Source organism: Mesoplodon bidens, assembly GCF_964165515.1.
Source record: "Mesoplodon bidens genome assembly, chromosome: 4".
Taxonomy (NCBI): Eukaryota; Metazoa; Chordata; class Mammalia; order Artiodactyla; family Ziphiidae; genus Mesoplodon; species Mesoplodon bidens.
Window position 1 is genome coordinate 159,674,262 of NC_138160.1, and position 576,716 is coordinate 160,250,977.

At 43.6% G+C, this 576,716-nt stretch overlaps 5 protein-coding genes, 1 long non-coding RNA gene and 1 pseudogene across 14 annotated transcripts; 3 read left to right on the forward strand and 4 right to left on the reverse strand.

The window, feature by feature from the left end:
• The first annotated feature begins 2,175 nt into the window (after positions 1-2,175).
• Positions 2,176-63,379, forward strand: UBTD2 (ubiquitin domain containing 2). Its single transcript, XM_081232837.1, has 3 exons — positions 2,176-2,359; positions 44,646-44,882; positions 60,813-63,379. Exons 1-3 carry the CDS (start codon positions 2,290-2,292, stop codon positions 61,208-61,210), a joined length of 705 nt encoding a protein of 234 aa, XP_081088963.1. The 5' UTR covers positions 2,176-2,289; the 3' UTR covers positions 61,211-63,379.
• EFCAB9 (EF-hand calcium binding domain 9) lies at positions 53,493-71,940 on the reverse strand (the record flags this gene model as incomplete). The annotated part of the gene is made up of 5 exons (XM_081232838.1): positions 53,493-53,577; positions 66,775-66,943; positions 67,702-67,878; positions 68,660-68,808; positions 71,805-71,940. The coding sequence occupies 4 exons, from the start codon at positions 71,938-71,940 to the stop codon at positions 66,821-66,823; spliced, it is 585 nt and encodes a 194-aa protein (XP_081088964.1). The 3' UTR covers positions 53,493-53,577; positions 66,775-66,820.
• Positions 71,941-80,308: 8,368 nt separating this feature from the next.
• On the forward strand, positions 80,309-206,064 carry STK10 (serine/threonine kinase 10). Its single transcript, XM_081231499.1, has 19 exons — positions 80,309-80,746; positions 105,035-105,199; positions 132,361-132,409; positions 137,675-137,824; positions 150,408-150,480; positions 151,505-151,699; positions 152,272-152,353; positions 160,600-160,734; positions 163,254-163,799; positions 166,465-166,595; positions 170,913-171,036; positions 171,486-171,665; positions 189,182-189,274; positions 192,515-192,644; positions 194,585-194,709; positions 196,262-196,450; positions 197,061-197,186; positions 199,849-199,962; positions 203,573-206,064. Exons 1-19 carry the CDS (start codon positions 80,591-80,593, stop codon positions 203,711-203,713), a joined length of 2,904 nt encoding a protein of 967 aa, XP_081087625.1. The 5' UTR covers positions 80,309-80,590; the 3' UTR covers positions 203,714-206,064.
• Positions 204,657-252,705, reverse strand: LOC308615763. Its single transcript, XR_014015631.1, has 4 exons — positions 252,641-252,705; positions 225,276-225,400; positions 224,184-224,307; positions 204,657-204,732 (listed from the first exon to the last, which is right to left on the reverse strand). It is a non-coding gene; the product is annotated as an uncharacterized lncRNA (long non-coding RNA).
• Positions 252,706-253,050: 345 nt separating this feature from the next.
• On the forward strand, positions 253,051-386,032 carry FBXW11 (F-box and WD repeat domain containing 11). 8 transcript variants are annotated; one of them, XM_081234050.1, is made up of 14 exons: positions 253,051-253,296; positions 290,787-290,888; positions 339,400-339,462; positions 343,383-343,608; positions 353,131-353,317; positions 354,183-354,273; positions 361,842-361,979; positions 366,605-366,723; positions 368,587-368,836; positions 371,662-371,780; positions 373,537-373,647; positions 374,517-374,595; positions 375,665-375,850; positions 376,440-376,666. In XM_081234050.1, the coding sequence occupies exons 1-13, from the start codon at positions 253,252-253,254 to the stop codon at positions 375,824-375,826; spliced, it is 1,692 nt and encodes a 563-aa protein (XP_081090176.1). In that variant the 5' UTR covers positions 253,051-253,251; the 3' UTR covers positions 375,827-375,850; positions 376,440-376,666. The 8 variants fall into 8 exon arrangements, with proteins under 8 accessions (XP_081090176.1, XP_081090175.1, XP_081090174.1 ...); XM_081234049.1 differs by having other exon boundaries at positions 253,052-253,296; positions 376,344-376,667; XM_081234048.1 differs by lacking the exon at positions 376,440-376,666 and adding an exon at positions 383,515-386,032 and having other exon boundaries at positions 253,059-253,296.
• Positions 311,060-313,357, reverse strand: LOC308616637 (heterogeneous nuclear ribonucleoproteins A2/B1-like; annotated as a pseudogene). Its single transcript has one exon. The product of its transcript is annotated as a heterogeneous nuclear ribonucleoproteins A2/B1-like (transcript).
• Positions 386,033-459,691: 73,659 nt separating the features above from the next.
• SMIM23 (small integral membrane protein 23) lies at positions 459,692-464,299 on the reverse strand (the record flags this gene model as incomplete). The annotated part of the gene is made up of 4 exons (XM_081232678.1): positions 459,692-459,904; positions 460,131-460,198; positions 460,398-460,449; positions 464,222-464,299. 4 exons carry the CDS (start codon positions 464,297-464,299, stop codon positions 459,692-459,694), a joined length of 411 nt encoding a protein of 136 aa, XP_081088804.1.
• Positions 464,300-576,716: the final 112,417 nt, after the last annotated feature.

Genomic DNA, 576,716 nt, shown 5'->3' on the forward strand with positions numbered 1-576,716 from the left:
ATAGAAGCCAGATTCTGTGGGGCCCTTAACTACCACATTACTCTGTCCTGGGAATTTCTGTCTCTGGTCTAAGATAAAGGCAAGGTGGAGAACATCCATGGCTAAGAATTTCTCAATGACATTGCTCTCTCTTCCTAGTGCCAGCTCCTCAATGCTCCTCAGAAAGCACTCATCGCTTGGGTGCCTACCATCTGTTTAATAGACATTGTGGAAGTCTTGGTTTCTACAGTTTCTAGAGCAAAATTTAGAACAAAGCAATCACTTTGAAGATATCAGTATGCAGCTTCTCTCCTTTGGGGAAGTGACGAAGTGATGTGTCCGTCTGCCAATGTGAATACTTAGCAGAGAGTGATCGGATAGAAGCCTTTATAACACAGTAACTGAATATCAGAGAACCCTCTGAAAACTCTTAAAGATGTCACTTGTATATAAGCTCTTTGAATGTTCATGAGTACCCAGGACAACACTAATTTGTCAGTATAAATTTAATATAGCAGATTTCTATTTCTCACAAGGCGTTTCTGTGTTTTCATATAAGTATAGGGTTTTGTTTGTTCGTTGGACATTCATTTTAATCTGATTATCAAATGAATCTTTGTCTCTCTTTTGGACTATTTCTGTGAGCTAGATTCCCACATGTGAGATAATCCTGAGTCAAAGGGTATGAACATTTCTAAGGCTCTTGATCTGTGTTTCCAAATTGCTTTGCAAAAAGATTGAACCAATTTACACGTCCACCAGCAGTGTATGAAAATATATTTAAACGCAAATTCCAAGCTGCATAGTGTCTCTTTCCTAGGTATTTTACTTAAAACTGTTTCTTTAATGCTAAGCAAAAGCTGACCCAGGATGTTAAAAAAAGAAATCTGATTATAAAAATGGAGCAGATAGTTAAAACAGCTCTTAGGCAGAAATAAGCTTTAGAAAGACCCAAGCGAGGTGATAAAAATTTTAAGGCATCATGGCAAGAAGCACGATTCTGAATGGACCATTAACAATTTGGCTTAGACTGGGATAGCAACCGCCAAGAACGTCGGGCGTGGTCAGTGTACCAAATTCTAGTTTAGAAAAAGCAGGGTATTTTATTTATTTATATTTCACTTTGTTCTAAAGACGATTTAGGATACTTAAAGGGAGGGTCTTGAGAAGTAGCACTGTGTCTGAATAATCAGTCCTGTGAGAATGAAACTAGCCCACGTCCCCTGAACTAAGGTCCACGCTTATCTCTCCCTGCACCGGATGGCTTGCCTCTGTAATCTGAGTTGTTTGCAACCACAATGACCGCCTCTACGTCTAATAATGGGGCACAGAGATTTTTAGGGGGCAAGGGGGTGAGGCAGGCAAGGGTAAGCCTAGACTCGGGATACCAACCCATTGAACTCTACACAAATCCAAAAGGTGCTGGGACTTCATCCTTCGGCCAGCCTAATGCATTCCCTCCGCCAGTTATTTGGGACCCCGCCTGCGAGTCTCCCATCACTACTGCTCTGTGCACCACCACCTTCCGCTCCCGACCCGCTTCTACAAGAAAGCTGACGCCGCCCGAGAAGTCAGAAACTCGATTTCGCCCCTTTCCACTTCTCCTTTCTCACTTTTGCTCCTCCTTTCCTGCTCTCTCCCTTCATCGACTTCCTTTCTTCTTCCCGTCTTCGCCTCTCCCTCCTCCACGCCTGCCTTCCACGCCTAGTCCCCGGGAGCAACCTCCGAATCACCTCCCTTCCTCCAGCTCGGAGGCGCCCTCCTCTTGCCTCGTCGCCTCCCGGCTACCCCTCCGCCCGCGGCCCCGCCCGCAGCCAATCAGTGCGCGGCCTCCCGCGGCCCCGCCCTCCCCGGCTGTTCCGGGGTGGCCCGGCGGAGCCCAGGACTCGGGAGCGGAGGGCGGCGCCGCGGCGTGGGGGCCGATGGGGCCTGGCGGTCGGGCGGCGCCGGCGCTGGGCTCGCCTGGACGCGGGTGTGCGGGGCTGTGAAGGGGTGAGGCGGGCGCTGCGGCTCGCCCGGGATGGGCCAGCCCCGGCCTGCCGGGGCCGAGCCGGAGGCGAGGGCGGCGCGCGGGACAGGCCTGCCGGGCGGGCGGCCCGGGGACTGAGGTAGAAGTGGGCGCGGAGGAAGGGGCCGAGCCAAGGCGGTGGGTGGAGCGGCGAGGGGGGCGGAGGCTGGGCCGCGGCGGGCGAGAGGAGCGGCGCGCCTCTCCGGAGCTCGGTGGCGGCGGCGGCGGCGCCGGAGGCGGCAGAGGCGGCGGCGGGCCCGGACGAGCGCCCGGCGGTGGCGGACGAGGCGCCGGGGGCCCCCATGGGCGGGTGTGTGGGCGCCCAGCACGACTCCTCGGGAAGCCTCAACGAGAACTCGGAGGGCACCGGAGGTAGGTGAGCGCCAGGGGGCAGCCTCGGCCCCCCATTGTTCCCTTCCAGGCCCGGCCACCTGTCCCGGCCCCCGCGGGCCGCGCGGCCGGGGTCCCCGTGCCCCTTTGTCATCCCCGCCTCCACGTCACTCCCCGCGCTCCGCTTCCGGCCGCCCCGCCGGCCGCGAGGTCGCCCCCTTTTCTCCCTGGCCCCCGATAAAGCCCTCAGCGCTCCGGGGCTGTAGCCCTCGGCCTCTCGACCCCACCGCCTCGGCTCGGGAAACTCGGACCAGAAACTGCCTCTGGCCACCTCACTCCCTCTCCAGTTGGTTTAATTATTCAGGAACAGGATGGCGGCGCTGGGGTTGCAGAAAAGCCAATTGATGGGGGGTGGGGGGGAGCCTGATGCTTCCCTCCGACGCGCCCCATCACATCTCTCCGCACCCGTCCTTGTTCAGCAGAGTTGGCTGGTCTCAGCTTTCCTGAGTTTCAGATGACAGCTGCCCTGGTTGGTTCCAGTTTGGCCATTTAAACCTGCAAGTTTCTGGAGCTCGGCTGGGGAAGTCTCAAGCGGCCACAGGCATTACTTTAACGAGGGGTGGGGAACGGTCTTCCCGAGTAAAACGTGGCTTCTTGTTGCAGCCCGGGGGTGTTGGACCAGTGTCGGGGTGGGCTAGTCAAATTCCTGTCCGTCTTACGTAAAGGAAAATATGTAGGATAAAAGTACAAATGCCTGAGAGTCCGTTTGCCCTAGCAGGATCGGTACTGTAAAAGTTTTTGTAACACGAAACGCACTTCTTATTTATTGTAAAAAGCAGTTTGCTGAGGAGAGTATTTTAATGCAATCGGTGTTGTAGTATAGCAGAAGAATAATACAGTTAATTCTACTTTTAGTTAAATGATCTCTTGCTGAGTCCATTCTGTAACTTGTGTAGAGGACAGAATGTTTTAAATAAGAAATCGCTTTTAGGAACAGCAAAGATAACAGTGTTGGTTTTGTTCTAGCCTTGTGTTAGACGTCTCAGAATGTGGGGCATAAGTTCCTAGACTAAGTCGTTTGGGGATGGGTGGGTTTACAACTTTTTCTTAACATGCTAGCTAGCATTTAGACCAGCTGCTTGCCTGTCACTAAGCTCCATCTATAAACCATGTACATGAATGGTTTGGCTGATGAATGTCCTGAATTGCCTGATGTTTAGCCATGCCACTTCATTTAAAATGTATGGGCATCCTGTATGTCTGAGTCCTGAGTAAATAGTTTGAGAGCTCAGCGAAGCGTGCCTTGAAAAAATCGTCCATGAAAACGGCACTTTATAGTGCATTTCAAATCAGAGCAGAATTACTCAGTGGCACATTAACAGTGAGATTTGCCCTGAAAACAGGGCAGGAAGATAAAAAGGGCATGATTGAAAACACTCTTAGGTTAAGATCAACTTGGGGGTCAGATGATTCTTCCTGCGGGTGAGGTGATAATGGTACTGAACTATAGGTGGTGTTACTTTTTAGTAAGTATAGGTAGTGTGCTTGTTATAGGTAGTGTTTAGTTTTAATTAAAATTTTTCACACTTATTTTAATATTCTAATTCAACGTTTTTCTGTTGTTGGTAATGCACTTGAACCAATTTATGGTTTTATGGCCTTTTGGTAGTGTGACTTATGACCAGCCAGGCATTATTAGCATGGGCCTTTTAAAGCAAGAAGTATTAGCTTTTGGTAATTTATTACCAATGGTATCTAGTTAGATAACTATAGTATCAGTTTCTTTGAGAACTGAGTTCTCTGGATCTTAAGCTGTGCTTTACCTTTTTGAAATAAAGTTTAGAAAAAAGGAGCCTCAATCACCAAACCTCTTTATTTTTTTTTCTGGAGAGAAGGCATGGCCCTGATGTAACTGGGGTGAAGGAATGAGCTGTGTGGCATAAAAGGATTACTTCTGGAATTTAATTAGGGAGGCCTTTATTCTTCATTATTGTCATGATAGTTAAAGAGTTAATTGTGGTTTAAAGGAATTAGCTCAGGTGAGTGTTTCAGGTTAACATGTTAAATAGTTTCTTGCTTATTATGATAGATTTTTGTTGGGAAGGGAAAGACTTTTTCCTAAGGGTGTTGGCACAGATCCTTCACTTTTCAGACGTACAACAGTCGTTAGTAGTTTTAATCCGGACATATTGGCCTATGAAATTTTTTTTATCAGCATGGAGTTAAGTACAGTTTCCGATGCTTTTCATGACAGATTTAATTACATCCATGGTGTGGTGCAAACATCACCGTTTTAGAATGGCTTCACTTCCTGAATATCAGCAGACTTAGTAAGATGACTTTAAAAAAAAAAACAACTTTTTTGGCTATTTGAGATACTGTACTTTCCCTTTCCCTCTGAATCTAAGTCTCTTAAGTATGCAAATAATTGTGTGTATATTGAGAAAAACTTCCTTTCTAGGTGCATTAGTTCTTTGAAGAAATTTGAGAAATTTTTGTAAGAGCTTATGGAATATGGAAATGGCTTAATTCATGTTACAGGATTTGTGTTGTCTATTGTTTTGGAATCAATTGCTGTATCTTCTGGCATACCTTGCCTAGAATTCAGTTTTTGAGTTTCAGCTACTTTGACCATTTTTTAAATGCCTAATTTTAATCAAGAAAGGTATATTACAGGAGTTATGCAAGATTATTTAACAGGTCTCTCTAAGCTTCCACACTCCTAGAATTCCCAGTTGTTTTGACGTTTGTAGACAACATATTTTGTATGGTTCTCCACCTTATTATGACATTGTGATGCTGAGGTTGGCACTTAGGTCCTCTAGACAAGGCTCTAGCCCAAGGCATTTGCCAAGTAATTAAATCTCTGAGGATTTTTTAAAATAAGAAATATGTGAAGAAAAAACAATAAAATGAAATTCATTGAAGACAGCCAACCAGTTACCTTCTTTTCATATTTTGATCATTTCTTTAATGAAAATAGTGATGTACAAAGTAGGTTCTCACTTTCTGGGTGTGTCATTTATTCTGTACATTCAGTGGTATCCCAAGATTACTGACCCAGGCGGTCACCAGTTTCCAGGTTTACTGCTTTATTTCAGGGTGTCTTGAGAATATCATGGAATTCTTTCAGATATCCATTTATAGCAGCCTTAACACCTACTTGATGGGAACAATGGTTTTTGAGTAACAACAGCTACCATTTATCCAGTATTTATTATGTAACAGGTACTGTGATTATGTTCTCATTTAGTCTTAAGCAACTCTGGGAGGTGGATAGTATCTCTGTTTTATAGATGGATTGAAGCTGGGAGAAATTAAATAACTTGCTTAACATGGCATAGCTTACAAATGGCAGAGTCAGAGCTTAAACTCAGGGCTATAATAAAGAATGTTAGTTTTTTTCCTTTTTTCTAGTTTTATGTTTTAAAAATTTTAGTAAAATACATATAAAACTCTCCACCTTAACCACTTTTTTTTTCCTTTGCGGTACGTGGGCCTCTCACTGTTGTGGCCTCTCCCGTTGCGGAGCACAGGCTCCAGACGGGCAGGCTCAGTGGCCATGGCTCACGGGCCCAGCTGCTCTGCGGCATGTGGGATCTTCCCGGACCGGGGCACGAACCCATGTCCCCTGCATTGGCAGGCGGACTCTCAACCACTGCACCACCAGGAAAGCCCCTACCACTTTTAAGTGTACAGTCAGTGGCATTAATTATATTCACAACGTGCAACCATCATCACTGTGAATTTCCAGAGTTTTTTATCACTACAAACAGACTCTGGATCCATTAAGCAGTATCTTTGCTCCCCTCTCCTCCCAACCTATGGTAACCGCTGATGTATGTTTTGTCTCTGAATTTGCCTATTGTAGATATTTCATATAAATAGAATCATACAATGTTTATTGTTTTGTTGGTGGTATATTTCACTTACATGTCTTCCAGGTTTATCCTGTTGTAGCAAGTATCAATACTAAATCCTTTTTATAGCTGAATAATATTTCATTGTATATATATACGCCACATTTTAATTATCTCTTCATCCATTGATGACATTTGTATTGTCTCCACTTTTTGGCTGTTGTGAATAATGCAGCTATGAACTTTGGTGTACACATAGCTGTGTCCCTGTTTTCAGTGCTTTTGGGTATATACCTAGGAGAACCTAGGAATTGATAGGTCATGTGGTAATTCTGTGTTTACCTTTTTGAGGAACTGCCAAACTTCCCTACAGTGGCTGTACCATTTTATATTCCTACTAGCAGCATACGGGGGTTCCAGTTTCTCCACATTTTCACCAACACTTGTTATTTCCCGTTTTAAAAATTATAGCCTTTCTAGTGGGTGTGAAGTGAGTGGTATCTCATTGTAGTTTTGGCTTGCACTTTGTAATGGCTAGTGATATTAATGTGCTCATTTGGCATTTGAATATCTTCTTTTAATAGAAATGTCTACTTAAGTCCTTTGCCTATTTTTTAATTGGGTTGTTTGGGGTTTTGTTGAGTTGTAAGAGTTCTTTATTTATTCTGTATATTAAACCCTTATCAAGACACATGATTTGCAGATATTTTCTCCCATTCTGTAGGTTGTCTTTTCACTCTCTTGATGCTGTCTTTTGATGCACAAAAGTTTAATGAAGTCCAGTATATCTGTTTTTCCCTTTGTTGCCTGTGCTTATAGTTTCAGTTTTAAATGTGTATTTAATCCTTCACTGATGGAGAAAGAATAAATCTATAACCAGTAATTCACAAATTAACATTTGCTTTCTTAACTATGAATAGAAAGCTGTTTTAAGCTTATTTCCTCTGTCAGATCTGGTGAAAAGGTTGATTTGCAGTGAAATGGTTTTTATTTTATTTTATTTTTTATAACTATTTATTTATTTTTATTTTTGGCTGCGTTGGGTCTTTGTTGCTGTGCGTGGGCTTCTCCTTGCAGTGGCTTCTCTTGTTGTGGAGCAAGGCCTCTAGGTGCGTGGGCTTCAGTAGTTGCGGCACGTGGGCTCTAGAGCGCAGGCTCAGTAGTTGTGGCTCACGGGCTTAGTTGCTCCGTGACATGTGGGATCTTCCCGGACCAGGGGTCGAACCCTGTCCCCTGCATTAGCAGGCGGATTCTTAATCACTGCACCACCAGGGAAGTACCTGCAGTTAAATGGCTTTTAAAAAGTTGACAAAGGTAATCCATAAATTGCTTCAACTTCGTAATCAAGAGGTGATTGTTGTATTTTCTGGGGAAGCATTTTAAAATCAACAATCACTGAGTACCCATAATATGCCTAACTTTGTATTGGTTGCTGTTGTTCCAAAAAAAGGAATCATTATCCTATTTCTTGAGTATGTCAGAATCCTTTTTTAGGAAAGCGTAATAAAATATGCACACATGAAGCAACTATAAAACACTATTTAAACAGATAAAAATACCATTGAATAAATTGTGCACATGCTGAGGGAATAAAGGAAAACAAAGTGGCCTCAGCTGCTCAAAGGTGTGGTCCCTCAACCAGCAGCATTGCCATCACATGGGAGCATGTTAGAAACGCAGAATCTCAGGCCCTAGCCCTGAACTATTGAATCAGAATCTGCATTTTCACAAGATTCTCAAATGATTCCCCTGCACGTTAAAGTTCGAGAAACATTGATAGAGGATTGCTTACAATGGGAAGAGACTGGAGTGAGGAACCCACTAGGGTAAAAAAAAAAAAACGGCAGGACTTGGTGATTTATTGGATGTAGGGATGGATACAGAAAAGAAAATACCCTGTTTGTGAACCTGGGTAACCAAGAATATTGAGGTGGCTTAAGGTTTAGATGACAGAAGAATTTTTAAGTTGAGATATCATTTAGGATGGTGCAGAAGTTTAGATATGGAACTCCTAAATGTTCAGGATTATGAATGTGGATTTTGGAATCATCTGGGGGTTGACTGAAGGTGTAAAAGTGAATGATTGCTATAAGTAAGTAAAAAGAGGAGGAAAGTACTAAGAATTGAGTCATGAAAATTTCACAAAAGGTAGAGAAATGAGAATCACCTCTCAGGACCTGACCATAGTAAGTACTTAGTATATTGAATTTTGTTAAATTATTGGGAAATGGGAAAACAGTTCTGCCTGTGAAACTGATAGATCTGATTGTATTTGAACTTTTCATTCTAGTACGGTGGTTGCAGAAATTCTAGTTGTAGTTTGACTCATATCCTAATACAAGATAGACTTTTTAGGCATCCAGCCCCAGAATATACCAACAGCCCTTTTGAGGTTGGTGTACTTCAAAACAAAAACATCCTCTACAAGACATCAGTTACTCTTTTTTTTTTAAAAATTAATTTATTTATTTGTTTTTATTTTTTTGGCTGTGTTGGGTTTTTGTTGCTGTGCACGGGGTTTCTCAAGTTGCGGCGAGCAGGGGCTACCCTTTGTTATGGTGCACAGACTTCTCATTGTGGTGGCTTCTCTTGTTGCGGAGCATGGGCTCTAGGCGCGTGGGCTTCAGTAGTTGTGACATGCGGGCTCTGTAGTTGTGGCTCGCGAGCTCTAGAATGCAGGCTCAGTATTTGTAGCACAGGGGCTTAGTTGTTCCGCTGCATGTGGGATCTTCCTGGGCCAGGGATCGAACCTGTGTCCCTCGCATTGGCAGGCGGATTTTTTTTTTTTTTTTTTTTTTTTGGTGGTACGCAGGCCTCTCACTGTTGTGGCCTCTCCCGTTGCGGAGCACAGGCTCCGAACGCGCAGGCTCAGTGGCCATGGCTCACGGGCCCAGCCGCTCCGCGGCATGTGGGATCTTCCTGGACCGGGTCACGAACCCGTGTCCCCTGCATCAACAGGTGGACTCTCAACCACTGCGCCACCAGGGAAGCCCGGCAGGCGGATTCTTAACCACTGTGCCACCAGGGAAGCCTATCAGTTACTTTCTTCACCAGAATATGCAAATCTATTCCTTATATATTTTCAGTGTCCCATATATTATTTATACACATCATCTAACTAGGTTGCTTATTGAATTTTCTTTTGCTTCTACTGTTAGGACTGTGCCTATAGTAAAAAATGAAGCACACTGAACATAACTAAGACTAAAGATTAAGTCTCCTCCTTTTTTATCCCTAGTGTGACAGTAGAAGTAAAAATCTTTCATTTTTTGGGGGGGGTTGGTGAGCTCTGGGGCTTTATCAGAGGGATGCATAAAATTTCATACCATTTGGAGAGAGACATACTGTGAAATAGGAGGCATTTACTTGATAAAGCAGAGGGTGGCTGATTTGACTAGGAGTGGAGTTGTGTGGAAAGAACCAAAAGGGACATATACAGCAAGAAAATGCAGGTTGGAAATGCAGTGAGTGGTACTGTGGGTGGGTAGGTAGGTCCAGTAGGTATGAGAACTGAAATTAGGCCAGGGAAGCTACAGTTGGAAAATACTGCCATATGGGGCAAGCTGAATCCTCTTTGAGAAAAGATTTTAAAACTCCGGTTTACATAAAAAACTGACATGGTATGTTGTAGCCCCCGCTTCATCAGCTACCTTCCACTGGGCTAGTCCCACTCGTTTTCAATTTTCTACTAAGTAGAGGGTTGAAATTTTTCTGAGTCAAGATTATTTTGGAATTTATGTTGGAAAGACATTTTGAAAGAACAGTCTCATTATGGATATTAAATGGGCTGTCTTTTTCATCTCTGATTTTATATTTAGGAATAAGTTGCTAGTGATACACAGTATGGACAGAAGATTTAAGCCACTAGAAATGATAGGAATTGTCATTCCTTTGATTGTTGATGGCCCTAGTCTATAATACCTGTCTTTCTTATGGAGAAATTGTAATCCGTGGATTTTATTTTTAAATCTGATTTTCTTACTGTAAATGCAAAGCTTTGGCAGCACCTTGCTAGTAGTACTTTACCCAGGTGAGTCTTCTAATGTGAATGATTATTGAGTGTTAATAACAGTAATAAGGAACTTTTGCCTTTATGTTAATGAATTATCTCTCTAGTGGTTTTTGACCGAAACACATTCTTCTCTTGTTGCAAGGGAGCATTAGGTTGATTTTGGTAAGCAACGTGATCATATTAATTGGGAGATCAATTTGCTGATTTAGTGATTCTCTCCTTTTTCCTTACTGCAGACCACCTGAATGGTTTATCTTCATTTGGTGGACCACTGCACCTGATTCTCCCCGCCACCCCTCACCATCCCTACCCAGCTTTCTGCTTCTGCTTGTCCGGCAGTACTAGGCTACCAGCAGTCTCCTCATGATTCACTGGTAGTTCAAGGGCCATAGGTTGAGACTTTACTAATGCGTATGTACTTAAAGATGCATGTGTGTTGGCCAAGAACAATCAAGCATGTATTCATCTTGCATCAGCTACTTTGACTTGCAGGCAGCAAGAATCAAGCTTGCTTTTGAATATACTCCATATATTGAGCTGAGTGGTTAAATATTGCTGAGTATACATTGGGTAGTGTAATGCCATATTTTTTCATGTTTGCAGTAAAACTTTTAGAAGTTTCCATTATAGCTCTGTTTTTAGAAATGAAATTTCTGTTGAAGGTAGCTGTCTAAGAAAAAGAGATATTTACATGTGGGGGTAATTTTATATGAATTTTACTTGAGTGTGAAGTCTTAATGATATACATTTGCTCAAGACTTCAATAGGTAATGAATTAGTGACTTTGGGACTTTTCTGTTTAAGTTCTTACCCTCACAAGAAACCCTTCAGATAATTTTATGCATTTATTATAATTGGCTTGTAGGTATCAGCAAGGTCAGATTGCTTCTTTGCATTTGTTCAGATAGTTTCCATGCTTGTGGGCTGTGTGACAAGAGTGTCAAAGGGGCAGAGTAACAAATAGTCCAAGTCATTCAAGGTATGAATCTGCTTCATAATAAACTATCACTTTCAACTCAGGGCAAACACTTTATTTTTTAGGTTCTTCCTGAAAGGAAAAGCTGTCTTTTAAAAATAGACAGCTTCTGTTATTTCTAATTGCCAGCACTTGAAGCTAACTATAAGTAGAGATGTAAGTAAGACTTGCTCTGTGAAATCAGGTTAGCTTATGGTCTAATGAAGGAATCATACATTTAAATAATTAGGAAACGTTTAAAAAGTCTCTATAGCAATGAAAAAAGTATTATGGAAGTTCAAGGAGCAGTGTGGAGCGCTGTCAGAAAACTTCATTGGAGAGGTGATACAAGAAGTTGGTCTTGAAAGAGGAGTAGATGAAGAGGCAAAAGGGCATTCTGTGTGCAGAGGAAATTACTTGTATAGAAATAGGAAAAAACATGGCATTTGGGGGACTGGCAAGAAGCCTGTGGAGGGAATGGTGAAACATGAAGTTATTAGGGTATGTTGTCAGATTTTGGAAGGCATAATTGGCATAGTCAATAGACAAAGTTGTGAGACAATATTATAGGTGATACTAGTTCAGTGGTTTAAAATTTTACTTTTTGTTTTTTTGTGCATCCATTTAATGTTGCATTCTGAAGTTATTTTGTACAAATTTCTGATGTACTAGGTTGTTATAGTCTTTAACAGATTTTTTATTCTTTTGTAGTTGTAATGGGATTATTACATATTAAACATAAAGACAAAACTGATATCATATATTAACGCATATATGTGGGATCTGAAAAAACTGGTATAAACGATCTTATTTACAAAGCAGAAATAGAGCCACAGACGTAGAGAACAAACGTATGGATACCAAGGGGGAAGGAGGATGTGGGATGAATTAGGAGATTGGGATTGACATATATACACTATTGATACTATGTATAAAATAGACAACTAATGGGAACCTACTGTAGAGCACAGGGAACTCTACTCAGTGCTCTGTGGTGACCTAAATGGGAAGGAAATCCAAAAAAGAGGGGATATATGTATACGTATACCGATTCACTTTGCTGTACAGTAGAAACTAACACAACATTGTAAAGCAACTATACTCCAATAAAAATTTTAAAAATAAAAAAAATAAAATAGAAAAAAAACCATAAAATTTTTAAATTTTTTTTCGGTACACGGGCCTCTCACTGTTGTGGCCTTTCACATGGCGGAGCACAGGCTCCGGACGCGCAGGCTCAGCAGCCATGGCTCACGGGCCTAGCCGCCTAGCCGCTCCGCGGCATGTGGGATCTTCCCGGACCAAGGCACGAACCCGTGTCCCCTGCATCGGCAGGCGGACTCTCAACCACTGCGCCATCAGGAAAGCCCCTATATGTTTGCTTTTACATACACTTGTAGATGTTTGTCCCAGATCAGTTGTTTTCTCTTGGGTTCCAGTTTTCTGGCATATGTGAAGAACTTGGGCTAAGATTCTGCAGATCTGCCTGAGTTTTAATCTCTATTGAGAAAAGGCCTGCACTAGCTGTGGTACTTTGGGCTCAGTTTCTTCTGAAGAAAAAAAAAATTGTTGAAAACAGAGAGGATTAGTGGATTAGATCTTCTCTATCAAGATATCTAATGCTTTTAAAAACATTTTTAATGATAATTTTCAAACATGTTGAAAAGTTGAAAGACTCTAGTACAAACAGTTGAATACCCATCAATTAGATTGAACAAATGTGTGTGTATGTATACATACATTTGCTTAACTGTTTGAAAGTGAGTACAGACATCATGACACTTCAACATGCATCTTTAAAAAATAAAACTCTTCTCCTACATAACAATACTATTATCACTCCTAAGAAGATTAACTGTTATTCCCTAAGATCTAGTCCATAATCAGAATCTCCCAGTTGTCCCTCAAGTGTCTTTTATGTTTTTTTCAAAATAGGATCTAATCTGCATTTAGACATTGCATTTGTTTGTCTCTTTAATCTTTTTTCTTTAGAAATTTATTCTTTTTTTAAAGGTTCATTTATTATTTATTTATTTATTTTAGGCTGCATCGATCTTAGTTGTGGCACGCAGGGTCAATGATGGTATCTTTCGTTGCGGCCCATGGGCTTCTCTAGTAGTGGGTTTCTCTCTAGTTGGGGCAGCGGGTTTTCTCTTCTCTGGTTGTGGCGTGCAGGCTCCAGGGAGCGTGGGCTCCAGAGCACATGGGCTCTGTAGTTTGCGCTCTGTAGTTTGCTGCATGCACGCTCTCTAGTTGAGGTGTGCTAGCTCAGTAGTTGTGGCACATGGGCTTATTTGCCCCACGGAATGTGGGATCTTAGTTCCCTGACCAGGGATCCAACCTGCATCCCCTGCATTGTCAGGCGGATTCTTTACCACTGGACCACCAGGAAAGTCCCTCTTTAATCTTTTTAAATCTAGAAAACCTCCCTCCCTTTTCTCCCCTATGACATTGACTTTTTGAAGAGTCTTATATTATGTACCACCATCTGGATTTGTCTGATTGTTTCCCTGTGGTGTACTTAGTGAATTCTTACAGCCTCTGTATTTTCTTTAGACTGGAAATTAGGTAGATCTAATTCTTTTTTTTTTAAGATTTAATTTTTACTTATTTTTGGCTGCGTTGGGTTTTCATTGCTGCGCACAGCTTTTCTCTGGTTGTGGTGAGCGGGGGCTACTCTTCGTTGCGGTGCATGGGCTTCTTGCGGTGGCTTCTCTTGTCGCAGAGCACAGGCTCTAGGCGTGCGGGCTTCAGTAGTGTGGCACGCGGGCTCTAGAGCGCAGGCTCAGTAGTTGTGGCGCATGGGCTTAGTTACTCTGCGGAATGTGTGGGATCCTCCCGGACCAGGGATCGAACCCTTGTCCCATGCATTGGCAGGCGGATTCTTATCCACTGCGCCACAGAGGAAGTCCCAGGCAGATCTAATTCTAACAAAATATGTATGATTCTTTATTTCCTAGACTATAGTAGATCCAAAATCCAAACTTTTCCTAGTTCTTTTCTGCTATCTAACTTCCAACACTAGGATAATCTTTCATTACGGAACAAGTATGAGCCTTTTTTTGTTTTTCATTTTTCCACGCAGAAATAATCCTGCCGTCCTGCATATCATAGTACTATTATTCTTTAGTGCCTAGTCTCCTTCTCTTGTTCTTTCCCCCAACTTTATTGAGGAATAATTGACAGATATTATTGTATATATTTAAAGTATACAATATCATGATTTCATATACATATACATTGTGAAACTATTACCCAAATCAAGATAATTAACACATTCTTGGTAATGAGAATCCTTAAGGTCTACTCTCAGCGACTTTCAAGTATAAAGTACTGTGTTATTAACAGTCAACCATACTGAACATTAGATCTTCATAACTCTTGCTTCTTAAAACTGAAAATTTGTACCCTTTGACCCACATCCCGTTCTCCCATTTTTACAAAAATCTTCTATCATCGTTATTTTTGTACATTACTTATATTCTCAGAATATAAGCTGCATTGGACCTGGGACAGAGACTTCAGTTTCCTCATAGTACTTTAGGCTTAGTTAACAATTGTGTGAAACACATCTTTGACTTTACAATGGCGTTAGGGAGAAAGTGATATTTTCTTTTCTTTTTTTTTTTTTTTTTGCGGTACGCGGGCCTCTCACTGCTGTGGACTCTCCCGCTGCAGAGCACAGGCTCCGGACGCACAGGCTCTGGATGCACAGGCTTAGCGGCCATGGTTCACGGGCCCAGCCGCCCCGCGGCATGCGGGATCCTCCCAGACCGGGGCACGAACCCGTGCCCCCTGCATCGGCAGGCAGACTCCCAACCACTGCGCCACCAGGGAAGCCCAGAAAGTGATATTTTCTTGATAGAACATTATTTAATTCTAGAACAAAAACCTTGTTAAATAAGACCATACAGTGTAATGAAAAGATCTGGGAGTCAGAATTCTTCAGTTCTGGTTCCACCTCTGTTCCCTGTATCAGTTACCTTAAATAAGTCACTTGACTTCCTGGTTTCTTAGTTTTTCTCTCATCTGTAAAATGAGCATGTTGGCTGAGATCAGTAGACTCCAACTTTTTAGACAGTTGAATCTTCTTTTTTAGGTATATGTTACATTGAACACTAATATATCAGTCTCAGCATTTGATTTATTTTTATTTTGATTGTATATAGTCACTAAAAAATAAAAATAAATGATTTAGAGTCTCATAAAGTTCTGTAGATTTTTTAAAAGTTTGAATCACTAACACTATCAGCTATACTCAGAACTTAAACGCTAACATGTCATACAGTATTATGGTTTATGTTTTACTTTCACTGAGCATTCTTCAGTTAATTTTTAAGATGAGGGCATATACTGAGCAGATGCATATGAGATTGCTCTGACATTTAATGAAGCCCAGACATCCATGTGCTGTATTAGTGTGTTCCCTGGTGCTATGTTACATGTATGTGCTTGTATTAATAAAAGGCATATGCAGAGCTGTGGTGACACAGTTACAAGACGTTCCTTAAGTTTCATATATGCATGGAGAAGGCAAGAGAAGCTTCATTTCAATGACTCTGTGATCATTTTGACGAAGCAGCATAAGCTAACATGTTTCATGATGGTCTTTATGTTTGAAATTTAACATTTGATGTGTGGTACTTCTTATTAGGGTTCTTAAAAAATAGCAAAAATATATTTTACAAAATAGTTTGTTTATGGAATGCTGAAACAGGTGTTTGGTCTCTTGAATTCTTTAGAACCAGTTTAAAAAGTTGTGTGACTAGATCCTAGGAAAAGTCTTAACCTAACACACATAATTTCAATCAGGTTTTCTCGACTCTCAGGATTGGTGTACTGTGTTGGGCATTGTATTAGATATTTGGAGTTTCATAGAATTAAAGAATAGTACTATATTAAGAAGTTTACACAATTTAAAGAAATAATATGTTATCCAAATTAATTTTGATGCTGACTTTGAGAGGAAACAAAGGAAAGATAAAACATTAAAAATAGTGAAGGGATCAAGGTGATGGTGACTGTTGTAACTATACCAGTAATTGCTATCTGGTTACAGATCTGGAAGTTGGTTCACTTACTCCATCTAATTGATTTGCTTTCACCAGGATTTAAAAGGATGGGGAACAAGCCCTCAGGGTGGTCTTTCTCTTCCAGAGCAACTTTTGCCTTAGAATGCACTCTGAAAGTGAAGGTATTTCATTATTTAAGATGTGAACTTCACCTCTCAGTTCATTTTAAGCTGGAAGTGCGCCTTGGCACGGTTAGGCCTTTGCTTTTCCCTACCTCTGACGCCATGTCACTTTTCACTTTTCTCTTTTCTCTCTTGAGCATAAAATATTCCAACTCTTTGCCTACAATTGGGCAAACTTGTATCATGTTTAACCTTTGGAAGTTCAGACAGTGAGTACTTCATGGAAAAGGGATTGTTGGATGAGATCTGTGTTTGTGATTTATGAAGGAGGAACTAGAATCAGAAGAGGTGCTGAGAAGGACCTGGAGGTGAGGTCTGGTGTCTGCCATGTTTGTGAGAGTCTGACTCTTGCTTATGAAGAATGGATTAGATTGAGATGAATCATAGAAGGGATGTCAGCGGAAGATCTTTGCATCTAGTGAATAAAGCTTAGCTTCTTTCCATTTCAGGGCCTTTGCCTTAATGTAAATAAATATTTGCTGTGTAGTGCTTTTTATTACAGTTCTTAAAAATAGCATGATCTTTCCCCATGTTTTATTTTTTTATATCGCTTTTGGAAATTATTTGTTTACTTGTTTGTTTCCTGTCTTCTCCCACAATATTATAAGGTCTGTGAGGTCAGGGGCCTTTTCTGATTTCTTCTTTACTGTATGCCTAGTATCTAGTATAGTTACTGGTACATGTGCATTCAGTAGTTGCTGATTGAATAAATAAGTGAAATAATGAATGAATAGTTGTGACTGTTTTATCATTTGGAGAATGAAAAGTTTACTACTTGGCTTTAGTTATTTCATTTGTTTTTTGGGTGAAATGTATAGTAATAAAAACTATTGTAATGTTGTAATGTACAACTGTGTCCTTGGTTGTACAGGGGCCTATTATCTTTAGTGATTTTCCTCATCATAATGAACTCTGGGATAGATTCTTATTTGCCTGTTTGATGAAAGGAGGGAGTGATCTGATTTGCTTGTTAAAGTCTCCCCACTTATTTTGTGTTTATTTGTGTATTATTCTGTCATCCTTAGCAAACTTAGTGGTGATTTGAATTGCTTTGCATATGAAAAGAGGGTTAATTATATTTAAAGCCCACCCAGCCCAGTGGCATTTATGTCAGGCTGTTTTTGAGCTGATTCTGTGCTTATGTTGAATGCAGCAGAAATCTAGGTCTCACATGCAGCCTGTAAAGTATTATATTGACAAGGAATAATGAAGACACCCTTTAAGAATTCTCTGAATTCAGGTGTTTGGGGTTTTTCTGAGGAGACATCTTAGGGGATGTTGGAGAAGGGCAGAGCCTGGGGACAACTTGTAGGGTGGAACTGCTCTCTGAAGTACTTTACTAAACATTGATTTCACTCTGGGGCTCAGAACTGTTCGTCCTTTATTTATTTTCTAAACCACATTCCTCCATATAAAAACTATTGAGTTGGCCAAAAAGTGCCTTCGGTTTTTAAGTAAAAATAAAAGACACATTTTTCATTTTCACCAAGAACTTTATTGAACAGCATATTCACCCTTTTGTTTCACTACCTTCTGCCATTTTTCAGGCAACTTAATAGTTCCATCTTCCAACTTTTTATCTTTTTGAGCAACGAATTGTTCCAGGTGCCTTTTACAGTCTTTCAGGGAATTGAAATCTTTTCCATTAAGAGGATTTTGTAAAGACCGAAATCAATCGAAATCCGAAGGTGCAATGTCTGGCGAATATGGCAGAAGAATCAGAAATTCCCAGCCAAACTGTAACAATTTTTGCCTGGTCATCAAAGAAACATGTGGTCTTGCATTATCCTGATGGAAGATTATGTGTTTTCTTTTGACTAATTCTGGACACTTTTCGTCAAGTGCTGCTTTCATGTGGTCTAATTGGGAGCAGTACTTGTTGGAATTAATCATTTGGTTTTCCGGATAGAGGAGTCCCTTCCAATCCCACCATGTACACAACATCACCTTCTTTGGTTGAAGACCGGCCTTTGGTGTGGTTGGTGGTGGTTCATTTCACTTGCCCCACGATCTCTTCAGTTCCACATTACTGTACAATATCCACTTTTCATCGCCTGTCACAATTTGTTTTAAAAATGGAACGTTTTTTTCATTATGTTTAACTAGAGAATCACATGTGGAAATATGGTCAAGAAGGTTTTTTTCACCTGACTTATGTGGAACCCAAACATCAGAGCGATTCACATAACCAAACTGGTGCAAATGATATTCAGTGCTTGATTTGGATATTTTGAGTATGTCGGCTATCTCCCGCGTGGTATAACGTTGATTGTTCTCACTTAATGTCTCGATTTGATCGCTATCAACTTCAGCTGGTCTGCCTGACTGTGGAGCATCATCCAACGAGAAATCTCCAGCACGAAACTTTGCAAACCACTTTTGACACGTTCGATCAGTCATAGCACCTTCCCTGTACACTGTACAAATCTTTTTTTGTGTTTCAGTTGCATTTTTACCTTTCTTGAAATAATAAAGCATGATATACTGAAAATGTTTTTTTTTCTTCCACCTTCAATATTAAAATGGCTACACAAAAATTCACCAACTTGGATAAGTCTTTTTTAAAATAAATTTATTTATTTTTGGCTGTGTTGGGTCTTCGTTGCTGCGTGCAGGCTTTCTCTAGTTGCGGCAAGCAGGGGCTACTCTTCGTTGCGGTGTGCAGGCTTATTGCAGTGGCTTCTCTTGTTGTGGAGCACGGGCTCTAGGCACCCGGGCTTCAGTAGTTGTGGCACGCGGGCTTCAGTAGTTGTGGCTCACGGGCTCTAGAGCACAGGCTCAGTAGTTGTGGCGCACGGGCTTAGTTGCTCCGCGGCATGTGCGACCTTCCCAGCCCAGGGCTCGAACCCGTGTCCCCTGCGTTGGCAGGCAGATTCTTAACCACTGTGCCACGAGGGAAGTCCCACATACATTTTCTTGATTCTTACAAGAAACCTTTGACTTTAAGGAAGGCTGATACTAATATCGCCATTTTAGAAGGGAGGAAACTGAGGCACAGAGATGGTTTTGATCTGATTAAGGAATAAAAACAGTAGCCCAAACTGTAAGCTCTGTCTTCTGTTTTCTAATTCAGTATTCTCTCCACAGATGGTAAGGCGGGGTTTGGGTTGACTTTTGTTTCCTTGGAGCAGAAGTGTGTGTGTGTTTTCGTTCATGGCAGTAAACACAGTTGAGTTGCAGTTGATGAAATGTGGTTCTTCAGGACTCTTGTGTTCATACTCCGAAACGGAGATGGCAGCAGTAAGAAATGAGGTGAGTAATCGTCTTTGATCTTAGTCCACAAAGTACATTGCATCTCACAAGACAGAAAGTTTGAACTAAGATCTTAATTATCTAACTGGCTCAAGTGGAAAAAAGTGACAATCTTGCTCATCTTCTTTTGTGCCCCTTTACTCAGTTATCTTCTTTTTCATCGTTACCTCTGCCTCCTATCCCAGACTGAATGTTTTCAGCTTAAAATTCAGTTTTATTCAAGCTTGACTTGAATTTAGCAGTTGAACTTTGTGGGGAAACAAGTTTCCTTCAGGTCCTTAAAGTACAAGAAAAGAAGGCTTTGTCTAATTTGGAGAAAGCTTATAAAGTCGTTTTAATGAAGGGTGCTCTTAAATCACCCTTAGTGGAGTATTAGAATATCTGTCTGCTTCAAATCATAGAGTGGTGATTGTCCTGAAGGGTGAGTTGAAGGAGGTTACATGAAAGTTCACTCTGATTAGTATATACAGAAATTTAAGGATGGGGATTGGAACCCAGAAGCGAATGAGTGTCTGTACTTATAATATCAGCATATGGACATTTGAAACCACCTCCTGGTTTTATACCTGATAAAAGGAACTGAAACCATCCGTCACCTGGAGTGTCTCATTCGGAAGTGGGGAGGGGGGAACCTATGGTGGGCCCATAATACAGTTTCATTATCAGAGCTTGTACTTTTTCTGGCAGTCACCAATAAATTTCTTCCTTGACTTGGAAATAATTTAACTTGATGGTGATTAAACAGCTTTTGGGCCTTTGATCATTGCTGTGTTGCACAAATTAGCACACAGGGCCTGTTGAACAAACCCGTCTGTGAATTTGGCTTTTGCGGCTCTTGGTTTGTGATGATTGCATCTTGTCATGGATACTTCTCTCTTCCTAAGTGACTCAGAGTAGTTTATATACCCTTTAAATTCTCATAACTATGAAGTGAAAAATTGAGATGTGTCACTACATATAACAAGTAGGAAATAATGAAAAGGAATTTGAGGAAACAATAAAATGATACCCAATATTTCTAGACTGAACATTGAATAAGACACTTAAGCTGTAACAAGAGCTTTGAGAACGGGGAAAATTGCTTATCTGTAATAAAATGTAATAAATACTACTGGAGGCAAGGAGACTGTCTGTTTGCATTGGATCTATCATGGGGTAGAAAACAGGTTCTTGTGTGTGTTTGTATTTTTGTTTTCTATATACCAGCGCTAAGTGTACTGACTAGAAATTACAGTGTAACTGCATAGGGCAAGCAAATGACTGGAAAAATAACCTTTTTCCTTTTCTGTCACAGATGATCTTTAACCATTTTAAGAAGGGAATAATAAATAGGGACAGAACTTACTTTTCAGTGGTAGAGGTAGGTTTTTCAGTTTGAGACAAGGATGTATACTAAAAGTCTTACGTGTATGAAAGTTTCACCATTTATCAGAGGAGGGAAAAGACGTTTTCAGGCGAAACATTGAGGGAGATTAAAGAAAGTTAAGATGTAGAATAAAATTCAGTTTCCGTTGAGAAATAATTCTGATAGTTCTGATTTAATAATAAATAGGAAGTATAAACAACATTGGTGAGTTATTTTTGTAGTAAAATCTTGGGGGGCGAAATGCTATACCATTTAAAAATAGTTAAAGTATTGATTAACAATATCTTTGCATTTATTCCTAGATACAAGCTACAAGCTACTTATAACATTGCTAAGCTAAATCAATACCTGTCCAGAAGTTCTGACTGGAGCACTTGTAAGATCACTTTTGCCTTCTAAGTAAGAAAAGAGAATCATTAAACCTTTTGATTCCTATACATAACATGCACACTCTTATACATATATGTTCAGTATATATACAATATATATACAACATAAACACTATACACATATGCAGCGTATACATAGATATATAGACATATACTATGCATATTATATACGTTATTATATATAATCTCTTTGTTTTATATGAGAATTTGTGTAGGATGAATCTTTTTTTTTTACTAATGGTCATTTTTAAATCTTTTTAAAAACTGAAAAATTTTTTAAATGTAAAAAGCATATTCAAGAAAAAATTTATCCTATGACCTAACGTAAACATTTTCGTGTACATCCTTTCAGACTCAGAGTATATGGCTATGTGTATAAAAGAGAGACTGAAGCAAAAATGTGTTCGTATGTTTAGAGAAATTGTGACGTGCTTTCTGAGGTCACAGCTACAGCTTCTAGAGTTTGACTTTACTGATGTTTTAGCTTCGGGATGTAATGAGTATGTCATTGTTAGCTTTTCATTTTGGGAGTGCTGTCAGTATTTTTTCTAAAATTGAGCTGGCTGTTTTAAAAGTTAAGAATTAGTAGAGTCATCATAATGATGTGAGAGATGCACGTTCCAGGACTTAATGTGAGGAGATGCAGTGTAAACTGGAGAAAGGAATACCACACTATAATTGGCAAGTTGCTTGATGCTTTTGTGTGGGCAGTTTGCAAGAATTTAGTATTTCTTTTTTTTTTTTGCGGTACGCAGGCCTCTCACCGTTGTGGCCTCTCCCACTGCCTTTACCTGTGATGTAACAGTCAGAGTAGTAGGGATGATTCCCTGCAGGGTTTTTGAAATGCTTCCAGGAACTTTTCTTCCTTTTCCTGAAGAATTTTGAGTTGGTCAAGGAAAGTCTCAAAGTGTCTAATTCTGTCTAGACACAATCAGCACCCTTAGGGTGTCGTGGGTTTTGGGGGCCAAGTGAGATCTAAGTTAATATCATGGTTGTTGTACCAAATCCAAATCTGTATCCAAGGGATTATCAAAGGGTCACAGGTCTTTTTTTTTTTCTTTTTTACTTTATTTAAAGATAACATTGGACTTCAGAAAAGTTGCAAAAACAGGACAAAGAAGTTCTGGTACCCTTCATCTGAATTTCCTCAAATGTTAACATTTTATCACAGCTGCTTTATCATACTCTTTATATATACATACATGTGTGTAAATACTTAAATTTTCTTGAGCTGTTTGATTAAGTTGCACACAATAAACCCTTTTACCCCTAAATACTTTAGTGTGTATTTCCTAAGACAAAGGACATTCATATAACCACAATATAATAATCAAAATCAAGAAATGAATATTGAAATAATATTTACTCTAGACTTTATTCAGAGTTCCCCCTTATCTTCATTAATATTCAGAGAAAATCACCTAGGATCATTCATTGTGTTTAACTGTCATATCTCTTTAGTCTTCTCTAATCTGGAACGGTTCTGGAGGTTTGTCTTTTCGCGACGTTGGCATTTTGAAAAGCATGTGCCAGTTATTTTTCATAGTGCTCATCAATTGGAATTTGTCTGGTGTTTCCTCATGCTTAGGTTCCTCCGTTATGCAGTCTGGGTAAGAATGCCACAGAAGTGACATTGTGTCCTTAGTGTATCATGTCAGGGGTCATATAATGTCTGCTTTTCCCATTATTGGTGATGTTAACTTTAATCACTTATGGTGCCAGCCAAGATTCTTCGCAACGTTATTGTTTTTCCCTCTGCAAATAATAAATATCTAGTAGGAAGACAGAGTCTATGTAAATATTTTGTTTCTTATCAAACAGGCACTAGTTTTAGCATCCATTGGTAATTCTTGCCTTAAATAATTATGGTGGGGCTTCCCTGGTGGCGCAGTGGTTGAGGGTCCGCCTGCCGATGCAGGGGACACGGGTTCGTGCCCCGGTTTGGGAGGATCCCACGTGCCGCGGAGCGGCTGTGTCTGTGCGCCATGGCCGCTGAGCCTGCGCGTCCAGAGCCTGTGCTCCGCGACGGGAGAGGCCGCAGCAGTGAGAAGCCCGCGTACCACACACACACACAAAAATAAGAATAATTATGGTGGTTGTCAAATTGTGATTTTTCTAGTTTCACTGTTTGTTTTAAATTTATTAATCAGCATTTTAATGTAAGAAAGAGCTCTCATCTTCCCTGTTTGCTTACTTATTTACATTGGTGTGGACTCATGGTTTTCTGTTTTATTCCATGGGGTATACTCTGTTACTATTGTTATTTATTTTGATGCTCAAATTGTACTAGATTGGCCAGTGGGAGCTCTGCCAAGCTGGCCTCTACATTCTTTTGACATGACTTCATTATTCTTTTTTTTTTTTTTTTTCTTTTTGCGGTATGCGGGCCTCTCACCGTTGTGGCCTCTCCCGTTGCGGAGCACAGGCTCCGGATGCGCAGGCCCAGCGGCCATGGCTCACGGGCCCAGATGCTCCGCGGCATATGGGATCCTCCCAGACCGGGGCACGAACCCGTATCCCCTGCATCGGCAGGCGGACTCTCAACCACTGCGCCACCAGGGAGGCCCATGACTTCATTATTCTTGATCACTTCTTTGTTTTCTGACATAACAAGATGTTCCAGTTTCATTTTGTATTTTACCTGTCAGAGCCCTGGAATCAGCCAGAGACCCCTGGTTCCTTTTAGTGGAGAATGGTATTTAGAAGCCAAAATCTAGAATCCAGGTGTGTTTGGTGCTATTGGAGTGTCTTTGCCTCTAGATCCTCACAGTGGAAAGAGCTAGGATACATATTTATATATAGCCTATATGTCCCTAAGCTATATAGGAGATACAGATATATATGATATATACATGTGTATAACACACATCTGTACCTTTTTATGTATTAAAAACAATGAGTTCATACAGATCTCTCATTTAGTCTAATGGTACAGGGTTCATTCTAGCCTTTCCCTGTCCATATTTATAATTCTCTTTCTAAGAACAAAGAAACCTGGCTCCCAATTTCCACAGTGTATTTACTTGTTTACTCAGTCTGAGAATACACATAGAATAGTTTGGAATTGCTAATACATTTCATTGTGAAAAACAAAACTGCTAACTAGAGTTCAGTATTTGTTTACAGTTCTTTATGTCTGTAGCCTAAGGGTAAAATTACTAACAAAATTACTGTGTTCAAATGTTGGGTTAGGTACACACCCTTTTAATGTAGTTTTTTAATCCTTTGAAATACAGTTAAATTCATTGATTTCTAGTTGTGTTCCACTTTTAGTTTTCCCCCTCTTGTTGATTTTATTTGTTTGCTTATTTGAGTATGTGTAATGTTAACATAGTTCTAAAAGTTAGAACTAGGCAAAAAGGTATACTCAGAAGTGTAACCTTTATTCATTTCTGCCTCTTACCCATCTTTCCATTATTTCTACTGCATTTCCACTCACCCTCCGTAAGTAACCAGTACCATTGGTTTCTGATTTATCCTTCTGTTTCCTTTTGTACAAATGAGCTGATACATGTCTGTCTGCTTTCCTTCCTTCCTTTTTTTTGTTGTAGGACTTCTTTTGAATAGTGAAAATTTGGTTCTCCAAATTATATTATACCTTTCAGTGTATTTTTTGGCCTTACAGTGCCTCATCAACAGTACCTACTCAGAATACATTTGTGTAAATACATAGTGATTATACATAACTTGTTTTAGGTGTGGCATTTGATAGACAGTCTCATTACCTTATAGTTATACCATCGTGCACAGTGATTACTATGCTCTTAAGTTTTTGAATGTCTCATAGGACTCCTTGTTTGAAATGGGCTAGTTTCTTTCCATTGTATGTAGTGCAGATATTTAATGATCATCATCATTGCAGATATTTAAATGATGTTTTTGTATATCCTCTTATGTAATTCAAACATGTCTAAATTAAAAAGCTTTGAATTTCCAAAGAATAGTAACTTTTTTTTGCTTGATTGTACAGTGAAGCACACCAGTACTTAGAGGGTCTCCCTCTCTCTCCCTCCTTCCCTCCCCCCCCCCCCAATAACAGCAATAAGAGTTTCTTAGCTTTTTTATCTTGGGGGGCAACTTTCAGTGTGTTTCTTTTTTTTTTTTTTTTTTACCTGCTTCTTTTACACTGGGAACTTGAATGGGGTGAGGGACTTTCCCAAGGTCGCATCGCTGGCTGGGGAAGAACCAGGGTTAGGACCCTGGCTCCTAATTCCTAGTCAAGTGTGCTCCATTCCACATTGATGCCATAGGAAAATAATCTCTTAAACTGGAGAGCAGAGATACTGGGAGAAACTGGGAAAGGTTGAGGAGAAGGCACGGCCCCTTCCCATGGGGAACTTGCGGTATCGGGGAGTACCCAAGACTGGTCAGGTGAGAAGACTTGTGTTTATTTTTTATTTTTATTTTTATTTTTTTATTTAACAAATTTAATCAGTTATACATATGTTCCCATATCCCCTCCCTTTTGCGTCTCCCTCCCGACCTCCTTATCCCACCCCTCCAGGTGGTCACAAAGCACCGAGCTGATCTCCCTGTGCTATGCATGCGGTTGCTTCCCACTAGCTATCTACCTTAGGTTTGGTAGTGTGTATATGTCCATGCCGCTCTTTTGCTTTGTCACAGCTTACCCTTCCCCCTCCCCATATCCTCAAGTCCATTCTCTAGTAGATCTGTGTCTTTATTCCTGTCTTACCCCTATGTTCTTCATGACATTTTTTTTCTTAAATTCCATATATATGTGTCAGCATACAGTATTTGTCTTTCTCTTTCTGACTTACTTCAGTCTGTATGACAGACTCTAGGTCCATCCACCTCATTACAAATAGCTCAATTTCGTTTCTTTTTATGGCTGAGTAATATTCCATTGTATATATGTGCCACATCTTCTTTATCCATTCATCCAATGATGGACACGTAGGTTGTTTCCATCTCCGGGCTATTGTAAATAGGGCTGCTATGAACATTTTGGTACATGACTCTTTTTGAATTATGGTTTTCTCAGGGTATATGCCCAGTAGTGGGATTGCTGGGTCATACGGTAGTTCTATTTGTAGTTTTTTAAGGAACCTCCATACCGTTCTCCATAGTGGCTGTACCAATTCACATTCCCACCAGCAGTGCAAGAGTGTTCCCTTTTTTCCACACCCTCTCCAGCATTTATTGTTTCTAGATTTTTTGATGATGGCCATTCTGACTGGTGTGAGATGATACCTCATTGTAGTTTTGATTTGCATTTCTCTAATGAGTAAAGATGTTGAGCATCCTTTCATGTGTTTGTTGGCAGTCTGTATATCTTCTGTGGAGAAATGTCTATTTAGGTCTTCTGCCCATTTTTGGATTGGGTTGTTTGTTTTTTTGTTATTGAGCTGCATGAGCTGCTTATAAATTTTGGAGATTAATCCTTTGTCTGTTGCTTCATTAGCAAATATTTTCTCCCATTCTGAGGGTTGTCTTTTGGTCTTGTTTATGGTTTCCTTTGCTGTGCAAAAGCTTTTAAGTTTCATTAGGTCCCATGTGTTTATTTTTGTCTTTATTTCTGTTACTCTAGGAGGTGGGTCAAAAAGGATCTTGCTGTGATTTATGTCATAGAGTGTTCTGCCTATGTTTTCCTCTAAGAGTTTGATAGTTTCTGGCCTTACATTTAGGTCTTTAATCCATTTTGAGCTTATTTTTGTGTATGGTGTTAGGGAGTGATCTAATCTCATACTTTTACATGTCCCTGTCCAGTTTTCCCAGCACCACTTATTGAAGAGACTGTCCTTTCTCCACTGTACATTCCTGCCTCCTTTATCAAAGATAAGGTGACCATATGTGCATGGGTTTATCTCTGGGCTTTCTATCCTGTTCCATTGATCTATCTTTCTGTTTTTGTGCCAGTACCACACTGTCTTGATTACTGTAGCTTTGTAGTATAGTCTGAAGTCAGGGAGCCTGATTCCTCCAGCTCCATTTTTCGTTCTCAAGATTGCTTTGGCTATTCGGGGTCTTTTTTGTTTCCATACAAATTGTGAAATTTTTTGTTCTAGTTCTGTGAAAAATGCCAGTGGTAGTTTGATAAGGATTGCATTGAATCTGTAGATTGCTTTGGGTAGTAGAGTCATTTTCACAATGTTGATTCTTCCAATCCAAGAACATGGTACATCTCTCTATTTGTATCATCTTTAATTTCTTTCATCAGTGTCTTATAATTTTCTGCATACAGGTCTTTTGTCTCCTTAGGTAGGTTTATTCCTAGATATTTTATTCTTTTTGTTGCAATGGTAAATGGGAGTGTTTCCTTGATTTCACTTTCAGATTTTTCATCATTAGTATATAGGAATGCCAGAGATTTCTGTGCATTAATTTTGTATCATGCTACTAGTGTGTTTCTTCATTGAGGATGATGTTAGCTGTGAGTTTTCATAAAGACCTTTTATCATGTCACAGAAGTTCCTGTCTATTCCTAGCTTTATGAGTGTTTTATCATGAAAGAGTGTTGGGTTTTGTCAGGTGCTTTGTCTGCAGTCATGGAGATGATCATGTGGGTCTTTTCCTTGTTTTTTAATTTTTAATTTTATTTATTTTTTGGCCGTGCCATGCAGCTTGCAGGATCTTAGTTCCCCTACCAGGGGTTGAACCTGGGCTCACGGCAGTGAAAGTGCTGAGTACTAACCACTGGACCACCAGGGAGTTCCCTCCTTTGTTTTATTAATATGGCATATTACAGTGATTTTCTATGCTGAATCAATCTTGCATTCATGAGATAAATCCCACTTGGTCATGGTGCATAATCTTTTTAATATGCTGTCGGATTCAGTTTGCAAGTATTATGTTGAGGATTTTGCATCTGTCTTCTTAAGGATATTGGTCTGTAGGTTTTTTGTATTGTATTTGTCTGGCTTTGGTTAGGGAATGCTGGCTTATAGAATGAGTCAGAAAGTGTTCCCCCCTCTTCTGTTTTTTTGGAAGCATTTGAGAAGAATTGGTGTTAATTCTTCTTTAAATGTTTGGTAAAATGCACCAGTGAAGCCATCTGGTCCTGGGCTTTTCTTTGTTGGGAGGATTTTGGTTATTGATTCAGTCTCTTTACTTGTTATATGTCTGTTGAGGTTTTCTATTTCTTCTTAAGTCAGTTTTGATAATTTTGTGTTTCTAGGAACTTGTCCATTTCATCTAGGTTATTTAATTTGTTGGTGTACAACAATTCAGAGTATTCTCTTATATTTTTTTATTTCTGTAAGGTCAGTAGTAATATTTGCACTTTCATTTCTGATTTTAGTTATTTGTGCCTTCTCTCTTTTATTCTTAGTTAGCTAAAGGTTTGTCAATTTTGTTCATTTTTTAGAAGGACTAGCATTTGGTTTTGTTGAATCTCTGTTGTTTTTCTGTCCTTTGTTTATCTCCACTCTAATGTTTAATTATACCTTCTTTCTGCTAGTTTTGGGTTTACTTTGCTCTTCCTTAAGGTGTAAAGTTGGATTATTAAGATCTGTCTTCTTTTTTAATGTAGATGTTTATAGTTGCAGATTTCCCTCTGAGCACTGTTTTTGCTGCATCCCATGAGGTGGGTTTTTTTTTTTTTAATATTTATTTATTTATTTATTTAGCCTGTGCTGGTTCTTAGTTGCAGCATGCAGGATCTTCATTGCAGCATGTTTAGTTGTGGCATGCAGGATCTTTAGTTGAGGCATGCGGGCCTAGTTGCGGCATGTGGACTCTTAGTTGCAGCATGCATGTGAGATCTAGTTTTCCGACCAGGGATCAAACCCGGGTCCCTTGCATTGGGAGCACGGATTCTTACCCACTGGACCACCAGGGAAGTCCCTGCATCCCATGAGTTTTTGTATTTGCGTTTTTGTATTTGCGTTTTTGTTTTCATTTGTCTTAATGTATTTTCTCATTTTCTTTTTGATATCTTATTTGGTCCATTGGTTGTATAAGAGTGTGTTGCTTAATTTCCATATATTTGTGAATTTTCCAGTTTTCTTTCTGTTATTAATTCCTAGCTTTATTCCATTATGGTCAGAGAGGATATGTCATATGATTTTATCTAAAGTTTATTGAGACTTGTTCTGTGACCTAACTTATTAGTCTGGGCAGAGTGTTCTATATATGTAGACCCTGAACAAGTGGAGGTTGATCTGTATACAATTTATAGTTGGTCCTCTGCATCTGTGGCTCCTTCACATCTGTGGATGCAACCAGTCATAGACCATGTAGTACAGAGGTATTTTCTATTGAAAAATATCTGCATAAAAGTATACCCGAGCATTGAAACCTGTGTTTGAATGCTCGGGTCTACTGTATATGTGTATATTAGGTTTAACTGGTTTATAGTATTAAATCCTCTGTTTCTGTATTGATATTCTGTCTAGATGTTCTGTCCATTATTGAAAATTAGAGTATTGAAGTTTCTAACTATTATTGTAGAACTATTTCTCCCTTTAGTTCTGTCAGTATTTCCTTCATATATTCTGGAGCTGTGTTGTTATGTGCATATATGTGTGTAATTGTTACGTCTTCCTGATGAATTGACGCATTTATTATAAATGTCCTTCTTTGTCTTTGTTAGTAAAAATTTTTGTCTTAAAGTCTATTTTGTCTGATATAAATATAGCCACTCCACTTCTGATAACTGCTTGCATGATGTATCTTTTTCCATCCTTTTGCTTTTGACTTAAATGTGTTTTTTAATCTAAAATGTCTCTTTGTAGACAGCATGTAGTTAGATTGTGTTTTTTGGTCCATTCTGCAAATTTCAACATTTTGATTGGAATGCTTAATATTTATATTTCATGTAATTACTACTAAGATAGGATTTATACCTGCCATTTTGCTGTTTTTTTGCTGTATGTCTTATTCCTTTTTACTTCCATCCCTGCGTTAGTGCCTTCTTTTGTGTTAAATAGATATTTTCTAGCGTATCATTTTAATTCCCTTTAAATTTTTTTTTACTATATATTTTGAGTCATTTTCCTGTTTCTTGCTCTGGGGATTATAATTAATATCTTAATTTATAACAATTCAGTTCTGATTGAAACCAGCCTGATTTCAGTAGCATATAAAAACTTATACAGCTCCATTCCCTCCCACCTTCTTTGGCCTGTTATTGATATACATATTACATCTTTAAACGTTGTATGCTCATCAACACAAATTTTAAATTATTTTTTATTCAATTGTCTTTAAAATCAATAGGAGGAAACAAAAAGTTACAAAGAAAAAAATACACATATTGTGTCTTTTATATTGACCTGTGTAATGTTACTGATTTTCTTTTCCTTCCTTCCTCCCTTCCTTCTTTCCTTCCGTCCTCCCTGCATCCCTCCCTCCCTCTCTCCCTCCCTCTGTGTGGCATGTGGAATTTTAGTTCCTCAACCAGAGATCAAACCTGTGCCCCCTGCAGTGGAAGTGCGAAGCCCTAACCACTGGACTGCCAGTGGATTCCTGGTCTTTATTTCTTAATGTGTATTCAAGTTACTGTCTAGTATCCTTTATTTCAGCTTGAAGACTCCCTGTTGTATTTTTTGCAGAGCTGGTCTGCTGCCAGCAAATCCTTTCAGTTTTTGTTTATCTGGGAATGTTTTATTTTCTCTTTAATTTTCAAAGGATACTTTTTTCTGGATGTAGAATTCTTGGTTGACACACTCTTCCTTTCATTACTTTCAGTATGTTGTCCCAATGCCTTCTGTCCTCCATGGCTTCTGATAAGAAATCAGTTGTTAAACTTCTTGAGGATGCTTGTATGTGATGAGTTGCTTCTTGTTCTTTCAAGATTCTTTTTTTTAAATGTTTTTTTAAAAATATTTATTTATTTATTTTGGCTGCAGTGGGTCTCAGTTGTAGCACGTGGGGTCTTAGTTGCAGCACGTGGGATCTTCATTGCAGCATGTGGGCTCTTGGTTGCAGCATGCGGACTTCTTAGTTGCAGCATGCATGTGGGATCTAGTTCCCCGACCAGCGATAGAACTGGGCCCCCTGCATTGGGAGCGCAGAGTCTTACCCAGTGGACCACCAGGGAAGTCCCTCAAGATTCTTTATCTTTGACTTTTGACAGCTTAATTATGATGCATCTAGATGGTGATCTCTGAGTTTGTTGAGTTTCTTGCATGTGTAGATTGATCTTTTTCATGAAATATGAGTTTTCAGCCATTATTTCTTCCAATATTCTTTCTACCCCTTTCTCTCCCTTTTTCTAGGACTCTCATTGTGTGTATATTGGTAATCTTGACAGTGCCCCACTTGAGGCTGTACATTTTCTTTTATGTTCCTCAGACAAGGTCATCTCAGTTGACCTATCTTCAAGTTCACTGATTCTTTATTCTTTCTTCTGCCTGCTCAAATATACTATTGAGCCTTTCTAGTGAATTTTTCATTTGTTATTATACTTTTCAACTCCATAAGTTAAAAACTAATTTTCATCTCTTTGTTGAGACTTAATTCTCATTGCTTTAGTTCTTTACACATGATTTCCTTCAGGTTTTTGAACATATTTAAAATAGCTGATTTAAAGTCTTTGGCTAGTAAGTCCAATGCTTGGGCTTCCTCAGTGACAGTTTCTGTTATCTGCCTTTTTTCCCATGTGTGAGCCATACTTTCTTGTTTGTTTGCATGCCTCATAATTTTTGGTTGAAAACTGGACGTTTAATATATGGCAACCCCGGAAATCAGATTGTCCCTTCTCCCTCAGGGTTTGTTATTTTTGTTTACTGACTTTCCTGAACTTATCCTGTAAAGCTTATATTCTTTGTTAGGTGTAGCCACTGAAATCTCTGCTTAATTAGCTTAGTGGTAAGCTAATGATTGGACAGATTTCCTTAACACCCCAGAACGAGTAAGTCTCCTATTCTTTGCTGAGTGGCTCTATGTTCATATTAGGGCCTACTTTCAAAACTCAGGCAGTTTCCTTAGCTCTTACTTCCTTTGTGCACAGAGCCTCAATATTCAGTCATAAGTGAGAGTGTAGGACCTTCTCATGTCTTTCCTGTACGCACGGCCCTGTGTGTACACAGTTATATGCATATGTGTAACCTTTTAGATCCCCAGAAATATGTCATTTTTTCTGGACATCTCATTCTCCAGCTTTGATTCGCTTCTTGGTCCAAATTTTTCATTGCCCCATGCAGGTACAGTGTTAAACAATTGCTGCTGATTGTTTTTGACAAATGCCCCCAGGAAAAGGCTGTTCATACTGGCTTATCTCTAAGTCAGGTCAAATAAGGACAAGCTTTATGAGTAGTATTTTCTAAAGAACTTTCAGATAGGCCAAAAAATGACAGTTCTCTGCAGATGGGGCTTTTAAAGAGTACCAACCCTGTTTTGACCCTTCCTGTGGCTGCTGAGTTGGTGGCTTTCATTGTATTGCTCTCTGTTGGTTTTCAAGGCTACCCTGGAGCAGAGGAGAGGGGGATGGGTCTAGGGTATGCTTAAATACGACATACAGTTGGGTTTTGTTTTGTTTTTTTACCAAAATTCAGCTATTTTTCTTGAATAAGAAAGACTAAATGTTCCCTGGATTGTTGCAGGTCTTTGGTTAATTTCCAAAATACTGAAGAAGTTTATTTTGAGTTTTTGCCAGTGTTCTTGCATTAATGGAGGAGAAGATTTTTGGAAGTCCTTACTCTTCCTTTTCCGATGATATCACTCAGTTATTGGGTCGGCCAAAAAGTTAGTTCAGGTTTTTCCGTAACATCTTATGGAAAAACCTGAACAAAGTTTTTGGCCAACCCAATATTTTTTTAGGGCGATATGAATAATAATGTTTTTATTCATGTAATTATCCATTTCTGGTGCTCCCCATTCCTTTATGTAGATTCATATTTCCATCTGTTATCATTTTATTTCTGCCCAAAGGATTTTTTTTTTTTTTAATTTTGGCTGTGTTGGATCTTTGTTGCTGTGCGCAGGCTTTCTCTAGTTGTGGTGAGCAGGGGCTGCTCTTTATTGTGGTGCGTGTGCTTCTCATTGTGGTGGCTTCTCTTGTTGCAGAGCACAAGCTCTAGGCACGCGGGCTTCAGTAGTTGTGGCATGCAGGCTCAGTAGTTGTGGCTCACAGGCTCTAGAGCGCAGGCTCAGTAATTGTGGCGCACCGGCTTAGTTGCTCTGTGGCATGTGGGATCTTCCCGGACCAGGGATTGAACCCGTGTCCCCTGCATTGGTAGGTGGATTCTTTAACCACTGTGCCACCAGGGAAGTCCCCAAAAGACTTTTAATATTTCCTGTGGTGCAGGTATGTAGGTGATGAATTCTTTCAGTTGTTATGATTGATAAGGTCTTTAAGTCATCTCTGCGTCTATGTTTATGAGGCATATTTGTTGATAGTTTTCTTATATTTGTCTGGTGTTGTTATCAGTGCAGTCATGGCCTCATAAATTGACTTAGTGTTCCCTTCTCTTTTGTTTTCTGAAAGTGATTGTGAGTAATTAGTATTATCTCTTTCTTTTATGTTGATAGAATTAAGTAGTGAAGCCATTTGGACTTGGACTTTTCTTTGCTGCAACAATGCAATGTCTTTAGTATATAGACAGCTAGTATATACAGAGCTAGTCAAGTTATTGTTTTCTTTGTGCATAGATAGATATTCCATTGTTAATCGCTTTAGTGTCTGTTGGGTCTATAGTGATATTACCTCTTTCATTCCTGATATTGGTAGTATTTGTCTTCTTTTTTTCTTGATCAGTCTAGGTAGAAATTTATCAGTTTGATATTTTTAAAGAATCAGCTTTTGCTTTTATGATTTTTCTATATTTTTCTGTTTTCAATTTCTTTGGTTTCTGCTCTTTATTATTTTCTTTCTTAAGGTTACTTTGAGTTTAATTTGTTCTTTTAGACTTAAGGTAGAAGCCTACTTTATTGATTTGAGACTTTTCTAATAGAAGCATTTTAATGCTATAAGTTTTTGTCTGAGCAGTGTTTTTTAGCAGCATCCTAGAGTTTTTTTAAAAAAATATTTATTTATTTATATATTTTTGGCTGCGTTGGGTCTTCATTGCTGTGCGCGGACTTTCTCTAGTTGCGGCGAGAGGGAGCTACTCTTCATTGCGGTGCAAGGGCTTCTCACTGCGGTGGCTTCTCTTGTTGCGGAGCACGGGCTCTAGGCGCGCGGGCTTCAGCAGTTGTGGCATGCGGGCTCAGTAGTTTGGCTTGCGGTCTCTACAGCGCAAGTTCAGTAGCTGTGGCGCATGGGCTCAGCTGCTCCGCGGCATGTGGGATCTTCCCGGACCAGGGCTCGAACCTGTGTCCCCTGCATTTTGGCAGGCAGATTCGTAACCACTGTGCCACCAGGGAAGTCCATCCTAGAGTTTTGATATATTGTATTTTCATTTTCGTTCCATTCAAGTTATTTTCTAATTTCCCTTTGACTCATGACTTATTTATATGTGTATTATTTAATTTATAGTTATTTGGGGATTTTCCATGTATCTTTATGTTATTAATTTCTAATTTAATTTAATTATGGTTGTAGAGCATACTTTATATGATTTCTTTTAAGGTTTGTATAATCTAACTCGGTGAATGGCCTGTATATGCACTTGGTAAGAATGTATGTTCTCTTTTTGTTGGGTGGGGTGTCCTATCAGTGTCATTTAAGTCAAGTTTGTTGATAATGTTCAGGTCTTCTGTATTCTTGCTGATTTTCTGGCTTCTTGTTCTATGAGTTACTCATAGAAGAATTTAACGTATTTAAGTATAATTGTAGGATGGTCTATTTCTCCTTTAATTCAATCAGTTTTTTCTCCATGCACTTTGAAACCCTATTGTTAGGTGCATACACATTTATGTTTGTTATATCTTCTTGGTAAATTGGCTTTTTTTTTTTTTAGTTCTTATTTATTTATTTATTTATTTCTTGCTTGCTGTGTTGGGTGTTCATTGCTGTGCATGGGCTTTCTCTAGTTGCTGCAAGCGGGGGCTACTCTTTGTTGTGGTACGCAGGCTTCTCATTGCGGTGGCTTCTCTTGTTGCGGAGCACGGGCTCTAGGCACATGGGCTTCAGTAGTTGTGGCACACAGGCTTATCTGCTCTGCGGCATGTGGGATCTTCCCGGCCTGGGGCTTGAACCCATGTCCCCTGCATTGGCAGGCAGATTCTTAACCACTGTGCCACCAGGGAAGCCCAAATTGGCTGTTTTATCATTATTTAATGTTCTTTTAAAATGTTATTGCTGATTTATTAATTCTTTGTTCCAAATAAGCACTATCCCACCGATGAGAGTTTAAGTAATAACTGTTCAATAGTTCTGTTGCTTTTGTTTTGAGTTTTCCAGATCTCCCTTCAGTTGTTGTGTTCTAAATTGTAGATGGTCCCAACAGGCTTCAGTGCTCAGGATTGGCGTTGGAATCTGGATATGGGAATATATGAGGATTAGGTATGTGCCTAAAAGCCATACCTAAAGAGGACTCTGAAACTGGGAGTTTGAGTAGCAAGGATTCAGCTTCTGATTTATATGCTCTGTATCTTAAATGTATAATTCCTTTATCTTTTATTAAAAACAAATATGGGGAGCTTCAACAATTGTGTAAACATAATGGTAAGTGAGTACACATGTACTTCCCATGTAAATTTGTAGCCAACGTTTTGCTGTATCACATTTTTTCTCTCTTTTGTATGTGTGTATATGTATGTTTTGTATATATACAGGCACACTCCCCATTTTAACAGCTGAACCAATGAAAGTTGTAGACATCGTAACACTTCTAAAAATTTCAGCATGCCTCTACTTTATGAATAAAACTGTTTTGCTGTGTCATTACAATACTTTATCATACCTAGGAAAATTTTATCTATATATTTTTAAATTGTGTGTTTTACTTATTTATTAAAAATATATTCTTTATTTATTTTGGCTGCGTTGGATCTTTGTTGCTGCACGCAGGCTTTCTCTACTTGGCGAATGGGGGCTACTCTTCGTTCTGGTGCACAGGCTTCTCATTGTGGTGGCTTCTCTTGTTCCGGAGTGTGGGCTCTAGGCACGTGGGCTCAGTAGTTGTGGCTCATGGGCTCTAGAGTGCAGGCTCAGTAGTTGTGGCGCATGGGCTTAGTTGGTCCGTGGCATGTGGGATCTTCCCGGACCAGGGCCCACGTCCCCTGCATTGGCAGGCGGATTCTTAACCACTGTGCCACCAGGGAAGCCCTGTTTTTCCCTTTTAGTATTAGTAGTGATTTACGAATTTTTATTTATTCAGTATTTTAAAGTCCGTTTCAGTCATTAATTTATTTTATTTTATTTTATTTTTTGGCGGTACGCAGGCCTCTCACTGTTGTGGCCTCTCCTGTTGCGGAGCACAGGCTCCGGACGCTCAGGCTCAGCAGCCATGGCTCACGGGCCCAGCCGCTCCGCGGCATGTGGGATCTTCCCGGACTGGGGCACGAACCCATGTCCCCTGCATCGGCAGGCGGACTCTCAACCACTGCGCCACCAAGGAAGCCCCAGTCATTATTTTGATGCTGCAAAATTGATGCAGACGTCTCCTTCAAACTGACTCCTTTGTGCCTTTGAAGTGATCTCATTAATATTAGTCTTTTGAGCACTTTCTTGGCACAACCAGATGTTCCAGCCTTGCTTTGAATTTTCCCAGCTCTGATTTTAGAAATAGCCGCTTCTCTGAATAGCCGTAGGACCTTTTCAGTGGGGAAAGGTGTTTAAAACTAAGATCTGGGAGCTAGGTATGCTCATTGCTACTGGGTTGTTGTTCTTTCTAAGCCCTTTTAGTCAACAGAGCTATAAAACACTTTTTATCATTAGATTACAAGTTCCTATTTCTATTTCCAATTCAAAATTAATCTGTTTTCCTGTCTTTTTATTTTATATTTTATGTTTAATTTTTTCTTCCCTGTCATAAAAAATCTTGGTTTCTATTGATGTTAATATAGTTCCTTACTTGCTTTATCCTACAGTAAACATCAAATGTTTTAGAATTATAGTAATTAGTATTCTACATGAATTCTTAGTATTTTAACATGCAGAGTAGAGTTTAAGCTGTCTTTGTAGTATGTTTTTTCTTCCTTAGAATTTATCCCACTAAAGATGTATAGTCAGAGTATCATGTTCAAAAGTAACTTGAAAAAAATGAAATCATTTTTTTGTATAGTAATTTTAACACTTGATATACAGTTAGGTTGATTTCTTTTAATTAATTAATTTATTTATTTATTTATTTATTTTTGGGTGTATTGGGTCTTTGTTGCTGCGCACGGGGTTTCTCTGGTTGCAGCGAGAAGGGGGGGCTGCTCTTCAATGCGGTGCACGGGCTTCTCATTGCTGTGACTTCTCTTTGTTGTGGAGCACGGGCTCTAGGCACACGGGCTTCAGTAGTTGTGGCACATAGGCTCAGTAGTTGTGGCTCGCAGGCTCTCGAGCGCAGGCTCAGTAGTTATGGTGCACAGGCTTAGTTGCTCCATGGCATGTGGGATCTTCCTGGACCAGGGATTGCACCCATGTCCCTTGTATTGGCAGGCGGATTCTTAACCATTGCGCCACCAGGGAAGTCCCCCATATGTATTTTAGTATCAACTCATCTAGCATGAGAAAAAGTTTTGAAAAAATTATTTTCACTGAAATCATGTTAAATGTAGGTGTTAACTTTAGAAGGATTGACGTTTTTGTAATGTTGAAGTCCAAGTACAAGAGGTGTCTTCATTTTGTTCAGGTCTACTTTTGCATCTTTCAGGGGTTTTAAAAAAGCTTTCCTGAGTTGTTGCATTCCGAGTATTATATCTTTTATGTTTCTATTGTAAACAGGACCTTTTCATCCATTGCATCTTCTAGCTGGGTATTTTATGTATATAAGAAGGCCTACATTTTATATCCTGTTACTGTGTTAATTTCTTTTATCATTTCATTTTAGCACTGATTTTCTTGTATTTTCCAGTCATACCATCATATCATTTGCAGTTAGAGATGGTTTTCTTCCTTTCTGGTTCTTACACTTCTGATTGTTTTGTTCTGTCTGCTTGTGCTGGCTAGTACTTTGAACACAGTGTTAGATAGTAGTGGAAATTGTGGGCACCCTTGACTTGTGTGTGCTTCCCTTGCCCATACTGCCCATAAATTGAGAGAAGAAAAGGTCCCTGCATTCCAAAGAATGTAATGCTGGATAAAGCCATTCCCCACCTCCCTACCCCCCAGTAGAATGAACCATCTGAAAGTTTAATGTATTACTTAAAAGGTACAGTGTGCTGGTGTTAGGTGACCATATTCTTAGTCCCAATTTTATGTAATGTTGCCCTTTTTAATAAAGTTGTTTTGTGTGTGTGATTTAATTGTATGTTTTTGTAGCATTTCTAATAAGACTCATCCATTAAAAAAGTCTTTGAAACATGTTGCAGTTAGGCTTTCCTGTTGCCTGTTTGAATGCTCAGACCATTGGTAAGTAGACTTATACTCTGAGAAACAGGGCCAGGAAGTCGATATAAGGTCATTATGTTGATTTTTTTTTCCCCCTCAATAAAGGTAGCTCAAACAACATTAGAAATTATTATATATGCCTTTAAAATTATGCTCTAGTTTAGGGTAGAAGTATAATCAAAGTTCTCATTTCTATTTATTATTAAATTATAGCATAAAAAATGATGTTTATCATTTTTAGATAAGTTACTTAAGTAAGTATGCATACATGTGATCTTTAGAGCCTAATGTGGTATAGATGCTGAGTACTTTGTAAGTTGAAGCTGACAGGCCAGAAAACTGCATTACCTCTTTCCTTATACGATTCTTCTTCGGTGAGCATATCTCCAAAGAAATGAATTAGGTGGTAAATTGGATGGAGTTGGGGAGCTGGTGCTGCTTGGTTAGTTTTTCCTTTGTCCTACCAGAGACATTTCATTGGTCATAATGAAGCCCATGAAAGATGGATGAGTGATACTAGAAAAACAGCTCAACACATGCTTTATTTTGAGTGAACCTTCATAATTGATTTTGGTTTGTAAAAGAAAACACACTTTTCAGCTCTGGTAAGACATGGGGTGCTATAATGCAAACAGAGCTCTGGCCTTTGAATCTAGTCATCTGGGTTCTAGTCTTGGCTCTCTTTGACCTTGAGCAAGTCATTTATCCTCGTTAAGTCTTCTGTCAAATAGTAAGGTTGCTCATACCATCTAAGGTCTCTTCCACCTCTAAATTCTCAGACAGTAGAGCAGATATGGGTTTGGTATTGACTGTTGGCATGTTGATGCTCATATTTTAGGCATTTTAAGCCCCATATCCCTATTTTTATTTTGGCAGTTAGTTGCCTTAGGGAATATATGTGTGCATATGTGTATATATAGTGTATTCTAAATTTACGTGAGAATAAAATATTTTACAACTATCCTTTTAGGCTAGCACAATCTGTTACAGAAGGGTTCTGTAGGATCTATTCTTAACTCTTGAAGTGACTGAAAAATTTCCCTTTCATTTTCACGATGTTAAGACTCTAATCAATCTAAAATAGGTGCATTATCCCAGTTCTATTCCATGTTGCTTTAAAGTCTTCAGAATTCTTCTGAACAACATATTTCCCTTTGATTGTGATCTTTTTAAATATTCAGTTTTTTTCCCCCTGAATGTTGTGTTAGGAAAACTCTGAGTTTTCAGTCTGTTAAAGCTATTATTTCTTGAGTCATATCTTGATATCTACAGTACCTGTGCATTAATGGCCTCTCCTTCCTTCATTTGAAGAGTCCCAATATTAAATGTTTTCAAAAGAGGAACCAAAAGCTGGAAAACAATTACAAACATACTTCACTTCAGAGATCATTGTTTTTTACCAATAAAATATCAAAATGAGTTGTAAAATGCATTCAGTTGTGGAGTAAAAATATTTAAGATTGTGTTTCTTATCGATATTTAGCTCTGAGAAGCAAATCTTTCTTGGGGTTTTTACATGTTAGATCTGTTTATTTGTCACATCTTTGGGAAGAAATGTTGAAAGGTTACAAGGAAAGAGAAGATAAGGGGTAGATGAATGTGATCAAGAGGCTTCTGAGAGGGTGAGTTTTTGGCAAAGTTTTGAAAGTAAATATTGATAGGGAAAAAGGGTGTTTTCTGAAATAACTTAGATTTTTTTTTAAATTAATTTCTTTATTAATCTTTTGTTTCTTGTATGTTAAACCATGGAATTAAACTTAGTATGGTTAGATGCCTATAATTTAAAAATTTAGAAACAGAAATTTGAGGAATAAGAACTGTTTCCTGTCTTTCTTTTTTTGGCCACACCACATGGCATGTGGGATCTTAGTTCCTAGACCAGGGTTCAAACCCACGCCCCCTGCATTGGAAGGGTGGCATCTTAACCACTGGACCACCAGGGAAGTCCCTGTTTCCTGTCTTTAAATTTATTGTTAGAGCATAGTAGTTAGTTCCAGATAGTATGATTGATACTGAACATCTCTCTCTTGGTATCAGGAGTCAGAAGATGTGTGAAACGGATAAATCCGAAAGTGTCAGAGCATAAAATGTAATCTAATTGAGTATATATATTTTATGACTTATTTCATAATAGTTGAAAATGATTGAGTTGGTGCAGACATAGCTACTTACTTGCTAGGCTGATTTCTGTGTTATAAATATTTTAGAAATACAGGTTTGTGATATCACCTAAAATCAAAGCACAGATTTGGTGAGCAAATTCCTAAAAAATGTACACTGATAAATGCATAGGAAGTACATGATAATCATAGAACAGTTCTTTTTTAAGTTAAGAAAGGGACTTTGTTTTATGGTCTCAGAATGTCAGGTTCTGTTCAGAAATCATGAAAAGAAAAAAGACTTAGTCTGTATATTTTTGCAAAAATGTTTGAAGATTTAAAAATTCATACATATATACTTCCAAAGTTATTTTTATTTAACAAGCACTTATTTGTAGTTTTATTATATATCTATCATTGTAAGTGCTATACAGTGTTAATTTATTAAATCCTCATAACAACCCTAAATGTTTTCATGAAGATAAATATTTCAAGATGATAGCTTAAATGCTTTTGCTAATTTTCATTTTTCCCCCACTTTGTTTTTTTAACAAAAGTAACTTAGACAATAAACCACATTTAGTTTAACATGAAACTTTTTTTTTTTTTTCTTTTTGTGGTATGCGGGCCTCTCACTGTTGTGGCCTCTCCCGTTGCGGAGCACAGGCTCCGGACACGCAGGCTCAGCGGCCATGGCTCACGGGCCCAGCCGCTCCGCGGTATATGGGATCCTCCCAGACCGGGGCACGAACCCGTGTCCCCTGCATCGGCAGGCGGACTCTCAACCACTGCGCCACCAGGGAGGCCCTAACATGAAACTTTTAACCTCAGTTTTGTAGTGAAAATTCTGTACTGCTCAGTGGTTTCACTAAAATAATATTTCATGTTGCAAAGATTTAAGTATTTTTTAAAAATATTCATTTATTTATTTATTTGGTTGCGCTGGGTTTTAGCTGCGGCACGTGGGCTCCTTAGTTGAGGCATGCATGTGGGATCTAGTTCCCTGACCAGGGCTCAAACCTGGGCTCCCTGCATTGGGAGCATGGAGTCCTAACCAGTGTGCCGCCAGGGAAGGCCCAAGACTTAAGTATTTTTATAGTGGACATTTGATAGGCAGATATTCTCCATTACGGATGTTTGTGATATAGGGAAAGCAGAGACCTAGGCGGAAGTAAAAGTAAGCTTTACTTACACAATGTCACAAGCATTCATTTTGTCTTATTTACTTTTACACAAAGTAATTACTTTGGAACTGTTGACAGCATACAGATTTGAAAATGCATTTAGAGTAATGATTATCCCTAAGCAGCATAATGTATCATCTATACTTTTTTAAAAAAATTAATTTATTTAGTTTTGGCTGCGTTGGGTCTTCGTTGCTGCGCGGGGGCTTTCTCTAGTTGCGGCGAGCGGGGGCTACTCTTCGTTGTGGTGCACGGGCTTCTCATTGCGGTGGCTTCTCTTGTTGCAGAGCATGGGCTCTAGGTGCACGGGCTTCCGTAGTTGTGGCACGCGGCCTTAGTAGTTGTAACTCGCGGGCTCTAGAGCGCAGGCTCAGCAGTTGTGGGCATGGGCTTAGTCCACAGCACGTGGGATCTTCCCGGACCAGGGCTCGAACCCGTGTCCCCTGCATTGGCAGGCGGATTCTTAAGCACTGTGACACCAGGGAAGTCCCATCTATACCTTTTATTTGACTTTATTCTTACGCCTTCTACAGATGGGGGGAGATAAAATAAAGCTGTCATATTTGTAAGGAAGGTGCTTTTACTTTTTCCAAAGTATCTTCTACCTTTACTGTGAGCTAGTTTTTCTGTTGGGTTCTTCTCTTTGAGGGCCTTTCAGTTTCCTTTGCTTAAGTACCGAGATCGTGGAGGTTTTGTTGTTGTCTTTGCCTTTGCGTTGCGATTCTCCCACAATGACAGAATTATATCAACTTTCTCTCTGGTACATTTAATACATATGACATTAGACAATTCTCTGGAACTATTCAAGTAGACATGAAATTTTATCAAATAGGTATTTGAGTATTGAATTAGCTACCTATTCAAATAGGTATCTAGTTGTGATGTCTTATCTTCCACTCCCTACTCAGTAAACTAATAGTGAATGTTGTCTCTAAACTGTTTCTAACTCATCTAAAGGTTAATGTAGCAGAAAATAAAATTTACCTTTAATTTTACCTTGTTGGTGGAATCAGTAGGGGGTGGAATGTGATTATCTGACATATTCTGAACACCTTTGGGTGTTCTGAAGGTGAGGGGATGAGACCTGATGTGCTGCCTTGTAATAAGGTGGCCAGATTGGGTGAAGAGAGAATGGTTTACTCCAGGTGTCAAACCAGATACACTTTGCAGCATGAATTGGTCCTGTCATTTTGAAATATAGCCTGGTATAGGATGTAGAGATTGCCTAGGGGTTAGAGTTATTTTGTTTTATTTCTGTTATGAGTAACCCAAATTTCATCTGGCCCTGGGCCAGTGAGGGAGTGGTTGATATCAGGGATTCTTTAGAACCATTTTGAGAGTAATTTCTTTTAAATTAGTATTCTTCCTGCAATTAAATATAGAACATTGAATTTTGATATACACCCTCTCCCTCCTACCCACTCTGTCATTTATTTCACACCCACTCTTACCCAATCCTCCATGGAGCTTCAGTTTTCTTTCTACCTGTTCTTCCATCTGTTTAACAGTTTCTTATCTATGGCTCTGTGTAAGATAAGAATGTCTCTGTATGTCAGTATGAGATCAGTGATCATATGCCAGGTAAGTATCTGGGTGCAAAGAAGCTGCATCAGACTTGTTATAGCACTACTACTACATTCTCTAAGGAGCCATGCTGCCACTCAGAGCAAAAAAGGAGTGGACTCTCAGCCTCTTTTTTCTTCTCCTCTTGGATTAAAACTAGAGTAGGGTGTTGTAGTTCTTCTCCTTGTGGTTGGGCACTTCTCCTTTGGCCTAGTATCAAGGATCGCCTGTTCCAATCCTGGTCCCTCCAAAGAGTAAAGCACTACCTCTTTCCCTCATCCCTTTCTAAATTAGCTCCTATATTTGAGTTTCAGAGAAAGATATTCACAGTTCTTAGACTCATGTCCAGAACAGGGTGCTAGAGGAAGCTTTTCTATGATCAGGTTTCCTTGTGGATCTGGTGGTTTGGCTGATCTTCCTTTGGATATCACAAAGTAGTCTTTTTCCTCTTTGAGATTTCTCAGTTCCTGCTTTCCGGCTTCATATGTTCAAGGGTTCTGAGATTCAAGGACCCTTGGACATATGCCATTTGGTTTCTCCTAGTATCTCACCTCTCTTTTATGCTATCCTTTGACTCTTTTTAAATTCTGCCACTGTTGTCTGATGGAACACTTACTACGATTTTTCTAGGTGATTTAAAAATTCTCCTTTGGGGCTTCCCTGGTGGTGCAGTGGTTGAGAGTCCGCCTGCTGATGCAGGGGACATGGGTTCGTGCCCCGGTCTGGGAAGATCCCACATGCCGCGGAGCGGCTGGGCCCGTGAGCCATGGCTGATGAGCCTGCGCGTCCGGAGCCTGTGCTTTGCAACGGGAGAGGCCACAACAATGAGAGTCCCACATACTGCAAAAAAAAAAAAAAAAAAAATTCTCCTTTGGAGAAGGCAGACTGAATGGAAAAGAGCTACTAACTTGTCACTGGAAGATTTGGGTAGAGCCACCTAATATCTCCATTTGCTCTTGTAGATCTAAAATAAAATAGGTTGGGGGAATTCAGAACGCAAGAGTTAGCTAGTGGGCCGACTTCCAGCTATAATTTTGATGAAAGAACCAAAGAAGAATGACCAGATAGCTATTAAAACATCTTTTATAAATTTTGGTTTTGATGTCAGCCTTTTATTTTTCTTCTCAGTTGCTTTAGGTCGTAACCAGCCTTTGAAAAAGGAGAAACCCAAATGGAAAAGCGATTATCCCATGACAGATGGACAACTGCGCAGCAAGAGAGATGAATTTTGGGATACTGCACCAGCTTTTGAAGGCCGTAAAGAGATTTGGGATGCCTTGAAGGCTGCAGCACATGCTTTTGAAAGCAATGATCATGAACTGGCACAGGCAATCATTGATGGTGCGAACATAACGTTACCACATGGTAGGTTTGGTTGTTGTCAAGGACAAAGTGGAACATCATCAGCTCCTTTCTAATGGCAAGAAACCAAATGGGAAGTGTTCATTTTCCTGCTATGCATTATTCTATTTTTTTTTTTAATGTAGCAAAGAGGAACATTCCTCTTTGCTTCTTGTATATCTTTTAGCTGGAGATAGGTTTACTCTGTGTGTGTGTGTGTGTGTGTGTGTATTTTTTAATATCAAGAAAGAGAACACTTGATAAACCTGTATTTTCTAACTTCCGTCTAATCTAGTTCTCCATCAAGGCCTCCCCCGCCACCCCCAATCTTCTAGAGCTTCTAGTTCACTGGTTTCCTGCTAGCACTAGAGAGGTAGTCTCAAATTTAGATCTCAGGAGCCATGGAGACTCAGTGGACACACCTTTAGCCATTATCCTTTTCTCATTAAGCCTGTTTTTAACATAATGAGCAAACCTAAACTTAGAAGTGAGTCTCACATATTCTAAAGGACAGTTTTCTATGACTGTATCCCTGAGCTTTATTAGAAACCTCTCTCCTTTGCTTAGGAATGTGACTCTAAGGACCACCATAAGCTTTGAATGTTTCCAGGGACACATGTATGCTGGATGCATGCATACCCTCATGTTTAGTCTCCTTGATTAGAAACAAAAAAGTTTCATGCTATACTAAGATTTAGATGTTAATTTTACAGTATATTATATTCTTGTTCTGTTGATTACTATATTTATAAATTGACTTTTCAGTTTTTCAAGTTAATATTTTTCTAAGTTGTCTGTTTAGGCCCCATATAATCCTATATTTCGTTGCATAGTTTTCTATTTATTATAATACTTTCATTGTTTTGTTTGCAGTATCTTCCTTTTTTTTTTTTCTTTTCTTCTTTCCTTTCTTTTTCCCCCCACGGGAATTTTTAGTAAAAGGTGAAAGATTCATACGATCTGAAGAGAAACATGAGTATCGATCAGTATCTTACTTTGTCTACATTTTCAGAGGAACAGTGCTTTTCACTGTTTAATCATCTGCTTTGACTCTTTGTCAAATAAAAGATATTTAACTTAGTATCCTTCCCAGTTTTCCAAATCTCCATTAATTTTCTGAACTAATTGTGCTTCCAAGAAACTTTAAAAAATATATATTCCATAGCTGTTGTTCTTTATTAATAAAACCTTATTAGGATGGGCTTGGGTTAATAACATTGAGCACCCACTATATATAGATCACTTTTTCTACGCAGGTGTAAAAATAATCCGTCCTACATTTGAAAAATTTATAATAGAATGCAGTTTCAGTATGACTCTTTAGTCCCTATTTTCATGGATAGTCTCTGAATTCTTTACCTCTTACATGACTGGAGTGGACATCACCTTGTTCCATTACGTTTCTTAGTTCTATAATTTGTCTTCAAGTACTACCTTTATATAATATAAAGCGAAGGGCCGGGCTTCCCTGGTGGTGCAGTGGTTGAGAGTCCGCCTGCCAATGCAGGGGACACGGGTTTGTACCCTGGTCCGGAGAGATCCCACATGCCGCGGAGTGGCTGGGCCCGTGAGCCATGGCCGCTGAGCCTGCGCGTCTGGAGCCTGTGCTCCGCAATGGGAGAGGCCACAACAGTGAGAGGCCCGCGTACCGCAAAAAAAAAAAAAAAAAAAAAAAGGGAAGGGCCTTCCTTTACAGTTAGTTTTATCATCCATCTCTTTTTACTGCTTACATCCTATATTTTAAAAGCAGAATAGATTGGTATCTGTACAGGCCCGCGAGTGGGGTGGGGGTGGCATTTATCTGCGATTGTCTTTATTTAGGAGCCCAAGGCCCAGAACCTTGACTTCCTTACTTTGTACCTGTCATAGTTACCTATGGGAAAATCTAATTTTGTTCTGTAAATTATGGCCTTGTTTACAAGTCCATGGAGGCATAACAGCTCTGTTACATTTAAGGTAGGGACCTACACATATCCTATTAGAAATGGGCTCAGATCTCTAAAAACTCAAGTCCCTCATTTCTGCTTATCTGTGTGAACCGCAAAGTAATGATCCTGGCAGCCCCACCAACCAACAGACTGGGGAGAATTATTCTTGGAAATTTGAGAATATTGGATGAGCCTCAGTTCATCCCCTCTATGTTTAAGGAATATTTTCTGCTTTAGCATGAAAGAATCAAATTGACTTTCCTCAAGCTTTCCTCTTTGAAAGCTCTGTAATAACTTTATGTGTATTAATATTATTGTCATTGGTACCCTTGATTGATTTCCCTTGTTCATATCTGAAACTTATCAATCATGTTTCTTGGGTGGACTTTTGAATTATATTTCGTCACGTACTCTAACTCACCATCAGTTTATAACTTAGCTATTTAGTTACATGTTTTTACCTAGACCTCAGTGGTATTGGTGAAATCCCTTCCATCTTTTAGGTGTAATTATGTAATTGAAATTTTACTTCGGACACATCTTGTGTTAAACCCTAAACATCCCAAAGTACTTCATATTTTGAGTTTAAAATATTGCATAGGCTTTAGCTCTTGTTTAGCTCAGGCTTTGGTATCAGACCTAGCCTTACTTCCTGCCTCTACTGTATTACTTATAGCTATGTGCCTTTGGGCAAATAGCTTCTTTTCTGTAAGCTTCAGTTCTCTCATCTGTAAAATATGGATTGTAAGTACCTACATTGTAGGGTGGTTGTATTGATTAAATGTGATTATAAAACATGTAAATTGCTTACCATAGTCCAAAAAACACTTAATAAATAGTAGAGCTGATGGTTGTATCTCTTTTTTTATGAATTTTATTTTTTTTATACAGCAGGTTCTCATTAGTTATCCATTTTATACATATTAGTGTATACATGTCAGTCCCAATCTCCCAGTTCATCCCACCAGCACCACCACCGCCCACCCGCCACTTCCCCCCCTTGGTGTCCATACGTTTCTTCTCTACATCTGTGTCTTAATTTCTGCCCTGCAAACCGGTTCATCTGTACCATTTTTCTAGGTTGCACATATATGCGTTAATATACAATATTTGTTTTTCTCTTTCTGACTTAACTGCACTCTGTAGGACAGTCTCTAGATCCATCCATGTCTCTACAAATGACCCAATTTCGTTCCTTTTTATGGCTGAGTAATATTCCATTGTATACATGTACCACATCTTCTTTATCCATTTGTCTGTCGATGGGCATTTAGGTTGCTTCCATGTCCTGGCTATTGTAAATAGTGCTGCAATGAACATTGGGGTGCATGTGTCTTTTTGAATTATGGTTTTCTCTGGGTATATGCCCAGCAGTGGGATTGCTGGGTCATATGGTAATTCTATTTTTGTTTTTTAAGGACCCTCCATACTGTTCACCATAGTGGCTGTATCAATTTACATTCCCACTAACAGTGCAAGAGGGTTCCCTTTTCTCCACACCCTCTCCAGCATTTGTTGTTTGTAGATTTTCTGATGATGCCCATTCTGACCGGTGTGAGGGTCCTTTCTCTCTCTCTTCTCCTTCTGGGACCTGTATAATGCAAATGTTGTTACGTTTAATGTTGTCCCAAAGGTCTCTTAGGCTGTCTTCATTTCTTTTTATTCTTTCTTTTTTTTTTTTTTTTTTTTTTTTTTTTTTTTTTTGCGGTACGCGGGCTTCTCACTGCTGTGGCCTCTCCCGTTGCGGAGCACAGGCTCCAGACCCGCAGGCTCAGCGGCCATGGCTCACGGACCCAGCCGCTCCGCGGCATGTGGGATCTTCCCAGACCGGAGAACGAACCCGTGTCCCCTGCATCGGCAGGCGGACTCTCAACCACTGCGCCACCAGGGAAGCCCTTTTTATTCTTTCTTTATTCTGTTCCATAGCAGTGAATTCCACCATTCTGTCTTCCAGGTCACTTTTCCGTTCTTCTGCCTCAGTTATTCTGCTATTGATTCCTTCTAGTGTATTTTTCATTCCAGTTATTGTATCTCTGTTTGTTTGTTCTTTAATTCTTCTAGGTCTTTGTTAAACATTTCTTGCATCTTCTCGATCTTTGCCTCCATTCTTTTTCAGAGGTCCTGGATCATCTTCACTATCATTATTCTGAATTCTTTTTCTGGAAGGTTGCCTGTCTCCACTTCATTTAGTTGTTTTTCTGAGGTTTTATCTTGTTCCTTCATCTGGTACATAGCCCTCTGTCTTTTCATCTTGTCTATCTTTCTGTGAATGTGGTTTTAGTTCCACAGGCTGCAGGATTGTAGTTCTTCTTGCCTCTGCTGTCTGCCCTCTTGAGGATTGTATTTCTTGAACTCTGACATTAACAAGTAAACTCCTTGCACCTAAATCTTAAATTATAGATTTCAATCATTTTCTGGATGTATTGTCTACTGGTAACATCTTTCTTTGGCTTTTAGGATACCCTTCTTTTGAGCATATGCCTAATGGAATTTTGAGATTTATGTTGATTCAATAGCAACAATAGTGGCAGATTTGTTTATTTATTTATTTATTTAGAATTTTATTTTATTTATTTATTTTTGGCTGCGTTCGGTCTTTGTTGCTGTGTGCAGGCTTTCTCTAGTTGCGGTGAGTGGGCCTCTCATTGCGGTGGCTTCTCTTGTTGCAGAGCATGGGTTCTAGGCGCCCAGGCTTTAGCAGTTGTGGCTCGCGGGCTCTACAGCGCAAGTTCAGTAGTTGTGGCACATGGGCTTAGCTGCTTCGCGGCATGTGGGATCTTCCCAGACCAAGGCTCGAACCTGTGTCCCCTGCATTGGCAGGCAGATTCTTAACCACTGCGCCACCAGGGAAGCCCAGTAGTAGGTTTATTAATTAGACACCTAGCAGTGAGACATTGTTAGTGTAGCATCATCTCACACCTGATCCATGCCCGTCCCCTTCATCTCCATCTGTCAGTATTGCCCATAAGATTACTGAACTAATCATAGATTGACAGCCTAAAGAGATCCTAGGATATACACTCCTTTCTAAGTTTTCTTCCAAAAATCTCCTTTTTTGTTTTCATCTCATCCTCTCTTCTCTTCCCATAATCTTTTTGTTATAATCTTCCCATAATCTCAACCTTATTCATATTATCTTCCCAGTATAAATATTATAAAAAGTTCTTTAAAGCTTGAAAACCATATGAAAATGTCTTTGTAAATGTTGTTTGTATCTGTGTTGTCTGTTATTTTAGATTGTATGCTCAATGTAAGCAAGGATTATGCCCTTTTTGATTTAAATTGTATTTAGTGTCTTGTTTTATATGCATAAAAATTATATATTTGTCAATGGCCTTTTTTCTTGTGATGATAGTTACCTTTTCTGTTGTTTCAAGGAAACAACAAAAAACCCTTTTCCCCATATTTTCTCTTTCTTTTCTTTCTCTTATAGTGGTTCCCTTGATAATTAATGTGTTTTATCTTAATTCCAGTCAGCAGGTCATATTTATTATATTCCTGCCTGTCCAAGCACAAAATAATTCTGTGTTCTTTAATTAATTTTCTCTATTAATATCTGTGAGAAGTCTTTAGTTTGTTATTCTCAGATGGCAGTAGGGATTTTTAAGAGGGAAGTTGGTGTCATAACTACCTGGGGATTTTACATATGAATGTATATTTTCACTTTGGAAGTTATGACTCAGGTAGAGGATGATATGGACATGTGTAATAGTGTACTATTGTGGAAAAAGCTCCCTCAGTGATTCTAATGTCTGCTACTTCTTTTCCACAGCCTCCCCATCCTAGAAGAGCTTTATTTTTCACTATTTACACAGCATTTTTTACTCATGGTCTTAAATTTCTTAAAGGGCTTATTTCCTTTTTCTAACTGAGTGTTATTTTGTCACTACCTAAAATTCCTAAAAACATTCCTAAATACAGTGTTTTGCCTGTGAAACCAGATTATAGATTAAGTGGCTTGCCCAAATTAGCATAAACAGGGTGAAAAGAAGGTGGCTTTCATTTTCATTTTTCACAGAGTCTGATTCATAGTGGCTATTCAGATATCTTCGGTGAGAGCTCGTTCAGAAACAGTATCTGTTAATCTGGTAAAGAGGATTTAATGCTTTTTTAAAATTATTATTCAGAAGATTTTAAAAGATTTTTTAAATTGCCTACTCCTTTCCCTACCTTCCAATTTTCTAGAAAGGTTGTTGTTTATTTCTTTAGCACCTACAGTTAATGTGTTTTCCATCTCCCTTTTTTTTTTCTTTTGCGGTACGCGGGCCTCTCACTGTTGTGGCCTCTCCCGTTACAGAGCACAGGCTCCGGACATGCAGGCTCAGCGGCCATGGCTTACAGGCCCAGCCACTCCGCGGCATGTGGGATCTTCCCGGACCAGGGCACGAACCCGTGTCCCCTGCATTGGCAGGCGGACTCTCAACCACTGCGCCACCAGGGAAGCCCAAATCTCCCTTCTTAATCTTCCCTTTATAGGAGGAGTAGCTGCTCACTATTACCCAAGCACTTACTTTTCTCATATTTAAAGTCTTAACTCCAAGTTTATTCTTATTTCTCATGGCTAAACATTGCCGGTCATTCTGTTAGACTTTTGAAGGCCATTTTCTTTTGTCCTTTCTCATTCTTCAGGGAATGGGAGGTAGAAAATAGTAATTCTTGAAAAAACTTTATTTTTTAGTCACCTTCAAAATACAGGTGGGAAGGGAGTTGCCCAGAATTTTTTTTTCTTTTTCCTGATCTTTCTTATCTCAGAATATATCAAATGTGAATAAATTAAATTATGTATAATACAGTGTAAGTTGTTCAAAACTAAGGCACTCATAAATAGCATAAATAGAGCATTTCTGTGTATAGGAAGCCAACATGATGAAAAGAACTCCGGGTCTGAGAATCAGAAATAATAAGATACTATCAATCCATGTTTTGAATTGACTTTTTTTTTTGCGGTACGCGGGCCTCTCACTGTTGTGGCCTCTCCTGTTGCGGAGCACAGGCTCCGGACATGCAGGCTCAGTGGCCATGGCTCACGGGCCCAGCTGCTCCACGGCATGTGGGATCCTCCCGGACTGGGGCACGAACCCGTGTCCCCTGCATTGGCAGGGGGACTCTCAACCACTGCGCCACCAGGGAAGCCCTGAATTGATGTTATTTAATTCTCATGCCTGTGATAGTCACCTACCACAGTCCCCATTTTAAACAGATGAGAAAACTGAAGCACAGGGAAGTTACATTATTTTTCCGAGGTAGAAGTCATGAAATTGGGTTTTGAACTCAAGTCCTAGATCTAACAGTAACTAAAGCAACTAAGTTACAGGGTCAAATCATTTCATCTGTGTTTTCTGTAAAGTTACTACACGGGTAATTTTCAATGTTAATTCCATGTGTACCATTTTAGGTCTCTCCCACACTATATAGAATACTTTGGTTTTTTTATAAATTTATTTATTTTATTTGTTTATCTTTGGCTACATTGGGTCTTCGCTGCTACTTGCAGGCTATCTCTAGTTGCGGTGAGCCAGTGCTACTCTTTGTTGCGGTGTGCGTGCTTCTCATTGTGGTGCCTTCTCTTGTTGCGGAGCACGGGCTCTCGGCACACGGGCTTCAGCAGCTGTGGCTTGCAGGCTCTAGAGCGCAGGATCAGTAGTTGTGGTGCATGTGCTTAGTTGCTCCATGGCATGTGGGATCTTCCCAGACCAGGGCTTGAACCCGTGTCCCCTGCATTGGCAGGCGGATTCTTAACCACTGTGTCACCAGGGAAGTTCCTATAATACTTTAAAATGATATACTTCTATTAATACTAAAGAGAAACAAGTGGATTCTCTCAGACATGGACAGATAGGAAATGCATATGTGTAGGCCTTGTTTCTCTTTCCTTTAAGTGTGTTTGACGCCCATTAAGAAGCAAGCCATGGGGCTTCCCTGGTGGCGCAGTGGTTAAAAATCTGCCTGCCAATGCAGGGGACACGGCTTCGAGCCCTGGTCTGGGAAGATCCCACATGCCACGGAGCAACTAAGCCCTTGCGCCACAACTACTGAGCCTGTGCTCTAGAGCCCGTGAGCCACAACTCCTGAAGCCTGGGCGCTTAGAGCCTGTGCAAGAGAAGCCACCGCAAGAAGCCCACGCACCGAGACGAAGAGTAGCCCCCGCTCACCACAACTAGAGAAAGCCCGCACACAGCAACGAAGACCCAACACAGCCAAAAATAAATAAATAAAATAAATAAAAGAAAAAAAGAAAACCTTTAAAAAAAAAAAGCAAGCCATGAATTCTGATTCCTTTAAAGGTCCCTATAAGAATTTTGTCATTTAATAAACTTAATTCATGAACATAAAACTTAAGAACGAAAGCATGAAAATTGTACCTACATGAGAGACAGAGGGTTTTTACCAGACTTGTGTTTAGAAATGAAATGGGGCCTTAATAAAGGATCTGATGACTGACTAATCATAAATTAAATGTTACATCCTTTTCCTTTCTCCATCCTCAAAGAAAGAAAAATGATTTGGAATTACGCAGTGTAGCTTTATCCACTCCTCGGCCGCTGTCACCCTTTTTCTTCAGGTAGAGCAACAAAGGGCCTCAAATAGCTGAGGTGGGAGTTCGTCCCTGAGTCAGTAGGCTTGTCTCTGAAGAAGACGTCCTTTCTTTGCCATTCTGGGTGGTGGGGGTGGGCGGAAAGCAGGGTTTCTGATGTGGTCCCAGGAAGTGTACTGCACCGACTTCCACTTCTGTAAAGCCAGGTCAGCTAAATAAACCAGTGCCCGAGTGCTGCTGGTCTGTTCCTCTGGTCCTTTTAAAGAGTTGGAATTAAAGATCAGTGTCCTGTTAGAAATGTGGCCAAATGTTACACAAGCTCTTAATCATGGTCTAACCATCGTAAGACTTTGGTAATACATCCAAACTAAGCCACTTTTCACCTGTGCTTGCTAGAAGAGATGATAGACTTGGTACTTCTGAATCCCAGTCTTAATAGCTAATTTGGTGGGATGAGACAACTGAACCTGCTCCTCCTAAAGCCTGACTATCAGACATAAGCTTAATATAATTCCCAGCAAAGTGTTTGCATGAGAGAGCCTGTAATTTGTTAGTCCTGAAAGACGGCTCATAATACCTGGATGAAGGGTCATTTCGGTGGCCCTTTTGACATTATTGTGAGGTTTGTAAAGGACCCCATGAAGTGTAAAGCAGTGGACTCAAACATTATGAAACTTTGATCCTTTGTGATACTGCTATTGGTGAGCTCTCCTCCATAAGTCTGGTTCAGAGATTTAAAACTTGTATGAGAAGGGAACTGACATTACTGAGTGTTTTCAATGGATTTATTATATGTGTTAGTCAATTTTGCATGTGTTTTATTATTTAATCCTTACAACTGCTTTGTGAGGTAGATAGTATAGTCCTTGAGGAAACAGACTGAATATGTCCAAGATTAGGATTCAAATTAAAATTTGGGTGTGATGGCTCCAAAGCCACTGTTCCTTCTATCAGATTTACTGCTTCTCCAGTCTTCTGTTCCTCTGTCAGGCTCAACAGTGGGCTGGCCTGAATCATAGGTCTAACCCACTGTTTCTTTCCTTCCCATTCTTTCTGTTATTTCAGTGTTCTTTTCCGTTTTAGCTGTGTCCAACTCACTTATGTGTTTAGGTCTTCTGTTGTCTTAGGAAGTCATGTTTTATGAAGAGTTCATGCCTTCTGGATCAGTTAGAAAAGTGAAGTCGAGAATAAAGACGTCCTTTCTCATCCTTGGAAGAAACCCCCAATGTGACAAAAGCCTTGCAGTTCTGGGATATTGCTTTCCTAGTTTCTTAATTAATTTTGGGAGGACCGTTTTCTATATCAGATTGCTAGTATGTTTTAAATATTAAATGTTTTCAACTCTGCTGAGGTATATTGAAGAACACTAAACAGCACATATTTAAAGTGTACAGTTTGATCAGCTTTGACATGTAAACGCCCATGAAACCATCACTACAATCAAGGTAACATTTTAATATCCTCAAAAGTTTCCTTAAATAAAAATTTATTTTTAACTTTTGCAGATTTGTTCATGTAGCTCTGCAAGTCTCACGTGGTAAAAATTTTAAGACTGAGCTGCAGTCTTGCAGGAGTGAACATAGAGGGAAAACCAGTGAGGCCTTTGAATTCTTAAAAAGACGTCTTTCTTTTTAACCTGAAAGACTACTTGAGAAAGAGTAAAGTGTTAGACGTTCTGGCATTTACTAAAGCTATTTTTATTATTTGGTATATAATTTAGTCTTATCTTTATAAGTTTCTTGTGAAATTTTTTTTTTTTTTTTTTTTTTTTTGCGGTACGCGGGCCTCTCACTGCTGTGGCCTCTCCCGTTGCAGAGCACAGGCTCCGGCCCAGCGGCCATGGCCCACGGGCCCAGCCGCTCCGCGGCATGTGGGATCTTCCCGGACCGGCACACGAACCCGTGTCCCCTGCATCGGCAGGCGGACTCCCAACCACTGTGCCACCAGGGAAGCCCCTCTTGTGAAATATTTTGAAGCCTAATTAAAAGAGAGTTGACCAAGGAAAATAGAACATCTGAGCCAGTCATGTAGATAGAAGATAAATAAAAACAACTTCAAAAAATTATGTATGAAATCAGAACAGAAGGTAGTCTTGGCAGCTTTCTTCCTACCCTGGGGAGCTTTCAGGGCTTCCTGACCTGCGGAAGCAGTGGCCTGGCAGTCATTTATCCCGGTGGCCATCTGTCTCTGCTAGGACTTGAGTGAGGCCTATAATGGGTTTTTGAGGAGAAGGGGAAAAAAAGACAAGTGTACTTAGGTGAGCAATCTAAGCAAGCCTGGCTAGAATGTCTTTAGAACTAGTGAAGAATTATTAGGTGAACTGCACCGTCAGTGGCCAGTGGGTGATGATTAAAAACCTTTTGTAAATTGCAAATGCAAACGTAGCTAGGAGTGATTTTTGGAAACGTAAAAAAATCCTTATGTTGTCAACTTTTGAGTGGTTCCTTCCCTTCTGTGTTTAAATATAGTGTTTCTTTAAGCAAAACTCTCTTCTAACCATGCCCTGTTTTATACACATTGCTCTCAAATATCATAGATGAGACAGTGATAGTGATAGGTCCATTTTGTCACTACATGTGGTGGCTTCGCAGCACTGAAACTTGTTAGTCACCACTTTCTTTTGCCTCATCTTCCAGATCCTTCTTTGACCTGTCACTAACATCACTGGCAAATGTATTGTTGGGCTGCGTTTGGAGTGTTGGTTTCTTGCTCCTTGTGATTCGCATTTGGTTCTTCATCCCTCTTGTATTTGTCCTCTGCCTTTTTCCAAGCACATTTCTTCCTCTCCTTAACCATATCATTAACCTGGGAGTCTTGTAGAGCTGTCACAAGCCCTATAGCCTTATCCCTATGTTACACATTTACTTCTTCAGGAATCAGATTATTTTACTGTGTTACTTAACTATCTCTGACCCTGGGCAAGCTACCTCTCTTTTCTTAAATTTTCCCATTTGTAAAATGAGTATGATAGACTTACCTTAGAGGGCTGTTGTGAGGATTAAGTGTTAATGTATGTAAAGTGCTTAGACAGAGCGAGTAAGCCCTCTTTAAATATTTGCTTTTATGTTCAAACTTATACATTTGAGATTATTACTCTACAAACTGCTTTTACCCTTTTCCCAATATGCTTCTTCAGTTACCTTCAGATAACTCAATTGAAGTATCTCCCTGAACCTGAAGCAGTTAAGAATCCAAGCAGAGGGCTTCCCTGGTGGCGCAGTGGTTGAGAATCTGCCTGCCAGTACTGGGGACATGGGTTCGATCCCTGGTCCAGGAAGATCCCACATGCCGCAGACAGCTAAGCCCGTGTGTCACAACTACTGAGCCAGCGCTCCAGAGCCTGCAAACCACAACTACTGAGCCCGTGTGCCACAACTACTGAAGTCCGCGCGCCTAGAGCCTGTGCTCCGCAACAAGAGAAGCCACCGCAACGAGAAGCCTGTGCACCGCAACGAAGAGTAGCCTCTGCTCGCCACAACTAGAGAAAGCCCGTGCACAGCAACGAAGACCCAACGCAGCCAAAAATAAATACATAAATAAATTAAAAAAAAAAAAAAAAAAGAAAGAATCCAAGCAGAGAATCTTGTAACCCTAAATTCTCTGTCACTCTCATTTCCTGGTTAGGTGATTCGCGTTTCCTACCGTATCATTAGGTCTCGCCCCTTACCACCAATTCTCTCAGATCCATTTCTTTCCATTGTTAGTCAGCCAGTCATTTTAGCAGAGCCCCCTGATTCCAGTCAGACACTCACCCTTCATGCAAATAACAAAATAATCTTTAGGCTTTGTCTTCTTCACTAGCATAACCCTAGCACCTGAAACACTGCTTGGCATATAGTAGGCACTCAGTATTTGTTGGATGAATGACTCATGGACCTGTATTAGCCACATGTACCTATACTAGCCTCCTCTAGAATTTCCAAGGGTATTAAGTCTAAACTCCTGAACCCTTCTATCAGGTTTTCACTATTGCTCCTGTTTAGTATAATTTCACACCATTGATTGTGTATTCCACCTCAGCAGAGCCACTTGTTATTCCCTACTTATCTTGTACTAATTCTTCTTTTAAAAAAATATTTATTTGGTTGCACTGGGTCTTAGTTGCAGCAAGCGGGCTCCTTAGTTGTGGCTCGAGGGCTCCTCAGTTGTGGCATGCATACTCTTAGTTGCAGCATGTGGGATCTAGTTCCCTGGCCAGAGATTGAACCCGGGCCCCCTGCATTGGGAGTGCGGAGTCTTAACCACTGCACCACCAGGGAAGTCCCTCTTGTACTAATTCTTGTTTCCATTATCATTCGTATTTCTTGGGATGCCCTACATTTGTATTCTGTGTCATGCCTAGAACACACTATTTCTACAGAATTTTTCCTTCTTGGCTCTACCAACTCTAGTCACATTTCTATTGTGTGATATCTCAGCTCCTATGTTTGATTTTCAGTGTATCAATTTGTATTTAAATCTTTGGTGGGTATGCTGTGTCTGCTCACCTTGATTATAAGCTCCTGGGGGTCAAGGACCATCTTGGCTCTCTTGTAACCTTCTCTACTTAGTGCCAGTGACATATCCTACACACTTCCAGGTGTTTAGTAAGTGTTCATGCAGCAACTCTGGAACGCGAGAATTGTTTTCTAGTGATCTTTATGAAGTCCTAAAGAGATTGTGTGATAGAGACCACTATTAGCAGAGCAGTTTTTTCTTTAATAAAGAGATATGGGGCCATAAAGTGGTGGAGGATTTAGGAGTATATTATTCAAAAGAGTTTGAGCCTGCAGAGGAATCATTTTGCCCTGAATAGGTAATTTTGGGGTAATATTCAGCTCTGGGCTATATTGATTATTTTTATTGATACTTTATGATCCAGATATTTAATTTGGGGAGAGGGTAACCCATAAAACTGCAGCCTAAAAATGTAATTAAATAATATTTGACTTCATGGCCTGAATTCTTCCCTTACTTAGTTTTTTGTTTAATCTAAAACTAGAGCATATTTATAACTCAGACTACAGTATAATTTGACTGGTAGGAGTGAGGAAAGGAATAAACCAGAAAACTTCATGTTAAATAAATTGCAAGTTACCTTTCCCCAAAATATTGGAATATGGGAGCTTCTAAGCAATAGAGTCTGGATAGCTGATTTCCAGCCTCATAGATGGGAGGCTGCCTGAGCTAGAATAAGAAGATAGTGCCATCTTCAGCTGTACCTCTTCAATGGAGTTTTTATTCTCACCCATTTGAGTCTGAAAACTGAACCCCTGACTTGCTGTGCCTTTTAAAAAAAGGCAGGCAAAGTGCCTGCCTTACATTTGTTTTAAGCTTGGCATGCACTACTGTTTCAGCACTGCTCTAGAGGCTGCCATGGTACCTCTCGTCCTGGTTTCTAGGGAGGCTAAAAATATAGGCTGTCTTTCGGTCAAGACATTGTTCTGCCTGTAGTTTGACAGCTTTGGTTTGCACTTTTATTTTCTATCTCTTGTGGTGCATGAAGATGAAGCAGCATGTGCAAACCTGGAAATCATGTTAGAGGTCATTTTTATCCTGCCTCATTTTGCTAATTGAGAGAAGTATTACAGGTTAAAGAATGTTGCTCAAGGTTGTACACCTAGTTAATAACAAGGCTGGGAATATCATCTTGGTTTCCTGATTCCAAGTAATGATTTAGAATGGTGCCTCTCTTAGACAATGTTTTTCTAGCAGAACAGTTATGTAAATATATATGTTCTTGTTCCTATCAGGCTGACATTACTGACGCCCCAGTATCAGTGGGATATATATCTGAAGGTATTTTCCTGAGAGAGATGATGAGTCTGTAGTGAACTCTCCACCTTCTCTTTGCTAGTTTTCCTAATGGTCAGCCCACCTGAAAGGCAGTGAGGTTTCTTTGCCTTAGGACAAGGCTATATCAAGTATATAAACAGTGAAGTTTGTACAACTGACTATTTATAAATAATATTTATACTGCAGTGTGATGGTTACTAGTGTAGGGAACTGCTGGTGATCACAACTGGGCTTGAAGCATATCTATTTCTACAGTCATAGCAGTGTTCAGATTAGTGAATAACACAGAGGCTGAACGTTATTATTATTATTATTATTATTTTGTTACACGGGCCTCTCACTGTTGTGGCCTCTCCCCTTGCGGAGCACAGGCTCCGGACGCACAGGCTCAGCGGCCATGGCTCACGGGCCCAGCCGCTCCGTGGCATGTGGGATCTTCCCAGACCGGGGCGTGAACTCGTGTCCCCTGCATCGGCAGGCGGACTCTCAACCACTGCGCCACCAGGGAAGCCCCTGAACATTATTTTTAAACACAGAGGAAAGAGGAGATTTGCACGTATTATTGCTTGGTGCCTGAGTTCTCACCCCAGCCCATCTTATGTAACTTAGAAAGCAGGCCCAGTTCAACCCTTGGTGGATTAGTGACTGTTCCAGTCTCATTTGGGATGCTTTGGATTTTCAGCCTGTTGATGGAGATCAGTTTATTAACTCATTTGTTCATTGGTAACCATTTCTCAGTGTCCACGCCCCATATTCATTAGCCTGTGTATGAGTGTTCTGAATATGGTAGATATTTTTGGTTTTTATCCAAATTGATAATCAGCTGACATTAATGTTCCAGTTTGAGCAAAAGACACATTATGAATAACCTTAAAATAAAACATTCATGAAGTATGCTTTCAAGTTCCCCAAGGGAAGCTCTGGTAATTACAATGGTTTATACTTTATAAAGAAATTAACCATGAATACCTTCTTTTAAACCATAAACACTTTTTCCCCCTCCCCTGAGCTAGCAAGTTATAAACTTCATGCCTCTTTTGTTCTTCCTTTTTAACTCAAAGCTTCTCTGTAACAGATTGACTAATTAGGGTTAAATAAAACACCTCGGTCATTTCTGTGGTAGTTGTGCTAATGAGATCCATACATAAGCTAAGAGACAGTGGCAGCTGGTAAGCTTGTCATCTCTAGTTTGTGATCTCTTTGGACTGAGGACTTCTGGCCAAGTACTTCAACTTAGGAAGTCTAGGCACCAAGAGAACCACTCTGGAACACTGTGTTGTGGAGAATTGAGCTTAGGGATCTGGGTTTTTTTGCCTTTTTTTTTTTTAAGGTTAGCTGATTCATTTCCTAAAAAGATATCCCAATGTAATTGGCATCTCCCATTACTTTGGTCTAAGCATTGATAATATTAGTAAATTGGAATTTTGTGTGCTTTCTTTTCCTTTTTTAATAAAAGTGCGAATTAGGTGTGAAATGACTTAGAAGAAGTGAGGGCAAGGAGCTAGGGTCCTGGTTAATGTAAAATTTGATATACACTCAAATATTTGGTCATGGGTCTTGATAATGATTATTGATGATCACTGACAGAGATTGGCCTTATTTTACATTTTTTTCTCTACAGTGGCAAGCCAATGAGATGTTTGAACATTTTGCAAGATGTAAAGAAAAATGCATTCATTTAGATTAAACTCTTTTTCATATCTTCTCTTTCTTAAGGTGCACTTACAGAGTGCTATGATGAACTGGGGAATAGGTATCAGCTTCCAGTCTACTGCTTGGCACCACCAATCAACATGATAGAGGAAAAGAGCGACATAGAGACTCTGGATATTCCTGAGCCCCCACCCAATTCGGGGTATGAATCTCAGCTCCGTTTGCGCCTTTCCACCGGCAAGGACCTCAAACTTGTGGTCCGCAGTACAGACACAGTGTACCACATGAAGAGGCGGCTACATGCAGCAGAAGGAGTGGAACCGGGCAGTCAGCGGTGGTTCTTTTCTGGCAGACCTCTCACCGACAAAATGAAGTTGGAAGAGCTGAAGATCCCAAAGGACTATGTTGTACAGGTTATAATGAGCCAACCTTTGCAAAACCCAACACCAGTTGAGAACTGAACTGGCCCCGCTGGCTGTCCCCAGATCCCTCCTGCTCCTTTTTACTGTTGTTGTTATCATTTCCTACTCTACGGCGTGAAATTTATTTTCACTGCTCTGAATTCCTTATGAATGGATTTAGTTCTGAGGAATTACCAGTGAAAACTTCCATCTGTGATGGAGACCAACGAAAATAATTAATAAAACACAAAGAGCCAGCCTTTGAGACTCATGTAATTACAGTTTCTAATTCAAGAGGCAGTTAAGAAATAGATAACCATTTATTTTAAAATACCCAACAACTATATAATGGCTGTATTTAAATGATTTGGACTGTAAATAGAACATTGCATCCATGCAGAACAGCACCAAGCACCTGTGAATACAGAATTCCTAAAAAATCAAATACAATTTCCAGAAATCATTAATAACAGTTATAAAACTTGAGCTTTTTAAAATGGAAACTGAAAAGAGCAGTACTTGAGGTTCTCTTCTTTTCTGGTCTTAATTCCTTGCTCAATTAATATTTAGCCATAAAGGAGTAGAGACTGGCAAATTGTGTTTCAGTATTGCTTTCCCTATCCCCATATGTTGAGCTCCTTGTTTACATTCACACTAAATTTTGGTGCCTTCCAGCACGTTGGTGGCAGGCACCTTTCTGGAACACTAGGCAATAATTTAGTCAGTACATTCAGATCTCTGACTTCCAACTGATAACTTAGTTGAAAAGTCTGTTGTCCTCTCGCGGCATAGGTATTTTGAAATGTCTATATAATGAAGCTGTTTCATATCCAGGCTTAGAAGGACACTACTATGTAAAACCTTCATTGATCTACCTACTCTGCTTAGAACTTTTCAGAGCTAACTGTGCCCCCAAATGCATGGATATGCATGGAATCAAGTACAGCTGGGAATGTACTTGAATCATTCCAGGGATTCAAGGGGATCCCAGGGAATGCACGGAATCAAGTACAGCTCTTCCTACTGTAGGATAATAAAGTAATTATCTCTTCTCCCCCAATCTGCAGGAAGGGTATAAGGAAAACCCATTCTGTCTGTGCCTGGGAGAATTGTGCCTGTCTTCAATCTTTTAGAAAAAATTTCAACTCACAATTTGCTAGAGTGAAAGATTTACTGACATTACTTAAACATCGACAGTGAGACCAAATGATGATACGTTGCTTTATACTTTAGTGCTTTCCATAGTTCACTGTTACCTGTAGTTGTGGTGGATGAGAATTTTCCTCTCTCATCTTTCCTAGCAAAGAGGCAAATTAAGAAGCATCTGCAGATTATATCAGAGGACTGAAAAATTTGGTGAGATAACCTGATTCTTCTGTACTAGGACTGGAACAAAGCTGCCAAGGATTATATTTAATTTGGAGCCTTTTCATGGTTGGTCCCATAAGTGAGAAGGGGACTACCACGTGATTTCTGAACCCCTGAGAATCCATGAGATGGAAAAGTAGAGGCAAGAAGACACTTAACGTTGTTCTCAAATGAGAAATAATCAAACCTTCACATGTATTTTGGGTGTGAAGCACCATTATTAATTTTAATGGCAAAATGAAACTAGTTTAAATGTAATGTTTAAAATACTATTAAATTTCCTATAGCCTGATTGCACATATCTATAATTGTAACATATCATGTTTCTGAGAGCTTTAACTGCTTCTCTTTTTCATGCAATCATTTTAAAGATTGTGGCTACATTTAATTTAGGTTTACTGATAATTGGATCTAAATTCAAGAGGCAACAGCAGCATTAATTCCAAAGGAGTATTTTTATATATGGAGGTGGAGATAGGTGAGGGTATTTCAATGTAATGCCCCTGTCATCAGAATGTTTCCTTATTAATTTGTGTGTCACATTGAACAGCAACATCTCTCAAAGTTTGTCAACTGGAGGACAAAAAAGTGTTCAAATCTATTTTCCTTAAGTAAATTTGGTGATATAATAATCTATAGTTGGTAGAAGTATTTTTGTTGAGGATTGGAGCTCTCTTAATAGTTTATTTTATTTTAAAGGAACGTGTACTTTAACAATTTTCTGGGCATTTAACCTAGGTAAGAAAACCATGGTGCTGTTTAATTGTAAATAGATTGATACAAGATTGGACCAATACTTGATGTGTACAATTTTAGTATGTAGGGTTTTTGTGCTTTTTAAAAAAAAAAAGTTCAATTTTTCTCTTTGTCTTTGCCTTTATTCTGGGTTTTTAATTATTATTACTCTCCACAATAAGGGTAATCTGCTTCATTCTAAAAAAAAAAAAAACCTCTAACAAGGTTTTTTCCCTTTTTAAAACTTCCCAGCTCAGTAACTAACAAGTTCATTACTACCAAACTTAGGCTCTGTTATGTCAAACCATACATGGTCATTTATAGATATACTTTATTTGCTGCATTGAAATCTTGGTCTCAAATAGGTGGTTGTTTTTTTCTTTTAAGAATCATGCTGTAAACCAAAACCCATAATTCAGTTTTTCAGAAGCACTGAGCTCATTTCTTTATCCATTTTGGATCAAAGTGGTAGGCTTTGATTGTTAATTTTTATTTAAAATAAGTGATACATACACATGGGAAAAAAAATCCAAACATACCGAAGTGAAAAGTCGCTCTGAAGATGCCTGTTCTTCATCTCCCATTTCTTCTCCCCAGAGGTAACAGCTGTTCCCAGTTTTCTGGATATCTTTAAAGATGCTCTACCACAGTGGTTCTCAAACTTCAGCATGCATCAGAATTACCTGGAAGGCTTATTAAAACACAGATTGCTGTGCTGTTCCCCCAGAGGTTCGGAGTTAGTAGGTCTGAGTGGGGTCCAATAACTTGCATTTCTAAAAGTTCTCAGGTGATGCTGCTGCTACTAGTCTGGGGATCCCAATGTGAGAACCACTATTTTAGTGTATGTGAGTACATTTACCCGCCCTACCCTGTTTTTTCCATAAATAATATATGCTATTCTGTACATTGGATTTTTCTCTAAAATGGTTAATCTTAGAGATCGTTCCATATATGTTGAGCTAGATCTGCTTCATTCCTCTTACAGGTGCAGTAGTATTCCATTGTCTGGAGTACCACAGGTCAGTCTGGCTGTTTCTAGTCTTTTGGTACTATAAACCATGCTACCGTGAAATGTCCTTTTCTATAGCTACATCTTTACGTCTATGTACATTGCTATATCAAACAGTATATACATTTAGGGAGTAGATGCTTAATTGCCCTCCAAATAGATTTTAACCAATTTAATACTATAGCAATATGACTGCTCTTATTTTCCTATACCCTGACCAACTTTTTTTTTTTTTTCATACATTTATTTATTTGTTTATTTTTGGCTGCGTTGGGTCTTCGTTGCTGCGCACGGGCTTTCTCTAGTTGTGGTGAGCAGGGGCTACTCTTAGTGGCGGTGTGCAGGCTTCTCACTGCGGTGGCTTCTCTTGTCGTGGAGCACCAGCTCTAGGCGTGCAGGCCCAGCTGTTGTGGCACTCAGGCTCAGTAGTTGTGGCTTGCGGGCTCCAGAGCACAGGCTCAGTAGTCGTGGCACATGGGCTCAGTTGCTCTGCAGCGTGTGGGATCCTCCTTGACCAGGGCTTGAACCCGTGCCCCCTGCATTGGCAGGCAGACTCTTAACCACTGCGTCACCCTGACCAACTTACTGATCTTTGACAGTCTAGGTGGAAACCTGTGTCAGGTGGTTTTACTTTGTGTTACGGGATCTTAGTTCCCCGACCAGGGATCGAACCCGTGGCCTCAGCAGCAAAAGCATGGAGTCCTAACCGCTGGACCGCCAGGGGATTCCCACTAGCTCCATTTAGTTTTTGTAGTACCGTTGTGGGGAAGACAAAAGTTTTGGCTGCTAAGCATTACTCATAAGTGTGTTATCGAACTCTCATGACTATTAAGAGTAAATATAGAGAATGTTCATAGTAATTAACATGATTTCAGTTATTACTTGTGACTTATGAATGACAGTCTTAGGCAGTATTCTTGTCTGTTGCACATTGACAAAGTGATTTTTGATTATTAAGTACTCTGGAACTCACTGAATGCCTTACGGTCAGTTATATTGCATATATTATTTCCTTAAGAAATTCTTGGTTTGTAGTAAATGAGCTGTATTTCTTTAATCACCAAACATGTCCCTCAGAAATCTATGGTAGAAGGAGATGTGGTAATTAGCATTAGGTAGAAGGGGTTTCTGAGTCAGTGAAACGCCAGCTTAAAACTTAAACAGAATCTGCTAAGACTGAAGTGAGTTACTGAAATCACTTGTTCTCAGTACAAGCGTCTAATTGACCTTGAATTTGAACTCTGGTCCTGCCACTAGTGAGTCATTAAGAACCTTGGGTAAGGTTCTTAATCTTTTTTTTTTTTTTTATTTGCGGTACGCGGGCCTCTCACTGTTGTGGCCTCTCCCGTTGTGGAGCACAGGCTCTGGACGCGCAGGCTCAGCGGCCATGGCTCACGGGCCTAGCCGCTCCGCGGCATGTGGGATCTTCCCAGACCAGGGCACGAACCCGTGTCCCCTGCATCGGCAGGCGGACTCTCAACCACTGCGCCACCAGGGGAGCCTGAGGTTCTTAATCTTGACACCTCAATTTCCTCATCTGTAAATTGAGGATAACACTTAATTCGCAGGGTTAGGGGATAAATAAAGTCATGCGTCTAAAGCCCCTGCCTGACCCATTGCAAGCACTTACTCGGTGGTAGTTATCATCATTAACATCACAGTAGTCTGGGAGGATTCACAAATCCCATGCTAAAGACGCTTAAACATTATTCAAGGCATTAATTATACAAAAAAATAGAATTATACAAGGGCATGTAATAATTATTTCACCCTAGTAGATTTGGTATAGTTGCTTAAGCACTTAACTTATCAAAGAGTAATTTAAATTCTAGGAAGAACACAGTCCCCATATCCTTAAAAGTCAGTTTCCCGGGCTTCCCTGGTGGCGCAGTGGTTGAGAGTCCGCCTGCCGATGCAGGGGACGCGGGTTCGTGCCCTGGTCCGGGAAGATCCCACATGCCGCGGAGCGGCTGGGCCTGTGAGCCATGGCCGCTGAGCCTGCGCGTCTGGAGCCTGTGCTCCACAACCGGAGAGGCCACAACAGTGAGAGGCCCACGTACCGCCAAAAAAAAAAAAAAAAAAAAAAAAGTCAGTTTCCCTTATGGTTGGAAGCACTTCGCCATTTGCCAATTTGAAGTTTGTTTTAGCCTAAGGAGTGGGAGAATTAGAATTCTGAAAGTATTGGACCACTAGTGACAAATGTTAGGAAAGCATCACCTTCCAACTGCTTGGCTCCAGTAAGAGTTGGTAATTATTTGGGTACACAGAGACCTAATGGACAGAGTTGATCTGAAAAGCAGCAGCAGAGTTGGGACATGTCCACAAAGAGAAAGTTTTTACTTCACATTACATAACTGTGAGTCATTTGTGAGGTCTAAAGGTTATTAAAGTTAAGAATATGCCGATTGAGGAGTGCTTATCTGAACCCCGCATGTGTAAAAATCAATTTAAAGATATCTACTTTGATGTTCTAAATTTATTTTTAGAGATGTTAACAATTGTAATTACTTACACTTTCAAAATCATTTATTCCAAGAAGACTCTCTCTTTGGCTCACATTAACTTGTGACACGTTCTTTTCGGGCAGAGCTTTCTTTCTCCTCTTTCACTGCTTTCTGACTCTCCTGGTATTTGTCCATGGATAAGATAGTAAACAGCTTAAATTCCTTGTAATTAAGACGCTTGTGTTGGGGGGCAAAAAGAAAAGTTATTTCAGGAAGGCTTTGATACTTTGTTTCAGATGACAGCAGGATTGTAATCATTTCTCATTTTAAACCTTGGAAACTCTATTAAGAGGCCCAGTAATTAGGACATAATTATAGTCTAACTGTAGTCTAGGATTCAGGAACAGAGAGTCTATTGTAGACTCAAGGCACCAAGGGTCACTTTCTTACTTCTGCTACATCAAGTCCAGACTCTGTCAGGCTGCCATCTGAGCTTCTTCAGAGTATGATCCATCTTTTTAAACCGTAAACCTTAGCTCTCACTTGCTAGTCAACATGGACTTCCTCTTTAAATAGGCAGGATCCACTGTCTTTGCCACAGTTGTTTTCTCTTGGGATTTAGCTCATGCGTTCCCACCTAAGAATTTCTTCCTTTCTGCTTATTAAAATCTATAAACCCTTCCCCTAAGACCAACTTCTACCATATTAATGTATTTCCTTCTTTCAACTGAACTTCTAAGCAAAATTTGGAGAAGAATCTCCAAACTTCTATAATTTTATATCCACATTCTGTGATGTAGCACTTAGTTTTTCAGTCCTCTCTCTTTCACAGGCCTATATATCTCTTTAGTTTTTTATGATCCCAGAGCCACGACACGCTCCAGTAGGTTTTTCCCACCCTCTTCCTCCCCCGTCTTCACTGTAGGTAGCAGGACATGGTCCTCTACCTTTGTACAGAGGGGCTGCTGGGCCACACTTTAGGGATCTGCACTTACATAGTCACCTGTGATGTCAGAGTCATGGTACAGGTCTCTGAGTTGCTGTTTTTTAATATTGAAGAGAAAGTTGTACATGTGGAAGTTGGATGGGCCAATTTTCATCTCCCCATCCAGGTCAAGCAGCTCAAAAACAGGCCGGGAATGGCGGAAAATAAATTGCTCTTCCAAATGGTTCTGCTTTGAGAGAAATATGTAAATATGTTGTTGGTGCTACTTTCTAAACTTGCGACATCAAGACTCATATATTCACTAATCCATTTCCTAGAGAGCTAAAAGCAAAAGGCAGAATTATAGCAGCTCAGGGCTGAAAGGGTTCTATGGTCGATGTACCAGGTCCTGCTTCAGCATCTGCATTCAGGGGGGACTTACGCCACCTGTAGTGATTGGTTCTGCTAGACAGAACTCTAGTCTCTAGAATGTATTTCCTTATGTTCAGTGAAAATCTACTTATGAAAATTGTGGCACTGGCAGTAAAATGCTGGCACAAGGTGCCTTTCCTCAAGGAGTGGGAAAGAGGTAAATACACACTAGGAGTGTGTACCAGGTAAGGTGGGAACCCAAAGAAGGGTGTGTCTTGTCTGTATCATTCATCCCCTTCAGAAAGTTCTCTGAGAAAAGGGATCACTGAGGAAGAGAGGCAATTAGGATTACTGGTGATTATTTTAAGACCCACCAGGTAGAAGGGGCAAGGAAGGGCATGCCAAGGAGGGATGGGACAGGATGAGATTGGTTCTTTATAAAGGCAATGTGGGCGGGGGGCTGGATAACCTTTGGAAACTCCTAGGTCATAGATGGGCCATTTAGGAACCAAAAGGAACCCACCATTTTTTTTCTTCCTGGTTCAAGTGAAAAGAAGAATTCGGATGCACTCTTAATTCGGTGCTACCTTTAGCAAAATGGTGACAACAGCCGAGCCCTGCCCCCTCTGCTCCACAGAGCCTGACCCGTTACTTGCCTCCTGTGCCAGCAGTATGCAAACCAGCATGTAGAACTGGTCAAAACCAATCTCGCCCACAGCATTCCAGTCCAGCATGTTAAACACAATTGTGATCTGCTTCCGTTTCAGGTCAGTCACGTGATGAAGGAAGTGGTAGAATAGCACATCTGTTGGTAAGGAGATGAGATGCATTATTCTGAAATGTTAAACATCTGGGAACCACATAAATGGTTGTCATGTTGGAAGCTTGTTGACCTGGCCATAGTAATATTTTGTTTCCGGCTTTGCCACTATACCTTCCACAATTTCTCAAACCTCAGTTGCCCTTGAGCTGTGTGGAAAAGCACTGTGCTTGGACTTGTGGAGAAGGAGATAGTGGATAGGGCTTGGTTCCTGAGCCCAGCTTACATGCTCGACGGAGCAGACAGGTGTGTATACGTAACAAATAAAAGTCTCAAAGTGCTCCTGGTACATAGAAGGAAGAGTTTAATTCTCACTGGGGGCCTATGACACATTCTTGGAAAAGCTGACATTTCACCTGGGCCTTTCACTTGAGAGAATTAAAACAAGAAATTTAAAAATCATTCCACTTCTGTAAAAGTATCACTTTTCCTCATGCTTACATAAAGCAAATGCATTCGGTGATGGGGGAAAAGGAGCTATCACTGAGCATCTTAGACGCTGGGCGCTTTAAGTGCCACATGTCACTGAACCCTGACAACCCTACACAGCCTTTTACAATAAGTCTCAGGTAGTAACTAATCTCAGGGCTTCTTGAGCTATAATAGGCATACCAATCACTTGAGGATCTTGTAAAAACACCAATTCTGATTAGGAACTCTGGCATGGGACTGAGTCTGCATTCTTAACAAGCTCCCAAGTGATGCGGCAGCTGCTGGTCAGTGGACCACACTTTGAGTGGCAGAGCTGGGATTCAGATGTGGTCCGTCTGACTCCACAGCCTTGCTCTTTCCACAGTGAAGCCATATCTTTTGCACATTAGTTAATGCATATACAGTCATATGCAATCAGAGAAAAAACATACTATAATTTAAAGGACAGGGAAGGTTTTTGGCTGAAATTCCACTCACTAATCATCGGTCTCAGGGAGTGTTCGATGGAAGAAACAAACATGGTGATACGTTTACACAGTGATATATGGCTGTACAGGTTGTATGTACAAATCACCCAGGGGATTTCAGGGATTTTCAAGTGTAGCTTTGTCTACATGTGATTTCTCCTTGCCCATTGATTACAGAGACTACCTCCTGCACAAGACATGGCTCCACTAAATCCGTAAAGCACATCTCTGTGGTTTGGAGTCCTGGCTGAAGCTGGCTAAGTGCACAGTGAAACCAGTCGTCACAATGTCATGATCTGGGGGTTTCTGATGGCCTCTTGATGTTCCTTCCCCACGTCCCACCAGGTATGAGTCCAACCAGGTACAAGCACTTGGGAACAACACACCATGTGTAAACACCATGACATTTGCTCCTTGAGAAATGTTTTATTGTGAGACTTAGTACTTACTTAACAAATACTGTTTTTCAATCAGCTGGCTCTGGCCCACTCAAGTCTCCAAGGCTTTAAGTCACTATCTCCCTGGAAGGCAAAACTCAAGGCTATGCCTTCACTCTTTCAGGTCACCATCCAGTCCCTTGGTGACCAGAAGACACAAGTATGACTTTATCTCTTGGGTATTGCATCACCAGGGAGTGATTTAGTTACCAGGGAGATCAGACTCTGCTCAGCAAATGCTGGTGAGACTAAGAGTGTGGGCTTTGGGTTTTGGCTCCAGATCTTCTGTTTACATCTATGTGTCCTACAGTTGCTTTATCTAGGACTGGGTTATTGTGAATATTTGGTGACATACTGTGTGTAAACTGGAGGCATGAAAGTATGAGAAAATTAAAGTATCTTTTTATTATTTTATAAAGATTGAATGAACTCTTTAAAATATCTTTTTTTTTTTTTTTTTTTTGTGGTACGCGGGCCTCTCACTGTTGTGGCCTCTCCCGTTGCGGAGCACAGGCTCCGGATGCGCAGGCTCAGCGGCCATGGCTCACGGGCCCAGCCGCTCCGCGGCATGTGGGATCTTCCCGGACCGGGGCACGAACCCGTGTCTCCTGCATCGGCAGGCAGGCTCTCAACCACTGCGCCACCAGGGAAGCCCTAAAATATCTTTATGGAAGAAACTCCTTATTGATAAATGACATCTCTCTCAGGTCACAATGAGTCGGACACCTTATTTATCCCCAGTCCTGAAAACAAAACAAAACAAACAAAACCCTAGGGGACTTCCCTGGTGGTCCAGTGGTTAAGAATCCGCCTTCCAATGCAGGGGACACAGGTTGGATCCCTGGTCTGGGAACTAAGATCCCACATGCTGTGGGGCAACTAAGCCTGTGCGCCACAACTACTGAGCCTGCGCACCACAACTAGAGAGAAGCCCACATGCGGCAATGAAGAGCCTGCGCACCGCAACGAAAGTGCCCGCATGCCACAACTAAGACCCGATGCAGCCAAAAATATATATAAATAAATAAATATTAAAAAAAAAACCTAAAGTGTTTTAATTGGTCTTCTATTAGTTTGTGCACTCAAAGGCAGGGTCGAGATCATCAGCATTCTCTGGTCACTCACAAGTACCAAGAATTAGAAGGGATCTTGCAGATCACCTGATTCAAACCTCCCATTCGATAGATGACAAGTCTTGCTAAGGGAGTCTTGAGGGTTAATGCCTGAGTGGGGCTCAGTCCCCAGGAATAATTGTAATAATAAGGAACACTTATTAAATCCTTACAGTGTGCCAGGCACCATGCTAAGCATTTTCCATGCATTATCTCATTTACCTTTTTTTTTCTAACTATGAGATGGACTCCATTATTAGAAGCCTCACTTACAGATGAGGAAAATGAGACTTAAAAGAGGATGATGATGTTCTCCAAATCAACAAGGAATAATGGGTGGAAGACCTAACCCCAGAGCCTGCAATTTGATCCTCCTCACAGAACTGCCTTCAAGTCTCAGTTGGCAATTTTTCTCTGTGCTTCATTTAGAAGATATATACATTAATGAAATAGTTTCTGGTTCTGTAAATTTTCCTGCACGTTCGTTAAAAACCAGGTAATGACCCAGAGGAAGCACTTCTGAAAGTACTAACCATTCAAGGTTTTCTTGCCGTGAACATCAAGAAGGTGAAAATACTCCACCAAAGCCTTCACATTTCTCACGGATAATAAGCAATATAGTTTATCCAGATAGAGGTACCACAGAAACGATCCTTGCTTCAGTTTCATTATGGTGCCCTTTAAGCAGAAGACTCTGGCAACCTGAAGTAGAAGACAGAATTCTGCCTCAGAATTAGAATGTTGGATAGAGAGAAGCTCTGGTAGTAAAGGTCTTCCTACGTCAAAGCATCACAGGAAACAGTCAATAAAAAATTAAAATTATGGGGATCCCCTGGCGGTCCAGTGGTTAGGACTCAGTGCTTTCACTGCCGTGGCCCGGGTTCAAGCCCTGGTTGGGTAAATAAGATCCCACAAGCCACTCAGAGCAGCCAAAAAAGAAATGGTTGAGAATTTTCCAAAACCAATGAAAGATACCCACCCACAGACTGTGCTCATCATCATTATCAAGGTGAACAGTTCCATAACTACATGTTACATAGTAACATGTTACACTGTTCTAAGTGTATTAATATATTAACTCATTTAGTCTGAAGATTAATCATACAATCCTATGAGGTAGAGATTATTATACCTATTTTACAGATTAAGAAACAGGCCCAAGTTACAGTCTATTATGTATAAAATAAATAAACAACAAGGATATATTGTACAGCAAATATAGCCTATATATATATATATATATATATATATATATATATGTTTTTTGGCCATGCCCCATTGCACGAGGGATCTTAGTTCCTGGACCAGGGATTGAGCCTGTACCCTTGGCAGTGAAAGCGCAAAGTCCTAACCACAGGACTGCCAGGGAATTCCCTAGCCAATATTTTATAATGACTATAAATAGATTACAACCTTTAAAAACTGTGAACCACTATGTTGTACACCTGTAACTTGTATAATATTGTACATGAATTGTATCAATAAAAATTTTTTTAAAAAGGCTCAGAAAAATTAATTTTCCTGAAGTCACTAAGCTAATTAATAGTGAAGTCAGCATGTGAACCTAGTCTGGCAATAATCACTGCTTTTTAATAGCTATACTATATTACCTCTCAAAAGACTGAAGTCCTAAGTAGTTGAGATAAGAAGAAATACATATATGTACACGTCAGAGTGAAACTGCATTATACCAAAGACAAAGGTTTTAAAGGCAATCAGAGAAGAAAGATTATCTTCAAAGGACTAATGATTAAACTTAACAATCAACTTCTTCACAACATGGAAACCAAAACATAATGTAATACTATTTCAATGTGTAAAAACAATCATAGCCAAGCTAAAATTATACACTCAGTAAAATCATCTTTCAAGACTGAAGGGAAGCTCCTTAAAGTTAAACATGAGATTACCGTATAACCTAGCATTTCCACTCCTAGGTATATATCCAAAAGAACTGAAAACAAGTATTCAGATACTTGTACAAAATGTTTATAGCAGCACTATTCACAATAGGCGAAAGGTGGAAACAGACCAAATGTCCATCAACTGATGAATGGACAGATGAAATGGTAGTACATCCATACAGTGAAATACTTAGCCATGAAAGGGAATGATACCTGTTACAATGTAGATGAACCTTACAGTAAGTGAAAGAAGCCAGGCACAGAAGGTCAAATGTATGATTCCATTTATATTACATATCCAGAAGAGGCAAAGCCATGGAGACAGAAAGCAGATCAGTCATTGCCAGGGGCTGGGGGCTGGGGGCTGGGGGAGTGGGTGATGGGAAGTGACTGCTTACTGGATACAAAGATTCCCACTGGGGTGATGAAAATGTTTCAAACTGGACAGAGGTGATGGTTGGACAACACTGTCAATGTACTAAATGCCACTGAATTGTACACTTTAAAATAGGTAATTTTATATTATGTGAGTTCCACCTTCTTTTAAAAGAATGAGGAGGAAAATCAAACCTGAATTTGATCAATTTATAGAAAATATAAATCAGGGAAATAGGACAGCAGAGGTCCATGTTAAATGACACTATGGGGACACAATCAACAAAACCCAGACTGTGGAAAGCTCTAAAAGAAAATGACCCCACTTCTTCAATAAACATTTACAAGAAAAGAAAAAGATGGAAGAGGGATCTATAGATTAATAGTTAAATTTCTTTCAAATCACATCAACCAATTACAGTGTATGGACTTACGAGGATCCTAATTCATATAGATTGTATACGTAAAGACCCACAAAAACAAACAGCTTAACAAAAAGCATGAGATGATGGAGAACTATGAGCACTGATTGGATGTAATATTAGGAATGACAGTGGATGTGGTGGTTGTTTAAAAAGTTAAAATGGTAAGATGCCTGGAATTTGCTTCAAAATAATCCAGGTCCGTGGGTGTTGGTATACATATAACAGGATTGTTCAAACATGAACTGACTGATGGGTGTACAGGAGTACTAGCTTATACTATTCTTTCTACTTTGAATATGTTTGAAATTTTCTATAGTGAAAAGAAAAAAAAATTAGGGTGAGATAAAGCTGTATTCAGGCAAAAACAAACAACCAAACAACTAAGAATGATCACCAACGGACCCTCCGAAAAGAAATTCTAAAGGATCAACTTACGGTAGTCAGAGAATGATCCCAGAGAGAAAATCCAAGATATCAGAAGGAATAGAGAGCAACAAAGTAGTAAAAATACGTGGGTCAGTGCAAGTAAACAACCATGGGGTAAAATAATAATGTCATAGGGAGTTTAAAATGATAAAATTTAAATGCAATACAATTATGACAGAAGGAGGGAGCTAACAAAATAAATCCATACACACAAAAACAGAATTAACAGCCATAAGTGAATTCTTCAGGCACAGAAAAATAATTCCATATGGAAACACCGAAATTCAGGAAGGAATGAAGAATACCAGAAATTGAAAGTATTTGAGTAAATCTAAATGAATCTTGACTGTATAAAACGCTAAAAATAATGTCACATGAAGAAGCCAGCTGTGGTGCCCTCAGAACTCACCGGGAGCTACGTAGGGAAAGATCTATTGCTGCTAGGGGAAGGGAGAAAAAATGGTGTAATATTTAACTGCATTTTCCCAGCGTATTAGGGTGAGTACTGCTAACTACTGTAACAAACAATTCCCAAAATGTCAGAACTCTCTTTTCCAATGCCACAGTAGCAGTAACATTCAAGATGATGGTGCTCTGAGGGTGCCACAGTGTACACAGAGTAGAAATATAATGTTGTACGTGTGAAACTTATTTAATGTTATAAACCAATGTCACACCAATAAAAAATAAATTTAAAAAATAGATGGGGCTTCCCTGGTGGCGCAGTGGTTGAGAGTCCACCTGCTGCTGCAGGGGACACGGGTTCGTGCCCTGGTCCGGGAAGATCCCACATGCTGCAGAGCGGCTGGGCCCGTGAGCCATGGCCGCTGAGCCTGCGCATCCGGAGCCTGTGCTCCGCAACGGGAGAGGCCACAACAGTGAGAGGCCCGCGTACCGCAAAAAAAAAAAAAAAAAAAAAAAAAAAAAAATCATAAAATAAAATAAAAAAAATAAAAAATAGATGATGGTTCCCTATCAGTCTTGAGTTCCTCAGTGACTACACGAAAAGACAGAGGATCTTTCCATGTACTGGGGGTGAGAACCGTGGATTTTATCTGGGCCTGGAGAGTGAGGGGCTCCCCTCTCCCAGCAGTAGAAAGCTATTGCTTTGAAGAATTTTGCTTTTGCTACTTCTAAGGAAGTAGATGAGACCTTATACTCATCCCCTGGCAGGCACCAACCACCTCCTTCACTCCTGCATCAGCAAGAACTGGCAGTCTCCAGTCTGCTGCCCTGCCCCCAGTTTTTCTCACAGGCTCCCATTGGCGACCCATGGGAAGGAGTTTGCCAGTGTGTGTGATCACCCCTTGTGTCTGGGAACTCCAGCTATTCCACACTGACGTGGTATCCCAAACTTTGCCTCTAATGATCTGCTCAAACTTTGGTTGCTTTCTTCACCACTTGTACGGTAGCTGCCGTTTTCAGCCATGTTCTGCCAAAGGTCCAATGGTTGGTGTGCCCTCTCTCTCCTTGCAGGGGCTTGTTCTTTATTAGAATTCACTTTCCCTGGTTGCCTTGTGACCTCAGTTCTTTGATATGCTCAAGAAAAGTTACAGTTTTGTAGATCATCCATCTTTTTTTCTCACTAAGATAGATGCTGCATTCTTTGTAGCTTTCTATACAGTAAGAAACCATCTTTGTTGTGTTAAGCTACCAAGATGTTGAGGCTTTTATTGCAGCATAACAGCCTGTTCAAATGGATACAGTGGTTTTTATCTGCATTTCCCCGATGACTAATGAAGTTGAGCATGTTTACATGTGCATATTTGCCATCTGTATTTTGTTTCAAGACAGAGGCACAGATGTTGATGTAAGGATAGACATTTCCTGTCTTAGATCTAGAAAGACTTCTCCAAGGAGCCATAGTATCATTTTATGGAAAATGATATTTGGAGACCACAATCTAAGCCCTGCTTAGTTTTTTGGTCTATGAGCCTATTGGCTTTCTGTTTGGTCTCGTGACCTCTTTCCCTAAGCTCTGCAGTTTAGGATTTGGCAAATGTCTTGAGGGCAAAAGCCTAGAGTAAGATACCACTAGTAGTCACTGGAATGGCTAGAGTTTTTAAAAACTGATGATATCAGTGTGATTGGAGCAACATCACTTGTGGGAATGTAAAGTGATAGAACCACTTTGTAAAATACTTGGACAGCCTCTTTAAAAGTTAACCATATACTTAGTGTATGATCTGGCAATTGCACTCCTAGGTGCATCTAGGAAAATGAAAATATATATCCATACAAAGCCTTGTAAACAAATGTTCGTAGTAGCTTTATTCATGATAACAAGACTGGCAACTCAAATGTCCATCAGCAGCTAAATGGATAAACAAATTGTGGTATATCCGTACACTACTCAGCAATTAGAAAGAACAAACCACAAATACATACAACAACATGATGAATCTCAAAAATATTATGCTGAGTGAAAAGAAGCCAGGCTTAAAAGAGCACTACTGTATGATTCCACTTATATGGTTAACTAGGAAAGATATTTCCAATATATGGTGACAGAAAACAGATTAGTGGTTGCCTGGGGTGAGGTGTGTGAATGGGGACTGACTTATGAAGAAGCATACCTTGGAAATGTTACTTAGCCTCCCTAGAGGGAGATAAAATATTTGCTTTCCAGGAATGTAAGAATGTTTCAATAAATGAAATTTACCATGTCTATAGGCTAGATGAGAAAACTCGTATGATTAATCTTATGATAAATGCAGAAAAAACATTTGATAAAGTTCTACAGCTATGAGAAAAACTTATTAGCAAATTAGGTATAGCAGGGAACAACTTTGTGTGAAGATCTTTTGCCACAATCTTTGGTAAACATCATACTTAAAGGAGAAACTTTAAACCCTTCTATCAAATATTGGACCAAGACAAGAATTCCTATTTTCACTGTTACTGTTTAACATAAAGCTAAAGATTCTAGCAAATGCTATAGGAAAGTAGAAGAAATAAGAAGTGTAAGGATTGTTACAGCAGAAGCTGTACAAAGACCCGTGACATCTCTCAACTTAGAGGTGTCCTCTTGGCCCTCTAGCAGGGCAGGCTAGAAGTGCTGCCCTAGGGAGCAGGACTTGGCCAAGGACAGATGAGGTTTAGAGGAAAACTCCCCAGTGTCCTTGACTGTCAAATAGGCTGAGTCTGAAGTGTGTTGCATCCTGATCCTCAGAATCCCCCAGTGGGATTAAGCCCCAGTTGGCCACAGCAGTAATTATCTACAAAGTACACCCTTTACTGGCTTCAAGTGTCTCCTGTCTTAACTTGCCACTCCCTACTGGTGCCTCCTGGCATCATCTCCCAAATAAACTATTTGCATTCAGATTCTTATCTTTGGGGAAATCTAGCCTAAGAATACAGTCAAATGCTTTTTCTGTGACTATCAAGAGTATGCGATTTTCTTCTTTACTTTGTCAATCCAGTGTCATACTTTAATGGCTTTTATTCCTAGATAGAACCATTCTTTTATTCCTGAATAAACCTTTCTTAGTCATGATGTTTTTATTAGCCTCTGGTTTCATCTTGCTCGTATTCCCCCCCACCCCCATCTATTTCCTAAGTGAAATTAGTCTACAATTTTCTTTTACTATTCCTACCTAATTGTAGTAAAGCTCATCTCATAAAAATGAGTATATTTCTTTTTTCTATCTTCTTAAAGTATTTATATAAAGGGAGAGATTATTTGTAAAACCACATAACCTGATGTCTTTCAGTGGGGGCAGACTTTAGATTTTTGATTCATTTCTTTATTGGTTATTAGCTTATTTAGGCTTTTTATTTCTTATTGAAATTATGTGTCTTTTATATATCATATCTCATATTTATATATCATTTGTTTATATCATTTATATTTTCTTCTACATGATTACCCATTTCACATAAATTAAAATGTATTCACATAAAATTGTTTAAAATATTATGATATCAAAATCTCTACTGTACCTAATATTCTGTCTCTTTTTTCATTTTCATTGTCTTGGGGAATATTTTTCTTTCTGCAACTCTTTTTTTATCTTTTTGACCAGCCTTGTCTATTAGTTATCTCAGAGATATAGCTTTGGTTTTGTTGAACCTCTCTGATTTCTTACAACTGTATTTAAGTATAATTTACATATCATAAGATTCAGCCATTTCAAGTATACAATTCAGTGATTTTTAGTAAACTTGCCAAGTTATTATATCATCACCATAATCCAGTTTTAGAACATTTTCATCACCCCAATAAGACTCCTCATGTCCATTTCAGCCTAGTCCTTGGCAATCATTAATCTGCTTTCTGTCCCTATGGATTTGCCTTTTCTAGACATTTCATACAAATGGAATAATATAACGTGTGCTCTTTTGTGTCTGGCTTCTTTCACTTACAACATTTTTGAGTGAAGCTCTCCATTTTCGTTTCTCATTTCATTTTTTCTGGAGCTATCGCAGAGCCAGTCTCACAGAGTCGTGTGTGGCTTGGCCCAGCTTGGGGATGAACTGGGACTGGGACTCCCAGTCCCAGCCCCACTAGACTGACCTGTGGTCAGAGCCCCCACCTCCCAGTGGGAAAGCCTCTCCCACTGTCCCCTCACCCCCTTCACAATGTTGGTCAAATGGACTGAAACTAATGAAAGACCGGCCTTCCAGCTTGTTCTGGGAGGTTTAAACTTGGGCTTACTTGGTGAGAGCCCAGTCTTGTGCTGCATTTCCTTCTTTTAGTGATAAAGACCCTCTACGATTGCAACCACTCATCAGTTTGTGGGGACATTTCAAAGTGCTTGGCAACCTTTACTCAGGGCATCCTTTGTGCAGACCACCACCAGTACCCTAGGCTTCTGCATTTGGCTTTCCAAATTTAGAACTACACTTGGTGTTTGCATGCTGCTCAGGAAGGGGTGAAAACACCTCAACATGGACCTTCTCCGCAGGGACGTGGTCTTTTGGAGTGTGACATTCCCTGAGACTCAATTTGCTTATGTGGGAGAGTTACCATAATAAGCTTTACAGGTTGCCCACCTGCCCACCCCTCAGCACTCGCTGTTTGGAACCTACTTAGATTTAGATACAAGTGTTAACTGTCCTAGAGACAGTTAACAGTGGCAGGTAGAAAACGGACAGGATCGAGGATGATGGTGGTTAAAGAAAACTTCAATTCTATGTATAATGAGCTTATTTTTAAAAATTGGAAAATTAAGAATAAGGAAGTTTTTAACCTAATATGCAGATATATCTGAAGATCCATCAGGAAGCATGTGATAAGTAAGTCCCCAAGGAGCGCTCTCTCTTAGCCCTGTAATCCTGGCCGGTTGGTGGATCTCGGTGGGGCAGAGCCCCTGCGAAGCAGGAAGCGAGCCGGGGAGCCTAGGTTTTCAGGGACTGATCGCCGCCGCAAGGGCGCAGCATTTCCCGCGCTAGGAGGCAGCACCGCGCCGAGCAATACGCACCGGATCCGCCAGCAGGATGGGCAGCCCGGGGCTAGTGCCCTAGCCCGCCGGGCAACCCCACCTGAAAAGTGGGCGCGAGCAGAGCAGCCGCGCGGGGCCGTTACGGGGCGGATTCAATGATTAATGCCGGTTCACCTTTTTGGTCTTTGGACAGCAATCAGTGGGCGCTCGCGAATAACCAGTCTGCTTCCCCTTTCGCTCCCGCAGAAATTTTGGGAGCCACGAGACACGGTGGGCCTCCCAGACCCGGCATGGTCCCGCCGAAGGGTCCCCTAAGCTCGCCAAAGCCTAGTCCGTGGCTCGCGGGCGTGCGGCGCGCGGGGGACTACAGTTTCCAGAGTGCCCTGCGGCGACGGGCGGAGCCGGGGAGCGCCCGCAGCCAATTAGGGGGTCTCCGGGCGCTGCCGGGGAGCGGCAGGTGGAGTCGGGCCGATGGGCGGGAGCGGGGCCGGGTCCCCGGAACGTGTCCCGGGGCTTGCGGGCTGGGCGGGGGCGCGGCGCGAACCGGGTCTACATCGGGAGGTGGCCCGGAGATTGGACCGAGCGGGGGCGGGGACCGCGGCCGCCTGCGCGGTTCCGGGTGCTCCCGCCGCGCGCAGCCCAGGGCGCACTTGACCGGGGTCTGGCTGCGGGGAAGGGCGGGTCTGGGGAGAACCCCAGAGCGCCGCGGCGTCCTCCAGCCCCTCCCTCGCGGCCGCCGGAGCCACAGCCCGAGCCGGAGCCGGAGCCGGCGCCACCTCGCCCCCAGGCTCGCGTGCCCCCAGCCATGGCTTTCGCCAATTTCCGCCGCATCCTGCGGCGGTCTACCTTCGAGAAGAGAAAGTCCCGCGAATATGAGCACGTCCGCCGGGACCTGGACCCCAACGAGGTGTGGGAGATCGTGGGCGAGCTGGGCGATGGTGCCTTCGGCAAGGTTTACAAGGTGAGGGCGCTGTGTTGGTGGTGGGTGGCTCGGGGCGCGTGGAGCGGCTCCGGAAGGAAGGGGCGCTGGCCCTGGTCAGTCTCGGCCACGGCTCGGGAGAACGCAGGAGGCTGCCCGGCCCTGAACTCGGAGTCCCGGGGTCCTGTCCTGGTGATCCTTGTTCTTCGTTGGGGTGGGGGGTGGGGTATCCTCACACAGCCCGGCTGAGTCCCTGCGTGCCGGACGCCCCCTCCGGGCATGGCTGCTGCCCCCGAGCTAAGTTTCTGAGCACTTCCTGTGCGTCCTGCACGGCTCTCGGCGCCGCAGGGGGAGACAAAGGGGGCGCTTATAGGACTTTAGCATCCGAGACGAGGCATCCGCGGTAAAACTGTTACTAGGCATACTTTTTAAGGGAGGCCACTCAGATGCTGTGAGAGTGCCGAGGCGATGGGGACAGAGAAGCTCGGCTGCGTCTGGAAGGCTTGAGTCCGGTGAAGTTGGGGACACACCTGAAGACGAGCCAGAGACGGGAGAGACAAGAGGTGGAGGAGGGGGTTGTCTAGAGTGAGAGGTTAGGCGTGGAAATGTGGGCTGGGGCTGGGCAGAGGGGAAAGTCAGGGCCTCGTGAATCCTGCGCTTCGGGGTCAGATTTGAGTATGTGGATGAGTCAAAGCTGGGGAGTCTCCCAATTGCAGTCACCTTTCCCTAGAAGAATAAAAGGCCAGAGAGCTTTTGTGGAGGGTGGGCGGAGCAGAGTTGATGAATTGTAGACACGTTTGCAGCAGGTCATTGTCTGGTTTCTGGTCCTGAGAACAAATTCTGAGTTGCTCAGGCGTATTGGGGACCCAAACACTTAGAGCTTGACTCCACGCTTTCCCTGATCTCCTTTCCGCCAGGAAACTCTTTACTGAGAGAAACCCACATGTTAAGCTGGTGGTTTCTACAGGAGGGCACCTCCTTCCTAAGCCACCATCACCTTCTTTGGGGCTCCTATAGCTTGTAGACCACTCTGACCCCAGGGTTTCCCTCTTAGGAGCCTGGACCACAGAGAGAGCTTCTCTAGGCCACCCCTGGTCAAGACTTGCTCTCTTTGCCTTGAGAGTGGTGGAGAGCCTAATCACCAAAGTGTAGTCCCTGGAGGAGTAGCACCAGCATCACCTGGGAGCTCGTTAGAAATGCAGACTCTCAGGCCCCACCCTAGACCTAATAAATAATAAAGTAGGGTCTGCATTTTAACAGATGCCCAGATCCCCCTGATTAGAATCCCCCATGTTACATGGGCTTTAAGTTTGAGAAACATTGCTCTAGGGGCAATTTTGAAGTGACCCAGGCCCATCAGGGTGCCTGTTTTGTTACCTTACCACCTCCCCAGGGAGCCAGCACTTCCTTTTACAGGGTGAAAGCCCCACTGGAGCAAAGGTTCTGTAGTTGGAAGGCTGGCCTCTGTGACACTCATACCTGTGGCTCTCAGCTGCCTTGATTTGCTGCCTTTCTCTGCCTGAGGGTTCTGCACGTATTCCAGGGCCGTCAGCACATACTTCACTCGCACATCTTTTCTTTCCCCTTCTCAGAGCTGCCTCTTCCTCCTGGCGGCCCCAGGAAACTGTCCTCCTCAGTCTTGCGGCCCCGCCGGACACCCCACCGGTGTACTTGCCTTCCCCTGAGGGAGCCTGCTCTGCCAGGTGTGCTCCGACCACCGTGAGAACAGCTGGACCCTTGGTCAGCTCACCACATCCCCCGCTTTCTCCAGAAGGTTCAGTTGGTGTTTTTAGTGCATGCTGTTGGCTCTCGCTGATGTTGTTCTGTTAGGGGCTGACTTTCCATTGCAGTCTTGTCCCTGTCCCCTAATGAATCCTGGCTTCATAAGGTTCGTTTTCTTTCAAACCTAAATGCAGAACTTTGCTTCTAGGCTGCTAAGATTTCCCCTTGTCAGTTTTGACTGCCATTTCCTCCTGCTTTAGCCCCATAAAACTCCCTTACAGCTCTGAAAGTTTCATACAAAGGAGCCCATCTGATTCACAAGTTATTTTGTCTCCTCCTGGTTCTCCAGAGCACGTGGACCCTTTTAAAAGTGAGTCTGGTGCTCAAAGCTGTGAGCCGGCTGCACCACAAGTCTCTCCCCACCACCTCCGAACCCATGCTTTTCTCATAATTAAGACAAGGGAAAGGTAGATCAGGAGAGCTGTGTGATGGCTGACACACCTGGACATTTATTAGGTTACCTGCCTGGCCTTCATGTGTGACCCTCTGATCTAACCCAACCCCATGTTACACACAGGAATACAGGGGCTCAGGGAAAGGAAGGGACTAGAACCCAAGGCTCTGGGCTTAGTTACCAGCTAAGGAAGACCCGTCTTGGATCAGAGATCCCTGTGACCTCGTCTCCTACCCTGGAGAAGTGCTGCTTAGTCGGCCCCTTAGAGTTGAAGTTGAAGCAGGTATTGCTTTACTAAAGATTCTAATCAGGGACCATAACTCCTTCCCACTTCATTGTTCCCTGGCATGGCCATTTCAGCAGCACAGGCCAGAGGTTCCATCTAGGTTTTATGTCTGGGGCCAGAACTTCCATTTTGACGTGGCGCCTTGGTAACCAGTTGGCTGTGAGCTGGTGAAGTGATGGCCAGCAGCACCTCCTCTCCCTGTCCTAGAACTAGCAGATTTTTCTCCTGGCAGCCTAGGTGGTGAAGGCCTTTCTGAGGATTTCGCTGGTGTAAGAAGCCATAGGAATCCCAATATGTCAAAGGCTTGTCAGAAGAGGACTCCAATTATAGATTTCCTGAGGAGTGTCTTGCAGAGGCTCAAAGCCTAATGTCTTGAGACATTAGTGTCTCACGATATGGAGCCTCTTTTTCCCTCTTCTCCCTGATAAATCATCAGTTGATCTCGGGAGAAAAAGAGGCTCGTAGGATTGATTTTCTGCACAGTCAAGTTCATGCTCACCTCCATACTCCTTAAGCGATTTCAAAAGAAAATCATTTCTAGTTCATTACTAGATACAAAGTAAAACTCACAAGCTATATAGTTTCAAAATTCTTGCCCTTAATAATAATCTTTATTCTAAAGACAAGGTGGAAAGGGAAGTGTTTGATATCGGGTTGAATGGAAGAAACTGCCTTCAGCAGGGTGTGCCCGCTGTCCTAGCTGTGGGTGAAACTGGTACTTATGTGCTGAACAGAGACAGGGAGCATGTGGGCATGAAGAGTTGGGTTAACAGGCTGAGATGATTTTTCTGCTTCTTGAAAATTGCTTTTGTCGTCTTGTGTTGTCTTTAAGCTTTTAAAAGGTTTATGAGTTTGCAAAATTAGGTGTATAGTACAAATTTTTTTAATTAAAAAGAAAAACATTGGGGCTTCCCAGGTGGCGCAGTGGTTGAGAGTCCGCCTGCCAATGCAGGGGACACGGGTTCGTGCCCTGGTCTGGGAGGATCCCACATGCCGCGGAGCGGCTGGGCCCGTGAGCCATGGCTGCTGGGCCTGCGCGTCCGAAGCCTGTGCTCCACAACGGGAGAGGCCACAGCAGTGAGAGGCCCGCATACCGCAAAAATAAAAAAATAAAAAAAAAATAAATAAAAAAAAAAGAAAAACATTACCCTAAGTCCCATCAGTTGCTGTTGACATTTTGATATATTTCCTTCCAGACTTAATTGATATTTATGGAGAAAAAAAATTTTTTTAATGCAGGGTTGTAATAATACACACCTACAGTGTTTTATGTTATCTTTCATTCCTAAAGCCTCTTCCTGTGTTATTCTGAATGCTTCACACATACTTTCTGGGATGGCTCAGTGCCCCCATGATTTTAATCTTATTGGATATTTAAGTAACTCCTACCCCCCCCCATTTTCTTTTTACTATTAACAAGTTAAAATTTTTTTTAAAATAAATTTATTATTTTTGGCTGCACTGCGTCTTCGTTGCTGCACGCGGTTTTTTCTCTAGTTGCGGCGAGTGGGGACTCCTCTTCGTTGTGGTGCGTGGGCTTATCACTGTGGCTTCTCTTGTTGCAAAGCACGGGCTCTAGGCACGCAGGCTTCAGTAGTTGTGGCATGCGGGCTCAGTAGTTGTGGCTCACGGGCTCTAGAGCGCAGGCACAGTAGTTGTGGCACACGGGCTTAGTTGCTCCGCAGCATGTGGGATCTTCCCAGGCCAGGGCTTGAACCCGTGTGCCCTGCATTGGCAGGCGGATTCTTAACCACTGCGCCACCAGGGAAGCCCAACGAGTTAAAATTGATTAAATGCTTATCATGTGCCAGGTGCTGTGCTAAGCCCTTTACACAATACAGTCAGGTCTGCTGTAATATAAATATGCCTTCCTAAAAATCCCTGAATTGTGCAAAACATGCAACAAAAATCAGAGGCCTTGTGAGAAAAATGGGGCTAAGGACACAACACTCAAAAACTTCATCAGCACATTAGAAAAAAATAAAGATAGGAACCTAAAACACAAGTAGCACCGTATTACACAAGGTTTGCAGATAAGAAATACAAAACTATCACAATAAATACAACACTGAACTGGGAAAGAGGTCTGCAAGGATGCTTGTGGCTCTGGGTGGGAAGCATTGCAGTACATGAAGCTGTGGAAGGAGGGTTATCTGAAAAGAGGGTTATCTGAAATCAGGGCATGTTGGACCCCAGATGGGGTGGGTGTGGCTTAAAGGTTGCTGAGAGATGTTTGAGGTGCCTGTGCCATTTGTGCATTCCTTTGCTGCTCGGCTCATCTGGGTGAAGTTTTCTGCGTTCACCTATTGTTTCTGGCAGACAGAACAGAACATAAGCAAATGTGAATTTAGCGTTTTGATAAAATTGTTCCTTAATACATCAGTGGCGTTGGAACAAAATTGGCAGTTTTTAAAGTAAACTTTATAGCAAAGCTGACTGTATATTTTTATTTATTTATTTTTGGCTGCATTGGGTCTTTGTTGCTGCGCGTGGGCTTTCTCTAGTTGCGGTGAGCGGGGCTACTCTTCGTTGCGGTGCGCGGGCTTCTCATTGCGGTGGCTTCTCTTGTTGTGGAGCACGGGCTCTAGGCACCCGGGCTGCAGTAGTTGTGGTACGCGGGCTTCAGTAGTTGTGGCTCACGGGCTCTAGAGCGCAGGCTCAGTAGTTGTGGCGCACGGGCTTAGTTGCTCCGAGGCATGTGGGGTCTTCCCGGACCAGGGCTTGAACCCATGTCCCCTGCATTGGCAGGCGAATTCTTAACTACTGCACCACCAGGGAAGCCCTAAGCTGACTCTATATTGATGAACAGCTTTGCTTGTAAAGTTTTTATATTTTAAATCATTTTTTTACGCTAGACTCCTAGAAGGGAGTTACTCGGTTGAGGGAGTGATGCATGGCTCTTTGAGGGTGGTTTTTAAAAGAAAATGAGATAAGTTAATAGAGGCCCCCTTTGCCCCTTGCCTTCGCTTAAGAGCCAATCCCCGAGTCCTCTGGGACCCTGCAGGAACCCGGGATCTTGGCAGTGGCTGCCCCACGGGTGGGGACCTCAGGTGCCCCCGGGCTCAGAGAGCCATTGTTAACCCCCATCCTTCGGGTGCCATATCCTGCCCTGCCACCCAGTTCAGACAAAGCTGAGGTTCTGAACCCTCCCCGGCCAGGCCGGCTCCTTTCCCCTCATCTCTGCCTAAGAGTTTTTTAAAGCCTGGGTTTCCGCTTCCTCCTTCCTCTGGGGTCTGCCGAGGTCTCCCGTGCGCCTCCCCTCCTCCTCCGGAAAGAGCTCTGCCCCCAGGCAGTAACCTTATTTCCGCTCAGTCTAGTGTTTTTAAACACAAGTCCATGCTATTGTGAGTGGGTTCCTGGCTGGGTCCTAAAACCAAGGTGGCTGGAGCTTCCCGGGGATGTTGCCTGCCCAGGGGGTCTGCCTGGGTCTGGAGGGGCTGATTTAGCACTGGCCGCCCTGAGACTTGTTCTGGCTGGGTCTAGAGCAGGCCAGAGTGAAGTGAGCTAAACAACTAACGGCGCCCCCAGCCTTCACCTCTATCCAGGGTCCCCTGGCCTCCTGAGGTTACCCGGACTAGGGGGAAATCCCCAGGGGCTGCCGCCCCACAGGCCCCCAGAAAACAGCCCGGGATGGTCACTCCCAGGCCCAGCTGCTGCTGAGGGCAGTGGAGCAGGGTGGTTAAGGGAAGCAACTGGAGCTCAGGAGGATCCGGGTTGTAACCCCAGACAAGCGATCCTCCGCCTTCTGAGCCTCAGACTCTTTTGTCTGTAAAACGGAGGTGATAATCTGGAGGACGATGGAGGACGAGATGAGCTAGGGATGTGTAATACATTCAGCACCTGATCTCCACCCCGGAAGTGGGCAGGAAAGGCTGATAGTTCGTTATGGTTGATGCTCTTGCTACCAAATGGAGAAGGTCCTGGCCAGTTACTGCAGCTAAACTGGGGACAAGCAGAAGGCCTTCAGTGTTTGTAGCTTGTCCATGATCCCAGGCTCCCCACCGTATTGACATTTGGGGCAGCTCATTCTTTGCTGTGGGGGCTGCCTGTGTATTATAGGATGTTAGCGGCATCTCTGGCTTCTACCCACAAAAGTACCACCACGGCCGGCACCTCCCCCTGCACCCGCAGTTGCCAAAAATGTCTCTGGACAAGGCCACATGTCCCCTGGGGGGCAAGATCACTCCCGTGGCGCATTGCTGCCTCACACAAATGAATGTGCCGCGATTCAGTTCAGCAAACAGGCCGCGTTCACCTGTGTGTATCACATCCCTGGATGTGTGATGAAAGACTCGGGCCTCACAGCCAGGCAGACCAGGCTTTCAATCCTGGCTGCCCCACTTTGCCGCTGTGTGAAGTCAGGCGAGTGGCTTGTCTCTGAGCCTCAGTTTCCCCATGTGTCCAGTGGGGCCGAGACCAGTACTCACCCCACAGAGCGGCTGTGAGAATCAGACCAGTAGCTCATAGGTGCTCAGGATGGGCCAGGCGCCTGCCACCCCTGCTGTTTTCAGGGCCACACGGGGGAGGGAAAGAAAGCTCTGCCAGGGTGAGCGAGCTGTAGCGGGACCAAGATGGGGCTAGAGTGAGAAGGGACGGCTTCCACCCGGCAGGGCGGGTGGGACGGGATAGAAAGCTGGAGGGAAGGAAGTCTGGGCCAGGAGAGAGGCCAGACAGTGAGGCCGGAGGTTGTCCCCTGGTGGCCCTTGAGCCAGGAAGGGCCTGCAGACGGGTTTGTGTGGCTCCCACGGTGGCTGAACCGAATTTGAAGTGATTGCCAGCATTTTGAGATCAGGAGAGTTCACATAAGAGCCCTGATCCCTGTCTTCTGTGGAAATATCAGAGATGCTGGTACCGCCCACGTGTACTCCTGCGGGGCCACATCTGCTGGAAGTGAGGAGCAGCCTCTGGGGCAGCGCTGTCCAAGGGCTATGTAACAGGAGGCGCGCGTGCAACTTACAATGTTCTAGTAGCCTCATTCAAACAAGGAAAAACACCAGGAGAAATGAATTTCAATAGTATTTTTTAATTATCCCAGTATTTCCAAAGTATGATCATTTCAGCATATAATCAATACAAAGAAAGAGTTATTTAAAGTTCTCATTCCATACTAAGTCTTTGAAATTGGTGTGCCTTTGGCATTTACGATGTGTCTCGGTGTGGACCAGCCACGGTTCAGGTGCTCGGTAGTGACCTTGGCTGCTATACTGGGCAGGGCAGATCTGGCCTCTCTGTCCGCCAGCACCTGGTGCCCTCCCCCTGGTCCACTGTACACATTTCAAATGCCTCCTCAACCCAGTGGTCAGTGGGTTTGGGAGCTGGGCTTGGCCTGGAGAGCTGGCCAGGGCGGGCCAGGTCTAGAACAGTGTGTGGGGGCCAAGTCAAGAGAGCCTTGAATCCAAGTTGAGGGATTTGAATATGACGGTTACCGTCCTGCTTGCCCCAAGCCTCCGGGGTCTGACCAGGTCATGAGGTCAGCCTTGTGTGGTGTTAGAGAAGAGTGATCTTTGGATGGTCACCAGATGGGGAGTGGCTTGCCCACACAATTGGGGGATGCCAGAGCCAGGTATCCTGGCTGCCCAAGGTCAGGGTAGCCACTGATGAGTGAAGGCTGGGACAGAGTGGCCACGTCTTGGTGGCTGCAGCTGGTGGGGGTGGGAGGGAGGACCAGAGCTGTGCTTGGAGCCCAAGTTAGAGTCCAGGGAGGGGAAGTGACTGATGGAAGGGGACTAGCCCGAGAGGGAGATGTTGTACGCGGGTGAGAGGCATGGAGGATTCTAGAGAACTAGGCCTGGTAGTCAGTAAGGGAAGAGAGCAGAGTTGGTGAGATGGGAAGGGAAGCTCACGTTTGCCAGGGACTAGAGATGGTCCGGGAACTTGGATGCGATCCTGGATCCTGGAGTTAAAGCCTGGCCCTCCCTCTTGCAGGTTATGTGATCCTGAGAAAAGCACTTACCTGTGCCTCGGTTTCTTTAGTTGCAGAAAGGTACTACTTCATAGGGTTGTTGGAGTATGAAATAGCCCATGTAAACCACTTAGTCCTGGAAAAGCTCACATGGGTGTTAGTCATTAGCATGATCAGCTGAACACCTCCTACGTGTCAGGCACCGTGAACAAGGTGAACAAGATAAATGAGTGGGGAGTTGACTTTTGCTCCATTCATTTGTTTTTGACCTCACCGTGCAGCATGCAGGACCCTAGTTCCCCAACCAGGGATTGAACCCATGCCTGCTGCAGTGGAAGCACAGAGTCTTAACCACTGGACTGCCAGGGAAGTCCCACTCCGTTCTTATCTGTCCATCATTCCATCATGTATTCTTCTACCAGCCCCATGAAAAGCAGGAGTTAGCATCCCCACCTGATGATGCAGAAGCCCAGAGAGGTACAGTGACTTGCTCAGCATCACACAGCTCTCCCGTGGCAAAGTTGGGACTTAAACCCAGATATCTCTGGCCAGGAGCCTCTGCCTTTTCTGCTGTACAATCCAGAGGGGAAGACATACGGGCTTATTGGGAGGAGAGGGTCCAGGGTCCCTTCAGTGTGGTATCTCCTGTGGCCTTGACATTTATGAGCCCAGGAATGTGACCCTTCTTCGGGCCTGCCTCAGCCTCCACTGAATCTGAGCCCTGGGCTGGCGATGGTGGCCTCTAACGCAGAGGAAGTGGTGACGGTCTTGGGCAGGGCTAGCAGAGGAAGTGGCAGGGGAAGGGGGCGGTGTCAGGGTGGGGAAGCTGGGTGCTCCTGAGGCCCTTGTGGGTCCTAAGGTGCTGAGCACTCCTGTAGGCTGCCGGCAGGGCGGGAGGGACAGGCAGGGAGGAAGGGACTTGCAAAAGGGCTTCCTCCTTCCACCCACTCCTCCCACTCTCCATGAGCTCGCTCTTCTTTCTCTTCCCCTTTCTCTCTGCTTTCCCCTGTGCTACAATTTTTTTTCTTCCTTCTCCTATAGCTTATTTTTTCCTCCTAAGAATAGGCTGTACCAGAACCAGAATTCAAGCCCTAAGGGTGGCAGGTGGAGGGTTAACCACTATGCAGGTGACTAAAGAGTTAACATTAGCCAGCCTCCAAGTCTAAGGAGGAGGGGGGCCACTGAGAGCAGTTGAAGGGAGCACAGCCTTTTCTGCCTCAGGACCTTTGCACTTGCTGGTCCTTCTGCCTGCCACTCTCTTCCGATGACTGCACAGCTGACTGCTTCTCATCCTCTGGGTCTCAACTCCCATGTTCCCTCCTGACCACAGTGACAGCTCCCTGCTGATTTCCTTCAAGCCTCCTGTCACAAGCTGGGATTCTCTTGTGTGTCTCCTTGTTTATTTTCGTTCCTCTCTGGAGAATGTAAGGTCCCGGAGAGCAGGGAATTATCCATCTTTTGTGGATAACAGGTATGTGATAGATACTGAGTTAATAACTGCTGAATGAATTAACGAATTGTAGTAAATGCCAGACCCAGGCTCCCCCCTCTCTTTAGGCAGGCCAGCACTGTGCTGATGAGTGCAGGCACTGAAATCAGTCCTGAGCTTTCTCCTGGCTTTGCTGCCTGCTTGCTGTGTGACCTTGGGAAAGTCACCTCACCTCTCTGAGGCTCAGTATCTTGAGCTGTAAAATGGGGATCAAAATAGTGCTTCCCTCAGGGAATTTGTGAAGATGGAGACATGTGGCCCACCCTAACACCGTGCCCAGCATGGAGGAAGGAGAAGTGAATGGGACTGTTGTCATTGTGATGATGATGTTCTCTGCGGGTTGACTAGATTGCCTGGCCTGGCTTTCTGACGATTGACAGGCAGATTCCCTTGAGGCTCCTGGTCCACCTCCCCTTGCTTGTTACACTGGAGGCTGCTCCTGGGTAGTCTCTGGTGTGTCGAGTCCCGGGGATCCGCCTAAAGCTTACAGCTGTGTTATGAGGATGAACATGATTCAGTGACAGTAAAGAAGGCTCCGTCCAGCCTTTGAGAAGTTCCCTGCCCGGGGAGGGCAGTCTCAGCTCCATGCCTGCCGTGTGACCAGTTGGTCCAGGATAGCCAAGGCCATCCTGGGTGGCCAGAAGAGCAGCATTCATGCCCTGGAGGGAGAAGCCAATGCCAGTGCCTCACTTCCCTTCGCCCTCCTTCCTGGAAAGCTCCAGCCTGTCTTGTCTGGCAGCCCAGACCCAATTCTTGGCCCTCTGAGGTGGTTGTCACAAAGCTGGCTTTGTTGCCCTGAGGAATGACCCCATCAGAGCTGGCATGCCTCTCTGTTGGGCCTTGAGATTCTTTCTACCTTTGATTTGCATCTTGGTGGGCTCTGGTGCCAGACTGGGTAGGCCTAGTTCTTTCTCAAGCCTCCTTTTCCTTCGAGTGCCTTCAACACCCCCGCACCCACTTCGAGGTGACAGCTGGGACTGAGGAGAGGTGACTGGTGTGCTTCCGTTCATGAGGAATCTGGAACCCCAAGCACCAGGGCCAGCCTCTGTCCCCCATCCCGAGCTTCTGATCTGTCTGCAGGACCACCTGCGGGGACCAGCAAGGTGCACCTCAGAAGACTCCTGAATCACCCCACACCTCCCACAAGAGTCCTCCTCAGAGGCTGAGTCCCAGCAAGACCATTGTCTTTGCTGAGTGACCTTGGGCAAGTGATGTCACCCCTCTGAGCCTCAGTTTCCTTTTCTGAAAAAGGGGGATAATACAGTCCCTTTCACAAGTGGGACCAAAGTGTCTTTACACCTGCAATCTTATAAGGCCAGTTCCTAATGGCACACAGCAGGACTGACCCAGGCTTGGCCTCACATCTCAGTGCTATCTAGGGTACCCACCTGTGTGACCCGTGAGGCCTGGAGTGACCCTGCCACTTGGAGACCTGTCTGGCAACCTGTAAATCAAGTCTCAGGCTTTTGGATGCAGCACCCTGTGACCAGGGTAGAGAGCCCAACGACAGGGGATTGGTTAGACCTACGGTGGACCCACCATTCAGTCTGCAGTAGTTGGAGGGGATGCTGTGGAAGGTGTTTTGTGATCGGAAGGGCTGTTCGTGGCATATTGCTAAGTAAAAAGGAGAATGACAAATCAATGTATACAGTTGAATCCCTTTTTTTTTTTTTTTTTTTTTGGTACGCGGGCCACTCACTGTTGTGGCCTCTCCCGTTGCGGAGCACAGGCTCCGGACGCACAGGCTCAGCGGCCATGGCCCACGGGCCCAGCCGCTCCGCGGCATTTGGGATCCTCCCGGACCGGGGCACGAACCCGTATCCCCTGCGTCGGCAGGCGGACTCTCAACCACTGCGCCACCAGGGAAGCCCTGAATCCCATTTTTATGAAGTATGCAAGGACACATTTGTGGAGAGAGAGAGACAAGCACGAGTGGACAGTTGTGGGGGCGTGCACTACGGCCCAGCCCTGCTCTAAGTGTCTTTGACATATTAACCCACTGAATGCTCACGACAGCCCATGAGGCGGGAACTGCATCTTTATTGTACCAAGCAGGAAAGTGAGGGACAGAGAGGTCACGTAAGTCCCCTGGGGTCACACAGCTGGGAAGTGTTAGGGTGGGGTTCCAGACAAGTCCAGGTACCTCTGTACTGTGGAATCCTGGGAGGAGGTGCTCCAAGATGCTTAAGGCGGTTATCTCTGGGACGATGCCTGGTTTGATTTTCTTCTTTGTACCAGTATATTTTGAAGATGCTCTTTAACGAGTGTTTAATGCTTTTGGAATAATAAAAAAAAACAGCACAAAAAGTACTGTTGATTGAAAACACAGGGCAACCTTCACTTCTCTGAGATTTGGGACTGACTAGAAAACAGGGTTGATAAAAGTACATGACCCCCAGGTTGTGGGGAAGCTTGAGTGAGGTGAGGCTTAAAGGTGCCTGCATGTGCAGGGAGTGGGTCCAGGGCGGCGGCCTGGATAAAGGTGCTTCCTTCCTCTGTACCGTCGACCCCAGGCCCCCCGCCCCCCGTGACTTAGCACCCAGTCCTTTCCCAGTCCTCTGGGTAGAGGGAGCCTGGGAGAGGTGGGAGCAGGAGCCTCAAGGAGGCAGAACCCACATCACCTGTCCCACCTGCTTTATCAGTGATAATGTGGGGTTGGATTCCCCAGAACTTTTGAAGAGCTGAGATCTGAAACCTCTCCTATCCCCAGCCAAGTTGGACAGGTTGCCCGGGTTTTTAGCCAAGGCCATGACATGGTATCTTTGGGGCCGATCCTGTTCGGGTTTTACTCTTTTATTTGCTGGCCCAGAAGAATTTGGCGCCTCAGCATTTCCCTGCTGTGCCAGGATTGCGCGCCAGGCTTCTCCTCCCCAAGGGAGAGAGTATTAAATGCCCGTCTTTGGAAGCCATGTTACTTCTCTGCTTTTGTGCTTCATAATCTTTGCCATCCTTAAGTGTTACTTGTTCTGAAACTCAGCCGTTTCATTTGTCACTGAACTGAAACTTGGCCCGGCCATGATTGATCAGGAAGTGGTTTCCTCTCATTAACTGTGTATGTTCTGGCCCAGTCAAAGGCTTTGGCTTTCGCAAGGTAAAGAGGGCCCATCTTCCCAAACCAGAGAACAGATTAGATTCAGGAATCTAAATGTGTTGAGGAGACAATGGACTTTGGGCCACTTTCCTTTCTTTTATGTGGAGGGCCTCATTTCTCTCTGTTTACAAGGAGATACACACACCGATTCATTCATCCATCCATCCATCCATCCATCCATCCATCCATCCATCCACCCACCCACCCACCCACCCATCCATCCATCCATCCATCCATCCATCTATCATTTTAAAATACTTATTGGCCAGATAGAATAATAGATACCTTGGTGAACGAGATAAACATGGTTTTAGGCTTTTGAAAACCAAAAATACACAGTCCCAATGAAGGCAGTAACAACCAATAGTCAACTGACTAACCCATGGTGGCTTATAAACTCTTTCATGTCACTGGAATTATCTACATCTCCATCAGGAAACTAAAGTCTAGTTTCCTGTCTTCACCAAGGGCACGTAGCTGGTAAGTAGTAAAGTTGGAATTTGAACCTAGGTCCTGTGCTGTTTCCATTCCAGAAATCACTTGATAGAAATTTAGCCCATTTCTGGGACTTCCCTGGCTGTCCAGTGGTTAAGACGTGCGCTTCCAGTGCAGGGGGTGCAGGTTCAATCCCTGGTCGGGGAACTAGGATCCTGTGTACCGTGTGTTGAAGCCAGAAAAAAAAAAGGAAAGAAATTTGCCCATTTTTCAGTTTACTAAGTTGGGGATATTGGATGGAGTAGCATTGGTACTTGTAAAAAGAACTTTGTTGGCTGTAGTAATAGAGGGAAGAAGAGAGGCTGGTTGTTCACAGAAGCCAGCAACAAGGTAGGCTCTGGTACCTTTTGGGAAGAAAGGAAGACTTGATGATTGTCTGCTCCCTAGATGTACCTTTCATTCCTTTATCCCTCTCTCCCATCCATCTGTTCATCCTCCTAGTCACTCACTCTCCTACCCATCTGTCAATCCATCCATCCATCCGTCAGCCCACTTACCCATCTTCCCATCCACCCACCCATCTATCTCTTCATCCTCCCACACACCCATCCTTCCATATGCCTTCCCTTCCACCATCCTCCCATTCATCTAGCCACTTACCCATCTGCCTATCTGGCTAGCCATCCTCCCATCTTCCCACATACCCACCCTCCCATGCTCCCATCCATCCACTGGCTGTTCTGTTCTAGGCTCTCCGGGGCAGAACAAGATGAATCCGACACGGGCTTAGCCTTTCAGAGCTCACAGCCAGGTCAAAGAGAATTTGTGAACACAAATGACTGTGGCACCAGGCGGTCTGTGATGAAAGCCCTAATAAGGTGTGAAGAAGTTCTATCAGGGGAGGGGGACTGGGGTGCCGGGAACATTTCACGGAGCAGGCTGTGGTTGAGTTAGGCTTTGTGGGATGGTGAAACACAGGTATGGCGAAGGCACTCCAGGTGGAGGAAGGAGCATAAAGAAAAGCATGGAAGTAGGAAGCAGTCAGGCACTGGCTGTACCAGGAGGTGAATGCAGGGGAGCAGTGGGATCCTGGAAAAGTGAAAGGGGCAGGTCACCGAGGCTTTGGGCCAGGGAACTTGGGCTTGATCGGGTCAGCAGCAGGGAGCCATTGAGGGTTTGCCCTAAGAGGGTCTCTGGTTAAAGGCAACAGAGGGAGATGTGGGAAAGGGGGATTGGCACGCACAGCAGTTGGGTGGGAGCCCCTGGAGATTTCCCTCTGGAGAGCTTCTGAGGGAAAGAGCACTGGGCAGAGAGCTGGACCCGAGTCGAACCCTGGCCGCCACTTCCCAGCTGTGTGACCTGGGCCAAGTCACCTTCTCTACCTGGGCCTTCACTTTCTATCGGAGGAGGCGGCAGTACTTTGCATCCCTCGTGGACCCGTGCTGGCTAAGGTGGGGCGCTCTTCTCCTGCCTCAAGAGGCCATAGGAGGCCTCAGCAGGCCTTTTTCTTCTTGGCATGTGGTGCCTATGGCTCCACTCTGCCCGCCCACTCATGCCCACCAGCCCGGGGGCGGTGGCAGCATCTGAGCCCAAGGCCATGTCTGCCACCCATCCTGCCCGCAGCCCTCAGACCACCCTGTCTGAGTTGACGTTGGGCCCTTCTCCTGCACGTAGCCGGTTCTGCTGTGACCCTGGTTTCCTCCGGGGCCCGATTTCCTCCTTCCTTAATAGAGTTGAAGCCTTTCCCGCGATGGGTAACCATCGTCACCACGCAAAGATTAAGTGTGTTCAGGCACGGATACCACAGCTGTATATTGTGGGGGCACAAACCAAGCCTCTTCTTGGTTCCAGTGGCCTGAACCTCATTTGACACATGCCTGGCCCAGCGTCCAGAGTCAATCAAGGGGATGGGGAAAACAGAAACTTTTCGCCTTGACTGCTCCATTCTTCAGCTCTGACCCACCCGCCTGGGCTGCTCCTCTGACAGGTCAGCTGAGAGCCTTTCCTCACGCCTGCTGCGCCCCCAGGTTGCTAGGCGACCTCAGGAGCATATGATCACCACCCAATGTTCTTCTACCCACTTTCTGCGCTCAAGCCCTTTGTTTCTTCCTAGAGAAAGAAATGCATGTTTCTGAGGCTGGATCTGGGAGTGTTTTAGATGCTCCCTCACCTCTGTGAGAATGCCTTTTCTGCCAGGTGCAGCCTTGAGTGCAAAGCTGCCCATTTACCAGAACTTTCTGCGGTGATGAGACTTCTGTATCTGCTCTATTCAGTATGGTAGCCACTAGCCACATGTGGTTATTAAGCACTTGAAGTGTGGTTAATGTAACCTGGGAACTACATTTTAAATTGCATTTAATTTCAGGTAATTGAAATAGCCACATGGGGCTGGTAGCTACCATATTGGACAGCACAGCTCAAGTGGGTTTCCGAGAGGAGAGGGTGCCCATCTCTGGAAACATTTAAGGCAAGATCTGGATGAACTGGTCAATTTCTGTGCCCCAACCCCAGTCTGTCCTCACCGGGCCCCCTGTGGGTAATTGCCAGATGTCACTGGGTGAAAATTACCTTTAGAAACCACTTGCATTCCTCATGCTGTGTCTCAACACCTCCCTGTCCAGAGGCACACACAGTTTTCCCGGAGTTATAGCTTAGCTACCATTTTAGTATCCAGCTTTGTTTGCTTATTATGGCTTAATTATTTTTTCTCATTACTATATTATTTTCCTAGTTATCATTTTAAAGGGTTGCTTAATATCCCACTAAGTTAAACATCATCCTATAGTTGAACATTTATGTTATTTCCACTTTTTTGCCATAATTGTGGGCTAATGTGAATGTGATCCTAGTACATGTCTTCTGTGGAATTATTTCCTGGCCTTACATTCTCAGGAATGAGGGCTAATAGGCTTAAAAGTTGTTTTCAAGGCTCTGGAAACCTACTGCCAGTTTTCATCTTTACAAGATTGAATCTATTTATATTCTTGTCAGTCATCAGTTTATGCGTTTTACCACCTGTTTGGTTACCAGCAGTAGAGGTGGTCATTTTTCCTTGCCTTTTTTTTTTTTCTTGGCCATACCTTGTGGCATGTGGGATTTTAGTTCCCCGACCAGGGATCAAACCCGTGCCCCCTGCATTGGAAGCACAGAGTCTTAACCACTGGACTGCGGAAGTCCCTTGCTTTGTTAATTTAATACGTGTAAAGTGATCTCCGCTTTTTGGGAGGAAGAGTCTTTTGGCAGAAGAATCCCATGGTTTCTGTCTACCTGTGGCCCGTTAGTAACCACGTTTCCCATCTGGGTCCCTGATCCTAGATTATCAGTCAGGTCCTCCGAGAGGCCTCAGTGAAGGTCACTTTGTAGGTCATGGTGCTCTTGGGAGTGAAGAGCATCTCACTACGCAGGTGTTGCCTGGTGAAGTATTTCCCTAGAGGTCTGCTCTCTGCTGGAATAACCTCAGCGTTGGGGAGCTCATTTCCTTTTTTGGTGCAAATGACAGTCATCCAAAAGGGAGTTTGTTGGCTCCCTGAGGAAAGTCTAAGGGCAGATCCCACCTTCAAGATCAGCTGGCTCCGGGTGTGCTCAGACCCTCGGCATCTGCCCTCCTCCATTTGTGGCTGGTCTCGTCTTCCCTGGTCTTGGCCTCACCCTCAAGCAGGCTCTTCAAAGGGGTGGCAAGGTGGGCTACGAGACCCTCCAGCCTTCTGTTCTGCCAGTTTAGCAACCCCAGAGAAAGAAAAAACTTATTGCTGATAATTACAAAAAAACCAAACAAACCCAAAAGCAAACCAAAGGACCACTCAGGTACGACCCTGCTGGCCTGCCACTGGCTGTGACTGAGAGGGTCAGGACTGAGTGGCTGGGCTGGGCTGGGCTGTGTGCCAGGACCAGGTGGGCTCAGCAGCGCCTCATGAATCCCTCGCACTGAGACTGAAAGAGAGACGGCTCCCAAAGGGAACTGGAGTTGTGAATCCTCAAAATGGATGCTGGCCAGTTCCCCTGCTGCCCCGTTTTAGGATTCATTTCCAGGCAGCTCCACCGCCTCCCACGCCTGAAGTGAGCCGTGCCACAGCAACACGCCCTCCCAGGCCCTTCTGCTTTTGTTCTCTCATTTACTCTGTTTTGGTTCTGCAGATAAGGCAGCTGTCCCAGATCAGACTCCGGGCACTGCGTGACCTTCACAGAGTCAGTTTCCCCATCTGCAGACTGGGAATTGGGAGTTGGGGTTTAGGAGGGGCGGCTAACGTTCCTTCTGGTCCCTGAGTTCTGTGATATCAGCCCTTTCCCTGGAGGAGGAGGGAGGGACAGAGTGATCAGCCTGCAGCCAGGAGGGAAGAGGAGGGCCTGGGGGCTGTGCCCAGCTGGCCGTCTCTGTGTGGTTGACTTTCAGGAAGCTCCCAGTCCCTGACTGGGCTGGCTGGGCCCTTTGGGTGGGGCAGGGCTTCTTCTGGGAGGGTTGTTCCCACCTCCTTCGGGCTGGGCCCCACACCGCACAAGGAGGAAGATTGTTCCCACAGAGGTGCCTGGGCAGAAAGCACAGTGGCCACTGTGTGTGTGCTCTCAAGAGTGTGGGCTGAGACGTTAGTCATTGCCGGCCAGCAGTGGAGGGCTGGGTGGGCGCTCCCCCCGTCTTTTGCTGGACCCCAGTGTTGCCTCAGCCGGTGGGAGAGACGGACGTCAGAGGCCACAGACGGCCACTTGTTCTTTATATGACTTCTTGCCTATCAACTCCCGTGGGTGCCCCGTCCACGTGGACACCCTTAGCTTTCCAGTAATCCACCCACTCCCCAAGATGCCCTCACATCAGACCCTGGAGAGAGCTTGGTTATCATTTCCCCTCTCTCCTACTGCACAGAGCGGGATGCAGAGGCCCAGAAAGGACCTTGGCAGAATTTACAGTCACCTCTGGCAAAGCGGTCATGGACTTTGAAGCCACACAGGCCCCAATTCAACTCCCAGCCCTGCTGTTTTACCTGCTGTGTGACCTTGAGCAAGTGACTTCACCGCTCTGAGCATCAGTTTTCTTACATATATAAAATGAGGCTCTTAATAACAACACCACCCTATTGTAAAAATTAATTGAGGGGATCTAGCAGTGTCCTCTCGGGCCCTCTCTAGGCTCTGCCACTTCGGGGCTAGTTTCATTTTCAGGCTCCCCTTGGGAGCACGATGACCTAGAAGCTCCAGGACTGTGGTAGGCAGTGCTGGAGGCTAGCAGTAAAGGACGGCTTGGGGCAGCAACTGTTCTGAGGTTGCATTTCATTAGCTGACTTGATTACGTGTCTATCCCTGAACCAATCACTGTGGTTAGAGGGAATGCAGTGTTCTGATTGGCCGGCATAAGTCACCCACCTGCTTCTAGATATGGTGGTGGAATCAGCCCCGTTACAGCTTAGGGACTGGGAATGAGAGTGGGTTGGCTCCTCTGGAGACAAATCAGGGAAGGGTGAATTATGCTATGGGAGGGCAATGACTCCAACCTGCTGATTCTCCCTCTAGGCAGAAACTCGTCACTAGAAAAGTGCCTTGCACATAATATGGACTCAGTAAATAATGGTTGAATGAATGAATGAATAGAATTAAGCTGATTCCTGCCAGCCTAGTGTAGTAAAGAGAACACTGGACTGGGAGTCAGGAGACCACCATAGCTCACAATCCTGGGTGGGTCTTGATAGCTCTCTGAGCCTCAGTCTGCTCATCTGGAAAATGGACATGATGGCTGGCGCCTGCCTTAATGACTCGTGGGCAGATTAAATCCTGGCAGTTTCAGTCCTCCACAGCTGCCAAGCGCTCTGACGCTGAGAGGTTGCTATTGGCTTTAGCAAAGGGAGATGGAGCAGGGAACACTGGGCACTTGCCAAGAAGTGCGTGCTGGGAAGTGATTTGGAGCCCAGGCTCTTTGAGCCAGGCAGGCTTGAGTTTGTATTCAGCCTTCACCTTCCCACTTGCTGTGTGACCTGAGTCACTCACCGTGCCTCTCTGAATCTCCGTTTCCTCATCTGTAAATTGGGAATGCTGATATTTGTCTCTAAGGGCTGCCTTGAGGATGCAATGAGAAACTCCACTCAGGGCCTGTTGCAGCACACAGTGAGTGCTTAGACAGTGTTAGCTGTTTTTATCATCAGCCGTCATTACGTTCTCTGTGGCCTCAAGGTGATAGATTGCTGCCGTCACCTACAAACTGGCACTTGCCATCTACCTCTACAAGGATTAAATCATGAGCTGCTGCGGCTGCTGACTTTCAACACTCCCTGAAAGGAATTCAGGGTGGAGAGCAGAGATGAGGCGCTCTGTGCACTGGGAAAAACTGGCAGAACAGGTCTTCAGATAGTTAGATATTTTCAGGAGCCGATTTTATGAGCCCAATTCTTGTATCTCCTCATATCTAGAGAAGCACTAAGATCCTTCATGGTGACGTCTGCTCCTCTTGACTAGCAGGAACCTTCACAAGACTAGCAGAAACCTGCAAAAACTATGTGCTGGATTGCATGTATTCCCCCTTCACCCAAATCGCATGTATACTGACCTCCCTCCCTACCTCTTTGGAGCAGTTTCTCAGAGCTATCTGAAATGCTGTCTCCTGGGCTGTAGTCCTCGTCTTGCCCCAAATAAAACTTAGCCCAGGGCTTCCCTGGTGGCGCAGTGGTTGAGAGTCCGCCTGCCGATGCAGGGGACACGGGTTCGTGCCCCGGTCTGGGAAGATCCCACATGCTGTGGAGCGGCTGGGCCCGTGAGCCATGGCCACTGAGCCTGTGCTCCGCAACAGTGAGAGGCAAAAAAAAAAAAGAACTTAGCCCACAACTCTCATGTTGTGCTTTTTTTTTTTTTTTTTCAGTTGACACTGCCTTAACCAGGCTTTTAGAGAATTTAATTTGGCCAAGTCACTTTATGTACCACGATTGCTACCAACCCCTTTCTGGCAGGCCCTGGGTCTCTGTGAACTCTGAGTGAGGCGCTGGGCAGCGGGTGAGCCTCTCTGTTGGTGCTGGCACCCTGCCAGAGGCTGAGCCCTGTGGTCAGTGCTGCCTTTCAGGATGGAGGGCAAACCAGGTTTTGTGCACTCCTGGAAAACGGTCCCCGCCTGGGCCTCGCCTACCTTCAGGAGAAAACAGTCCTTTTAAGGAAACCCAGGAAAAGGTGGCTGCAGCCTCCTTCACCAGCTCTCAGGAGTGGAAGGTGAACTCAGCTCTCCCTGTGCTGCTGTGGCTGGGGGCTGGGAGGGCATGTTCAGGGTGGGTGGGTGCCTTGGCCACCTGGCCCTAGCTCTGGCCACCCACTAAGCCCGCTCCTGTCTTCTCTGTAAAGGAGCAGAGTGGGCCTTAACGTCTCTGTGGATTTGGAGAGGAGGAGGAGCGTGAGTACTGTACAGTGTGGAAGGGAGCTTTGATGGTCCTCTAGTGGGAGAGAAGAAAATCAGCTTGACAGGAAAGGAAAAGGCAGGCACATCGTCAGTTACGTGTGTGTGTGTGCATGCGTGTGTGTGTGTGCGAGAGAGAGAGAGAGAGAGACAAGAAATGAAAAGGCAGGCACATCGTCAGTTACATGTGTGTGTGTGTGTGTGTGCGTGAGAGAGAGAGAGAGAGAGAGCGCCCAAATGCTGAATCTGAGTTTCTAAGGCATTCTGAACAAGCTTTCTAAACTGAGTTCAGTGGGGAGGACCCCACCCAGGTAGAGCCGAGTGAGCAGCGTGAATTCTAGGACAGGGACTGACCTCGGGGGAATGGCCTCGCATGAAATTCCCTTCCCCGAACGGAGCTCCTGGGCCAGATATGGAAGGTTCCATACACTGTGGCCGCCAAGAGTGCAGACCCGGGAGCAGGGCTGCCAGCGTTCCACATCAGCTCTGTCCCCCAAGTCGCCGGGACCCTGCCTCAGTCTCCTCATCTGTACAGGAGATAATAATCGCACCTACATGGTAGGGTGGTTGAGGAGATAAATGAGTTAGCGCAGGTTGAAGTGTGGACCAGGGTCCCTTGCAGAGTGGGTCCTTGACAAATGTGAAACCATGATTGTCACTGCTTGGGACCTGGGGACTTTGCAGCTCAGTCAGCAGAAACATTTACCTCAACTGGGAGTAAATTTACAAATGAGTGTATAAATTGCCTATTGGCATCACTCCCTTCCGGAAGCTTCCCTAGCGGAGCTTGGCGCCCCCTTCCAGTTTCCACCCCCCACCCCCCATAAGCTCACTGTCTCGCCACAGGCAGTAGAGGGGTGGGTCTCTCCAGCTGGCCCTTGAGCTCCTTGAGGCCAGGAGGAGGGTCACTGTGTCTCTGCATTGCGAGTGCCCTGTGCAGGGCTGGCCTGGGGGTGCTCTTGCGTGTTGGCATCTGGTCTCAGAGGCTTCTGAGTTCTGGAGTTGACAGGGGGACCTTGTGTGATAGTGGAAAGTGCTCAGAATCCTGGAAGTTAGAGGACCCAGATTCACATTTTGGGGCTGCCTCCCTAGTTCCAGTCCCGTCGTCCCCTCTCTAAGTCTGTAGAGTGGGGTGTCACATGAGCTGATGTGAATGCTGGTTGTCATCCCCAGGGGTACTTGGGCATGCAGGGGCGACTCAGCCATTGGCGTTTCCAGCGGATCAGGTGGCAGAGTTGTCCTGTTAGGCGAGTGGCGTGTGGCGCTGTCCACAGGAAGGCACCACGGTGGAGTCCAGGGTGGCTCATTTTTTCCGTGCTTTTCACACCAGACTGCTGTTCAAAGGCTGCAAATGAGCGGCTGGCTTTTAGGCCCGTGTTGTAGGAAAGCATGCTCTCTTTTAACACCGGGACATCTCCCACCACCCACAGCAGCATGGTGGGTGGGTGCTCCCAGCAGCGGCCCCCGAGGCTCACGGGACCACCTGGGAAACAGTGGGCCCTGCACCCTTTTCCTGGCACCAGCTCATCGTGGGTGAAATTGCTTGCACTATTACACGGTTACTTCTTGCTCGCTCTCAGTTTTTAAACTTGTGGTGAAATATGCATAACATAAAATTGACTGTTTCAGCAAATTCTAACTGTACAATTCAGTGGCATTATGTATGTTCCCAGTGTTTGTGCAGCCTTCCCCACTATCCATTTCCAGAACTTTCTCATCATCCCAAACAGAAACTCTGTACCCATTAAACACTAACTCCCCATTCCTGCTGGTAACCAGCCCCTGGTAGCCTCTATTCTACTTTCTGTCTCTATGAATTTGACTACTCTAGGGACCTCGTTTAAGTGGAATAATGCAATATTTGACCTTTTGTGACTGGCTTATTTCACTTAGCATAATGTCCTCCAGATTCATCCATGTTGTAGCTTGTGTCAGAATTTCCTTCCTTTGTAAGACTGAATGATATTCCATTGGATGTATATATAGTCCTCCCTCGGTATCCCACGAGGATTGATTCCAGGACCCCCTGCAGATACCAAAATTCATGGATACACAAGTCCCTTATATAAAATGGCATCGTATTTGCATATAAGCTATGCACATCCTCCTGTATACTTTAAGTCATCTGTAGATTACTTATGATACCTAAGTCTATGTCAGTGCTATATAAATAGTTGCCAGGTACGTGGCCAATTCAAGCTTTGCTTTTTGGAACTTCCTGATTTTTTTTTTTCTGAATATTTTTGATCTGCAGTTGGTTGAATCTGAGGATGTGGAACCCAAGGATGCGGGAGGGCTGACTGTACCCCATTTTGTTTACTCATTCATCTGCTGCTGGACACTTGGGTTGTTTCCACCTTTTGGCTCTTGTGAATAGCACTGCTATGAACATTAGTGTACAGATACTGCTCAAATCCCTGCTTTCAGTTCTTTTGCAAATATACCTGAGTGGAACTGCTGGGCCATACGGTAGTTCTATGTTTATCCTTTGGTGAAACTGCCAAATTCTTTTCCACAGTGGCTGCACCATTTTACATGCCCACTAGCAATGCACAAAGGTACCAATTTTTCCACATCCTCACCAACACTTATTTTCCGTTTTTAAAAATGTATAGCTATCCTCATACATGTGAAATTCTCTCTTTTGCATTAAATAAGAAACTGTTGTTATGACCAGGTGAAATGCATCTAGGAACTACTTCCACTGTAACTGGTGGGCACTAAAAACCCTTTTCATTTTACTTTATTTATTCATTTTTGGCTGCCTTGGGTCTTCGTTGCTGCAGCCATGAAGAGAAACAAGGCTTCCTCTAGTTGCGGCGAGCGGGGGCTACTCTTCGTTGCGGAGCACGGGCTCTAGGCGCGCGGGCTTCGATAGTTGTGGTGCTTGGACTTATTTGCTCCGCGGCATGTGGGATCTTCACTGGCCAGGGCTCAAACCCATCCCCCTACATTGGCCGGCAGATTCTTAACCACTGTGTCACCGGGGAAGTCCCTCATTTTACTTTTAATGTATGTGAAATGATGAATGATGCAAATAAATGCACGAAACATTCTACTAAAGTTTTAAAACAGTTCAGAGAGAGTGAAAGTGTCCTTTGAATCTGTCCCCATTTCAGGCTCCTCCCCAGCCTGCTGTCAGGCTATATCTCTCCAGAGTTTTCCATGCATTTATGTTCATGTGTGAGCATTTGTAAAAGAGTAGTTTTCCATTTTTTATATAAAAAGCGTCATACCACTTTTATTGTTCAGTGACTTGGATCTTTTACTGAACACTAAACAGTCTTTCCATGTTGTTGCTTCTAGATCTATGCTGCTCTTGTATTTTTATTTATCCTACAGTATGGGTGTACTGTACTTAAAATAATTTATTATTAACCACAGAACATTGTTTCTCATGCATGCCCTCCTGAGCTGACATAATGAGCGAGCCCTGGCCATTGTTGAGAACAGCGTACCTCCTACTTCAGCCTCTTATCCGCATCTGCACATCTGGCCTCTGTTTCCCACTCACGTGGGCCTCTCTGAGCTGGCCTCCAGGGGTCAGCTTCCTGCCGACCATGGCTGCTGACCTTCCGTGTCTTCACTTTGCAGGCCAAGAACAAGGAGACAGGTGCCTTGGCTGCCGCCAAAGTAATTGAGACCAAGAGTGAGGAGGAGCTGGAGGACTACATCGTGGAGATTGAGATCCTAGCCACTTGTGACCACCCCTACATCGTGAAGCTCCTGGGAGCCTACTACTATGACTGGAAGCTGTGGGTAAGGTGCCACCGCCTGTCCCCCTTGGCTCCCATGGCCTGGTGCCACCGGACCCTGCTTGGTTCTAAGGGCCTCAGCACTTTCTCAGCTTCTGCTTTGAGGGCAAGGGCTAGGGCGAGGACAAGGTGAAGTTGGGGGGCTCTGGGTCCCCTGCCCCCTCTCTCTGCAGAGCCTCCCCACTTTGGGGGCCAGGGATAGTGGTTTGGAGTGGGAAGGAACTCTGAAACTCTGCCGCCTGGCCTCGAATCCCAGCTCTGCTTGGATAACCCTAGGCAAGTTCTTGACCTCTCCTTGCCTCAGTTTCCCCATCTGTAAAATGGGGATGATAACAGTACCTAGCTCATTGAGTTGTTCCTGGGATTCAATGAGCTAATTTATGATGGGTGCTTGGAAGAGTAGCTGGCACATGTCAGAGTTCGCTGCGTGTGAGCTGTTTTATTATTTGTGTGGTGGCATCGTTATTACTACTGCTGCGGCTGCTCCAAGGGGATGCCTTTCAATGGCAGCACTAAAGGGAACCCTTTAATAGCCCCCACTCTCCATCAGCAGCCTCATATTTTGAGGTGCACAGTGCAGATACAGCTTCAATCCCCACCTTCCCAACTCAGCATCACCCTTGCAGGAATTCCAGGGCGCCCTGGTTTTCAGAGAGCCTGCCCTGCAGAATGGCTCCCGCATTGATGTTCTAGTACTAATGCCTCTCAGTTTATAAAACCCAAACTTCCTAGAAGGTACATGTTTCCAAACTCCCTTTTCAGCCAATGTTGCGCCCGTAAAACATCATATTTACGTTCCTAAAACTCAGCATAACATTTGTAATGAAATGATGTGCAGGAAGTCTCGTGAATTCTAGATGTAATTGGAAGACTGACTGAATCACATGTAGACGGTCTGCAAAGGGAGCGAGGGTCAGTGGGGGCTGGGCATCTCGGAATGTGCCAGATCCGAGAGAGCGGCCCAGGCTCGTGCTACCACAGTTACCGGTTGTTAATAATGATTTGGTGGTCAGGAGGGGATTTTTTTTTTTTTTTTGGCATGGCATGCAGGATCTTACTTCCCTGACCAGGGATCAAACCTGGGCCCATGGCAGTGAAAGTGCCCAGTCTTAACCACTGGACCACCAGGGGATTCCCAAGAGGGTATGTTTTAAGCATTGGACCTCCTATCACGATAGTTTATCATGTACAGGGAGAGTGTTACTATGTGTTAGTTACATTTTAGGAAATTAATGGGGAGTCTTGAGTTGACACGTCATGCTTTATAATTTTTCCCATTTGAAATAATGCGAAATGGCCTCCAAGTTGATTCTTTTTGCACAGAATGCCTGATTTTGAGGAACAGAGCTACTGATGCTTAATGGAGAAATCTGTGTTTCATTTGAGAAAAGGATCCTGTTATTTAAGAAAACCAAAGGAGTGGTTTAGAAACCACTGTCAAAGTTCATCCCTCTCATTTCACAGAAATGAAGGAAGCCAGTGTCCGAGGGGGGTGAGAACTTGGCGCCCCAGCTTCGCCCAGAGCTCTATCCACTAAAACTGGTTGCCCCGCAATGGAGGCCAGCTTTCTTTTGCTTCTCTGAGCATCTCCTTGGGGAGTCTTCTAGATGTCACTGGGGGGAATAAAACCACGATCACCTGACTGTCAGCTGTGGATATCAAAGCCTTTCCTCATCCACTGTCTCTGGGCACCTTGGAAGGTGAGCCGGGCAGGGGACTGGTCACCCTTTTCCAAAGGGGAGGGGACAGACGCACAGAGAGGGCAGGCTCCTTGCTCGTGGTCACATAGCTGAGGCCCAGGAAGCTGAGCCTATGCATTTCTTCTGTCTTGATTCATGGAGCTGCCTTTTAAAATTTTTTGCTTCTTTTAAGAAATTAAACAAATTTTAAAATATATGGCTATCAGAGGAAAATGAGAGTATACAGAAAAGCAAAAACAAAAACAAAGATGATTAATACCATCCAAATCTTTACACCAAAGATAACCACTGATAACATTTGGAATATATTTTTCTAGACTTTTTCTACATATACACACACTCATAGTTATTAAAAAAAGATGCACTTACACCAGACTAGTTACTTCACTTTTCACCCTTTGTATTTAAGATATATTAAGAACAACTTTTCACGTCTTAGGGAAACAGCTGCATCTTCATTTTTTCTTTTTCTGTAGAATTCCGTCTTCTGACTATTGAGCATTTAGGCCGTTGCTTTTTTTTTTTTTTTTTTTTTTTTTGCAGTACGCGGGCCTCTCACTGTTGTGGCCTCTCCCGTTGCGGAGCACAGGCTCCAGACGCGCAGGCCCAGCAGCCATGGCTCATGGGTCCAGCCGCTCCGCGGCATGTGGGATCCTCCCGGACCGGGGCACGAACCCGTGTCCCCTGCATCGGCAGGCGGACTCTCAACCACTGCGCCACCAGGGAAGCCCTAGGCCGTTGCTTTTTAAAAAAATTTTAATTGCTGTTATAAGCAACTCTGTGATGGACATCTTTGAATTTTTGTGTTCTTGCCTGAGAATCTCTTTAGGAGAATTTTTAAGATTTTAAGTGTGTATTGCCAAGCTGGTCTCACAGAGCCACTTTTTTAAAAAAAAATTTATTTATTTATTTTTGGCTGCATTGGGTCTTCGTTGCTGCGTGCGGGCTTTCTCTAGTTGCGGTGAGGGTGGCTACTACTCTTTGTGATGCGCGGGCTTCTCACTGCAGTGGCTTCTCTTGTTGCGGAGCATGGGCTTCAGTAGTTGTGGCATGTGGGTTCAGTAGTTGTGGCTCGCGGGCTCTAGAGTGCAGGTTGAGTTGTTGTGGCACAGGGGCTTAGTTGCTCCGCAGCATGTGGGATCTTCCCGGACCAGGGCTCAAACCCATGTCCTTTGCATTGGCAAGTGGATTCTTTTTTTTAAAAATAAATTTATTTATTTATTTATTTATGGCTGCATTGAGTCTTCATTGTTTGGTCTTAGTTGCTGCACGCGGGCTTTCTCTAGTTGCGGCGAGCGGGGGCTACTCTTCATTGCGGTGCACAGGCTTCTCATTGCGGTGGCTTCTCTTGTTGCAGGGCTTGGGCTCTAGGTGCATGGGCTTCAGAAGTTGTGGCATATGGGCTCCGTAGTTGTGGCTCGTGGGCTCTACAGCACAGGCTCCAATAGTTGTGGCGCACGGGCTTAGTTGCTCTGCAGCATGTTGGGTATTCCTGGACCAGGGATTGAACCCGTGTCCCGTGCATTGGCAGGCAGATTCTCAACCACTGCGCCACCAGGGAAGTCCTGGCAAGCGGATTCTTAACCATTACGCCACCAGGGAAATCCCCAGAGCCACTTTTGATATTATACAAATGAGTTTTTCCATCAAACCACCTACCTACAACACATACACACACCCACCCACCCATCCATCCATCCATCTATCCTGCTATCCATCAACACAATCTTCAATGAATTGCTGATTATGTACCCATTAAGAAAAACATGTTTTATGTATCTGTTCCCATTACTGTTTGTGACTGGATACCAAGTTCATCACGTTCCCAAGTCCAAAGATAATACCAACAATAGCTAACATTTATTGAAAGCTTACTGTGTGCTGGGGCTTTTGCTGTGCATTTTACTTGCATTATGTCATTTAATCTTCATTCTTTGAGGTTGTTGCTTTATCCTCATCTTATAGATGAAAGTGAGAAACAAAGATACTAAGTAAGTTCCCCCCCTGCCAGGCCACACAGCTAGGAAGTGGCAGAGCTGGAAAACCCGATGGAGAAAAAGGACAATTTGTAACTGGATAGTGACTGTGATGAGGTTGTTTAAATAGATACACCAGAATTTTCTGTCCCAAAGTTGTCACTTTAGGCTGGTACTTTCTTATCCAGGGCTGCTGCTTTGGCCAAAATCATTTCTCACCCTCCCCTTTTGTATTTGCCTCTATAGCCTGTATTTGTTACTTTGTAGACCCTTAAAGGTGCCATCTCCTCATTTTTGAAGATTTGGGGTTTAGACATTGTGAAATCAAGGACGGTGGCCCTGGAACTGGGTGGATCAAGACGGACAGAGGGTTTCAAGCAGGAGGATCAGCATGGGCAGTGGTCTGCAGGCGGGAAAGGTGTGGCCTGTTGGGATCACGGGTGGACTAGGTTTGGGGCAGCACGTGGTGAAAGATGAGGGCAGTCATAGGAGGCGATGTTGTGGAGAGCCTTGAATGCCCAGGTGAAGAGTTTGCACTTGATCTTTTAATAGATCAGTAGTTCTCAAAGTACAACCTCTCGGACCAGTAGTATCAGCAGTAGCACTTGGGACCTTGTTTGAAATGCAAAATATTAAGTCCCAGCCCAGACCTGCTGAATCAGAATCTCTAAAATAGGGCCCAGCCATCTGTGTTTTTTGGTTGTTGTTGTTTTGTTTTTTTTTTACGTTTTATTGGAGTATAGTTGATTTACAGTGTTGTGTAGCCATCTGTTTTAAGGAGCCTTCTAGGTGTCTCTGATGCTTGTTGAAGTTTGAGAACTATTGCTTTAGGTAATAGGGACCCAGTGGCAGTCTCACAGGGAGAGACACAAATTTTGCATTTTAGGAAGAAGTCAGGTTTGAGGGGGCAAGAGTGAAAGCACCGAGCCTGACCAGGAAGTGGTAAGAATAGACTAGGCCACAAGTCCAAGGCTGTGAGATGGGAACGTCATTTGGTCAGGAAAGCGTTCAGAGAAAGGAACATTTGAACGGGATCTCGAAGGATGCATAGTTTTCCAAGGGATGAGAGAAGGAGAGGCAGTCTGAGGGACAGCATGTAGAGAAGTGCGGAAGGGAGGAGTCTCATTCTGAGATATAAGGTTGAAGGTGCGCCAACTTTTTGGTTCTTTCCTTCTGTGTGATGATTCTTGGCCCCATCTTGTGGCCAGGCCAGGCCTTCTGTGCTGCTCCAGGAGCCAGTTTTTCTGCGTGGGTGTCTTTGACAAAATCAGCCCTGGCCTGGGGTCCACTCTCAGGGGCTGGGCTTTGGGATGAGAAATTAACTGTTGCCCAAGTGTCCTGGGCCTCTTCCCCAGCCATGGCAGCCAGGGATGGACTTTCCCCAGATGGGGTGGAGGTCACTCACTAAACCACCCTACCTGCAGTCTGACAAGATTAGCTCATTTTCTTCTAGAATTTGTAATCTTTGCAAAATCCTCTAGTGGTTTCTTATGACCACTTCTGCTTTTGAATATCAAATGGTGCAAGTGGGGGAAAAAACAACCCCAAATATTCTAAACCAGCACCATCCAATAGAAATATAATGAGAGCCATATATGTAATTTAAAAAAGAATTTTTTTTTTTTTTTTTTTTTTTTTTTGGCCACACTGCTCGGCTTGCGGAATCTTAGTTCCCCGACCAGGGATTGAACCCAGGCCCTTGGCAGTGAAAATGTGGAGTCCTAACCACTGGACTGCCAGGGAGCTCCCTAAAAATTTTCTAATTGCCACATTAAAGCAAAAAGAAACTGATGAAATTAATTTAAATAATATAATTTATATAACCTAGTATATAAAACATATTATCATTCTGACATGTCATCAGTGTAAAAATTATTAATAAGGTATTTTACCTTTTTTTCCTTCTAAGCCTTCAAATCCAGTATGTGTTGCACACTTATAGCACATCTCAATTCAGGAGCTAAATTTTCATTAGAAATGCTTGACCTGTATTTAGATGTCATAAAATTTACAGGTGAAAAAGTAGATTCACATCCCTAGGTTGTTCCAACGTTCTTAAATGTATCCCAATAATAGAATCGAGTACCAGTTTTTAAACGTAATTAAAAGTGAATAAAATGATACATGTTGTTCTACAGTAGCCATATTTCAGGTGCTCAATAGCCACATGTTTTTAGTGGCTCCTGCATTAGACAGTGTAGACAGTGCAGCTCTGGATGTACACCAGGCCCCCCAAGTAAGTAAATGTGGGAAACCCTGGGCTGAAGTCATGAATTTCCTTTGGTTTATAACTGCCCCTCCCCCTAACAGTCCCATCCCCCCACCCCCACCCCCACCCCTAGCCCTGAGCCAGATTTTGGCCTCTGGGAAAGTTTTTCAAGGGTTAGGTCTCTTTCCCTACACGTCTTATGGGAGTGAGACAGAGACAGAGTAACATGATGGTAAATGTTTAACCATAAACCCTCTGGGAACAACAGCCCTGGCTTATAGCATCTGCCAGTTTCTGTGGTGTATTCCCACCATGGTCAATTTCAAGCTAAAACAAAGGTCACTGACACAGAGTCGGGAAGAGATGCAGTAACACTCCATGATGAAGTTATTCCTGCCATACAGATACGATAGACGTAGATAACTTTAAGAGTAGAGATAGCGCTACAATGTGCTAAATAATTAGGGAAGCGATGAGTTTTGAGTGTTTATCATCTTTGTTGTTTTTAATTCAATTTTTAAAATAATAAGGTTACATAACAATTTTTTTTTTTTTTTTTGGCGGTACGCGGGCCTCTCCCATTGCGGAGCACAGGCTCCGGACGCGCAGGCTCAGCGGCCATGGCTCACGGGCCCAGCCGCTCCGCGGCACGTGGGATCCTCCTGGACCGGGGCACGAACCCGTGTCCCCTGCACAGGCAGGCGGACTCTCAACCACTGCACCATGCGGGAAGCCCAACATAACAATTTTAAACAATTGTTACCAGCTTGCAAAAATTCCTGAAAATTTAACAATCGGTCCTCACAAGCCAGTGAAAGCTGGCTCTGGCACACCTCTGGAGCCACACCAGAGGAGTGTTGACTAAACCGTAGAATGCTACAGCTGGATGTCATGCAGCCAACATCTCATTTGAAAGATGAGACAGCTGCAGACCAGAGAGGGTCTGGAATTTACCCAAAGTCACACAGTGAATTAGTCACAAGCCCAGACATACAGATGTCAGAGACTGTGGATGAGAGGCCCTACTCGTGTCACACTGCCCTATGAAAAGCCCTTCCACAGCTCTCCAGAATACATTCCAAACCCGTTACCTGGTACACAGGCTAATTATAGTCCATCTGTCAGTATCTTCCCAGGCCTCTCTTCTCCAGCTGTTCTAAGCTACTTGCGGGTGGTACCTCCAGGCCTTTGTTCATCTAGTGCCTTCTTGCAGGCAGGCCCTCCGCATCGTCATCTGCAGAGTCAGCAGGAGCATCGCTTCTTCCATGAGACCTTTTAAATTCTTCCCTGGTACCTCTAGGTGGAACTTACCTCCTCTTCCTCCTCTCTGCTCCTTAGTTTTCTCTTCTCTTACCAGTCACATTTTAGTGCCTCTATGTCTTGGTGTCTCCCTCCTCCGGTAGACAGGACCCTGCCTTTGCTCCCCCAGGGCTGGTCCAGAGCAGGGGAAGGTGTGGAGGTCCAGGCAGACCCCCTCCCCTTTTGAGGCCAGCCCTGCCCTGGGGAGACTGAAGGCAGTGGGGCACCTGCAGCCCACAGACCATACCCTGGGGCTGATGTTGCCCTTGCTTTTTTTTTTTTTTTTTAAAACATCTTTACTGGAGTATAATTGCTTTACACTGTTGTGTTAGTTTCTGCTGTATAAGAAAGTGAATCAACTATATGTATACATATATCCCCATATCCCCTCCCTCTTGTGCCTCCCTCCCACCCTCCCTATCCCACCCCTCTAGGTGGTCACAAAGCACAAAGCTGACCTCCCTGTGCTATGCAGCTAAAACATAGGCAGAACACTCTATGACATAAATCACAGCAAGATCCTTTTTGACCCATCTCCTAGAGAAATGGAAATAAAGACAAAAATAAACAGATGGGACCTAATGAAACTTAAAACCTTTTACACAGCAAAGGAAACCATAAACAAGACCAAAAGACAACCCTCAGAATGGGAGAAAATATTTGCAAATGAAGCAACTGACAAAGGATTAATCTCCAAAATATACAGGCAGCTCATGCAGCTCAATATCAAAAAAACAAACAACCCCATCCAAAAATGGGCGGAAGACCTAAACAGACATTTCTCCAAAGAAGACATACAGATGCCAACAAACACATGAAAGGATGTGCTTGCTTTTGACCGAAGCAATTCTCCAGCTATTGGTAGCTTGCAGGGAGGAGAGGAGGAATCTTCCTGCCTCTGAAGCTCTTCCTTTCTGCTGAATCTGGCTGAGAAGTGAAGGTGGCTGTGGAGTCCTGCTTTGAAGGCTGTGAGGATTTTGAAAGCTCCTTCTGATTGGTTCCTGACCCCTCATTGCCCTCAGCCTTTTTGACAGGAGAGCAAACCCTATGTCTTGATCTGTTACCTATTCACCCCGGGACTTCTGGCTCCTATCTCTAGAAGCTTGGGTCATCGTGGGGGAATTAAGCCTGCAACCCTGTCAGACCACAGGGTTCTCCATTTATTCATGTAAACAAGTGTCTGTTGAATTCCTTCTTTGTGCCCAGCCCAGTTCCAGCCCTGAGGATACAGATCGGCCAGGTCCCTGGCCTCACTAGGCTCAGAGTCTTGTGGTAGAAGCAGACGATATGGAAGCAAATGAAGAAGTAAATGAGAGGACTTCAGCAAGTGATAAGTGTGTGAAGGAAAAATAAACTGGGAAATGGGATAGAGGTTCCCAGGGTAGGGTCAGGAACAGGTGCTTTAAATAGGATGGATAGGGAAGGCCTTTCTCGTGAGGTGACCTTTTAGCTGAGGCCCCAAAGGAAGGATGCAGGGCAGACCTGCCGAAAATTCAGAGGTGGAAAGTTCTAGGTAAAGGGAATAGGAAGTGCAAAGGCCCTGAGGCATGAGCCAGTGAAGCCTCTAAAGGACCAGACAAAAGTTGTTGTGGCTGGAGAACCATAGGAAAGGAGACCAGGTTGTCATGGCCTGCTGTGTGCTAGGCCCTGTTCTAGGGACTGGGGATTCAGTAGTGAACAAGAGTTACAGTCCTCGTGCTCATGAGCTTACAGTCTGGTGGGGAAGATGGCCAGTAAGCACAGAAACACATAATTCAGTTAACGATAAGGACCACGATGGATATGAAATCAGAGGTGTGGCTAGGGACAGGGCAAGCCACCTTCTGTGCATGTCAGCAGGAGGCCTCTCTGAGGAGGTGACGTTTGAGAAGGACCCAGTCAAGGGAGGATCAAGGGGACAGCAAGTGCAAGGGCCCTGAGGTGAGAGCATGCTTACTGCATTCAAAGGCAGTGAGGGGCTGGTGTGCCTGGGATGGGGTGGTGGTGGTAGGAGAGGGGGTCAGGGAGGTAGGGGTTGTGGTCTTATTGTAGGTGTTGGGAAACCTCGAGGTTTCAAGCAGTCCAGCGTCTGCCCTCTTCCTTGGCCATTAATCTGATTAGTTTCTGAGTCCCTTTGATTCTTTTCCATGTCTGTCTCATGCACTGTCTTCCCTACCCTGCAGTGGAGGAACTGGGACAAGTCCTGGCTCGTAGCACCAGTTGAGATCTTAGCTAACCTCTGAGTCTCTAGCTCTTTATCCCTAAAATGGGGATGATGGTAGCAAAACCTATCCCATTGTAAGGATTAAGTGAGGTCGGGCATGGGCAGCAGTGTCTGGCACAAAGTGGGTGCTTAGTTAATGCCATTGCTTCTCTCTCCCCTCCTCTCACAGTCCTTTCATTCCCTTCCCACTGCACCCTCAACCCCTGGTTTGTGGCAGCCTCTTCTCTTCTGGCTTTTCTGCCTTTCACCTCATGAACCTACCCGAGACTTCGCTGTGATCCGTGTCACCCCCAGACAGTAAGAAAGGTGATGTCAGGGTGGATGAAGGAATCAGCACGGGGTGAGGAAAGCCCTTTCACGTGCACACAGCCAGGCCTGGCCACCACCCCTGGAGCCCTGGCACAGGAAAAGTTCAGAAGTCCCTCTGCCCCCAAGTTTTGTCTGGGCAGAAAGTTTTGCACAAGTTTATCTGCCCAGGAATCTCCTTGCTGACTACCAAACAAAGCATTGACTCCTTTGCTTGCATGGAAGGCCTCCACAGTTGGAGAGCCTCCCTGGATTTTCCCCCCAGGTATGAACTTGTCATTCTCGAAACTAAAGAGCTGTAATATTTATGTAACACTCTCCGTAGGGCTGCCTCTCCCAAACCTCATTCATTCTCCTACCTGTGGAATAGTTAATATTTTTTTAAGGTGACTCACTTTTTAGAAATTAACTACATTAATTGAAAAAGAAACTTCCGTCTCATTACCAGAAATGGAATATTAGGACCCACTTGCCATAAATAGAAATAAAAGGAAATAAACCACTTCTGTTCCATTCTGGCCCAATCCCTTTGCCTGCCAAAGCCCTCAGCCCAGGCCCTGTGCTGCCTGTTAGGAGGAAGGTTGTCACCGTGCGTCTCTTTAGCGCTCGGCAGGGACGGGGCTTTGCAGGAAGGACAAGCACGGTGGAGGAACTCCTCTCTCCCGGCGCCGTGCAGTGCCCGAATCTCAGGACCTCCGCCTGGGGATGCGCCCAGGCCAGGGGTGTTTGGGTCTGGCCAAGCCTGGAAGGCCAGAGGTTGGGGACGGTCCTCTTAGGACTGAGGCGGGCAGGCTCAGCAGCTTGTCCAGGGGCAGTCAGGGGCCAGAGGCTGGGTTTGGACGCACCTCTCCTGACCCGAAGGCCAGCTCCCGTCAGCTCCCCCAGCTCACGTCTCAACTCTCATTGTCTGCACCTGGGCTTTCCCAGCATCCTTAGCTGTGGAATCCTCCTCTGTTGAAATCTTCGTGGAAGTCCTGTGGCCATAGAGAAAATAGCAGCTGCCCTAAGCTGGGCAGGCCTCCTATCACCCTCAGCCCCCCACTCCCATGGTGGTCCCCAGAGTAGCTTCCAAGCCTTTTGGACTCTGTTTGGTCTGCATCAGGGTTTGGATCATTTTCTATGTGACGGGGAGCTGTCCTGTCCATTGTAGGATGTTTAGCAATGTCCCTGCCTCTACCCACTAGATGCCAGCAGAAGCCCCATCTCCCCACTCAGTGTGACAACCATAAACGTCTCCAGATGTTGCCAGTTGTCCCCTGGGGGACAAAACTGCCCTCGGTTCTAGTTTGCATCTGCTAATCCCAATCTTCCAATTCTTCCTTCCCCCTTGGCAGCCACAAGTCTGTTCTCTATATCTGCCACTGTTTTTCTTAAAGTAGAATTGAGAGGATATATTTCTCATTCCCATGTCTCTGTCGAAACAGGAAAGTGCAGATAACCAAGAGGACAGTGTTCTTAGAAAAGTGTGCAAGATGACATTTTTTCATACAGGCAGAGCTGCTTTGCCCCATAAGTTAGCTCCTCAGACCTGGTGGCATTTAAGCCAGGACTCCTGGCCTTAGGGAATGCAAAAATAGGTTTGTAAGGCAGCTGTGAATTTCCTGTATGTGTATACCAAGTTTGTTTGTGTGTGTGTGTGTGTGTGTGTGTGTGTGTGTGAGAGAGAGAGAGAGAGAGAGAGAGAGAGAGAGAGAGGAACTGAAGGAGTGACTGTAGGCTTTTCAGAGTGTGACTTCTTGTCAGAAAGTGAACATTCTACAAAGAGGAAGTGCAGGGCCCAGGGTCACAGAGCAGGGCGTGGGTGGGAGGGGCCCGCTGTCCTCACGTGTTCATATGACTACATGTCACCGGCCAGGGTTTCTGTGGCTTGTCGCCTTGGGCTCAGAGGCTAGTGGTTGGTCACTGACAGAGATTGCATATCTGGCCTTAAAAAATACCAGAACTGTAAAGAGAATGTGACATTAGAAAGTCACTAACCGCGCTGTGTGCATTTAGAAAGTCACTCAGCACGGCAGAAGGAGCGCTGGGCTGGATGGAGTCAGGGGACCTGAGATCTTCCCAGATCTGGGACCAACCCTCTGTGACCCTAGGAAGCACTGTCCCTTCCCTGCACCTCTGCTTCCTGGCCCTTAACGCCAGGGCCTTGGAAGGGATGATCTCAAGGAGGCCTTTTGGCCCGAGTCGGCTCCGTTTGTCCTGGCCCGGTATCTCTGAAATCCTGAACTCCCGGTTCATGGTCAGCTGTGTGGCCTGTGGTGGCCCTTCTCTGCAGTATTGTGGGCTAGGACCTCTTCCCATGGGCTCTGGGGTCCTGGTGCCCCTGGGCTTCCCTGGCATTCACTGACTCTCTGGATTAGGCCTATAGGGGCGTCCACTCTGGGGACACACACGCATATCCATAATAGCACTTTGTGAAGCACTTGAAATTCTGTGCAGCCCTCTCAGTCCTCTGGGGTAAGTGTATTGTTACTTCTTACCACTTCTGTTGTACAGATAGAGTGCCTTGAGGCTCAGGGAGGGGAAGCAGGTTCAGAAGCTTGTGACTTCTTGGCCCAGAGGGTAAATCAGGAGGCAGGGGGTGAAGGTGAGAGGGAAGAGTCAGCAAAAGAACACAGATAGCTGGCCTTTGCTGGGAACTTTCTCTGTGCTGGGCCCTTTCATGATTATCTTGCCGAATCCTCACAATTCTATGGGACTGAGATGTTGTCACCCCCATTTTATGGATGTGAAGACTGAGGGTCAGAGACAGAGAGTGACTGTCTCAGGGCTCACATCCAGGTTCCAACTCAGATCAGCCTGGCTCCTACCTCTTCAGTGCACCCCACGCCCCCCAAGTGCCAGCCCACACAGTCTGTGCCCCCCTCCTCCACTTGAGGAGCCCATTGTCCTGCAGACCATTTTTTTGGCAGTGTCTGGTGGGGAGGGGCCTGTGGCTCGAGGATCCATCCAGCTTCTACCTTGGGTGTGGTGGACTGTCAGCTACTAGCGGTTAGAATGGCAGTAGAATGGTGTAGCTGTGGATGGACAGGCCAGGGTAATGTGGGGTTTTGCCTGGAATCCTGCTGTTGGAATGTCCGGGCCGGGGTCTCTGTGTCACATTCACAGGAGCGAGGGTGACTCTGTGGTCCGGGGATTCGCCTGCCATGTTCCCAGGCATTTAGTTCGCCACCTGACCCCATCAGCCAGCTGTCATCCCCTCTGTGGCACTCCTGTGTGCTCCTCCCATCCCCACTCACCGCCCCCCACCCCCTGCCCCAGCTTCACTCACACCCTCATTCCTTCGGTCCATCAAGCAGTGGCTTTGGAGTCAGCTAGACCTGGGTTGGAATCTTGCTGCCTCGGTGCTGCTGTGTGACCCCAGACACATCTCTGAGCCTCAGTTTCCCCATCTGGACATGAAGGGTGATGACACTGATCTCGCAGCTGTTGGCCCAGGATTAGAAACCCAGCTCGTCCCAGCTGGCAAGACAGTAGGAGCCTCGTGCCAGGCACCCAGCTGACAAGGTCATGTGTGTTGTTCAAAGTCTAGATTGGCAGATAAACGTGTAAACCCGGTCCACAGGCTGTACCTAAGGCAGACTTTTCCAGTGCTTTGCAGTAGTGTGACCCTTTGTAAGTTGGTGTTTTTCATATAGGAATCCAAGTGTTTGGCTTGGCCTGAAGCAGCTCTCGCCACAGGGGCCCATGTTCCCTTGCGGCATCTATGAGCTGGGCTGAGGGCTGCTTCCCCATAGACGGCCACCTGCTCTCCCATCTGCCCTCACCCCTACCCTGGCTGCTTCCCTGCATTTATACACTCTCTGGCCCTGATGGGAACAGATAATCCCAGTCCTGGGCGGGGGAAGTGGGGAAACAGAGGGATGAGCCGGGGGCTGAGGGACTGTCTTCTGTCTTCCTTGGAGACTGGGGGCCCTTCTTCCTTCCTGGCTGTGTCCCTACTGGTCTCTGTCTCAGGAGCCCTCGGACTTGTGTCATCACTGATGGAACCTTCAGTACTTGCCACTGTGGCAGTCTCTGCATCCCCATCGTGATCACGCCTCCCCTGTGTCTGGTATTCCACATCCGCGATCTCACGTGACTGGACCCCCCCTCCCCGGAGCACGTGGGCAGCCATTATTCAGTCATTCATGCGTTCACTCACTGACTCACTCATGCATTCATTCGTTCACCAACAAATGTTTCCAGAGCACCAGCTGTGTGTCAGGCACTGTTTTAGTTGCTGAAGGCACAGACACAAAGCCCTGCCCTCTGGGAATTTACATTCTGTGGGGCAGCGGGGGTGGGGAGGCAGAAGATGGACATAATAAGACTGTAGAGTGTATGGGCAAATAGATGCTTAGACTTGCCCAAGGCGCCCAGTGTTTTTGTGCTTCTCTCTGCTGCTCTCAGATTATTCCTTCAACCTTTCATGGGCAGCCACTGGCACTGGGGGCTTGTCTCTGAGTGTGGGCTGGTCATTTCAGCTTCCCACGTGGATACAGCCTCTGGTGTTACTAACGGTTGGAGCACACTTGCCGAATGCCGGGTCCTGAGCCGTGGGCTTTCCCCAAGTCACCCCATTGCTCACTACCCAGGTGGCAGATCCTATAGTTCCCCACACCTTACACATGAGCAAACCGAGGCCCACATCTCTGCGCTTGTTCCGAGGTCTTTCCTTGTCCAAGATTAGTCAGTGTCAGGACTGGAATTGGAACCCAGGTGTATCTGACTCCAGAGTCAAAACCCGGGGCTCACCTTATTTACTCAGGTGTTTTGGTTCCTTGGAGACTTTGTCTCTCGGGTAATAAGTCAAGGAAGACTGGGGGTTGCCCTTGGGGATGTAATAGGAAACGAACACCCACCCTGCACCATCTGAGCTGCTCTGTGAGCAGCTCAGTGCTGGCTCTGCCTGCCATGCCCACCTCTCCCCATCGCCACCCCTCTCCCCTTGGTTTCAAATCCTACTTGTCCCTTGAGGACCATCTCACATGCCACAAACCTTTAACAATTTTAGTTGGGAATGCTGTTTCCTACCAGTCAGGCAGGCCTTCCAGCTGTGTGTCTGTATTTCCTGTGACCCTGATCACTCCTAGTCTTGTGGATTTGTGAGTCCATCTAATGAGGGGCATGGCCCTGGACCATTCCTCTCTATGGCAGCACGAGCCCTGCCACCCCTGACTTTAGGTAATGGTGGCCGGACAGACAGATGGTCAAATAGATGAAAAATGTCTGTGCAGACAGAGAACTGCTTGTGTCTCCCCTAGGGGCTGAAAATCCAGTTTGCATCTGCCTGGAGTCTGGTTCCAGCCCTGATTTCCTGGTGTGATGAGGAGAGTGGCGATGGTGATAATCATACAGTGATGACAGTGACTGTCGTCTGTCACCCTCTGGCCAGGCACTGTGCTTGTTGTTTTCACATGTGCTATCTCATTTAGTCCCCTCAGGACCCCATCACGGTTGGAATGTGTTGTCCCCATTTTACAGATGAGCAAATAGAGGCTCAGAGTGGTGAAGCCTGTTGCCTAAAGACACACAGTGGCAGCATTTGGACTCAAGCTCAGAGGACTTTGACCCTGAAGCCAGTGCTCCTGATCTCTGGGCCAGACAGTATCAGAAGGGCTTAGGCACCCCAAATTGTAGTCACCTCAGTTCTATCCCAGAGATGCCTCGGGACTTGGGCCTGCACACTTGGATGTGGAGCCATCTCGGTCTCCTCATCTAGTAATCCTCCCCGCAGGGTTTGTGTCAGAGGTGCCATAGAATGTGCCAGATAGGCTTAGAGCCTCCCTGTTGCCTGGGCAGGACCCCATCCCCTCCCCTTAGGAACCCCAAGGTTATCCCTTGTGCTCTTCCTTCCTGCCAGGGGGCACTCAGTTCCCACAGTCTCGAGGGGAGCCCAGATTCCTTCCTCGGACTCTCTGTGACGTGGTGGGTGGAGCTGGAGGCAGAGGAGAAGGCCCGGCGTTCCTGGGAGGCCATGTGGGTGAGGGCTGCCCCGCTCAATGGCCGCATTGTTTGGCCTGGAGCTCAGAGGTGTGGAGGTTCTGGGAGTCCACCTACAGGGACTGGCTGCTGAGAAGCTGGAGACATTTTTGTGTTCACTGTTATGTTTTTTTTGGGGGGGGGATCTTCTTTCTACAGGTCTCTGTTGAGTGACCAGAAGCCTCTGTCTTCTGCGCTGATGGGGTGTCCCCGTGCCCAGGAGACATTGCCTCTCAGGGTAGGGAGACCTGGGAAGGAAGGGGTGATTACAGCACCTACCCCTCCTACCCCAAGAAGAAGCAAGCCTGGAGAGGGAAAGGAGCTTGCCTGTGGCTGCACATTTCAGCAATCTTTGCATCTTAGAGTCAGGCAGACCTGGGTTTATACCCTCGTTCTCTCACCTAGGAACTGAATGGCTTTGGGGAAGCCCTTTCCCCATCAAACCTCAGTTTCCCCATCTGTAAAATAGACATAAGTATAACTGCTCACAGGAGTATGTAAAGGAATGCCTGTAGAATGCTTAGCACTCTAAGGTATGCATTAGGCACTCAGTAATGGCAGCCATCATCTCTTTTCTCTTGGGTGGCAGAAGAGGGAGGGACTGGCTTGCTTTTGTCCAGCTTTCTTTGCAGAAACAGCTGTGTTAGTCTGTGTTGGCTGTTTTGCCCTGATTTCTGGGCATCTCAAAGCCACTGAAATGTTTCATTCATATTTCTTCATTCTTCATAAATTCATTCAGTGAACACTTACTATTCACATACCAGGTCCAGGCTCTGATAATGGATGATATGAATGGACTTTTATAAATATTAACTGCTTATTCAGTGATAAAGTGATGTCCTTCACCTTGTACCCTCAAATGTCAATGTTGAAAATGACCTTACAGATGTTAAAAGCTTCATTTTCCGGGTAGGAAAACTGAGGCTCAAAGCAGGAAAGTGGTTCTGATGGCACTGTCACAGGAGGCCAGGGGCAGATCTGGGACTGCGTCCAGACCTATAGAAGAGGTTTAATTTTATTTAATTTTACTTCCAGGACTGTTGCCAACATTTATTTATTGAGCCCCTTCTGTGTACCCAGTACTCCTGCCGGCCTCAGGAAGGGCCAGGGAAAGGACGGGACCCAGGTCCCGAGCACCGTGTGGTCTCCAGGGTATGGCTTGAGCATGCCTCAGTTGTCCCCTGCGGACGGTCGGGCTGTGGCAGCGCTGACCCACCCTGCTACTTGGCCCCGCTGCCTGTGGGCTGTACACGTTAATGTCTCAAACCCTGTGGGTGGTCCAGGCCCTCTCTTATCTGGGCTGTGACATCCTGGCTCCCTTATCTCTGGGTGAGTGAGTGCACTTGGTGTGTGTGAGCTGACCAGTGGGGCCCAGTGAGGGCTGGAGCAGGGAGACAGAGGGACCTTTTCTTCCACCACCTGGGGGCTGTATCTTGAGCTTGTGGCTTCCTTCTTGAGGCACAGGAAGAGAGGATGGGGTCACTAGGTCTCTTCCATCGGGGAGACAAACAGAGCTGACTTGGCACCCAAATACGTCCCAGTTCAGGTCCTGGCTCTGATAGTTACTATTTCTGTGACCTTAATCTCTTTGAACCTCAGTTTCCTCGTATGTAAAATGGGAATAAAGTGTCACCAAATGCTGATAATAATTGGTAACATTTACCAAGCATTTACTTACTGTGTGCCAGGTAATGTTCTAAGTGCCAGGCGTCTATTATCCTGTTTAATCCTCCCAAAAACCCCATGACGTAGAGGCATTTTTTAGGATACCCACTTCAAATGGTGAGTGTAAGATAATCCATGCAAAGGGGCCTGGCACAGAATAAACTCTCGATTCCTGTTAAATGTCATGGGTGGGGAAACTGAGACTGACCTGGGTTAACTGACCGGGCAACTGCTTACGTCCTGAGGAGGTTGAGGGTGTGGAGTGAGACTATATGGGGGAAGCAGTGCACAGGTGGTGTTTTCCATGTGTTATTTAGAAGGGTGGAAATCAGCTTGGCATGGCACTGTGGGGTCAGGGTTTAGTCCTGAAGGGTCGATCAGGTAGAGGAGAGATTTTAAATTCTGGCTCTCTCAGTCCTAAGCAGTACTGAGCTGATTCTTCATTTGCAACAGCTCCAAAGAAGTTTTTTTTTTTTTTTTTTTTTTTCGGTATGTGGGCCTCTCACTGCTGTGGCCTCTCCCACTGCGGAGCTGAGGCTCCGGACGCGCAGGCTCAGCGGCCATGGCTCACGGGCCCAGCCGCGCCGCGGCATGTGGGATCTTCCCGGACGGGAGCACAAACCCATGTCCCTTGCATCGGCAGGCGGACTCTCAACCACTGTGCCACCAGGGAAGCCCCAAAGAAGTTTTTTATTGTAACCAGTCCCAGGGCAACTCTGAGAGGACACTGGCTTAAGAGGGAAGAGAGTACTTCTTGATCTGAGCTGTGCAGGTGCAGTGCTAAATTCCCATGGCTAAAATAGTGCAGGACCAGGTTAGGTGCCTAATAAATGCACGAATGAATGAATGGATGAATGATAGGAGGGGTGGTGTGGGCTGCCAGGATCATGTAGCAAGACTGTGACCCTTATGCTACACCATGACAGCTGCTTAATCTAAACTGATAGGGGATCGAGGTAAACACAGGTTTCCAGTTTCCTTTGGCCTCCAGCCAGAGTGGAAAGCCAGCAGGACTGCAGGCTGTACCCCGTCGGGCACCCTCTGAACATGTTTATGGGCTGAGGTCTCCAGGGAAACAGAGCTCATGAGTACAAAGGCAAAAGTATTTACTATCTGGTTCCTTACAGAAAAACTTTGGTGACCCTTGATCTGGAAAATGGAGATTATTATTGTCTTCATCTTATAGAACTGTGTGAGGATTAAATGAGAGACTGTGAATAAAGGGCCTGGGACAGGGCTTGGCGCATAGTGTCAGCAGTTTTCTGAGCTGAAAAGCACTTGGGTCATATTTTCAGAGCCCACGGTCTCTTGCCCTGGGAGCCCTCCCCCAGGTACTGGCAACCACTAATCTCCTTTCTGTCTCTATGGATTTGCCTATTCTGGGCATTTCATACAAATGGAATCACATAATATGTGGCCTTTTGTGTCTGACTTTTTTCACTTAGCATAATGTTTTCAAGGTTCATTCATATGTATCAGTGCTTCATTCCTTTTTCTCACTGAATAATATTCCATTGTATGGATATGCCATATTTTATTTTTCCATTCATCTCTTGATGTATACTTGGGTTGTTTCCATCTTTTAGCTATTGTGAGTAATGCTGCTCTGAACATTGGTATACAAACATCTGTTTGATGCTCTGCTTTTAGTTCTTTTGGGTATATACACAGAATTGGAATGCCAGTTCATAAGGCAATTCCATTTTAAATTTTTTAAATTCTGGTTTTAATTTTTGAGGAACTGCCGTACTCGCTTCCACAGTGGCCACACCATTTTACATACACAGGGTTCCCATTTCTGTACATCCTTGCCAACACTTGTTATTTTCTATATATATATTTTTAAATAGCCAGCCTAATGGGTGTAAAGTGATATCTAACTGTGGTTTTGACTTGCATTTCCCTAATTAGTAATGCTGAGCATCTTTTCATGCATTTATTGCCTATTTGTATATCTGTAAATGTCTGTTCAAGTATTTTGCCCAATATTTTTGTTTGTTATTGAGTTGTAAGAGTTCTTTATATATTCTTGAAATTAGTCCCTTATCAGATATATGATTTGCAAGTAGTTTCTCCCATTCTGTGGGTTGCTTTTTCACTCTGTTGACAGTGTCTTTTGATGTCCAAAAGTTATCAAATTTGACGAAATCCAGTTTATTTGTTTTTTGTTGTTGTTGCCTGTGCTTTTGGTGTCATAACCAGGAAATCATGGCTAAGTTCAGTGTCATGAAGCTTTTCACCCATTTTTTTCTTCTAAGAGTTTTGTAGTTTTACCTCTTACATTTATGTCTTTGATCCATTTTTAGTAAATTTTTGTATATGGTGTAAGGTAAGGGACCATCTTCATTCTCTTGCATATGGGTAATTCAGTTTTCTCAACAAAATTTGTTGAAAAGACTGTCTTTTTCCCATTGAATGGTCTTGACACCTTTGTGGAAAATCATTTGACTACATATGCAAAGGTTTATTTCTGGGATCTCCTTCCAGTGGTCTATATGTTTTTATGCCAGTACCTCACTGTTTTGATTATTGTAGCTTTGTAGTAAGTTTTTTTTTTTTTTGTGCGGTACGCCCGCCTCTCACTGTTGTGGCTTCTCCCATTGCGGAGCACAGGCTCTGGACGCACAGGCTCAGCGGCCATGGCTCACGGGCCCAGCCGCTCCGCGGCATGTGGGATCTTCCCGGACTGGGGCACGAACCAGTGTCCACTGCATCGGCAGGCGGACTCTCAACCACTGCGCCACCAGGGAAGCCCTGTAGTAAGTTTTGAAATCAAGAAATGTGAGACTTCCAACTTTCTTTGAACAGTTTCTTACAACTGTTCTTTTTAAGATTGCTTTGGTTATTTGGGGTCCCTTGATATTCCATATGCCACATCTTTTTTTATCCATTCATCCATTGATGGACACTTGGGTTGTTTCCATATCTTGGCAATTGTAAATGATGCTACAGTGAATGTAAGGCTGCATATATCTTTACGAATTAGGGTTTCATTTCCTTTGAATAAATACCCAGAAGTGGAATTGCTGGATCATATAGTAGTTCTATTTTTAATTTTTTGAGGAACCTCCATACTGTTTTCCACAGTGGCTGCACCAGTTTACATTCCCACCAACAGTGCATGAATGAGGGTTCCCTCTTCTTCACATCCTCACCAACTTTGTTATTTCTTGTCCTTTTGATAATAGCCATTCTGACAGGTGGGAAGTGATATCTCATTGTGGTTTTGAGTTGCATTTCCCTGATGATTAGTGATGTTGCACATCTTTTCATGTGCTTGTTGGCCATCCATATGTCTTCTTTGGAAAAATGTTTATTCAGATCCTCTGCCCGTTTTTTAATCAGGTTGTTTGTTTCTTCTGTCATTGAGTTGTATGAATTCTTTATGTATTTTGAATATTAACCCCTTATTGGATATATGGTTTGCAAATATCTTCTCCCATTCAGTAGATTGCCTTTTTATTTTGTTGATGGTTTCCTTTGCTGTGCAGATGCTTTTTAGTTTGATGTAGTCCCATTTGTTTATTTTTGCTTTTGTTGCCATTACCTTTGGAGTCAGATCAAAAAAATATATTGCTAAGACCAGTGTCAAGACCGATGTCCACCTGTGTTTTCTCCTATGAGGTTTCTGGTCTAACATTCAAGTGTTTAATCTATTTTGAGTTGATTTTTGTATACAGTGTAAGATAGTGGGTTCCGTTTCATTCTTTTGCACGTAGCTATCTAGTTCTCCCTACACCATTTATTGAAGAGACCATCCTTTCCCCATTGTATATTCTTGTCTCCTTTGTTGTAGATTAATTGGCCATAATATTCATGGGTTTGTTTCTGGGCTCTCTATTCTGTTCCACTGATTTGTATGTCTGTTTTTATGCTGATACCAAACTGTTTTGATTACTATAGCTTTTGTAATATACTTTGAAATCAGGAAGTATAATGCCTCCAGCTTTGTTCTTTCTCAAGATTGTTTTGGCTGTTTGGGATCTTTTGTGGAATGGATATGTTGTTAATTGTCTTGGATATGTATCTAGGAGGGGAATTGTATGGATCATATTGTAATGCCATGTTTAACATTTTAAACTGTTAACATTTAGACTGTTTTCCAAAGTGTCTGCATCATTTTACTTTCCTACTGTCGGTGTATGAGGGTTCCTATTTGTCCATATTCTTGTCAACACTTATCATTGTCCATCTTTTTGATTCTAGGCATCCTAGCAGTCATGAAGTGGTATCTCATTGTGGCTTTGATTAACCTTTCCCTAATGGCCAGTGATAGCATCTTTTCATGTGCTTATTGGCCATTTCTATGTCTTTTTTTGGAGAAACATCTATTCAAATCCTTTACCTATTTTTAAATAGGGTTATTTGTCCTTTTATTGTTTTATTTTAAGGATTCTTTATATATTCTGGATACTAGCCTGTTGTCAAATATATGACATGCAGACATTTTTCCCGTTCTGTGGGTTGTCTTTTCACTCTTTTGATAGTGTCCATTGATGCACAAAAGCTTTTAATGTTGATGAAGTCCAGTGTATCTGTTTTCTCTTTTATTGCTTGTGCTTTTGGTGTCACTTCTACCCACCTGATCTTCATCATGCCCCTTGATACACACACACTCAAAGGCCCTCAAATCTTTTTTTTAAAGATGGGAGGGTTTTTAAGTAATTATATTTATACTTATTATTATTTTTTTTTTCTTTTTTTTTTTTTTTCTTTTTGCGGTATGCGGGCCTCTCACTCTTGTGGCCTCTCCCGTTGCGGAGCACAGGCTCCAGATGCGCAGGCCCAGCGGCCATGGCTCACGGGCCCAGCCGCTCCGCGGCATATGGGATCCTCCCAGACCGGGGCACGAACCCGTATCCCCTGCATCGGCAGGCGGACTCTCAACCACTGCGCCACCAGGGAGGCCCTATACTTATTTTTTAAAAATACTCATTGAAATACTCCTCTGTTTCAATCTGACCATCTCTAATAAGGCAAATCCCTAAAGCCTCTTTGCCAATACCCAGGGCTTCTCAAACCATCATTTAGTAAAGGCTCACCAGGATGATCTTACATCCTCCCCAAGCCCCTAGCTCCTTGGTTAGAGGCAAGAAGTAAAGGAAACACTGATGAGGAAGTTCAGGTTAATTAAGGAACATAAAAGAAATGGTAATTCCACCAGTTTGTTCCTAAGATTTCTGTACCACCATCTTACATTATGTTTTTGGTAGGCAAAGGAGAGATGTGACTCCAGGGTCCAGACCTCTTGCTCTTTTGCGAATTCCCATAGAGCAGTGGTTCTTAAAGTATAGTCGGGGGGAGAAGCAGTAGCATCCCTGGGGCATTTGTTCAAAATACAGATTCTTGGACCCTCCCCCAGACCTACTGAATCAGAAACTCTGGGGTGGGGCCCGATTATCTGTGTTCTGTCAAGCTCTCCAGCTCCAGGCTGGGTTAACCACTGTGGCCACAGGTTCTGGGTAATTACAGTCACGATGTACCTGCACCACTCACCTCTGTCTGCGTCTGCCTCTGCCTGTGGTCTTAGGGCAGGGACCTGTCTGAATCGTCCTGGGTCCCCAGGCTTGTCATAGACTAGGAGCTCAGGTAGTGTTTGTTGATCAAATACTTCTTTCGTGGCCCCCACTTTGCCTAGCAATGTGAGCCGTTTGGTAGACTCTCAGTTGATAGTTGTTGATGAGTTAAGCTGATCACAAACCTCCCTTCACCAGATCCTGGGAAAAACCTCGGTCACAAGCTGCTTGCTGCCCTCTCGAGGAAGAGTGATGGATGAGCCTCTGATGGGTTCTAGGAGTTGGTCCTTGGTACTGGGAGCTGTTGGATTTGGGGCTTGGTGAGGGCTTAGAGGCTGTCAGCTTTGTACCCAGGAACCCTGGATCCTGAAGAGCCTCCTTTCATCACAGGATGCTCTGGGCATGGTCCTGCTGGGGCCTTCATCGTGGATGGGCACAGCCCCATCCCGCCTTCAGATGAACAGATGCGTCTGTAGCCATGGGTGATTTTAGGCCAGTACTTTCCATTAAAAAAAAAGAGTACTTCTAATATAAAATTTTATTTTACATATTAGTTGAATAAAATATGGAAAATACATGAAAGTACAGAACACCGGTAATCCTTTTGTGGGTATTGATGTATGTTTCCATTCTCTTTTCGAAGCAGGCATATTTAGTAATTTCCTTAGGCATCAAGATGATTATTTTCTTTTTATATATTGTTTTTATTGCCTTTATTGAGATTATTATTTTATTAATTAAACCCCATGCATTTCTGTAAAAGCCCTGAGAAGTTTATAATATAAGCCCCCTGTGACCCTACCACTGACAAGCTTAAAGGTAAAGTGTTAAGATCCATGTAATGGAACCCAGTGAGAGAACCATGTCATGAAAGGGACATTTTTTTTTTTTTGGCATCACATAAAAGGCACCAAGACGTGAAGCTTTTTAAACCAGAAGGACAAAAAAAAAAACAAAGTTTAAAAAAAAAAGAAGAAAAATCGAACTTTATTTTGCCACATGTGAGAGTACAGTTGGGCAGAATTACAAAAAGTTAATTAACGGAGCATCACTCTGATTAACTCCGAACAAGGACTGCTGTTTCAAAAAAAAGCTTCACAGTTTGAAGTGTGAGTTACAGCAGTGGTCCCCAACCTTTTTGACACCAGGGACCGGTTTCGTAGAAGACGATTTTTCCATGGACCGGGGTGGGGGTGTGGGAAGGTTTCGGGATGATTCAAGCGCATTACACTTTTTGTGCCTTTATTTCTATTATTATATCAGCTCTACCTCACATCATCAGGCATTAGATCCCAGGGGTTGGGGATGCCTGTGTCACAGGGCAGTCATCTCCTAAAGATATTTCCTCGGGGTCCATATGCAAATTGTGAAGCATTATAGGTTTAATCCTGACATAGAATGAAAAGTCGGTACATTTATTCATGGGAATAAAACCAAAGCTAAGCCTAGAGCTTCCCAGCAGCCAAGGCAAAATAATAATAAGTAAAAAAATACGGGAAGGGCAAGGGGTCATGGAGCTCTTGAATTGCAGAAGAGGAAGCAAACCAGAATGGCACAATGCTCAAGCTTTCCTAGTGCTGACCTGGGAGAGGAGGGGGTCATGGGGGACCTTGAGTAAGGATGTTGTGTAAGGGACAGTTTAACTGAAAGATGCAGGAACTGCCTGAGTTTGACCACTTCTCATACTGACTTCTGATACTGGCAACGGGTGTGTTGATGAACTGTAGTTCTGGGAAGGCATATTTTTGTAGGAGGCCTAAATAACATGGTGTAAGTGTGACACTTTCTAGTGATTTCCTTTGCTAGATTCGACAAGTGCATATTAGTTGGTGTGGCTTTTGTGTTGGGCATGTCATTGACTGTCTTGATGTTGGAGGGAGAGAAGATTAGTGCCATTTTACAGATGAAGAAATTGAGGCTCAGGGACACTAAGTGGCTTACCCATGGTCACATAGCTAATTAAGAGGCGCTACCACCTTTTCCTCTTCAGCTGCCCCCTGTTAGAGCAGGGAATGGCTGAGCCTGTCCTGTGTCTGCTGTGTGTGAGGCTCAGGCTTGTTGCTTTATAAATACCACCTCATCCAATCATTACAGTAGTTCTGGGGGCATCCATAGTATTATCCCATTTTGCAGAGAAGTAGGTCATTGCCAAGGCCGCAAAGAGAGTAGCAGGTGAAGAGCAGGGGTTCCCAACCTGGGCTTGGTGGTGGGACTTCAGGGCGTGCAAGAAGTCAGTGGAATTGCCCACAAACATTTGTTTATATTTGCATTTTTCTGTGTGAGAGGAGAGAGGGTGGCTTTCATGGGGTCTCAAAAGACAACACAAAAACCAAAAAAGCCTGAACCTCTGAGCTCAAGGAAGGAATCATAGGAATAGCTCATACTGACTGAGCCTCACCCGTCGCCCGGCAAGGCCCGGGTGACTTTGTCACTCCTGTGGGGTTTGGGCATGTATCCCACCATCTTACAGGCCACTTAACTAGTAAGTGGCCTTGCTTGGTGACTAAATTTGGCTTCTTTTCCGCCACTGCCTCTTGTAGCTGGGTTTTTTGTAGCAATTAACAGGATTTGGGGTTCTCTTTTGTGGAGCTGAGGATTATTAAAAGGCAGAATGATACACTGAGCTTCGAGAGGTCAATGCCTGTGTCCAGGTCACCCTGACCCCTGGGAACAAGCCTGGTTCATTGGTGGTTGGTTAAATGAACAAATGAATGAGTGAGTGAGTGGGAGAAAGTAGTACCACTTCCTCATGTTCTGGGTTGCAGGACATTAATCCATCTCTGATGACTTTTATTTAGGATGACAGTCACCAAAGTGGTAGAGAGGTAGTCTGGGGGAGCTGGGGTCAGGCCTGATGTTCTGATGGCCAGGCAGGACCAGAGTGACTGTAGGAGTGTCAGAGGCCAGGTCTTTCCTCTCCGGCTGGTGGTGGTGTGAGAGTGGGTGGGTGCCCCCTTGCATCGCTCCTTCCCATGGCGAGTAGCCCTGCACAGCGTGTGGCAGGCCTGTCTGCTGTCCTGGGCTGGGAGGGCGGTGCAGTCTTGCTATCCCTGGTCCCAGTGTCTCTGGTGTCCCTGGCCCAGCTTAAAGCCCCCTGCTTGGGCTCCTTTGGTTTCTTGCCCCCAGGGGTGTCCTTCCCCCTAAATATACTTAGAGCTGGGGCCCAGCTAAGAGTAATAGCATCAGCAGCCCCATCTTACAGCTGAGAAAACGGGCTCACACGATTGAAGTGACTTGCCCAAGGTCACAACTAGTGAGCCGTGGGCTTGGGACTTGGGTCCAGCCATGCATAACCACATCCTTGTATTTACATTGCCAGGAAGCCTCTGGAAGGTCGGCCACAAGCTTAGAGGCCTCATCGAAACCTTAAGGCTATTTCTCCGTCCTCTGGCTGGAGAGCTGGCTCTGGCCCAGCTGGGTCATGGCTGAGGTTTCCTTTTCTATTTAGAGCGATGAGCCTTCTTGACTGCCCTGCAGGCGCTGTGTCTGCCTCTGCTGAGCTTGGTTGGAGGGACTTTACAACAAGCAGGGGCCGGGAGCCCGGAGCTGGAGGAGATGCTGGGAGTGCCTTAAATTTTGTGTCACTTTCTGCCTTCCCCACCCACCTCTATCAGCACTTTAAAAAACAGAGAAAGCATCTTCTCATATATGATAGGAGCCTAGAGTGGGGCAGGAAGTGTGAAGATGGGAGTGGACCAGAGAAGGAGGTCCTGTGTCAATACCCACGACACTTTTTACTCTAATTGCCGTTTTCCTTTTTTTTTTTAATTTTTATTTTTTTACATCTTTATTGGAGTATAATTGCTTTACAATGGTGTGTTAGTTTCTGCTTTATAACAAAGTGAATCAGTTATACATATACATATGTTCCCATATCTCCTCCCTCTTGTGTCTCCCTCCCTCCCTCCCTCCCACCCTCCCTATCCCACCCCTCCAGGTGGTCACAAAGCACCGAGCTGATCTCCCTGCCATATGCGGCTGCATCCCACTATCTATCTACCTTACGTTTGGTAGTGTATATGTCCATGCCTCTCTCTTGCTTTGTCACAGCTTACCCTTCCCCCTCCCCATATCCTCAAGTCCATTCTCAAGTAGGTCTGTGTCTTTATTCCTGTTTTACCCCTAGGTTCTTCATGACATTTTTTTTTTCTTAAATTCCATATATATGTGTTAGCATACGGTATTTGTCTTTCTCTTTCTGACTTACTTCACTCTGTATGACAGACTCTAGGTCTATCCGCCGCGCTGGGCTGGGAGCCTCTTGAAGGCCTGGATCTGGTGGTTCTCCCAGGCGCCTGCTCATTGTTACTTTGCCCTGTATTTTCTGCAGATCATGATCGAGTTCTGTCCTGGGGGAGCTGTGGACGCCATCATGCTGGGTGAGTTTTTTGCTTTTTGTTTTTTTTCCTTGGTGCGGCATGCGGGATCTTAGCTCCCTGACCAGGGATCAAACCTGTGCCCCCTGCAGTGGAAGTGTGAAGTCCTAACCACTGGCCCGCCAGGGAAGCCCCCTGGGTGAGTCTTCCTTCATGCAGTGCAGCGGTGCTGGTGTTGGCGCTGCTTAGGACTGGTGTCCATCACTCCTCTGCCCCGGTAATGCCCGTGGCCTGTCCCCTTTTGGGAGCAGGGGCCGGGTTACTGGAGAGGATGCAGGACACTTGGAAGACCAACACTTCTCGTTCAAAAAGCCACATGACCTTGAGCGGGTCATTCTCTCCCTCAAGCCCTCAGCATACGACAGGTGTGGTGCCCCCTTGCCAGACCCCACAGTACTCTTAGGAGGTGAAAATGAGACACCTGAGGGAGGTTCTTTGTAAAGTGGGGATCCCCACCCATTCTGTAAGAGCTCAGTGGGGAAATTGTTGTTCCAGGCAAGTTTGAGCAGTAACAAAAAAATATATATTAGTAATCACCTCTATTTTTTGAATGGCCACTATATGCCAGAGATTGTGGTAGCTGCTTTCATGTATATTATCCTCATGTATAAAATCAGAAAGAGCATCTCTGTTTTATTGACCAGACTGATGCTTAGAGAGGTTAAGGAGCTCACCCAGAGTCACACAGCAGAGCTGAGATGTGAACCCAGGTCTGGGGGATGCTGTTCCTAATTGCTGCCCACCCTGCATTATCCTTTGCTTTTGCCAGCCTGGTGGGCGGTGAGTGAGGAGAGGTTGAGAGTCTTGGGCCCAGAAGGTTGAATAACATGTCTGGGATTCTGGGGCAGTTCGGGAGAGGAGAGGCCCTCAGTATAACATAGCACCATTCAGCCACGTTTTTATTGTGAAGAGGGTGTTTTCCCCCTCAGTTTATCTCAGGAATGTCTCAAATTTATGGCAGCCCTTTCCCATCTTGAGCTATAGAATGCTGGCCTTCCTTGCAGAGCCTCTTGCCATTCCCAGGTGGGTAAATGACAGTGGGGAACAGGATACGGGCACTTGTGATATGGCCCTTGGGTGTGCCTTCTCCCAGCAGAGATTGCCTTTGAAGATTTTCATTGTTCTGGGTAGAATCTGACAACATAAAAATGATGGCCTTGTATGAGTTGAGATGCTCTAGGTTATAAGGGCTATTCAAACTGGTTTAGGGAAAAAAAAAGGTAGGGGATGTGGGAGGGGGAATTTACTTGCACTAATAACTGAAAAGTTTAAGGGTGTCAGCCTTCAGGCACAGCTTGAGCTAGGGGTTTTAAAAACATTGTTTTAAGAACTTGGTTTCCTTCTCCAACTCTTGGCCCTACTTTTCTCTGTGTTGGCCCCATTCTCATGCTGATTTTCTGTTCTTGGTGACAAGATGGCTGTGGGAGCTCCAGCCATCACATCAGAATTCCAAATAGCAGGATAGAAGAAGGAAGGGTAGGACAGGTCCACAAAAACACATCCCACCGCCACTCTTTTATGGAGACACCACAGAAGCCCCACGTAACACCTCCATTTTCATCTCACTGGCTAGAAGATAGTAACACATAGCTGTAAGGGAGGCTGAGAAATGTGGTCTTCTGGCTGGTTGGCCATATGTTTGGATATTTAAAAAAGAGGGGAGAATGGGAACCAACTAGCAGCCTGCCTCTCCCGGTTTGCTGCCTAGCTGAATGAGACCTGGGGGAGGATATCAGAGAGGGAAGAGGCATTGGTGAGTCCCAGGTCCTTGAGCTTATTCACAGCTGGGGTGTCACCCCAGGCTATTGCTCAGCCAGCAGGCAGACTCACCCCGGGCTCTCTGTCTCTCGTCTCCTGGTGGAACTGACTGCTCCAGCCCCAAGTGGTTTGCTCCTTTTTGGTGGTAGCAGTTAAAGGAAAAGTGCCATCACCGTTTTAGAAATCGAGGTGGGAGAAGAGAAGCTGGGACAAGGAGAGTCACGTTCTGGCTGCAGCTCTGTGGTCAGGGGTTGACTCTCCCGCAGATGCCCGCCCTGCTCAGAGGGGCTTTCTGCCCTAGGTTGCCTCCCATCGCCTTGCAGAGTTGTGCAAAGTGATGAGCCTGGGCTTGGGGTCCAGGCTTCCTGAGGTCCATCCCAGGTTTCTTGGCTTGGTAGCTGTGGGGTACTGGGCTGGCTCCTTTACAGCATGGGAAGAACATGCACGTGGCACACCACCACAGGCCGCACACCACCACATGGCCATCTTAGTTTGTTCTGATCCTGTTGGCCACGCCTTGCCAGCTGCTAAACATTTTGGCTCTCAGCCCTCCTGAAGAACAGTAGGGTGAGGGGCGGGTCTGGATGTGGTTTCAAAGGGGACTTAGACTCATCTGCAATGTTGCAGCTTCTTTTATTAAGAAGAAAGTATTCATGTATTGCTGTGTAATCAAAAATTCATCTTAAAAATTTATCATACTGTGTGATTCCAATTATATGCCTTTCTAGAAAAAGATGAAACTATAGGGACAGGAATCAAATTAGTGATGGCTTTGGGGCTGGAATGGGGGTGAAAGGGGCACAGGGGAATTTTGGGGAGTGATGGAAATATGTATTCTATTAATAAATTGTGGTGCTGTTTTTGTGACTACATACATTTGCCAAAGTTCATAGAAGTCTATACCCAAAAAGAGGTGAATATTACTGTATGTAAATTACATCTCAATAAATTGAACTTAAAAAATGTGTCTTATCTATCTACCTCACTGGATTATTGTAAAGATTAAATGAAATAATGTACCCAAATCCTTATCCCTGTGCCTAGTGCATTGTAAAGGCTCCAAAGATGGTGGCGTTGAGATCATGATCATCACATCATCACTTTGATTTTTTTCTTTTTTGCGGTACACGGGCCTCTCACTGTTGTGGCCTCTCCCGTTGCGGAGCACAGGCTCCGGACGCACAGGCCCAGCGGCCATGGCTCACGGGCCCAGCCGCTCCGCAGCATGTGGGATCTTCCCGGACCGAGGCACGAACCCGCGTCCCCTGCATCGGCAGGCAGAGTCCCAACCACTGCGCCACCAGGGAAGCCCTGATCACCTTTTATTGACTGTACTCCATGCTGAGAAGTTAACATGCTTTATCACTGGAGCCCTGCCTACATCTATCATCATACTCCCATTTACAGACCAGGAAATGAAGATGCAGCGGGATACAGTGACTTGCCAGAAACCACACAGCCAGTAAGAGGCAGCGCTGGGTTCAGGCTCAGTCTGTGTGGCCCCGAAGTCCCCTCAGGCTCTAAGCCCAGACCCCTGCTGGGGGAAGTGCAGGAGTTAAGGATGAGTCGTTGGGACGGGGAGCAGTTGTGGATCCAGACAGAGGGACCTCTGGTCCAGGAGCCCTGCTTTGGGGCCGGGCTTCCCAGGACAGTGCAGTTGGTGCCTCCACCCTGGCCCTGGCCCTGGGAAGTGAGAAGGGAGAGTGCTGCTCCAGCCAGAGGGAGGCCTCAGTGCAGTGCTCTGGCGCACCAGCCTGGGAGCCTGCAGCCTGAAGGCCCAGCACGCAGGGCTGTGAGGCTCACCTCAGCACAGGGAGCTTGGGCGGCAGCAAAAACTCAATAATCACGGTGACCAGCGGGGCAGAGAGTGGGGCATGTCGTCCTTGACTCTTCTCGCACCTTTCCTCCCCACTGCACCCCCCTGGTCCCACACTCTGTCATTCCCCCCTCCCCGACCCAGGTCCGGAATCCTTCCTCTTCAAAGCCTTGGCCACCTTCTATCCCTCCTGGACCACGGTGTGGCCCCCAGCCAAGCCCCCTGCCCACTCTTTTTTTTTTTTTTGTGGTACGTGGGCCTCTCACTGTTGTGGCCTCTCCTGTTGCGGAGCACAGGCTCCAGACGCGCAGGCTCAGCGGCCATGGCTCACGGGCCCAGCCACTCCGCGGCATGTGGGATCTTCCCGGACCGGGGCACGAACCCGTGTCCCCTGCATTGGCAGGCGGACTCTCAACCACTGCACCACCAGGGAAGCCCCAGGAGGAATTTTTTAAACGCAAAACTCAGGTTGTATCTCTGTCCCTCTCAGAGCCTCTCCCAGACTGCCCATTGCATTTCAAAGAAAATGCAGCCTCCATAGCTCCCCGCCAACCTCTGACCTCCACTTAATTTTCCCCACCAGCCAAGCGGGGTCCTTTGCACATGCTGTGAAATACTCTTCTTTGCGTTCCTCACCTGCTCAGAAAAGAAGTCTGTGCCGTCTCTCAGTGGACGCTGGGTTGTGTATAGTGAGTGTGTGTGTGTCTGTGTGTGCGCGCACGCACGGCCCCAACCAGCACACAAGAGGCTTTTGGTGACGGCCCCTCACCTTCCCCATCTCTGGCACCACCACCACCGGCCAGTTAACATTTTTCCACACCAGCTCATGTCACCTCCAGGCCTTCGCTTCGGCTGGTTCTTTGACCTGGAATGCCCTGCCCCACTTTTCTCCTCTCAAACACCTGTTCTTCCTTCAAGACACAGCTCGAATGCCCTTTCCTCTGCGGAGCTTCCCGATTCCCCAGGCAGAAGGGGTTGCTGCCTGTCCTGCCCTCCCATGCCCTCCAATCCCCCTGTGTTCCAAAAGTTGCTTGTCATTTCCATGTACTTCTCTGTGTCCCCATACCCAGCACGGAGGCTGACACTCAGTGCCCGCTCACAGAATGGGTCTCTGCCCCTCAGAAAGGTTGTGTTTGCAAACCTGAGCTCTGAAGCCAGGCCAGCTGTTTTTTTGTTTTGTTTTTTTGTTTTGTTTTTTTTTTGCGGTACGCGGGCCTCTCACTGTTGTGGCCTCTCCCGTTGCGGAGCACAGGCTCCAGACGCGCAGGCTCAGCGGCCATGGCTCATGGGCCCAGCCGCTCTGCGGCATGTGGGATCTTCCTGGACCGGGGCACAAACCCGTGTTCCCTGCATCAGCAGGCGGACTCTCAACCACTGCGCCACCAGGGAAGCCCCAGGCTGGCTGTTTTTAATCTCAGATCTGTGACTCCCTACTGTGTGACCTTGAGCAAGTGACTTGACCTCTCTGAGCCTCAGTTTCCTAACCTGTGAAATGGTGGAACAATTGTGCCTGCTCCATAGTGTTACTGTGAGGACGAAGCAGGTACCATGTGAAGTGCTTAGAAGTGAACCTGGTATACAGTAAGTGCTCAACCACATTGGTGGCTTATGTATTTCTTGTACCTGGCAGGGGCCTGACATGGAGTTGCCTGCATTGAGCACTTGCTGAGTTGACAAGTTCTTTCTGTTTCCAGAGCTGGACAGAGGCCTCACTGAGCCCCAGATTCAGGTGGTTTGCCGCCAGATGCTGGAAGCCCTCACCTTCCTGCATGGCAAGAAGGTCATCCACCGGGATCTGAAAGCTGGCAACGTGCTGATGACACTTGAGGGAGACATCAGGCTGGGTAAGGGGTGTCTGTGGACGAGGCGAGAAGGCAGAGCCCTGCGCCACCTGCCTGGGGTGTCGGCCTGGCCTCTGTGGGCAGGAGGGAGCGAGTGTGGGTCTGCACTCCCACGGGGTGTCGAGGTCCTCCCCGGTCTTCCCCGGGCCACAGGGCCACAGTTCCCATCGTGGCTGCATCTAATCCAGGGTTCTCAACTGAGGGTGATTTTGTCCCCCGGGGACAGTGGCAATGTCTGGAGACATCTTTGGTGGTCACAACTAAAGGTTGGGGGAGAACACTGACATCTGGTGGGTAGAGAGAGGGATGCCCAGCACCCTACAGTGCACAGGACAGCCCCTTGCTACCAAGGGTGATCCTGCCCACAGGCCAGCAGCGCTGCAGGGAGGCACTGGCCCAACCCCTTTTGCTCTTGCTTCTGATAGGTAGAATCTGAGAGATAGTGATGGATGGAAAGACAACCCTCATCCATTCCCAGACAGAAAATAGAACATCAGGGGCATATAGTGTAAACTTATTAATTTTTTTAATGTCTCCTCTCTGTTTTTTTCTTTTCAACTGTGGTAAAATATACATAACAAAATTTATCATCTTAACTATTTGTAAGTGTACAGCTCAGTGACATCAAGCACATTCAAATTGCTATGCAACCATCACCACCATCCATCTCTGGAACTTCTTCATCGTCCCAAACTGAAACTCTGTACCCATTAAACAGCATCTCCCCATCCCCTCTGCCCCCAGCTCCTGGCAACCACCATTCTCTCTCTCTCTCTTTTTTTAAATTTATTTTTATTTTATTTTTGGCTGCATCAGGTCTCAGTTGCGGTGCGCGGGCTCTTTGTTGCAGCACGCCTCGGGCTCCTCTCTAGTTGTGGCGCGCGGGTTCCGGAGCACGTAGGCTCTGTAGTTTGTGGCACGCAGGCTCTCTAGTTGAGGTGCACGAGCTCAGCAGTTGTAGGGGCGCGGGCTTAGTTGCCCCTCGGCATGTGGGATCTAAGTCCCCTCCCCAGGGAACCCGCATCCCCTGCATTGTAAGGCGGATTCTTTACCACTGGACCACCAGGGAAGTCCCCAACCACTATTCTCTTTAATGTCTCTATGAATTTGACTACTCTAGGAATCTCATATAAATGCAATCATTTGTGTTTTTGTGCCTATTTCACTTAGCATAATGTCCTCAAGGTTCATCCATGTTGTAGCATGTGTCAGAATTTCTTTATATTTTTAATAAGTTTTTTTAACCAAAATAACACATACATGTGTCCTGTACTCCTACCATCTCCTTTCCCTGTCCCCCCCAAGACAATCACTTTTAACTCTTCTCATATTTACTCTTGCATAAATGCAGGAGTAAATATGAGAAGAGTTAAAAGTGATAATAAAAATAAAAATAAAATAATAAAATATAAAAAAAAGTGACAATAAAAATAATGCATATGTATCGGGTTTATGAAGCACCCTCTAGATGCCAGCCACCAGACAAGGCACTTTCTAGATGTCATCTCATTTAGTCAGCACTCCTGAGGGCCCTTGGGGGAGGGGAGGCGACTATACCCATCACAGGTGAGGACGCTGAGGCCCACAATGGAATGAGATGCCCAGGATCAGTCCATGAAGCGGGAGAAGCAGCAGGGTTTGGACTTGGGTCTCCCTGACTCTAGCTGCCAGTGGACTGCTTCTGTCACAGGTGGAGGGAGGTGGCCAGGGAAGAGCCAGGTCAGGGAGAATCTGGGGACAGAAGAGTCTTATGTGCTCTGGGGAATTCAAGGCAAACCTTTGCTCAGCCTTCAAGAACATATCCAATGTATATCTATATCCCCTCCCTCTTGGACCTCCCTCCCACCCACCCCCATCCCACCCATCTAGGTCGCCACAGAGCACCGAGCTGAGCTTCCTATGCTTTATGGCATGTTCCCGCTAGCTATCTGTCTTACGCTTGGTAATGTATATACGTCAGTCCTAATCTCCCAATTCGTCTCACCCTCCTCTTCCCCCGCCGTGTCCACATGCCCATTCTCTACGTCTATGTCTCTCTTCCTGCCCTGCAAATGGGTTCATCTGTACCATTTTTCTAGATTCCACAGACACGTGTTAATTGTACAGCAGAAACTAACACAACATTGTAAAGCATTTATACTCCAATCAAAATTTTTTTAATTGAAAAAAATATGCAAAATACTAAAAAACGTAAAATAAATAAAGTAAAGTAAATACATACGGTAATACCTAAAAAAAAAAAAGAACATATCAAATGGTGGAGACAGGACACAGACAGCCTGGGTCAGGAGCAGCCTGAGGGGCTGTCAGCACAGGGAAGCCCGGGAAGCCCTGGGTGGAAACAGGGATGGAGGGAGGGCCCCAGCAGCCTCGGGCTAAGATGTGCCCAGTGAGGGTCTCCTTTCCCTTGCTGACTTCCTCCACACACCCCTTCAATCGGGAGGGCGCTGACGTGCAGAACTGACTCCAGAACCCCACTCGGAACCCAGCAGAAGCAGATGGGGGCATCAGCTTTCCAAATGACTTGGCAGATGCAGTTGAGAAAATTGGTTGAGGAAACCAATTAAGGAGGAAGAAAAGTTCAGGGAGAGTTGAATGTGCGAGTATTTACACAATTACCGCTGGGCCCTGGGAACCCTGGTGTGGACGCCTGCTGAGGCCTGATATTCTGTTTTAGAAAATCCTCCTTCCCCCTGGGGCTTGGCATCTGCAGCCTGGTGAAGCAGTGGAGGAGGCCTGGGAGACGAGGTAGCAGTCTGTCTGCCTCTTCCTAGGTCCCTGGGACCATCTGGGGCCCCTGGAGGGGCATTATGCAACTCAGGGCTGCATAAGAGAATTGCTCAGCAGATCTTTCTCCCAAGCAGAGATGTCACCTCATCAGAGACAGTTTGTGTTTCTCGATGGAGTGGGAATAAATGGGAAGCAGCAGGGTGAGCTGAGCAAAGCGTCGGCCCTAGACACAGACAAGCCTGGTTCAGATCCTGGCTCCGACACTTCCGATCTGGACAAACACATTTAACCATTCAGGCCTCAGTCTTTTCATCTGTGCAGTGGGTGTAACAACAGAACCTCCTCACAGGGTTGTGACCAGTGGGCTGAAATACAAAGTACTGTCACAGGGAGGCTCAGGGTTCTGTCCCTCTCTGCTACTAGGCATTTTGCTTCTTCCTTGTGTTAAATGTTTACTTCTGTCTAGAATTTCAAACTTCCTCTGAGATTCATTTGATAGTTGCCAAGCAGAGCACACGTTCCAGCTCTGGGTGGCTGTGAAGCAGCTCTTCATGGCCAGTGGGAATCCATTTGTGCAGAGAGGGAAAGGAAGAGTGTCTGCCACCAGAGACAGTTCAGATATAAAGTGGGGTGAGGACTCTGAGGTCCAAAGATCTGTGCTCTTGTCCTGGACCTGCCTTTGGCCTTGGATGAGTCACCTAACCCTTTTGAACCTTACTTTCCTCAAACAGAGTGGGTTAGTAGTTCTTACCTCATGGAATTGGTATGATGATTTAATGAGACAATATATGCAAAGCATCTATAGGTGCCCAACCCATCAGAGAGGCCTGGCAAAGGTTGAGTTTCTTTCCTGGGCTGAAGAATGTCTCACAGTAGCTGTTGTGAGGAGGAATGTTCTTCATTCTCCAAAGAACCTGTGTTCCTCTCCCCAGAGGTGCTTCTCTGAAGATGGGAGGTGAATTTCACAACTTTTGGGGTCTTTCAAGTTCCGAGAAGAGGTCTGAACTGGCCTAAAAATCAAAGTGCCTAACACAGAGCCTGGCACATAGTAGGTGCTCAGTAAATAGTAGCATCCACCACTGCCATTACTTTATCAGTTCAAGTTACTACAGGATATCTACTTCCCAAAGGCCCCCTGATATTCAGGAGGCCTGGCAGGTAGGCCTGGCAGGAACCAGTCACCTGCCTCTCACCCCCACTTGGACCCTAACCCAGAATTCCTATTTGCTGCTGCCAGCAGGCTGGGGTCTTTGTTCTTTCATTGTGGCTACCAGGCACTGAGCCAGTGTTTGGTATGTAACTCATTGAATCCTCACAGACTACTGATAATATTTTACAGAGGAAGGATTTGGCACTTAGAGAGGTTAATTAACTTACCCAAAGTCACACAGCTAATAAGAGGAACAGCTGGGGTTTAGACCAGTGCATCTGGTTTCAGAGCCCATGTGCTTAACCACTACCCTCCTTAGATTCTTTTGGTGGCAGGTGATAAAAACTGGTCTCACGTGACTTAAGGCAGACAGGAGAATGTGTGTATATGGTGTTTGGAACCGTGCTGGGGAAGATATGCAGCTGGACATGGAGTTAGTTGGACCCTGGAAAACAATGCTGCCAGGACCGTCTCTGGTTTCTGCCTTTCTGTGCATGCTGGTTAGGCTCTCAGTCCAACCCCTCACACACAACTTCTGGCTGGGTTTAATTTTACTTTCCCCAGCATTGCCTCCTGCAGGATGAACTGAACCTCATCATTTCAAGTCTCAGAGTCAATAATCCCAGTGAAGAGCTATGATTGGCCCAGCGTGGCTCAGGTGCAGATCCCTGGACCAATCGAGGAGGCCCAGTAAAGAGGGCTTCTCTGATTGGCCCAGCTTGTAGTCAGTCTCTGAGAATGGAGGCGGGATCATGTAGCAGTATGGAAGTCCCCCTCGCCCTCCTGAAACAGTGGGGGTGGGGGTGGGGGTGGGCAAGATGGTTTTCTAGAAGGAGGAAAGATTTGGACTTGCCAGAAAAACAAATTGCTGTCCACCATAGACTGGCACAGCCTGTCGGAGTAATAGAGACCCAGAAGAGGGAGTGAGTGAGGCAGAAATGGATGGAAAGCAAGAACAAAGGACTGAATTTGCAATTGAGGTTGAGAGAGACAGAAAATACCAGAAAAATGCAGGGGTATGGGGGAGAAGAGAGAGTTGATGAAGGCAGTGGGGTAGGAGGCCGAAGATGGAGGGGAATGAATGGGAAAGCAAAGCCCTCATTAGTGGTCATGTGTACCTGGTTGCCTAAAAAACAAAAGAAAATAAAAATAGAAACAGAAAAATAGAGCAGTTCTTTCAGTCTCACAGTTGGTTGCATAATATGACCCCCATTTAATAGATGAGGAAACTGAGGCTCAGAAACAGGAAGTAGTTTGTCTCAGATCACAGTAGACTCTTCTCACTTCCCTGCCTGGTACTGTTCCCATGATGCTCCTGGGAAGGCAGATGTCCTGATAGTTAAGAGAGGTTACTTGGGTGACTGGTGGAAGCCGCCCTCTTTGAGCCCAGGCATGCCTCCGGCTGCTCTAAGGAAGGAAACCCCTGGGATTTTAGGGCTGAGGATGGGAGCCTTTGATTCTCCCGTCACCACCCCAGTTCCAGCAGGTCCCAAACCCTCTAGAGAGGGTTCACTTTTCTATCTGCACCATGAGGGCTGTGGCTAGTTTTTGCCCACAGGGCCACTGCTGGCTGGCTGGAACAGTTTTGCCGTGTAAGGAGATGCAGTGTCCCTGGCTCTTTCTCACTAAATGGTAGCAGCACTGTCTTCTGTTGTGGTGACCTGACTGCCCCCATTCACTTCCAAACACTCCCTGGGGCACATGGCACGACCCCTGATTGAGGCCCATCTGGAAGCTTCTCAGACACCTAGAATTCGAGTGTAAGCCCTGACCAAGGTAGATTGTGGACTCCCCTGGTGTGGGGTGGAGGGTCCAGGAGAGGAGGACAATTGGGCAGTGGTTTGCCTTTAATTGGCATTGTCTGGGAAAAGGCTCTTCTTATCTTGGATTCTTTTGGTCGCCTGCGGTTAAGGGGACAGATGAAAGATTCTCTTATATATCTTCATACATTCTAAGTTCACTGCGTGCATGTGTGTGTGTGTGTGTGTGTGTGTATAATATGTAATGCATTTTACACTGTTACGTAATTTTCTGATTATAAAAGTAATATGTGCTACTTATACATGTATAGAAAGATATGTACAATGATATTCATTGCAACAGTATTAGTAACAGCAAGAAATCAGAAATGATCCAATTTATTCCCGTAGATTACTTAAATAAGTTATGGTACTGTCATACAATGGAATCTTCTTCAGCTATTGAAAAATTAAGTTGTAGAAAATGTGTAATCTCTTGTAAAGATGTATATACATACTGTGAAAGGGGAAAAAACAAGTTGCAGAATAGTATGTTTAATCTGATTTCATTGTTAAAAGTAGCAAATACCTGAAAATGATCTATACATATAATTTTAATATATTTTTATTTACATATATGATTTTTATTTATATAAATAAATCTGGGACTATATGCAGCAAACTCATAACTGTTTATCTCTGCCAGGATTATGGAGACTTTTTATTTTGTAAATGTTTGAATTTTTGATAAGTAGTATTACCTTGGTAATAAAAAAATAAATATATGAATGAGTATATAGGTAGATATAGTCATATAGACAGTTAGGAATAAGACCCACAAAGAAGGAAATTAAAGTCTCTTCTAATCTTGCCAAGATGCACTGCTTCCTTCCAGTCTTTTTTCTGAGCTCAGAAAGACCAGAGAGTGGTAGAGCACAGACTTAGTGTCACATTTGTCCTTAGATCTGGGTGACCATCTGCAAGTTACTTAATCTCTCTAAACTTCCTTGTCCTCATCTGTAAGATGGGGATAATAATTTTCCCTGCCCCAAAGGGTCATAGATATAAATGACATACGTAGGAATATATATGCTGATGAGATGCAAAATGACATACAGAGGAAGGTAAATGATATGCATAAGCCTCTTTGTGTAGTGCTGCACACCTTATAAGTTCTCAGTAAATATTAGTTTTTATTAGATTAACATGTATTTAAAAAAAAATTTGGATCATAGTATATATATATATATTTCTTTCCAGTCAGCTTTTTAAAAAAATTGAATAATATCTGATAGTTCCCCATATCCTTAAATATTCCTCAGAAACATGGTTATTTAATGTTTTTCTTTCATTCCATCATGGGCACAAACCATAACTGACCTATGAAACCCCCAAAGTTGGATATTTAGGCATCTCGTGAGGTTTCTCACATTATTCTCTAACAAGTGCAGTGATGGGCATGCTTGTTCATGGGTCTGCAAGTCTCTGTCTGTAATCACACCTTTAAGGGGGAGTCTCGGAATTAGGATTGTCGGGTGTGTGCAGCGTGTCGGGTGGTGTTGATACCTGTGGCCAGTGTGCCGTTCACGCTGGGTGCGCCAGTTCACACCCCGCAGTGGAGTGTGAAGTTCTTTCACCACATCCTGGCCCCCACTGAGTTTTACTTTAAAAAGGAAAAAACAAAAACAAAACCCCACAACCCTCACCCCAAACTTTGCCATATGCATCTCAGCTTTTCAAACCTGCTTTTCATAAAAGCGATGCGTACTCTCTATCATAAACATTTTAAAGAATAAAAGGTGTATTCAGTAAAAAATGTAAGGCCCCCCTCAGCACACTGCCCCCAGCAGAATCCCACTTCCGGGGAGGTAGTCACAATTAAGTTTGATGTGCAGCCTTTCAGACTCTTTTCGATGCTTGTGGACGTCTTTGTGTGCATGCAGTATGCGTGGGTCATTCTTTTAAGATACAACTGGAATTCATACTGTTCATTCCACACAGTGCATCAGTCTGTCAGCACCATGGTGGGGACAGTGTGTCATGGACGAACTTCCAAGTTAGTATGTACAAAGGCAAATTCGTTCTTTTTAAGGGCTGCATGTTATCTCATGGTCCGGGTGAGCCCACATTTACTGAACTATCTGCCAACCAGGCTCCAGCAACAGCTTAGGTTTTTTCCAATTTTTCACTCTTTTGAGTAATGCTTTCAGAAGCTTCCATGAATATGTGAAATCTGTTTGGGGGGGATTTATTTCCAGAAATAGAATTGTTGTCAAACATATTTCTTAAAACCGAGTTTTGTCATTTTTTTCCATCCGTTCATTTATTCTGTTGTTCATTTGAGAGCCCTGTTGAGTGTTTCATGTGGCAGATGTGGTGCTGGGATACTGCTGTGGACAAAGCAGAAATGGCCTCTTTCCATATGGAAATGATAATTTATGGAGTCCCCACCTGCCTGCTGCTTTGTCTCTGATTCTTGTTTTAAAATAGGAAAAGGAAAGGGAGGAATGTTTTCAACAGAAGAGACTGCCTGGTGAAAATCCCAGACTGCCTTTGAATTGTCCGAGGGCAGCCATCTACCTATTGGAGGACATGGCTTATAAACTCCATTCAGGGAGCAAACGGCTGTGGCCACTGCTGCCCAGGGACAGTGTGAGGGTTCTGGGCTGCAGGGAGGGGCCGCCCCACCCTCCTGGCTGGTCCCCAGAAGGGGAAGTAGCAGCCACCCAAAAAGCTGGCAGGCGCTTGCTTAGGGGACCAACTGTGTGTCATTTTGAAAGTTGGTGGTTTCTGCTTTTCCTCTCCCTTCTCCGGAAGGGACCAGTGGGCGCTGTGGTATGGGAGTGGCCAGCTCTAGCCTCCCTCCTGGAAGTCTCACCCTGGGTCTGAGAGGCAGTCGCTCTCCTGCAAAGATGTCGTGGAATGGCGTGCCAGCCATTGTTGGTGTTTGCAGGATAGGCAGGCCCACGTGGGGCCCAGGCGGACCCAGCAGGAAGGAGGTGAGCCTGGCTCCCCATTCTTACCCAGGAGCCCAGTGATTGGGTGATGACTTGCCCAGGCCACAGGGTGTTCAGCAGCAGAGCTGGCTTCTCACCTGGGTTTCCTGGTTTTTGCAGCTCACCCTGCAGCAGTAGCTGCTCCCACCCCGGAAGGCGACAGCCCCCCAACCCCAATAGCCAGACTGTCCCGTGAGCACTGTCATCAGCTGATGGAGTAGCTGTTGTCCAGTTAGCCTTTCTGACTGAGGCTCAGAGACCAGCTTTCCTGACCATTCCCAGGAAGGGGTCTCAGTACAGCCTCGTCCTTTTCCCGACCTAAGGATCTCGAGGGTGCCAGCTCAAGTACCCGTGGAATATTCACCATCATGACAGAGCATTTACCAAGAGCCAGGCTTAGAGCTGCTTGCTTTATGTGTCATTTAATTCTCACTGCAACCCTACAAAGCAGTTCTACAGTCTCACCATCCCCATGTCACTGGCGGGGAAACTGAGGGTCAGAGATTTGGTAACTATCCTGGCCCCTGCCTGTTTCCCCACTTATCCAAGTCCACCCCCTTCCAGCCATGCTGCCCTGCCCCTCCTGGGCCCTCCAGCCAGCTTGCTTCCTCTGCCTGGAAATAGTTTCCCCTAGACCTTGACCTCCTGTCTAAAATAGCCGCCCATCCATCCAGCACTCTCTGTCCCTTTGCCCTGCCTTATCCCTGCATGGCCCTCCTCATTACCAGGAATCACGTGGTGTGGAGAACCTGTTTCCACCACCAGAATAACAAGCCAATGATGGTGAGGGTTTTGGTTCATCTCTGTGCCTAGAACAGTGCCTGGCCCACGAGGGATGTTTAGTTAGTGCTTGTTGAATGAATGAATAGCCTGGTGGCACTTCCTCCAGATCCTCCCTTCCCTGCTCTCTTGAGGTCACATCCCCCGACTGTAGACCCTGCAGCCCTATCTTTCCATCACTTTACATGGTTGTGAGCTCGTGTTTATCTGATTGCTGTCTGCCTCCGCCACTAAGCTTTGAGCTGCCCGAGGGCAAGGACTTCATTTGCTTTTTCCCCACTGTATTCTCTGCCCTGGGCCTGTGTGTGGTTCCAGATGGTACCTGAATGAATAGATGAATGAACCTGGTGCAGTAGAAGGGGCAAGACTGGAACCCACCTCTCTAGTGTTCAGGCCCGTCTCTCAGCATTATGCTCCCTCCTGGTTTGAAATTGTGAGTCTGATTAAAGCACCCGATCGTGGCTTCCAGACCCAGGCGGGGGCTCCCGGGGTGGCCGGCAGTTATATAACAACTTTGCAGTTTCTCGAAGCCAGGCTTCAAACGGAACATCGACAGTTCTCTCAAGGTGTTGCTTCCTCCTGAGTTTAGTTTTTAATGAAGATGAAACTTGGCCCCTGAAGGCCAAAGCACTGGAGAAAATTCCTCTTCGTGGCGCTGGGCTCTTCCCTTAGCAGCGGGTGTGTGAAGCAAGACTGGTGGTGGTGGATGTGTGTGTAAAGAGAAATTATATTTATTTATTTTCTGTTAGTCCTGAAAGTCATACACGTTTCTCACAGCAAACTTCGGGAATTCAGAAAATAGAAGAAACCTCGTCTAGTCTTACCACCCACAGACAACCATTTAAGCAGGCTGGTACATTTCCTCCAATAATTCAAAATATATTTTTGCCCTTTTGTGGGGGGGGGGAGTGGGGCATAATTCTGACCATACAATATACATCCTCCCCCTTTCCCATTTAACCCATATAAATATACCAATAAAATATTTTAATATTCTATTAAATATTGAAATATTTAAATATATGTTTTAAAATTTTAGTTTATTTTTACTTCCAGTTTTATTCAGATATAACTGACATTCAGCACTGTATCAGTTTAAGGTCACAACATAATGATTGGACTTACATATATCATGAAATAATTATCACAATAAGTTTAGTGAACATCCATTTGTATAGTTACAAAATGAAAGAAAAAGTGTTTTTCCTTGTGATGAGAACTCTTAGGATTTACTGTGTTACCAACTTTCATATATAACACCCAGCAGTGTTAATTCTATTTGTCACGTTGTACATTGCCTCCCTCGGACTTATTTATCTTATAACTGCAAGTTTGTACCTTTGACCACCTTCATCCGATTCCCCCTCCCCCGAAGCCCTACATATCTGATCTATTCTTCTATGAGTCTGTTTGTTTTGAAGTATAATTGACAGCACTATGCTGGTTTCTGGTGCACAGCATAGTGAGTCAATATTTCTACGCATTACAAAATGATCACCGTGATAAGTCTAGTTACCATCTATCACCACACAAAGATATTACTTGATTATTGGCTATATTCCCCACACTGTACATTTCATCCCCGTGACTCATTTGTTTTGTAATGGGAAGTTTCTACCTCTTAACCTTCCTCACCTATTATCATTATGAAATGTATGTTAACATTTAATATTAATGTGTATAATTTAATATTAAAATATTGAATAAAGTACTTCAAAACTTTAATGACTACAAAATATTCCACTGTGTGTGTATCACATTTTTCTTAATCTGTTCAGTTGTTTACCCTTTACCTTCTTTCTTACCTCTCCTAGTTTCCTAGTTCATCTTGCTCTGTGTGTGTGTGTGTGTGTGTGTGTGTGTATGTATTTGATACACCATCTTAAATTCTTTCTTTAAAAAATATTTATTTACTGATTTATTTATTTGGCTGTGCCAGGTCTTAGTTGCGGCGTGTGGGACCTTTAGTTGTGCCGTGCGAACTCTTAGTTGTGGCATGCATGCGGGTCTAGTTCCCCGACCAGGGATCGAACCTGGGTCCCCTGCATTGGGACTGTGGAGTCTTAACCACTGGACCACCAGGAGAGTCCCTTAAATTCTTTTTGGAAAAGATAGAATATATTATATATTGCATACAAGAAGTTTTAAAATCACTCCCTGAAAGCTAAGCAATTGTGATTGTTTTAAACTCGTCTCTATTATGATGGCACTTCGATGAATATCGTTATGCATAATTTTTTTTAATATTTAAGATTATTTCGGGCTTCTCTGGTGGCACAGTGGTTAAGAATCCGCCTGCCAATGCAGGGGACATAGGTCGAGCCCTGGGCCAGGTAGATCCCACATGCCACGGAGCAAGTATGCCCGTGTGCCACAACTACTGAGCCTGCACTCTGGAGCCTGTGAGCCACAACTACTGAACCTGTGAGGCACAACTACTGAAACCTGCACGCCTAGAGCCCATGCTTCGCAACAAGAGAAGCCACCGCAGTAAGAAGCCTGAGTGTACTGCAATGAAGAGTAGCCCCCACTGGCCACAACTGGAGAAAGCCCATGCGCAGCAACAAAGACCCAATGCAGCCAAAAATAATAAAAAATAAATAAAATAAATAATAAAAATTAAAAAAACCCGATTATTCCATTAAGGTAGATTTCTAGATTTGGAAGTATTGCACCAGAAGAGTATGGATATTTGAAAGGTTCTTGCTATTTATTGCCAAACTGCTTTCCTAAAAGCCTCTCCAATTTATATTCTTTTTTTAAAAAAATGTATTTATTTATGTATTTATTGGCCGTGTTGAGTCTTAGGTGCGGCACCTGGGATCCATCATTGCAGCGCACGGGCTTCTCTCTAGTTGCGTCGTGCAGGCTTGGTTGCCCCGTGGCATGTAGGATCTTAGTTCCTCGGCCAGGGATAGAACCCGCACCCCCTGGGTTGGAAGGTGGATTCTTAACCACTGGACCAACAGGGAAGTCCCCTTCAGTTTCTATTCTTATTAGCAAGTAGGAAGGTGCATGTCTCAATACATCTTACAGCAGTAGGTATTATTGTTTTTTAATGACCACTAGTTTGCTAGCTAGAAAATGGCATCTGTTAGTTGATTTGGAACATGTGTCTCTGAGTCCATGCCCCAGGACTGTGGGTGGAGGAATGTCCATCCAGTACTCTATCTGAGATTCTTGCCTTGCAGCTGACTTTGGTGTGTCTGCCAAGAATCTGAAGACTCTGCAGAAACGAGATTCCTTCATAGGAACGCCTTACTGGTAAGTCGTGTAGCTTCTGGAAATGGGATGGTGGACTGAACGCTACACCTCCAACTCTCCACGGTTCCTCTGGCTGGTCTAGAGGAGAGAGAACAGAGGCAGGGGCTCCTGCGTCAGCCTGCTGGGTCTGAGCCCAGATCCCCTCACTTACTAGCGCTGAGACCTTGGCCATGTTGCTCAGCTTCGTGTGCCTCAGTTTACTCACCTGTAAAATCAGGGGTATAATAGCACCTACATAATGGGCTGTTGTGAGGATTGAGTGGGATGGTGCATATAGGAAATGCTCCATTAATAAGAACTGACACCCCTGAAAAACGGTTCTTGATTGAGTGCCAGGCATAGGGCTAGGGCCATGAAGGTGAACAATACAAGTTCAGTTCCTATGCTTATATGAAATCTCCCCAGACTTATCCAGTCCATTGTGTTTCCTTCTTTTCCAAAACTATTACTTTAAAAAAAAAGCAAACAAACAAAAAAACCTCTCTCAGTTTCGCACCTAACTAGTTTCTGTTTTACTTCCCATCCTGGAGTGAGGTTCCTTTCTTGCTTGCTTATTACTCACTCTTTCTTTCTCTCTCTGCCCTTTTATTCCCCTTTCTCCTTTTCTCTCCCATCCCTTCTCTCTGTGCTGTTGTGTTCTCTTCACCCCCCTTCCCGCCCCCAGTTTTCCCTGAGTACCTTCTCCACTGCTCCCACCCACCCCTTCCCCACTGCTCCCACCCACCCCTTCCCCACTGCTCCCACCCACCCCTTCCCCAGGACCCTGTGTTCTGGATTGTTGCTGCCATCTTGTGGTAGGAATCAGAACTGCAGCAGGACTTGGGCATTGGAGCCGCTTGGAAGGCGTCTTTGTGTGAGAAACCGGTCCTAAGGAAGACAGTAGGATGGAAAGGAATGAGAATCATGACTCGGGAGTGCTGCCAACCCCCTGATGTTGGCTTGTGCTGGTCCTTGACCCTGAGTCTCTGAGAAGCGCCTGTGGAGGCCAGGGTCTGAGCCCTCTGTTGTCCCTTGGTTGGTTCAGGATGGCTCCCGAGGTGGTGATGTGTGAGACCATGAAGGACACCCCATATGACTACAAAGCCGACATCTGGTCCCTGGGCATCACTCTGATTGAGATGGCCCAGATCGAGCCCCCGCACCACGAGCTCAACCCCATGCGGGTCCTGCTCAAGATTGCCAAGTCGGACCCTCCCACGCTACTCACGCCTTCTAAGTGGTAAGTGGCCAGGAGGCCTGCCTGAGGGTGTTTGCTGGACGGCCAGTGGGCCTGGGATGCGGGGTGAGGGGATGCGGGGTGCCAGGGCTCTGCCGTCGCTGCTGGGCTCCGCGGTTGGGCCTGGGGGTCTGCAGGCCTCTCTGAGCTCCCTGGACCCTCCTGGCTCTTTTCTCCCTCTCTGCTGTGGACGTAGGCTCTCCATCAGAGAGAACGGGTAACCCAGATAAGCCGGATCCCACTGCAGGAGTAAGAGCCCACGTGAGCCCCAGCAGCCACGTGGCACAACCCTGGGCTGGGAATTGGGGCTCGAACCCCAGCACTGCTGTGTTTCACTGTGTGCCCTCGGGCAGGTCCCTGCTCCTCTGATTTCCACATCCTCTCTGTTGGTGATGTCTGTGACGAGAAGGGCATCTTGAAGGCCCCGTCGCCTCTGCCATGTAGCTTATAAAGGCGCCCTTTGTCCCTTGAAGGGCGTGTTTGGGAAGCACGCGCCTCCCAGGAGAGTGGAGTCAGTGATGTGGGGAGTTTTCTCGGCTCTCGCCCGCTCCCAGCTTACCTGTCTGTCCTCCCAGGTCTGCGGAGTTCCGAGACTTCCTGAAGACGGCCCTGGATAAGAACCCGGAGACCCGGCCCAGCGCTGCACAGCTCCTGGAGGTGAGTGGTCCCCTCTCCCGGGTGGCTGCCTGTCCCTCTGCCCAGCCCTTCCTGTGGACAGATCACCCGTGACCTGGAAGCTGGGTTCGTCCTCCCCCAGCCCAGGCGATGGTGTGCACACTGTTCACTCATCGGCCGACGTTCCCTGAGCACCTGCCATGTGCCAGCCCTCGTGCGGGGAGGGCTGGCTGTGGTAAGGGAGCCCCCAGACTCCTGTGCTCAAGGAGCTTACCTTCCAGTGGGGGAGACAGGCAGCTGATGAGCAGATAGTGCACGTGGCAGGTGGAGAGCAGGGCTGTGGAGGAAAAGAGAACAGCACAGGGGAGGGGGGCCTGGGCGGGGTTGCTCTCCTATAAAAGGAGGACACTAGGGGCTCTGTGCACAGACACCCAAAGGAGGCCGGGGGGCCAGGCACATGGTGCTCAGGAGCAGAGGTGAAGGCCTAGGATGGGGGCCCGATTGGTGCAGCCGGGCGAGCCGGGGGGCCAGGGTGCAGGAGCCGGGGTGAGGAGGGGGGCAGGGCTGGAGATGAGATCGGAGCGGTACGGGGGCGTGTCCACCCCCAGCTTCAGTGCTTCCCTAAGAGGACACTCGGGACGCAGCATCTAGTCGTACTCTCCACTATGACTTATTACAGCAAAAAGATACAGAGGAAAAGGCACCTGAGGGAAGCCAGGCAGGAGCTTCCAGAGTCCCCCTCCAGTGGAGTCACACGGTCTGTGCTTAGTTCCCCCAGCTGTGCGTCGTGGTGACATGTGTGAGGTGTTGTTTACCTGGGAAGCACGGCGGAGAGCTCGGGGCCCAGGGTTTCACTGGGGGCTGGCCACGTGGGCAGCCTCTGCCTGGCACGGGCAGGGTTCCAGACTGCAGAAGGCTGGCAGGCGTTCAGCATGGGCCACCTCGCTTGCAGTTCAGGCAGAGCTGGCCCCTCTTATCAGTTAATGGGGGGAACCCTCCCCAAATCCAAGTTCCTGGCGAAAGACCAACGGTGGAAGCAGGCCTTTCAAAGAGGAGGGGGACCAGGTCATGGCGGGTCATACAGGACCTCGGGAGGATGCAGGCTTCACCCTGTGTGTGATGGTGCACCCGTGAGGGTTTGGAGGAGGGAGACACCATCTGACTTACACTTACAAGGCTCCTCTGGTTATTGGGTGTGGAATCTCCAAGACCAGCCAGGATGACAGCTGACTCAGGGAGCATCCCCTGAGCTGGCTGAACGGACTCCAGGTGGGGAAGTGGATGACTGTTTCCTTGAACCTCTTTGGAATATTGGAGGTAGCTGCGAGCTGCCCTTGCCCGGGGCCGATGCCTCGTGTCCTGGCGGGGTGAGTGTTCAGAGTGTTTGCAGCTGTGTTTGGAAACACCCGGCTGTCTCTAGCGCGGCCGATCCCAGTCCCCGGGCCACCAGTGCTGCTGGGAGAGGGAGAGGAAGTGGGCCTGGGTGATGTGGCCTGTCCACTCTGGTCCTTCCACCTTCGTGTGGTGGGAGCTAAGGGGGCCGACGCTCCACCGTGCACTCGAGTCTTTCTTCACATTCAGCCGCTTCTCCCAAGCCCCGACTTACTGTGCGCCAGGTGCTGGGGCTGTGGTTGGCACTCTGGGCCACATCCCTCTGGGCCACATCCCTCTGGGATGTGTAGCACAGTGATTCAGTGTGTGGACTGGGGTTGGAAAGTCCTGGGTTCAAATCCCAGCTCTGCCACTTACTGGCTGTGAGACCCTGCTCAGGGGGCTTAACCTCTCTGTGACCCTGTTCTCACTCTGAAGTGAGGATGATAGCCAGGCCGCCCTTACAGGGTTAAGTGAGAAGACACTGTAAAGCGCTTAGCTTAGTTGTTAAGTGCTGTGCGCAGTGAAGAGTTGTTTCATTGAATTGAGTTATTAAAAACTGGAAAGGAGCGAGGATGCAGAGTGGGGTGTCTGCTGGGGCTCATGATTGTTCCTTGTAGATTTCTGCATTACATTTGAAAGCACACGGCTGGAGTTACCAGAGGCCTTCTTTTCGGGGTATTGTGGCGTTTGGTGGGTGGCGTCGGCAAGGGACTGGACCAGGCCAACCAGGGGTGGGGGTGCGTGGGCCTGCCGTCACTGTCAGATGCAAAAGCTCCAAGCTCCTGGGGCCAATTGTTTCCCATGAGCAGGCACCTCCTGGCCTGATACATCCGGCCTCCAGGATATGCTGTCAGGAAGAGACCAGCTGTCCCTCATCCCCTCGTGGCAGCCCAGGAGCCTCAGCCAGAGCCAGGAATTTCCGTTCCATAGTGGAGAAAAAAACGTCCTGCCAGAGGACTCTTCACTGAGACACAAGGGTGGCAGAAGAAAGTAGAGATCCCTCCAGACAAAGAAAGCTCCTTTCAGAGCTTAGGCTGCCCTCAGTTTTTTCCACGTGCCTGTTCGTCTCTGAGTTAGGGAGGGTGGGGCATCGTTACCCCCTTAGGTGAGAACCCTGAGGCTCATGGCAGGGAAGTGGCCTGCCGAGGTCACCTGACCTGGAGTGGCCACAGGTAAGCCCAGACCTTGACTTACCAGCATGCCCTCCAGAGCCTCACATCTGCCTGCGGCCCCCATGTTCCTCCCGGCCCCTCCTCTTGCCCTGCATCCCGCCTTCAGCTGACTGACTTACGCCCCCGCTGATTTATGATCCATTCATTCGCTTGCACGGATATTTTGTTGGGACCGTATCACTTGGTGGTAACCCGGGCTCTGAAATCAGGCTCGCCCTCCTGAAACCCGAGTGGTCCTCACTCTGAGCCTCCGTTTTCCTCCTCTGTAGGAGGAGGGTCGTGCTTGCATCACGGAAGTGTGTGAGTGGATGCGATTCTGTACCCACCTGCTGTCTTCAGCGTCGTGGCTGTCACACATGCGGTGCGCAGCGTGCACTTGTTGAATTTGCTCTTAAACCCACCCTGTTCTAACACAGCATTCTTGTCAAGGTCGTTAGTACCTTCTGGACTTCGTGGTCAGCTCAGGCCTTGGTGCTGGTCTTGCTGGACTCAGCAGCAGCCACAGGCGACCCCCTTCCCCTTGGCTGTCAACGCCTGATGTCAGGTCTCCACGCTTTCTTGGTTTCCTTCCTTCTCACTGGCCACTCGTCTGTCTCCTTCACCTGCTCCTGTTTCTCCAGCTCATTAACGTGAAGTGCGCCAGGGCCTTTTCCTCCGTCTCCATCACCTTGATGGGCTCTGTTCGCCATGACTCCCGCATTTCTGCCTGCAGTCCAGACTGCCCTCCTCGCCCACAGGCCCTTGTATCTGGCTGTTTACCCTCCACCCCTTTAGGTGTCCGTAGATATCTCAAACTTAACACGTCCGCAACTGAGCGCCCCCATCTTTCTCCAAATATGCTCTAGCGATGGCTTTCCTGTCTCATTCGATGGCAGCCCCACCTTGCCAGCAGTCAGGCCCCAAACCTCGCAAGCATCCTTAACCCCTCTCTTTCTCACACACTCTGTATCCATTCTACCAGGGAATCCTGTTGTCCCTGGCTTCAGAGCATGCCCAGGATCCAGCCACTTCTCACCACCTCCACTGCAGCCAGAGGGAAAAACATAAGTCATCTCCTATACCTCCTGAGTCCAAAGCCCCTTAATGGCTCTCATCTTACTCAGGGTAAAATCCAGAGTCTCAGTGACCTGCAAGGTCTGCCCACCCCACCTTGACTCCTCAGACTTCTCTTCCTCTTGCCCCCTCACTCTTCCCCAGCCAACCAGCCTCCTTGCTACTCTTCAGACACTCCAGGCACACTCCAGCCTCAGGGCCTTTGCACTGCCTGTCCACTATGCCGGGGATGCTCTTCCCCTAGACACCTCCATGGCTGACTCTTTCTCTTCAAGTCATTGCTCAAATGGCAGCTTCTCAGTGAGGCCTCCCCCAAGTACCCTGTTTAAAACCTCCTGCACCCTCACATTCCTAATTCTCCTTCCCCTGCCCTACTTTTGATTTTCCATGGCACATAGTGCTTATAGTATATAACTTACATGTTTATTAAGTTTATCGTTGATTTCCCTGACTAGCATGTCAGCAGTCTTTGTTTTTGTTTTCATTTTTGCTTTCACTGATGTACCCCATTCATCCAGAGTAGTACCTGGTATGGAGAGGGCCTTCGTTAAATACATTTACTTATTTTTACTTAACAAAGTGTTATGTCACCTCTTCTCCATGCCAGGTTCTATTCTAAATGCTTAGCAAATGTTAGCTACTTTAATCCTCATGACAACCCTATATAATAGGTACTCTTTGGATCTCTGTCAAACAGATGATAAAACTGAAGCACAGAGAGGTTAGGTAGCCTGCACAAAGTCACACAGTGTGTAAGTGACAGAGCTGATGTCTGATCCTGGTCATCTGGTTCCAAAGCCTGTTCTTTTGACCACTCTAGTAAGTTGCCCCTCTGAATGAATGAAGGAAAGAAAGAGAGATGGCATAAAGTTAGGAGGGAGGGAAGGAGGACTGAAGGAAAGATGCTGACACCTGAAAGCTTGGAAGTGTTATTAGGCGTTTTCTAAAGCCAGTCTTGGAGTGTGGGACACCCCGGCTGATGGTTTCTAAGCACACAGGAAAACTAGGCTCAAGTTCTTGGGAAGCATGACTGCGTAGATGGCAGGAGAGGTCCTGGCCAGAGGGTGGGTGCCAGCTGGCGAGCTCTGTGACACCTTGGGGCTCCCTGCAGAGACAGCACAGAACAGCTTTTCGTCTTCCTGAAGGAGCAGACGGCTGAGTTTCCCTCTGATCTGGGTCTTCCACGGGGGTGACCGAGCACCTTTCTAGGGACCCATGTGCCCAGACCAGCCTGTCCCTGTGCAGGTGCACAGTGCACTGGCCACCGGGGAAGGTCCCGCACCCTTCTGTGCTGGGCTTTGTTTCTAATGGGCCTTGGCAGCTTGGCAGTTGAAACGTCTTTTCTGTTGTTGTTGTTGTTGTTGTTTTTTTGCGGTACGCGGGCCTCTCACTGTTGTGGCCTCTCCCGTTGCGGAGCACAGGCTCCGGACGTGCCGGCTCAGCGGCCATGGCTCATGGGCCCAGCCGCTCCGCAGCATGTGGGATCCTTCCAGACCGGGGCACGAACCCGTGTCCCCTGCATCGGCAGGCAGATTCTCAACCACTGTGCCACCAGGGAAGCCCTGAAACGTCTTTTCTAAACACAACCCTGGAAGTAGCAGAGCTGATGCAGTGGAGGAGGTGGTCTGTGCTTTGTGTCCCAGACCAGTTTACAGAACAGTGTTCCGGGCCTAATCAGACACAGGAGGGCCCGCCCCATCTGCCAGCCCCTCTCGCCCGGGGATTCCAGGAGCTTGGCGTCCAGGGGAATGGCCCTGCTCACCTGCCCCTCTGTCAGAGGCTTTCTTCCCCATGCCTCCCCCTCCGCTTCCTGAAGACCCCGGGGTGCTCAAGGGAGGCCATGCAGAAGATATTCAACCTCAAGAAAGCAAGGCTCCTGGCCAAGCTTAAGAGTCACTAATTTGGTCAATATGTGATATGGCCTGATGAAAACCTGGTATTTCCAGGAGCCTGTGTTTGTTAAACTTCTCTAAATTCTCAACCCTATTTGTTTATTTGTTTCTGCCGCATCTGCTTCAGCAACTGCAGTGAAGTGTCCCGTGGCTTCTTGCTCAAGTTCACATGTGTGAGGTTGTGCAGTGTGAAGCTCGGGAAGCTTTTGGGATCTGATTCTGACCTTCAGTTTCAAAAAGCTGCACTCTGGGGATGCAGGAGGGAATGGTGCTTAAAGGCTTCCCTGATTGTGGTTCTGCTGCTGGTGATGGCAGTGATGATCATAGTGGCAGTGGTAGGAATGGTAGGCATGGTGATGGCAGGGGCAGTAGTGATGGTGGTGATGATGGTGGCTTTAGGAATGACGGTAGTGGTGATGATGGTGGTGGTGGTGGTGGTGCTGCTGCTGCTGCTGCTGATGGTGGTGATGATGATACAGATGATAGCTGCTGTATTTTGAGCTCTTGCTACAATGCTTAGAACAGCCATACTATTATTCCCAGTATACAGATGAGCAAACTGAGGCTCAGAGAGGTTGAGTGACTTCCCCAAGTTGGTGGAAGTGGGATTTTATTCCAGGCAGCCTGGCTCTCGAGTCTAGAGCCAGCAATCTTCACTGCTATACTCTCCTGCCTCTCACGATTAGTACATCCTTATTAATATTCCAATTCAAGACCTTTTGGAGCCACACAGCAGCCAGAGTGATGCCTTCAAAGGGTAACTCTTTATATCACTGCTCTGCTGCAGCCCTTGTACGTGCTGCTCCCCCTGCGTGGAATTCTCTGTGCCCAGATCTTTCCCTGGCCGACCCTTCACGTCCCTCAGGGCTCAGCTTGAATGTCACCTCCCAAGGAGGGCCCTCTGCCCAAAGACCTAGGCAGACTCTCCCGCCACCCACCCACCGCACCAATCCAGGCCCACGTTCCTCCAGCCTATCCTATTACCTGATCTGAAAAATGATCTTGTCAGTTTGGTTACGTGCCCATTGTCTTTCCCTCTCAGCTGCGAGCCCCCAAGGCCAGGGAGCTTGCCTGTCTGCTTGTTTGGCCTTATTTCAGCACCTGGCACATCACTGGCCTCAACATGGGGCTGAGGCATGAATCAACGAATGAACGGGGGGGGTGTGGGAGAGAAAGATAAGAAATAAAATTCTTCACGTCTTTACTAGTTTGGACTAACCAGAGAAAGTCAGGCTGGTTTAGGAAGATCTGAATGACAGGGCTCTTTAAAAGGAGTGAGGCGTATTGCTTTCCCACGTGCAGAGTGGGGTGCCCAGGTTGAATAGGGTGTTGCCTCTGGCCTTCCACAAATGTATTAAACAGATAAGAATGAACAAGCAGTTAGGAACGATTTGTAGTGGACCTGTCAGCTGTGAATGTGTTTTCAAGGTGTTAGAAAATTTATTCTCTTTAGTCATTTAAATACTTCCCTGCAATCTTGTTGACACTGTTCCTCCTCTGATAACTGACAGTAAAAACAGTGAATTTCATCAGAGCCTTCCTGTGCATTTCAAATGAGCAAATTCCAACCTAACAACTGCCCCACCCCGCCCCTGCCAATGCCTTTCTGAGTGTGGGGAATTGAGGAATCCCATGTCCCTGTCCACAACCTGGTGCTGGGGACAAGATGCTCAGAGACAGTCTTGCACCAGGGAGATCTTCGGGCTGATTTACCATCTGCTGAGGCCTTAAAAGCTTTGGTGTTTTCCAAGGTCCGTGAAAGAGCCTTCACTTTTTAAAGACGTGACATTTCTGTAAACACCTAGGAATAGAACTACACTACTTGGCCTCAAGATTTTGCAAACACACACATCCACCCTGAGACCTATACGAGCATGTTCATAGCAGCTTTATTAATAGTTGCCCCAAATGGGAAACAACACAAATGGCCAGCAACAGCAGGAAGAATACACAAACCGTGACAGAGTCACGTGGTAGAATACTGCACGGGAATCAAAAGGGAAGAGTTTACCGACATATGCAACAGGGTAGGCGGATCTCATAGTCTCAGCTCAACTTGTGTTGAGTGAAGAAAACCAACCACAGAAGAATACGTACTCTATGATTCTGTTCAGATGAAGTTAAAGAGAAGGCAAACCTAGTCTCTGGGGCTGGGTGGCTGTGGGGAGTGAGGTTGACTGCACGGGGAATGGGGACCTTCTCGAGGTGATGGAAATGGTCTGTGTCTTAAGCTGGGTGGTGGTTACACCAGGTGTGTATGTATGGAAAAAGTCCCTGAGCTTAATGATTTGTGAACTTTACTGTGTGTAAGTAATTCTTCAATAAAGTGTATGTGTGTATATGCATGTATATACTGTATATATTATATTTTTAAAACCATATATGAAAACCTTTTAAAAAAGTAAATTAACAAATAAACAAACCTCCTGAAACATGACTTCTGCTCCCGCTTTGGGCTAAGCTCTTCCCTTCGGGTGATCTCATTCCATCCTCACGCCTTCCCTGTGGGTCTGGCATTATTGTCTCCACTTCAGAGGTGAGAAGCCTGTAGCTCAGAGAGGGAAGGGGACTTGCTCGGTGTCACACAGCTGGTGAGTGGCAGAGCTGGCTCACTTTCCACCACACACAGGACTTTCTGAGCTGCCTCTGGGTCTGCCTGACCAAGTTCCTGTTCACGTTTCGCTCAGGGATGCCGCTGGCCTTCTCCGCCTGGGGGATCGCCTCCCCCAGCCTTGGCTGCCCCTCCTCAGCCCCCAGCCCACAGTGGTTCTAACCCAGCTGTCTTGCCCACCCTCAGCATCCCTTCGTCAGCAGCATCACCAGCAACAAGGCTCTGCGGGAACTGGTGGCCGAGGCCAAGGCTGAAGTGATGGAGGAGATTGAAGACGGCCGGGATGAGGGGGAAGAGGAGGACTCGGGGGATGCCACCTCTGTAAGGCCTGGCGGAACGGGGGTGGCGGGTGGGGCGTGCGGGAGTCACGGGATCCCCGCAGGCCTTGGCTGGTGTGGGAGTGGCCCGGGCGGTGCAGGAAGGGTTCCTTTCTGTTTATCCCCAGCTCAGAGGTCACAGGCCCCCACGCCACCAGTTACGTAAGACAGCATGTGGGCCGGGATTAGGCAGCAGGGCGTGTTGACCAAATCCTGTGCGTTTTCAGGGAAGACCAGGAATCAGAGTATTATATGAGATCTTCCAGGTTTTAAAAGTTGGTAGTTGACTCATTTTGCTTCCCAGCCTTTTATCTGTTGTGGCTCACATACAAAATGAGGATGCGTGTAGCACACTGTGGGATCAATGCACATAAAGGCTGCACGTAATCAGAGGCAACGGGCCGAACGAAGGACTCCGGCCACCCCAGACCCCGTCTGGCTGCCCTGAGTGCCCAGGGGACCCAGGTCTTGGCATATTCGTAACCCATCTGCAAACTTCAGTGCTTGGCTGGCTGTAAATTTAAATTAAAGCTAATTTACATTTTTTTTTCTTTTTTTTTTTTCTTTGCGGTACGCGGGCCTCTCACTGCTGTGCCTCTCCCGTTGCGGAGCACAGGCTCCGGACGCACAGGCTCAGCAGCCATGGCTCACGGGCCCAGCCGCTCCGCGGCATGTGGGATCCTCCCGGACCGGGGCACGAACCCGCGTCCCCTGCATCGGCAGGCGGACTCCCAACCACTGCGCCACCAGGGAGGCCCTGATTTACATTTTTATAAAACATTTGAGCCGAAGGGAACACGTCTGTGGGCTGCTGAGCTTCTACTTTTGGATCCCTGGTCTAGCCATTTGGGGAGAGCCTCCCCCAGGAGGGGAGATTTGCTATACGGATGGTGCCGTGGACCTAATGAGGGAGGGCCTGGACTGTTGGGGATGGACAGTGCAGCACTTGCTCAAGTTTAATTCATTCCTGGGAGGAGCCTGGGCTGGTGTGAATCCTCACCAGGACGAGGAAGGGACGCCCCAAGGAGGACGAGTGGAATCAGCACAGTAACCACAGCCCTTACTGAGCCCCCGCTGGGTGCCGGGCATCCTGCAACTCAGACAGAGGAGAACCCAGGCTCCATTGTACAGATGGGGAACCTGAGGTTCGAGTGGTGCAGTCGCTGAGCTCTTAGGTGGCAGGGCCAGGTGTGGGCTGGGAGTGGGAGGGGCAAGCAGCGTGTCTGGGGCCTGGTTCCAGGAGGGGGCGGGCAGCGAGGATGGGGAAGAGGCAGAAAGTGTCACGTCCCACCTGGTTTCTCCACAGGCAGAAGGCTGGTCTTGGTCATGAAGACAGTGGGGGGCCATGAGGGTTTCAGGCAGGGGCTGGGCGTTGCTGTGTGGATGTCAGGATCAGATCTGAATTTTTGAACCATCATTGCTCTGGGTGCTGAATAGAAGGTGGATTAGAGTTGCTTAAGATTCCATATCCAAGGTTAAAAAAGCACAAGAGATGGGCTTCCCTGGTGGCGCAGTGGTTGAGAGTCCGCCTGCCGATGCAGGGGACGCGGGTTCATGCCCCGGTCCGGGAAGATCCCACATGCCGCTGGGCGGCTGGGCCTGTGAGCCATGGCCGCTGAGCCTGTGCGTCTGGAGCCTGTGCTCCGCAACGGGAGATGATGCCGCGACAGTGAGAGGCCCGCGTACCGCAAAAAAAAAAAAGAAAAGAAAAGAAAAAAAGCACAAGAGGGTGCTTATGGTATGATTCTGTTGATATCAAGTTTAAAAGCAGACAAACTGACCTATAACACTTAGAGATCAAAGTCAGGACAATGATTGTGTCAGGGGGAGGGTGGACACAGGTCAGGGTCTCAGGACTGGCACAGTGTCCCATTCCTGACCTGGAAGGTGGCTGTGTGGGTACTCACCTTATTCATTAGGTTGGACATTGATGTTTCATCCACAGAAATCAGTGTTCTATTTCACAATAGCAACATTTTCAGTACTTTCTACCCCTGAAAAGCTCTAAAAAACAAAAACAAAACAAAAAAAGTGGCTAATAGGCTGAATCTAGCCCCTGGATAGGTTTGGTTTGGCCTTTCTGTGATTTTTTAAAAAATTTGAGTTAGTTGCCATCTAAAAATTGGGAGATGTCATGTACAAGTCCAGATTTGAGCTTGTCTTGAAAAATTGGAGGTCTGGGGACAGGGGACCCATTTTCCCACGTTGTCACAATTGGCTGGAGCGGAGTAGCCACTGCCCCCTTTCGACAGGGCATGAGCTATCTAGCTGGCCACAGTTGCCTCCACTCCTAGGAGGAATACCTATTCCTCAAAGCAAGTAGTACAATAATTTTGTTTGTTAGTTAGGCAATAAGGAGTGGGGAGGACTGTGGCTTACTAGAGAGGGATGCCTGGCCTACCTGCCTACCTCCCTGGCCCGCTTCACCTTGTGGGTGTCTGACTTTCTGACCTCACTGCATCTCTGACTCTTGCCTCGGACACACAGTAGCATGGCCTTGACTATGTTTTTTTTTTCTCCTAGCCTCTGGGGAACCACACTCGGGACTCCTCTGAGGTGAGTCAGCTGAGCCTCGATGCTGACAAGCTTCTCAAAGAATCATCTTTCACCCCACTGCCACCTAGCCAGCCTCAGGACATTGTGAATGGGCCCAACCAACCCTCTGGGGACACATCCCTCCAAGCCACCAGCCCCCCAGATGTGGCCCCTGGAAATGAGAACGGCCTAGCAGTGCCCGTGCCCCTCCGGAAGTCCCGACCGGTGTCCATGGATGCCAGGATTCAGGTATCCGAGGAGAAGCAAGCCACTGACCAGGGTGGGGACCTCAGTCCAGCAGCCAGCAGGTCCCAGAAAGCAAGCCAGAGCCGTCCCAACAGCAGCGCCCTGGAGACCTTGGGTGGCGAGAAGCTGGCCAACGGCAGCCTGGAGCTCCCTGCCCAGGCGGCTCTAGGCCCTTCCAAGAGGGACTCAGACTGTGGCAGCCTCTCCACCTCCGAGAGCATGGACTATGGCGCCTCCCTCTCAGCCGACCTGTCCCTGAACAGAGAGACGGGCTCTCTGTCTATCAAGGTAACGCTGCCCCTTGTGCCTCAGGCTTGGAGCAGGAAGCACTGCAGAATGTGTGGTGTTTTGGTGTTTGAAAGCATATGGTGGCTGCCTTCCATTATAAGTAGTTCATGAGACTGCTCTTTCTTTAAAGAGCTCTCCGTTTGATTCATAGTTAGACCCCCAAATATCTGAGTTCGGTCTGGGATTTAGTCATGTCAGGCAATTAATTGGTTTGGGTTTTCATTTCAGTTTGGGTTTTCATTTAAATTGGGTTTGGTTAAAGGCCCTGCTAAAATGGGGGAGAGACAATTCTAGAAGCGAAAGTTCTCTGACTTGGAGGTCAGCCGTATGGTCCAGCTGCCGACTGATTCAGTTAAAGGGAGTGGGCTCGAGGCTTCCTCCTGGCTCGTGGCTGTTCTGCAGGAGGTGGCATTGTGAATGACAGTAGCCACTGCACTTGAGAGCTCAGCACGAGGCCTGAACTGCAAAATGCTTAAAAGCAACCACACATGAGGCGCCTTCAGTCATCCCAGAGTGCAGCCCAGCAAACAGAGGCTCAGGTGGGAGGTGGGGAGCTCGTCAGACTCCAGACTCTGAGCTCTGAATCCCACATGCCATTCTGCCCTCGCGGTGGGAGCTTTGGCCTGCTTGTCCTCAGGAAGGGCAGACCGCATCCCCGGCCCATCTCACAAATCGTGAGCTATTCGTGAACTCACTGTTGGTCACCTGATTGGCCACACTGAGGACCTCATCCCCAACCAAGGCTGAATTTACGGAAGGTTCCGCATCATTTTTGTTTTTTCCTTCCATCACTTACTTGGTGAAAATGACACAGCAGAGACTCAAAAATATTGGCCAAATGAAAGGGAGCCAAAGGAGAGGCAGTCAGCCAGCACAGTTAGCTTTGGGAACAGAAAGAAAGCACAGTTTTAACAGGTCACCAGGACAAGCGGGGACGGCAGCCGCTTTGTTGTATAATCATCTTCCTTAGGATAGGGGGTCTGTCGTTCTCTTCTTTAAAAAGACACTAAGGGTTAAAAAAAAAACAGTAATTTTTTTTTTTCTTTTAAATAAAGGTTGACCCACCCAGAGCCGGGTCCCCACCTCTTCTCAAGGGTATTGAGAACATTCCTTTGCTGGTGGGCTGGCAGTGAGTCAGGGAATGCGGCTGTTCTGATAAGAGTCCACGGCTGCGTCAGCACTCTTGGCTTGACGGGGAGCCTGTTACCCCCAGGCGGAGGCCCTGTGACCAGCAGCAGCTCTAGTGTGAGGGCTGCACCCAGGCCTCCTTCCTCGCCCACCATCTCCAGCCAGCCTGCATTTCTGGTTGCTAGACTGACTCATCTTGAACTGAGTCCTGGGACACGTGAGCTGGATGCTGTAGGGCGAGGAGCTGCAGGGTGACCTTTCAGGGCCAATAGCATCCAGAGCTCCTGGGCGAGGTGCCATGGGAAGAGGTGGGAGCCTGCAGGGGAGGGGAACCCAGACCTCAGGGCCAAGGGCAGTCTGCTGGGCTCGACTGAGCGGGCACGGGGGTTAGCGCGGACTTTGAGGGCAGAGGCCTCCTGCTGGGCACCACCCTCGCTCTCCCTGCACTCTCAGGCTGGCAGGCCCTCGGAAAGGCCGGCCTGGACTGCACCAGGAAGGGCCTCGGAAACCAGTGGAGAGGTCGGAGGGGAGAGGCCGTGATGACTTCCGTGCAGGCCCACAGGCCTCATCCGAATCAGGATGGAGGACTTTCAAAGGGTATTTAAATACAGTTAACCCCTCCTGGAGGAGTTCTGGCAGCACTGTGTAAGCAACCACACGTGAAAGCCATGATTATTCACAGGGAAAAGTAAAGATAAAGATTATGAATAATCTCATGGTGGCTCTAGATGGGCGTGGCCTCCTGTGGAATTCAGGTCAGGTCGGATTTGGCTGCCAAAGCAGTTATGAACTCTGGTTTTCCAGGCTCCTTGGATTTTGGCATTGAGGATAAGAGAGCGTGGTCTGCAATAATAACCATCAAAAATAACTACCGGGCTTCCCTGGTGGCGCAGTGGTTGAGAGTCTGCCTGCCGATACAGGGGACACGGGTTCGTGCCCCGGTCCGGGAAGATCCCACATGCCGCAGAGCGGCTGGGACCGTGAGCCATGGCCGCTGAGCCTGTGCGTCTGGAGCCTGTGCTCCACAACAGGAGAGGCCACAGCAGTGAGAGGCCCGCGTACCACAAAAAACAAACAAACAAATACATACATACATACCTACATGCCGAGTGTTGAGCCCTTGCCGTGAGCTGGGTGTTGTTGTATGCCCCACCACCATCGCACCTTTGGAACCTCCTCTGACAGGTCGAGGAAGCTGAGACTTGGACAGGACAAGGGACTTGCCCAGGGTCACAGAGCCAGTAGGTGGTAGAGGGAAGATTGGAACCCAGCTCGCTCTTTCTGACGCCACGTCTTGTGTGTGAGAGAGTGCTGGCAGCTAGCGGGCAGGGGATGGGTTGTGTCTGAAGGGCGAGATCAGGGAGAGGAAAGGGCCCAGCGTCAGACACTCGGGCAAGAGGGGGACAATGGACAGTCACCTCCTACCTGGATGGGGCTGAGGCTCTGGGGCCAGGAGGGCTGTGGGCTGTACCCTCTGTGTCGCCCATGGATTCTTAGCTGTGATGCTGAGCTTTGCCTCATGATCTTCCCCGGCCAGAACTCGAGGCTGCATAATAAGACCCTCAAGAGGACACGCAAGTTTGTGGTGGATGGTGTGGAGGTGAGCATCACCACCTCCAAGATCATCAGTGATGATGAGAAAAAGGACGAGGAGATGAGATTTCTCAGGTAAGCCTGGGAAGGGCCACTGATGGTGGTGATAGGGTGGGGATGCGGTGAGAGGGATGGGCGTGGGTCCTTCTGGTGCAAGAGCTGTTTGTCTGTCTACAGCATCAAGTGTGGGATCAAGGACACAAAAGGAAGCTGGCTTTGCCTGAGATCCTGCATTCTCTGACCCACCCAACCCCCCATCCACCAATCCATCCACCCACCCATCCATCACCTACCCACCTACCCAGCCCTCCACCCTCCCCTCCAGCCAGCCAGCCATTCACCCATGTATCCATACCCCCCAGCAGGTTGGGGGACACGGTGGTGACCCAGGTAGTTGAGGCTGTTGCCTTTGTAGAACTTACACCTCATGGGCCAACAAACAGCACGATAATTCAGCAACAAACAGCAAGATAATTCCCAACTGTGGTACATGCTGTGAAGGGAATAATATGGGTGAAAGGATAGTGAGCCCCTGGGCTGGGGTCGGGGACACTGCTCTGTGGGAAATCCCCTGAGCAGAGCCAGGAGGTTGAGAGGAGCTGGCCACGAGCAGAGCCGGGGGATCACGGAGGGAACTGCAAGGCCAAGGCCTGAGAGTTGACCGCGTGGCTTGTTTAGGGACCTGAGAGGGCAGGGCTGGAGTGTGGAGTGAAGGTGGGAGGGAAAGGATGGGGAGCCGTCCCCGGGACCTGCAGGGCCAAGGTCATGTTGGAAGAGTGTGGATTTCATCCCCAGTGTAGCTGGAGTGAAGCAGCTGGAGAGTGACCTGCGGTAACATCTCTTTTGAAAGCCAGCTCCGCTGTCGTATGAGTCTGGGCGTAGAGGGGGCAGGACTGATGCAGGGATCCAGGGAGACCCCGGCCAGGATGGTGGCCAGACAGAGGGAAGAAGTGGTTGGATGCAGCATGCATTTTGGAGGCAAAACCCGTGAAACTGGAAGGGATTGGTGTGGAGAGGAGGGTGTGAGGCAAAGCTGTTTGCTAGGAACCATCTTTGCACTTTTAAGGTGCTCAGGCGCCCTGACAGCCCTCCTCAGGGAGACCCTATCTTGGCCGTTCTGTAAATTAGGAAACTGTTTCTTGGTGGGAACTTACCTGCCTCAGGTCATCCAGGTGAGAAGCTCTGTCTGTGAGAGGATTCTTCCCGGCTTCCACTGGACCAGGAAGCTTGCTTGGGGGCTGCCAGGGGCGGGGGTGAGGGGCTTCGCAGTTAGGGAGGGAGGCCTTGGACTCACGAATCTCCCTTGAGGCCAGGCCTTTGAAGGCTAAATGCATGATTGATTTGTAGGACATCTCTAACATATCAAACACATTCATATCTTTAAAAAGCACAGGGACTTCCCTGGTGGTCCAGTGGTTAAGACGCCACGCTCCCAATGCAGGGGGCCCAGGTTCAATCCCTGGTCGGGGAACTAGATCCCACATGCGTGCAGCAGCTAAGACCCAGTGCAGCCAAAAATAAATAAATAAATATTTTTTTTAAAAAAGAAACAAGGCCTGATTTTCCTAGAGGGGTGGGATAGGGAGGGTGGGAGGGAGACACAAGAGGGAAGGGATATGGGGTATATGTATACGTATAGCTGATTCACTTTGTTATACAGCAGAAACTAACACACCATTGTAAAGCAATTATTCTCCAATAAAGACGTAAAAATAAATAAGTAAGTAAGTAAGTAAGTAAGTAAAATAAAAAGGAGAAAAAAAAAAAAAGCAGACATTCCAAAGCCAAATAGAAGCAGTTTTGGATGCCTGGGGGGCATTTCTGCCCTCTAGGAGCCAGGGGGATGAGAGGCAGACTTTTCATTGGTGGAGTTTCTGCGTGCATGCATATGCGTGTACACACATGCACGCACACGCACGCACGCGCGCACGCACTGGTGTCCTCATCTGTGTGCGCTGGAGAGGCTTGAGGCTGGGGGAGAGGTGGGTGTGGTTGGTCTTCGAAGATGACACCACCTTCTGTTTTAATGGTCACCTGGGAGGTGGCCTGTACTCCTCACTCTTCAGACCCCAAGGGCTCAGTTTCCTTGCCGTCACCTCCCCTCTGGGCAGTTCAGGTTCCTGGGGTTGAAATTCCAGACCCAGCACACCCCGTCTAGAAGCGATGCCTCTGGCCCTGGCACCGGGCCTCCACCTTCCTCCCAAGCAGAGGAGTGGGTGCCACTTAGGTTTGAAAGGTAAGATTTAGCCGCCGTGGAGGAGAGGTGCTCACAGTGAGAGAACAAGGCTTTGCTTGTTTGCCTGCCGTGGTCTGAAGGTCCGCACGTCCTGTCAGTGTGGCCAGGCCGCCAGGCTGCGAGCTGTGGCGGGCTCTGGCCCACGTCCCTGGTCGTACCTGTATCCTAGCATTTCCGGAGGATTGGGTGACACGTAGGCTTTTGAATGGTGTCCCCGAATAGTTGCTCTCACAGATTGAGGCCGCCAGGTCAGAGTTCCTTCTGGTTTTGCCTAAACTTGCTGGTTCTTTCCTCCTTAAGCCTGTGTCTGCCTGCCCTTTCCTTGTGAGGACTCAGGTTGGTCAAGGAGGAAATGTCAGAACCTGGCTGCTTACCTTCTTCTCTGTTCATTTTTTGGTCAGTTGTTCTCTGAGCCTTAGTCTCTCTTGTGTCAGGGTCTCCCTCTCTTTGTCAGCTCTCAGCAATCACCTCCTGCCTCCTCTCTTCCCAAATGCAGAGGCTCCCAAGGAAGCTTTCTTCTGTGCCTCTAGAAAGCATTTCTGGCTTTTCCCAGAGACTGGGCAGCCTTTGCCTCTTCTTCCTCATTATCATACGAGAAGTTACCACTTGGGGAGTGATTGCCATGTGCCAGGCAGACACTACAGGTATCATCTCATGTAACCTTAAAGAACCTGAGAGGTAAAGATTCTCTCCCCATTTTACAGATGCAGGAACAGAGCCTGCAAAGACTGAGCGACTGCCTAAGGGGAAGTGAGCTGAGCTAAGATTCAAATAAGGCCCCCCGACCCCTGAGCGCGTGCAGGCCTCTCCTCCTGCAGCTGTTAGTGGGCAGTTCCTGAGTAGCTGTACCCACTCAGAGCTGTGAGGAAAGCCCCACAGCTGGGGTGGCCATGGTACAGGCTGCAGACGCTGGACTGGAATAGGACACAGGCTGCCAGGGAACCGCCCCCCGTTCACAGTCAGGAGGCCCAAGTTCTTTCTGCATCATTTTAATTTCTGATTCCATAAATGATACATATCAATTTTTAATGGACTTGCCCAGAAAGAAACACAGTGGGTGGGGTTTATCCCACCAGTATTTTTTCTGTGTACACACATATACACAGTGACAATAGGTATGTTACCAAATGAAGGTACACTGTGTGGTTGGGGTCAAATTTTTATTGTATTTACATTTTGAATAGGTAATATCATGGTTCAAAACTCGACAAGAAAAAGAGGGTAAACAGCGAAAAATTTCCCTCTCACTTTTCTGCCAGCCATCCAACTCACCTCCTTGTGTTAATATTTTACAGTGTAATCCTTCCAGAAACACTCAGTGTTTAAATAGGAAAGTAAACACACACATGCACATGTGCACACACATATAGGGTCCTTTTTGTTTTTCACCCAGATGGTAGGTAGCATAAGAGACCCATACTCTTCAACAGCTTGCTTTTTTCATTCAGGGATCAATCCCTATCCGTTCATAAAGAATTGCTGCATTTTTCATAGATTTTTTTTCCATGTAATTCAATATCTCTGAGAACTTGATTTTTTTAATGGTTGTATAAAATTACATCAGATGGACATATTTAATTAGACTATATTGATGGACATTTGCTTCTAATTTTGTACTATTATAAATAGCATTGTTATGAATATGCTTATTCAATTTTGTTGTGCGTCTATGATTATCTCTTTAGAATCAGTATCCAGAAGTGGAACCTACTATGTCAAAAGGCAGAGACTTATTGCATTGTCCTCCGGAAATGTGTCAATTTGTACATATCAGCAGTATATGAAAGTATCAATTTCCCCTATATTCTTGCCTATTTAATGAAAATGTTATCTCTTTTTAATTTGTATTTCATATCCACATAGCTAATTTAAAGACTTTGTCTTTTGTTTCATGTCTGTCCTGTTCTGTGCCACTTTTTAAAATTAGGATATTCCTGTTTTTCTTATTGATTTGGAAGCACTCTTTATATATTAAAATTATTAATGTTTTGTCTGTCAATAAATGTCAAAGTCTGAGTTCTAAGTTCGCGTCATGCCTCTACCCCAGTCTTGTGTGACGCCTCTCCACGCCCCAGCCTTCAGTGTCCCTAGCTATGAGTTATGTGATCACTGAGGGCACTTTCTGACTGAAATGTCCACATCCTTCCACCCTTCAGGCGCCAGGAACTCCGAGAACTTCGGCTGCTCCAGAAAGAAGAGCATCGGAACCAGACCCAGCTGAGCAGCAAGCATGAGCTGCAGCTGGAGCAGATGCACAAACGTTTTGAACAAGAAATCAATGTGAGCGTGAGAAAAGATGGGTCCCTATAGGGCTTCTTGCTTCCATATTTTCTTTAAGCGGAAGTTGCAGAGTGAGGATGATTGGGCATGGAGAATAATTCACAACAATTGCCCAATTCCTCTGTTTCCTGTTCTCATTAGGCATTGACTTATAAACACAGCATTGCTTGAAGGTCATGATGCTCCTCTGAGTCACACAGGAGGATCTCTAGAGGGGACATAACCTTTACTGAGCCCCATGCAACAACCCTGCGAGGTAGATGGTCTGGTCTTCCTTTTGCACATGAGCAAAAGACTCAGAGAGGTTCAGTGACTTGTCCCAGGTCACACAGCAAAGAGGTGGTAGACCTGGGATTCAAACCCAGGTCTGAGCACGGGCTCTGGGCTTTCCCCATCTCCCTCCCAGGTATAAGGTGACTTTCCTGAATTTCCCTTTCTGCTCCTTCCAGGCCAAGAAGAAGTTCTTTGACACAGAGCTGGAGAACCTGGAGCGTCAGCAAAAGCAGCAAGTGGAGAAGATGGAGCAAGACCATGCTGTGCGCCGCCGGGAGGAGGCCAAGCGGATCCGCCTGGAGCAGGAGCGGGACTACGCCAGGTTCCAGGAGCAGCTCAAGCTGATGAAGAAGGAGGTGAATACGTGTTGGGTAGAAGCAGGGGTGTCTAGGAGGATTAGGACCCTCTCAGTTGCAAGTAATCAAAACCCAACTCAACCTGGCCTCAGAAACAGGGAATTTTGGGGAGCTTGTATACATGAAAAGCTCACATCCAGCTATGTCTGGATCGACACCCTCCAGCTGTGCCATTAGGAGCCCCTTCCCCATCATTTGGGCTCTGCTTTCCTCTGTGTGGATTTGGTTTCGGGCAGGCCCTCGCCATGTGGCCTCAGGCAGCTTCCTGTACATCCCCCCAGCTTAGCAGCCCTCACTGAAAGAGAGCAGGGGGAAGGAAGGGATGGCAGTTCAGGGAAACTTGAGATGCTGTCTCCAGAGGGGCAGTGGGTGCTGGATGGGTGCACACACGTCCTCCATGCCTACTCTCCCTTCTCCCAGAACAGCAGCCCCCTGGTTTGGACCTATGTGCCTGTTCTCCCTCTTTCCCCATCCAGCTGGAAGGGGAAGTGGGAGGTGGCATAGAGGTAGGTGGTCCTGAGACAAGGGCAGGGTGGCGTATTTCTCAGCCTGCCCAGGGAAGGGCATCTGGGCCCCAGAGAGCAGCCCACACCTCCCCCTGTGGAGCCAGACACTGGGAAGCTGGGACAGACTTTCTTTCCTAAACTCTCAGGAGGAAGGAGGCGGACGAGGAGGGTAGAAGCCCTGGGGCAGGCATACCAATCAAGGCTGCTTCCCAATCTCCAGATGGGAGCAGTAGGTGAACAGCTTCTAAGGGTAGTCCATGGTGCTCGGGGACCTCAGAACCCAGCTCCTAGACTTTACTGTGACGGACATGACATTTGGTGTATCCAAGGGCCCTCCAGTGGCTGCCTGTGGGTACCGGGGCCACTGGCTGGCTGAGCAGGGCCAGGGCTGGGATGAGACAACTTGTCTAGGGCACAGAATTTAAGGAGGTGCCCCAAAACTCCATAATCAAGATAAATAATATTCTGATGCAGTGTTTTAAAATAAAAATTCATGTAAAATATTCATGATGAACAGAATATCAGCTATTTAAAACAGAGGCAGGGGACTTCCCTGGCGGTCCAGAGGTTAAGACTCTGCGCTTCCACTGCAGGGGGCGCAGGTTTGATCCCTGGTCGGGGAACTAAGATCTCACGTGCCGCATGGTGCAGCCAAAAATAAATGAAATGAAATAGAATAAAATAAAATAGGCAGGATCCGACAGGGCTGGGGTTAGTGTGAGGCGATGCGGCTGAGCCCTGCAAGTATAGGACTTGATCCTGTCTGTATTTGAATTTTGTTCATAATTTTTTTTTTTTTTTTTTTTTGTGGTACGCGGGCCTCTCACTGTTGTGTCCTCTCCCGTTGCGGAGCACAGGCTCCGGAGGCGCAGGCTCAGCGGCCATGGCTCACGGGCCCAGCCACTCCACGGCATGTGGGGTCCTCCTGGACCGGGGCACGAACCCGTGTCCCCTGCATCGGCAGATGGACTCTCAACCACTGCACCAGGGAAGCCCATGTTCATAAATTTTTTTTTTGGCATGAACTTTGAGTTTTAAAAATTGTATTTATCTTGATTACTGAGTTTTTTGGCATTCCCTTTTGTGTCTGAGGTGAGTGCCTTGACTTACCCTGGTCCTGAACCTCCTGCTGAGAGATGGGCCAGTGGGCCGAGATGTGTGGTGGGGAGGAGGGAGAAGCGGATACTAAGCACATCCCCCGCTCCAATGCTGGGAGCACAGACGTGGTTCCAAGTCTCGGCTGTGTGGCTCAAAACGAACTGCTGGGCTTTGGACAAGCTACAGGCAGACCTTGTTTTAATGCACTTGGCAGCTACTGTGTTTTCTTTTTTTTACAAATTGAAGGTTTGTGGCAACCCTGCGTTGAGCAAGTCTTTCTGCACCATTTTTCCAACAGCATTTGCTCCCTTCCTGTCTCTGTGTCACATTTTGGTAATGCTTGCATATTTCAAACTTTATCATTATGATTATATTTGTCATGGTGATCTGTGATCAGTGATCTTTGATGTTACTTTTGCAAAAATATTACAACTCGCTCAGATGATGATGAGCATTTTTTTTAGCAATAAAATATTTTTTAAGTTATATACAATTGTTTTTTTTAGACATAATGCTAATGCACACTTAACAGACTACAGTATAGTGTAAAGATAACTTTTTCTATGCACTGGGAAACCAAGATATTCACGTGACTTGCTTTATTGAGATGTTCGCCTTATTGTGGTGGTCTGGAACCGAGCCAGCAATATTTTTTGAGTTCTTGCCTGAGTTCTGGCTGCCTTCTGTCACAGTGAGAGTTATTCAGCTACTGTTCTATTGAATATCTACATGTGTGGCACTGTATGAGGTGCCAGGGATACTGTAATGAACAAAATAGATAGGGTCCCTACACTCGAGGAGTTGTTCATTGCCAGGGAAACTAGAAAAAAAAAAGCACAACATCAAATAAAAAAACACTTGCCCATTCCATACATGCTGTGAGAGCAAATAGGTTGGTTAACTAGAGAAGTTACGGAGAGATCAGTATGTGACATTTAGGCTGAGACCAGAAGGATGTTTCTAGGAGGGTGGAACGGCATGTGCAAAGAACATTCCAGTAATAAGAACATGCCAGGAGGGTGGAACAGCATATGCAAAGGCCCTGAGGTGTGGGAAAAAGCTTGGAAAGAACTGGGAAAATGATCAGTGTGGTAGGAGCTTAGGAAGCGATTGGGAGATTCAGACGAGATGAAATCAGACAGGTAGAGAGGGGCCAAATCACAGAGGGAGGTGAGTCAGAGGCAGGAGTTTGCTGTTTGATTCGGTGCTGTTTACCGTGCATTCCTCTCAGATATTTTGAGCATTAAATGAGAAGCACCCAGTGTCTGCCCCAGAGCAAGTACACCGCGGATTCCAGTTTCCTTTTGGTGCCTCACCCCGTCATGTATGCGCACCCTTTGTACGTGTGGGTGGGGGAAGGAGTTGTGGGGACTGTAAAAGTGGGAAAAAGAGGAGGTGCCTGGGACGGGGAGGTGTGAGGGGTCGCCACGGAGTTCCTCGCCCTTGGCCGGCACCAACCTTTAACAAAGGTGGACGTTCTTGTTGTTGGCAGCGTTCTGGGAGGGTTTTCAAGCCGGTCAGTGAATTCTGAGGCAGTGCGTGGGATCTGGTACTTGGGCTACTACTCAGATTCAGTTTTTAGGTTTTTCTTTTTCCCTGGGTGTTTTTCTTCAAAAAGTTTTCATGGAAAGAAAAAGCTTGACCTCTTTGCCCTTTTGGCTTCTGCCGTTTGGTAAGACTGTGACCCTGTCACTGTCCTCCCATGAGGCATTCTTGCTGCCAGGACTCCGGCTCGCTGACTGAACAGAGCTGCTGGCTTTTAACCTGCTTCACGGTGGAGCCAGGCAAAGTGTAGGCTTGCGCTTGCTTCTGGTTCCCAGAGCTAGCTGCGGGGGTTTTGTTACTTAATTAATCAGTGTATATTTTTAGAGGTCCTACTGTTTGTCACCCGTGTGTTAGGCAGTGATGAGCAAATCATACACAGCCCCCGTCCTCAGATTTGCCATTGTTGTAAGAGGCTGCATGTTACATGGTTATAAGAAGTTTGAGAACGTACTATATTTTTATCAGAGGGAGTAAAGGGGGGAGATGGTCTTTTCCACTTGTAAAGAGAGAAGCAAGTTCTTTTAGGATGGCATCATAGGGAAGTGGTTGTGTGGGCCTGGAGTCAGAGAGACCCGAGTTTGAATCCCGGCTCTGAACTCAGGCAAGCTGCTTCAACTCACGGAGCCTCTGTCTTCTCTGTGAAAGCAGGTAATGACAGGATCACTCATGAAGCTGTTCTGGATAGAGACTAAATGACAGAATGCAGGCCAGGCACCTGGCACCTGGTAAGCACTTACTGCATGGTGGCCCTTTCGGTTATTCTTACCATTATCATTATTATCAGTTTCCAAAGTAAGGTCTAGAGATTCTTGCTGGTGGGGGCCGGTGAAGGGCTTTGCTTCATGGTACCCCCCAAGGTGTCCCACGATTCCATGTCCCGCCATTGCCTACTCCACAGTCCGAAGACCTTTGATCACAAAGGTTACCTGTGTGAGGGCTGCTGGTGAAGCCCAGCAGGGAGGCTTGGGTACGCCCTTGGATGGGTGGTTAGGATGCAGCAGCAGGGGTGAAGGACAAAAGTGGGAATGAGTAGAACCCCCAGTTGAGCAGGCTTTGAACTACCCACAGATGCATTAGCCAGCCCAGTGCTGCATCGGAGAAATCCACACGTGGATGCTGGAGAAGAAGACCATACAGAGACCCATGTGGACTTCACTTTAATCAGTTCAGAGCAAGGAAGGGTTCACCCTGTCCATCTCCCTGTGATCCACTGAATGTGAGAAAGCCAATCATGATGTGATCTCAGGCATAGAAAACATACAAAAATAACAGAGGGTAAAACTTGAGATGCCTCATGGGACCTCTTTCATGGTTACAGCAATTGTTATGAAATATCATACTAATGACCTTCCAGCATTTAGGAGGTATGCATATAGCAAAAATCATTATTAGTAAGCTAGTTGAATGGGGACGTGTTTATTCTTCATTGTTGTTTCAAGTAATTAACTAAATCTAGTACTGTGTGTGTCTACATATAGAAATATAATAAATGTATAATAAGTGTGTTCTATGAGAATGGAATTGATGGTCTGGTCCTCAGTCCCCATACACACACAGTACACTTAACATCCACGAGAAACTCAGTGGACAATTGTAACTTATTTCTTAGATCATCTAAATTTGAAAACAGGGCTTCCCTGGTGGCGCAGTGGTTGAGAGTCCGCCTGCCGATTCAGGGGACGCGGGTTCGTGCCACGGTCCGGGAGGATCCCACGTGCCGCAGAGTGGCTGGGCCCGTGAGCCGTGGCCGTTGGGCCTGCGCGTCCGGAGCCTGTGCTCCGCAACGGGGAGAGGCCGCAGCAGTGAGAGGCCCGCGTACCGCAAAAAATAAATAAATAAATAAATAAATAAATAAATAAATAAATAAATTTGAAAACAAATTCAATCAGTCTTGAAGGAAAGCTTTCCAGAACTCTTTGTTTTTCTGCCTTCCTAGACAAAACTCATTAAACATAATTTAACTATTTCTTAAATAGTTTGGATCTCTATAACATCACAGAGTTATATTCCTGGAAGGACCCTAGAAGTTTTAGCTAAAAGCCAGATAATTTTTTCTGATGAGAAAATGGGAAACAAGTCCAGGGACTGTTCCAAAGGTGTGCAGTTGGACCAGAAAGCAGGATTTCTGACATGTAGTAGAAAGCCTCTCTTTATAGACCTCAGCCAGAGTGGCGCTGGTACATCCCTGTCCTCAGGGGTTACTTATGAGCAGGTCCAGGTGTCCCTTTGCTCAGTAGCTCCATGTGACTCTACTCTGGATGTTCTTTTGCTTTCTCCCTCCATTGTCAGTGGTATAAGACTTCTTACTGTTTTCAGTGCCTTTAGCAGAAACCTCCAGACCCTTTTCTAAACTGCTGTTTCTCATCTTCTGTCCTGGAAAACCACATCATCAAGCTTGAAAAGCACACTTCTAAGCTAATGCATCCTTTCAATTGTATGATGCCTTGAATGGGGCTGTCAGAGGCGTTTTGACAAACACCTGACTGGTGCTGAATTATGGTTAGGTACCATATATCCAAGGGAGCCCCTGGAAATGGAAGGTGAAGTGGCACAAATGAGATTTTTGAGATATTTTATGAGGACTTCTAACACAGTGATTCTCAACCAGGGACTCTTTTGCTCACCAGGGGACATTTGGCAGTGTCTAGAAACATTTTTGTTGTCACAGCTGGGGAGAGGGTGCTACGGTACCTAGTGGGTAGGGGCAGCGATGCTAATAACATCCTGCATAGTGCGTAGGACATCCCTCGCAACAAAGAATTATCTGCTTCCAAAGTCAATAGGGCCAAGGTTGAGAAACCCTAATCCAAGGCCATTAAAGCTAAAGAACAAAGGGGCAGATTTCAGATTACAAACCTAAAACCATGAAAGAAAACATCCAAGAACTGAAGAAGAGACAATAAAGAATAGCTGATAGGATTTGGGGGTCAGATGATAGTGTATGTTTAACTTTAGGAGAGGCCGCCAAACTTTCCCAAGAGAGTCTGTATTATTTTACATCTCCAAGACAATGTGTGAGAGTTCCAGTTGCTCCACATCGTCACCAGTACTTGGTATTATCAGTTTTATTTTTTCTGTTTTAGCCATTCTGATAGGAAGTGGTAGCTCATTGTGGCTTTTTATTTGCATTTCATTAATGACTAAAGTTGAGTATCTTTTCCTGTGCTTTTTTGCTATCTATATATCTTTTTTGGTGAGGTACCTGTTTAAACCTATTGCCCATTTATTTAACTGGGTGATTTGTTTTTTTATTACTGAATTGTGACAGTTATTTTTACATTCTGAATACAAGTACTTTGTCAGTTATATATTTTGCAAATGTTTGCTCCCAGTCTGTGGCTTCTCTTTTGATTCTCCTAACAGTGTCTTGCATAGAGCAGAAGCAGTTAATTTTGGTGAAGTCCAGCTTATCATTTTTTCTTAGGGATCGTGCTTTTAGCGGCTTATCTAAGAAATCTTTGCATAACACAAGGTCACATGTTTTAGATGTTTTATAATTTTAGGTTTTATATTAAATGCATAATGTATGGGTGAGTTTCACTACTGTTATCATTATTGTTTTGCCTGTGGATGTCCTAGCACCTAGTTTTCTAGCACCATTTGTTGAAAAGACTATGCTTTCTCCACTGACTTGCCTTTGCATCTTTGTGCAAAATCAATTGACCACACATTTATGTGTCTATACCTGGACTCTGTGCTCTTCTATTGATCTATCTTTTACCAGTTCTACAATGTCTTGATCAATACATTTTTACAGTAAGTCTTGAAATCAAGTAGTGTGAGTCCTCCAACTTTGTTCCTTTTTTCAAAATTGTTTTGGCTATTCTAGATCCTTTGCCTATCCATATACACCATAGAATCAGCTTTTTGATTTCTATAAAAATGTCTGCTGGGATTTTTGATTGAGATTGAGTTGAATCCATGGATCAAGTTAGGGAGAAGGGAATCTGAACAATATTGAGCCTTCCTTTCCATAAACACAGTGCATCTCTCCATTCATTTACGTCATCTTTGACGTCTTTCCTTAGTGTTCTTTTTTAGTTTTCAGCATAGAGATTCAGCATATATTTTGTTAGAATTATTCTTATTTCATATTTTTTTTGGTGCTGTTGTCCAAGGTGCTATTTTTTAATGTCAATTTCTTTTTTTTCTTCATTTCTGAGTATACAAGCATTTATTTTTATTTATTTAATTAATTTTTAAAACATCTTTATTGGAGTATAATTGCTTTACAATGTTGTTTTAGTTTCTGCTGTATAACAAAGTGAATCAGCTGTATGTATACATATATCCCCATATCCCCTCCCACTTGTGCCTGCCTCCCACCCTCTCTATCCCACCCCTCTAGGTGGTCACAAAGCACCAAGCTGATGTCCCTGTGCGATGCGGCTGCTTCCCACTAGCTATCTGTTTTACGTTTGGTAGTGTATATATGTCCATGCCACCCTCTCACTTCATCCGAGGTTAACCTTCCCCCTCCCTGTGTCCTCAAGTCTGTTCTCTACGTCTGTGTCTTCATTCCTGTCCTGCCCCTAGGTTCATCAGAACCATTTTTTTTTTTTTAGATTCCATATATATGTGTTAGCATATGGTATTTGTCTTTCTCTTTCTGACTTACCTCACTCTGTATGACAGACTCTAGGTCCATCCACCTCACTACAAATAACCCAGTTTCGTTTCTTTTTATGGCTGAGTAATATTCCATTGTATATATGTGCCACATCTTCTTTATCCATTCATCTATCAATGGACACTTAGGTTGCTTCCATATCCTGGCTATTGTAAATAGTGCTGCAATGAACATTGTGGTACATGACTCTTTTTGAATTATGGTTTTCTTGGTATATGCCCAGTAGTGGGATTGCTGGGTCATATGGTAGTTCTAGTTTTAGTTTTTTAAGGAACCTCCATACTGTTCTCCATAGTGGCTATATCAGTTTACATTCCCACCAAGAGTGCAAGAGGGTTCCCTTTTCTCCACACCCTCTCCAGCATTTATTGTTAGTAGATTTTTTGATGATGGCCTTTCTGACCAGTGTGAGGTGACACCTCATTGCAGTTTTGATTTACATTTCTCTAGTGATTAGTGATGTTGAGCATCCTTTCATGTGTTTGTTGGCAATCTGTATATCTTCTTTGGAGAAATGTCTATTTAGATCTTCTGCCCATTTTTGGATTGGGTTATTTGTTTTTTTGATATTGAGCTGCATGAACTGCTTGTATATTTTGGAGATTAATCCTTTGTCAGTTGCTTCATTTGCAAATATTTTCTCCCATTCTGAGGGTTGTCTTTTCATCTTGTTTATGGTTTCCTTTGCTGTGCAAAAGCTTTTTTTTTTAAAATTTATTTATTTCATTTTATTTTTTGGCTGCGTTGGGTCTTCGTTGCTGCATGCGGGTGAGTGGGGGCTACTCTTCATTGTGGTGCACGGGCTTCTCATTGTGGTGGCTTCTCTTGTTGCTGAGCACGGGCTCTAGGCTCACAGGCTTCAAGTTGTGGCACGTAGGCTCAGTAGTTGTGGCTTGTGAGCTCTAGAGCACAGGCTCCATAGTTGTGGCACACGTGCTTAGTTGCTCCATGACATGTGGGATCTTCCTGGACCAGGGCTTGAACCCGTGTCCCCTGCATTGGCAGGCGGAATCTTAACCACTGCGCCACCAGGGAAGCCTGCTGTGCAAAAGCTTTTAAGTTTCATTAGGTCCCATTTGTTTATTTTTGTTTTTATTTCCATTTCTCTAGGGGTGGGTCAAAAAGGATCTTGCTGTGATTTATGTCAGAGTGTTCTTCTTATGTTTTTCTCTAAGAGTTTTGTAGTGTCTGGCCTTACATTTAGGTCTTTAATCCATTTTGAGTTTATTTTTGTGTATGGTATTAGGAAGTGTTCTAATTTCATTCCTTTACATGTAGCTGCCCAGTTTTCCCAGCACCACTTATTGCAGAGGCTGTTTTTTCTCCATTTTATATTCTCCATTTTATATTCTTGCCTCCTTTATCAAATATAAGGTGACCGTATGTGTGGGTTTATCTCTGGGCTTTCTATCCTTTTCTGTTGATCTATATTTCTATTTTTGTGCAAGTAGCATACTGTCTTGATTACTGTAGCTTTGTAGTATAGTCTGAAGTCAGGGAGTCTGATTCCTCCAGCTCTGCTTTTCTTTCTCAGGATTGCTTTAGCTGTTCAGGGTCTTTTGTGTTTCCATACAAATAGTGAAATTTTTTGTTCTAGTTCTGTGAAAAATGCCAGTGGTAGTTTGATAGGAATTGCATTGAATCTGTAGATTGCTTTGGGTAGTATAGTCATTTTCACAGTGTTGATTCTTCCAATCCAAGAACATGGTATATCTCTCCATCTGTTTGTATCATCTTTAATTTCTCTCATCAGTGTCTTATAGTTTTCTGCATACAGGTCTTTTGTCTCCTTAGGTAGGTTTATCCCTAGGTATTTTATTCTTTTTGTTGCAGTGGTAAATGGGAGTGTTTCCTTAATTTTTCTTGCCGATTTTTCCTCATTAGTTGTATGAATGCAAGAGATTTCTGTGCATTAATTTTGTATCCTGCTACCTTACCAAATTCATTGATGAGCTCTAGTAGTTTTCTGGTAGCATCTTTAGGATTCTCTATTTATAATATCATGTCATCTGCAAACAGTGACAGCTTTACTTCTTTTCCGATTTGGATTCCTTTTATTTCTTTTTCTTCTCTGGTATCTGTGGCTAAAACCTCCAAAACTATGTTAAATAATAGTGGTGAGAGTGGGCATCCTTGTCTTCTTCCTGATTTTACAGGAAATGGTTTCAGTTTTTCACCATTGAGAAGGATGTTGGCTGTGGGTTTGCCATATATGGCCTTTATTATGTTGAGGTAAGTTCCCTCTATACATACTTTCTGGAGGGTTTTTATCATAAATGGGTGTTGGATTTTGTCAAAAGCTTTTTATGCATCTATTGAGATGATCATATGGTTTTTATCCTTCAGTTTGTTAATATGGTGTATTACATTGATTGATTTGCATATATTGATGAATCCTTGCATTCCTGGGATAAACCCCACTTGATCATGGTGTATGATCCTTTTAATGTGATGCTGGATTCTGTTTGCTAGTATTTTGTTGAGGATTTTTGCATCTATGTTCATCAGTGATATTGGTCTGTAGTTTTCTTTTTTTGTGACATCTTTGTCTGGTTTTGGTATCGGGGTGATGGTGGCCTCGTAGAATGAGTTTGGGAGTGTTCCTCCCTCTGCTGTCTTTTGGAAGAGTTTGAGAAGGATAGGTGTTAGCTTTTCTCTAAATGTTGGATATAATTCGGCTGTGAAGCCATCTGGTCCTGGGCTTTTGTTTGTTGGAAGACTTTTTAATCACAGTTTCAATTTCAGTGCTTGTAATTGGTCTGTTTATATTTTCTATTTCTTCCTGGTTCAGTCTGGGAAGGTTGTGCTTTTCTAAGAATGTGTCCATTTCTTCCAGGTTGTCCATTTTATTGGCATATAGTAATCCCTGATGATTCTTTGTATTTCTTTGGTGTCAGTTGTTACTTCTCCTTTTTCATTTCTAATTCTGTTGATTTGAATATTCTACTTTTTTTTCTTGATGAGTCTGGCTAGTGGTTTATCAATTTTGTTTATCTTCTCAAAGAACCAGGTTTTAGTTTTATTGACCTTTGCTACTGTTTCCTTCATTTCTTTCTTTTTCTCTTAATTTACTTACTTATGTATTTATTTTTGGCTGCATTGGGTCTTCATTGCTGAATGCGGGCTTTCTCTAGCTGTGGTGAGCAGGGGCTACTTTTCATTGTGGTGCGCAGGCTTCCATTGTGGTGGCTTCTCTTGTTGCGGAGCATGGGCTCTAGGCACACGGGCTTCAGTAGTTGTGGCATACGGGCTCAGTAGTTGTGGCTCGCAGGCTCAGTACTTGTGGTACACGGGCTCAGTTGCTCTGTGGCATGTGGGATCTTCCTGGAACAGGGCTCGAACCCGTGTCCCCTGCACTGGCAGGCGGATTCTTAACCACTGCACCATGAGGGAAGTCCTCAATTATTTCTGATCTGATCTTTATGATTTCTTTCCTTCTGCTAACTTTGCATTTTTTTTGTTCTTCTTTCTCTAATTGCTTTAGGTGTAAGATTAGGTTGTTTATTTGAGATTGTTCTTGTTTCTTGAGGTAGGATTGTATTGCTATAAACTTCCTTCTTAGAACTGCTTTTGCTAGATCCCATAGGTTTTGGGTCGTTGTGTTTTCATTGTCATTTGTTTTAGGTATTTTTTGATTTCTTCTTTGAATTCTTCAGTGATCTCTTGGTTGTTTAGTAGCATATTGTTTAGCCTCCATGTGTTTGTACTTTTTACAGTTTTTTTCCTGTAATTGATATCTAGTCTCATAGCATTGTGGTCGGAAAAGATACTTGATACAATTTCAATTTTCGTAAATTTACCAAGGCTTGATTTGTGACCCAAGATATGATCTGGCCTGGAGAATGTTCCATGAGCACTTGAGAAGAAAGTGTATTCTGTTGTTTTTGGATAGAATGTCCTATAAATATCAGTTAAGTCCATCTTGTTTAATGTGTTATTTAAAGCTTGTTTTTCCATATTTATTTTCATCTTGGATGATCTGTCCATTGGTTTAAATGGGGTGTTAAAGTCCCCCACTATTATTGTGTTACTGTCGATTTCCCCTTTTGTGGCTGTTAGCATTTGCCTTATGTATTGGGGTGCTTCTATGTTGGGTGCATAACTATTTAAAATAGTTATATCTTTTTCTTGGATTGATCCCTTGAACAGTATGTAGTGTCTTTCTTTGCCTCTTATAATAGTCTTTATTTTAAAGTCTATTTTGTCTGTTATGAGAATTGTTACTCCAGCTTTCTTTTGATTTCCATTTGCATGGAATATCTTTTTCCATCCCCTCACTTTCAGTCTGTTTGTGTCCCAAGGTCTGAAGTGGGTCTCTTGTAGACAGTGTATATATGGGTCTTGTTTTTGTATCCATTCAGCCAGTCTCTGTCTTTTGGTTGAAGCATTTAATCCATTTACATTTAAGGTAATTATAGATATATATGTTCCTATTACCATTTTCTTAATTGTTTTGGGTTTGTTTTTGTAGGTCTCTTCCTTCTCTTGTGTTTCCTGCCTAGAGAAGTTCCTTTAGCATTTGTTGTAAAGCTGGTTTGGTGGTGCTGAATTCTCTTAACTTTTGCTTGTCTGTAAAGGTTTTAATTTCTCCATTGAATCTGAATGAGATCCTTGCCAGGTAGAGTAATCTTGGTTGTAGGTTTTCCCCTTTCATCACTTTAAATATATCCTGCCACTCCCTTCTGGTTTGCAGAGTTTTTTCTGAAAGATCAGCTGTTAACCTTATGGGGATTCCCTTGTATGCTGTTTGTTGCTTTTCCCTTGCTGCTTTTAATATTTTTTCTTTGTATTTAATTTTTGATAGTTTGATTAATATGTGTCTTGGTGTGTTTCTTGTTGGATTTATCCTGTATGGGACTCTCTGTGCTTCCTCGACTTGATTGACTGTTTCCTTTCCCATGTTAGGGAAGTTTTCAATTATAATCTCTTCAAATATTTTCTCAGACACTTTCTTTTTCTCTTCTTCTTCTGGGACCCCTATAATTCGAATGTTGGTGCATTTAATGTTGTCCCAGAGGTCTCTGAGACTGTCCTCAATTCTTTTCACTCTTTTTTCTTTATTATGCTCTGCGGTAGTTATTTCCACTGTTTTATCTTCCAGGTCACTTATCCGTTCTTGTGCCTCAGTTATTCTGCTATTGATTCCTTCTAGAGAATTTTAAATTTCATTTATTGTGTTGTTCATCATTGTTTGTTTGCTCTTTAGTTCTTCTAGGTCCTTGTTAAATGTTTCTTGTATTTTCTCCATTCCATTTCCAAGATTCTGGATCATCTTTACTATCATTACTCTGAATTCTTTTTCAGGTAGACTGCCTGTATCCTCTTCATTTGTTGGGTCTGGTGGGTTTTTATCTTGCTCCTTCTTCTGCTGCATATTTCTCTGTCTTCTCATTTTGCCTAACTTGCTGTGTTTGGGGTCTCGTTTTCGCAGGCTGCAGGTTCATAGTTTCCATTGTTTTTGGTGTCTGCCCCCAGTGGGTAAGGTTGGTTCAGTGGCTTGTGTAGGCTTCCTGATGGAGGGGACTTGTGCCTGTGTTCTGGTGGGCAGGGCTGCATTTGGTGGTGTGTTTTGGGGTGTCTGTGAACCTAGTATGATTTTAGGCAGCCTCTCTGCTAATGGGTGGGCTTGTGTCCCTGTCTTGCTAGTTGTTTGGCATGGGCTGTCCAGCACTGGAGCTTGCTGGCCGTTGGGTGGAGCTGGGTCTTAGCATTGAGATGGAGATCTCTGGGAGAGCTCTAGTCGCTTGATATTACATGGGGCCAGGAGGTCTCTGATGGTCCAATGTCCTGAACTCGTCTCTCCCACCTCAGAGGCTCAGGCCTGACACCAGGCCAGTGCACCAAGACCCTGACAGCCACACAGCTCAGAAGACAGGGGTGAAAAAGGAAAGAAAAAATAATTTTTTAATTAAAAAATAAATTAGTAAAATAATTAAAATTAAAAAATAAAAAATAATGAAAATTAAAAAGTACTAAAAAAAAGAAAAGAGAGCAACCAAACCAATAAACAAATCCAGCAATGATAACAAGTGCTAAAAAGTATACTGAGATAAACATAAAAATCCGAAACAAGTCAGTTGCAGACAGGAAACCCCAAGTCTACTGTTGCTCCCAAAGTCCACTGCCTCAATTTTGGGATGATTTGTTGTCTATTCAGGTATTCCAGAGGTGCAGGGTACCTCAAGTTGATTGTGGGGATTTAATCCACTGCTGCTGAGGCTGCTGGGAGAGATTTCCCTTTCTCTTCTTTGTTTGCACAGCTCCTGGGGTTCAGCTTTGGGTTTGGCCCCACCTCTGTGTGTGGGTTGCCCTCAGGCTTCTGTTCCCGCTAAGACAGGATGGGGTTAAAGAAACGGCTGATTAGGGTACTCTGGCTCACTCATGCCGGTGGGGTGGGGGAGGAGGAAGGGGTACGGTAGTTATAATTGGAATGCGGGACGAGCCTTTGGTGGCAGAGGCTGGCGTGGCGTTGCAACAGCCTGAGGCGTGCCGTGTGTTCTCCCGGGGAAGTTGTCCCTGGATCACGGGACCCTGGCAGTGGCGGGCTGCACAGGCTTGCGGGGGCTGGGGGTTGGGCATGTGGATAGTGACCTGTGCTTGCACACAGGATTCTTGGTGGCTGCAGCAGCAGCCTTAGCGTTTCACACCTGTCTCTGATGTCCAAGCTGATAGCTACGGCTTGCACCTGTCTCTGGAGCTCGTTTAGGCACTGCTCTGCCTTCTGTGGGCAGACGGGGAAGGAATCCCCTCTCCTTGTGCACCCCGAAACAATGTCTTTTGCCTCTTAGGCAGGTCCAGAGTTTTTCCTGGACTCCCTCCCGGCTAGCTGTGGTGCACTAGCCCCCTTCAGGCTGTGTTCATGCAGCCAACCCCAGTCCTCTTCCTGGGACCAGACCACCGAAGCCTGAGCCTCAGCTCCCAGCCCCCACATGCCCCAGTGGGTGAGCAGACAAGCCTCTCAGGCTGGTGAGTGCTGGTCGGCACGGATCCTCTGTGCGGGAATCTCTCCACTTTGCTTTCTACACCACTGTTGCTGCACTCTCCTCCGTGGCTCCAAAGCTTACCCCCACCCCCACCCCACCACGTTTCCGCCCGTGAAGGGGCTTCCTAGTGTGTGGAAACTTTTCCTCCTTCACAGCTCCCTCCCAGAGGTGCAGGTCCTGTCCCTATTCTTTTGTCTCTATTTTTTCTTTTTTCTTTTGCCCTACCCAGGTATGTAGGGATTTTCTTGCCTTTTGGGAAGTCTGAGGTCTTCTGCCAGCCTTCAGTAGGTGTTCTGTAGGAGTTGTTCCACACGTAGATGTATTTCTGATGTGTTTGTGGGGAGGAAGGTGATCTCCATGTCTTACTCCTCTGCCATCTTGAAGGTCCCCCTTAATGTCAATTTCTAATGTCAGTGCTAGAGTATAGAAAATAGTGCTATATTGATCTTGTATACTGACCTCACTAAACTCACTTACCAGTTCTAGTACTTTTTAAAAAATAGATTTCTTGGGATTTTCCACATAGACAATAATGTCTGCAAACAGTTTTATTTCTTCCTTTTTAATCTGTATGCTTTTTGTTTCTTTTTCTTGCTTTATTATGCTGGCAAGGACCTCCAGTGGGATGCTGAATAGGAATAGTAGAGTGGACATCCTTGCCTTGTTTCCAGTCTTAAGGGGAAAACATTTAGTATTTCATAGTTAAGTACGATGTTAACATTAGGGCTTTTTTGTAGATGCCCTCTTTCAGATTAAGGAAGTTCCCTTCTATTCCTAGTTTGCTAATAGATTTTGTCATGAATGGATGTTGCATTTTGTCAGTGTTTTTCCTATATCAATTGATGTGATCATATAGTTTTTCTCTTTAGTCTATTGATATTATGAATTACATTGCTTTGTTTTCAAATATTGAATGAGCTTTACATCCCTGGGATAAAGTCCACTTGGTCATTATGTAGTTTACTTTTTATATATTACTAGATTGAATTTGCTAATATTTTGATGAGTACTTTTGAGTCTATATTTATGAAAAGGATTTGGTCGGTGGTTTTAATGTCACTCTGGTTTTAGTTATCTATTTCTTCTTGAATGAGCTTTGGTAGTTTCTTTCAAGGAATTTGTCTATTTCATCTAAGTGGCTGAATTTATTGACATAAAGCTGTTCATAGGATTCCTTTAGTATCCTTTTTAATGACTGTAGGATCTGTAGTGATTTCTCTTTCACCCTTCATACTGGTAATTTGTGTTGTAGTATCCTCTTCGTCTCCCTCCTCCTTTTTCTTCTCCACTTCCTCCATCTTCTCTGTCAATCTGACTAAAGGTTTATTAATTTTATTGACTTCTGCCTGATTCTTTGGCCAGAAACACAATGTTTCTTACAGTTTTAGCCACTGCATCACTGTCTAGGACAGGGGCAAAGCCAGGAGAGCAAAAGGAAAAAAAAAATCCCAGGAAACTCACCCCCGGTACCAGCCCCTTCTACAAGTTTTGACTCCCTTTCATAGCCACCTGATTTTGTTTACTTTTCAGAGTCCTCAGTCAGTTGCTTTCTGTACTTTATCCAGAGTTTTTCACTGTAATCAGCAGGAATGAGAGGCTGCGTTGGCGTACCTCACCACGCCAGAAGTAGAACTCTCCTGGAATGCTCTTTTTGATCATGGACAGTATGGAAAAATCCTTCACTACCTGCTCCTAAGAGCCCTGTCAGTGAGTGCATGTTTTGGGGTGTCAGGTAACTGTGAAGGTGTGGGTTACTCAGAGAAAACTGTTTGAGGAACTCTAGCTTCCTTATAGTGAAGTGTCATGAATCTCTTCTTTTTCTGTTATAAAAAACAGAAAGCCAGTTCCAGCTGGCTTGAGAATACTATTAGTTCACCATCTGCCCACATGGCATCTTTTGGAGTCTCAAGGGCATCAAACCAAGAACTCCTGTCTCTGACCAGGAGGGCAGAAGTGTCACCAGGAATCCTTCATCCCTTAACATTGCTTCCATGCATTGATTCTTTCTCAGGCAGACCCCTCCAGGGTGGTCCACCATGGCCTACATCCTCCCAGCTCAGCAACCCCAAAGGACAGAGAGCAGCTTCCCCCAATAATTCCAGCACCCATCCTGAAGCTCTCACTAGCCCAGCGAAGATCACACGCTCATCTCTGAACCAATCCCAGATGCCAAGGCATGGAATATGCTGATTGGCAGCTTGGATCATATGCCAGCCTAGAGTCAGATGGGGCTGGGGGCATCAGCCATACCTGAACCTCAGAGACTGAGCAGGGGCTACCTAATGCATGCATTCTCAACCGGAGTGATATCACCCCCAAGGAGTTAAAAACATCTTCGATATTATAATGGTCTAACAGATTGACAGTATATCTGTGGGATTAAAATTTCATGGTGTTGGTTAATTAGGGAAAAAATGTCTAAAAGGGCTTCTGAGGGGGCAACAATTTAAAAAGAGGTTGAGAAACACTGTCCTAAAAGAAACTGAGGTGCTGTCATCAGAAGGGGGATGGATACCAAACAGCAAAAACAGCATCTGTCTGCTCTGAAGGAGTCTGGAAACTGGAGCCAGCAGCAGACAGGTGGCCAGTAGGTGCCATCTGTCAGCGGAGTGGAGAGCAGAGTCGGGGCTGGTGCCTAGAAAGCTGAGCCTCATCTTCAGTCTCCCTGGCCCAGGAGTTCTGGGATTGAAGGCTTATTCAATATGAAGTGTGGAGGTACCCTGACCTAGCCATTCTCTGCTGTCTCTGGTGCAGGTGAAGAATGAGGTGGAGAAGCTCCCCAGGCAGCAGCGGAAGGAGAGCATGAAGCAGAAGATGGAGGAGCATGCGCAGAAGAAGCAGCTTCTCGTGAGTCCTTGCCCCTCAGTTGGGGAATAGGGGCGTTGGGGAGTCTCAGGTTTGAGTCCCTGAATGGTGACCAGAGCTCTTCTCTGTCTGTGCCCATGCCCTGCCCTTTGAATACTCACCTACCTCTCATTCTGAATAAATCAGACCATCCTGATTATCATCCCTGTTATCACCTCCCCCATGCAGCCTTCCTTGATTGCCCTTGCTCCAGCTGGAAGTGAGCTCTCCCATCTCTAGGAGATACCACAGACCTTTACATCCACCTCTCCCAAAGCCTTTAGCACTTCCTGCCTTGCTTTATAGCTGTCTGTATATCACATCTCCTTGACCAACCCAGTACATCCCTCTGCCCACTTGGCATCTTTTGGAGTCTCAAAGACACCAAACCCAGATCTCCCTGACCTGGTCCTGTTCTCGTGTTCTGAGGGGATACCGTCCTCCACCGTGATGTCAGGCCAGAAGCCCTGTCATTCCTGACACCTCTTTTTCCTGCAATCCTTCATCACCTCTTGAAGCTTGGGTTTTTTTTTTAACCTCCAAACTCTCTCTGGATCCATCAACTTGTCAACATCTCTGTGACTCCCTAGCCATTCTTGTCTTTTGCCTGGACTACTGCAGTAGCCTCCCAGCTAGTTTCCCTCCAGTTCTTGCAGTTCTTTCTCTCATACCAGTTGTTGTGATCAATACGAATTCCAAATCTGATCATGGCACCCTTCCCCAACAGCCCTGGGCCTTTAAAACCTTCAGTGGCTCCCACTTTCTCCATAAGATCAGATCAGCCTTCTCACATGCTTTCAAGGCCCTATAGGTCTTGTTCTTGTCGGCCTCTCCCAGCTACACTCAGTCCCCTCTACCCAGGCCTCAGTAGCCTTTTTTTGCGGTACGCGGGCCTCTCACGGTTGTGGCCTCTCCTGTTGTGGGGCACAGGCTCCGGACGCACAGGCTCAGTGGCCATGGCTCACGGGCCCAGCCACTCCGCGGCATGTGGGATCTTCCCGGACCGGGGCACGAACCCGTGTCCCCTGCATCGGCAGGTGGACTCTCAACCACCGCGCCACGAGGGAAGCCCCTCCGTAGCCTTCTTTTCACTTCATGCTCTCATTTTGTCCCACTTCCTCTGCCCCCAAATGCAAAGAAAATTAGAGTCTACAATTACAATTGTTTTGTATATTATCTGGTTTAGCATTCATGGCTTACCAGGATAGGTGCTGTTTGTTTTCCCCTTTACAGAGGAAGAAGCTAAGGCTCAGAGAGGTGACACTGCACAGTTAACAGTGGGGTCCAAGGCCTCAAGCTGAGTCTGACTCCAGGACACCATCATACTTTCCTCCAACCTGTCCCTTGACAGGTTGATCAGAAAAAAGAATGCAGGGCTAGGGAGGGTGGGGAGACAGGCCCTAGTCCCCACAGAGGGAGAGAAGACTGGCCCTTTTAGGAGGCCACTCTGGCAATTGCATCAAGAGCTTCAAAAATGTACACATCCTTTGGCCTAGATTTTCTGCTTCTAGGACTAATCCTGAAGATGAATCATCACAGAAGTTCAAGGACATTTAGCTACCAGAATGTGAAGAGCAGCAGTATCTAAAATAAAGACAACCTATAAACAACCTATTACATATTGGGTAGATAAGCTGGGTGTAGCTAGCTATACCACGAAATATTTTCAGCCATTAAAACTTATTTTTGGGGCTTCCCTGGTGGGGCAGTGGTTGAGAGTCCACCTGCCGATGCAGGGGACGCGGGTTCATGCCCCGGTCCGGGAGGATCCCACATGCCGCAGAGCGGCTGGGCCTGTGAGCCATGGCCGCTGAGCCTGCGCGTCCAGAGCCTGTGCTCCGCAACGGGAGAGGCCACAACAGTGAGAGGCCCGCGTACCGCAAAAAAACCAAACCAAAACGAAACAAAAAAACCCTTATTTTTGATAGAAGATTACATTATGACATGGAAAGGTCTTTTTAATAATTTTTTAAAGTTGTGGTAAAATAGACATAACATAAAATTTGGTATCTTACCCATTTTTAAGTGTGCATTTCAGTGATATTAAGTATATTCACATCATTGTGAGTACCTTCACCATGATCCATCTCCAGAACTCTTCATCTTGCAAAACAGAAACTCTGTTCCCATTAAGCAGTAATTCCCCATGACACCCTGCCTCCAGTCCCCGGCAACCACCATTCTACTTTGTCTCTACAAATTTGACCTCATATAAGTGGAATCATACCATATTTGTCCTTTTGTGTCTGGTTTATTTCACTTACCTTGTCCTCAAGATTCATTCGTGTTGTAGCATATATAAGAATTTCCTTCCTTTTAAAGGCTGAATAATATTTCATTGTATGTATATACCACATTGTGTTTATGCATTCGTCTGTTTATGGACACTTGAGTTGTTTCCAATCCCTTGGCTGTTGTGAATAATGCTGCCATGAATATGGGTGTACAAATATTTCTTCAGGTCTTTTAAAATAATTTTTGTGAAACAACAACAGATGTAAATACATTTATATAGATACACCAAAACCAGTTGCTAGCATTGAGTGATACGATTAGTGCAAATTTTTAGTTTCTTAACATGTTTCCTAAAATTTTTATTAAAAAATTTTTTTTATTATTTTTTTATTGAAGTATAGTTGATTTACAATGTTGTGTTAGTTTTGGGTGTACAGTGCAGTGATTTAGTGATATATATATATATATATATATATTCTTTTTCAGCTTCTTTTCCCTTATAGGTTTTTTTGTTTGTTTTTGGTTTTTTTTGGCTGTGCCCGATGTGCAGCTTGCGGGATCTTAGTTCCCTGACCACGGATCGAACCTGGGCCCTCAGCAGTGAAAGCTCCAAGTCCTAACCGCTGGACCACCAGGGAATTCCCCCTTATAGGTTATTACAAAATATTGAGTATAGTTCCCTGTGCTATACAGTAGGTCCTTGTTGGTTATCTACTTCACGTATAGTAGCTAAAATTTTTAAATTTAAATTTCAGTTCTTTACTCTTTATTAAGGAAAATTTAAAACATAGGCAGAAACAGGTATAATAGTATAATGAATCCCCATATACCCATCACCTGATCTCAGTAATTATTAACTCCTGCCCACTCACTGCCCCACTCTACTGTATTATTTTGAATCAAATCCCAGACATCGTATCATGTCACCTGTTAAAATCTCAATATGTATCTCTAAAAAAAAATAACCACAATACCATGAACACGCCTAAAATTTTAAATACTTAATAGGACCGGGACTTCCTCGCCAAGCAGAAGGAGGACCTGGAGTTGGCGATGAAGAGGATCACGGCCGACAACAGGCGGGAGATCTGCGGCAAGGAGCGCGAGTGCCTCACTAGGAAGCAGGAGCTCCTTCGAGGTGGGTGCCCGAGAGCGGGGCGCGCATGTTGGTCCAGACTCTCTATGAATGTACATGCCAGCCCCGGGCAAGGAAGAACTGCTAGGTCTTCTCCACCCTAAGACCAAACATCAGCCTTTATGGTGAAACATGAGGAAAATCCCCACTGAAGTCAGGACTGAGGCAGAGATAGCAGTTAGCAACAACACTATCTGACATTATTGTGGATGTCAAGGAAAGGGAAAAAAAAGAAAAGGGGAAGCAATGTAGAGTGGGTGGAAATTGCACGAGGGAGTTGGGTTAACGGGGGTCGGGGGGCAGTACTGAGAGCCGCTCCTAGCAGCTAGCATGTAGTGAGCGACTTCTCTGCCTGGCCACGTGCCTTAATCTTACACCTCAGTCACACTGCATCCTATCCGTAACCCTGCACGGCAGGCCCTACTGTTCTCCCCATTTTTATAGATGAGGAAGTTGAGGCTTGGAGAGTGACTCTTCTTTGGCCTGGGTTGCACAGTTAATGAATGGTAGAGTGGGCCTTGGATGCAAACCTTATCTTGAAGCCAAGCTCTTAACTACCCTTGTGTGGTGGTGCTTTGGCAGGTTTGCATGCTGGTGAGTCCCTCCCAGCATTAGACTGTCCAGGGGCAACAGTGTGAGCCACCACCCAGAGGGAGGAGGGCAGGGGAAATCCTGGGGAAGACAGGGATCAGAGAGGGGGCTTATGTATCTGGATGATGTCACTCAGCTGAGGAAGCTCTGGGGTAGAGAGCTCTGGAGGGTGCAGGGCTTGGGGTCTGTATATAGCCCCCAGGCTATCTAATTTATGGCTAGCAGATGTTGGGTACAATTTTACGGGGTATGCAAAGCAAGCAGGCTCCAAATGGCTGGAAGTCTGTTGTTTGAACTGCATTTAAAACAACTGGATGGGTGAAAATTAGAGTTTGGTGCCTGTGGGCTTTGGAGCTAATGGTCCCTGTCTGTTGTAAAGATGTAAACATAGGACTAATATACGAGTGCTGTCTCTGGCTCATTATTATAACAGGGGCCACAGCCAGGACTCTGATGGCCAGGGCAGTTAAACAGTATAAAGCACTCAGTACTTGATGTGGGCCAAGAAAAATGGGGTCCTTGGTATTCCAACATTCTGAATAGAGCCACGGATGTTTCAGAAAAGCCCTTGTTTCCTTTTCTTATCACGTGATGGTCTGTAAGAACCATCCTACCTGTGGGACTGGGGTTCTGATTTTGGTTTAGAAGCCAAATCACTGTTTTGATGTTCTGTGGATAGATGCTGGCTTTCATAGAACAGGAGTGCAGTGAAATAAACAACTTCACAGTAGGCCGAGCATGATACCAGCTGTATCTTGCAGGGCGTGAGGTTCTCCATCTGACACCAGCTCCCTGCCCTGTCCTGAGCACAGGGGTTGGTTAATAGACTTCCAGTGATAGAATGCCAGATAACTGTTTCAATAATGCATATATAGGACATGAAGGGTCTCACCTGTTTTTCAAAGGAGGAAATAGTGACAAGAGGCTGTTTTCTTCATGTTTTCTTCCACGTGAGCCCTTCCTATTTGCCCATTAGGAAAGCAGAGGTGCAATGTAGATTGAACATAAAAGTATCTTCCAAGGACATTTTCCCTCCGTGGTGTGGTTGTGCCCATTTGGCAGAGATGGAAGGTGAGGCCTGGAGAGGATTCTGTGTTCATCTCAAATCCCAGTGATGCAGCTGGGTTTTAGCGTCTGGTTTCTCTGGCTCCTGACTCCAAACACTTCCTGCTGTACCATGCTGCTGGGTGCTGTCATCCCTGGAAGTTTCTAGGAGTTGGCTCAGCCCACATAGTCTAAGGATGTGGCACAGTTATCAGCCAGTGTGAGGAGACCTGGCTCGGGGAAGTGGAGGGGAGGGCCTGGTGGGGCTCCGGCCATCTGTACCTCACCGGGTGACATGTCCTCCACAGACCGGGAGGCGGCGCTGTGGGAGATGGAGGAGCATCACCTGCAGGAGAGGCACCAGCTGGTGAAGCAGCAGCTCAAAGACCAGTACTTCCTCCAGCGGCACGAGCTGGTACGCAAGCATGAGAAGGTGAGGCTCCTAGTCAGCTTGGCTTCGGGGGCTGCCACTGGGAGACCTGGGAGAGCTGTGAGACTGCCCCTCGGTGGGGCATCACTTGCTCCTGAGAGCAGCCAAGTCGGCCACAGTGAGGCTTGAGAGCTTCTTGGGTGATGTCCTGCCTCAGATCCAGGGGCTAGGAATTGGGGAAACTGTGCAGGGAAGCAGATGGCCCAAGCAGCTCCCTCGCTGACTCTGACACCTGATGTACATGTCTCTCTCACTCTTTCCCTTTTTTTGTCCTGCCTTTCTTTCCATTTTCATTTTCTCTCTCTTTCCCATGCATTCCCTCAGAATACTTTATTTAATTGAAGTACAGTTGCTTTACAATGTTGTGCTAATTTCTGCAGTACAGCAAAGTGACTCAGTTATATGCGTACATACATTCTTTTTAAAATATTCTTTTCCATTATGGTTTATCCCAGGAGATTGGACACAGTTCCCTGCACTGTACAGTAGGACCTTGATGTTTATCCATTCTAAATGTAATAGTTTGTATCTACCAATCCCCAACCCCCGGTTCATCCCTCTCCCTCCCCACCTGGCCTTGGCAACCACAAGTCTATTCTCTATGTCTGTGAGCCTGTTTCTGTTTTGTAGATAGGTTCATTTGTGCCATATTTTAGATTCCACATATAAGTGATATCATTTGGTATTTGTCTTTCTGACTTACTTCACTTCGTATGACCATCTGTAGTTGCATCCATGTTGCTGCAAATGGCATTATTTTGTTCTTTTTTATGGCTGAGTAGTATTCCATTGTGTATATGTACCACATCTTATTTATCCATTCATCCGTTTATAGACATTTAGGTTGTGTCCATGTCTTGGCTATTGTGAATAGTGCTGCTATGATCATAGGGGTGCATGCATCTTTTTGAATTAAAGTTTTGTCCGGGTATATGCCCAGGAGTGGGATTGCTGGATCATATGGTAACTCTATTTTTAGTTTTCTGAGGAATCTCCCATACTGTTTTCCATAGTGGCTGCACCAACTTACATTCCCACCAACAGTGTAGGAGGGCTCCCTTTTCTCCACACCCTCACCAGCATCTGTTATGTGTAGACTTTTTAATGGTGGCCATTCTGACCAATGTGAGGTGGTACCTCATTGTAGTTTTGATTTGCATTTCTCTAATAACTAGTGATGTTGAGCATCTTTTCACGTGCCTACTGGCCATCTGTATGTCTTCTTTGGATAAATGTCTATTAAGGTCTCCTGCCCATTTTTCGATTGGGTTGCTTGGAGGTTTTTTTGTTAAGTCGTATGAGCTGTTTGTGTATTTTGGAGATTAAGAAGGCATTTAGAAGGTACGAAGGTAAGGTTATTAATGGTAATTTTTAAAGTGAGAACAGAAAATGTTATTTAAGAGTAGTAGTAAAATGACACGAGCCTTGCTCTGCTGAGCATTCTGGACCACGCAGGTCCTGGGCTCCCGAGTTGCGTGTGGCAGCCTTGGCATCTGACCACACCCGCGTGCGTGGAACACAGCTGACCTTGGCCCCGGCTGGGTGTCCCCCTCAGGAGTGCGAGCAGATGCAGCGCTACAACCAGCGCATGATGGAGCAGCTGAGGGTGCGGCAGCAGCAGGAAAAGGCGCGGCTGCCCAAGATTCAGAGGAGCGAGGGCAAGACGCGCATGGCCATGTACAAGAAGAGCCTCCACATCAACGGGGCGGGCAGTGCCGCTGAGCAGCGCGAGAAGATCAAGCAGGTGGGGGGCCGGGGGGGTCCTGGAGTGGGGCCAGATCTAGGTTTGGGGCGGCCTGGATCTTATATGGTTGGGGGAGTATAGAATATAAGACGCAGCACGGGGTCTTGGAAGGAGGAATGGAATGGAAGCCAGAAGTCACAGCCCGGAAGCCTAAAAGCCTCACGTTGACGCCCCCCCTCTGGTGGACAGGGGACGAGGCTTGGCGTTGCTTTCTCTTGCGCGTTCCCTGTCCCACTCAGGGTGTCTATCCTGCAGCTGCTTCTGCTGGTAAACTCCTTCCTCTCCTCTACTGAGACCCCGCTCACAAGTCACCCATGTGGCTCGGGGACAGAGTCGGTGGTCGTGGGCTCCTGTGATTCCTGCTTACTACATACGCTGTCCTAGCATGTCTCGGTGTCCTCACCAATCTGGGGGCTCCTTGAGGGCAGGGGCTGGGTCTCAGCTCAGGGGGGAGGACTTCAGACGGGGGGGGGCACAGCCTGAGTGGCGCAGGGCACTGTGGCTCTGTACAAACCAGCCCCTCAGATGGGGTCTCCCCGGGACAGGGCTGAGCTGGGCCCCCAGCCAGGCCCGTGGCCCGCTGAGGCGCCTCACCTGTTCTCCGTTGCAGTTCTCCCAGCAGGAGGAGAAGAGGCAGAAGTCAGAGCGGCTGCAGCAGCAGCAGAAACACGAGAGCCAGACGCGGGACATGGCGGCACAGTGCGAGAGCAACATGGGCGAGCTGCAGCAGCTGCAGGTACTGCCCTTCTGCGCCGCCCCTGCTTGCCTCACTGCCCCCGAGGCAGTCAGCTCCCCGGGGGCCCAAAGACCCTACAAATGGGGAAGGAGTCTGAAGCTCAGGGTGGAATGGTTTCCATCCTGCCGCTCTGTGTGATGTTGGCCAAATCACATCACCCTCCCAGGCCATAGTTTCCACATGCGTAAAATAGGCAGGGGGTCAGGATGATAATTCCTATTTTGCAGAACTGGAGTGAGGCTTTGTAAATGAGATGACAGAGCTGAGCTGAACGCGCCGTGCCCGGGGCCTGGCAGTGGGCATGCTGCTGGATTTCTCGGTCACCACTGTGTCTTGGGCAAAGGTGTCCCAATTACCCTAATACCAAAACCAGACGTTACAAGGAGGGAAAACTACAGACCTGTATCTCTCATGAACACAGATGCACAAATCCCCAACGAAACGTTGGCAAACAGAATTTAAAAATGTATAAAAAGTACTATACACCATGACCAAGTGGGATTTATCCCAGGGCTCGTGCAATATATGAAAATGAGTTAATGTAATCCATGACATCAACAGGCTAAAGAAGAAACATCACATGATCATATCATCAACAGATACAGAAAAAGTACTTGACAGAAGCTGACCCCTGCTCAGTAAACTAGGAATAGAGAGGAACTTCCTCAACTTGATAAAGGCTATCTATAAAAACCTACAGCTACTTACCATCGCCCTTAATGGTGAGAAGCTCAAAGCTTTCCCACTGAAGTCAGGAAAAGGTATCCTGATATTGACAAGCCCCTTTGTGACCTCTTTCTCTGGGGAGATCCTTGACCTTTTGTTTGCCTTACAAAAGGTTTGCCTCACCCTAAGGGTCCCCGCCCGGGGGCTGGTACTTGGAGCCCCCTTGTGGTGGAGCGAGGCATTTGCCATACCTGACAGATGGGCTGACACAAACCTCTGTGACCTCAGGAAATTCTTTAGGCGACTGGATCCATCTGGCAATTCCTGGAAAGGCAGGGAGGTGTGGAGGAAACATTGCAGGTATTGAAGCCTGTCAGGTAGGGGCTCTGCTGCTTGTTGCTGTGTGAATTTTAGCCAGGCCACTCACCTGTATCTATGTTCCCAACCCTGCCTCGTGGGTTTACTGTGAGGATGAACTGAGAAAACCCATCAAGAGTGCTGGGAGCACAGCTCTGGGCAGGCCAGAGGTACTCAGGGCTGCCCTAAGTATTATTCCCAACCAAGGCAATTTCTAAATTCCCAGAACCCTTGAGCTTGAAACCCCAAATAAAAATTCCCCAAGGGGTTGTACTCTTCCAGTCCAGTAGGGTTGAGGTATCTGGATAAAGGCACTTTCCCCCTGCTTATAAACTCCTTATAAACCACAAGGTTGATTCCCTGTGAGGAATCAACAGGGAATTGCCACTTTTGCCTATGAGAGATTCCAGGTTAAGTTTTGTGAGGCAGGTAACTTACCTCAGCGAGAGAACAGTGAGGTTGGCAAGCCTCAGCCAGGTCCATGGCCCTTACCCCTGCTGCAAATCTCTCCTGAAGAAATGGCATGTGATGCAGATAATTATATAACTTATATAAATACAAACTATTTATACACACAGATTATCTTAGCTCACACTGCCATAACAAAATACCACAGACTGGGTGGCTTCAACAACAGAAGTTTATTTTCTTACAGTTTTGGAGCCTGGAAATCCAAGATCAGCTTTGCCAGCATGGCTGGGTTCTGGTGAAGTCTCTCTCTCTGGCTTGCGGATGGATGCCTTCTTGCTGTGTCCTCACATGGCAGAGAGAGGAGAGAAAAGCAGAGGGGGAGAGAGGGAGATGGGGAGAGGGAGAAAAGCAGGGAAGGAGACAGGGAGGGAGCACTCTAGCATGTGAGCTCTCTGGTCTCTTCTTATAAGGGCACTAATCCTGCCATGAGGGCCCTACCCTCTTGACCTCCTCTAAACCTATTTATCTCCTAAAGGCCCCATATCTCCAAATACCATCACATTGGGCGTTAGGGCTTCAACATATGAATTTTGGGGAGACACAATTCAGTACATAGCACAGATGTTTAACACAATGCTATTTATAATAGTGAAGATTAAGAGCAACGTAAGTGGCCAAAAATAGGGAAATGTTTAAATAAATTAGACAAACCATACTGTGGGATATTTTGCAGGAATTAAAATGATGACTGTAAAAGATGTTAATTCTTTGTATGAATGTAGAAATGTTTACATTACAATGTTAAGAGGAGAGGGAGGCAGGTTTCAGAACTGTGTATACGGGGTGAGCTAAACAACGCACAGGACAGAGCCTGACAGGAAATATATCTAAAATTCTGTGGTGGTTGCCTCTGTGTGGTGGGATTAGGGCACAGATTTATTGTTATTAGTTTTATACGTTCATGTTGAAAAATTCAAACAATGCAGAAAGCCCAAAGTAGAAAGTTGCAAAATTGCTGCAGATTCCACTACTCAATAAGAATTATTAATGTTAATATTCTGGAACAGTCTTCCAGGCTCCTTTTGGTGCATGTGTCTTTACGTGTAGAGCGTTTTGTATAAATGGAGTTTATAATCAAGGAGAAGTAATAAATGAATGATGCTGGTACCTTCATGGTATATCTCAGCCCTCTGTGCTTCTTACCTGTACTTCCTGGAATACGTTGCAGAATGAAAAGTGTCACCTCCTGGTAGAGCATGAAACCCAGAAGCTGAAGGCCCTGGACGAAAGCCATAACCAGAACCTAAAGGAATGGCGGGACAAGCTTCGGCCACGCAAAAAGGTAACCCTGTCTGGGCTGGTGGGCTCAGTGGTGGGCTCTGCTTCGTGTTGTGCCATCGGTGTCTGCCTGGGGTATGGATATACATACAGATATGGATAAGGTACAGATTTATGGATTTATTTGAAGGAACTGGCTCACCCAATTGTTGGGACTGTTAAGCCTGAAATCTGCAGGGCAGACTGCAGGCTGGAGAGCCAGGGAAGAGCTGATGTTGCAGTGCTGAGCCCCAGGGCAGTGCGGAGGCCCAATCCCTCTTTCTTTAGCGGGACCTCAGTCTTTTCTCTTAAGGCCTGCAACTGATTGAGTGAGGCCCAACCACATTTTGGAGGGTAAGCTGCTTTATTCAGTCTACTGAGTTAAATGTTAATCACATATAAAAAATTCCTTCACAGTGACATCTAGACTAGTGTTTGACCAAACAACTGGTTACCATGGCTTTGCCAGGCTGACAAATAAATTGACCATCACAGGGCCTCCGTGTGGTCATTTGTAAAGTGAAGATAATGAATATTGTATAGTGTTCTGCAGAAAGCCACCAGCCCACAGTATAGGCCAAGGACGTACTCATGTCCTTCCACTCTCTTAAACTCTCTGAGGAGAGAGCTGCCCTAATTACCCTTGATCATGTGTCCTGAGCCCTGAGGTTTGTTCTGCCGTTGTACTTGAGCTCTGCTTGCTGTAACTGTGATCTGCCCAGGAGGCAGTTGCCCACCTCAGCCATGTAACGGCCTTGGGAGTCCTTGAATAGAGGCTTCCCTCCCTGGGCTAATGGAGCTTTCTAGCTGGAAGCTGGCCAGGGTCCCAGACCTTCCTGTTAATAGGCCCACGCTTATCTGTAACCACGCATGGTCCGCTAGGACTTTGGATACTTGACACTCAAATCAATTATACTCCTGCTGACACAGGCTGATCTGGCCTCAGGAAATAGATGCTCACCTGGTTCTCTTACCTAGGGCTTCTATACCCTTGGCACATCCTGAGAGTCTGAAAATGAATCATCATCTTGCCTCTAGCCACTGCCCAGATTGCTTCTTGGGGGTGCCTGGGCTTAGGGGAGGTGCCGCAAGTGTGTATTTGGAGAGCCACTGGATTTTGCTGGTGCGGGCTGCCTCTTTCCAGAATTCTTTATAGAATCATCCTATCCTTAGTCACCTGGGTTGCTGCTGGAACACTGACTCGGAGGTGATGATTTGCATCCTGGAATAAATGTTATTTTACACTCTTGCATTTCAGTCAGCAGCTTTGAGCTGCTGCCCATGTATGTGGGGGCAGGGGAGATGACTGTACATTGTGGAATATTTCTAGAAAGATTCATATTTCTTTCAGTAAGTATAGAATATCTGGTAAGGTCAATAAGGTGTTGCATGGGTCATAGTCGACACAGAATGTGGCCTCAGACAAGTCTTCCCTCCTGAACCTTGCTTTTTGGGGCCATAAGAGGAACATAACATTTCTTCCCTTAAAACAGGTGTTAGTACACTATTGCCCATGGGCCAAATCTGACCCACCACCTGTATCTGTAAATAAAGTTTTATTGGAACACAGCCATGCTCGTTCATTTACATACCGTCTCTGGCTGATTTTACACCAAACAGCAGTTGAGTAGTTGCAACAGAGACCTTAAGGTTTGCAAAGCCAAAAATATTTGCCATCTGGCCCTTTACAGAAAAAAGACTGTTGCCTCCTGCCACAGGTTATACAGAGGAATATATAGGTTATATAGAGGTAAAATAGACTAGTGCTTAAGAGCATAGGCTTTGAAGGCAGACAGACGTGGGAGAAAGTCCTAGCTCCATTACTAGCTGTGAGACCCTGGGCAAGTTACTAAACCTCTCTGTGCTCAAAAAAGTGGTAGCTATTATAATAAAATTGGTATTCTGATAGCAGAAGTTACACACTGATGGCCCACAGGCTGAAATTGGCTTAGAGACATTACGTATGGCCAACATACAGCAATTCAAAAAATTGTTTTAAGTTGCCAGTTTTTTAAGTATAAGGAAATTTTACAGAAAAATCTGGATTTCCAGTATCTTTTGAATATGGATATCTTACAACAGACTGGAAAAATTGGCATTGCGATTCAGTGTCCCTTCCCCATGTTTCCTTAGAGGTAGAGCTCACTAGAATTTAGTACTGTTGAAGGAATGAGAGCTTAAGGGGGTATCTAGTAATTAAGTTGTTTGTTGAGACTATTTCAGGGCATCAAATAATAGTTTTAAAGAGAGAGACATAATAGAATGCTGGTCAAATCCTGCGAAAGTGGTTACTTCTATAGTGAAAGTAAGTAATAAAGAAGCCACATTTGCTGAGTAACTAACTCATGTGTGCCTGGCTTTGCAGATGGTGGCACACAGTGTTTCAGAGCTTGAACTCTGAAGTTAGACCCATCTTGGCTCTGCTCACAGCTAGCTGAATGACCTTGGGCAATTGACCTAAGCTCTCTGAGCCTCCGTTTCTCCATAGTTAAGATGGGGATAGTGGTATCTATCTCATAGGGTGAAGATTAAATAAGATATAATGCACTTAGCATAGTGCCTGACATGTAGGAAGTACTAAGTAATTATAGCCCATTAGTTTTTAATTTAATCTTTGCAGTAGCCCGGCCAGGCAGGTAGTGATATTGCCATTTTACGCGAGAGGAAACAGGCTTGGAGAGGAAAGGTAGCATGCAGAGGCCCACCCAGCTGGTAATGGAGCTGAATCCTATTTGACTGTAAAGCCCCTGCTCTTTCCTCTGCACTCTGCTTCCTTTCTTAATTGAATAATTATTTATTTTTGGAGAACCCTCAAGAAATTTTTCTGGTAGGACACAATTTAGCTAGATAAACTTGCGTGTGCCCAAGGGAAGCTCCTGCGGTGCTTGTCGTCTAGATGCTCCCCCTGCAGTTATCTGATGTGCTTTTACAACATAGAGAACCCCTGTCCTACCACAGACGTTCAGAATTAGAATCTCAGGGGGGTGGCATGACTGCAGGTATATTTTGAAAAGAAGTCCCCTGATTTTGCAGGACGGTGCCCTGGTTAGGAACACCATGTAACTCGGACATCTCTGTTTCCACTGCTGTTAAAACTCTTGCTTCATTTTCTACCTCAGGTTTTTCTCCATTCTTTTTTTTTTTTTTTTTTCGGTACGCGGGCCTCTCGCTGTTGTGGCCTCTCCCGTTGCGGAGCACAGGCTCCGGACGCGCAGGCTCAGCAGCCATGGCTCACGGGCCCAGCCGCTCCGCGGCATGTGGGATCTTCCCGGACCGGGGCACGAACCCGTGTCCCCTGCATCGGCAGGCGGACTCTCAACCACTGTGCCACCAGGGAAGCCCTTTCTCCATTCTTTTGGTTGTTTCCCTGCCAGCTGATTTGCATCTGCATTTCCCCAAAGCAGAGCCCTTGGTCCATAGGAAACTCCTGCGTGGCTGTGGCACGAGGAAGGAGGAGGTGGTACCTACCTTCTGGGTGATGGGCGCTGGGACAGGAGTGAGGGAAGACCAAGTTACCCGAGCACTGAGGCCTGGGAGGGGAATTTCCAGAGAAGGCCACTTTGGTGGGGGTCCTGTGGTTGGGGAAGACTTGTGTCCTAGGGTTCCAAACGAGCTCCGTCTGCCCTCTGTCCTAGGCTCTGGAAGAAGAGCTGAACCAGAAGAAGCGAGAGCAGGAGATGTTCTTCAAAATGAACGAGGAGGCAGAGTGCCTGAGCCCCACCACCCCCAACAAGGCCGCCAGGTTCTTCCCCTACAGCTCTGCGGATGCTTCGTAACAGCCGCCCGGGGCTGTGGCTGGCAGGCCGGTGGGCCTCGGGGCCCTCCCATTCTCTGTGAACAAGTAACTCAGGAGCCCCTTCCCTCTTGCTTCCATGCCGGCTCGAATCCAGCAGCCCCTTGCCTTGTGCCACACTAGCTGTGCCTGACAGACCCACCCGGCGTTTCTGACTTCTCGCTCGTCGTGGAGGGCGAGGTTTTATGACGCGCTGCCTGATCCTAACGTGCATTCCATTTGAGCCCCAGGTTCCTTTGAGCTGTCAGCGACTTGGGCTGTTGAGGGGCCAGGGACCAGGAGGAATAGGTGTTCTGTGGCCTCGAGGCCCCTCCTGTTTGCCAAAACACCAGCTTTGCTGTCAGTGGGCACAAAGTGCTACTGCTGAAGTCACCGTGGGCGTGTCCTATTGTAACTGTCGGTGGCTTTTCAGCCATTCCCTGCAGTGTCGGACCAAGAACCACGGCTTCTAACAGCCATTTTGGTCCCCAGTGGAGCCTAGTCTGCAGCCAGCTGCTCAGGGGGTGCCCTCCTTCCTCCAGTTCCCCCCAATCTGCTTTCTTCTTGAGACAGCATCTACAGTGGTGGGATGGGGAGAGGCTGAACGCTTCACCCTGACCTCAAGTGCTCCGTGCCATCTTGTACGCCCCCTTCCTGCACACACACGCCTACACACACACACACCCCTTGGCCTCTTGTGCCAGGTGGATTGGAACACATTCGCTGCCTGGGCCTGTGCCACTGAACACGTGAGGGGAGCCGTTGGTATGGGCGTGCTGGGGGTTGGCACCAGAGGCACAGGCTGAACCGCCAGCCTGCGATTCCTTTTGGGCCTGCGCGGGATCCCGTGTTCAGGGATAAATCCCTCGCCCCACAAGCCTTTCCCACCCCAGTCATTCTGTCTCGTACTTGCCCATCCTGTCTGCAGGTGATACGGGAAGGCTGCTGCCCTCTGCTCTGTGTCCCTCCCAGTTCAGAGTCCGGCCTTACGCCTCAGGCAGAGGCTGGCAGTCACTGGAACTTCTGTTCAGGGAGAAAAAGCATCAGGGAGAAATGCAGTGCTTCCTGCCCCCAGGAACCTGGCAAAAGCAAAGCTTCTGTATCTCAGATGGAATGCTGGGCCTTTGGATGACTCAGCTGGCCTCCCACAGATTCTGATCCCCACAGGCTGCAGAGCATAGATAACCCAATAAAAGCAAATGCTCAACTCAGCGTTCGGTTTATTTACAAAGAAAACTTTTTTTCACCTTTATGTCTAACTTGAAAAAAATATAAATAGATGGCTTCCTTAGGAAAATACCTGCTTTAAAAAAACAAAGCAGAAAACTGAAGGTGATTTTGAGGAATCAAATGGGTGTACTGAGTCTGGGTACTATTTTGGTGGTGATGGGGTGGTTGACACACCCTGGGAGCACTTCCTCTTTCTTCACCCCTATAGGTAAGGGTTCAGTGCTTTGTCTTTCTAAAGCAATTCCCTGGAGTTTTCTGGGCACTGGTTGTAAATGGATCTTGGGAAAGTAGGGTAACCATTCAATAGGAAAAGGGACTTGGGGTTCCAAAGACTTACATATGCAGTAAAGATGCACTGGGAGCCATGGGAAGGCACTGGTCCTCTTTGGTTAGTGAGCACTCAGCTTGCCTGCTTCAGTATTTGACCCAGAAGGGACAATTTTCAGGTCTCACACAAATGAGACAAGTGAAACAATTATCCCCTTTGAGTCTCTTTGGTGCACAGGTGCGGGGAAAACGTGAACGAACAGTGTAACTACAGAACACAGACCCAGTTCCACCAGGCGAGGCCAGCATTGGCGAATGGTCAGGTGATGGCCAGTGCAGGGCTGACTTGTGCTTTATTTACCATACTGCCTTTTGTAGCCTGGGGTGTGAGAATGAGTATTAGGGGAAGTGCCAGTTTCATGGTGTAGGTGAAAGTCTTTGATCATTTCCTTCTTTGGTTTGTCGTTCACATTGGAATCTCATTCAAGGAGCTGCTGCTTCCTGCTCAGTGCTGCCCTAGCCTTAACACCTCCCCTGTCCTTTCTGGATGGGGTCTGGTTGGGTCTCCCAGTCTCACAATTGAGCCAGAGTGCAATGCCCAACATTGAGAAGGCCCATGCAGTATTCTTTGTGTTCTGTGCTAATGTTTTCTCTGGAACGGACAGACGGAACTGTTTCTCATTTACAGTCAATTTTTAGCAGAGTAAATAGAATTAACTTATATTTTCCTCTTTATGAAGAATAGAAGTTATTTTTATGTAGTTTCCAAACTTTATATAAAAAAGTTTGTAAAATGTGCTCTGCAAAGTTAACTGCGAGAATGTAAATATGCTTCTAATAAAATAACAAGGTGAGAAACTCTCTGCATTTGGGTTTGTTCTGTTGGAGTCGGGTGTTGCCTTAAACAAGAAAGGGTTTCCTATCTTCTGAGTACACTGGTGCCCCCCCAGGTTGTACAGCAGGTCAGACGTTGGGGTTTCTGTTCTGAAAGAAGTGACGCTTGGCTGCATGTGTGTTTTCTCTACAGACATTTATATCATTCTCATTTAACAGTGAACATTTGACCCCAGGAGTTTTTACATGTTAACTTATTGAATCCTTTCAACAACCCACGAGGAAGACATTGTCATTCTCGTTTTATAGACGAGGAAACATGCTGGGTAAGGGGGAGAGTCAGGCGAAAGCTCAGAGCACTGGTAAGTGCTGATAAAGTGTCTATGGCTTCAAAGTTTGAACTTCACTGTCTCCTCTACAGCTCCTCTCCTGCCAACTGCACCCATTACATTCAGCAAGTCACACACACTTAACCACCAGCATCTCTGCCATGTTCAAAAGTGTCAGCCATGGGCTTCCTTGGTGGCGCAGTGGTTAAGAATCCATCTGCCAGTGCAGGGGACACGGGTTCGAGCCCTGGTCCGGGAAGATCCCACATGCCACGGAGCAACTAAGCCCATGTGCGCCACAACTTCTGAGCCTGTGCTCTAGAGCCCACGAGCCACAACTACTGAGCATGTGCTCTAGAGCCCGCAAGCCACAACTGCTAAGCCCACGTGCCACAACGACTGAAGCCCGCATACCTAGGGCCTGTGCTCCGCAACAAGAGAAGCCACCGCAATGAGAATCCCGCGCACCGCAACGAAGAGTAGCCCCTGCTCACCGCAACTGGAGAAAGCCCGTGCACAGCAACAAAGACCCAATGCAGCCCCCCAAAAAAGTGTCAGCCATGCCTCTAAAACCTCATTCAGGGGTTCTTAACCTGGAGTCCATGGACCCCCCTCAAACACACACAAGGGATCCATGGGTAGAATTCAGGGTATCTTTGTACCTGGATGGGAAATATTTGGTCTTTAGTTTCACTAACCTCTAACTGAAATTCAGCATTTCCTTTCCTTATGGGTATAGGCAACAAACTCTAATATTATTAGCAGTACTTGTGACTGTGTCAGCAGTAGAAATCACAGAGACTGCATCTCACATTACAGCTGTTGCAGACATCTTCAGTTATCATTTTCGTTCATCATTTTGAAATTATAGCAGTTATTGGACCTATTACTAGATCTTGTTATTTAATGAGATACAAATATATAATACATATAACATATCACACATAGTATATATATTTTCTAATATTTTGACACCTCTATTTCATTATGACTGGTTTCACTTGTAATCTATGTGCTTTATACTGAGCATTTGAAAATACTATTCTGAGAAGGGGCTTATATTGTTTGTGGAATGCCTTAAGAACCCCTCCTCTGTCTGTAGCCCTGAGTTGTCACTGGCCTAGAAACTTTCCTGTCACTGTCCAAGAAACCTTCTCACCAGCAGGTGGCAGTCCACTGTCACAGTGTCCCAAAGGTCTGTGAACTCGATGTGTCTGGGGGGATGCAGGCGGATAAGCAGCTGGCATGCCGCCCATTAAGGAGTAGAAATTGACTGAGGTTCCCAGGGAAAAAGGTTCATTTGACTGGTGGAAAAGACAATGCATTAGGGGATGCGTGGCACTTTCCCCAAGTTCCCATGAGATTTCCCATGAGATCCTTCCACATTAATTGACACCTCTTAAACGCCAAGTGTTAGAGACGCTGAAATGAATAAGACATTGACACTGGCTTCAAAATGCTTGTCCTCCTGGGGAAACAGACCTGGTGAAGCAGAGTGTTAGTTCAGGCTGATGTAGCCTGGGAGAATCAGGGAAGGCTTCCCAGTGGAGGTGATGCCAAGCCTAGGAGGACAACCTTGTATGTGCCGAAACGCACGCATTCAGAGACTGGGCTATAATTGAGAGTGAATGGTTTATGGGCCATGACGCTGAGCAAAGGACGCCAGGCTCAGGCTGACCTTTACTGCCCCGAGAGCAGTGCGAAGGCTGGGAAAGGGTTTACTCAGAGGAAGGACAGCTGAAATCATGAGTGTAGCAATCCAAGAGATGGGCCGAGAAGAACAGAGACAACATCAAATGGGAATATTGGCTCACAAAGGTTGGAGACTTTAGGAAGGAAAGGGCAGACTGCAGACTTCATGAGGGCAGGGAGTAAGACCTTAGCTGACCCCTGAACACCCAGAATCCAGCACGCTGCAACACCAAGATACGCCGTCTGGGCTTCTCATGCCATGTAGGGAGCAGTAGGGATCTGGGGGCTGTAGATTGGATGTATATTAACTCACTGTGCTACCATGCGTGTTCACCAGGTCTGATTAACAAGTATGTCTTTAGTTAAAAATGAAACAGAGAACTTTCAATTCCAGGGATGGCAGGCTACGTCATCCTGATCAGTCCTGACACTGAGGACGATTAGAAAATCTGGACAAAAATACTTAACATGAGACAGGCTGGGACCCGGGACCCTTTGCTGCAGTGCTTGCACCTGGGCAAATGTCTCTTCGAGCAACAGAACACAAAGAAACTACAAGGGACTAAAAACAACTGCGTGCATGCGCAGATGGGGCAAGTTATGCGCAACGGGATACAAAGAGGCCAAAAGAACCCAACTCTCATTTCTGAAGAGCAAAAGCAGGGTGTCAGGAGCAAAAGCAGGGTACTATGCATGCCCCCTCCACACAGCACCACCAAAGGGCTGGGCACACTACCTAAGCCACCCCTCCAGGCTGGTCCTTGGACACACCCCTACTCTCACCCCATATAAGGAACCAGCTCATGCCCACACCCCCTTCCCTGGGAGCAAGCAAGGGAAAGCCTTGCCTGAATTTCTTGTCTAGCTTCTTATCAATATCTATTGATTAAGGAGGCCAAGAACCCTGGTTGGTAACAGATTTATGGCACCCAATGTGGGGCAGTTGTCCCCTTCCCGGGAGGGGATCTGGGCACCTCTGGGACCACTGAATGCAGCTTCCCCATGGGTGACAAGTGGCCACCTGAACGTCTTGTTTCAGCATCACCGCGTTTGGTAAGTCTGCCTACCTGGCCCCCGGGGGCCTCAGTACCCTCATTCAGGCAACGCTTTCCCCCTCTCCCTTGTCCCTTTCCCTCTCCTGATAGCTCCCCACCTCTCCTCTCTCTTGCCTCTCCTACTTCTGGCCTGTCCTTCCGAGTGGACGTCAGGCAGCTACAGCATCACACCTCTCAGCTTAGGAGACCATGCTCCCTCTGGCTGGCAATGGCTCACCGTGACAGGTGACAAGCAGAGGTGGGAGAGGCTCGCCTCACACCGTGCAGATCCTGGTCCAGTGGGCTCTCTCTGAAGGGAGATTTGTGAGAGTGATAGAGGCTCAAGCCTCGTACTGTGTAGCGGCTGGAAGTCCTATTGTCCTGGTATTCTCACCTTTATTTTCCTGCCGTCTCTTTCTCTTTTTCAGTCTTTTCTGTCCCTCCTCCCTTTATCTCTCCCTTGATCCTTATACCTGCACTCCGGTCCCCTTTATCCTGAAAACTTCTTGTTCGTGTCTTTACGTTTTTGTCATTGGTATCTTTGTTTTATGTAGTTTTGTCTGGCCAATGGCTCCTGCAAGTCTCCGCCGACATTGTGGGCACAGTGGAACACTTAAGCCTTGAAGTACAAACACGGCCCACATCGCCTGAGACTCCAGCCTTGGGCTACTGACTGGGATTTTAAAGAAAAAAAGGCAGTGAGGGGGGTGGGCGGGGAGAGGAGCTTGCATCTTTCTCCCCTGCCTTTGCAACGTAACTATTCTATCTGAGCTCAAGGAGTTTGCATTTCTCTCCTCTGCTTCTGCAATGTAACTATTCTGCCTGGGCTCTCAGGAACTACCTGATCTATCTGTAGCCCCACAAATTGAGAAGAGAAAAAAAAAGAGGTCTTTTAAATTCAAGTGGGGTGGGAATGTAAATTGGTACAACCATTATGGAGAACAGTATGGAGGTTCCTTAAAAAACTAAATATAGAACTACCATATGATCCAGCAAGCCCACTCCTGGGCATATATCTGGAGAAAACCATAATTCAAAAAGATACATGCACCCCAATGCACCACTAATTACAATAGCCAAGACATGGAAGCAACCTAAACGTCCATCGACAGAGGAATGGATGAAGAAGATGTGGTACATATATACACGATGGAATATTACTCAGCCATAAAAAAGAACAAAATAATGCCATTTGCAGCAACATGGATGGACCTAGAGATTATCATACTGAGTGAAGTCAGTCAGAGAAAGATAAATATCACACGATACCACTTATATGTGGAATCCACAAAAAAAATGATACAAATGAACTTACTTACAAAACAGAAACAGACTCACAGATCTAGAAATCAAATTTATGGTTACCAAAGGGGAAACGTGGAGGGAAGTGATAAATTAGGAGATTGGGATTAACATATACACACTACTATATATAAAATAGATAAACAACAGGATCTACTGTATAGCACAGGGAACTCTACTCAATATTCTGTAATAACCTATATGGGAAAAGAATCTGAAAAAGAATGGATATATATATTGGGTTGGCCAAAATGTTGGGTTTTTCCGTAATATATGTATACTTTTCCCAATATATGTATAGCTGATTCACTTTGTTGTACACCTGAAACTAACACAGCATTGTGAATCAACTATACTCCAATACAAATTTTAAAAAAATTAAAAAAATACATTCAAGTGGGAAAACTATGAGATCTCTGGTTCTGTCTTTATGTAAAAATTAACTTGTCTAGCTTAAATCTGTGGGTTTAATTAATACAGACCTGTCTTTAGAGTCATTAAGTGTAATATCAATACTTATATTGTACCTAAGTTTACTGGAAGTCAATAAGTGCATATTGTTTCTGTTATAAAATCTGTCAACAAGTAGAATAACCTGATATAGTTAAACTTTTAAGTAAATATAACTGGGATAAGAGCTTTTTGGTAAACTCTATAGGAATAATTATGTTTTGGAAATGTCCATCTAAATAGTCCCTCCAAATTTTGGTAACTTGAAACTAAACTAAGTTGAATGATAGGAATCCAATGAGTATCCAGGCCATTTCAAATAAGATGAAATATTGGAACATTAATTGCTAAATAGGTCTAAATTTACCTACTACTGTCTTCTTGCGAGAGGGAAACTAAAAATGTTTGGGTTTATTAGACACATGTCTGGCACCACATTAAGGAAAGAAACTGTGCTTTGGGAAGACACAAGCTTCTAGAGGTTATGGGATACTCCAATCAAGGAATGCTACTGTAAAAGACAGTTCATGGTTGCTTAAGGAAAGTAGGATGTGTGTTTTCAGAAAAGAAGGTATGAGGAACGAAAATGTATTTTGTTAAAAGGAAAAAGGTGATTTTTGTCCTAGATCTGGTTATTTCTGAATGGGAAAAGAATAAGGGACAAAATATGGCTACAGAAATTTGCAGTAGGTTTGTGGAAAAGGAACAATTGAAAAAGAATTTTGTATGTGGTCAGGACTTTCTAAGGTTGGATTAAATTTAATTAGGTAAATGGATTTTATTAAGAGTAGGCTGATGCAAGTCTGGATTTGGTTTCTCTCTCTCATAAGAGAACAAAGTTTTCCTGGAATGCTGCTTTTGATAACAGATTGTGTGAGTTTCTGTGCCTTTAAGTGATCTGTATTTATCTTTGAAAGCTTTTTTCCACCTTAGCTCAAGAAATAAGTACTGTTTCACAGCAACCTATGATCCTGTCTGACCAGGTGTTTTAAAACTTTTTGAAATTTTTGACAGGCTTCCCAAATATCAAATTCTAACTGAAATTGTTTTGACCTCCAGCTAACTTTGGGGTGCTTCAAGGGACCCCTGGAGCATCCCAAAGAGAAATCCTAAACTAATTGGGTTCATTTGATATGTTAAATTACATGGGAAACACTGTCCAAACTCACTGTTGCCTGTGTCAGATGGAATCATCAGGCTCTCCCCAATTTTACTGTAGCCACGAAACAGATAGAGGAAAGGGTTTTGGGTTCTTCTGCTGCCTAGACTCTCACCTTACTCTATGTCCCCCCCCCCCAAAAAAAAAAGGAAAAAAAGTCCCCTGGGGGAATACTCCCACCTCTAGGAGTAGCCTGGGTGATAAAATGCATGGCCAACAGTGTCCTTCCTTTTGTGGGCTCAGGGTCTGTATCAGTGTACTTCCTGAATGCCTCTGTCACCCGGCTCAGGAAGACTGCCGGGTTTTCATCTTTTTCTTGTGTAACCTCTCAGACCTTAACAAAATTTACAGGCTTCACCATGCACTTTTGCATTCCTTCTAATACACAAGTAATATGATGTCTCATCCTAGCCTGGCCTACACGATCTTCATAGTGTGGGTCATGTTCTGGGACTGCATCCCCACCCACCTGATAAATTTGGTGGGGTAGACTGGTGGCCAGCAGGCCATCTGCGTGTTCCCTGGCCTTTTTTAGTATACCCTTCTTTTCATCCAGGGTGCAACAGTGGACCAGAATAACCATGATGTGCTGACAAGTAAGAGAGAATGTTCCTATAAGTTTTCCTATGCTGGGATGTATTCCTTGAGATTGAGCATCTGTAAAGCCTACGATGCGGCTACTTGGAAGTGGCCAGCCCAGTATGTAATCTGTAACAGTGTCTGGGATGCCAAGGCCTGGAGTGATGGGGGTCCTAGAGGTGCAAAAAGGAACTCCTGGAGGAATAGGAGTTGGGCACAATGGAAAATGCCACAGGGGTCAGGACCTGAGGGTCTTATAGGAACTTATAGGAACATTCTCTCTTACTTGTCAGCACATCATGGTTATTCTGGCCCACTGTTGCACCCTGGATAAAAAGAAGGGTATACTAAAAAAAGGCCAGGGAACACGCAGATGGCCTGCTGGCCACCAATCTACCCCACCAAATTTATCAGGTGGGTAGGGATGCAGTCCCAGAACATGACGCACACACTGATACAGACCCTGAGCCCACAAAAGGAAGGACACTGTTGGCCACGCATTTTATCACCCAGGCTACTCTTGATATCAGGAGAAAATTACAAAAGCTTGAGGCTGGGCCCCAAACCCCGTTGTCAACCTTGGTAGAGGAGGCCTTCAAGGTCTAAAATAACTGAGACTTAAGCCAAGAGGAAGCCAAGAAGGATAAGAGGCTAATAAAGAAAACGCAGCTTTTGGCTGCTCTGATTCACCCACCACCTCCAGGGGATCCTGGAGGGCCGAGAAGGCTAGACAGACCGCCAAGAAGCCCAAACCAGTGTGCCTTTTGTTGGAAGGAGGGGCACTGGAAGGGGGAATGTCCTGAGCGCCCTCCTGTGGGATGCTGGAGGGGCAACCCCGACCAGCCCCAGTTCCCCAGGAATGTCTCGGATGAGAGATACCCACACATGGACTGATGGGGCCCAAGCACCTGCCCGGCTCCAGATCCCACTCAGTCCTTCCTCATCACTCCACTGAAGCCTTGGGTCACCCTCGATGTGGCAGGTAGGAGAACTGAATTTCTTGTAGACACTGGAGCAGCCTGCTCTTTTCTGACTTGGCCGGCTCTCCTCTCCAACCATGACTGTACTGTGACGGGAGATGATGGACAGCCAAAGGTAAGGCGATTTATGTCTCCCCTTGCCTGCAGAGCCGGGTCCATTATTATTACTCACTCCTTTCTGTATATACCAGAATGCCCTGTCCCCCTCCTCAGTAGAGATGTGCTAAATAAGTTAGGAGCTAATAGGACAGCTTAGGAGAGGGTGAAGTCCAAGGAGGTAGAGAATTCAAACAGAGAATGCATCTATTAGGAGCCCCAGATGACCCACCTGCTGGTCATCAAAATATCCCCCCAAGACATCCCCCAAGAAATCAGAGAACAAGGAGATCCTGCAGTTTGGGATACCTCGGTGCCAGGAAGGGCAAAATGTGTTCCCCCAATAAAAAATAAGGTTAAGGCCTGGGGAAAAATACCCCTGGAAAAGACAATATCCTTTAAAGCCTGAGGCCCTGAGGGGAATCCAACCACTGCTCACCAAATTCCTAAAACACGGACCCATTAGGTCCTGCCAATCCCCTCGCAATACCCCCGGTCCTCCCCATTCAGAAGCCTAACGGGGAGTATCGGTTTGTGTAAGATTTAACGAGCAGTGAATGAGGCAGTCAGCCCTATTCACCCACTGGTGCCAAACAAACCCCGACACCCTCCTCACCCAAGTGCCAGGGAGCACTCAGTACTTCTCTGTTTCGGGCCTCAAAAATGCATTTTTCTGTATTCCCCTACATCCAAACTCAATGCCTTTTTGCCTTTGAATGGAGGGACCCTGACTCCCTGGAGGCTACCCAATACACCCGGAAAGTGCTTCCGCGGGGTTTTCGGGACAGCCCCATCTTTTTGGAAATGTGTTAGCTACGGAACTGAGGGAACTGAGCCTTGAGAAGGGAACTCTGCTACAATATGTTGATGATCTATTGATAAATAGTGAGACCAAATAAGATTCAGATCAAAATACTGTTAGGGTCCTAAATTTTCTGGCAAAAAGGGGATATAAAGTCTCTCCAACCAAGGCTCAGATCTCACAACAAGGGTTCAATATTTAGGATTTGTTTTGACCCCAGGGGCACGACCCCTGGCCATAGATCGAAAAACAGCAATTAGTGTATAACCATCCCCAACCACAAAGAGGCAACTCCGAGGCTTTCTCGGGATGGCTGGGTTCTATGGTATCTGGATTCCAAATTATGGCCTTACAGCAAAACCCCTATATGAGGTTCTAACGGGAGAAGAAAGGGAAAACCTTCAATGAAATAGGGACCACCAGTGGGGCTTTGAGACTCTAAAGACTGAGTTGAGGGACTTCCCTGGTGGTCCAGTGGGTAAGACTCTGCTCTCCCAATGCAGGAGGCCCGGGTTCGAGCCCTGGTCGGCGAACTAGATCCCACATACTGCAACAAAGAGCTGGTGCAGCCAAAATTTAAAAAAAAAGACTGAGTTGAGCAGAGCGCCAGTACTGGGACTTCCAAATTTGGACAAGCCCTTTACCCTATACATTCACAAGAGGTCAGGGATAGCACTAGGACTCGTGACCCAAAAGCTGGGACCAGATCAGAGAGAGACCAGTGGTTTACTTTTCAGAACAACTGGACTCAGTGGCCCTGGGATGGCCAAGCTGCCTGCGGGCAGTAGCAGCCACAACCCTGTTGGTTAATGAGGCTTCCAAGCTTACCCTGGGACAACACTTAGATGTATTAACCACTCATCAGGTACAATCTGTGCTGGAAGTCAAAGGACATCATTGGCTGACTGGAGGAAGGTTAACAAGATGTCAGGCCCTCCTAACCGACACCCCAGACATTGCCTTAAAGGTGTGCCAAACCCTGAACCCAGCAACTGTGCACGTTCAGAGGTCGAGAGTGGAGACTTACTGCATCCGTGTATAGAGACCAGAGAACAAACTTACTCCAGCAGGCCTGATCTTCTAGATGAACCTCCTGACAGCTCTGAGGTCGAACGGTTTACTGATAGGAGCAGTTTTCTAGAAATGGGAACCTGGAAGGTGGGGTATGCCATAGCGAGTCTAGATGAAGTCATAGAAGCCAAGGCTCTGCCACCCCAGACATCAGCCCAGAAGGCTGAACTAACTGCATTAACGAGAGCTTTGCAATTAGGGAAGGATAAGAAATTAAATATTTTTACTGACTCTAAATATGGGTTCCACATGCTACATGCTCATGCTGCCATTTGGAAAGAAAGAGGAATGTTAATCGCTAGAAATTCCCCCTTAAAACATAAAGATTTGATCTTGGATCTTTTAGAAGCAGTGCAGCTCCCGACCCAGGTAGCAGTAATCCACTGTAGGGGCCATCAGAGGGATGGATCCTTTGTGAGCCAAGGGAACAGCAAAGCTGATCAAACTGCAAAACAGGCAGCTCGACTGTAGGAACCTGAACAAGTCATGGCCCTAGTGATTAGCCCCCGTGAACTCCCTAGCCTCCCCCAGTATTCCCCATAGGAACAAGAAAATGCTGAGAAATGGGGCTCTGAGAAGGGAAGCACAGGCTGGTATAAAAAGGAGGATAAGGTTCTAATCCTTGCGGCCCAACCATGGAAACTCACTAAGAGCTTACATGATGCCACCTACTATGGGAGGGATGCACTGTGGAACTTGATGCAAAAGACTTTTTCAGGGACGGGGCTTAAAAGAACAGTAAAACAAGTAACGCTTGCCTGTGGTTTATGTGCCCGGAATAGCCCACAGGCCCATCCAATCCCCCCTTCATTACTCAGGCCAATTCAACACGGAGGGACATATCCGGGGGAAGACTGGCAGTTAGATTTCACCCAAATGCCCCGGCGATCAGGATATAAATATCTTTTGCTGTTTGTTGATACTTTCACAGGATGGGCTGAAGCCTTCCCCACGCAATCTGAAAAGGCTATGGAAGTCTATAAGTCCCAATTAAAGGGAATAATTCCTTGGTTTGGACTTCCAAAGTCCCTCTAAAGCGAAAATGGGTCCTCTTTTATAGCCAAAATCACACAGGGGCTCACAACCACCCTAGGGATAGACTATAAGCTACACATCTCTTAGCACCCACAGTCTTCAGGGAAGGTAGAGAAAATGAACCATCCTTTAAAGAAAACCTTAGCAAAGCTCTACCAAGAAACTCATGAACCCTGGACCAACTTCTTCCTATTGCACTCCTTGGGGTCCGTGTAACCCCCAGGAGTGGTCTGAGTCTTAGCCCATTTGAAATGACCTATGGGAGGCCTTTTCTAACTACTGACATTCTACTGGATGAGGAAGTGAACGAGGCCCTGAGATACATTATTATTATTAATTTTTTTTTTTTTTTGCAGTACGCGGGCCTCTCACTGTTGTGGCCTCTCCCGCTGCGGAGCACAGGCTCCGGACGCGCAGGATCCGCGGAATGTGGGATCTTCCTGGACCGGGGCACGAACCCGTGTCCCCTGCATCGGCAGGAGGACTCTCAACCACTGCACCACCAGGGAAGCCCTGAGATACATTATTAATCTAGGACAAGTTCAGAAGGCAATCCAGGACTATGCCCACAGGGCACTGCCAGCTCCCACTAAAAACATAGAGGAAGGAGCAATTCCTTCACAAATAAACCCCGGGGACCAAGTTCTTCTTAAAGCCTGGAAAGAGGGGTCCCCCAAAGGCCAACTATTGCCAAAATGGAAGGGCCCCTATAAAGTAACTTTAACCACCGCCACTGCTGTCAACCTGCAAGGGACAGCTAGTTGGGTACATTTGCCAGACCAAAGCTTTTACATCCAGAAAGCCCGCAGGTCACAAAAGAACAATACACCTGTGAACCAGTGGAAAATCTGAGATACCCATTCAAAAGACAGGCACCATCGACAGATACTTTGTGTGATAACTAATACTTCCTACCACACCTGGAAATACACGCCCAGGCAGAGTGGCTTCATAATTTTGGTAGGGTTGGTATCTCCTCCACTGTCTGGTCAGCAGTTAAAGAAGTCCTCCGGAAGTTAAGCTGGTTCCTTCCCTTTCTAGGCCCTTTAATGGCTATTGTTATCCTTCCCCTTTTTGGCCCTTGTTTATTTAACTTTTTGGTTAAGTTTGTGTCTTCTAGGCTCCAACAGTTTCAAGTGAGACTCCTAATGGCTCAAGGAATTCAGCCCATTCCAGCGGAGGATGGCCCAGGTCTCTACAGGTCCTTGGAACAGGCAGCAACTGTACCTCTAGGGTAGGCTAGGGCCTACAGCCCCTGTCCAGCAAGAAGTTGTTTCAGAAGGACAGACCTTTGGCCCCTTACCCCTTAAGAATAAGGGGTGTAGAATCCCTTAGCAGGGAAGAGACAGGGGATGAGACAAGGGACCTGGAACCCTTTGCTACAGTGCTGCAATGCTTGCACCTGGACAAGTGTCTCCTCAAGCAACAAAATACAAAGAAACTATAAGGAACTAAAAATAACTGCATGCATGCCCACGCAGCTGGGGCAATTTATGGACAACAAGATACAAAGAGACCAAAAAAACCCAACTGCCACTTCTGAAGAGCCGGGAGCAAAAGCAGGGAGACAGGAGCAAAAGAAGGGTACTGTGCACACCCCCTCCACACAACACCACCTAAGGCGTGGGCAAACCACAGTTTGGGCCTGACCCTTGGACACACCCCTACCCTCACCCCATGTAAGGAACCAGCTCAGCCCCCGCTCAGCAAGCGAGCGAGAGAACAAGGGAACCTGTTGCTTGTTTTCGCTCTCCCCCTGCTGTAGCAGGGGCCCCAATAAAGCCTGGCCTAAATTCCTTGTCTGGCCTCTTATCAATTTCTATTGATTACAGAAGGCCAAGGACCCTGGTCGGTAACAAACACATCTACTTGAAGGCATATGAGAACTACAAGATAGTGAAGAATTACCAGGCTAGGATTCAAGCAAGGATGGAGAGCCAGAGGGACGATGCTGGTATTTTACCCTGGGAGCATTTGCTGATCCCAGAGTGGATAACAGAAATGTGGAGGTGAGCTTTTGACAACCTCCCAGGGCCAAGAGCACAAGGATTAGAAGCCTGATAAGGGCAGGACAGAGGGGACCCAAGTGAAACCATTGCCTCTCTAGGGCCCTCAAAGGCTACACCCATGAATAACAGTAAACCTGATGTTACGAGGCCTCATAGGTACTGTAGTTCTCCTTCAAATAATCAAAACCCCTAAAACTGGCCTCGGGTGATGCAGTATTGCTAGTGCTCACAAGCTCCAGGCAGAAGCAAAGGCGAATGCTCTCTGAAGGGGAACAACATCTTAGGTTTCAACGATTTCTGCAAACCATTTTACAAGTAAAATGTCTAGCACACAATTAAAAAATAACTAGGGGGGGCTTCCCTGGTGGTGCAGTGGTTGAGAATCTGCCTGCCGATGCAGGGGACATGGGTTCGAGCCCTGGTCTGGGAAGATCCCACATGCCACGGAGCAACTAGGCCCGTGAGCCACAACTACTGAGCCTGCGCGTCTGGAGCCTGTGCTCCGCAACAAGAGAGGCTGCGACGGTGAGAGGCCCGCGCACCGCGATGAAGAGTGGCCCCTGCTTGCCGCACCTTGAGAAAGCCCTCGCACAGAAATGAAGACCCAACACAGCCAAAAAACCAACCAACCAAACAACAAAAAAAAAACAACTAGGCACATAGGAAAATATTAAAGCTAAAGCTGGCAGAAAAAACAGTAGAAGTTGACCAACAGGGGTGCCAGATACTGGAGTAATCTGAGTATAAAATCACTGTGCTTACTATCTTTGAGGAGACAGAGGATGTGATTCGAAATTTTCAGCAGAGAGCTAAAAACAAAAGTTTAAAAAGGAACCAAGTGTTCTAAAATCAGGTAGCGGCAATGGTTGTGTAACTCTGAATATACTAAAAAACAAACAAAAAAACAAATCCACTGGTTGTACAGGCATACCTTATTTCATTGTGCTTCGCTTTATTGCACTTTGCAGATACCGTGTTTTTTACAACTTGAAGGTTTGTGGCAACCCTGGATTGAGCAAGTCTAGAGGCACCACTTTTCCAAGAGCATTTGCTCACTTCATGTCTCTGCTTCATATTTGGGTCATTCTCACACTACTTCAAATTTTTTCATTATTATTGTATTTGTTACGGTGATGTGTGGTAAGTGATCTCGGATGTTACTACTGTAATTGTTTTTTCATTTTCAGCAAGAAAGTTTTTTCTTTTTTTTTTTCCGGTACGCGGGCCTCTCACTGTTGTGGCCTCTCCCGTTGCAGAGCAGAGGCTCCGGACGCGCAGGCTCAGCGGCCATGGCTCACGGGCCCAGCCGCTCCGTGGCATGTGGGATCTTCCCGGACCGGAGCACGAACCCGTGTCCCCTGCATTGGCAGGCGGACTCTCAACCACTGCGCCACCAGGGAAGCCCCTTAATTAAGGTTTAATTAAGCATTTTTAGACATAATGCTGCTGCACATTTAACAGATGACAGTATAGTGTAAACATAACTTTTATATGCACTGGGAAGCCACAAAATTCATGTGACTCACTTTACTGTGATATTTACTTTATTGCAGTCTGGAAGTGAACCCACAATATCTCTGAGATTTGCCTGTATAATTTTAAAGGGTGAATTTTATGGTATGTGAATTATATCTCAAGAAAAGTTTTATTAAGAAAAAAAACAAGTAAAAAGTCTAGACATGAAACAAGAATAACTGAAATGAAATATTCTATATATGCCTATAATGAAATATGCCTATACACTTATAGGCACAATAGCAGATGTTGTCATAAGCCTCCAACAATCATTAAATTAGTTTGGAGCTCTATCCTTCCTACCTCTACTTGTCCATGTCTTCTTACTTTGGATGAGACTTTGAAAAAATTTGCAAAACCTTTTTCTTACCAATTCCAAGAGAGAGGAAACATGCTAAAAAATTGATTGACTCTTCCTTCAGGACATCAAAAAACTAGTAGGGACAAAGCTGAATCAACTGGAATCTCTCTCTTAGTGATTTGAACTGGGGTATACTCAGAGAACAACCAGTTAGAAATGGAAGTTGAGAGGCTGAAATACCATGACATAGTGAGGGATCAGAGAGACCATGAGGGTCCAAGTGCAAGCTGAAGTTAGAAAGGAGCTGAAACTCAAGGGTGATTCCTGAATTTCTGGCTTTGGTGACCGGGTCGATAGAGGTAGCATTTACAGAGTTAGAAAAGACGGGCACAGGATACTGGTGTACTGAAGAGAGGGAATCAGAAGTTCAATTTTAAAGTGAGACCTCCAAAAAAACCAAGTTTAATTTTGCACATGTTAAATTTGAGATGCCTATGACACAGCCAAAGAGGGATGTTGCTTGTCTACATACATCTGGGGCTCGGAGGAAATGTCTGGGCTGGGGATATAAATTTGAGAATAGGGTACGAAGTGGGTAGTTGAGAAAAATGAAGTAGGAGAGACAGACCAGAGATATATATATATATATAAACTATGAAAAGAAACAGAGATTTTATCCTGAAGGTCATGTGTGACATTGGCTTTATGTTGGAGACAGGTGACTGCTGCAACATAAAGAACATACTGGAGCAGCAGAAGGGTGGTAAGTAGGGCCTTTACAGTAATCCAGGTAAGAGATGGGAATTCTCATATGCAGTTTTATATCCTAACTTTTTCCCCTTATATCATAAGCATTTTAACAACACCACTAAAAGTTCTCGGGAAACACACAGTTTGAAATGGCTAAGTAACCTACCCACCTGTCAATGTACATAATCTACCTAACCACTATTATATAGTTAGGCATTTTGGCTATTTTCAGTTTTTTGTTAGGAACCTTAATTCTTTCACAGCCTCTGTGCTAGGTAAAACCATTTCCCCCTGCCTTGGTGACAAAATCTCTGGCAAATACCATTGTTTTTCTAAAATTATTTTGGCAAATCTAGTTACCAAGTTTTACTTTCACATTTGATTTAAACTTTTTCTCATCCAGCTCAAGCTTAAACTAGACTTAGAAGCTTGCAGTGAAAAAGACAGGAATGGTAGGGATGATACTCACCAACTGCACCATTTGATTCCCTACATTTCAAATATTTTCAAGTGATATGACCAATCAGGGGTTACTATTCAACATATATAAACAGCTAATACAACATCAAAAAAACAAACAACCTGATTAAAAAATGGGCAGAAGAACTGAACAGACATTTTTCCAAAGAGGAAATGCAGGTGGCCAACAGGCACATGAAAAGATGCTCAACATCACTAATCATCAGGGAAATGCACATCAAAAGCACAATGAGATATCACCTCACACCTGTCAGAATGGCTAAAGAACACAAATAACAAACGTTGGTGAGGATGTGGAGAAAGAGAACCCTTGTACACTGCTGGGGGGAATGGAAATTGGTGCAGCCACTGTGGAAAACAGTATGGAAGTTTCTCAAAAAACTAAAAATAGAACTACCATACGACCCAGCAATTCTACTCCTTGGGTACATATCCAGAAAATACAAAAACACTAATTTGCAAAGATACATATACCCCAATTTTCATAGCAGCATTATGTACAACAGCCAAGATACGGAAGCAATCTAAGTGTCCGTCAACAGATGAATGGATAAAGAAGATATGGTGTGTATATATATGTGTGTGTGTGTATATATGTATATACACACACACATATACATACATACACACACACACACATGGAAAAGAATTAAATTCTGCCATTTGCAGCAACATGGAAGGACTTGGAGGGCTTTATGCTAAGTGAAAGAAGTCAGAGAAATACAAATACTGTATGATATCACATATATGGAATCTAAAAAATACAACAAACTAGTGAATATAACAAAAAAGAAGCAGACTCACAGACATAGAGAACAAACTAGTAGTTACCAATGGGGAGAGGGAAGGAGGGAGAGGCAATACAGGATTAGGGGATTAAGAGGTACAAGCTATTAGGTATAAAATAAACCACAAGGATATACTGTACAACATGGGGAATATAGCAAGTATTTTATAATAACTATAAGTGGAGTATAACTTTTAAAAATTGTGAACCACTGTATTATATACCTGTAACATATAATATTATACATCAACTATACTTCAATTAAAAGAAAAAAAAAACCACCCAGGAAGCTGTGTGTTCAAGATATTGCAGAACAAGACGGTGGATCCTCTAACAACTTTAGCCCCCAGTGACCATGTGGAGCACAGCCCGGTGTCAATCCACACAGGACATGAGGCATAAGAAAGCATAAACTTTACTGTGATAAGCTGCTGAGATTTTAGGGTTGTGTGTTAGTACAGTATAACCTAGCCTATCTCAATTAATCTGCCTCTTCGCTCTTCTCTTCTTCCCCACTCACTCTGTTGTGTCTGGCTCCTCCAGGACTGGAGGAGTAAAAGAGGAGTTACGGAGGGAAGGAAAGGTAAGCACTTATAGTGGATACTCCTGGTGCTCCACCCGGATCCCCCTCAAAGGTTTCCCTTTGCCCCTTCCGCAGCTTGTGTCTTTTGCTTCTAACAGTCCACACCTGAGACTCTTCAAAGGCCTACTCAAGGGCTACTGGAGCCACTGTGCCCACAGGCAGAGTCAGAAGTGCTCGGGGAATTTACGTCCACCCACCCTGAGATGGGCCTTAGCCACTGACTGACTGGTGTGGGAGTGTGAAAGCCCAGCTTCCTGGCAACAAGTCAGGACAAAAACTGAGGCCCAATTTATATTCCAAAGTTCCCCTGTGGCATCAAGCTGAAGCTACCCTCCATGGGACTTTGTTTGAGATCACACACTTGCTTTGCTTTGCTTTTCCCCTCCTGTATCCTGCTTCTCCTATTCATTTTCCAGTTTTTCCTGGGAGTATTTCCTAAATAGATTACTTGCACATGAAGTCCCATTTCATAGTCTGCTTCTGAAGAACGCTACCTAAGACATTTGGAATTCATAGTGGTCACAGGAAACAGACTCTAAGGACGAGATTTTGGAATCTGATCACTTGCTGGTCAGATGGCAATAAAGATGCCATCACTGATGGTAAGTGCAGTGTTATTATCACCTGATATGCCATAACACTGACATTACTAAAATATGTACCTGTGGTAAACTGGAACCAGATACAACTGAAAAGAGTTGTATGGGCTTGTGCAATACAGAGGAAACAATAACTTAAAGGACTATGGAATTAGTTCATTATTGCTGGATGCTACTGATGCATGGAAGAGAGAAAACGACAAGCTCAGGGCAGACAATTACCAATTTAAGGCAAGATGTGAAAATCAGAAGGTCTCACTAGCAGCTTTCAAAAAAGACTGTCATCTACTGTATGTAGCTGGAAGGTAAATTGTGCTAAAGACCAGGCACAAGACTATACTGTAAGAATAGTAGAATTTCAGCAGTGGCTAACTTTACAGCCTCAATAAGTCTCCTACACCAAAGTTAGACCCCTGATAGGGATGAAGTGGGATGCTGAGACTTGGGATAGGGATATCCAGAAAGATGCACTTGAGAATATTGAACCTGAGGTCCATTTGAACATTCTGGGCATGCAAAAGTGAATTACTTCCCCTCGCTAGAAGACAACAGCAGCACGCCTCCTTGCAGAAACTATGCAGAGGTCTTACCTGAGGCAGATGTCCTGCAAAACAGTATCGGCCTTCCTCAAGATCTTCCTCCACATCCCCTTCTGGACCCTAGGCCAATAACTAGGGTTAAGTCTCAGCACGACCCACCTGGGGAAGTGCTGGCCTGTTAAGGGTGGAAAAGAATTATTCACCAAAGGAGCTACAGGACCAGGCTGATATGTAGCAGCAAAAGCCGGGAGTGCTTGCCTGCAAATGTACCGAGGATGCTGAACCAGGGTCAGGGGTGGTGGACTATTAGTCTGATTAAAGGAGTGTTTGTTGACATGGAGATACTTTTCCAGGACTCAATATTTAATATGCTGACAAGAGGCCTTGGAACTGATCCTAATAGTAAGATAGTGTTTAGATACTTGGAAAGCTGATGCCCATGTTAAGTGAGGTACTATTATGGAACTACCGTGACAGTGCTGAGAAGGGGAGTAAAAGTTCCAAAACTAAAGCACATCAAAGACTCAGCATTAAAGCAGGGATTCTGGAGGTTAGGTAATATATGTAAGTCCTGGCTCTGGACTTTGTTACAGTGGGTCCGAAGTCTTCACAGATATATCTGGTAATCACTTCCTTGGTACCTAAATGTATAATCAGGTTGTATATACTTAGCATCTGGAAGAACCCTCACATTAGCTCCTTGACCTATGTAATAAGGACTATTACAGTAGAAAAGGCCAAATGAAAGCCCCTGAACTGCTATCTTCCTCCCCATCACTCCGAGTCTGGCTAAGATAGTAGATCACTAACAATACTGCCTCTTGGGTCAAATGCTGTGCTAACCTAAAAAACTTAAAGGATGCAAGGATGGTAGTCCCCATTATATCTTATTTTAATTTACCAGTCTGGTCCCTGTAAAAACCAGATAGATATGGCAGATGACAGTGGTCTACTGCAAACTTAGCTAAGGGGCAGCCACACGGCAACTGCTATGCTGGATTGGTATCTATACTGGAAGGAAGCAACATAGCCTCTCTTACATAGTATGTGGCTATTGACCTAATATTCCAATATTGATCAGAAAGGAAGATCAGAAACAATTTGCATTTACAGATGGACAACAGTCTATATTGACAATCTTACCTCAGGGCTCTCCTGTGAACTCTCCTGTACTCTGTCAAAACACAGTCCAAATGGACCTTGATTTTCTGGACCTTCCATGTATCGTCACAGCGGTCCATTATATGGATCCATAATATTAATTGTACCTGATGAGCAAGAAGTGGCCATTACTCTATATGTCTCAGTAAGACCACGCGCTCCAAGAGATTGGGAGATAAAAATCTTACTATGCAAGTGTAGTTTTGAAGTGCTCAATGGTCCAGGGTGTGTTATGCCAGGACCTCCCCTTTAGAGTACAGGAATTATTATTGCACCTTGCAACTCCTAATGCTAAGAAAGAAACACCATGCTTGCCAGGCCTCTTCCAGTTTCAGAGATGGCACATTCTGCCCTTGAGAATATTGCTCCAACCCATTGATGGAGTTGCTTAATAGGTTACCAGTTTTGAACACCATTAATGCCTCTCCTTCAGCTGATACCTATGGCTTCACTGGGAGAGGAAGGTTCTCTCCACCAGCTGATGGAGAAGGAACAAACCTAGGTATACTCTGAGTGATGAGTAAATCTGACCTTCCCACAGATAACAACTACAAACGCTGGACCAAAATGGAAAATAAAAACAAAACCACAACAACAAATGACCTAAAGACACGAGAGTAAATAAAAGCAGGTGTATATTGGAGGGGAGTTAGAACTTGAAAGAAGAGAATAGTATGAGATGAGTTTCCAATTTTTGTGGCTTTTAGCCTGAGGGTAGGGTGCAGTTGGTGTTATGCGAGGCGGCTCAAACCCTGAAAGAAAATTCTCAGTCTTTTGGGCCTTAAAAACCAGAGAACAAACTTCAGGACAATTATGTGGCTGCAAAGTGAGGAGGGATATCCCAGAAAGGAGAGGGTGAGAGAGAAGCCCCAGATTGTGTGCATAAGCTTTGTCCAAACTCTAGTTGACCCCTAAACTATGCATGCACAGGGCTGACTGCAAGCAGCCCAGCCAAGAATAAAAGAACTGAGCTGAGATGTGAGCTGATGTCCAGGAGACAGAGTTTACAGTCTGAATTCAACCAAACTAACTGCCTGCTTAAAATCACAACCACCATCACCACCACCCTTCAGAAGAATATAACAGAATCCAGTCTCCACAATATGACTTTCAGAACATCCAGGGTACTGCCCCAAATTACTTAACGTACAAACAGGGAAATGTGACCCACGCTGTGGAGAAAAGACAGTCCATAGAGACCAATTTTAAGATGACCAGATGTTGAAATTTGCAGACAAAGATCTTAAAGTGTTTAGTATAACAATACTCGATGGCATGAAGGGAAACAGATTTGCAACGGATGTAAGTTAGGAGAACGCGTATTTAAAAAAAAATAAATTCTAGAATTGAAAAAAACACAATATCTGAAGTAAAAAATTCACTGGATGGAGTTAACAGCACAATGGAGGTGACAGAGGAAAGAGTAAAAGAAATTACCCAATCAGGAGAGAGAGAGAAGAAAGATGAGGGAAAAAGTGAACAGAGACTCAGGGACCTGTAGGACAATCTCCAGAAAGAGGAGACAGAGAAAGGGCAGAAAAATATTTGCAGAAATGATTGATATTGCCCCAAGTCCGGCGAACGATATAAATTTAAAGATTCAAGGTCAGCAAATCTTAAGCAGAATAAGTATGAAGAAAACCATGCCCAGGCACATCATAGTCAAATTGCTGAAACCGAAGGTTCAAAAAAAGTCTTGAAAACAGCCAGAGAAAAATGTGACAAATTACATACAAGAGAACAACAACCTGAATGAGTACTGACTTCTCATCAGAAAAGATGCAGGCCAGAAGACAAATGGAGTGGGTTGAAGTGTGGTCCCCAAAAAGATTTGTCTGGGATTTGGTCAAGACAGCAATGTAGGAGGATCCTGTACTCACCTCTTTCCACAGACACCAATTCTACAGCTACACATGGAAAAATTTCCTCTGTAAGAGACCAATACTAGCTGAGCGATGGCTACACATTAGGTGAACAAGAAAAAACCCACATCAAAGCAGGTAGGAGAGGCTGAGACATGATTTTGCCATAAACCCCACCCTTGGCTTACAAATCCACAATTAGGAGGTATCTCAAAACCCCAAGCTTCCCCCTGAGGACCAAAGGCTTTGAACCCCACATCTGGCACCCCAGTATTTAAGACCTGCACCTGAGAGACGAGCCCTTCAATAATCTGGCTTTGAAAGCCAACAGGGCTTGCCTTCATGAGACCCACAAGTCTTCAGCACACTGAGAAATCATTCTTGAAGGATTCACACTGGCAGACTCACCCACCCCCAGGGCCCAGCACCGAGGCAGCTGATTGAAAAGCACACAGACTTTCTGTGAAAGAGGCTTATTTGCTTATTTTCCAAAGATAGAGGCTGGTGGTTACCATCTCTGCACCCTCCCTCTGCCCTGTGCCAGCTTGCCTATGACTCCCAGAAAGAAGCTTACACCCTCATTGGGCACCATGAGTTTTGCTGCTGCTGCCCTGGGGACACCTCTAGGTTGCCTGGCTCTGGTGGCCAGGGGGATTTATGCTCATGGGTCCCACAGGACTGTAACAACAACTAAAGACTTCTTAACCAGCTATACCCCAGGGCACAGCAGAGAGGCAACAGACTGAGGCACCTAGTCTTTCTGTGAAATAGGTCTATTAGTTTATCTTCATAGCTGTAGCCTGAAGGACAGGCTTCTTACTAAACACACATCTAAGGGCTGGCTGTAATTTTCTTCAGAGACCTTGGAGGGTGGGTATATCTTCCTTCTCTCCCTCTACCATGCTCCAGAGGGCCAGTATTCCCCAGAGGGGAGCTTGTACATGCATCTGGTATCCCAGACTTCAAATTGGGTGCCCCGTGTTTGTGGCTGCTGCCCAGGGTATGGCCTGTGATCACCTGGCTGTCAAGGCCAGTGGAGTGGCGCTTGTGTTTCTGGGTCCCATGGGGCTATAACAATCAGAGATAGCTGTTGAGCAGCTACCACTGCCAGCGTACAGTGCGGACAACAGACTGAGACAGAGGTCCAGTTTTTCTGTGAAAGAGGCCTATCTGCTTCTCCTGGAGCTTTGGTCTGAGGGGCAGGCTTCTGGTTTGGCACGCATCTAGGAGACTATGAGGTGCTCTCTTGGGATGAATGCTGGTGGACAGCATCTCTGTGTTCTCCCTCTGCCTCACTTTAGGTCATCAGTATCTCCCAGAAAGGAGCTTATACACTTGTCTGGCACCCTAATTTTTGCAGCTTCTGCCCAGGGACACTTCTAGATCACCTGGTCCTGGTGGTCAGTGGGGTTTACACTCACAGTCCCAAAGGATAGCATACACCTGCATACTTTAAAAGCTGCTGCCTGAGGGTCTGACTTCCAATCAGCCTGAATCTAGGTGCTGACTGAGATCCTTCCCTTTGGGACACTGACAGGTCTTGGCAGGTCCCTTGACTACAGGGAGACACTAGAAATAATGTAGGTTGCTTGGACAATCACAAAGGTTTGGGGAGCCAACCAAGAGCTAGCGCAAAGTTGAACCATAAATTTCATCGCCACATAAGGCCACTCCTTCAAGACTGGTAGAGGTAGCTGTTTTATCTAATGCACAGAAACCAACACTGCGAGTGTAGAAAAATGAAGATACAGAGAAATATGTTCCAAACAAAAGAACAAGATTAAAACCTCAGAAAAAGGGGACTTCCCTGGTGGCACAGTGGTTAAGAATCTGCCTGCCAATGCAGGGGACAAGGTCTGGGAAGATCGAGCCCTGTTCCGGGAAGATCCCACATGCTGTGGAGCAACTAAGCCCATGCACCACAACTACTGAGCCTGTGCTCTAGAGCCCACGAGCCACAACTACTGAAGCCCGCGTGCCTAGAGCCTGTGCTCTGCAACAAGAGAAGCCAGTGCAATGAGAAGCCCGTGCACTGTAACGAAGAGTAGCCCCTGCTCACCACAACTAGAGAAAGCCCTCATGCAGCAATGGAGACCCAACACAGCCATAAATAAATAAACAAATTTATTTTTAAAAAAAACTCAAGGAAGTGGAGATAAGCTATTTCCCTGATAAAGAGTTCAAAGTAATGGTCATAAAGATTCTCACTGATTTCAGGAAAGGAATGGATGAACAAAGTAAGAATTTCAACAAAGAGGTAGAAAATATAAGAAAGTACCAAATAGAAGTCACAGAACTGAAGAATACGACAACCAAACTGAAAAATATAATAGATGAGTTCAAAAACAGACTAAATGAAGCAGAAGAAAGGATCAGTGAACTTGAAGACAGGGCAGTGGAACTCACCTAATCAGAGCAGAGAGAGAGGAAAAAAAAAAAAAGAATGGGGGGAGGGATAGTTACAGAGTTTGGGATTGACATATACACACTGCTTTATTGAAAATGGATAACCAGGGGAGAGGGGGAAGATGGTGGAAGAGTAAGATGCGGAGATCACCTTCCTCCCCACAGATACACCAGAAATACACCTACACGTGGAGCAACTCCTACAGAACACCTACTGAACGCTGGCAGAAGACCTCAGACCCCCCAAAAGGCAAGAAACTCCCCATGTACCTGGGTAGGGCAAAAGAATAGGGACGGGACCTGCACCAGTGGGAGGGAGCTGTGAAGGAGGGAAGATTTCCACACATTAGGAAGCCCCTTCGCAGGCGGAGACTGCGGGTGGCCGTGGGGGGAATCTTCGGAGCCGCGGAGGAGAGCACAGCACCAGGGGTGCGGAGGGCAAAGCGGAGAGATTCCCGCACAGAGGACCGGTGCCCTCAGGCACTCACCAGCCCGAAAGGCTTGTCTGCTCGCCCGCTGGGGTGGGCAGGGCTGGGAGCTGAGGCTCGGACTTCGGTCAGAGCACAGGGAGAGGACTGGCGGTGTGAACACAGTCTGAAGGGGTCAGTGCACCACGGCTAGCCGCTAGCCGGGAGGGAGTCCAGGAAAAAGTCTGGACCTGCTGAAGAGGCAAGAGACTTTATCTTCCCTCTTTGTTTCCTGGTGCTCGAGGAGAGCGGATTAAGAGCGCTGCTTAAAGGAGCTCCAGAGATGGGCACGAGCCGCGGCTAACAGCACGGACCCCAGAGACGGGCATGAGACGCTAAGGCTGCTGCTGCCACCACCAAGAAGCCTGGGTGTGAGCACAGGTCACTATCCACACCTCCCCTCCCGGGAGCCTGTGCAGCCCGCCAATGCCAGGGTCCTGGGATCCAGGGACAAATTTCCCAGAAGAACACATGGCAATGCCTCGGGCTGGTGCAACGTCACGCCGGCCTCTGCCGCCACAGGCTCGCCCCGCACTCGGTGCCCCACCCGCCCCGGCCTGAGTGAGCCAGAGCCCCCCAATCAGCGGCTCCTTTAACCCCATCCTGTCTGAGCGAAGAACAGACGCCCTCCGGCGACCTACACGCAGAGGCGGGTCCAAATCCAAAGCTGAACCCCGAGAGCTGGGCGAACAAAGAAGAGAAAGGGAAATTTCTCCCAGCAGCCTCAGGAGCAGCGGATTAAATCTCCACAATCAACTTCACGTACCCTGCATTGGTGGAATACCTGAATAGACAACGAATCATCCCAAATTGAGGAGATGGGCTTTGAGAGCAAGATATATTATTTTCCCCCCTTTTCTTCTTTTTGTGAGTGTGTATGTGTATGCTTCTGTGTGAGATTTTGTCTGTATAGCTTTGCTTTCACCATTTGTCCTAGGGTTCTGTTCGTCTGTTTTTCTGTTGTTTTTTTCTTACTTTAAAAAAATTTATTTTTCTTCATAATTATTTTTTATTTTAATAACTTTATTTTATCTTACTTTATTTTATCCCTCCCTCCATCCCTCCCTCCTCCCTCTCACTCTCTCTCTCTTTCTTTCTTTCTTTCTTTCTACTTTTTCTCCCTTTTATTCTGAACCCTGTGGATGAAAGGCTCTTGGTGCTGCAGCCAGGAGTCACTGCTGTGCCTCTGAGGTGGGAGAGCCAACTTCAGGACACTGGCCCACAAGAGACCTCCCAGCTCCACATAATATCAAACGGCGAAAATCTCCCAGAGATCTCCATCTCAACACCAACACCCAGCTTCACTCAACGACCAGCAAGCTACAGTGCTGGACACCCTATGCCAAGCAACTAGCAAGACAGGAACACAACCCCACCCATTAGCAGAGAGGCTGCCTAAAATCATAATAAGGCCACAGACACCCCAAAACACACCACCAGACGTGGACCTGCCCACCAGAAGGACAAGATCCAGCCTCAACCACCAGAACACAGGCACTAGTCCCCTCCACCAGGAAGCCTACACAACCCACTGAACCAACTTTAGCCACTGGGGACAGACACCAAAAACAATGGGAACTACGAACCTGCAGCCTGCAAAACGGAGACCCCAAACACAGTAAGATAAACAAAATGAGAAGACAGAAAAACACACAGCAAATGAAGGAACAAGATAAAAACCCACCAGACCAAACAAATGAAGAGGAAATAGGCAGTCTACCTGAAAAAGAATTCAGAATAATGATAGTAAAGATGATCCAAAATCTTGGATATAGAATAGAGAAAATGCAAGAAACATTTAACAAGGACCTAGAAGAACTAAAGATGAAACAAGCAATGATGAACAACAAAATAAATGAAATTAAAAATACTCTAGAAGTGATCAACAGCAGAATAACTGAGGCAGAAGAATGGATAAGTGACCTGGAAGATAAAATAGTGGAAATAACTACTGCAGAGCAGAATAAAAAAAAAAAAAAGAATGAAAAGAACAGAGGACAGTCTCAGAGACCTCTGGGACAACATTAAACACACCAACATTCGAATTATAGGGGTCCCAGAAGAAGAGAAAAAGAAAGGGACTGAGAAAATATTTGAAGAGATTATAGTTGAAAACTTCCCTAATATGGGAAAGGAAATAGTTAATCAAGTCCAGGAAGCACAGAGAGTCCCATACAGGATAAATCAAAGGAGAAACATGCCAAGACACATATTAATCAAAGTGTCAAAAATTAAATACAAAGAAAACATATTAAAAGCAGCAAGGGAAAAACAACAAATAACACACAAGGGAATCCCCATAAGGTTAACAGCTGATCTCTCAGCAGAAATTCTGCAAGCCAGAAGGGACTGGCAGGAAATATTTAAAGTGATGAAGGAGAAAAACCTATAGCCAAGATTACTCTACCCAGCAAGGATCTCATTCAGATCTGATGGAGAAATTAAATCTTTTACAGACAAGCAAAAGCTGAGAGAGTTCAGCACCACCAAACCAGCTTTACAACAAATGCTAAAGGAACTTCTCTAGGCAAGAAACACAAGAGAAGGAAAAGACCTACAATAACAAACCCAAAACAATTAAGAAAATGGGAATAGGAACATACATATCGATAACTACCTTAAATGTAAATGGATTAAATGCTCCCACCAGAAGACACAGATCGGCTGAATGGATACAAAAACAAGACCCATATATATATGCTGTCTACAAGAGACCCACTTCAGACCTAGGGACACATACAGACTGAAAGTGAGGGGATGGAAAAAGATATTCCATGCAAATGGAAATCAAAAGAAAGCTGGAGTAGCAATTCTTATATCAGACAAAATAGACTTTAAAATAAAGACTATTACAAGAGACAAAGACGAACACTACATAATGATAAAGGGATTGATCCAAGAAGAAGATATAACAATTGTAAATATTTATGCACCCAACATAGGAGCACCTCAATACATAAGGCAAATACTAACAGCCATAAAAGGGGAAATTGACAGTAACACATTCATAGTAGGGGACTTTAACATCCCACTTTCACCAATGGACAGATCATCCAAAATGAAAATAAATAAGGAAACACAAGCTTTAAATGATACATTAAACAAGACGGACTTAATTGATATTTATAGGACATTCCAACCAAAAACAACAGAATACACATTTTTCTCAAGTGCTCATGGAACATTCTCCAGGATAGATCATATCTTGGGTCACAAATCAAGCCTTGGTAAATTTAAGAAAATTGAAATTGTATCAAGTATCTTTCCCGACCACAAAGCTATGAGACTAGATATCAATTACAGGAAAAGATCTGTAAAAAATACAAACACATGGAGGCTAAACAATACACTACTTAATAACGAAGTGATCACTGAAGAAGTCAAAGAGGAAATCAAATAATACCTAGAAACAAATGACAATGGAGATACGATGACCCAAAACATATGGGATGCAGCAAAAGCAGTTCTAAGAGGGAAGTCTACAGCAATACAATCCTACCTTAAGAAACAGGAAACATCTCGAATAAACAACCTAACCTTGCACCTAAAGCAATTAGAGAGAGAAGAACAAAAAACCCCCAAAGTTAGCAGAAGGAAAGAAATCATAAAGATCAGGTCAGAAATAAATGAAAAAGAAATGAAGGAAATGATAGTAAAGATCAATAAAACTAAAAGCTGGTTCTTTGAGAAGATAAACAAAATTGATAAACCATTAGCCAGACTCATCAAGAAAAAAAGGGAGAAGACTCAAATCAATAGAAATAGAAATGAAAAAGGAGAAGTAACAACTGACACTGCAGAAATACAAAAGATCATGAGAGATTACTACAAGCAACTCTATGCCAATAAAATTGACAACCTGGAAGAAATGGACAAATTCTTAGAAATGCACAACCTGCCAAGACTGAATCAGGAAGAAATAGAAAATATGAATAGACCAATCACAAGCACTGAAATTGAAACTGTGATTAAAAATCTTCCAACAAACAAAAGCCCAGGACCAGATGGCTTCACAGGCGAATTCTATCAAGCATTTAGAGAAGAGCTAACACCTACCCTTCTCAAACTCTTCCAAACTATAGCAGAGGGAGGAACACTCCCAAACTCATCCTGTGAGGCCACCATCACCCTGATACCAAAACCAGACAAAGATGTCACAAAGAAACAAAACTATAGGCCAATATCACTGATGAACATAGATGCAAAAATCCTCAACAAAATACTAGCAAACAGAATCCAGCAGCACATTAAAAGGATCATACACCATGATCAAGTGGGGTTTATCCCAGCAATGCAAAGATTCTTCAATATACGCAAATCAATCAACGTGATACACCATATTAACAAGTTGAAGGAGAAAAACCATATGATCATCTCAATAGATGCAGAGAAAGCTTTCGACAAAATTCAACACCCATTTATGATAAAAACCCTGCAGAAAGTAGGCATAGAGGGAACTTTCCTCAACATAATAAAGGCCATATATGACAAACCCACAGCCAACATCATCCTCAATGATGAAAAATTGAAACCATTTCCACTAAGATCAGGAACAAGACAAGGTTGCCCATTCTCACCACTCTTATTCAACATAGTTTTGGAAGTTTTAGCCACAGCAATCAGAGAAGAAAAGGAAATAAAAGGAATCCAAATCAGAAAAAAAGAAGTAAAGTGGTCACTGTTTGCAGATAACATGATACTATACATAGAGAATCCTAAAGATGCTACCAGAAAACTACTAGAGCTAATCAATGAATTTGGTAAAGTAGAAGGATACAAAATTAATGCACAGAAATCTCTGGCATTCCTATACAATAAGGATGAAAAATCTGAAAGTGAAATTAAGAAAACACTCCCATTTACCACTGCAACAAAAAGAATAAAACACCTAGGAATAAACTTACCTAAGGAGACAAAAGACCTGTATGCAGAAAATTATAAGACACTGATGAAAGAAATGAAAGATGATACAAATAGATGGAGAGATATACCATGCTCCTGGATTGGAAGAATCAATATTGTGAAAATGACTCTACTACCCAAAGCAATCTACAGATTCAATGCAATCCCTATCAAACTACCAATGGCATTTTTCACAGAACTAGAACAAAAAATTTCAAAATTTGTTTGGAAAAACAGAAGGCCCCGAATAGCTAAAGCAATCTTGAGAACGAAAAACGGAGCTGGAGGAATCAGGCTCCCTGACTTCAGACTATACTACAAAGCTACAGTAATTAAGACAGTCTGGTACTGGCATAAAAACAGAAAGATAGATCAGTGGATCAGGATAGAAAGCCCAGAGATAAACCCACGCACATATGGCCAACTTATCTTTGATAAAGGAGCCAGGAATGTACAGTGGAGAAAGGACAGCCTCTTCAATAAGTGGTGCTGGGAAAACTGGACAGGGACATGTAAAAGTTTGAGATTAGATCATTCCCTAGCACCATACACAAAAATAAGCTCAAAATGGATTAAAGACTTAAATGTAAGGCCAGAAACTATCAAACTCTTAGAGGAAAACATAGGTAGAACACTCTATGACATAAATCACAGCAAGATCCTTTTGGACCCACCTCCTAGAGAAATGGAAATAAAAACAAAGATAAACAAATGGGACCTAATGAAACTTCAAAGCTTTTGCACAGCAAAGGAAACCATAAAGAAGACCAAAAGACAACCCTCAGAATGGGAGAAAATATTTGCAAATGAAGCAACTGACAAAGGATTAATCTCCAAAATTTATAAACAGCTCATGCAGCTCAATAGCAAAAAAACAGACAACCCAATCCAAAAATGGGCAGAAGACTTAAATAGGCATTTCTCCAAAGAAGATATACAGACTGCCAACAAACACATGAAAGAATGCTCAACATCATTAATCATTAGAGAAATGCAAATCAAAACTACAATGAGATATCATCTCACACCAGTCAGAATGGCCATCATCAAGAAATCTAGAAACAATAAATGCTGGAGAGGGTGTGGAGAAAAGGGAACACTCTTGCACTGCTGGTGGGAATGTGAATTGGTACAGCCACTATGGAGAACGGTATGGAGGTTCCTTAAAAAACTACAAATAGAACTACCATATGACCCAGCAATCCCACTACTGGGCATATACCCTGAGAAAACCATAATTCAAAAAGAGACATGTACCAAAATGTTCATTGCAGCTCTATTCACAATAGCCCAGAGCTGGAAACAACCTAAGTGTCCATCATCGGATGAATGGATAAAGAAGATGTGGCACATATATACAATGGAATATTACTCAGCCATAAAAAGAAACGAAACTGAGCTATTTGTAATGAGGTGGATAGACCTAGAGTCTGTCATACAGAGTGAAGTTAGTCAGAAAGAGAAAGACAAATACCGTATGCTAACACATATATACGGAATTAAAAAAAAAATGTCATGAAGAACCTAGGGGCAAAATGGGAATAAAGACACAGACCTACTTGAGAATGGACTTGAGGATATGGGGAGGGGGAAGGGTAAGCTGTGACAAAGCGAAAGAGAGGCATGGACATATATACACTACCAAACGTAAGGTAGATAGATAGTGGGAAGCAGCCGCAGAGCACAGGGAGATCAGCTCGGTGCTTTGTGACCGCCTGGAGGGGTGGGATGGGGAGGGTGGGAGGGAGGGAGATGCATGAGGGAAGGGATGTGGGAACAGATGTATATGTATGACTGATTCACTTTGTTATAAAGCAGAAACTAATTAAAAAAAAATACTGCTAAAAAAAAAAAATGAACAGAGATTATGAACAATTAGCAAAAGAGGAAATACAAAAATCAACAAAGTTAGACAAAGCCATCTCATAAGTAAACAAAGAAATGTAAATTAAAAGAAGACACCTTTTTAGCCAACTAAGTATAAGGATTTATATTGCATGATGATGTTCTGTATACACTACTCTAGGAATTATAAGTCAATAATCACTTTCTACAGGATAAAAAAAAAAAAAAGAAATCTAGAAACAATAAATGCTGGAGAGGGTGTGGAGAAAAGGGAACACTCTTGCACTGCTGGTGGGAATGTGAATTGGTACAGCCACTATGGAGAACAGTATGGAGGTTCCTTAAAAAACTACAAATAGAACTACCATATGACCCAGCAATCCCACTACTGGGCATATACCCTGAGAAAACCATAATTCAAAAAGAGACATGTACCAAAATGTTCATTGCAGCTCTATTCACAATAGCCCGGAGATGGAAACAACCTAAGTGTCCATCATTGGATGAATGGATAAAGAAGATGTGGCACATATATACAATGGAATATTACTCAGCCATAAAAAGAAACAAAACTGAGCTATTTGTAATGAGGTGGATAGACCTAGAGTCTGTCATACAGAGTGAAGTAAGTCAGAAAGAGAAAGACAAATACCGTATGCTAACACATATATATGGAATTTAAGAAAAAAAAATGTCATGAAGAACCTAGGGGTAAAACAGGAATAAAGACACAGACCTACTTGAGAATGGACTTGAGGTTATGAGGAGGGGGAAGGGTAAGCTGTGACAAAGTGAAAGAGAGGCATGGACATATATACACTACCAAACGTAAGGTAGATAGATAGTGGGAAGCAGCCGCAGAGCACAGGGAGATCAGCTCGGTGCTTTGTGACCGCCTGGAGGGGTGGGATAGGGAGGGTGGGAGGGAGGGAGATGCAAGAGGGAGGGCATGGGGGAACAGATGTATATGTATGACTGATTCACTTTGTTATAAAGCAGAAACTAATAAAAAAAAATCTGCCTGTAAAAAAAAACAAAACTAAAAATAGAACTCCATATGACTCAGCAATCCCATTACTGGGCATATATCCAGAGAAAACCATCACTCAAAAAGACACTTGTACCCCAATGTTCACTGCAGCACTATTTACAGTAGCCAGGTCACGGAAGCAACCTAAATGTCCATCAGCAAAGGAATGGATAAAGAAGATGTGGTACATATATACAATGGAGTATTACTCAGCCATAAAAAGGAACAAAATTGCATAACTTGTAGAGACGTGGATGAACCTAGAGACTGTCATACATAGTGAAGTAAGTCAGAAAGAGAAAGACAAATATCATATATTAACGCATATATGTGGAATCTGAAAAAACTGGTATAGACAATCTTATTTACAAAGCAGAAATAGAGACACAGATATAGAAAACAAATGTATGAATACCAAGGAAGGGGTGAGATGAATTGCGAGATTGGGATTGACATATATACACTATTGATACTATGTATAAAATAGATAACTAATGAGAACCTACTGTATAGCTCAGGGAACTCTAGTCAGTGCTCTGTGGAGACCTAAATGGGAAGGAAATCCAAAAAAGCGGGGATATAGGTATACATATAGCTGATTCACTATGCTGTACAGCAGAAACTAACACAATATTATAAAGCAACTATACTTCAATAAAAATTAATAATAAAACAAACTCTACTTCCATCATTGGATAGATCATCCAGACAGAAAATCAATATGGAAACAGTAGATTTGAACACTATCAAATGGACCTGACAGATATACATAGAACATTCTATCTGAGAACAGCAGAATACAAATACAACAGCAGAATACACAGAACATTTTCTAGGACAGACCACATGTTAGGCCAAAAAACAAGTCTTATCATATTCAAGAAGAGTGAAATCATACCAAGTATCTTCTCTGACCACAGTGGCATGAAAGTAGAAAACAATAACAAGTGAAAAACTGCAAAATTCATGAATACATGGAAATTAACACTTTCCTAAACAAGCACTGGATCAAAGAAGAAATTAAAGAGGAAATTTAAAAGTATCTTGAGACAAACAAAAATGGAAACACAACATACCAAACCTTACGGGATGCAGCAGAAGCAGTCCTAAGCGGGAAATTCTTAGAAGCTATAAATGCCTACATTAAGAAGCAAGAAAGATCGCAAATAAACAACCTAACTCTATGCCTTAAGGAACTAGAAAAGGAGCAAACTGAGCCCAAAGTTAGCAGAAGAAAGGAAATAAAGACTAGAGCAGAAATAAATGAAATAGAGACTAAAAAGACAATAGAAAAGGTTAATGAAACTAAGAGCTGTTTTTTTAGAAAACAAAGACAAAATTGACAAACCTTTAGTTAGACTCACCAAGAAGAGAGAACTCAAATAAATAAAATCAGAAATAAAAGAGGAGACATTACAACTGACACCACAGAAATATAAAGGATCATTAGAGACTACTAAGTACATTTATACAGCAAAAAATTGTACAACCTAGAAGAAATGGATAAATTCCTAGAAACATGCAACCTAACAAGAATGAATCATGAAGAAACACAAAATCCCAACAGAGATGGAATCACTAATCAAAAACCTCCCAAGAACCAAGTCTACAACCAGATAACTTCACTTGAGTTCTACCAAACATTCAAAGAAGAATTAATGCCAATCCTTCTCAAATTCTTACAAAAAATCAAAGAAGAGGGAACACTCCCAAACTTTGGCCAGCATCACCTTGGCCAAAACCAGAAAAGGACACTATCAGAGAAGGAAACTACAAACCAATATTCCTGATGAATATAGATGCAAAAATTCTCAATAAAATACTAGCAAACCGAATTCAGCAGCACATTAAAAGGGTCATGCATCATAATCAAATGAGATTTATATTTGGGACGTAAGGATGCTTCAACATAAACAAATCAATTCAAGTGATACATCACATTAATAGAATTGAAGAAAAATCATATTAACATTTCTATAGACACAGAAAAAGCATTTGACAAAATTTAACATCTGTTCATGATAAACCCTCTTAACAAATTACATACAGGAAGAATGTACCTAAACATAGTAAAGGCTATATATGATAAGCCTACAGCTAATACACTCAATGGTGAAAGCTTCTCCTCTAAGATCAGGAACAAGACAAGGGTACCTAATCTCACCACTCCTATTCAACACAGCACTGGAAGTCCCTGCCAGAGCAATGTGGCAAGAAAAATAAATAAAAGGTATCAGAAACGGAAAGGAAGAAGTGAAATTATCTCTTTGCACATGACATTTTATATATAGAAAATCCTAAAGACTCCACCAAAAAACTGTTAAATCCAATCAATGAATTCAGTAAAGATGCAGGATACAAAATTCATGTGCCAAAAGTAGTAGTGTTTTTACATAGTAAGAAGGAGTTAACTGAAAAATAAAGAAAACAATCCCATTTACAGAGGCATCAAAAACAATAGCTAGGAATTAACTTAACCAAGGAGATGAAAGGGCTCTAATCTGAAAACTACAAGATGCTGATGTAAGAAGTTGAAGAAGACACAAATAAATGGAAAGGTATCCTGTGTTCACTGATTGGAAGATTAATATTGTTAAAATGTTCATACTACCAAAAGTCACCTATAGATTCAATGCAATCCCTATCAAGATTCTAATGGCATTTTTTACAGAAGTAGAAAAAAAAATTTGTAAGATCCCTATCAAGATTCCAATGGCATTTTTTACAGAAGTAGAAAAAAAAAATTTGTAAGGAACCACAAAAGACCCCAAATAGCCAAGCAGTCCTGAGAAAGAACAAAATGAAAGGCATCACACAGTCTGATTTCAAACTATAATATAAAGCTATAGTAATCAAAACAGTATATTGGCATAAAAACAGACACATAGATCAATGGAACAGAATTGAGAAATTAGAAATAAACCCAACCATACACAGTCAACTAATATTTGATAAAGGAGCCAAGAGTAGTCAATGGAGGAAAGAGAGTCTTTTTAATTAATGGTGCTGGGAAAATTCACATGTAAAAGAATGAATCTAGATACCTGTGTTATACTACTCACAACAATTAACTTGAAATGGATTAAAGACTTAACGTATGACCTGAAGCCACAAAACTCTTAGAAGAAAACACAGGGAAAAAGCTCCTTGACATGGGTCTTGGCAATGATTTTTTTGGATATGACACCTAAAGCACAATCAACAAAATAAAAACCAAACAAGTGGGACTTCATCAAACTAAAAAAGCTTCTGCGTGGCAAAAGAAACAATCAACAAAATGAAAAGATAACATACAGAATGGGAAAAAATATTTGTAAACCACATATCTGATAAGGGATAAATATCCAAAATAAAGAACTCATATAGGGCTTCCCTGGTGGCACAGTGGTTGAGAGTCCACCTGCCGATGCAGGGGACACGGGTTTGTGCCCCAGTCCAGGAAGATCCCACATGCCACGGAGTGGCTGGGCCCGTGAGCCATGGCCACTGAGCCTGTGCGTCCGGAGCCTGTGCTCCACAACGGGAAAGGCCACAACAGTGAGAGGCCCGTGTACTGCCAAAAAAAAAAAAAAAAAAAAAAAAGGTGAGGGAATTCCCTGGAGGTCCAGTGGTTAGGATTCTGCACTTTCATTGCCGAGGGCCAGGTTCACTCCCTGATCGGGGAACTAAGATCCTGCAAGCCACATGGCGTGTCTAAAAAAAAAAAAAATTAAATACGGGCAAAAAACGACAATGAGATATCACCTGTTAGAACTGCTATCATCAAAAAGATAAGAGATAAATGCCGGTGAGGATGTAAAGAAATGGGAACCCTTGTGTATTGCTGGCAAGACTGTAAACTGGTATAGCCACTATGGAAAACAGTATGGAGGATCCCCCCCAAATAAAAACTGAACTACCAATGATCCAGCAATTCCACTTCTGGGAATATATCCAAAGGAAACGAAAACACTAACTCAAAAAGACATCTGCACCCCAATGTTCATAGCAGCATTATTTAAAATAGCCAAGACATGGAGAAACCTAAATGTCAATTAATGAATGAATAAAGTTTTGATACACACATACACACACACTGAAATATTCAGCCATAAAAAATGAGAAAATCCTTCCATTTGTGACAACATGGATGGACCTTGAAGGCACTATGCTGATATAAGTCAGACAGAGAAATACAAATATCATATAATCATGTGGAATCTAAAAAATTACAAAGAACTGAACACAAGATACAGAGAACAGACTGGCAGTTGCCAGAGGCAGTGGTTGAAGGACAGGCAAAACGGGGTGAAGATGGGCAAGAGATACAAACTTCCAGCTATAAAATAAATCATGAGATATAACATACAGCATGGTGACTATAATTGTATTGTGTATCTGAAAGTTGCTAAGAGAGTAGATCTTAAAAATTCTCATCATGAGAAAAAAATTGTAATTATGTGTGGCTTAGCTAGTCTTACTGTGGTGATCATTCTGCGATAAATACAAACATTGAATTATTATGTTGTAAACCTGAAACTAATATATTTTATATGTTATCATATCTCAGTTAAAAAAATGTGTCTAAGTCCTAACCCCTGGGTACTTGCGAATGTGAACTTATTTGGAAAAGGGTCTTTACAGATAAAATTAAGGATCTTGAGATGAGATCACTGTGGATTAACCAGGTGGGACCTAAATCCAATGACAAGTGTCCTTATAAGAAGAGCAGAAACACAGAAGGCCATGTAAAGAGGGAGGCAGAGATTGGAGTTATGAAACTACAAGCCAAACAATGCCTAGAACAACCAGAAGCTAGAAGAGGCACAGAAGGATGCTTCTCTAGAGCCTTTGGAGGGAGTGTGGCACTGCCCACACCTTGATTTTGAACTTCTGGCCTTCAAACCTGTGTAAGAATAAATTTCTGTTGCTCTAAGTCATGAAGTTTGTGGTAATTTGCTATAGGAGCCCCAGGAACCTAATATAATAGAAGACCAACATCTTTAAGGGTGGAAAGAAAAACTTCTTAACCTAGAATTCTAAATCTAGCTAAAATATCCTTCAAGAAATTATGAATAAAGGCATTTTCAGATAAAAGAAAAACCAAAAGAATTCACTGTCAGCAGGGAGGTACTGCAAAAAATGGTAAAGGAAGTCTTCAGACTGAAAGGAAATGACACCAGATGGAAAACTGGATATGCAGGAAAAAATAAAGAAATCACAAAAGGTAAATAACTGGGTAACACATAAAAGACTATTTTCTTCCCTCTGACTTTTAAAAGAAATACATAATACTGCTTAAAGCAAAATGTATAGCTTTGCCTTGTGAGGTTTATAATGTATGTAGACATAATACCTATGACATCTATGGCATAAAAGATGGGAAGGGATAAATGGATCCGTACAGTTGCCAGGTTTCTGTATTTTAGGTGAAGTGTTAAAATATTAATTCTAGGGCTTCCCTGGTGGCGCAGTGGTTGAGAGTCCGCCTGCCGATGCAGGGGACACGGGTTCATGCCCTGGTCCGGGAGGATCCCACGTGCCGCGGAGCGGCTGGGCCCGTGAGCCATGGCCGCTGGGCCTGCGCGTCCGGAGCCTGTGCTCCGCAACGGGAGGGGCCGCAACAGTGAGAGGCCCGCGTACCGAAAAAAAAAAAAATTAATTCTAGGGCTTCCCTGGTGGCGCAGTGGTTGGAAGTCTGCCTGCTGATGCAGCAGACGCGGGTTCGTGCCCCGGTCCGGGAGGATCCCACATGCTGCGGAGCGGCTGGGCCCGTGAGCCATGGCCGCTGAGCCAGCGCGTCCGGAGCCTGTGCTCCGCAGCGGGAGAGGCCACAACAGTGAGAGGCCCGCGTACCACAAAAAAAATAAAATAATAATTCTAAGTAAATTGAAAAGTTAAGGAGGTATATTGCAATCCGTGGAACCACTAAGAAAATAATGAATAGATATAGCTAAAAAGCCAATAGATCAGGACTTGGTGCTCACTGGGTTGAGTGGAGTGCTTTAAGTGGGATGTGGCAGAGGATGCTAAAGATTGTTCTAAGGAAAAGGAACAAAAGGATTGGTAATAAAGTTGCTTATAGCAAAGGAGATTAGAATGGACATTGTAGTGGGTTGAAGAGTGGCCTCCCCAAAATATTCCTACCCAGAATCTCAGAATGTGACCTTATTTGGAATCGTGTCTTTGTAGATGCAATTAAAGATCTCAAGCTAAGATCATCTTGGATTAGGGTGGGCCAATGATGGGTTTCTTACAAAATACAGACACAGAGATAAAGAGAAGAAGGGCTTCCCTGGTGGCGCAGTGGTTGGGAGTCCACCTGCCGATGCGGGGGACACGGGTTCGTGCTCCAGTCCGGGAAGATCCCACATGCCGCAGAGCGGCTGGGCCCGTGAGCCGTGGCCACTGAGCCTGCGCGTCCAGAGCCTGTGCTCCACAACGGGAGAGTCCACAACAGTGAGAGGCCCGCGTACCAAAAAAAAAAAAAAAAAGAGAGAGAAGAAGGCCATGTGAAGACAGAGATAGAAACTGGAATTACGCTGCCACAAGAAAAGCAACCAGGAACCAACAGAAACTGGAAGAGGTAAAAAAGGCAAAAGAATGAGGTTGGACCCTTACCTTACACCATACACAAAAATGAACTCAAAACAGATCAAAGACCTAAATTTAAAGCTAAAACTATACAACTCTTAGAAGGAAACAGGGAAAAAGCTTCATGAGACTGGATCTGGCAGTAATGTCTTGGCTATGACACCCAAAGTACGGGCAACAAAAGAAAAATATTTACATAAAAATTTATAACTTTTGTGCATCAAAGGATACTATCAACAGGGTGAAAATATTGGAGAAAATATTTTAAAATTATATATTTGATAAGAAATTAATATCTAAAAAATATAAAGAACTCTTACTCTGAGGGAATATGGTCCTGCCCACACCTTGATTTCAGACTTCTGGTCTCCAGAACGGTGAGAGGATAAATTTCTGTTGTTTTAAGCCACCAAGTGTGTGGTCATTTGTTGTGATAGCCACAGGAAACTAATATGGATACACTGAGACTGCAGAAGTGAAATAAGACAGAAATGGAAACAGAAGACTCAGAGAGAGAAGACCAGGTAGATGCGATACATCATCACAAAGAAGAGCTAGAGCAGGACTTTGCCCAGTTCTCCTGTGGGAACTGTGGGCTGTGTATGGTCCCTTAGAGGTACTAGCTCAGTGAGATCTTGTACTCCCAGGCCAGGTGTAATGGTGAATGGCCAATCACAGCAATCCCAGCTTCATAAAGGCATGGGTATCCAGGGCCTCAGACCTCTCAGGGACGAAGGTCTGGGACACCCTTCAATGCAGGCCACCTACAACAGCAGAAGCATCACAGTCAAGGGTAAAGGAGGAAATCTAGAACACAGAGAGAGGAAGATGACAAATTGTTATTTACAGCCTTGGCAACAACTGCAGCAGCGGGGGCTGTTGCTCATCCCTCTAACGTTCTTCTTCTAAATTTTCTCCTAGACATTGTGACCAATCCCAATCTTGAAGCAGTTGGGACGAGGTGAACTTAATGTAAAATATTACAAGTAGATCTGAGCAGTCTGCAGGACGATCTGTAGCAGATGGTGTTAGTGTTCAAACCTAGATTCCTTTAACCTCCTCTCCTGGCTTCTGTGTGCTTTCCTTTCTAAAGACCCACACCAACTACCCTTTGGAGGATGGTCCTCCTGCTGGTGATGCTTTGCACAGTCAGAAGTGCCTGGGGGCAGACTGACTGATCTAGGACTAGGAAAGCCAAGCTCTCACCCCTCAAATCAGGACAAACTCTGAGGAGTAATTTACATTCTGGAGCGCCACACAGGATCAGGCTGCAGCTCAAACTCCTCTCTGTGGAACTCTGCCTGAGAGCACAACTTCCCTTTTTTGCTTTCCTCACTCTCTAACAGGTTTCTCCTGGGAGCACTTCTTACTAAAGCCCTTTACAGTATCCTCGACTCAGGTTCTGCTTCTGGGGAACCCAAGCTGAGGCAGGGGAAAAGATGTCTTGACTTGCCCAGTTATAATGTGGTACATGTATGTCCTAGGTATTTCATGTCAAAGTGCTCTCGTGGGGTACTTTTGGGGGTTGTTATTCTCAGATGAGAGATACCACCTCCTCTGGCTAGCTACCTGAAATCCCCCTCCTCTTAATCTAAGGCTTCCTGTGGTGTACTCTCCCAACAAGGCATGCCTGTTGAGACCACCCTGACCCTCCAGATGGCCCTCTTGGTCAACAACTATTTCAAAACAATCTTTTTGTGGTATCTACAGCTGGTCCCCACAAACCATGCATCTTTGCCCCTCAGAACTTGGGAAGTATGAGCCCTTCCCAAGACAGGTATGTCCCCTCTGTGGCCACAGGCTAACCCCACTCAGCCTTTGGCCCCCGCACTTACTTTTTCAGACATGAATGAGGAACCAGTGCCCATGATCAGTACTAAGAAGACTTGTTCATATAAGAATGAACATTTCTCATAGCAATGGCATGCAACTTTGAAGATTATTTCCAAGTTATTATGTAAAATATTACATAGTGGTCTGTTAGCAAAATTATTTTAAATTATCATTAAAATTCAATTCAATCTTCCTTCAGTTTTTTTGAAAGCAAAGTTTTGGAAACCACCTGACTAGTAAAATGATTTTTTTGTATATTCACTGTAGAAATTCACTTTCTCAATTTCTGGGAAACATACCAAAAAGTCTTTACCAAGATTTATTAAATGAATATGAATTTTACTGGTATAGCACACATCATCTACCAAAATTCCTTTGTGTTCACCAAATTCAGCCTCCCTTGCAGTTTCTTAGGGCCTCGTGATTAGGCACTGACCAATGAATAGTGAGCAGGAATAATGTGCTTCCGAGTATGCTGGTGAGCTTCCCCTCTGCCCCAGCAATACTGGAGACCATGAAAACTATAAGATGGAGGGCTAGCTGACTCCATTAGACCTTGTATGAACAAGACATGTATATAAAGTCACTATGTTTCCAGGGTGTGGACACTTAGTAATATGTCAACTTGACTAAGCTAAACTACATTTCCGTGAATTCTGTTCATCTACGTTTCTGATCAGGGTGGGCCACCAGACAGCCTGGTGCGGGGATTTGGAAGGTGGAAGTGAAACTGTAGTCATTTTGCAGCCCATATACGTTGTCACTGATCTGCTTGCTCACTCACCTCCTTGGCGTGAGGAAAGGCCCTGCCTGCAATCACTCCATCTTCCCCTAAAGCCTCTTTCAGCTTCTCTAATTCCTGGGCAGGCCTGTGTGTGTCCAGTTCTCTGGCAAAGGGCTCCAGCCTCTGCAGGACATCCATACCACCAAGGTCGGGGGCAATAAGAACTGACACAGGTTTCATCTGTCCTCATGGACTCCAGTTCGGCTTATGCCTGCTCTCCCCCACCTTACATCCATCTTCTCGTCCTGACTGCCTGCCCTGTGGACTTGAAGATCCAGCATCGACTGCAAAGATTGCAACCTTACAGAGATTGCTTGGACAATTACATGAGGTCAACTTCTTGTTAAAAAAAAAAAGCCCCTTAGTAACACCCTTAGTGGTTCTGCTTCTCTGACTGAACTCTGAATATACAGAGAGTTAATTTGTCATGGTGGCACAGTGCATTCTATTCTAATACAACCTTTTTTTTACTCTTTCACTTGGTGGTCTTAAGTAACCTGATAAGTTAAAGGAAAAAAAAGTATTGGGAAGATACAAATATTAATTTTAATACATGTTTGCCAATACATTAATTGGTGAAATGTTTTTCCTCATGTGCTTTAAATGTATTTTCCTAAAAATTATAGAACTAAAGATTCACCTCATCTAACATCTATTATTGTTATGCCACCTATCAAACCAGTCAGCCAAGTTAGACTCTCAGAAAAAGTCTGGCTTTTGTTTTTCAGTTCAAATAAATGTACTCATATGTATTTCATGATAACTATCTTTTTTTTCTAGATTCTACACATAGATGGATAAGGCATGGAACCTTGCCATGTGGATAAAACAGGGAGCTGCTACCTTCAATACTTCTTCCCAACATTCTCTTTCCTTTGGTTTCACAAGATTCTCCTTCAAGAGAATTCTTTTCTTTAAGTTAGTTGGGAATGAGTTAAGTCAAAATTTCACTGCACTATCCTTCTCTACAATGTATTTGAATTCAGAAAACCCAGCACAGGTCAAAATATACCCTTTTAAAAATGCCACCCTTGGGACTTCCCTGGTGGTCCAGTGGTAAAGAATCTGCCTTCCAATGCAGGGAACAGGGGTTTGATCCCTGGTTGGGGAACTAAGATCCCACATGCCACGCCCATGTGCTGCAAACTACAGAGCCCACATGCTCTGGAGCCTACGCGCCACAACTAGAGGGAGATAACCCGCATGCCACAACTAGAGAGAAACCCACACGCCGCAACGAAGAGCCCTCATGCTGCAACTAAGACCGACACAGCCAAAAAAAAAAAATGTCACCCTTTACCTTCAAAAGTATATGTAAGAAAGGGAAAGACACAAAGCTCTACTAAGTGTTTAGGTGCCTTGATTAAAAGAGAACTGAGGGACCTCCCTGGTGGCACAGTGATTAAGAATCCGCCTGCCAATGCAGAGGACACGGGTTCGAGCCCTGGTCCGGGAAGATTCCCACATGCCGCGGAGCAACTAAGCCTGTATGCCGTAACTACTGAGCCTGCGCTCTAGAGCTTGCGAGCCACAACTACTGAGCCCGTGTGCCACAACTACTGAAGCCCGTGCACCTAGAGCCTGTGCTCTGCAACGAGAAGCCTGCACACCGCAACAAGGAGTAGCCCCCTTTCACCAAAACTAGAGAAAGCCCACGTGTAGCAACGAAGACCCGACGCAGCCAAAAATAAATAAATAAATAAATAAAATTAAAAAAAAAAGAAGAGAACTGAGTTCATGACTTCCCCGGTGGTCCAGTGGATAAGGCTCTGTGCTTCCAAGGGGGCACAGTTTCGATCCCTGGTTGGGGAACTAGGATCCCGACCCCGCCCAAAGAGAGAACTGAGTTCAGTATTTTGAACTAGCTCTTTTTTGGGGGGTACCTCTGTTAGTTATCTGTTGCTGCGTAACAAATTATCTCAAAATTTAGCACCTTAAAAATAATGAACATTTATTATCTCACACAGCCTCTGTGGGGCAGGGGTCCAAGAATGGCTTGGATGGGTAGTCCTGGCTCAGGGTCTCTCATGAGGTCAAGATTTGAATGGGGCTAGTCATCCGAAAGATTAACTGGGGCAGGAGGAGATGGCTTCCAAGATGGCTCACTCACAGGTCTGGAAAGTTAGTGCTGGTTGTTGGCAGGTGGCCTCAGTTCCTTACCACATGGACATCCCATAGGGCTGCTTAAGTGTCATCATGACACGGCAGCTTGCTTCCTCCAGAGTGAGTAACCCAAGAGAGAAAGAGCAAGGAGGAACCCACAACTCTTACGATCTAGTCTTGGAAGTCACACACCCTCACATCTGCCACACTCTCTTTCGGGAAAATTTAATACAAAAAATTATTAACTAGGAACAGGGTATTAAGTACTAAGGGGGTAAAGACAACTCTAAAGAATACAGAAATAACAGTTATAGGGAGAAGCTACGACCTTTAGGGCTGAGGCAGAGTACTCAAGGAAGGAACAAACTTGGAAGAACCCTCCCACCCTCACTGGTAGGATGAGATTCAGATCTCACTAGAGAGAGGATAATTATGGCCCATTGGATGCTGCTGTTGAGGGGCTACAGGTTGGGGCTGGAAAGCGGGAAACTGCTTGCTAAGGTGCCACTGAACTCACTGGGAAGCACTCTCTGGATGTTCTAGCCGTGTGCGTGCGTGCGTGTGTGCGTGTGTGCGTGTGTGCGTGTGTGTGTGTGTGTGTAGAGAGAGGGATACGGTTCTGCAAACCATCTGCTACTGTGTGCCACAAAGGCAAGAAGGAAAAGAAAGTATTCTGGAACAAGGAAGAGAAGACCCTTCCTTTGGCTGTTCTCCTCTAGGGCTCTCTACTGACAAAGTTAAGCACCATGCCAGTCGGCAGGGGAGAAATATTTACGGGGTCCCACTCCAGTATTTCAAAGCATGGAAAAGAAGGCTGGATTTGGAACTGAGAGGCTATAAATTGATAACAGGCACCCATATGCTCTGCTGCAGAAAAATAAATGTATTTGATTATGAAATGCTGTCTTAGACCCCAGTGGGAGTGTTACATTATATATACAGTATGTACATCATACTACCTTTGTACAGTCTGAACAATTCTGAATTCTGAAGCATATCTGGACCTCAGGGTTTTGGTTAAGGGACTGTGGACCTGTACCAGTTTGCTGTTAGCATGTCATATAAACCCCAGTGCAGATCTATCTGAAAAACTGGGGGGAAAATATGCCTCAAGGTCTTCTGCCTTTATGTATGACCAAATCTAATTACCAGTCAGCATCAAGCCTAAAGCAATAAAAATACCCGAGGGTCTGAGTTCTTGTTTGAGAAGAGGAGAGAGCAAAGTGATAAGCCTAGGCTCGGCTTGCCTCTTAAACAGCTTGGGAATGACTTCTATCATATACATAACTTTTTCATCTTACTGAGCTCCTGGAATTTGACCCAATAATATCAGTACTTTTTTCCTCTTAAGGTGGGATATGGTTTTAATAAAAGGAGAGAAACCTTGAGTTATCTCCATTACAGTTCCAATGCCAAGGGTTGCAAACTCAAATATCTATAGGGGTTAAGCATACAACTTAAATGAGTAAAGCTTGCAGATATAAGGCAACAGGGAGCAGTGGTAACAGTGCCAATCTATAGAGTAAATGCTTTATATAAAGAAGGTAATTGCTACTTAACCCCTGCATACCGCTGCCATGCAGATCCAGTACAGCAAGATAGTCTAACTTTTCAAGAGAAATTAGAAATTTGGATTTTAAGTTGTGAGACTGTTGAATTTTGAAACAATAAAAAAGACTGCAGGATAAACAGACATACGGGGGGTTCATACTCTACTTGTGACTCCTACCCTAGCCCTATGTGCTAGGTCTGTGGCAGGTGCTGGCACCTTAGAGGTCTTGATAGGCTGTTACGTTAGTGGCCCCCAATGAACCATGACTCTGTATTCACAACCTTGTGTAGTCCCTTCCCACACTAACTCTGGGCTTTGCCATATGGCTTGTTTTAGCCAATGGGACATTAGCAAGTTGGGTGCAACCAAAGGCTTGATAAGCCTTTGTTCACTGGGGCTTGTCCTCTTGGAAGCTAGTCACCATGCAGAAGCCTGAATGGTAAGAAACCAGGTAAAGAGAGAGGCCCTCGAGGATAACCCGTTTTGATGAGCTCCCAGCTGATCGTAATCCCATAAGTAACCTCAGCTTATACTATGTGGGCCCAGCTGAGTCCAGTTAACCCAAACAATTGTAAAGAATAATAAAGCACTGGTATTTTAAGCTACTAAGTCTTGGAGGTGGTTTATTATGATGCAATAGGTAACTGAAACAGAGGTCATTTATTTCAGCCCCTTTATTTTACTAATGAATGTCTCAAAGCCCAGACAGTCAAAAGGATATGGTGAAATTCAGACAGCAAATTAGTGGCAATAACTTTCCAGTTCTGTGCTCTTTCTTCCTATTGCTTTTCTTTCAATTCCTCTGGTGGAAAGCATCAGATAAGGACTATAAAACTTAAAACTCTACGTACACGGAACTTACACTGTGTCCTGTATGCATACAAATTACTGTAATAACTTGGTCCTTGGAAATGGAAAGATTTCTAGGTCGTCTTGTCCCTTCACTTTACAGGTGCAGAGAATGCAAAACACTTGAGAAAGAAAAGCAGAGATTTGGAAGCTGGCTTGATACAATCAGACAGGCAGTAATGTTACTAGATGATAGCCTGGCCCTCTTAGCTAGGCCTCGTGTTCCCCTGTTGAACATAATTTCACGGAACATAAACGTTAGATGAAGCCATTCTGTGACCATGATAGATCAATACAAAAGCAAGACCGCTCCTTAATTACATTTGAACACAGATAAAACATGACATTGTCCAAACCATAAAAAATAACCAAACATCCCCCATCCTGGCTAATGACGGACTCCTGCTTCTCTACCAATTAGAGCTTCAGCCTCAGTCTAGCATTCCTTCCTTCTAGGTAAGGTTTATCGAGATACCTAATCATAGAATCACCCCCACTTCCTGACAGCATCTTATCCAGAGTAAAGCCCCGCTTCCAAGTGACCTGACAACTCCTACTGAGATGCCCCACAGTTCTTCATGGTGTGTGATCTCCCTTCCTGCAACAAGTCAGAAACCCAACTTGTTCAACTATCCGTGTGCCCCCTGGTCGTCTTTGGTTAGAGGGTACTGACAGACCTGACAAAGTTCACATAGAGCTGGAGGCAGAATTCACCAGAAGAAGCCTCCAGATCTCCAGCTGTGTTCCTTCTTAGCACCTATCACTCTTGTGGTTAATGCCTGTCTTCCCCACCCACGCCCCCCACTAGAATTAAGCTCCATGAGAAGAAAGCCCTTGTCTGTAAGGTTCAGAGCTGATTCCCAGTGCTAGACTGGTACCCGGCAGAGGCTGGAAGTTTAAAAAACATTTTCTGAACAAATGAATAAGAGGGGTTCAATATACACAGGCTCCCTTTCACCTCTCAGCTCCTCCCAGTACGTGGTGCATAAAGACCATAAACCTCTTCCCCAGCTAAATTTCCAAACCCCTCCCTCCTGGGACGCCCATACTCTCAGAGCTTTGCCCGAGCTTCTCTCTTTCGCTGGTCCCCTCTCACACCTGAGCCCCAAAACCATCCCCTCCAAAAGTATCTAGAACCCACCTGTCGCCAACACCTCACTCTACCATAGACGATAGCTGACCAGCTGCTCCGCCACCTAGGCGTCCTGGGCCCTGCAGACACCGACCGCGCATGTGCGGAAATCGCTCGCGCACGCAGGATATCTGTCAAGCGAAGAGTTGCCTCCGAGTTTCCGTCCGGGTCTGGGCAGCCTTGGGCTGCCAGGAAGTCAGGAAAACTAGCCGGAAAGAGAACCCGAGCGCAGGGCTTTCTGGGACATGTAGTCGTGTCGCTCCCGAGGCCCCACCTTGAGGCACCCCTTAATTCTTTAGGTCTGCACGTCTCGCATTCACAGTCCAGTGCTACTTTCGGCTCAGAATTCAGCTTCGAGCTGTCAGGACAGACTGGCCTGGTGTCGGCTTCTCGTTCCCACAACGCTCTACAGGGCCTGCGGCGCCTGCTGGGAGCTGTAGTCCTAGCTCTGCGTACTGCGTTCGCCGAGGGGGAGGGCGGAGCTGCCGGCGGCCCGGGCGGGCTGGCAGCTAGAGTGGGTGCGATAGCCGCCTCCGCCTCTGCCGCCTCCGCTGTCGCCTCCTCCGCCCGGGCTGTTCGCTGCTGCGCGGGGAGAGCGAGGCGGGGCCGCCGGGGCCGCCATGGAGCCCGACTCGGTGATTGAGGACAAGACCATCGAGCTCATGGTGAGTGCGGGCCGTTGGACCGTCCGTTCTTCCGTCCGTCCGGCTCCGGGCGGGCCTGCCCACCTCAGCGTCCCGCGCGAGGTCGGCCCTGGCCCTTCCTCGCTGCCTCGGCCGGGACCTGGGCCCCCCGCCTTCCCTGGCCTGCGGCCCGGCGCGGTTCCTCCGGATCCCTCGAGATTTCAGGCCGGACCTGGCCCGGCCCCCTCCATGCCCCTCGTTTTTCCTCCCTCCCTTCCTCCTGTCTCTGGGCCCATGTCTCGAACGACCCTCGCTCGCTTATGCTGTGGCCTTAGCTCGCACTCGCTCTAGCATCTCATCCCCCCCTTAGAAGGGATTTTTTTCTTTCTTCCTTTTTTTTCTCTGTTTCTCCGGTCCAGGCCTGCATCGCTCTTGCAAGCCCCACTCAGGCCGAGTGAGATGCTGCTGGGAGAGGGTACCGAGAAGATCGGTTAGGGCCTCGGCCTCCGCGTCCTAGAAGGGGTCTCAGCACCCTCTCTTCAACCTAGGGCTGTGAGGATGCCGGCATAGGCCCTACAGGGGTGGAGGTGGAGAGCTCTCGGAGTTGAAGATGTGGCCGATAAGGGGCCTCTTTCCCGGCCCCCTGTGGTGTCCGGCTTCTCGGACAAAGGGTTTCTTACTCGGCCGAGAGGGATGTTTGCATAGCAAGGCCCCAGGTACTCTGGATTCCATCTCCCAGGAAAGAGAAACTGTAACTTCACGTTTTCCAAAGCTGCTTTGGGAAATTGGGGAGGAGGGGGGAGGGGTTGTCCTCCTCACTGCCGCCAGTTCTTTCTTCTAGAAAAAGGGGGAGGGGGGTGTCCTAGGGCCCTGGGGCGGCGATCACTCTTCTGTTAGAAACCTTTGGTAGCTAGGCCAAACTTCCTGGCCCCGCGAACACCCCAGCCCCCTTCCGCCTTAGGACTTTGAGTCAGAACGGGTTTTTAGAAACAGGACCACGAGAGAGTGGCTAGTAGAAATGAAGAATTTCCTACTTGGTGGATGATTTGGTGGAAGAAGTAAAATATGGCAGCTATTACCTGCCAATTTGAGCGTTAGGGAAATCAAACTGGGCTCTGGAGAGTTGGGAGGGGGAAGTCTTTGCCTCAGCAAACGGACATGCTCAGGTTTTCCTCCTGTGGAAACCTTGACAGTTTCTTTGTATCTCTCCTAACACAGTAACAACTTCTACCCCAGGGTTGAGAGGAAAGGTGAAAGACTCTACTTAACACAGCAACATGTTTTCCTAGCCAGATTTTCTCCAGTGTGAAAATGTTTATTGAGTCAGTGATTCCACTGGGTAGGGTCGGTGACATCAGAGCCACTTCCCCCATTTAATGCTATAAATAATAAATGGTGACACTGAAAGTCTGTTGGATAGCTGCATGGTTTCTGTGGATGATGGTATCTGGGGAGTTGAGATGCATGTTTTAAAAATGGAAGTACAGTAGCATAAATACAGAGGCAGCTTAATATTTGCTGTCCTTTGCATAATTCACTAGACTTCTCCAGCAGTCTTGAAAACTAGAGGGAAAAAAAGCTCTGGTAGTTTCTGATGTGTGTGTGTGTGTGTGTGTGTGTGTGTGCGCACGTATGGTTGCTTTCTAAGGGATACTGATACTTATGAGTTTTTGATGTTCATTTATTAAGGAATTTTTCCTTTCAGTACAATTTATCAAACTTTTGAGGCCAAGCTTTGATATTCTTCAAATTTTGTATGGGGTTATTTTGGTAAAATATCTTAATTGGAGTTACATACATAGTACATATTCTTATGTGTGTATAATACATGTCCTTACAACAGGAGTACTGCATAGCAAAAAATTGTAACTTGGTACCTCTTTGAAATTGGCTGTTCAGTGCTCCTTCCATTTCCATTTATTGAAAAAATAATTAGGGACTTCCCTGGTGGTCCAGTGGTTAGGACTCAGTGCTTTCACTGACAAGGGCCCTGGTTCGATCCCTGGTCAGGGATCTAAGATCCCACAAACTGCACCGTGTGGCCTAAATAAATAAATAGTATTTGTTTGCAAAAGAATTAGAGTAAGTACAGTGTAATCCATTTAATGTCTTTGAATGGATGTAGAAAAAAATTTCTGGCCTAAATATACTAGCTTCCAGTGCTCATAAGTTTTGATTTTACATGATTGTACTTGTCTATGATCTGAAAAGATATTTCCGCCTTTTCAAGGACGTTATAAACTGGGATTCTTAGAGAATTTAACAAAAAATTTAACAAAGTAGTTCTCTAGATCAATTTCACAATGGCTTTTTTTTTTCTTTTTCTTTACAATGGCTTTTTATATACGGATTTTTATATTCCCTCAAAGCGCTACCAGTTAAGCAGTTAAGACTCTTCGGCAACTCTTTTCATAAACATATATGTATTTATTTTAGTGTAGTTGATAGCACAGGTACTTAACAACTGATTTACTAAATCCAGGATCAGATGTAGGAATGATAATGCCTTGAAATCTAATTGCATGGGGCTTTCTGTATTCACTGCATTTTAATTAGAGTTTCCAGAACTAGGTTAAAAACATTTACATTTCAAAATAACATGATGAAAGGAGGGGGAGGGGTTAAACTGATGGTATTTTGAAAGCCTAAAGCATGAAATATTTTTAGAGTTTTATGAGTCAGCTTCAGTACTCAAATATTTGTGATTGTGCTGCCTGTACCAGTTTGGTACTTAATGGTTAACAGGATAACTTTCATTTGATATTCCAGAGCTTGCTGTTTCAAAGAAAGGAAACAGAGTTCTTGGGTTTCACCAATTTCTTAATCTTCATTCCTCTACTTTCTTTGATTTTGATTCTTCCTTTTTTTCTTGCAGTTTTTTAGTTTACTAGGAAGTAAAACTGGTGATAGCAGAATAATTAAATCTTCAAAATATAACCCCCATTGTGACTCCTACCCGTGCCTGTGGCCAGGTCCACAAAAAGTGCTTCTCCAGCTGACCCACCTCGTAGGATTCAGTCTTTAATATAGACTATAAACTCTTGATCGAGACAACTGAATTTACGATTGCTGATAGTGAATAATTTAACCACCAAATGACTTTCATGGCTTTATGTGGGCCCAATACTGTACCTAGTTTGTGGGACTGTTTTTCAAACTTCTGACTTTGGTAAAATTAGCTTTATTATTAATGAGGTAGAAAAGTAGTAATCCATTTGGAAATATACAAAAGTTCACCAGACTTTGTCTAGTGTGGTGGACTTCACTGGAAATAATGAAAACTGTGCATTGTGCCTCACATGATGTTTAACACTTGAGTTAGACGTAGTATGAGTTTCTGTTCAGGCACTTATTACTAGAAAGCACTCACAGAGCTGCTAATTGGAAAAAGATGGTTAGTCCTGCCTATTAGAAGATAGCAGAAGTTAATGTTAAAAGTTTGGGAAAGATAATCCTGCTTCCTCTGTGGGTGTGAGCGTACCCCTTCCCCCCTTTACACAAGTAATGGGTAGTTTATACTCTGTTGTTGGCCTCTGAATGGTTCCCCTCTTTGCTAAGTGACCTTAAGTGAGTCATTCCCCTCTGTGTTATCTCTAAATGGCTATATTACTTGTTGAATGTAGTGATATAGGTAAAATATATTGGATCTTATTAAGAAGTTGTAATATCAAATCTATTTTTAGAGCTATTGAAGTACAGACAGGCCACAAGGGCAAGGAGATGAAAGAAACTAAGTGACGTTATTGGAAATATTTATCTTTTTGTGTCCCCCCGCCCCGCCTTGTCATTGGCTTTCTAAGTGGAATAAGTGGGATTGTTTAGTGACGCCTTTAAGAAATTGGGTCTTACTTTGTCACCGTCACTTACCCTCATCTGCCTCTAGCCATGTGTTGATTTACCAAATACAGGTAAAGTAGACAGAAGTTTAAGTAGGGTCCAAATGAAATAAATCACATGCATATGCATAGACCTCACTGACCTGCCTCAAGAAGCTGTGGCTCAAATATTATCAATTTTTACTCCTGATTTTGGAGTAGGTTAGATGTCCTTTCAGATTTGACAAGGATAAACATGATCCTGCTCGCAAGTCTTGGCACTCTTTGGCCCCTGACCGCCGTCCCCTGAAAACTGCGAGTTCTGTATAGCACAGAAGAATAGCTAACCCATTACCTAGGTTTACAGGACAGCACATGTATTTCTCTGAGTAGTACTGTTTGGTTCTATGAATTTTAGAAACAAACTTTTCTGCGCTGTGAGGTACCTGGGATCTTGGCTTCCATCTGGTGATATTTACAGTTTAAGGGAAAGAAAGCATTTCAAGTCCTAGTAATTCAAATTCTAGCCTCTCTTCAGCTTTTTCTTCTCACATGCCTCACTTATTCTATATTCCAGCCAAAGCCTGGGGATCTGTGGTTCTTCAGATTCTGCTCACTGTTTCCTTTGTCAGCACTGATATGAACTGACCTAAACCCATGTATTTAAGGCTACTGATGTTTATGGGAAGGACCTAATACTTGGTGCTCTGGCCAAATTGGTTTAGGTCAGATCTCAGCAATCCTCTCTTCCACCTATGCTGATAAAGTACTATCCCCTCAGAGCACAGTTTAGATGCCTTCTCTTTTTGATGTCAGTTTATATTATGGTGGCAGATACCATTTTGGATTTTTATCTATAGCACTGCCTATATGATAATCATCGTTAAATGAAATGAATGAGTTCTGACACTTTGTCTTTATCTCGTGCCAGTGAACATCTTCTGGGCTTGTATTATGGTTTCCTGTTTGTGTCCCCTATTAAATGATAAACTCAGTGCCTCTTGTAGTAGGTGTTCAGTAAATGTTGAGTTGAACTTTCCTGTTGATTGCTTGTGTGTATTATTGCTGTCTGCCTGAATCTTAGCCATCTTCTTTTCTGGAAATTCTCACCTATATCACTAGTTCTTATGATAATTTGTTCCTAACTCTTATGGGACTTATCAGACCTTCCTGTGTATCATAAAAGTTTGATCATGTCTAAGCTTCTCTTCCAGAGGCCGTATCTGATTGTCCTTTGAATCCTTCACTACACTTAGCAGCACTTGGGTGTGCAGTAGGTATTGATTTAAATTAATGTTAGGTTTTTTTTTTTCCATGCTGTGAAAACTTTTTAAGATTTCCTTTTGATAATCTTAAGACAGAGGTGGAGATGGATAGAGGAGAAAGACTGCTAAGGGGAAAAGGAGGGTGGGATGTGGTGCACAGACATTCATAGACATTTTAACCATTATTTACAGACTTTTATACACATACAGATTGATTTATATGCATCCTAGAGAGTGGTTGATAGGACTGAGGAAACCAAACTCCTTTTATATCTGTTGATGTGAACTTGCCAAACAGTCGATAAGTTCTAAGGATCCTGTGATCTTGCGTGATTTAGCATAAAAGGCATGGACTCTAGAGTGAAACACCTGAGTTTGTATCTTAGCTGTCACTTGCTGGCTGTGTGACCTTAAGAAAGTTAACGTTTCTCTGGTATGATTTCATTATGTGTAAAAATAAGAAAATGTAGGTATTGTTCCGAGTGCTGGGAGGATTATGAGAGATGCATGTGAAAGGACCTTGCAAAGGCTTGTCTCTCAGCAACTACCTGCCAAGCTAACTCTCCCCACAAGTACAGGGACCATATTTTGTAAAGCACAGTCAAGACAGATGATGTGAGGAAGGTTTTAATTTTCCCCCCTGATTTGTGTGTGTATTTAATTGTGAAGCTTTACAGAGGCCTAAAATTCAGTTGCTTTTAGCCATGCATTTAACGAGGCATCTTTGGGGGAGATGATGAAATCACACAGAATCAGTACTGTCTTGGAAATCTGGGAAGTACTGTTGCAACTACTAAGAACTACCAATTAGCCATAATTAGACTTGTACTCTGTCTGTGGAGATAACCCACTTAACCCTGTTTTAGGTATCCTGGTAGAAAGAGACTGGTAATTGTTCATATTAACATTGAGCATTGTGATTTATGTTTAATCAATTTAGTTTAGACAAAGGAAATTAGGATTTTCAAATGCTCATTCTTGTTTTAGCAAAGCTGGTGATTTTGACCTTTAACAGAATAAGTGGTGACTATCCTACAAGAGTTCCTCCTGAGTTGTATTGTTGTTCATTGAATTAGTTGAGAAAAGGGGAAAAACCTGTTGGTCAAGAAAGTGCTTGTTAGCCTCTGTTCAGTTTCTGCTGATCGCGATTGCCTAACAGGAAGCTTGTCTTTGTAGGCAAATGAGAGACCAGCCAGGAAGACCTGACAGCCCAGTAGGGTATCTCTAACCTGGATCTTATTATTGTTTTAACAAAATTCAAAGATTGCAGAGTCCAGTGATGTCAGCACGAAACATTTTTTTAGGAAATTCCCTCTCAGGGTTAGTCAACAATGAAGACCTTCAGAGAATGGAAAGCAGTGAAGTAGAAACTGTTGGACATTTACATGTAAATTGAAAAAGATTTCTGAGTAGAGATGGGCAAATACCTAAGTACAATGAATATAGGAAACCATTCTCTAGTAGCAAACCTCTGATCCACAGGAGAAAAAGAAAAATTAAGTGAGAGCTCTGCTGTTAAGAAAAAGGAACCTGAGTATTTTTTTTTTTTGAGAGTTAAATTCAGAACACTTAACCAGTTTTGGGAACTAATAATAAAATATGTTTTGGTTCTGTGAAATGATTGCTTAGGAGACTCAGAGAGAAAGGGGCAGGGGACAGGAAGAAGTCAGTCCTTACATTCCTGGTCTGGCATCTATTAATCTTTGTTTTTCTAGCATAAGGCCTGCCACCAATTAGGCATTCAGTAAATGTTTATTTGAAGGGAAGGGGGGAAAATTAACTCACTAATACAAGAAAAAGCCCTGACAACGCAAGAGGTTCAGAAATGAGTCCGTTAGTCAAATTGTTGTGGCTGTGTTTTGCTATAATTGTTCGGCATTTTGGTTATAGCAGTGAGTTATACTTTGAAAAGCAGAGTATATTGCTCTAGCAGTTAACTACTAGCCCACTAGCAGCTTTTGTCAAAATTGTGTTTTTAGTTTATTCTTAGGCTCTAGAGTAATGAGAAGAGCTTGAGCAATTATTCTTTGCTTGTGATTTTACTCATATAATGCCTTTAAGTTGAGGGTATTAAGATATTTCCGCCCGTTTGTTATGAAGAGGTTAATCTTAGACTTGTACTTCAGTCAGTCACCTCAGTTGCTTTGCCTGTAACATGAAAAATCAGAACATCTTTAGTCCTTGCCTGTGGACTATTTATTGATCTTGGAATTTAAAAATTCCTTGGTTTCAACTGGGTTTGGGATTCTTTGTCACAGACACATCTTTGCTGCTAAACACAAAGTCTACTTGGGCAACATTATAATGTGTTTTGTTATAAAATTAATATTGTGGGCCTTAGAATTGCATGGCTTTTTGTTACCGAAATGCTTTTAAGCGGCTGGATCAGGGGAGTTAGCCCTTTCAGGATGGCTCAACAAGTTCAGTTGTATTTTAGTTCAGCTAGGCTGAAATACTTAACTCTTCTGTATTTTTGTGGTTCTCCCTTCTGACGTCAGTTAGCTTAAAGCTTGGTTTCTTCTGCCCCAGGAATCATGGTCTTTCTGATCCATGGACTGTGGACTTGGCAGTCCACAGTCTTCTGTGAAAGGGCATGGGCTCTACCACCTAGTAGATGTGGGACTGTGGGCAAGTTATTTCTTCTCATATTTTTTGAGAATTAAATATGAGTAATGAATGTAAAAGGCCTGGCCCATTAGTAACCCTTCAATAAAGGTAGGTATTATAATTACTGTGGAACATTTTAGCAGTAGTGTGACAGTTGAGGAAGTGGCAAATTTATGTGCAAGCAGCTTCACAGTCTTTGGATTTTTAAGTTTTTATCTATGTCATCCTGTTGAATGTCTTTTTCTCTCTCCCTTGTAGTTTGTTTAGAGTTTAGAGTCGAATGGAAGAGTTGGTGTGGTAATAAAAGAATGTTGATATAATGTAGAGTGGGCTTATGTATTTAAAGGTGTTATCTAGTAAATTGTTTATTAGTGTTCTTTATTATTTTCCCTAATTTACCCAGTGACTGGCCATTGTGGGGGATTGGCCTTTATTGAGTCAGAAGTCTACTCTTAAAGTTATGTCACATGTCTTTAAATGTCCTGTATTTCAGCTGAGGGTGGAAGATTTGAGAGATGGGAAGATTTGATTTCTTATATGTGGCAAACCAAAAGATTTCTTGTTAGGTGCTTAAATAAATATTTTGATTGGGAGACATTTGAGCCCTCCTATATTAACTTTGGCTGACAAAGTTTCTGTAATAGTAGAGGAGCTGTCTTAGAATATGGATAAAGTTCATTGTAGCTGAATGATCTGGGACAATTTGCGTGCATAATAGAAGAAATTTTTATCATGCATTTGGAAATTGCATGATATTTATCATGAACAAATAATAGTATTAGGGATGTTTCCTTCTTTGTTATGTAGAATTTCTTGTCCTCTCAACACAGAGATGAGCAGTGCTACTGCAGACCTTTTATACCAAATAGCTGACTCAGGGGTTGTAACTCTTTTCTGTGCTTCCGATCCACCACTCCATTGACCCTTCCATTTCTTGGTGGCTATCCTTTGCCGCTGGTGCCATGGTGGGTGTATGGATTGCTTTCTGTCTTTCAACAGTTGCCGAAGTGCATGTTTGGGATTTTGTTGAAGAAAGCTGGATACAGTAAGCGGACAGAATCTTGGAAGCTGCTTGACTGCTGTCTTTTCTCAGACTAGTCTGAAAGGGAAATACCCCCATTCATTCTGGATTGGTGGATCTGAAGTACAAAATATTGTCCAGGTAAGCAATTACCCTGTATTGTTTTGTTATGTAGAACTCAACTCACTGAGAGAAACTTAAAATTTCTTTACTTTTTTCCATTATAATAGAGAAAGAAGAAATGTTAGACATTTATTCATAGTGTTCATGTTTGGGTGTGGTTTAGTGACGGTATTTGCTAGTAAAAGCTTTGTTTCAGTGTAAGAAATGCAGTTATTTTTATTAAATAGGCCCAAAAGTTTTGTAGTCATAGCCTAACAGGGAATACAGTACAGTAAACAAGGAACATTTGTTTGAGGAATAGGTTATAAAATATGGAAAGCAAATGACAATTTTGTGGCATTACCTCATGATTTATAGTTACTACCTGGTCAGAATAATTTTAGTTATTAGTAGTTACCATGTAACTACTTTAATAAGTAGTTATTTAATAACTAGTTACCATGTAACTACTTTACATGGTAACTACTAATTTTAGTTATTAGTAGTTACCATGTAAAGTAGTGGTCTTTTATTCTTAGGACTCCTGGAGGGTCTTCTCAGGACGATTTACTAACTGTAACTGCTGTTTCCTGGGCATCTACTAAGTGCCAGGCGCTATTGTAAGCTCTTTACACATATTTCTTATTTAGTGGGCACCTGCTTTACATGTATATTACAGATTGTAAAATGAAGCTCATGAGCATTAAGTACAATTTGCCCAGGGTCATACAGCTAGTACATGGCAGGGCCAAGCTTAAGCTTGAGCCTGTGTGTCTCCAGAGCTCTGGCTCTTTCCATCTGACTACATTTGCTGAAGTTTGTACTTCAACTTCAGGATTTTCATATTGTCTATATACTGTTAGAGTAAGATGTGGTTTTCTACAGTGGGTTTCCACTTGGAGAACACATGATGGATCGTTGTTTGGCATGGTATCTTAATTGTATCTGGTGCTCTCCCTTCTTAATGAAAAGATTAGAAGATCTTTAGTCAGTTCACCAAGTGAACCTAAAGGTAACTTAGGAAGTATAAGAGAGGCTATACATTTGCATGTCAAAATGTGTTTTATACAGGGAAGTATCATTTGGTCTAGTGAACTCAAACCTGTATCTTCTCAGTTCCTCCTTACTTTTTATTGGTTATTTAAATAGCTCAGTAGCTTATTATGTAGACTTCTTCTTCTTCTTTTAACAGTGACATTCTTAGCATTTTTAAAAAATATTTATTTATTTGGCTGCGCCGGGTCTTAGTTGTGGCACGCGTGATCTTCATTGCAGTACGCGGGCTCTTTAGTTGCGGCATGTGGGCTCTTCTAGTTGCAGCATGTGGGATCTAGTTCCCTGACCAGGGATCGAACTTGGGCCCCCTGCTTGGGAGCATGGAGTCTTAACCACTGGACCACCAGGGAAGTCCCTATGTAGACTTCTTTTGATCTGTGGTTTATCAGCCTTACAAGTAAGACATTGTCAGGCAACTCATGACTTTTTCTGGTATTTAATCACTCCAGATTACCCATTTCCTTCACCCTTAAAAATAAAAACAACTTTTTTATCATAGGCTGATACTCTGGCTTTGTGATCCATGTTTTATTTTTTATATTTGTTAGTATTTCTTCTAGTTGAGCATTTTTCACGCTTGTCACGAGAAGAGCTCTCAGGGTGGTGGCAGTAGGAAAAGTAGTAGTAGTTTACACTTAATGGGCAGTTACTCTGTATTGAGCACAATTCTGAACACTCTACATGTATAATCTCATTTTCATAGCGACCCAATGAGGTAGGTACCCTTATTTCCACTTTAGTTATGAGGAAGCTGAAGGATAGAGTAGTTAAGGAACATGTTCAAGATCACACATCTAGTAAGAGACAAAGATGAGATATGAATCTAGGCAGTTTCGTTTCAGAGAATGTGCTTCTAATGTCTGGGCCTCAAGTTTAAAGTAACATCCAGTGATAAAAAGAGGGGCAGAAATCTTGAAGACTAAAACTGTATTCTGATTTCAAGAAATCATTGCAAAGGGAAAGGAAACAATTGTTGCGGAGTATCTATTTCGTACCTTCTGTAGAAAATAGTCTAGATCTCAGATTCTGTGTTAGCCATCCAAGACTATCTCAGCCTGTTTCCCCCGAGAGGACTCACAGTAGGGTTAGTTTAAGGTTGTCTTCCAGAACAGTGCCGTCCAGTTAGAACTTTCTGGATAATGGAAATGTTCATTATCTGTGCTGTTCAATATGGTAGCCATTAGCCACTTGTGGCTATTTTGAAATGTGGCTCTGTTAACTGAAGAACTGAATTTTAAATTTTAATTAATTTTAATAGCCACAAATACAGTTATAGAATTTATCTTCATCCTAAGTCTGGTCTTGGATTTAACACCCTTAGAAATCTGATCTTGTCAGCATGCTGAAAGCCAGCACCTTATCCCACGGTTAGACTTAAATTCATTAACCAGCTGTGCAAGACTGATGTGTAAAGCCAGAATTCCAGTTTATTAATTTATAATGGTATGTGCTTGTTGGCATGATTAATATAAACTTTTCTGATAGGTAGACTTCCTTACTAGATCCTACTTAACATGCCAGTTTAAGTTTTTCAAATGAGAAGAGATATTTAGAGGGACCTGAAGACTCAAGCCAAATGACCGAAATATTCTTGTCCAGTGGGTAGACTACCTACCAGGTCAGATCATAGTCATGTGGTTTCGTTAGCATGGACTTGACCAGGGAAGTGACATTTGCTGGCCTGGGACTGAGACAACCTCATTCAGCTTTTACTTTAGGGATGGATGGTTTTTCTGTCTTCCTTCAGCTTCTCTGCTTGTTTTTACTTCCCAAATCCTTTTCTGATTATGGCATTCATTTTAAGCATGTTAATATTTACATTCAGCTTGAACGCACTCGTGTTTTTTAGGTCTGGGAAACTCCTGTTTTCCTTAAGGCACCTTTATCACTGTTAGGATCCATTTCGTGCTCATTTTTGACTCTTAAGAAGGCAGTTGAATTTTCCTTGCTTCCCTGAGGCCTCTTTCTACTGAAATACACTTAATAGCTTATTTAATTTGGTCATATAGTGTGGGGTAGAATAGGAATATACTCATAAAAAATATGCCTGGTAATACATTCTCTTTGCATTATGTCATGTTATTAAATGAGCTTGTGTTTAGCTTACTATATCATTACTTTGGGACTTGTTCTTGATCCTTCTGTTCTTAAAATAGAAAGAGTGATGTAACCAAATTTGCATTTTAAGAAGTTAACTTTTCAGGTGTCTGTAAGGTGGATTGAAGAGACTCAAGGCAGGGAGACCAGTTAGTTCAAGTGAGCAATGATGAAGGCAAACCAAAGCATTGACAGTGGGCATGGTGGAGATGGGGTGGGCTTAAAAGAGATGTAGGTGGCAGGACCTACCAAACTTGGGGATTGGTTATAGTAGAAAGAGATGGATGGAATATAGTATAAATTTTAGATTTTTGCCTTGGGCGCCAGGATGGTTGTTTGTTCTCTCTTCCAAGATAGGGAATACTAGACCGGGGGGAGTGGAGGGAGGAGAAAGAATGAGTTCAGTTTGTAGTGAATTTGAGTAGCCTATGGGTGAATCCTCTAAAAGGAGAAGTATCTAGTAGGAATACTGATCTGGCGCTCACCAGAGAGAGCAGGGATAGAAAGATTTGGAAGTTTTTATTTAGCTTCAGTGGTAGCTAACTTTACTTATTGGAGTTAGAAGATAACTCGGAGTAAAGATTGAAGCATCTATATATGTATGGAAATGCTAATATAAAGGAATGGGCTGCAGCTCAGATTATGAGATCATATGTGATGTCGCTCAAGAGGTGTTATTCCTCTGTCCTTCTCAGATTGAGCTGGGGATTGTTGCAGCCTGTTCCCAATCAGCAAATTAGTCCATTATATTTGGATTGTGATTTTTTTTCTACTGTAGTGGTTTGTTTAATTAATAGAGGTACAGTTTTTGAAATGTATTTTAGAAAGCACCATGTTGTCCCTACACATCTTACGTACGTTTATCAAATTCATTTCTTTACATCTGGTGACAAAAGCAAGGGAAAACTAACCTAAACAGTGAACATTCTGGACCAAATGTGACATGGGGAATGGAAATTTGCTCTCCTCTCAGCCTGTCTCAATTCCTGAGTGCTTCTCATCTAGCTGTGATGAGTGTGATTATGGTATTTTAAAGAAACATTTTTAACATCACAACACGAGGCCGAAGTACAAGCCAGCTATTTAATCTACTAGTCAGTTGAAGAAACAGCAAACTGTTCAAGTGCTGGTACGAAAATTAGCTGTGTAGGAATTATTGAGATGGTGTGTTGGTCCAGTGTGGCATATATTTAAGAGATTTTTAAGGCAGATTTTTACTATATGCTGTTTTCTACTTATGTACTGACTTCAGACCCTAATTCCCAGGTGTGCTATATAACTCCACTGTAATTAGGTTTTAGTAATGAAAGCATGGAGATGTGAAGACTTCATTACAACTAAAGTCAATCAATACTTAACAAAAAACTTTTCTGAATACATTATATATGTCTGTGGTACAAAATTCATAAGGTGCAAAAAGGAGTACACAGTAAGGAAAAAAAAGTCTCACTTCTCTTTAGCTCCAGCTACTCAACCACATTCTTGTGTAGCTTTCATATATATGTGTGTGTGTGCTATACACATTATTCTGCACTTTGATTTTTTTTAATGTAAAATATGACATGGTCATCTTTCATATCAGCTTCCAAAGAACTCATGTTTTTTGCAGAGATAATTTAAAAGATGCATGCTGATTTATTATATGTGCTATAATTTGTGAAACCAGTCTGGGCTGTTAGAGATAGAGGCTACTTCCAGTCTTTTGCTGTTACACATAATGCTGTAAAAAATAACTTGACGTGTATGTCATTTCACATGTGGAGGAGTATATCTTCAGGACAGATTCCTGGGAGTGTCACTGGATAGGTGCTTTAAAAAGTCTGATAGACATTGCCACGTTGTCCTCCAGTCACATGGCAACAATTTACACTCTCGCAGGCTTTGCTTGAGAGTACTCTTATTTCCTGACACTCTCAAGGTTTTACATTGGTTTTAAGCTGGTTGCTCTTAAAGTTGTTCTGTCTTTTCCCCCATAACTTTTTATTATGAAGAATTTCATATATATAAGAGTTGGGGAAAAAAGCAGTACAACAAACACCTGTATACTCTCTCCACCTAGACTCAACAGTTATTAACATTTTGCCATATTTGGATCTTTTCTCTGCTCCCCCCCTTGGTCGTCCCTTCCCTCCCTTCTTCCCCGCTTCTTCCTCTATCCCTCTCCTTCCCTTTCTGTCCTTCCCTCCCCAAATAAGTACCCTTTTTTGTTGTTAAACAATTTGAAAGTAAGTTGCAAACATGATACCCCATCCTCTAAACATTTCAGCATGTATCTCTTAAGATAGTCTCTCTCTAAAAGTGAGCGTGCATACACACACACACACCATGTATATAGTATACATCTCCATATATAACCAAATATTAAATATAGTCATATGTATTTTATACGTATATAAAGTCACAATACTATTTTTATATCTAAGAAAATGAAAGTAATTCCATAATATAGTAACAAATATTCAGTTCAATTTAAATTTTCCCAGTTGACCCAAGAATGTCTTTTCTAGTACCCCCTCTTTAAAAAACAAAAACCAAGTTCCAAATAAAACACACCTTTTGTATTTGGTTGTAGATGTCTTTTTAATTTCTTTTTGTTTTAACTGTCCCTCTGCCCTTTTCCCTCTCCTGGAATTGATTTTTTTTTTTTTTTTTTTAAGAGTCCAGCTCAGTTAGTTGTCCTGTAGGGTGTGCAGCATTCTTCACTTGTGTGAATATTTCTTCATGGTGTTATTTAACTCGTTTCTCTAGCTCCTATACTTGCTGTAAACTGGAAGTTATGTGAGAGGCTTGATTGCAGCCCATTTAACAGCCCATTAACCTATGCTTCATCATAGGTGAAGTGTACTTTGCATTGAGTCATGTCGGGAGGCACTTAATGACAGGTTATCCCATTATGAGCTATGCTAAATTTGATCCCTTGACTAAGTTGGCAGCAGCCAGATCTCTCCATTAAGGTACAGTTTTATCCTCTATTATTACAAAGGGCTATGGGGTAATATTTTGGCACCTTGTAAGTATCCTGTTCTATTACAGCCTTTCACCCAGTGGTTTTAGCATCCTGAGCCTGAAATCAGTTATTACAATGTAAGTTACCGAATTGTGGTTTTCTGTCATTTCGTCTATATTTGTAAGCTAGCATTCACAGAGGCCATCTCGTTTCTCCTCCTTCCTTTTGTATATCACGGTACTCTCATGGATTTTATTTATTCACTCTGTTAACAGTCAATTACAATCTTTATTGATGTTCAGATTTGGCTAATGAGAGCCCCTTCAAGATAGCTCCTGCTTCCTTTGTAACAGGAGCCCATCAGTTTTGGTGTGTTTCTTGGTTTTCTACTTTTCCCTGCATATCAGGAATCAACCATTTTTCCAAGAAGCTCTGGTTCCTTTTAGTGGGGAATGGTGTTTAGAAACAAAATCAATACTGTTGGGTTGTTGTTGCTTCTAGACCTTTTCAGTGGACAGACCTAAGAAGTATATTTAAAATGAACCATGTGTTCATGTTAGTTCTGATTCAAACTTAATATTACAGGGATATTTTTCTGAACCTGTTAGCCTTTTGATTTTCAAAATCTAAGGGATCATACTGTGTAATGGCCGTCTATTTGAGGTACTAATTGTTATGCAAATAGGCAGATAAATAGCTTTATTCATTTGTAATTGAACAGGTACTGTTTGGTAATGTGGGGAATACAGAACAGAATCAGATGTGTACCTTGCTTCCAGAATCTTACAGTCTTTTACGTAAAAAAGTAGTTTAATGTGAGAACTGCTAAGGATCATGAGAGGTGGACATACGTTGTGTGGGAGCTAGAAAAGGAAGGAAATCTCATAAAGGAAATTTTTAAAAAGTTACCCTTTGGGACTTGAGCAAAAATTAGACATGGATGTGGATGTGTTGGGGCAGAGGAGGGATATCATAGCAAAGGTAACCAAATGAACAGTAGCTGGGAGGCAGTGGTGTGTATTGTCTGTTGGGAGTAAGTAGTTCTGTGGATTGTTGGAGTGTAGTTTGTGTGAAGGGATTGAGGTAGATAAATTTGTAAAGAGATTATAACCAAATCTTGGGTCATCCTTTAGGTCATAAGTTACAGACAAGTAGCCTGTAGATAGAGATCCACAGATGTATTTTATTTGATCTGCATAGATTTTTAAAAATTAGACATTTCATATCAAAACACTCTGAAAACTGGAGCTGAGTAGTGGCTGCCTTTTTGAGTCAAGTCTTGTACTTTCCTGGTCACCATAGCTCCTGTAAGGCCTTCTTTACTTTTGAGCTTGACATCCCTGCAGGAGAGGAAGGGTGAGGGTAGCGGGTGTGGTTTGAGGTGAGAGATGATTTGAAAGTTTGAGCAAAATCTGTGCTTTAGAAAGATCACTCTGGCAGTCAGTTTGGAGGATGCAGTGGAGCAGGGAGACCAATTAATAGACTGTTGTAATGTTCCAGGGAAGAAGTCACAAGATAGTAACAGATGGTGTGGAAGAGGAGGAGATGAGACATTTTAAATGTAGAATGGGTAGATTGTATTGATAGATATGAGTATGTATGTGTATGTATTGAAGAGAATGTAAATCAGACTCTCTTCAAACATGAAGTCCTGTCTCTAAAAAGCTTTGTATTCATAAATCAGTTATGAATTAACTGATTGTGAATGCATTAATTACAGTTTCTGGAACTTAACCACATATTTTTTAATCTGTTGGTTAATTTTGGAAGACAGCAGTAATAGTTTCATGCGTTGTCACTGTGTTTAGTTTTGCAATATGCAAATAACATGCTTCAACAAAGTCTAACTCTGACATGGCTTTATTTCTGAAAGTTGTTTATAAAGTGAATATTTATATTATGATTTTAAAAGTCACTTTCCTTATAATTGTGGAGCTAAACTTTCAAGCAAAAATATTAGCAATGCTGGTACTTATTTTCAGAATGTTGGCTGCCTGTATTTAATTTTCCCCACAATCTCTGCAAGAACTTAATCAAAAGGATAGTGAATCAACAAGGGACTGTACTGTAGACTTGAAATTACACCTTTATTAAAACCATATATACTGTTAATAATAATAATAAGTATTTTGGACATCTTCCCTGTCTGGTTAGGGCATGACTTTATCCAGTCCCATTACTCCAGATATTTAGTAGCACCACCAGCTCAGATAATCTGAGGGAGGTGGACATGAAGAACATGTAAATGAGTAGACTGGGAATGAGAGTGACTCACACTGACAGAGGCCACACCTGGATACTGTGTAAAAAGCATCCAGCTTCAAGGGATGAACAAAGATAGATTAAAGGGCATTTGCATATATTTTTTTAATTGCTTCTAACTTACATACAGTATAGAACACAAATATTAAGTGTACAGCTTAATGATTTTTTTTTACATATGTGTATACTACACTGTGTAACTACTACCCAAATCAAGATAGAAAACATGCTAGAGCCACTTGAGGGCTCTTTTGTCTGTGCCTCACCCGGTCAATAGACCCTCCCAAAGGTCTATTCTGGCCTCTTTTTTTTTGGCCTCTTTTATTATAGGTTAGTTATGGCTGTTTTTGGATTTTATATAAATGGAGTTATACAGCATATATATGTACTTTTGTATTCCCCCATTACTGTACTCCCCCATTACTGTATCCGTGAAATTCATCCATTTTGTTGTGTATAACAGTATTTTTCCCTCCGTGCATTATTCCATTGTATATATAGTCCATGATTCATTTCTTTTACTGTTGATAAATTAGTTGGTTTGTTTCCAATTTTTGGCTGTTATTATGAATAACACTTCTAAGGTGGACATAAACACTTAGTTCTCTCAGTTATAAAAACCCCAGAGCTTAATTAATTAATTAATTAATTAAAAAAAAAAAAACCCAGAGTGGAATTACTGGGTCAGAGGATAGACATATGTTTAGTTTCAGTAGATTCTGCTAAACTGTTTTCCAAGCACTTGTGACAATTTAGTCACCTACCTGTAATGTGGAGAGTTCCAGTTATCTCTTGGCTTTGCCAGTCTTTTTCATTTTAGCCATTCTGATGAGTGTGTACTGGTATCTATATTGTAGTTTTGTTTTTTTTTTTTGTTTAATCAGCTTATTGATGTATAGCTTACATGCAATAAAATGTACTCATTTCAAGTATACTGTTTGAGTTTTGAAAACTATATATACTCATGTAACCACTACCACAATCAAGATATAGAACATTTCTACCAAAAAAAAGCTCCCCTCATTACCCTTTGGAGTCCCCTCAACATCATCCTCGGCCTCAGGTAACTTGCTTTCTGTTACTGTAGATCAGTTGTGCGTGTTCTAGAATTTCATATAGATGGGATGGGTACAGCATGCGTATACTGCATGTACTCTTACTATGTTTGGCTTATTTTGCCTAGCATGTTTTTGAGAGTCATTCTTGTATCAGTTGTTTGTGCCTTTCCATCGCTTAGCAGTGTTACATTATACGAGTATACACAGTTTTGCTTATCCATTCGCCAGCTGATGAATATCTGGGTTGTTTCCAGTGTTTGGCTATTATGAATAAAGCTTGCGTGAACATGTGTGTTCAAGGTTTAGTCTGGACATTTCTTTTCTCTTGTGTATACCTAGGAGTGGAATTGCTGGGGTCGAGTGTAGATGTATGTTTAGTTTTTCAAGAAACTGCCAGATCTTTTCACAAAGTGGCTGTGCATTCTTAGAGTTCCTCTGACAGTGTGTGAGAATTCCAGTTGCTCTGCATCCTCATCAGCACTTGACATGGTCATTCAGGTTTAGCCATTCTAATAGTTGTGAAATAGTATCTCATTGTGGTTTTATTTTACATTTCCCTAGCGACTAATGATGTTGAGCATTTTTTTCTTGTGCCCGTTGACCATTTAGCTATCTTGTTTAGAGAAATGCTTATTCAAATCTTTTGACCCTTTAAAAAAATTGAGTTGTCTTTTTTCTTACTGATTTGTGGGGGTTCTTTATTATAGTCTGGAAACGAGTTCTTTGTCAGACATACATATTGCAGACACCGCCTGTTCTGTGGCTTGCATTTCCAATGTCTTAATACTGTCTTTTGATAGGCAGAAGGTCTTAATACTAATGAAGTCTAATGAATCAATTTTTTCTTTCATAGTTACTAGTTTTTGTGTCCTGTTTATGAAATTTTTGCCTACTCTAAGGTCTTAAAGATACTCTGTGTCTTCTTCTAGAAGCGGTATGTTTTTACCATCTCAAAATTGTTTTTTAAGGTTGAGATAGGGATCAAGATTCATTTTTACTTCCCATGGTTACCCAATTAGCCCAGTACTGTTATTTACACATGTTAAAAAACTGTTGAGAAAATGCTGAGTAAGAAACATATTTTCTTTTTATGGAAGTAATTTATATTTATTATAGGAAAATTGCAAATAAAAATTATGTAAAATAAGAAACAAAAAGAATAAAAAGTTCCACCGATAACTGATGTTAATATTTGGTATACTTCTCTGCCTTCATATACATATTTTTTTCTTTCATGTATGTTTCATATTTGTTTTTCACACATAAAATTATTTTGCAAACTGCCTTTAAAACTCAGCAATATTTGTGACATCTTTCTGAACCATCATGTATATTTTTATAACATTTTGAAGGGGTGCCAAATATGCATGAATATGCAAATGGATAAATAGTTAAACCACTCCTTTATTAGACATTTAAGTTATTTCTAATTTATAGCAACTTAAAGCTGGTGCTCTTTCTTGAAGTTTAATCTTTGAACAAACCTGTGAGTATTACCTTGGGGTAAGTTCTAAGAAGTGGAATTGTTGAGTCAAAGAGTGTACACAAAAAATGTGCATGTGTATTTTATATAGCCAAAGGTTTTACCCACTTTCTGTTATTTATATGAACATGACATATCAAACTGACCATAGTCTATGAAAGTGCTCTTTTCTCCATGTTTATGCCATTTTAAGGTATTAATAATTTTTTTAAATCCCAATTTGGTTAAAGAATTTAAAATTTTATTTTTTTTAATTACTAGTGATATTGGACATATATTTCTTAGGTTTGTGGCTATTTATGTTTCTTTCATGAAGAAAGGGAAATATGTAGATGAGCTGTCTTCTCTGCTGATTCTAGATCCAGGTGCATTTGGGGAGTAGCAGAAGGAAGTCACCAGGGTGAGGAACTTCTGAGTTTGTTGTGGCTGGGGCAGCGCTGCCCTTTTGTGATTGAAATGGCCATTTTTGTTAGAAGCCAGCTGCAGGAGTATCTGCTTTATTCAGCAGACTGCCTGCAGCAAGCTTAAGCCAGGTCACTGCTCTGGCTTGCCCCTGGCTGCCGGTGCTCTTTATGAAGCACGTTAGGATCCGTCTCAACTGGCCTCACTGACAGCTTCAGGGACACTCACTCCTACTAGCCTTTGCCGCTTTTGACCTAGGAAGTGAGGTTCTGCTGGGAATTCTTCTACTTTTCAGGTAGACTTTTCTTTGTTTACGAGCAGTGAACCCCTGTTTCCAGTCCAGTTTTTTCTCTATTATATTTAATAGAAATTCCTTGAAATGTCTTATATTTGTGGAGAGCACCCTAGCCAGGTTTCCAGTGCCATTGTCTTCTACTTTGATATTCCTTTGATGATTTCAGTTGCACAGTCAGAAACCGAAGCCTTGGCACCTCTGTCTTCCTCCTGAGTCTTGTCTATTTTTGCTCTTTTTCACCCTAGCTTTCCATACCTCAGTCACAGTGATTTTCCCCCACCCTTCCTCCAGTGCACCAGATTCTGTCTTGACCTAACAAGCATTAACATCTATTATTTGTTATCAGGGAGGCTTCACCCTTAACTCCTTTCTTGCCCATTCAACCTCTGCTTGTCCTTTAGAGCTGAGTTCAAGCATCAATTCCTCAGGGATTGTGTCTGGGCCCCCTAGGTACTCCTACAGGTTAGATTCCCTTTGTCATATTATTACAGCATTCAGTTCTTTTTCTTCACAGCTGTTAACATAATTGTAATTGATAAATGTATTGCGTAACCCCCCACTAGAGTCAGCTTCTTTATTAAGAAGGTAACCTCCATGGGGACAAGGATCACATCTGTCTTGTCATATTCAGTTCATAGCATATTCCCAGCATCTAGCACAGTGCATGCCATACAATTGCCCAGTTGATTGAATGAAGGAATAAATTTAGGACGGCAAATGAGAGTTAACCATCTTGTATCAGAAGTTTATATGTACTTTAAAAATGAATACATTCACTCCATTTAATGCTTGGTGTTTAATGTTTCACTATCATCTCTTAGTTTTAAATGACTTGGTCATGAAACTTAAGCTGTTGGCATCAGTAACTCCTTTCAGAAAATCAAAAAACATCCCTTCTCTCCCTCTCTGCCTCTGAACCAGACATTGACTTCTGATCTGTCCAGATAGTAATACTGCAGCTGTCATTTTGAAGGATTTGTCAGCTGCTGTAAACTGCTAACCTTTCCTTTCCTCCCCCCACCTTTCTTTTTTCGTGTGTGTGTGTGTGTGTGTGTGTGTGTGTGTGTGATTAATAGGATCACTATTACTGGGAGTTGCTTCCTTAGGTCAAGTAAATTTAGTAAATGCTGCACATAATCTCCTCCTCTTAGAAATTCACTTGGTAATTGTCATTTTAATAATATGTTTCCCAGTATTTCCCAAACTTTCTGACCCCAGAATTCCTCTCCTCCTTTATTTTGGTTCAAAACGGATACAACCCAAGGCTCTTTACTATTTTTGTGTATTTCACCCCAACTTCTTTTATTCACCAAGGGTTCTCTTATCACCCTGCCAAAGTAAGGAGGGAGGGAACTAACACTCGTTAAATGCCAGGTTTACATCTACGATTCCTTTTAATCTTCACCATAACCTTGAAAGATAGGCTTATTTTCCACATTTTAGCATGTGAGGAAATGGAGACTGGAGAAGAGAATTATTTTTTTGCTCAAAGTCACATAGTGATTCTTTCCCTCTCTTTCCCTTGTCCTCCTTCCCTCCCTCCCTCCTTCCCTCCCTCCCTCCTTCCCTCCCTCCCTCCTTCCCTCCCTTCCTCCCTCCCTCCCTTCCTCCCTTCCTCCCTCCTTCCCTTCCTCCCTTCCTCCCTTCCTCCCTTCCCTCCCTTCCTCCCTCCTTTCCTTCCTCCCTCCTTCCCTTCCTCCCTTCCTCCCTTTCCTCCCTCCCTCCCTTCCTCCCTTTCTCCCTCCTTCCCTCCCTCCCTTCCTTCCTCCCTTCCTCCCTTCCTCCCTTCCTCCCTTCCTCCCTTCCTCCCTTCCTCCCTCCTTTCCTTCCTCCCTCCTTCCCTTCCTCCCTTCCTCCCTTCCTCCCTCCTTCCCTCCCTTCCTCCCTCCTTCCCTTCCTCCCTTCCTCCCTTCCCTCCCTTCCTTCCTCCCTCCCTCCTTTCCTTCCTCCCTTCCTCCCTTCCTCCCTTTCTCCCTCCTTCCCTCCCTTCCTTCCTCCCTTCCTCCCTTCCTCCCTTCCTCCCTTCCTCCCTTCCTCCCTTCCTCCCTCCTTCCCTCCCTTCCTTCCTCCCTTCCTCCCTTCCTCCCTTCCTCCCTCCCTCCCTCCTTTCCTCCCTTCCTCCCTTCCTCCCTCCTTCCCTTCCTCCCTTCCTTCCTCCCTTCCTCCCTTCCTCCCTCCTTCCCTCCCTCCCTTCCTCCCTTCCTCCCTTCCTCCCTCCTTCCCTTCCTCCCTTCCTTCCTCCCTCCCTCCCTTCCTCCCTTCCTCCCTCCCTCCCTCCCTCCTTTCCTCCCTTCCTTCCTTCCTCCCTTCCTTCCTTCCTCCCTTCCTCCCTTCCTCCCTTCCTCCCTTCTTTTTATCTCTACAAAGCCTTGTGCTCTTTCCCATCCCTGCCTGGGGTAAGAAAAGAAAAACTCTTCTGATTATTTTAGATTCCATACCTCTAGCTATCACCTTAGTTTGAGGAATGTTAGGTGGCAGCTTGGGACTCTAAAAAGTGCCAGAGACTGGAGCAGCAGGGTTTCCAGCCTGTAGGTGGGCAGCAGCAGATTGTCAGTATTTGGGGAGATTGAGAAGAACAGGGAAGCCTTGCCTGCCCCTGCCCAAATTGCCTCTGTAAGCCCTCATGCTTCCTTTCCTCCCTCGTTCTGTGCTTAACTCATTCTCCCCAGTTCCAGTCTTTTCTCCTTTGTTGGAGTTCTGTTGATAGATTGGCTTTTTCTCAATAGTGCAGTAGTTAATATTTATTGAGTGCCTGCTTTGGATGTAGCAGGTGCTGTACTCCTCGAAACAGCTGGCTTGCTTAAGGTCACATAGTGTGAATCTAGAATCTTAACCTACCTCGGCCTAAGTGTTTTTTTTTAGTCTTAATAAATTTTTTCCTAAGGGAAACTTACCCTAAGCAATGAAGATCTGTGAAATCATGGGTTTGATGTGCCAGCTGTATATTTTTTACAATGTATTTAAATTAAATGTATAGCTATTAAACACTAAAACACCCTTACGTGTCAACAGAAATCACCTTGAATACTAAACCTTGGGAAACATTGCTGTAGTGTACCCTTTTAACTTTCTTCATTCATCCATCCATGAATAGTTCAGTATGTATCTGTAAAAGATATGGACTTAAAAACAAAAAACTGATAAAAACACACACATATAGAGCACATAGTTCCATTATTATACCTATAAAATTAACAATAATTCCTTCATATCAAATAGTGTTTAATATTTGCTTAATTGTCTCACAAATAATTTTTAAATCAATCGTCCTTACTTTTTTTTTTTTTTTTTTTTGCGGTACGCGGGCCTCTCACTTTTGTGGCCTCTCCCATTGCGGAGCACAGGCTCCGGATGCACAGGCTCAGCGGCCATGGCTCACGGGCCCAGCCGCTCAGCGGCGTGTGGGATCTTCCCTGACCAGGGCACAAACCCGCGTCCCCCACATCGGCAGGCGGACTCTCAACCACTGCGCCACCAGGGAAGTCCTGATCGTCCTTACTTTTGAGACCAGTTTTAGATTTGCAAAACAATTGAGCAGGTGGTACAGAATTGTCATATACACCCCCTTCCCCTGCATAGGGTCCTCCATTATTAACATCTTACATTAGCGTGGTCATGGGCTGCTATTGACACATTATTATTAACTATAGTCCATAGTGTATTCAGCTGTCTTTAGTTTTTTGTTTTTTTGCGGTACGCGGGCCTCTCACTGTTGTGGCCTCTCCTGTTGCGGAGCACGGGCTCCGGATGCACAGGCTCCGGACGCGCAGGCTCAACGGCCCATGGCTCACGGGCCCAGCCGCTCCGCGGCATGTGGGATCTTCCCTGACCGGGGTACGAACCCGTGTCCCCTGCATCGGCAGGCGGACTCTCAACCACTGCGCCAGCAGGGAAGCCCACCTGTCTTTAGTTTTTACCTCATGTCTTTTTTCTGCTCCAGGATTTCATCCAGGATCCCACGTTACATTCAGTTGTCGTGTGTTCTTAGGCTCCTCTTGGCTGTGTCATTTTCTCAGACTTTCTTTCTGATGACGTTGACAGTTTTTCGGAGCACTGGTCAGGTATATTGTATTGCCCTCTGTTGGAATTTGTCTTATTTTTCTCATAAAGTCTCTTAGCAGTTGATTTTTTCAATTCAGGAGACAGAGTTGGTCCACACATTGCATATAGTTAATAGTCTCTCAAATCTCTTTTAATCTATAAAAATTGCCTCTCCCATCTTTTTTTCTTGCTATGTATTTATTGAAGAAACTGGATTGGTCATGTGTTCTGTGTAACTTCCCCAAATTTGGATTTTGCTAATTATGTTCTTATTAGGTCTGCATATTCTGATCTCATTTGTATTTCTTATAAATTGGTAATTGCATCCAGAGGTTTATTGGATTTAAGTTTAGTGTGTTTCTCTATCAATTAACAAAATAAAACAAAAATCAAAACACATGCTGTGTCCACTGTGCTATGGTGCTTTCTTACTTTTGTGATATTCTCTCTCCTTTCCAAGTAAGTGATTCTTGAAGAAATACACAACTTCTTTGCATTTGCATTTTTCTGAGTTAAAAACTGCATAATTTATTGACAGCTGATAGAGAAGCAGTAACCTGGCTGCAGGAATATCCACATGTGGTTGTCAGTTTTGCCAAGGACAGTGATGACACATTTTATGGTATTGACTATCAGTATTAGAGTTTTATTCCTATAGTTTTTAAAATTTTCAACTTTTTTCTTTTTCTCAGTTCAGAAATGTAATGACTTTTGCTGTTGTCAGTATATAAACCTTAACCCTTACTTTATTTCAAAAAACAAAATTTGAGTGATTACAATGACCCATACAGTGTAGGAAGATAAAAACAAAATAAGTGGATAAATGAAGATGAAAGGAAGAAATAAATGTAGTAAAATAAGATAAAGGAAGGGTTAAAGTTATACAAAAATGCATAGAATAAGGTTAGTTGTTACAGGAGGGGCACAGGTTAGGTGCTGCTTGTAATAGTAATCTTCTGTGTCTGTAGCAGTTTGCAGGACTTTTGTAATCTTAGATGATAAATATATTCCTTGCTCTAAGGTTATTTATTTATTTGGTGCTTGTACTTGGTACTACCAACCTCATTGCTTATTTGGAATTAAATGCCTATAAAGTGGTGGGTCAGGTTTCTCAGTATTGGGTATCAGAGCTCCTTGGAAAATCAGGACTCGTTTTTTCTGTTGTACTTTCTTTCTGCATTCTTCTTAGTGTTTAGTTTACCCTGTTACATATTTTTTTCTTTCTCTAGTATCTGTGTTGTAGCAGGAATGGGATATTCTTAGAACATTTAGTTTTGAATACTTTTAGTAGAATAAAATGACTTCCTAGGAAAATAAATATAAATTTAAGAATGTTTCATCTGCAGAATATTCTTTGTCTTTAAGACCATGGCCATGTCAAATACGTTTTTGGCTTTTGCCTGTTTTATTTGAACTAAATAATTTAAGGTTTGTTATGACTTTTTTTCCAGTAGAAGGTGGCAGAAAACCCAACTCAAAACTGGTTTAAGCTGAAACAGGGAATTTATAATTTGAAAAATCCAGAGGTAGATGTAGATTCAGGTTTCTTCCTCAGAGTGAATGTAGTACCTCCTAGAACCAGCTGTCCCTTGTGGTAGCATGAGGGCAGTTCCAGCTTTCATCCTCTTATGTTCACGCTCAGTGGGGAAAGAGATTTCTTGTGGCTTCCGTAGGAGTCCTGGATTCAACTTGGAGTATGTGCTTGTTCCTGAGTATGTGCTTATTCACCTAATCACACTGTGATTAGGTGATGTAGTCAAAAAACAAGTGTCCACCATCAGCTCTTTAAAATTACAACATTACATTCTTCTCTAGCCTCTGAATCAAATTTTTGCTTTGCATGTAACCTTCTGGACTTTACATGTTAATTATTTGATAAATTGGCAAATATTTATTGAGTTCCTACTCTGTACATGTGCTGTGAGGACCTGAAAGCATTACATTGTAAATTGGTAAATTATCTTATCAATTGCTTGTATTACTTTATTTTTTGTAAATTATTTTGGAAATACAACCGAGTTTATTTGGAAATAAAGTACAAATTTTATAGGAAAATTTAGTACTTTGTGCTTTCCTGTGGTTTATAGACCAATTTTTGGTTTTTGAATTTGATTATTTTCAAAGTAAAAGTAAATATCACCCTTTCAACCTTTTTTGCTCCCATCCCAGTCTTGGTAGCTGTTTTTGTTTGTTTGTTTGTTTGTTTGTTTTTGTTTGTTTTTGGGGTTTTTTTGTGGTATACGAGCCTCTCACTGTTGTGGCCTGTCCCGTTGCGGAGCGCAGGTCCAGCGGCCATGGCTCACGGGCCCAGCCGCTCCGCGGCATGTGGGATCTTCCCGGACCGGGGCACGAACCCGTGTGCCCTGCATCGGCAGGCGGACTCTCATCCACCGCGCCACCAGGGAAGCCCCCACATTTCTTTTAATCAACGAATTAAAAGTCTAAAGAGAAACAATAAAAACAGCTACCAAGGGGCTTCCCTGGTGGCGCGGTGGATGAGAGTCCGCCTGCCGATGCAGGGCACACGGGTTCGTGCCCCGGTCCGGGAAGATCCCACATGCCGCGGAGCGGCTGGGCCCGTGAGCCATGGCCGCTGGACCTGCGCATCCGGAGCCTGCGCTACGCAACGGGAGAGGCCACAGCAGTGAGAGGTCCGCATACCACAAAAATAAATTAAAAAAAAAAAAAAAAAAAAAGAAATGTGGATCATGGAATATTTTTTTTGTCTTAAATGCAGCAAAAAAATGCCCACATGAGATTTGTCTTCTGATCCTCTTCTCTATTCTGTATTTCTCAGAGTTAATAAAAAATTTATTATGATGGTGACATCTGTGTTCTGTGCTTTGTAGAACATCTTGACTGACCACTTACAGCTGTCACACATAAAGTTATTAAGACAGTGGAGCTTAAATAGCATTTTTGACAAAGAAGTCCAGTATCTCTTAAATTGATATTGGGCCTTTACATCTTGACTTCATTACTTCCTTTGTGTGAGAACTTCCAGAGTGTTGTAGTCTACCTGTGTTCATATGTACTCCTGCACAAAGGTCTGTAACGTATAGGTTGACCTTATCATAGCATGTGTCTTGCAGCAATTATCTGCTGTTGAGACTAGGTGATTTCAAGGGGTACATACCAAAAGCACCTCGTGAGATATTTAGAAGACCTGGGCTAGAAAAACATTTTAAGAAGATGGACAAAATGCTCTCTATAAGGTCCATTTCAGCTCCAGAATTTAATGAAATCTCTGGCTTCAAGAGGTAAGAACTTCCCTTACCCAGTTGCCTGCAGGAAACAGTGTGAAGGAAATCAAAGACAACCTTGCTGTGCAGCAAGCAGCAGGAATCCTTACTAAGGCAGTCCTAGTCCCTGGCTGAAAGACAGATTCATTTGTTCTTAGAGCCCAATGGACTGTGAGGCACAAAACTTCATTCTTATTTGAAACCAAGGTCTGCTTAGGATATGAGAACAATGGGGATTATATGAGAAAGTAGAGCAAGTTCAAAGTTTACTATACATTTAATTAAGGATTGATAAATCCCTGTATATCTATTAGCTTGGACCACTCACTTTCATGCTATTCCTAGCTTAAAGAAGCAAACTTTTGATTACGATCTTTTTCTAGATCCATCCCTCTGTGTGTGTGTGTGTGTGTACGAAATTTTAAACATTGAGACTACTAACTTGGAATATGTGTTTCTTTGGAATGGGGGCTGGTTAGGTCTCTGAAAATAAATGGGTATTCGAGAAGTGAGCAGTGTTTAGAAAATATTAGAGGGCTTGTTTAAATGATGCAAGGTTTGATTTCAAGATTTCTTAGCAGGACCAACTTTCGTTCGACAGGTACAGTGAGACAGGAAGCATGTTAGATAGTGGAAGCTTTGAAAGTCTTTGGAAGTGATTTTTAAAATACCATTAGTTAGTGGAGGTTGAGTTTTAATACTCTTGAAAGCAGTGAAACTACATTTCTTTGAAGTATTTTATACTTTAGGAATTTAGCCATTTATCTCCCTTTAGTGAACTGGGAAATAATATAGCTTTATTTCCAAAAATAATTTTGATACCAGAATATTTGGTTTTCAGAATTCTTGTGTTGTCTGTTGAAGCATTTAGTATACTGGCATGTTCAGTAAACTTTTTGAATGAATTATCAGTTTAAAATGGAAGAGTTAAAGTAGGATTATGATGTGATCTTACTATATAATTGTCAGACCTATTGAGAGTAGATGCAGTAACATTCCTTAAGCCATCTTTCTGAAAGTGATATTTCTTACTAGAAAAAGTGAGAGTGTTCATTATATCAGGGGAAAAAAGTTTCCACTTTCTGTATGTTCTAATTTTTTTTTTTTGGCTATGCCGAGTGGCTTGCGGGGTCTTAGTTCCCTGGCCAGAGATCGAACCTGTGCCCCCTGCAGTGGAAGCATGGAGTCCTAACCACAAGACTGCCAGGAAATAAACTCTAATGTTCTTTTTAAAACATGATAAACTTTGCACTCTCTTACATGAAAGTAGGGTAAGAATTTTGGTTCAGTACTGATATGACAGGGTAGTCAGATCTTGTTGTGTAGGCACTTCCAGAAATTCTCTGATTAAAGCTTTTTGGCTTGTGAGAGTTGGTAGAAGGGCGAGGAAGGGGTGCCGCCAGCACCTGTGTCTGGAATGGTAAAGAAGGGGAGGTTGGACTGACTCAGGGTGGGGCTGGTGCCCTGGTATAGATAATGAGAGCAGATGTCTCTTGGTTCTCAGATGATGTCTACAAAACAAGGTGAGTTTTTAGTTCTTGCACCTGGAATTCTTTTCAGGTGTCATGCAGTGTGGAGTATGGATTGTCAGATGTTTAGAAGTGGTAGCCTCCTAAGACAACACCGTTGGTGAAGAGTTTTCTCTGGCTGGGTATCCTCAGCTATTAGGGTAATGTCTTTGTCACCTCAGAGTGCAACCAAACTCTGATAGCTAGCTTAACCCCACCTGCTCTCCACATTCATTGGAGAATGGACCTGAACCAAGGGAAAAGTTACTAGGACCAGAACCCCAAGTAATAGTGTGGAAATGCTAGTTACTCTGTTTTGAGGTGGCCTGGAGGAGAAAGGGGTGAGAAACTTTAATACTATATTGCCAGTTTTATATTGGCTGCATCTGAAAAACTATGGTAGACAAAAGGAGTAAAAAATCACCTGTATTTAATTCTGTATCCTATATCTGTTTTATTAAATAAAATGAGATTATAATATAAGTCCTGATTTTGTAGGCTTTATTCACTTAAGGTTTCTTGAACTTTTTTCATTGTATTGTAACTTCCTTTTCTTATATAACTTACTTCTAGGTCAATAAATATACTCCTATAAAAATGATTTTTATTTGGTGGAAACATAATATTCTGTCTTCTGGATGATCTGTAATTTATTTAACCAGTCTATTGTTGGGCATTTTTTCCTTTGCTGTTATGACAGTCATGTGATGAACATCTTCTTAGCTATATTTTTGGACATATCTTTATTTTTTCCTGTATTATAATCCCCTACATATGAAATTGATGAATCAATGATGTGCACTTTTTTCAAGTCTTGAGTATGTATTGATAAGTTGCACACGAGAGGTTGTACCAGTTACGCTCCCATCAGCAGTTTAGATGAGTGACAAGCAGATAAAATTTGAAAGTACATCAGAGGAAAATTGCTGCTTTAGGGAGTTTAATGTCTAGCAAAGGAAGTGACAGGTAGTATAATTCAGGGAAGAAAGTAGGGATTTTGGAGTCAGAGTTGCACGTCTGCTACTTTTGACCTCTGGCAAGTGGTTTGATGTCTCTGATCCTTAGTTTCTTCCTATTTAAAACTAAGATACCTGTCTGTCCAGAGGTGGTGTGACAGTTAATGAGATCACGATAGCTGTACAGTGTCTGGCACGTAGTAGGCACTCTGAAAATACAAATTTGCATCTCCTTCCCAAATTATCCTTTTTTGTAAATTTCATTTACATTTAACATTTTTTGTTGAAAATGATGTTAAATTTATAGTTTATTGGTCTCCCCTAGTCCTGAAAAATGTTCCTAATTGGACCAGAGATGCTAACTGCCTAAAGGCTCAGATGTACTTAATTTAACTGTTGTTTAATTCTCTGCTGTCTCAGGATTTGTGGATCTTGGATAAACCCCATTGGGATTGGGTTCAAACTGATCTGACCTGGAGCTTGCTAGGGGAATCTGTTCCTTATTGGCAACTGAACCTCAGACAGGTCCTAGTACAACTGAGGACCCATGTGGCTATGCGGGAAGTAGATTATTGTGTTACATCCTGTTCTCTGTCATGCTGCTTCGAATAGAGATTCTGCTTCCCCCTTCATACATCTAATCCTTCCTCTCTCCAGCTTCTGTTAGAGTGCTGAAAAAACATGGTGACAGTTTTGAGTCGTGAGTGGTAGTTGTGAAGTGGACAAGGATGATTTTTTTCATTTGAAATTACTCAGTAATAAGCTGTTACCGTTTTGATGCTCACTGCTGTTTCTGAAGGTCACTAGGTAAAATATTTTTCTAGCACTCAGCATTTTACTCATTTTAAACCACAGGTATTTGAGATAGACTCAGTTAATTCTTGGGAAAAGAATTTGTTTTTATTTAAATTGTCAAGTTACTATTTGTAACTTATAACAACTTATATAACTAGTTATATAATTAAACAAAAATAAAGCATCACTTAAAATTATACAATGTAGTATTAAAATATTATAAGTACTAGATGTTCATTGGAGAAAAATTAGAAAATATGGATGAATAGAAATTATAAAAGAAAAATTACCCTTCGTCCCTCTACCAAAGAAAACTGTGAAGATCCATTTTAGTTTGGGGTTCTGGTATCTTATTTTAGATAATCATTTAAGATGAGATATTTGGACATTGAAAGTTTTGGGTTTTTTGTTTTGTTTTTAGTAGTAGGATTTAAGGAAAGTTTGGGCTCTGGCTTTGAATCCTGATTCCACTACAGTTTGGTTGGGTTTGCATCTCTAAAACTTGTCAGGAAGTAAATTTCAGTTTTCCTCATTCTTATCCTTTTTTCTTTTCTCATTCCACTGCCTCCTTCTCCCCATGCCCTTTTCTTCCTTTAACATATATCCCAGCCTGAAAATACCCTGTGGTGCCTTATCTATAAATATGTAGTTCTACAGTACAGTTGCTAAAAAATAAAGCATTCACGTTCTTGGTTACATGTCACATGGTTACTGTCAAATTCTGTTATAATAAAGTACCATTATAAGGAAATGAAAGCCTTTCACACATTGAGGCACGGACCAGTGTTCAGTTCTTTAAAACACTTTGGAAAATAGCTTTAAACTATGAATTAACAGAAGTTAATCAGGTTGTAGAATTCATAATTCTACAACCTGATTATTATGGTTCTTAGTTTTTAAAACAATACAGTTATTTGGTGAGAGGTTGCTATTTCTTGTAGGCTGCCATCAAACATTGTAAGAGCAGAAACCTACATTGTGACTCTTAGAAGACACTTTTAAAAGCTGTGTGGCCCTGTTTTCATTACAACTACTGCAGCTTCTTGAAAAGCAACAGTCTGAGAATTCAGACACAATAGGATAGTTCCTAATTTGGATTAACTTGAATTCTTGCTTTATTTGCTTTGAGATGAGGACAGCCTCCAGCAGAAACTGAATGGATACTCTATAGCTGCCACATCTAGGTTTAGAGGGCTGGAGTTTCATAATCTCCTTGAGCCCACCTACTGTATCATTCTTCAGGACCAAATCTCCACTCCTGGATAGAGATTCCCAGTGGAGAGGGTGTTATCGCCAAGTGATTACTATGAAATAGATCTTTTCTCTCCTTCCTCCTGTATTTGGTAGCTCCCATTTCATTATCATGGCACTCTTTGTATTATGGTGGGAGTTTTATTGGAAAGAAATTGACTTTAGACATGTACTTCCAAAGGTAAGTGTTGGCCCTTGTTTCCAGCTGAAAGAAATTTGCATTAGTTGTAAAATAAAAATGAGGGGCTGTCTTTACACTCTCTAATAGACTTATCTTTCTAACTTCTCTTTAACATGCTTCACTCCAGCTGCCAAAGGTCATTCCTCTGCTTAAACGTTTAATAGTTGTCTCATCATTGTCTCTAGCAATGGTTTGAATGTTAAAGTTTTTGATGTCTCATTTGAAGGAATTAAACCATTCTAAACACTCTTATTTCACAATATTTATAAAAACATATACAGTTTTTGTATACTGTTTACTTCCTTTCTTTATCACTGGGTTACTATTGAGCCAACTTCTTTTTTCTCTATTCTTGCATGTGGCAAATGTTCCCCACATGTTCTAGAGAACAGTATCTTTCTTTGATGCTTGCTTGAATTGGCTTGGCTTTGGCTTGATATTATGCTTTATCTCCTACCTCTTAGTCTAAGAACCTCACCCCCACCCTTGCCAGTGTGTTGCATGACCTGCTTCTGTTCCTCTGACACATATTGTTGAAGCAGTAGGTATACTGAGTTGCAGGGGAAAAAAAAATCTCATACACGTTGATAAAAAATTGGACCACACACCTGGGAAGGATTGGTTGTTTACTGGTGAGCTATAGCACGCAGCCTAAGAGCTGTTTTCCTACAGGATGAAGTCTCAAGTTCGATAGAATGGTATAGGGGAGTCCTCTGTGATTTGGCCCCTCTCTATCAGGCTTTCCTCATCTCACACTTAAATACTTTAGTCATGCTAAATTAATTGCAGATACTTGAATAGGACTGCCATTTCTTAGCTATTTGGCTTTGCTTAATGCTGTTTATTCTGCCGGAAATGTGTCTCTCTCTCTTTTTCCCTTGGCTGCCTCCTACTCATCCTTTATGGCTTAGTTCAGGCATTTTCCTCCTTTGGGTGTGTTAAGAGACTGTGTGTGTGTGTGTGTGTGTGTGTGTGTATTTACATGGCACATTCTCAAAATTCCCTCCTGTAAGCTGCTGGAGGAGAGAGAGAATGTCTTCATTGCGTTTCTGTCTGCAGATATAAGGTCAGGTAAGTTTTTTGTTGAATGGAATAGTATTTAAGCTCCTCAACTTGGTTATCTCAATCGTGATGATAGAAGAAGCTGGTAATGGTTCTGTGGAAAGAAACAAATTGGGATTTATAGGGCATTATTTCTAAATCAGAGTGACATTAGAGAGACGATTAACATAAAATACCTCTTTGAGTAGCTTTTAAAAGAATTGCCTCTTTGAGAAGGAATCAGGGCAAGATATTCAAAACAATTCCATCTAGACACAGACCAAAGTTAGCTTTTGTGAGTTCTTCTTAAAGCTAGCCAATCAGAGACAAGGTGCCTGCAGCCACTTTTCCCTTTTGATTTGTGGTTCCTATGGCAATAGGAAGAGAGCCTAGGACATTTCCCTCCTACCTCTTTTAATAACTTTTTGCTTTTGAAAAATGCCAAAAGCTATTATTCTTTTTGTCTTATAGTGTTTCTCAGCATGGTGGCCCTGATTTTGGTTTTTGATTTTACAGTGGGTATGACAAAATTAATAAACACTATCAGTTTCCTTGATTAATGTTATTTTCTTTGGCTATAGAACATACAAATATAATCAGTCTAATTGGGTATTTGCTGTTAATGTTAGAATCCCATGTGAATCATTTCCTGTTCTCTGTGAACAACCCTAAATTAGAATATTGGTCATTACAAGTAGCTAAATGTGAAATTAAAACAAACATTTCTTAGGGGTTTTCTACCCCTGAAAGGCCTCTCTTAAGCATCTCCATTGTGATCCCCCTGGGTTTCTCTTGAGCTCCAGGCTGAAATCTCAAGAGGAAAGAGGCTTAGTTTGTATTGTTGTTAGCTTAATACGTAGGTCAGTAAGTGTTTGTTAAAATTGGTAAATACCCACGGTATCAGGGTAAGTTCTTCAGACATATTTTAACAATGAGATAGTGTTCCAGAAGTTTAAAGATAGACCACTGTTAGCTTTAAAAAAAAAAAAAGAAAAAGAGAGATAATAGTCTGCACTGTGATTATAGCTTATATGAAGAAATCTTTACATTATTCAGTTAAAGAGTGATGGATAATAGTTATTCCACAATAGTCAACATGGATTTCCAACCAGGTCCCTAAGTTTAAAATTAGCAGCTTTAAGAATCAATTACTGCTTGTGGTCAGAGCTATATTTTAATGCTCTTAGGTTGATAAATATGGAACTTTTATATTTAGCCATTATTTTCAAATTAGATCAATGTCCTCTTGGACCATTAGACCTAAGAGGAGCCTTATTTAGATGAGACTTTATTAAAAGATGGATGTATTTCCTAGAGTGGCATTTTCTGTTGAGTAAAGACTATTTTTCAGCACTGTGGTTGGTTGTTTAGCTTCAGGGTAATTGAGTGTAAAAGTAGGGCAGTTCTAATACTTGTTATGAACACTGGCATCACTGTCTTTACCCCAAAGTATCTTCCATGGATGTTATAAAGGTAAGTTCTTGGAAACTGGACCCTCAAAGGGTCCTTTAAAAATCTTTTTCTGGATATACAGGTTCAATATCAAGTTTTAAAAAAGACTTGTAATAAACATTTAATATTTTGAAATTAAGTTCTCAGAAGTTTTTCTTTATGTTGTTTTCCATATTCTTGTAAGTATTAATTCTATCATTAGATGATTAGGAAACCTAGGGAAGATCATTACTTTTCTTCTTTGGGCTTTAGTTTCTTCACTTCTGAAATCAGGGGTGGAAGTTTGAACTAATTGGTCTTCCAGTTTTCACAGTCTATGATTTCTTTGATTTATTGAATGTGAAAATTGGTCCTTTTTTTTTTTTTTTTTTTAAGTTCTGGATCTCAGGTTATTAGCAGAATCTAATCAGGGTACAGTACGTTATGCCTTCATGGTTTTTACCCTTTGAGGCAAATACATGTTAAACCTTGCAGAGGGAATCTGTTTTTAGTGAATAAATGAAAATTGATTTGCAGATGAGCTTTGGTGTTAATTTGGTATGAGTTGCTGAATACAAGTATAATCCTTAAACTCTATTCTCAGATCTGAGTGGTTCTGTGATTTGGATAACTACAAAGATTCCAAAAGAGAAACCTAACTTGAGCTATGAGGATGTTGGAAGTTTATTTAAATTAAATAATGTGTGTAATCTGTGTATTCATACGTAATGTGTTTGGGCCTTTTCTCTGCCCTAAACATTTTGCTAGGTATCTCTGGATAGAGAGAGTTTGTTGTAGTAAAAAGAAAACATGTTTGGTTAGAGCCAGACAGGATTAATTTGTAGTCCTAATTCCGCCATCAATTAGCCCTTGTTTTCTTGTACCTTGGACAAGTTGCTGTTTCAACAAATCAAGCTCTCCTTTCCTGATCTTTGGTTTCCTCATCTGTAAAATGGAATAATACTTGTCTTACAAGGGTTTTTGTGAGGGTTTACTATGTCAGCTGTCTAGCATATAACAAGAGCTTGATAAGTGGCAGCTATTTTCATTATATTATACAAACATTTATTCAGCATCTTTTATGGCACTCTATGAAAGTGTTGGAGTGGCAAAATATGTGTGACTGGAGTATCAGTGATATACTTTACTGTATTGGCTATAGGAAGCTTTGAAATGAAAGCACACTATTGGAAATGTGTGGCATGTTATTGTTACCAAAAACCTCGGTTTTTAAATTCCATTTGAGTCCTCTGGTTTTGTATTCTTTAAATACCTTTTCTAAATAATCTCAATACTCTAGTTACATTATAGGTGAGATATAACTAGAAAGTACAGATGCTGGATAGGAAGGAATCGGGTCTGATTTCAAGCATAGTGGACTTTGTTTATATTATAGTTGGGGTAACCATAGAATTTATCTACCAAACCAGAACACTTTGAGAGTGAAAGTTATGCTGGGACCAGTGTAAACCTGGACTGTCCCAGGAAAGTGAGTATATTTAACCATCCTAATTATAGCTAGAATAAACAAGTTTAGGAGGTTGGGCCTGAGGCTTCTGCAGTATTTTGGTTGAACCCAAACACCCACCTTCAGGTTTGTGGTTTTTTTTTTTTTTTTTTTTTTTGGCATGATGATTGATTTTGCCAGAGTAAATTAATTGACCTTAGGTCTGAAAAAGTACTTATTGAATACCATAAATAATCTAATGGTTTAAAAATACTAGCCATAATGCATATGTTTATATTTTACTTTTTTTCTTAATTCCCTTAAAACCAGCAAGCTCTTGAAAGAGGAATGGGAATGGGTAAATGAAAGAAGCTTTTAATTCTTACTTGTGTCAAATGAACTTTGTAAGCAAAGTCCAAAATGAAAATCTTGATTATTCTAAAGTTTTTTCCTTTGGGAAGGCAGAGATATGGATGACACTCAAAATCAGATGCGTTTTTATCAGCTCTTTTATTTCCCATATCTGTCAATCAGCCTATCGCTTATCTTTCTTGTTCTTTTTGCCTTATGTCTCTAGGTCTCCTGTAATTTTATTTAGGGATATGCAAAACTGTACCCAGATGATAAAATTTCAGGTGATCAATGATAATAGAGGCATCATAGTCTTGTGGAATGAATGTGGGTTTTAACAGCAGCCATCAAGGTTTGAAATTCTGACTCTCCCCTCCTTTGCTGTTTGTCCTTGTGCAAATGACTTACCTCTGAGCCTCAGTTTCCTGACACTGTGGTGTGGGAATTAGAGAACACATTTAAAGGGCCTGGCACATGGTAGGTGATGTAATGATAGCAATTATAATTACATGACATAGACCAAAACCCATTACTTTTATGAAGTTAGAGTGACAATCTCACCATAATCTTGTTTTGCACTCAAACTTTACAGTTCCCTTTAGTGTTTTTCATTTAAACATTCTTTCTCTCCCTCTTGATTCTGTTCACTGTATCCTGAGGAGTTAGTGGTTGGCAGCAGAAACCTCCTTTCCGTAGGACAGAAAGTGGGCCCTCTCCCAAGGTTTCAGTAAGTTTTGTCGGACTACCACCCCTGACCTCCAAGCTGCCAAGGGTGCACCCCCTGCCCAACTAACATTCAAGTTGCCTGTGTGAAGGAGTGATTTGTTGCGGCCTCTAACTGCTTCTTCTTCTCTTCCTTCCTTTTTGTCATCCTGCAGTGTTCTGTGCCAAGGTCTTTGTGGCTAGGCTGCGCCAACCTGGTAGAGAGCATGTGCGCACTGAGTTGCCTGCAGAGCATGCCCAGTGTCAGATGTCTCCAGGTGCCTCTCTTCTTTCTTGTTGTAAATGTGTTTTTTACGTATACCATGAACATTTGTTGAAACTTGCAGTAGTGTGTTTAATCCAATGTTAAGTCTGCTAAATGTTCTGTGTAACCCTCTGCTTTCCTCCAGCCTGGGTGCCCCACATGGAGGAGTTCATGCCAGGAGGGGCCCTTCTGAGCAAACGGGTCTTTGGCTGGGCCCTGTTCTGCTCCTCTTTTTCTGCTCCTGCTTTTTATCCCCCCAACCCCCACCTTGAAGCTGTGATTCTCATGTTTAATAGCTGTGCATGTACCCAAACAACCTTGACATTTTCCATTTGGCTACTTTCAACAGTTCTTTGTTGAGTTGGGAGGATTTCATAATTCAAGTGGTGATTTTTCTATTTTGAAACTCATCTTTTTGGCTTGCTTTCTCTCCCTCCTTCCATAAAGGAGTGGAGAAAGAATCACTAATGGTACAAAGCCTCAAATTGAAGCTTATAAAGATCACAGCTTTATGCTGGCAATAACTATCAGTTTGGGCCACCTCCCACACCTGTCCTTAGGGTCCACCCAGTTTTCCAGGCCGAGGCTGGCAGAGAATTCCACAGATAAAAGTAAAACTCTTTTGGGGTGTGGGAGGGGTTGCTCCAGAAAAAAGCTATTAGCAGGAGTGCAGCTGGACTGACCTCACTTGTTGGGATGGATTGTAAGAGAGCCAAGGCAGAAAACATTGTGACTTTATTGGGGAAGCTCTGTTTAGAGAAAGCATGTATTTAATTTAGTATGGTTTCAGTAGCAGTATTCTGTTTTCATCACTGTATATTCCAGACAGTTTGATATATCTTTAAAAAGCAATATTGAATTCCTGGCATCCTGTTGAGACTGCCCTGTTTTAGGAAAACACTGTAGAATCAGGAAATGAATTAGAGGGTTATTATTGATGGTATGGGTGACTTTACTGTTCTCAAGGTTATCTTTCTATTCATGTTTACAGTCTTTAAATGGAGCTGGGGGGGCCAGGAAGGAGAAAAATTTCCTTCATATTGGGACCATGCTTTTTATTTACTTATGAGCAAACATTCTGAGCAGCATTGGTGTGGTTATTGATTCAGACTGCTTTCTTTAGAAAACTGCGCTGGAACCTCACTAACACAGTTAACTAGAGAGTGAATTTAATGTAAGATCCAGCTGTCTTAGGGTCAGTATAAAAAGTTGGGCTACAACTCTTAGGGTTCAGGGATTGGGTGTTCCAGCGATGCTGCAGGGTAATGTATGTTTATCCTGGGAAAAGCGGCTTCCCTGCATGTGATGTACCTTTAACAAAAACGTTCTTGCAATAGCAGACATTATTGCATGTGTTCTCCTTGGTGCTAAATAATGGATATTTGCATTATAGTAATAGTGTACATCTTTGTCTCTATTTCTCTGAAGATGCTTACTTGAACGTTACAGTTTGCTTTTTAGTGGACTGATCCAGTTTTTTTTTTTTCCAGAAATTTAAGCAGGCGAAGAATTGTAGTTGTTAATGAGGTCTGGACGAGCAGATTATTTTTATTGCATTCAGTTAAAAGTAATTGACCGATGGAAGACATTATTCAATATATTTTAGTAACAGTATTGTGAATTCTCTGGAGGTGGGGTGAGTGGGAGGAAATATGGGTTCCTACCTTGTTGAAAATGGAAACCCAAATGTGTTAAAAGTTCTTCTTTGACTCATCTCTCCCAGTGAAAATCATTTAAGAGAAAAAATGTAAACTTTGCCTTGATTGGACCTTGAAATAAGGTGAAATATTGAATGATATTCACTGAAATGTGAATGGAACAGATATTGTCTTCAGAGGTGTATTAGGTAGTTTCATTTACTTAGGTTTTCATTTTCTTTCTTTTTTTTTTTTTTTTTTTTGGCGGTACACGGGCCTCTCACTGCTGTGGCCTCTCCCGTTGCAGAGCACAGGCTCCGGACGCGCAGGCTCAGCGGCCATGGCTCATGGGCCCAGCCGCTCCGTGGCATGTGGGATCTTCCCGGACTGGGGCACGAACCCGTGTCCCCTGCATCGGCAGGCGGACTCTCAAGCACTGCGCCACCAGGGAAGCCCGGTTTTCATTTTCTTTAGTTTATGATAGAGTATGCAGCACAGTATACTGTGAAATATGTACTCAGCTGATTGGAATTAGCAAATCATTACTCTGTTTTGTTCCATTTGTGAATGGAAAGTAAACATATGTATATGAACCCAGAAGACTTCCTTTCTCTCTAGCCCTTGGTTTTACATATTATTTTAACACTAGTGTTTCTCCTCTCTACCTCCAGTATCCAAACAAGTGCTAAAACTTAGTGATTAAAATTTAATTTGGGTATGGGCTTTTTCAAAGAATGCCTGTTGTTTATATGCTACACCTTAGGTTTATCACAAAGATGACTTTTGCTTCACATTGCATGCCTCTCAGCAAGCCCATATTAAGAAGAGAAGGAACAGGCTACCCAAAGAGCCTGGTTGACTTTGCTGGGGCTCTGGAGTTGCATGAAAGGGTCTCCCTTAAAATTACCACATTGGACCCATGAACAGTTGCATCTTTAGCCAGTTAGCCTATCTATTGATATATGGCTGAATTAGTGTACCTTCTGAAAAGCAGGAGTAAAGATAGTACTGTAGTTCCCTTTAGGCATAGTTTCTGCCACCTGTGAGAGGGGAAAAGGAATAGTAAAGACTTAAAAAATAAAAATCACTCATTCACCTCATTAAAACTGTTAAAAAAATCGCCACCAGTTGTACTTGGGGCTTCACATATATTAGCTTTGTGACAACCCTATGAGATAGGTATTATTATTCCCGTTTTTTCAGATGTAGAAACTGGGTCTCAGAGGTGATATGTGTGATTGGACCCAAGTTAATCTTTACATATCTGTGAAGTGGTGGAGCTAGCATTTGAACCCAAGATTTGCATGATTCCAAAATTGGTTTTCTTTCCTCTACACTGGAATGCTACTATTTCTAGAGTTTTCCATTTTAGTTTTGTTTGTGAAAACTTTACTGTTGCGATATCCAGTGTGTGGCTTGTTTAGTCACTATCTGAAAATAAAAAAAGAAAACCTGCCAAATATCATAGTGGGGGAAATTGCATTCCCTTTGCCAAGCTGAGCCCTCCTGAATCCTAAAGCTAGCAAGTTTCCGGAGTGGCTTTTCTGAAAATTCGATTCCATGAATATTTACTGAACAGTTGGTATGTGCCAGGGCCTGTACTGGTGCTGGGTATATAAAAAGATGAGCAATACAGACTTGTTCCCTGCTCTCAAGCAACCCATTGTAGTAAGCAGACCTGTGAACAAAAATCTAGACTGAACCACAAATGAAGTCCCTGTATGTGTGTGTGTGTGTGTGTGTGTGTGTGAGAAGAAATTCTTAAGTTAGCCAAATACACACACACACACACACATACATGTAAATATACACACACATACATACATACTTTTAAAAAATGTGAAGCACTTTGGGCTTCCCTAGTGGCTCAGTAGTTAAGAATCCGCCTACCAATGCAGGGGACACGGGTTTGAGCCCTAGTCCAGGAAGATCCTACAAGCCGCAGAGCAGCTAGGCCCGTGCACCACAACTACTGAGCCTGCACTCTGGAGCTCGTGAGTCACAACTACCGAAGCCTGTGTGCCTAGAGCCCCTGCTCCGCAGCAAGAGAAGCCACTGCAATGAAGAGTAACCCCCACTCGCTGCAACTAGAGAAAACCCGTGTACAGCAATGAAGACCCAATGCAACCAAAAAAAAAAAAAAAAGTGAAACACTTTGAACTAGGACTAGCCCTCAACATTTTTTAGAACAGTTGAACTAGAATATCTTGTTGTCTCTGAACTAAGCTGAACTGAATCAATATTTTAGTTGGTTCAGATAACCAGATTCAACCAGTTGATTGTTACTGATTACATATAATCAAGAGTTCAGACCATGTACGTATGTATCATTTATATGATAATATAATTATCATATAGGTATCATATATATATGACTGTATATGTATTTATTTGTATATATGTATCATTAATTTTCCACCTTCTTTTTAAGTGTTGGGCCCTAGGTACTAGGTTATCTCATTTAATCCTTTATGGAGAAGTTATCTATCTTGGCTTTTTTGTATATGAAGTTATGGAATTGAATTGACTTGCCTAAGGTTACACATTTATTTAAGTGGCAGAACTAGGTTATGAACCTAGGTCTGGATAACTGCAAAGCCAGTGTTCTGGTCACCATGCTGTAGTGACCTTAACCTGGCAACTGCCATTTTTGGGTAGAAACAATTACCCTTTATTTATTTATTTACTTTTAAAATACATTTATCTATCTATCTATCTATGGCTGCGTTGGGTCTTCGTTGCTGCGTGCGGGCTTTCTCTAGTTGCGACGAGCAGGAGCTACTCTTCATTGCGGTGCGCGGGCTTCTCATTGCGGTGGCTTCTCTTGTTGTGGAGCATGGGCCCTAGAGTACGTGGGCTTCACTAGTTGTGGCACGCAGGCTCAGTAGTTGTGGCTCGCAGGGTCTAGAGCACAGGCCCAGTAGTTGTGGTGCACGAGCTTTAGTTGCTCCGCGGCATGTGGGATCTTCCCGGACCAGGGCTCGAAGCTGTGTCCCCTGCATTGACAGGCGGATTCTTAACCACTGCGCCACCAGGGAAGTTCCTCCTCTTTATTTTTAACATTAAAAAGTTGAAAGCTAATGCACCTGGAATGTAGAGGTTCCATGTAGTGAACTGACAAGTTTTCTTGGGAATGCCATTTGCAAGCTCTCAGTTGGGGAGAGTGTTAGTGATAAGGTTTTTTAAAGAGTTGGACTGATTGCTTGAAATGACAGCAGGGGTCATGTGAATCAAGTTTTAGTGCCTCTCACCTAGCTCCGTTGTGGATAGTGCTGGGCAGTTATTAATAGAACTTCTTGGCATCTGCCTTTCTTTCCTTTTCAATATATATAGTGAGCCACACTGGTTTGAGAACACTACAGTTGGAACTTAACAGCTACCAACGTAAGAGAATATTTTTTAGAGAAGGGAGATAGCTTGGTAGAAAGAATCCTGATTCTGGAGCAGAGAAACCTCAATTCTAGTCTTCTGCCTGATGCTTAATAGCTTTGTGACACTAGGCAAGTTACTTAATTTTCCTGACCCACGGTTTCCTCATCCTTTACGTGGAGATAGTTATATCTGTCTGTCTGAGGTAGAGGGGAGATAACAGGTACACCTTACCAATTGCTTGCTGTTGAGGAACGAAAATCCATTTCTTTCATTGCTTGCCCCTGGTTCCCTATTCAAGAAGAGGGAATTCCAGTCTTAGAGTCCAGGGCAAAATAAGAATAAGATAAAAGACTGGGTATATGATATGATATGGCCCCTGCTGTCAGGTGTTCTTGTTTTGTTAAGGGCTGTCTCCTAAGGTCACACATGGCTGTTCCAACTCAATGTCTCTGTCTATTTTTTAATGAGCGTTGGGGATTTATTATTTCTTGTTCATTATTCTGTTGCACTCTAAGGCCAATAATGTGAAGGCGTGGAGTAACCTTTCAGTGGTAGAGTGTTGTATTTTATGAACATTAAAAAATACCTTTTTTTCCCTGTATAAGAAAATTTACAAATATAGTTTCTTAAGAAAAAAAAAATCCACTGGTAACCTCACCACTCAGAGAGAACATTTCTTGCTGTTTTAAGGTCTGTCTTCCTCCTGCCTGTTGGGCAGGGAGGAATTCATCAAATTGTGCAGGTTCTCTTTGTTACTATGGTGATGAAAATGATTATAAGAATGGTGTTTTAATGTCCCATGGAACCCCAGAGTGTGACTTTGGAGTCACTAGAAGGATAATGCCTCTCTCACTTACTCACCTGGAACAGCTCTGGATTTATCTGTATTATATAGCTAAGATTTTATGTGAAAAATTCTGTGGAAATTTCTAAACACACAAAAAAGTAAAGCGATCCAGGCTTGAACAGTTTTCAAAATTATGCTATTCTTAGTCCAACTTTCTCTTTCTTGAACTTTGTTTTTTTCTGGGGCATTTTAAAACAAATCTAAGATAGCTTTTTAAAAAAGGAGTTTGACAAATCACTGTTTAATGTCAGCAAAAAAATATATATAAAAAAGTTTCAAAGAATAAAAAAATAGTACAACTGGTACCGAAGGTTGTAAAAGACATGTAAAGTTTCCTTTGAACCGAGGTCTCACTTCCCAAAGTATCACTTCTGAGTTTCCCATTATCCTTTAGACAGAAACTTAAAATCTTTCCATATCAGCATATAAAATCATATAAACCCTGTTCTTTTTTATGGATGCAATAATATTTCATCATACTGGCTTTATCATTTAAAAAATATATATATATCCTGTTCCCTATTAATGGAACTTTAGGCTTCAGTTTTTTTTTTCTGTTATGGCACTTTTCTAATTTCAGTGAACATATACCTTTAGGCTTGCCTGATTATGTCTGTAGAATAAATTCCTAGAAGTACAGTTGCTTGGTCAAGGAGTATCAGTGTTTTATTATCAAATTGTCTGTATACAGAAAAGTAATAATCTCTCCTTTCCATCCCCCCCCCCCGCAATAAATGTTAACACTTAATGTTGTCTACCATTGCATGTTTTGGTTTTTTGTTCATAGGATGATATGTAACCCAACAATTACAGGGATTTTCCCTCTTTATTTACTTGCAGTCATATTGCAGACATGTCCCCAGATTTTGTAAAGTCTAACTCTTTCACCAGTGGAAATTTCACCAACTTTTATCATCCATAGATTTGGGGGCAGTGAGGGTGAGGAGTACATTTTTTTTCTTTTCTCTTTGAATTATAATATATGTGTAGAAAGTACAGAAATCTTAACTGTATAGCTCAGTGATTTGTCACAAAATGGGCAGTGATTTATTTTGATAGGTGAGGCTAAATCGTTTTCATGGAGGGTGGACCAGTTTATAATCTAGTTTATTTCTGTAAGCTCTGGATATCATTTAAAAATGTTTAAGGTTTACTTTAAAAATATTATTAAAAATAACTTATACTTGTTCCAATTTAAACTAATAATAAAAAGTGACAAATAGTAACATGATGAATTAAGACTTTCTACCATCATTTAAAAATCACTGCATAATATTCCATTTAATATATATATTACTGATTTTAAGAAACCCTCCCTTCCTTGTCAAGACTGCTTCCAATTTTTGAGACATCCATGTTGAGTAGAACATCATTGTAGCTAAGTGTTTGTATACTTCTGTGATTATTTCTTTAGGTGAAAGAATGTGCACATTAAAACACTAGGTTTCTAAATTGTACTTTTGACAGGCTGGCTCAGATTATACTCCTAAAAGCAGCGGATGAGAGATTCCCTTTTTATATGCCTTAGCTGGCATTGGATAATTTAATTTTGTATTTTTTTACCATTCTGATAAATGAAAATGTTAAATACATATTTATTTATTGGCCATTTCTACTTCTTGTTTTATGAGTTAACTCTTCATACCTTTTCTCCATTTTTCTAAAATGACTTTAAAAATAATCTTAGTTGTAGGAATTCTTTATATATTAAATACAGTAACTCTGTCATTTATTGCAAGTGTTTTCCCTAGTTTGACATTTGCCTTTCAGTTTTGTTTATAATGCTTTGTGCTTTGAAGAAGATTTTGAAAGAAATTTTTACTTTTTATATAATCATACTTATTCTTTTTTCTTTTTTATTCAAGTATTTTTTATTCAAGTACAGTTGATTTATAATGTGTTAATTTCTGCTGTACAACAGAGTGACTCAGTTATACACATTTATACATTCTTTTTTATATTCTTTTACATTATGGTTTATCCCAAGATATTGAACATAGTTCCCTGTGCTATACAGTAGGACCTTGTTGTTTATCCATTCCGTATGTAGTAGTTTGCATCTGCCAGTCCCAAACTCTCAGTCCATCCCTCCCCCTTGGTAACCACAAGTCTGTTCTCTATGTCTGTGAGTCTGTTACTGTTTCATAGATAGATTCATTTGTGCCATATTTTAGATTCCACATGTAAGTGATATCGTATGGTATTTGTCTTTCTCTTCCTGACTTCACTTAGTATGATCATCTCTATGTCCATCCATGTTGCTGCTAATGGCATTATTTCGTTCTTCTTTATGGCTGAGTAGTATTCCATTGTATATATGTACCACATCTTCTTTATCCATTCATCTGTCGATGGACATTTAGGTTGTTTCCATGTCTTGGCTATTGCGAATAGTGCTGCTATGAACATAGGGGCACATGTATCTGTTTGAATTATAGTTTTGTCCAGGTATATGCCCAGGAGTGGGATCGCTGGATCATATGGTAACTCTATTTTTAGTTTTCTGAGGAACCTCCCATACTGTTTTCCACAGTGATTGCACCAACTTACATTCCCACCAACAGTGTAGGAGGGTTCCCTTTTCTCCACACCCTCTCCAGCATTTGTTATCTGTAGACTTTTTAACGATGGCCATTCTGACCGATGTGAGGTGGTACCTCATTGTAGTTTTGATTTGCATTTCTCTAATAATTAGCGATGTTGAGCATCTTTTCATGGGCCTGTTGGCCATCTGTAGTCATTCTTTTCCTTTACCATTCTTCTAGTGGTTTAGGGCTTTATGTTTTATATTTAAATGTTTCCGTTTCTCTGTAATTTATTTTGGTATATGCTATGAATCAGGGATCCACATTCTTTCTAAATGGCCACACTGTTTTCTGCATACTATTTACTGATCTAGCTTTTCCCCCATTGGTTTGAGATCATATGCTCATGTTTCATTTCCTTGTATCTGATGATGCCCACTCACAGAAATCTCTTTCAAGCTTTTGTTCTTCTTTACTTCTCTAGTATCATCATCAGTTATTAACCTCTTTAGGCTTGTCATGGTCCGCGGTGTATCATGCTGTCTTTCATACATACAATGCTGGTTTCAAAGTGTCCTGTTAATGATGATAAGCTTTGAAAGTTCAAAATTTCAAAGTGCCAAACAGAAAGATTCATTTTAGCATTTTTTCTAAAGAAGTGATGTTTCTTGTTTTTACTGTGAGTTGAAATTCTTGGGTATTTTTTTTAAGTGATTTCCATGTCATATTTTCTGAATATAGAGTGACTTGGTGATCTCAGAATTTGAAGCAACAAGTAAATTCATATTTTGGAGAAAGTTTTAATGATAGCACAATGACTGGCATATAGTATTAGCCCTCAAGAAATAGCACTTTATTAATTTCATTGATCATATACATATTTTTAGGCACTCAAGAAATCACATATATTTTCCATGGAAGAGAGCCTCTGCTATGGGAAAATGAAAACTATGCCTTGTTCTACTAACACTTTTAATTTGTGGTTTCCAAAACAGTGTGCATGGTGGATAAGGTAGTGTGCGTGTTGAGTAAGATTTAACAATATACGTAATTTGAGGAGAGGGAGGTGGGTAAATGGGATTCAGACCACATTAAAAAATGCATTTTTACTTTTTCAACAAAAATGACACAATATACCTCATACTACAGACTTTTATTTTATTGCTTGTAAGAATTCTGGTTTTATGTATTTCTGTTGATTTATTTTTATTGTTCTGCTTATGAAAGTACCACTTTTTCACTGCAAAAAGTTTGGACAGTAGAGAAGTATAAAGAAGAAATTAATCATTCAGCCATAATCTCACTTCATTTTAGTGCCCATTCATTGTTTTTTCTTCTTGACATTTTATTTTTATGTATGTGTGTATATGTGTATGTTTAGGTTAGTTTATAAATAGGCTTATACTCCATGTATACTGAATTATAACCCCATTTTTACCCATATGATTCACATTAGTAAACTTAGGTCTACATTTTTAATAAATAACTATGTAGAGTTTAATTGTCTGGATGTACAATAATTTAATCATTCTCCTACTGATGGACATTAAGGTTATTAAATTTTAGTCTATACTTATTTCTTAGGTTATATTATTCATTGGAGAAATTCTGAGTTAAAGGATATGAACTTTCTTAAGGCTTTTAAACATTGACCAAGGGCTTTCCTGGTGGCACAGTGGTTAAGAATCTGCCTGCCAATGCTGGGGACAAGGGTTTGAGCCCTGGCCTGGGAAGATCCCACATGCCGCGGAGCAACTAAGCCCGTGTGCCACAACTACTGACCCTGTGCTCTACAACTTGCGTGCCACAACTACGGAGCCCACATGCCACAACTACTGAAGCCCACGCGCCTAGAGCCCGCGCTCCGCAACAAGAGAAGTCACCGCAGTGAGAAGCCCGTGCTACGCAATGAAGAGTAGCCCCCTCGCTGCAACCAGAGAAAGCCCGTGCACAGCAACAAAGACCGAACGCGGCCAAAAATTAAAAAAATAAAAAATTAATTAATTAATTTTTAAAAACCCGAAGAAACATTGACCTATCCTCCACCAAAGAGGTTATTCTAATTTATATTATTCTCAGCATGTGATAGTATACTATCTCAGTATCATTATCTCAGTATATGATAGTACAAATAAATGCCCAGTGTACAAAACTGGAAAACATAGGAAAGCCCAAAGAATACATTAAAAAATCACACTTTGTTTATTCATTTGCTTATTCTTCAAGCAACAAATATTTATGATCCTCCTTCTGTGTACCAGGGATTATTGTAGGGGCTGGGAATACAAGAGTGCACAAAATATACAAAAAGCCACTCTGTCTTAGAACCTAAATTTTAGTGGGAAAAGAAAGAAAATAAGTAAAACACATGGTATTTTAGGTAGTAAGAAGTGCTATGGAGAAAGTGGGGGCGGGGGGTAGGGCACCCCAAGGGTTGGGGCTTTTATTCTGCATGAGATGGGAAGTCATTAGAGAATTTTGACGAGAGGTGTAATTTATCTGACTAATGTGTTAATAGGACCTCTGGCTGCTGTATAGATAATAGAATGAAGAGAGGAAGCAGGGGGACCAACTCTAAGGTTGACCAGTGTATTAGGGTTCTCCAGAGAGACAGAACCAGTAGTAGGTAGATAGATGGATAGATGGATAATTTAGAGAATTGGCTCACATGACTGTGGGGACTGGCAAATTTGAAATTTGTGTGGCAGAGAGGCAGAAATGCAGGCAAGATTTATCTTTTACAGTCTTGAGGCAGCATCTTTGCTCTTAAGGCCTTCAACTTACTACATGAGGCCCCACCTGCATTTTGGAGGGTAATCTGCTTTACTCAAAGTCTACTGATTATAAATGTTAATCACATCTACAAAATACCTTCACAGCAACATGTAGACTAAAGCTTGACCACACAACTGGCCAAGTTTGTTGTGGCCAAGCTGAAACATAAAATTAACCATTACAACTGTGACTGAAAAGAGGCCAGTCTTTGGAGTTAGGGATACAAATGGGAACAGAGGTAGTCCATGACCAAATGAAGAAAGAAAAGGTGAGTGTGACATTAGTAAAAATGATACCAGTCTTATCAAGCCAATATCATTTATATCACCAATATCTAATAACCATTTAGTCAGAGGTGATTTGGACTTCGGAGTCCATGGTATGGGAAGATAAAAATATGATATGTGTCTACTTGCAATAATGAAATGCTTCAGTAATGATTCTTCATAAAGAGTCACTCAGTACATAGTACTCATTTTGTGGAAGAACCATAAGTGTGTAGGGAACTCACAGTTAACACTTAACGCTAGACACATTACTAAGCCCTTTCCCATATATTGTCTTTTTTAATCCTCTGAACAAATTTTACGAACTAGGTTTTGTTATGTCTGTTTTATACATGAGGAAACTGAGAAAGAAAGCTTGCGACTTGCCTAAGGGCACACACCTACTAAGTGGCAAAGCCAGGATTTAAGCCTAGTCTCTCTGGTTCCAATACACCTTATTGCCTCGTAAAGTAGAAACTATTTTCATAGAGACGATTATCTGTATTTTAAGTTGTAAATAAGGTTTTCTAGGACAATTACGCAATAGGAATGCTATTTATGTTGTTACACCAGTAGCATACATGATCAAATATCTCTTCTTTAGAGGCCTTCTCTGGCCACCCAATCTAAAATAGCTTCCTGCTTTTCACTCTGTTCCTTTGCCCTACTTTATTTTTTCTTCAGAACACTTAGCACTGCCTGAAATTACATTCCATGTTTGTTTTTTTTCCTCCTGTCTGTTGTGTTTTTCCCCCATCAGAATCCCAAGTTCCATGAGAAAAGGGTCAGTCATGTCTTACTGTTCACTGAATGACAAATTCACCTGTTTCTAAAATAGTTCCTGGACAGACAGAATAAACTGGAGTGTGAAGGAATGCCTGTCTCTAAGCTTCGTTGGGATTATATGGGGTAGTGGTATTTGCTGTCATAGCCAGAACTACTTTCGACTTAATTCTCTGAGTTCTTTGAATCCAGGTATTCAAGTGAGTTGAAGGGAGTTCCTTGAGCAAAGATTGATTTTTCTTTGAAGGATAGCTTATTGTATTGTGGTTGTTTTGCTTAAAAAATCTTTTCTGATTATAAAAACAGTACATGCATATTGTAGAATGTTGGGATAAAAGTGGAAAGAAAAATGAGAATAATCCTCAATTTAGGGAGTGCCATTCTTAGTATTTTGGCATATTGTCTTTGAGTTTTTAATCTTTGCATATGCTTTACGTAGTTGAGAATTACATATATATGATTATATATATAACTTTATATGCTTTATTTTACTTTACATGCTTTGTACACTTATTCAGAATTATTGGGTTAATGTTTTCCTATCATTAAAAATTTCTCATAATTTGAAATTACCATACTTCATGAACAGCCCATAATTTAACATTTTTCTGGGTGCTTAAACTCTTCACTTTTAATTATTAAAAACGTATCTCCATCTTTTTGCATAATTCTTTGCTGTCATTTTCAATTACTTAGGATATATTCCTAGGAGATGTACTGTATGTATCCTGTCAAATTGTTTTCCAGAGGGTTTGCATATCATTGTACCCTCACTGGGATTGAACATTATTATTCTAAAAAAATTTAACAAGGCTGATTTGTGTGATTCAGTAGAATACTCTAAATTCACAGGCCTCTTCACAAATGGCAGCTCTCCTCTCTGAGCAATTTGAGTATAAGTTGAGTCAGCTAAGGCATGGCCTACTAAAATAAGATCTAATAATACTGGATATGCTTGGCCAAGAATTAAGGACTTGAGAGACATTTTCCAACATGTGCCTTCTTACTGAATTGCCTGGGTGCTCTGACTAGAATTCAAAATCGAGATTATTCAGTTTAGATGAGGTTATTCAGAAAATACAGAAAGTATAGAATCACCCATAACACATTTTGTACATTTTTACTGATTGCCTGCTGTGTGCCATGCACTGTGCTATGACCCGGTAGTACAAAGAACCAGCTGCCAATCTTTGTAGATAGACGGCATATGAAAACTGTTTACCCCAGTAAAGGAAGGTTCTTTCTACCGCATTCTCCCTTTAGAAAACCAGGAGTCGCTTACTGAAGTCCTTGTAAAATCTCTTATATTATAGCATGCTTCCATCTTTTTAAATTCGGAGTAAAAAGCAAATGTTAAATCCTTCATCTATAAGACAACAGGAAATGAAAAATTAAGGATTAGAGTAATGGTAACCAGAAGAAACCATCACCTAATTAATTTCAAAGTAAAAACTTTGCCAGAAGAAACATCGCCCAGAGGGATCTGGTAGAGTTCACAGGAAAGAGATGGTTGGATGAATCCCTAACTGTCAACTAGTAGTGAATGGCTTGGGGAAGACACTGAGCCTGTAGTGTCCTCAGTCAGTACTGGTTTGAGATGTTTACTCAAATCATCCGACAGTGATGGTGACAAAGGCACAAAACATGTCAGCACAGTTTTTTTCCTGGGGTTATGATCCCACAGTTTGAAGTGTTGGGTATTAGTTATTGCAAACCAGCCACTGAAAGATTTATTTTTATTGATTTTGAGACAGTCTTGAGCTCAATTGTAAGTACAGTACTAAGAACTTTTTGTTTCTCAAACTATGTGAAAGTAAAGCTGACTGAATGCTCCGTCATGTTCTAGTGTTTTAGTGTATATTTCTTACAAAGGAAGATGTTCTACGTAATCATAATATGAGAATCAAACCAGTAAATTAACATTGGATACATTACTGCCATCCAGTCCTCAGTCTCTTGAGCTTCATCAAAGGTCCAATAATGTCCTTTGTAGCACAGGTATCCAGTTCAGAATGATAAGCCGCCTTTAGTTGTCATACTTCTTTAGTTTCTTTCAATCTGGAACAGTTTCTCCGGCTTTCGTGGACTTCTGTGACCTTGGCACTTTTGAAGATTACAGGTCAGTTATTTTGTAGTATGTCTGTCAATGTAGGTTTGTCTGTTTCCTTATGATTAAATTTAGTTTATACATCTTTGAAAGGAATATCACAGAAGTGATGCTGTGTTCTTTATCTTTGCATCTTATTAGGTAGTACACGATTTTGATTTCTCTTGTTACTAATGGTGGTCATCTTGATTATTTGAGAAAGGTGGTATCCAGGAGCTTTCTTCACTCTAAAGTTACCCTTTTTCTCTCTGTAATTAAGTATTTTGTGGAGAGGTACTTTGAAACTCTATAAATGTCCTCTTTTCATTAGAATTTAAGTTTATTCACTTATAGACTTGTGGTTTCTTATTTTTTTCAGTGGGTTATAATCTGTTATTATGATTATGTATTTTGATGGTCAGATTGTTCAAAGCTTGGCCATTGCATGCCCTTTCAAGCTGGGTCCTGTATCCTTTTGATCTGTCCTCATAATTCTTTAAGCACTTCTTGCTTTCTGGGGCAAAAAAAAATTTTCCAGGCTCATCTTGTATTTTCCCATAGTCAGCCCTGGAATTAGTCAATTCTGTAAGGAACCTTGGTTTCTTTTTGTGAAGAATGGTATTTAGATCTGGTTGGTAAGTGTGCTTAGTGCTATTGGTATGTCACTGCTTCTATAGGCTCTCTCAGCCAACAGTGTTAGGTAATATATGTATAATTTTGTCTCTGTGAAAAAAGCTCCCTTCTTTTCTGTGTATTAAAAAACCATGAGTTCACGGTGATAGTTCTAGTCCAGTCTTAGAGATTTCATTGTAGTTTTCTAAGATAGCCCTTTTCATATTTGTAACTCCCTTCTCTAACAGTGAGAAACAATGACTCCTGTTTTCCACAGTATATTTACTCACTTGCTCAGTTCTAGAATGCATATTCAGTAGTTTTAGAATTGCTTACCTATATCACTGAAAAATAACCATACTGAATATTTCTTTACAATTAACTTTTGGTTTTGGCTTTATATTCTAACTGCTGAGTTCCAGAGTCACTTGGGTTAATTTTTTCCTCACCATTAAGTATGATTATGTTATTCAATTGAAATGTATTTAGGTTCGTTTGTTTCTGTTGATATTCCATCTCTCTCTCCCAATCGTTGTTGATTTTATTTTTTTGAGTATATAAAGCATGTATTGCGGTTCTAAGAGTAAAAACAATACAGAAAGGTCATCCTTTCTCTCCTGTTCCCATTCCTCTGTTCTTTCCATCCTGTTTCCATTGGGTAACCAATTTTTTTAGTTTCTGGTTTATCCTTCCTGGGTTTCTTTATTTCCTAAGGAACAGGTACCCACATGTATATTTTCTTATTTCTGTTTATTTCTTATACAAAGGTTAGTATATAGGTAGATACTATTTTGCACTTTGCTTTTTTCACCTGAAAATGTACCCTGAAAATTACTCTGTATTAGCCCATAGAGGCCTTTCTTATTCTTGCATAAGGCTGCATACTGTGTGTTGATACACCATAGTATATTCGGCTAGGATCTTACCTATGAGCATGCAGGTTGTTTTGTTTTTGTTTTTTTTTTTTAAATTACAAACAGGGCTCCAGTGCCTATGTTTATCTTGTGCATATGTGTTTTCATAGTATTTAATTATAGTGTATCTTCAGGGAAAATTCCTAGAAACGTGTTATTGGATCAAAAGGGATGAATTGGGAAATTGGGATTGACATATATACACTAATATGTATAAAAAAGATAACTAGTAAGAACCTGCTGTATAAAAAATAAATAAATAAAATTAAAAGAAACCCCCCCAAAACCAAAAACAAGCAAACAAAAAAAAAGGTTGATACAGGATCAAAGGTAATGCCGGATCCAAACGTCAAGCTACTTATGTAGTTTTGTTAGATATTGCCAAATTCTCCTCCAGAAGGGTTGTACACATTTGCCTTCCCACCAGAAGTATATGAGAGTGCCTGTTTCCTTACTCTTTTACTGACAGAATGTCTTGTCATACTTGTGAATATTTGCCAGTGTTAGGTGAGAAATGTATAGCTTTAATTTGCATCTCTTTAATTATGAGTAAGTCTAAACATCTTTTCTTATTTAAGGGTTGTTTTTATATCTTTTAAAAAGTCTGTCCATGTCCTTTCCTCATTTTCCTTTTGGGATTTTGGTAATTTTTATCCCCCTCAATTTAAAAGAAAAATTTAGGTATATAAGTCCTTTTACCTGTGACATACGTTGTAAATATTTTTTCCAGTGTTCTAATTTTATCTTTTTCCAAATGGCTGACCAGTTGTCCCAGCACTTATTAAAAAGTTTTGCAGTTTAGCAAATGCAAACTAATATAGAATGCATAAACAACAAGGTCCTACTGTATAGCACAGGGAACTCTATTCAATATCCTATGATTAAACCATAATGGAAAAGAATATAAAAAAGAATGTATTACATATGTATAACTGAATCACTGCGGTACAGCAGAAACCAACACAATATTGAAGTTCCCTAGTGATTTGAGAAGCCACTTTTATCATGTACTAAATTTCCATATGTACCTGGGTCTATTTCTGAACATTCTATTCCATTAGGCCAGGATGTGGCAAACTATGGCCCTCTGGCCAAACCCAGCCCTATTTTTGTAAGTAATGTTATATTGGATCACAGCCCCACTCGTTTATTTACTTATCATCTATGGCTGCCTTTGTGCTACAACAGAAGAGTCAAGTAGTTGTGAAAGAAACTGTGAGGCTTGCAAAGCTTGAAATATTCACCTCTCATCCTTTACAGAAGCTTGCTGACCCCTACATCAGAGTAATTATCTATGCATATGCCACAAAAGAACCTTGTTTTTAACTAGAGAGACTTATAGTATGTTTAAATGTCTGGTGGGGCTAATCGCACCTTGTAGCTTTTCTTTTTGCATGTTGTTTTCTGAGTATTCTTATAAGTTTTTCCACATGAATTTGAGTACCAACTTGTCTGGCTCCACAAGAAGCTTTTTATGTGATACTGGGGTGTTTTAAAATTATAAATTAGGGTGAACTGTTCTCTTTATAATGTTGAGTTGTCTTATCCAAGAACTAATTTTGAAGAAAAGAATAGAGAAACTTATCAAAGAACCAAGCCACAAAAATGCATCAGACCAACATGGTTTCACAGGGGAATTCTACCAAATCTTCAAAGCATGTGTAGGCCAGAAGCTTCATAAATTGCTTCATAGCATTGATTTTGAAAGAAAACAGTTCTTCTGGGGGGAGTTATTTCTAGTTTTATATCTTTTGATCAGAGGCCATTATTATCTGATTTTTTTTCTTTTGTAGAACTAATTTCTTTGTAATCAAATATATGATGAGTCTTCATAAATTTTTCATGTGTGCCTGAAAAACAGATTAGTCTCTATTTACAGGGTGTAAAGTTTGATATCGCTAATATTTGCTGTACCTTCTTGACTATGTTTATTCTTCTGAACTTTATTTTTTGGTCCTCTTGATCTGCTTTCTATTGGGAGTAGTGTGTGTTAGTGTGTTTTTAATCCATGTCTCTTTGCATATCTTTTAGTTTCTTTTCATGGTGCGTTGTTTTCTTTGCTCTTTTATTTTTGAAATTTCTATTTAAACTTAGGTGTATATTTTTCTTCTATTGACTACCCTTTACTTACAACTTTTAAAATGCTTGTAATTCTTGGGATTTTATTTAATATTTTATTAACAAGTTTATCCTTTTAATGGAATTCTTTAACTGCCACCTGTTCACTATACAACAGTCAGGACTTGTTCTTTCCTCTTCTGATCCCTTCTTCTTTTAAGCTGCATTATTTCTACTTTTCAGAATGTATCACATATTCTTCAACTCTCATCATCTCCATCTTTGTTTTATTCTTATATCCATACTGTAATTATTTTAAAATGTTTACCATTAATCTTTTTGCTAAAGTGTTCTGAGTCATCTCTTGGTTGCTCAAGGATACAGAATTCCCTGACCTGTTACCTGTTTGAAACTATTTTCCTGTTGTCTTTGGTTAGAAAATCTTTACCTTACACTTTCTTTTCTACAGTTTTTGGAAAATGCTGTTCCACTGATATGTTGCTTGGTACATTGTTTTTAAGATATTTGATGCCAGTCTAATTCATGCTCTTTCTCTTGTAAGTTTTCTTTTAATTAAAAAAATTTTTGGACTGGAGACTGAGAAATCTTTTCTTTATCTTAAAGTCTAATAATTTTACTAGGGTATCTCTAGGAGTTTAATCCTGTGGGCCAATTTTCCCTAGTATCTGGAGACCCTGTTAACATGCAGTTCAGATTTCCTTTTATTTCTGGGAAGTTTTCTTGAATTATAGTGTTACTGAAACAAACTTGGGTCCACCCACCTGCACGCAGTAAAGCCAGTCTGTTGACACCAGGTTATGGTGAAAGAAAGTGCAGCGTTTATTGCAGGGCACGAAGCAAGGAGTCCAGGACAGCTAGTAGTCAAAACACCTGAACTCCCCAGTGGGTTTCAGGAAAACCCTTTTAAAGGCAAGGTGAGGGAGAGGAGTCCCAGGGTATGTGGTCAGCTCATGCATAGTTCTTTGGTTGATGGTGAGGTAACAGGGCCGTGTCATAGGGGTGAACATTATCAGTTCTTAGCCTCTAGTAGGCCTGTGGGGGCTGTGTGCTCATGGTCAGCAAGTAGGTAACGTTTTCCATTTGGTGGGCGTTTTAACATCTGTAAGACAGCTCAGGAAATGATACTAGTATCTAGGTACTTGAGACAGAGGCTAAAGCAGGGGATATTGGGGAGGGGTCTGTCCCTGAAAGGTTTCCTCTTTTTCTTCCATTTCAGCTACCTCTCTGTCCTGTTTTGTTTCTTTCTTTATCTCACTTTCATTCTCTTAGATTATTTTCCTGCTTTTCTTTAATGCCTATTATTATATTTTTCATTTGAATTTATCATTTTGGGAGCATTGTAATTTACTTTCATTTCTATTATAATCTTGTTTTTATTCCTTTACTGAGTTAAATCTTGTTTCATTTCTTTCTGCTTTTGGTATGTTTTCCTTCTTGAGTTTTGACTTTCTGATTCAAGGCATTTAAAAAATAACATCAAATATTTGTTTAAGCATATTGAGTTCAGTTTGGAGTACTCTTTTCAGGCACATTCTATAAGCGCAGTATGCCATAATGCACTAAGGCATACGTAGTATATAATAAATTTACTTTTCTTATGTATAACTAGAATGATAGTATCTATGTACTATCCTTAGGAAAATTAAGTGAACAATTACCAAAATCACTCTTAGTAGGGCTTAATTATCTTGTAGAACCCCAGTTAGGAAAGACTGATTTGAAGTTTTCATTTTCTTCCACCCCTCCCTGTCTTTTCTTCTTTTATGTGTGGGGATTTCATTAGCTGAATTTTCTTGTGTGTGTAGATGAAGATTTGCTCATGTCACTACATTTTGGGGGGCAGGACTGGCAGTTTGAGGTTAATTTTATGAGTCCTAGTTTAAGAACATCTTCTGTCAGTGTAACAAAACATAGTTTCAGGGCTTCCCTGGTGGCGCAGTGGTTGGGGGTCCGCCTGCCGATGCAGGGGACACGGGTTCGTGCCCGGGTCCGAGAGGATCCCACGTGCCGCGGAGCGGCTGGGCCTGTGGGCCATGGCCGCTGACCTGCGCTCCGCAGCAGGAGAGGCAACAACGGTGAGAGGTCCACGTACCGCAAAAAAAAAAAAAAACATAGTTTCTTTCTTCCTTTTTTGTTTTTTGACTGCACCACACAGCACGTGGGATCTTATTTCCCAGACGAGGGATCGAACTCGCGTCCCCTTCAGTGGAAGCACGGAGTCTTAACCACTGGACTGCCAGGGAAGTCCCCCCCCCCAAAAAAAAACATAGTTTCTTTACTGGATGTCTTGTTTTGGGGTGGGGAGCAGGAGATTGAGGAGGAAGGGCTTTGCATCCTTTGAATGTTTCAAAAAATTCTTTAATCTTGCAGGATCTTAAAATCTCTCCCCTGCCATTTCTTCTTCCCTTAATTGTGTGGTTTCCAAAAGACAACTGGCTTTTCCTTTCCTTTTTTTTTTTAATTAATAAACTTAATTTTTTAGAGCAGTTTTATCCTGAAACTGAGTGGAAAGTATAGACAGTTCCCAGTTCCCATATCTCTCTCTTTTTTTTTCCTTTAGAATTATTTTATTAAATCATAAATGTACAACAGCTTTTACACACGGACTTAAATTTTTTTAAAGTGTAAATGTTATGTCTTATTACACCATGATCCTGGCTAGTAGCTTTTCAAAACATTGAGAAAAATCTTTAAAAAGGTTTCACATGTCACCTGAAACTTACAGATTTAACATTATCAAAGAAGGAATGCTTCTACACTCTTACAAAGACCACTAGAAAGAAACAACAATTAAAAAGCTAAGAAACTGTCTCAAAGGCTTTTTTTTTTTTTTAACAGTCCTTCCTCTACAGTAAGGTAATGTTATTAAATAATCCAGTCCATTCACAAAATGGTTCTCTGCATCTGCTCTGGTGTCTTCTGCCATATCACTGCATATTTATGCATGACTGAGATAAGAGTTTCCTTAACATTGTTACTTCGGTAACCTGAAGCTGCTCTGTTACCTCTGGGCTCTCATCCTCTCTGATTTATACAGTGAAGCCCATGGTAAATAGGAAGAAGCTCAATATTGGCTTCTCCCTCCATAACCCCCACTTCCTCCACTGCCTCCTGGACCATAGTTTCCTCCACCATATGGTCCCCCATGTTCCTGCTACCACCAGAGTCTCAACTCTTCTTAGTTAGAAGGTTGCTGGTTATAATTTCCACTTCCATAATTTCCTCCTCTGTAGTTGTCATAACCACCTCCATAGCCCCCACCCTGGTTGCCATATCCAGGTCCTCCACCACCATATCCTCCTCTTCCTCCCCCATAATCAGGGCTACCTCCAAAATTGCCACCTCCAGGCCCTCCTCAATACCCATTATAGCCATCCCCAAATCCATGACCGCTTCCATATCCATCAGATCCTCCTCTGAAGTTACTTCCTGGTCCTGGTCCAAAATTTCCACCACCACCACCACGAGAATCTCCAAAACCAAAGTGGCCTACTCTTCCACTTCTAGAACTTTGGACTTCCTGCATTTCTTGTCTAGACAAAGCCTTTCTTACTTCTGCATTATGACCATTGATAGTATGGTATTTCTGCAACACAGTCTTATCCACAGGATCACGGTCATCAAAAGTAACAAACCCAAGGCCTCTTTTCTTTCCAGACTGCCTATCAGTAATTATCTCAGTGGTCTCAATTTTTCCATATTCCTCAAAGTAATCTCTAAGTCGATGTTCCTCAGTATCTTCTTTAATTCCACCTACAGATAGCTTCTTCACAGTGACATGAGCCCCTGGCTTTCCAGAGTCCTCTCTTGCAACAGCACGTTTTGGCTCAACTACTCTCCCATCAGTTGAATGAGGTCTTGCAGCCATGGTGGCATCAACCTCAGCCATGGATGAAAAAGTTACAAAACCAAATCCTCTTGATCTTTTGCTTGCAGGATCGCTCATTGCCACACAGTCTGTAAGTTTTCCCCATGGCTCGTAGTAGTTCCTCAGACTTTCTTCTGTAGTTTCAAAGCTCAAGCCACAATAAAGAGTTCACGGAATTGCTCCTTTTCTCTCTCCATCGCGGACTCAGTTGCTTCAGCCCGATTGGCCGCAGCCGAGCGAGATGAGAGAGATCTCTGCGGGCGAGCATGAACCGGACTCGTCCTGGCGCTGTAGTGAGAACTGCCGCCGCTCGGGAAACAGCACCGCTGGGAGCACCTCCACTCGTGACCCGGCGCTGCTGCCACTGCCGCTTGAGCCGCTGCCGCCACTTTTCTAGAACCTTGCCCCTGACTAACGCATCTTCCCTACCTCAGGCTGTTGCGTACCCATATATCTCTTGTCCTTACACAGGCGCAACCTCCCCCACTATTGACATCCTGCACCCGAGTGGTATATTTGTTACAATCCATGGACCTACATCATCATCGGTTTTGACACATGTATAACGTGAATCTGCCATTATAGTGTCATACAGAATAGTTGCACTGCCCTAAAAATCCTCTGTGCCCTGCCTATTCTTCCCTCTCTCCTCCTGACCCCTGGCAACCACTATTATTTTTACTGTCTCCATAGTTTTACCTTTTCCAGAATGTCATATAACGGGAATCATATAGTGTGTAGCCATTTCACATTGGCTTTTTTCACTTAGTAATGCTTATCTGAGTTTCCTTCATGTCTTTTTATGGCTTGAAAGCTCCTTTCTGTTTAGTGCCAAATAATATTTCATTGTCTGGCTATATCACAGTTTATCCATTCACCTACAGAAGGACATCCTGGTTGCTTCCAAATTTTGGCTATTATCAATAAAGCCGCTATAAACATCACTGAGCAGGTTTTTGTGTGGACATAAGTTTTCAATTTATTTGGGTAAATACCGAAAAGCGTGATTGCTGGATCAGATAAGAGTATGTTTAGTTTTGTAAGAAACTGCTGAATTTCCAAAGTAGCTGTACCATTTTGCATTCCCGTTAGTAGTGAATGAGAATTCCTGTGGCTCCATATCCTCACCAGCATTTGGTGTTGTCCATGTTTTGTATTTTGGCCATTCTGATAGGTGTGTAGTGGTATCTCATTGTTTTAATTTGATATATGATGACCTATGATGTGAACATCTTTTCATATGCTTACTGCCATTTGTATATATTCTTTGGTGAGGTGTCTGTTCATGTCTTGCCCATTTTAAAATTTGCATTGTTCATCTTATTAAGTTTTAAGGGTTTTTTTTTTGTATTATTTTGGCTAACAGTCCTTTAGATGATTTGTCTTTTGAAAATATTTTCTTCAAGTCTGTGGCTTCTCTCTCTCTCTTTTTTTTTCATTCTCTTTTGATACTGTCTTTCACAGAGCAGAAGTTTTTAATTTTAATGAAGTCCAGCTTATCAATTATTTCTTTCATGGACTGTGCCTTTGGTGTTGTATCTAAAAAGTCATCACTATACCCAAGGTCACCTAAATTTTCTCCTATGTTATTCCAGTACCATTTGTTGACAAGATTATCTTTGCTCCATTGTATTGCCTTTGCTTCTCTGTCAAAGATCAGCTGATTATATGGGTCTGTTTCTGGGCTCTCTCTTCTGTTTTCTTGATCTGTTTGTCTGTTCTTTCAGCAGTACCACACACTATCTTGATTAGTGTTACTTTATAGTAATTCCTGAAGTTAGGAAGTGTCAGTTCTTTGACTTTCTTCTGTTCCTTTAACATTGTGTTCTCTATTCTAGATCTTTTATCTCTTCATATAAACTTGAGAATTAGCTTGTTTGAGAGTCATAAAATAACTTGCTGGAATTTTGATTGGGATTGCATTGAATATTTAGATCAAGGTGGGAAGAACTGACATCTTGACAATAATGAGTCTTACCATCTATGAACATGGAATATCTCCTTTATTTCGTTCTTTAATATCTTTCGTTAGAGTTTTATAGTTTTCCTCGTATAGATCTTACACATATTTTGTTAACTTTATACCTAAATACTTCATTTTGGTGGGGTCCTAATGTAAATGGTAATGTATTCTTAATTTTAAATTCCACTTGTTCATTGCTGGTATATATGAAATGTGATTGACTTTATATTAACCTTGCATCCTGCAACCTTGCTACAATTGATTACTAGTTCCAGGAGTTTGGGGGTCATTTTTTTGTTTGTTTTTTCTACATAGATGATGATGGCATCTGTGAACAAAGATAGTTTTCTTCCTTCCCAATATGTATTCTTTTTATTTCCTTGTTGTGTCATATTGCATTAGCTAGGACTCCCACTACAATGCTGAAAAACAGTGATGAGAGGGGACATCCTTGCATTGTTCCTTAGCATGAAAACTTCAAGTTTTTTACCATTAGGTATGATGTCAACTATGGGTTTTTTGTAGATGTTCTTTATCAAGTTGAAGTGCTCCCTCCATTTGCCTTTCCTTTTACACTCTTTTTCCTTAAAGAGTGGTGCCTGGAAGACTATTTCTTTGCATCTCGAATCCTCTTTTGAGTCCCAAATTTGTAATCAACTCTGACCTATCAAAACTCTTTCTCAGTATTTTCACACTTAATGGGATTTTATTTCAGTCTTCAGTCTGCTGCATGTTTTCCTCTTTTTTTTCTTTTGCACAGTTGTCCTGGACTACCCTTGCTCTTCATGAAGGCTTATGGTAGGAACATATGGGCATCCTAGGATCTAAGTATTTCTTTTTCTACTTATTTTCTATTCCTTCTACTTATGCTGAGGGCTTGAGTTTTATGTAGCTTCGTTTGTTCTTTTTATTTTTTTAATCCTGTGACTTTGCCAGCATTGCATATTAGTTCTACTTGTTTTGTTTTGTACACTCTTTGGATTTTATGTCTAGAGAGTCATGCCATCTGGATGCTTTCTGATATTTATGCTTTTTATTTCTTTTTCTTGACTTATTGCACTGGCTATAACTAGTGAAATTTGTATTGAACAGAAGTGTGACAATGGATATTCTACTTTTGTTTTTGAGTACAGTGGAAAGTGTTTCATTTTTGACCATTAAGTATGATGTTAGCTATAGGTTTTAAAAATATATGTCCTTTATCACATTGAGGAAGTTACATGAGAGTTTTTAATCATGAGTGCATTTTGAATTTTGTTATATGCCCTAAATGCATCTACTGAAATCATCATATAACTTTTCTTATTCTCTTAATATGGTGTATTACATTGATTTTCTTGAATGTTCAGCTAATCTTTAATTCTGGGAAAGCCCCAACTGATCATGATGTATTATCATTTTTATATAATTTTATATTTGATTTGCTAATATTCGGTTGAGGGTATTTTAATCTTTTTACCTGAAGGTAATTGGTCAATACTTCCTTTTTTGATAATGTCTTTTCTCAGGTTTTAACATTATGATTAGCCTAATAAAATGAATTAATCTCGGGCTTCCCTGGTGGCGCAGTGGTTGAGAGTCCGCCTGCCGATGCAGGGGACAGGGGTTCGTGCCCCGGTCCGGGAAGATCCCACATGCCGCAGAGCGGCTGGGCCCATGAGCCATGGCCGCTGAGCCTGTGCGTCCGGAGCCTGTGCTCCACAATGGGAGAGGCCACAACAGTGAGAGGCCTGCTTACCACAAAAAAAAAAAAAAAAGAATTAATCTCTCTATATCTAAAAAGAGTTTGGGAAAGATTACTACTGTTATTTCTTCCTTAAATGTTTGATAGTATTTATCAATAAAGCCATTTAGGGCTTGAGTTTGCTTTGTGGGAAAGTTTTTGTTTTTGTGTAACACTTAAATTTTTTAAAAAGTTAACTTTTTTGATGTGTAGTTTATATATAATAAAATTCACCAATTTAAATTTCTAGTTCAGATGAATGTAGTATAATATCTACAACAATCATGTACTGGTCTTTCTTTTGTGTGTGTGTGATATTGATAGATTTTTTTTTTGAATTTTATTTATTTTCTTATACAGGTTCTTATTAGTCATCCATTTTATACACATCAGTGTATACATGTCAATCCCAATCTCCCAATTCATCACACCACCCCCACCCCCCACCGCTTTCCCCCCTTGGTGTCCATACGTTTGTTCTCTACATCTGTGTCTCAGTTTCTGCTGCAAATCGGTTCATCTCTACCATTTTTCTAGATTCCACATATATGCATTAATATACGATATTTGTTTTTCTCTTTCTGACTTACTCCACTCTGTATGACAGTCTCTAGATCCATCCACCTCTCTACAAATGACCCCATTTCGTTCCATTTTATGGCTGAGTAATATTCCATTGTATATATGTACCACACCTTCTTTATCCATTCGACTGTCGATGGGCATTTAGGTTGCTTCCATGACGTGGCTATTGTAAATAGTGCTGCAATGAACATTGGGGTGCATGTGTCTTTTTGAATTATGGTTTTCCCTGGGTATATGCCCAGTAGTGGGATTGGTGGGTCATATGGTAATTCTATGTTTAGTTTTTTTAAGGAACCTCCATACTGTTCTCCATAGTGACTGTATCAATTTACATTCCCACCAACAATGCAAGAGGGTTCCCTTTTCTCCACACCCTCTCCAGCATTTGTTGTTTGTAGATTTTCTGATGATGCCCATTCTAACTGGTGTGAGGTGATACCTCACTGTAGTTTTGATTTGCATTTCTCTAATAATTAGTGGTGTTGAGCAGCTTTTCATGTGCTTCTTGGCCATCTGTATATCTTCTTTGGAGAAATGTCTATTTAGGTCTTCTGCCCATTTTTGGATTGGGTTGTTTGTTTTTTTCATATTGAGCTGCATGAGCTGTTTATATATTTTGGAGATTAATCCTTTGTCCATTGATTCATTTGCAAATATTTTCTCCCATTCTGAGGGTTGTCTTTTCGTCTTGTTTATGGTTTCCTTAGCTGTGCAAAAGCTTTGAAATTTCCTTAGGTCCCATTTGTTAATTTTTGTTTTTATTTCCATTACTCTAGGAGGTGGATCAAAAAAGATCTTGCTGTGATTTATGTCGAAGAGTGTTCTTCCTATGTTTTCCTCTAAGAGTTTTATAGTATCTTGTCTTACATTTAGGTCTCTAATCCATTTTGAGTTTATTTTTGTGCATGGTGTTAGGGAGTGTTCTAATTCCATCCTTTAACATATAGCTGTCCAGTTTTCCCAGCACCACTTATTGAAGAGACTGTCTTTTCTCCATTGTATATCCTTGCCTCCTTTGTCATAGATTAGTTGACCATAGGTGTGTGGATTTATCTCTGGGCTTTCTATCCTGTTCCATTGATCTATGTTTCTGTTTTTGTGACAGTACCATATTGTCTTGATTACTGTAGCTTCGTAGTATAGTCTGAAGCCAGGGAGTCTGAGTCCTCCAGCTCCGTTTTTTTCCCTCAAGACCACTTTGGCTATTCGGGGTCTTTTGTATCTCCATACAAATTTTAAGATTTTTTATTCTAGTTCTGTAAAAAATGCCATTGGTAATTTGATAGAGATTGCATTGAATCTGTAGATTGCTTTGGGTAGTACAGTCATTTCCACAATATTGATTCTTCCAATCCAAGAACTTGGTATATCTCTCCATCTGTTTGTATCATCTTTAATTTCTTTCATCAGTGTCTTATAGTTTTCTGCATACAGGTCTTTTGTCTTCCTAGGTAGATTTATTCCTAGCTATTTTATTCTTTTTGTTGCAGTGGTAAGTGGGAGTGTTTCCTTAATTTCTCTTTCAGATTTTTCATCATTAGTGTATAGGAATGCAAGAGATTTCTGTGCATAATTTTGTATTCTGCAACTTTACCAAATTCACTGATGAGCTCTAGTGGTGGCATCTTCAGGATTCTCTGTGTATAGTATCATGTCATCCGCAAACAGTGACAGTTTTACTTCTTCTTTTCCAATTTGTAGTCCATTTATTTCCTTTTCTTCTCTGATTGCCGTGGCTAGGACTTTCAAAACTATGTTGAATAATAGTGGTGAGAGTGGACATCCTTGTTTTGTTCCTGATCTTAGAGGAAATGGTTTCAGTTTTTCACCATTGAGAATGATGTTTGCTGTGGGTTTGTTGTATTTGGCCTTTATTGTGTTGAGGTAGGTTCCCGCTATGCCCACTTTCTGGAGAGTTTTTATCATAAATGGGTGTTGAATTTTGTCAAAAGCTTTTTCTCCACCTATTGAGATGATCATATGGTTTTTCTTCTTCGATTTGTTAATATAGTGTATCACATTGATTGATTTGTGTATATTGAAGAATCCTTGCATTCCTGGGATAAATCTCACTTCATCATGCTGTATGATCCCTTTAATGTGTTGTTGGATTCTGTTTGCTAGTATTTTGTGAAGGATTTTTGCATCAATATTCATCAGTGATATTGGTCTGTAATCTTTTTTTTGTAGTATCTTTGGTTTTGGTAGCAGGGTGATGGTGGCCTCATAGAATGAGTTTGGGAGTGTTCCTTCCTCTGCATTTTTTTGGAAGAGTTTGAGAAGGATGGGTGTTAGCTCTTCTCTAAATGTTTGATAGAATTCACCTGTGAAGCCATCTGGTCCTGGACTTTTGTTTGTTGGAAGATTTTTAATCACAGTTTCAATTTCATTATTTATGATTGGTCTGTTCATACTTTCTATTTCTTCCTGGTTCAGTCTTGGAAGGTTATACCTTTCTAAGAATTTGTCCATTTCTTCCAGGTTGTCCATTTTATTGGCATAGAGTTGCTTGTAGTAGTCTCTTAGGATGCTTTGTATTTCTGCGGTGTCTGTTGTAACTTCTCCTTTTTCATTTCTAATTTTATTGATTTAAGTCCTCTCCCTCTTTTTCTTGTTGAATCTGGCTAATGTTTATCAATTTTGTTTATCTTCTCAAAGAACCAGCTTTTAGTTTTATTGATCTTTGCCATTGTTTTCTTTGTTTCTATTTCATTTATTTCTGCTCTGATCTTTATGATTTATTTCCTTCTGCTAACTTTGTGTTTTGTTTGTTCTTCTTTCTCTCGTTCCTTTAGGTGTAAGGTTAGATTGTTTATTTGAGATTTTTCTTGTTTCTTGAGGTAGGCTTGTATAGCTATAAAATTCCCTCTTAGAACTGCTTTTGCCGCATCCCATAGGTTTTGGATCATCGTGTTTTCATTGTCATTTGTCTCTAGGTATTTTTTTTTTTTTATTTATTTTTTTTTTTGCGGTATGCGGGCCTCTCACTGTTGTGGCCTCTCCCGTTGCGGAGCACAGGCTCCGGATGCGCAGGCCCAGCGGCCATGGCTCACGGGCCCAGCCGCTCCGCGGCATATGGGATCCTCCCAGACCGGGGCACGAACCCGTATCCCCTGCATCGGCAGGCGGACTCTCAACCACTGCGCCACCAGGGAGGCCCTCTAGGTATTTTTTGATTTCCTCTTTGATTTCTTCAGTGATCTCTTGGTTATTTAGTAACGTATTGTTTAGCCTCCATGTGTTTGTGTTTTTTACGTTTTTTTCTCTGTAATTCATTTCTAATCTCATAACGCTGTGGTCAGAAAAGATGCTTGATATGATTTCAGTTTTCTTAAATTTACTGAGGCTTGATTTGTGACCCAAGATGTGATCTATCCTGGAGAATGTTCCATGAGCACTTGAGAAGAAAGTGTAATCTGCTGTTTTTGGATCGAATGTCCTATAAATATCAATGAAATCTATCTGGTCTATTGTGTCATTTAAAGCTTGTGTTTCCTTATTTATTTTCATTTTGGATGATCTGTCCATTGATGTAAGTGAGGTGTTAAAGTCCCCCACTATTATTGTGTTACTCTCGATTTCCTCTTTTACAGCTGTTAGTAGTTGCCTTATGTATTGAGGTGCTCCTATGTTGGGTGCATATATATTTATAATTGTTATATCTTCTTCTTGGACTGATCCCTTGATCATTATGTAGTGTCCTTCTTTGTCTCTTGTAACATTCTTTATTTTAAAGTCTATTTTATCTGATATGAGTATTGCTACTCCAGCTTTCTTTTGATTTCCATTTGCATGGAATATCTTTTTCCATCCCCTCACTTTCAGTCTGTATGTGTCCCTAGGTCTGAAGTGGGTCTCTTGTAGACAGCATATATATGGGTCTTGTTTTTGTATCCATTCAGCAAGCCTGTGTCTTTTGGTTGGAGCATTTAATCCATTTACATTTAAGGTAATTATTGATATGTATGTTCCTATTCCCATTTTCTTAATTGTTTTGGGTTTGTTTTTGTAGGTCCTTTTCTTCTCTTGTGTTTCCCACTTAGAGAAGTTCCTTTAGCATTTGTTGTAGAGCTGGTTGGGTGGTGCTGAATTCTCTTAGCTTTTGCTTGTCTGTAAAGCTTTTGATTTCTCCATCGAATCTGAATGAGATCCTTGCCAGGTGGAGTAATCTTGGTTGTAGTTTCTTCCCTTTCATCACTTTAAATATATCATGCCACTCCCCTCTGGCTTGTAGAGTTTCTGCTGAGAAATCAGCTGTTAACCTTACGGGAGTTCCCTTGTATGTTTTTTGTCATTTATCCCTTGCTGCTTTCAATAATTTTTCTTTGTCTTTAATTTTTGCCAGTTTGATTACTGTGTGTCTCAGCGTGTTTCTCCTTGGGTTTATTCTGTATGGGACTCTGCACTTCCTGGACTTGGGTGGCTATTTCCTTTCCCATGTTAGGGAAGTTTTCAACTATAATCTCTTCAAATGTTTTCTCAGGTCCTTTCTCTGTCTCTTCTCCTTCTGGGTCACCTATAATGCAAATGTTGTTGCGTTTAATGTTGTCCCAGAGGTCTCTTAGGCTGTCTTCACTTCTTTTCATTCTTTTTTCTTTATTCTGTTCCACAGCAGTGAATTCCACCATTCTGTCTTCCAGGTCACCTATCCGTTCTTCTGCCTCAGTTATTCTGCTATTGATTCCTTCTAGTGTATTTCTCATATCAGTTATTGTATTGTTCATCTTTGTTTGTGTGTTCTTTAATTCTTCTAGATCTTTGTTAAACATTTCTTGCATCTTCTCAATTTGCCTCCATTCTTTTTCTGAGGTCCTGGATCATCTTCACTATCATTATTCTGAATTCTTTTTCTGGAAGGTTGCCTATCTCCACTTCATTTAGTTTTTCTTCTAGGGTTTTATCTTGTTCCTTCATCTGGTACATATCCCTCTGCCTTTTCATCTGGTCTTTTTGTGAATGTGGTTCTTCCTCCACAGGCTGCAGGATTGTAGTTCTTCTTGCTTCTCCTGTCTGCCCTCTGGTGGGTGAGGCTGTCTAAGAGGCTTGTGCAAGTTTCCTGATAGAAGGGACTGGTCATTGGTAGATGTTTGTTATCAAGGTAATCTGACCTCAGAATATATTTGGGGATGTTCCCTTTTCATCTGCTTTTTGGAAGAATTTATATAGAATTGGTACTATTTCTTCCTTAAATACTAAATAAAATTCACCACTGAAACCAGTTTCTTTAATAGCTATAGGGCTATTGAGGTTTTCCATTTCTTCTTGTGTGAGTATTTGTGTATCTTTTAAGGACTTTGTCCCTCTCATCTGAGTTGTGGAATATATTAGTACAAATTTGTAATATTCCCTTGTTTTCCTTTAATGTTTATAGTATCTGCATTCATGTTCCCACTTTTATTTCTGAGATTGGAAATGAATCTTATATAAGTTTCTCCTTATCAGTCTAGCTAGAGATTTGTCAATTTTGTTGATTGTTTCAAAGACCTGACTTTTGGTGTCACTAAGTTTTTTCCTTATTTTTCTATTTTCTAGTGTACTAATTTTGGACCTCATCTTTATTATTTCCTTCCTGCTGCTTATTTTGGGTTTAATTTACTAATTTTCTAGTTTTTTTATGATGGAAGCTTAGATTATTGCTTTGAAGACCATTTTTTTCTTTTCTAATACATGCATTTAATGCTGTCAGTCTCTCTAAGCACCACTTCAGTTATATCCCACAATGTTTAATATGTTGAGTTTTCATTTTCATTTAGTTCACAGTATTTTCTAATTATCCTTGTGATTTCTTTTTTGATCCATGTGTTGTTTAGTAATGCATTGTTTAATTTCCAAACATTTAGGGATTTTCTGTTAGATTAATTTTGGATTAATTCTTTGTCATCTCAGTACATATTTTGCATGATTTCAGTCCTTTTAAATTTATTGAAACCTGTTTTATGGCCTAGAATAGCATTTATCTTGTTGAATGTTTGGTCTGTACTTGGAAAGAATGTGTTCTCTTGTTGGGTAGAGTGTTCTATAAATGTCAGGTTAAGTTAGCTGATGGTGTTATTCACATCCTCCATATCTTTACTCTTTTCTGTCCACTTGTTGTATGCATAACTAAGAGAGGAGTGTTGAAGTGTCCAAATAAAAATTTGGATGTGTCTTTTTCTCCTTTGAGTATGTTATTGTTTTCTCCCCTACATGTATTTTTAAACTGTTAGCCAAGGGCATATACATTTAGGATTATTATATTGTTTTAATAAATTAATCCCTTTAACATTATGAAAATATGTCCCTTCGTCCCTGGTTACCTTCCTTGTTCTAAAGTCTATTTTGTCCAATAATAACATAACCACTTTAGATGTCCTTTGATTAGTCATTGGATGTTATTTATCTTTTTCTGTCTTTTTAGGTTTAGCCAGTGTTCCTTTGTGTTTAAAGTGGGTTTCTTGTAGATAGCATATAATTATCTCCAATACCACAATCTCTGTCTTTTAATTGGGGTATTTTGACCACTTACATTTAACTAGTTATTAAGATGTTTGGTGTTAAATCTACCCCCTTGTTATTTGTTTTCTATTTGTCCCACCTGCTCTTTATTCCCTTTTTACACTTTTTTTCTGCCTTCTTTTGGATTAATTTAGTTTTTGAGTGACTCCATTTTCTTCTTTACCATTGGCTTATTAGTTAAACCTCTTTTGCTTAATTGTTTTTCTCATGGTTGTTGTGGGGTTTACAATTCATGCCTTTAACTTGTCACAGCCTGTCTTGAAATGATAAGATACTGCTTCACATATGTGGAAGAAAGAACTTACATCTATATATTCAATACTTCCGCTTCCTTCCTCCCCTCCTTGGTGCTATTGTTGTCTTACATTTTATTTCTACAAAGGCTATAAACTCCATGATATGTTGTTACTATTTTTGCTTTAACTACTGAGTCATATGTATGTGTATAAATGCATAACTTCAGAAGCCGTTTATTTATTTATTTTTAGTGTTGTAGGTCAGTTATACTTAAAAACAAGCAAACTTACAGAAAACATGATCAGATTGGTGGTTACCAGAGGCAGGGGTATGGAGAGGGAGAATGTGGTCCAAAGGTACAAACTGCCAGTGGTCAAAAGGTACAAACTGCCAGTTATAAGATAAATAAGCACTAGGAATGTAATTATAACATGATTAATATAATTAACACTGCTGTATGTTATATATGAAAGTTGTTAAGAGAGTAAATCCTAAGAGTTCTCGTCACAAGGAAAAAATATTTTTTCTTTTTTCCTTTATTTTGTATGAGGTGATGGATTTTCACTAAACTTATTGTGGTAATCATTTCATGAAGTATATAAGTCAAATCATTATGCTATACACTTAAACTTACCCATTGCTATATGTCAGTTATATCTCAATAAAACTGAAAGAAAATATTGGTAAAGTCATTTTCAGTCAACAATTAAAAAGGTTTTTAAAAAATTGTGGTAAAATACACACAGCATACATTTTACCATTTTAAACTGTTTTTAAGTATATAGTTCAGTAATGTTATACAATGTTATGCATTGTAACCAATCTTGAGAACTTTTTCCTATTCATTAAATAACCACTTCTCATTTCCCCTGGCAAAGCAGGAACAGCCATTCTACTTTCTGTTTCTATGAATCTGACTGCTCTAGATACTGCACATAAGTGGAATCGTACAGTATTTGTCTTTTTATAACTGACTTATTTCACTTAGCATAATGTCCTTAAGATTCATCCATGTTATAGCATGTATAAGAATTTCCTTTCTTCTTAAGGCTGAATAATATTCTATTGCATATTTATACCATATTTTGTTTAGCATTTCATTCTTCAATGGACATTTGGGTTGTTTCCACCTTTTGGCTATTGTGAAGAATGCTGCTATATGAATATAAGTATATAAATATTTCTTTGAGACCCTTCTTTTAATTCTTTTGGATATAGACCCAGAAGTGGTCTTGCCGGATCATGTGGTAATTCTATTTTTAATTTTTTGAGGAACCACCATTCAGTTTTCCATAGCAGCTATACCATTTTACATTCCTATCAGCAATGTACAAGGCTTCCAGTTTCTCCACATCCTTGTCAACACTTGTTATTTTCTGATTTTTTGATAGTAGTCATTCTGATAGGTGTGAGGTGATATCTCATAGTGGTTTTGATTGGCATTTCCTTAATCATTGGTGATGTTGAGTATCTTTTCATAAGCTTTTTGGCCATTAATATATCTTCTTGGAGAAGTGTCTGTTCAGGTCTTTTGCCCATTTTGAATCAGTTTGTTTGTTTGTTTTTGCTGTTTAGTTGTAGGAGTTCTTTATATATTCTGGATCTTAATCCCTTATCAGATATATGACTTGCAAATATTTTTTCCCATTTCGTAGGTTGCCTTTTCACTCTGTTGATAGTACTCTTTGGTGCACAGCAGTTTTAAATTTTGATATAGTCTGATTTATATATGTTTACGTTTGTTGCCTGTGCTTTTGGTATCATGTGCAAGAAATCATTGCCAAATCCAATGTCATGAAGCTTTTCCTTTATCTTTTCTTCTAAGAGGTTTGTAGTTTTAGCTCTTACATTTGGATCTTTGACCCATTTTGAGTTAATTTTTATATATGTTACCAGGTAAGGGCCCAACTTTATTCTTTGGCATGTGTATATCCAGTTTTTCCAATAGTGTTTGTTGAGAAGACTGTTCTTTCCCCATAGAATGATCTTGGTACCTTTGTCAAAAATCATTTGACCTTGTATGTGAGGATTTATTTCTGGGCTCTCTACTGTAATTGGTCTGTATGTCTGTCTTTATGCCAGTACCATGCTGTTTCGAGTACTATAGCTTTGTAATAAGTTTTGAAATCAGAAAATGTGAGGCCGCCAATGTTGTTTTTCAAGATTACTTTGGCTATTCGGGGTCCCTTGAGATTCTGTATGAATTTTACAATGGGCTTTCCTATATCTGCAAAGCACTCTGTTGGAATTTTGATAGGGATTGCACTGAATCTGTAGATTGCTTTGGGTAGTATTGACATCTTAACAATATTAAGTCTTGAAATTCATGGCTAAAAGATGCCTTTCCATTTATTTGTGGTTTGTTAAATATCATTCAGCAGCATTTTGAACTTCTCAGGTAGTCAATCATATTTTAAAGAAATTTAAAAAGGAAAAAAATTATTTTATAAATACTGTCATTTTTACCATTTTTCTCTTCATTTACCTCTGCATCCCTTCATTAGAATCAAGTTTTCTTCTGGTTTCATTTTTCTTCTGTCTGAAAATCTTTAACGTTTCTTGTGGTAGGTGAATGAACTAGGTGAATGCAGAGTCCTGGAAGCCAGGTGATTGAAGTATATCACGAAGGAGGGAATGCTTAATCTTGTTGATAGGTCCAGAAATGTGAGCAATGAGAATTGACCATTAGATTTAAAAACTTGTAATATGAAGTCTATTCTGATGAAAAGAAATGATTAAACAAAGGAAATTAAATTCTGTTCAGACATCCATTTATACATATTCTCATGGATTCAGCAATCCTAGGAATTTGATCGAAAGGGTCAGTTATTCAAAGTAGGCATGAAGGTTAATTGCAGTGTTGCATGTGACAGTAAAAAGTTTAAATGTTCATTACTTACCTGTATTGAGTAAATAAATTATGGGATGATGTAAACTGTTGGCATTAAAAATGAAAATAAAGGTCTACAGTGACATGGAAGGATATCTATGACACATGTGAAAAGCACCTCTACTGGAGAGCATGCTTCAAACAGTTTTCTTTTATATATCTATAGTTTTCAACCTGTGTTCCAAAATGCAAATGGTTGTCTCCAGATGACAGCACTTTGGTTGAATTTTCATTTTTTAACTTAATTTGGATATTTTCTTTTGTGAAGTGCTCATATAAGTGTTTCACCTTTTTTTAGGGGGTGGGGGGTGTATGTGTTTGGTTTTCCTTATTGATTTGAAGTGATGGTTTGTTTGTTTTGTAATGTTCTGGATATATAATCAAGCTCTCACTTTGTGGGTTGCCTTTTTTCTTTTAAATTTAATTCCTTTAAAAAATTGAGATATATTTTGCATATCATAAAATTCATCCATTTCAAGTATGCAGTTCAGTGTTGTACCATCAGTATAAATCAGTTTTAGAACATTTTAATCTTCTTTTCAGTCTCTTAATTGTGCTTACAGTGAAGAGAAATTCCTCATTATAATCCAATTTATCAGATTTTTCTTTCTGGTTAGCAGTTGCTTTGTCCTGTTTAAGAAAGCTTTAGCTATTCCAAGGTCATGAAGATGTTCTGTGGTTTCTTCTAAAAGCTTACCTTTTACATTTAGATCTGCAGTCTATCTAGAATAGATTTTTCCCCCCCTTGGTGAGAGAGTGGGGCTCAAAATATAAGGATATCCGGTTGATACGGTCTTTTATTGAAAAGAGCATTTTTTCTCCACTGCACTGAAGTGTTGCCTTAGTGTTCAGTCAAGTGAACTCATATGTGTGAATCTGAGTTTGGATGCTGTTTTGTTCTGTTGATCAATTTGTCTACTTTTATTCCTATATAACACTCTCTTTGTTACAATAGCTGTATTTTAGATCTTGATATTTCATAGTGTAAATTCTCTTACTTAGTTCTTCCAGATTGCCTTCACTCTGTATATTTCCATATGAATTTTAAAATCAGCTCATTTTGCTGGGGGGTGGGGTGGGGTGGGGTGGTGGTAAAGCCTGCTGGAGTTTTGATTGGTATTGTGTTAAATTCATCATCTCTTACTCTTTTAAGTTTTAAGTTTTTGGTGGTTTTGGTTTCCTTTCCCCAGTTTTCATTAAATGATATAATCTCTAAAGTGTATTCAATAAGTGGTAGCTACTGTTATTATAAATATTCAATATAATTCATTGTTTTACAATTTCTTGGGTAGATTTCATGTTTGAAATCTTTGCTGAGTCTGTTAAGTTACCCTTGAACACAGTAATATGAGAAATGATTTTGATGTGGGATGGTATTTCTCTAGCTTTGCCTGACATCACTGATAGATGCTTTCATATTTCTTTTAAAATGATTTATAGTAGAAGCAAAAGAGTAAAAATGTTTTTCTGGTGTATTATTTTTTCCCCTCTGAGCAATGTTATGTTGTAGGTACTTTGCACATGTTATTTCTATTCCTGCAACATAGGCAATATTATCCCTGTCCTATAAAAGAGGAAACCGAATCTGAGAGAGAAGTCAAGTGACTTACCGGAAGTCACAGTTTGTAATTGGCAGAGCCTGGGATTTGCACTGGGGACTCCTGGCTCTGAAGGCCTGCTCTTTACACTTCAGCAGACTGACGCCTTCCGCCATTCTTCACAACTCAGGATCTTTTGGCCATTATTCTGTTACCACTTCTAAAGCACCTTCTTTTTCTGGCTTCCTTTAGTGCATATGAAACATTTACAAGTTTTACTTTAAAGTTCTCTCCAAAGTGTTAAGCCCTAGGAAGCATTTAAGTGCACATGCTGCCACTCCTTGTCTGCTTTCTTAGGGAGACCCCAGCAGACTTGTGTCTGTGCTTCTTTTGGACCTTTTTAAACAGTCAAATAATTAATGAGATGTTCTTCTTTTACCTAGGTAAATGAATACTTTGGCTGTGATAAGGGTGACTGCCTTTCTGAAAATAGATTTTATTTCTTGCTACTTTCTGTGAGGACCAGAAATGGTGTTGCATGTTTTTCTTCCCCTACATTTTGAATCCTTGCTCATTGTAGACAGTTTGGAAATTATGGAAAAGGAGTAAGCAGAAACAAAATTACAGTTTTGGCCTTTACAATTAACAGGAAGATTGTAATAACTATAGATAATATTATTAGTAGATATTTATTATACTTCTGTACTTAAGTAGTGTGTCAGGAATTATTCTAAATGCTAAGAATAGAGAATGAGGGCTTCCCTGGTGGCGCCGTGGTTGAGAATCTGCCTGCCAATGCAGGGGACACAGGTTCGAGCCCTGGTCTGGGAAGATCCCACATGCTGTGGAGCAGCTGGGCCCGTGAGCCACAACTACTGAGCCTGCGCGTCTGGAGCCTGTGCTCCGCAACAAGAGAGGCCGCGATAGTGAGAGGCCCTCGCACCGCGATGAAGAGTGGCCCCCACTTGCCACAACTAGAGAAAGCCCTCGCACAGAAACGAAGACCCAACACAGCCATAAATAAATAAATTAATTAATAATAATTTTAAAAAAGAATACAGAATGAATAAAACAGCCAAACACCTCTGTCCTGTGGAGGTTAAATTTGACTAAAGGAGCCCATATTAAGTGCCAGGATTATCTTTTTAAATTTTCTGTCAGGGAGGCTCTGTTTTCACTTCAGTTTTATGGATCAGGAAACAGGCATAGAGAGGTCAGATGACATGCGGCAGCATCTGACTCTGCTGGAAGTTTCAGTGACTAGTTTCTCTTTCTTTAAACTAGAGCATATATATCTGGGGTCTTGATGTAGATCTTTTACTTTTTTAAGTTTCATTTTGTATTTATTTTATTATTTTTTTGTGTGTGTGTGGTACACGGGCCTCTCACTGTTGTGGCCTCTCCCATTGTGGACACGTAGGCTCAGCGGCCATGGCTCACGGGCCAAGCCGCTCCACGGCATGTGGGATCTTCCCGGACCGGGACACGAACTCGTGTCCCCTGCATCGGCAGGCGGACTCTCAACCACTGCGCCACCAGGGAAGCCCTAAGTTTCATTTTGAAAAAATCACTGTTCGTTGTTATTAAAAAGAGATGTGTCTTTAAGGAAAATGTAGATGGGCTATATAAGGAAAAAGAAAATAAAAATTACATAGATAGTATTGTTAGCATTTTAACACACTTTATCTAGTTGCTTTTCTAAATAAATAAATAGATAAAATTTTATTTGTAAAGATGGGGTAATACAGACATATTTTGACTTGCTTTTTTCCCCATCTAATGTAGTTTAGACCATTTTTCATGTCACTATTCTTTTTAGATAGTATTTCACCAGATTTAGACAGGTGACTGCGGCCTTCACAGTTTTTGATATATGCATAGCGTTTGTTCTTTTTTTCTACTTCACATATTTTTAAAATCTGCTTTCTTTGAAAAATCAGAAGAGGGAACTATGCATCACTGCAACTTATGCATCACTGTAAGTTGCCATGAAATAATGGCAACTTACTGAGATAGGTTACTGTAAAAATAAATACCGTTAAAAACAAAACCTATAATGAAATTCTAGCCAGATACTGTATGTTACAGTAAACTGAACAGGAGACCAGCTCTTTTTGTTAAGAACAGACAAGTGAAGGTATTAGAGAGATATGAAAATATCGTTTGATATAATTCGGAGAACTGAAAGAAAACTGAAAAGGTGGTAAGTTTTGCAGTATGGGATTCGTTGTACTCTAATACCTTAACCAGGGGTTTTCAGTGTTTTTACAGTAAGAAATAAAATTTACATCTAGACCTTATATACACGAGTATATGTATCTATGTGTGTGTAATACATGTGTGTGTGTATACATGTATTTATGTATGTAATGTATATGTATTATGCTTCAATAGAAAAGTTTTTTAAAAGAATTTAAATTTTCTCCTGTTGTATCATATATTTAAATGATGTCCAAACCCTCTTGTTAGACATTTACATTGTTTTCTGTTTTTCTGTGTTATAAATTGTTGTAGCTACAATTTTGTGTAGGTCTACAATTCCTTAGGATAAGTTGCTGTAAGTTAAATTATATCCAGTGTTATGTAGTAATTTTTGAAGTTATATGTTGATAAATATTTTCTGAAAGGTAACAATTTATAATCCTACCAAAGAGCCCAGTTCCTATAAAGTATATAAAAATTAAAGTTACTAATTTGATAGGTGAAAAATTACATCCTTCTTTGTTATGTACATGTTCATTTTTGACAGCCATTTAAATTTCTTGTTTTGCAGTATTGGTAGTTACTCTTTGCTTATTTGACTATTAAAGTATTAATTTTGGTTTCCTAACTAATTTATAAGAGATCTTCATATGGTAAGTTATTTACCATATGTCAAAATATTTCCCCCAATGTATTTGTCTTTAAAATTTGATTATGAACATTCCTAAGCTAAAAAAATTTTTTAGTCAAATCTAAATTTTATTTCTGTTTGGTAGCTGCTTTTTGTCATTTTATGGTTTTAGAGTTTTTGACACTTGGTTCTTTTTATCCATAGTATATATTGGTATGTGACATGAGGTAGCAGTTAACTTTTATTTTTATTTTTAAATTTTTTTTTTGCGGTACGCGGGCCTCTCACTGTTGTAGCCTCTCCCGTTGCAGAGCACAGCCTCCGACGCGCAGGCTCAGCGGCCATGGCTCACGGGCCCAGCCGCTCCGTGGCATGTGGGATCTTCCCGGACTGGGACACGAACCCGTGTCCCCTGCATCGGCAGGCGGACTCTCAAGCACTGCGCCACCAGGGAAGCCCTAACTTTTATTTTTAATACTCTTTCTTAAATGATCCCTTTCTCCCCTATTTGAAGTTCTAACTTCATCATACACAAATTGTAAGTGTAAAAGAATGTTTCTCGACTTACTGTTCTGTTTCATTGGTCTTGCTTTGTTAGTACCACACTAATTATTATAGCTTTTAAGAAAAATTTTAATATATAATAACATAGGCATTCCCCTCTTTTAAAAAATAATTGGTGGGGCTTTCCTGGTGGCGCAGTGGTTGAGAGTCCACCTGCTGATGCAAGGGACACCGGTTCGTGCCCCGGTCTGGGAAGATCCCACATGCTGCAGAGCGGCTAGGCCTGTGAGCCATGGCCGCTGAGCCTGCGTGTCCGGAGCCTGTGCTCTGCAATGGGAGAGGCCCCAGCAGTGAGAGGCCCGCGTACCGCAAAAAAAAAAAAAAAAAAAAATTCGTGGTGAGGAAAGGAAGAAAAACTCTCCTATATTTATTCTTCCAGATACCTTAGTATTATCTTGTCATGTAATGTTAATAGCAGCCAAATACTTGTTAAAAATTTGAGTGGAACTACAGGTTAGGTAAGTTGGAAGGAAATTTACTACATTGGAAATAGCATGTTGCAGTGATTTCAGTCAAACTCCCAATGGATTTAAATTTTTTTATTACTTTTTAGTTTCATTATATTGTAGAAAGAAAACAGCTAGTTTGTTTCTACATTTTAGTGTATGTGCGGAGGAGGAGAAGGTTTCTGATTAAGTTGTGCTTACTGGTGGCCGGAGTCATTGTATTAAAAAGTCATGTATGTATAGATGTATTTATTCATGGCTTTCTTCCTTGAGTTGCAAGAGTGGTATGAGAGATAGGGGCTGCTTTTTTGGACAAGCTTGTCTCTTCTTCTTCCAAATGAATGCTTCTGGCTTTCCATTGATCTCATTTCCCAACAACGTGTTGGTAAGATTTGGGTTTAAGGGGGAAGAATTGTAGGCTAGATTGGGGGCCAAGCTGGCATTAACAATAACAATTCAAAGGTGTTTGGTTTGCCTGTGCCAGTCATTGTTCTGTGTATTTACCTTTGGAATTTATGCAAGTAATAATTGGTAAACTAAATCTAGACTTTTCTGCTTGGCCTGCTCTCAAATGTATAATCTCTTCCTGCTTTCTAACTGTATTTGAGATTTCTTCTGTGGCCTAGGATTCTCTATCAGTTTTTTTTTGTTGTTGTTCTTAATGTTCCATGGAAAATCAAGTGTTGTTTGTTGGTTGGTCTGCTTGATCTGTCGAAGATGAAAAGGTGCTTAAAAAATATTTCTAACTTTTTTGTACTTTGTGGAATTTTATTCAGTATATAAAAACACACATTATCCTCTTTATAGATTTTTGCTTTTTAGAGAGTTTTAAAGCTCTTTATGTTATTCAGTGGTTTGACTTGAATATTGCTCTCCTTGCAATAATAACTTTTGCTTTCCTTTTAATTTGAATTTTCCTGTTATGTTTTGCTTATTGCTTTTAGCCTTTCTGTGTGTTTTTTGTTATGCTTACCCTTGTGGGCAGGGGAATGCCTGGATTCAATTTCGCTTTTTATTTTTAAAGTGCTGGTTACAGCCCATTAAATTGATTTCATAGGCTACAACCAGCAGTTGGAAAACACCTGAGCTGTATTTTTCTGTATAGAAAGTACATTGATTTCTGAGTAGAACAGACCTAGATCTGATCCAGTTACTTATTTCTCTGCTCCTCAGTTTCTTCTGTAAAATTGGAATGTCTACTTACATATTTTTTCTGAAGATTAAAAGACAATGTGTGTCTACTGTATAGCACAGGGAACTCTATTCAATATCCTGTGATAAATCATAATGGAAAAGAATATGAAAAAGAATGCATATATATATATATATATATAACTGAATCACTTTGCTGTACAACAGAAATTAAAACACAACATTGTAAATCAACTACACTTTAATAAAATAAATTTTTTTAAATGTTAAGAAAAAGACAGTGTGTGAAACTAGCATAGTACAGAGACTAAAGTTATCTAATAACATTTTGCACAATGTATCTGTTAACCTTAATTTCTTTCTTTCTTTCTTTTTTTTTTTTTTTTTGCGGTACGTGGGCCTCTCACTGTTGTGGCCTCTCCCACGTCCCCTGCATCGGCAGGCGGGCTCTCAACCACTGCGCCACCAGGGAAGCCCTATCCTTAATTTCTTAAATCCAAACATTTAAAAACACAAGAGAAAAGGGCAAAGTGCCCGCATGTTTTCTAGATCCTTTGTAAGGTTTTTGTTTTTGTTTTTGTTTTTGCTTCCTCTCAGGAGTAAAGATGTTTTTGATATGAAAACCTTACATTGTATAAGTATTTCTCATCATGAAAGCCAAAATGCAGAATTTGTAGGATTTTTAAAGTAGGAAATTGATTCCTCTTACATAACTCTTAAACTAGGGAATTTTCCAAGTGAAATATATTCTGTGTTAGTTGGTGGCACCTACTGGCAAAGATATATCACTGCTTAGAGCCTGCCGTGCTTTTACACAGACTAACCCCATATAGCAGACTGGGAAAGATGATGGGAAATAGGAGAGGAATATGTTGTGTTTACCAAAGTGGGCATTTCCTTGGCCCTCCCTGCCCACCGCCCACCCCCCCCCCCACACAAAGTATTTGTCCGGTGAATTGGGAGGGGGAAGGAATCATGCCATGCTATTGCCCTAGTCCTGTGTTTGCCAGTATGTGCTGAGCTCTTATTAAGAGAGTGTGAAAGGGGGGTGGCCATATCCAACAAACTTGGGAAAGCTAGGTTAAACTAACCTAGCCTGATTTTTAAATTATGAGATGTTACAGAGCCTTTAGTATCTTAACGAAGTATATCGTAACCTCTGGGAGTGGAGTGGGGGGAACACTCATGCAGTGCACCACATTTGTCAAACTCAATTAGACCTCAGAACCCTTTTTTCTCTGAACATCTCTTGTGTTACCTGGAATACTCTTTGGAAATTATCCTCTGATCAGTGTAGCTTAAGAGCATCATTTTCCCTTCGGCATCTTCTTCTGAAGGCTTTATAAGAGAAGGAACAGGCATTAGATTCTCATGGTATTTGGTAGTTCTGAAATATCACATATTGGGATGGAGTCTGTCATGACGGTATCAGTGCAATTCCCTTAGGATGGTGGTACTAGTACTACATGGACCACATCATTTTGCCATAGCAGTGATTTTAAAGCAGAGACATACATAAAAATTACCTGGAGAACTTTAAATTAAAGCAAAGCAAAACACGTATACCTAGGCTCCATCCACCCTGGCCGCCTATTTGGTCAAAGACATGCTTTGCTATTTTATTACATTTGAGACACCTTTGAGATCTAATGAAAGCTCTGGATCTTCTTTCTGGAGGACTGTATACACACTAACTTTTGTGTATGACTTCATGATATTTATCACCCTCATCCACACCCCCAAGCCCATGGATCTCTAGTAGAGAACTCCTTATATCAAGTTTTCCTGGATAGGCATTGAAGGGCAAGCAGGATTTACCCCAGAATTTAGATATCTGTGTACTCTATGAACTACTTGACTATGGTGCGGTCAGGCTGTATTTGAAGAAATCACATACTGTCACAGGGGTTAAAGGAAAAGAAGCCTGAAGAGAAAGAAAGGCCAGGCCTGAGATGGCGGTGATTTTTTAGTATAATTTCCTAAGGAAGCGAGTTTAGGGGCTCACACCCCTAGAGCAGTGGCTCTCAAGTGGAGGGGGCAGTTTTGTTGCCCTGTGCCCCCAATCCCCACCCCTGACATTTGGCAATCTGGAGACATTTTTGGTTTTCACAGTTAGGGCAGGGGAGGGGGTTGCTGCTGGCAACTAGCAGGGAAACGCCAGGGATGCTGCCTGACATCCTACATTGTACAGGACAGCCACCACCACCACCACCACCCCCGCACCATGGAATTAATCTGGCCCCAAATGTCACTAGTACTGAGGTTGATCTGCCCTAGAGTCTAGCTGCTGCTTCCTAGATTGTATCTTCCATTGGTAGGAGGAAGGTCTGCGTTTTTTATTTGTTTGCATGTGATGCTTCTTGGTAGGTGTAGGAGGAAAGAGATGATGATGAGGAGGGTAGGAAGTGATTAAGCCAGGTTGGTATTTCAAAGAACTTTCCTTTCCCAGAAGTGTTGGAGACTTAAAAGAGGATTTCACCTCTCAGATTGGCTTACCTCATGGTTTCATCTGAGAGCTTGGATGTAGGAAACCACCTTCCTTTTCTCCTGGAAGGAAGGCTCATTGTTTTTTCTTACCTCACCCTTGAACTTGTGACCTTTTGTCTATTAAACCGTTAAGGAATAAAAGTCAAAATGATTATTTATTTATTTATTTTTGGCTGCGCTGGGTCTTCGTTGCTGTGTGCAGGCTTTTCTCTAGTTGGGGCGAGCGGGGGCTACTCTTCATTGTGATGCACGGGCTTCTCATTGCAGTGGCTTCTTTTGTTGTGGAGCACGGGGCTCTAGGTGCACAGGCCTTAGTAGTTGTGGACTGTGGGCTTCCGTAGTTGTGGCTCACGGGCTCTAGAGCGCAGGCTCACTAGTTGTGGTGCACGGGCTTAGTTGTACCACGGCATGTGGGATCTTCCCGGACCAGGGCTCGAACCCGTGTCCCCTGCATTGGCAGGTGGGTTCTCAAGCACTGCACCACCAGGAAGCCCAGTCAAAGTGACTAAGAAGAAAACCTGTGGCTCTTAGAATTTTCGATGCTTGCCACCCATTCTTATCCCCACATAAGATGATGAGGAATAGGAGAGGTATACATTGTGTTTACCAAAAGTGGGCATTTCCTTTGTCTCCCAGCAGTATTCATGTAGTGAATTGGGAGGAGGAAGGAATTGTGCCATGCTACTGTCCTAGTCCACTGTTTGCCAGTGTGCTGAGCTCTTATTGAGAGAGTGTAAAAGGGGGGTGGCCATACCCAACAAATTAGGGGTAGCTGTGTTAAACTAACCTAACCTGATTTTTTAAATTATGAGATGTCGGAGCCTTTAGTATCTTTACGAAGTGCGTTGTGGGGTGTGTGTGTGTGTGTCGGAAAGGAAGAAGGGCGGCAGGGGAGAGCACACACGTGAGCATGCAGCATTTGTTAAACTTAATTAGACCCCAGGACCCTTTTTCCTCTGAGCATCTCTTGTGTCACCTGGATTACTCTTTGGAAATGATCCTCTGATCAGTGTAGCTCGAGGGCAGCTTTTTCCCTTTGGCATCTTTTCCTGAAGGCTTTGTAAGAGAAATTGAAAAAAAAAAATGTATTCCAGCCCTCACAGGGCTCTATTAAATACAGTTTTACTAAATTGTATGTTTTTATCCACTTTCATCAAGCCTAAGAGAGTCGTTGCTGTTTTTATCAGAGGGGTTGTTTCCTTCTCAGCTATGTAAATAAACACCATTTCTCTGTTTTGGAATGAAAGGAAGAATTAAATTTTCTTACTGGAAAGACGGTTGTTTTTTGTGTAGTCCGCAGGAACTTCTGACGTTTTTTTGTTTCCTCCCTGAGTGAGGAAAGTATTGAGGTAGCTTACGTCAGAATAGCTCTGGTGGATTCAGACTCCTGGGTTTTAAAAGTTTGGAGTTAAAGCCCTTTGCACATATACCTCCTTCACACATTTCCTGGGCTGCCTGGAGACGAGGGAGCGGGCACTTACTTCCCGTCTCTCTTCCATTTGGCACGCTCCCCTCTCCATGTTCCCAGCCACTCTCTCAGAACCCAGGACATTGTGATATTGCAAGGATGCCTTTGTAACTACCAGTCAGATCCAGGTGATATACTGAGTCACTGTTCCCACTTTGTTCATTCCCCTAAGGAAACCTGTCAGCTTTATTAATCCCTAAGTCCTTCAAGATAGCAGTAAAAGGAAAATTTGAGGGAGGAGTACTACTTGTGTTTCTCTATTCTTCATCCCCCCTTTCCCATTCAGGATCATTTATTGCTGCCACCACTTTAGACCTGCTTTGGACACTTGGACACACTTCCTTCCTCTCTAGCTCATGGTTGACTTTAACATATTGAGCCCTGCCCTCCTGGCCCCCTTCCCCATTGCAGACCTCAGTGTTATGCGGCTTGTAAGGTTTTATCAAGGAAGCCAGTGGGTTTTCCCTATTAGGCAACCATCTGGAGTCTTTCTGTCAAAGTCTGAAGTTAGAAAAGCATGAGAAGATAACACCTGGGGGACAGTAGTATCTTCAAAGCAGGGCGTAAACAGAGTTTTTGAATACCCACTATACACCAGGCACTGTGCTGGTAGTCTCAATCCCCACAACTTTGTGTGGTTTGTATTTGTCCATGGGTAGAAAAACTTGCTCAGGCTCGCTTGCTCGCTCTCTCTCGCTCTCTCTCTCTCTCTCTCTGTCTCTGTCTCTGTCTCTCTCTCTGTCTCTCTCTGTCTCTGTCTCTCTCTGTCTCTCTCTCTCTCTCTCTCTCTCTCACACACACACACACACACACACAGAGGAGTGACCAAATCTGGATTCCAACTTCTCTCTTTGGTTTCAAAGCCTTTGGCTTTTCTACTACATCATTCTACATCTCTTTTTTTAAAATTTATTTTATTTTATTCATTTATTTAATTTTTGGCTACCTTGGGTCTTTGCTGCTGTACGCAGGTTTTTTCTCTGGTTGCTGAGAGCAGGGGCTACTCTTTGTTGCGGTGTGCAGGCTTCTCATTGCGGTGGCTTCTCTAGTTGTGGAGCACAGGCTCTAGGTGCGCAGGCTTCAGTAGTTGTGGCTCGCGGGCTCTAGAGCGCAGGCTCAGTAGTTGCGGCGCACGGGCTTAGTTGCTCCGCGGCAAGTGGGATCTTCCCGGACCAGGGCTCGAGCCCGTGTCCCCTGCATTGGCAGGCAGATTCTTAACCACTGTGCCACTAGGGAAGCCCTCATTGTACATCTCTGATCAGAGCCTGCTGTGAGACCTGCAGAGCACTAGTGTCCAGTGGTGATTCTTCTGCCACCACCTACGTTGGGTATTTTCAAATGGAGTGTTTGGAAATACTGTATGTGCCCAAACATTTTACAACTTGATGAACATAAAGGAAAAACAGGGAAAATTTGAGAGGTAGGCTTATTCCCTATAGGCAGTAAACAAGCTCTTGTAAACACTGACAACTTAAATAGATCTATAGAATCTTTTGGACTAATACTACGGGACAAATGTTATAGTTTAAATTTTATACCCCAATCTTGGAATTTTAGGTTTGGGAAGGAATCTTAGAGGGACTGCTATCCATAAATGAGTTGTTATTCCTTTCAGAACACAACTCTCCCACTTCCCCTTCTCATTAAGTTTCCATTTAGCTATTAGGTAGGAGCTTCAAAAGGGAAAATCCAATCATGTATAATCTCCAGTTAATGGGCATCTATTGAGCGACTAGGTCACCAGAAAGAATACACAGTGCCTCTTTGTGCAGTAAACACAAAAATCAAAAGCTAATGCATTCCCAAGGCAAGCCAGATTGTTGCTGGCTAACAGCATCCTCCTCTTAAGGGAAAAGGTTGGGGCACCCACCATGCTTGCTAGGGGAGATTGCAAAGCCATTCCAGAAAAACAAGGCCATCAGGGGAGGAAAGAGAAAGGCAGGGGGGCTTCCAGGGCTTTGTCACTTCTAATTGCTGATGGCTGGGGTGGGCTACTGAGTAGCAGACATTCTAGTAAATGTTTTGTGCAATCATCAGGAACTTAGTGGGTCTCAGGGCCTTCTTTCTTCAGGTTAAAAGAATAACAGGGATGGTTGAGGTAGAGCTTCAGCCCCACTCCCATAATTTAGCCTGTTTTCTAAGTACACCCAACCTTCATAAAGACCTTATGCTTACTTTTGTCCAACCACTAACTAATGATTGATCAAAGATGAAAACACCCTTGTTGACCCAAAATGGCATGTGTTAGCCACAAGCCAAACAGCTCTTGGGTTGGTGTTGGTACACTCCAGTTTGGGTTTTCAAAACTATATTTTGGTGTAGTTATTTAGGATTTGCAAAACTCGGCATAATTCAAATAACCTGTTTTTCCCCCCTTAGAACACTTCAGTTATGGAGGATCAAAATGAAGATGAGTCCCCAAAGAAAAATACTCTTTGGCAGGTAGGAATGACGGCGCACAGCTAAGATAGCAATTGACTTACTGTCGATAAGATGCTCCCTCAGCTCCTGTCCTCAGTGAAACTAAGAGCCAAGTACTTCTGTTTTCTTTTGTGCAATTCTGCTAGTTTCAGGATCCACCCTGGGACTTCCCTGGTGGTCCAGTGGTTAAGACTTCACTTTCCAATGCCGGGGGTGGGGGTTCGATCCCTGGTCGGGGAACTAAGAGCCCACATGCCTCAGGGCCAAAAACCCAAGACATAAAACAGAAGCAATATTGTAACTAATTCAATGAAGACTTTTAAAATGGTCCACGTAAGAAAAAAAAAAAAAGAATCCACCCTAATTTATCTTCTGTTCCTTAGGGAAGTGTCATTATGAATAGTAAAGAATTTAGGAATTCTCACCAAGTTTCTGAAGTTGGCTGCAGTCCAAAATATTCCGTCTCTGGGGCCACTGTCTAAGCCAAAGATGGACAGTGGTGGTGTCCTTTGTCACCAGAATGGCACCATGCCGCATACCAGCGTATGCACTGACCTTTTCTCCCAACCGTCACCCTTCTCCCCCATTTCCTATTTGTTTGCCTTTTCCTTTTGAGTTCAGTTTCCTTCTCTCCTAGCTCTATTTTAGCTTTCCAGTTTTCCTTCCAATCCTCCAGTTTTTTTGTAAGGCGCGGGATGGAGAGCATATAAAGTTTCATGATTTCGTGTTTTCATCGACCATTATGGTACACATAATTTTTCCCTTCATGAAGATACAATTAAAAGCAAAACAAATCTAAATCTGAAGAGAATAATGATTTAAAAAAGTTCTCTGGGTTCATTTGATTTGAAGCAAAGGAGTTAGCAAGAATAAAGTGTCCCCAACAAATTTACGATGAAAAGAAACAAAGCAGTGCAATTCCAGGAAGATCTTTCTGGGCCAAGCAGGTGGTTAGAAATAGAAATGGAAAATGTGCTGTAGAATTGGGCACATACTGTTATTTTAGGGGGAACATGTGCAGACTGACTGCTGTTCCCTCCATGTCTGGTATTTTGCGACAGGATTCTCTTAATTTACTATTGATTTTCAATTCACAGTGGTTCTTAACACTTTAGCTTTCAGGGTTTTTTTTTGTTTTTGTTTTTTTTTTCCATCTGCCTTTCAGTCAACTAGTTAATGGTATGCCGATGCTCTAAGGAGGCTAGATGGTTAGGAACCCTTCTGTAAATGAAATAATAACCCTTTTGCTTATCAAGTGAGATAAAAGTATTTTATAAACAATAAAGCAGTACACAAATGCAAGTTGTTACCATAATTATATTTAACCTGTTACGAAAGCAATTATTTTGGCAAGTTATTATGAAAAAAATATAGGGCCTCCCTGGTGGCACAGTGGTTGAGAGTCCGCCTGCCGATGCAGGGGATACGGGTTCGTGCCCCGGTCTGGGAGGATCCCATGTGCCGCGGAGTGGCTGGGCCCGTGAGCCATGGCCGCTGGGCCTGCGCATCCGGAGCCTGTGCTCCGCAACGGGAGAGGCCGCAGCAGTGAGAGGCCCGCATACCGCAAAAAGAAAAAAAAAAAAAAAAAAAAAAAAAAGAAAAAAAAAAATATAGAAAGAAAAGGGGAAGGAAAAAATATGTAGCTTTCTCTCTCAAGATTAGGCACTTTTAACATTTTCATTTATATTCTTTACTTTTCCTTGGCGTGTTCCCCTTCACACAAATTATTGTGATCATATGCTATATAAAATTCTTTTGTCCCTAATACTATTTCATAAACATGTTCTCTTGTTATTAAAATCTTACTTTATAAACCTAATTCTAATGGCTGCATTGTAGTACTTTGTGTAGATGTATTATAATTCACTTTAATCAGTTGCCTGAAACTGGGTAGTTTTTTCTGAATTTTATTATAACATTATGGTGAACATCCTTATGCTTAGAAGTAGCAAAGGTGCTCCTTATGCTAGCTGATATTCACCACAGCAAAGAATTTTTACTTCATCTGTTCTTAATGCTGATGTTTTGGTTCTGTTTGATATGAATGTTTTACTACAAGCAACATCAAAAATCTCTGTTCAATGCTGCCCCCTGGTGGTGTCCGGTGTCAGTGAGCTCTCCCTCACCCAAATTATAAGGGAAAAAACGTTCTCAGGCAAGGAAGTGGTAAGATAAGTGAGGTGGGAGATTAATGCCTTCCAGGTTTATACCTCTAAATGTCGACATAAGAACTCACTTCAGATATGAAGGCTTTTTAAGATTTTACCAAGGAAGGCTAAAGACTCCTTTGGATGTTTACAAAGGATGTCTTCTTTCTGGGATGGGTTCAGTTCACTTTAAGTTAGGGGATATACTGATAACAAAAGCTCTTGGTTCTTCCCATGTAAGACTTCTGAAATAAGCTCCTAATGGAATTAATGGATGTTTGTGATGCAACTCTTCAGTTTTCAAAATACTCTTATATGTTATTCCTTCTAGTGTTACACATGAAGGGGCATTCAGAATAGTGATGGACAGATGGCTTGGCAAATGTTTGACGAAAGTATTGAGGTTCTTTTGTTTGTAAACAGGGAAATTACTGAGCCTCATAATATCAGTAGCAGTTGTGGCTTCAGTCTAGGGATTTAGATTTTTTTGGATATTGTTGTCCAGGTGCAGTGTATGTAGTTTCAGGGGTTTTTTTTAAATTTATTTTATTTATTTATTTTTGGCTGTGTTGGGTCTTCATTGCTATGCACGGGCTTTCTCTAGTTGCGGTGAGCGGGGGCTACTCTTTGTTGCGGTGCGCGGGCTTCTCATGGCGTTGGCTTCTCCTGTTGCGGAGCACGGGCTCTAGGCGTGTGAGCTCAGTAGTTGTGGCTCACAGACTCTAGAGCGCAGGCTCAGTAGTTGTGGCGCATGGGCTTAGTTGCTCCGCAGCATGTGGGATCTTCCCGGACCAGGGATCGAACCCGTGTCCCCTGCATTGGCAGGCGTATTCTCCACCACTGCACCACCAGGGAAGCCCTAGTTTCAGTTTTTAAAAAGTATACTGATTTTATGCAAGGACCATGTAGATTTGATGAGAGATGCAACTATTAGTATAGGAGTCTGTGGGATATCCATAAACCAACTAAATAAGATGAGGAACTTTTCAGGCATATGTGGTTTACCTTGGGTCACTTTCTGAGTAGGTGATTGAAAGAGAGAGTGAAAGTCTGTAAACGATTTCGTCAGCAATTAGCAGCCCTGGAAATAATACGGAGGAGATTGAAACTGTTAGGTAAAATGAAGCTTTTTAGGTTGAATTGCTCTCTGATTTCTCCGTTACATAGACCAGTGGTTTTCAGAGTGAGGTCCCTGAAGTGCAGTCTCTAGACCAGCAGCATCAGCATCACCTGGGGACTTGTTGGAAGTGCTCAGCCTCTACTCCAGACCTGTAGGATCAGAACCTCCTCGGTGGGCCCGACAGTCTATGTGTTAACAAGCTCTTGTTATTCTGATGCATGCACAAGTGTGAGAACTATTTGCATAGGTGAATATAGCTTTACCTTCCAACTTTGAGGAAGGAAAACAAACCATCAATAATCAATCAGTTGCCACTTTGCCAAGTTGAACAGTTTTTCTAAGATGGTCTTCTCCAGCATTAGTTAACTGATAACAGCACGGTTTTGGAATAAGCATTGGAGAATGATGATTTAAGACACCATTTAGCTTTAGATAGAACTCTAACTTTATCATTACTTTAGTGACTAATTCGAGTACATGGGCCCTGAATACATTTTAAATTATTTCCTGAATTAATTAATAAAGTTTGGCTTAATTAATTAATAGAGTTTGGCTTTAGGGTAAAACTGGCATTTTAAGAATAAATACACAGGGCAAAAAAATGTTTCTGATGATATGCTCTTAAGATTTATTTTCCTTGTCAAACTAATTACTTTTTTGTTTTTCTAAAATAGATAAGTAATGGAACATCATCAGTGATCGTCTCCAGAAAGAGGCCATCAGAAGGAAACTATCAAAAAGAAAAAGACTTGTGTATTAAATATTTTGACCAGTGGTCTGAATCAGATCAAGTGGAATTTGTGGAACACCTTATTTCACGAATGTGTCATTACCAGCATGGACATATTAACTCTTACCTGAAGCCCATGTTGCAGCGGGACTTTATTACCGCTTTACCAGGTAACCATGCTTGTCTTTTAAAAAGCTGAGGAGTGGAAGAATGCCCAGCCCAAGAGCCTAGACGGACCCGAGTAGGTGTTTGTGAAATGAATGAATGAGTACAGTGTGAGACAGCATTTCTTTGGGACACATACTGTACTTTAATATGTGGTACTTGAAGAGGAGTTATAATTTAGCATCTATCTAGGAACTGTAGGCAGTTTCTGTGATTAATAGTGTTGATCATTGGTCAATACTATTGCTACATTAGTGAATTAATGCTGTACTTTTTATTTTGATGTGGTGTCTATAGAATCTGCATTTTGCCTTTATAAGTATTTTTTTTTAATATGGGACAATTTTTCCTACAGTGTTTGGGAAGTGTCCCCAAATTTAAGACGTTCATTTATATCTGAAGTGACACTTAGGGAATGGCAGAAAAGTATTGGGGAAATTGATAGCATGTCTTATTACATTTCTTAAAACTTATTTCTGCATCCTCTCCCTCACTATTCTACCCCTGCATGAGTGTGTCCTTCTCTCCCTTTTCTCTTTCTCTCTCTCTCCCTCCTCACCCCCCAGTTAAGTTTACTTTGGTTAAAAAAAAAAAAAAAAAAAAGACTACTTTTACAACAGTTTTAGGTTCACAGCAAAATTGGGCAGAAAGTACAGTTTCCATATCCTCCCCCCCACCCACAACAACCCCCAGCACAGCCTCCCTGCTATCAACATCCTACACTAGAGTGGTACATTTGTTACAATACATGAACCTACACTGACACATCACTATCACTCAAAGTACATACTTCAAGTTTCACTCTTGGTGTTGTACATTCTGTGGCTTTTGACAAATGTATAGTGACATGTATCTACCATTATAGTGTCACACAGAACAGTTTCACTGCTCTAAAAACCCGCTGTGCTCTGCCTGTTCATCCCCCTTTGTTTTTTGGGTTTTTTTTAAAGTTATCTATTTATTTATTTTTGGCTGCTTTGGGTCTTCGTTGCTGCGCGCGGGCTTTCTCTAGTTGCGGTGAGCAGGAGCTACTCTTCATTGCGGTGCACGGGCTTCTCATTGCGGTGGCTTCTCTTGTTGCGGAGCACAGGCTCTAGGCACGTGGGCTTCAGTAGTTGTGGCACGTGAGCTCAGCAGTTGTGGCTCGCGGACTCTAGAGTGCAGGCTCAGTAATTGTGGCACACGGGCTTAGTTTCTCCATGGCATGTGGGATCTTCCCAGACCAGGGATTGAACCTGTGTCCCCTGCACTGGCAGGCGGATTCTTAACCACTGCGCCACCAGGGAAGTCCCCCTTTTTGATTTTTGGTCACTCGTTAATTCTTTTCTCTCTGTGTTCTTTTTTAAATTTTTTATTTTAAGTTTGTCTAGGTAAGATAGAGAGATTTCACTCTTGAAGAGAATGTGAGACTGCTGGCCAGAACATTCTCCTTTAATGTGGTCAGGGTAACCTGGAGGTTACAGCTGCCATGCCAGGGTATGCCTAGAAATAGCCAGGGATAAACCAGTAGCATTGCCACCAGCCCTACCCTTTTTTCAGAGCTTCTGGATGGTTCCTCAAAGAGTAGCTTCTCTCTTAGCCTGTCTGTGATTTACAGTGCATCACGACTCCATAGTCTAAGTATTTCCACAGTAGACAGGACCTGGGCTCATGCCTCAGGCCTGAAACCTGGGGCTGCAAAGTGACATGCCAGCCTCTGATTCCTAATCCCTCTTCTAGAACTTGTAAGTTTACTTTCTACAAAGGGAGTGTTTTAAGGATATTTGAGAGTTAGCTTAGAAAATTTTGACCCTACTGTTCTTTTTATGCTGAAATGTAGCGTTATTTTCAATTCTTGAATTAGTATTTCTAGAAAAGCAAAACATGAACCCTCTTTTTCTAGAATCATAGTATTTAATTGCTGAAAGGGATCTTAGCCGTCACCTAGTGCTGTTTCTCATTGGGTAGATTATGAAGCCAAGGATCAAAGAATTGGGTGAAATGCCTAAGATCATACATCTTGGTTATTGTGATTTTGCAGGTGATGGTGGGGGTTGGTGCAAAAGCTAGTACAAAAACTGAAATCACTTCCAGTTAAGATTACTCTGGACAGTGCCTTAAACTGGCCTCAAGTATACATGGTTTACACCCCAATTCAGTAACATTTACTTTTAATTAAATTATAAGAGAGAGAGAGTGGGAGAGAAGAGCTATGCTTCTAATTGCATGAGAGAGAGAATTATTAGGTGAATTAGAGTAAGATGAGTGCACATGTGCTGCAGCTCCTCTGTATGTGCAGCCCAGAACTCAGAACCCCCCTCATCCAAGACTTTGTACTGACTCATGCTACATTTCACACCAAGAAGAGACAGGGTAGTTTTTAAAGTTGACAATTATACTTGTTCCTCTTAAGTGCTTCTAAGTAAATGAAGCTATGCTCCCATTTTTTGAGGCAAATCCATTCTGTTTGCTTTCTGTTGTTTTGGTTTATTTTTATTTTTTGCCTCTCAAACATTTTAGAGCACCAGTGAACTCAACTTATATTTACAGAATATCCACGAGGTGGCACTGTTGTAGTTCTCTTGATTTGCGGAGTATAGTTCAGAGGCAGCCCCTTCTCTTGGGGAGTGTACAGAATTGGAGAAGAGACAGAACAGATGAACATGTGTTATGTATATAAATATGGTTAGTATAATTGCACACAATTCAGTTTTCATTACAGCGAATTTTAAGGCATTGTCCATATCTCTGTTAAAGTGGAATTTTGTGGTATCGAGTATTACATGAAATGAACGGACCATTGGCTGGGACATGGAAATATTTTTGTTAAAATGCTATTTGTTTTAACAGGATTTGATCTGAACATATATACATATGTCAGTATATATCATACATATGAATCTAATAGCTGGGGACAAGCTGGCCAAGTTGATTGTGTTAGTTAGTGTCTAGTAGACTTGGATTAAATCTGGCATTAGTTCCTTAGCACAGATCTCGCCTTAAGAGCATTAGGGGAGAAACAGGTCCATGTGTTTGTTCATACTTAGATTTAATAATGTGTGGAACAACTTACTAATCATTATCCTGCTTTGGTGTTTAGCTTTTACTGTAGATGATCCTTAGTTTGAATTTTTACTTTGTTGAAATTGACAGTCTACTTAAGACTTCTTTTGATTGTGAAAACCATTAATTCTATAAAAACGGTCTGTAGTTTTGACTTTTTAATGCTTACTGTGAATATCGTACCTGTCAGTATAGGGAAAATGGAAAATGTTTGTGGTCTCTGGCTCCTTTTGGTTCAGTGGAAAAAGTGATAATTATGATATGCTTTTCTAAAAATCATGGTAAATGTTTAGTCTGCAATGTCAATTTCTGCAGGCTAAGTTTGTGGTTTGTAAGAACTGTTGTTAAAGGGAAAATTTATACCATTTGAAGTAGAGACAGATTGTACTTCAAGAAGGACGATAAGCATTGGCGATCTGTTTGGTGAGGTGTCTAAGCAATTAAGAATTTTAAAAACACTTACCTTCCTGGCCATGGTTTATTCTTTTGTCTCATCCTCAAGTAAGGATGATAAACCATTATGGACTGTGAATGTGACAGAGATTAGATCAGAGGTCTTGGGCGATGTGGAAGAACCAGAGTGTAGGCTTTAGGCTGGATGCAGGGCCAGAGATCCAGCATGACAGAGTGGAAAGATGATGGGTGTTGGATTTGACAGCCCCTCCATTTGAATCCCAGCCCCTGCACCTAATGGTTATGTGAGCTCACTTTTTGGAGCCTCAGTTTCCTTATCTGTGTGAGAATGATAATAATACTTTATAGGATATTGTGAAGATTAAAGACATTGTATATAATATGCCTAGCATCTGGTGGGTATTCTGAGGATGTCAGTTAAAAAAAAAAAAGCCCAGAGAGGCAGGAAGCACCTGCAGTACGATTTATTGCCAGGAAGTTTTAATTATTCACCCACCGATTTCCGAATTGATTCATCCTGACATCATTTAGGTAGGTGTGTGTGCCACTTTGTTGGCATAACAAAATGTTGGACTTCGTGACCTGAGCATTTGTATCTGAATCCTTAGGTCAGTATATTCCAAGTTAAAGGCATCCACTGACAGACTTTTGCTGTCAGGAAAGAAAGTTTCTAACTTCAGATTTTACAACTAGATCTGTGACTAGGGAGGGGGAAGGGACGGCAGGGGTGGGTGGGGAAGGAAATTTCTTTGCAGCTGCTCTTTGAAATGTGTTTCTAAAACAATAAAAGTTTCTGTAATTGTATGATCTAAGCAGCTGTCTTAAAACTGGCTATAGTCAAGGGCATTGAACTGACATTACACATTTGAGTTTCATTTTGGTACAATGTTATTTACATATTGAGCTTTGAAAATTTTGCCTTTTAATTGTTTTAATTTATTATTGAAAAATTTCCAGACCTTCATCTGGTGCCTATAATTAGCAACAGCAGCACTTCTTCAGCACTGTGTGTGCGGTATTCTGGACTCATTTTCTGAGGCCATAATGTGTCCTCTTATTGCCTTGGGAAGGGGGGTGGCAGGAGATGGGGGCGTCTCAGCACCATAGAGTAAATGAGAGCCAGACATTGATACTTAAGAAAATGCTTAGCTTTAACACCTTCAGGGCACTTTCTAGCTCAGGCAAATGGACCCCCTTATTCAGTAACCTCTGTGTTCTGAATAGTCTTGAAATCAGAAAGTTACAAGGTCTCCATGGCTCCTGGGGCTAGCTACTCCAAGGTGCCCAAAATAGAGGTTGTGTGATTCCTAGTCGTCTTTAAATATTTAAGGGGTATGAGACTTACTCCAAGCTATTAGTGAGGAATTAGCGATTTGCTAGGGGAGGTGTGTCAAATTTTCTCTGCAGAAAGTAACAAGGAAGGGGAATACTGCTTAGCTTCCTTGACCAGTGATATCAGCTAAAGCAATTTCTGGAAGAGGGAAGAAGAGAGACTGACATTTATCGAGTACCTGCTTTGTATCTGGCTCCTGAATTACCGCCTCTTATTAACCTTTCCAACAAGGTTAAGAAGTTCCTTCTCTATAAAATGAGGCTATTTATAGCCTATCTCAGAGGGTTTTATCATGCAGATTATACGAGATGATCCTTCTTAGGCATTTAATATCATTCCTATTTTATGGCAGACTGACATCCAAAAAGGAAAACTGATTTGCTTCAACCCAGATTGTATGGCTCTATAGCCAGTGCATTTTCCGAGAAACTAAAACATGCTGCCCCCTAGAAGGATGAAGTGAATTTAAAGTATTAACAAAATGAAATAAGTCAAATCTCATAGATTTCACTGAGATGTTGCCGAATTGGACCAGTGGCATTTGAAAGAGTAGGAAGTATGTGTCTAATAATGAGCTTCTTTATGCAGAATCTCATGGATAGCCCAGTGGTGTGAGATATTGAGGTGGCGGGAAATCAGTGAGGTCTAAAAGGGATATTATTGCTATGAAGCAGTAGTTCCCAGCATGTCAGAATTATCTGGTAGTAATTCTTAAGAATATAGATTTCTGGTCCCCACCATCTAGAGATTCTGATTCAGTGGATCAGAGAATATTTAGGAAGCTGTTTCTGCTGCTGTTATTTCTCAGATCAGTAACCCTAAGTGATATAACCACACAGGCTTCTGAGAACCAGCTCATAGACTACCCAGCCAGGTGGAGGATTTGGATGCAGCTTTCCCAGTTCATATATAGACCATGGGGATGTGGCAGCCATTGAGGCCTGAAAAGACAGCTATATAATGTGTTCTTGTCTGTTCATTTCCTCTCTCAGCAGAGGGTTTGAGAGGGGAATTGGCTAGGGGTGTGTTCATAACCAATTAGGAGGATTTGGTTAGTGATTAGAATTAACATAAACCTTGGAAAGTGACTGTGTTCTCATATTAAGTGTAGAAACTAGAAGATAGTCAGATAAGTACCCCAGAATTAGAAGAATTCAGAGAAGAGCTAAGTTTATTAGGCCATGGCCAGAGACTGTAAAAGAAAATATGATTAAAGACAGAAAGATTCTGAAATTTAAAGTTCTGATTAATAATTTGCTAATCCTATCAGTGGATAGGCACAAGTAGAACCCCATGTGATTATCCATGAATTTCCCTGATTTTAAATACACTTGGACAGAAGATGGAAGAAAGGGGCATGGAGATACACAAAAAGGTAGCCTGAACCTTTGAGAATGGTATCAAGAAGGCCAAGCCCCAACTAATGTGAAATTGTCCAAAATGGTTAAGGAATTTGGGAGAGTTAAAAACAAATAAAATAATCAACTGTTTGGAGCAAGAGCATGTAGAATGAAGGGACAGTGTACTTGGAGTAGATGGTGTAGTGGTAATAGAAAGAAACAGCATATTTTCACTCCTCATTTAGCTTATCCTTTTTTCTTTCCCCACTAAGAATAATGGTTTTAAAACCAGAAAGGACAGGATAATTGTAGTCCAAGAAAGATATGAAGATGTCTTTAACATAGCTCCTGTAACAAGTACACCTAAAAATGTTGTGTGCCTGGATAGTGACAGAACCTAAGGCTGTGATTTTCAGAATTGTGGAACGTTGAGAAGTAATTGAAAACCAGTAGGTAGAGCTCCTGGGTACAGTTGTGCACATACAGCTTGTACAACTGTGTTTGGTAGTCCTGCATGATAGTACCCAGAGATGATTGGTGAGCAGATTTCCTGGTCTTAAGAACGGGAGAACTGGAGAAGGTGTGTATTTGGGAGCTATTGGCTATTGAACTTGATGTTCCATTCTAGCCTAATTCTCAAATAGATTATCAAAAGTTAATTAGCTGTTGAAAAGATTATGTAGGGTTGTGTAATCCTAGAAAGATACAGTATACAGAATGTTAAAAGCCATTATCTCTGAGAGGTGGGGTTTAGGGATTTAAAGGTATTTGCTTATATGCATTTTATAGTTTTTCTATAATCAACATAGGTTATATATGTTTAAAAGTGACACAAAGCAGCTAGTGCCAACTTGTAAACAAAAAATTGCAATACCAACTTTATGTAGTAAGCACCAGCAAGGGCACATGGAGAGTAACCATACCAAATTCACTTGATTTCCTTTTTGGATAAAGTTATGAGACTAGCAAGTCAGAAACATGGTATAAATAAAGATGATAGTGTCTTCATGGGGCACAGTTTCTCCAGATATCCTTGAGGACTGAATAGAGAGATATGGGCTGGATAATAGTAGTATAAAATCCAGATGATTTAGAACTGGTGGCTCAGTGTTGGTACCTTGTGAGTATTTAATGAATGTGGGTGTATGATAGCTTGAAGGGAAATATAGAATCACGGGTGCTGTCCTTGGTTCTGACCCATTTAACATGTTTGCCAGCAACTTGGGGTAAAGACTTACTGCATTTGCCCACCATGCAGATCTGGTGTGGAATATCCACTTTTCTGTATGACAGAATCAGAATTGTAGAGACTGAAATGGAAGGGTCAGATAAAGCTTTGGAGGTGAATTATAGAGAGAATAACTGTAGACTTCCGTGTGAGCTGCCCTCCCCTTCTAAACTACCGATACAAATACAGAAATTAGGGGGAATTGTTTTAATAGATGTTTCAGGGGGAAGGGCCTAAGATTTTAATTCAGCTTACTACCATCTTAGGAGTCTACTGTGATATGACTGTTAGATGAAGGCAGTATAATCTTTGACGGCCTTAACTCTTAATATAATGATGTGCAAGAAAAGATAGTGGTCCCAGTGTAGTTAGTCTTCATTATCAGATCATAACTTGGGTATTAGACCTACTATAGAGTAGAAGTAGTATATGAAGGGCCTGTAAACCATAATCAACAGTGTAAATAGTCATTCTTAGAGTTGGAGAAAACCTTAGTTTGTAAAGCATTTTTTATGCATCATCTCATTGTGATATTTTCAAAATAAGGCAGAGATTATTATCCCTGTTTTATACAGATGAGGAAATTGAGGTTCTGAAAATTTAACAATTTACCTATACCCTGCCAAGTTAGTATGACTATACTCCTTCTATTTATCTTGAAAAAGAGAACAAATAATAACCCCGAATGGTACTTTGTTGTCTTTAAAATCTTTCTGTACTTTAAGAAAAAAAAAATGTCATGAAGAACCTAGGGGTAAAACAGGAATAAAGACACAGACCTACTTGAGAATGGACTTGAGGATATGGGAGGGGGAAGGGTAAGCTGTGACAAAGCGAGAGAGAGAGGCATGGACATATATACACTACCAAACATAAGGTAGATAGATAGTGGGAAGCAACCGCATAGCACAGGGAGATCAGCTCGGTGCTTTGTGACCGCCTGGAGGGGTGGGATAGGGAGGGTGGGAGGGAGGGAGACACAAGAGGGAAGGGATATGGGAACATATGTATATGTATGACTGATTCACTTTGTTATAAAGCAGAAACTAATAAAAAAATTTTAATTTAATTTTAAAAATTAAAAAAAATCTTTCTGTAAAACTTTTTTGATTCATACAGGTAGTGTGAGAAAGGATAGTTGTTACTGGCCATTACCATGTTATTTGGTAAAAAACCAAGGGGCAGGGATGTTTCAGTATTGTTTAAGTATTTGTTTCATGTCATAGAAGTTCTAGGTGGTGAACCTAGACTTGAAATTGGACTTTTCCGACTGTGTGTTTAGTGTTCCCACCCCAACACGGAGGAGGCCTGGGGATGAGCTTTATTTCTTGTAGTTGCAGAGGACATGCCCAGAGCCACAGGATGGGAGTGTACAGGTGGCAACAGCATTGACCATAGTGATCTTCTTACCTTTGTGAATGTCAGGCAAAGGCTGAATCTTGGTTGTCTTTGAGAGGATACTTGCATTGTGTAGGATAAACGTCTTAAGGTTCTAGAACTTTCAGGCATGCGGTTCATGGTTTTGAGGATTTTACCTCCATAAGGAGATGGAGAAGTGATTGACAAAAATACATCTTAGTGCACCTGACTTAATTCTTGGATTGTCGTTTAACTTTTCATAAACTTTTTCAGATAAGTCAGTGTTTCTCACCTTTTTGGTCTCCTTAGCCCCAAGGGATTCACATAGGTCATGTATTAACAGGATGATTTGTTACGAGAAACAGTGAATCAGAGGGGAAAGAATGCAGACTTTGGAGCAAGAGATCGGAGTCCAGTCTTGGCTTCACTACCCTATAATTGTAAAACCTTGAATCCTTTTACCTCTTTCTGCCTCATCTGTAAAATTTGGGGTGTCGTTACCCCATAGAGTTACGTAAAAGAAAATGAAAAGAAATCATTTATTATAATATCTGACAAATATAGAACTGTCCAGGGTTGGCTTTTACACACAGGAACTGGTGCCATCAATTGTTTTATCTTAAAAAATCAGACCCAAAAAGAAGTGTATATGTTTATGTACTCATGCACTTGTATATCTGAAGAACTTTTGATATTACTCAGGTATGTTTCCCGGTTCAGGATTTCTTTATTCCTCTTATCTTTAAGGAAATGGTAACTGGTACATTTCCATCTCCCTTCCTATTCCTTCATTGCCTTTTCTATTTTGTAGAGCAAGGTTTAGATCACATAGCAGAAAACATTCTTTCCTACCTGGATGCCAGGTCTCTGTGTGCAGCAGAGCTGGTATGTAAGGAATGGCAGCGAGTGATCTCCGAAGGAATGCTTTGGAAGAAGTTGATTGAACGAATGGTGCGCACTGACCCTCTATGGAAGGGACTTTCAGAAAGAAGAGGGTGGTAAGTATTTAGGTTGGTTGTTCCCTTGAAAGAAAGTTTATTTGACCTAGGGTCAGTTTGATTACTAAAAAATGCAATTATACTTGCCAAATATGTTGGCCTATTTTAAACAAGTGGGAAAAGATGAGTAGTCAAGAGTTGGGGGGGGGGGAAAGTTAAAGCTGTTAGAATAACCCCTTCTGAAATGCATATTTCATTTATATTTATTAGCTGTTAAGATGTATTGTACAGTTTGAGCAGTTTGGCTTTTCAAAGCTATGTGTTTATGCTTCTCCTTTCACATTTCCCTTAGGTGATGACACCATTACCAAAAGATAGATAAGAAAATATGAGAAAGTCAAATAATGCCATTTTGCTATTAGATATTGATCCTGGTTGAAGATGGAAGGTACAGCAGGCAGGATTTTTCAGAGACAACCTGTTATCTGAAATACAGCTTTATAGCTCTGTACATGTCAGTACCCTGACAGCACAGAGAAAGAGAGTGCCACAGCTAGGACAGATAGGTGGTGGTGTGAGTGGTGGTTAGGGCTGTGCTTTCTTTATGGGAAAAAGTTTGTTATGTGCTCAGTTAGCTTTTTCACAAAGCTACATTAACACTTGTTATCGAACTGTAGAATGAAAGGCTAGATTATTGTGTTGGCTATTCAGAAAATAAAAGGTTAGGATCATGCTAAAGAACTGTAAGTTGAAGTAAACTTGTGCCTAACATGTACATTTAATTGTCAGAAATCCTGCTTTTGAACTGTTAAAGCTCAATGCAAGTCAAAAGACTTGAAAGATACATCTTTGTAAGCACCATGTTTAAATAAAATTTACCCTTTTATGCGCAGAAATGTAACATCTGTTTGTTTTTATTTGCCAGGGATCAGTACTTGTTTAAAAACAGACCAACAGATGGCCCTCCCAATTCATTTTATAGGTCATTATACCCAAAGATTATCCAGGATATAGAGGTAATTTTATTATTTATCTGTTTTATGGGCTGTTTGTGTCTTGTTCTCAACTTTTTTGTTGTCTTAGTGTTCTTAGTTGTCTAGTTCTAAAATCATAGAACTGTTTTTTTTTTTTTAAGTTGAAGTCTTAGAGCAAATATGTCACAATCAATGTGTAACCTGCAGCTATCCTTCGGAGTAGATAGTGCCTTTTTGTAAAAAATAATCTAACTTTTCTAAAACATGAAATGCTTCTGCAAGGCTACCGGTTAAATTAAAACCTTAATCCAAAATTAACTTTTTATTTTAATTTGATGAAATTTCCTAAATCCAAGGCCCAATTTTTCAGATAAGCATAGTTTTACATTTTTTGAGCCATCTCTAGAGAACTAGAGAAGGCACAGTCTCAGTTTCCTCTGTAAATTTCCCATAGTTTTTCATTAAAAGGACTCAAATATGATTCTAAGCAATAGTTAAGTGGCTTTTATAGAGCAAATTATGCTCATGGACCATTTTGGGTTTGAGTGTAACTTCCCCAGACCAGTAAAACTCTGTGAACTTGATGAGAAACATTGGAGATGTTTGATATTGTTCATGTGTTCTAATTAGTTCAGTTTTATTATTTAGCCCTTTTCCTTGAACCAAGAAAGACATGCACAGGCATTTCTGATTAACTCTTTCACATGTGTTCTTGGCAGGTCTTGGTTACTTCACTATTTCCTCCTTGGCAAAAAAGTTCAGCCTTTGCTAGGCAGTGCTGTATCACCCATAAAGTTATACTCAGTTTCCCAAACATGAAGTAATCCTCACCCCCAGGTGATAGACATAAAAGATATTGTGCCAAAATTCATTAATGGAGAAACAAGTGCTTTTCTTGGAGGCCCCTCCCCACTGCCTTCTTTTTAAGGCAGATGTGAACTAATGGAATTGCTTTGTTAACAGTAAATCTGAATATGACTGGAATATCATTATTTCAAATGCAAGCCATTGTCTTGAATATTCTGTTCCCTAAAATGAGCTATAAAGTAACCTTTTAGGGTAGGTTCAATGATTTAAAACTTCTGCCATACAAGTCCTAAAGTTTAGGAATTAATTGCTCCCTTGGCAATTCAAAACTTAGAATAAATTGCTCCTCCAGTTTTAGTAGCTGAAACATAGTGTTAACTTGAACCTTAGGTTGCTGTATGTGTGTTTCAGGTTAGAGGGATTGTCTTTTACCCCATGTAGTTTTACTCTGACACTGCTTATGCATAGATCTTAGAAACTATTACTTGTTACTTTTTTCCTCCCAACTCTTCTTTATAAAGCATCTCCACATTTCCTTGAATAATTTCAGCAAGTCCTTTATTATAAGAAGGATGATGTGTAAGGTCAATCATTAATAAATAGGAACTCTGGAAGAACTTTGATCAGGTTGAAGATTTGGTGACATATATTATTTTATTTAATTCCCATTAGTACTGTTATAATCGACAGTATGAACTCAGTTTTCTATGGCATGACAGTATGTGACACCACCTAACATAACCATTTCCTCAGGCTGAAATAATATTTTAAAGTTAGGAGGAGGCAGATGTGAGGGAAAAATAGAGCTATGGGGGAAAACCCTTTTTGACACAAAACCTCTATATCATGGTGGTCTACCCAGTGGTTCTTAAAGTGTGGTTTAGGAAAACCCACTGGTTGGCCACAAGAGTCTCCTCCAGATTTTTGTGGGCTAGGTCTCTTAGTTTAAGGGATGATGTTTTATACTTTAGTACTTTCACTCATAGTAATAATAATAAAAATAATGTACCACGTATAGAGTGTTTACTTGTCCTAGATACTTTCAGCATTTTATAATGCATTTTCTCATTTAACACTCTGGACAATACTTGAAAGGTAGGCCCTGTCCATATTTAAAATTGAGGAACCTGAGGCTCACCCAGGTTAAATAGCTTGCCCATGATCATACAACCAGTCAGTAGTTGAGTCTGTGTTCATCCTTATATTCTTCTGCACTTAATGCAACTTTTTGTGTGCTATAGATCACTGGTACTTCATCAAAATAGAGTTCTTAAATAGAGTTCTTTACCTCTGTTTTGTGAGTGTGTTTTATTCTGTCCTGGGTAGACACACAAAGCAGAGAGCTGTGTCAGTGATCCATGGGTCAAACAAATGAGAGACTCACAGGCTTGGCTGTTACCCATGTGCCTGGTACAAAACCCTCACAAGCAGACTATAATAATCACAAGTACCCTCTTTTGAGCCCTCACAGTATACTCATGAACCATGTTGTGTGACTTACATAGGTTATTAATTGCATTTAATTCTTACAACAAGCTACCTGTCATCCTCATCTGTAAGGAGGGGAAACTGAGACTAAGAGGAATTTTAGAACTTCCTACATAGTTAAGTAGAAGAGAAGGGATTTTAACTGAGGTCTGGCCAGCTCTAGGCTTAGTGTTGTTGTTTGTCATTTTCAAAGTAGAAAATTCCAGAAGAGAAGGAGAAAGAGGTATGTTGTTAAATGCCTACAGACTTTTCAAGGTGATCGTCTCATCTTTGTCCAATTGCGTGAAAACTCAGTGTCCTTTACTCTTAGTTGAAAAAAGCGTACGAGGTAAGATAAGATTAGTTGGCCTTGTTTTAGTCCAGTTATGGCAAAGGTAGTGCTTTAGAGGGTTTTAAGCCTATTGCCAAAAGATAAATTACACCCTGAACATCAAGTGGATGTTTTTGTCCCCCTCCCTGGTTGCCCATACACAGCCTTGGAGTCTCTTGTGTTTTTTCCCACATGCTTTGCAGGGTTGCCAGTTCACAGCACCTTTTGCTTTCTATCCTTCTTGCTCTACCTTGACAGCTCCAGTTCATGTGCTGGCTCCTGTCATCTGTCCATTCCCATATTTGGCTCTGACAAGCAGATGACCTTGCCCTTGCACATTGACCCAACTAGAAATTGGCTAATTTTTAAGAAAAAAGTAGGGAACCTGGCTTAGTGTGGCCAACCCCTGTTATTCAGGAAATGAGAATGTGAGCAATGAAGTCTGAAGAGAATAAGAATTCTTAGTTCTCTGCAAAGGTTCATCTCTCATGGGTACTCTTGCCCTACACACACACATACACACACAGGGGGAGAGAGAAGAGGGGGTAGGGTGGGAGAGAGAGAGTTTAGAGTGCCTCTGAATTGAGAAGGAATTCCTGGAAAACCTGAGGCACAGTCCTAAAAGAAGCGGCCATATTTCCTTTGCTATCTAGAGTCTTAATTGTTATTATCATCATCATCCTCATTATTATTAATGATGAGATTACTGTTAGGTACTTTGCCACAGTAACTTAATTTAGTCCTCAAATTGTCAAAACTGAGACTCTTAGTCCAAAGTCCGTGCTCTTTTTGCCCTACCATGCCCTCAGATGTCCCTCAACAGAGAGATGGGAGTTGTTATAATAGACTCAAGCAGTCAGAGTTCTGATGTCCTGAACTTGGACTTTTCTCTTTTGCCATCTCAGAGTAGTGGCAAACTCTTTCGTGTAATATGCCCTTTTCCTTTTTTTAATCACTGGATTAAAGCCTTTGAAGCACTCTCCTTGGAACAGACCACTAGTAAAATGATGGTGTGTTGTATCGCACCTTATAATAAACCACATATTATTCAGGGAAAGTGGGGAGCTTTTTTGTGGTTTGCAAACTTGATATTAACATTGTCCTAACCAGAAAATGCTGAAATTTGCCCACCCACCCAGTTGTGTTTAGGCTTCTAAAAATAATGTTATTCCTTCATACTCAGACATCTGTTTTCACTCTATTGCCAATTTAAATGCTGCTGTATACTCTGTGTATCATGGCTACTTTCCCAGTATTTTGAAAATTTGCACAGGGTAAGGGGATTTTACAAGTTCTCAAAAACATGAAATATTCCTCTACAGTAGCCACACCACATGATGTCTAAGTGAAATGGCAGGTATCTGCATCATTAAAGAGGTGCACCTGTGTATGCCCTGTATTCCTGCTGCTGAAGTTAAGATGATTGTTGACTTGCATTTGCAGGCTGAGCCCCTTCCTGGGCATGGTTGGGGAGGGCTCAGGGCTATCAGCACTGAAGATCAGCCTAGACTGAGACAACAGTTCCCGGCAATTTGGTGAGATTTTTTTTGGTCACAGCCTGCTCCTTTTGGTCAGTGTTCTCCACAAAGGAGAAAGAGCGTCACTGCTACCGTTTGTAGGCACTGTGATAAGCACTGTATGTACGTAATCTCATTTGATCCTTCCAACAGATTTCAGAAAGTATATATTATCTTTTACAGAGGAGGAGACTGCAACTCATACAGTCCAAGTCATTTGCTAAAGCTGCTAATTGACCTAGGTATTCTCTACTACAATGGGCTGCCTTCCATTTTTAAAGGTCTAGTTTTTCTGGAAAAGTCCTGGCTTATATAAAGCAGTTGAGGTCGTCAAATATGGTGGTAGGTAGTATTTTGGGCAGGCACAGTCAGCAGGAAATGTTGCTTTCTTTTGTGGGTGGCCTTGAGAATTGAGAAGAGTAAAGTCTTAGGAATTACACCGGGTTGGTGTGTAACAAAGTAGTCAGCTCCCTGGTCTCATTTAGTGTCCCTTTCCTGGCATTTTGAAACAAACTATACTTGTTCTGGGATTCAGGAACCTAATAATTTTTAAAACAGCCCTAGATGGGAACTTCCTAAAATGAGCCATCAAAAATGATTTGGTAAGCCTTTTTCTTTTAAAATTCAGAAATGTATTTTAGAAAATAGGCTCGTTCTAAGTGTTGAGAAGCTAAGCCATTTCCTAACTTCTACTTGACTTAGAATGAAAGCCTGTTATCTAGCAGAGCTTTTGAGAGGTCCTGGCCTCTGACTCTTGTTTGAGGGTTGGAGATAGAGGGTATGGCTTGGCCTTCTATGTTGGGTAGTGTTCTCTGTCCAGACATCTTAGGGGATGGGTGTATCACAGGCTGATTGTTGTGTTTAGGCTTACCCAGCTTACCCAGCTTACCCAGCTTCTCTCTGCTATGTCCTCAGGGCTTTAGGTACAGTAATAGATTATAACCAAGTCTCTTGGGTCTCAAAAACATTTTAGAGTAGTGGGAGAGCATGTAGGAAATTCTTTTTGGTATGGGGATTCCCATACGAAAGTTAAAAAAAATTTTTTCAAGCTCCCACGTGATAATAAATAAATGTACTTTTTCTATTCATTGAAATATTATACAGAGTAGCAAAGCTGCTTACTGATTCAATAATATTTTTAAGCAATTGTGTATGTTTTAAAACTAAGAACGACGATATGAATTTTGAAAATAACACCATATATATTGATAAGACAGGTTATGTATTCGTCTTTGTAATACTTTGGGTTTATGTGGAGTCACATTTAGCAGCAACCTTCTGGGCCCCCAGGGTGTAGCCTGAACATTGGTAACCACTGCCAGGAGTCACTGGCCATGAATAAGACTTGTTACCAGTAGGTCTGCCTCCTAAGTCAGCATTTTCCTGGTATGCTTAGCATGCTGACATGGCTCAGTCACTCTCTAAAAATACATTATTTCTCTAAATGATTCCAAGCATTGAGTTCAATTTAAGAAATTCTTTATATGCTGAATCCCTTTTTAAAAAGTTGCTTACAGACATATCTGTTGTCTACCTTGGTAGCGGTAGCCACAGTGGGGTAAATTTTTGTTTTTGTTTTGTTGTTTGTTTGGTTTTTTGTTTATGAAATGTGGTTTTATGTCTGACATTTTACAAACTCGGTAGAGATCGTCGACGATGCTGGCTAAGAAGCTCTGATTTGGTAGCAGATGGACAGATGAGCTGTTTCTCGCTCATGGCACCTCCATGGCACCTCTTTGCATCCCCTAGATGTTGGAAATAATGTGATCCTGGCCTCTCTCAAGGCTATGTATGGGAACTCTTTGAGGGCAGGGCTTATATTTCCAGGCTCCTGTGCTAAGTACTGAGGCCACAAATGAGGAAACAGTTTCCTGTTTAAGTATACATGTATCAGTGTCTCCAATTCTCCATTTCTTTTTCTGTAAAATGAGGACAATAATTTTGGCTTCAGAATTGTGATGATTAAATTAACTGTAAACTATATAAAACACATAGCATAGTGTTATGGAAGCGTGGTACCTGGCATAACATTCAGTAAATTTTAACATTTCAGAGCATACAGAAGCATGTTGCCTTCAAAATAAGAGGAAACATGGTTTGTTAGATGTCAGCAGAACCAGTAATTAAGTGCTTATTGTGAATAAAGATGAGATTTATCTCCTTTCTTCACTAAAGCAACTAATTAAACTTTTAGCTACTCAGATAATTAGCTACTCAGATATGTCTTTTGAACTAGATCCTGAACTCTCAGGTCTAGCCAATTGTAGTCCCTATTGTCCCCTAAATTCAAGGATCAGGAATTTATACTTTGGTTATTCTTAGTGTATCTTTTGATCCTGAAAATCCTTGACATCCACTACCAAAGGTTAGGTCTTCTAGTGCTCTGGGCATGACCCACTTCCTCTTTAAACTTTGCCCACTGGTCTCAGGCTAGGCTATCGCGCTGTTTAAGATCCCTTTAGTCCTGCAGCGCTTACAGTTTTTAATCACTCATTTGGCACTGATATTTTATCTGGAGTTGTTACTGATCTTTTTATGTGTTCACTGCCGCAATAGCTAGGGCTATACTTTCTTTGTAGACACTGCGTATTTTAGTAGAAAAAGCATGGGCTCAGCGTCAGGAAGAACTGGGTGTGATTTCCAACTCATCCGGTTACTAGTTTTGTGGCCTCAGGCAAGTTAAACTCTTGTTTCCTTGTTTGTAAAAGGGAAGTAATGAGAACTTCCTTCCAAGGTTAATGTGTGGATCATTTAACCAAATAAACATATGATTAGAGTATATCCAATTCCAGTTACTGCGTGCCTGTGTATTGCAGTTGCATCCTTTGAAAGCAGTATGCTTCCTGTCAGTCTTTTCATCCCCGTGCCTGGCACAGTCAGTACCTGGAATATACTAACATCTCAGTAAGTGTTGTATGAATGGTGAAAGAATGAGAATCCAGGGCTGAAATGTGCCATTCTTATTCTAAAGGAGCTTCAGTCTGGTAGAAGATTAAAAATGGATAATAAAATTCTTTCTATAGTAGTTGGCATGCAGTAGTTGTCAATATCTTTTCTCAATGATCAGGGCAATCAGTGCTCTGGATGGATACACAGATTGTTAGTATATGCTTAATGTTAGTGGTGGTCTTCTGCCAGATATTTTAACTGGCATTAGAGAGTGACCCAATGAGTTACTATTTATTTGTATGTTTTGGGTGCAAATGGCATTCTTTAAACGTATTGAATTCTGTCTAGGCCATTTTTTTCAAACCCAACCCAAACTCATTGGAAATCCTGTGACAGTTGCCAGATGGGCAGGGAACATTTGAGGAAAAATATTGTTGGGCTAATGTCTTACTTGGAAAAGAGTGTGATTCCTATCCACAGACAGTTATGCAAACCAAGATGGAGTATCAGTGGTATGCTGTTTCTGGAACCCCAAAGTCTGAACCCTAATAGAATAGTTGATTCACAAAAACTCATCTGTTGCCTCCTTTTTCCCTTAGACTATAGAATCTAACTGGCGGTGTGGACGACACAACTTGCAGAGGATTCAGTGCCGCTCTGAAAATAGTAAAGGTGTCTACTGTTTACAGTATGATGATGAAAAAATTATCAGTGGCCTTCGAGATAATTCTATTAAGGTGAATGACTGCATTTTGTATGTATTATTTTTAGAATTGTGGTTACATGTTAGACATTAGATTAACAATCTCTCCATTTCCTCCTGATTGGTTTTTATCTGTTCCACTCAATCTTGGCAGCTGTCTGCGTGGTTCTAAAGAACTAGAGCCAGAGCGTTTCCCTCTACTAACACTGGACCCTTGGATTTTCTCGCTTCTTACCCTTCTCTAAGCACATTCACTTTCTGTATTCTATATTTAGGTGCAAGTAGAAAATATCTCAGTATCCACAGGGCTCTTGATTTCTTGGCTAGCTGGTAAAAGTGTTGCTGACTTGCATATAAATGAAAGTCATTACCTTTGATGGTTTCTGTGAAAGGCTCAGTTGATAACACAAAAGAATGATAGAGCAATTTATATTGTTTTTATTTACTTTTCAATAGTAGATAAACTGGATCATTTCTCTGTGTTTAATGTTTAATGGCTCTAATAGATTTTGTTTCACATTGTTTGTAGCTTATTTTCTCATATTTAAGAAAACATTGTGGAATAATTTTACTTCTAGTTATAATTTACATGCACTCTTTTTGGTGTAAAGTTCCGTGAGTTTTGACAAGCACAAAGAATTGTGCAGCCATAATAACAATTATTATCAAGATCCAGAATAGTTCCATCATCTGCCAGATTCCTTTGTCCTGCTGCCTTGTGTTTACCCATTTTTCTGGGTTCTGGGTTCTGACAACCACTGATCTTTTTTTCTGTCCCTATAATTTTGCCTTTTCAAGAATGTCCTGTAAATGGACTCACACAGTATGTATAGCCTTTTGAGTCTGGCTTTTTATGCTTAGCATTGTGCATTAGAGATTCTTCTACATTGTTGCACATGACAGTAGTTAGTTCCTTTTTACTGGTGAGTAGCATTCTGTTTTATGGTTACACCAGAGTGTGTTTATCCATTTACCTATTGAAGGACATTTGTGTTTACAGTTTTTCACAATTATGAATAAAGACACTGTAAACATATGCACGCACGTTTTTGCGAGAACTTAAGTTTTCAGTTCACTTGGATAAAAACCGAGGAGTGGGATTGCTAACTCATATGGTAAGTGTACGTTTTACCTGTGAAGAAACGGCCGAGCTGTTTTTTCAAGTGGCTCTACCATTTTACATTCCCATCAACGATGTATGAGAATTCCTTTTGTTCTGCATCCTGGTCAGCCCTTGGTAGTCTCAGGGCTTTTTTTTTTTTGGATATTAGCCATTTGAATAGGTATGTAGACATATCTCATTTTGGTTTAAAGTTACATTTCTCCAATGATCAGTGATAATGAGCATCTTTTCGCATGCTTATTTGCCATCTGTATATTCATTGGTGAAGTTTCTATTCAGATATTTTGTACAATTTTAAAGTGGGCTCTCTGTTTTCATATTATTGGGTTTTGAGAGCTCTTTATGTATTATGGATAAAAGTCCTTTTTCAGATATGTTTTGCAAATATTTTCTTCCATTCTGTGACTTGTCTTTTCACTTTCTCAATGATATCTTAAGTAGAGCAGAAGATTTTAATTTGTCTAGTCTAGTTTACCAGTGTTTTCTTTTATGCCTCATACTTTTGATGTCATATCTAAGAGTTCTTTCACTGAGCTTTTTGAATCTGTAAATTTATGTCTTTCACCAAATTTCAGAAGTTTGGGCCATTATTTATTCAATTTTGTTTCTGCACCAATTTCTTTCTCCTCTCCTTCTGAGACTCTAATTACACAAATATTAGATCTTTTGATATTGTCTTACTTTTTTCCATTCTTTTTTCCCTCTCTTTTCTGGATAATCTCTCTTAGCCTGTCTTCAAATTGACTGAATTTTTCATCTGTATTCTGCTATTTTCCCCCACTGAGTGAATTTTAAGATTTCAGATATTATATTTTATAGTTTCTATTTCTCTACTGAGAACTTCTCTCTTTTCATTCATATCAAGTGTGTTTATCTTTACTGCATGGAGTATAGTTACAACAACTGCTTTGAAGTCTTTGACCATGACAACGTTTGGGTAATCTCTAGCTTGTCATGTGTTGATTGTCTGTTCCCCTGAGAATTGGTCACTTTTCTTGGCTTTTGAATGTCAAGTAATTTTGGATTGTATCTTGTACATTATGGGTATTGTATTGTAAAGTCTATGGATCCTGTTATAATCCTCTGGAGAACATGTGTGAGTGAGTATTTTTTTAAGCAGGTGGTCAACCTAGTTAGGGGGGTTGGTTCTAATCTCTTTTCTGCTTTTTGCCATGCTACTTTGGGTCTATCTTGGGCTTGCACTACTCAGAGTTTAGTCTGAGACTTCAGTAGTAGTTTAAATATCAGGGCGCTTTTTATGGCCTTTGCTGTGCTGGTTTAGTCTGTCCTGTGCATGCACTGCTTAAGGGCAAACCCAAGTCATGAGTTGTGTGGGTTCTCATATACAATTAGGGAAGCCTTTTTCTTTTTTCCAGCTCTTTCCTGTTTTGGATTTCCCTAAGTTTCTACAGCCCACAAGGACCCTTTCTTCATTTTCCTTTGACCAGAAAAATGGGGTTTCTCTTAGAATTTTAGTTACCTGTTCCACTGCTCTGCAGTACATCTCCATGACTGGGCTTGTCCTTTGGATCAAAGCCGTTTGAGAAAAGAGAAAAAGAAAATAGGGTTTTTCGTGCATTCTTTGGTCCCCAAGGATTCCTTTTTCAGCCTTTCTGTCCAGAAAGACTAGTTTCTCAGATTGTAGCCGCCTGTGCTGCTGTTTCACTGTGCAGTTCCTTGATCTGGACCTGCCTTTGGGTCAAGACCACAAAAGAAGGAAATGAGAAAACAGAAAACAGAAAGAATGGTAAACTTACCCCATGTGGATCCTGTCTCCAAACTCTTACCCCTTGCTACAATGTATTCAATAGAATACTTACTGCTTTCTCCTGGTGCCCTTCCCCTCACAGTGTTCAGAGTCCTCAGCTAGCTGTTTTTGTATTTTGTCTAGAGTTTTTAGTTACAATCAACTGGGAAGATAGGTTGTAGTGGGCTTTCTCCCCTTGGCCTTGTTTTCTATATTGTTTCACTTTGGGTGAGTTAAAAGGTATGTTTGCTTGTGTGCTTTATGTTTTATAAAATAGTGGCATTTCAATAATTCCAATAACTAGGGCAAAAAAATCACTGAATTGTAGAATATAAAGAAACTGTTTTGTTGGTTTCCTATATGTATTATAGTGTTTCCCAAAAGGTATTCTGTGGATGTGAATCCAAAGGATATTGCTTTGAAGAGTAATTCCCTTCAAAGAAATTTAGGAAACACTGCATGCTGTATCCCTTTCTTAGAAATTTACAGGTTACAGTAACATATAAAGGCTCTGAGAAGACATACAGTAGAGACACCCAGAGTTTTCCAACTTTGAAAACATATTTGACCACAGAACTCTATTTTTATGTAATACTTATTGATAGTCCTAACCTGTGGCCACAAATATGCTCTTGAAAGTGTTATTATTTAATTTTGGCAGTTCTCCTTTAAGGATTAGGTAAGAATGGTTTATAATGACCTTGTCAAAGCATGGGCTGGCCATGGGCTTGCATTTCACTTACACTGGATGTTTCTAAAGAATTCTCTTAATAGAGGCACACCCATGCCTAAATTAGGCCTACACTTGATTTATAAGACACGGAACAATGGAGCAGAAATACGCTTTAGAGAGCTCATCTAGACCAATGGTTGGAAACCTTCTGTACTTCATTCTGCTTCAGTCCTTGATCAGCTCACACTTTCAAAATAGCTGTGGTTCTGCTAGGTCAGAAATTAGAAGCAAGCCTTACTATTATAGAAGGACACTTAACTGTCTGTGTAATATCTTGGCCATTTGTAGTAAACTTTAGGGACACTGCAAATTATGATAGTGCTTTTACAAGGGAAGAAATAGTTCCATAGACTCTATTTTTAACAAAACAATCTTTGAAAAAAAATCACTTTCCATCCCCCCATTATTTGGGGACATTATTGAAAACTTGGAAAACACTGGAAAGATCAAAAGAGAGGAGGAAAACGGCATTCAGAGTACAAAGCCAACTATCAACATTTTACTTCCTTTTAATCTTTTTTTTAAATATACATAACGTTTATGTCACTATAGAGATGACTTTTATTCTGATTTTTTTTAAAAAGTAACTATAGTAAAGCAGTGTGTTTTCTCATTAAAAACTCTTCATAATTTACTTTGAAGTTATTCTGAGATGCTGAACATTTTTCATTTTTAAACTTTCGTAAACAAATGTAGTGGGTTAAGGGGTATGCATTTTTAAAGGCTCTTAATAGATACTGTCACATTGTTTTCCAGAGGGTGAGCCAACTCTTTTCACAGAGTTTATTTTAAAATTCTCTTTATAAAGCTGTTAAGTATAATGGGCACAGTAGTTATGGGGGCAAAGTAAACAAAGTAGTATATCTATTCTGGAAGTTATTCAGTATTGCCTCTTCTTCCCCTCTTGTCATTTACCACCTGTTTGATGTTTACTGCTCTTATTTACTGTAACACAGCTTTGTTTTGTTTTATGATTCAGAAAATAAGTTATGATAAAAACATTTATCAGAATGTGATATACTAAATTTCTGTTTGTGTTTGATTTTGTCTCAATAGATTTGGGATAAAACCAGCTTGGAATGTTTGAAAGTGTTAACGGGACACACTGGCTCTGTCCTTTGTCTCCAGTATGATGAACGTGTCATTGTGACTGGCTCTTCTGACTCTACAGTGAGGTGAGTGATTTGATTTCACTGGCCTGAACTTCTATACCTTCCACAAGGAGACAGATTCACCTCCTCTTCTGCGATAAAGTACACACATGCTCTGTATATGTTTTTGTATGCTATATTTCAAAACCATTTTTGGTGTAGGTACATTTGAGCAAAGTAGGCAGGAAAGCTAACTTTTGTTAAGTAGGTCCTATTCCCATTACCATACATTCTAGAGATGGCAACATGCCTTCCTGTAAAAGCACAGTACCTAACAGTATCAGGGTAGCTTTCTCCTGGGAGACCACGCTCTAGAGGAGAGAGGAAGGAAGCAGGTGTTCTAGGAGTGTGGTGGACAGTAAGCTACAAGTACCAAAAGAATCAGAAGCAGAGATTTGCAGCACTTTTTGAGGGACACAAATAATGTGCCCGATATTTTGTATAATGTTATTCTATTGAATTCTCACATCAGCCTTTCTAAGGTAAGTAGTATCTTCTTTTTTATAGATGTAGTATTGGGAAATGGATGCCAGAGAGGCGAATAATTTACTCAGTCACATAGTTAGTTAATTTTGAGCCTTGAATTTATAGCACTCAAGACTATCTTGATATCATGTAGCTTTTCCAGTAATGGAGACACTAGTTTTCAGATGCCACCCCAGGGGCAGAATGATGAAGATGGAAGTGGCAGTGTTCTACAGTAGAAGGGAAGCAGTGACTGCTGGTTGGGAATTGAGAGTAGAAAGGAAACATTATTGGGATCTACTTCTAAACCACTGGGACAAGGATGTTTTTCCATACCAGATGGCTTTGGATTTTGCTGTAGTGATGCATTCACCAGAGCCTAGAGATAATACAGTAAAGCCTTAGCTGGACTGCTGGTAGCCTGAGGAAGGCATGTCATGGGGAGGGAAGGAGATGCCTCTTCTAGGGTGAGTCGATTTGAAGAGGATTGCTTTACAGGCACACCTAAGAGATTGAAATAGTCACCGGCATGCCTAGTATCCTTTCCCTGACTCAGTGCTTCCAGGCTGCTGCTTCCACCATAGGTCATGTCTCAGTCTTAGAAGCCTGAGTCTCTCTTCGTTTGCTCTGCACGAACTTGTCCTCTTAGGAGATTGGGGTTACAGAAAAGCTATGACGTGAAAGGGCTGCCCCTAAGAAGCCTGTATCTCAAGGGTGAAGCAATTGGAGACATGCGCTTTGTCCATAAAGGGGTTGGGTAGATAGATGGGTGTGGTGACTGATGAGACACCGTGACTTACAGTCTCCAGTTTGCAGTGGATAAATAATAGACTCGAAAGCTTGTCAGAGGTCAAAAACAACCTTAAGCTTGGAACCCAGCCACCAAGCCATCTTCTCTCTGTCATCTCAAACTCACTGCAAAGCCCACTTCCTTGCATCATTTTTTGCCATCAGCACAAGCCTGCACACACCATCCCTGAATACCTGGGCAGGAGTCAGAATTGGCCTTCTTTTTTTTTTTTTTTTTTTTGCGGTATGCGGGCCTCTCCCTGTTGTGGCCTCTCCCGTTGCAGAGCACAGGCTCAGCGGCCATGGCTCACGGGCCCAGCCGCTCCGCGGCATGTGGGATCTTCCCAGACCGGGGCACGAACCCATGTCCCCTGCATCGGCAGGCAGACTGTGAACCACTACGCCACCAGGGAAGCCCTGGCCTTCTTTTTTGAAACCATCTTACCATTTCTTCACAAATAGAGAAATTGCTTCTGGGGGCTCCTTTTAAGCATGGTGTCAGGTCCCAGTCACCAGATACACGTGAAGTCCACACCTCCCCAGCCTACTACTAAAAATGGGCCCAGAGCACAGACACAGGAATCTTTTCCTGGTTGTCTCGATAATTAAGCATCATGCTTTTCTGTTCTCTAGAGTCTGGGATGTGAACACGGGCGAAGTTCTGAACACGTTGATCCACCACAACGAGGCTGTACTGCACTTACGCTTCAGCAATGGACTGATGGTGACCTGTTCCAAGGACCGCTCCATCGCAGTGTGGGACATGGCTTCTGCCACTGATATCACTTTACGCCGTGTCCTGGTTGGCCACCGTGCTGCTGTCAATGTAGTAGACTTTGACGATAAGTACATAGTGTCTGCCTCTGGGGACAGGACCATCAAAGTAAGTGTGTCTGCAGTCATAACTCTGCTTGTTCCCATCCCTTTTAGAACATAGAGAAAGCAGAGGTGGCTTATACCAACCTCGCATCTGGCAAGATCTTTATTCTCCTCTACTTGTGCTTATGAGACCTCAAGGCATGCTCATTCTTTATGCTTCTCAAGTCATAGGCAAGGTCGTAGAAAAGGGTCATGGGGTCCAGACCGAGAGCAGTCCTCTATTTCATGAAAGGACATTGTTGATAACCTTTTTAAAGGGAAGAGACCTGACCTATGGGACATCTACCATGTGCCAGAAGTTTCCCGTTACTGCCTCACTCCACCCTCCCAGCGCTCTGCTGAGCCACATTTTACAGGTGTGGCACAGAGGACTGTGCTGGAAACCACATTAGCTAGTTAGTGGCAGAGTTGAGATTTGGTTTATTCACCTAATCTTGAGAGCCTGCCATGCCATAGACCCTGGGCTGGATGCTAGAGATATGATGATGAACAGGACATGTCCCTGCCTCCAAGGAGCTCAACGTGTGGTGTGAGGCAGACGTGTGACAAGCACTTGTAGTCTAGGGTGATCCATCGGGTATGGTAAATGCAGTGCTTGTTCCAATGTACATGTTAACTTATTAAAATTTTATCTTTCCTTTTATTTTTGTAACAGCCTTATTGAGATATAATTCACATACCATAAGATTCATCATTTTAAAGCATACCATTCAGTGGCTTCGTATATTCACAGTGTTGTATGGTCATCACTAGTTTCAGAACATCTTCATCACCCTCTGAAAAAACCTCATACCTATTAGCAGTCAACCCCTATTCTCTCCCCCCAGTCCCTGGCAATCACTAATCTACTTTCTATGGATTTGCCTATTTGAGACTTTTCAGATAAATGTTATCATATATATGTGGCCTTTTGTGTCTGGCTTCTTTCACTTAGTGTAGTGTTTTCAAGGGTCATCCATGTACTTTGTAGCATGAATCAGTACTTCATTCCTTCTGATGACTAGAAAAATTCTGTGTGTGGATGCACCACATTTTGTTTATCCGTTCGTCAGTTCATGGACATTTTGATTGTTTGCATATTCTATCTGTTATATATAACGCTGCTATAAATATTTGTGTACAAATTTTTGCGTGTACATATACTTTTAATTCTCTTGGGACGGAACTCTGTGTTGAGTTGTTCCAATGTACATGTTAACTTATTAAAATTTTATCTTTCCTTTTATTTTTGTAACAGCCTTATTGAGATATAATTCACATACCATAAGATTCATCATTTTAAAGCATACCATTCAGTGGCTTCGTATATTCACAGTGTTGTATGGTGTTGAGGAACTGCCAAACTGTTTTCCAAAATGGCTTCACCATTTAACAATCTCACCAGCAATGTATGGGCTCAGAAACCTTCCTTTTATGACCTGTACTGGCCAGCATGCTAGTATCTAGCCCCACAGATCACAGACTAGATAGCATCAGACTTTTAGATTGGATAGAGTCTGGAAGCTGAAAAACTAGGATTTTTGGCACCTCACTCACCACTCAGTCCCACCAATTTGTACATGACCAGTGCCTGGAAGTCAAGAGGGTTTGGGCCTTTGTACAAAACAGATGTTGCATAATATCAGCCCAGATATTTCTCCATATCCTTGCCAACCCTTGTTAGTGTGTGTGTGTGTGTGTGTGTGTGTCTGTCTGTCTGTCTTTTTTATTATAGCTATCCTGGTAGGTATTTAGTGGTATCTGCAGTTTTGCTTTCGATTTCCCTAATGACCAATGATGTTGAGCATCTGTTCATGTGCTTATTGGCCATTTTTATAACTTCTTTGAAGAGACATCTACTTAAATCTTTTGCTCTTTTCAAAACTTAGATTATTTGTCTCTTTATTATTTAGTTGCAAAAGTTCTTTACATGTTCTGGTTACAAGTCCCTTATCAGATAAATGATTTGCAAATATTTTCTTCCTGTGGGTTGTCTTTTCTCTTTCTTGATGGTGTCCTTTGAAAGACAAATAGTTTTAACTTTGTTGAAGTCCAGTTCATCAATTTTTTTTGTTACTTATGCTTTTATTATCATATCTGAGACACAGTTGCCTAATACAAGGTCACAAAGATTTACTCTTATGTTTTCTTCTGAGAGTTACAGTTTCAGCTCCTACATTTAGATCATTGATCCATGTTGAATTAAATTTTTGTATACAGTGTGACACAGGGATCCAACTTCGTCCCTTTGCCTCTGGATATCTGGTTGTCCAGTTCAACTACAAATGCAGCTAATAAAATAATTCAGGGAACATTGGTTGCTTTGTGTCTCCTTATTTGTCTGGTATTAAGTGTGTCTATGGACATCTAAGTCTTGCAGACAGCTTCACAAAAGAGGGGTTATTTATTCCACATACATAATATTAGGAGTGATGTGTCAAACAAATGGAGCTATTCGAGAAACTGCTGGAAAAGAAGAGGATGCAAAAGGCGAAGCCCTTTCACGTCAGTTACATTGGGTTTGACGTGTCACCTGGCCTAAAAACATAAAATCTGGCTCAGACCCTTCCCTCTAGGCAAATGAATGTCTGAACCATCCAGGGGATGTTCTCTTTGTGAAGATCTCAAGGTTTGGAGACTTCACAATTTCCCTCTGTATTTCATTCCAGTTTTATCACTCAGCAGCTAAGGAAATGTTATGCCGTCCAATCTGTTCCCCAACCTCCCCAGCGTATTTCATAATCAAGTATTGTGGTCATTCTTAGAAGTTCTGATTTTGTTTTTTAAAGGTATATTGTGCAAGGGCTTTTCTGCCTTTATTCTTAAATGTATTGCTAATTTGTTGTACAGGTCTGGAGCACGAGCACCTGTGAATTTGTTCGTACTCTGAATGGGCACAAGCGAGGCATTGCCTGTCTCCAGTACAGGGATCGGCTGGTTGTTAGTGGATCATCGGATAATACCATAAGGTGGGTAGAAGTTGGTGTGCTGACAGAGTGGGCTCATTTTTGCCATAGTGTTGACTCCAGTCCTGATGCTCAAAAGACTCAGTTTTGGGGGCTGCTTCAGATAAGAAAACTTTAGGTAACTTTTATTTATCTCTCTGGTTCCGCATACTAAAGTGGGTAAATTGTGTATGCCCTGGGTATTCTTTCAAGATTCCCCCAGTACACAAGGTTTTATAACCTCAACTCCACCCAAGATCACTTAATACCCTAGCGCCTCAGAACAGAGGATGCTCCAGCCTTATGCTCTCCTTTCCCTTACCAGTGAGCTCCTGCCTCTCTCCCTAACAGAGGGTAGTGTACTTTATTTCTCTCTCCCAACATTGTCATCGATTCCTGTTTGGTCATTTATCTTATCTCCCTTTTTTCTTCCCAACACTCATTGTCCTTGCTTTCTAATAAATATGAATATCTTTAAACACTTTTTGTCTTATTAAGAACTTCCCTTAAATATCTATTTAATTACCCCAAGTCTTTTTTCCAACTGTCCCAACATATTCTAGTAGCTTTTTTATAATCAAATTGCCTGTTTGGGCAAAATAAGGATTGGGTTCAAGATTATTTTTTTAGAAAAAGAAAGAAAGAAAGCAAACACAATGTAGCTTTAACTGCCAAACGTTTTCTTTATCATTTTAAGTTTTAAGGTATCATAAAAGTCAGTTGAGAACTTGAATCTTGGTTCTGTTGCATTTTTTATGCTTGGTATTACTTAATATTTCAGCAATGAACAATTCTTAACTTCCTCATTGGAATCTCTGAGCTTCTACAAAATAATAATGTGTACTGCTGAATAGTTTATGGAAGAGAACCACTTTGGAGTTATAGTGGCAGTGCTCTCTTCACAGTAGATTAGAGAAGCTATCATCACTGACACTGATGAGAACATTTGCTGAGGGTAGAATATTCATTGGATGTATGATAGGTACTAGTGGGGAGGCTAAGAAAATGTCATTATAGAATTAATTTGCTAACTTTGTTTTGTACATGTTAGTTTGCTGTGGTTTCTTTTTGCAAATGTAGTTAAATCAGTGATAATAAAAAAAATCTCTATTTCCAGAATTGTTACATAAATCATATACAGAGAAAAAGGCTGGATGGTAGTCACTGGGTTTGTATTTCTAAGACACTGTATATGCCTAATGAGAGGCTCCCACTCTGACCTTGTAAACCTAGACAGCCCTAGGATGCAGTCTGTATCTAGGAAGGGGAATCCCTAAGCCTCATCAGGAGGGGGAGACCATTGTGCTGGTCCACCGGTTCTAACCTTGGTGGTGGAAGCCTACCCCCCTGGGTTGTATTTATTATCTTCCCCACACCTACATCCTTTTTCTTCTTTACGGCCTGCAATCCCTGTCTCCCCCCAAAAATTCTTCCTAGACCATTTGGCTACTTGTTTTCATCAACTCAGACATCAAGAGCATGCCTACAAACTAAATGTAATTGAAATTTCTTTGTTGGTATTATTTAAATAATAACAACATGCATGCGATTTTTAAAAGTTTCAAACTATGTAAAAGGAAATAAAATGAAAAGTAAGCCTTTCTCCCAAGTTCTTAAAAAACACATGAATGGTACAAAGGTACACACAGATCTTCGCATGTGTATAATGTGGACTGGGAGTGAGATAGAAATAAAGATTCCCAGGGTAGAGAAGATCACGTATGGATAGTTTGAATCATGCGTAGGAACTTGATTCACAGAAATCTGTTTTTCATTCAAGGCTGTGGGATATTGAATGTGGCGCCTGTTTAAGAGTCCTAGAGGGACATGAAGAATTGGTCCGATGCATCCGGTTTGATAACAAGAGGATTGTCAGTGGGGCCTATGATGGGTACGTGTTTCAAATTTTCAAATGCACAGCCATAGCTATATGAAGAGGAAAAATAAGTACTGCATATTAAGCAGCTGTGTATATGCTAGGTCCCATGCTAGGTATTTCTTATGTAATGGTGGATGGCAGGTATTATTATACCACTTGAACAAGTGGGGACACTCAGACCCAGAAGGATGAATTAATAATAAGCTTATGCTTTTAACCATTATTGTAAACTCAGGGAGTAGCTTAGGCTTTGCAGGAATTCAGTTCCTTGTCCCAGCACTAAATTGAACCAGGCTTTTTTTTTTTTTTTTTGTGAGTTCAATGATAAATTTCTTTTCCCCTTTTGGTGAATTGAACACATCCTCTTTAAAAAGCCTCATGACTTTTAAAATGAGCAAATGGCACCCATAAACCTTTCAAGATGACCTTATATATACTTCACAGACGGGTTAGTTGGTCTGTTCATACTCCTATTATTAACTTTCAGCATTTGCTTAGTTTGGAGAAAGGTATCCTTGGAATTTCACAGAGAGCCCTAGCTTCTGTCAGCGGCACCTACTCAGCCCTAGAGAGCCCCCTGATTAATGAATTTGGTGACATAGATTATCAAGTCAGGAATTGAATTTAGATACTGTGAAGTTGTTTTCTTGTCTCCCTTCAAATAATATTTCTTCACAATTTCAGCAATTCTGAGAATGTGTACATCCTTATTTTTTCCAAATCAAGTGTAATTGGTTTAAATACCTTGTCAAAACATCAGCAGGTTCCCCATTAGCTTTTAAAATAGGCAGGTCAAATGCACTCCTTTCTGTCGAGGAAATGCTTGACAATATATAAAATGTTGACTTTTCCACTAATTGTGATTTCATTTTCCTTTCTAGGAAAATCAAAGTTTGGGACTTGCAGGCTGCTCTCGACCCCCGAGCCCCAGCAAGCACGTTGTGTCTGCGCACATTGGTGGTATGTGATCTGTTGAAAGGGAAGTGCTTCCCTGTGCTGGCGGTTGGCCACCTGCAGATAGACCTCCCTGAGCCTATCACTGGAAAGCTTCTGTACCTCACAGCGTGCCTTCTGAGAAATGCGCTGTTCTGTTAATTTTGTTTATTAGTCAAAATCAGAGCATATTTGACATTCATATTTCTGTGAGCTCTTTTATAAGGAGTATTAACACAACTTAAAATATGAAAGCAGGCTTCCTCATTTGTAGGTGGACTGGTTTCCTCCTAGAACATAAAGTATTTCCTGTCTGCAAGTTTGGGAGATTTCCTAATATGGGTATCTGTGGTTGTGTTGTGTTTTATAACTCAGTACATTTTTGTACTATTATGGTGGACTTTCCCCTCAATCTGTATTCTACGGATTATTGTTTGGTGTATAGGAATACTTTATTTTTATATATTAATCTTGTTTTAGCAACTTCACCAAGCTCATCATTTCTAACAGTCTGTTTACTTTTGTTGTATTTTTGAGGAGACAGTTGTTTGAAAATATTGATAGAGTTTTCTTATTTTCAGTAGTTTTACCTTCTATTTCTATTTTTTCTCCTTTCATTGACTAGAACATGCAGAACTTGAGTCAGGGCCATTCTTGTTTTCTTCTTGATTTTAATAGGAAGACTTCTGGTATTTCACCATTAATTTTGATGTTAGCTGTGGTTTGAGATAGATATGCTTGGTGGTGTTAAAAACACTATTCTTCTGGTCCTAGTTTTTACAATGTATCAAGAATGGATATTAAATATTGTTGCTTACCTTCCTAAGACCCTTTGTAAGATGATCACGTAGTTTTTCTTCTTTGACATATTAATGGGCCAGGATCTAGGATACAAAGTTAAATTAAAGAAAAAGCCTAGAAGGGAAGGCAGAATCTGTATTCCTAGGGTGAAGGACAAAGCTCAATAAAGCTCTGGAAACTTATTTAGGAAGCCTGGATAAGGAGCTGTATTTTCAGCCTGTGCCAACTCCCTGGTAGTGAGATAGGAGGGATTGTAAAGATTTCGTTTTAGGCATCAAGCTATTATGTTTCACAGGAACATTCTGGACGTGTGTTTCGGCTACAGTTCGATGAATTTCAGATCATCAGCAGCTCCCATGATGACACAATTTTGATTTGGGATTTCTTAAATGTGCCTCCCAGTGCCCAGAATGAGACCCGTTCTCCCTCCAGAACATACACTTACATCTCCAGATAACAGTCTGCACTTTACCTGTTTCAGGTGAGTACTTCCCCCACTTTTAATTTTGCTGATTGAATTCACCTTCCCTTTGGGGAAATTTTATGATTTGGGTTCCTTTCTCAGTAATAGGAACATTAGATGCATCAACTTTGCACAGTTCTAGCATAAGGCTACATCTTTATGGTCACATCAGAATAAGATATAAATCGGAATCCTGCTTATTGTGGGTTTTCATATTGGTAGACACCATGGTTCCTGTTTTTTAACACTTTTCCCAGGTCATACCAATTTAGTACCAGTAAAGTCCTCCAGATTCTGTTTTGCGGTGCAAGGATCTCCTTTTTCTCTTTCTTTCCTGTCTTTCAGTTCTATCTTTTATCCTTAAGAAAAATCACCATCAGGCAAACACTTAAAACTACCTCCCCTCCCCGCCCCCCCATTACAATCCACCCACCACCACCATTCCCTAGGGTAGGAATCAAAGAAGGGTGTTTGTTGAGAGAGCCCCTAAAACTCGTTATTCATCCATTAGACACAACAGGTACCCTGGAAGCCAAGTCCTTTGCTCCGGTTACAGGAAGACTTAGGGCCATAATAACATTGATGATGGCATGTTTTGAATACTAAGGGTGTCCAGCTAGAGGATGAGAAGCCTTACTTGGCAGTGTCCTTGGAACTGATGACCGTGTTCATCTGGAGCAGTATTCCCAACTCCTGAGAATTTTGCGAGGGGCCTGTGAATTCTGTGCACGTTAAACTTTGTCGATTGAATAAATAATGTTTGTGCATATTTGTACTATCATGTATATATGTATGTAAAGACTGTGTTAATAAAATTCATATTTATGTAAAAACATTACTTAATGCTTAGTAGCTTTTTGTCATTGTATATTTTCCTGTTCATTGAATATTAAAAATGTAAAGAAAGTCCGTGTGTAGAATCGTGAAATTTTTTGGGTGAAAAGATAGGGAATCCCTGGTTTCTAGATCACTAAGTTGACATCTTTTCAGATACTCCTTATTTCTGCCCCAGGAAGTTTATCTTATTCAGGGTCGGCAGACTACAGCTGGAGGCCAAATTTGACCCACTGCCTAATTTTTTTTAACCTTACCATAGCAATCTAAGAATAATTTTTTACACTTTTAAATACTTTGAAACAATTAAAAGAAGAATATTATTTTAGAACATGTGACAATTATATAAAATTCAAATTCCAGTGCCCATAAATAGTTTTATTGGAACACAGCCACAGCTCATCTGTTTATGTATTGTCTGTGGCTGTTTTCGTGCTTCAGTGGCAGAGCTGAGTAGTTGCAAAAGAGACTGTGTGGCCTAAAATATGTACAGTCTGGCCCTTTAAGAAGAAGCATGTGGACCTCTGGTCTTGCCCCTGTTCCATCTATTAGTGATAAACCAAGGATCTGTATCAGGAATGGCAAATGCATTGTTTCTTCATGCCAACTCAGTTTGATCCGTAGTGACTGGTGTACTGCCTTTGGAAGGATGATGGGACCCCACGTGGACCCAGAAAGACTAAGTGCCTCGATGGCTTGGCTGTGCCTCCCTGGCTATAGGAGCTGAGCCACAGTAGTGACCTGTAAGCCACATAAATAGTTGCCGTTCCTGATCTCAAGTGTGTTCATACTGGCTCTTGCGACAGTGGCCATCTCCCTTGCTGCTTTCTCTCTGGATAGATTCTTCACAAGTCAGTTGAGAAATTCACATGGCAGGATTTTTACGTTTATTGAATTATAGGAAATTACAGAGGAAGAAGGCAAGGATCTCTTTTATGGGGTGTAGGGTGGCGCTGCATTTGATCTTCGTTGCGGTGCGCGGGCTTCTCATTGCGGTGGCTTCTCTTGTTGCGGAGCACAGGCTCTAGGCGCGTGGGCTTCAGTAGTTGTGGCTTACGGGCTCTAGAGCGCAGGCTCAGCAGTTGTGGCGCACGGGGTTAGTTGCTCCGTGGCCCGTGGGATCCTCCCGGACCAGGGCTCAAACCCGCGTCCCCTGCATTGGCAGGTGGATTCGTAACCACTGCGCCACCAGGGAAGCCCGGCAAGGATTTCTTGAGTGATTGCTCTTCCCCGCCTCAACCTCCCTTCGCCCCAAACCAAAGAAATACATAAGGAAGGAGGAAGGGACCCAAATGAAAACTGATTTCCTCCTTCCTGGTTTCTTCTTCTCCCTCTTCAGCCCACCCTTCATCCTGCTACCAACTATGGTCATCTTAGCCCTGCCTCTCCTCTTCACTAGCTTCCTTTTGTTTTCAGGAACAAGGCTTAGCTAAGATTAGCTAACAGAAATTTCAATATCTAGCTCTTACCTTCTGTCCTCTCTACCCTCCCCCACCCCAGCCTTGCATTCTTCCCTCCCCAAAATCCAGGGCTCCAACCAGACTGAATTCTGTTTAATTTCCCTAATTACACTTCAGTAGTACAGACCTCTGCCACCTTCATCCCCTTGCTTGTGTTGTTAGGGTTTTGTAGATACCACCACACCCCCACTCCTTTACTTCATCTGACTTAATTTATTATTTGGTATTGAAATGATTTGCATGCCTGTCTCTCTTTTTTTTTTTTCTTTTTGCGGTATGTGGGCCTCTCACTGTTGTGGCCTCTCCCGTTGCGGAGCACAGGCTCCGGATGCGCAGGCCCAGCGGCCATGGCTCACGGGCCCAGCCGCTCCGCGGCATATGGGATCCTCCCAGACCGGGGCACGAACCCATATCCCCTGCATCGGCAGGCGGACTCTCAACCACTGCGCCACCAGGGAGGCCCTGCATGCCTGTCTCTCTTACAAGGCGTGGAGCTCCTTTTATTTTGGAGCCCCAGTATCTAATAGAGCACACAGTGTATTATGAGTGCTTGTTGACATTTGTTGGTCAAGTGATACCCGGGGGCCAACATGACATCTTTGTGCTCTTTCTCCTGGGCCAACAAGAATTTGCCCATAAATAAATATGTGTGAAACTGCAGGGTATTCATACGCCTTCCACAAACATAAAGATAATAGCTCAGTAAGAAATTGGAATAAGTTGTCTAAAGTGGCATAGTCAAGTACTAGATATATTCCTTACATGTAGACAGGTATCTAGATGTACACATCTCCCTCCGCCCTGCCCCCTTCACCTTCGCTAAGCCCCATTGCTGTTTTTGAATCAATTTTATTGAGGTATGATTTTTGTAAAACAGATTGTACCCATTTAAAGTATACTGTTTTGTGACAAGTTTTTACGAATGTATACACCCCTGCAGCTTCCTCCACACTCCAGGTAAGAACATTTTTATCACCCCCCAGAAGTTCCCTTGTGTCCTCTTTGTAGTCAGAGCCTGATCCCATCACAGCCTTAGCAAACACTGACCTGCTTCCTTTCACCAGATTAGTTTACATTTTCTACAGCTGCACTGTCCACTTTGTGGTTCCTATTTTTTAAAATTTATTTAATTAATTTATTTTTGGCTGTGTTGGGTCTTCGTTGCTGTGCGTGAGCTTTCTCTAGTTGTGGTGAGCCAGGGTTGCTCTTCACTGTGGTGTGCGGGCTTCTCACTGTGGTGGCTTCTCTTGTTGCGGAGAACAGGTTCTAGGCACGTGGGCTTCAGTAGTTGTAGCACACGGGCTTAGTTACTCTGCGGCATGTGGGATCTTCCTGGACCAGGGATCAAACCTGTGTCCCCTGCATTGCCAGGTATATTCTTAACCACTGCGCCACCAGGGAAGTCCCTGCACTGTCCACTTGGATAGTCACGAGCCGTATGTGGCTATTAAGCTCATGAAATGTGTCCGGTTTGATTTAGGAACTGAAGTTTTAATTATATTTGAATTGAATTGAATTGGATTTTTAATTGTATTTAATTATACTTCATTTAAACTTAAATTTTAATAGCTACATGTAGCGGGCTTCCCTGGTGGTGCAGTGGTTGGGAATCCGCCTGCCAGAGCAGGGGACGCAGGTTCGAGCCCTGGTCCGGGAAGATCCCACGTGCTGCGGAGCAGCTGGGCCTGTGCACCACGGCTGCTGGGCTTGCGCTCTGGAGCCCGCAAGCTGCGGCTGCTGGGCCTGCGTACCACAGCTACTGAGCCCTGTGCACCTGGAGCCTGTGCTCTGCAGCAGGAGAGGCCACCATAGTGAGGGGCCCCCGCTCACTGCAGCTGGAGGGAGCCCGCGTGCAGCAATGGAGACCCAACGCAGCCAAAAATTTTTTAAAATAAAAAATAAAAAAATAAATAGCTACATGTAGCTAGTGACTACCGTGTTTGGACCAGCATCGTTGTAAGAGTTTTATATGCTTAGGTTTTACATTTAGGTCTTTGATCTGTTTAGGATTAATTTTTGGGTATGGTGTTTTTTATACAGCCTTCTAGTTCCAGCTCTTTTGGGTTAAAAGACTGTCCTCTTCCCATCGAGTTGTTATAGCACTCTGTCAAAAACTCAATTGACCACTTGTTTGTAGTTCTTTTTCTGGCCTCTATTCTGTGATCTATGGCTATCCTTTTGCCAATACCATGCTGTGTAATAAGTCAATTTAAAAAAAATTGTTTTGACTCTTCTAGGTCCTTTTGGTTTTCATACTCATTTTTGAATGAAATTGTCAAATTCTATGAAGATTATGGGATTATGATCAGGACTGCATTGACTCTAAAGGTCATCTTGGGGAGAATTTCCATCTTTAACAAATGTTGAGTCTTCTAATCCACAAACCCAGTACATCTCTTTGTTATTTAGGTCTTCAGTTTCTCTTCAGCAGTGTTTTGCAGTTTTCAGTGTAGAAGTCTTGCACATCTTTTGTTAAGTTTATTCTGTTCTTAATTTTTTATTTTCTGAGCTATACATTCTCTCTGCATTGCTTTGACTATATCCCAATGCTTCTGCTTTTATTTTCCCACATAGATAAATAGATAAAATAGAACACAGACAACTACAATTGTGGCTGAGCTTCTGGAATGGATAGGGTCAGGGGAGTAGGTATATCATACAACAACTTAAGTATACTTCTTTTGTAGTTTTGATGTGTTTGTGTCTTTCTACTGTTAAAGAAGCACATGATAAAATCTAAGACATCTGTAGTATGTTTTCTCCCCCTCTGGCGAATTTGATAGATGAATTATAGAACATAGTAAACTTTCACAAATTGGACAACTTTTATATACTACTTTAAAATGCCGTGAAATTAGATTCCTTTGATTGAGAGATGAAATGATCACCAGTGCCGTTTCTCTCATTGGCTGTGGTGGAAAGGATTTTCTCTCCTCTTGCCCCCTTTTTGGGAACCTAAGAACAACTGCCTTGTTATGATCCACAATTATAAATCAGTGGAAAAATCTTATCTGCTTTTTAAGCAGCACAAGCAATGAAACCTCAAATGTGTTTGTCTCTTCAAAGTGAATTACTTTTGACAACCTTGGCAGTCAACTTTATAGATTTTATTGCTCTTTTCCAAATTCTTTTCATTTATTGTAACATGAAAAAAATTATTACCATGTGATGCTGTAAAATTTATGCATAATAAGAAACACTACCCTAATGATGATTTAACCTTACAGTAAAATATTTACCCCTAAAATATAAGGTAAGAGTATTTCTATGTCAAGAAATTTAGCAATAGATTTTTTTGCTGAGTCATTTTGTTAAAAAAATTACTAACTCCCAAGAGCTATGTATACAGTAGCTCTCTTTTTTATTATGAGACAATATAAGAGCACTATTAGGAAATTAGTAAAAAGTAGACAACTCCTCTTCTTGGTTCACCACTATTAACTCCTTTGTATGTAGCCTTTCAGGCTTTTAAAAATTATGGTTGATAACCGTGCTTTTTTTTTTTCTTTATTGTGAAATTGTTGCCTGTCAGCAATGTCACTATTTGTCTGAATTATCATTCCTAATGGCAAAATCATGTTTGATTGTTTGGATATGCACCTGTTATATATTTATATTCTCCCCCCCTCAGCTTTTAACTATTATAAAACACATTGCCATGATTCTTTCAGCTTAATCTTTGCCCAACCTTTTATTACCTTTGGATAGAATTCTAGAAATGTCTGCAGTGTCTAGGTTGAAAGCTATGATGTTTAGAGAGGTTTGATACTTAAGAGTTGTGTTACCCTCCAGAAGAGTTACATCAGTTGACATTCCCACCAGCAGCATTTGAGAGTGCTGACTTCTTATCTCTGGGTGTTAATTTTTTTTTTTTTTTTTTTTGGCACTTGGGCCTCTCACTGTTGTGGCCTCTCCTGTTGCGGAGCACAGGCTTGGGACGCGCAGGCTCAGCGGCCATGGCTCACAGGCCCAGCCGCTCCGCAGCATGTGGGATCTTCCCGGACCAGGGCACGAACCCGTGTCCCCGGCATCGGCAGGTGGACTCTCAACCACTGCGCCACCAGGGAAGCCCTGGGTGTTAATATTTTTAAAATGATTCAAATACTCTTACATATCCTTCATGGGAAAACAGTGGCAGGTGAAATTGTGAATCTGTCTTGCATTCATTTGGAAGCTTATTAGGATTCTTGTGAAATTAGGATTTTGTGGAAATTAACCTTTTAGGAAAATTGCCTTTAAAAAAATATATACAAGCTTTAAAAGCAAAACAAAACCAAACAACCACCCCCACCCCCCTTTCTTTTTCTCTCTCTCTTTTTCGCCATAGAATTTTAGACCTAAAGGTTACTTAGATCTTCCAGGCCGATGGTTTAGTGCAGTGTTTGGAAAGGGTTGTAACTTATTAGTGGTTGTGAAATCATTTTAATGGGTTTTGACTTCGGGTGAAATTTAGGATATAAAATGTCAGCCTGCATTGTCCATAGTAATGATTAGTGTTGTTTCCTGAATGTTCTGCGTAGGGATATGTGTGTGTATTTACATACACGGATGAATGTAGAGATTGTGATTAAAATGTGTTCCTGACTCAAGGTCATGGTCAAAAAAATATAAAAATATAAAAATATAAATCATTCTCCTCTACATTGTGTTGTCCTTTTATAAATGATTTATTTCAAAAAGAAGTAATTTCTGACTGTTGGCATTCTGTTTAGAAGGAGTACTCTGTTTACTAGCTTTTACATATTTTTGTTTCACAGTGATAGATGAAGACTCTTGGTCATGAGAGAGGTCCTGGTGGCCTCTGGATGGCGTAAATTTAAGATTATGCTAAATATAAAATCTAACATTAAGCATATTTTGTTACATGCATAACTTTTAGCAGCATGAAAGATGTTAGGTTATAGGGTCAGTCATCTCTTAGAATCCCCTCTCTGTCACTTAACGGCTAATGCTTTTTTTTTTCTTTTTTTCTGGAAGCATAGTTGATTTACAGTGTTGTGTTAATTTCTGCTGTACAGCAAACTGAGTCAGTAATATACACATAAATACATTCCTTTTTATACTCTTTTCCATTATGGTTTATCCCAGGATGTAATGGCTAATGCTTTAAACCAAATAATGTTTCTGAGCCTCAGTTCTCTTATTTGTAAAGTAGGTATAATAGTTTCTACCTCATAAAGTTCTTGAGAGGTTTAAATAAACCTGATACCTGGTATGTAGTATACGCAAAACAACTTGCAGCTTCTATTTTGATGCTGACTATTTAAAAATCAGTGTTATGTGTGCGCAAGTACATACATGTCTGTGTGGATGTGGATGGGCTGTGGTGTATATCTCCATGTCTAACCAGAATATCCATCCATACTCCCTTTGTTTTTGTTTTTTCAGGGTTTCCTAGTCTTGAACTACTGGCTACACGGCTACCAAATGCCTAAGGGAGTTCTTCACAGCTGAGTTACGAAGCTGGAATTGGTTCTAGACGCTGGGTAGATGCAAAGCAGCCTAACTCTTCAAGTACCGACATTTCTCACCTCCGATTCCGGCCTCTACTTTGAGAAGGCTACCTTAGCTTCACCGACTTGCAGTGGTACAGAAGCCCGCTTCCTCCCCCCATCAGTGAAAAGAAATCTATCGCTTCCAATGGAAATTGTTCATATGAAAGGAACGTACCGTCTGTTTTACAGAAATAAGCCGACCGTCAAGAGAAGACTTGGCCTCTAATTTATATTGCTTTGCACTTTGGTCTGATACTAAGAAACAGCATTCTTCGGTGAAATTTTGGGTGCCAAACACCTACCCAGAATGTCCAGGGCTTTCCTTTTCAGAAGTTAGCATTCTCCTTTTGACCGTCCAAGTCATTATGAATTGTGACTTGTATTAGGAACACGTTGGACAATGGAAACATTTCTCTGGATTGTTTTAGTAATATTTTTTGGATTATACTTCCTTTCTGTACCAATTTCTTTTAATTTAAAGAACTGTAAGCCAGGTTATATTATCTCCCAACAGGTAATATAGCTCTTTTCTTTTATTAACTGTTCTCTGTACCCGCAACCATCTCCTGATACTTGGTAGAGTAACACCTTTACATGTGTGCTTGCCTCCTAATTTAAAATACTGTATCCGCATGTAGATATAATGTATATAACAGTTTAACCTCAAGGTTGCTCGAGTCAGGGCCCCTGTGCCTGAGACACTAATGCAGAGTGTGTTCGCCCGTAGCTGTGGGCTGGGCTCAAGAACCCGCTACCAGGGTTGATGTGGATTACCTAGAACCCTTCCTGCACTATTCATGTGGTGTTCTTATTTTGTCATTGTCATTGTGCGTGTGGTGTGTGTGTGTGTTTTAATGGGAATCTTGTTTTAAGATGTAATTTCTAAAGTTTAACACAAAATGTCTTATTCGTTGTACAGTATATACAGTAGAGAGGTACCTTAAATACTTTTGTTGTTCTTTTCCTCATCAGTACTCCTAAGTACTCGTGGTCACTTCCCATAGCATTCATTTGACTTCACCGTCACAGGTCACACTCTGTGTGTTAGTAACCCTGGGGAGGGAAGAGCGAGAAGGCCCCCCGCTGCGTGGCTCTCCCCTTGTCAGGTGGTAGCACGGCCCACTTGTGTGTTGGAGCCCGGGACCCGTGTCAGGCTGGCTCAAGGGCCCATCTTGAGTGGAAGGGTCCTCCCAGGGGGTGTGAAGCCTCAGGCTCATGATCCCATCCCTGTCATCTCTGGTGTCGCCTGCTGCCGTGGCCCCGGCAAGCTCTCCTGGCTCCCGAGCGCTCCGCAGCCTGAATGTGTGAATGGCACCATCATGCTGACATGCATGGAAAGGACTTTGGCATCTGGTTGGCACTCCTTTTCCCTTGTTCAATATTAGGTTTTGATTTGCCCCTTGGCCATTGTTTCCAAAGATCAAGGAATGTTGCTGACATTTTAAAGGACCAATGAGAACTTCCTGTAACTAAACCTCTTCCCGTGGAAGCACACTCTCCCACTGAGGGGAAGGTACCTGGGCTCTGTTTTGTCCTTTACATGAGAATGGTGTGGGAATCAATGTGTGTGTCTGTGGTTGTTTATTGGGTTGGTTTGCTTTTTTGTTTTCCTTTGTCCTTTTTAAAAAATACATCCTTCCCTCCTACATGTTAGTAAATTAATTTCTGTTTTTGAAAAGTTGAGTCTCAAAGTGTTAAAAAAAAAAAAAAGAAATCTCCGTTCAGCGGGTAGATGTTGTAACCCTGACAGCGGTTGTGAAAGTGACAACTTTGACCACTCTTACCTTACAGCTTTAATATCAGATTGGTTAGGAGAGCCCAGGGGCCAGGGCAGGGAGGGGCAGGGGAGGAGGCAATTCTTCTGAACGAATGGACTTTCCGTGGTTGTTTTTGCATGTTTAATATAGAAATTCTGGTTCCTTGGGAGATCATGGAATATGATGAATATGCACACAACCTTTGAATTGTGCCTACTAAATTATAGCAGGGGACTTTGGCACCCGAGGAATTCTGACTTTCTGGGATTATAGTAGTAATTCCCAGCTGTACTCTGGACTTTATTTTGCTAACCATAATTGAGAAACTGTAAATTACTGCTATATTAATGTTTTAAAGCACTGGGATAGTCTAATTCTAACTTGTAATTAATTATGTTTGCCAATAACTGTTTGAAATTTGTGTCTGAACAGCTATTGAAACTGTTAAATTGTACAGATATTATTCACGACAGCTTTGTACTGTGGAATGTGCTTAATAAAAAACAAAAAGTTTGACCTTTGTCCAATAAATTGCTAAGTAATGTCAATAAATCAAGTATGAGTATTATGCAGTACACCTGATCTGGCTTCATGCAATTGTTACTTCAGCTACTAATTCAAAGCCAATACTCTTAATAAAGTGTTGCAATACTCTGATGTTCTGTTAAGAAATTTTTCAAAAAAAACTGTTAACGTGCTGTCAGTAATTCAGTGACATACAATTAAAGTTTGTAGTTTGAAAAAAATCATCTGCTCTGTACAGTGAGGTTGAAGACAGAGTACTTTTTTTGGTGTGGGAGAACTGGTGTGAGATAATGCCAGTCCATGCCCTGGGGCTGGTTCAGAACTCCTCCCCAGCAAATCTGCTTTCCACAAGTGCTTAATTGCCTCGCAAGTTACTATGAAAATGGTCCCTTAAACGCGCCAAATGGCTCGGGGTGGGAGTAGATCCTCTGGTTCTGAAAGAGGTGGGGGCGGGGCAGTGTGAGGACATGAAATTGTTGTCTTTCCTTTTGGCAGGTTGACACATCACTGGTTGAGGACTAGAGCAGAAGGAATACAGTTAGTATCTGCAGCATTCTGCTCAGGAGGCCTGAGTAGTAGCAGAGTTTTCCTGATAACTAGATTCCGCCAGCCCTTAGCTGAATTGGTAATGTAGACTTTTGAGATGAAATTAGAGTAATTCTATACAGTTTTGCCCCCACTCATTTTTCTTGTAAAAAAAATGTTTTAGAAATAGGTAGTATGCATACGGTTAAGAAAACCAATTTACAAGCCGTAAAAGATAGTGTACAAAGTGGTTCTCCCTTTCACTCTTGACCCTCCGTCCTCCAATCCTTGTTAGCCAGTTTTTTGCATATCCTCTGATGGATAATAGTCTGTGTATGGAAGGGTGTGTGTATGTATGTGTCTATGCGTATATGCCTACCTACCTGTCTACATACAAACATACATACTGTCCCCATGCCCTGTAACATTAATGGTAGCATGCTGTACTGCACCTTTTCATCTAGTCTTCTTGAGATTATATCCTATGTCAGTACATGTAATTCTACCTCATTCTTGCTGATGGCTGCCTAGTATTTGGTTATAAGGATATTCCATAAGTTATTTAGTTCCTTGAGCATCAGGTTGAAGTGGTTTCTTGTCTTTTCCTATAATGACTCTCCATTTTCACAGCTCTTTCTATCCCTGCCTGTGCTAAACAGAATAAACTGTTCTTGGTGATTTGGGCTAATCATTATGAACAGCAGATGTTGAACCCAAACTGTGCTGCAGGGTGGAAAAGCCTCAGGTGTCGGACTGGATCTTCACCCCTCCAGTCGTCTCCTGCCCTCACATGTAGGTGTTCAGTCCATAACTTCAGTCAATACAAAGCAGTTAATACTAGTTTCTCTTTTCCTTGATAGGTGAGGTGTTACTGCAAGAAATTCACAGCTGCGAATGCACAGTTTCTCAGATCTTGGTAGACTCCTTGGATATGCAATCAGACTAAGTGGTGCTTTGCAACCTCAGCCTGTTTGTTTTCTAGTTAATAAGGAGAAGGGGGGCTTCCCTGGTGGCGCAGTGGATGAGAGTCCGCCTGCCGATGCAGGGGACACGGGTTCGTGCCCCGGTCCGGGAAGATCCCACATGCCGCGGAGCGGCTGGGCCCGTGAGCCATGGCCGTTGAGCCTGCATGTCTGGAGCCTGTGCTCCGCAACGGGAGAGGCCACAACAGTGAGGGGCCCGCATACCACACAAAAAAAATAATAAGGAGAAGGGAAATTAGGGAGACTGGCTGATCATCCTGTTACTAATTAGCTGTGTGGCAATACCCCCTATTGGATCTCAGCTTTCCCATGTATAAGAGAAGGTCTCACTAGTCCAAGTCCTGGAGGGTGTGTGCTCTAGCTCTGGATGATCTGTTGCTGGAATGCAGACCCAGTGCTGCCAGGTGTAAATTTTCAAGAAAAGCTGAAAATCCAGGTTCTGAAGAGACCCAATTTATCAAAGTTGAGAACTGATTTTTTTTAAGTCAGTTGCTGGAGTATCAGCTTGCTGTTGCTGAACTAAAACCATCTTGAGCTTTTCTAGCAGTGACCTGTTGAAGCATTGCATCCAAGATTGGCAACTGAATTCTTGAAGAATGAAAGGGATTCCAGAGAAAAGGGACAAATTAAGTGATGAGCTTTGTGGCAAAGTGACCAGCACACAGTAGTCAATACATGTTGGTTAATAAAAAATGACCCAAGGGCTTCCCTGGTGGCGCAGTGGTTGAGAGTCCGCCTGCCGATGCAGGGGACACGGGTTCATGCCCTGGTCCGGGAAGATCCCACATGCCACGGAGCGGCTGGGCCCGTGAGCCATGGCTGCTGAGGCAGCGCGTCCGGAACCTGTGCTCCGCAACGGGAGAGGCCACAACAGTGAGAGGCCCGCGTACAGCAAAAAAAAAAAAAAAAAAAAAAAAAAAAAGAAGGTGTTTGAAAAGACAAGAGGAGGAGGAGGAAGGAGCCAAGAGCTGACAACCACTGTCTTCAATCACATTTAACATTGAAGGTAGCGTGCTTGTACATGCTACACATTGCATGCACACCAGCTGCCTGCTTTTGTGCTGGGGTTGAGTTTGCGCTAAAGCAAAGCAGGATTTAGGCCTAAGATTGACTTGGTCTTCCAGCTGGGGAAGACTCTGGGAGCTCCAAGACCTCCAAACTCCTGCTTGTCTGTTGTACAGAGCTGGGTCTAACACCTCATAGACACTCAATCAGCATCTGTAGGATAACTGAGAACAGGGCCATCTTCAGGTGTTTACCTGTCCAAATGCACTGAAATCCTCATTCAAGTGTTGTAAAATTTTTATCGGTTGTATGAAGCCATGTGGAAGAATTGTAGTGCAGATCAGAAGTAACTATTTCCTCTGTGCATGCAGGGTAACCTGGAAAGCATACTCCTATAAATGGATTTGTATTGTTCCATTGCTTTCCACTTTGTGGCCGCCTACTCATCCTGTCTCCAAGAATCACTTAATCGTATTTCTCGGAGTAGACATGTTATTGTTGGGTTGGTCTGGGAAAACAGGGAAGTGACCACGCCAAAGACTTAAAATCTGTGGCGGGGCATGCCTTAGGAACAGCAGCTCAAAGCCGATGTTCTGGGGAGGTATCAGTGACTACAACTTAAGCTCCCTCCACCCTTCACCACCATTTTTGGATCCAAGGGACCATTCTGTGCTCATGGGCTGTGTTTGTTCTCCCAAATATCCTGCAGCTCTGGGGATTGGGAAGAAATACTCTTAGAACACCACAGCCTTTGGATCTTGATGGAGACTATCCACGGGGGTCACTGGTCTACTAGATGGCAGAGAGGAAAGAGCATGAACTTTGGGGCCAACAGACCTAGGTCGGTACTGGAGCTCTACCAGTTAACTGACAGCAGGCCCTCTGGGCAAGGTCATTCCCTGCCTTGAACCTGAGCTGCTTCATCTGGGAAGTGGAGACAGTATTTTAAAATCACTGTAAGGATTAGATGACATATTCTAAAGTGCCTAGCACAGTGCCTGGTACATAATAGGTGTTTGGAGCCAGCTCTTTTTGGTAGCTTCAACTGTGGCATTTAAACAGATGGTACAGAATTCCCAGAGCAGAGAAAAGTATAAGGGTTAGGGTTTGGGAGGGTGTGAGATGAGACAAATTTAAACGTGCGCAGGCAGACTGAAGCCTACCTGGGCCTCTTGAAGGGGAAAGATGAGGAAGCATGCTGACAGTCCCCCGTGAGGACTGGTCCTGGTGAGGACTTGAGTTTGTAACCAGTAGTCGGGGCTGTTCAAGTGGGTGGAACAGGGGGAGATGGACCAGGTGAATCATGTTTACACCAAGTTATCTTTGTTTTGTTTTTTGTTTAATTAAGAATAACTCCGCTTTAAAAGCAGTCAGCCTATATACCTGCAGGGGATGTTTCTGGAAAACGAATGAGACCTCAACATGCCAGTATCCTCAGCTCGTTGTAGCGTCTCCAAGTGGACAGGAGACAATATCAGGTCCTCAGTGTGTGTGTAGGTGGCAGGGCTGGGGGTGGTGGGTGATGCAGGGGAGAGACTGATTAACACCAACTGCAATGACCACCATTAGTGCACGCCAGGACTGCTGGGAAGGGCTTTGCTCTAATCCTCACAATAACCCTGTGTGGTTATATTATTAACATTAAAGAAACCAAGGCTCAGGTGTGTCTCCCTAGCAAGCCCTGGGCTTGATTCCAGTCTGTCTTGACTGCCACGGCTGAGCTCTCACCACGCTGCCTAGCCTCTCCCTCTCAGTGGGCGCCATGATGCCAGCAGTCGCCCCACAGAGCCAGGCCTCACGCTGTGCAGTCCCCCTGCATTAACAGACCCTCTGCACATCTCTTTTCGCTCCCACTCGTACCTGTGCAGCTGTTCTTCAGTCGTTAACAAATGTGCGTGGTGTGCCTTCAACGAGGTACGGTGGGTGGGGAAGTGCTTGAAGCTGGACGGGATGGATGCCAGGGGCCCAGCTGAGTAGGGGGCTGTATACTGGGGGCAGTAGGCAGCCATGGCGGGGTTTGAAACCGGTAGCGTCCAGTTAGAAGGCTAGTGTTGAGATTCAGGAGAGAAAGGTTGAGGTCTGGAATAGGGCGGAACACTGAGGGCGGTTTTGAGGGATACTGAGACAGAAAGTACGGACCTTGGTCGGGGGCGGGGTGGGCGCTGACAGTGGCACCCCTGTTCCCTGTGTGTGCCACTAAGTGCCGCTCTAATGGAAAGGAGACATGGTCCCTGCTCTCAGGAAACTTACATTCCCCAAGAAGAAATTGACAACATACAGTGAAAGCTACCGTGCCCATATACCCATGAGTTCACAAGATAAATTCAGACCGTGATAAGTGCTCTGAAGAGATCACACAGGGCAGTGGGGGGCAGTGGCCTGGGAGACATTGGAGCCACGACCTCAATGATAAGCAGGAACCCACCATGCAATGTTCCAAGCTAGTGGCGGCAGAGATGCAAAGGCCTTGAGGTGGGAAACCCCTGCACGCCCTGCACCAAACTAGCCGGCGGGGCGCTTGGTCCCCCAGATAAGGGAAGGAGCAGTCGGGCTGAGGGGGTGCAAAGGCGTTTGGGCTTGGACATCGCAGGTGCCTGGGAGATATTCAAGTGGTGCGGACTCGGGCTGTGGAGAAGAGAGAGGCCTGCCACGGAGTCCGGAAGCACATGGCACTTAGGAGAGGGCACAGGAGGACAAGCCAGCGACCACGGTGGAGAAGAAGCCGCCGGAAAGGTAGGGGCGTGATAACCAGCAGGCTTGGCAGGGCCCGGAGGACATGCCCAGAACTTGAAAACCTTCTTCTCCAAACACTGCGTCCGTCCGAGCTGCCCAGGCCTCCCAGGGAACAATGCCTGCCCACTAATCATGCCACAGGACACCTAATCCTGTTTCCTGCTCCGTCCAAGACAGCGCTGAGCTCTCCCGACGGCAAGGGCTCGGGCAGCCAGAGCCAGAGGGTGCCGGGGCCACCCGCTCCGGCCCGGCCTCTCGGGGCCTTGGGAGTGTTCCCTGCGGCCCATCTGGGCAAACAGACGGGGGTCAGGTCTGCGCCTCAGGAATGAGGAGATAAAAGGGACCATCGGGGCTTTTTCCACCAAAGGCGAAAGCATTTTATAGAACGGGCTGCGAGTTTTTGTTTCAGGAAATTTCATCATGTCTCCAAGAAGGGGAGGGGAGAAAAAGAGAGAGGGAGAGGGAGAGAGAGGGAGGGAGAGAGAGAAGTTAATTGGCCTCAGATTTTCTCACTCCCTTTTCATGTTGGTAACACGAGGCAGCCCAGGTCAGCCTCAGGTCAGCGACGTTTGGGCTCTTTAGTGCCCCTCTGTGAATACCTCATTTCTGTAATAGTTTTTCCTTTAAAAACAGCTCTGCCTTCTTTGGCAGATGGTGACATTCCATTAGCATATGGAATATTTTTCAAAACACATCCGAAAGCGTGTCTCTTACGGAGGAGACTGGGCAAAAGCAAACGAATGTTTGAAAAGTATGTTGGGAGCAGCTCAACATTGAACAGAAGGCTCGCACTCCACCCGCCCCACACCCTACACCTCCCCACCGTGACTCCTGGATTGTTACTGTAACCAAAAAGGGGAGGGGGTTTTCCTCCAAAGCTTAGCCTGTTGGCTTTACTATGGCCATCACGGTCCACAGAGGGTAGCTAGAGAGAGCCTGAACCCAGAGGATAAAGAGCACATTCCTGGCCTGAAAAGGACACTGGCGAGCCTTTGTAGATGTGGCATTAGGGGTGGTGAAGGATGCTTCTTGTTCACTGAGCACCTATAGTGTGCCGCATGCTGTGTGTGACATACATTATTGTCTTTCCTGCTGAATTTCAGCTACCACACAGCGGGCAGGGGGAGCTCTTGAACACGTAAGTCAGATCATGTCCCTGCCCCGTCCAGGACTCTCCAATGGCTGTCCACTGTGCTTAGTTCAGGTTCAAACTCCTTGTTACGGTCAGCAGTGATCAAGCCCCTGTCGGCCTCTCCAACGTCAGCTTCCCTCTGTCACCCCCACTGGAACGACATGGCTTTCTTTCCAGTCTTGATTTCTGCCCCGGGACCTTTGCACATGCTGTTCACTCTGCCTAGCAGGCATTTCTCCAGCTTCTTCATATGGCTGTTTGCTCGCCATTCAGGTCTCAGCTCAAATACCCTCTTCTCTGAGAAGCCTCCTCTGACCAGGTCGTCTAAACTATCCCATGTCACGCTCTATCATATCCTGTATTCTATTTACTGTACAGTACGTACCACTGTATTATTTGTTCACTCGTATTTACTCGAGACTTATTTTTTGAAGGCCTACCACGTGCTAGGTACTGAGCTAGGCAGTGACAAAACAAATCTCCCCGTCCCCTGGAGCCTACAGGATGAGATGGGAAGGCAGATGATGAACAAACTGTGTATTTCCTGACTTCCCTGACCAGAAACGTAACCTTTCTGAGGCCCGCCCAGAACCTGGTTTGTCTTCTTCGGAGGCCATTTTGGGGTGTGGTCATCAGAGAGCTCAGGGACTCATAGTTCAATGAAGGACTGAACCCTCTTTTATTTTTATTTTATTTTATTTTTTTTTTGCGGTACGCGGGCTTCTCAACGCTGTGGCCTCTCCCCTTGCAGAGCACAGGCTCCGCGGCCACGGCTCTGGGGCCCAGCCGCCTCGCGGCACGCGGGATCCTCCCGGGCCGGGGCACGAACCCGCGTCCCCTGCATCGGCAGGCGGACCCTCAACCACTGCGCCACCAGGGAAGCCCCTGAACCCTCTTTTATAAACCACGGCATTCAGGCACAGAACAGGATGTGGCTTTCAAGATCACTCTGCTAATAAAACAGCAGATCAAGGATGTGACTCCAGTTCTGTCTGACCCTGAACTGGCTCTCCACAAGGCCTGCCCAGCCCAAGGCCTCTTGTCAGGTGCCTTGCCCACTGCTTCCTTCTTCCAGCCCACATCTAGGTTCCCCACCCTTTGCACATCCAAGCCCACCTGTCCAAGACTGTTTCCTCAGCATCCCGCTCTCTATGGGGCTCCTCGCTCTCTGCTCCACTGTGGGCCATGTCCTTCAGCTCTCTGAGCCCCCGTTTCCTTGTCCAAATGAGAATTTGAACCACAGTACATCTGCTAAAGCTCTTGAGAATCTATTATCCTGCTTTCTGATCAAGCAACCTGTAAATTGTGTTCCAGAAAAGATGACAAAGAAGTTTTGATTTCTGTATCCCCAGCTGAATAGTAATGTCAAGGTCCAACACAGTTTCAGTGCTATTATTCCCAGACTATTATTTCTACTCTGCTCACTCTATTGATCCAAGGATGGAAGCCCAATTCAGACTGGTTTCCTCACAGAAAGGCATTTACTGGCTCATATACACATAAGCCCAGGGATGGGGTAGCTTCCGGCATGGCCTCAAACGATGTCACCTCCTCTTGGGACTCTCCCTACCTGCCCAGCTCTCCTCTCTCATGGTCTCATGGAAGGCAGGCTCTCTCCTCACAAGGTGGCCACGTGGCTCCAAGCAACCCCAGGAGCACATCCTAGCCTCTTAGTATCTCTGGTGGAGCAAAATCCCTCTTCCTGGAGGCCCCAGAGAGTCCTCGCATTCATCTCCTTGGCTCAGATTCGGTCATGTGCCCACCCTGAAACCCCTCACTGTGGTCAGAGAAATGAGATGCTCTGATCGGCCAAGACTGGATCACGTAGCCACCCTGGAGACAGGGGTTGGGGTCCACCCCACACAAACCACATGGACTGAGATGGGAAGGGAGGCAGATGCCCAAAGGAAGATCAGGGTGCTGAGGTCCAAAAAGAAAGGGGGACGGAGGCCGGGCGGAGAAAATCCAGTGTCCACTGCTCCTGCCACTTGGCCTGATTTTTTTGCCATGGGAAATGACTAATTTTGCACATTCTTCGAGGCTCATGCTCAGATATAACCTCTTTCCCGATCCATTGAGCGGGAGCTAAATCCTCCCTGCCTGGACTGCTCTCCTGCCTTGTCACTTTCTCCTGGGTGTTGTAGCTATTAATGTGCACGTTTGAGGATTGGGGGGTGGAGCGGGTAAAAGAGTCCACCTTAGAGTTAGAGGGTTTGGGTTCAAATCTCCTGTCTGCTCTTTATTGGTCGGATGATCGAGGACCAGATAATTCTTTCTAAGCCCTCCTCCTTCTCGGGCCTGCTCTGAGCATTCAGTGAGATGAACCAGCCCAGTCTGGGTTCAGAGGACTTTCGATTTCCTTCACAGCAGAATCCGTCCTTGGTCATGGCTATGATCCCAGCCGTGATTGCAGGTACTGATAAATGTGTGTTGAATGAACAAACCTGTGGATTCCAGAACTGTCAGGGTACAATAGGGTCTCCCCTTTTGCAGCCCTTGGATTCCAAAGTGAGCACTTCAGGTGAAAAACCATAGAGTCAGAGACTCTTAAAAACCCTTAAAATGTGAATTCAGGGCAGGACACAGTGTGCGTGCTCTACGACCCAGTGCAGTAACTCTGACATCCGTTTAGAGTCTGAGAACAACCAAGCTGGTCAAAGGAGGCAAGAGAAAAGTTTAAATGCAGATACTCCATCATTCAAATGATTCTGCTCTTAAAATAACTTTTGGGAGGTGAGAGGGTAAAAGGCACAGAGAAAATAGTAAATTCTGAATTTAAATTGCCTGCAAGGTTCACTCCATTCTGGCTTAACATGCAGCCATATCCCATAACTTTAATACGTGTCGAGAGACTTGTTTGTTACGGAGAGAACAAATGGGGTCACACATGTAAGGGCACCGAGGACAGTGTGTAGCACGAAGTGTGGGTTCAGTGAGTGTGATGGGATTGAACCAAGTCTTGCTCGGTGGTCTGACATACACGCGACCCCCTGGGTTGCTGTGGTGGAGGTCCAGCCGGCTGCCTGTATCTCCCGCTGGCTCTCACACTCCTGCCCCAAGACACTGGTCACTGACGCTTAGGTCCTAAAGCCTGGGACGAAGTTCAAGTGGCTTGTGATATAGTTCTGCTGCTCCTGCTCCCTCCAGAATGCTGTTGCTGGGAGCAGAATTCAGGCAAGTGAAGTCGCCCCCAGCCCCTTTTCCCGGCATCTTGGTTGGCATTACTTCATTTTCAAGACAAGTATATGAATTTGACCATCTCCTTCCCCTGCAAAAAGCCACCCAACTTCAAATCAAGAGCACGGTGGCGTTATTATTCTAGGCACGAGGTTTTGTATTGTGTTTTTGCAGTGCCTTCCGTGTGATTTCTGGGACAGCCATGGCAAGCCCCTGGGTGTGACATTAGCTGTAATATGTCATGACTGCAGAATCTGTGAAGTCTCAATGGTCCTAGACTCCAAAGGTACCTTGGGAGGCGAAAGGGCTTCCTGCTGAGGGCTGGTCCCAGCCAGCATTTGGACTGACTGTCACTATCAAGGTCCCAGTTCTCCTAACTGCAGGCTCTAAAACGGCGCCTTTCCTTGGGTGACGTCAGCCTGAGGCTGACACTGGCTCCTCGGAGAACGGCTGACTCCTGGGCTCCCTGTGCTGCCCCACTGATTAGGAGCCAGGACTCTGGGTCAACAGCTTGGAGCCTGGCTCCTGCCTCTGCATGTGAGTCTCTGAGGTCAGGATTTGGGGCAGGCTCTTTGCTCTCTGATCCCTTCAGAGCAGGAGCTCACGCATCTTCATTCCATCGCTGCAGTGTCAGCTTGTTACTTGTGCATCTTTTTCTTCTGCCACCAACCTGCTGACTCACTCCATATTTTTCCTATTTAAATCTTAGAAGCACAGAACCCGTCAACTCAATTACTTGAAATTACGGGGCAGGGTTTTTTGTTCTGGCCTCCTCATAGGTCACCAACCAGCCAATGGATGGGCTGCGCTTGAGTCAGGTGCCCATCTTTTGTCCAATCCGTGGCCGTCCCTTGATCAAGCACAGCCTAAAGTTATTTCCCTCTACAGCGGCTTGGGTGGGATGATCTCCTTTAGGAAGGCACTTGGCTGTGCCTGACGCCACCATTCACGGGTCAGGGCACTGTTCCTCCGATCCCCTATGCCTGCCCAGCTCCTTGTTAAACTTTGAGAGGTCAATATAACTGATATGTAAGAATTGCATGCTCCTGAAATTACTTGATGATTTTAAGATTCAAGGGGCCAATCCCTCCATTCTCCCTCACATGAGAAGGCTCTCCAGGAAGGCTGGCATTCACAGAGCAACATCATCTCTTTCATGGCAGTTTCTTCCAATCCTACCCATCACTGCAGTATCTAGTGGAGTCTGACTTTTCTCTCAATCCCATTGTCTAGCCCAGTGCCTGACAGTTGGTCAGCCGTCAAGAGCCTCTTTTGGAGTAGCCATAAAAATGTAGGGATGCTCAAATGAAACTAGGATGAGCCATACTGAGAAGTTTAAGGCACAGTTCTCTGGCCAAAAGAACTTGGTCTATTTCCACCATTACTTGATTTCCCCACATCTGCTTTTATATCTCATTAATATTTCATTTTCTCTGTAGTGCCCTTGAAATGTTTCCCAATGGGTGTCCTGTGGGGCAATAGTTCTATGAAATATTAAATAAGTATTATAAGTGAAAAAGGATTCTGTGATCATGTGAATTTGGGAAATACCAAGTTCAAGAAAGTTAAACAGGTTTTTTTAAACTGTAGGACTTATCAGAGCCTTCTGCCCACAAGGTAATAGAGGCTTTCATGTTTCCCACACTTGTTCGATTTTGGTATCTTTTTTTTTTTTTAATCCTATGATTATCTCACAGGACTAGTGTTGGAGCAGCAACACACTGAGAAATGTTCCTCTAGATAGAAAGGGAATGCTATCTTTCCTCTTTATTGGATATGTGGGATTTATATAATTTGCTTATTTGTTTGATCATCACTGCCGGATGTGGGAAGCCATGCAGGTGTCACTGGATGAGACTGTCTGTCTTCAGAGAGGTTGCCTGCTCATCCTGTTGGTCCAGTAGTTATGAGGTGTGGTTGTTATGGTAATGGGAGGGGATGATGCATAACCTGTGTGTAAACTCTGGGCAGCTTCTTTGAATTGGGTTTGAGTCAATTGGGTTTGAGTCCAAGAGGACATCACGAAGTAATAACGTTCCCTAGCAGCCTGGTTTTTGTCTTCAAGTATGTTGTACTTTAAGACCCCCGGGAAGCTCTGGGTGTCGAGGAGAGCTGGTGGGAGTAAAATACTGGATGACGTATTACTTCTTCTGGATTTCTCCACCTCAACGCTGTTGACGTTTGGAGGGGATCATACTTGGTTGGGGGAGGGGCTATCTCGAGCATTGTAGGATGTTTGGCGGCACCCCTGGCCTCTACCCCCTAGATGCCAGCAGCACTTCCTCCCCTTTGCCCCACTGTGACAACCAGAAATCTCTCCAGACATGCCTAATGTCCTCTGGGGGGCAAAACTGTCCCGGTTGAGAAGAATTACTTTCAGGAAAGCCTGACCAAAGGCTTTCAGAGTATATTACCATCCTCTCAGAAGAAGGAATATAGTACTGTCATACTCAGAGCATGATCTGAGAGCTTATAAGAACTGCCAACTGATTAAACTCCCTTTTGGGCATTTTTCTTAACTCATCTTTAAGGCTCATGTATCTGTTGAGGTTCTTGGCTGCCAGTTACAGAAGGCCCCATTCAAAATGTTCTAAGAGCAAAAAAGGGAAATTATTTTTGGCTCATGTAATGGAATAGCCCAGCATAGTGTGAGCCTCAGGCACAGCTGGATCCAGGTGCTTAAGCAATGTTATCAAGGATCAAGAATTTTTCCAGCTCTTTGCTCTGATTTCCTCAATTTTGGCTCCATTCTTAGTTAGGCTCTTCCCATGTGGTGGTGAGATGGCTGCCAACAGCTCCGGCCTACTCCTCACTACAACAGATCTGGTGGTAAAGGGAGAGCTTCTCTGCTCTCATAGTTTGAATGAAAGCCTGGATCTCATTCCCATTGGCCCAGGAGACTATGCTACTCTCATTAGCTACGCCTGATTCACACCCCTGTCCCTCGAGCCAGGGGTGGAGCCAACACCAATTGAACTATTCCGTTGGGAATGGGGAGGGGATGGTTCCCCAGAGGAAAACTAAGACAGTTACCTGAAAAGAGGTCAGTGGATGCTGGTCAGGCAAGCACCTCAATTGCCCCATTAATAATACAAACTGTAACAACAATAACCAATAATGGCAGCCCCCATTTGTGGTACATGAGCTCTGCACCAGACGCTACATTGAATTATTCCTAATCCCCACCAGTATCCTGAGAGGCAGGTATTATCATCCCATTTTACAGATGTGTAAATGGAGTCTCAGAGGGAGAAGAAATGACACAGCCAAAATCACACAGCTGGGCAGCGACCGAGCCACAGTCCTGGGGCACCACTTTGCCCCCTGCAGGGCACCCTCCCTAACCACCTTTTGCTCTACAACAATCCAGAAGTTTCACAAGATCTCTTTGATGATGTTCTGGAAGGAGGTAGAGGAATAGTGGAGGGCCACCACCTTTCAGGTCACTGCCCAACCTGGTCAAAATTTTCTTGTCAATGTGATGCCACTTTGTGACAATAAGCTCTTAAGGGCCATTCCTGACACAGCAAGACAGGAAATTGTTGATTGGCATTTTCAGACTTGGCCCTGTTTCACCTGCTTGATCTGTTTTCTCGGCCTCCTTCTTGGCCCATTCCTGCTGTTCTATCTTTATCCTTCTGGGTGCATTATTAATAATAGCTAAAATTTCTAGAGGGCTTACCATGTGCTGGGCATTGTGCCAAGGAATTTCCATGACATAATTTCATATAATTTTCTCAAATATCATAATAGTAGATGCTACTATTATACCCATTTTACAGATGAGTTAACTGAGACTTGGAAAGGCTAGATGGCTTGCCCAAGGTCACCCCAAAGCAGATGGGAGAACTGGGGTTTGAACCCAGACAGATTCCATTGCATTTACCATGACACAAAACTTCAGAAATTGCAAACCCTTGGCCTGTGAGTCAAATTTGGCTTACTGATATATTTTGTTTGGCCCACATAGTACTTAGAGAAAAAAAACACTTGAATTAGTTGCCAATGTTTTAAAATTGAGAACCTGCACATTAAAAAACAAAATTCATTCTTTCCTACTTCTCTTGCAAAAAATCAGAAGATTGGCAACCCCGGGCCTGTATTCCTGCCTGATAGAGATTGGCCGGGGCTGACAGCTCAGTCCCAGCTGTCCCCAGCACTACAGTCCCCGTCGCTCCCAATTGCCTTCCTGAGACTGAGGCTGAGCATCAGTTGTCATGCCTCATCCTGTGTGTCTGTTGTCTTCTTTATGCTCTTCGTGCTTTACCTGCACGGCCTTGGAGGGCATTTGAGCTCGCAGCCCCAGCTCCCCATCGAGGTGCCCATCCCAGCTTCTGACCACAGTGGTTTTGGGGGGGCTGGTAGTCCTTCTCCACGAATTTAGTGGTAAGCTCTCTCGCTGGTGAAGGTCTGACTTAGGCACTAGAAGAGTTGGAAAGGGCCCCACTTTTCCTTTCCTCCTATGCCTCAATCATTGCCCCCCATCTTCGTTTTATTGACCCTCTGGGGCCGCTTTCTTGGCAATGCTTGCCTTGGGTCCATGACTTTTTTCTCCGCTCCCTTCAGAGCCCCCATTCGTTTTCTTCCTAATCCTCCTCTGGAGAACCATCGCTTGGATTATCATGAAACCTGAGAGCACAAGCATGAGGCGCAACTCTTTACAACCAATAGACCATTTTGTTTCAGCCCAGTTCTATTTGCTTAAACTCTTTGCTGGCAGGACCCTGGCTCAGGGGCAGAGTTCCATGGCGTTCTCAGGCAGATGTGCTGGCTTGTTGCAGGGGCCACACTAAGAGCCAGGACAGGAGAGCCGGTGGCTGGAATCCAGGCTGTGTGTGTAGAGAGTACCTCACAGGTATGCTCAGGGAGCAGAAGGATGTGGGATGAAAACCACAGCTCATGGTACTTTTGTACCTGGGACTTACAGGCCCCAATTCATGCATGAGAACACTGAGGCTCAGAGAGGTAGAGGCACTTATTCAATGTCACAGAGCTAGTTAAGAGGGGAAGAGAAAAGAAATATTTTATACTGCAACATTAGGGTATGCCAAATTTCAGGCAGGTAGGTGATGATGAGAGCAGCTGACAGACACAGTGGAGGCCTGAAAGATCTTCTGGAGTGCAGGCGCCGTACCTGTCCAGGAGTTACCTGGCTTCTGTTACAGCATGCCCGCCTCCCCAGGAATCACAGAAGGGTTAAGCGTGAGGACGTCAGCATCTGCATAGACTGAGTCCTACCACTGACTGGCTGAGTGACCTGAGGTGAGTCATGTAACCTTCACGAGCCTCAGTTTCCTCATTTGCAAAATGGGAGGAAGGGGAAGAGCAGTTCCTAGGAATTTCGTGAGGAATAAATGAGACAATTCAGTCAAGTATTACACATACTTTACTTCCATTACAGAGCATGGGATGTAATACTTGTTGAATAAACATAAACTTTTTCTGTTTCATCATGAAGCCTCAGCACGAGGCCTTGCACACAGCGGGGCCTCAGTGAATCCCATCCAGAGTCCTTCTTGGGAGGCAGTGGCCAGAGGCCAGGTTCAGTCTCCGGCCCCTCAGTTTCCTACCTGTGCCATTCAGGGAACCTCACACACCCTCTCAGGGCTCCAGCATCCTTGTTTGTAAAGTGGGTGGGGAGGGGGCATAATACTTCCCTTGCAGGTTTGTTGGGGGGTTAGAGAGTGCGATTTTGAGTGCTGAGAATTTGTCTCCTGCCCAGGCTGGGCTAACGTGTGAGGGGTTACAATCACAGACACATTCCCAGGAGATCCAGGTGAACGGGACGAGTGCCCCAGCACGTGCAGACCTGTGACACGGATGGGGTTCTCCACAAGCAAGAACTCATTTCATGGAGAGGGAAAGGAACAGAGAGGCCGGCAACCTCTCCTGAGAGCCTATTTCCACATGCTTTACCTTCGTCAATAGTATTCCTGTCTCAGTCACAGACTCGCATGCAAAAATGCAACTTTGTTTCTAGGACACAGGCTGACAACTCTGGTTCCTTGTGTGCCTCACAGCCCTTCACTAGTCATTTCCCGCCTTGCCTCACTCCAGTTCAGGGACTCCAGCCCTGTTGATTGGGTTTCCAGTTCAGTCCCGTTCAGGTGTGATAGTCCCCCCTTCCCAGCTTCCTCTTTCCCTCTCGATGGGATGGTGGTCGGAAGTCTGTCTCTCCCCTGCCTCCCATCCACTTCTCTCCAGCCTGGCTCCCTTGGCCTGGGGGACTGTTCTACCAAACCATGGCCTAGGCCTCTGGAGCCCTGTGGGATCTCAGCCATACCCCCCTGGACATGCCTAGAGGGCTGCTGGAGCCTGCTCAGGAAATATGGGGACTTGAAGCTCTCTTCCGTGCCCCAGGTGGGGACCTGTCCGCCTTCCCATATTCCAGGAATGCTGTTGCCTGTGCACCCACAAGAAGATCCCATACTGGCAACAACCTTTGGGTTTGGAAACAACCATTAACCTGTTTTGCAGAACTAAGTGCTCAAGGAGATGGTTACTTGCTTCGGGTCATTCAGTCAGGAATTCAGCATTTGAACCCAGGGCTGTCTGATTCCAAAGCTTGCCCTGCTAGTTTGTAGTACAGCCTTGAACCTATTGTTAACAAGAAACTGGAGTTCTGATAGTAGGAGAACGCTGTTTGCTTAACACTTTACAATAAGGGCTCTCGGAGTCCCTCCTTTTTCATGGAGGAGACAGAGGTCCAGAGAGGGGAAGTGACTTACCCAAGGTCACACAGCTTAAGAGGTAGAATCAAGATTCGAGCTTAGCTTTGCAGTGCTCAATTCACTGCTCCCCATTGTCCCAGCCCTGGAAGGACTCCTGGCCAGGGAAGCCATGGCCCGAGTCTGAGGATGACGTGGATGTCCACTGGATGTCATTATTTCTCTACCAAAAGTGAGCTAGGCCTTCTCCTTGGCAGGAAGATAGGATTTTCCTCCTTCCTTGGGCAAGAAACTTGCACGTGGGATGCTCAGGTGTGGACTCTCTCCTTTTGGCTCAAAGATAGGACGTAGGACTTCCCTGGTGGTTCACTGGTTAAGAATCCACCTGCCAATGCAGGGGACACGGGTTCAAGCCCTGGTCTGGGAAGATCCCACATGCCGCGTAGCAACTAAGCCCGTGCGCCACAACTCCTGAGCCCACGTGCCACAACTACTGAAGCCCACGCACCTAGAGCCTGTGCTCCACAACAAGAGAAGCCACAGCAATGAGAAGCCCGCACACCACAATGAAGAGTAGCCCCCGCTCACCACAACTAGAGAAGGTCCGTGTGCAGCAACGAAGACACAACGCAGCCAAAAAAAAAAAATAAACAAAACAAAAAGACAGAAGGGGAAGCCGGCTTCTTGTTTTTCTAGGGTGGGGAAGGTCTGTGCACAAGCTGAATCCCCCTCCCTCCTGGACACCTGTGACCACAGAGGCCCATCTTCATCCCCTGCAGCCCCTCCCCACGGCCTTGGCCCTCAGTCAACTCTCCCTTCCCCTGATCTCTAAAATAACTAAAACATTCGCTCCTCATGGGAACAGGCTGCCATCTCTGTCCACGGGCTTCACCTCAGTGCAGAGCCATATTCACTGGGCAGGGACACTCTGCCCAGTCCTGTGCTGCCCAGTGCTGAGGGCACAGAAGCAACAGGAAATGCTCCTGGCCCAAGACAGAGGCCATCACCAGTGGGACTATTTTAACTCCTTGAGGTCAGGGCTATGCATTGAGATTACAGGGAAAGGGGACATAGGCCTTTCTGGGGGGATCATGAAGGCAGGGAGGATGTAGGGAAGGGTGGTCTCTGTGGAGGCACAGCCTGTCCAGGAGAGAGGGTGCGTGTGTGGGGAAGCGTTGTGTGATTGGGCCATGAAGTGAAAGACAGGCAGGGGCGGGAGATGGCAGGGGCTGTCACAGAGCAGAGCTTCCTCGAAGAAGAGGCCTGGGGTCCCTGCCATCACCCATACCACCTTAAGATACCATCCTCCCCAGCACACACACCAGGCTGTGCGGAGAAGCCAGCGCTCAGGTCAGACACACCTGGCCCCTTGTCCTTTGATCCAGCTATTAGCAAATAACCTTGGGAAAGTCGATTGACCTCTCTAGGCTTTTGTGTTCTTGCCGTGCAAAAAACGAGAACCACCCACGAGACAGTGGGACCATAGGTATGGAAAGTGCTTTGGAAAAAAAGTCAAAAAGGGCTATGCCAGTGTTTGTCAAATGAATGTTATGATAACGGTTATCAAAATGATCTTCATTAAACATTCCAAGATTAAAGCCCAAATGACCAGAGGACGTGCAGGGAATGAGGGGAAGATCCGAATTAAGCAATCAGGGATATAAATTTGGCAATAACCAACTGTTATGGGATCAATTGTGTCTCCCTCAAACTCATACGTTGAAGCCCTAACCCCCAGTACCTCAAAATTGGACTGCATTTGGAGATAGGGCCTTTAAAGAGGCAATTAAGTTAGAATGGGGTCGTTAGGGCAGGACCTAATCCAATAGGACTGATGTCCTTATAAGAAAAGGAAATTTGGACACACAGAAAGACACCAGGGATGTGAGGACACAGAGTGTAGACCATGTGAAGACAGAGGAAGAAGGTGGCCATCTGCAAGCCAAGAAGAGAGGCCTCAGAAGAAAGCAAACTTGCAGCACCTTGATCTTGGGCTTCCAGCCTCCAGAACTGCAAGAAAACACATTTCTGTTGTTTAAGTCGCCTAGTCTGTGCTATTTTGTTTTGGCAGCCCTAGCAAACCAATATACCACTGAAACCTCATTTTATAAGAGGGAAGGAAAGGAATTTATTCCTTTGTTCAACAAAACTTTATCGGATGCCTCCCACATGTTAAGCCTGCCTCTAGAAGACTGGGGAAGTGTAGTGAACAAGATAGGCAGGCAGCAGCCAGGCAACCAAGCAGAGAGTGGTTCCAGTGCTTTCTCATCTAGTCTCCCCCATCATCTTTACATCAATCCAGCAAGGAAACAGGGGCTTAGAGAGGTAAAAATGACTTTCTAAGAATGCATAGCAAATAAATGCTAGAGCCCAAGATGAAAGCCAAAAATCATTTTTTTCCAAAGCAAGCTTTCTTTTCATGACTGCCTGTGGTCTCCCCAGGACTGAATTTTCCTATGTTGTGTATATACCTGTTGTATTAATTAGGATGTATTTGGCTGCAAGTGAGAGGATAATGAACTAACAGTAGTTAGTTAAGCAATGAAGACATCTTATACTAGATGTCTTCAGGGAGACAGTTGGTCCCGAGTGGGTTCAATGATTCCAAGTTAACATCCAGGACTCTCTCTCTTTATGTTGCCGTCTTCCATGTATTTCCTTTAAGAGTCCAGGCTTATTACCTCGTAGTCCTAAGATGGCTGCCACAGCTCAAAGCATCATGTCTTCACACATGGCGTTCAAGGCTGAAAATAGGGGCTTTCCATTTATTAAGGAGGAAAGAACTTTCCCAGAGGCCTTAGCAGACATCTCTTTGACCAGCACTGGGTCACAGGCTCAGACTTAGCTACAAGGGATGGGAAAATAATTCTCTAATATAGGGGAATGGAGGTGTCCTAGCTTTCTTAGATCAAACATGTATCCCCCAGGGCCTGGCACACCCTACCAAGACAGGGGTTCTGTTAGCAAAGACGAAGTGGGAGGCTGGCTATTGGGGCACAGGGGGCCCCTGGGTGTGTGGGCTACCCCTGGTCCCATCTTTTCTCCAAATGATTATTATGTTCCGGAGGTGAGGGAGGAAGTCCCATGCAGCCCTTAGAGTAACACTGCCGTCGTGCTGTTACTGATGGGTGGATGGAGGTGATAACCCAAGGAGCAGGCATCCTCAGTGCTGGAGGAGGGAGTGATCTGGAAGCCTTGGGCAGCAGGGAGTGTGCCATGCCCGCTCTGTGGCCTGGGCCCAGCCAAGGGCAGGCACAGCATGCCAGCTCAGCAGGTGTTTGTTCTGAGAGTGAAAGAACCAACATGGGGACAATGAAGCTGCAGTTACAGGGATCACCCACCCTGTCACCCAGTGTCCTTTAAACCTGCAGTGCCCCAAGACATTCCTTCTTCAGCCTGGTTCCAGTAAAAATGTTGTCTCTGCCAAGGTTTGAACATGCTTTCTGTTGTTGGAAAATGAAAACTATGCAACCCGATGTGTTTCTCTTTCTGCCTGAGCTGCCAGAAGCCAGAGCCAAATGTGTCGCCCAAGTGCTGGGGGCCTTGCTCCCTGGTTTCGCAAGCACTGCTTTGGCTTCCTCCAGGGGGCGCTGTTCAAGTTCGCCTGCCTGGGTCAGAACCTTTGGGCACCTCCAGGCAGCTCCACGCATAGGGGGCAAATCGGAAAGAAACTCAAGGGCTGGGTTAACTCGCCGGCGGGGTCACAAAGACATCCAACCTGCTCAGGTGTCTTCTGAGGCTCTGCCCTCTCTCATCTTAGAAGAGACCAGTAGGGAAGAGGAATAGGTTCCATGTGAACTGAAACCAAACATTCTGGCTATCTTAACGACCACTGAATCACCAAATCCACCGTATTTTTCCACTTTCAAGTTGTTTCTGGGCTGCTGTGGAGACACGCCCTTCCTGGGTTTAATGGCTTTGCTGTCAGGCGGTGGGGAGGAGGCGGTGTTTACTTTTCACAGGGAAAATAGTCGTTAGCCGTGGGGTGGGTGGACCTGATTAGTAATCGGGTGATTTATCCGATGAACGTTCTTTGGGTTTTCCTGGTGGTTTGCCCTTGAACTTGGGCTGAATGAAGTAGGAGGAGGGGGTGGGAGGAAAAGTGGCTTGGAGGAGAGGGGTAGGGTTGCCTCATAGGTGAGAGCCGTTGCAGGCCAGGTGGGGTTTGCACAGATAGCAGATCGAGGGAGGATGCTGTTCCACTCGCTGTTGGAGACTCTTGCTCTGTGTGCAGGCACTTGCTGGCTTACTCACTCATTCCTGCATTCAGGGTTTTGAAGTTCCAAGCACCTTTTCTGTGCTGGGGAAACAGCACACCTACAGAACCCCAGGGGTCCAACGTGATAAACAGGCATTCCCTCCTTCAGAGGGGAACCCAGGCTCCGTAGGGGAAATGGACAGGTCATTCCCAATAGGGATGTGTTCAAACAACAGGAGGTAATAAGAGAGAAAGCTTCTTAGGCATTCTCCATGTACCAGACACTGTTCCAAGTACTTTCATGTCTTAACACATTCATTTCTGTCGACAAACCTAGGAGCTAGGTCCTGGGAAAATGGAGGCACAGAAATGTAAGTAACTTACCCCAAGGTCACACAGCAAACAGATTTGCACCTAAGTGGTCTGTCCAGCCTTTTACCGTCATGCTATCCAGCTTTGCTTTGGAAATGAGATGGGTCTGTTCAAAAGGAAAGGATTCCCAGAGAGAGAGTGATTTTTTTTTTAAGATTTTCAAATTTATTAGTATATATTTCAGTGCAATTTAAAAAAATTTTCTGTCTTTTGTTTTGTGCGCTCTCATTACAGATGTTTCCCCACTTTTCCCCTTGATTAAGCCAGCTAGTTTGCTTTATTTTTTTTAAAACATCTTTATTGGAGTATAATTGCTTTATGTTGTTGTGTTAGTTGCTGCTGTATAACAAAGTGCATCAGCTATATGTGTACATATATCCCCATATCCCTTCCCTATTGCGTCTCCCTCCCACCCTCCCTATCCCACCCCTCTAGGTGGTCACTGATCTCCCTGTGCTATGCGGCTGCTTCCCACTAGCTAGCTATTTTACATTTGGTAGTGTATGTATGTCAATGCCACTCTCACTTCGTCTCAGCTTACCCTTCCCCCTCCCCGTGTCCGCAAGTCCATTCTCTACGTCTGCGTCTTTATTCCTGTCCTGCCCCTAGGTTCTTCAAAAACATTTTTTTATTTTAGATACCATATATATGTGTTAGCACACGGTATTTGTTTTTCTCTTTCTGACTTACTTCACTCTGTATGACAGATTCTATGTCCATCTACCTCACTACAGATAACTCAATTTCATTTATTTTTATGGCTGAGTAATATTCCATTGTATATATGTGCCACATCTTCTTTATCCATTCATCTGTTGATGAACACTTAGGTTGCTTCCATGTCTTGGCTATTGTAAATAGTTTTGCAATGAACATTGGGGTGCATGTGTCTTTTTTGAGTTATGGTTTTCTCAGGGTATATGCCCAGTAGTGGGATTGCTGGGTCGTATGGTAGTTCTATTTTTAGTTTTTTCAGGAACCTCCATACTGTTCTCCATAGTGGCTGTATCAGTTTACATTCCCACCAACAGTGCAAGAGGGTTCCCTTTCCTCCACACCCTCTCCAGCATTTATTGTTTGCAGATTTTTTGATGATGGCCATTCTGACCGGTGTAAGATGATATCTCATTGTAGTTTTGATTTGCATTTCTCTAATGATTAGTGATGTTGAGCATCCTTTCATGTGTTTGTTGGCAATCTGTATATATTCTTTGGAGAAATGTCTATTTAGGTCTTCTGCCCATTTTTGGATTGGGTTGTTTGTTTTTTTGATATTGAGCTGCATGTATGTTTTGGAGATTAATCCTTTGCCAGTTGCTTCGTTTGCAAACATGTGAGTGATTTTTTTTTTTTTTTTTTTTTTGCAGTATGTGGGCCTCTCACTGTTGTGGCCTCTCCCGTTGTGGAGCACAGGCTCCAGACACGCAGGCTCAACGGCCATGGCTCACGGGCCCAGCCGCTCCGCGGCACGTGGGATCTTCCCGGACCGGGGCACGAACCCGTGCTCCCTGCATCGGCAGGCGGACTCTCAACCACTGCGCCACCAGGGAAGCCCGAGAAAGTGATTTTTTAATCTGGATCTTGAGGATGGAGTGAGAACGTTTCTGAGGTAGAGGAAGTGGTGACCCAACGCCTCCAAAGTTGAGTGTTCCTGCTAAGCGCTGTGGCGCATCCTGAAAGGTGCATCCCGAGGCGGGAAATGGAAAAGGCAGGCAGGGACAGATAATGACGCTTTATTGAAGGAGGGGGGTGAGATCGTCTGATCTGAAATGGAGAAAGCTCTCGGGCAGCTCAGTGGAGGGTGAATTGTGGGTGGGGGTAGATTAGAGCCAGGGAGAGCAGGCACCTGCTGTTTCAGCCTCCTGCCTTTGCACTCTTCTCCCCTTTGCCCTGATCTTCCTCAGGGGAGTACTCCCCCTGACCCCCCTGCTCTCAGGCCACATGGTTTGGCTGACTCCATGTAGACTTGAGGGGTGGGCACAAGATTCAAGTCTGGCCAATCAGCCTCTTCCATCTTCCTGGCCGCAGGGATTGGCTCAAGAGTGTACATGTGATGTGACCCAAGTCAGGCCGATGAGTTTCAATTCTGGGGTTTTTTGTTTGTTTGTTTGTTTTGTTTTGTTGTGTTTTGTTTAGATCTGCTAGGGAAAAGAGACTCTTTCAGGTTGCGGAGCCGGGGAGGTAAACCCGGAACCGCAGAGGCCATACTGGCACTATGTGAGACGATTCTGCCTGAGAATGAAGCTGTATTCGTTTGCTAGCGCTGCCATAACGAAGTACCACAGACTGGGTGGCTTACATAACAGAAATTTATTTCCTCACAGTTCTGGAAGCTGGAAGTCCAAGATCAAGGTATCATAAGGGTTGGTTTTTTCTGAGGCTTCTCTCCTTGGCTTGCAGATGGGCATCTTCTTTCAGTGTCTTCACATGGTCTTTTCTTAGTGCATATCTGTATTCTAATCTCATAAGGACACCAGTTGTATTGGGTTAGGGCCCATCATGTGACCTCATTTTACCTTAATTATCTCTTTAAAGACCCTCTCACAAAATACAGTCACATTCTGAGGTACTGGAGGGTTAGGACTTCAACAAATGAATTTGGTGAGGGGAGGGGGCCACAATTTAGCCCATAACAGAAGCCAATATAAAAAAAAACATAGCGAGAGCGAGAGCCGGATACACCAGAAATTCATCTACACGTGGAACAACTCCTACAGAACACCTACTGAACGCTGGCAGGAGACCTCAGACCCCCGCAAAAGGCAAGAAACTCCCCCACGTACCTGGGGAGGGCAAAAGAGAAAAGAATAAACAGAGACAAAAGGATAGGGACGGGACCTGCGCCAGTGGGAGGGAGCTGTGAAGGAGGAAAGGTTTCCACACACTAGGAAGCCTCTTCACGAGCGGAGACTGTGGGTGGCGGAGGGGGAAAGCTTCCGAGTAGCGGGGGAGAGCACAGCAACAGGGGTGCGGAGGGCAAAGCGGAGAGATACCTGCACAGAGGATCGGTGCCGACCAGCACTCACCAGCCCGAGAGGCTTGTCTGCTCGGCTGCCTGGGCAGGCGGGGCTGGGAGCTGAGGCTCGGGCTTCGGTCGGAGCGCAGGGAGAGGACTGGGGTTGGCGGCGTGAACACAGCCTGAAGGGGTTAGTGCACCACGGCTAGCCGGGAGGGAGTCCGGGAAAAAGTCTGGACCTGCCGAAGAGGCAAGAGACTTTTTCTTCCCTCTTGGTTTCCTGGTGCGTGAGGAGAGGGGATTAAGAGCACTGCTTAAAGGAGCTCCAAAGACAGGCACGAGCCGCGGCTAAAAGCGCGGACCCCAGAGACGAGCGTGGGACGCTGGGCCTGCTGCTGCCGCCGCCAAGAAGCCTGTGTGCGAGCGCAGGTCACTGTCCACGCCCCCTTTCCGGGGAGCCTGTGCAGCCCGTCACTGCCGGGTCCCGGGATCCAGGGACGGCTTCCCCGGGAGAGTGCATGGCGCGCCTCAGGCTGGTGCAACGTCACACCGGCCTCTGCCGCCGTAGGCTCTCCCTGCACTCCGTACCCCTCCCTCTCCTGGGGCCTCCCCGAATCAGCTGCTCCTTTAACCCCATCCTGTCTGAGCAAAGAACAGACGCCCTCCGGCGATCTACACGCAGAGGCGGGGCCAAATCCAAAGCTGAGGCCCGGGAGCTGTGAGAACAAAGAAGAGAAAGGGAAATCTTTCCCAGCAGTCTCAGAAGCAGCGGATTAAAGCTCCACAATCAACTTGATGTACCCTGCATCTGTGGAATACATGAATAGACAACGAATCATCCCAAATTGAGGAGCCGTGTGGATGAAAGTCTCTTGGTGCTGCAGCCAGGAGTCAGTGCTGTGCCTCTGAGGTGGGAGAGCCAACTTCAGGACACTGGTCCACAAGAGACCTCCCAGCTCCACGTAATATCAAACGGTGAAAATCTCCCAGAGATCTCCATCTCAACACCAGCACCCAGCTTCACTCAACGACCAGCAAGCTACAGTGCTGGACACTCTATGCCAAACAACTAGCAAGACAGGAACACAACTCCACCCATTAGCAGAGAGGCTGCCTAAAATCATAATAAGGCCACAGACACCCCAAAACACACCACCAGACGTGGACCTGTCCACCAGAAAGACAAGATCCAGCCTCATCCACCACAACACAGGCACTAGTCCCGTCCACCAGGAAGCCTACACAACTCACTGAACCAACCTTAGCCACTGGGGACAGACACCAAAAACAACGGGAACTACGAACCTACAGCCTTCAAAAAGGAGACCCCAAACACAGTAAGATAAGAAAAATGAGAAGACAGAAAAACACACAGCAGGAGAAGGAGCAAGATGAAAACCCACCAGACTTAACAAATGAAGAGGAAATAGGCAGTCTATCTGAAAAAGAATTCAGAATAATGATAATAAAGATGATCCAAGATTCTATTTTCAAGATCCAAAATCTTGGAAATAGAATAGACAAAATGCAAGAAACAGTTAACAAGGACCTAGAAGAACTAAAGATGAATCAAGCATCGATTAAAAACACAATACATGAAATAAAAAATACTCTAGATGGGATCAATCGCAGAATAACTGAGGCAGAAGAACGGATAAGTGAGGTGGAAGATAAAATAGTGGAAATAACTGATGCAGAGCAAAATAAAGAAAAAAGAATGAAAAGAACAGAGGACAGTCTCAGAGACCTCTGGGACAACATTAAACGCACCAACATTCGAATTATAGGGGTTCCAGAAGAAGAAGAGAAAAAGAAAGGGACTGAGAAAATATTTGAAGAGATTATAGTTGAAAACTTCCCTAATATGGGAAAGGAAATAGTTAATCAAGTCCAGGAGGCACAGAGAGTCCCATACAGAATGAATCCAAGGAGAAATACGCCAAGACACATATTAATCAAACTTTCAAAAATTAAACACAAAGAAATCATATTAAAAGCAGCAAGGGAAAAACAACAAATAACACACAAGGGAATCCCCATCAGGTTAACAGCTGATCTCTCAGCAGAAACTCTACAAGCCAGAAGGGAGTGGCAGGACATAATTAAAGTGATGAAGGAGAATAACCTGCAACCAAGATTACTCTACCCAGCAAGGATCTCATTCAGATTTGATGGAGAAATTAAAACCTTTACAGACAAGCAAAAGCTGAGAGAGTTCAGCACCACCAAACCAGCTTTACAACAAATGCTAAAGGAACTTCTCTAGGCAAGAAACACAACAGAAGGAATATACCTACAATAACGAACCCAAAACAATTAAGGAAATGGGAATAGGAACATACATATCAATAATTACCTTAAATGTAAATGGACTAAATGCTCCCACCAAAAGACACAGATTGGCTGAATGGATACAAAAACAAGACCCATATATATGCTGCCTACAAGAGACCCACTTCAGACCTAGAGACACATACAGATTGAAAGTAAGGGGATGGAAAAAGATATTCCATGCAAATGGAAACCAAAAGAAAGCTGGAGTAGCAATTCTTATATCAGACAAAATAGACTTTAAAATAAAGACTATTAAAAGAGACAAAGAAGGACACTACATAATGATCAAGGGATCAATCCAAGAAGAAGATAACAACAATTGTAAATATTTATGCACCCAACATAGGAGCACCTCAATACATAAGGCAAATACTAACAGCCATAAAAGGGGAAATCGACAGTAACACACTCATAGTAGGGGACTTTAACACCCCACTTTCACCAATGGACAGATCATCCAAAATGAAAATAAATAAGGAAACACAAGCTTTAAATGATACATTAAACAAAATGGACTTAATTGATATTTATAGGACATCCCATCCAAAAACAACAGAATACACATTTTTCTCAAGTGCTCATGGAACATTCTCCAGGATAGATCATATCTTGGGTCACAAATCAAGCCTTGGTAAATTTAAGAAAATTGAAATTGTATCAAGTATCTTTTCCGACCACAATGCTATGAGACTAGACATCAATTACAGGAAAAGATCTGTAAAAAATACAAACACATGGAGGCTAAACAATACACTACTCAATAACGAAGTGATCACTGAAGAAATCAAAGAGGAAATAAAAAAATACCTAGAAACAAATGACAATGGAGACACGATGACCCAAAACCTATGGGACACAGCAAAAGCAGTTCTAAGGGGGAAGTTTATAGCAATACAATCCCACCTTAAGAAACAGGAAACATCTCGAGTAAACAACCTGACCCTGCACCTAAAGCAATTAGAGAAAGAAGAACAAAAAACCCCCAAAGTTAGCAGAAGGAAAGAAATCATAAAGATCAGATCAGAAATAAATGAAAAAGAAATGAAGGCAACGATAGCAAAGATCAATAAAACTAAAAGCTGGTTCTTTGAGAAGATAAACAAAATTGATAAACCATTAGCCAGACTCATCAAGAAAAAAAGGGAGAAGACTCAAATCAATAGAATTAGAAATGAAAAAGGAGAAGTAACAACTGACACTGCAGAAATACAAAAGATCATGAGAGATTACTACAAGAAATTCTATGCCAATAAAATGGACAACCTGGAAAAAATGGACAAATTCTTAGAAATGCACAACCTGCCAAGACTGAATCAGGAAGAAATAGAAAGTATGAATAGACCAATCACAAGCACTGAAATTGAAACTGTGATTAAAAATCTTCCAACAAACAAAAGCCCAGGATCAGATGGCTTCACAGGCAAATTCTATCAAATATTTAGAGAAGAGCTAACACCCATCCTTCTCAAACTCTTCCAAAATATAGCAGAGGGAGGAACACTCCCAAACTCATTCTACGAGGCCACCATCACCTTGTTACCAAAACCAGGCAAGGATGTCACAAAGAAAGAAAACTACAGGCCAATATCACTGATGAACATAGATGCAAAAATCCTCAACAAAATACTAGCAAACAGAATCCAACAGCACATTAAAAGGATCATACACTGTGATCAAGTGGGGTTTATTCCAAGAATGCAAGGATTCTTCAATATACGCAAATCAATCAATGTGATACACCATATTAACAAATTGAAGAAGAAAAACCATATGATCATCTCAATAGATGCAGAGAAAGCTTTCGACAAAATTCAACACCCATTTATGATAAAAACCCTGCAGAAAGTAGGCATAGAGGGAACTTTCCTCAACATAATAAAGGCCATATATGACAAACCTACAGCCAACATTGTCCTCAATGGTGAAAAACTGAAACCATTTCCACTAAGATCAGGAACAAGACAAGGCTGCCCACTCTCACCACTCTTATTCAACATAGTTTTGGAAGTTTTAGCCACAGCCATCAGAGAAGAAAAGGAAATAAAAGGAATCCAAATTGGAAAAGAAGAAGTAAAGCTGTCACTGTTTGCAGATGACATGATACTATATATAGAGAATCCTAAAGATGCTACCAGAAAACTACTAGAGCTAATTAATGAATTTGGTAAAGTAGCAGGATACAAAATTAATGCACAGAAATCTCTGGCATTCCTATACACTAATGATGAAAAATCTGAAAATGAAATCAAGAAAACACTCCCATTTACCATTGCAACAAAAAGAATAAAATATCTAGGAATAAATCTACCTAAGGAGACAAAAGACCTGTATGCAGAAAATTATAAGACACTGATGAAAGAAATGAAAGATGATACAAATAGATGGAGAGATATACCATGCTCCTGGATTGGAAGAACCAATATTGTGAAAATGACTCTACTACCCAAAGCAATCTACAGATTCAATGCAATCCCTATCAAACTACCAATGGCATTTTTCACAGAACTAGAACAAAAAATTTCAAAATTTGTTTGGAAAAACAAAAGACCCCGAATAGCCAAAGCAATCTTGAGAACGAAACACGGAGCTGGAGGAATCAGGCTCCCTGACTTCAGACTATACTACAAAGCTACAGTAATCAAGACAGTGTGGTACTGGCACAAAAACAGAAAGATCAATGGAACCGGATAGAAAGCCCAGAGATAAACCCACGCACATATGGTCAACTTATCTTTGATAAAGGAGGCAGGAATGTACAGTGGAGAAAGGACAGCCTCTTCAATAAGTGGTACTGGGAAAACTGGACAGGGACATATAAAAGTATGAGATTAGATCATTCCCTAACACCATACACAAAAATAAGCTCAAAATGGATTAAAGACCTAAATGTAAGGCCAGAAACTATCAAACTCTTAGAGGAAAACATAGGCAGAACACTCTATGACATAAATCACAGCAAGATCCTTTTGGACCCACCTCCTAGAGAAATGGGAATAAAAACAAAGATAAACAAATGGGACCTAATGAAACTTAAAAGCTTTTGCACAGCAAAGGAAACCATAAACAAGACCAAAAGACAACCCTCAGAATGGGAGAAAATATTTGCAAATGAAGCAACTGACAAAGGATTAATCTCCAAAATTTATAAGCAGCTCAATAGCAAAAAAACAAACAACCCAATCCAAAAATGGGCAGAAGACTTAAGTAGGCATTTCTCCAAAGAAGATATACAGACTGCCAACAAACACATGAAAGAATGCTCAACATCATTAATCATTAGAGAAATGCAAATCAAAACTACAATGAGATATCATCTCACACCAGTCAGAATGGCCATCATCAAGAAATCTAGAAACAATAAATGCTGGAGAGGATGTGGAGAAAAGGGAACACTCTTGCACTGCTGGTGGGAATGTGAATTGGTACAGCCACTATGGAGAACAGTATGGAGGTTCCTTAAAAAACTACAAATAGAAATACCATATGACCCAGCAATCCCACTACTGGGCATATACCCTGAGAAAACCATAATTCAAGAAGAGTCACGTACCACAATGTTCATTGCAGCTCTATTCACAGTAGCCCGGAGATGGAAACAACCTAAGTGTCCATCATCGGATGAATGGATAAAGAAGATGTGGCACATATATACAATGGAATATTACTCAGCCATAAAAAGAAACGAAACTGAGCTATTTGTAATGAGGTGGATAGACCTAGAGTCAGTCATACAGAGTGAAGTAAGTCAGAAAGAGAAAGACAAATACCGTATGCTAACACATATATATGGAATTTAAGAAAAAAAAAATGTCATGAAGAACCTAGGGGTAAAACAGGAATAAAGACACAGACCTACTTGAGAATGGACTTGAGGATATGGGTAGGGGGAAGGGTAAGCTGTGACACAGCAAAAGAGAGGCATGGACATATATACAGTACCAAACGTAAGGTAGATAGATAGTGGGAAGCAACCGCATAGCACAGGGAGATCAGCTCGGTGCTTTGTGACCGCCTGGAGGGGTGGGATAGGGATGGTGGGAGGGAGGGAAACGCAAGAGGGAAGGAAGGGATGTGGGAACAGATGTATATGTATGACTGATTCACTTTGTTATAAAGCAGAAAATAATTTAAAAATTAAAAAAAAAACATACAGAGAGAGACTGAATCCTACTTTATTTGAGCTCCTGGATCCAGCTGTGCCCAAAGCTGCACTGATACTATCCTGGACTCTTGAGTTTCATGAACCAATAAATACCTAACCCCTAATCCCCTCCTTTTTTCCCCTTAAACTTGTTGAGTTGGTTTTCTGTTACTTAACAGCTAAAATTCCTGAACAATACAGAGGGGGATCAGTTAGGAACTATTAAGATTAATTAAGTTACAACTTGCAAGGAGAGTGCTTATATTTGCACCCAGGTCTGTTCCATTCCAGTAGCTAGAGGTAGCAAATACAGAAGTAAAATGAGGTGAGTTGGCACCAGTCTCTTCTTCCTTAGGCAGGAATTCCCACCTTGCCTCCGAAGCCATGCAGGACAGAAGTGGAGAAAGCTCCTTTACCACCAATGTTCCTAGTTTGTAGAGTAGGGTGGGGTGCTGGCAGTTAAAAACAAAAGTGTGGTTTGGGTTTAAAAAGGCTTTCAAAAAGGGGAAAGATCATTTTGAAAACCCTTGGATGGGGCTGTGAAGAATGAGCTCGGCTGTCACTTAGTAGGATGCTCAGGCAGGAACTCGAACGAGCAACAGTTTACAGACGGGAGTTGCCAAACACACGGGGCACTGGGTTTGGTTTCCTGAGCCCTCATGTGGGGGGCTGAGCAAGGAGGGGCCATAGCTAAGGCAGTCCCCATCAGCCATCCAAAAATGAGCAGAAAGGAGTAGAAATGAGGTGAGGACCAGTTCAGCGTCTAGTTCCTTTTGACCTTGAAGTGTATGCCCTGACTTTTCCATGGTTTCTATCTCTGCCCTTCTCATTACAGCTGAGTCGAGCAGGGGGTCTCTTTCAATGAAAGAGGGTTTTTGAGGTGCCTGCCATGTCCCAGTCCTTGGCCCCCTCCAGGGATGCTCAAAGGTGATCTTTCTGGCAGCAAGATGAAGACACCATGGCCTTGTGGATTCATAAACACCAGCATTTACTTGGAACTCTGGGCCTGACCAATCTGGTGGCTTGTGGTGAGTGACTTATCCTGACTCAGCCTCTTTTATCCTCATCATTGGCAAAATGGTGCCAGGTAATCTCTACTGCACAGCCTTCTCATGAAGCTTGAGTGAAACCAAGTAGTAATAAAGGGCGCGGCTCTGGAGTCTGGGTTTGACTCTTAGTTTGATTACTTACTAAGCTGAGTGATCTTGGGCAAGTCACTTACCCTCTCTGAGCCCCAATTTCCTAATCTGTAAAATGGGTGTAACAGTAGTACTTACCTCATGGGGTGAATGTGAACATTGACTGAGATAAATCATGTGAACTTCATGAGAGCAGAGTTTTTTGTCATTTTATTTTATTTTGATCCCCACTGCAGTTCCTGGGATATAAGGTCACTAAATAAATGAGAGCGATGATTATCATTATCATGATTCCTTGTTGTCCGGCATTGGTTGAGACTTCTCTGTGTGGCATCCTACAGGGACTGTCTGTGGGCTTGTGGTCCAGGTGGGGAAGACAAGTCCATCACAGCTGGCACACTTAACTAACTCTGCCTCCTGGGATGGGTTAAGTTTCCGATTCTATAAGAGTGGGCCTGAGCAGAGACTAGGGGATGTCTGGCACTGTTTAAGCACCTCACTTGCATCATTTCACTGCATCCTTACTGCAGCCCATAAGCTAGATTCATTTATTACCCCCATTTTACAGATGAGAAATCTGAGGATCAGAGAGGAACAGTGATAGATCATATTCAGAGAGTGGTACAGTCAGGGCTCAAACCAGAATTTGTACCGCTCCAAACCCCGTGTTTTTTTTTTTGTTTTTTTTTTGTTTTTTTTGCGGTACGCGGGCCTCTCACTGCTGTGGCCTCTCCCATTGCGGAGCACAGGCTCCGGACACGCAGGCCCAGTGGCCATGGCTCATGGGTCCAGCCGCTCCACAGCATGTGGGATCTTCCCGGACCAGGGCACGAACCTGCGTCCCCTGCATCGGCAGGCGGACTCTCAACCACTGTGCCACCAAGGAAGCCCCAAACCCCATGTTTTTAAACAGGGGGATTCAGGGAAGAAAGGGCTGCAGGAGAGGTGGAGGGACAGAGTCAGTGGGTGGAGGGCAGGTCCCAGGTGGCTGTGGTGGGGCAACCAGGAATAAGCCCAGCAGTGAGCCGTAAGGGCAGGGTCCTCTCCCTTTTGGTGGGTACTGTGCCCTGCCGAATTCTTTAGCAAGTGGCTTGATGGACCAGCTGTCAGCTGAAGGAGGACCCGAGGGGCTCTTTACTGCCAGAGGATGGAGTGCAGAAACAGTCCTGCCCCTGCCAGCGCCAGCCTTCAGAGGCGAAGAAGATGCAGCCGGCATTGGGATAGCAGCACACCATTGCGCTAAAATCCACTCCATAAATGGCCCCTTTCTTTGTGAACCCACAAACAGCAAAGAAGAAGGTGGGCGGGCACAGCCAGAAGCCTTTCTGCATCCTGGCCTGGTTCTCCAAGTCAAGGGCAGCGGAGTGGCCTCCCGGGCATCCGCCCACCTGAGAGAGAAGGCGAGCCCTTTCTGAGGGGCTGGGATCAGATAGGGTGGGGTCCTGGCCCCTGTCCCTAGGGTGGGACTGCCCAGAGACAGACTGAGAGAGGAGACTTTTTTTTTTTGAAACTCAGGAGATACATTTAGGAAAACTACAGTTAAAAATGCATTATCAGAAAAGGAATTTCTTGGATGATTATCAGACAACTCTGAGAATCAGGAGGAAGGTGGAAGGATGAGCCTGAGGCAGGAAGGAGGAGACTGAGGCAGGGACAAGACCTTGCCTAGTGGTGGTTCCTTTCACCTAATGCTGCTGGTACCATTGCAATGGCACATTTGCCGTCACCAATGGCACTGCCAGCTCTGGGTCTTCCTATTCCCTCCTGGACTCTTAACCCCACTGGAGCCATGGTGAGCCATCTCTTACTCTGTGCCTTTGGGTCATTCCTTCCAGGCAGTGTTGGGGAAAAATCACGGGATGCCCAGTTATGTATGAATTTTAGATAATAAAAATTTTTTAGCAGACCTTTATCTGAGGTTCAAATGTAACTGGGCATCCTGTATTTTTACTTGCTAACTCTGGTCAACCCACCCAGAGGGCTGTGCTCTGCTTTAGGTTGGTGAGAGGGGACATTTGCCCCTTCCACTTCTGTGGTGACAATGACAATCTTGGGGCATTGGACTGATCACATTATTGAATGTAGAATAGCCCAAAAAGCAAATATCAACTGCAGCTTCTCAAAATCTCTCTTTTTTAAAAAGTCACCTGCCTGAATTTTTTTCAAAGCTGCCTTCACCCAGAGAAGACCTGGGTGGTAGGAATGGCTCCCATGGTCATTCCTTTTCTGTGCCCACTTTTCATAACACAAAAGATGTCTCCTCTCCATCCTCCACCCGCTAGGTCATCCTGGAAGCAGAGAACGCAAGGATCTTTCTGGAAGGGCCCCGAAGTCCTTACCAATGAGTCCCCATGGCTCAAGAGCAGGTGAAGGAAGGAACTGAGCTGAAATGGAAATAATCTATGGGGTTGACTGTCTAGACGGGGCTCTGGCTGGGGAGGAAACAGGCAGAAGCAGGCTTTGGCCAAAGCTGAAACTCAAGCCCTCACCACCGGTCCTTCTCAAGCCATCCTCAGACTGGGCTGTCTGGGCCGTCCCCAGAATTGGCCTGGGTCTGTTGCTCGCTCTAGTTTCAAAGGATTCGTGCTTCCACTGAGGGAAAAACTTGAAATATCACAGTGAGAGAGTTAATGAAAGGTAAGGAACATTGGATACTTCCTTCTTTTTCTTATCTGTTTGTTTGGGGGAGGGCTGTGAGAGAAAATGAATAGCTATAAAGCTTTGGCCTGAGATCAAGTTTAGAAAGAAAGGCATCTACTAATTGAAAACATCATTTTGGGGGCCTTTAAATCAGGGGAAACAGGTGCAGGTTTGTGGTTTTAGAGAGAGTATTTCTTTTGGGAAAAAGAAGGAAAAGTGCACCAGATAGGGTCCATCCAAGGCCAGCAGACCTTTACTTTTCAGCCCTTAATTACTTAGAAGGTGACTAAAAAGATTAGCTGAAAAGTTAAAAGAAAAATCAACTTTCAGCCTTCTAGGTAACGCTCCAAATCCTTCTCTCTCTCTTTCTTCCTTTCCAAGGCTGAACAGAGGGCAAGTGTATCTCAGCCATTTTGATAACATTCTCTTACAGTACTGTCCATTCCTGAATAGGTTCTCACACCTCATCCACTTTTATTCTTAATCCTGTGAAGAAAAGCCTGGACCTCCCTTCTCTTTTCATACAAGCTCAACAGAGCTGGGATTTCTCCTTGACCATTTCAGTGGCATATTTTCCAGTGTTTTCTCTGGTTGTGAAGGGGCAGATATTTCAAGGTCAAAAAGTCTTGGAAGAAAAGAGTAATATTTCCGTGTCACTGTGTGTTGGCTTCTTGGGTGTGTCATGTATCTTTGCATCCGCACAATAGAAGAGGTGGGGAGGTTGCTTTCTTTTTTAAACGTCTTTTGATGGTTGAGGAAATGGAGGCTCAGAGAGGAGAATTGACATGCCTGAGGTGGCCCAGCGAGGAAGCAGCAGAGTTGAACTTGAAAGCCAGGTGCATCTGACTGTCAAACCCTTGCTCCTCTGTCACAGTGCATCGCCTCCCACCTTCATAAGCACAGGGTGGCAAATCAAGCTAACAGCTATGAAAATACCCAGAAGCTTTTGCCTTTGAAATAACTCACAACATCTTCCTGTCTTAGAGAACTATTCAACAGGTTTATTTGCAGTCAAATGGACATTTTTGCATGTTTTTAGGAGAGATTCTGGGTTTCATGCTACTGACCAAGAAAGGCAGTCCTCAAGAAACTAATATCATGTATCAGTTATCTGCTGCTACGTAACAAATTACCCCCAAACTCAATGTCTTGAAATCACAGCATTTACTACCACCCCACAGTTTCTGCAGGTCAAGAGTCTGGGTGTGGCTTAGCTGGGTCCTCTGGCTCACGGTCCCTCACAGGCTGCAGTCAAGGTGTCACCCAGGGCTGTAGTCATCAGAGGGATGACTGGGGAAGGATCGGCTTCCAAGCTCTCTGACATGGTTGTTGGCAGCTTTCAGTTCCCCACGGGATGTTGGCCTCAGTTTCTCACTGGCTGAGAGCTGAAGGGTGCCCTCAGTCCTTGCCATGTGGGCCCCTCCAGCACGGCTGCTTTCTTCATCAAGGTGTACAACCCGAGAAGGCAATAGGAGTATGTCAGCAAGATGGAAACCACAGTCTTTTACAACCTAATCATGGAAGTGATATCCCATCACTTTTGCTGTAATCCTTTCATTAAGTGGGTCACTAGGTTCAACACACACTCAAGAGGAGGAGATTACACCAGGGGGTGAATACCAGGAGGTGGGCTATACCGGGAGCTGCCGTGTCAGCAGCTTCCTATCACATTTCAGGAAAGTGGAGGTGATGGTCATCGTAATAATAATAATGATAGCTGCTATTTACTGGATGCTTTTGCTGTGCCAGGCACTGGGCTAAATCCCTTCTGTGCATTGTCTCATTTAATAGCCATGCTGCTCTGTGAGCCAGGAAGGTTCATTAACTTCCCTGAGTTCCTGCAGCAAAGACATGAGAACCTGATTCTGGTGGTTCCCACTCCAGAGACCCTTCCTTTACATAATATAGATCCTTGACCTGAACCCACTGAGCTGCTGGGGCCAAAACAAGACCCTACTGAGATAAGAATTGAGAAAATGAAGCTGAACTCACTACTCTTTAGAAAATTGCAAGGGGACACATCAGAAGCCATTTCTTACCCATCAGATTAGAAAAAAAAAAAATCAAGTTGAGTGTGGGGAATTCTCATGCACTGCTGAGAGACTATAAATTTGTACTGCCACTTTGGAGGGAAATTTGGCAGGATCTATTAAAATTTTAAAAGGACATAAAAATAAAAAAATGTGCATAGCCTATGACCCAACAATTACACTTCTGAGTATCTACCCTAGAGAAATACTTGCACATGTGCACGAAGAGCCTTGGACAAGAATTCTCATTCCAGTGTTATTTCTAAGAATAAGAAATAAATAGTGAAATTGGAAACGTTCTCAATGTCCATCAATAAAAAAAAAAGGCTAAATAAATTGCGGAGCATCCATACTATGGAAAATCATGAAGCAGGTAAAGAGAATGAGGTAGATCTATAAGTACGGCATGGAAATACCTCTAAGACATATTGTTGAATGAGAAAGTCATGTTGCACAGTGATACCCTCAATATGATACCATATATGTAACCCCAACAATATTATATATCATATACACACTGTTTTACACACACACACACACACACACACACATATATTGGATGTATACAAATACAAATATATTCAGATGCATGGGGATGGTCTGGCAGGGGACATACCAACCTGATAACAGGAGAGGAGGGGAGGGTAAGAGGAAAAAGTTGAGGGGTGGTCAAAGAACACTTCACCTTTGTATGTAATATTTTTTATTTTTTTTAAAGAAAAAGTTTAATTGCCTTACTTGTATCGGCTGAGCCTATCTCTTTTAAAAAAGCATTACTGGAAGCCTCCCTCATGATTTCCCTTAACATTGTACTGGCCATTGTATTGGGTCACATGGCCACCCTTAGCTGCAAAGGAGTCTGGAAAGGTGAATAGTTTTCAGCTGTGGTGGTAGAGGGAAGTGAGGAAGAAGAGAATTGTCAGTGGCTGTTGGGAACCAATTAAAAATGTCTGCTGTAGTTCATCCTTTTACTTACCCAACCTCCACACACACCTTTCTTTCTGGATATAGACTCAATGTATTACCCAAAGTCAATTACTGCATCCATCTCCAAGTCCAGGAATCTGAGTGATGATGTGCAGCCCACTCATCTGGTCCAGATGTGAGAGGATGATGCCTATCTATTATCTCTATCTCTATCTCTATTATGTTACATCTGAGACAGTTATTGAGATGGGTGTCTTTTCTGGGGGCTGCACAGCTTTAGTGGCCTATTTCTTCTTGGTGAGAGTTTGACCCCCAAAGATTATTTTCAGGGTTTAACAGTCACAGGCTATCATAGGCCAGGCTCAGATTGTTTTGAAAATATACATCCCTCAAAAATGTAATAGAGATTCAGTCTTTGATTTCAGGAACTTCCATGTGTAAGTAACCACACAAAGATTTCATCTACAGGTAGCATAGAAGCCTAATAGTCCCACCTCTTACCCACTCTTTCTCTGTGCTCTGCCCAACCCTCTCGTCCTTAGTTTATTGGGTGATTCTTTGGAACAATTAAAGACAGTAACCTTGGGTGGAGAAACACCTCCTTTCGTTGGATCTTTGCATGTTGGTTGATGCTCCTCCTTTATTTGACAATTTATTTATTTATTTTTATTTATTTATTTTTGGCTGCAGTGGGTCTTGGTTGCTGCACGCGGGCTTTCTCTAGTTGCAGCGAGCAGTGGCTACTCATCATTGTGGTGTGCAGGCTTCTCATTGCAGTGGCTTCTCTAGTTGCGGAGCACGGGCTGTAGCATGAGCTTCAGGAGTTGTGGCACGTGGGCTCAGTAGTTGTGGCGCACAGGCTTAGCTCCTCCACGGCATGTGAGATCTTCCCGGACCAGGGCTCGAACCCGTGTCCCCTGCATTGGCAGGTGGATTCTTAACCACTGCGCCACCAGGGAAGTCCCTTGACAGAGAACTCTTAAGGGAAGGTTCTAAACAATAAACTGAGGCACTGATCTAATTTCCTGCTAATGCTTTAGCTTCATTGCTGTTACTTGGGCTTTTTCCATTTATGTAGCTTCAAATTATGGGATTCTCAGTCAATTGAGAAAGTGGGCTGCAGTCAGATATAGTAGTGCCTCTCTCAGGAAAGCTATATCCCTTTCACCTGCTTGCAGACTGGCTAGCTCTTGTCTGAGATCATCTCTCTCTTTTAGAATTTTATTAAAAATGGCAAGAAGTAGCCAGCATGGACTTATATTCTGGAATTTTCCTATCATTTCTTCTGACTCTGTAACCTCAATTGGCATGAAGTCTTATGGTAGAGCAGACAATTTGACCAAATGTTTGCCACTGCATAAAAAGTCATCTGCTTCAGCCATTAATGATCAGGTCCTTCTTCTCCTAAGTTTTAAGTTCTGTTACTGTCGTTACCCCACTAGTGGTACCAATATTTTTTGAAAAAACAGGGAGGAATTTCAGCTGTGTGCAACAGAAATCAAATCCAGCTTATTAAGCAGAAAAGGAGATTAATGAAAGGGTATTGGGTAATTTTGAATTGTCGCAAGGGCTGAAGAATCAGGGTCAAGGCTAAGTTTCCAGAAATAATGTCCCCCAAAACGTTGGGGAATCAATATGATGAGAAAACCATTGCCACTGTGATGACCAAGCAGTGAACGCTCTAGCTTGCAATGCTGTCAGGAAATCAACTTCAGTGCAACTAATACTTCTGCCAACACTGATGCTCATCCAGTGCCAGTAATGTGACTTTTCAACCACCCTTGCAACCAGAGGCCTCTGCTGCTACCTTCACCAGAAACGTGTGTTTTGAGCAATTGCCCACCTTGGCTACTTAATATTCAAAATCTGCATAAATACATTTTATTGGTGGCACCCAGAATACAGGCCTGTGGCTAGGTGCAAAGAGGCTAGAGAAGCAAAATTTCTGAGTTCTCCTGTAGGAAGAATTCATAAGGATGAAGAGTCTATAAACATGTTGTGATTTATAATAAGAAATATGTTTTTGGTCTTCCTCCCCATCTCTGGCACAGAGCTCCTAAAACCCTTGGACTTTCCTAAGTGATAAACAAGAAAGGTGTCTTCTGTTATGTTAATGAGTGACTTTTGGGAAGGCTCTAGGTCAGCTAAGCATGGGGACCGCTTGCCCAGGGGAACTTACCGTGAGATTAAATGGTTGGAACTTTCCTACCCTCCGACCTCCAAGGAATGGAGAGGGGCTAAAGATTTAGTGCAATCACCAATAGCCAACAATTCAATCAAACTTGTGTAATTTAATCGAATGCCTATGTAATGAAGCTTCCATAAAACCCTGAAAGGATGGGTTCGGAGAGCTTCTGGGTCGGTGAACTTGTGGAGATGCTGAGGGAGTGGTGCACTCCAAGAGGGCATGGAAGGACAGTGACCTTCCCACATACAAACCTTGTTCTATGCGTCTCTTCCATCTGACTGTTCCTGAGTTATCTCCTTCTATAATAAACTGGTAAATGCAAGTAGATATTTCTCTGAGTTCTGTGAACCACTCTAGATAATCGGTGGAACTTGAGGAGGGGGTCATAGGAACCCCTGATCTATAGCCAGTTAATTAGAAGCACAGGTGCCAACCTGGACTTGAGAGTGACATCTGAAGTGGCACAGTTTTGTAGGACTGAGCCCTTCACCTGTGGAATCTAATGCTCTCACCGGGTAAATAGTGTCAGGATTGAAATGAGTTAATTGCTTGGTGGTGTGGAAAAAACACACATACATATCAAGCATGCTCACAAGTCACTGGGCATCCAGACAACATGACAGCGTTCATTCACAGGTTCAGCATGGTGTCCCCAAGAGTTCCAGGATCTTCCTTTATGGTGACAAGATGGTTGAGCAGCTCTAAAATCACACCCTTTCAAATTCAAGCCCAATGGGAAAAAATAAAGGTTTTTTTTTTTTTTCCCTTGAAACTTTTGAGTTTCACTTTGGTTGAAAAGGCTAGGTCAAGTGCCCATCTCCGAACTAGTTTCAATGGCCAAAAGCATGGCCTGCTTTGATGGACCAGGAATGCTTCGTGTGTTGTTCCACATCTGAAGCAGAGATTCTCATCCAGACCTCACGGCCTGAGGAAGGAGGTGGGAACCACAAATAAATATTGGGAAATGGGGAATAGTTTCTTAAAAACAAACAAACCAAAAAGAGTTCCTATCTTCTATCCTCTATGTAGAGCACACATCTTTTGTCTGTTGTTTGCATACTTAAATCAGTATGAAGTCATGGGTTCCTGTCTTGTTCAATAGGTTATAATCTGTTACTATCATTATTTATTTTGATGTTCAGATTGTCCCAGATTTGTCCAATGAGAGCTCCTGCGAGTTGCATTTTATATCCTTTTGATGTGTTGCCATCTTTCTCTGAGCAATTTCTCATTTTCTCTGGTAAAGGATATTCCAGGCATGTCTCATACTTTTCCTGGCCCAGACTTGGAATCAGTAAGCATTGGTTCTGGGATTTGATTTTACCTTACTTTCAAGCTAATAAGAGCCTGTTACTCTTTCATGGATGCTGGCAGACAGAATACATGAGACTCCTGAGTCAGAGACAAAGGACTTTATTACTTATGACACAGGAAGAAACATGAGCATCAGCATACTTAAATCAGTTTTCCTGCCCCCGAGTCCAGTTGAAGCAACGTGAAATGGCCCAGATGGATGCATGGCAGTGCATTTGCATTACAGCTGAAGAACACTGAGCTTGGGAAATCCACTGCTTTTATAGCAAGTACTAAGCAAGCCTTCTCTTCATCCTGGAGGGAGACATTATTCATTCTGAAGATTGCTCACTGCAAACACAACTCTGAGACAGGCCCAGAAAGGAGTGGTCAGATCCTTCCATTCTTTTTTTTTTTTTTTTTTTTTTTTTTTGCGGTACGCAGGCCTCTCACTGTTGTGGCCTCTCCCGTTGCGGAGCACAGGCTCCACACGCGCAGGCTCAGTAGCCATGACTCACGGGCTCAGCCGCTCCGCGGCATGTGGGATGTTCCTGGACCGTGTCCCCTGCATCAGCAGGCGGACTCTCAACCACTGTGCCACCAGGGAAGCCCAGATCCTTCCATTCTTAGTACAGCAAGTAAGAATATCCAGGAATGCTTAGGCCTATAGCAAATTAACTCTTCTAACAGCCATTCCTCCACAGACTCCTGGTTCCATTTAATGGTAAGTGGTGTTTAGAAACCAAGATCTGCTTGCTAGGTGTGCTCATTGCCTTGAGCTATTTTTGCTCATAGATGCTCTCAGAAGACAGAGTTGGGAATACACACACACACACACACACACACACACACTCTCTCTCTCTTATGCTTAATTATCTATTCTGCCTCTCTATCTATCATCTCTCTCTCTCTCTCTCTCTCTCTCTCTCTCTCTCTCTACCTTTCTTTCTCCATAAATTCACACTGATATCTCCAATCCAATACCACAGATCGATTCTAGTTTTCTGCCTTTCCATACTTATAACACTCTTCTTTGGTAATGAGAAACCTAAAATCTATTTACTTATTTGCTCAATGCTCCTGTAATCTCATCACTGCCACTGCTACCCACCCTCAACCATGTGTGTGACCTCCTGATCACTTGGGCTCTAACCTGGTGTGCTGGGGTGTATGTCCCTCCCCCTGCAGCTCTGGTCATGCTCCAACACTCTGTACTGGCCCACTGCACCTGCCACTGCTCATGAGGACTCTCTCCTCTACTCACCCGGGCTCTGAACCCCACGCCAGGCTGCCACCACTGCTCACCTGCCTGGTGAGACACCTGTGCCAGGCCACCCTCCTACATGGACACTCAGGCTTCAACATGCTGGGCCGGGCCACCCCTGCCACTGCCACCACTCTGTGTAGACACACCCCTTACCTCGCTCAGGCTCTGGAGCTCCCCACTCTCACCTTCTGAAGACGCCTACCTTGTTCAGCTGCACCTAATGGCTTCTAGACAGAGTTTATCAGGGAGGGAAGAAAAGGGGAGAGGACCAAATGACCATTTGTAATGGCTGCAAAACACTACAGTATCTAGTTTGCTTAACCACCTCCCCATAGTATTAAGTAGAGGCCATTTGTATGTTTTTCTAGATACCATCCCAGGAATCAAACTATGAACATAAACCTTTGTACATCTCTCTCTGCACCTCCCTGATGATTTTGCTAGGACAGATTCCTAGAAGGGGAATGATTCCTGGGTCAGAGGGGAGGACCATTTATGCAGCTCTTGGTCTTTATAGCACAGCTTCAGTGTTCATCTTACAATCCATACAGCCTTGAATAAATAAACAAGCATAACTCTTTCCCAGAGACTGCCTAATATTTTCTACAGATGATAGTTGTTTCACTGCTTGATGACATCATCTTTTTTACACCAAGATTGATGTGGGAAATTCTGTATAAATACCCTACATCAACAAGGCATTGTGTCACCAGACCTCCTAAAGATGGGCAGCTCACTGCAGTGCGGCTGGCTTAGCTTGTGCGGGACAGGCGCCTGTGATTTATAAGGTCTAAACATGAAGTCTTCAGGAAAGTTGGTGAAGTACTTTATAGGTCACCTGTATTTTTCCTACCATAGATGTTTTGACTCACGGGTTTCCTTTATGTCACTCTGTCCATAGTCTAGGTATTATTAAAATGGAATAAAGAGGTTATTGTAGCAGAAGCTGAGTAGCACACAGGAGGCAGTCTGTGATTCTAAATGAGAGAAGAAAGAAATAACAGGCAAGGGAATTAATTAAGATAGACATTGGCAGCCAGGAAACCAATTATTCTTTGCATGAGGACCACTGGACTAGCATTGTGCTGGGAGCTGTTGGGAAGTTCATTTGTTCATTCATTCAATAAACATTGACCAGTCCCTGACTCCATCCAGGCCCTGTCCTAGGTGCTGGGGACCCAAGAGAAAAGAGACTTTGTCTCTGCTCTTAAGTGACTCGCAGTCTAGAAAAGGAGAAGCCAAATCAATAGTCTAATATCTGCTGGAGCTTCTTTTTTTCTTGTGTCTTTTTCTGTGGTTGATTTCTAGTTTCACGCCATTGTGGTCAGAAAAGATGCTTGAAATAATTTTTATATTCTTAAATTTGTTGAGGCTTGTTTTGTGCCCTACTATGTGGTCAATCTTAGAGAATGTTCCATGTGCACTTGTCTGCTGGAGCTTCTAATCCAGCTTGGGGAATGTTCTGTGAAGATTTTGAGCAGAGTTCTTGGGGTAGAAAAAACGTATCTGTTAGGTGGCTGAGATGGGCAAAGTTTTCCCAGGCAGAGGAACCTGCATAAACCAAAGCTCATGATCCTGTCAGCTTATCAGCAAGATTTTAGTGTGTATGTTCTACAGGTCCAGCACTGTTCCAGAGACTGAGTAAGGAGTGAATTTCATACTCCAGATTTTAGCTGGGAAGGTTGTGAGAGGACCGTCAGCATAAGATTATTAAATGACTTGTGCATCTAGGGTAAATTCCAAATGTCCTCCCTAAGCACACAAGGCTGAATCAGTTAGCAATTGCCGTGTAACAAAAAACCACAAACACTCAGCGGCATACCACAGTAAGCATTTATTGGTCTTGCTCATGCATCTGTGGGTGGACTAGGATGTGGCTGATGTTGGCTGGGCCCAACTGGGCTTGACTCCAGGCTGTGTGTTGAGTCCCAGGTCTGCCCCATATGTCTCAGCCTCCTTGGATCAGTGATTGTTTAGAGCATGTTCTTGTCATAGTGACAGGCCAGAGTACAAGGGGACAGTCTTAATCTTGGAAGCGCATGCCCCACCTTTGCTCTCTTCATGTCTGCTAGCATCCACAGGTCAAAGCAAGTCACATGGTTAAACCCAAAGTGAAGGGGTGGGAATGCATACTCTGAGGGCTATGGCAAAAGTGGGGTTTAAAGTATATCCTCTGTAATCTGGCCCCTGCAGACCTCCCGTGTCTCATCTCTTTCTTCCTCTCTCTGGCACCTCTGCTGCAGCCACCCAAGACCACTTGAGTCTCCTGCACCTGCCTTGATTTTTCACCCTCTGTATCTGTACACATGCTGTTCTGTGAGCCTAGAATGCTCTTCACTGCCTCATCCACCTTGTCAACCCCATCACATCATTTCTGAATAAGCAAGGCTTGGCTCCCAGGGTCGGGGATATTCTTAATTGTCTTTCTTTTCCTCTCCATCCTTGTGGGTGGTAAGGGGACTTCGGGGCCCCTCTTGGTGCCTGGTTGTCTCTCATGGTTGCTGCCTTTCTCTCCCTCCCCCCATCTTCCCCTCTCTTTCTTGCACTTATTCTCAGCATGCATTGGTTGATGATTTTAAGATTAAGATTTGGAGTAGAGATCGGTGGCCTTACTTTGACCTTGAACTTTGTCTAGGGTGCTCTCTGCCTTTTATAAGGGTCACCTGAGGTGCTGTTTCTGAAATTGTTCCTTGGTTTCTCTTCTGTTCTTGCTCCTTGGGTTCCCTCAGGGGGAGGGTGGTGATGGTGGTGGTAAGAGGCAGGATCCAAGCATTCCTGGGTCCCTTGCGGTGATACCATCAAATAGTTCCCAGTTCATCACTCCCTCAACCTCAGGCCTGGGGCAGGCTGCCCAGAGTAGCTGTCAACAGTTTTGGGTGAATGAATGAGTGAGTGAGTGAATGGCTAGATGCATTTCCTTGAGGCAGCTTTCTGCTCATTGTCAGGGCCTTGGTTGAGCCTAGCAGCTGGGCTTCCAAAGGCAGGAGGTTGGAGCAGCAAAGAGCTTAAAGTTGCTTTCAGCAGCGGCTGCAGAAGGCAGTTCCGAGGGGCAGGTGTGTTTGTAAGTGAACCCAGCTTTGGGGTACGGTCTTAGCTTTAAGCATCCTGTTTGGAGAGGCTCTAGAAAGTTATGGAGCTCTGGGGAGCCAGCCTGGGGCCACTCATAGTCCACTTAGTGCAAGTGTTGTCTTTAAGGGCCTTTAATTCCCTTTATAAAGAGCTTTAAAAAAAGTGGATACAGCCTGGATACAGTTAATATGAATGTTGAGCAGGTCAAGCATTTCCAGCCACTATGGATAATAAGAAGAGAGAGTTTGCAAATGTAACAGTCAACCCAATGCCCCAATAGGCAGCATTTTTGTTGGTCCAAATTGTGGCTTGTTCTTGCAATTTAATAGAGAAGAAAACCGAGGCTGGGAGAGGTAAAGTGATCTCCCCAAGGTGACACAGCTAGGATGTGGCAGAGGCAGGCTAGTTCTGGTTAGTCAAGTGACAGTGCTGACTGTGTGTAGGCGGTGCCACTGTGACATAGAAGGTTCTAGGGGTTGGCTCAGAGCCACGGGGGAAGTAAATCTCAGAGACATGTTCTGACGACTGAGGTCACACACAATCAGGAAAGTGAGCTCTTGAAGGCAGAGGCTGGAAGGCTTTGGTATTTACATTAGGATGTGGGGCAGGGTCAAAGACCAAGGTCAAGGCTGCAATAATATTGGGTATCAGAGACCCATTTTAAGGTGGTGCCAGGGTTATATGTGTGGGCTTAAAATAGAAGAGGGGGATCCAGAGCCTGGCCTGTTTAGCATTCTCCATCCACAGGCACCCCCTTTCTGTTGCAATTACAATGCTCTCTGAGATGGCTCCATGGACAAAAGTGATCCTTGGTCAAAATTTGGAAACCAGTGATTTCAGGGAGTTGGGCAACCATGGGCTTTTTCCACTAAGACATTAATCAGTCAAGGAGCCACGTCTACACTGGAGAGAGACGATCTGATCAGATTTCCTCATCTGTCTTCAGGAGGATGGAGACTGGGGACGCGGTGGAAGAATCAGAGCTGATGCCTGTCTGGGGTAGGCAAAGCTTTTGATGGTGTCCTGCACATTTGCTGCCATTGGCTTCCCAGCGTCCACTCCCCCTTTATCTTGTTTTCACCAATTTTCAGTTGGGTGCTGTCCCCACATAGCTCTTGTACCTCAAGGGAAAGCAGACCCAAGTCCTAGCTCCCGGAGGTGGACCCTAGCTGTCCTCGGCAAGTGCTCACAGCTCAATACCCTGGCCTTCGTGATTGGCAAGTGTCCCAGAGAAGCATTTGCTGGGGACTTCTGAGAAGGAAACCTTTCCCCACCTTTCTTTGTTCTTTCACAGAAGCTCTCTTGAAGGCGCTCTCTTTTCTCACTGGACTAGGGTGTCCTTGCCGCTGCTGGCAGCCGTCTTGTGGCCAAGAGGGGAGGCAGCCTTGAGCAGAAGGCAGAGGGAAGAGATGGAAAGAAACAAACTTCTTGGATTCTCCACTGAGCTGCTAACTAAGCTTTGCTGAAACCTATCCTGCCTCTGGACTTCTCAGTTGCAGGAGCCAATACAGTCTCTTAATTCATTAGTTTTGTATTACTTGAGAATGAGCTGTTCCTAAAAGAGAGCTACCGCCTCTGCCATATTCTTCTCCTTGGAAGCATTTCCAGGCCATCTTGCAGATGCAGCTACTGAGTTATACCCCTGCACCAGGCTCAGGGGACAACACGTTGGGGAGGTCATGGATCCCTGCTTGGCTGCCCAGGACCAGCCTCTCCATCCCTCCTTTGTCACACTCTCTTGCCATGGTCCATATATCAGACTCACACAGCAAGCACGGATGATGGCAAGCTCTCAGAAACTGGGGTGGGAGAAGACACCTTGTAATATTTTTCTTTCTAATAAAATGTTGTCTTGGTTTCTTTTCTTGAGACCTCTCTACCTGTTTTGGGTGAGGTCAACCATAAGACAGAAGCCCCAGGGGCTGTAAGAATTGAATATTCAACTGAAGCTTGGACACGATGCTCTCTCTGGTCCTTTCCAACTCTGACAAGCTCTGATTCTGTGAAAGCTGATCCAGTTATGGTAAAGTGACTCCAAGACCATCCACTGCATGCCAGGCACCTCACAGCTGCACTCTCCTTTGATCCATGTGAGAAGTCAGTTAATATTCCCACTCTACAGATGCGGAAACCAAGGCTCTGAGAGGCTGTAGCTCAAGACCACACAGAGGCAGAGCTAGGATTTGAATTTGGCTCCTCTGACACCAAAGCCTCTGTACTTTCCATGGTACCACATGGGGTGCCCTTGCTTTGGGGCATTTTACTCTATAAAGATGGTTACCCTACTTTGGAAAAGGTCAGATGGAATGACACACTGCAACCCAATGGGAATTTTTTTTGGAGCAGTTGTTCCATGTTTTTTTTTTTTTTTTTTCTTTTTCTTTTCATGAACTCACTCAGTTCAGCCAAGGGTGCTTCAAGAGACCAGTTTTCAGCCTCTGTCCCCACTAAAACCTGGAAGAACGTGGACCGGCGCCAGTAAGCTTGCTGGATAATTTTAGAAGCAGCAGAGCTCCGTCGGAGTTGGCCTGTCTCTAGCTCACTGTGTACAAGCTGAGGGATGTTTGTTGTTTCAGTGGCCACTGAGCAGAACGCAGGGAGTGGGTGCGGAGCGCTCGGGGGCCAAACATTCTGAGAGGATAGGGTGTGTGCACACCACAAACCAGCTTCAAAAATATCCACAGTTCAGGGGAAAAAACCCCAACCTGACTTCATAAGCTCTCGTGATTAATATACAAATCCCCCTGAGGAAACCCTCTGCCCTTCAAGACAGTCTGGATTTTTATTGCGCATTCACTGTGTTTCCAGGAGGGAGTTTTGAAGAGAGTAGGTAACTAAAAGAATTTGGAGAAGTATAGGTGGCCTTACTTTGACCTTGAACTTTGTCTGGGGTGTTCTGCATTTCATAGGGTCACCTGGGATGCTGTTTCTCAAATGGTTTCTCTGTTCTCCTCTACTCTTGCTCCTTGGGTTCCTTCTGGGGATGGTGGTGGCGGTCATAAAAGACAGGATCCAGGCATCCCTGGTTCCCTTGTGGTGGCACCATCCACCAGTTCCCAATCCACTCCATCTCAACCTCAAGCAGAGGGCGGGCTGCCCAGAGTGGCTGTCAACAAATTTTTGGTGGACGAATGAATAAATAAGTGAATGAGTGAATGGCTGGACGCATTTCCTTGATGCAGCTTTCTGCTCACTGCCAGGGGCTCAGGTGAGCTTAGCAGCCATCTTTTGTTTTGGACGGGACGTCCCCTTATATAGTGTATCTACTCTTGCTTGCTTCAAGCTACAGTACGTAACAATTGCAATGACGTAGAACGTCTCTCAGTTTTTGCAAGGTTACTTTCCCAGCCTCTGGAGCTCTTTTCCTATCAAGGCCTCCAACACACTTGCCACTTCTTGCTCATCCAATTTGATTAACATGATGTCATTGATGTAGTGATATCTGCCATGTCTGTAATTGATAAATGGGATGCTCTGCAGAATGTCCAGATGGTCCAGATCCCTTTGGACTGTATTATGAAAAAGGATGAGAGAGTTAATATAGCCCTAGAGTAAGCCTGTAAATTTATACTGTTGACTGTTCCATGGGAATGCAGACTGCTTTGGGTACTCTTTCTTGACAGGGAGAGAAAAGAATACATTTACCAGAGCCAGGTCACATACCATGTATCAGAGCTGTGTCAGTCTTCTCTAGCAAAGATACCACATCTGGACCAGTGCCTGTGATAGCTACTACTTGATTGAGTTTGTGGTGGTCCGCTGTCATCCTCCAGAGTCTATCTGGTTTCTGTAGGGGTCAGATGGGTGGATTAAATGGGGCTATTTAATGACCTTCTCTTTTAGGTCATTAAGGGTATCTCCTTAAAGATTCTGCTTGAGATGTGATATTGTTTGTGATTTAATATCTTGGTTGAGGTATGGGGGCGTTTTTAGAGGCTTTCTCCACTAGGATGGCTCCACATGTCAAGGACTGTGGCTCCACCCAATGTGGGTGTTCTCCTAACTGCAGTGAGTATCCATTCACTTGACATTTGAGGACCAGGGAAACGACCACTAGGTGGGTTCTCTGTGAGCCCAACCTGGGCCAGGCCTCCACTGATGACCTGGCTCCCTTCTGCTTCTACTCTTACAGGACACTATGGTGCTGCTGCAACTCAGATCTAGTATCTCACAGTCTTTGAAATGTCTGGATATTTTACCAAGTAAATGGCTACAGTTCCCTTTGGGGAATGGTTGGGCAATTCATTACTGTCTATACTTGTTGCCGTGTCCCGGTGTCCTTCCTCATGAGGACCTGGACTCTCCTTTAGTTGACAGATTTCAGGTCTGAAAACTGGGCATGATCATGGCTTCTTAGTTGCTCTGACCTGGCTTTTGTAGGTTCAGCACCGTAACCTGGCCTCGATTATTTTGTGACCCACTTGCTCTGATGGAGCCCTGCAACACCATCTCCTACCATCAGCCCTGGCCCTGGGGAGAACAGCCACCCTGAAGTTCAGTGATACCACTGTCCCTGTCACCAGCACATTACTTATTGCATCAGTAGATGCAGCATCCTCTAGGCCCACCTGCAGAAGACAGTTGGAGAATATATCCAGCCCATGTTTCCAAGTCCTTTGATCCCTTTTTCCATCATCTATGATGACAGCTCTGGCATTTCTACTTTACTCAGTGTCAGCCATTCTAAAGCCATCAAGTAGAATGTTTAGTGCATTCTCCTGGGGTCCTTGCCAGGTGTTAAATCCTGTATCCTAAGGACATGTGCCCATATTTATAAACTCTCCCTTTTTCAATTATATCCTGTCCCCTTTATCCAGCATCTGATCCCTTCTGGTCCATGTTGGCTCCTTCAGGGTATTGTTCCTTTCTACCCTTAGCAGGCACCTGTATAGAGAGGGAAATCAGGACCAGACAGATGAAAAGCTGAACTGTGATGCATGTGCAACAGAGGATTCAGCTGATCCCTCTGGGAACTCTGAAGCTGAGATGACCCTTCAGAGATATCCTGAATTGAGGCAAGGAGGTTGGGCCTCTGTAGCCCTGCACCAACCAACCATTTGATGTGGGCTTCTGTGCAGAGCGGGTATAACTGTGGATGAGACAGTTTCCTTTAGCTGAAGATGGTAAAGGAAAACCTTATCCTGACACTTTTTAAAAAGGCAAGGAAGGCTTTATTCAAGACTAATTGCAGTAGGAGAGAGATCAGGCTTAACTCTGAATGTAAGGACAAATGAGGGTTTATAGCCAAGGAGAAGGTCGGGGATAAGTGGGTGAAAAGTTACCAGAAGGAGGCATCAAGGGTATGGAGATTCTTGCTAAACTGGCCTAAAAGGATTCTTGCTAAAGGCAGGCCAAGGACTTATATACATCAAAAGGTGAAGGATGAGGAACTTGATCTGATATCAAGGGTGACTGGCTATTGAGTGTGTGGGGGAGGGGATTCTCACTAACTAAATTAGCAGGATTCTTGCTAAGACTAGACTTAGCGAGGGTGGACATGGATACCCAAAGCTTAGGTCTAGTCTAGAAGGGGGCTCAGGGGAGCTAACTAAAGTTTGGTCAGGGAAAGAGTCTTTGTCAAGGGCAACTCCCAGGGTGGATCTCAGCTGTGAGCCATCAACAAGTGTGGAAGTGAGCTCCTTGGTCTTGCAGATGGCAACAGATCTACCAATGTCTGATGTTAAGGCTCTCCTTATGTGTTGACTGGTTTTCTGTCAAGAGACATGCAGGGAGACGGACATGTTTTGAGGACAAGTGTCATTTTCTGGGCTTCACTTTTCCCTAATAAATGCTACCTGGGTAGATCCAAGCAAAGGACTATTAGGCTGAAGGTAGAAGAACAGGGTTATTGGAATGATTGGAGCCAGACTGGAAACTTGTTTACTTAAGCCAACTTCCTTTTACACTACTTGGGCTGTTCAAGTTAATGAATAAATTGAGTTGGTTGGTGTCTGAGCCTCTCCTCTGAGTGGGCAGCCAAGATAATTGGCCATCTGGAACACGTCATGCCAGCTGAGGGTATCTCTTACCCCCTGCTCTGATGCAAAGAGCCAGAGGGGACAAATATGTCTGGGAGAGGGCTGAGGGTCAGGTAGAGGTACAAGTGGCTCCAAAAGGGTCATTAAAGCAAATGGAACCTAATTTTTCCCCAGGGCTTTCCAGTTTCATGGCGCAAATGCATTCAACTTTCACAGACTTTTATTGCAATTCACACAGTGTAGGACATTGGGCTCCCCTATGTCTCCCTGGTTATTTCTGGGAATCCCTGGGGGTATCTTCTGTGAACCCACAAATGGTCCTTTTAGATGATTCTTTTGTCCCCTTATAATGTTTGCTGCCCAAAAACCTACTCAAGGGCAGTGCATTACCAATGTCAGCATGCCCATCACCTGTGACCTCTGTGAGATCAAGATGTGTGGATGATGACATAGCATCTTGAGAGCTCCTGTAGCTGCAACCCTTCAAGGGGCCAATCCAGGCAGCGTTCCTCGGGGGCTCCTGTGTTGGGGTCAGGATGAGTTCCAGGCAGGGTGGGGAGAGTGTGTTCTGGGAAAAGGTTTCTCACTGTTTTGAGAGGGCCACAGGGAGCCAGGCTCTCTTCCTCTCCTAGCAAACCTAGTGAGGGTACAACAGCCATGGCTGCTGCTGACACCCATCTCACAGACACAAGGGGAACCAGCCTGGGGATGAAGTTGACGCTGTGGATGGAAAGACAGAAAGACCCCAAGTCCTTGACGAAACATTGAGTCACTGGATCAATTGAACTTGAAGTCCCCCCCATCCTCCACCCCTGCCGCCACACTTGCTCTTATACGAACAGATAAAATGACTATCTCAAGCCACTTTGAATTGGGTTTTCTTTTATTTTGCTCTCTGAAGCATTTGACACACACTTAGCTCTTTTTGGCTTCTGTCTTTAGCTTCTCTCTTGAAAGGACTCAGATGCAAATCCCTGAGCCTTGATTCTTTGCTGTTTATAAAAACCTCCTTTCTCCTGCAGCCACAGTGCCCGTCGACTCCTGGCGGCCACAGTTGCACACTCAGCCCCAGATCAGTCTTCCAGCTGGGGATCCCCAAATAAGGAGAACCTAGGACAGAAACTGGGAGTCAGAGTATGGTACCAATGGCTGGAAAGTCCAGGGGGTTGAGAAGAGGTACTCAGAACACAAGTTCTAGAATCAGACCTTGGGTTTCAAATCCCAAGCTCACCACTGTGAGACCAGGGGAAAAGTCATTTTACTTCTCTGTGCCTCAAGTTTAAATTGAGTTTGATCATAGCAGGTATCACAAAGTTTTGTGAGGATTACGTAGGATAATGTATACAAGGTGCTTAGAACAGGGCTTGGTGTACAGTCAGTGCTTAATACACGTTACCCATTGTTGGCTATTCTAATGGGTACACTGGTGTGATCTGGGTGCATAGCAAGCAGGGAAGGTGTCTAGTACCTGCCCTGGTGAGCTGGGCTAGGTATCTGGGCTGAGTCTGCTTAAAAGGCCAGAGAAGGAATGGACAGTTCGGTTCTTTGCTGGCTTCCTCTTACTTTGTACATGGAATCCATACAACTTAGTGGTGGTGATGGGGTAGGGCCAGAGGAGGGTAAGTTGTTGATTGGCATTTCTAAGAATACGCCCTTTCCTTCTTCTGTGTGAGGAATTATTCTGCATTTGAGTGTTCTGAAGCCCTCAGAAGGTGGCTCACCACAGCTTGAAACTTTTTCTTTTCATCTTTGTTGGCCCCTGTTGCAACTTTATTGGGTTTATAAATTCTTTTTTCCCCTTTCTTTTAAAAATCGCTGTGTATTTGTAGAGCCGCTAGTTTTAAAACTTGTGAAATATCTTAAATGTCATTTTTGCCCTGGTCTGCTCATAATGCATGAGCTGGTGCCTCTTACATAATGAACTTTGAAAATAATGATCCCAGCAAGCATTTAGCATGGGCAGTCCTTACATAACGTGGAAAGTGTACAACTCCCATCATCAAGCTGATCTAGTCTTTTACAGTTGGGGAGGTAAGGGCCACATAGAGACCTTGCCAACAGAACTGATTAATTCAAATGGTTCAGCCCGAGTCTTCCAAGGGCCTTAAGGTGACCTGATACAATCAAATTTGCTGGTCAGTGTGGTGAATTAACCAGCCAGATTCAGTCCTCAACTGGGTCATCTCTCTCAGATGACTGACTTTGTTTATTTTCTCTTTCCACTGTATTGGCCAATGGAATTGGATTAATTGGCCTGTTGCTTTGGCATCAGGTACAGACACAGTTACAGTCAAATTATGGGCCAATTCAGTGGGGAAAACATCTGTCAAGCTTGTTGTTCCTCTAGCTGATCTGGACGCCCTATGGAGACACAACAGTAGTGAAGATCAGATGAGAAATATAAGCCCAAGGAATGGTGGTTAGATACACTTTTTCCCTTTTCACATACTGTGTCATGTTTGTGGCCTGACACCCACTCTTCCAGCATGACGCCTCAATTTTGCTAATCCATTCCGGATGACTGACTGGTTGGTTGCATGGTCGATTGCACACGCCTTGCTGAGGGGTGGGAGTGCTCTAGAATCAGAGGGGATGTTGGTTTGTATCTTGGCTCCTCTGCTAATTATTTGTGTGACCTTTGTCAGTCAATTTCCCTTTCTGAGCCTCAGTTGCCTCATCTGTAAAATGGGAACAATACCCACCTCATGTCATTGTCACAAGGTGTGGGGACCAACCAACTCTCCTGGTTTGTCCAGGACTGAGGGAGTTCCTGAGATGCAGAACTTTTAGTTGTACACCTGGGACATCCCTGGCAAAACCAGGATGAGCTGGTCACCTAGGTTGTGAGGACTAAATGAGACAGGGCCTGCAGAGTATTTAAGGCATGTGGAAAATATTTCATAAAGGTTGAATGTATTTTTTACTGTCTAGTTTTTGACCAAGTACCTGTTGACTGGGGCTAGTAAAAAAGAGGTGCTCCTTTCACCAAGACAGCATGAGTTTCCCTGGCATAGGACAGGCCCCTCTCCTCTCCCACATGTGGCACTTTCTCCCTCAATTCTCCATCCACATGAGATGAAGTTGACAGGCATGCTGAGTTTCAGGGACAGTCAACCTAAGAAGGGTCCAGCTTTTTATCATGGTCCAGAACCCACTGGTTTTAAAGCCTGGAAGGCTGCATTCTATGTCTTGCTCCATCACTTGCTAGTTATGTGTATTGGAGAGTAGCACTTTACTTCTGTGAGTCTCTGCTTCTTCAGAGGAAGAGAACAATACAGCTGTCTCCTGGGGCTCTCGTGAGGCTCGTATGAAATCATGCGTGTAGAAGGGCTTTCTGAGCTGCAAGTCGTCGTCCAGATATGAAGGGTTTTTTGAAGGGCCTAACCCAGCAGCACTCACTTAGCCTCAGGAAAGAGATGGCAACAGAGACTTGGACTTGGCACTTTAGGCCCCAAATTCAAGTTTGCCACCCTCCCACTGGGCATCCCTAAAGCACCAGGCCCCAGCTACGTGATGTATGAACTAGTTCTGCCCTCAAGGCGCTCGAGTTCTATAAATAGGTAAGTTCTAGGTCATGTGTTGAGATAAGAGAGGAGCCGGGTCTGGGCTTTGCGCGAAACCCAAGGAGATGGAACTCTGGTCTGGGTGCAACAAGAGAGAGGCAGACAGCCTCGCCTGAGAGGTCAGAGAAAGACTAGATAATGGAGATGAGGAGTTAAGGAAGTGGGTTCCAGGCAGAGGGAACAGCTTGAGGACATGTGGAGGTGGGGAGCTACAGAGTGCATACAGGGAAGTCTGAGTGTTTCTGTGTCATGGGATGTAACTTCTGAAACAGGAACATGATAGTAAGTAAGGAAGATGGGGACCAGCCCAGGTAGAGCCTCCTGTGCCATGTTAGTCTGGACTCTTCATTGTAGGAGGCAAGAAAGAGTGTTTTTTGAAGGATTCTGGAGACTTGAGGGCAGAGGTAAAGAAAAACCAGACTTAACAGTTGCTGGTCTGTCTTCCTCTCGTACTCTCCCATCCTCAGTTACATCCTCTCCTACCACAGGTGGCCAACATAGCAAGCAACATGGTCCTCGGCAGCCCACACTCACATCCTTCCAAGTCCTTCCCCCAAATTCAAGACTCCTCCCTCTTAGAAGAAAACTAGTAGAAAAAATCCCGGGAAAGGGCTCTGATTGGCTGTGCTTGGGTCATGTGTCAATCTATGGACCAATCACTGCAGCCAAGACCATAGGCCATTGGGGTTGGCTCTGTGTGGTCATGTGCCCACCCTTAGTGGTCACTCTGCTCCCAGATGGAAGCAGGACAAAGAGGTGCTGGGCGGGCAATGGTAATAAATACGGTTCATCTCCGTTATTTGCAGATTTCGTATTTGCAAATTCACTTACTCATTAAAATTTATTTGCAACTTCAAAATCAATACTCACAGTGCTTTTGTGGTCATTCGTGGACATGTGGAGAGCAATGAAAAATGTGAGTCATCCAATGGCCACGTTCCCAGCTGAGAACTAATAAGGTGGCACTCTGCCTTCGTCTTTCAGCTCTCATACTATTATAAACAAGTGTTCTTTCCTCAATCTACTTAGTGCTATGTTTGTCCCATTTTTGTGCTTTTATTTATTTATTTAGGCTGCGTTGGGTCTTTGTTGCTGCTCGCAGGCTTTTCTCTAGTTGCGGTGAGCAGGGGCTACTCTTCGTTGAGATGCATGGGCTTCTCATTGCGGTGGCTTCTATTGTTGCAGAGCACGGGCTCTAGGCATGCAGGCTTCAGTAGTTGTGGCTCACGGGCTCAGTAGTTGTGGCTCGCGGGCTCTAGAGCACAGGCTCAGTAGTTGTGGCGCATGGGCTTAGTTGCTCCACAGCATGTGGGATCTTCCCAGACCAGGGCTCGAAGCTGTGTCCCCTGCATTGGCAGGCAGATTCTTAACCACTGCACCACCAGGGAAGTCCCATTTTTGTGCTTTTTGATGGTGATTTCGCTGTTTCAAATGGCCCCCAAGCATAGTGCTGTAGTGCTGTCTACTTTTCCTAACCTCAAGAAGGATGATCACACCCTGTGCCTTATGCAGAAAATGCTTGCATTGGAAAAGCTTTGTTGAGGCATGAGTTACAGTCCTGTTGGCCATGAGTTCAATGTTAATGAATCAGCAATATATGTTAAATATATATTAAATTAAACAGAAAGACACATACAGCAAGGTTATTTATTGATTGGTTAAACAGCAACAAAAGGCTCACAGGACCCTAACTCTGTATTTCCCCTAAGAGCAATGGTTCCATGTTCGCAAATCCACTGTTGGTGGTGAGTACAGAATAGGACTTCTGTGAATAGCAAGAATGGACTGCACCAGCAAAGGAGTTTAGGCTTTATTCTGGAAGCAATAGGGAGCCATTGAAGGTTTTAAACAGTAGAGAGACTGATATGATTTGTGTTTGAGAAAGTCCCTCTGGCTACTGGGTGGAGACTGGATTGGAGGAACCAAGACTGAAGGCAGGAAGAATAGTTAGAAGATGGTTATAGACTCCGAGGGAGAGATGATGAGGCCCAACCCAGGACATGGTGCTGAGGATGCCGAGAACGCAATGAACTTGAGACTGGTGTTTAATGGGTCAAGTTAGCAAGAATGAGAACTCACTGATGGTGGGGGCAGGGAAGGAGAACCCCAGACATCGCAGTGCTTTTAAAATGCCTACATCTGATTTTTCTTTAAATGAAAGCAATGTCTCATTGGTCTGAGCCATGTGTTTCCTTCCGTGAGAGGTGGTGGAGACCCTCAGCCTCGTGGGGGGGCCTGAGCAGCTGTAAGGCTGGCGTCTGGGGACAGGCACACTTTTTCCCCGCGCCCTCTTTGTAAACTGCACGCCGGACCAGCTGTGTTTTCTCTGACTCCTTACATCATCACCCGTCATAAAAACCCTACCAGGGGGAATTGTGCTGACAATCTGGGCTGGGATGTGTGAGACAAAGGAGTCCAGGGGGCTGATTTCAGTTTGCACAGTTCAGATTCCTGCTGGTTGGAAGAGGAGGCAGGTTGGAGCCGACACGCATTGCGTCTGATGATCGTCTACGGTTGCTCTCCAGGTCAGTAATTTCCTGGCTTTAAGTTTAAACTCTGGCTGTTTAGTTCCACCCTGGTCTTTTCACACAGCTGGTGTGCCCTGGCAAGGTGCTGCGGCTTGGGTGGAGCCCCCCCTGCCCCTCGCTATGCTCCTTCGCAAACCTCGAGGTCCTGGCGCCCAGATGACAGATGATTTGCTCTCCTGGCCTTTGGAGTTCTGCTCAGTGCCTTCCTCTGGCTTTGCTGTCTGCTCTTGGCCCTCTGGGTGACCTGTTGGAATGCCTCACCTGAGGCACGCTGGAGTTTTGTGTCTACATATCTTGGGTCTCTCCTGACAGAGTAAAGAGCTCTCTGATGGGTGTGAAAGGACCCAGTCCTACGCCCCTCACACACGGGGTGCTTGAGTGGTCCTACTCTGCCAGTGGCAATACCCATATCCTTATCTTAAGGGGAAATGTTTATCGGTTGAATTGGACCCCATCAGGTACTCATTTAGAACATAGAAATGTAAGAAGAAACCTTATGATGTGCCCAATCTCGGTAAGAACTCACATTTTAGAGTGTTCACTGGGCTCCAGGCCCTGTGCTAAGTGCTGTCATTTGATTTACCTATTCTAATCCCCACGACCACTGTATCAGATACCTTCTATTCTCCCCATTTTATGGCTAAGAAAATGAGGCACAGAGAGGTTAAGGGAGGTGTCCTAAGTCCTATTGATTGTAGGTGGCTGAGTCAGGGTGTCAATCCAAGATGGTGGATCTTAGCACTTTTTTTTTTTTTTGCGGTACGCGGGCCTCTCACTGTTGTGGCCTCTCCTGTTTCGGAGCACAGGCTCCGGACGCGCAGGCTCAGCGGCCATGGCTCACGGGCCCACCCGCTCCGCGGCATGTGGGATCTTCCCGGACTGGGGCACGAACCCATGTCCCCTGCATCAGCAGGCGGACTCTCAACCACTGCGCCACCAGGGAAGCCCTGTTAGCACTTTTATCCTCACTGTGCTGTTAGATACACTTCTCACTGCTGATGAACAGTTTCCACGACCTGTGTGCTTCCCAAGTGCATCGCTGGCTAGTGTTTGACCCAGCCAGGGTGTAAGAAAATCCAGCAATGCCCTGGGCCCATCGCACACTTGGAGATGTGAATTCTTCAGCTTTCAGGATTTAGGAACTCAACGGGAATGCTGAGGCACTGCCCCCCAACACACACTTTTTATATTTTTTTAATTGAAGTAGAGTTGATTTACAATGTCATGTTAGTTTCAGGTGTACAGCAAAGTGATTCAGTTATACATACATATGTATCTATTTTTTTCCAGATTCTCTTCCCTTATCGGTTATTATAAAATATTGAGTATAGTTCCCTGTGCTATACAGTAGGTCCCTGTTGGTTATCTATTTATATATAGTAGTGTGTATATGTACTTTTTGTGTTATTTTATTAAGGACATCCTCTTTACATAAGTAACACGTGACTGTTCTCATCGTAACCATTTCAAGCATATTCTGAATGAAAGCCCCCTCGTCTCTCCCTCCCCCACCCCCATTCCCTCCCCAGTGGTGGTCACTGTTAATAGTTTACTGTCTTTTCTCCTGGTCCACTTTCTATGCATTTTCTGGCATGTGTGTATTTCATGTGTATGCCTTTGTCCCCCACCCCCCAAGTCCCCTTTTAAATAAATGGGATCATCTTATCTTTATTGTTTTACAACTTGATTTTTTTCACTTAGTACACCTTGGAGGTCTTTCCACAAGAATCCCCATCATTCACCCTGACTCACTGGAATGGTTATGTAATATTCCACATTGTGGATTTACCATAATTTTATTCAACTCACTTGAACAGGCACTTTTTAAGCAACGCAGATCATTTGAAAAAGTAAATTATTCATATTAGTTACTGAAATACGAAATAATAAAGTCTACAGCGGGAGAGTGTTGTCAAGGGCAGAATGTCAATTAGATTTTGGGTAAGATAAGAGGGGTGGGGTGACCTAGAGCATCACCTGCCTTCATCTGTCTGCTCCATTCAACTCCCCGCCTGGCTGTGGGCTCTGTTCTTTTCTCTAATTTTAGCGTTTCCCACAGAGTGAGGACACACTCCTACTCCAACTGGGCCCTTCAAGCCTCCCTGACCACGTAACCCCCATGTGTCTCCCCCTGCACCCAACGGAGGTTCGGACGCAAGTAGCCCATGTGCCAGGACGCTCTTGACACCGCCAAGTACTGCAGGGACAGAGCTGGTTAAAACTTGTCTCCTCAAAGGTGCCAGAAAGTCAGTCTGTAGCAACTCAAATTCCACACAGGCATCTCACCCAGTTTTACTTAGTGAAACCCAAACACCCTTTTTTGTTGAGACTCTGACGAGCCCTGGAAACCACCGAGGGCCCGGCTCGCCTCGGCACACGTCTGAAATATGTCAGGCAGGTGTTTCCAAAGAGCTTATGCTACAGGAAAATATATCCTGATGTAATCTGACTAATTTGGCTTTTGCCTTACTTTCAAGAGAACTGGCTATTTGTAATGGAAACAGTTCTCGGGCCACTTCAGACAGAGCTTTGTAATGTGAGCTGGTAAAACCCTGCAGGTGCTACGGGGGCCCCTGTTTTCATTTTACATCTCAAGTTTGTTTACTTTAATGTGTTTCTCTGGGAGGAGAGAAAAAAAGGGGACCCGAGAGGGGTTTAACAAGTCATTTTTCATTTCAAAAAAAGGAATGGTTTTGTATTAAGAAAATTAGCGTCTAGCGAGTCTCGGGAGCCCTGCGGGCGACAGGAAGCGCACATGGCCTCGGAGGATATGTTTCCTGAGACTAATTCCCCAAAGGCACGTGTTCAGGAGCCGACATACCTGGGGCCCTTGGCAGACGCATCAATTAGAAAGTGGGAAGCAGTATTTTCCTTGCTAATTCTTGGCTACCGACTAGGGGTTACTGAAAACTCCCTTTTCCCCCCTCGGAGTTAGGCAGTTTTGAAACATTGTAAAATTATGAATTCAACCTTGTTTTCAATCAAGGGAGGGGGAAGTGGTTTCCAGCGTGCAAAGCGTGTGCAATGGGTAGCGAGGACCATGTTTGCAGAACACCCACTGCCAACCATGGGTACTCGCCCAACCCAGGTGAGGGTGCCCCGGAACAAGAGGGCGCTAGGGGTGAGGGTATCCGTGAGGCAGCTTCTGCGAGACAGTCCCAGCCCCAGAACAGGGACTCCAGTTAGAAAGGAGGGAAGAGCCCTGTCTGTCCACCAGGGTTATTTCATGCAGGTTGAGGACAGTGGATAGCAGTCTTCCGCATAGAAGATGTGAGGTATTTTGTCAGCTAGGGCTCTCCTGCACCCCGGAGGCTGGGTTCAACGAAACTGAAACCCCCGTTGCCTGCCCTGGGTGTGTAAGCTGAGTGCATGCTCTCTGCTATGCCGGTCCCTGTGCAGAATGTTTCCACACTTCCCTCTCCCTCCTGGCCCCTGCATTTGCGTGTGCTGCCTTGGGACTGGCCCATGTGGATCTGTCCAGGGAGCTCAAGCCGTTCACCAGTTTTCACAAGAAAATCTGCCCCCAAGCATGTCAAACATTTAGCGATGTTACTGACGATTGGCGAGGCCATGGAAAACGGTTGCTTTATAGACACACACAGCCTTCCAGCGTCTTGTGGGTCTATCAGGGCTTCTCTTTCCTCTTCCCTCTGGAGATATAAGCAAAGTTATCCCCTTTCCTCCTACAGGAGAACCCCTTCCTTGCACACTTGGGTGCCCATGGGGGCTCACATCCTCACATCCCCTAACAAATACATTTCTCTTCCTAATGAGAATTCTGGTGAATACAATGTACAGCTCATACATAAATGTACCCATAGGTGCCTCACAGAGCACTTAAAATAGTGTTATGTAGACTCACAGAATCATATGTGATCATAGCCAATTCTAACTGGAAAGGTGCTCAGAGACCCGCTAATCTGTTTATTTACAATTGAGGAAACAGATACCCAGAGAGGGAAAAGACTGCCCAAGGTCACCATGAACTAGTGGTAGAGCTGGGCTAAGAACCAAGACCCCCTGACTCCTGTCCCAGACTCTTTCCTCCAGGCCACCTGTCTTTAGGAGCCCCCATCACCAGTTTCTCTAAAGGCTGCTTTTGGGAAGGGATTTGAGCACCATACAGGCACACTCCATGGTAAGTCCTGTTGATACAGTCAGCCCTCCAATATCCGCACGTTCCGCATCCACGGATATGGTGGGCCAACTATACTATGTCATTTTATATTGTAAGGAACTTGAGCATCCTTGGATTTTAGTGTCTGCAGGGGTGTCCTGGAACCAATCCCCCGCAGACACCGAGGAATGATTTACTCCCTATCATATATTGCTCAAGTTCATCCCTTCCCATCCTTTCCTACTGCGTTGGTGGGGGTGAGGAGGAAGTAGAGAGATAGAAAGTGAAACAGTTTGATCCGGATTCATTGTAGCTTGAGCTGTGGTAACTATTTGCTGACTTGTTGGATAAAGTCAAGTTAACATGAAGCTAAAGAATATTCTTTGAAGATTATAATGCTCAATATTTGGGAGGCTTTGGTTGGGACACAACAAGGTGGGAATTGGTACAAAGTTACTCAAAAGTAACTTGGCAATAGATATTGTAAACTTTAGTACTCTTCATATACTATGTTTTGCTAAACTTAAACTGAAGGATAATATGATATAGCTTCATGCATGAACCTTAAGTGAAGAGCCTGATGGATTTTTATAAAGTGAATATATGTAGGTACCCACCATCCAGATCAAGATACAGAATTTTACCAACATCCCAAGAGTCTCTTTTGTACTCTCTCCTGATCATTACCCTCTAAAAGAAACCTATATTCTGACTTGTATCACTATCGATTAATTTTGCCTGATTCTGAAGTTCATGTGAATGGGTCACAGAGAACCGTATCTGACTTTCAGTCACATTATATCTGTGAGACTTATTCATGGTCTTGCGTGTATTGGTTTGTTCTTTTTCACTGCTGGATAGTATTGCATTGTATGAATGGAAAACTATTTATCCATTCTACCATTGATGAACTCTTGAATGGTTTCTAGTTTCTAAGTATTAAAAGTAATGTTGCTATGTTATTTTGGGACATGACTTTCGATACACACACACCTGCACACACACACACACACACATACCTCTGAGAGTCTACATTTGGAGTAGAATTTTGGGTTCATAAAACATGTGTATGTTCAGCTTCACTAGGTCTGCTAACAGTTTTCCAAAGCAGTTGTACGAATTTACACTCCTGCAGAAGTATGTGAGAGCGCCAGGAGCTCTTGGCAACACTTGGTATCAGTTTAAAAAAATGTAAACATTCTGATTTTAGGTGATGGTATCTCATTGTGGTTTTAATTAGGTTTTCATGAATAACTAATTGGCCCCTTGGGTATGCCCTTTTGTGAAGTGCCTGTTCAATCTTTTTCCCATGGGGAGGGGGGTGTTGTCTGTCTTTTTCTTATTGATTTGTAGAAGTTCTTTATATATTCAGTATACAGGTTCTTTGTAGGAGACATGCATTGCAAATATCTTCTCCCCTTCTGTTTGTTCATTTAATCTTCTAATGATGTCTTTTGATGAACAGTATTTCTTAATTTTAAAATAGTCTAATTTACTAATCTTTTCCTTTATGTTTAGTGTTTATGTTTTGTTGAAGAAATCTTTGTCTATCCATAGCCATAAATATATACCCATGTTTTATTCTAGAGGCTTTATTGTTTTACTTTTCATATGTAGGTCCATGATTCACCTAAAATAGAATCTTGGGTGTGGTATGAGGTCAGAGTCAAGGTCCATATTTTCCATAAGTTTGTGCAGTTTATCTAGCACCATTTATTAGCAAGAGAGTTTGACCTTGCTACACTGTAGTGGTATGTTTGCCATAAACTAGGTGACTGAATAGGTTTGGGTCTGATCAGATTTGTTATTCATGTCACTAAATCTTAATATATCTATATTAATTTTATATCTATATTTTCAGTTACTGAGAGACATGTTTCTAAACATTGTGCTATGATTATAGATGTGGTTGTTTCTCCTTTTAATTCTTACTGTGTTTGAGGCTCCATTACTAAACTCATTTGAATTTAGGATTATTACATGTTCCTGTTGAATTGACCCCTCTATAATTATGAATTGTTATTCTTTATGTCTAATAATACTTAGTAGACCTATACCTGCTTTTTAATATACCTATTTATTTTTTTAGTTTTTTTTTTTTTTTTTTTTGCGGTACGCGGGCCTCTCACTGTTGTGGCCTCTCCCGTTGCGGAGCACAGGCTCCGGACGCGCAGGCTCAGCGGCCATGGCTCACGGGCCCAGCCGCTCCGCGGCATGTGGGATCCTCCCAGACCGGGGCACGAACCCGTGTCCCCTGCATCGGCAGGCGGACTCTCAACCACTGCCCCACCAGGGAAGCCCCTTTTTAGTATTTTTATAGATATGTTTTCTCATCCTTTTATTTTCCACCTTTCTGGGTCCTTATATTTGTGTCTCTTGTAAGCAACATGCATTTAAAAAAATTGAGATTAATCATCTTTCTGTTTTAATTGGAATATTTAATCCATTTACAGTTTTTGGCACTTATGGATAAAGTTACAATGAATATTTTTATACAAGACTTTTTGTGAGTACATGCTCTTTTCTTAGGTAAACATCTAGGAATGAAATTGTTGAGTCATAGAGTTGGCGTATAATTTTGTTATTTTTAATGTTATTGAGGCATAAGTTATATACAATAAAATAGATTTGAAGTATACAGTTCGATGAATTGCAACAAATGCAAACACCCATGTAACCACCACCTCATGTTAAGATATAGATTATTCCCAACACTCCAGCAGGTTTCCTTGTACACCTTGCCTAAGATACCAACCTGATTTCTATGACCATAGTCTAGTTATTCATGGAATCAGACAATATATAGTCTTATATCTTGTTTATCTCAAGCAAGATAATGCTTCTGAGACTCACACATGCTGTTTTATGTATCAGTAGTTCATTCTTTTATTTTTGAATAGTATTCTGCTGTATGAATATAATCACAATTTACTTATGGGCATTTGAGTTATTTCCAGTTGCTATCTTTTATGAATAAAGCTGCTACACACATTTTTGTGCAAGGTTTTGTTTTTGTTTTTGTGTTTGAGTTTGTGGTTTTGTGTGGGGGGGGCCTCATTCATTTCATTCTCTTGGGTAAATACTTAGAATGGAATCATTAAGGCACAGTGTATTATATGTGTATTTATAATAAACTGCCAAACTGATTTCCAACGTGGTTTACATAATATTATATCAGCAATGTATGAGATTTGCAGCTCCCTCCCCTCCTCTCCAACGTGGGATATCCCCCTGGTGTCTCACTGTGATTTTTGTTTGTTTGTTTGCGGTACGCGGGCCTTTCACTGTTGTGGCCTCTCCCATTGCGGAGCACAAGCTCCAGACGCACAGGCTCAGCAGCCATGGCTCACGGGCCCAGCCACTCTGCGGCATGTGGGATCTTCCCGGACCGGGGCATGAACCCGTGTTCCCTGCATTGGCAGGCGGACTCTCAACCACTGCGCCACCAGGGAAGCCCTCTCACCGTGATTTTAATACACATGTCTCTGATGAGCAGTGATGTTGAACACCTTCCTCATGTTTATTGTCCGTTCATAAATCTTCTTTTTGAAGTGTCTTTTCAAACCTATGGCACATTAAAAAAATTGGGTGGTTTATATTTTTCGTATTGATTTGTAGTTCTTTATATATTCTGGATATAAGTCTTTTGTCAGGTATAGTACTGTGAATAATTTCTCCCCATCTATGGCTTTCCTTTCATTTTCTGAGTGCATTTGTTAATAATAGTGAATAGTTCTTTGAAGAAAAGAACTCCCTAAATGCCCAACAATGTTATGCAGGACATGGGAATAACGCTGATGACGTATGGTTGGATTTAAAAAGGAGGATACAGAATTATACTTGCTGTATGACTTTAACTAGTTTAAAATATGCATTGAAAAAAAGGTGGAGGGAAACCCACAAAACATTGCTTTGGCTGACTCTGGGTAGTGAGGTTATGCTCTCCAGCATTTTTTTTTTTTTTATTGTGGCAAATACACAGAACATAAAATTTACCATTTTCACTATTTTAAAGTGTACAATACAGTGACATTAAGTACACTTACAATGTCGTGCAACCATCACCACTGTCTAATTCCATAACTTTTTCGTCACCCCACGTGGAAACCCTGTGCCTATGAAGCATTCACTCCCAATTCCCTCCTCCCACCGGCCCCTGGAAACCACCAATCTGCTTTCTGTCTCTATACACCTATTATTTTTTGAAGATATACACTTGTTTTACTTCTTCTGAATTTCTGCTAATGAGTGTGTGTTTTGATATGAGAAATAAAGCAGAAACCAAGAATAACAAAGGATGTCTAGAGAGGGGAACAAGTAAGTTGTTCTGAGTGAGTCCTAAGCTCTGCGTCAGAGGGAGTCAGGCAGTAGAATTCATTTTGTGACCATAGCTGAGTGTGTTCAGCTCTGACTGCGCTGGGTACCCTTGCCTGATTCCTCTCGTGTATATCTTGCCACCACCCTGACAGCCAGGTTCTAATATTATGTCCAATTTATCCGTGAAGCTGAATCTCCTCCCCTGGCCCCATTTTCTGGGACGGCTCCACCATACTGGGAGCTCCACGTGGGCAGAGACCATACTGGTTCTTGTTCTGTCCAGTATGGCTGCAGCTCATCCTTGTGGTCATTAAGAGTTGTGGAGGAAATGAATGCCTTGTGCAAAAAGTGACTTTGCTGAGACTGGAGAATGAAACGGATCAGATGGATCTCGAGGGGTAGCCTCAGAGTCAAAGGCAGGCTGGGAGGAAGTGCAGCTCAGGGACCAAGTCTAGCACGCTGAGAAAATATCTGAATGGTAGATTCATGAGGTCCCTCGTGGCCTTAATGACCAGGGCGGGAGGAAAGAAGTAATAGCAAGTGACATTTATACAACGTGTTACAGTTTACATAGCTCTTGCATGCGCATTACCTCATCTAATCCGGAAGGAGCATACGGTGGGGTTTCAGCACGTGGCCCCGGAATTTGCTTGTCTGAGTTTGCATCCTGGCTCTACCACTTACTGTGTGACCCTGGAAGAGTTATGTACCCCGTGTTCCAGTTACCTTACGTGTGCACTGAAGACACTGGTAGTACCCGATGCATAGATTTGTTGTGATGATTAAATAAGGTAGGTGCTGCCCATAAAGCATCTAGAATTGTGCCTGGAGCATAGTAAACACTAATTAAAAGTTGGCTGTTATTACTTAATCCTCTAAATAGGCCCTGGAGATATGTAGACAGACCCCACTTTATGGGCAGCTCAGAAGGATGGAGTGACCTGTCTGAGGGCATAGTGCAGAGGTGGGAGTGGAGAGGCAGGGTTTGGACCACATCTGTTTTACCCCAAAGCCCTGACCTTTCAGCTTCTTCATTTCACCTCCGTTGATGTGCACTTTGCCTGGGCTCACAGGCAGGAGAAGTAAATTCTGCTGTAGCTGCTCATGCACCAGGGTGTTAAAAAAGATCACTTGTCTTGTCTAGAGCTCAGATCCACGTGAGGTAGGATAGCTGAGAAAGCACTTTACACTCTGCTGGAGTGTGATGAAAATGAATTGCTGTTATTGGTACTTTAATAAAGTATTTAAAAAATTTTTCCTAGCACTGGTTTCCCCCATTCTGCTAATAGTACCCCGATTTCCCTTGGGGAACCACAGCTCCCCACCCCTCTGTCTGTGCTTAGGATTATCCCTGGCTAGAGAGATGCGTGTGTGAGCTGGTCTGGCCAATGTGAGCATTACATCACTTCAGCCACGAGAAGTAGCTCAGGAATGGTATGTGATCCAAACCGAGGGCCACCAGGTTCAAATGCAGGACTTAGAGCACAGCTCTCAGGGAAGAGGCATTTCTTTTCCTCCGGGGAGACGGAGAGGATGTGATCTAGCCTGGAGCTCCAGAAGCCATGCTGCCTCCACTGTGGGGACAGCATGCCTGAGAATGGGGCCAGCCCAGAGGCAAATGGGTGGGGTGGAGAGAAGAGAGAGAGAGAGAAGGCCCAATGTCCCTGGATTTAACTGAGCCTGTGTTTGGATCTACCTGGACTTTTCTGTTATGCTTCCTTTTCTAAGCACCTACTAGCTTTCCTAGCACTGTGCTTTACTGTCATCATGTCCTCTTAGTGTCTCAACAGCTGCTCAAAAAAGTGTAGTAGCACTGTATGACAGGGAGGGAAACTGAGGCTCTGAGTGATGAAGTGATTTGGCCAAAGCACTCAGGTAACTTGGGGCTTTCTGCTGAAGGCTCAGCCGCTGGACTAAGAAGGCCAGCAGCACTGTTGGACTAAAGCTCTATCCCTGCCCTAAGGCAAGAGTGCTCCTCCTCCTGGAAATGTCACAACAGAAAGGATTTGGATGCCCCAGAAGGCGTCTTCTTTGGTTCCATCCCGCAATTATCCTCTGACGGCCAGATTTGAACCATATTGGATTTAGTGCTTTTCACAATTTTGTTGAACAAATTTGTGGATTAAGGGAACAGATTAACTCCACTTTTTTATTTGACATCGTCAAAAATATGACATGAAGACTGGAAACGAACCTTCCTGGTCTTGGAACAATTTCAATGGAGCCTGAGTCCCTCCTTCTTAAGGGTTTTTTTTTAAAACCTTATTCTCACAAAGACCTTTGGGAAGCTGGTTCCAAATCTTACCTGAGACCTCAGATCTGACCCTTGGGTTTAGTTTGGGCCACAGTACCCATACCTGAGATGTGATCCTAGCAGAGGGGGCCCCTCTCTGCCCCCGCCCATCATTCATCTTTTCTTCCATTTCTCCCATGATTTCCTCTTGGCCATAGCCGAATTCAAATTTCAGCATTTTTCTATAACTGGACTAACAGATTTTCATGTTAGTGCCGATTCAAGTGCCTTATCCCTTCTCTGAACTCTTAGGTAAGTCAATAAATATTTTACTCATTTGGCAATTAGTTAGGTGCCTTTGGCACTTCACCCAATGGCTTTTAAAACAAGCTAGATACTTCTTTTCTTCCATCTTTGTTTCTTGGCTTCACGGTAGACAGACCAGCTATATGTGGGCAGGAAATATGATTTCTACTTCTCTATATATGTACCTGACATGTAGTATTTACTGCCTTCTAAATTTAATTGGCATATGATTCCTTAACAATAAAAGGATAGCTTTTTAAAGAGAGAAAGAGATTACCTTGGCTGGACTTAACAGAGGGGAGGCTGTAAAGCACATTGGGTTAGTGTGAGGGCTTTGATGCCAGACAGTGTGGGTTTGAATCCTGGCTCCCCATTTATTGATGATATGATTTTAACAATATGTACTCTCTCCCTGCCTCAATTTCCCCTCCCATAAACTGGAAATAACAATAGCACTTGACCAAGCCCCTAAAACAGGAATGCAGGAAGCATTTTCTAAATGTCAGCTATCACAATTTTATTATTTCTTCCCGATAATCATAATATGCTTATGAATTACTTAACGGCTAACATACAGGTGGACTTTACCTTACCTAGGTTTTGTCTAGATGATCAGATTCTTACCTTTAAAACATGAATTATCTGAATGGTTGTGGTTTTTCCCCCCATTATATAATATATATAAGGTGAAAGAACAGAAAAGCAGCTGACAAAATGCAATAAGACAAACAAATTAAAAAGTAGAATGAATCAGTGTTAGCCCAAGAGAAGAGCCTGAGGGAGCATTAGGAAGGCTGCCAAATCTATTAAGTAAATGAGAGATAAGGGAGAGAGCCATCAATTACAATTAATTAAACGTTTTTAACTGTTGTAATGCTGACCTCATGCTCCAGGTGCCTGAGACAAAGGAAAGAAATGTGGATACTTGAATGGTCATGACATTTTTCCAACTGGCCACTTTCCCTTTAACCAGACCAAGCCTGTCTCTTCCATCTTGCCCTCGTGGGCTACCTGGGTCAAAACCTGACTCATGGCTCAGGTTCCTCCTTGCTGAAAAGAGAGGAAGTCCTGAGGCCTGGCAAACAGCTTTCTAGACTCTTCTCCCACATACTCATCCATCAGCAGGTCCCGCTGAATACATTTTCAGAATGTCTCCTGATTCTGGGCACTTTTCCCCCACGCCAAGCCTCCATTTCTACCTGGAACTACAGTGATTTGCTAAGTGGTCTCGTTTCCACTCTTTTATTTATTATTCTCTGAAGTTGCCTTGTCCTGACCTTTCTACTTGTTTCTTTTATTTGTTTTCACCATTAGCCTATAAACGTCTCATTCATCAGTGGCTGGCACATGCGTGGTCCAATCGATACTTCTTTCTTTTTTAAAAAATTTTTATTGGAGTATGGTTGATTTACAATGTTGTGTTAGTTTCAGGTGCACAGCAAAGTCAATCAGTTATACATGTACATATATCCATTCTTTTTTAGATTCTTTTCCCATATAGGTTATTACAAAATATTGAGTAGAGTTACTTGTTCTATACAATAGGTCCTTGTTGGTTATCTATTTTATATACAGTATTGTGTATATATGCAGCATGTAGGATCTTAGTTCCCCGACCAGGGGTCGAACCCGTGCCCCCTGCATTGGACCACCAGGGAAGTCCCTCATAGTGTGTATATCTTAATCACAATCTTGATTGAATGGAAGAAGCTGGGAAGAGTTTCCTTCTTTCTTTCTTTCTTTTTTTAACTGGCGTATAGTTGATTTACAATGTTGTGTTAGTTTCAGGTGTACAGTGCAGTGATTCAGATATATATTCCTTTTCAGATTCTTTTCCCTTGTAGGTTATTACAAAATATTGAGTATTGTTCCCTGTGCTATACAGTAGGTCCTTGTTGGTTATCTATTTTATATATGGTAGTGTGTATATGTTAATCCCAAACTCCTAATTTACCCCTCCTTTCATTTCATCTTTGGTAACCATAAGTTTGTTTTCTATGTCTGTGGGTATTTTTCTGTTTTGTGAATAAGTTTGTATCATTTTTTTAAAATTCTGCATATAAGCGATATCATATGATATTTGTCTTTGTCTAACTTACTTCACTTAGTATGGTAATCTCTAGGTCCATTCATGTTGCTGCAAGTGGCACTATTTCATTCTTTTTTATGGCTGAGTATTATTCCACTGTGTATACACACACACACACACACACACACACACACACTACATTTTATCCATTCATCTGTTGAAGGACATTTAGGTTGCTTCCATATCTTGGCTATTGTAAATAGTGTTGCTATGAACACCGGGGTGTACGTATCTTTTTGAATTATGGTTTTCTCTGGATATATGCCTAGGGGTGGGATTACTGGATCATATGCTAACTCTATTTTTAGTTTTTTAAGGAATCTCCATACTGTTTTCCATAGTGGCTGCGCCAATTTACATTCCCACTAACAGTGCAAGAGGGTTCCCTTTTCTCCACACCCTCTCCAGCCTTTATTATTTGTAGACTTTTTGACGATGGCCATTCTGACCAGTGTGAGGTGGTACCTCATTGTAGTTTTGATTTGCATTTCTCTAATAATTAGTGATGTTGAGCATTTTTTCATGTGACTGTTGGCTATCTGTATGTCTTCTTTGGAGAAATGTAGAGTTGCCTTCTTAAGCAAAAGACGTTTTCTCTTCTCAAGGGAAATCCACTCTGTAGATATGAAAGTGGGCCCCTTAATAGGTTTACTGGGCAACATTTTGCTAACATCATTCAAATTATAAGACTTCAAAGTTATAGAAGGTAGTCATACTCTTATTTTTAAGTGTGTCATTTGTATTTTTCACACCCAGGAAGTGAAGGCAGAGAGTTCAATCTTCTCTATTTGGGCTGCCCCTTGCATCTATGTGGTTCTGGTGGTCAAGCCCCTCCCACCTCATTCTCAGCAATTGTGTTCAGCCTTTGAATGTTTGTCTCACACAGTTCTGCTTTGCTGATATAGACTCTTGGGGCTCCAGGTACCATGGTTGCTGTCACTCTCTCTGCCACGTTTTGACCCCATTGGGAAATGTAAATCAGGTCATCACATGTGATCCAAAGCTTCTTGTCAGGAAGGGGCCCAGGTTGTTTCTTGTATGAGCAGCTCTGTCCTGGAGCACCTGATCCTCCCCCAAGCTCACTCAATCCAAAGGCTGCCTGGCACAGAACCTGGCTCAGCACCAGAAGCTCCGGTGAATGAGGTGGGCCAGTTGTATCCCATCCACTCCCCCTAGAGTTTGACCTGGGAAATACGGACAGAACCACATGGTCATAGAAGTTAGAAGGTCATGAGGAAGAGAGAGGCCTGTGAGACTAGGACTGAATCAGAGTATGAGGATTCAGAAGCAGAAGCATGGAGCTCAAGAAGGGATACACAGAGTGGAGGGCAAGGAAGCCACTGGAAGCTGAAGAGATGGAGCAGTCACACAAAGGGAAGCAGAGACCCGGAGAAAGGCAAGGTAAAGGTGGAACACTGGAGAGAACCCAGATTCTTGCAGCGAGGGCTCCTGGAGTGCCTTGGTGGGTACCTTGGGTTCATAAAGACCTTCCTGTTCCAGTCTCCACCATCCCATGTTGTGATATGCTCTCGATTCCTGTGAGATCCCGGTTCCCTTGTTGGGCCTCATGGCCTGAGCCACCATGAAGGGCTCGCTGTTCTTTATGGGCTCACAAGGCAGGAAACCAACAGTAACCACCGTCAGTGGGTCCCTATTAGGCGCTTTGTGTATGTGTGGGGAGGGGAGGATGAGTGGCATCCAAGAGCTTTCAGGGGACTAACTCCTCAAAGGCTCTGGTAATGTCCACAGGGGTGGTCCCATTCCTCAAGGATCTAGGCTCTGCTTTCTTTTTTTTCATGTATCCCCCAAATTACATATATAAACATCTAAACTGTCTTTTATATATAACAAAATATATAAGTACATATAATATATAAGTATTATATAAACACATATATATTACAGATACAGTAGAATTACAACTTAGTTTAAAGTCTAAAGTGTGTCTTAGGCTTAACTGTATGTTGTATATTGTCAAATTTATGCCTGAGAACCCTTTAAAGTACCCATAGAACATACATGATATACATGATTTTGGATTTATAACTACAACTTGTATGGTAATAGTAAACATGAGCACCAGGAAATATCAATCAACCCCTTCCTGTAGAACTCTTGCTGAAATAGCTGCAAATGAGAAAAAACAGATTCTGGTTCCTGCCCCCAGGCAAACTGTGACCATAACTTGCAAAGACTTTTTCCAACCCAAATGACAATTGATTCATTCCTTCTGGCAAATGGATTGCTGTGTCATTCCCTGTAAGTCAGATATCCTCTGAGATTATTTTAACTGGAACCCTCATGACTTTTCAAAGATTTGAGGTGGTCCTAATAATTGGCAGATATATAACAATTCCATTAAAATAAAAAACAAAAAAGTCATAAGAAGGGGAAATAAATAACCTAAAGAAGTGAGGCCAATATAATTCCTATAATGGACAGCTGAACTCTGAGTTTCCTGGAAGTCAAGGGAAAAAGGGAAAATCCTAGACAAGCATTCTCATTGCTTAATAAAAGTAATCAAAAGAGAGAGGTTTTCTCTTGGCACTATTTTAAAAAAATTAGGGAATTCCCTGGTGGTCCAGTGGTTAGGACTCTGTGCTTCCACTGCAGGGGGCACAGGTTCGATCCCTGGTTAGGGAACTAAGATCCCACAGGCTGTGCCATGCAGCATGGCCAGAAAGAAAAAAATTAAAAGTCACTCATAATTTCATCATAGTGATATTGTTATTTCTGCTTGTATACACTGTATTCCAGCCCTTGTCTGCAAGCAAAATAATAGGTCATTTTATTTAAAAAGATACTGGAATAGGCAAAACATTCACATAGTTTGAAAATAGGAAAGTGTGAAAAGTAAACAATGGAAAGTTTCCCTCCTGTCCTTGTCATAAATTTGCCCCAGTTCAACTCCCTTCAAGCTCCCCCTGTTTTGTATCCATCTAGAGTTTTGATGCGTATTCAATCACAACTTCATCATCAACGATAAAATATGGACTCATTTCTTTCATTTAACAACATATCTTTCAGGCTTCTCCATATCCGTAGGAAAGCCTCCTCTTCCTTCTCTTTCATAGCTACAGGGTATCTCATTGTTTGGATGTACTTACGAGTGCCCTACTGATGTCATTTTCATTTGGATTGTTCCTTTTTTTTTTTTTTTTTTGCTATTAGAAACAAAGTTGTAACTTCACAATGTGCATCTATTGATACATATGATAAATCGCTGAAGTTGATTGCTGGGTCAAGGGATAAATGCATTTGTGAATTTGATAGCTCTCACCAAATTGCCCTCCAGAAGGGTTCTGGAAACTTACGCTTCTACCAGCAGTGTCAGAAGGTTGAGTTGCCACATACTATCTGTATACTCTAGACCCAGCGTCCTCCTGCTGACTTCCAAGGAGGAAGGAAAAGGGAATGTGAAAAAGGAAGAACCTACTATAGAAGTACCTACTATATGCCAGACATACACGATATATACGTTTGATCCTCAGTGTAACCCTGTGAGGCAAAGTTTGTTTCCCTGATTCTTATTAATGAGATATTTTGTTGCAGAGAGGTTAAGGAATTTTGCACAGTGACTCAAGTAAAGTGGAAGAGAAGGGTCCTGACCCTGTGGCTGGCTCTGAGGCTGGTGTTGGTTCCTGTGCACCAGAGTCCTGCTACAAGTGATGGTATCTCAGCAGAGCCTGGTGTCTTCCTGACCTGATTTCAGCTTTCATGGACCAGCAGTGGTGACAACAGAGTTCTCAGTGTCTCAACTACTTTATTTTCTTGGCTGCCTTAAACTTCAAGTGTCACAGCTCAGCCCTACTTAGAGGAACCCCTCGGAATCTTTGCCCCCTTCCACTTGGCCTCCTGCCCAGGTCCCAGCCCTGGCCCCTCACAAGTGATTTTTGAGGGTGGCGCCGGGCTCCTCTGGGTACCCGTCTCCCAGGAGGGCATCCAGCCACTCCTCCAGGTCTCGCACAAGCTGTTCCAGGTCTCGCACCTCTTTCTCTAGCTTCTCCACGAAAACATGCAAGTTCTCCTTCAACCAGGTCCTGATGACCTTGATTGGCTCTTCTGAGGGGTCATCGGTCTGGTATTCAAACACCTGAAAGGCAGACACTCACATTGCATCTTGAGCCTTTTCATGTAGATCCTCCCTTGCCACTGGTTTCTAAAAGTTCCCCGAGCCTTTGCAATGCTTTCCTTCTGCCCAAAGTACCCATCCCCACCTTCTCCACCCGGCCGAGACCCATCAATGACACCTCTGGGAAGCCTTCTCAGATTTCCTCAGCCAAGCTTGATGTCCCTCAGTACCTTCTTGAATATGTTACCTGGGAAGTCATAGGATTCTGGGCGTAGTTACATTCTCTGATTCTTTCTGACACCTCCCACCTTCTTCCTGAAACAGGCACAAACACCACCTCTTAATAAGGGAAAGGGAAGAGAGTTGGAATAAACTCGGTTGATCATCCCAATGGGATGGAGAGGATGGGAGAAGGCAAGCTGTGGAGGCCCCCTTGGCATGCAGCCCTCTCCAGAATATGCTCCTGACTCCGTGTGGACTTGGCTCCTTCCTTCTCAGATTCCAGAATGCTCACCTGATATTCCTGTGCCCACATATAGCACCAAGATCAGCATCGCCAACAGTTTCTGGGGGCAAGAAGAGAAGGAGGGAGGAGGTGAATTTCTGGAGGGTATACGTGCTTCCCTCGCAGAGGGCTAGGCATGGGGCTGCTCTAAGATCATGGTTAGAGCTTAACTTTTTTCTAATTATCTAAGTCACGTGTACTTACTACAAACCCCGCAAATATTGCAGAATTAGATAACGTGGCAACTTACTGACATTTCATTGGTGTTTTCCCTCCTTTCTCCCTGCTGAGAAGGAAGGCCCACCTCTATTCTCATTCCTTGCCTCGCTTTTGCATTTTTTCTTTTAAATGATCTTTAAAAGGAGTAGACCTTATTGAGGTATAATTCACATACAATAAAATGCACATTTTACATGTACAGTTCGATGAGTTTTGACAAATGTCTGTGCTTGTGGACTACCACTCCAATCTAGATGTAGAACATTTCCAACATCCTAGAAAGTTCCTGTATGTGCTTCTGCGGCCAACTCCCTCTTTACCCCCGCCCCTGCCATCGGGAACCGCTCATCTGCTATCACTGTGGAGCCGTTTTGCCTGTTCTGTAACTTCACATCAATGAAACCATATATTATATACTTTTTTGTTGAGCAACTTGTACTCAACATAACGCTTCTGAGATGTCTCCATGTTTTCATGTTCGAGGTTATTGATGAGTAGTAATATTATACTGTATGAATATAGAACATATATGTGTGTGTGTGTATGTCTGTACATATATGTGTGCTCTCAAATGGATGCCTGGGATCTTAAGGGGTTTCATGGTTCTAGCTGGATCAGAATTCCATCCACCTCCAGCACTGCTGGACTTCCAGTATCTCTGCTCTAAACCCCATAGCAGCTGCTGTCTGATAAGCAGCTGCTTATCAGTAATCTAATCCTTTGCATGCAGCCCACAGCCAAGAAGTCATGGAGATCCCAGCCTGGGCTTTCGGGGTCCTCTCAACACACAGCTCTTCTTCCTCTCCAACGCCTTGTCCTACGGAGTCCAGCTGCTTCAGTTGTGCAGACTCTCTGCAGCTCAGCGGGACCGCTGGGTTCTGTTCGCCCTCTAACTCTTGGTGCAGCCGTCGTTGGGAAAGAGTTGAGGCAATCACCAGTTTCCTTTTCTCAGGGATTGCACTTTTGTGCTGTCTGCTGCCCTCACCGGAAAATAGTTGCTTCATTTATTTTGTCAATTTCATGGCTGCTTACAGTGAATGCGAGGGCTAGTTTAGCCCCAGTTACTGTGTTAAGGCTGCAATTGGAAGTCTACCTCTTGGGGTTTGGGTGCAGGAATGAAACGGCTGCCTGAAGACAACATTGCTCCCTGGAGCTTGGGGCAGTCCAAGACCATTTAGGAGATTCTGATGGGTGTGCCAGGATCAGAAGGGGAGAAAACTGAGAGCCTTTTGAAGAGGTGGGAGAAGATAGAGTGGGAATCTGAGTCTGGGAGGGGCCCAGTACCCTCTCCTGGGTGGCCCTCGTGGTGTGGCTGGGAGGTCTTAGCACAGGGAATTCAGAGACAACTGCTTTCAACAGACAATGTGAGTCGGGACCGTGATGGTGTCAGGGGGCAAACAAAAGCGGAGAGAGGATTAAGGTGGACACAGTAGTGACCGACATTGACTTTCCCCCCAACTCACTGGATGTGGGCTGAGCCAGATTTAATCTGACTTGAAATAATGCATTTCTTATGTACCTGTCTTTGTGAAGCAAGATTTAGACTGGCTACCACAAACAAAGAAGATAAGAGATTTGCATAATTTGTCTCTTCCCTCGATAGCTTTTCAAAAATATATACTAGCAACTATATTATTATTAACTTTAAAAAAAAGTAAAAATTAATTACAGAGCAGCAACGTGACTGAGTCTGTCACACACACTAGGAGTGAAAAAAGCCAGTCATGAAGGGACTCACTGTTTGATTCCATACCCATGAAATTCAGGGACGTACAAAACTCACCTGTGATGATAGAACTCAGAATTGTGGTTATGGAGTGTGAGCTGGGAGGGGCCTTGGAGGAAGCTTGGACATGCTCTATAGCTTGATCTGGGTAGCAATTGCCTGGGTGTGGACACCCAATGTGAAATCATTGTATACTTCAGATTAGGGCACTTTTTAAATTTCTTAACAATATTCCCTGAAACTCTCTTTATCTAAGACACACAGAACTGACTCATTCTTTTTTTTTTTTTTTTGGCGGTACGCGGGCCTCTTACTTTTGTGGCCTCTCCCATTGCAGAGCACAGGCTCTGGACGCGCAGTCTCAGAGGCCATGGCTCACGGGCCTAGCCGCTCCGCGGCATGTGGGGTCCTCCCGGACCGGGGCACGAACCCGTGTCCCCTGCATCGGCAGACAGACTCTCAACCACTGCGCCACCAGGGAAGCCCCGACTCATTCTTTATAACGGCTGATGAACATTCTTTGGTCTGAAAGCGCTTCTGTTTCTTTAACCATTCCTCTGTCAATGTGCTAAACAGGACTGTGTCTTCACCAGCATACTTGCTGCTATTTTGTGTGTGTGTGTGTGTGTGTGTGTGTGTGTGTGTGCAGGGTGGAGACAAAGGCAGGGAACAGGGACTAAGACTGAGTTTTAGTCCTTCTCTTGTGCTGTTGTGGGGCCTGAGCCAAATCATTTCTTCTCTCTGAGCCTCAGTTTCTTCACCTGTAGAGTGGATTTTGATATATGCTTTAAGGTCTTTCAAAAAGGCAAGGTGGGGACTCTGTCATCGAATTGATTTGGGAAATGCTGTGGCAAACACAGTTAAGTGGATTTCCTTGCTGCAGGACTTGTCAGAGCCTTCATTATGTGAACAAGCTGTGTAAATCTCCAAGAAGGGAACGAGGGTATCAGCATTCCCCAAACCACAGAACATTTTAAATGACTTTTCTAAAAGGAGCATTCCTGGGGTTTGAGATTCGTGGGACACTTTTTTAGCAAAAGCTGCAGTATAATGGGAGCCCCACAAAGTCCAGCATAAAGGAAGCATTGGAACGTGTATTAGATGTATGAGTGAACAAATCTTTTGAAAACATATATAGGTCAGTCATGTATTGCTCTGCTTAAAACCCTTCAATGGCTTCTTACTAATCTCAGAATAAAATCCCACCCCTTTCCACAGTGTGCAAGGCCCAGATGACCTTCCCAGCCTCCTTTTACATCCTTCCCTCAGTTCTCCACCTGGGAGGCGGTGGAGTGCAGGGTCACCTTGCTAAGGGTTCTGGAATCAGATGGCCCTGGCTTCAAATCCCAGTATGTCCCTGCTGTCTGGCCTTTTGGCTTTCCGACCTCAGCTTACCCATTTGCTAATAATTGCTTCTCGGGAATGTCATGAAAGAGAGAGGGGTAGAAGCACCCGGCTGTGCACGTAAGGGCTAACGTTTTCCATTTTGACAAAATCCTATGTGAGGTTTGAATTTCAGCCCTAAGACTAAAAGCTCCAGGACCTCTCCAATTCAGGTGTATTATCCTATTTATTTCGGTTCATTCATTCATTCAGCACCTGTTATGTACCAACCACTATTCTAGGCACTAGGAATACAGCAGGAAGCTAAATAAAAATCCCAGCCCTCCTGGAGCATAGCTTCTGCTGGCAGGGTGGAGAATTAAATAAGAGTGTCAGTAATGACTTCTAGAAGAAGCTCCTGAGCCCTGCTGTGTTCCACCAGGTTGGGCTCTAGGGAGAGTCGGGCTGAAAGCCTGTTTCTGACTTTGAGGGCCTTACGGTCTGCCTGGAGTGTTAAGTGGAGTTCAGATGGGAGGAAAGCCATGTACACCTGGTCTGGCCTCACCTGTTTCTTGTCCTCAGAGTGACCTCCCCTTCTCTCAGCTGCCACTCGCCCCCTGCTGCCCACCTGTTGGATCACCATGATCTCAGGTCAGGCTGCCTGGGTGGAACAGGGTACCCTCACGTCCCCGGCCTCTGGTCACCAAGCATCTCTCAAGCCATGAATTCTGATGTCACAGAAGGTGGGGACAGTCAGGCCCCCACTCTGCACCATCCTGGTGTTTAGCCCCAACTTGTTTTTCATATAAATGTAAAAAACAAAGGCCAGAAAGAAATACACCAAAAGATTTTATTTCAGGATGGTGATTTTTCTAATCCTTTTTCTTCTCTTTTCAAATTTTTTAATAAGATGCAAGTCTTTAAATAAAAAAAAATAAAATATTTTTAACTGAATTTATTGAGATAATTGTAGATTCAGATGCAGTTGTAAGAAATGGTATAGGAGGGCTTCCCTGGTGGTGCAGTGGTTGAGAGTCTGCCTGCCGATGCAGGGGACATGGGTTCGTGCCCCGGTCTGGGAAGATCCCACATGCCGCGGAGCGGCTGGGCCCGTGAGCCATGGCCGCTGAGCCTGCGCGTCCGGAGCCTGTGCTCCGCAACGGGAGAGGCCACAACAGTGAGAGGCCCGCATACCGCCAAAAAAAAAAAAAAAAAAAAAGAAATGGTATAGGAGATCCTGGGTACCCTTTACTCAGTTTCCACTGATGCTAACATAGGCTTTTGCCATGGATACAATCTATCAATCTTATTAAAACCTCCCCAGTTCCACTTGTATTCATTTGTGCGTGTATTTAATTCTAAATAATTCTGTCACATGGCTAGATTTGGGTATCTACCACTACAGACATGATACAGAAGAATTCCCAAACCACAGGGTTCTGTGCTGCCGTTTGATCCACGTCCCCTCCCTTCCCACCACTGTCTCTAATTCCTGGCAACCACTGATCTGTTGTCTATTTCTAAAATTTTATCTTTTCAAAAATGTCGTATCAATGGAATCAAATAGTCTGTGACCTTTGGAGACTGGCTTTTTGGTACTTAGCACAATTCCCTGGAAATTCATCCCGATTATCCTGCATCGGTAGTTTGTCCCTCTTTTTTTGTGTGTAGTATTTCATGGCAGGGATGTGCCACAGTTTACCAGCCACCCACTGAAAGACATCTGGGCTGTTTCCAGGTTTTGCCTTCTATGAGTAAAGCTAATATGGGCTTTCTTGTATAGGCATACCTTGTTTTATTGCACTTGGTAGATACTGCATTTTTTACAAATTGAAGTTTTGTGGTAACCCTGCATGGAGCAACAGCATTTGCTCATTTCATGTCTTTGTGTCACATTTTGGTAATTCTTGCCATATTTCAAATTTTTTCACTATTATTATGTTTGTTATGGTGATCTGTGATCTTTGATATTACTACCACAACTCCCTGAAGGCTCAGATGATGGTTAGCATTTTTAGCAATAAAGTATTTTTAGTTAGGGTATGCGCATCATTTTAGACATAATGCTGTTGCACATTTAATAGACTACAGTATAGTGTAAACATAACTTTTATGTGTGCTGAGAAAGCAAAAAAATTGTATGACTCGCTTTATTATGATATTCACTTTATTGTGGTGGTCTGGAAGCACTATCTCCGAGGTATGCCAATAAAGGTTTTTGTGTGAACCTAAGTTTTATTTCTCTGGGATGTGTAAGAGGACAGTTGCTGGATTATGTGGTAATAGCGTGATAATTTTATAAGACACAGTCAAACTATTTCCTAGAGTGGCTGTACCATTTTACATTCTCATCAGCAATACAGGAACAATACACTCTCTCCTCATACTCCCTAGCATTGGTGTTTTCATTATTTATTTTAGACATTTGAGTAGGTATATAGTGATATCTCATTGTGGTTTGGATTTGCCTTTTTTTTTAAGGTTTCCCTTTTTTTTTTTTTTTAGATGTTGGAGGTAGGAGTTAATTAATTAATTAATTAATTTTTGCTGTGTTGGGTCTTGGTTTCTGTGCAAGGGCTTTCTCTAGTTGTGTCAAGTGGGGGCCACTCTTCATCACGATGCGCGGGCCTCTCACTATCGCGGCCTCTCTTGTTGCGGAGCACAGGCTCGAGATGCGCAGGCTCAGTAGTTGTGGCTCACGGGCCTAGTTGCTCCGCGACATGTGGGATCCTCCCAGACCGGGGCTCAAACCCGTGTCCCCTGCATTAGCAGGTAGATTCTCAACCACTGAGCCACCAGGGAAGCCCGGATTTGCATTTTTTTGATATCTAATTATGTTGAACATCTCATGTACTTATTTGCCATCTGTATCTCCTCCTCAGTGAAACGTCTGTTCACATCTTCTGCTCATTTTCTAATTGGATTGGTTTTTTTACAGTTAAGTGTTGAGAGTTCTTTGTATATTTCAGATACTAGATGGATGTATGGCTTGTAAATATTTTCTCCCAGTCTGTAGCTTGTCTCTTCATCTGCTTCACATAGACTTTTGCAGAGAAAAAGGTTTTAATTTTGTTGATGTTCAACTTATCAATTTTTTCTTTTGTGAATCATGGGTTTTGGTGTCAAATCTAAGAACTCTTCACTAGCCCTAGAAGCAGAAGATTTTCTCCTATTTTAAAAAAGTTTTATAGTTTTATGCTTCACCTTCCAGTCCATGATATGTTTGGAGTTAATTTTTGTATAAGGTGTCAAGTTTGGATCAAGGTTCATTTTTTTGCCTGTGGATGTCCATTTGCTCCAGCACCATTTGTTGAAAATGGTTTCATTTCTGCTTTGAATTTCTTTTGCATCTTTGTCAAAAATAAGCTGAACATATCTGAGTGGGTCTACTTCTGGTTCTCTACTGTTTCATTGATCTATGTATTGATCCCCACACCAACACCGACTGTCTTGATTATAACTATACAGTAAACCTTAATATTGAGTAGAGTGATTTCTCCCACTTTGTTCTTTGTCAAGATTATTTTCAGCACTTCTAGGGCCTAAGCCTTTCCATATAAACTTAGAATAAGATGTCTATGTCTACAGAAACAAAACAAAACCTTGCTAGCTGGAATTTTGACAGGAATTGCATTAAACCTATAGATCTCCTGGGGGAGAACTGTCATCTTTAATATGTTGTGTCTTCCAATCGAGGAACGTGGTATGCCTTACCATTGATTTAGGTTTTCTCTGATCAGCATTTTGTAGTTTTCAGCATATAGATCCTATACGTGTTTTTTTTTTTTTTTTTTTTTTTTTTTTCTTTTTGCGGTATGCGGGCCTCTCACTGTTGTGGCCTCTCCCGCTGCGGAGCACAGGCTCCGGATGCGCAGGCCCAGCGGCCATGGCTCACGGGCCCAGCCGCTCCGCGGCATATGGGATCCTCCCAGACCGGGGCACGAACCCGTATCCCCTGCAACGGCAGGCGGACTCTCAACCACTGCGCCACCAGGGAGGCCCCCTATACGTGTTTTAAGTGTATATTTACATGTTTCATTTACTTTGCACTCCCCTCATATTTTAAAAGCCTCCATCTACCAAAGAAATTTCATGTGTTAAGAAATCATTAATTTTCAACATTTTGGTGATCTAAGTTTCCCAAAGTGACACATACAAAGTTCCTGATTAGCACCCAGATAACTTTTATTAATTGAGCACCTACTGTATGCTAGGCATTTCACTACTTTATTTATTACATCTTCTCCAGGCTATAATTCTGTAGATAGTTGGGGATTAAGTCTGTTTTACTAGCCATTGTATCTCTAAATCTCGTTATGCAGCCTGTTACATACTAAATGTTCAGTAAAAATATTTGTTGAATGGATGAATAATGAGCAATATCAAAATGTGGGTTCTGAGAAGCCCTGAGCTATGTCTGGTGAATACATTTTTGTATTTAGAGTACTTGGATCAGAAAATATTTGTTGAATGAGGAAAGCAGGTGGTATGATTTTAATTTTACCAATGAAGAAGCTGAGGCCCAGGGTAGCCGAGGAAGGATAGTCGCCATAGTAGCTGTCACGTGCTGAGTTATCAACTCTGTTCCAGACCCCTGTGAAGTGCGTTCCATACATTATCTCATCTAATACTGATAACTGCCCTGCAAGATCGGGGCTGGCTGTCTGTCTGGACGTTACTCTCCTTATTCAAGATCATACACTCTGCTAGGGGTCTGAGTGCAGGTCTATTTAACTCCAAAGCCTTTTAGTTTACCCCAAGGGGTTAATGTAATTTCAGCCAAAAGCAAAGAAAATTGCCATTCTCATTATCCTTTGTGGCTTTATTGTGGGTGAGTAGATGTGTCCTCATTAAGCTTTTTGAAATATCAAAAGTAGCTATAGTCCCTCTTTCCTCTTCAACTTCATGACGACCCCAGTTTGGCACCCAGGAATGTCAGACAATCTCCATCCCGTCTTCTTCCCCTTTCTCCTGCATATCCTTGTTATTATTATCATCCACAGCTAAGATACATCAAGAAATTACTGAGCACAGGGCTCTATGCAAAGTGCTTTATATGTATTAACTCACTGTATTATTATTTCAACTCTGGATGGCAAATGATATTATTATCTCCATTTTACAGTTGAGGAGACTGAGGCTCACAATGGTTAAGTCACTTTCCTAAAGTTACACAGAGAAGCAGGGCCGAGATCTGAACTCCGTGGGTCTGATTTCAGCACCCAGGGTCTTGACTGCCATGAGATACTGCCCCTTCCATGGGAGAACTCAAGACCAGAAAAAGAAAGGGATCTGCCCAAGCCATTCGGAAAAAAGAGACCAGATCTCAAGTCTCTTGCTCCCACCCGGGGACTCTTCACAAGGCCATCTGCGTCATCTCCATGGTCTTGCACATGGGCAGCTACTGGCTTCTTGGGTTTTACCTCCAGGAAACGTTTCAAATGTGAAATGCAGACACTCCAGGACTGCCCATTAAACTAATTGTGGCATATCGAAAGTAATGAATTACAGCCATGGAAAGAGAAGACAACCGGAAACATTTTCCTAGAAACCCAATGAATTCTTCCAGGAAACTGCTCTGAAGAGCATTGATGAGTTGGGGAGCTTCTGTGATTAGTTCTGAGGGCCAGTTCCTGGGGCAGGAAACTGAGGGAAGCCAAGCATCCCTGCCCGGCCCTCAGAGCGCCTGCCCAGAAGCCGGTGTGGGCTGCGGGCTGGGGCAGGGTAGGTGCTAGGAGCTGGGGCTCTGGGCGGGGTGCCTCCCAACCTCCCCTGCCAGCCAGCACTCCACTACCCAGTACAGGAAGAGGGAGGGGATGAGAAAGGAGGGAGGGACCCCGGACTAGGGATTTAGGCTTCCTGAGTGAACGTGGGAGTGAATGGGGGAGTGGGGGAATGAATGGAAAATGTGTGGGTGAAAAAAGAGTTCCAGGCAAATCACTAATGGAAAAATTATACTGTTTGCAGGGAGCAGTCTGCCCATACCTACCAGGCGGAGACCAAGCAGTGCTCTGTGCTTGAGTTCTGTCTCCCAAACACATCTGGGTTCGAATCCTTGTGTCACGGTGTTTCTGAGTCTCAGTTATCTGAAAAATGAGACCAGTAATAAAGTATGCCTTGTGGGGATACTGGGAGGGCCAACTGGGATGATCTAACTGGATAGGGTCTGGTTCAAAGTAGGAACCCAGTTAGTCCCCCTCCCTCTCCCCTCCCCTCTCTCCCTCCCTCTCTCTCTCCTTTCCCCCCTCCTTTTTCTTCCTTGCTTCTCCCGTCTTTATAGACTGGCTGCTCCAGTGCCAACTCAATGCAAAAGTCTCCCCCAGTAAGTTTAAGAAGGCAAAGACTTTCTATGAAAAATCTATCCAGAAAACTGATACACATGGTCTAATAGGGAAGCCTGGATAAGAATGGGTGGGGCCAAATGGGGTATGGAGAAAGGAGACTGGGATGGCCCCATAAAGGAGGCAGTTTTGGCTAGCCGGAGGGGAGAAGAAAGGGAATCTGGGGAGGCTGAGCATCATGGGCAAAGACCTCCCAACCTGGGTCTTACACTGGAACCCAGTCCTAACCTGGGTCTTACTTGCACGGGTAACAAGGATTACAAACTCAAATGCATAGAGGTACTGAACAATTAATAAAATGAGAGGAGTGGGCTGGGTGTACAACGAAAAGGCCTGGTGGGGACTGTGACAAATTATAACATGCATGTCTGGAAAGGCCAGCCAATTGTTGCCGTGAGAATGTAAGATCCAGTGTCATAAGGTCTTCTGACTTTTTTCGAGAGAAGCTAGAAATTCAGTCTTTTATGTGAAATCTCCTGACTCGTAAATGTTGGTAACAAATTCAACTTTAGGAAAAAAGCAAAAAATGCACTGTATGGGTGAAATGCAGGCCACTGGTTTATGAACTCTGATTTATTGTGTGTCTGCTGTGGGATGGGTGCTGTGCTGGGCTCCAACATGGCTTGTCCCTAATTTTCATAACAGCCTGGCCATGTGGGGCTTCTTACCGACGTGATGGCAGGCAACAGAAGTCCTTATGGTTTGCTAAATTTAGAAAAGGTAAGTTTTGGAGGGAGGTCCAAAGGGAGCTCCTGGAAAAATAGATGGAGAGGCTGGAGATCCAGAGAGAGGAACCACAGGCCAGGGCGTGTCATAGGGACATTCTGAACCCAGAATTGTATGAGGGCAAATGTTGGATCCCAAAGACATGAAAGAATTCCAAATTCTCTTGGTGTCTGCATTAGCTACCTATGTCTTCTATAACAAATTGCTACAAACTAAGTGACTTAAAACAACAGAAGTTAACTTTCACACAGTTCTGGAGACCAGAAGTCCAAAGTCAGTATCTCTGGGCTGAAACCAAGGCATCAGGCTGACTGCATGCCCTCTGGAGGCTCTAGAGGAGAATCCCTTCCTTGTCTCTTCCAACTTCTGGTGGCCGCCAGCATTTCTTGGCTTGTGGCCTCATCACTCCAGTCTCTGCCTCCATGGTCACATTGCTTCCTCTTCTGTGTGTGTGTGAAATCTTCCTCTCATAAGGATACATGGGTTGCATTGGGGCCCACCCAGATAATTGAGGTTCAAAATCCTGAATTTAATGACCTGTAAAGTCCTTTTCTGCAATATAAAGTAACAGTCACAGATTCCAGGAATTAGGACATAGATATCTTTGGGGGACTTGTTCCAGCCCACCACAGTGTCTGGGACATTCCCTGAAGATTCAAAGCTCTGGACTGGGGCAATGGCTAGACAGGGCCTTGTCACAGGCCTGGCCCCTGGCCACCCCCCAGGTAGGGAGGAGAATCTGGGCTTCTGTTGCTTCTGCAGAGTGGGAGACAGGGCTGTGTCTGGCCCCCACTCCTCCCAAGCCTCACATCTGGGGGATTCCTTCGAGGAAAAGAGGGATTTGGGATGCAGATCAAACCACTGCTTGCTGTTCCCATCTCCCATCTGCTCCAAGATGGAGACCCAGCTCAGATCGACTGGGGCGTGTCTGAGTTACCAGCACCCTGAGGACACGGACCATCTCCCTGTGATCCTCTGCGGCATCCCCAGAACTTAGCACAATGCCTGGCACTTAGTAGGAGCTCAGTATTTGTAAACAGCTTGCTACCTCCAAAGTCTGTGTCTCTCCCTGTCCCTGCAGCAAGTGGCACCTGGGATGCCAGACGAATGAGGGGACAAATGTATACATTTGCACACAGCTTTGGCATATGCTTGCCTGCTGGGGACGCGGGCCACACCAAAAATACCCTTCTGCATACCCCATTAACCAGAGGGCTAGAAGAACTGTGAACTGTGGACCAAAAATGAAAAAAAAAGCGGGATTAATTTATGAGGCGTTCTGCTGCCTGGATGGCTCATTGCATACCCGTTTTGGCAACATAGCCCTGTAATGTGCTTCTAGACTTACTGTACTTTGACATCCAGGGGTTCTTTTGTAATATGCCAAATATTCCACTGTTATTGTTCTAGGCACCTCCTGTTGGTCATTGGGCTAATTTATTTCAGTTGGAATTTTAGGACCAGACACAACTCTTATTACTCACTGCTTCGAAGAGGGAATAAAAGAGCAATTGATATTTGGAAAAATGAAAAATATGTCCAGAAGACTTTGGGCCCTGAGGCCAAGAAGTAAAAAAAAAAAAGGGGGGAAAGCTGGAGGGAAAACTAAGGCGGGCTCACCTCGTCATGCACTCTGTCGTGGCCTGTCTCGGAGACGTGCAGTCTAGATAACGTCTGCAGACAAATGGATCAAGGACAGGGCTCTGAGACTTCCTCAGACACCTGGGTCCTTATGCACATGACTTCAGCTGCCACCTACAGGAGCAGGGCTGGGAAAGATCGTAGTGTGGAGGGCACACCTCAGTTAGTTGTGTGTTAAATCGGGACTTGGGTGGAAGGGTGAGGGAGAAATCCCAGGGTGGTTGTGGAATTCCCAAGGCCACGTGCTCCCGAGTCCATGCAAAAGTGACCTAGGAATAGAATTCTGAGACGTGATATAGCCCAGCCACTCAACTGATGCTGGATGTGAGAAGGGCCCTGCTGACGGGCGTAGAGGTGATCCAGAGGCATCCCCCCGAACTCCCATAAGTGGTCTTGTTGGGGCCGGAAGGGTGAATATCTCCTTTGCCGTGAGAGATGCCAGTGTGTGTCAGTGTAAAATCTGTGACTTTGCTCTTCCTGGAAGTCCTCGTTGAACCTGGGTTTTCGGCAGACAGACGGGCTTCTGCAGATGCAGGAAAGAGGGGGATGGGTTTGGCTCTGCTCTGGCCAAAAAAAGCTGCATAGAATGATGACGTATGTGAACATGAAGGGGTGTCTATGCTCAGCTTTGGATTCCCTTAAAGAAGCTGTGATGGAATAGTGGTTAGGGTCCCGGGCTGTAGAGCCAAGGGGTCCTGAGAACAGATGTCACCCTTGTCATTCATTCACTGGGAGACCTTGGGCTGCACACTCTACCTTGTAGGCCTCAGTGTCTTCTTGATCCATGGTGATAATAATAATTGCTCCCTTTGGTTGCACATCTACTGTCAGTTGTTGAATTAAGCACTTTGCATCTGTTCTCATGGATCCTTGCAGCAGCTCTGTAGAAACATACTATCTCTATTTTACAGATTGGTAAACTGAGGTTGAGGGAGATCAAGGGCCTCACCCAAGATCATACAAATAGGATATGAATTAAGGCCTATTCACCTCCAGAGCCCAAGTTCTTAACATCTCCTGTCTTACAGGAAGATTTTAAGGTCTTAAAGAGAAGCGCTTATAGCAAAAGGCATACGTTGTCCAGTAAGAAGAGTCACAGTATCTTGAAAAGTCCAGTGCAGTCTCCTTTCCTTGTGGCAATGGGAAAGACCACTGTGTCTTCATCTGAGCATAAGTTGAAATTGTTACAGGAACATATGGGACTAAAAGATCCTTTTAAACAGTAGAGTTACCCTCAGAGGGGCAGTCCCTGGTGCTGAGCTGGGAGGGCAGCACTGTTTGGATACGTTCTGGATGTTTCTTCCCTTCTCTGACTGTTCATATTTGAATTTGAGTAAGGTCGATGGCCAAGGGCCCATGGATGCAAAGACCCTGTACAGTTGCTGCAAATACATGGCACTCCTGGCATGCAGTGTCTGTCAAATGAATGTGGCCGAGGGTGAGTGTCTGGGGCTGGCAACCGGCCCCCTGAACCCCGCCTTGGCTGGAAATGGCTTCAACATGAGACCAAAACATCCGTGTCTGGGACATTGTGGGCTGAGAGTGCTGCCCCAGTACGGACTGCCCTCGCTCCCTGACCCCACTGCCCCAGCGTTCCCTCCCCAGTGGGGTCCTGAGGAGAGCTGTGCCCGCTCTTGGGAGACCTGCCCCAGACCTGCGGGTTGGGAGCCACAAGCCAAGTTAATAAAAACAGAGTGAGTGTGTAGACACGGACCTGCAGACCAGGAGCCAGTTTCTTTTTGTTTTAAGCTGTTTTGGGTTTTTGGCAATTGGGAATAGAGGGATCATTGACACAACAGCTGCAGGTCAGGTTGTGCTTTTATAAGGAACACCATGAAACTCTTTTCTGCGTCCAAGATGCTTCCTGGGCTTTGTGTACGAGCCTTACAACCCAATTCAAAGGGGCCTATGATGGGGTTGGGTGGTGGGGCCGGGCAAGTTGAGGACGGTTTGTCATGGGCCTACTTGAGATGAACCCACAAGAAGCTTAATGGGCGTGGGGCTCGTAGAATCCAGGACACACTCCATGGAGCAGGTCCTGTGGGCATGGGTGGGGCAGATGGAAGGTGAGCTGTGGAGCTGAGGAGACCTGGGTTCCCATCTTTCCTCCAGAAGCTTACTTTCTGTGTAACCCTCGTGGGTTCTTCACTTTTCTGTGCTGCCTCAGTTTCCTCATCTGTAAAATGGGGGTATCGTCTCTTTCACTGGACCATTGTGTCAAAGTAGTGGAAGCCTGGGCTCTCCAAATGGGGTGAGCTAGGGTGAAGAGTGGCAGAGCTGTATATGCCATCTGTCCCTGCTCTCGATAACAATAGCAATGACAACAGCCAAGGTAACTGGGATAACAATGGCTAATACAACCAAGCTCTTGATTGTGCAGAATCTAACGTGCTTGATCTCACTTGATCCTCACTATCGCTCTCCGAACACACTACATTTTCCTTATTTTGCAGATGAGGAATCAGACACCAAGTCCATAAGCACCTAGCCATACCACCTCCCAAGAAGTGTCCACATGTTACACGCATGTAAGCAAATCTAAATTCCACTCCCCATTCAAGACCTGGCATGAGCCCCGCCTTCTTGGTGAAGCCCTCAAACCACAGCCATCTCTCCCTACCCATCTGGCCTGCAGACAGATGTTTACATTAAAAAAAAACTGTCAATATTAAAAAATTAGAAGCTTGTACATCCAGATTTCTGTCTTTTCTTGAAGGCCACACTGACTCACCTTCCTGAATGATGACACTTCCCTGGTGCTGGCAGCTGCCTTCAGATGGGGCCTGGGTTCTCCTGCTGTTACCAGACATGGTTATGCTACCTATCTGGCCCTGAAGCATGTGGCTTGATGATTCTTACTCTCTATTTAGTTGTCTAATTGAGTTATTAGCAAATACTTCCCATGCATTTTTGGGTCAACCTCTTCTTGGCACCAGCTCCAAGGGGAAATATCTTCCTCTCCATCTTTAGAATCCCTCCTGTCTGGGGCCTTATACCAGCACCAGGGTTTATGAGCCTGTTAATTGCATTAATGAAAGCAGGTGAAAAACTCTGTTTTCTTTGAAGACCCCACGTGGAGGTCTTGGAAGGGATTCAGTGACCTCAGAGAGGTTTCATATCTCCATCACTCTACTGGAATGGTGGGGAGGTGGATTTCAAACCAATGCTTAGTAAGGCCCTGCTGCATGGTGGAAGGAATCACGCAAATGTCATCTCCCTGAGCCTCCACCTTTCCCGAGACTGAGGGTAATGCCCCCATTTTACACAGGAGGAAAGTCAGACTTAGGAGAAGTGAAGAGGCCCACATAAGGTCAGACTGGCTTGCTGGTGGAAGAGTCCGGATTCGAACCTAGGTCTGTTGACTCCTACGTGTGACTCTTTCCACACACACCCTGGGCCAACTCTTCATGCCAGGCCCTTCTCTGCCAAAGAGAAGACCTTTATGATGTTTTATGTCCTTGAAGGCAAACCAGAAGAATTCCCTACAACTCACTGCTGGCATTTCAAGTATTGGTTTATGGGTTTTTTGGTGAGAATACATCCAGGGGCCTATCACCCTTAGTGAAATAGATACTTTTCCAATCAAAGAGTCAAACCAGAACTTGGCTTCTTAGAAAACCACTTGTCTGGAATGCTTGCCAGAGACCAGATGGTCCCACAGTTCAGATTTTAAAAACTGTCTCAAATGTATGGAGAGACCTTTAGGGTGGAGGGTGGGAAAGCACATACCTTGCTACGGAAATATATAGACCTTCAAGTCCTCAGGACTCCTCAGCTGGCCAGAGTCAAGTCAGCCTTTTTTTGTGGCATTTTCAGGAGTCTCGCTGCTTCACTGAACCAGAAACGAGCTTTTATTTTATGGGACTTTTCTTTCATGAAACAGAAACAGCAATTAAAGAGAAAAACCTTCTATAAACAAGTGTCTATAGTTCTCGTTTGCTTAACTTTTTCCAACCTTATGAAAAATTGGAACAGAAATCGCCTTCTGAAAGAAGGCTCGGGAAGTATTTTCTTTCAGGTTCATTCAAAATAGTCACACCCCCTTCTCCACCCCTTCCCGAATTCTGATGTTTCCAATGGTCTCCACCATATCCTGGAGACTAATCATGTGGTGTGTTTTCATTATCTCTTGCCACAATTATAGGGACATGCAAATGACTTTGAGTAGACCCTCATCCCAAATCTGGATGGAATCTGAGACCCCAAACGATCTGAGCATTTGGACTGAAGAGGCTGCTTAATTCCTTCCAAACACCAGTTGTGTGCTGGTTAGGGACTGGTTAATTCATTCCAAACGGTCAACCGAGGATGGTAAGCAGACATAACCTGTGGTTCAGAAAGGTTTCCCTTAACCCTTCCTGAGTTTTGATCTGAGGTTTATACAAACAGAAATTATGTGTGGGGTGGAGTGCAGCCAGGAAGTCTCTGAGAAAACTCCATCTTACACATTTTCTTTGAGACGGCCAGACATAAATCTTTGAGGATATCCGTCTTCCTAATAGAGTGGCTGCATTTTATGGTTACTACACCCTGGTTAGATTTTAATGGATAAAATACTTTTTTGAGTCCAAGGAAAGGGCTAGTATTCCCTGAATAGCTAATACAGCCTTTCAAGCAGAAAGGAACAACCATTTTTAAAAAGTCAGAGACTACACTACCAAAGGGAGAAGGGATTTGTGTGTGTGTGTGTATGTTTGGATGAATAAAAGAATAATACTTTTTCAGATAAATTTCCCCTTCTTTTCAGGATCAGCAAGTTATTTTTCCTGTCTCTGAAATAATAGATCAAGCTGGGAGAGGTTGGCTGTCTCCAAGGTAAAGTAAGGTAAATATATATTTGTCAACCCAAACTACCCTTCTCTGTGCCCTTTTGAAAAATCATTAATAATAACAAAATGACAAAATTTTAATCCGTCATTCATGTCTGATCCACAATACTCAGTCTGCTTTTTTTTTTTTTTTTTTTTTTGCGGTACGCGGGCCTCTCACTGCTGTGGCCTCTCCCGTTGCGGAGCACAGGCTCCGGGTGCACAGGCTCAGCGGCCACGGCTCACGGGCCCAGCCGCTCCGCGGCACGTGGGATCCTCCCGGACCGGGGCACGAACCCGCGTCCCCTGCATCGGCAGGCGGACTCTCAACCACTGCGCCACCAGGGAGGCCCCTCAGTCTGCTTTTATAAGCCCTCCATTGCCTACAGACATCTTCCCAAGTATCCGCTAGTGCCAGACATTGCCCTCGGTTCTGTTGAAGTCCATTCAAGAACCAGCAGGGGGGCTTCCCTGGTGGCGCAGTGGTTGAGAGTCCGCCTGCCGATGCAGGTAACGTGGGTTCGTGCCCCGGTCCGGGAGGATCCCACGTGCCGTGGAGCAGCTGGTCCCGTGGGCCATGGCCGCTGAGCCTGCGTGTCTGGAGCCTGTGCTCCGCAACGGGAGAGGCCACAACAGTGAGAGGCCCACGTACCGCCAAAAAAAAAAAAAAAAAAAAAAAGAACCAGCAAGGGAGAGCACTGCTCTGACAGTGAATCATAGTGTCTCAGACAGGAGACATTGGAAAAGTATACTTATGGGGGCTTGGAGAATGGAGATTCGAGGTGCTCTGTTGGGCCCTGGGGACACAGGGACAAATGATCCAACTGGACTTCAAGGAGCTCCAAGTCTGCCGAGGAAGGCAGCCTGTAGGCAGACCATCACACTATAGCATAAGGAATATTGGAAGAGCGCCTCAGCCTGAGATCTATGGAGAGAGACTCCAAAGAAGGCTTCTAGAGGAGTTAAATCTTAAAGGAACCCACTAGCAGAGAAAGGAGCAGGGAGAGCGGTACTGGTAGGGGGACCACGTGTGCAACATCAAGCAGGCCTAACGGGAAGAGCATGGTGCATCTAAGTAACTGGCTACAGGAGGGCAGTGGTGGAATCTAGCAGAGATCAGCTCATGATGGATCCTGGATGTCGGGTTAGGCAGCTCAAGTTGTATGCAAGAAGGCTATGAGGATGGCTTCTGTACCATATGAGAGAGAAGCAGTAAATATAGCTGGAATTCAAGGTTCAGAGCTCCAGGTGCACTGCGCTAATCAGGGAGAGCTTCTAGAGAAATTGAGGTGCGTGGATTTGGAGAGAGAAAAGGAAGACAGTTTATGTCATTAGCATTGTTAAAATCCAGAGGACAGAAAGCATGGGGATTCTGAATGGGGAATGTTGTGAGAATAAATGAGATGCTCACCTGTGCTGGTGAAACACACTGAAGACATAGCTGTCCATCCCTTCAGCTTATATTAATTGAGCACCTACTATTTGCCAGGCACTGTGCTGGTGCTGGGGATGCAGCAGTGCTCAAAGACAGATGAGGTCACCACTCTCGAGAAATTCACTTATTCATCTAGTCTTTGATCAATCTGTCATCCATTCAACCAACAGGAGTAAACATTCATTGAGTGCCTACTCTACACCAGATATTAATACTTTATTTTTTAATCTATAGGTTCCCCCGTACTCTTTTTTCCCCCTGTAATGTATGTGTTCAAGAACCCAGATCAGCTGACCTGAGTACTCCCCAACACTAGGGATTTTGCTGCCTGCGTTCTCTCGGTGCAGTTTAACATATTCCTTTGTTCCCTATATTTCCTGCAAATTGGCAGCTGGTGGAGGCTTGATCAGACTCAGGTTTAATCCCTTTGGCAGGACTGCAGGTGGTGGTGTATACTTTTCATCAGGAACTATAATATCTGGTTTTGCTTTTTTGTGATTTTGGTAGTCATTGTTGCTCAGTGCTACATCCATTAATTCACTGGGGGTTGCAAAAATAGCGATAACCTAGTACTATCATTTTGTTTTTACATATTTCCTGCAACATTTTTTTTTTTTTTTTTTTTTGCGGTACACGGGCTTCTCCTGTTGCAGAGCACAGGCTCCGGACGCACAGGCTCAGCAGCCATGGCTCACAGGCCTAGCCGCTCCGCGGCATGTGGGATCTTCCCAGACCGGGACACAAACCCGTGTCCCCTGCATCGGCAGGCGGACTCTCAACCACTGTGCCACCAGGGAAGCCCTCCTGCAACAATTTTTAGGAGATGCTTCCCCAGTCTACCGTTGGGTTACTGATTGGTTAAGTGTATATAGGAAAGACAGGTTAACACTTGATTGCTTCCCTTATTTATCTAGTTTTCAGGACTATAAATTGGATCCCTATCATCCACCAAAAGCAACCAATTAGTTTTTTGGGTTTTTGCTTTGTTTTGTTTTGTCAGTTTCTGGTGTACAGCAAAGTGATTCAGTTTTATATATATATAGTTCACATTCTTTTCCATCATGTTTGATTACAGGACACTGAATACAGTTCCCTGTGCTATACGGTAGAGCCTTGTTGTTTATCTTTTTTATATATAGTAGTTTGTATCTGTTAATCCCAAACTTCTAATTTATCCCTCCCCCACTCCCTTTCCCCTTTGATAACCATAGTTTATTTTCGATATCTGAGTCTATTTCTGTTTTGTAAATTAGTTCATTTGTGTCATATTTTAGATTCCACATATAAGTGATATCATATGGTATTTGTCTTTGTCTTCCTGACCTACTTCACTTAGTATTATAATCTCTAAACCAATTAGTTTTTTAAACATATAATGACAAACTCATGGATTTAACATATTTGATGGATTTCAGTACATTGACACTTTTAGCCTTGCTGGAGCTTAAATTGTCCTGTCTTTGGCAAGTGGGAGTCTCTTCACATTGGCTTCTGGTTCCTTTTGATACAACTTTGGCAGCCTTTGATAGCTTGAAGCTATCTGGCCTGTCAAGATATTCCAGGCTTGTTTTGTGTATGTCCAGTTCCAGATATGAAATCAGCCATTTCTCCAAGGAGCCCTAGTTTCTACTAATAGGACGTAGTACTTAAAGATCACAATCTGAGTGCTAAGGTTGTTCATTGCCACTGGACTGGTCACTGTTTCTGGGCCTCTTTCAGTAGAATGCATGTGCATGCACACACATGCACGAATATCTTGTGAGTTTATACTGATGTTTCTAATTCAAATTCAGGACTTCAGAGATTTTAGTTAATCTCTTCTATGTTATATTTGTATCAGCTTTCTTCCTCACTAAGAATCTTTGTTCTTAAGGACACAGGAGATGGTCAAATTAGAATAGACCATAATTACTCATTGCTTGGTCCCACTTTATACATATAGTAATCTCAAAATAACAATACCAGTGCTACCACCACTGATTAAAATTACTGGAAACAGTTGTTCTCATATATTAGCTCCATTTTTCCTCATTTAAAACAATGGCTGTACTATATCCACAATGTTAGAACAAAGAACCATTTTTCTACTGTAATCTCTCCCTTTTAACTCTCATTTAGTCTTAGTTCAACACAATTTATCCCACTAGGTGTTTTTATTGTCTGAAGCTTGTTCTCTGGTAGGGTCTACAATAGGCTTATGGAACTAATATTCCTGGAGTTGATAACACTTTGTACCCTTTATATTCAACAATTAGTTTAGCTGGATATAAAATCCTTGGCTCACTTTTTCTTTCCTGTGTCTTCTGGCATAAAACACTGGTGTCAAAAATTCTGATGAAAATCACATTTTCTTTCCATTATGAGTCACAATCTTTTTTTTTTTCTCTAGATGCCCAAAAGATTTTTTTTCTTTTTCTTTAAATTTCAATAATTTCACTAAAATATGACTTGGTATTGGTCAAGTTAGGTCACTAAATTCTCAGGTGCATGGTGTCTTAATTCAATAGGCAGTTTCAAATCTTTTTAGTTTAGGACATTTTCTCAAATCATAGATTTTAGTATCAGTTTTGTTCTCTTGCTTTGGTTTTCTTTTGGGAATTCTTTTATCCATATATTGGATCTTCTTTGCCTATGTTCAGTATTTGTAACTTTCTCTCAAATTATTTTTATTTTTTCTAAATCTTTTTTTTTTTTAATCCTCTTTTTCATGTTGTATTTCTCTTAAGGCATTATTTGTTGTATTGTCTGCACTTGTGTTTCCTACAATTTGGTCTTCATTTATAAAATTATTTTTTTCTTTTATTTCTAACTGTTGAATTCTATTATCTGATTTCTGAGGTTTTAAAATTTTGATTTATGTTATTCTTAATATCTTTTATTTATTTTGAAATACGTTAGAATTTTAACCTCTTTTTAAAAGGATTTTCTTGTGTTCTCTTATTATTTGTTGGAATATTTTTCTATTCTTTAATCTTTTTTCTTACAGTAACTTTGTAAGGAATTTGTTTTTGATATTTTTTTCTGTTAATCTAATATTCCTGAACTTCTAGAATGAAAGTTGATTTAGGAAGTTTTTATAACTTCACGGGTCCCTCTTCTGTTATTTTCATGTTAAGTTAAAAAATATAGCAGCTTGTTTTTTTGAGATTTCCTGGCTCTGTTCCCCTCCCCCACTTTATCTGTACTTTTTCATTCCTTTCTCTATGTTTTCCTTGCTCTGTTTAATTTTGATTCCATACCCAACAGTTTCTCCTTGTTGTAGGATCCTGTCTTGGAAAGGAGCCCTGTGGGTCCATTTTGAGACTTTGTAGGGACTGAACTACACCAGTCCTCAGCCCTTAATGATAGCACTCATCCCCTATTAGATTTGGCAAAATCTCTACTAGTTTCAGCTGCTGTTTTCAAATTGGCCTGTTGCACTTCCTCATGAACGCCTCTATGCTACTGCGGGGGTTCTTCTGTACTCAGGGCCATCAGATACCTTGTTACTTCCTCCTACTTTCTCCCTCACAGATGTCAATGACATGCCAGTCTTATGGCTCTTGGTGCTTCAGGATTTGTGGGCATTCGCTTTTACTTAGTTTGGGTTTACTTAGTTTGTACATGGGTTTTGGATTTTGCTATCTAGTTGCTCTGACTGTTTTTATATGGAGTTTCAAGAAACCCCAAACTGTGCTTCAATCACCACTGCACACCCCTACCCCTATCCTGCCCACCAGAAGCCACATCTACCTCACATGTTAAATGCATTAGCTCACAACAGTCCCACAGGATAGATACCACTTTCCCTCTTTTGCAGAGGAGGTGAGTCTTCAAAGAGGTGGGTGACTTATTCCTAAGTGGCAGAGTTGGGATCTGAATCCATGGAACACTATAATCTTCTATCATGAGATAATTTCTTTGACTGTTGCTCGTATTCTAAGCCATCCAGTAAATATGTAAATGCCTGTTTTGTTTTGGGCCCTGTAGAGTAAGCTATGGACACAGAATAGGAATAATAATTATAGTGAACATACATGTGGAGTAGATATATTTCAGGCTTTGTACTGAGCCCTTCACACACGTGACCTCATTAAATCCTCGTTACCACCAGTGTTATGGATAATTACAGAGGAACAAACTGAGATTGGAAGAGGTTAATTAATGTAAATCAGATCATGTCACACTAGCTTGCTTAATACCCTCCGATGGTCCCTAACATACTAGGAATAAGATTTAAAATCTTTGTCCTGACTTATACGAAACTTACTTGATCTGGCTCTGTTTCCCTCTCTGACCCCGTCCTGGACCATTCTCTTTTCCAACCACATGCTTCAACCACCCTGACCTTCTTCAGGTGTTTAGACTGTGCCAACATCATTCTCATCCCAGGGCCTTCTCCCAGCTATTTGGCCGCCATGGATGCTCTTCTCCCTGGACATCACAAGGGTGACTCTTTCTTGTGGCTTGAGAGAGACCTTTCCTGACCACCCAGCATAAAGTTAGACCCTTCATCATTCTCTGTTGCATCAGCCTATTTTAATTTTCTGCACAGCACTATCTGATTTCTTTTATTATTTATTTACTTCCTTTTATTTTTTGGCCGTGCCATGCGGCATGTGGGATCTTAGTTCCCCAGCTTGGGATTGAACCCACACCCCTTTCATTGGAAGCGTGGAGTCTTAGCCACTGAGCGGCCAGGGAAGTCCCACTATCTGATTTCTTTGTTACTTATTTATTTACCTATTGTCTCTCTACACTCATTGAATTATAAACATTATAAGAGCAGAAATTATCTCAGCTTTAGTTCTCCTGAAAGCAGAGCCTAACTCAAGGATTCAGGTGCAGGTGGTTGATTTGGGAGGAAGCAGAAGGGAGGGAGCAGGGAGAGTGGGAGAGAGCAGAAGGAAAAGTCAGTAGGAGGGGGCGCTCCCAAGGTCACCGCTGTAGACAGTAGGGGCTCAGTTCCCCTAGGACCTCTGACAAGTGTACAGAAATCTCCCAGAATTCTCTATGTGAAGGACAGGAGGCTGCAGGATGTCTCCACTGGCTTTGTTTCCCATTGGTTGAGGGTAGCTCCCAGGAGTGTTAACCCCACACTCCTGGGCTGCATTTGCATAAGATCCAAATAGGCCCTTCAGATGTCAGAAAATTTCTTGGGACAGGAAGCAGAACGTGATGCAGTGTACCTGTTAGGTGGATGCTGCCAGCATGAGGCCCATTTGAGCTTGAAATGTCTGCCACAGCTGGGGCTGAAATAAGATGGGGAGGACCAGGGGTTCCTGCTGTGGGAACCAGGTTTATACTGCTCTCTGCGGAATCCTCAACACTTAAAAGAACTCAGTCATCTGTGCTGAATGGATGAATGAGCTCACTCATGAGCAGTGAAGATAGACTACTGGTGTCTGAAGTCTGTGTTTTTAACTGCCAGGCCACACAGTGTATGGTCCTTATCCTTCATAAACTCTCTGATTTGGGCAGAGGGAGGAGAGACCCATAAGACACATAAGAAATAAATAGAAGGGAGACTGACCAATTCTCAGCTGGAAGATGGGGGGAAAAGAGATGAATTCAGACGGAATGGGGAGATAGGAACAAATCTGTGAATCATAGGACCAGCTACCACTTTACTGAGCACCTGCCATTTCTTTGACAAACCATTGCTTTAATTTTTACAACCCTAGAAGAAAAGCATTTCATTCAGATTCTAACTGAGGCACAGATCGTTAAAGAGGTTCACCCCTGGCCACAACGCTAGCAGGGATCTCAGGCCAGATCTCTCTGGCTTTGGTGCTCAGGTGGTTTCCTTGAGACGTGGAACAGCTTCAAAGAGGGTTGAGTAGGACCCGGACCCATAATCCCATCCTGCTCTGAAATCTGGCTCTCGTAGACCAGTCCCCAAGGTGAGCATGCTAGGTTGGGTCAGACTGGTCTTCTTCCTTCCCGTGTTGGGGATTCCATGATCCTTACTGGATTGCCCATGTTTCCCTGTGGAAGGGGAGGCAAACTGGGACGAGGACACCGTGCGTTACCAGTTCAAGCAGAAGGGGCAGGAGCCCGCACAGCGGAGCCCCAGGTTGGTTAGCGAGGCAGGAAGAGAGGAGGTTGTTTCTCCTGCTTGCTGTGCTCCCCTAGCCCACAGCAGCTGGTGTGGATTCAGATAAGCATCTGCACTTTGGGAAGTCAGTTCCTACTGGAACCAGCGCCTGCACCGTCTGAGGTCCACCCATCACTAATTTTCATATGAGTTACATTAAAGGGTCTGATGGGAAAGTATGTCTTGGTTTAAAAATAGAATAAATACAACAATAAATCAAGGAGCAAAAGCACACTGAAAAAAATGCAGAAAACAGATGAAAAGAAAAGGGAAAAAGTGAACAGTATAAAAATACCCTCCATGCCAGGCACTTCAAATGTGATTTCCTGCGGCGTGCACTTTGAAAAAGCATGCTGTTCTGCCATGTGCTACATCTGAAGGCCAACGGGGCAGACACAAAGGGTGTTGAGGCTTGGAGGCAAGGGTGACATCTGACCTGCTGGAGCTCCAGACGCGTACACCGAGGACACGTCAGAGGATTTTCCGTTCGGTGGAACAGAGCCCTGTGGGCCTGCTCCACCCACCCTGTGCCCACCCGGCTCTGACACACTTCCTGTTATGGGCGGTGGGGCACACAGTGGGGCTGCTGGTAGAGGCCAGGGCTCTGGCTTCCCTGTGGGCTGGGGCAGACGACTTCAAAAGCTGCGTCTGGCATGTAGAGGAATGATTTAAAAGTGAACTTGGGTGGCTCCCAACACGACCTACTCCAAGTAAGTAGAAAGAAAACATACATTATCTCAGGTTAAAGAGCAGGCTTCTTTTAAGGCACTGCCAACTATTTATGAAATCCTAACTTATTGCTGAGAAAAGCGCCCCGCCCCTCCCGACAATATTAGCAACCGCTGGCAAGGCCGAAAGGACATAAACATGATGGCAGGGTGCCAATTCCAAATTGGCCAGGATTGCATGACACATTTGTAATTCTAATCAACCAGAATCTCCAATGTATGCCCCAGGAATATACTGTCTGCATCAGAGATGCACTTGTCTGATATTAAATTATGCCAAGGGAAAAGCAAAATAAACATCTTTTCCAACAGGCTGATTTGGGAGGGGTGAGAGGTGGTGGTATATGAGTGGAAAAAATAACATTTCAGTAACATGAGAGAAAAAAAGAACGAATCAAGACATGACTGATGCAGCCTGTGAAACTGTCCAGTTTAGGTGTTTCTTCAGTGCTGAGGAGTTCGCTGTGCATCATGGGATGTGGAAGGCTTGCTGGGGTGGAGTGTGGGTGTGGACGGAAAGGAACTCAGAGCCCTGTGAGCACCTGACCCAGATGGGCTTGAACCTGAGAAGTGTCCCAAGATGGATGGGGATCATATTTATAAACCACTGAAATATTTCTGGTTTGCCAGGCAAGAAATTGGCCGCAGGCATCCTCTAAACGTGTGTGTGTGTGTGTGTGTGTGTGCATGCGCTCACACACGTGTGTCCTGGCCGTCAGCTTGAGGCCAGCTGCACTCGGTTAGTAATCTCCAGCGTGCCCACAAACACACATGTGACTAAGGGGATAGTATGCTATTAAGAAAATGTGATTTGTTAACACCATGCTGTGGATCCTGGCTACTTTTGCCATCTCTCTGTGCCTTGGGAATGGCATGCTGGGTGGGGAGCTGTGTGGGCTGCCTATTGAGTCTGGGCTTTAGAAGACAGGAAAGGGGTGTGGGGAAGAAATGTGCTTAGGACTCTGCCCCCTTCTCACTGCACTGATTCCACCCCAAGGAGGAATAAAGAACCCACATGGCCAGCAGTCCCAATTTCAGGAACTCCCAATTCCAAGTCCTGGTTATGCCTCTGAAAAGAGAAAAAGAAGGGACCAGGCACTGACTGTTGAACCTGAACAATTCTTTTAACCTCTTAGAACCATACAGTGGGGTATCGTTATTTCTGTTCCTTTCTTAAAGACAGAATTCTTAACGAAGCTCAAAACCAAAATGGAGGTATCAGCTGTAAGTGCTAGAAGCACTATCATTGAGTGTTATTTTTATTGAAGGAAACAAAAATTTCGCACCCTAAACTGTCCTTTGAATTGGCCTTGCCTTGTTGTCTGTAATTCTGACATTTATCATTGCCTTGGGTTAGACATGGAAAGTTCATGTTCAGTTGCAAATCCAACCAGAGAAGAGGAAACCTGTTAAGGCATGTCATGTGTAGCTGCTCATCCAGCATGGTTCTAAGGCAGGATTCTTAAATTTTTGGAGTCATAGAACTCTGATGTGCCCTCACAAAATGCACATTCACACAATCACACAAAATTTATTTATAATTCCATGGTGTGAATGGATCCACCTAAATGGGAATCCAGGGACCTCATAGTAAGATCTTTTTGTTCTAAAAGTTGGGAATATAGACTAGATACATTTTGAAGACTGTCAGGAAAGGTCAAGGGCAATACATACAGCATTGGAGGGCAGTTGAATATGCTGAGGCACAGAGAGGTGAAGTGACTGTCTCGAGGTTGCAGAGCCAATGAACACTAGAACTGGGACTAGAATGCAGGGCTACTGGGCCCATTGTCTGTGGAGTCAGAATGCCTGGGTCCAATACACTACTGGGCCATTTACTTCTGTGTGACCTTGGGAAAGTCATTTAACCTCCCTAATATTTAGCTTCTTCATCTACACCCAAGATATAGCCACATACTCAGGATTACTCATCTATCAATGGAGAAACTAATATTTACCTTAAATACTCCATGTGACTTTGACTATTGGTAATGTATGTGAACCATTTGATAAACTAGAAAGTTCCACACAAGTGGATAGCCATGATTGCTATTGCTGCTGAAAGACAGGGAATGTAAATATATGACAACTTTTGTTATGGAAACCCAATAATGTCTTAGTGAAAAATCAGGACCTTTGGGTCTGAAGTGTTCTCTCTAGTTTAAACCTGGATAAAGTAGGAGAGAAAACTGTGGTATAAGTTCTGCCATCGGTGCTGTGATGTTAATAGGCTGGAGTGGGCAGGGAAGACCGCTGAGTGTATTAGTTAAGAATCTTTCTATAGTGCATGATAGAAATCCACCTCAAAATGGTTTAAACAAAAAAGGAAATTTATTGGCTCCTACAATAGTTTCTATTTTTTTAAAACTTTGTTTTAGTGATGTGATCTTGTCTGTTGACATACCTAGTAATTTTTGATTACATATCAGACATTGTGCTTAAAAAAGTTGTAAGTCTCCAGACGATGTTTTCTTCCTTCAGAGAAGGTTCATTCCCCTTTTCCTCAGTTAGGCAGATAGTGTGGGGACTAATCACCTTAACCTAATCAAACTGAGCTGAATTGAGGCTAGGTTGCAGTTTAGGGAAGACTCCATATAACTCTGGTTTCCTCCTGCTCACAGGGCACAGTCCTCCAGGATTTCCAGTTGAGAGACTGGTGTGCTCACTGGGACCCCTTCCTCCGGCTAGGCCTGAATTCCAGTCCTTGGCTCCCCAGCGTCATAAGATTGCTGAAAACTCCACTCTGGTTTCTAAAGTCTTTCTGTTTAGCTTGAGAATTTCACAGATATCTTGAGGGGAAAACTAGTGCCAGGCTCAGATCTCTATCCCCTCCTTCTCATAGTAATCCTGGCCTCTTTAGTCTCCAAGTTTGTCTCTCCAGACCTGTGAGACTTACAAAAGCTCTGTCAGTTTCTCTGTCCCCTAGTAGGGAGCTCTGCTCAGGAAAAGCCTGCATTCCCGTCTCCTTTCCCTGTACCCTGAATCAAAAAGTGCCCCTAAGGAAAAAGTATCTCCAGAATCCAACTCACCCTTCACATTTCTTACCCTTTGAATTTTGTTCCCTCTAGTTCTGGTTGTTTCAGTGGATTTCCAGTGTCTTTAAGTAGTCTTTAAAAATAGATATTTTCCCCCAACTTTTCCAGTTCTCAGAGGGAGCGCAGATCTGCTGTGGTCTACTTCATCATACCTGGAAGAGGAAGTCTCTGGTTTAACTGAAAAGTCTAAGGATAGATCTGGAACTCCAGAAATGGCTGAGTCCAGATGACCAAAGGTATGATCCAGCATTTCTTTTTTTCTTTCTTTCAGCTCATTTCACTCTTTACAGACTTTGTTCTCAAAGAGGTTTGCCCCTGATGTTGCAGAGTAGGCCTCTAGCACCTGCAGACTTATATTACGTCTGAATAACTATCCTGGCAGAAAGGGAAAGCTTATTTCTTAACAGACTAATAGCAAAATTCCTAGGGATGGCTCTTATTGGCCTAGTTTGGGTCATGTGTTCACCCTGATCCAGTCACTGTGGTGGGAGAATAAAATACAGTGATCTTCAGGCTTTGTCATGTGCCCAACATGGAGTCTGGTTGTGATACACAACTCATTATGCACATGGCTAAACATGGGGGTGGGGGGTGGGCAGGAGGTTCTCCAGAAAAAAAGTGGAGGTGGTCCTCCACACTTCATGCCTGCTCTGTGCCCCACTGAGCCTCCCAGGTCTCTTCATGCTCTCTTCATCTGTTGCTCCTCTCCTGTCACCGCTCTGTCCGATCTCATGACTGGTTATTTGATTTGTTGCCCCTCCAGAATCTTCAATTCTTTGTACCTCTGCCCCTCCATGCCACCCACCAAGCAAACCCCCAGCTCTGGGACAGTACTACTCTCAACTGTCTCCACTCTAATCCCCAGGTGACTTGAAAGTAGAACTGTACAACTGTGAAGACTGGTACCATCATTGCCATGCCCACTGTAGCCTGTAAATCTTTGCCTTGTTTTTGTTCAGCTCAATCTCCCACACCCTTCACAGATTCATCCATACCTTCACCATCTCCTTCGCAGTGGCCCATTGAGGCTATTAGGGGAGATGTTTCACAACTTTCCATTTTTTATCCGTAAATTTGTTACATCTGCCCCAGAGAGGGTCTTTATAGGTTTTGCCTGCACAGCATACGTGCCCCTTTCTTCTGATGACAGCATCTCAGTCTGTCTAGTTTTTTTTTTTTTTTTTTTTTTTTTTTGCGGTACGCGGGCCTCTCACTGTTGTGGCCTCTCCCGTTGCGGAGCACAGGCTCCAGACGCGCAGGCTCAGCGGCCATGGTTCACGGGCCCAGCCGCTCCGCAGCATGTGGGATCCTCCCGGACCGGGGCCCGAACCCGTGTCCCCTGCATCGGCAGGCGGACTCCCAACCACTGCGCCACCAGGGAAGCCCGTAATTGGGTTTTGAATAGATATAGATAGGACCAAAGAATGTCCAATGAGAAATCACTTCAGAGTTTCGTTGGAATGATTCAGACTGAGAAGTTTACATTCTGCTGGGATGACTAAGCTAGGAGGATAAAGGTTGGGAGTTACTCATGGGTATCTTTTCACCATGAGGAGAAGTCCTACCTGAGATTGAAGTCAAAACGGCTCTAAGAGATAGAGAAAGGAAGAGAGATGAAACAAATGTCATCATTGAGCCCCTAGATCCAGCTACTCCTGAAGGTAACACTACCACTGGTCTTTTTAGTTAAGGGAACCAAAAGCTTCCTTTTCTGCTTAAGTCAGTTTAAGCTGGGTTTCTTTTACTACTAACCAAAAATGTCCTGATCAAAATGCTCCCACATCTTCATCTTCCTTATTCCAGTATCAGAGGACAATACATCCAGTACTTTTTAAGATTAACACCTTCATCAGTGCTTTAAATTCATTCAACAATTACTTATTGAAAGTCTATCTTGAGTCAGACAGTGTTTTATGCACTGGGGGATACCACAGTAAACAAGTAGATGAGGTCTTTCTCTTATGAGCTTACTGTCTAGGTGGGGAGAGGGGAAAAAATGAAACATGTTTTAAAAATCATGCTGTAATAAATGTTATGACTGGAGCTAGATGGAGAATGACTAGGTGGTGGAGGAGGGAGAGTGGGAATACTTTAGTTATCTTTCTGTTTTGATTGCTGGTTTAATTCCACTGTTGTCAGAGGACATATTCTGTATAATTTTACTCCTCTGATATTAGTTGAGACTTTTTTTTAGTGCTTATTTTGTATTCCATGTGCACTTATATGTAATCTGCAGTCATTGAGTGTAGTGTTCAGTATAGGTCAAGTTGGTTAATACTGTTGTTTAAATCCCTTGTATCCTAATTGACTTTGTCTACTTATTATACCAGTTATTCAGAGAAATGTGTCAAAATCGCCATCTATACTTGCAGATTTGTCTATTTTTTCTACTTCTTTTCTCTTTTTACTTTTTTCAGTCTACTTTTCTACATATATTCTGAAGCTATATTATTAAGTGCACACAAATTTAGGATTGCTTCATCTTTCTGTTTAATTGACCCTTTTATTGTCATGAAATGTTCCTCTGTATCTTTAAGTTTTACTTTCTAGTTACAGTTACTTTGGCTATATATTCACATATTTGTATAGTTACACAACATTTTTTGTTAGTGTTTTCATGATGTATCTTTTCCCATCCATTTACTTTCAATCTGTTTTTATTATTTAAAGTGTATCTTGGGACTTCCCTGGTGGCACAGTGGTTAAGAATCTGCCTGCCCATGTCCTCAAGTCCATTCTCTACATTTACGACTTTATTCCTGTCCTGCCCCTAGGTTCATCAGAACCATTTTTTTTTCTTTTTTTTTTAGATTCCATAGATATGCGTTAGCATATGGTATTTGTTTTTCTCTTTCTGGACTTGAGGACACGGGGAGAGGGAAGGGTAAGCTGGGACGAACTGAGAGGGTAGGATTGACATATATACACTACCAAACGTAAAATAGATAGCTAGTAGGAAGCAGCTGCATAGCACAGGGAGATCAGCTCAGTGCTTTGTGACCACCTAGAGGGGTGGGAAAGGGAGGGTGGGAGGGAGATGCAAGAGGGAGGGGGTATGGGGATATATGTATACACGTAGCTGATTCACTTTGTTATACAGCAGAAACTAATACAACATTGCAAAGCAATTATACTCCAATAAAGACGTTAAAAAAAAAAAGAATCTGCCTGCCATTGCAGGGGACACGGGTTCAATCCCTGGTCTGGGAAGATCCCACATGCCGCGGAGCAACTAAGCCCGTGCGCCACAACTATGGAGCCTGCACTCTGGAGCCCACAAGCCACAACTACTGAGCCCGTGTGCCACAACTACTGAAGCCCACGCGCCTAGAGCCCACGCACCACAATTACTGAGCCCACGTGCTGCAACTCTGAAGCCCACACGCCTAGAGCCTGTGCTCCACAGTAAGAGAAGCCACCTCGGTGAGAGGCCTGCACACCACAACAAAGAGTAGCCCCTGCTCACCACAATTAGAGAGAAAGCCCGTGTACAGCAACGAATACCCAACACAGCCAAAACAAAGAAACAAACAAACAAAAAATAAAGTGTATCTTGAAAACAGCACATAGTTGGTTCTCTTAGAAAGTCCAGTCTTAACAATCTTTGTTTATTAATTGGAGTATTTTGTCCATTTCCTTTTGTTTTTGAAATATTTTTACTGTGGTAAAAATATATCACATAAAAGTTGCCATTTTAGCCATTTTTAAGTGTATGGTTCAGTGGCTTTGATTACATTGCCAATGTTGTGCAAAAATCACTCATACTTATTACAAAAACCTTTTCATCACCCCAAACAGAAACTTTGTAACCATTATGCCATGACTCCCTATATCCCCCTCTCTTCCTCCCTGGTAAACTCTATTCTACTTTCTGTCTCTATGAATTTGCTTATTCTAGATACCTCACATAAATGGAATCATATGATATTTGTCCTTTTGTGTCTGGCTTATTTAACTTAGCATAATGTTTGCAAGGTTCATCCATGTTGTAGCATGGATCAGGATTTCATTCTTTTTTATGGCTGAATACTATTTCATTGTATATTTGTACCACATTTTGTTTATCCTTTCATCTGTGGATAGATACTTGGGTTGTTTCCAACTTTTGGCTATGGTGAATAATGCTGCTATGAACATTGACACAGAAGTTTGAGTCCCTGTTTTTAATTTTTTTACGTATACACCTAGGTGTGGAATTAACAAGTCATACAGTAATTCTATGTTTAGCTTTTTGAAGAACCATCAAACTGTTTTCCATAGTGGCTACACCATTTTACATTCCCATAAAAACTGTATGCAGATTCGAATTTCTCCACATCCTTGCCAACACTTAAAAAAAGTGCTTATAGCCATCCTAACAGGTGTGAAGTTGTAGCTCATTGTGATTTTGGTTTGCATTACTCTAATGAATAACAGCATTGAGTGTCTTGTCATGTGCTTATTGGCCATTTGTATATCTTCTTTGGAGGAATGTCTATTCAAGTCCTTTGCTCATTTTTAATTGGGTTGTTTGTCTTTGTTGGGTTGTAGGAGTTCATTATATGTTCTGAATATTAAACCCTTATCAGATATATGATTTGCAAATATTTTCTCCTATTCTGTAGGTTGTCTTTTCATTTTCTTATAATAATGTCTTTGGGGCACAAATATTTTTAATTTTGGTGAAGTCTAATTTATCTAGTTTTTCTTTTGTTTCTCATGCTTTTGGTATCATATCAAAGTCCATTGCCAAATCCAAAGTCATGAAGATTTATTTCTATACTTTCTTTTAAGAGTTTTGTGGTTTTAGATCTTACATTTAGGTCTCTGATCTATTTTGAGTTAATTTTTGTATAGTGTGAGGTAGGGGTCCAACTTTATTTTTTTGCATGTGAAATTTCAGTTGGCACAGTACCACTTGTTGAAGAGACAGTTCTTTCCCTTTGGATGGACTTGGTACCCTTGTCAAAAAATCAGTTGACCACAGATGTCTGGGTTTATTTCTGGGATATTTATTCTAGTACTTTGGTCTATAACTCTATCTTTATACCAATACTGCATTGTTTTGATTACTATAGCTTTGTAATAGGGTTTGAAATCAGGAGTGTGAGTCTTCTGACTTTGTTCTTTTTAAAAATGATTTTGGCTATTCAGGGTTCTTGCAACCTCATATGAATTTGAAGATTGGCTTTTCCATTCCTGAAAAAAAAAAGGGCATCAGGATTTTGTTAGGGATTGTGTTCACTCTGTAGATCACTTTGGGTAGTAGTGTCATCATAACAATACTCTGTCTTCCCACCTATAAATGTGGGTTGTTTTTCTACTTATTAGGTCTTCTTTAATTTCTTTCAACAATATTTTGTGTTTTCAGTGTACAAGACTTTCACCCCTTAGATTAGATTTATTCTTAGATATTTTATTCTTTTAGATGCTGTTTTAAATGGAATTGTTTTCTTACTTCCCATTCCACATTGTATACTGACAGTGTATAGAAATGTGACTGATTTTTGCATGTTGATCTTGTACCCTGCAACTTTGCTGAATTCCTTTATTATCTCTAGTAGCATTCTCCACTATTCCCACACTTTATGTTGTTGTCATAAATTACATCTTTATACATTGTATTTCCAGTAACATAGATTTATAATTTTTTTTATTCCTTTATTTTTTAAATCCTGTAGGAAATAAATAGTGGAATTACAAATAAAAATATAATAATACTGGCTTTTATATTTGTTATTGTATTTATCTTTACTGTAGATCTTTTTTTATGGCGTAGAGTTACTGTCTAGTGCCCTTTCATTTCAACCTGAAGAACGCACTTTGACACTTCTTGCAGGGAAGCCCTGGTAGTAACAAATTCCTTCCACTTTTGTTTATATGGGAATGCCTTAATTTGTCCCTCATTTTTAAAGGACAGTTGTGCTGGATATAGAATTCTTGGTTTGTCAGTCAGTTTTTTTCCCTTCAAGCACTTTACATATATTATCCCATATCACATGTCTTCTGGTTCCATGGATTCTGATAACTCAGCTGTTAACCTCATTGAGGGTTCCTTGTACAGGGTGTGTCATTTCTCTCTTTCTGCTTTAAAGATCATCTCCTTGGACTGTTGCAAGCCTTTGGTTAATTTCCAGTGTTCTGAAAATGTTAGTTTTGACAATATTTGCCAGTGTTCTTATTGCTTTCACAGTGTAGCAGATTTTTGGAGGCCCTTACTCCACCATTCCAGAAGTGCTTCTTCTAGTCTATTTACTTTTTGTGTGTGTGTGTGTGATATGCGGGCCTCTCACTGTTGTGGCCTCTCCCATTGCGGAGCACAGGCTCTGGACACACAGGCCCAGCTGCCATGGCTCACAGGCCCAGCCGCTCCACGGCACGTGGGATCCTCCCAGACCGAGGCACGAACCCGTGTCTCCCGCATCGGCAGGCGGACTCCCAACCACTGCGCCACCAGGGAAGCCCTAGTCTATTTACTTTTAGTGTAATGATTGTTTTAGTAGAATTCAAGTCTACCATTTCACTGTTCTTTTTCATTTCTCTTTGCCTATGGAAAACCTGATCCATAACCAGTGCCCATGTTTGTAAATATCCCCAGGTAAGAAAAAACCTGGCCACCTCAATCACTAGAAAGGGCTCTTCCTGATTGAGAACTTAGCTCATCTAGTCCTCTTTGCTTCCACAGTTCTACAATGTCTTTAAGATATGATTTTTATAAGTTATCCATTTTTTGGTTGTTGTCACAGTAGAACATGTATCCTGCCTCTACTTACTGTGTCCTACCAAGGAGAGCTTAAGAAGCTTACCTTACAATGGATAGTTATGGAAGTCATTGCTGAGAAGATAACATTTTAGTTGAGGCCTGTGGTGTTGTTATTTATAATAAGAAATATGTATTTGGCATTCGACCACATGCTTGGCACAGAACTCCTAAAACTCTTAGAATTTCCTAAGTCCTAAGTACAGTAAAGGTATCTTTTGTTATGTTAATGAGGTGGCTTTTGGAATGCCCCTAAGTCACCTAGGAATGGGCACTGGCCACCAGAGGAACCAACCATGGGGTTGGAACGTTGAGTTGCAACCCTTCACCCCACCTCCCGGAAAGGGGAGACAGGATGGAGATTGAGTTCAGTCACCAAGGGCAAGTGATTTAATCAATCATGCCTGCATAATGAAGCCTCCATAAAAACCCAGAAGGACAGGGTTTGGAGATCTCCCAGGTTGGTGAACATGTGGAGATGTGGGGTGAGTTGTGGGCATAGGAGAAGGCATAGAATCTCCATGCTTCTTCCCCACACCTTGCCCTGTGCATCTCTTCCATCTGGCTGTTCCTGAGTTTTATCCATTTATGATAAACCAGTAATCCAGTAAGTAAGCAATATACTTCTCAGTGAGCTGTTGTAGCAGAGTAATCAAACTCCAGGTCATGGGAACCTCCGATCTTTAGCTAGTGAGTCAGAAGCACAGGTAACAACCTGGACTTGCAACTGACATCTGAAGTGTGTGTGTGGAGGTGGGGGGAGAGGGGCAGTTTTATAGGACTGAGCCCTTAACCTGTGGGATCTGATGCTATCTCCAGGTTGATACTGTCAGAATCAAGTTGAATTGTACCACATCTAGCTGGTGTCTGAGGATTGTTTGATGGAAACCCTCCCACACATCAGAATTGGTGACCAGAATCCTAAGGCCCAAAAGATAAGAATGAGGTAGCCACATGATAAGTGGGGCGGAGGAGCTTTTAAGAATGAGGGACTGGCATGTGCCGAGGTCTTGAGGCAGAAAGGCAACGGGCCCATGTCAGGAGCTGAGGGTAGGTCAGTGTGGTGGCTCACAGCGAGGGAAGGAGGAACTGGAGAGAAGAGCTTAGACCAGGAGGCTGGGGCCATCCAACACAGGGCTCATGGCAAGGAGTTTGGATTTTATACAACATGGAGTAAGAAGGTTTTGGACGTTTTAAACAGGAGTGTTGCATGATTGGATTTATGTTTCAGGAAGATTGCCACAGCTTCTTCAGAAGCAGGGACAGGAGGAATGAGGGTAGGAACAGGGAGACCAATGAAGAGTCTGTTGCAATCGCTGAGAGGTGACAGAAGCCTTGCCAAAAGGCTCTTCCCTCCTTTCTTCTCCCATTTTATCCAACACTTTAATTCAGCAGCCATCGTTTCACGTCTCCTCAATATCTTGAACCCCTTTCTTTTCTTTTCTCTTTCTCCCTAGTCTACATACATAATCAAGTCTGCTATATCATAAAACAATCTTTGTTTCATTGTCCCTTTCCAGGTACTGTCTAATCTCCTTCTGCTTCTCGTACAAACTTTTCAAAAGAGGAATCTACACCTGTTGTCTGGCCCTTTTCGCTTCCCGCTTAGCCCTCTGAGTTCTTGTTTCTGCTCTCTCTCACCCTTCCACGGTGAAGTATCCAATAACTTCCTCATGCCCTACAGGACCCACCTCAGATTTCTCTCTCTTCGCCTCCTGCAGTGAACAGCTTGCTTACTGCTGTCCCCATTGTCAGGCTTGATGTGTGGAACATAGCGGGTGCCAAGTTAATCTCTTCCACAGAAATGACTGACTGCTGATATTCCAGAAACAAGACCAACTATTTACATGTGGATTTACCATCTCCTGGGACCAGAGAATAGCCAGTATACTCATACACTTTTTATCTTCCTTCTTCCAGTATCAGGGAACAGTACATCTCTATTCCTATTTAAATTAACTCCTCTGTGCTAGCTATGAATTAATTAACTCAGTGATTTATTCCACAAGTGTTTTTTGAGGACCCATCTTGTGTCAAAGACCATTTATAATTAGTACCATCACTATAATCTGTCTTATTCAGGGTCTAGCACTGTGCCTTGTACATAGTAAGCACTTAGTTATTGTTTATAGACTTGAACTGGTTTGCTCTAGAAGGTGCAAGTTCCATTCCCCATGTTCTAGCCCTTTATAAAATTAAAGCCAGGCATATTTTTAAAAAACTTTTTATTTAGGTATATCTTATATACAGTAAAGTACACAGGTCTTAAAGGACTTAATGGCCTTTTCATGTGTACACTGGGAAACCACTACCCAGATCAAGATGTAGAACTTGCCCCGCACCCTAGAAGGTTCCCTCATGCCCACTCCTTCCCACATTTTTTGAGCATACACACACGGGTAAGAAGACTTTATTTTTTTATTTTTATTTTTTTTAAAAAAATTTATTTATTTATTTTTGGCTGTGTTGGGTCTTCGTTTCTGTGCGAGGGCTTTCTCTAGTTGCGGCAAGTGGGGGCCACTCTTCATCGCGGTGCGCGGGCCTCTCACTACCGCGGCCTCTCCTGTTGCGGAGCACAGGCTCCAGATGCGCAGGCTCAGCAATTGTGGCGCACGGGCGTAGTTGCTCCGCGGCATGTGGGATCTTCCCAAACCAGGGCTCGAACCCGTGTCCCCTGCACCGGCAGGCAGATTCTCAACCACTGCGCCACCAGGGAAGCCCGAAGACTTCATTTTTATATTATATGTTTTCTTTTATAAGCTACCATGCGTGTCCTAGAATAAAAAAAAAGAAGTAGATGCTCAAGGAAGTTGAAGGACAAAGCTAAACCAAAGACATAACAACTTTTAATACCAACTGGTTGGCTATTCAGGATCAGGAATCTTTTACTTGCCTGAATAGATGTGACCCAACAAAGTCAGCTGTAAAGTGAATTTCTGTCAAAAATAATCTTTTCCCATCAACTGCTATTATAAAATTGGAAACACTCCCTTTGGGGGGAACAAATGTTGGCCTCTGGCTGTAGGCTCCCAGATAAAAAAACAATTCCCTAATAAAACCTCACCAACAACCCTCCAAATGTCAACGGGACTCACAAAACAGAAGAATTCTCTTCAGCATTCTGAATAAATCACAAAATCAAAGAACTGGAAGTGGAATATAAGGAAGGCTCTTTGGTAATGTGATGACCTCACATTGTAACCCTCTTGCAGCTGAGTAACCCCATGAGCTAAGAATTCTGGGGGCTTGGCTTGGCTCTCGGTACTAGCAGTGTGACTTAAGGCAATTAACTTTTGCGAACATCAATTAATTCATCACCAATGTTAGGATAAAAATATATAAGCCCTCTCTATCCCACAAAGCTTTTTTTTTTTTTTGCTGTGCTGCACGGCTTGTGGGATCTTAGTTCCCTGACCAGAGATTGAACCCGTGCCTCCTGCAGTGGAAGCACGGAGACCTAACCATTGGACCGCCAGGGAATTCCGGAATTCCTCACAAGGCTTCTGTGGGGATCAAATGAGCTAACAAAACAAAGCAACGAGTTTGTTTGTTCATTTGTTTAGTTATTTATCCATTGAAACAATATCTATTAAGAAATTCCTGTGTACTTGGTACTGTGCCGGGGCATGTACAAAAAAAAAGCTTGATTACCATAAGAAATTATAAAAATGATATCTATATCATTTTGTTTTAACCAAAAATATATACATATATGCTCATTTGCCAATAGTTTGATGTAGGAAAGTGTCTTTTCTTGGGGGTCTGAGTTTGCAGGGTGGGGTTCTATATTTTTCTTCATAAACCACTTTCTTTAATGAGAAGCAAGATATTATGAATTAATACAGGTATATAATCCTTCTAGAATTTTATGGTTATTGTCTCCAATTGTTTGGAGTTTTCTTCTCACCTCCATCCAATTCAACAAACAACTCAAGTTGTGAGCCAAAGTCGACAGGCACGCTAAAGAGTGGCTGAACAAGATAAGACGCATTTGGCTGCAAGTAACAGAGTCTCTCACTAAAACTAGCTTTTAAGTTTTTCTTTCAATAATCCTTCAGGACATAGTAAAAAATACATTTTGCAATGTCACTCAGTGTACCCACACATACACATGCAAAAAGTATGAACAGAAGCACGTTTTCACAAACACTACTTACCTTGATTTTGTGGGATGCTATCTAGTGTCTTCTAGTCTATTCTTTTCTATCCCATTAAAAGAAAAACCCACTAAAATACTCTCATGCCTTATTAAGGGGTACAACCCACAGTGTGAAAACCACTGGCTTAAACAGTAAAAACATTTATTATCTCATATAGGAAGGGGTCCAGAGTCAGGGGAGTCCCTGAGCTGCTCAGTGGCCCAGCAGTGTCCTCAGGTCACAGGTATTTTCCAGAGATTTCTTTCTGCCATCCTCAGAGGATTAGTAACATCTCCCCTCATGGTGCAGAATGGCTCCCACATCCAACAGTAGTTTCATGCAGACACAACTGCAACCAGCAAAGAAGAGGGAGAGGAAGCTTTTCCCAGAAGCCCCCAGCAGATTTCTGCTCCCATTGGCCAGGATTGGTCACTTGCCTATGTCCCAGCTGCAAAGGAGGCTAGGAAAGCAGGTGACTGGCATCTTTAACCTCTATAAAGGCATGTGGGCTCTGCCAGAAAGGATGAAGGGAAAGGGAATAAGTGTTAGGAAAACAGCCTAAAATGAAGGGCACTGTGGCCTGGCAGCTTGCTCTGGACATCAGCTGTGTATCTTACAGAGGGAAGGGGTGGAGAGCATCTCTTAATCCAGGGAGTTGGTTAAGTAGAGGCTGGTTAGGAGAGCATCTACAAAAACATGGCAAAGGCGATGAGAAAAGATGACAGCTGTTATTGGTTCATATGGCAGGGCACATACCTGGGCCAGGGGATGGGAGGGGTCTCCTGGAGGAGGTGACTCTGTGAAGCCAGATTGGAGTGATGGCCTCGTGTGTGGACATGGCTATGGGGTGGGTGGTGGGAAGGATGTTCCAGGCTGAGGGAACAGCTTGTGAGAAGGCAAAGAGGAAGGAGAGATCATGGCTGAGGTGGCTTGTTTATTGCACTAGCTGTCCATCCCCTGGGGCTCAGCCCTGTGCCAGGCACTGAGGGTTTTGAGAGGAATGGTGATCTCCTGCCCTTGGGAAAGTCACTGTCCATTAGGAAGGATGAAGTATGAGGACTTCAGGACTAGAAACCAACAGCAAATTTGCTTTCCAAACGCTATGATCCGTTCTAACCACGGGATAAAGGAAGCTTACTGGGCAGCAGCTAATAGGCAGGGCCTGAGTGTGTAGAGTTAACGGGGGAAACCCCTTCCAGGGGGAGGGCCCAGTATGAACAAAGGCCTGGAGGCAGGAAAACAGGCCCAGGGTTTGGCCACTTGGCTGGGGTGCTTGGCCTGAAGGGAAGCCATGGCCGGGAGGGTGTTGAAGCCTGGCGGTGGTCATCTTTGTCCCAGCTCCCTCTACTGAACCCCAGCCATCTGGGGCCCCAACCTTGGCTAAACTTCCTGGCAGCAAGTGTGACGTGGGGCCTCGGGGGACAGAAGGAGTGATTGGGGCCTTGTTGCTGTTTGGCATAGTTTTTCCTCCAAAGCAGAATGACCCCTGCCCATCTCTCCCTCTTGGCACCAGTGAAGGCGCCTCTCCAGTCTCTTTGGAGAAAAACCAGTCTCTGAATAGTCAGAGGGTCACTGTGTCTTGTGTCTCCCTGGTTCTGCTCGGAGGGCCTGCCAGGGAGCCCTCTAGAGCTGAGGCAGTGGGGGCTGGGGGCTGGGACATCTGTGGTCCTTCCCAGGCCTGAAAGTCATGGCAAAGAGCACAGGCAGGACACTCAGGGCCAGAGGTCAAAGATGAATGAAGCTATGGTGGGGCAAGCCTTTGTGGTGGTCCCTGGGAGGCCTAGAAGGGGCCACCAGAACCTGCGTTGGGCAGCTTCACCTTAATGCAAAGTTTCTCATCCTGGGCCCCACTGGCATTTGGGGTGGGATAATTCTCCACTGCGGGGGCTGTTCTGTGCATTGCAGAATGCTTAGCAGCATCTCTGGTCTCTACCTGCTAGATGCCATTATCATCCCCCCTACCCCCCGTTGTGACAACCAAAAAAGTCTTCAGACATTGCCAAATGTCGCCTGGGGGTTACAACTGACTTAGACTGAGAACCACAGCCTTAAGGTGAACAAAGGAGCGTCTTTCTTGTGCGAGAGTGTTTTACTGGGACCGTAGACACATTGCCCATCACTCTGGGGCAATAATTTAGAGAGGGTAAGACTAGAGACCAGGGTCCCATTAAGGGAGCTTTTGGGTTTGTTCTGGAGAGGTGTTGGATCTGGGAGGTGTCCTGGAGCTGCTGTTTGGATTTGGGGCCCAGGGGAGAGGGAGGGGCGGAGAGTGACTGCAGGTGTCTGCCTCGGGCTGCTGTGCAGACTGCCGTTCCGGGAGTGAAGAAAGGACACCTGGACGAGGGCTCACTTTGGGTGAGTGGGAGTAGGGGAGAAGGTCAAGATCCTCCTGTCACTTCCGCCTTCCCTGGCCCTGTCTGGAATATGTCTCCTCAATATCTCTGAGGACAGGTCCCCATAGCTGCTGCTCTCCCAGGCAGGAGAGTAAGCGCAGACAGGATGGGTCACTGCCCTGGCCAGAGAAGGCTCACACCTTTCCAACAGAGAACTCGGGCTCTGGCTACGTTCTTGCTACTGTCTGACATTAGTTTATTGTGGCTTTCTTGGGACCAGAGCCTGGAGCAGGATTTCTAGCCCATATCTAGAGGGTGAAGGCTGTCCCACTGGCTGGGAGAGAGAGAAGGAGATAGAGAAGATGTTGCCCTCACCCCTCTGAGCTCTGTGCAGGTGGAGAAAGCTTTGGGGTGAAAGGACTCGGCAGGCAGCAGCTGGGCCTTTAAGAATTGCGGGGCTCCACTGTCTTCTGAAAGGGCAGTTGTTGTTGTTTTTGTTTGTTTTTATTTTTTGTTTTTTTGCGGTACGTGGGCCTCTCACTGTTGTGGCCTCTCCCGTTGCGGAGCACAGGCTCTGGACACGCAGGCTCAGCGGCCGTGGCTCACTGGCCCAGCCGCTCCGCGGCATGTGGGATCTTCCCGGACCGGGGCACGAACCCGTGTCCCCTGCATCGGCAGGCGGACTCTCAACCACTGCGCCGCCAGGGAAGCCCTGAAAGGGCAGTTTTTATGCACCAGGATTCTTCGTGAACTTGCTTCTCTGGGCAGCTGGACCATGGACAAAAGGGTCCTGCACTGTGGCTCTGTCCTTCTACCACTGTTACCTCCTCCTTCTTCTCATAGCAGTCGAACCTTTCTGGAACACTTGGCACCCCTCTAGGCCTTCTGAGATCTGTCAAGAACAGAGTCTGCCCTTGCAGACGGAAGGCACTGAAATGCAAAGGCAAGCTGTCCAAACAGCAACTCAGGAGGCATAATTCAGCACTAAATATATACCCTAAGGAGCGCAGTGACCATCTCATTGCTCTGAGCCAAGATAAGCACATGCTTTCCGTGCCTTTGCAAGATTTGTTCCCTTTGCCTTAGATGCCCCCTGCTGTGGACACTTGACAACTTGTCATTGTCTTGGGCCATCCAGCTTCTGAATGCCCTTCCTATGAGTCTTGGCGGGTGCAGAGCCCATTTTCCAGAGTAGGAGTTGAGAATACCAGCACCTCATTTCCCAACGTCCGTTGCAGCTAGGTCTTGGCACGTGGCCCAGGCTCTGCCAGTCAGATGCACTTGGCCTGGCCTTGAGATCAGGAATTATTCCCCCGAGTAGAAGGAACCTGCAGAACCCACTCTGGGCTAGTGGTGGAGCTGTGGTGCTGGCAGGGGGGTTGTGGTTTTGAGGTCTTCATTAGACTAGTACTGTGACATGATTTAGGGCAATTCTCTTGGCAGTGTTGCTTAGAATGTCGTTCTCCATTCAGCCCAGTAGTTCTGTGAGCTCCCAGCGTCCTTTTTCATAAATTCTTTTCCTATTTACTAGAGTCAGAGTCAGCATCTGTACTTGTAACTATGAACTCCGGCTAGTACACCCTCCCTCTCCATTCCATTTTTTTGGCAAATTCCAACTTATCTTTATAAACACTCTACTCAAAAAAATCTCTTCCAGGAAGACTTCTTGGATTTCTCAGGCAGTTAGTAGCTCAAGCATCTGGACTCCCAAGTGTATACAAGGCATTATGGGGGACATAGCAAGACAGAAGACAGTTTAGATACACCCATGGAAAACATTTGAATGATATGTCAGTCTACTAGGGGTTAGGGTAGGGAGAAGGAATAGGAGGGTGAGATAGTAAAGCAAAGTGGTTACAGGCTTGAGCTCCAGAGTTCAAGTCCTGGCTCTGTCACATGCTGGCTATGTGGTTTTAAGCAAGATGCTTAAAAGCTCTGAGCCTCGGTTTCCTTTTCTGGAGAAGGGGGTTAATGATAGGACCTATCTCATAGGATTGTTGTGAGGTTTAAATGTAACACATGTGAAGTGCTTTACAAGAGGGCCTGGTACTTAGTAAATGCTCAATAAATATTAGTTCTGTTTTTTGAAGTCAGCAGGGTACAGCAACAAGTCTGAAGATGGGAGTTCTACTCCAGCTCGGGCAAAAACATCCTGGGATTATGGTTCACAGTTTAACCTTGTCATCAAGAAGCCGGCATCTTTCTATCCTTTAGCTCTGCCATCCTTACCCTGTTGCTTTTTGTCTTTAGGTTTGTTACTTCATGGTTACAAAATGGCTGTGGCAGCTCCAGGCATCACACCTTCATGGGGTAACATCCAAAGCAGGAAGCACAAGCCCTCTCCTCCTGCATCCATTTCTTTTTATCAAGGTGTTCCTTAGAGATTTCTTCTTACATTTCATTGGTTAGTACTATATATTTGAGGGAATCTAAGACAATATCTGCCATTTCCAACTTCTATTATTAGAGAGACTTCGCTAGGAAGGAAGAAAGTGGTGGGGAATGGCTGCTACATAGGCAACCAACAGTGTCTGCCATAGCAAGATGTCAAGTTTGGTCATCTCTGGACAACACCATTAACTGTCTGGTTAAAATAAGGCAATGCTCAGTGTTATTGCTGCTGATAGAAATTCAGAAGGTGTCCATGTACAAACACATGTCCCAAAGGTGGTGTTTAGGTCCATTTCTTTCTAAGCCCAAAGAGACATTATATATAAGCCTCTGCAGTGTATGTGTCTGTGTAAGCTTGAGTTTTAAGAAAGAACCAGTGATGTGCTGGCGTTGATTGTAGCTCTACTTGGTTCTTTTCAGCTCTTCAGAAATGTATCCAAAGATGTTTTTACTTTGACTTTCTTCTTTTCATGGTAAGAAGACACTTCTTTAAACAGCTCATGGGCCAACACTAATGAATAACGCGATGGCCAAGACTACAGTGGATGTGCATGACGGCTTCACACCATCTGTGGGGAGCAGCAGAGTTGGCCCACTTTTTCTTTAGTGCATGGCTTTGTTCTTATCTGCGACTATTTGTAAGTTGAGGAATTTCAGTGCAGATGTGAAATTGCTTTTGAAATATGGGTGGCTTTTATAATTTGTGTGCGTGTGTTTTCTTTTTAAATAGAATCTTTGCTTTTGTCTGGTGCTAACAGAGGGTAGAAAAAAGCCCAAAGAAAAAGAGATGAGGGTCCTATAATTCAATGGCCCCTCTGCCGATACACGGAGGCAAATTTACAAATTCATGGGTGTGTTTGTGTGGAGGTACTGCATATACTCTGCTAGACTGAAAGAATTCCTCAGTCTGCTGGGTGGTAGCAAGCTCTTGGTAGAGAACCCAGAGTTAACTGACTTGGGTTTCTTGCCCGTCTCTTCCCAAGAGCTTCTTGGGTAAGCTCTTTTTCCTTCTGAACCCCAGTTTTCCCAACTTGGGCAAAGTCAAATCCTATCTCTTAGGGTCTTTGTGTAGGAGAATTATAGGAGTTGAATGGCTCAGATGACCTTCCAGTTCCTTTCCAACTCTGAGTCTCTGGAAGACTGGAGTCCAGCCCCAACATCATCATTATCCCCTCTTCTTTCTCCTCTGTCATTGTCTTCTTCTTCTCCATCACCGTCGTTATCATCATCATCACCATCATCACCCATCATCGTCTCTTGAGTGTTATGTTGTACTAGTCATTGTCCTGAGTCCTCTACCTGTATAAACTCATTGAATCCTCAGAGCAAACCTGCAAAGTGGGTATTTTTACTGGGATATTGTAAATTAGGAGGTTGAGACTCAGAGAGGTGAGAGGATTTGCCCAGGATCACCCAGGAGATATGTGGTGGAGTGAAGATCCGAACTTCCAGCCCAGGATCTGTCTTGTTTAGAAACCACTCCATCCCTTCAATTGTTTCAGATGCTTCTCAAGAAGGAGTCCTTGTTCCTCATTTAAATATACTCTGGGGTGAGGAAGCTGGGATCCCAAGGACCAGGCCTAGGAAAAGCTTTTGTACAGGGTCAGTTGCTACAAGTTTCCTCTTATAATCAGATCATACTCCTGGAGGAGGAGAACAGGGGTGTTCTCCTCAAGTAGCTCCTGCTTCAAATGGCTTAGACTCTCATGGGGGGCATCTGGAGTTTTTGCATCCTCAGCATCCATTCCCTCTTCTTTTGGTGGCACCCCCAGTTTTCCTTTGGGGGAACTACCTCAACTCCACTCTCAGTCCATGTGCTTGGGGAGACTGACTCTTCTCCTTTCCCCTCATCCCCAGCATCGGCATGCCAAGGATGATCACATGATCTGTTCTTGACCAATCAGAGTATTCCTCCCATTGGGCTAAAATTCAAGACCAAGTGCCCAAGTCATCTAATGATCCTGGGACTTTTGTGAAACTCCTAGAAAAGACAAACACTCCAATATAAAACTGGTTACACAGTCTGTGGTGAAAGATGGGGCGTGGTCAGAGAGAGCAGTGGGAGGACCCATTGTGGACTGTGCAGTCAAGCAAGGCTCCTCGGAGGAAAAGTCATTTGAGCTAAAGCTTGAATGATCCGAAGATCCAGATGGATCAAGAGCTAGAGGAAGAATATTTTTGTGGGCAGAGAAACAGCATATCTGAAGTTGAGAATAAAACAGTGTGTTTGAGGAACTAAGGATGAACTTAAGACTAGAATATTCAGGGTGAGGGGGAGAGCATTTTACGATGCATCAGAGATGTCAACAGGAGCCAGATTTTTATAGGTCCTGGTACCATGTTTATGTTTTATTCTAGGAACAGTGGGAGGCCATCAGAGGCTTTTATGCAGAACAGTGACACGATCCAATTTATGCTTTCAAGGTCTATGACCTTGGGAAAGTCATATTATGTCTCTGAGGCTTTATTTTTCTCCTCTGTGAAATGTAGTTGAGAATCAGGCCAATTTTTGAAGGAGCCTGTAAAGATTAAATGAGAAAGTGTGCAAAATGAGATAAACCTATTTGAAAATGGCTGGGCCTTGGCAGACCTCTGTGAAGGTTTTCCTTTCTTCTTTTTCTTTTTAAAAGAAACTGCAAGTTGTCATCCACCCGGAAACTCCCTTCTCTTTGGACCAACCTAGACACATTTGGTCTCACAGTTTTACTTTTCTACCCACTGAGCTTCCATCCAGATTTGGCCGTTGTCTGCTCCCTCCTCATTCTGTTGTTGAGAATTTTGCACACTTACCATTTGGGGTGATTGCATTTCATACGTCTTTTCCATTGTTAATCATTCCAAATCCAGTTTCCATGATTTCATCCCTCTCTCAGGGCTGAGCTCCTTTCCCCGTTTAACACTTATTTCAGTTGTCTTACATAGGCCTTATTTAGATTTCATCTGAACTGTCCCACTTTACATAGATTTTAGCTGAATGCAGGCGATGGTGGTTTTATCGTCAACCTGGCGGGAGAGGGAGGTCACCACGTCTGGAAGGATGTGCTGGAAATGGAGAGCACCTTGGAGCCAGATGGAATGGGGTCTAAATTTTAGCATTTCTCTTCTCTGGCCATGTGGCCTTGAGCAAGTGATCTCAGCAATCCAAGCCTCAGTTTCCTCCTCTAGAAAATGAGGGTATGAATAGGGCTGACCTCCTGGGGTTGTAGGGCCAGGGCATATAATAGGCCTTCAGCAATATTAGTTCATGTTTCTGTCTGTCAGGCCACCTCGCCCACCCATGCCTCATGGGTGATGACCTTTGGCCTGATTCCTGGCATGCACCTTCTCAGAATCCATGGGCCTACCTATAAGCATCTTTGCATGATCCACAGACTATGGTCTTTGGGGTTAGACTGATTTGGGTTCCAATCCCAATTCTACTGCTTACCAACCCTGTCGCTCACCCTCCTCATGTGCTAGTGGGAGATATGAAGAACCTCAGCCTCCCAACTTGTCCCAAATATCAATTGAAATAACGTTCTGGAAGCACTCAGTATACTGCCTGGTGTATTGTAAGAGGTCAACCAATAGTAGTTGCCCTTGCACATTATTGCAGCTTTGGACACTGAACTCTTTGCAAGCAAGGACTGCATTTTTTCCTCTTTGTCTGCCCTTGGCATGGCGGGGCACCTGGCACCCAGTGGGCCCTCAGCTGGTTTTAGTTCCTTTCATCTTCTATAACGAAAATAGAGGCACTTGGCTGCCAAGTTGGCTGGAACACTGGTATCCCCATAAAATCCTACCTGTTTACACAAATGCCACTTTCTAAGATCCTAAGAGGCAGGGCAGGATGGCAAAGTGAAAATGCCTCCAGACTTTCTTGAGCAATCCAGCTCCTGGCCGCTGTCCCTGGGGCAAGCCTGGAGGAAGCCATGACCACAGGAGGGCTTCTCTGCAGGGAAAGGCCTTGCTTTTTAAGAGCTGCTTTTCTTATTTACGTGTTCTCTTCCCATTATTTCTCTGAAAACCTTTTTAGAATTTCACTGGGAGTCGAAAAACACATTTTGCCAAATTCCGAGGCCTTGTAACCACAAGGCCTGGTCCCTGTGACCAAACCAGGACCCAACCGTAACCTTCTGGCACTGGATGCTGTTTACTGCTGGTGAAAGACCACTTTGGGTTTCACAGTAAAAAGGGTTAGAAAATTGTATGAAAGGGCTCAGAAGACTCACGGACATCAAATAACTCTTACAAAACCAATGTTGTAATTAGTTAAGTACAAATGAATCAGAACCATATGGCTTAAAAATTAAAGGAAAAAGGAGTTGGAGGGAAAAATGTCCTTTGGGATTTAATCAAACAAAAAATGCTGGAAAAAATTGTTGATGTTCACCAAGCTCAGACCCCATCTGTGTCCCCCCAAGCTCCCTCTAGCTTTTTCCTCCTTCCCTGGTTCTCCCCACGAGGCAGGGGTGACTGCTCTCCTGAAGCTGGGTATCATGGGGGTGGAGTAGGTGTGTCACAGTGGAGTGGGGAGTTAAGCTGGAGAGAGGCTCAGGGCATCTGGGGAGCACAGACAAGGGACACTCAAGCCGGCCTTTGGCAGATTGGCTAACCCTGCAGAGATGATACTGAGCCAGCCTTATGGGCAGAAGAGGAATTGGGATGGGGGGCGAAGAGGGCATCTTGGCGGAGACAGTGGTGTGAGCATGCGCACAGAGGAGAGCCCATGTGTTGGACGATCACGGAATTGCAAGTCTTTTGGATGGGCTGGTTCTCAACTCACGTATGGCTGCCTTTGCTGACCACCGGATCTAAATGCCCCCGGTCCCTTCCCCCACATCATCACCCTCTTGTGTTTATTCGTGTGTGTGGTACTTTTTTTTTTTTTTTTTGGCCACGCTGTGTGGCTTGTGGATCTTAGTTCCCCAGCCAGGGATTGAACCTGGGCCCTTGGCAGTGAAAGCACCGAGTCCTAACCACTGGACCACCAGGGAATTCCGTGTGTGGCACTTTTCACAGTCTGCAACACTCCTCTCTCTTTCTTTCTCTCGTCACTTACATTAGAATGCAAGCTTCCTAAGAGAAGGGAGCTCATTGTCTTGTATCCCTGCTAGCAGCTGACAGAGTATCAAATTCGGAGTGGCTGCCCAGTAAGTATGTGGGGAATGAAGGAATGGGAGATGAGTGAACAAATGGCTGGAGGGGACAGGGAAGGAAGAAAGGCTGGAAAAGTAGGCAGGAGCCAGGTCCTGAAAGACTTTGGAAATTGTGCAAAGAGGCTCCTGAAGGTAATGGAAAGTCCATAAAGGGTTTCCAGCAACAGAGTGGAAGCAAAGACCGAGGCTGGGAAACCTGGAAACCAGGAGGAAATGAGTGGCAGGGCACATCCTGTGTTGGTTTTGCCTTCCCCCGTTACCCCTTAAAGGCATGTAATGGAGCGCTCCATATAGAATAGGTACTTAATAAATGCTGCCGAGTTCATCAATGATAAATGCTTTGGCTCCCAATGGCTACATACAAGACATTATTTTCTCATTTAGAAAATGGATCTTGTGGCTAACTGTGGAAAATCATCTTCCAGAAAAAAAGAAAAAGAGAGATGTGTATGTCTGCTCCACCTCAAATGTTTTCACTGAACCAGACTCTCTTTCCGTAGGGTGGCTGCCCTTGGCAACTCTCAGGTTACATGAAGCTGGGCCGGGGTTTCTCTGACATTTCAGCAGAGTCACGAGTGGGTGGGATGGGAAGCTCTGGGCTGCAAAATAGGTACGTTGCTCAGTGTCCCCGGAAAACCTCCAAGGACAGAACTGAGTGTTACTCGGGGGGGTATTTTAGGTGCGAAGGGATCTTTATGTTAGGAGAGAAATGCACACCCCAGGCTCCCGTAGTCATTAATAACAGCGTGTTATTGCTGGGGGCTCCACAAGAGTCTGTGGCCCTGTCCCCAGCCCACGTCGGCAGCATACCTGTACCATATGGGTAGCGTATTCGCCCCGCTGCTTCTCTGCTCTGGGGCCCCCCAGGCGGCCGGGGAAGCTGTGCAGAAGGCACTGTAATCACCGTGCTAACTCTTACTATGTTCGCCACGTGCCTGCTCTTGTTCTCGGCGGATCATCTTGTTGGACTCTCATGGCCATTTCCAGCTCAGAATAGAAGCTCAGGCAGGTGAAGTTGCTTGCCCAAGGTCATGGGCAGGATCAGTAGAGGCTTCGGCGCTATGCCTCTTAGCTTCCTCAGGTCATTGTAACCCCTGCAGATGGAGCTTGCAGGAAACCCAAACCCACCCTGTTTTCTCCATGCCATGTAACTTCCACCCAGGTCTCATGGAGAAGACTCTGCCTTCTCTCTTGGATTTAAATAGTAACATCTGGAGCAAGCATTTGTGGGTTTGGGGCTATTCAGCAGCCAGACTGCCTTCTAACAGCCCCTCGATTTCCCCATGGAGACTCATCCTCCTGCCCCTGTGTGTAGTCATGGCGGGGGTAGGGGGTGGGTGCAGGTGCCCCTTCCTCCTCCACGGAAGCATAAGCAGCCGGTTCTCCCTCCCTCTGCTCCAGCTGCAACCAGGGGTGGGCATGGAATCCAGATGGGGGCAACCAGATGTTCCCTCCAGGACCTGGCACCTTGAGCGAGTGATGGGAAGAGGGGCTGGAGGCTCTCCAGCGGCAGCGGTAGCGCGCCGGCCATCTCTTCCCGTGACCTTACCAAGGCCCTGTTGCTTAACCCTCCAGCAATCTCCTGGTTTCTGGCCATGTTCCAGACTTCATCACTACTCTCTGCCAATTCTCTGAGCCCCTGATAGCCTTCCAATAAATTCCATTTGATTACCACACAGCTTGTAATCAAGAGCCCTGACTAATACACAACTGTTTGGTAAACGCTAAGCACGAGCCAGACAGTTTACATGTGACGTCTCGTCGGATTCCTGAACGCCCCCGTGAGGAAGGCGTGGGTATACCCGCTGTCCGAGGGAGGATGCTGCAGTTCAGGGAGCTGCAGTGACATGCCCAAAGTTGCACAGCTGGTGAGGGGCAGCACCTGAATTCAAACCCAGGTGTTCCTGATTCTGGATTCCATGCTTTATTAACACTCCTTTTCATCTGCCCCGACTTCCAGTGTCTCAGAGAGGCGGTACTGGCTGGCCCCCGACTTCCAACAAGTAACCTATATTGCAGGCCTGAGACTCGTGGCAAAAGTACTTTCAAAATCTAATTTGCTCACATCATGAACACCTGCCAGGAAGGAATTTCGGCGTTTGGTCTAAACATGGAAATGTTAAGTTCACTTAACCTCGAGGGGGCACCTGCAGAGAAAGGGAAAAAGCATTTTAACCCTTTCCTTGAGTCAGAAAAGGAGGCCTCACACCCTCCTTTCATCTCTTAACCATGAGAAAGGTCTAAGGTGAGAACTCTGCAGGTGTGATTCATTGTAGGATGTAAGGGAGGGAGAAATCCATGGAGGCTGTGAATTTCTAAATATTTGTGCCTTTTCTATTTGTCAGTCTGTCAGTTTCTACTGTCAGATATTTAAAAGAAGTTTGATTTGTGTTTGAAGAATCCACTTAGTTTCATGCAGCTTCCTAGGGGGAAGTTTTGGAGTTTCTCAGACCCAGGAAGTTTGCGATTGGAGAGACCTGACCTATTGACCCCCCTAGTGGCTCCTCAGGATTGTTCTTTCTTAATGATGTGAAGAAGAGACATCTGAGTGAATCTGTAGTTGAGAATTAAGGGAAAAGAAACCACATCATGTGCTCTTCTGTCAAAGGAAGTGCAGAAATCCAGACTCAAACTGAATATGTGCATTCAGCAACTGGAAGCAGAATTCATATTTCATTGCTGATCTGACTGACCACTCTGCCATCACAGATTTGGAAGGTTCCATGCCATTTTGTGGACTTGGTCATACTTTAGGACAGCATCTCAGATTTCTCAGGAGTCGTGACTCTTGGTTAAGGATAAGGGGCTGCCTTAACTGTACACACCTGGAGATGAAGGGATCTGGAGGAGTAGATGCCCAAACTATGGGGTGTGGCTTGGTTTTAAGTTGATGAACTAAGGCAGAATGAAAATAGTGCCCATCCAGAAGCCCCAGTGACTTTGAATCATGGAGGTGGGTATAAATCCTACAACTATATTCTGATATTCCTGGCCATTACCCAAGCTCTGGACAAAGTTTTGTCCCACGTGTATCTGTGAAAATATGTTTGTTTTCAATGGGATTGCGATAACTGAGACTTATCTACTCCACAGTGGAAAAGGAAGGCTGTAAGGAAGGGAAAGAAACCCATTTAAAATAGCTCAGATGAAAGGGTGATTAATAGAAGGGATTCTCATGGAAAGAAAGTGCAGAGCAAAGCCTGGCCTTTGGGAACTGGAAAGTGGTCTGGCAATTTGTCTTCCCATTTCTCCCTTTGTGGAGCCGCCTGGCATCTGTTTCTCTCTGAAAGGCAACAGACCAGTCTTTTTGCCTCCCTGTGGTTTCTGTCTCCCCACAACTTTGGCTTGCACCAAGATTTTGGCACTCCTTTCAATCCCGTCTCCATATGACTCTACAAGTTCAACACCATCCTTTCTGACTGCCATCTCTGGGCATCTCCGATGTTTTTCAGGAGAGTGTATCAGTTATCTATTACCACAATAATGCTGTGTAACAATCATTAACACCTCAGTGATGAATAACAATAAACATTTATTGATGCATACTGGTCTGTGGGTTGCAGGGTGGTTTGGCTGGTCTGAGCTGAGCTTGGCAGGACTCACGTGTGCATCTGTGGTCAGCTTTGGGTGAGCTGGGTGGCTTTGCGAATGTTGGATAGGCTCTCTCACATGTCTAGACCTCACCAGGCACAAATGGGCTGACTGGGCTCTGTTCTGTGTGTCTCATGCTCCAACAGGCTAGCTCAGTCCTGTCCTCATGGAGAAGCAAGGAAGAAAGCAAGAGAGATTGGAAGCACTCATAGCCTCTTGAGTCCAGTCTGAGAGCTTGTATAACCTGGCTTCTGCTGCATTCTCTTGTCCAAAGCAAGTCACAAGCTTAGCCCAGGATCGAGGGAAGGGGAAATAGGCTCAACCTTTTTCCTTAATCTTCATTTTTATTTTTTTAAATTTATTTTATTGAAGTATAGTTGATTTACAGTGTTGTATTAATTTCTGCTGTATGGCAAAGTGATTCAGATATATATATATATTTTTTCTTTTTTATATTCTTTTCCATTATGGTTTATCACAGGATACTGAATATAGTTCCCTGTACTATACAGTAGGACCTTGTTGTTTATCCATCCTATATATAATAGTTTTCATCTGCTAATCCCATGCTCCCTATCCATCCTTTCCCCCTCCCCCTTGGCAACCACAAGTCTGTTCTCTATGTCTGTGAGTCTGTTTCTGTTTCATTGATAAGTTCATTTGTGTCATATTTTAGATTCCACATATAAGTGATATCGTATGGTATTTGTCTTTCTCTTTCTGATTTACTTCAATTAGTATGATAATCTCTAGGTCCATCCATGTTGCTGCAAATGGCATTATTTCATTCTTTTTTATGACTGAGTAGTATCCCATTGTATATATGTACCACATCTTCTTTATCCATCCATTTACGTTGCTTCCATGTCTTGGCTATTGTGAATAATGCTGCTATGACATAGGGGTGCATATATGTTTTCAAATTACAGTTTTGTCCAGATATATGCCCAGGAGTGGGATTTCAGGATCATATGGCAACTCTATTTCTAGTTTTTTGAGGAACCTCCATACTGTTTTCCATAGTGACTGCACCAATTTGCATTCCCATCAACGATGTAGGAGGGTTCCCTTTTCTCCACACCCTCTCCAGCATTTGTTATCTGTAGACTTCTGAATGATGGCCATCCTGACTGGTGTGAAGTGGTACCTCATTGTAGTTTTGATTTGCATCTCTCTAATAATTAGCTATGTTGAACATCTTTTCATGTGCCTGTTGTAGGCTCTACCTTTTGATGGGTGAAGCTGTGAAGTTACATTGCAAAGGGTATGGCTACTGGGAGGGGTGAAGAATTGGGACCACTTTTACAATCTCTCTATCACAGAGAGGGAATCTGATTGGCTCAGACTGGCTCCTTTTGGTTCAGGTGCTCAGTTCCCTATGGTTTGGATGTGTGTGTAAGTGGAGTGGGAGGGTCACAGGAGCTATTGGTGTGCTCCTTTCAGTAGCTATTGTTGGGTCAGGTTAACTCAGAAATGTTCAAACATCCATTTACTCTTAAGTCAACTCCCAATTTTAGTTTGGACGATGGTTACCACTTAGACTGTATGTGAGTCCTTCAGCTGTACCAGGAGTACGGTGCTTAACTTTGCCCTAAGCCAGTCAGTGTGTGTTATGCTCCTAACCAGAGTCATTGGTTCAGGAATGGGCACGTGATTCAAACCGCACCAAACTGGGCCAATCAAAGACAGAAGTAAGGCTGTTTCTTGTCACCACAGAAGCATGTTGGTTCTCTCTTGCTGAGTTTGGGCCTGGAGCTTGCCAGCTAGTGGAGCCTGCAGACCCAGGAGAGCAGAGTGGAATGCTGAGGCAGACTAGAGTCCAGTGTCTAAGGTGCTGAATCAAGCCATGCCTGAACCCAGTCTGATCCTGGACTATTTATTTACATATATTTCCTGTTATTTTAGCCCATTCTAGTTTGGGTTTTCTGTTACTGTGTGCTTAAAAGGTCTTGATCAGTGTCCTGACCAACATATTGTAACAGAAGAGTGACAGACATGTCAGCTACATGAGTGTAGACCCATCGACATTGGAGGACTGAACCATCACTTGTTCTAGGCCTATTACTGTGTATCACTGCAGGAATAAAGCAGATGCATTTCGATATTTGGATTACATTATATAACAGCTAAGGCCTACTTCAAAAAAGATCTCCCCATATTATCAATGTAAATATCATGCAGCCCACATTTCCCTGGAGACTGTGGATATTCCTGATATAGGGTAAAAAACCAAAACCTAACCAGACCCTGCCACTTCTCAGGAGTTCCCCATCTCTGGGCCTCATCCACCTCATCTGTAAGGAGAGAGCTGGGCAAAAAGTGAGAGGAGTTATCTAACTGTTGTGAAATTCAGCTCCTTCCTTCCCATTTTCTTCTACCTACAAGAATCAGTACAATAGGTGCTATCTATTAGGGGCTTACCCTGGGCTAAAGGCTTTCCATGCCTTATCTCTTCATTGTACTTATCAGCATGTGTAGTTGAATAGTTTTAAACTTTTTATTTTTATGTAATTTCAAACTTACAGAAAAGTTGCAAGACCAAGACAAAGAATTCTTAAACATCCTTTACCATGATTCACCAGTTATTATCTGCTGCCCCATTTGCTTTATCATTCATTCATTCACACTTCTTTCTGTCTCTACATATATATATGATGCTTCTTTCATTCTAATTATTTCAGTCTGTCTTGCCTAAGAACAAAAGCATCCTCTTTCATAACAACAATACAAGGATTAAAACCAGGAAAATTAACATTAATACAATTCTATTATATAACCCACAGACCATGTTCACATTTTATCAGTTGACCCAATTAATCTAGTATTTAATAGTCATTTTTATACAGACCAGGAGGCAATTCAGGACCAGGATTGTGTTTCTTGTTATGTTTTTTTTAGTCTTCTTTAGTATAGAATTGGCCGTCAGCCTTTCTTTGTGTTTCGTGACCATAACCTCTTTGAAAATGAAAGGCTAGTTATTTTGCAGAGTGTCCCTAAATTTGAGTGTACCTGGTGTTTTCTTTCTCACAATTATATTCACATTATGCCTTTTGGGGCAGGAATACCATCAAAGTGATGGTGTGTCTTTTTGAAGGCTTTGTGTCTGAAGGCACATGGGGTTGCTCTCTCCCAGTTTTGATGACTTTAGCTTTGTTCACTTGATTAAAGTGATATATGCCAAGATTCTTCACTATAACGCCACTCTTCCTGGTTGTACTTAATAAATCATCTGGGGAAGACGATGAGACTTTGTCAATCTCCTGCTCCTCACCAAACAGTCATCCACTGGTTTAATCACCCACGAACAATTTTCTAACTCTATGATTCCTTTTATATCAATTAACAGGCATTCTAAGGAAAAAAACCTTTCTCTTCTCTCCCATTTATGAACTTATTCTTTTTGAAAAAAAGGTATATTATGGTCTCCTGGATTCTTATTTTACTCCATGTAAAATATTTATTTTGATATTTAAGTGATCTCAGATTTGGCAGTGGGAGCCCCTCCAAGCTGGCTGCTGTGTCTTTGGATATGGCTCCATTTTTTGACACAGTCCTACTTTTGGGTTCAATCAGGAGTTCCAGTCTCATCTGTCCCAACCCTGAAATCAGCATTTTCCCCCAAGAAACATTTGTTGGCTCCTTTTTAGTAGAGAATGGTATTTTGAAACCAAGATCTGAGTGCACGGTGTGTGCCTTGCTATTTATGTGTCATTGCTTCTAAAATCTCTTAGTTAGCAAAACTGGGAATTATATATATACCTATTTCCCCAGTAATTTTTCTTTTTTGTAGGTTCATCATGTAGATTTTGCCTATCCTAGAATCTCATAGGAATGGAACTATATGAATAAAGCTGCTATGAGGACTCAGGTAAATGTGTTTTTGTGAACATATATTTTCATTCTTTTTGGGTAAATACCTAAAAGTAAAATTGCTGGATTATAGGGTGGGTGTATATTTAATCTTTTTTCCCCATGGGTTTTTTGGGGGGAGGGGTTGGTAAACAAATTTTTTGAATACAACTCACATATAATTAACTTTATAAGAAATAGCCAGGTGGTTTTCTGAAGTGGTTGTACCATTTTGTACTCCCAATAACTATGTATGAGATTTCCTATTGCTTCACATCTTACTCAACATTTAAAGTTGCCGGTATTTAAAATTTTAGCTATCCTAGTCAGTGGCTATGCAGAGGTATCTCATTGTAGTTTTAATTTTCATTTGTCTGATGACAAATGATGTTGAGGACTTTTTTGTGTTCTCAAAGGTCATTGGTATGTCTTTGTGAAATGTCTGTTCAAGTCTTTTGACAAAAAAGTAATTTAAATATTTTTGTGTTTGAGTTGTAGGAGCTTGTTATATATTCTGAGTACAAATCCTTTGTCAGGTATATGTTTTACAAATGTTTTCTCCCAGTCTGTGACTTGCTTCTTCGCGTATCATGATGGTGTCTTCTGATAAGCAGAAGTTTTAATTTTGATGGACTCTAATTTGTCAAATTTTTCTTTTATTGTTTTTGCTTTCTGAGCCCTAAGAAATTTTTGCTTACCCCAAGTTCAGGAAGATATTCTCCTTTTTCCTTTAGAGGCTTTATAGATTTAACTTCTATGTGTAGGTCTATAATTCATCTTAAATTAGTTTTTATGTACGGTGGAAGGTAGGGGTTGTGGGTTTTGTTTGTTTTTATTTTTTTAAATATGGACAAATATAGTTCTAGCATCATTTGTCAAAAATACTTTCTGTTTCCCAGTTGATTTGGTGCTCTTGTTTTTGTTTCTTTTAAAAAAGAAAGAAAACCTATTGATTGTATATGTATAGTTCTGTTTTGGAGCTATGATTCTCTTTCATCGAATTATCTTTTTGCCATTCCCATAACCTCATGATTATTGTATATATTACTACATATAGTAAGTCTTGAAGTCAGGTAGTATAAGTCCTTCAGCTTTGTTCTTCTTTTTCTATATTTGGCTATTTCATGTCCTTTGCAGTTTCACATAAATTTTAGAATCACTTTGTTGAATTCTGTAAAATATTCTGCTGGAGCAATGAGCACACCTAGTGTCCAGATCTTGTCTCTTAAAGCAACCAGGGATCCTCAGAGAAATGGCTGATTTCAGGGCTGAGGCAGGGTGAGTACAAGATAAGCCTGAAGTATTTTGTTATGCTGGAAAATAAAACGTGACTTGCCTATGCAAGTCACAAGACATTGGAGCCCGTTTGAAGGGGCTCTCGCTGGTCAAATGAGGGACAACCTGAGCACTAAGAAAATTAAGGACAACAATTAATTTTAAGACATTGAAAAATAATGATTCATGAGTTAATACTGATAATAAATAGATAGAAAAGTACATGGGGAGTAAGGAGAGCTCTTGCTTACAGCAGAATGTTGTTGACTGACTGATTAATGTGGAGGATGCTAGAGTTAAAAAATCATTCTGCAACCATCATGGTAAAGACGGTCCAGGCAAGGATACTTACTCAATAGCTGGTAAATCTAGGAAGGGTTTTTGATAAGGAGCAGTATATTTGCATGATGTTAAGGTGTCTCTCCACAGATCATGTATTTGTTGGAAGTGAAGAATAGTAACTATACCGTAGAGAAATTGGGGAACACCTTCTCTGCATGATCAAAATTAACATCAACTTTGAGGGGTAGATGGACATTATTTACCCTCAGATGCAATGAGCTGAGAAGGACACAGTATCACAGCCTGGAATACAAAAGCTGAATCTAACTATAAGGAGATTATGGGGGGAAAATCTATTTTAAAAAAAGAAGGAACTGAATTCTTTAAAAATATCAATGTTATAAAAGACAGAAGGCTGTGGATTTATTCCAGATTAAAGGAGACTAAAAAGACGTGACAATTAAGTTCAATACCTGATCCCAGGCTGGATCCTAAAATAAAGACAAAAAATTCTGTATAGCACATTATTTAGACAAAATGGATAAAATTAGAATTGAATAAAAGTTTGTATCAATGTTTAATTAGGAAAAAATTGGACTAGATAAAAGTATTATATCAACTTACAATGTACTGAACTTGATAAGTAAACTATGGTTACCTAAGGAAATATCTTTTTTTTTTTTTTTCCCTTTAACCACACTGTGCAACTTGTGGGATCTCAGTTCCCTGACCAGGGATTGAACCAAGGCCATGATGGTGAAAGCCCAGAATCCTAACCACTAGGCCACCAGGGAACTCCCAGGAAATATCTTTATTCTTAGGAAATACACACTGAAATACTTAGGGGTAAAGAGCCATGAGGTATACATGTATGCAAACTACCCTGAAGTGATTCAGGGGGAAAAAATTGTGTGTGTGTGTGGGGGGGGTGGGAATGAGAGGGAATGTATGATAAAATAAATGGGGGTAAATATGGGTAAAGGGTACATGAATGTTCTATATATTGTTTCCAGTTTTGCAACTTTTCTCTAAATTTGAAATTATTTCCATATAAAAAGTGAAAAATTTACAGTGAAATTTTTATGCCTTGTTATGGTTGTAGGTAATCTCTTGACAATAAATAAATTAATGCAGCCTGAAAAAAAATCTGATGTGATTACCCCATCATGCCATTATTATCATATACATTGCCTATATATATGTATAAATCCCACAAAATATTCTTTTTTTCTTAAACTGACTTTTTTAATTAATAGAAGAAAAAATATAACCTTTTGTTCTTACTCACATATTTATTATTTCTGATGCTCTTCAAGCCTTCTAGTAGACCTGGGTTTCCATCTGATGCCATTTCTTTTCAACCTGAAAAAACTTAATTTAGCATTTTTATATTTCAAGCTGACTGGTAAGAAAGTCTCTACATTTTTATTTACCCCCCCCCAAATTTTTATTTTACCTTCATTTTTGAAGGGTATTTGTACTTAACATAGAATCCTAGGTTAATAATTTTTTTCACTCACACTTTAAAGATACATTTTCATTGCCTTCTGGATGTTATTGTTTTGATGAGGAGTTGGCCATCATTTGTACATTTATTCCTTTGTGTGTGTATTGTGTTATTACTTCTTTTCATTAGTTTCAGTTTCTTAGCTGAAATTCCTCATCTGTTCTATAATTATAACAATGTTTTCCTTTAAATCCTTGAACATATTTATAAACCCCCTTAGAGGTGCTCTTCTGCTAATTCAGACATTTAGATAGTCTCAGAGTTAGTTTCTATTGAGTCACACTTTTTTTGTTTCTTTGAATGTCTAATAATTTTTTATTGTATATTGAAGATTTTAAACAATATCTTATACAGCCTCTGGATTCAGTTATCTTCCTTTGAAGAATGTTGATTCTTGTTCTAGCAAGCAGATGACTTGGTTCAGTTTAAAATCCAAACTCAGCCTCCTCTGTTATGAATAGAAGCTGAAGCTGCTCAATTTCGTCAACTTCCCAAATACTGCTTTTTACTGAGAATCTTGGAATCTTCCCTACACACACACAGTTCAGGAGTCAACAAGAATTTGAGGTAGTTTTGATGCAGATTTTTGAGGTTTCACATTTTGTGGCTCCCTCCTTTCCAGTATTTCTCCCTTGATTTCTACCCTCTGGCAGCCTCAAACTCCATCCTCTGACTCTTCAATCCAGTATAAGTGAAGCTTTTTACTTGAGTTCTAACCACTCTGACTAAGTAGATTGGGGTATATTCTCAGGAAAAAAACCTAGTCAACTTCCCTTTTGTCTCTTTCTGCTTTTGGTAACCCTCCATTGCCTTCAAATAGTTGTTTTGTCCAGGACGTACTGTTATTTGCAGAAGGGTTATTACAATACAAGGTACTCTACCATCATTGGAAGAGGAAAGGAAAACCAGTGGTATGATAATGTATAACAAGGAAACACTCCTAGCATGGAAGTGGGAGTGATGAATGTGGTTGGGGAAGCCAGAAACATGGTCTGCAGGATAGCTGGGCTGGATTAAAATTCCACTCCAGTTCCTGGCTGTGTGACTTTGGGTAAGTCCCTTCACCTCTCTGAGCCCAACTTCTTCTGCAGCAATCTTTCCTAAAGTTGTTAAAGGAGCCACTCTATGTAACCCCATGGCACATAGTGAGCATTTAAATGGTTCCTATTCTGACTTAATGAGGGAAAAAAAAGTATGTTTGGAGTTAGCAACAAGACAGGATGATTCCTCCTGTTTGTTTTGGAAAATAAGTCTTAAACTTATAGCCATGACAGAGTCTGACATCACCCGATATCAGACAGTTTAAGAATCACACTCTTAATTGAACATTTTCTGAGTTTGTGATTAATTGTAGCCTTTTCAGATCCTTTCCCTGAGAATTTCATTTTTCTCCCCACCCACCCAGGGGTCAGGCTTACAATGTAACAAGTACAATAAATCCCTCACTGAAGATGGCCTCTTTCTAGTGCAAGCTGCAGCAGAGCTCATCTGGATTATAAACCTAGGCGGTTTGGAGTCACCTGGTGACGTTTATGTGCAGCAGCTGGGGCCCAGCCTACCTAATTAGGACCAGAGAGTGGTCGCGAAGGGACAGGCACACATTCTAGGTGCGCTCTTCCAGTGTCTGTTTCTAATAACAGCAGCAAGTAGCAGAGGCAGCAGGGCGAGCCTAGTGACATCATCCCCCCAGCTGTTTTATACATCTGTAACATGGCTCATTAGGACTCTCTTAACACCTCATCCTTCCCTGCTCCACGCAGCTCCAGTTACATGAGAAAGGGTGCTCTAGCATTCAAGGACCGTCCCACCCCCACCCCCCGGAGATGGAGATCAGGGCTTACTTCAGGGTCAAAGATTAGCTTGGGCGCTCTCCCAGTAATCAGAGTTTTCACAAGGACATCCCCATTAGCACACGCTCCTTTTAAAGTGCTAATGGCTTCAATGTGAGGCTGGCACTTCTGCATGATCACCGCTATTTGAGGCCAACTTTGTATTGGGGAGTAGAACATCGGCAGCAGCTGCAGAAATGTTTTTGCTTATTTTGAGCATTCTAAGTTTTTCCTAGCCATGAATAACAACAATCAAATAAATCATCCCACAGTTTGTAGAGAATGGCTGTTTTTCCAGGCAGAACCAAAAAAATAGCATATCATGAGCTATGGATATGAAGCGTAAAAAATTCCACTGTATTTATATGTGGCAGTTAACTCCATATATTAGATATTTGAAGTTGTATTAAGTCAGACGAAGGAGGAAAGCTTCCTAGATTTCACTGGAAAGCCTAAATTACTAAACTAAAAAATGAAAGTTTTATTACTATCAAGTATATTACATATTCTAAAATAAAAGATAAGTGAGGTTTCCATAATAAAAAGGAAAGTTTTATCAATAGACAGCCTCCTGGAATGAAGCAGAGACCTTCGGTTTAGAGGACTTGGTTTGAGTTCTACAATTTACTAGGGGGCAGTGGGGAGTACAGGGATTCATTTTACCTCTTTAAATTTCCTCATCTTCGAATGGACATGATAAAAATACCTCATAGGTTTTTGGAGAGGATTACAAATATGAAATATAGAAAGTGCCCAGCATTGTAGCTATCACAAGGTAAGTACTTGAATATGTTAGCTATTATTATTGTTGCTATCACTATTATCATTCCTTCTATAACTGTGTAATTGTGGAAATGCAAAGGAGTAACGGATGTATACATATTTGATCAACCATTACGTGCTGCATGTACCATGTTTCAATCAACATAAAATGATATCGGTTGCAAGATGATTATCGTATTTTCTCTAAGAAAGAAAAATGTTGCCTGCCTTCTTGTTACATCCACTGTGAGATACATCCTTTTCAGTTCAGATAGAGCAGGTTATGCTGCTATAACAAACAACTACAGAGTTCTAGTGGCTTACACGATCAAAGTTTATTTCCAGTTGATGTTACATGTCAAATGCAGGGTGTGGGAGGGCTTTGCTCACTGTGGTCACTTGGAGACTGTATTAGTTTACTCAGGCTGTCATAAGAAAGTACCACAGACCAGGTGGCTTCAACAACAGAAATTTATTCCTTCACTGGTTCTGGAGCTTTCAAGTCCAAGATTAAGGCACTGGCAGGGTTGATTTCTTCTGAGGCCTTTCTCCTCGGTTTGTAGACAGCCGCCTTCTCCCTGTGTCTTCACATGGTCTTCCCTCTGTGTGTGTCTGTGTCTTAATCGCCTCTTCTTATAAACACGTCATACTGAATTAGGGCCCACATAATGACCTCATTTTAACTTAATTGCCTCTTTAAAGGCTCTATTTCCAAATACAGTCCCATCCCCAGGTACTGGGGGTTAGGACTTCAACATAGGAATTTTGAGGGGACACAACTCAGTCCATGGCAAGAACCCAGACTAGTGGAGGCTCCGTCTCATCCTGTGCTCCCGCCAATATTTGGCAGGGACAAGCGTACATGGCAAGCTGCACTGGCTTGTCAAGGCTTCCACTCGGAAACCACACTGTTGGCCAAAGTAAGTTACACAGGCACATTGCACTTCAAGGGCTTTGCAACAGGAGAAGTGCATGCTACCTTGTTCCTAGAGCAAAGAGAACCAGTGTATTTGGAGGCAGCTTAATAACTCCCACACAATTCAGTTACAGAGATGCTAACATGTGAAAAAAAAAAAACTGTGTATCTTAGAACCAAAAAAATGGGAGATATAAGAGATTGTAATTACTGCATGGTAAGAGTGACCATTAGTCAAGTCACCCTCTCTCAGCCTTAATTTTCCCATCTAGAAAATGGATTAGAGAGTTCTCTATCAATAATTTAATACTCATAAATTTGATTGGTCATTAAAAAAAGAATGAGGTGTTTAAGAATCCACCTGCCAGTGCAGGGGACACAGGTTCGATCCCTGGTCCAGGAAGATCCCACATGCCATGGAGCAACTAAACCTGTGTGCCACAACTACTGAGCCTGAGCTCTAGAGCCCATGAGCCACATCTGCTGAGCCCATGCGCCACAGCTACTGAAGCCCGCACGCATAGAGCCTGTGCTCTGCAACAAGAGAAGCCACCGCAATGAGAAGCCCGCACACCGCAACGAAGAGTAGCCCCTGCTCACCGCAACTAGAGAAAGCCCGTGTGCAGCAACAAAGACCCAAGGCAGCCAAAACTAAATAAATGAATAAATAAATAAATGAATTTTTTAAAAAAGAATGAAATTCTGCAAGGAATTAGTAAACTCTTGGGCCTTTGAAAATAATCTGATTTCATAGATTGAGCCCTGTTTTCTTGCAAGCAGGTCCATGAACTTAGAAAGCATGTGTTATGAACCACAGCAGTTTCTCTCCTCATAATCCATTTCCTTTTCTTCTGTATGGTTCTCAAGGTATGTGGTCAGGTTAAGGGACTGAGACTTAAGCCAAGTTAAGGGACTGAGACTTAAGCCAGGCCGGTGTCACGTTCCTCTTGGCCACCATCGTTGGCCCAAGGCTGTACTCATGACAAAACCTGAGATGATGAAAAGAAAATGTTTTCTTTTTTTGCTGAGGCTGCTGGCACAGTTCTCTGCTGTGGGAGCTCTCTCTCGCCCTGGGCATGAAGCAGATCAGATAAAGGGTTCAGAGTTGCAGGAACTATTTTGCCACCACAAGAATCCTGAGCCAACATGGTGTTGAGAGTTGTCAAGAAACCAACCTTATTTGACCGTATTTGAACCCCTGGATCTAGCTGTGCCTGAAGCCAGGACTTTTCACTAACATGAATCAAAACTTCTTTTTTTTGGATAAAGTACTTTGGAGCTGGGTTTTCTATCACCTGCAACTGAAAAGGTCCTAACTGATATAAAGTGAAATAATGATTTTGAGCATTAACTGTCATAAGAACCACAATAGTATGCCTGAATGCCAAAAGACACAATTCAGTGTGACCTTATTAGCAGTATATAAAAGCCCATTTCTATCAGCAGTACCCATCAGAGTTCCTGTCTTGGAACTTTATTTTCTGAGTTGAGCCTTAATGTCATACATAGACAGCCATATGAAATTCACTAACGTATTTATTATCAAAAAAAATCACTGAAGACCTTGTCTATGTATCACTCGGTGGTGCCTTCATAAGTAAATTTCTTTTAGAATTCAGTGTTAGGAGAAACCCAAGGAAAGGGTATGCCCTCCTCCCCTTCTGAAAACGCGTGGATAACTAATCTTGTATTCCTTTTTGCTTTGGCTGCCAGGAAGCCCAGAACTGGATTTAAACCTCAATCTCAGATTATTCTATACCACCTTGTGATCAGAACAATTTTCTTTTCCTTGGTTCTTATGTTCTCTGTATCATATACTGTATATGTTTTTGTTTTGCAAATTCCTTAATGGAAGAAGCATGTTATAAACAAATAAAATGTATCCACGTTATTACCATTATATAATAGTGACTGTAGGAGAGAAGGAGTTTGTAACTATGCTAACATTTCCTCTGAGTTGAAGCCTGAAAAACTAGGCAGAAACCCCCAAATCCAGGGACTGATGTGAATTACAGGAACCATAAGTTTTCATTCTCCTGACCCACACAGCTTTCTGTTTTTAATATGATAGTTGAAGCCCCTGAGGAGGCGGATTGCTTCTCTGTGTGGCCTAGGGGAAAGAAAAATTAATGCGAATCAGACAGGTTTTGGCTGCTCACTAGCCATGGGACCTTGGGCAAGTCACGTAACTTGAGTCCCAGTTTTCTCTCACGTAAAGGAGGAAATGCCCATCACAGGGAGTTGTTGTAGATAGTAGAAGGAGATGCTGATCTGTGGTACCTAGTACAGTGCCTGGCAGACTGAGGCTTCCGTAAGGCAGCTGTGGCTCCCCCTTGCAGGGGGGCATCCCTGGCTTCTTGTACCAGAGGTCTCTGTGCCTTTGCAGAGCCACGCCACTGACCTGATTTCCACATCGTGTTAGTTTCCCCTCTGCCTTGTGTCTGTCAATCTTTGCCTTATCCTTCATCCAGAGGCAGCCCAGGAAACAGCTTATTATAGAGACTTGGCCTTCTATGTGATTAGGGTCACCTGGATGAAGCCCTACATGAGAGTTATTTCTTTTTTCCATAAGTAGGTGTTAAGGGAAGTCTTTGCAGGGTATTATTTTCTCTCTCACAATAAAAATTAGGCAGTTGTGTCCTTCTCCCTACTTTGGCTGCTGGCACACTCAGTGGAATAAGCCACAAGCAGATCAATGACTTTAACCAAGCACCCAATCTCTATACCAGTCAAGGGACAAGCAAGCTATACCTCTGACTTGAGATGCTCACAGCACAGAGGGGAAGGTGGAGGGTCCAGTGAAGGGCTGGATGAGATGGTAGGAGGGGATGCTGCAGAGAGCCCTGAAGTTCTTGGAGTTATTTATTTTCTCAGTCTTGATTTTCTCCTAGAACTTATGATTTTCTTCCTCTAGATTTTGGTTTCCTTACTTATATTTGCAATTGTTATTTGCTTGTTTGTTTCATAAGCTACCTTAAATCCTTTGAACAATGAGGTAGAGGTATAGATAGCACATAAATAAAATAACCTCCGTCTCTTGTCTCTTGTCTGTAGTAGACTGTCCTTTGCAATGTGACTTTGAAGCTCCTCCCACAAGAGATTGAGCCTATTTCTCCACCCCTTGAAGCTGGGCTGTTGTGTGACTTGCTTTGGCCAATAGGATGCAGTAAAAGGGAGGGTGCACCCCTTCCAAGCCTTGGCCTCAGGAGGCCTTGAGGACCACCACTTGCTGTCTTGGACCCGACCATCACCATGAGAATCATCCTAGGCTAGGCTGCCAGAGGCTGAAGTCCACATGGAGAACAGCCATCCTACAGCCAACCAACCCCCAGGCGTGGGAGAGATCCCAGCCAACCTCAGCAGAGCTACATGGATGACACGTTGCCAACTGCAGACGTGTCAATAAGCCAGCTAAGACCAGTAGGACCACTTGGCTGACCTGAAGACTCGTAAGCAATAATAAATGCTTGTGGTTTTAAGCCACTAAGTTTAAGGATGGCTTGTGACAGAATAGCTAATACACTCTCCTGGTGCCTGCACAGTTACTAGGTACCCAGTAAGTGCCCGTTTTATGGAGTGAGATAGTCTCAGGGCATGGAATGAAGGACCTACACTTTTAAGTGGCTTTAGTATATTTCCTGGATGATTTAAAAGTTTAAGGAGGGAATATAGCTCCAAGAAGGTGCATTGAACTGGAGCTCGGGAGACCTGGACAACGGTCCCAGACTACAGGCTGTCTGTGCTCTGTAAGCCTTTCTCCTCCAGGCACCTCAGTTTCCCCATGTACAACGCCAAGGGGGGGACTAGGCTTTGAAGAAAGGGCAACCAGAACCTTGGCCACCATCCAGCCACAGAACCTGTCCTGTTTCTGCTATAGCCACCAAGCTCTAAATGTCACAAATTGCCTTGACTGTCCTGCACTGGCCACCAGGGGCTGGTGCCAGAAGTGAGAAGTTTCTGTTACTCTGGCTGCCTCACCTGCGGTGGTTTCTCCATTGTCCATCTTTGTGGAGTCACCAGGTCCCATCTGACAATGTGGAGGTCTGGCTGGCAGCACCCTGGTCCTTTACCCTGCAAGGGAGGCTGGGAAAGTGAAGGAGGTGAACCCTGCCTTTCACTAAGATTCATGTGGTAGGAGTTCCCCAAACACAGGAAAGAGATTCAGATTCTGGACAGCTAAACATAGGAAGAAAAACGTCCACAACACAAAATCCTTCATGATGGTGTCCCAAGAGTCTGAGACGATTCTTTCAAAGGGAGTCTGTGAGGCTTGAAAAGCCGTTTAGCAGACCAGGTGCTCAGAAGTTGTGTTGACTCTCCCCTGGAAGTGAGCAAAGACAGGGGTTACCGAAATAGCTGGGCTTGTTAAGCCCCTCTGGGGCCACTGAACAAGACTCCAAGCACATGTTCTAATGCACCCTGGAGATATGGGGGCTGTGCATCTCTCAGGGGTAACCCCAAAGTTGAACAGAGCAACAGACCAGGTTGACAAGATGACTTCAAAAGCCAGAGCCTCTCAATTACTGAGAAATCAGCTGGAGAACATTATAGTCAAGCATAACTGAAGGCAGACAACTCATTAAAAGGATTGCCCTCAGTAATGAAAACCATACTGGTGGAGAGACCCAGCAGGCCTCAGGAAAAGCTCGGCACATCCTGGGCCCAGAGTGCAAATGCAGACACTCTGTTCTGGCTTCCAATCCATGAAAAACATTCTGCTTCTTTCCTGGCATCTTTTTCTCCAAACTCATCCATTACTCCTTCTCCCCTTATTTGCCCAGAGTATAGCACTTTATAAGGTGCCCGAATGTTCAGAATCTGTTTCCTAAGGTGAAAAGAAGATAGTTATACATATTAAGTGGGGCTGTTAAATAAAGTTGAAAACATTTGGGGGTGGGGTGGGTCAGGTGTCACAGGTCCCTTTGAGAATCTGTTGAAAACTGTTGATCCCCTTTCTAGGGAAAAATACACACACACACACACACACACACGTGCACAGCCCCCTCCACTATTTTGCACGTAATTTGATGAGCCCACTGATGTTCATGCATGGAAATTTAGAGGGTTAGAGCATGAAGAGCCTTGTAAGCCATGTTAAGGAATCCAAGACTTTATTCAGAGGTCAGTTAAGATACTATAACAAGTAGGAAATACTTTCAGCTTTCTCTGTAATAGAGACACAGAATAACCATGGTTTAAGCAAGATAGATAATGTTTCTCTCTTGTGAAAGAATCCAGAAGTTGGCAGTTCACAGTTAACTGATGTTCACGATATTGTCAACATCCCAGACTCTTTTTTATCTTTTAGCTCTACCATTCTTAGTACCTGTTTCCATCCTCAACATCTCTTCATGGTCATTAGATGGCCACTGCTGCTCCAGCCATCATATTAGCATTCCAGTCAGGGAGAAGGAGGAACTGGGAAGGAGAAGGTCAAAAGGGCTTCCCAGCTGAGTCAATTCCTCAGTGAATGTGCTTTCCCTGAAGCCCTACCCAGTGACTCCCACCTTTATACTGTTGGCCAAAACTTAGACATGTATCTAAAAGGGCTTGAAAATGTAGTTTCCCAGGTGGGTCAATCCTACCAAAATCAGAGTTTCTTTCCTAAGGGAGAAGAGGAGAATGGGTATTGGGTAGAGAGAGAACAGTCTCCGTCAGAGGAACGGTAGGAGAATCAGAAGAGGAATGTGGCCAGGTCATGTTGCCAGCACTGTGGATTGTAGACTGGGAAGAGCAAAAGAAACAGGAGGTGGGGAGGGTTTAAAGGAGCCTGGATTCATTTAGTGGCTGCAGGGATGGAGAGAAGTAGATGTGGAGGAAGTGGAATCAACATTATGTAATTGATAAAGCTGGTGATGGGTGGGATATGAGGGTGGGGGAGGAGTATGATATCGTGATTTATGATAAGAAATATATATTTGGTCTTCACCCCCATTTCTGGCACAGAGCTCCTAAATCCTTGGTATATCCTAAGTGATGAGAGCAATAGAAGTGCCTTTGTTATTTTAATGAGATGACTTTTGGACCACACCTAACGATGGGGTTACCAGGAGAACCCACCAAGTGATTAGAGTAAAAGGAAATTTCAGTTCCACTCCTGTGACCTCTGGGGAGGGGAGAGGGGCTGGAGCTGGAGTTCAGTCACCAATGGCCAGTGATTTTATCAATCGTGCCTATGAAATGAAGCCTCCGTAAAAACCCCAGAAGGACAGGGTTTGGAGAGCTTCCGGGTTGGTGAACACATGGAGATCTGGGGAGAGTGGTGTGCTCAGAGAGCATGGAAGCTGCATGCCCTTTCCCCATATCTTGCCCTATGCATCTCTTGCATCTGGCTATTACTGAATTACATCTTTTTATAATAAACCGGCTACCTAGTAAGTAAATGTTTTTCTGAGTTCTGTGAGCTATTCTAACAAATTAATTGAACCCAAGGAGGGGGTTGTGGGAACCTCCAATTTATAGCCAGTGAGTCAGAAACCCAGGTGACAGCCTGGACTTGCAATTGACGACAGAAGCATGTCTGTGGGGGGGGGGCAGTCTTGTGGGACTGAGCCCTTAACCTGTGGAATCCGATGCTACCTCCAGGTAGATGGTGTCAGAATTGAGTCGAATTGTAGCACACCCAACTGGTGTGGAGAATTGCTCTGTGGTCTGAAAAAACCCCACACATGTCGAATTGGTGATCAGGATGAGAGGGAGTCATTGGGAACACATCCACAGAGCCAGCCCATGGGGAAGAAGTCTTGTGGGCTGGGAAAAAAATTAGGACTTCTAGCAGGTCCTGACTGAGACCAAGAGATCCTGAGCGCTGAAAAGATGACGGCACTTTCTCAAAAAAATCTCCCCTATGAGGAAGTCTCACAGCATTCTGATTTTTCCTATAACTGCTTAGACTCTTTTTGCAAAAGTCAAATTTATTGAGCTATAACTTACATACAATAAATGAACGTATTTTAAGTGCACAATTCAATGATTTCTGTCACATCTGTACACTTTTTGTGGAGCTAACACCCCAGTCAAGATAGAGAATCTTTCCATAATTACAGAAAGTTTCCTCGTGCTTTTGCCCACTCAGTCCCTACACCCCCGACCCCAGGCAACAACTCATCTGATATCTGTTACTATACATGAGTTGGCCTTTTTTAGAAGTCACATAAATGGAATCAATCAGAAATACTCTTTTGTGTCCGGCTTCTCTGAGTCAGCATCAGACCTCTCAGATTCATCGTGTTGCCCATCTGTAGTGTGTTTATTTCTGGGTAGTATTCTATTGTATGAATATACCACGATTTGTTTATCCATTCATGTGTTGATGGATATTTGGGTTATCTTCAGTTTGGGGCTATTATGAAAAGACTCTTATGAACATTTGTGTAAGCCTTTTTGAGAACATATATTTCTGTTGGCTTGGAATGGCTTGATCATATGGTAAGTATATATTTAACTTTTTAAAGAAGCTGCCAAACTCTTTTCCAAAGTGGTTGTACCATTCTATTTTTCCATCAATTGTGCATGAGTGTTTCAGTTGTTCTACATCCTTGACAACAGCTGGTAGGGTCACATTTATTTTTTTTAAGCCATTTCAGTGAATATGAAGTGTTACCTCATTGTGGTTTAAATTTGTGTTTCCCTGATGACCAACGTCTTTAAATATGCTTATTGGAGACTCATATACCCTTTTTGAGAAGCAAAACCTTCTGCTCATTTAAAAAAAATAGATTATTTGTCTCCTCATTATCTATTTGTATGAGTTCTTTTATAGTCTAGATACAAGTCCTTTGTCAGGTAATTATTTTGAAAATAGCTTCTCCCTATCTGTAGTTTGCCTTTGATTGTTCTTGACTATGTCTTTTGAAGAGAGAAGATTTAAATTTTGACAAAGTCAATTTATAATTTTTTTGTTTATGGCTCATGGTTTTTGTCCCATCTAAGAAATCATTACTCACGCCATGTTTGTAAAGATTTCCTCCTGTTTTTTTTTTCCAGAAATTAAAATATTTTTCGTTCTTACAAGAGTTGTATTTTATGCATGGTGTGAGGTAAGGGTCAAGGCTCACTTTTTCCGATAGCCATCTAGTCATTCTGGCATGCGTGTAAACATCTTGCATACTTGGGTACTTTTTTTTGGAAATAGCAATCTATTGAAATGCTTTCTATTTTTTTCCTCACATTTTTGGTCCCTCTGCTTTGCTGGATGCATGCTGCATGTGCCTGTGGAGCAGATTTTGAGTTCTGATTTTCACAGTTTGAATTTGCTTTGCCTGTAGGAGATGCAGGTGGAGACATCTATCAGGCTTGCGGTGGGCTGGAGCCCAGGAGAAAAGACTGAGCTGTAGATGCAGAACCAGGAGATGCATCACTCTGGCCAGAGTCATGCTGGGGAAAAGCCACAGCTAGGTTCTTCCTGGGTTCTGCTGCCCCGCCTTTCTTCCCCTGCCTCCTTTGCCTGTGGGTGGCTTCCCGTGGGAACAAGCAGCTTCCCTTGTTGACTCCCACATCCTTAAACTCTCTTCTAACACCCTTTTGAATGCACCATCTGTTTCCTCCTGAGACCCTGACTGATATACCCAATTATGCAACAGTTTACTAAAAGGTAACGTCCCTTGTTATTCTCCCTCATGTTGGACTCCCAGGCACACGCTGCACAAGCACTTAATCAGTCCATAACTGGCTAATGCTGAAATCTTCCATTGCAAAGCCCTAATGCAGGAAACTAGACTCAGGTTGGCTGCCGAAGGTAGTATCTATTGGTAATTTCTGAACTCATTCACGGAAGGAGGCCCAGTGGTTTCCACGAGGCTCTGGACTGTTAGCTCCTTAAGGGAAGGAGTCATTTCTGCGTTCACTCACCCTCAGCTCTCCAGCATCCGGGAGAGTGCAGGATGCATAGCAAACCCTGACACGTTGGAAACCCCACAGTGGGTACCAACCAGCACCCCTCCCTGCACGCCCAGCAGCTTAGGATGGTGCCTCCAGCATCTTATGGGTAAAATACTTAAGTACCATCTAGGGAGGGCATTCAAGAGCTTCCAAAACAGTGTAGGAGTTGCTATGTCTTTTTGTTTTTATTTTGCCTACTCTGAAGTTTTAAAGGAATTTCTAGTCATTTGCTCCATGCCATGCTGTCCATAAATGAATAAGCCTTGGGACTTCCCTGGAGGTTCCAGGTGAACTTGAGAAAAGGTGAAAGGGCAGGGTCCTTGGAGAGAGGGACACGGGAGAGGGGAATACACCCCTATTGGGCTGTGGCATGGCCACCATGTTTCTTGGTTAGTGAGCGAGTGCCCCAGACCTGCTTCACTTGCTACCTGTGTGGCTTTGGGCCCAGGTAATTCCAACTCAGGCAGGGCTCGGTGAGAGGAATCGAGGATACTCCCAGACATGCCTCCTCCCCGTCTCTCCCTGAATCTGCTCAGTGCCTTCATTTTTCATGCCTTACAAGTTGGCTGCCGCAGGGCCAAGCCTCCTGTGCTCTCTGATTCAGTGTTACCTTCCCGGTCAGAGGCCCCCTCGTTTGGGTCACAAGCCCACTCCTGAACCAATCAGCATGGCCTGGGGTGTCAGACACCAATGAGCTTAGTCCTGGGCCAATCCTCCACTCTGGGGCAGTGGGGGTGGGAAGCCTGCCCAGACCACATGGGTGGAGGGAGTGTGGTCCTCCCCCATCACATACACACAAGTGAACCCAGAGCTCTTCTGAGAGATAATGGCAATGGATGCCGGGGAGGCAAGCGACAAGCCGCCCAGGGTTTACTGCAAGCCCTTCGCTATTGACGTTTTAGAGAACAGGGGAGAGTGGCAAGAAAGCTCTGGGTTCAAATTCTGGCTCAGCCACTTACTTGCTCTGTGGACTCAGGCAGGTCTGCTTATTTGAGCCTCACTTGACTCATTTGTAAAGTGGAGAACATACCTCCCCACTCACAATCTGTGTGCAAATGAGCACTCATGTAAAGGGCCCCATTTGGCACCCAGGCCACTGGCAAGCACTAAATGGTAGCAATTATTATCATAATTATTATCATTCCCTGGCTTGGGCCTCTGGGAGTCCGAAGATGCCCAAGGACCAGCTGCGGATCATTAGACTTCATGTGGCTGACATCTGGGCTCAGAGAAGCACATGGTGAGGCTGTGTCTCTGTCACCCAGACCATGGGGACCTGGCTTGATGAGGGATTGGGCCACAGGCTGGCCCTGGCAAGCACCCTCATGGAGAGGGCAGGGCAGGCGTCTGTCCAGCCTGGTGTCTTGTGACTTGTTTAGTGAAAACCTTTTGAGCCTTTACTGCTGGTCAGACTTTGTGCGAAATGCTTTACATCTGTGCAGATCTGCTAGGTGACTCCTAGTATCCATTCTCCCTTCTCTCTTATAGGATCAGAACCCCTGATTTTAAGTCGAGCACACTGTTGTCCAGAATAAAGGCAGCATGTCCCACTCTTCTCCTTTAGCTAGATAGGACCATATTCTGGTTAATGGGATGTGAGCAGAAGAGATATGTGCAATGTCAGTATCCTGCCCTTAAAAGGAAAGGCAATATCCTTTTCCCTCTACATGCTAGCTGGCATGCAAGTATGACAGTGAGCCATCTGGGACCCCATGGGCAGAGCAATACCTTGAGGATAGCAGAGCAAAAAGAGAGAAGGAATCTAGGTTCCTGTAACCATGGAGCCCCTGAATCAGCCCCCAATTGCCTATGCCTGGATGCTTATGTGAGAGACAAATGGTTCTCTATGTTGTTTAATAGGAGTTCTGTTTTTTTTTTTGAAGTATAGTTAATTTACAATGTTGTGTTAGTTTCAGGTATACAGCAGAGTGATTCAGTTCTCTCTCTCTCTCTCTCTCTCTCTCTCTCTCTCTCTCTCTACATATATATATATATATATATATATTCTTTTTCAGATTCTTTTCCTGTATAGAATTACAAACTATTGAGTATAGTTCCCTGTACTATATAATAGGTTCTTTTTGTTTATCTATTTTATACCTAGTAGTGTATAAGTAGTGTATATGTTACTCCCAAATTCCTAATGTATCCCGCCCCCACCTTTCCCCTTTGCTAACCATAAGATTGTTTTCTATGTCTCTGAGTCTGTTTTTGTTTTGCAAATAAGTTCATTTGTTTCATTTTTTTAGATTCCACATATAAGTGATATTATATGATATATGTCTTTGTCTGACTTACTTTACTTAGTGTGATAATCTCTGGGTTCATCCAGGTTGCTGCAAATGGCATTATTTCATTCTTTTTTATGGCTGAGTAGTATTCCATCGTGTGTGTGTGTGTGTGTGTGTGTGTGTGTGTGTGTGTATAGCACATCTTTATTCATTCATCTGTCGATGGACATTTAGGTTGCTTTCTTGTTTTGGCTATTGTAAATAGTGCTGCAGTGAACATTGGTGTGCATGTATCTTTTCGAATTAAGGTTTTCTCTGGATACATGCCCAGGAGTGGGATTGCAGGATCATATGGTAGCTATATTTTTAGCGTTTTAAGAAACTTCAATACTATTTTCCACACTGGCTGTACCAATTTACATTCCCACCAACAGTGTAGGAGGGTTCCTTTTTCTCCACACCCTCTCCAGCATTTATTATTTGTAGACTTTTTACTGATGGCCATTCTGACTGGTGTGAGGTGATACCTCATAGTTTTGATTTACATTTCTCTAATAATTAGTGATGTTCAGCATCTTCTCATGTGCCTTTTGGACATTTGGAGAAATATCTATTTAGATCTTCTGTCTAGTTTTTGATTGGGTTGTTTGTTTTTATGATATTGAGCTGTATGAGGTGATTTTATATTTTGCAGATGAATCCCTTGTCGGTTGCATCATTTGCAAATATTTTCTAGGAGTTATGTCTTAAAAGAGACCCCAACAGTAATATACATCATTATGAGAACATACTTCCATCCTTTGTTGAGATGAGAAAAACAAGCCTCAAAAAAATTAATAACTTGTCCAAAGTGTATTAGTTAGTGTAACACTGTTGCTGTAACAAATAGACCCAATACCAAACATATATGATCGTAAACTCTGTGATGTTTATTTCTTGATCACTTAACAGTAGTGGGTGGGTAAAAAAGTGAGTGGGGCAGCCTTTTATCTTCAGCCATCAGAAATCCAGGATAATAGAGGTGCTTCCATCATCAACATGTAAATTCCAAATTTATCCTGGAGATCATCTGTATCCCAGCCAGTGAGAAGGGGAAAAGAGCATGGAGAAGGGCAGGAGGGAGTTTATGAACCAGCTCAAGAAGCGGCACATACATTTTCTCACATTTCATTGGCTAGAACTCAGTCACATGGCCAAATCTAACTGCAAGGGAACCTGGGAAAGGTAGTCTAGCTATGTGCCCAGGAAGAAGAGGAAACATTTTGCTAAAGAGCCTGATAGTCTCTGCCACAGTGGCATCACTTAGCTAGAAGTTGCAGAAGGGGAACTGATCAGCTTGATTCTGAAGCTCAGTATCTTTCAGTTTTTCTCTAAGTTGCCTCCCAGTTCTGAATCAAAGATTTTGTTTGATATCTGCGATGGTCTTTTGATGTGTCAGCTTGGCTAGGCTACAGTCTCCAGTTATTCATTCAAGCACTAATCTAGGTGTTGCTGTGAAAGTATTTCATAGATGTGATTAAAGTCCATAATCAGTTGGCTTTAAGTAAAGGGGATTATCCTAGAGAATCTGGGTGAGCCTGATTCAATCAGTGCAAGCCTTCTCTGATGAAGAAAAAATTCCACCTGTAGACAGCAATGCCCATCTATGCTGGAGAGTTTCCAGTCTGCCCTCCTGACAGCCTGTCCTATGGATTTCAGATTGCATAGCCAGGTGCCACAATTGTGTAAGCCAATTCCTCCTAATAAATCTCTCAATCTCCTATTGGTTCTGCTTTGCTGGTTGAACAATGTCATTTTCCCTATGCGTGTACTCTTTTCTCGCCAAGCTCCCTCCCTGGGACAAGTCTTGGTCTCCCACTGATATTTCATTAAAATTTGCAACAAATATTTATTGGACACTTACTCTATACCGGATACTGTGAAGAGAACAAGTCAGAAGTGCTCCCTGACCTCGTGGAACTAGTGGGAGAGGCAGGCTTTAGTCAAATACTCAGACAAGCAAATATACAGTGATACCCTATGATAAATGCTATGGTTGAAAAAAGTTTAGAGGACTGTGAGGGGACATGATGTCATCTGAAGGGTAGGACAGCTTCCCTGATGAGTGGCATTTGGAACCAAGTTCTGAAGGAAGAGTAGGAACACACTCAAGTAAGGAGTGTGGGCATGGCCTGGGAAGGCTGTTCCAGGGAACAGCATGGACAAAGGACTTGAGGTGGGAGGGAGAATGGCAACCTTGAGACTAGAGATCAGGCTGCAGAGGCTGGAGAGTCAAGTAGTAAGAGGAAGGCAGGAGATGAGAGGCAGGCTGGGGACGAGTCTCCTTGGGGATTTTGATCCTTATCTTAAAAGCTCTGGGAATCCATTGAAGAATTCTTATCAGGTATTCCCACTGAAAGATGATCTGGGCTGCTGTGACAGAAAGGACTGGAGGGCCCTACAGTGGATGCAGGGAGAGCAGTTAGGGTCTCATAGTGTGCCTGGGTCTTGTCTCTTATCAAGAGCAGCTTGGCAGCAGCTATGCCAAGCCTACCTCCGATGGACTTTTCCTTCAAAACACCCTTTGCCTTGCTGTCTCCCTCTCCCTTTTACCTGCAAACCACCCATTCAGCTGTCAAAGTCCTACTCAGATGCCATCTCATCAGAGAGGCGTGTCTGAGCCCTCCTGACTCAAGTCAGCTGTAGTGCTCCTCACAGAGGTTTTCCTACTGTGTCATAATCGTTGGCCAGCATGTTTGTCATTCTCACTAAGCCATGAGCTTCTGGAAGGGGAAGAGAATGTCTTCATCTCTCTGTCTCTGAAGATAAAGCACAGGGCAAGCGTGTTGAATGAATGAATGTTATCGAACCTCTCCCAAGGGTAGTTTCATTTCCATAGGCAATGCCTGAAGAAGACATCAAGCCTCAAAAGGCAATTATCTACAGAATTTCCACCTTGGTGACTATGGGAAGAAGGGATATTTGAGGGGTAGTGTGTCTGAAGAATTCTCACAAATTATACTCTCACAAATGGCTGGGGAGGCCATTCTTTTTTTTTCTTTTTAACTAAAGATTATACAGTGAGATCAACATTTCCTAAAGGGTTTTCTGCAGAATTTCAGTTCCAGGGAATATATAGACAGACATACACATTATTCCTTGATCAAACAATGTTTCAAGCACAGTACAACACACACAAGTCCACATGAAGATGCACGTACTGTACATACACCACACAATGAATTTTGAAGGCTTACAAATAAGAGAATACAAAATATCTCTTTAGTTTTTTATGTTGATTACCCATTGAAATAATTTATTTTGATATATTGGGTTAATAAAATATGTTATTAAATTAATTTTATGTTTCCTTTTACTAAATAAATTAGAAAATTTATAATTTTATACATGGCTGTGTTCTATTTCTATAGGATGGTGTTGTGTAGACACCAGGAATATAATGGTGAGAAGAGCAGACATAAGGAATGGCAGTTCTTAGGTTAGAAAAAAATCTTTTAAAAAAAATCTCTAAAAGGCTAAATGTAGACAAAAATGTGAAAGTGCACTTAAACGCATAGAGGAAGTGAACATCAGATAGGCAAGAAAAAAGCATTTCCTATTTTTTTCCAACCAGCTTTAAATGGGATCTAAAGGTGCTGTCCTGATGTTTTAGCAGCACACTCAGCTTCTGTCATTAAAGGGACTCCCCCACCCCTGGGTTATGTTAGGAAGGAATTTTGGTTCCTTGGTCACCCCAGCTCATGCTAATTGCCAAGGAGACACTCATTGCCTGGGCCAATATGTTCTCCTCCAGTCCACATGGTAATGGAGTCTTCAAGGAGAATGGAAACCCCAGTGTATAGGGTCACACCACCCACATGGGTCCTGCTATCCCCTAGGGCACTGCCACTGGAGGTGGGGGAGGATTGATCCCTCACTCTTCCTGGACCCAGATATATCCCTTTCCTCACTCTGTGTGCCCTTACCTCTCTGGTTTCTCTTCACCCCCAACACGCATCTACACCTGTCTGACCCTGACCATCATCTCTTCAGCCAGTTTAAGCCAGAGGTCTGTGACCCACAGCATGAGGGCTGAATCTAGCCTAATATACATTTTTGGGGACACACACAATGTTTGGTTTTTAATTTGACTTGGATGCCAACATTTTAAAGTCATGAGCTTTCCACACAAAAATCTGCATTTCCAACTTCTCTTGAAACGTTAGAGGTTCTGGCAACCCTGGGCCTGTGTTTCTATGGCAACAGATGGCCGGAGGGAGTAGCTGCATCCATTTCATTCCTCTTAGTGACTGCAGTTTTCTACTGTGTGTGGGAATTTTGCATCCTTTTAGATCGAAAATAAACTAAACTTTGGATTATCTTGAGAAGCAGGGCCAGGCCTGGGGTGAAGTGGGTGAGATGCCTGGGGTGCAAAATTGCACAACCCTGAGAGTGAGTGCCTCCTGGAGCTTTGTGCCCTAGGCATCTTGCTCACCACACCCTAGCCCTGAACTTACTGAGGCTTTTTTATCCAACACATCCCTGCCTTCCAGCAGCTTCTTCTGTATTTATGCCATCGAGGTACATACAAAAAGAGGCCTTGCCACGGGTCCTTACTAAACCCGAGGAGAGCCCTTGCAGTAGAGGTTAAGTCAAAAACCAAATGAGAGGGAGCCTCGAGAGAAATGCCGGAGTAGAAATTGCCAGGGCAGGAACTCTCACAACTTTTGCTTATAGAGGGGAGAGAGAGATGGCGCTATAGCTGGATGTGGGCTGAGGAAAGATTTTTTTCCTTATTTTAATTTAAAAGACAAGAAACTGGAATGGGCTTATAGGGGGAAGGAGAGGAATTAATGGTATGAAAGAGGCTGCACATTCCAGTTGGGTGGGTGGGGAATGAGGCACTATTGATCATGTACTGACCTCACACCAGGCGCCGTGCCAAGGGCAACACTCCATCCCCTCCTCCCATCTTCCCCGCAACCCTCAGAGGAGAGGGTCCCATCATTGTGGGTCCCATCATCCTGATCCTGCAGACGAGGCCACCAAACTCAGAAAGGTTTCCCTGAGACACACGGTGGAATCTTCCTTGAAATATTGCACTTGAGGGTTGGTGAAATGGCACACACACACACACACACACACACACACACACACACACATACCCCTATATGATATCGCCCATGACATAAGTCCAAAGAGGTCTGGTCATAGTGAAAGACACCAGGGGATGTAAAGTTACGGGGTTCAGGCCATGCGTCTTCTTAGGTTTCCTCCAATTTCTTTTCAAGAGATGCCCTTGGGTAATGGCAGGGATGGTTTTCTGTCTATCCAGGGTGGGATCACGCCAGGTGACGGGAAGCCTGGACGGGATGCCTTTCAGGCCTCTTGTCCCCAACCCTGTTCCCAGCCCCATCCTCTAGGAACTCCAACACACATACTTTGTATAGTTATAAAAATTGAATTACAGGAGTCATTGGCTCCCAGACCAGCAGGACCGTATTGCTGCATGACCTACAACTCATATAATACTGAAGTGACACCACGGTGAGTCATCACATTGCAATGACGCGAGCGTGACCATTCTGAGGACATGCACTGTTCTCTGTGGTGCCACAAAGCCCAGGAGGGCCTGACGACAGTGAGCCAGTGACCACGGCCATGTGTGGCTAGTTTTGTGGCAGAGCTGGGGTTGAACTCAGGTGTGTCTGATCCCAAAGCCAAGAGAGAAGGGATGAAGAGTCCGATTTGGACAAGAGACAGCCCACTTGGATAGGTGTGCCTATCCTAACCAGTTTGGTGAGGCTGGTGTGTGGGTGTGTGGACAGAAAGGGCAGAATGTTGAGGGTGGCCATTTTTTTTTAGCTTTATAGATGTACACCTGAAAAATAAAAAAGTCTATATATTTAAGGTATGCAACTTAATGTTTTGATGTGTGTCAACATTGTGAAATGATCACCACAAATGACCTAATTAACATAGGCAAGAACATTTGTCAAGAGCAGGAGGAAACTGTTGAGACAGGGGATTTGAAAGAGGAGTTGAACGTCTGGGACAGCTGCATTGGTCCAGGAGTGAAGGAGCTCACCAAGGGCCCCCAGCAGTATTTTAAGTCACTATCGAGATATGGGTTGGGTTTGGAGACCATGAAGTTGAAGTGACTCCAGTGTGTCTGATGTGGTCTTTCCCAGCACCTCTCTGTAGCCTGAGAGCTGGAACAAGGAAGGTCAATAGTGAGATTTACCTAGGATTTGGGTTTTGCTAGATGGGAGCAATAGGACAAGGGAGGACAAGGGAGCTGAGGGAATTGGTAAGACTGGTCCAAGTGAACAGTCATGGGGTTTAAGGTGGTGTATTAATCAGCTTTCTTTCCACTATAATTGACCAAACCCCAACTTGAGCTGGCTTGAGTAGATTGGTTCATGTATCCAGCAAGTCCAGGGCTGTAACAGTTTCAGGCATGGCTAGATCCAGGGGTATAAACAGTGTCATCAAGACACTGTCTTTTTCTCTCAATTCTGCTCTCTTATGTTGGCTTCACTTTTCGGTAGTCTCTTCCCTTGCAGTGTCCACCTTTGCCTGCTGAAGCTCCAGGTCTGCAACCAACTAGTTCAGCAACTCTAGCTGAAGCGGAGCTGCACTCTCCTAAGAGTTCCAGCAAATGTCATACAAGATATACTCACAGTCGATCAGCCCAGGTCATGGGCCCATTCCTGAACCAGTGACCTTGTCCAGGAGAATGTACTTCTCTGATTGGCCAGGTCTGGGTCATGTGCTCATCTCTGGAATCAGTCCCATTTGAGACACAGACAGGGGCAGGGGTCCTCTACATATGGGCAGGAGAGGAAAAGTGGCCACAGGGAGATGGTGTGAAACAAGTGTGGTGAGACCCAGGGAGTGAGGGAGCAAGAAGGATGGGAGGCTGCGGTGGGGAAGTTGGTTTACATGAGAAGCTATAGCATGAATAAGAATTCTCATCAGGGTAGACCTCAGAGTGAAAGTGAGGGCTGAGCTTCAGGGTATGGATTTTTCAGGGATGTTGACTGCAAGCGACACAAATCCCCTCTAGCCTAAGCAAAAAGGGTCCCCATTAGAAGGACTCTGGGCTTTCTCAGAATCAACAGGTGGCTGGAGAGCTAGGATTAAACTGGGAGTGGGAACCAAGAGCATCCCAGGATCAGGAGACAGGACTGAACAACAAAAACAAATGGTCCCCAGGTCCACGGCTGCTGGGGCGAATCAGACCTCCCGCTGTCCTTGTGTACTGAAGTCATAAGCTCAGAATTCAAAATCACAGATGAAAGCATCCTACTGGCCATGCCTAAGGGATGCATCTGGCCCCTGGCTGCACTGTTGTGAGGAGGGATAGGATCTGGCCTCTTGGGAGAGGGACACTCCCACCCAGGAAACACCCAAGAGAGAGCAGTGGGCAGACAGGAAAGCGCAAATCTGATTCTGAAACGCCCAAAAAGTAGCAAATGTCCATCGGACGTGGAAGTGTCAGCTGGGGTAATTTTCATGATTTCTCATAACAACGCTTAGGGCTGCGTATTACTGCTCACAGATGGGGACACGGAGGCTCCAAAGCGTGAAGCCACTCGTCCAAGTTGGCAGGTGGCAGAGTGGCCTTCCCAGCCCAGGCCTGCTGGAGTTCAAAGCCCTGGCTTGCTCTCCCCGTCCTGGGGGTGATGGAGTCCACCGGGACCTTGTAAGCTGCAGGCTGGTCCCCGATCACCACATCAAATACCGCAGCCTTTGGGGGCCCCAGGAATGGCCTCTGCCACACCTGCGACTGTCCCTAAACCTCCTTTCTTGACTCCTACCCATCCCCTGAACAAAGCCAAGGTCACCCTCCCCACAACAGTCCAGGAGAAAAGAAGGCAGATGCCACCCCACCTCTGCTGCCCAGCCATGCTCTTTTGCTGTTTGTCACATGTTATTTTGATGTCCCATAAAAGCCATAAACATGCCAAGGCATGTTGAGTCCACTCTGGGAGACGGATCTGAGTCCCAAGGGTGTGGGCAGTGCATTCATGACCCAGGCGCCAGGGCCAGGCTCCTTCCCTGCTCCAAGGCTCCTTACACAAGACGCCTTCCCACCCTACGCCCAGGAGCAGGGTCAGGGGCCGTCCTGTGGCCACAAGGATAAACACATCCTGACGGGCCAGAACCACTTCCCGCTCACTGTCACTCATTCTGGGGGAGCTGGCCTCTCACTCTGTGTACACCTCAAGAAAGGAAAGCTTCCTGTTTGTGAAGAAGAAAAAAGCCCTCCAAACAGCTCGATGGCCCTTGGACATCAAAGTGTTCTTACAAAACAGCATCCTAATGGCTTAAGTATCAATGAATCAGGGCCATATGGATCTCATTTGCCATAAAGTGCATACGGGTTTTTAAATCCTGAGGAAAAATGCCAGGCAAAATATGTTTCAGGTTTTATTGAACCAAAAAACTCTAAGAAGATAGATTTTCGACGGTCACCAAACCCAGGAGACAGGTCGAGCTTTCCAGGCTGACTGGAGAGAAAAGCTCGTTTCCCTTAAGCCACGGTAGCTTAAGCCATGGCCCTTGATAGCAGACACACTTTAAGTAAGATTTTGATGTAATTGAGACATAAAGGGCTTTTACAAGATCTTTTCCTTATAGGAACACTTGCAGTGTGTTTGAGAAGAGCCCAGCTAATTTTCTGGGAGAACAGTAGGTTTGAAATTCAGACATGATGTGGGAGGAATCAGTGGTGTTTGGATGTCCTATTTCTCTGGGGGAACAAGTAGGAAGAAGGACTTTGCAAAATCTCCCCAGAAAGATCTCCTTTTTCTCCCTCTTTGAAAATATATCCACTGGGAAAGAAGATGGAAGGAAAGAGAAAGGGAGGAGAGATAAAGAGCAAGGGAGGAAAAGAAAGAAGGAAGAAAGGGAAAGAATTTAGGGAATGACGGAGGGAGGGAAGAGAAAAGAACGTTTTAACGTTATCCCATAACCGAAGTTTCCACAGCAGGAAAAATGGTGTCACACTACAAAGTATTAACAATTGAGCTGTTTTATGTTCTGCATTCAATTTTTCTAGTCATATATTTCTCCCCGGTTTGCAATCTTGCTTTGTGAAAAGTGTCATAAAGAAATGCTTTCCCGTTAACGCACTCTGACTGGATCAGATTCCAGGTTGTTCCTCTCCAAGACATTATCCCGACGAGAATCCGTGTACTGTGGAGTGATCTGTCGGAGCCGCTTAGAGGGACAGATGAGAGGATTGGAACGAGGCCCGGGGTTCGTAATGAAACCTTAGCCCAGACAAGGGCCAAAGAGGAGGCTGTGGTTTGGGGGGTCTTGAGGAATTCACGTGGCTTCGCTCTGGATGGGTTCGAAAGAGCTCAGCGCTGAAAGATGAACATGCCTGGCTTTTTTCTCCTCCCCCTTTGGTAGGTGAATCAGCTCTGGCCACTGATGCCTCACGCATGAGAACACCAGATTTCCATTTGGCTTTATTTTTAGGTTTTCGATTTTGTGTGTGTGTGTGTGTGTGTGTGTGTGTGTGTGTTCTTGTCACTTTCATGTAGAATATGGTGTGTTATAAATAAAGCCCCACTTTCTCCCAGCCTGATCACACACCATATGAGCATGTGTGCGAGTGGAGGTGGGGGGGTTGGGGGGGGCCTATTCAGTACTGGTCCATATGTACCCGAAATTTCCCTTTGAAAATCCCAAGGCCTGGCCCACATTGACATGAAATTATTATGTACTTTTGTTGTACAACAAATTATCATCCTATACTGTTGCAACAGGCTTTCTACAGAGAATGCAGGTTGTAGTAATTTTGTCATATGGAGTAATATGTCACATAGACCATTCTGGATTTAGACCAATATATACAGTTTCTGGCCTAAGCAGTAACACATGTTTGGAGGAGAGACCGTTTCATTTTACTGGAATGGACAGTAAGTAGAAACACATTCCAGATTTCTTTTTTTTTTTTTTTTCCCTCTGCCCTGAAATTTGGCAGCCAGAGTCCTCCCTGCACTTGATCTCGGGTTTTCAGCTGCTCACGAACCATGATGCTCAGAGCTCTACGATGCCTGTGCATCCAGTGACTAATGAAACCTTAAATCACTGCCCAACAGGTTTCCCAGAACCCCTCCAAGAGCTGCTTGAAACGAATGCAAATGGCACTCCAAATTTGCCCAATACTGTGCTAGCTAAAGTTCAGGACTTTTCTGACGTTAATTTTATGCTTTCGAAGCCTGGCCTTGTGGAACTGTCTTTTCTTTATTTTTGGATGCTGTGTGAGTGGAATAAAAGAAGAGCAGCCTGGGGAGGGCGATGGGGTTACTCCAGACCCTGGAAGTTCCAACTTGGAGATACTGGGGTATCTGTTTACCAGGCTCCCCAAGGAGACACCGTATTACCTTGCTGCTTGGTCTGGATGGGGACAGTGGAGATGGGAGGGGAAGTGGCTAGCCAGATGCATTTGCTACAGCTGACCCCAGGATCTGGAAAAGTGGGGACAGGGTTGGAGAAAGGCAGGGGATTCACCTTGACTGGACACCCACTTTGTACCTACTTTGTGCTTCGTACAAATTCGATTTCACGCAAATGCTCACAATAATACCACTTACTGATGAGGAAACTGGTATTGGAACCCCATGGTTTTTCTATGGGATTTGACTATCAGACTGTCTGACCTAGAACTGGGGCTCTCTCCTCCCCGGCAGCACTTTGCCAGATGCCTCGTGCACAGTAGGTCCTTGGTGAGGCTTTATTCTCCATGTGGCTAATTTCTGTAGGCCCTGGAGAATTATAAGTTCTTGAGGTGCAGGGACCCTGAATTTCCTTTATTGATCTTATTTTGGTCCTTGTATTAGTGGAGAGAATCCTTTAGAACGGTTGTTCTCAACTGAGGACCATTTTGTCCCCTGGGGGTATTTGGCAATATCTGGGGACATTTTGGTTGTCACAACTGGGCAGTGAGATGTTATTGGCATCCAGGGGGTAGAGCCCAGGGAGGCTGTTAACACAAGACAGACCCCCACAAGGAAGAATTACGTGACCCCAAAAGTCAATAGTGCTGATGTTGAGGAACCCTGCTGGAGAAGAAAACAGGCCTCATGCTAGCAAAGACAATCTAAAGCAACCTAAAATGCCTTGTTTTAAAGACTTTTTAAAAAGAATCATAAATACCCAAGATTCAACATACTTACCTAGATAGTGGAAACCATAGTCCATCAAACTTAGTCCACAACCAAAACAAACTGAGAATCGGAAAAGGGCTGAGGGGCAGAGAGAGAATTAAGTTAGAACAGGAGCTTCTTGAGGGCAAGGATTATGTTATATTAATTCGGAATCCCCTGTGCACAGCACAGGTCTTAGCATACAGTCAGTGCTAATAAATGTTTGCCGAGTATCTGATTGGATGAATGGAGCCTCTTGTTATATAATGTCACACTAAATTGTACCAGCCACTGAACGGCTGCATGTTCCAGGATCTATTCAGTTCTACAGCAATATCCCAGACTAGCCGTTGATGAGGATCTCCTTCCCTTCCAGGGAGCCCATTCTGTTTTTGATGGATGTGAACATTAGAAAAGGTAGTTGCTTCTAACTGTGATGTTCAGCCTCTCTTCTTGGGAAGGGGCCAACAGGGCCTATGGAATGATCATTGGTCGGGGGGAAAGATGTGGTCAGGGTGAAATGGTATTTTATAGGGCCCAGGGCTGGGTCTTGGTCACCACTCAACCCCCAGGGTCTTTCCCAGATCCCACAGAGAAGAACTATTTACCTCTCTCACTCTGAAAAAGAGGTCCTGTCTGGGTGTCTGTGTCCATGATGTTCCCCACCGGGGAAGCTTTCCCTCTGCTGGACCTCTCCTTCCTACCCCATTGAATCGGCTTTCCTGTCTCTAAAACCAGTATTTCTGGAGGTCAGAGCCTCAGCAGGGGAGGTGACGGGGTGGGCTCCGAAGCCAGATGGCTCTGGATTCCAGTCTTCACTCTGCCGCTGTGTGCCGCTGAGGCAGGGAGGCCTCGGTTTTCTCATCTCTAAAATGGGCAGATGATGCCTACCCCATAGGTGCCATCCAGGGAAAGTGATTATAACATGAGCATTATTTCTTGAGTGCTTGGCACGAGCACGATACCTTCTAGTAGCCCCGTTTTATCGGCAAGGAGACGGAGGCCCAGGGAGAAGTGATTTGCCCCAGGTCCCACAGTCAAGAAGCTGTAGAGATGAATCCAGCTCACTGGTTTCAGAGCTCAGCAACTCTTCCCGATTCCATACCAATGCTCAGTGTATGCCTGATCAGTTAATTTCCCTTTCCCCTTTCTAGTTCAACACAAAAATGGGCTTGGCTTGCTCTGTTTCCTTGACTTGGTTGCAGTGCCTCAAATAGCCTATAAGCTCTGAGAGGCCATGACCTCTCCTTTCCTGTGATCAACACTCTCCCCACCCCCTCCCTTGTTCAGGCACAAGGTGTGTGCTCAGATGACATTTGCTGACTTGAAAAAATATGGAAGGGCAACATCTTGCTCCCCATTCTATCCCTCTACACACACACAGAGACACACACAAGATCACACACACACACACACACACACACACACACGGACGCATGCGGCCATACACTCATACGCGTACTCATGGACTCACACATTCACACACACTTACATATACACCCTGCCCCTGGGTATCGTGTCCTTGGTGATTGGGGGTCCCAGGTGGGGTCTGACTGCTGGTTTTCATCACGTTATGAGCCTGCCTGAGGAGCGAGGCCTCATTTAGAGACGCAATATTAAATGGGTATGCTTTCGGCCGAAATTGTTTTTAAGCATGTACATTTCAAAACCATTTAATTTCCAGCCATCAGTTGAAATCAAGCCGTTTTGTACTTGTCACATACATTTTCGTTCTGGGAAGGCCTGTTTCTGGAGCCGCGGCACGCCACATGTGTGTGCCAGGGGGCAGGGCGAGGGGGCTGGGACTGCAGAATGGCTTTTCCATGTGGGTAATTGTGGTCGTCAGGAAAGCATCTCGCAGCAGTTTACGCTTTCTCAGTTTACCAAAGCCCCAGCATCTGTTCTGAGGCGGAGATGCTGAACTTGGGGCAGCCCGTGGCCCACCCCATCAGTGCCAGCAAGGCACCCTCCCCAACAAGCTCTGAATCTGCAGAAAAGAAAAGAAAAATGGGGGAAAGGAGAAGAAAAAGAGATGTTGACACATGCTCTGAAGAGGCCAAGGAATTCTGTTTACTCCTTGGTGATATTTCTGCCTTTTGTTGTGGCAAAGACCTGCCTTTTACTGCGCTGTTGAAACATCTTCAAAGTCTGGAAATCTGAGGGGCATTCCAATAAAAACCTTTGTTGGGCTGCAGTGGAGAGAAACCAAAATTCAAATCAGGTCCCAGCCCTTTGGCAGCTGCAACAAGGACTGGGCAGCATGAGCCTCGAGTGGGTGGAGGAGGCCAAGAACCCCTGTCCTGGCGATGGGAGAGGGTCACAGAGCACTAGGGTGCAGCATCCAGCCAGCTGAAGTGTTCCTGGGAACACTCTCAGGCCATATAGAAACTAGTTCAAACCCCACTCAACCACCCACTCAGCGTGTTACCTTGGACCTGCCACTTTGCCTCTCTGAGCCTCAGTTTCCTCATCTGTTAAGTGTGGGGAGGTGGGTAGCCATCTCTAAGGCTGGTGTAAATATTAGAGACAAAGTATGTAAAGTGTTTGGCACATCGGAGAAGCTAACAGATTTTAATTCCCCATCTTCTTACTAATATGGAAAAATTCACTGCTGTGCCTTAGGGACCACAGTGCTTTTCACTCCAAGCACTGGGTATCCCAGCATTTCTAGGAATAGGTAGCCCTGGGCATCCCCTGCTCCCCCCACCTCCCAAGATGAAGGAGGGCAAGACTATGGGTCCCTTGTAATAGGGACCTGGGTTAGCAGGTGCCTACAACAGGCTGACCAGGCGGCTGATACTCTATGACTCCCTCAGATGAGAATCAAGGATAGAAGCAACCATCCCCCAGGAGCGGGAGACACCCAGGAAGTGAGGTACCCACCTTGTCGCAGCATGTCTCCATCACCTGCAGGCACTGCCCATCCTGGTCCCTGATCAGAGGTGGAGATGGCTCATAAAGGGATCCCTCCATGCTGGGCCCAGGCGGCCCCCACGTTCACAGTCCCACCCTGGGCATCCTTCCGTCTGGGCTGATCATTACGATGCTCCATATTCATTAGGGCAATCAGTAGTTACGCAGGTACTGAGCCACGTGCCAGGCTTCAGACAGGGAGCTCCGTAAGACCTGGCCTGGTGGGAGAGGTGGGCATGCAAACCCAGAGGGATGAAGGCTCAGATGATGGAGGGGCCTAGGAGGGACCCCAACCCAGCCTGGCAGGGGCTGAACGGTGGGGAGTAGACAAGTCAGTGTTCTCAGAATAGAAGGTCCCTGAACTGACCCACTTTTTTCCAAGTCTTAAGACAACAAAATTGCTCAGACCTAATGATTGGAAACTTTCCCTAAAACTGTTCTTAGGTGCCTGGTTTGTTAGACAATGTCTCTAAGACCAGGAGGGAGGTGGTGAATGAGTATGGCGGGATGGACATTTGGGGTGAGTTTGTGGTTCAGGAGGGTGATGAAACGGAGGGTTTTCTCAAGAGGTGTTGCCACCTTGGAACCCCGGTTCCCCCGGTTGCCCAGGGGCGGCTAAATGGGACAAGAGAAGGCCTGGAGCAGGGCAGAGCTGAAATAATTGCACTATGCTTGGAGCGTATATGGAGAGGAGGGGCCGGAAAGATGATCAGGGCCCAGGTTGTGGGGCTATGGTGCCGAGTCAGGAGGTGACACCAGGGCTGGCATACACTGGGCTGGCTTGATTTTCTGAATTCACGCCATCTGGATGCTTCATGTTCATCCTCTGCTCTATCCCACGGTGAGCCTGCTAATTGCAAATGTGACCCCCTCGTTCTCCTGCTTGAATGCTCTATAGACCCCCACAGCCCTCAGGGTAAAATCCAAACTCCTTACCAAGGCTTTTGAGTGTTCCCAGGGTTTTAAGAGGTGGTCAGGGCAGTCAAGACCTTAAGCTTTAGAGCAAGTGAACTTGGCTTCCAGCCTAAGATGCCCTACTTACTGTTAGTTGATCTTGCAGAAAGTGCACTACTTCCCTGAGCCTCAGATTCCTCATCTGTAAAATGGGCACAGGAAATGAGATGATAACCTGTATGTCCCAAGAAGCTTCCAATAAGTAACATCTCTGTGGCCCCTGAAAACCTTCTTATCACCCATCTCTTACTTACTTGTATCCTTTACAGCTAGTGCTTGTAGATACTGGAAAGCTTGGCGCTATTTCATGCCTCCTGCCTTTGCTGATACAGTGCCCTCTGCCTGGAACACCCTCCCTGTGATTGACTGCCTGGCAGACTACTCACCCTGCAAGCCCCAGCTCAAGGGTCACTTCCTCTGAGAAGGCCTCTCCGATTCTCCTCCCCTTGGCCGCTTTCTTTCTCTGTGCTCCTCTAAATCGTCATAAATAGCACCGCTGCACTTTCTGAGGTCTGTCTCCCTTCCATGCCCCAAACACTTGGTAGGTCAGAGTCAGGTCCTCTTACCTCTTGAACCTCAAGGGTCTGGCTCCCACCAGGTACCCACCAGTGTGACAGATGAGGAAGTCACGGCTCACTCCACCCATTTAGTCTGACTAGATTCCATTCGCCTTTCTCCTTCTCAGGGTGGGGAAGTGGGGTGGAGCAACCCTGCAACAGACGCTTGCTCATTCAGTGGTGAGGAAGTCTTTTCAGCTCAGCTCCAGCCCAGGTCCCCCCAGCGGAGGGTGGACACAAAGACACAGTATGATGGGCAGCCAGGACTGGGCCAGGCTGCCCCCCAGCGGAGAGCCCCGGGGTACTTTGGTCACCTGTTTCTTGCCACTCGAGGGATGATGCATGCCATCACACTTGCTGCAAGCTCCAGTCTTCCATTGCCTCATGCCCAGGTGATACCTCTCGGGTCACTGGTCAGGCTCATGTTCAGGGTGTCAGCTGCCCCTTCCACCAATGCCCCCACTGGGGGAGTGCCAACCCCAGCTGTGCATCTGTCCCAAAGCTGCAGGAAACCAGGTCCAGACTTCTTGGGGGCCACGCATGGGTGTCTTTAGGATCCAGCTGGAAAAGATCTCAACCAACCTTTCATGTTCATAAGAAGATCTAACATTTACTCAGTGCCTGCTATGTGCCAGGCTCTGGGCTGAATGCTTTCCACACTTTAGTCTCATCTAACTTTGCAACTTTAAGAGGTAGAGACATAACTATCCCCATCCCTGTTTTATAGATAAGGTAACTGAGGCACAGAGAGGTTAAGTAACTTGCCCAAGATCACACAGCCAGCAATGCTGGAATTTAAACTGGGAGTTTAGACAGTAGAACATGTGCTCTTGTAAGTGGCTCAGTGCTTCCCATTTTATAGATGGAGAAGCTGAGGCCAGAAGGAGAAGGAATTGTCCTACACAGCAGGACATCAGAGAACAGTATTCCCTGATGTGAAAAAGTCTGGATTTTTTTTCCTGCTTCACCGAATTGCTGTAGAAAATGCACCCTGACTTTTGTTAGTGGGACTCTGAGATCACTCAGACCTGGCTTCAATCCCAGCTGAGTGACCTTGGCCAAGTGACTTCACCTCTTGGAGCCTCAGTTTCCTCATACGTGACATGGCACCACCCCTCCCTCTCTCATGCAGTCGTGTGGGGTGCAAAGGGGCAAGGCGACTTGTAGGGGAGCCAGGAAGATCATTCTGATCACTCCATCCGCTTCCATCCAGGATTGGAGGCACGGGCAGTTAAGAACACGAGCACAGGAGAGACTAAGACTGAGGAATGCAGAGTGAAAGACAAAAATGAACTAGGGAGAGATGGGAGAAGTTATATCACAAGAGCTAAAGAAGACAGCCATTCCGGCTTAGTCCACGGTGCAGTGGAGTGGTTAAGCAGAGACTCTTGAAGCCAGATAGCGAGGCTCAAATCTCAGCTTCACCACATACTAGTTCTTAGAATTGGGGCAAATTATTTAACCTCTCTGAGTCTCTGTGTCCCCATCTGCAAACAAGACTAATAATAGTGACTGCCCCATAGGATAGCAGTTCTGAGGGTTACCTGAGCTAAGGCAATAGCTTAGCACAGAGCTTGGCTTAGAGTGTGAGTTTTATTACTGAGTCAACATAGGCTTGCAGATAGGACTGTTCTGTGGATTAAATGACATTCAGCCTGAGCAGCCTTTGCCACACAGCCCTCTGACACAAGGATGGTCATGTTTCTCCATTCTTCTAAGTCACGTCAAATCTGGCTCCATACCCAGCTGGCTGGCAGGATATTCAGCCTCAGCTCTTTAGGGGTACAGAGTTGGGGAGGAGCTTTGTTTCCCTAAACTAGTGAAGAATTCTGGGAACTTTATGCAGAGCAATACTCAGACCGGGGCATCAGGTCTTCCTCACTTGTCCAAGGTCCCCAGGTCCGATGGAGGGCAAAGGCTTCTCTGCTTACGACGTTCACTCCCTTGATGCCCACCTGAGCTGTGGAAACTTTGCTGGGGCTTCTGAGGCCAAAGCAAGGCAAAGCCAGCTTCATGGGTGTCTGACCTGTGCTGTTGCACAAGGCCGCATGCACAGAGGGGCCCAGTGCTTGCTTTAATGTTCTTGTCACTGTCTTGCAATTCTGAATAACTTTTGAATGAAGGATCACATTTTCATTTTGCCCTGGGCCCTGCATATCACGTAGCTGGTCCTGTTCCAAAGGTCCAGCCGTGTGCTGTCCTCCTTGGAGATTCTACTCCCCTAGGGCAATTCATGGGTGTGGGAGGCCCCTGTCTGCTGCATCTGGTGCCTACCACCCTCCACCACGTGCCCATCCTTGCAAATTCCACCCCTCTTCCTCCCCTCGGAATCAGCCCCTTTCAGACAAGTGAGTTCTTCGTGTCTCTGATCTTAAAATTGTGAAAATGGCAAAGCCACTTATCTCTTTCATGGGCCGGGGGGACCTTGGTCCTCTAGGGCACAAAGTGCTCCTTTCCTTCTTGAAAGGGAAAGGAGGGAGGGCTTCCCTGGTGGCACAGCGGTTGAGAGTCCGCCTGCCGATGCAGGGGACACGGGTTTGTGCCCCAGTCCGGAAAGATCCCACATGCCGCGGAGCGGCTGGGCCCGTGAGCCATGGCCGCTGAGCCTGCGCGTCCGGAGCCTGTGCTCCTCAACGGGAGAGGCCACAACAGTGAGAGGCACACGTACCGCAGGAAAAAAAAAAAAAAAGAAGGAAAGGAGAGGAAGTCCTCTTGCCCTCTCATGGTCAGCATCCTGAACCACTCACGTAGCTCATCCCTCCATCAGGGGATTCACTCCTGAGCGCTGGGTAAGCGTAACTCCCTTTTGGATCCACATGTTGAGATTGGTGGGCATTACTGCTCCCATTTTACATATGAATAAACTAAGGCCCAGAGTGGTTCAGAGACTTGCTAAAGATCACACAGCCTCCCAGCTTCCCTCTCTTCTCAAAGTTTCCACAGACTTGGCCAAAGAGGAGGAGGATATGGGGGCATGAGTGGGCAAAGTTATTGTTGATGTAACTTTCAATCCTCTAAATTAAAAGCCTTGGGTCAGTTTATAACCAAGCAAAATCTAGACTATTTCCTATTACACACCTCATATTTGACAGACATGGTCTTAAGAGTTAGCATGTGTATCTCTTTTGTTCCTCACAACAGCTTCTGTGAGGTTATATGTTAATACTCCCTTTTACCAGATGAGAAAACTAAGGTTTGAAGAAGCTCGGAATCACACTCTAGCTCGAGGTCACACAGAGCTCGAGAATGAGAAGCTGGGCAGGTATCGCTGGTTGCAGCCCAAGAAGAAAAGCTAAACCTCCACAGTTCATCAGGCTCGGAAGCTGTGAGGTGCGGCTCCTTCCAGGGTCATCCTGTTCTGCCGTCGGGAAGGTCCATGTGGGAGATGCTGAGGTGCTCAGAGGATCGTTTCAATTTTCCAGCCATGGTCTGACCGCTCATGTTTTCGAAAATTAAAAATTAAATCTTGGCTCTGAACCCAGAGCAAGAAAGCAGCGTTCTGCTCTTGGAGCCCTGCCCGCCCACCCTCGTGAACTGGGGGTTTTATATTGTGAGGGAAACAACAGTTTCAGCTGAGCCAAAGAGTAGATCCTCCTCCCTGCTGCTCTTGAACCCAGGAGTTATTGCTGGGGGTGAGAGCTGGGCGGCTTCACCCTGCAGTTGATGAATTTAAAAGGCCTTGACATTCAGAGAGTCTTCCAGAAATTCTGTTGGGGGCAGGGTGGAGCTGGGTACTGCGGGGGATTTGCCAGTGAACGTGGGATCAGACCTTGAGGATGATGCTTATTCAGCTGAGAGTCTGCCACAAGAGCCCGGCACCCCTGGGACATCGGATGCAGGAGACGCCGCTCCTGCAGGGACTCCCGAACCTCTTGCACTTTCTTCCTCTCCCTGAACGTGGAATCTAAGCCCAGTCCAGTCAGGTCTACCTCTGAAGAGCACTCTGATCTGTTCCCTCACCCCCTCTTGGTCTCCCTGCCTCCCAGTCTTGCCCCCTCCATGCTGGTCACTGTGCGAACAGAAGGACCCGACCACACTTCTGGGTGCAAAGCCTTCAGGGGTCCCCACTGCATAACCCTGACACATTGGAGGGTTTGGCTGTGGCTTGGCTCTCTCCAGCCTCATCTTCTGCCACCTTTTCCACGCCAGCCATGCTAACCCATGAGAAGTTCCCCAAATATGCCAAGATCTCTCCCACCTCTAGGCCTTTGCCTCTTCTGCCCTCTGCCTGGGATGCCCTTGCCCCTGCTTTGCCAGGCAAGGTCATGCTCATCCATCCCAACTCGGCCGCAGTCTTCTTGCATGCATCCCTCAAGCTGGCAAAAGTTTGAATTGTTCTCTTGCAATGGACTGGAGCCCCTCAGGGCAGGGCCTCGTACTTCCAGTTTCCATGTCCCAGGTTCCCAGCTCCATGCGTTTGTCAAATTAAAATAAAATGAAAATACTTTTCTGTGATTCTCCCCGGACTCCAGTCCAGCTGCCATGGAGTTTAAACGCCAGAAGTAGCAAACGAAGAAGAGAAAATTCTCTCATCGGAATTGCACTGCGAGATCAGCATCTGATTGATACTTTTTCATTTAATTAAATATTTTTTGAGCACATACTGTGTGATCCAGGCTCAGTATGCGGCTCTGGGCTAGGTACGGTTTTGTTGGACACCAAAGGTGCAAAGAGACACAGCTTCCTGAGGGGCACAGATGAGAAGGGGAGAGAGAATCAACACATCAGTGAGCAAATAAACATGCAATTACAAACTGGGATAAGGCACGGAAGGGGAAAGCCATGGGCCGTGAGTGAGTAAAGGGGGCCTACTTGGACCGTGTGGTCAGAGGTGGCTGGGAGAGCTTTCTCAGCTAAGCTGAGGCCTGAAGGCCTTGGGAAAGGGTTTTCCAGGCCAAGGGACCAGCATTGGCAAAGGCTGGGGAGGCAGGGTGGGGAAGTGCTTGGTGCTCGTGAGGAACAGAAGGGGGGCCCACGTGGCTGGAGTGGAGTGAGGGAGGAGTGGGGGGAACGTGCAAAAGCACCCAGAGACCTCTTCTCCCATCTTCCTCGGAGTGCGGGTTTTTCTCACCCCGGAAGACCCTGCTCTTTGAACAGAAATGATGCTTTCTAGGGAAAGTGTGTGCTGCCGGCCACTGGCATCCCCTGCCTCCACAAGGAGCCCTCCACTCTGTCAGCCACTCTGTGCAGGGGGGCTGGAGGCCAAGCCCAGTGGGGAGCTCATTCTCCAGGGCCCAGAAGGAACAAGGGGTCTCCAGGCTTGGGCTTGGAGTTGGTGTCTCCATGAGATCCCATCCTTGAGAGAGACAACCCTGGGGAACATGACAAAAGAATGCTTTAAGCCCCCCCGTGTGTGCTGGGTGACCAGGAGAAAGGAGAGGGAGGTTCCCCAGACCCCCACCAGGCCGAGAAGGGCAGTCCAGCTTCGTGCTTAAGAGCCCACTGCCTGGGTTTGAAGATACACTTCACCATGTAACCGCCGGTCATCGGGAATAACGTACATGACCATCCTCCCCGCCTCTTTCCTGTGTATACAGGGGAAGATAGGACACAGGGTCGGCATGAGATTAAATGAATTCATGAATGTCAAGTACTTGAACAGTGCCTGGCTCATAGTAACAGTTCACTAGGCTTCAGCTACTATTGTTTTTATGATTAATAACCAGGCTTCAGGTGTCTGGAGAATTGCCCACATCCCGCCACAGCAGAGAGCGATGCACCGAAAGGCCACGGGTCCTTCTTCTGAAACGTGCACCGTGCATCGCAGTTTGACATTGGAGTGCCTAAGGGGCCTTTGCTTTGTTGTACCCAGGAGCTGGTTCCCCAGGGAAGATTTATTGGGCTCCTGGACAGGTAAATATACCTGTTTATTCCTTCCTTACCTCTAGCGTATCCACCCAGGGAAGCGTGGGTGTTGTCATGGAAATCCGAGGTTTATGTTCTCATTAAACTCCATGAACAACCTGATCCTATCTGCATCCACAAAACGTTTCTCTCAGGCATCAAGCGCTCGGCCTTAACAAAACCAAAAAGTAAGAAAAAACAATTTTTAAAGCCCTTTTATTGTTTGTTTTCCCTACATCAGTTTTCCTCTGATTTAAAATCATGTGATTCCAGTGAAATATGATCCCTATGTTTCTGATTCATTTACGGATTAACTAATGATTGTAAAAAATGGCTTCGAAATGACAAAGTTCAGTACAAAGTCTCAGCGTCATCACTATTAACAGTTAGACATCAAATGGCTCTTGTGAAAGATTTTGTGAAGTGGCTGAGGGGCTTTTCTGGTTGTTTCTGTTTTCTTTTGAATTCTCAAGGGCTGCTGCTCTTTCTTTTTCTCCTCCCACCTCCTTTTCCTTCACCTCCCCATCCTCCTCCTCTTTCTCTTCCTCCTCTTTTTCATTTATTTTTGGTGAGGATTCATTAGAAGTTGAGTCCCGGAAACTTATTTAGATTTAGATTCATCCTGGTGAATAAAATTGCTTGCAAATTCACACAAACAAGCCCAAGTTCATGGCCTAGAAAACGGGGCAAACTTCTCAGGTGAAGCAAGTGGGAGCATGTGGGACATTCAAAGCACATTCAGGTTAAACACAAAGCTCTAAGATTCCAAAACTGGGAATCAAATCATCCAGAGGTATATTTCTGAGATACTTAAAGAAGTAGGAAAAAAAAAAAAAAAAACGCCTAGGGAAAATGGTCGAATTTTATGTGAGACAATTTATTTGTTCAAAAGTGAAAAGTTAAGGGATCCAAGGTCAAGGATAGATTTTTGTCTTCCTGTTTATTTTTATCCTGCATTCTTCCCTCTCCCCACATCGCATCCTTTGCCAAGTGCAGTGGAATTTTCTCTCCGTCAGTTCTCTCCCGTCAGCCCTGTGTTCTCCGTCTCCCTGCAGCCGTTCTCTGTCTCTCACCAGGACCTGAAGCATCACATTTGCCTCTTCCCACTGGTCTCCTGGCCTCCATCCTCCACCTTATCCCAGGGAGAGCTTTCTAGAGCGTAGATCAGAGCATGTCCCTCTGATGCTTAAAATCTGTCCACGGTAATGGTTTGTGTTTCTGAGCACTTCCTATGTACTGCTTCTGCACTCACCGTGGATTTGCCTCATTTTGCCCTCACTTCAATTCTGCAAAGGCTGCGTCGTATCCTCCCCAGTTTACAGAAGTGGAGGCTGAGAATCAGTTGCACAGAGAGGGAGGGGCAGGGCAGGAGGTCCAGCCCAGAGCCCTTGCCCTTGCTCATCAGGCCCTACCCCCCCGGGGTGTCTGCAGTAGCAAGTTCCAACTCCCGAGCATGGCCCCCAGGCCCACAGGCCCTGGCCTGTCCCCCTGCAGTCTCATGTCACACTCCTCTCCCATGTACGCTCTGGCCTCCAGCTCTGCCAGACTATTAGTTCACACATTGCTGCTTCGCTGGAGGGAGACGCCCTTCTCCTCCCAATCCCAGCTCTGTTCAGGGAGCTTCTGTCTGTCCCTCAGGACAAAGCTCCCTGCAGGGGTTCTCCTCCGTAAACCTCCCTGGCCTGACCGACCTTGGGTGGGCACCGCCTGTCTGCCACTCAGCCCCCGCTGCCCCTTCTCCAGTGCCAGCACCGTGGTGTGCTGGGGGCTGGCTCTCCTTTAATTTCAGGAGTGAGCAGGTGACCCAGATCTGGCCAATAGCTGAGCAGTGGTTCTACCTCTGACCACAGAAGAGAGTGGCTTATCACCCCAGGAAACTCAAAGACCCTCCATTCTGGGTATTTGGCTGAAATGAAAAGTAAACAGGGACCCTCCTTAGGGTTGCTAACCACCTTGACTTTGCAAAGTGTTGACCAGGTGCCTTCGGTGGATATCTTGCCTTTCAGGGAGCAGAACCTTCTTAAAACTAAAGTCAACAAGGCCAAAAGCACAGCCTGAAGCTGGGGAGAGACTCTTGTTAGCCTTCTTTAGTTCCTGGATCAAGCCATGCTTGAAGCCACTCCATGAACTTTTCTAAAATATGAGCCAATTACTCTCTGCCCCACCACCGCCCGTTTGAGTTGGACTCCTGTCACTTGTCATGAATCGTGAATTATACATCATCCAGGATGACACCTTCCTTCCCTGTGCCACCTCAGGACCGGCACATGCATCCATTATTCCTATCCTCACCCGACTGCAACTTGGGTGCGTTCATGTTTCCCTGCTCCTGGACGCTGAGCTTCTTGGGAACAAGGACTGTACCTTCTTGATCTCTGTTGTCTTGGCACAGGCTAAGAAGCAGCATAAACTTGGCATTAAAGTCATGGACTTTGAAGTCAATCAGACCCGGGTTCAAGTTCCGGCTCTGCCACCTGTTAACTATGCAGCCTCGACCACTCTACTTCCTTGAGCCTCAACTCACTGAACATTCATTATAAAGGGTCATTAGAAAGAATGAGGGAGGGAATTTCCACTGCCCTTGGCTCACTGACTGGCCTGTATGAAGCATTTTTTAAGTGGTAGTTATGATTACTATTACGTATTGGCCCAGTGAAGGCAGTCCTCTGAAAATCACAGACAATCTTGACAGTGATGCAGTCCAGAGGCAGGAACAGTTCCCACACAAGCATCCCAAGCGTTTCCCTACGTGGTGGCGGCATTGTTCCTGGACACTTGGAGACTTGGGCTGGATTAGGTTTAAGAGCATGGGAGGAAATGGGCAGCTCCTCTCAGCCTTCCCCTGAGGCCACAGCAGTTCTCAGGGTGGGAATGGGCACAGGAATGTGGGCAGAGGAGAGTCTACCTTCCCAAAGGCTCTCCTTCTGACCAGAGCCCACACCCTCACTCCAGACTCAGACTGGGGGTTCCTCACTCTGGGGAGAAGTGCCTGGTTAGAGCTCAGGTGCTGGAGTCAGGTAGTCCTGGGTTACAAGCTTGACTCCCTACTTTCTGAGCTGTGTGTCTCTAGATAAATTACTTACCCTCTCTGAACCTCTGTTTCCTCATCTGCAAAATGAGTTGTTTAGAAGAAAAATAAGATCATAATTTAAGCTCTTAAGCCAGTGCCAACAAACGGTAACTACTATTATCAAGGATTAAAATAAAATCCGTGAGGATTCTAACCCCTGCTGTCCTGGCACCCAGGCTGGCCATTTGGAGGATAATAGGAGCTTGAGTTCAGGATGGGCCTGCAGGGGCTTCAGCTCAGTGGGACTCAATGGACAGACTCAGCCCTGCCCCACTAGGCCACTGTGGTCGTGGGGAGCATGGATGCTGGAGTCCAGCTGTTTACCTCTGAATTCAGTCTCCCCCACTAACTGTGCAAGTTACTCAACTTCCCCGTGCCTCAGTTGCCTCACCTGTAAAATGGGAATAATGACAGCATCTACCTCATTGGGTGGGTTTGAGGGTTAAATGGCAAAATACAAGCGATATACTTGAACTGTGCCTGACCCATTGTAAGTGCTCAGTAAATATTAACTGCAGTATTAGTAATTTCTAGAATGATTTAGTGACTGCCTATTGCATCAGGAGACCTCCATCTCAAAATAAATGGAGGAACATGTGCTTGTCCTACATAAGTGTATAGTCTAAATGGGGGCCATAGCGATCCATAACATTAATGATAAGTGACTACATTACCTTGACTGGGTGAGGAACATAAAGGGAAAGTACCAGGAGCTCTTGGAACCAGGCTCCTGGTTTCCATAGAACACATGAATTTAGGCCTCAAGATAGTAAGCTTCTCTTGTGTGGTCTGCCCAGAAGAATAGACCTCAATCCCAGTTTCAGCCATGTGGGTCTGATGGAGGCTGGCACTCATAGGATCCCACTTTCCCAGCCATAGTGTGAGGGGGAACGTGGCCAAGGCTCAGAAGTGATTGGTCCACAGATGGGCATGTGACCCAGTCAGGGCCCCTTGCCATGGTTTTTCTTACAAGAGATGATGGGGAAGAGCTGTCTTTTCTCTAAGCCTGGAGATGCCTGGGCCATGCTTCCAGCTTTATGGGGGAGCTGACCCAAGGGGAAAAAGCCAAGATAACCTGGAGAAGTGGAGGTGAGAGGGAGAGAGGGCACAGAGAAGAGCGGAATGGGGAATGGGCTGGGGAGTGAGAGGGGGAGAGGAGGAAGACAGAGAAGGAGACGGAGAGAAAGAATGGACCCCCAGGTCCTCAAGTCCCTCGTGTCTCATGATGATTGCTCCTTTCCATGGCTTAGTTACAGGACCTAAGGCGTTCCCTGAGTTGCTTCAGGTACCATGTTTCACAGAGTCTAAAATGGCATTGATTATAAGCTACACCATTACTTAACATACCAATGAACTGCCAATGGATTGCAAGGCATGGTGTTAAAATGTTGGGCTGGGGGAGAAGGGATGTGCTTGAAGAGGTGAATACGGTCGTCCAAAGTGGCCTTCTGTCTCTCACAAAAGAAAGATTCCAATTCATTCATGTGCCCTTCCTCGCCACTCTGGACACTTGTGCCGGGCACAGAAGGCCTGTGGTGCCTTCACCTCTTACAGGATTTGTGGGGGGAAGAAGAGCAGCCTATACACCTGTGGAAGGAAGAATAAGGTGCAGAAATGTTCCCGTCTCATAAACAGCCCAGTCATGTGCTCTGGGCTGGGGCAGAGAGCGGAAAGTCTAAGGAAGCACCTACTATGAGCCAGGGACACTCACTTTTCACATCAGTCCTCTGTAAACCTGGGACTTTTCACATCAAGTCCCAGGTTTACAGAGGAGGAAAGCCAGGCCTACTCAGGTCCACTCACTTGGCCAAGGCCAGGCAGTAGATGCCACAGGGCAGAGAGCCCAACCCTTCCCGATATGCGGCATCCTTTCCTGCTTGGAACTTAGCTGACTCCACGTGTTTGGTCCTAATGATTCCTAAAATTGTCAAACAATATGCACTCCAGTGAGAAAAGAAATCAAAAGTGTGATAGAGCAATGCTGTCCTTGGGTGGCCAAGGACAGTACTCCTCTCCCAGCATTCTTAGAAATTTGGGGGGAAAACAGAGGGTCGCGTGGCCAGCCACTGATCTCTCCCCATGGTCATCCCATTTTCATCTGAATGTCTCTAGGTATAAAGAGAGGCTGCAAGGTGCTGGGGGGCAGCTCTGGGACCCCAGGTTGTCATTAGCTCATGGCATGTCACTTCCTTCCTAAGGAGGCCTCGATTTCCCCAGCTGTAAAATGACAGTGGCTTGGACTGGGCCAACTCACCTCTTCCGGGGCAGATGTGAACCTCAGTCATTAACTTTGCTTATTTTACAGTTTGTAAAGACCTCGCTAGATCCTCTGACCCAGCAGTTCTCAACCTATTTTTCTCTTGACGCACACCTGCCGAGGTTGTCACACACACGTGGTGTTCTCCTGTGCACAATTCCCATGGGCCACTCCCACATTTTATCCCTTTCCCTCCCACTTAAGAGAGCACATTAGCATGCAAATGAGGAAGGATGACATTGTCATAGGACTAACCTTGGGTAGACTCTAAGTCATCTGATTTTAACCCAAGTCATTTGAAATATCAGTGCTTTGTCCTTAGCAAATAATTACCTTGCCAGTTTTCTACCAACTGATTCTGACCCACAAGGTTGTCTAGACACAGTGGATCAAAGCCACAGCTGTAATGAGTCCAAGAGGAGACAGCCCTGGCTTTAGATTCACTAAGGAGCTAAAGCAGATTGTATTTTAATAGCTGGTGTCAAAATTCCTCCTAAGAAAGGAACTGTGTTTTAACATGGACTGAATCGCAGGATGCTGAGGGTCCTGGGGGCACAGGACCTCCTAGAGGAGAGTTTGGTTGCCCACCACAGAGACAGCCCCTGGGGTGGGGGGAGGAGGTAAGGGGACAGGAGAGGAGGAGGGTGAGGAGTTGAGTCAGCAAGAGAAGGGAAGGTTCTGCTGTGTTGGGTGTCTCTCTGCTCTGTGACTCTGAAACATTCAGTTACTCCCCTAAACTCGCCAGTGGGGTATGTGTGTGGTAAATCCAGTGAATGATGCTCTCAGACCACACACATAGTGCAGGAGCCAACAAGGGGGCAGATGATGAGACTTTAAAGCTCTGAAAATTTGCAGAAATCTCAGAAAGTTCTAAACTGCTCCAGGCCATTGGAACTGGGGGTTTTAGGCAATCCTAGCTAGACCTGCAGTGCTAGCAAGGCCCCATCTGACATGTAGGTGTTCACCCATTTCACAGATGATGAGACAAGAGGGCTTTGCCAAAATTGAGCAAAACTGGTTCTTTCCTTCCACTGGGTCCCGATAAGACATTTGTTCCCTTTGGGTCCCTGATCCCAAGTTTCTCTATCTTCTCTTTCAAGTCCTAGTTTATTCACCAACTTAGTAAATCCCTGGATAATCCTAGCTTCTGTCCTTCCTCAGCATTTATGCATTTAGGTTTTTAGTTTGAAATAACTTTGGATTTACAAAAGAGCTATAAAGATAGTAAAAGCCCTCTACCCAGCTTCCCCTAATGCTAACATCTTACATAACATTTGTCTAAACTAAGAACACTGATATGCCCTATAAACTAAGCTACGCACAGTGCATCTACTTTATTTGAATTTTGCTAGTTTTTTCCCTAATGTCCTCTTTCTGTTCCAGTTTCCCATCCAGGAGACCACATTGCGTTTGTCTTCATATTGCCTTGGTCTCCTCCAGTCTACAAAAGCTCCCCAGTCTTTCCTTGTTTTTCATGACATTGGATACCGTACATGTTGGCTCTCCATTTATGCATTTATTGATTGATTCATCCAACTGACCCATCAACTCACCCACGTGGTGTCAGACCCTACGCCAGCCACTGGGGGCTCAGAAATGAACCAGGAGAGGTCCCTGACCTCAAGGAGCTTCACAGACAAGGAGACTAGCAGAGGCAGACCATGAAATCAGGGTGATAAAAGCCACGTCAGAAGAAGGCACAGCATCTCCAGGAATCACATCTTCATCAGCAGGGTCCAAAGTGCAAGTGCTGGTGTGGGAGGACAGGCCATTTTCCTGAGTGCCTCTGTCATTTGTCTTTCTGAAAAGCCCCTAGCAAGGTTTCCCTTACAACTCATTGTCCAGAATCATATGTCCCATCCTAGATTAATCACTGACAAGAAGAAATGGAAGAACCAAGACTGGCTTAGAACAATCCTGACTCAATTTTTGGAGCCAGAGCACAATTGGGATACTGTTTTCTAAGGAAGAAGCCAGAATGGCTATTGGGTAAGGTGACTGCCATAGGCCTTTCAGTTGCTTTGGAAGTTTTTCACTATGTAAATAATACTGTCCTAAATATTCTTTTGCATAAAGATTTTCCCACATTTAAAGTGGTCTCCTTGGTGAGATGGTTGGACACACACACACACACACACACACACACATACACACACACACACACCTCGGTGTTCCCTTAAGCGCCATGTTTTAGCTTGGGAATTGAGGCTGGAGGCACATGGTCAGAGGAATTATCTGCATCTCACAGCCCCTGGAGCTGTGCCCTCCCCCGGGCTAGCTGTCACAGGTCTCTGTCTTAGCAGATCACCTAGAGAGTATGAGCGGCTGCCCAGGGTTAATGTTTTTTGGCTGTGTGCCCGGGTACAGACTATTATCAGCTGATATAGACAATCTGATTACTTCCATATTTTTCCCTTTTCTACTTTTAGTTTGGCTTACCCTTTGAATATTTTTTGAGCTCTAGTCTAGTCTAGTCAAAACACTCTAGCCCATCCCAACCTCAGAGTACAAAAACCCAACTGAAACAATTTAGAACAAAACCTTAAGTCAACCAACAGAATTGATTTTTCTATTAGCCACTTCTCTGGAAATCCTCCAGTGTGCACTTTTGATTAGTGACTGGATTAAGAAACCCCACTGCTGCTTACCAGGAGCTATACCGGGAACCAGATTTAATGAACCCAGACCATTAGATTCCCAGAAGTGAAATCTGTTGGTCAAACTGCATGATAATTATTGGGCCCTGTGTTGTCTAGGATAGGTATTGCTAGCTGAGATAGTAGAAAGTCTCCAAATTGCAGTGACTTAACCCAATAGAAGATTATACCTTATGCACATAAAGTCTCATCAGCAGTTCTTGGCCAAGCAGCCTTCCAGGTGGTGATTCAGGGACCCAGGCTCCTTCCATCTTGTTGTACATCCTCCATAGAGGACCTATGGCCCCAGATCCTCTCTATTCACCCAGTGGATGGGGAAGAGAATGTGGAATTATGCCTGGGAGGCCTAGAAGTGCACTCATCATTTTTACTCACCTTCTAGTGGCCAGAACTCACTCACATGGACATGGCAACACAAGAGAGGCCAGGCAAGAGGATCTAGCTGTGTACCCAGGAGAAAAGGAATAATCAGCTACTTTTGTCAAAGACACCTACCTGTGCCAGGTACTTTACATACATTACCTTGTAAGGTGAGTATTAAATCCCCAATTTTACAGAAGAGAAAACTGAGACTCAAAGGGGTGAAATGTCCTGCCCAAGGCCATATAGCTAATAAGTGTCAGAGTGAGACTATCTTCTACATTATCTGTAATTAGCTTTATACTTTTACCTTTCATGGGTAGGTGTTTAATCCACTGGGAATCCACCTTTGTACATAGTTTAAGGTGGAGGTCCAGTTTTATTTTTCTCCAGTTTTCCCCAAACATTAGATATTTTTTTTTACAGCACGTGATGCTATACATTTTTTTCCAAAAGGTTTAGACTGATTTACATTCCTATTTTTGTATAAGTGTACTGATTTCACTTCACCCTCTTTAACACTAGGTATTATTATGATTTTAAAAAACAGTGCTCTCTGATGGTAGAAAAGTGTTAACGAATTTATTGGATTGCCAATGAGATTGGTTTCTCCCTTTTATCTCCAAATATACTTCTTCATTTGTGAATTATTTATTTGAATTCTTTGCTCATTTGTCTAGTAGGGTCTGGATAACTTCCTCATCTCTCTCCATACATATATACATACATATAGTACAAGTTCTTTATATAATAGAGATATGATGCCTTTGCCAGGCATTTTGGCTGCATACATTTTCCTATCCTTTTTTTATGTACAGATGTGCTAAATTTTTCTGCAGTCAATTCTGTCCATCTCTTTCTTTGTGATCTTTTCTGATGCTTCTGAGTTTAACCAGCTTTTTCTCCCCAGAGGTCTGATAAATATTCAAGCCTTTCCCCCTCTATGGTTTGATTTTTTTTTTTTAATATTCAATTCTTCGGTGCATCTGGAATGCATTTCAGTGTATGGTATGATATGAAAGGTTTCTAATTTGCAAGAGGAGGGGGCCTCATTTACACTTCCAAGTTCCCTTCTCTCCCATCCTGAGCTGCTCGTCTCTTCTCCAGGCCAAACAGAAGCAGAGATTCCATAAGTTACAGGAAGGTGGGTAAGGCTGTAGTCATTTTTCCCTAGTTAAAGAGATAACTGTTGTTGTGCATAATTGAACATTTACTGTATAGTAGAGTTCTCTGTGCTTTTCACAACTTATGGCACTGAAGTGAGTCATCAACATCCCCATAAGATAGAAATTATTATCCCTATTTTATAGATGAGGAAAACTGAGGCTTAAGTACCTTGCCCAAGGTCACACACTAGGGTGACTGCCATTTTTTTCTTCACTTCCTCTGGCTATTCATGAACTGGCCTTCTTTTTTTTTTTTTTTTTTTGTGCGGTACGCGGGCCTCTCACTGTTGTGGCCTCTCCCATTGCAGAGCACAGGCTCCGGACGCGCAGGCCCAGCGGCCATGGCTCACGGGCCCAGCTGCTCCGCGACATGTGGGATCTTCCCGGACCGGGGTGCGAACCCGTGTCCCCTGCATCAGCAGGCGGACTCTCAACCACTGCACCACCAGGGAAGCCCATGACCTAGCCTTCTAGTTAACAACTTAAAATGTGCTTGTTTTCTTGAAATTAAGGTAGAATGACCGTAGGTGATAAGTTTTAAACAAAACAAAACAAAACAAAACAAAAAAGATCTTGAAACATTGAAGATTTCCAAAAGTAGAAGAAGATGCTAAAGAGGATCTAGAAACTCCCCAAAGAGGCTGGCACCATTCCACTGACGAAGAACAATTGCTATCTTGGTAAATATGAAATTTACATGATCTGGCTTTTAGAAAGACTGGCTCTAGGCACACTCATCAAGAACTAACTCGAGTCTAAATAAATGAGGTAATGTGGCCCAGAACAGGGATTCTGATTTATTTTGTGTTCCTGTTTTAGAAAGATTTTAGTTTTTGTGAACCTGGAAGAATCCTCAGTGAAGAGAAAGAACGGAGGGCTGAACAGAAAGGAGGTGGGAAAGCAGGAACCAACACAAAATCCCCACTAAGAGGCCTGCCAGCTTTTGTCACATCACCTCCCTAGGCTTCAGCATCCTGTAACATGGCACTGATGGTTATAACCCGTGTTTCAGAGAGCTACCCATGCTGAGGACCATGTAAAATGGAATCCAGGTGTGCCACACGCCTGGGCCCGAGTTAAGAGCTATCTCTGCCTTCTCCCAGGTCATTCCCACAGCGGTCCTATGAGGAGAACACAATTATGAGAATTTGGTGACATGTTGAAATTCGCCAAAATACGTGTTTGAAAGCAGGCTAGTCAAAGGCTCTGTGTTCAAAGCATTATGTAACAAGGTGTCTTAGTTTGAGCCTCTGAACAACTGGGTCAAATTGGTGCTATATTCCTATCTGCAGATGTAGAAAGAAGCCTGAGGGAAGTGCAACAACCAGTTCAAGTCCACACAGGATTCAATTCCAGGTCTTCCAGACTATAAAGCCTGGGGAATCTCAGAGAACACGGGTGGTAACTCCCACAGGGGACCCGAGGCAGCTCTGACGAGAGAATGGGACGGCCTTCACTCTTAGCAAGGATACTTTACGTGGCCTTCCAAGCCAGAAGAATGATGGGTTCCCTGAAGGTGGATATAGGAAGCGAGGACCCAGTTCAGATCTCTGGGCAGTGTCAGAGAAACGTACCCCATTGGTCAGCAGTGTCCTGATTATAGGCCTGTTCGCCTCAATTAAATATAATCCACACTAGGCCATTTTCACTTGGCAGTGTGGTAGGAAACAGGTTTCAAGAACAGACTGAGCCAAGCCATTCCTCTGTAAGCTACAAAAGAATCCCCAATTTCATGTTTCTTTAGGTCTAAATGGATACTTAATGGGTTTAAAACCTTCGGGATTGGTGGTGGTAGCAGCTGTGGGTACAGGTACAAAGCCCAGAATGGAGATAGAGCAATTCAGGATTCTGGTACAGCCCTCCTGCCAAGAATATCTCCCTGCTTGGAACAGTCGTCAATGCAAGGGAGTGTTTTATGGTTTGTCTCTTTGATTGCCAATTTCAAAGAAATCTCGATGCAAGAAAGTTTGAAAAACACATAGAGGTATAAAGATGTAGGGGAAAAAATCACCCGTAATCCTATCAGCCAGTAATAACCACTTTACGTTGTGGTATTTCTCTCTCTCGAGTTTCTTTCTGGGCTTTTATTTTTAAAATAAATGTGATACCTGGCTCCAGACCTATCCACTTCCCAGACTGGATGAGATGAGGGCCATTCCATCCTGCAACTATATACATTTCTAAATATAAAATGCAATATGTTCATTAGAGAAAATCTAAAAATTTCAAGAAAAGAGAGAAGACAATTCAATTAAAATCCCACCACCCAGAGAACTGACATTGGGATGAATTTCCTTCCTGTCTTTTTTCTTTGCATTTCTTTGGGTATAGTATATATATATATATATATAATTTACCTAATTCTGCATTCTATTTTCTTAACGTCATATCATAAGCATTTTCTCATGTTATTGCACATTCTCCATAAACATTTTTCTTTCAAGTCTACATAATATTCCTTGGGATGGGTGTTATATAACTTACTTAACTATTTCATTGATGATGAACATTTGATTTGTTGTGAATCCTTTTTTGAAAATCTTTGCCCACGGCTCTTTTATTTCTTTAGGGTTGGGTCCTCCAAGATGAATTACTGGTGAAAGAGTGTAAATCTTTTAGAGAGTATGAATCTTTTCATACATATTGCCATACCTTCCTGTGGAAAGTTCATAGCTGGAGCAACTGTAGGGAAGTACTCCCTTCATTATATCCTTGACGGCTCTGCCTATTTCACTTTGTAAAAAAAACTGTTACTATTGAATAGGTGAATCTTTATTACTGAGCTAGGATCCAAAATAGTTGGTGCTTTTACTAGGCACGGCTGTGCAACGTTAACTCTTTTTTTTTTTTTTTTTTTTGCGGTACGCGGGCCTCTCACTGTTGTGGCCTCTCCCATTGCGGAGCACAGGCTCCGGACGCGCAGGCTCAGCGGCCATGGCTCACGGGCCCAGCCGCTCCGTGGCACGTGGGATCTTCCCGGACCGGGGCACGAACCCGTGTCTCCTGCATCGGCAGGCGGGCTCTCAACCACTGCGCCACCAGGGAAGCCCCAACGTTAACTCTTGACTCAATTTCTCCATTCTTATCATGATAAGTGTTTGTTAAATTTGGAGGATGATTTCAAGTTCTTAAAGTCAGAAATACTGGTTAAACTTCCAGTTTCAGCGCTTCAAGCTTCTGTTTCCTCATCTGGAGAATGGGAATAATATCTAGCTTAGAGAATCATGGTGATGATTGAAAAAAGAAAACAATAAAAACAATAAAAACATGTAAATCACTTAGCACCATGCTAGCAGATACCCAATGAATATTACTTCCCCTCGTCCCTTCCTTCTTACCCTCCACTTGGAAACGATTTGAAAAGTTGGGAAAACTAGTATTAAAGTACCAGATTTTCTAGTTGAGGAAACCAAAGCTCAGAGAAGCTAAGAAACTTTCCTAAAGTCATGATGGCCAGTAAATGACAAAGTGAGGTTCACACCACAGTCTCAAAGAGGGGTTTCACGGAGCAGCTGCAGGGCCGAATATGGTCTACACATCTGTTTTATTTGGCCCATGCAGCCAAAGTAAGAAAATAGGATAAAATCAAATAAAGCTAACATTGAAAATGAGATTTCACATCCACATATGATTTCTGGTTTCTCTTGAGAAATCCTTAGATCTGGTGATGGGGGAGGGCGAGTTCAGTGGTGACTCGCCCCTTCACAAGGGCCACGGCACCTCCAATCCACCAGGTCTGTACGGAGTGTGCGCAGGTCGCCGGCTCCAGCCTGGCTCCCCAGTGCGTTGGAGTTTGCGACCCCTGCTCGGACCTACGCTGACATCACACCCAGGGTTTCTGGCTCCCCCGCCCCAGGCCGGCTGCAGGCTCCTGGCTAACCTCGTACTGCTGCGTGCGCGATGGCTGAGATGCGGCCGAGGACTGCCCACCGAGCTGGGCCCGTTGTAGTCCAGGAATGTGAACGTACATTGTTCTCCGCCCAGCCGCATGCACGCGGGGTGAGCTCACCCTGGCCCGCTGCCTCCTTCCCCCAATCTCTCCAATTAAAAACATATTACCTTCCCACTCTGCCTGGAGCAGCCCTGGGCCGCAGCTTTATTTTATAAACACATTTAGACAAGTTCAGAAAGGAATGATTCATACTGGACCTAAGCACTCCTAAACGCCAGGGCTGCTGAGCATTTTCGCAGGGGAAGCATCCTGAGCGGGACCAGGCCTGGCCCTCGGGGGGTATCATCTCTCCTGCTTGAAGGCCAGGGATTACCTGTCCGCAGCTGGAAGGACTTACCCACAAGGCCACCTTTCGGCACCCCCAGCCCAGACCCAGCAACCATGGGCTCCTGGAAGAGAAGGATGCTGGCCCAGCCCCTCCCCCACCCGGAGGCATCCTTGGATCCCCCCACCCGCTGCCCTCCCATCCAGGGTTTCCCTCTCTTCTGTTCCTCCTTTCTCCTGTGTGGCTGTGTCCCCCAGCAGGCTCCCAGACTTACTTCCTACCCTGGATTTGAATTCCTTCCTTCCACCCACTCCACTGAAGATTCCTAGAGGGTGGGCCCTGGAGGGTCTTTCATGCTCCCCTCCACTATGCCTAGCTCAGTGCTGGGCACATGGAGGGCACAAGGCAGGTGCCAGAATAATAGTAATAATACTGACTGAGGCTCTTGGGTAGAGAACATTGACTGGGTGCCAGGGATGGTCCTGAGAAATTTACATCTATTCTTTCATTTAATTCTCATAAGAATTCAGTGAAGTAGGTGCTGTTTGCTATAAACCCATTTCACAGGTGAGGAAATTGAGGACTAGGTTTCAACTCCACCCATGGGGATCTGTCTTAGTTGTCATAAATGGAAGGGCTCTTGGATGATTTGGTCTTGTTACCTGACTTTTACAGATGGAGAAACTAAGGCCCAGAGAAGAAGAGGGATTTCCCCGAGATTTTAAGAAGATGGAGCCACCTTAGCACCACGCCATGCCTCTGGCATCCTCCCTTACAAGTAGCAGGAGTTTGGGCTTCCCTGGTGGCGCAGTGGTTGAGAGTCCGCCTGCCGATGCAGGGGACACGGGTTCGTGCCCCCGTCTGGGAAGATCCCACATGCCGCGGAGCGGCTGGGCCCGTGAGCCATGGCCGCTGAGCCTGCGCGTCTGGAGCCTGTGCTCTGCAACAGGAGAAGCCACAACAGTGAGAGGCCCGCGTACCGCAAAAAAAAAAGAAAAAGAAAACAAGTAGCAGGAGTTTGGTGAGATTTCTTGAATAAATGAACAAATGACTATATGAGTGTTTTTATGGAACTCTCCTGCTCGGACCATAATCACAAGGGCAGTATCTTACATCTGAATTCCCAGTGCCTAGCTGCAGACCCACAAAAAAGGTCCTCTCTCAGTATCTGTTGAAGGGATGTCAGTCTCTCATTGTGTCTTTAGCCACTGCAGCTTAACCCTTAATTCTTACTTTACAGTTAATGTGCCTTAGTTTGCTGTCCTCAACTAGAGGGTGAAGATTGGGTCGTTTCCCTCCCTTGTGGGGGAGGCCATGCTCAGCATGCAGAGGGGGCTACATTCATGGATGCCCACTCACTTATTCTTGCCCTCATTACTATATAGTGAGTACTCACTATGTACTGGGCACTGTGTCAGGTGCTAGACAAGCACGGTGATGCAAAGGCAAGTCCCACCATGACTGCCCCCAAGGATTGCCTCTATAGCACCCCACAAGGGCCATCTCTGTTTCTGCCCACTGTGACTGTGATGGGCAGGGCTGCCAGTTGGGGTCTTCTCTAATTGTGGGATGAGGAAGTTTTCCAAAGTCCATCATCTTCTCTGTCCATTCTTTGCTGGTCCTCCTAAGCCCAGTCTGTCCAATGGTGCCCATCCCCAAGAGCAGGAAGCTTCCAGTTGAATTCTGCTCACGCATCTAGTCATTCAACAAACATTTGTTGAGGGCCTACTCTGTGCCAAGGCCCATGATTGGAAGAGACATCCTGTCCTCAGGATCATCCTTGCTAGAAATGTCTGCCTAGGTCAGAAGGTTTGGGGGCCAAGTAACCAAATTTAGCTCAGCTCAGGTCAACGGGGACCTTATTGTCACCTATCACCAAACGCAGGGATAGCCTCGGGCACTGCTAGGAATCTTTCTCTACCCCTCTTGTCTTTGTCTGTTGGTTCCTTCTCTCCTTCTCTGAGGTGACTTATTTCCACTGAGAAAATGTGGCCACGATCAATATCAGGGCTCACAGATTTCCAGCCTCACCCCTTTGCAGCTCTAAGTAGAAAGTTCCCAGAGAAGCTGAAAAAAGAAGAGAGGGGGCTGCTCAGACATAACAGAGTGGCTACAAGAACATGATTTCTGTGTCGTTCTTTTGGTCTCCTAGTTATCTTGGCATGTTTCATCTTGATTCCTATACCTGTGAGTCTGGTTCACAGACAATTTGATAGTAAGGTGAGTGAGTGAATTTTTTTTTTAATTGGGACGGATACTCAAGAGGTCTCATGGAATTCAAAGAGGCATGACATAATGGGTTACAGGAAGGGAGGCCTTCAATGTTTGGAGTTCACAGAACCTTCTCCTCCTAGCATCACCTTTTATGTGACTGCTCCAGTAGCTGCCATTCTCTGCAGCCCCAACCACTACCAGTTCAGTTCCAAGTTTCAAATTCATGGGGAACAAGTGGAATGGACCTTGTGTGGGTCACACCAAAGAGCAGGGCCAGGAGGTGTGGTCACATCGTACTAATACGACAGCAGGAACTCTCATACGTTGCTGGTGGGAATGCAATACGGTACAGCCACTTTGGAAGAGAGTTTGGCAGTTTCTTATAAACCTAACATACTCTTCCCATACAATCCAGGAATCGTGCTCCTTGGTATTTACCCAAATGATGTCAAGATGTACATCCCCACAAAAACACTGCACATGAATGTGTATAGCAGTTTTATTCATAATTGCCAAAACTTGGAAACAACCAAGATGTCTTTTGGCAGGTGAATGGGTAAACTGTGGTACATCCAGACAATGGAATATTATTCAGAGCTGAAAAGAAAGGAGCTACCAAGCCACGAAAGGAAATGGAGGAAACTTAAATATATTTTCTAACTGAGAGAAATCAATCTGAAAAGCCTACATACTGTATGATTACAACTATATGACAACCTGGAAAAGGCAAAACTGTGGAGACCGTAAAAAATCAGTGGTTGCCAGGGTTTGGAAGGAGGGGAGGATGAACAGGTAGAGAACAAAGGAGTTTTAGGGCAGTGAAACTACTCTGTGTGATACTACGATGGTAGATACATGTCATTATACATTTGTCCAAACCCATAGAATGTACAACACCAAGAGTGAACCTAATGTAAACTATGGACTCCAGGCGATAATGGTGCGTCTGTGCAGATTCATTGATTGTAACAAATGTCCCACTCTGGTGGGTGATGTCAATAGTGGAGGAGGTTATGCGTGGGGGGCGCGGAGGCTGTATGGGAACTCTCTGTACCTTTTTTTTTTTTTTTTTTTTTGCCATACGCTGGCCTCCCACTGCTGCGGCCTCTTCCATTGCGGAGCACAGGCTCCGGACGCGCAGGCTCAGCGGCCATGGCTCACGGGCCCAGCCGCTCCGTGGCATGTGGGATCTTCCCGGATCGGGGCACGAACCCGCGTCCCCTGCATCGGCAGGCGGACTCTCAACCACTGCGCCACCAGGGAAGCCCACTCTCTGTACCTTTTGCTCAATTTTGTTGTGAAATCTAAAATTGCTCTAAAAAGTAAAGTGTATTAATTTTAAAAATTAACAACGCCCTGCTTATGGGCTGGATGTGACCTGAGGGTCCACTGACTGCCAGCATGTGACCCCTGAGAAACTGACCCTACCTCTTCAAACCCAAGCACCACTTGGTTTCAAGACTTCATCTTTCCCAACCAGTGTACATATTAGGTCAGAATATGTAGGTTGTAGTCATGACAGAGATGCCTGTACCTGCCTATCAGATGCCCTGATTGGCACAAAGTAACAAAAGCAGCCTTAAAGAGGTGAAACAGTTCTGGGCCACAGCCCAGGCACCCTGTCTGGGTTTAAGTGGCCAGTCTTAGGCTTCCTGGAATAAAGGATAGATCAAGACCTCATCACTGCCTTCTTGGACCCTGGAGTGTCTAGGCTGGAATGTTTGTGGTAATTAAGGAAGTAATGGGACACCTGGGGCACACAGAGACCATCCTCCTGAGTCTCAGGGATGGAGACAGGGGGCCTGGTCCTGCTGCCTGGAGCCTGTGGAGTGAGTGGTGTCTGGTGGTCCATGACTCAGGGGTGTGAATGCTGCCCCAAGGACCAACATGAAGCTGGCTGGAAGGTTTTGTAGAATCCCGAGCAGAGTCCAACAAATTCGACCTCCAAGAGTTCCTTCTGCTTGGGTCTCCAAATCACACCAACATACTACTTCATCTATGCAGTCGAGGTCAACATTAGCTGTCACAAATCATGTTGATAGTATGCACTCTTGATAGGGTATGATGGAAATGGTACTTTACCTCCATGAGCTCTCTCCCCAAGACCTACAGGTCTAGTCCAATCAAGAGAAAACTATCAGAGAAATTTCAGTAGAGGGTCTTCCTGCAAAATACCTGACCAGGAATCACAAAACCTGTCAAGTCATCAAAAACAAAGAAAGTCTGAGAAACTGCCACAACCAGGAGGGACGTGAGGAGACATGGTGAGTAAATGGTATGTGGTGTCTTGGATGGGATCCTGCAATAGAAAAAGGACATTAGGTAAAAGCTTTAAAAATCAGAGCAAACTATGGACTTTAGTTCCTAATCATGTATCAGTATTGGTTCGTTCACTGTAACTAATGTGTCATAGGGGAAACCATGCAGGTTGGAGGGGGTGGTGTAGAAGTCTCTGTACTATTTGCTCAGTTTCTCTGTAGGTCTGAAACTGTCCTAAAAGAATTCAGGTTATGAATTAAAATCTATTAATTTAAAAAGTCACACACACACCATGAGGACCTTGGGTTTGATAGCTTGGGCTTGCGTGCTGGATTTAATAATACAACTTTTGGCCGTGTGACCTTGGACAAACCTTGGCCTTGGCCGTGTGACCTTGTTTTAACCCCTTTAAGCCTCTGTTTCATCATTTGCAGTGGAGGACTTTTCAGCTCACTACGTTGTTCGGAGAATAAAAGAATACATTGCCCTTGAAGGGCTTGACACAATGCCTGGCACATATGTGGTGCTCATTAAATTATTATAGACAGATATTCACTTACACATGTACTGGAGTTTTATGGGGGTGAGGTTTGTTTTTATTATTCCATTGTACTATTTTTTAAAGCAAAAACTGTCATTTAAAAATTGTCATCCAGTTCTGTTGCTAGCAGAAACAGTCTTTTGCGTTCAAGCCAAAAGCACTCGAATTGTCTTCCTAATTATGTGGACGTCAGACAAATAGACACTCACTCTTGGGGTTGAGTTGGGACTTTGGTAGGGGGTCACTATTTGTCTTTTTTGTAGCCTGGGCTTCATTTTTTTTTAGGGGACTCAGTTTCCCCACCTACCTTATCCACTGTGCTCAAGGGTCACTGGAAGGAGGTGAGTCAATCTGCACACAGGCCAAGAGGACCTCTGAAAGAAAGGTGATTGAGACCCAGACACCTTTGAGGTTCAAAGCTATGAGAAGGCCTCTGATGGGAGTTGAACACTTTGATGAGAAGCTCCTCATCCAGAAAGGAGGTCTGGCCTGGGAATCAGGACACAATACTGTGGGTGAGGAGGGTGGCCAGGGTGCCAATTCTGGGCACAGTCCCTTCTGGCCCAGCCACTGGCATCACCTCCTTGGGCACAGAGACCCATAGTGGCACATACCACTGGAAGGATGGGATTTCCTGTCCCCATCCCACACTGAGAAAGTCTGACTGAGGGGCCTGAGCTATCGAAGCGATTGATGCAGCCGACAAAACCGGACAGTCCTGGTTTCCTGGGTGGTGGGTGGTAGCTCCTGCCATGCTACATGGGGTGAGAGGGACTTCACATCAGAGTCTGTCTGTTTCTGCAGAAACACCATGTGGTGACAGCGGCAGCTGAGGCCATGGTCAGATTTCCTTATTTCCTCTTCCAGAAGATAGTACTCAGGTCCTACCTCCTGGACCAAGAAGGCTCATAACAGAAGGGCCACTGGGAAAGTATGGCTTTTTCTCAATGAGCAGAAGATGCTATAATTCGACCATTAAGAGAAATGTGACCTCATTTTGTGCCTTGAGCTGGAGAAATGGACACACTGGTTACCTGCATGACTTTCCATACACACAGATATTTTTTTTAATCTTATTTATTTACTTTTGACTGCTTTGGGTCTTTGTTGCTGCGCACAGGCTTTCTCTAGTTGCGGTGAGCGGGGGCTACTCTTCATTGCGGTGCATGTGCTTCTCATTGCGGTGGCTTCTCTTATTGTGGAGCACAGGCTCTAGGCACTCAGGCTTTAGTAGTGTGGCACATGGGCTCAGTAGTTGTGACCTGCGGGCTTAGTTGCTCCGTGGCATGTGGGATCTTCCCGGACCAGGGCTTGAACCTGTGTCCCCTGCTTTGGCAGGTGGATTCTCAACCACTGCACCACCAGGGAACTCCTACACAGATGTTTTTAAACACATTTATAAACATGCACATGTGTGCAAAGAGAAACACATATGCACACATACTTATACACATGTGTACACACATATATACACATATATGTATGAGCATATATGTCTGTATACATACATATATACACACACATACACAGACATACACACATATATACGTGTACATATACACGCATTCACAGACACATAGACACACTTCACATACACACATGCTTACACACACATCCACATCCACACACATACATAAACACATAATACACACACAGATGCAGACACATGCCCACTCTGCTTATTGTCTTGGCAAGAAAAGTTCTTGCCTTTTCTGCATTTGGCTTTTCTTTCCAAGTCCTGGATTCTTGGAAAGGGCTCTCAGCGTGAGAAGCTGGGGGATGGGGAAGCAACTGGGTAGTGGCAGGCCATGTGGAGAGAAGCTAATTTGTTTCTGCAGTCGACAGATGGGGTGAGGACAAATTACACAGCGGGTATTAAAACTCCTTTCTAAATTCAACAATATTTGCAAACTGATATGAGCCCCCCAGAAGCAATAAGAGAAAGTGTATAATCTGAGACGCAATTCCAATCTCTCTGAAAAGTGGGGCTATTTAAAAATCTTTAATGCATGCCTTGCCTGGAGTGCAAGTGTCCCCAAGTAAATATTGGCCACAACCTGACTATGGCCACTAGGAAAAAAAGATTGATACATCATGTTTGTACAGAGAGTTTTCTGCCACAAATAGATATGAGACTTCGGCTATCCTAAAATGACTAAGTGTAAGGCTTAGAGAAGAAACAGCTATTGGGTTTTCTTGTCATCGTAAAAACAGTATATGTTTGTTGTAAGAGACTTAGAAAAATGTAAGGAGTA

Coding starts and splice junctions, on each gene's coding strand:
- STK10 (XM_081231499.1), top strand. CDS start 80,591: ATGGCTTTCGCCAATTTCCGCCGCATCCTGCGGCGGTCTACCTTCGAG. Junction 151,700..152,271: donor CTACTCACGCCTTCTAAGTG/GTAAGTGGCCAG, acceptor CTGTCCTCCCAG/GTCTGCGGAGTTCCGAGACT. Junction 152,354..160,599: donor GCGCTGCACAGCTCCTGGAG/GTGAGTGGTCCC, acceptor GCCCACCCTCAG/CATCCCTTCGTCAGCAGCAT.
- FBXW11 (XM_081234050.1), top strand. CDS start 253,252: ATGGAGCCCGACTCGGTGATTGAGGACAAGACCATCGAGCTCATG. Junction 339,463..343,382: donor AGAAAAATACTCTTTGGCAG/GTAGGAATGACG, acceptor TTTCTAAAATAG/ATAAGTAATGGAACATCATC. Junction 368,837..371,661: donor CTGGGGACAGGACCATCAAA/GTAAGTGTGTCT, acceptor TTTGTTGTACAG/GTCTGGAGCACGAGCACCTG.
- UBTD2 (XM_081232837.1), top strand. CDS start 2,290: ATGGGCGGGTGTGTGGGCGCCCAGCACGACTCCTCGGGAAGCCTCAAC. Junction 2,360..44,645: donor GAACTCGGAGGGCACCGGAG/GTAGGTGAGCGC, acceptor TTTTCTTCTCAG/TTGCTTTAGGTCGTAACCAG. Junction 44,883..60,812: donor GAACATAACGTTACCACATG/GTAGGTTTGGTT, acceptor CTCTTTCTTAAG/GTGCACTTACAGAGTGCTAT.